This window comes from Buteo buteo, chromosome 17 (genome assembly GCF_964188355.1).
Source record: "Buteo buteo chromosome 17, bButBut1.hap1.1, whole genome shotgun sequence".
Taxonomy (NCBI): domain Eukaryota; kingdom Metazoa; phylum Chordata; class Aves; order Accipitriformes; family Accipitridae; genus Buteo; species Buteo buteo.
In genome coordinates this window covers 13871115-14447830 of record NC_134187.1, presented here as the reverse complement: position 1 = coordinate 14447830, position 576716 = coordinate 13871115, and the positions used below count along the sequence as shown (strand labels likewise).

Genomic DNA, 576716 nt, shown 5'->3' with positions numbered 1-576716 from the left:
CACAGATGAAAAGGCCATGAAGTTGACTGCACAGTTGTGGGCGTATTTGCAGTGCTTCCATGAGAAAACAGCTACTGTGCAAATAATATCACTGTCAGGAGCAGCAAATCCGTGTTACTAGGAGCATCAACAGGTTTTGTGCCACATTTCTGTCTTTTAGTGTTAGTCACACAGTAAAACACATGCTGTTTGACTTTCACATTTGTTTGACATTACCTCAGTAAAATAAACTCTGACGGCTATCTGACAATTAAAGGGTCATCTAAGGGAAATGTGGCAAATAGAAAAAATATCTAAGGAATAATCTGATACTTGCCACGTTCAAATTTATTCAGTGAGCACGAAAGACTGTATTTGTTAGTTTTCTTCTTTTGTCCCAGTTAATTTCTATTCTCTCCCAGTGTTGATTTAGGTGAGTTTTCATATATGTACACTCTTAGGTAAAAAGGAGTGATACGGCAAGGTCTAATGGCTTTAAACTGAAGGAGGGTAGATTTAGATTAGATGTAAGGAAGTTCTTCACTGTGAGAGTGGTGAGACACTGGAATAGGTTGCCGAGAGAGGCTGTGGATGCCCCATCCCTGAAAGTGTTCAAGGCCAGGTTGGATGGGGCTTTGAGCAACCTGGTCTAGTGGAAGGTGTCCCTGCCCATGGCAGGGGGGTTGGACTAGATGATCTTTAAGGTCCCTTCCAATCCAACCTGTTCCATGATTCTGTGATTCCATGATATGATTCTAAAAAAAGATGGACAACAAGTGATCATAAGTGTATTTACTTTTGAATCCAAATTGAGTCAGACTCCTCCCTGTAAATTCTATTTTGTTGCTCAATGAATTTGTGATTCAAAGTAGAGAGCTGGTAACACTGAAAGCTATTGTGTCAGGACTCAAAAAGAAGTTGAGAGCGCTCAGGGCCTCACTGGATCATAGTTCTAAGCAGAGCTGAAGTACAATAGAAAATGTTATTTAAAACAACAATAAGATTTATCATCTAATGAACTCCTAGATGGTTTGATCAAGGCATTGCTCAAAAGCAAAAGCAAAGTGAAATGAAAGGAAATATGAAAGAACAACTCATAGACAATGGAAAGAGTGAGTGAAAGCAAATACCCTCTGGGTTTTTGAACACTGTAGTGGCTGATAGGAGGAATCTGGCTGAGAGAATGCGTACTTTATTCTGCAGTGAGAATGCATACTGCAGTAAAACTAGGGCTCAGGCAATCCTGTGTTGAGATGCAGTGCCTTAGGCAAGCTTCAAGCGATGATTCTGTCCTCATATAATTATTCAGGTGAAAAAAAAAGTTCTAAGCGAGGCAAGAACAGTCAGAAATATGATTAGCAAAGGCAATAAATCTGTATGCAGTAATTTCCAGGAGTGCAAAAGGGTGCAACAAAGACAATTTACAAAAAGGGGAGGGGAGAATGAGAGAAATACAATACTCTGTTCCCTTTTAAGTCAGTAATTAAGCAATACTGAGAAAAAGCAGCTAAATAAAAGAAAGCATTAAGATTCCCCATTTGTCTTAATGCAGATAATCAGTAACTAATCTCTTGAGCAGTAAGTACTAGAATGAAGAAGAAAACTTACTACAGAACTGGACTGTTTAGTGGGTGAGGTATTGGTTGGATGGTTGCATCCAGAGGGTAGTGGTCAAGGGCTCAATGTCCCGATGGAGATCAGTGACAAATGGTGTCCTGCAGTTTAATATCTTCATCAGTGACATGGAGAGTGGGATCGAGTGCACCCTCAGCAAGTTTGCAGATGACACCAAGGTGAGTGGTGCAGTTGACACACCTGAGGGATGGGATGCCAACCAGAGGGAACTGGACAAGCTCCAGAACTGGGCCCATGTGAACCTCATGAGGTTCAACAAAGCCAAGTGCAAGGTCCTGCACATGGGTTGGGCCAACCTCCAGTATCAATACAGGCTGGGGGATGAAGGGATTGAGAGCAGCCCTGCGGAGAAGGACTTGGGGGTACTGGTGGATGAAAAGCTGGACATGTGCCGGCAATGTGCACTCACAGCCCAGAAAGCCAACTGTATCCTGAGCTGCATCAAAAGCAGCGTGGCCAGCAGGTTGAGGGAGGGGATTCTGCCCCTCTGCTCTGCTCTGGTGAGACCCCACCTGCAACTGCGTTCAGCTCTGGGGTCCTCAGCAGAGGAAGGACATGGACCTGTTGGAGCGAGTCCAGAGGAGGCCCATGAAGATCATCAGGGGGTTGGAGCACCTCTCCTATGAAGACAGGCTGAGAGAGAGAGTTGGGGTTGTTCAGCCTGGAGAAGAGAAGACTCTGGGGAAACCTTATTGCAGCCTTTCAATACTTAAAGGGGGCTTATAAGAAAGATGGAGACAAACTTTTTAGCAGAGCTTGTTGCGATAGGACAAGGGGTAATGGTTTCAAACTAAAAGAGGGTAGATTTAGACTAGATATAAGGAAGACTTTTTTTACGATGAGGGTGGTGAAACACTGGAACAGGTTGCCCAGAGAGGTGGTTGATGTCCCATCCCTGGAAACATTCAAGGTCAGGTTGGATGGGACTCTGAGCAACCTGGTCTAGCTGAATATGTCCCTGCTCATTGCAGGCGGGGTTGGACTAGATGGCCTTTAAAGGTCCCTTCAAACCCAAACTGTTCTATGATTCTATACAGAGCAGAAAGGATATCTAAGACCTATGAGCTATTCATAGAAGATTCTCTTACCCTTAGCCAAATGTGAAAATAAATTTTAAGCTCATTCTTTACCTTGCATCCAGTTTAGAAATATTTGCCTTTAATGGCGGGCTTGCTTTGTCACCTATGCACTGGTGTATTTTTCATAAACCTCCTATTTCTATTGTGTTAGACAGTACATAATACTGTCTGTCTAACAGAGAACCTGCAGTTTCTGCCCCAGAGAATAAGGAACTGGAATTCAAACAATACTTAGTCAAATACGTACAGTTAGGACATGTGTTGAACATGTTTCACATTGGACAACCTTGCAACGAGAGGTTTACTGGTTGAATTCTAAGCCACTATTCATGTAACTGTTAAAAAGAGAATGCCTGATGCATTACTCTAATTTTACATTCTTTGATCCTGAATAACCTCAATGAAGGTTAGAAGGCAGACCTGTGTATTACTGGAGAAGTAATGTCTTGAGAATAAGCTTTGGTCATTTCCTTATACAGTAATTTAGCTGCAGCCTATATGCCCAGCTTTCAAAAAACTCTGCATGAAATTATCCAGCATACATGTATGAATACGTTTCATATCTTCAAATACTCAGATTTAGAATATTCAAATTTCCATTGCACCATTGTTCTTAAGTTTTACTCTGAACTTCGTTGGTTTATATATTGTGGTTCGGAAAAGAACCACCATGACACAACATTGGAATTTGTAGAAGGAACTAGAAAAGCTCACTTTATAGGTATGTTGTGGTTTAACCCCAGCCAGCAACTAAGCACCACACAGCCACTCACTCACTCCCCCCCCACCCAGTGGGATGGGGGAGAAAATCGGGAAAAGAAGTAAAACTCGTGGGTTGAGATAAGAATGGTTTAATAGAACAGAAGAGAAGAAACTAATAATGATAACACTAATCAAATGACAACAGTAATAATAAAAGGATTGGAATGTACAAGTGATGCACAATGCAATTGCTCACCACCCACCAGTTGACACCCAGTTAGTCCCCAAGCGGTGATTCCCCACCCCCACTCCCCCCAGTTCCTATACTAGATGTGACGTCCCATGGTATGGAATACCCTGTTGGCCAGTTTGGGTCAGCTGCCCTGGCTGTGTCCTGGGCCAACTTCTTGTACCCCTCCAGCTTTCTCGCTGGCTGGGCATGAGAAGCTGAAAAATCCTTGACTTTAGACTAAACACTACTTAGCAACAACTGAAAACATCAGTGTTATCAACATTCTTCTCATACTGAACTCAAAACATAGCACTGTACCAGCTACTAGGAAGACAATTAACTCTATCCCAGCTGAAACCAGGACAAGATATAATTCTACATTTGTTTTAATTGCAAGTAATAGAACTCATAAGTAAAGAGAATTGTCCAGCTATTGACTTTTAATTAACTTTTTTTTTTAAATTATAATGTAGAGTGATTTTCTACATAAATAAAGTTTATTAGGGTAAATCTTAAAAATTATTTCTCAAGTTGTTTCTTAGCACTAAAGATCAAAGCCTACATTTCCAGAAACAGTGAGTACAACTCACATTAACAGTTCAGAAATTCATTGAAGTGAGCAATCTTGAGCAAACCATATGACAACACAAAATATTTTTCTATGGAGTCACTGAGACTATTTGGAGACAGACTAATAAGAAGTATCTTAAATACAACTTCATTTGTGCTTTTCCTCTCAGTTTATCAAGAATATCATATTTTGCCTCTTCAAGGATGGAGTTTCCAATTATGTTATTGCTCGAAGGAAGAAGTTATTATTTTTTTCAATTTACAGTGTCTTTTTAATATTGCAGTACAAGATTATATGGTATGACTAATATATTTCTATATGTTATATAGGTACATAGTAATGACTGAGCTGTGTCTGACCAAGGGCCAGGTATGTCAGCTTTTGGAAGAAGTATCAAATGATCTTTCTAACATCCATCTCAGCCTCTAGCAAGACAGGCTGCAAGATCTGTTCCACTCCTGATGAAGAACCAATGCTCAGTTGGAAAAACTGCTGCTGCTTCACTGCATTCAGTTCATCAGTTTGCTCTCTATTTTTTTTTCCTGAAATGAAAGCAGTGAAGTGGTCAGATAGTGAAAAGGTTTTGGTGGTGCTCAAGTTAGCTATGTTTTATTTCTATCTTATTTTCCTGCTAAAGAAAAAAATCTGTACCTTCCCAACACTGGTTGAATTCAGAATGTTATTCTTTCATCAATTCAGTGCCTTGGTGAGTTGCTCTTTGTAATAATATCTCAACCTATTAATACACAATTTATTAATTGATATGCATTACATGACTGATTGCCTCTTTTCTAGTGTCCAAAAATTATCAGCGGATACCTAAAAACTGAGGGGTTTTCTTTTTTTTTTGTCTGTCATACACAGCATTGCTGAGATCTCTCTTTTTTCCAGCCAAGCTTAAGAGGCAGTAAATCTTGGGTATAAATGGGTTCTGAAACCATTGATTTCTACTAAAAAGATTGCTTTAGTGTTTTAATGTATTTTAAACTTAATGTTTTAGGAGAGTTTTAAAATTTGAAAAATCATTATATAATCTCTTATCTTCTCTTACTGTCTATCTCTAAAACTGTTTTTGATTTACTACATTTGATGACATAATTCCTTAAGAAATGCAAATGAACTAAATCTCCAGTGTGTGTTATTTTGCTAGTCATATTGCTTCTTGCATTAGTACTCAGGTTTGATATTGAAACATCTTTACATTGTCATAAGTAAGGCATATAACAATTATATTAATTCATATAAGTCTTATTTTGAAACAATATTTGGAAATGATTGCCAGAAAATAACTTACCTAAGTTCTTATGTGAGAACTAAGCAGATGTTTGTAATAGTGAGAGAAACTGAACAAATATAAATAACATCCTCCTGAAAACTTTTTTAGTCCTTAGTATGTTTCTGAAACTTTCAATTTTTAGGACTTTTGAGCATTTATAAAAGATAGGTATTCTCAATAAAAAAGAAAAAAGACAACAAGCCAACATTATCTCTCAGACATTTCCAAGCTTTAGAAAAGTGGGATTCTTTTTCCTTGCAAAGGGAAGTAAGAGAAAGCAAACTGGGTTTAGAGTGTATTTTTATGACTCTGACATAGAGGTGTTTACCTCTGGATTCCTTCTTACTTCTGAGCAGAACATCTTCAGTTTTTGACATAACTCCTTCTTAAAAGAGATATTTTGTAACATGTTGCTTGAGCTGTAGTGGACTCTTTAACAAAGACATTTTATAGAAATGTAAAGCATTCTCAGTTTTGACAAAATAATTGTATTGCATATTCCTTTCTGAGCCAATGCTCTTCAGATTTACAGTCTTACATTTATAGGGGTTACTACTTGCTTTAAAAATCACCCATTCAATATTTTATTCAAAGTCGAGTTTACAGTAACTAACACTTAGGTACATCCTTCAAAACAAAATGTAAAAAAGTAATGATATAAAATTTAAATGCAAAAACTTGCTGAGTTTCAGATTCCCTGTAAAGCTTATACAATATGTAGTCAGCAAAAGGTAGGTCTCTTAGAACTCTCCTCAGTGTGAATACTTTGTGTATTTACAACTCAAAAAAAGAAAATTAAATATTTTACTTTAAGAAAAACAAAAATAATCCCCAATATCACCTAGAATTCATAAATAAGAGGTGCAGAAACAGAGTGAGCAAAGAGAGTTTTCATAAGCATATTGATTCACGTTTGTACTTTGCTTTTTTCCTGTGCCAAAAAAGTCTCCCATTCAACTTTGTTTTAAATGTTTACCTCATCTCCTAGCTTGCGGGGATAAAGCCACGAGGACATGATGCTCTGCAGCCTCATTGCCTTTGTGACTTTGGCTGTTGGAACTGATGTTCCCCCACTGGCATAGTCTAAAGGGGCAGCATAAAAGTAAGAGGGCCTTTCACCTTCTGGCAACTGAGGAAGAGTCTAGTTGCAATAGTGTAACATTGTAAGAATACATATTCTGATAAATGAATTGAACTACCGGTATCTGTGCCTTTTCACAGAGTGGCTGTGACCTGTAAGAATGTCATATGTTTCATCTTCTGTAAGAAGTCAAAATGATTTCTTCCATGTGAAGATGAATGAGTTGCTCAAGTGGAAGAAGTGATTCACATACCATAAGGACAAGACAGATCCTATTTATAATCTGAGACTCCAAAGACTTCTTAGGTAATCAGTACTAACCCCTCAGATAAAGTAGAGGATTGGCCACCAAGGTACAAGGGAGACAAAACTGCTGAGGAGACTGGAGAGGAAAGCGTGTTTTTGTAGGGATTAGATTAGATTAGATGACTGCAAGAGCTGCCATATATTATTAAATCAGTCCTGTGGCAAAACCAGTATTCTGCGATCCACAGCTTCCAAGCTGGAGCTCATTAGCTGTATGCCTGAGCATGCTTGAGTGTCTTCTTCTTTAGACCCTATAGGAAGTGGGCTTGATGGCTCCCACAAAGCTTGCTCATTTTAACTAATACACTTGTGTTGTGGTTTAAACCCAGCTGGCAACTAAGCACCACGCAGCTGCTCACTCACTCCCCCCGAGGCGGGATGGCGGAGAGAATTGGAAGGGTAAAAGTGAGAAAACTCATGGGTTGAGGTAAAGACAGTTTAATAAGTAAAGCAAAAGCTGCTCCAAACAAAACAAGCACAATTTGTTACACTAGTACACTTGTGCCAACCACATTCCTCTGTTTTCTCTCGACTGGTTTCCTGACTGCTCAGTTCCTCTTGCTTGCCTATTTATTGTTTGCTTGTAGTGTTTGTTTACAATATGATCATATCTTAAACCACCGATCAGTGCTAATACCCTACCAGCACTTCTGTCAGAAGGTGACTTTTCTTGCTCCATCTCTGCATCCTCTTCCTAGTCCTGACACAAAGCTTTGTACAGCCAGCAGTTAAAATCTGTACAAATACCTGCCATTAAAATCTAAGCCCTGGATTTTTAAAGTCATTGAGCACCTGAATATGCAGTTAGACATGTAGGCATCTTTTGAAAATGCTGTTAGATTCTTATTTTCATCTCTCTGAGATTAACCATGTTTCACAATCCAGCCCTTAGTCTCTTAATATTCAAAATTAAAGCTTTAACTTTTGCTTCTTCTGTTCATCCTGTCTAGAGCCTAGCAGACAAAAATTACGTGGTTATAGGAGTGTTTGCCAATACATATCAATGTACTGTATGTAAAATTAATGCTCAGAGACTTATTTTATTTTATTTTATTTTATTTATTTTATTTTCTGAAGGTTTACAACCAGCTTTACTTTATAGCTATAGCAGTTTTGTTAAATGTTTAAATCACCCATTCACAGCACATTACATTGTATTGGAGCCTGTCAAATGTTGGAGTCCATCACAATAAATCTTGTCACGTTAGACTGAACTGTGTCATCTGGGGACTTGAGTGTAATGTGAATGTCAAATTGTCATCTATGGTTACACTTCCTAAGGGAAGTAGTGGAAGCCCCATTGTTAGAATAATTTAGAGTGAGACTGGGCAAATCACTAGAAAATTATACTGTGGGGAACGATCTCACATTGGCAGGAAGGAGAAATAATAAGGGTTTTTTTCTGTCTTCAACTTTTGTTAACCTACGAGACATGACGTGGTATGTTTTGTTTTGTTTGCATGTTACACACTGTTTAATAGACCTGTGTTGTCCAGTAGTTTTTGCTTCTTATGCAGTGTCGTGTAGAGACATCACTACCGATTTACACAATTTATGGTTTCAAACAGATCACTTTTGTTGTTCTAAAAGTGATTACTACAAATGCTAAAATTGAAGCACTAATGTTTGTCTTATTTCTCCTATTGCTGTCTTGTTGTCTTAGCTATTGAGATTTAACTATAAAATCAAGCATATAAAACTTGAGAAGAGGAAGACAGAAAAATATCAGGTATTTTAAAACTTATGTGGAAATCTTTTCTTCTGCAATAATCTTTTCTTAAAATTCAAATTAAATATAGGCATGATAATGCAAAGGCTGGAAAAAATGAATGCATGTGTGCAGGTTTTGGCCGGGGCAGAGTTAATTTTCTTCATAGTAGGCAGTATGGGGCTATGTTTTGGATTTGTGCTGGAAACAGTGTTGATAACACAGGGATGTTTTCGTTATTGCTGAGCAGTGCTTACACAGAGCCAAGGTCTCTTCTGCTCCTCACCCCACCCCACCAGCGAGGAGGCTGGGGGTCCGTAAGAAGTTGGGAGGAGACACAGCTGGGACAGCTGACCCTGACTGACCAAAGGGATATCCCCGACCATATGACGTCATGCTCGGCATATAAACCTGGGGAAAGAAGAAGGAAAGGGGGGGATGTTCAGAGTGATGGCGTTTGTCTTCCCAAGTCAGAGTTACATGTGCTGGAGCCCTGCTTTCCTGGAGATGGCTGAGCACCTGCCTACCCACGGGAGGTGGTGAATGAATTCCTTGGTTTGCTTTGCTTGTGCATGGCTTTTGCTTTACCTGTTAAACTGTCTTTATCTCAACCCATGCGTTTTTGCAGTTTTACCCTTTCAATACTCTCCCCCATCCCACTGTGGAGAGTGAATGAGCGGCTGTGTGGGGCTGAGCTTCCTACTGGGGTTAAGCCACAATGCATAGATCCCTAATCTTTACTTTGCAGGTTAAGCATTCACTCATGAGAGTGTTTAATCTCCATGGCTAATCATTCTGTAAGTGGAATTTGTGGGAACCATCTGACATCTTTCAGGCTGAAAAAGCAGGTGTGGTGGATTTCTAGGAATATTACTTCGAAGGCCTGTCACGTAGTGTGATCTCAGAGACAGGACAGGCTATTGAACTGGGACTCTACACACAGATTTTATTCAATCGCTTTCCCATTTGTCTGTAGGTAGCTGTTAACAACTGTTTTGAACTTAGGATGCCTCAGCTCCCCCATAATAATGGACATAATGATAATTGCTAATAATACAAACTTTCACAATTCACATATAAAGAATGGAAAGCACAGTTGTATTCACTAATAATAATAATCAGTACTAATAGTTAAAAATTGTTAGCAGGTAGATGTATCACAAGTGAAATAATTTAGATGGTTTCAAAAGATAAGGAACAAAGACAACTACATCTTTACAATTGACACTACATTAACATTTTCCAGGAGTCTTTCCAGAGAGGTTGAAATTAATAGGATGAGTCCTGTGCTGAAAGTAAAGCATATGCTTAAATTCTTGCCTATCTGGAATGTCATTATGCATTCTTTCACATCTAAAGGTACATCTTTTTCCCTACAAAAAGCCAATGTAAAGAAGATTTAGTGCACTGTGAAGATATGAATAGGCACACGAAACTAAGTTTGGTTATTTTTCTACAGAAAACAAAAAGCAAAAAACCTATTCAAGAAGGTTAAAGTATTTGCTTTCAAACAGAACTTGCATAGGATCTCTGACAGATTTTATGTTCTTATTACTGAATTCTGTGAAAATTTGGCATGATAGGTATTTCATAACTAACAAGTTATGAGGAACAGTACATTTAGCAGGAGTTACAAACATCTTTAGCTAAATTGCTTTGCTTATAGTGACTTGACAAATTTGAGTCTTGACATCAAGAAAAGAAATGAGCCAGATAAGCTTTGATGAGAAAGGAGGCTTTTACTGAGAGTAGAGGCATTTGATATGAATGTTAGCAAATGGTAACACTCTATTAATTTCCAATGAAATTCCATTAAGTTCAACAGCAATGGCTTAAGAATCGAGCAATTAGTCATTGCAGGTGAATACCAGGATTTGCTTTTCTGATAATAAACAACGATTATGCACATTTAGTGTTTATTAATTTACCTTTTTGCTTTTTAACTTAACACCAAAAGACAAACCTGGCCTTTTGTGTATGGAGTGCTATTGTCAGCTGACATGGAGCTGGCCAGTTCTTGCCTCTGCTTAATTTTATGCTGTTCACTGCTTATGTTAAGTACTTTTTTTCCCTGTAGAAACATGTTCATGCTAAATCTGCAAAAAGATGTGGCAATAGCTGAAATAATTTTAACTTTAATTTTTTTAGCTGCTAAGTTAAATGGCCAGTTGGCCTTGACTGCTTTTTTTCAGTATGGAACTTGCTTACTCACTCTCAACAGAAATTCTGTTTTATGGGTCAATAATGTATTTCACTCCCTACGGAGCTTAATCAATTGCCATAGAATCTCCAAGCAGGTTATGCTTTTGTGAATTTGTAACCTATCAGCTCTTTCCTTTTAATTCAAACTGAAGAATGCAAGATGTCCTTTTCTCAACTGATGCTGTGATGGTTTGGGTTTTTTTCTTTGTTTCTTTATTTTTCTCTGACTGACAGCTTTGGCTACAATCCTGAAATATTCTCATATAGACATGCTCAGTAATTAGGCATGGCATGTATGTACCTAAACAGCAATCATAATCAACCTTCATTGGTAGAGGCTAACTGGATAATGCCAAATAATTCTAAACTTTTCTACGCTTCCAAATGAAAGCTTGTGTTAATCTAACCACATCATGCTTCTGAGGACTCAGTCACTCATCTGAAGTAAACATTGTGTAACAGGAAAATATAATCAGACATATTGATCTTTTCATTAGATTCTGAACTAGTTACTGACATGTGGAGAAGTATTTCTCTTTGTTTAAGTAAAAAGCAGCAGGATAATGTCTTCTAGTCATAGATGATGACACAGGATAAACCTTTTGACAATCTGTGAAAAAATCATCACATTGTAAATGGAAATGATGAAAGAAGAGTTTGTGTTCTTCTATGCTCTGACACACTGTACAGGAAAAGAAGGAGTTAAAGAACTATTATTTTCTTCATGTAATGTAGCTGCATTCATATTAGGAGATTGTGTGGTTTGTACCCCTGGGACTACAGTGTGAATTCTATCTTTGAGCCTTGGTTGAATCAATATGAGGTATGGGTTTACTCATTGCAACTGTCCCCAAAATATTGTTTCTGGCAATTGCAAAGGTCAATAGACTTGCAACACTTTCCTTTATCCTGTACTCATTCCTGTGTCTGCAGCACGATTCCTTGCTTCACAGTTCTTTAAAGTTAACAAAACTGTCTCTGTTCACTTAGCATCTTCCTGACAATAGCACAGCAGGAGAAGAGAACATTTTTCTCGTGAGTTCTTCATGCACCCACTGCAATGGAAACAGAGAGGAAGGGACCCTTTGGAAGCTCTAATTAATCCTACCTGCAAAAGCAGCACCTATTTCTAGCTTCAGCATGTCATCTATCCATATATACCTATGGAATTATTTATACAATCTCCCTGCACCAGTCTTTATTCCTATCTATGTCAAACATTATTCCTGAATATTTCCTCAGTCAACCCTACAACTAGTTTCAAAACCTAGCCATCCCTCTATGCATTACTCTTAAAATCTGTCAGCACTCTATCCAGGCAGCCAAATTACACTAAGTTAACACAAAAATTGTTGCTGGCTGTATTGGTTTTGTGTGGCAAGGTTTTGGTAGCAGGGGGGGTTACAGGGGTGGCTTCTGTAAGAAGCTGCTGGAAGCTTCCCCTGTGTTCGAGAGAGAGCGAGCCCATACCAGCCAGCTCTAAGATGGACCCGCTGCCGGCCAAGGCCGAGCCAATCAGTGATAGTGGTAACGCCTCTGGGAGAACATTTTTAAGAAGGAAAAAAAAAAGTTGGGATGGAGAGAAAACAGCTGCCGGAGAGAGGAGTGAGAACATGTAAGAGAAACAAGCCTGCGGACACCAAGGTCAGTGAAGAAGGAGGGGGAGGAGATGCTCCAGGCGCCAGAGCGAAGATTCCCCTGCAGCCCATGGGGAAGACCATGGTGAGGCAGGCTGTCCCCCTGCAGCCCAGGGAGGTCCACAGTGGAGCAGATCTCCACCTGCAGCCTGGGGAGGACCCCACGCCGGAGCAGGTGGGTTCCCGAAGGAGGCTGTGACCCCATGGGAACCCCGCGCTGGAGCAGGTTCCTGGCAGGACCTGCAGATCTGTGGAGAGAGGAGCCCACGGAGCAGGTTTTCTGTCAGGACTTGTGACCCCGTGGGGGACCCACACAGTAGCAGTGTGCTCCTGAAGGACTGCACACCGTGGAAAGGACCCATGCTGGAGCAGTTCATGAAGAACTGCAGCCCATGGGAATGGCCCACGTTGGAGAAGTTCGTGGAGGATGGTCTCCCGTGGGTGGGACCCCACGCTGGAGCAGGGGAAGAGTGTGATGAGCCCTCCCCCTGAGGAGGATGAAGTGGCAGAAAATAACATGTGATGACCGTAAACCCCATCCCTGTCCCCCTGTGCCGCTGGAGGGGCTTGGTGGAGAAATCCAGGAGTGAAGTTGTGCCCGGGAAGAAGGGAGGGGTGGTGGGAAGGTGTTCTGAGATTTCATTTTATTTCTCATTACCTTACTCTGGTTGTTCTGTAATAAATTAAGCTAATTTTCCCTAAGCTGAGTCTGTTTTGCCCGTGACGGTAATTAGTGAATGATTTCTCCTGTCCGTATCTTGACCCATAAGCTTTTTGTTATATTTTTCTCTCCCCTGTCCAGCTGAGGAGGGGGAGTGATAGAACGGCTTTGGTGGGCACCTGGCGTTCACCCAGGGTCAACCCATCACACTGGCCATGACTAATGACTGCCAAAAACTACACAGCCCACTTCCTACTACTGAGGGGCACTGGGAGGAAATCTTCTGACATCTCATTCAAAGTTGGAATGAAACAAAAGACTCATCTTTTTGTAGAGTAAAGCCTGTTGTATAGCACAATATTTCTGTTTGAGCTGTGACAGTACATGGACTGGAAAAAGGAACATGTCTGCTTACCAGTTTTTCTGTTTTCTATAGTTTACAAAACATTTTTCCCCAAAGCCTGGTGTCTATGTTTGGCTTTTATTCTTTTCTCTTCTTTTCTCAGGTTCTGTTTTGAAGCAAGGCTTCAACACCACCATGCAGACTGACATTGCTCATATTTAACTACACTAGTTTGGGAGTATGCCAAAGTTTACATCCCCAGCACAACCAGCATACATTTTGGGAGGTAGTATGTGCTATCCCCAAACCATTCTCTTCAACAGTTTGGATGGAGCTACTCTTTTGGGGGATAGAAGATTCCATTGCACAATATAGCCTTCTGAGCACTCCCCTTAGTTTATGTTGTCCTATTCCCTACTCCCAAATATCTAGTTCTTATTGCAGCATGTGTACAAAAGTGGCACTAGTACAAAATAATGAAAGCCTATATCCTTATTTGCTATCAAATAACAACTTCTCTGTTTGTTGCAAGGGGGGAGATGTGTTTGGTTTTTTCTTTTTAAAAGATTTTTTCCCCCACAATGACAGATCTGTAGAACTGTGTAATTTAGAAGGGTGGAACATCTATCAAAGTGGGACTGAGCATTATTTTTATTATGTCTATTAGAGTGTAATGTCACTGTCATCGTGTGTCAATGGAATGATTTTTCATATGTGGAAGAGAGATTAATACAGTTTCAGTATATGTCTAAAAGTACAGCCAGCCCTCATTTATTTTCTGGAAGGCGTTGCCTGAATTTTGGAGAGACAGATAAAAACCTAAGGCAATACAATGACTTCTATGTACTAGAACGAACAACTGTGTCCACCATTGTTATATTGAATATAAAGATAAAACCTTAATTCTGCAGATGTATCATGTTGACTCTTGTACTTTTTTTGTAGAAATGGTCATCTCACAAACTTTAGTGCATTTTAAATTTCACTCTCCTTGTGAGGTAGAGAAGTACTAATGCGTTTATTTTACATGAGAGGCTAAATTTTAAGAAGTCCAGTATTTAAATTTATTTAGACAGCTGCAGATGCAGAGAGCCACACTGAGATTTTTCAGAAGTGCTTTAATTCAGTATGTTTAACCTTAGCAATTAAAAGGTAAGGGTGAGTGGCATGTACCTGACTAATTTTAACAGTAAAATGTCGATGTTTAATTCTGAATTAGTCACTTCTTATACAGTCAAAACAGAAAAATAGGCATCTGCAGATGGTAACTCATTTGAGCTACCTTCCATCTGTGTTTTTGAGAAATTGTCTTTTGGTGATAATTATTCTTCTACGTTAATAATGAAATAGCCTACAGGACTAGATCAGATTTAGAGATGGTGGACACCTAAGTATTGATCTGTATGTACAGATGACAATTAATCCCAGATAACTTTTTTAGGAGGAACCTCTGTCACTCTTTGGCCTCTATATAGTGAGGCTGGATAATTAGCTTAAGCTAAATGCTGATTTTTTAACTGCTAAAATTAGGGTATATTAATTCTATCTAAAGCTACTTATCTATAAAGTGTTTTCAGGGTCGCAGCTTAATTATACTGATATGGAAACAGCAGAGCTCACACTACTGCACTGCCAAAAGCTCTATAGTAAGATGTGTTCCTTTGAAATTATTTTCTACTACTAATAAAGGAAAAAATACCACGTGACCCTCACCCTTTCTACCTGACAAGGTTCCACTCTACTGCTTGCTGAAAAACTGCTAAAGAAAACCAGGATTTTCCAATGGATATCCTTTAAATGAGGCTCTTAAGTTCATAATGAAGTCTTCAAATAAATAGTTCAATTAAAAAAAAAAGAAAAAAAAAAGCCATCTCTCAGGGATGTCAATGAGAGTTGCTGGTCTTTCTTTGAAGATAAAGCTACTTGGCTTGCTCATAAATAATGTATGGCCTCTGCAGTGAAAACTAAAAAAAGATACTGGTTGCTTCAGGAACACAGTGCAGTAGTCAGTGTGATTTAGTGTATTAGATCATTTCTTCAACCTTGAAAATGGAAATGTTTCTCCTTATTTGTAGGTAAAAACACTGAACATGTGCATCTCATTTGGCTTTTAGAACAGTGTCTCTAAGGAGTAATACCTCTCCTGAGGGGGCAGAATTTAGAGTTTTACAAGTGATTCTTGAAGATGTGGCTGTGCTGGAATCCATCTTTGTACCAAAAGGTGCACAAGCCTTAAGAGCAGATATAACTACACTTTCAGTACAGCACCTTTTTTCTCTTCAAATCTTTTTAAAGGCTCCAATTAAAACACTTGTATTTAGGGACCCTACAGGACAGATTTGAACCAATTGTTGAACTTGTTTCCTGCTCTTCTCCTGTCAAATACTTTTTACTTTCTATTTGTAAATGAGCTCTTTAAAACAAAGACAACAGTAATTTCTTTATTTATACCATACATCACTGTTTTTTCATTCTTCTGTGAGTTTGTCTTATCTCTTTTTGTCTAGTATCTAGTATGTCTCCTGTCTAACCTCTTTTTTTCATCCTAAACCTGTCAGGGTTATTTTCACATGAAATCACGTAGGTTTTATATCATGAGGAGTGAATTATCATATCTATTCACCTCCTCTGTGCCACTCATAATTTTAAAGTCTTTTATAGAATCTCAGTTGGGTCTTTTCAAGGTTATAGAGTCCCAGTCTATTTACTCATTCATCATACCAAAGCTATTCCATTGCTTTGATCATTCTTGTTGCCCTTTTCTGTCTTTCCAATTCTACTGTACTTTTTACGTCAAAGGTCCAGATAGATTCTAAAAATATGCAAGAGACAGGCAGACAATAAATTAATACAAAAATATATTGTTTCTTTTTCCTTCCTAGTCAATAATGACATTTAGTTTGCTTTTTTGACCACTATGAATATTAACACAATGTTTTGATACATTTTAAGCAAATACATCACTACTGCCCATAAATCAAACAAAAAACACTATAATGTTTTCTATAAATTAGAGACCGCCAACTGTGTGGAAGGGATTAAACTGGACCACAGTGTGCATATATACATTTGATGTCATTGCACCAAACTGCTTTAATAGCTAATTAAAAAAGTAGACTTTGCTGGGGCATGATTGATCTCATCTACTTAGACATAGGCTTTATGATAACAAGAAACCTGCCCAGGCTATTTCTCCCTGTATAGGGAGCATAGTGAGTCTGGATAGTCAGCTCTGAAGAAGATATCTGCTGTAGTTCAACACATCTGATGACAAGTCTCACTGAAAAGTTCAGCACGAGAAATGTACTTCTGATTTTTGTTTTGGTGTTGTTTTTTCCCCTGAAGTTTCTGGTTTGTTTCTTTCAGGCCTCAGACTCTCACTTTACGGAATTTCTGAAAAGCTAGAATAAATTGTTGATTTCTATAATAATAATTCAGCAAAATTTCATACTATTTTTTGTTGGGAAAGTTGCATGTTAGTATATGCATGTATGCTTGTTTATCCATAATTTCTGAGAAAAAGCAGAAAACTTGTAGAATACTGGCAGCAACACAAGAAAAAAATATTTAAAATTTCCTATGTCATTTATAACACAATATGGTCACATAATGTAGGCTACAGCTTCAAATGATACAGCTTACTTTCTTCCCATTATAAGGGTTATATCTTGTAAAAACTCTTGATGGAAATCAATTCTGTCTGTCCGTAAATATGACACAGTTGACAAAGCTCATTAGTAATACACAGGACACAGGAAAGTGTTAACCCTGGACCTAAAATTCTATTCAGGTAGAATCATATGAAGTACAGAAAATGGGCTATGTCAAATATATATATATATATTAATATATATTGGGGACCCTGTCTTTCCTGAACATAAGCACATTCGACAACTTTGATTAAGGATTTTCTGTGTGAAAATGCCAGCTTTCAGTTTCCTTTATTCTTCATGTGTGCCATGTTTGGAGGTCAGACAAGAGAATTTAGCACTCGAGTGAAATCATCAGTGTCACACTGTCAGTTGGAAGGATGTGACAAAGTGCAGTGACATTTACAAATCCTTTGATTGCCAAGGATGATTAGATGCCCTGGTTAGTCAGAGGAGTGTTTATTGTTTCTCTGTAGCAACTGTAAAAGAGTCAGTCACCAGATTATATGTGCTCAGTAGAAAAGGGTACAATAAAAGTGAGATACCTAGTCTAGAAATATTACAAATGAAATCTAGGGCATTAACTTGCTCGGCCTGCTTTTTCAATGCTGTCATGGTTTAACCCCAGCCAGCAACTAAGCACCACGCAGCCGCTCACTCACTCACCCCCATCCAGTGGGATGGGGGAGAAAATCGGGAAAAGAAGTAAAACTCCTGGGTTGAGATAAGAACGGTTTAATAGAACAGAAAAGAAGAAACTAATAATGATAATGATAACATTAACAAAATGACAACAGTAGTAATAAAAGGATTGGAATGTACAAATGATGCGCAGGGCAATTGCTCACCACTCGCCGACCAACACCCAGCCAGTCCCCGAGCGGCGAATCCCTGCCCCCCACTTCCCAGTTCCTAAACTAGATGGGATGTCACATGGTATGGAATACACCGTTGGCCAGTTTGGGTCAGGTGCCCTGGCTGGGCATGAGAAGCTGAAAAATCCTTGTCTATATTCTAAACACTACTGAGCAACAACTGAAAACATCAGTGTTATCAACATTCTCCACATACTGAACTCAAAACATAGCACTGTACCAGCTACTAGGAAGGCAGTTAACTCTATCCCAGCTGAAACCAGGACAAATGCTTGAAACCATAAGCAGAGCTTGGAATATCAAAGTGATGATGATGAAACTGTAAAGTATGTACCAATTTTCTAGAAGTTTGGTTTATCAAATGCCACTCAAAGGAGATCAAACCTCATGGATTAATGATAAAGCTTTGTTTCAAGTTTAGCTACTTGTATAGGATTTATCTCTCCATAGTTTAGCCAGTTAAGATGAGGTGTCTAACCTACAACAGTGATCTAGGCTCCTTCCACAGTGAAAGGTTTATTCCCTGAAGAGTCTGTGCCCTTCCATTGCTCCACTCCAGTTGTACAAGATACCCCACTACTTTTCTATGACTTAGTGAGGCTACTACTCTGCGGTTTCATATGGATTTCTGATTCTTCCTTGTTTATCTCCTGTTCTGCTTTTTCACATGCAGGCACTTGACATTTGCCTCCAGTCATCTGCTCTCTCAGGAGAAGTGTGGGAGAATACTCCATTACACTGTATTCCACTGTCCTCCTTGCCTCTGTTCTCCACTTTGGTCGTTGAACTCCATCCCTCAATGCTTTTTAGTTAAAATGGTCCTCACTTGATTTGTAAGTCTGTTGGTGAAGATGCTGCTACCCTATTTTTGTCAAATGGATCCTGTCTCACCCCAGCAATCCTTGTTTCTCAAATAGGTCCTTGTCCTGGTTTCAGCTGGGATAGAGTTAACTGTCTTCCTAGTAGCTGGTACAGTGCTATGTTTTGAGTTCAGTATGAAAAGAATGTTGATAACACTGATGTTTTCAGTTGTTGCTCAGTAGTGTTTAGACTATAGTCAAGGATTTTTCAGCTTCTCATGCCCAGCCAGGGCACAAGAAGTTGGCACAGGACACAGCAAGGGCACCTGACAAAACTGGCCAACGGTGTATTCCATACCATGGGACGTCCCATCTAGTTTAGGAACTGGGAAGTGGGGGTGGGGAGTGGCTGCTGGGGGACTGGCTGGGTGTCGGTCGGCAGGTGGTGAGCAATTGCCCTGCGCATCATTTGTACATTCCAATCCTTTTATTACTACTGTTGTCATTTTATTAGTGTTATCATTATTAGTTTCTTCTTTTCTGTTCTATTAAACTGTTCTTATCTCAACCCAGGAGGTTACTTTTTTTTTTTTTTTCCTTTCTGATTGTCCTTCTCACCCCACCGGAGGGGGTGGGGAGGAGTGAGCAAGTGGCTGCTTGGTGCTCTGGTGCCAGCTGGGCCGAAACTGTGACACTGACCTCCGAGTTTCAAAGTGTATGATGCTCCTCTCAAACTGCAAAATACAGAAGGCATATTCCTCCTACCTCACCTCCTCAAATGGGAAATTAATGGATAATACATGACATGACAGCAGAAATAGTATTTGTATTAAAATGTATGAGTATATTACTTCAAATATTAAAATAACACACTTGTCTGTGTTTCTCCCTCTGATGAAAGAATTACAAATGCCAATCATATTCCTAAATGCATAAATAGAACCTACTGCCTAAGACAGACAGAAAGTATGCAGTACAACTGTTTTGTAGTTTTCCTTAGAATTAGAAATGTTTTCTTTTTTCAAATGATTACAAGCTGCTTCTATGTTGTGGGACTGGGTGGTACCATCTGCCTCCTGCATGCAGTTGTTATTATTTTGCACTCATGGGCATCTTACAGCAGCAGCTCTGCAATTAGATGATGATTAGTGAGTTGTCCAGTTTTTAAAGAACTAGTTTTGTAGAAAGCAAGGCACCGGTTGCACCTCTGTCCAGATGTTTTGTGCAGATGGTATACTGTTTCCTTGGAGGTATAAATAAAAAGCCTCAGTCTGAGAGCATGTGTGTGCATGACTTGAAGAATGGGATAAGTCTCCTCTACCCTTCCATAACTAGTTCTGAAAATTAATTTGAACTTATCTTTCTCAGATGACTTTAATTCTTATAAAAACTATTTGAATGAGGATTCTCAGAATTCTTGATGGCCTGAGACTATCTTTCTAAAATTTAACATTATCCATGAATGAATTCCTTGACTGTAATGAACAGGTCCTGTTTTCATGAACATTACGTAATATTAAAATAAACAATGGAAAAAAAATGAGGCCAAGAACCTGAAGAATAAAAGAAATCTGTCAAATTTATACTCATCCTTCCGAGAGTTGAGATTCTGTGACTATTCTGTCTCATCTGTTTTTATGTTGGTATTTGACCACAGATCAGGTCCTAATAGATCTACTCCATATATATTCATTCATTAGTTAGAACACATATACTTTAACCAAGTATTGAACACTAATGTAATGCCATGACTAGTCTCTTGATCTATTCATTATCAGATTATATTTCTTTTTTAAATGCGTGCAGTGGGTTGACCCTGGCTGGGTGCCAGGTGCCCACCTGTATTGGTTTTGTGCGGCAAGGTTTTGGTAGCAGGGGGGGCTTACAGGGGTGGCTTCTGTAAGAAGCTGCTGGAAGCTTCCCCTGTGTTCGAGAGAGAGTGGGCCCATACCAGCCGGCTCTAAGACGGACCCACCACCGGCCAAGGCCGAGCCAATCAGTGATTGTGGTAATGCCTCTGGGAGAACATTTTTAAGAAGGAAAAAAAAAGTTGGGAGAGTGAGAAATAGCCGCCAGAGAGAGGAGTGAGAACATGTAAGAGAAACAAGCCTGCGGACACCAAGGTCAGTGAAGAAGGAGGGGGAGGAGATGCTCCAGGCGCCGGAGCGAAGATTCCCCTGCAGCCCATGGGGAAGACCCTGGTGAGGCAGGCTGTCCCCCTGCAGCCCAGGGAGGTCCACGGTGGAGCAGATCTCCACCTGCAGCCTGGGGAGGACCCCACGCCGGAGCAGGTGGGTTCCTGAAGGAGGCTGTGACCCCATGGGAACCCCGCGCTGGAGCAGGTTCCTGGCAGGACCTGCAGATCTGTGGAGAGAGGAGCCCACGGAGCAGGTTTTCTGTCAGGACTTGTGACCCTGTGGGGGACCCACACAGTAGCAGTGTGCTCCTGAAGGACTGCACACCGTGGAAAGGACCCATGCTGGAGCAGTTCATGAAGAACTGCAGCCCATGGGAATGGCCCACGTTGGAGAAGTTCGTGGAGGATGGTCTCCCGTGGGTGGGACCCCACGCTGGAGCAGGGGAAGAGTGTGATGAGCCCTCCCCCTGAGGAGGATGAAGTGGCAGAAAATAACATGTGATGACCGTAAACCCCATCCCTGTCCCCCTGTGCCGCTGGAGGGGCTTGGTGGAGAAATCCAGGAGTGAAGTTGTGCCCGGGAAGAAGGGAGGGGTGGGGGGAAGGTGTTCTGAGATTTCATTTTATTTCTCATTACCTTACTCTGGTTGTTCTGTAATAAATTAAGCTAATTTTCCCTAAGCTGAGTCTGTTTTGCCCGTGACGGTAATTAGTGAATGATCTCTCCTGTCCGTATCTTGACCCATAAGCTTTTTGTTATATTTTTCTCTCCCCTGTCCAGCTGAGGATGGGGAAGTGATAGAACAGCTTTGGTGGGCACCTGACGTTCAGCCAGGGTCAACCCATCACACCACCAAAGCCACTCTGTCAGTCCCCCTCAGCTGGACAGAGGGGCGAAAATATAACAAAAGGATCGTAGCTCAAGATAAGGACAGTTTAATAAAGTGAAGACAAAGGTCACACGCGAAATCAAAGAAAAACAAATGATGTTATTATCTACTTCCCATCAGCAGGCAATGTCTGGCCACTTCTCGGGAAGCAGGGCTTTAGTACGCATAGTGGTTGCTCCCGAAGACAAAAATGCCCCCCTTCCATCTCCCTTTACTTAGCTTTTATATCTGAGCTGATGTCATACGGTACAGAATATCTGTTTGGTTAGTTTAGGTCAGCTGTCCTGGTTACGTCCCCTCCCAAGATCTTGCCCTGCCCCAGCCTGCCATTGAGGGGGGGCAAAAATGTTGGGGAGACAGCCTTGATGCTGTGCCAGCACTGCTCAGCAGTAGCCAAAACATTGGTGTGTTATCAACACCTTTCTAGCTACTGATGCAGGGCACAGCACTACAAGGGCTGCTATGGGGAGAATTAACTCCATCTCGGTCAGACCCAATACAATGCATCAGCAAAGGTCACGCTTCATATGAATGGCAGGTACATTATAAAATGTACTGTTATCTCTATTCTTATTTGTAGCTAGAGGACAGATTTAAATTAAGTCTTGCCCACAATGGAGAACTAAGATTCTGCAGTGTAACTAAATCCCAGTCCTTGCAACTGGAGGCCTTGTAGGTATTGTCACAATGTAGACATTGACTGGTGACCAGACCAGAAAATGAAACATCTCTGAGAATTGGGACAACAGGTCTGACTGGTTGATTGAACAGTTAGGACTAAATCAAAGAATAACTTTAGATAGAAGACACTGAGGTGCAAATAACTCTGTTTAAGGTTCTAACAATGAGAAGAAATATTTGTGTCGCTCTGTCATGTGCTGGTATCATATGACAAATGCCTTACATGACATAAGTAAAAACCTAGAAATTTATGTTACATATTGAGGAAGAAAGAGCTGGGAGGGTCTGGAATTAGCTTAGCCAAAACCAGTATTTTTAATCGGTCCACTGTGAATGGAAGACTAAATGCAAATCAAATGCAAGTGTCAGCTATGTCAGGTTAAATGCTCAAAAAGGATTTCAACACCTCAAAACACCCCTTTAACCTGACGCTTAACCTCTGAACTACAAAAGTTCTATAGTTCAGCTCTTGCCTAGGTGCCCAGAGACACATTTCTGCACATGTTCAAATCACAGAGATGTTGGGAGAAATGAGAAACTCGAAATTTTGCTTGCACTTCAACCCTGTGGGCATTTGTGCCTGTCTTGAAAGGAGAAGCCAATGAGACGAACATTTTCAGGGCAACCTGTTGGACTGGTGTCAGAACAAAGCACAGCTGGAGCAATGCTAATATATTTACAAATATAAAGTCCTTAGTTGAATAGAAGTGTGTACAAATCAGACAGATTTTATTGAACTCTACCTTCATACCTCTTTAAGAATCCCTGTTAATGTACTTGAGCTGCTGATTCTGGGAGAGCATGGACACTTGGTAGGCTCAAAAGGACCACAATCTGGCATCTCTTTTATCTTGGTAGGCTGCTTGAATTCAGGTTGAGTTTAGGCAATATGCAAATTACATAGGCATTTATGGCCAGTAGGGCTAGGCACTTTCCCTGTACGATGTTGCTTGCATGACGAAACCACTGACGTGCATCAATGGGATTGATCTTTGGAGGTTCATCAAGTACTGGGGCCTCTCCATATGCAGGCAATTGCTCCCTTGAGCACTGTCCAGAGCACAGCATGCAGCTGGTTTCCTATCTATCTACAAGAGCAGAAGCTGTGTTGCCCGTGAATTGGTGCAGAGAAGCATCCCTCAAGCCAGTAACGGGACAGAGGGTTATAGCAAATTGTCAGCATCCTGAAATCTTCACTAGGTTTCACTAGAAAGCTAGAGGAGATTTCTTCCCCCTCTTTGCCCAGTGCATGATGCTGTTGATTTCTTCCTCAGTCTGGGGGACATTTGGTTTTGGTTTTAGACATATTCTTACCAAAGTTTGCTTGAGTGCTTTTTTTTTTTCTTTTTCTTTAAAGGATCCCAGCTTTTCCAGTTTTCAGTTCCTTTCTGTTATCTCTAAAACTGATTTTACCTGATCGGTAATAAAACTGTGCTCCTGTAGTGACCATTGACTGACAACTGTAATCTGTGATACCATCCTGTCTGCTTTCTTTGACATCACATTTTATTTTGGAGTCAAAAATGGTTCAAATGGAATAACTACTTGTTATCCCTATAAACTAAAGTTAAAAAAAAATTAGGGAACAATGAAAACTAAACCAAACTAAAATTAATTCACCCCAAGACAAGCCAGAAAATTCCTGAGACTTGCACTATCAGGTCAATTAAAAATCTGTGGTGTTTCAGGTGTTACTGCAAAATTATATTTACTGGACTATCAAGGGTGAGGATGCTACTACATTACTGTCTAACACATATTTTTACTTTGTTATTCTAGATTCTCTACCTTGAGCAAAAGTCCACTATTAAATTGAATGCTGGATCATTTTATTGAAATTAGGTGTTATAAATATCTTGGCCAGAAATTAAAGGTAAATCTACTATCTCCACATTTTAATTTTTTCTTTACATTTTTCTTGTTCCTCTTGCTATATCACATGAACAGCAGATGGGATTTCAGATGAATCAGACTGATTACCTATACAAAGAAAAAGGTTAAATTTGCTTTATATTCCTATTAATATACAACAATTGCAAGTGTTACTAACCCCATAGAAATAAAAAAAGCCATCAATTTACAGTGCGCTTCTATGTTAGAGTTGTTTACTAAGGGTTAAAAATTATTGCATACTACAGATATGAAGAAAGGCGTAATAGGTGATGATAAAATTTGATCACTACTTACCTACTGACCTGCTTTAAACTCTATCTTTCTTAACAGAAGAAAAAACTTACGAAGAGAAGTGTTAATGGTACACTGATCTAGACATTATTGGTAAATACAAATTTAATGATAGCCATTTTTTCTGTAAGCCTTTATTTACATAATTTTTGAAGTTACCCCTAATTTCCTCTAACTTACAGTTGATTATTTTGAGTAATGATGTGATTTTTAATTTGATCCCAGTTATCCATTGTCAAGCAATTTGTGTAGCTCTTTATATGAGTTTGAAAATGTTACATATTAAAACAACATTATTTTATACTCACCTGGATGGGTGTAAAAACTAAGGCATGGCACAGAACAACCAAATATTTCTTTCTTTTTCTCATGTATTTCTTTTTTCTTAATCCTCCTAGAAGTTCTTTTCTGGTTTTATAACACTCAACCTCTTGTCAGTATTTTGGAAATAATAATTGTGATTTATCACCAGTCCAGTGGGATTTACCAAATAGTTTGTCCTTTTGCTCTTTGCTATTGGGAAATAATCCATGGTAACAAAAATAATACCTTCAAAGGTAACATGATTAGTCAAGTACCAACATACTGTGTTAATTAAGTAATTTTTTGAAATTATCAGTAACACTATGTCGTGGTTTAACCCCAGCCAGCAACTAAGCACCACACAGCCACTCGCTCACTTCCCCCCCATCCAGTGGGATGGGGGAGAGAATCAGAAGGAAAAAGGTAAAACTCATGGGTTGAGATAAGAATGGTTTAATAGAACAGAAAGGAAGACAATAATAATGATAATAATAACAATAATAAATTAACAATACTAATAAAAGGATTGGAATATACAAAACAATGATGCACAATGCAATTGCTCACCACTTACCGATCGATGCCCAGTTAGTTCCCAAGGAGTGCCCCTCCCCAGGCCCCCCACTCCCCCCAGTTTATATACTGGGCATGATGTCACATGGTACGGAATACCCTTTTGGTCACTTTGGGTCAGCTGTCCTGGCTGTGTCCCCTCCCAACTTCTTGTGCTCCTCCAGCCTTCTCACTGGCTGGGCATGAGAAGCTGAAAAATCCTTGACTTAGCCTAAACACTACTCAGCAACAACTGAAAACATCAGTGTTATCAACATTCTTCTCATACTGAACCCAAACCATAGCACTATACCAGCTACTAGGAAGAAAATTATCTCTATCCCAGCTGAAACCAGGACATAGTATTACAGGCTGCACCTTGGAATAAGGCATTAAATTAATTCACTTTCTGTTACTCTGCTATCTTTATACTCAATTGATCTGTATTGTATACCATGGAAACTTGATAGATTTATATCAGGGATTCCTATTTTGAAAAAAGAGGTTTGCTTTTAATCATGGAAAAGTGTATACTTCTAAAAGTCAGACAAGAGAATCATAATTTAGGAGACTGGTCATAATTCACAAAAAATGGACAAAAATTTAAGTGGGACAGCATAATTCTTATGACATTAAAAGACAAATGCAATGCAACTCCTTTTTCGGGAAGACAGAAGAAGAAAAGAAAGTTCTACAGTGACTGAATTTAAGTGAAACTCTGAAAACAATGTACATTTCAGTCTTTCTAGCTTTTTCCACTTAGATCTTTTATTTTGTAACATCTGAGTTAATCATTGCAGAGGTTCAAAGCTATTTCATCACACTTTAAGTACAAAGGGTGAGATAATGTTATAATTTTGCCAATTTCTTTGAAAGAGATATCTCTCAAGAGACATTATCTGCACCAATATAAAAGAAAAAAACAACAGTGATAAGTATTTTTTCCTTTTTCTTTCTTTTTTTTTTAAATTTTTAAATCAGAAGTATGAGTCTTAAAACAGTTAAGGGATAAATTGCAGGCTTGGGTTTTTTTGTTTGTTTTAACGAATAAATTTTGAAAAGTGTATAGGCATTAGGACAGATGACATTCTATTGCTTTATTTTTCTGCTTGAGAAAATAATTGTTTCAGTGAAGCATTTTGAACCTCCTTAACTTTTTCACACCTTTCCACTTAATGACAGCTTCTTTCTAATGCAGTTAGCCTTACAATAATCTCTTCATGTCAATCCTTATGGTTGACTTGGACAAGCTAGGTGCTGTTAGTGTCTGAGCCATAAAAGCCCTTGTCATATAAAGCCAGAATTTTACATCTTAAGTTTGTATTCAGACAGTTAAAACACCAGCTGCTTGCTGCTGGAGGCAATATATAGTTTATTTCTCTTTCAATCATGATCCCCAGCACTTCTTAGGAAGGCAGCCTGAGGAATGATGGTGATTAATATAAATTTGAAGTCAGAGAAAAGATTAATACAGAAAATTTCCATGCTTGTGCCAGCAAACATTGACAAACCCCTGTGATTTAAAATACCTCCCTGACAGTTTTGATTATAATTAAATCACAGACATATGGGAGGCGAATAACTGAATGTCATTTGAGCCGTCTGAGTAGCACAGAGAAGTTTCAGAAGCAAAGAAACAGAGAACTTGTTTCTTATTAAATGTCATTTCTCTTGTTTGTTCCCTGTTCTTCGCTTTGGTAACTGATCCAGCAGTGTAACCAATATTTTATTGCTAATATTTTCCTGATGTGAAAAGTAAAGAGATTCTGACTGTTTACAAAATAATTTGTATTTTGTTGTAGTCCAGAATTACAGTGAATTATATTTTCTGGGAAGATATTCAGGACTTCAGAGAAAACAGGACCTGTTTACCAGATTGGAGTATCTTCTGGACTGCTTGCTTGATCAGCAGTTTCTTGGAAGCAATCTAGCTGTTAAAGATGTATATAACAGAAAGGATATGGTCTGATTGCCTTTGTTTATAAAGTGTCATTATTGATTCAGTTCTGAGGAGATTTAAAGTATGTAGCAATGAGTAAGGCAGCTGTATAAAGATTAAAAGGAAAGAATCAATATCTGTTTTTAAAACATTGAAGTGTCTATATAATCTGTTATTTTTATTTTCTAGATTACCTTTTATCATGCTGTACATGAACCAAACGTGAGCCTCAGGTGAATTATTTTGCCTCCAGTGAGCTTTTTCCAGTACTTTGAAATGTACAGGTTAACTCTAAGTTATGTCTACCAAAGGCTTAAATAGCTACTTAAGCTAGCCTGTAGCTTAAAATGATCTAATCTTCATTTTTACAAGCATTTAACAACTAAAACTAAATCCCTGACCTTGCCAATAACATAGAAAATCACTCATATATATATGTTGTATATATACTTAAAATACATGATGCTTGTTACTTCTCTCAAAAATATTTGAGATGATAAATTTTTGAACTCTAATGTCTTACCAATTTTTTTTCTTAAATGTCGCACATCTGTAGTTCTACTTGGTAATTTTTACGAAACATTTAATGTAATAATACTGAAATAAACAAGAAGGATCAGTTGAAACTTAAAATACAGAAATAAAATCATGTAATTTTATCTTAAAATTCATTAAATTAAACACATTGGTAGAATAACCCCAAAGGAAATTTAAAAAGGTAGAGGGGGGAAAAAAATGGAAATCTGTAACTAGACGAAGGTAATGGAAGAAGAGTAGAAGTTTCAAATAAGCAGTTTGGGTTATAACGTGGCTGTCTAGGTGATCTGCTTTGGGTATGCAGATTATTTACCTCCACAAATTTAGTAGGTTTCTGAACACTCTCTCAATGATTATTTAATTTTAGAGTCTTCATTACTTAAAGGCAAATAAAAAGGACCTCTGGAAAATTATTACAAAAAATGAGAAACTAATATTATGGAAGAAGATTAAAAGTAGATTAAATAATAACAGTCTGTTTAAGAGCCCTCTGGAGAGAAAGGGAAACCTGGACCAGATGAGAGTAGTCAGTGCAATGGTACAGACAAAATTGAGTTTTGCTGCCTTGAAGGTGAAGCTGCAAGGTAGTTCTCATCATTGGCCAGGGAAAAATTTAGCTTGTGCCAATGACAAAATGGGTTCCAGGCAAAATAAAGGGGAGGCAAGCAAAAAAAAGGCAAGGAGGGACTAAGACCTTCTCAGAGGATGGGAATGCTTCAAGGACAGATTTAGTTGTGGATTCACTCAAACAGATCAAGAACTGCCAAATGGGCAGTTAGAGCTGTGGCAGGGAAATAAAGTATGAAAGCTTTCTGAAGAGCATGAACACAGTGGAGTCAGATGAACTGTTTAGGGGAAGAAGTAGACAGAACAGTGCAACTTGATTAGTGGTAGGTAATTCAGAGATGGAACTTTTAGACTGAATTTTAAGAGTGGGCATGTCCCAGGAAAAGAAGTTTCATTTGGCATAGGAAGGTAATCTTGAAGCTAAATTCTACCTTTACTACCATTGTAGTCTAAAAGCTGGTATTTTGGTATTTAGATCACTCTTATTTTAAATATCGTACTTGAAGTATGCTTAGAAATGCTTTTCTGATGCCCATTCATTGATGTGAGTGAAGCTAAGAACCAAATCTTCTCTGCTTCCGTGTGGGAGGTTAAATTGATGGATTAGGGAGTATGTAGCTGAGACAAACCAGTTACCATAATTTAGCTTTGCAATAGCTACTGCACGCTTTCACCCCTATGTAAAAAAAGGGATCATTAACCTTGAAGTAAGCATAGAGCAAGAGCAGACACATTGGCAGTTACCACAGAGCACCTGATAAGTTTAAACTCATACTCTAGCTCAGTATTAAACACTTGCACATATATCCATAGTGCTGTATTATGATCACCAGGTCCCATGCTTACCAGTCTTTCAAGATGTCCTTCAGCATGTAGCCCAAACTTGTAAGATCTGATAGAACCACAGCTAACTAATTTAACTTATCTAAAAAAAATGTAACCTCTGCTTCCTAATCTTCTTCACTGTTACTGTTATCTGAAATTGTTTTTTAAATCTCATTGTATCAGATTATTCTAATCCTATTTTCATTGTATTAACACCAGTTTGTACTGTCCCTTATATTCTGCTCTACTTAGCTTTTGCTGTGTACTACCCACTTAATTTCTATCATTCTGCATGCCCAGATACATCATCCAACAATTTGATATTGACCCAAACCGTTACTGAAGTAACACACATTGCAGCATGCATTCTTTAGCAGTTTTTTGCCTATTTAATCTTGTACTGAAAGAAGTTAAAATTAGAGTATGACAAATATAAAAAGATGTTATATCAGACTGTAAACATAGATAACTCTGAACATGAATAAGCAAACTATTGACTTATTTTTGGTGCAGCTGTTTTACTGGTAGGAATAAACCACAAATGTTTCTGTTGGTCTGCAATTTTGAAGGTTGTCATTCTGATGATTCTCTATAATAATGTTAAGGCTGGACTCAAATCATATGGCACAAATCAGGAAAAAACATGCTTTTTTGACTTGTATATGCTTAGAGATTAGCATAATGTACAAATTACTATTGGAATGAAAGCTCTTTACCTGCTGTGAACATATGTTACATACAGCAATTTAGTCTTTTTGGTCTAGAGCTTGCTTTCATATATGCTACCATTATTCTTTCCAGCTGTTGTTCACAATTGACCTATCAAATCTTTGTCTAGAAATTGCTTATTCTCTATGCACCAGAGATGTAGCAACTTCAGAGAAGGTGAGGTTAATACCAAAGAATTCTTAAGCATAAAAGACAAAAAAAAGAAAAAAAAGATATTTTACAATTCCTTAACAATTTGGAAGAAAGGTGTAATTTAACAATCGATCATAGTCTTAGGAGCAGAATAAAGGTTCATCAGGTGATGAAAATGTGTCTCTTAAAATTTCCTTAATACAGGTTTCAGTAAGGGAACTCTAATGATAACTTTTTTCTGACAACAATTACTGAATATGAGCAAAGAGTTAAATCTTCCCTGATCTCTCCTGTTGATTTCTTGTTCTATATATAGACTGAAAGCATGGCACTGTGGAGGGCACGAGCTCAGAAAATAATGCTGGATAAGAAGCTCTTTACTTCTTCACCCAAGACTATATATTAAAGGTAGCACAGAGAGCAAGGAGTGCATCTTGTATGAAGAATTGCTTCCTCCTCTTCAAACCATAAAAGATTGTATAAACAGCATGGGTGAAGGCTCTGGACCTCACATTCCCCAGTGCAACCAGGTTGCTGTGGAGGGACTGGAGACAGGATCCTTCTGTTGTTACCACAAAACAAGGCCAAATCACAAAAGTAAATTCTGACTTATTTTGGTCTTTTCTCTGTTCCTGAAGATATGAACTTTGATATCAGTCTGTTGCAGGTTGGAAGGAGAGTAGAATTTATACCTCAGCTGTGGCTTCATCTGTATGATTTATAGGAAGGACTAACCTATGTCAAGTTTTTGCTAGAAATACCCTCTTTTTCTTTTCCAGAATCCTGCAAAAACTTTTGGCAAGTGCAGACTATGCCTATACTTCAAAATTCCTCTGAGATACAGGATTGGGGCTTCATTTTGTGGGGCAATTTTTATTGTACCCCTTGAGGTGAATTAAACACCCATTTATGCTTAAATATGAAAAAAGAAAAGAATGAACAATGCATTGGACACAGTCCTACAGCCATAAGTGGTTCTACAAGGACTCTGCAAACATGCCTCACAAATCGATTCCTCATACACACTTGCACCAGCACCAGTCCTGTGAGTGTTGGCATGGGCACCTCAGCCCAGCCTTGGGTTCATTCCCCAGCCCAGCTCTGCTGCCCAAAGGCAGCCCCTGAGCGCTCCCATTCCAGGATGGCTACAAGACAATGTTGAGGATGTTTCTTTTCTCATCACCAAAGGAAAATTCACTCCTTTACAGGGAGTCTTTCTGTCTCTGGCATTCCTTCTTCCAGCCAGTTTAAGCCCTTCTGCAATTGGGCCTTCTTGCCCTCCATGCCAGATCATTCCTTGGTCACAAATTACCACTGCTGAGAAGTTACAGTTTATTTTCCCTTCAGCTTCTTAGGGTTGCTTTGGCACCTTGTAGTTGGCAACAATAGTCTGATGATGGGTACTAGCCAGATATGGCAATGCTGAGAGTCCTGGAGGGAGCAGGATTAAGTAGAAGGTCGAAGAGGTATGTAATGAATGAATAACCTGTGACTTTCAAAGAAGTTGATGGCTAAGGATGTGGGCTGTGAGAGTTGTTTTAGGCTCCTCTGCTTGATTCTGTTTAGAGGATAGCATTCTCCCCAACCTGTCATCTTCCCCAGATACTAAAGTGCATTGCCACCTATTCTTTGCCTTCCACCTACATTGTTTCTTTTCTAGTTTTCACTTGTATTTCTTTGCCAGTCAGAAAAATGATACTTTTACACATTGAAGACTTGCTGTGATTTAGTGTACCAGTTTTGGCTGGGATAGTTAATTTGCTTCATAGTAGCTTGTATAGTTCGGATTTGTGACCAAAACAGTGTTGATAACACAGGGATGTTTTCATTACTGCTGAGCAGTGCTCACACAGAGCCAAGGCTTTTTCTGCTCCTCACCCCACCCCACCAGCGAGTAGGCTGTGGGTGTGCAACAAGTTGGGAGGGGACACAGCCGGGACACAGCTGACCCCAACTGACCCAAGGGGTATTCCAGACCATATGATGTCATGCTCAGCATATAAAGCTGGGAGAAGAAGGAGGAAGGGGGGAACGTTTGGAGTGATGGCGTTTGTCTTCCCAACTGTTCCCTAACTGTTATGTGTGATGGAGCCCTGTTTTCCTGGAGATGGCTGAACACCTGCCTGCCGATGGGAAGTAGTGAGTGAATTCCTTGTTTTGCTTTGCTTGCATATAGCTTTTGCTTTACCTGTTAAACTTTCTTTATCTCAATCCATGAGTTGTCTCCCTTTTACACATCCGATTCTCTCCCCCATCCCACCAGGGGAGAGTGAGCAAGCAGCTGTGTGGGGCTGAGCTCCCTATCAGGGTGAAAGACAACACTAAGTAAAATATGTAGAGATCTAAGAAGAAATGGCATACCTAAAAGATAGCTGCTTTGTGCAGGACCTTTTAAGCTCACAAAACAATAATTTAAAGTGGTTTCTCAGTGCTTCCCACTGGGCACTTGCTGTTTGGACGTCAAATATAGATAGCTAAGCATTCATAATAGAGGATTCTTTAAAAAAATAACATAGTATTGAAAAAGAGAATCATGTTCTTGAACATTAAAAAGGCTGTGATGATCACGCCTGCATATCAGCTTCCCACAGCAGTGCTGTATAAAACCTCTGTCCCCCGAGTCCTGCAGAAAAACCTATAAATGGAACATCCATGGGGCCCAACTCTCATATTCCTTCCTTACTACAGCACAGGTAGATGTCTTTCTCTTACCTTCCAACTCTGATCAGCATATCCCTCAAGTATACAGGTAAGTCCAAGTGGATTGGGCTTTCTAGCAGACATTTTAAGAACAAAGTTTGGTCAGAAGGGAGAGGATAGGGTCAGATTTATTTCTGTTTTCCAACAGCTTTGTTATTTAGTGCAGGCAGATCCCCCCTCTCTAGTTTCAACTTCTTTTATTTACTATGTGATCTCCATATAGTGATCACGGCTCTGTATTATATACTACAAACTGGAAAATGCAGGGAATGATGATGCAATGATTTCAGGATGCAGATTAAAACATGCATATTTTTTCTTTAAATACTGAGATAAGTAACATAAACATACTGAGTGTATTTTCCTGTCTGGCCTGAAACATCAGGTATCAGCTGACTCTTCCAGATTCATGTATTAGATTAATTTCTTTAAGACTATCACCTTCTGGGCTTTATTTCCCTATAGCTTCCTGTGCAGATGAGAAACATTAGTACCAATGTCCAAAATTCTTAAGTTGTCTTGACATTTTAGATATTTGAAATGTTATGCCAGAGCCTGATGTTTGTTTCTGGACCCTTGGTTGGTTAATAACGCCCAGGACAACCTCAAGACTGAAATACTGCTTCTTAGTTGGGACTGGTCCATTTTTTACAGAGAACAAGGTGTGAGGGACTGCCGGAGGGAACGTCTCCAGCGTCGTGGCGGGGCGAGTTTTCCCTTTCCCTTTCCCTTGGCCCGTCCCCGTCGCGGGCGGTGAAGGAGCCGCGGGCCTCAGGCGCCGGGCGCGGAGCGTCGGTCGGGCCGGGCCGGGCCGAGGAGCGGCTCCGGCCGCCCCCCGGTCAGCCGGGGGGTCCGCCGCCAACCTGCCGCCCCGCCCCGCCCCGGCCCGCCCGGCCCCGGCGGGAGGGCTCTCCGCGTTCTCCTCCCTGCCCCGCTCCGCTCCGCTCCGCTCCGCTCCCCAGCGGAGCCCGGCCGGCGGTAGCGGTGGGGTGAGGCCCGGTTCCCGCGGGTGACACGGTTCGCTGAGGGAGTTTCCCGCCCGCTCCTGCTGTGGCAGACCCCGCCGCCTGCTGTCTGTCACACCGGTGGCCCGAGCTCGGGCCGCTCCCGCCGGGAAGAAAGCCTCCCGCCGGCCCTCGGCTGGCCTGGCCCCTTCCTTCAGCCCCAGGGAATTCCCGGCCGGCTCGCCACCACCCCGCCCTGGCCTCTCCAGAGCGGGTCGTGACACAAGGGCACTCCATGCTTAAAGTGCAAGTGGCATCTTGAGTGTGGATGCTCATTGCCTGTCCCTTCAGCTTTCTTTTTTGGTGCTGCAGTAAAAATGGAAGCTAAATAAAATGACTAGGATCCTTCCTTGTGGGATCTTATTTAAGATACTTAGAAGAGACATAAGAGTAGATGTGATTTGTATAGATTTTCAGGTCAAAGTGAATGTAACTGCTTACAAGATATAATTGGGTATCAGGTACAGAATCCTGGAGGTTTGTGGTTTTTTTTTATTTCAGAGCACTTTAGTAGGTATGATGCAAATGTATCCATATAGCTTATGTGACAAAACATAATGTTCTCAGCACAGCTTCAGAACCATTTTCCTTACCAAATTATGCATCCCATAACGTATGGAAGAAGGTGTGATATAATGTATAAAAAGACAAACACGTGGAGTTACTTAATGTCTGGACTAAAAGAACGTTGCAATTATTGGGATTATTTGTGAAATAACTCACAGCTCACAAGCTTTGTTTATGACAGACATGATTTTCAGTGAAATTCTTGTGCACTACCACACATTTGTGGTTTGAGGACTCATGATACTATGTTTTTGCCAGCTGATGGCATTTGACTACATCAATATTATTATACTTTCTTGGTTTCTGAGACAGAATGGTTTTGATCAAGCTGACTGTTGTGAATGAACCCTGGACTGGGCTAACGCCCAAACTGTGCATAAGAATTTGGGGAAGTGCTGGCCATTCTAGCAATTTCACAATATAGATTTCCAGTGTCTGGGCTATTGCCCTACACTTTTTGTTTTACTAGCACAATCGTAAGCTTTGAGTGTCCCTGACTGGCTTTTTCACTCCTGCTTCATCTAATAAAAATTCTATACCAGCTGTAAGCTGTATGTGGCACAACGTACCAAAAGGGATCAACTTTATAGGCTCTTGTTAAGCTGCTCTAGTGCACAGCAGAATCACCATGGTTTCACTGTAAAGCCTTATAGTAAAGAGTACATTTTGGGCCTTGAATGCAATGTACATCTCTGCATTCTATAATGTTCTGAACCAGAAAATTGTGCAAATACTTTTACGTTTCCTGTTTATGGAGAAGTTTAAGACAAGTTGGTCTGTTTTTCATAGAAAACTGAATGGGATTTGAAGTGTGAGCTGTGGCAAATATGTATTCTTTCATTTTGACAGTAAGAAGGAAGGGATTTAATTTTTGGTTTAGTTTTGTACCTGCATATGCCATTTTTGTTACCTTTTTCAGGTAATTCTATTTTTCATTTTTCTTAATAAAAAAAAAAAGGTTATTGTTCAAGGATATCCTTTTATATGTTTGTGATAGTATAAGGTGAAAAACCTAACAAAGTGAATCTTCTTCAGTTTGGAAGAATCTTGAACTGAATTTGTGATACACACTATAAATCTTTCAAAGTATTATCTAGCTATTTATAATCCAAAATATGTTTAGATAACTTGCTTGAATCTGAGTCTAATTTATGTGGGAGAAAGGTACTGTAACCTCTTTGTAACCTATTTGTACCTTTTACTAGACCCAGTGATAAAGCTGGAAAAATATATCAATTTTTTGTCCTATAAGCTTTTCTTCATGGTTGTCCATAGAGTTTTTAGTATCTCCATCTTCTAAACTGTTCATAAGTTGACTGGACAAGGCTTTGAGCAATGTGTTTTTGACTTCCAGAGATCCCTTCCAACTTAAAAACCATAATGATTCCATGATAAAATAGGAGTAAAGTTTTTCCTTTGTTTATCCATCTCCTTTTATATCGACTGGGGATGGAGGTTATCATTGCATAATTCGTAGAGCCATGCATACTTTTGCATCAGTTGGCCAGACAAATATCTCAACCATCCTGACTGTTTACTCTTCAAGTTAGCAAGAAGACTGGGGCTAGAAGCAGTGGGGCTTGTATGACTCTTAAGTATGCTTTGAACTTCTGGATGTACTGAGGCATTTGCTGACCTGCAGAGAGGCCAAGCCAAGTTGCGCTGCACCTGCCTCAGCCATAATCCAGATATCTCATGTACTTTTGAAACAATATCCTTTCATTTTCTACAGATATATAAGGTGATCTCTGGGTCTTCCTGATAGTGAACTCTTGTGGTGTTTTACATGAGTAAATGAGCTATGTGAGCAGCCTGAATCCAGACCTTTGTAGAAGATTTACTGATCCGGCTAAATTCAACCTGCCCTCTGTTTACTTTCTTCCTTAATTCCTGACCACTAGCAGAGTTACTCATCTTCAGTAGAAGGTGTCTTCCTCATAATACCAATAATCTGGATGGCCACTCTGTTTGAAATTCCCATATCTGGGCAAGGCAGATATCCAAGCCTGCCACTTGCTCAGAAAAAACTTCTGACCAGTAGGTTCTTGTACAGAAATTGTATGATAATATTAATGACATTGAGCCTTGGAGAAGTCTGGCAGTTAGTTATCATATGAACTTATTGTAGATTTCTGGTTAAATAGAATATTGATGCCTCCCACTTCCTGTCAGGGAATAGATGGCCCTAGGCAATGTAAAATCTGAGTCATTTTCTGAAATTTAGATGCTCTCTAAGTTGGGAATTTATGGGGTAGAAGTATCCAGCTTTTCTGTATTCCTACCCACCTATGCCGCTATCTCCTGCGTAACTGTGGGTAGTGAGTTCCCTCATATGCATTTTGTCTACTTAGAGTAAAGGAACTGTAAGTGGTTGAATTTTACTACCTGTATATGCAGTGCCTAGAACAGTGATACTAACTAGGCAACATGGTGATACAAATACATAGAAATGGATCTTAAAAGACTGATTATTTATGCATAAGGCTACTCCAAAGAATAAGTATTATACTTCATACCCAAGGTTTAAATTCTGTAGTTCTTTTACTTGTTAAAAATATATTAGCCACAAGGAATATATCTTACATCATTATGAAATAAATCGTGCAATGAAATAAACAGTGGTTCTAAATTTACTTTCCATATGTCAAGGTAAAATCTGATATGGACAGCTGTATTTGTTGTGGTGACCATTTATCAATGAACTGTTATATATGATCCTTTTAATGTCCCGTAAGGTAAGGGACTTTTGAATTTGTATTTCTTGTGAAAGCAGTTGTGTAATGAATATTAAAGCAAATAAATGTTCGTGAGTGACTTCAGTTCAGAACTGCACTCTTTTAAGCTTGTGGACATTTTTCAGTCCTCTAATTGATACACAATAGCTTCATGATACTACTGGAAATACTGATGGATAATTCATTGTTATAGAAGGCAGGTACTCTTTGTATATACTCTAAGAGACTTTCAAGGAATAATTAAAAACAAAAACCAAAACCAAAACAACCACACCTTAAGTGAAGACCAGAACAGAAAAAAAGTTTGTCCTAGATTCCTCCAAAGGTGGTCACAGTCATCTTGCTTCTAGAAGCAGGAGGTTACAAATGGCTCCCTTGTGTTCCTTCTGAGAAAAGCTGGGAACAGCGACTCAGATCTTTATTATTAGACATCTTCTCCATGTAGTTTGGTTTTGTTCACTAGGTTGACCTCAGAAAATTATTTCATTGACTCTGTCTTAGGGGGTCTGCCACACTGCCACTTCAATCAAATATATGTTCCAAAGGGAACATATGCAGTGATAAACCAAAACGCAAAGAAACCCATTATATCTGAGCAAAAGCTCTCACGAAATATCATGAAATCATTAAAAGGTGATTATTATGAATATGTAAATAAATAATGGATCTATAGTAGAAGGTGTTGAAACTTAAACTGCAATAACTCAATAGGAGTGAAGTCTTGTCTACTTTTTCTAGACCCAACTGTGCAATTAATATTTCTAGGAAAAAGTATTTCTGAAGAGCCTTCAACATTTTTCACTTTATCACAAAGAAGAAATATGTATGTCAGTTTCTTATGCTTGAATTTGGTGAGGACATACATGCTGATTGTTCTGATGTATATTTAACATTTAATACATAGGTGGATTTTTCATGCATCTATAATAAAACTGCCCAAGTATTAGTATTTATGGGCTATTCATGTATCCAGAGATAAAGATAATTACAGGTCAGAAGTTATCATCTGACCCAATGGTTATCCAGCTTGACGTTGTGATTAATGGGATTTACATGAAGGGGTGGTTCATTGCTGCTTCTGATAAATACTATTTTGTTCACTTGTCACTAGCCAAGTATTGAAATAAATGGTTGATGATGTACAATTCAGATAGGGAATGTGTGATCAGAGAAACCTAGCTGAGAAAGGAAAAGAAAATTACTCTTGAGTACATGTACCCTGAACCCCCTATTATCAGAAGAGTTACATAGTCTACATATCTGTTATGATTAAATAAAACTATAAAATTCATATGAGATGGCAAAAAAAGATATAAAGATAAAAAGATAAAACCCCTACACTCCTTTAGTTTTCCATGTTCTAAGGTGACAATACGGGCTACTGAACAGGAAGAGAGGAATGTCATTCATACACATAAGGCTCTGGCTGACCACCTTCTATGATTCCTTTCAGGGCATAATTTCTTATCTGTGTTGATTGCTAGTTGAAAAGATATGACCTAGCCTTAAATAGCTCTTTGCAATCTAGTAATCTATAGGATATAGCAACTTTTAATGAATGAGACAGGTCAGATGGACTAAGCTACAGTAAGAAATAACAGGAATCAAAGACAAAGAAAGCTTTAACTTTGTGACAATAGTCAGCTTAGTTAGTAAAACAATTAATAAAAAGTTTATTCCTAATACAGTTACCAACCTGGAGGCTGCTGCTGTCTGCTTGTAAAGGCTGGAAGGTGGCAGTAGCTGTTGAAATGGGGTTCACACATGTTCCTTCAAAACTGTTTCCTCTCTGACCTATAGATTATTCTCATTTTCTCTTCCGGGTTGTGATAGGCATGGGGCATTTTATATAGAAAATATTTAATGTAGCACTAGCCAATCATTGTGTTCTCCAGAAAAATGTACAAGCTTACATGTAAGTGTCTCAAAGGCTGATTCAATACATGGGCTATGAGTAGGAACATTTTGCTTTTCTTAATAGTCTGAGTTTAATCTGACTAAATAATCTGACTCTACTAGTAGGTATTATCTAAAAACATTTTGAAAAGAAGGATCATTATGTACATGATTCTAAATAAAGTTTGGATAAAATGTAGTGGGGCTGACTAAAGACAGATCATGGTGGATTAACATGTTATCCCTGATTTGTAAGCATGACATAAGTCAGAAAAAAATTACATGGGTTTCTGTAAAGCATTTGCTACACAGTTATAAGGAGGTAATTAGTTAGACAAGGAGACTGTATTTCTTACATATATTCCTGCTTTGTTGTGTGCTGAGAAACCATTGCTGGAAGTTACTGTGGGAAGGAAAGGGCCCTGTAGGCCAGTCAAATACAGGATCGCTTTTTCACATCAGTGCTAAGGAGTTGTGAAAAGGCAAACTAGATGGTACTAGAAATACATTTTCAGTAAAGGTATCATTAATACCATTGCAGAAGGTCCTGACAGTATAGAATACTTCATGTAACTCTGAATTTCCATTTGCACGTTATTAATTACATATTAACACATTATACTGTGGGCACAACCTACTGGTGGTAAGTCAGTTTGGACCTAGTTACAAAAATCACATCTGAGATAGAAAGTACTGGCACCACAAAAGCAAACAACAGCCACAGTGCTGCTCCGCATGTTGCATGTTGAGACAATGTTAAGTTCCAAGATAAAAGTCTTACACAGAAATCTGAAGCAAGGGAGGATGCTTCCTGATCAAAGTAAAAGGACAGTGTCCCAGCTTACACAAAATGGAAAGTGGCAGATATTCCTTGAGAAGAGGACAAAAAAAGACTGGAAAAATACTATGAGCCTGTGATGAGATACACCAAAGTAGAATGCGTGTAAGTATTTGAATAAAATTAAAATGTCACATGCTTTTTAAGCAAACTTAATCCAACAGTTAGAAGTTATACAAGGACAATATTTTGTCTCTCAGCATCCTAATATACCTAATAGCATCTCTTCTTAAACACAATGCATCTTAAATTGTTACCATCTTGTGCTGCTACTATCTTGGAAGAGAATAAAAGCTGTATACTCAATTTGTCTAGCAAAAATACTCCCTGGGAGGATATCACGACATCTGGTAACATACCAGTAAGACATATAGGGAAAAGGGGGAAAAAAACCCACATGCACGAAGTATCAATGGTAATGCCAAACCTGTAGATTCTACCTGGGCATGATGAGTTCAGGCTATAAGCAAAAAGATTTCTGTCCAACAGTGAGGTTCTGTGACAACATTTTACTAAGTTTTGGAAAGATATAAACTTAACTACTTTTAAAAATCATTTGTTTCTAAAAGGGATCACTTGGCTCGTTTGTCATAGTAGAGACACAAATCTAGAGGTTGCATTGTATACCTCTTCAGTAGAAGATTATTCCTGTCACAGTTTTAGACTGCATTTCTATATTATATGAAAATCTGCTTTATCTACTTTTTCAGTAATTTTGCTTTTAATACAGTTATATCTATAGTTGCTTTTCTTCTTTGAAGGTAAAGAAACTCTTCTAGCAGGCTTTCATCTCCATTTCGTATGCAGTCATTACATGAATTATGCAGAAGTAATTTTTTTGTGTGATATCCTGACAAAAATGAGTTTGTTCAACTGTAGTAACAACACAGTGCTGGCAGTCAGTAATTTCATGAGAGCCTTTTATTGCTATCAGAGGAAAGAGAAGTGAATAATCAGTACCCTGAGGGAAATATATGAGTGCTATAATTCAATTCCTAAGTGACCTGGCAATTAATAACCAATAATGATGAGGTCCAAGGAGCAAAAGCATAAGATACACTGTAAATGATTTCAGGAAGAAGTGTGAGAAAGGGGACAACTGTCGGGGATCTTATAGGCCAACAGAGAATACTTTAATACTCCTACATCTGTAGGTGAACTCTGCTGTATGAAGGAAAATAAGAAAGATAGTCTTAATCCTTTTATGATGATTAAATGATTAAATAAATAATGTTAAATATTTTTTCATAGCTGAAGCATGCAAATCTCAGCAGTTTGAGTAAAGTACGGTTCTCTAACATCTACATTTGTGCAAAGCGTGACATGCCTTAGAGATAGTGCTATGAAATAAAATGTATTATCATACAATTTAGGAGGTGGTAAAGGAAAAAGACAAGAAAAAATCTCTATGAAAATGTGAGTACAGGATAGTATAGTGTGATAGCACAATACTAAGAAGTGATAACTTGAGCTAATACTGGGTAAACAGATGTTCCTACTCATCTGTGCTTTACTGTTATCCCTGGATTTTTTTTTCCTATTGCATTTTAAGGTAAGTCTTAAATATGTAATTATAAGATATAAGACTGTCTCATTACTGGGCTCAGTGCACAGATATTCAGATAAAGCCTTAGCTGAAAATGGATGATACAGATGGAAAATGAGTGGAAATGCAATCTCATGAATGCCTTAAAAAATCCTAAAGTACATTTCAAGTAACTGTGTTTGTGTGTGCACATACATAGCTCTATATACATTAAGGTACAGGACAAGGATTAGGTTAAAACACCTCTTTTACTGAGATGTTTCTCTTCTTTTTTTATTTAAAACAGTCTTCAAGTATCAACATGGTCAAGCTGCTTATCCATGGGAAAACAGACAGAGCAAATATAGGAAAATATTTTAAAAAACCATGTCCACAAACACCTACATAGAATCTTAGAATCATTTAGGTTGGAAAAGACCTTTAAGATCATTGAGTCAAACCATAAACCTAACACTGCCAAATTCATCACTAAACCGTGTCTCTCAGTGCCACACCTACACGTCTTTTGAATACCTCCAGGGACGATGACTCAACCACTTCCCTGGGCAGCCTGTTCCAATGCATGACAGCCCTTTTGGTGAAGAAATGCAGGTGTGCATTTGAATTACTATCATATGTAGAGCTAGAGGATCTGGACAAAAACATACTGAAAATACTTTATTGACTAAGACCAAGAGGGTTATTTATCATTATTAGGTTTAAAAATAAATAAATAATGATGGACTAGACAGGCAAGTGGTACAAAGACATACAAATACGACATGAAGAGGGAAGGTTCTCTCAAAAATATAGAAATATTTACCTTTAGTAGGGTAAAAAATATTTTAATTTCCCACAAGAATGTATAATAAATATAAATAAATAAATAATCAAATACATCTTAATAATAAAATAGAAAATAAATCTCAACTTTACAATGTCAAAAGAAAAATTTTGACCTTAACAATATGAATAATTTCTGTAATGCTGATCTCAAACAAACAAACAAAAGCTTCTGAAATATCATTGCTATTCAGAAAAAAAAAAAAGGAAAAAAACCAAACCCAAAAACCCGAGTTTTCCACATAATTGAAATCTGGGAATTTTTGAAATTGTGATTCCACAGCACCAGGAAATTAACTGGGAAAAGTATATCTTTATGCAGCCATTTAGCATAAATCCCAAGCAACACAAATATCAAGAAACTGAGTTCATCTATACCAGGGAACATTTCTTTACTAGGCAACATTCTCAGGCACTGGAGCTCAGTTTCTCTGTATAGCTAAATTGTTAAAAAGTCTACGGCATAATTTTGGTCTAATCAGTTCTTACTCTTCTAAACAGTTCCTGGGCATGGTTTGAAATTCAGTATCGGCCAGAGATAGTTTAAATACGTTTTCTGGAACTTACCCTTGCAGTCTTCTGGCAAAGAGAGCCACAGCTTCACACTTACTTGGCTTGCTAGTACAGATTCAACCAGTAAGTTTATTCTGAGAACTTTTATAAAAGTGAAGATCATCTTTTTCATCTTTCCCTAAAGAATTATTTCATTGCGAAGGCTTATTTTTGCTTGAAAATGTGAGAAGGGAAGGGTGTCCTGTTTGCTTGCTCCCTGTTAATTAAATAAGCAGTTTTATGAACTCTAGAAAAGGTTTTTACTTTGAGTGTCTTGTTATTATGATGACCAAATGTTTGTGTGGCTTTGATCTGAATAGGCCTGACGGTTTTCATGCAAATTGTATGCTTTTTTTTTTTCTTACTCCTTCTAGTCAGCTGTTTATTCTTTTGCTTTTTAATTTGGCTTCAACAGCCATGAGATTATGGCTTTTAAAATACTGGGAGAAGTAAGAAAAATGAACAGTGAAATTGCAACCCTTCTTCATGAAAGTAGATTTTTGTCTAGTTTAGGGATATGCATGGCAGATTGCCATGGAAGACTGACCGGGGGGGGCAAAGGGGACTAAGAGAGTTGGTTGGTTGTCCTGGTTTCAGCTGGATGGGGGGTCCTGTCCACTGGGGGGGGAGGGGGGGAAGTGAATGAGCGGCTGCGTGGTTCTTCGTTGCTGGCTGGGGTTAAACCACAACACAGGAATGACCTCCTCAGAGCCAAAACCATGAACAGCACATATTTAAGAACACAAGGGTCAAATAAGGGGGTGACAAAATGTCAAAAAGCATGAACAGGAAAACTGATGGACTAAAAGATGGGTGGAAAGTTGGCTGGACTGCTGAGCTTAAAGGGTTGTGATCAGCTCTACAAACTCCATCTTGCAGACTGTGGTCAGCACTGCTTAATATCACCGGGAGAGTGAGATGGACAGTACTCTCAGCAAGTTTACAGATGATCCAAAATTGTGGGTGATACACTGGAGGGCAGGGTTGCTATTCAGTATGACCTAAAAAAATGACCTAACAGGAATTTCATGCAATTCAACAAAGGCAAGTGTGAAGTCCAGCACCAGGGATGGGGTGGTGCCATGACCACCAGTATAGGCTGGGGGCAACAGGCAAGAAAGCAGAGAAAACTCTGGGCGTCCTGGTAGGCAACAAGTTGAGCCTGAATCAGCAATGTGCTAATGAAGCAAAGAAGACCAAGCACATTCTGGGCTGTCTTAGCAACTGAAAAACATGGATATACATGTGGCAGTTAGAGAATCAGGTTGCTGTTCTGGGGGTGTTTAGAAGATTGAAAAATCAGGTCAGTTTTAAACTTCAAAACCAAACTTTAAATCTGAACTTTACTGAATTAATCTGTTAACAACACATTTTATGCTTGTTTTGGGTTTGTGTAGTGGGTTTTTGGTAGTGGGGGGGGGCTGCAGGTGTGGCTCCTGTGAGAAGCTGCCAGAAGCTTCCCCGGCTCTGAGTCAGACCCACCTCCAGCCCAGACTGAGCCCGTCAGTGATGGCGGTAGCGCCTCTGGGAGAACAGAGTTAAGAGGGGAACCTGCAGTGAGTGGGGCATTGGAATGTGAGAGGAGCCCCTCTGCAGACAGTGAGGTCAGTGAGGAAGGAGGGGAGGAGGGGCTGCCCCCACAGCCCGTGGTGAGACCAGACGGCAGGCTGTCCCCCCCCAGCCCACGGAGGGGAGCGGGGGAGCAGATGCCCACCTGCAGCCCGGGAAGAGAGGACCCCACGCCGGAGCAGGGGGATGGATGCCCCCCAGGATGGCCGGGACTCCAGGGGGAAGCCTGCACTGGAGCAGGCTGTGCCTGAAGATCAGCCCATGGAAAGGACCCATGCCAGAGAAGTTCAGGAAGAACTGCAGCCCGTGGGAGGGACCCCACACTGGAGCAGGGGAAGATGGACTAACCCAACATGAAATGGTCCTGAGCAACCTGCTTGAGCTGGCCCTGCTTTGAGCAGGGGTGATGGACTAATCTCTAGAGGTCCCTTCTGGCTTCATTCGTTTTGTGATTCCGTAAATATCCTTTATCTGCCTCAAACATTTTGCATGCTTGCATGAAGATCATCATATGCTGTGGCAGGTTCAGAGCTCCTTCAGGGAGGGACAGTGGGACAGAGAGAGGTAGGAAAAGTAGACATATTTTTTCTTCATCCCCTTCTCTCATATCTCTGTAGTGACCAGTTTCCACAAAAATTGATATTGCCAAGACTGTAAAACTAAGACTGTAAATCTAGCCTGTGACTGGCTAACTGGTTCAAAATTATTACGTTTGGAATGTAAGAGTCAGGCAGAAAAACATAATTACAAAAGCCTTTCTGTAGTAAACTGGATGAGGACACCTTCATATAAACACTGCTTCCCCTATCTGCAGTGCCTTCCCTTTATAATCAGGACTTAAATTTCCTGTTTAATAAAAAATAATAATTTTATTTTCTCATGTAAATCTCTTTTCTAGGAGATGATATAGCAGGAGAAAGAGTTCCATTCACAGTAAAAAGAAAAAAAATCAAACTGGGACATAGTCAGAAAGGGATCAGATGAAATGAGTTTGAGAAGCCTGGCGAAAGGGGGCAATGAATAAATTATTTATTCAGATCTTCATTAGCACTTAACACAATTCATAGGCTTCACTCACAATAGTTTCCTTATATTGCTGATACAGTTGGATATGGTGATTTGCAAACAAAATGTGAATACTGTTGAATATTTTTTTCTCTGTGACTACACCCTTTGTACATATTGACAAATCACAATGCCAACAAAGGCTTTAGGTTAGCTAGTTCTGGTGGTTTAAATCAGCACAATGTAGCCATCAATAGTTTCTTCATCTATAGCTGTTCTTTCTGCCTCGTACGCCTTTGTCTATTCAGGTGAAAATTTTCAGAGCTTTTGGAACTATACAAAATGAGTAGAGAATAACCTCAGTGTCCTCTCCATTCATGCTCTCAATATAAAATCACGTTGCAATTCTACGTCTGTGTGTGAACAATTGTTGCAGCATAATAGAAGCTCTGTTTGCCTACAGGGCACAGCACTACCAACATTTAATTCATTACTTTGCAAAACACTTTATAACACCCAACATCTGAAAAGCTGCATGAACAATTTAATTTTATTATTGTGAATGTAAAAGAAGAATAGGCAATTCCAGGTATATTAGCTTTCTTCCATATTCTTGTAATTGCAGAAATTTAGAGGTACTTGATTAAAGTAGCAGGACAGAAATCAAATGCTAATTGAGAATAGCCACCACTTTTCTAAAGAGTAAAATTAATGATGATAGAAAAACCTTGCTCATGCTCAAAACATTGTCCACAGTTCCAAGTACTGCTCTCGAGGTCAAATTCCCTGGCTGTCCACATTGATTTTCCTTATTCTTCCTCGTATGGTATCTTAAGAACATGCCAAGTAGCACTTGAAGGGGAGAAATCTCAGAAACATCTGGGCCCTTACAGATGTCTTCAGGCATTCCTATACTCCATCTGGGTGATGGTCACATCTGAACCACATATTTTAGGAATGTTTCACATGTCATCCATGGAGAAATCTTGTACTCTTTCCTTTAGAGTATTTACAGTTTTATCATCATGACAAGACTGTTGTCAGCAGCCACCTTAACAAATAGTTCACTGACTGGATATTCCAGGAAAGTATAGACCAAAGACCAGAGAAGTACTTAGATAAAAAATAGAAGCATGATGCTGTGAGGTGTTTCAGAAAGTCCTCAGCAGGAAGGGCATTACAGCTTGTGATTATTCTCAACCACACCCAGAAGGAAATCAGATGGACTTTATCAGGTGAACTACTGAGGAACAAAAAGTATTTTGGACTCATATCAAGGACACTTCTGTAAAGAGATTAAATATTTGGCATGTCCTATGAACTACTTTTCTTGGTACAGACACATGACCAGTTCAGTGGTGAACTATGCCAAGCAGCAGTTTTGGCATGGTTACTTCTCTGCTTGTTCACCACTGACACATCCTGCTTCATCATCAACATGCATTTGGCCTGGAACCACTCAAATTACCCTACAGAACATTTCATGATTCACTAAACATTTAGGACTCATTCAGTCAATAGTGGCTACTAGCTAGAAGCAGATCACTGCCTACTCAACAATCACGCAACAGCTGGGACTTCTCCCATTCAGATGAGACACAGAATTAGCCAGCCCGTGCTGAGACCCACAGACCGCCAAGAACCTTGACTCTCATCATCTGAGAAATAGGAGCAGACCTCTGGTTGGGTTATTTCTGGGTCATTCACTGTTAGGAGAGTGGGAAGAGGCAATGGGATTCACATGGAGAATACTTAAAGACAGCTGTGGAAAACAGCACTAATGACCCAAAGAGAAGCAGGTACTAAGATGGTCTCCATTTCTGGGATCAGGCCCAGACAAAAGCTTCACACTAACGTCCTTGTTCAATTTGGGACCTTGACTGGAAGTTTCAGGATGTTTGTATAATACAGCTTCCAGCATAGCACTGCGTACTTGACTTCAGACCGCACAAGCAAGCCAAATTTGCCTTTAAAACTGCATGTGAGAGAGCACATCATGCTACTCTAGTTAAGTATGCTATGTTAGCAAGCTTAACAAAGAATGGTAATCTTATGCATATGTCTTTCCACAGACTTGCTGTTCTAGAGATTCATGAGGAGCTCACCATCTTTTAGAAGAGTATCAGTCAATGGCAGACAGGATCTACTGGACCACACAGAGATGGTTTTTCATTTCTGTTTCTGTTTTCTATTTCGTCTGTAGAAGGATAGTTTAAAGACTTTAGAAAGACTGTGGCAAATAAATAGATAATTTTTAATGACCTTATGAACTAATAGTCCAAAATTGAGCGTGAAAATCTGGAGCTGTAGGGCTTAGCTTTTGTTTATCATGTTTTTGCAGTCACATATGGAAGCTACAGCAGCATTCTTGTTTTTCAGCTGTTTTGAAGTCAGAATATGTCCTGTGTTTGTTCTTGCTTTTCCTGAGTACTGTCAGGACCATAGCCTGAGGAGAACTTGAGTCCATTTAATCTTTAAGATTTCAAAGGTTTCCAAACAGTGTCAGTAAACAGGGATGTGTCACTTCTTAATATTTTGGAATAGAGCTGCATACCTACTAAAAGCATATGCCAAAAAGAAGGTATAGATGTTTAGGGATACACAACGCATAAGCAGCGTGTGGCAGGCTCCACAGATATCAGCATGCTGCTGTCCTTCAAGAGCTTAATGGATTTGCTTTTCCAGTCTCAAACTCTTTGGTTATGGCCTCCTTTTCTCAGGCTTCTTCAAACCTGCAAGTTACCGTTTTCTGCAGCATGCTGCCATGGAGTTGCTTGGTGTCAACGGTTAGGGGTTTTATGTAGGGCTGTATGGGATGGTGCAGGCATTGCATGGTTCAGGCAATTTGAAGAGCTGCTGGCATAGACATTGCTCCAGAGTGCACTCATGTAGTATGCAGCATGGCTCAATAATTGCTCCAAACCATGATAGTCTTGAGCAGCAATTGTATGAATCAGTGTAATCTTGGCTATCCTGTCTAGTCACTAACACACATTTAGCTATAAGAACAATTTAAGTTGTAAACACAAAAAGGCTGATCAGAAAATGTTTGTTTGGTCTCTGATATGGCCACGTTTGGGGAATACACTTTCAGAACAAAGTGAACTTGACTATTTCCTCTGTGGGGAGGGAGGAATTAAGGAGGTGATGCTGTTTGTGGTGCATTACAGGTGAATGTGCTGCAGGCATTTTGAGAAAAATGCCTACCTTTTGCCCAGGTCTTGTGAGATTAATACAGAAAGTGGTGGCAATAAAGGTAGAGATGAAAAAGGACAGTCAAAGGCTACAGAACCTGTTCTTTACAGAAGAACATCAGCATTTCTATAGTTGTGACCTGTCACTGCCATCGGATTATACAAATAATTTGCAATGAATAAACTGGGTACTGACCACATTAAGCCAATAATAATTGCATATAATTGCAATAATTGCATAATAATAGCCTAAATGTTAGATAGTTATTCTGAAGAACATAGAGGAAAATAAATGCTAAAACATCAGAACAGTCCTTCCTGTAAGGTCTAACACTGATCTCTCCCTACATGGTAATGTGATATATGTGCTACTAATTGGTCTGCAGCTTCTGATCACTACACTGTATTGTTAGTTAGCCACTGGGATTGCACTTGGATTGAAAAAATTGAAACCCCATGCACTGAATGAGTATAATAGACTGCTCTGTGTGTAAATTATATTTATTTGGCTGCAGCCAGTGAGATAAAATGCTTAATCTAAAAAACTAATAATCACAAAACAGAAATTCATCACTATAACTCATTTTTGTGGTACATGTTACAAATTAAAAAATAAACACTAGAGGAAACTATATATAAAGAATCCCAGAGGCTTTTAAACTATTCAAAATGGATCATAATTTAACAGCTGAACAACTGTAATATTACTTTATTGATGGATTGTGCTCACAAGTTGTGACTGTGCAGATAAATTATATTTTTAAAAAAATCAGAAGCAAATGATGGAATTTTTTTTTTTAATGGTGCTGTTGAAATTCAATTCTTAAGATTCATAATTCCGTGTTTGCCTTTATCAGGAAAAAAGTGTCACATCACAATTAAACACTGACTAGTCATTGATAATTGATGCAGGAGTTCATCCTGCTTTCAGTGAAATTAGGAGCAAAATTTTATATGCTTAATGGTGAAAGTGTTGTTTCCATTGGATGGAAACATGCTGCATTTAACATAAGATATAGATTTTAGAATACAAAGATTCTACCTTTTAATATCATAGAATCATAGAATCGTTCGGGTTGGAAAAGACCTTTAAGATCATTGAGTCCAACTGTTAACCTAACTGCCAAATCCACCACTAAACCATGTCCCTAAGCACGATATCCACACGTCTTTCAAATACCTCCAGGGATGGTGACTCAACCACTTCCCTGGTCAGCCTGTTCCAATGCTTGACAACCCTTTCAGTGAGGAAATTTTTCCTAATAGCCAATGGAAACCTCCCATGGCACAACTCCCCTGGTCCTATCGCTTGTTACTTGGGTAAAAAGACCGACCCCCACCTCACTACAACCTCCCTTCAGGCAGTTGTAGAGAGCAATAAGGTCTCCCCTCAGCCTCCTTTTCTCCAGGCTAAACAGCCCCAGCTCCCTCAGCCGCTCCTCATAGGACTTGTGCTCTGGACCCCTCACCAGCTTCATTGCCCTTCTCTGGACACGCTCCAGCACCTCAATGTCTTTCCTGTAGTGAGGGGCCCAAAACTGTACACAGTACTTGAGGTGCGGCCTCATCAGTGCTGAGTACAGGGGGACGATCACTGCCCTAGTCCTGCTGGCCACACTATTTCTGATACAAGCCAGGATGCTGTTGGCCTTCTTGGCCACCTGGGCACACTGCTGGCTTATATTCAGTCAGCCTATCATTTACTGTGTGAGAAAAAACATGGATGATTCTATAAATAGAGATATAAGGAATATGAATACCCAGTTTAATGTGAGTTACTCACTTGTGCAGACTCTCATATTGATGAATAAAATAATCTTTAGTTTCTGAATTAAACTAGTGTGGTCTAAGAGTACATTAAATTTGAAGACTCCTTTCCCAGATCCAATTTATTTGTCTTGGGCATTCTCCTGCAGCCAAACTGCAAGACATGCTGTGCAGAGGGTATACAATTACATTATTGTCTAGTTGTAGTCAATAGAAAATACAGCCTATCAATCAGCTTCCTGATGAAAGCTAAAACATGTATTGATCTAATAAAATTATTTAGTAAGCTGACTTATAAAATCTTCCACTCTGGCAAACATTGGTGCCTTTATAACTGGTCCAAAAATAGGAAGTAATATCACTTTTCAAATTAGGTTTTCTTTAGGAAATGTGAATTCTTTGTTTATCCACTGAGAACATTATCAACTTGCTCAATGCACTCCTTGGCTCTCCAAATCAGGATATCCACAAAGTAGAATGGTGTAAATGTAATCTTCAGAGGTCCTTTGAAGTTTCCTTTCTCCTTGGAAAGAAGTGAGAAAACAAATATTTTTCCACTCAATCAGTGTTTATCTAAAGTCCAATATTTTAACATCAAAAATAAGTGGTAATGTGGGACAGAGGTAGAGCACGAAAAGAACAAGAATAGCTACAAATTTAATAGTTGTACTTGGTAGCGTCAGTTAGGCCCAATCCTACAAATATTGCCACCCTTGATGTTATATATGGGAATAGCCATGTTAGCTTTGATGCTATAAACCATGAATCAGGAGTAATCATAGAATCATAGAATAGTTTGGGATGGAAGGCATCTTAAAGGTCATCTAGTTCCAACGCCCCTGCCATGGGCAGGGACACCTTCCACTAGACCAGGTTGCTCAAAGCCCCATCCAACCTGGCCTTGAACACTGCCAGGGATGGGGCATCCACAACCTCTCTGGGCAACCTGTTCCAGTGTCTCACCACCCTCACAGTGAAGAATTTTTTCCTAATACCTAATCTAAATCTACCATCTTTCAGTTTAAAACCATTACCCCTTGTCCTATCACTACAATCCCTGTTAAAGAGTCCTTCCCCTCTTTTCTGTAGGTCCCCTTTAAGTACTGGAAGGCTGCTGTAAGGTCTCCGTGGATCCTTCTCTTCTCCAGGCTGAACAACCCCAACTCTCTCAGCCTGTCTTCATAGGAGAGGTGCTCCAGCCCTCTGATCATCTTCATGGCCCTCCTCTGGACTTGCTCCAACAAGTCCACGTCCTTCTTATGTTGGGGGCCCCAGAGCTGAACACAGGACTCCAGGTGGGGTCTCACAAGAACAGAGCAGAGGGGCAGAATCATCTCCCTCAACCTGCTAGACACACTTCTTTTGATGCAGCCCAGAATGCAATTGGCTTTCTGGGCAGCAAGCGCACATGGCTGGTTCATGTTCAGTTTTTCATCCACTAGTACTCCCAAGTCCTTCTCCACAGGGCTGCTCTCAATCCACTCATTGCCCAGCCTGTATTTCTGCTTGGGATTGCCCTGACCCGTGTGCAGGACCTTGCACTTGGCCTTGTTGAACTTCATGACGTTTGCACAGGCCCACCTCTGAAGCCTGTCAAGGTCCCTCTGGATGGCATCCCTTCCCTCCAGTGTGTCAACCGCACCTCACAGCTTGGTGTTATCGGCAAACTTGCTGAGGGTGCACTCAATCCCACTGTCCATGTCGCTGACAAAGATGTTAAACAGCACCGGTCCCAATACTGACCCCTGAAGAACGCCACTCACCACTGCTCTCCACTTGAACATTGAGCTGTTAACTGCAACTCTTTCAGTGCGACCATCCAGCCAATTTCTTATCTGCTGAGTGGTCCATCCATCAAACCCATCTTTCTCCAGTTTAGAGACAAGGAAGGGTGTCATGCGGGACAGTGTCAAATACTTTGTACAAGTCCAGGTAGATGACATCTGTTGCTTGAATAAAGTGCTTAAATAATAACAGTCTGCAATTCTTTTGATATGGAGCCTCTAAACTCAGAGAAGGATCTCGTTGATGATGATAAGCAAAAGAAGAACACCACAGCAATGACAAAACCCCCAATTTAATGTAATTTACAGGTAGACTGGGGAGACTCAAAATTGGCGCTCAAGCAGGAATTTAAAAGGATTAAAGCTATATTGTGCTTAAGCCTATTACACCTGACACATTCTGAACTGGATGTGAAAAAGCTGTAAATCTTACCTTTGGATGCATTACTAGCATTTAAGTAGGCAATTAAAACATCCATAAGCATTTATCAGTTTTCAGATATATAAGCAGTCAGTGAAATATAAACCAAGATCTTTTCACATCATATAAGACAATATAGTATCAAATGATCAGGCACTCAGATTTTTTACACCAGCAATGACCAATGAATCGGACTTCAGAAAAAATCTCTCTCAGTTTCCAGTTGTCATGCTAGCAGTAGCTTAAAAATTATCATATCTATAAAGGATGGGAATGAAGCTTCATTCTGCTCCCAATTCTACTTATGCTTTTTACATTAGGCAGTTGTTGGATAAAGGACCCTGGAATTAATCCAGGGAAATAATATATCGCACTCTTGATGTTTCTCCTTAAAACTCTTCCTCACTAAAATAATTTTTTCAAAGTTTCTGCCTTTCTTGAAAACAGATGAAAGTGAATCAGCTGTTTTCCATTCATGATTATAACTAGCTATAGGTAGAAAATCTGTTTGCTTTTTTAAAAGTACATACTTGCTCAGAAATGAGTTCACACAAGCTGAATTAAAAAAGAAGAAAAAAATCTGAGCCTTTCAGCTTTACTAGAAATATTTTATGTATCTAATCTTGAAGAACATGACCATTACATGTGAATGTAAATATGTGGAGCATGTATGTGTCTACTCTGAACATCATTTGAAACTAACAAGAATTCACGCCTTTTTCATTGGACTCCATAGAAATTTAAGCTAACTCAAAAAATAATGCTATGAGAACTATTGCAAGAAATGAGTATCTGGATGTGAGTCGAATATGTAGTGTGTTGGTAGTAAACCTTTGCTATTTACCATATTCAAAATATATTTTACTTGAATTCCATCTTATTAGCAAAATGCACTGTATTTCTTTAAAGTGATGGTGAGAATACTGTACATCATTACCAAGGACATTATAGTCTTCTGTGCTCAATCGTGTATGTGTGTGAACGCTATTTAAAGAGTTGGAAATGCCAGCACATAATTTCTTTGGTTATCATTCACTGAAATGGTGAATTTGTCTACTGAAAGAGCCCAATTATAACCACCTGGTCATATTCACCATCTGCTCCCAAAGAAGCTGACAAGCTAAGGAGGCTTACACTTAAAATGCTCCATCAGAATAGAAAACTTTTATATAATGGATTACACTAATCCCGATTTAGAATAGAAATCAAAGTCTATATTTTGTGATCTGAGAAGATACTTGGATTTTCCTTGTCATGTGTTGTGAATCAGGTAAAAGCAGCAATAATAAAATGGTCTTTCATTCATTTCTCCAAAATGAATCATAATCCAGATAGCTGTGTTCCTAAATTGTGATTGGAGATCGGCCTATATGGAAATTTGGTGTGGAGGATGGTGCTTTATAAATTTGTTCTTTAGTGGTTTATATATAATTTGAAAAAAAAAAAATCAAATTAACCTTTTTCCCATCACTAGATGTAACTAATTATGAATTACAGCTGTGTTTTAAATCAGAAAATGAATGTATAGAATATTTTTTTTCCAATTCTCTTTAGATCTTACATATGACAGGAACCTGAAATTCATCATAATTACTTTATGTGAAACTTACCTTTCTACTTGTATGTATACTTAGATATGAATATCTTTATATTTAATCTAGGCATTTATTTTTCAAGAAATACATATAGTGTTGTTTACAAGTCTCTTGATTCAAGAAGGTCAAATTGGATAGGGCTTTTTACATCTGTCCAGTACTGTCTATTATTTATATCTTAATCCAGTTGTTGATGCTTTGCCTATCTCAGAATGCATGTACATGAACTAAACTGCAATGTAGCTGAATTACTCTGCTGGAAAAGCTTGGACTAGGCTGAAAATTCTTGCTGGCCCATATAATTTCACTCCTATAAGAAAAAAAAATGGGGCAAGTGAAGGTTTGGAAAATTGCAGGCTGTGAGTTTTGTTGCAGGAGGTTAGAGTTGTTTACAAAATTAAATGTCAAATGATTGAATAGAAAGCTGGGGAGAGGTAAGTTTGAATCACAGTTAGCTGTTGAAAGTTTTAAGCCCAAAAATATCATCAGTGATTCTTCTGTCCAAAGTTACAGTGATCCTGCAAGCCAAATTCCTATATGCCACACATTTTTGCTGTAATACCTTAAACTCTTCATGTTGAATGAATATTTTTTCTCACAAGAAAATCCACTTTCAGATTATATAGTTGTGGTTTTGTGCCCTCAAACAATAAATCCAAATAAACAAGTAAAAATAAAATATCACAACAGTATTCGGTTTCTAAGCTTACTGAAAGATACATGTGTTTCATGTTTGACTTAAAACTCAGTTCCAGGAATCTAACATTTACATGAAAATATGCATTCTATTATATGAGCATTTAAATGTCTAGATTTCATAGTTTCAGGAACAATCCAAACACAATTAATACTATCTCTAAATGCATGGAAATAAAAAAAAATACAAAAAATTATTTATTATTTTTAATTATACTTTTAACACTGATCTCATCACTGTCATGATTTTTGAATGGACATAATGACAGTCTCAGGACTAGAGATTTACTTCAGGCACCAGTCATGGAGGACTATCTTATGAGTTGAGAAGAGAGAAATCTACTTCTCATAAAGTGATTTAATTAAGAACCACATCTAAAAATTAAAACTGTTAAGAACAGTCATTGCTTTACTAAAATGGGAGTGAAAATGGGAGTGACTATGCCAAGGAAATTAAGTAATGTTAATATGGGAGTAATTACAAAAGAACTGTGATAAACTTATTGAGAACTAATTAGTGTTCCTGAAAATCTTTTCAGACTGACTGAGTTGAATGATTCTGTGGTTTATATTTTTGCTTTATTAAAGCTGTATGGAGAATAATATAATTTTGGAGGTTTCTAATTCCCTTCTTATTCTCTTGCTGTTACTGCTTCATACTGAAATAAGCCAAGTGAAGCCATTTAAAACTCTTTTTTCAAAACGAAGTTTGCCCAAAGGATCAGATTTTTAATCGGGCTTCCCTCAAAATAACTAAAAAATACAACCTGAAATTTCATAGATTTTCAATAGACACTTTTCCACATTTCAGTTTTGACACGGTCATTAAAAACAGATTAAAAAAATTGTATCCCATATTCAATCTTTTCATTTTCTTTTGGCAGAGTAGTCCCAGATCATTGTCTAGGGTGAAAAATGACAATGAACCAAAGAAGAAATGATTGTTCAAGAAGAAAGATTCTGAACAAAGAAATGAGTACGTTTAAGCAATACTTTAAGATTTTTCCAACAGGCATCTGTTGTGGTTTAACCCCAGCCAGCAACTAAGCACCACGCAGCTGCTCACTGACTTCCCCCCCACCCAGTGGGATGGGGGAGAGAATCAGAAGGAAAAAGGTAAAACTCGTGGGTTGAGATAAGAATGGTTTAATAGAACAGAAAGGAAGACAATAATAATGATAATAATAACAATAATAAATTGACAATACTAATAAAAGCACTGGAATATACAAAACAAGTGATGCACAATGCAATTGCTTACCACTTGCTGACCGATGCCCAGTTAGTTCCTGAGCAGCAACCTTCCCCACGCCAACTCCCCCCGGTTTATATACTGGGCATGACGTCACATGGTATGGAATACGCCTTTGGCCAGTTTGGGTCAGCTGCCCTGGCTGTGTCTCCTCCCAACTTCTTGTGCCCCTCCAGCCTTCTTGCTGGCTGGGCATGAGAAGCTCAAAAATCCTTGACTCTACACTAAACATTACTTAGCAACAACTGAAAACTTCAGTGTGTTATCAACATTCTTCTAATACTGAATCCAAACCATAACACTATACCAGCTACTAGAATGAAAATTAAATCTATCCCAGCTGAAACAGGACACCGCATCATAAAGAATTTAAACCCAAATCTACAAATAATTTGCATTAACTCAAAATTTCATTTTTTACCAGATAATATTTTCACCTGCAAAGCTTCATCAGGCTCTAGCTACCTGAGGATCTAGTTGCTGCATCACTAGCTTTTGTTGATCCACCATTTCCTTGCAGTGGCTGTTGCTGTTGCTGCTGCTGCTCTCTCTCCAGTCAGTGGTAATGCAGCGTGTGCTTCTCTTTACAGTTTTGGGGCCCCTATTACCAAACAAAAAAATATCACCACAATATGATTGCAAACACTGATTTAGTTTTTCCAAAACCAGCTAGTTCAGAATAGCTGAAAAGGGATTCAGGATCCTAGATACATTAACACTTTCAGCTAGACACTATCCCAATGTACTTCTACCAAGCTTCTGTCATCTGCCCTCCCTTTTTCTTCCACATTTTTCCTATTCTTTGTTTCTGCTTCCACCAACAGAACACATGCCTCTAACACCTCCAGAAAAGCTGGCGATGTTTTATAGTGATAAGGAAAAGGTAATTTTCTGTCTTGATGGGGAGACAAGTGACCACTTTTATTTTCTTGTTTATTAAAAAAAAAAAAAAGATATGAAGCCAGACCACCAATGATATGGCCTTTCAGCTCAGCTGAAAAGATGGGGAGCATATCACAGTCAAAAACAGGGAGAAGGGGGAGAGGGGGTGGCTGCAGAAATAAGAAGGATCTTGGCAGTTCCAATACACATGAATTCACATTTGGTAGGCAATCATTAGGACACACCAGAAAAACTTTTTTTCACAGCTAGGCAACATCTGCCCTCTCTATTGAGCTCGTAAGGCTGTTGTTGACTCAAAGGGTTATTCACATTTTTTCATAAATGAATCTACTAGATAATGCCAGTGTGACTGCAGACTCAATTCCATTGCTGCTTCCATTGCTGCTGGTACCTTTGACACCCTACAGTTTTGCAACCCACATGTCACTACTTCTATAAGAGAGGTCACTGCATGTCCAGCAGCTCCCAAATTACCTCTCCTCTTGGGACAACAGAAGCCTGAAAGACTCATGCTCTTGACTGATGTCAGTTCATCGATAGGGCACCTGCTATTACCAAATCCAAAACAGTAACTGGTAACTAATGAACATCTCTCCATCCTCTACATTTTAAACCATAAATTGCTCCAAATGAATTTGATCTGGTTTGATATCCATTTTGCACTGTGCATTTTGTTTTTAATAGAGCCTTGTATGGTTCATTGCTCACTATAGAAGTGTAATCATTTTCTTTTGGCCCTTCAGAGTAAGGTAGTATCAATGACACAAAGACAAGAGCTGGAAAAACAAACTCCGGAGCTGCCAAATGGAGTTTTTGGATCCCAAAGTCTGTAAGGCTGGGATTTAAAATACAGCTGAATCTGGATTCCCAGCTACAGGCAGAAGCTTCAGGCCAGTGGCTGCCAGAGGCTGCACTGTGAGATTTCAGTGGCATCAGGGGAAAGAAGGAAATGGAAAAAAAAAATGATAGGGACATTTTTTAATGACTTGCATCTGCTCTCTATGAAATTTCCCAGTGCAGGCAAACAGCTTTCAAAAATTTACATAAAATATTCAGCCAGGATATCCCTCATGATTTTACACTTCTGGTTCACAGATGAGTGAACTAACCTCAGCTGGCACAGGTAGTAGCCATGGCTTTACTTGGACTTCTGCTCCCATTCTTTTATGTGTGGCTTTTGCTTTTGCAAATACCAAACAAGAATTAGACTCCAAGTAGAGTGATTTAAGTCCATTCCTTCATGAAAAACTTATTCCCTGGCCATCTGGCATCTCCTTAGGTGGTAACTAAAGAAGTTCTGGTGATAGATGAGGTTGCATTTGTGAACTTTATGAGCCATGGTAATAAGAATATAAGTGCTCTGCCAAGTAACAATGGCACAATGGCTCCATTAATCTTGTCTGGCCCAGCACCATGAATATACAGATCTGTTTGCCTGTCATGGTCGAGGAAGGAGGTGTGAACTGGGCCACCATGTATTTTGCTAGGCCATCTGGCAGTGGTGGTAGCTACCCACAGAGACAAAAAAAGTCCTATAAGGTGGTGGAGTACTATCCCTTTTAGTTGCTGAAGCATGCCTGTTGAGGAGTCTGGATATGTAGATGTGTGTGTCATTAGTATTGTCAGCACAGCTGGGAGATTCACTTGGGCAAAGCCTGCTATGATATCACATACCACTACTGAAAGGTAACATGGATCAGGAACAGATAATGTTACTTTCCTAATAATTTTTCAGTCGTCGAACTCACTATCAGCAGAGCAATGGAAGTTGACGTTGCAAGCTTCCAAATGCACCATTTAAGTCTTCTTCTTGACATCCACTGTTATTGCTATACTGGTCATTTTCCATTTTGTCATTCACAGAACATAATTTTTCTTATCCTGCAGTTTTTCTTCTGCTTACAGTTTCCCTATATTTTGCGTAGGGACTCTGTGCTATGAGGCATCATTATTCTAATAAACCAGACACTACAGCAAAAGGGTAGTAGTTCGGTTTCATTTTCACTTCTTTTTTTTTCTTCTTTTTAACAAGTACAGGCCAGCCCATTTGGGCTACTGTAAAACAATCTGCATCTGTGACCCTGGCTCTGAACAGATAAGTTCAGGCATAATGCAGGGATTCTTCTTAGAGCAGTGCCACTGGTAGATGCTGCTTGTTGCTACTGCTGCTGACACAGTTGCCCAAGGCAGAAGATAAAAACGTCGTATTACCATTACTATGCTGCAGTGCAGCCATGGATTAGTCCTGCTTTGGGGTAAAGCACTCATTTTATAGGGGTTGATCTGAGAATCAGAGCAGCCAAAGGACACTCAAAATGGACATATAAAATGTCTGTCATACCAAATCCCACAGGACATGCAAGAACAGCTGAATACAATGCAATGCAAGATGCAAGGCAGCATATCTGTGGTGCACATTCACAAAATTAACTCCTCTACCTTCTTGCCAGTCCATTGATTCCTACTTGTAACACTGGCATGTACCCATGCTGTTTACAGTCTCAGTTTTCCACAAATTGTTGATCTCTAGTGCATATATCCAGTACCAATTTTCATCAAACCAAAGCTTTGTTCTCTACCACATCTTTTGCAGATTTGTCTGGTACTGAACATAACTCCTTCCACCCTTCTGTTGTTTCCTTTTATGTATCTTCATGGGTTGCTCTTGGTTTCAATTTCAGTTATTGAATGTCTAATCTTTTTCATAAATATGCAGTATGTTTATGACTTACTTTGTTCTTATGGTAGAACAGAACTTCTTTAAATTAAGCTTTCTTTTTTTATATTCTAGTAAGTCTGTTTTCTGAGATACATTTTAATTTCCATCAAGATTTAATAGGATTCAAAATTCTGTTTCAAAAAAGTCAAAAGAATCATAGCTTATATGTAGAATTTTTTAAAGTCTCAAAATACTCATTTAAACTTTGAGTAGTTCTGAAATTTTTAAAGCTCATTTTTAAACTTAATTGGTCATCAACAAAAATATTCTCTTTTCTTCCTAGTAATCTTAGGAGAGGTGGCTCTTCTGAAGTTTTTGAGTAGGTCAGATATTCCCAAGTAACTAATTCCTCAGTGAATATAAAGTCTCTGTACTAGGTTTTTGTACTAGTTACCTTTCTTGTAACGTCAAGGGACATTATTATATTTCACAATCAAACTTAACAGTAATTTGAGAAAGGTGTTTGAATAGTGTTAATATACAGGTAAAGGCTGAAGTACACACTATTTTTAACAATACAAAAAAAACCATTTTAATGTTAATATTGTAAAGTTTTGGGGGTCAAATTTTTCATCTGAAGAATTCAGAAGGCTAACAAAAGACATTGGCTTTGATAAATAAAGTTTATAGCTAGACACTGTTAACGATTGAGGTTGAACTTCAGTTTGGATATGAAGACATTTTTATCTACATGTAGTTGTCTCTAATGTGAGCTAAGTATCTGAAATCAGATAATAGTCCATGGAGATCCAGTGAATGAAGTCCATGTAGACTTAAGAGCATTTCAGCTAATCATAAAATAGAAGCCTGAAGTGGAGTTTATCGCTTACCTGTACATATTTTATGCACTATGAGACACCATGCAGCACATAAAACATTGTATGGGACTGGCAGATGTTAGATGGGACTGATGGATATGACATGGGACTATAGGAGACCAGTGCCTGTCAGGAGTGGCAGGTGGAAGTTAGGATGGATGCTTTTGTGCATCATGTGTGATACTAAATGCCTAAGCTCCATCAGATGAAACACCGGAACATCTCATTTCCTAACCAAAGCAAGCAAAATCATACTATGATTTCCAAGCAACAGGGAAAGTGTGAGGATGGAGGTATGTCATGGTTTAACCCTAGCCAGAAACTAAGCAATCACTCACTCCCCCCCACAGGGGGATGGGGGAGAGAATTGGAAGAGTAAAAATGAGAAAACTCGTGGTTTGAGATAAAGACAGTTTAATAAGTAAATCAAAAGCCACGCACACACAAGCAAAGCAAACCAAGGAATTCATTCACTACTTTCCATCGGCAGGCAGGTGTTCAGCCATCTCCAGGAAAGCGGGGCTCCATCACACCTAACAGTTAGGGAACAGTTGGGGAGACAAACACCATAACTCCAAACATCCCTCCTTTCCTTCTTCTTCCCCCAGCTTTATATGCTGAGCTTGACGTCATATGGTCTGGAATATCCCGTGGGTCAGTTGGGGTCAGCTGTCCCAGCTGTGTCCCCTCCTAACTTCTTGTGCACCTCCAGCCTCCTCGCTGGTGGGGTGGGGTGAGGAGCAAAAAAGGCCTTGATGCTGTGTGAGCACTGCTCAGCAATAACTAAAACATCTTGGCATTATCAACACTGTTTCCAGCACAAATCCAAAACATAGCCCCATAGTAGCTACTGTGAAGAAAATTAACTCTATCCCAGCCAAAATCAGCACAAGGTATGAAGTTGTGGACATTGTGGTCTTTATGATAAAGACTATGGAAGTTACGTTAGGTTGTCATATCAATGGGTTACAGCCACCTTGTAAATCATTTTGGACATAAAATGATTGTAAATATATCTTAAAATTCACTAATGGCACCGTTAGGTGAATTACCTAATATCAAATGAATATCACGATATCAGATGAACATCATGATTATAAGAATACTAAGAGCTAGATTTGTACCAAAGTTTAAGGTCTGTATCCTGTTCCTCCATGTCTCCTCGCCTCTACCTCTCATATTCTATAGAATAGAATAGAATAGAATAGAATAGAATAGAATAGAATAGAATAGAATAGAATAGTATATCTCAGCTGGAAGGGACCTACAATGATCATCTAAACCAACTTTGTTCACTACCCCTCAGACTTCCCACTTCCCACACACTATCTCTACATTCTTCTGGATTCAAAGGTTGTTTTATGTGTCCTTTTGAGACAGTCCTCCTGAGATAAGTAAATGCTTCACTGTAGCATTGGAAAGATGAAGTCCCACTCAAATGAGGAAGATGTAAGGGCCTGAGTCCCTTTTTCTGCTTATGCACATGCTCATTAGAGCCACCCCAAGAGTGTTTTGAGAGGAAAAATCCCACACCACAATCTGGTATCTGGTCTACCTCATGAACATCCTGTGCTTAGCCTAGAGAACATTTGCCACATATGCCATCCAAATAACAGAAACCTTTGGAAATGACCCTGACTCCCATGCAGGTGAGGCTGAAGGCTGCACTGAGTGCTGTGATCACAATGCAAGTGAATGCTCTGCTAAAGGTCGTCATAGAATCATAGAATAGTTTGGATTTGAAGGGACCTTTAAAGGTCATCTAGTCCAACCCACCTGCAATGAGCAGGGACATCTTCAACTAGACCAGGTTGCTCAGATCCCTGTCCAGCCTGACCTTGCATGTTTCCAGGGTTGGGACATCGACCACCTCTCTGGGCAACCTGAGCTAGTGTTTCACTATCCTCACTGTAAGAAATTTATTCCTTATATCTAGTCTAAATCTACCCTCTTTTAGTTTGAAACCATTACCCCTTCTCCTATTGTAACAGGACCTCCTAAAAAGTCTGTCCCCATCTTTCTTATAAGCCCCCTTTAAGTATTGAAAGGCTGCAATAAGGTCTCCCCAGAGCCTTCTCTTGTCCAGGCTGAACAACCCCAACTCTCTCATGCTTTCCTCATAGGAGAGATGTTCCATCCCTCTGATCATTTTTGTGGCCCTCCTCTGGACTTGCTCCAACAGGTCCCTGTCCTTCCTGTGCTGAGGACCCCAGAGCTGAACGCAGGACTGCAGGTGGGGTCTCACCAGAGTGGAGCAGAGGGGCAGAATCCCCTCCCTCAACCCGCTGGCCACGCTGCTTTTGATGCAACCCAGGATACTGTTGGCTTTCTGGGCTGCACATTGCTGGCTCATGTCCAGCCGGCTCATCCACCAGTACCCCCAAGTCCTTCCCCACAGGGCTGCTCTCAATCCCTTCATCCCCCAGTCTGTATTGATGCCGGAGGTTGCCCCGACCCAGGTGCAGGACCTTGCACTTGGCCTTGTTGAACCTCATGAGGTTCACGTGGGTCCAGTTCTTGAGCTTGTCCAGGTCCCTCTGGATGGCATCCCATCCCTCAGGTGTGTCAACTACACCACTCACCTTGGTGTCATCTGCAAACTTGCGGAGGGTGCACTTGATCCCACTATGTCATTGATGAGGATATTAAACAGTACTGATCCCAATACAGACCCCTGAGGGACACCACTTGTCACTGATCTCCATCTGGTCAAAAACATTGATTGCACTTGAATTTTCCCTCTGTATGGATGGTTGGATGACTCTTCTGGCACTGAGGTTGCCCCAAATCACTACACAGTTATGGAGGTGCAGGTAATCTACATCTAAATTATTCAACAGTTTTCCACAATAAATTGTAGAACTACTTTCACATCTCATACAAGAATGGGTAAATCTTACATGCATATGGGATATATCATTGCTTTAGGGATTTTCTGGAAAATATTAATATGGATACTATTTTTTCTACTGAGGAAGTATTTAATCTTTAAAAGTCTTGGCAATGTAGGAGTATGGAGTATCAGAGTGAATCTTGTCAAGATTTTCCTTCTTTAACAATTTGTAAATACATGCCATTGTTCATAGAACTGCTATACCATTATTTTGTAGACCAGTAATATTATGTACAATGTTTAAAAATGAAACAAAACCCAAGCAAACAAAATATTTTCTTCTTAGCAGGCCTTTGGACTATATTTTAGAGTGGTATTTTTCCACTTAAAATGTAGATGTGGATCAAAAAAGTCCCAAAACTTGTGTCTAGCATGTATGTGTTGATCAAAAAAGACCCCCAAATTGTGTCTAACTTAAAATATTTGACCCCATGAAGTGTTATACTAGGTCACTAAAAGCTAAAATGTTTCAGTCTTTCTCCATTATCTTGTAGCGTCAGTAGGTGCTTACATTGCTTTAAAATGGACACATAATATTTTGGATATGTTTTAGAGAAAGTATTATATTAAGCAAGCATATATTAACCAAGAGAATGTTTGTTAGTTTTTGTTTGTTTTTTTTTTAATCCAGAGTACATATTACTCTATACACTTTTAGGTTAGAGGTGTTTCCATTAGAATGGGTGTCATTCCTATAACTGTGCTTAACGCTGCCTGGATGGGAGTCAGTTTCAGTCTTTAAAAGATGCACTAGTATTGGTGCAGTGACTGACCCGAAGAGGATATTTATCTGGGCAGTTTGCTCGGATCTAACATCATCTGTCCACACAGTAGTACAAGGATGTGTGAAAACTCCTCCAGTCTTCTTGCTAATACCTAGTGGACCCAGCAGGATGATTGTATGTATGTTCATTGTCTTCGAGGGTAGTACTGAGCTGATAATTGCTGTATTTATATTTTCCCTAAATAGCAAATTCTGACTTCAGGGCCCATTATTAAGTCTGAGGAAATTTAAATGAGGATATTAAAAGTTTGGAATAAGTGAGCTATGAGACCCTCAGGACCTCCACAGTGTGCTCTCAGAAAGCTAATCCTATACAGCATTAAATTGCTCTGCCATCCTTGAGGACTTGTATGCTTTTTATTTCAAGTGAGCTAATTCACCACCATTGTCTGAATACATAGACTTGCTACAGCACTGTGATTTAGCACATCTGTCTTATTAACAAAAATGAGCACAGCTTTTCCTTCATTCTCCATAAAAACATCAGTATCTGTGTTAAAATATTAAAATGGATTTTTATTACATTTTTCTAATCTAAAATAAATTTGAGACATATAAATGACTGCCTTTTTAAAAATTATTTTTTACAATATGGCATCCTTCCAAGCTTTCTTTGCTAGACATAATGTTTTCAATGACTGTTTTGTTTTAAAGATAAATGCATAGATCTTGATCTGAGAACAGCCCTAGAAAAATTAGTTCATTTATTGTTTTGTTTCCTTCATGAATCAAACAAAAAACCCTTAGCATTATTAAAAAAAAATTTCTGTATTTCTGTATGAGTGTTAATATAATGAAAATTACTCTTTTGAGACTTTCATGTGATAAGCATGTAAATTATGCTAATGATAGTTTCTGTAGTACAAAAATGTAAACATGTAAATCCCAACCACCCTGTCTTGGTTTGTCAGGAAATTCCCATCCTAAAAATCCCTGTACGTGGAACCACTTCTCAAAGTTTTGGTGAGAAAATTCTTCCATGTGGGAAAAAGAAAGACTGCTTGTTTAAAGGTCTTCACCAGTGTCTGTGTATCTGATCCTAAAGATATTGTTTTAAGCAAAATTGTCTGCATATTTGATCAGAATTCATTAATGTTTTAACAGTAGTTAAAATCGTACTTCTACTTAATTTATTATTCTCTTAAAAATAATCATAACTCTTTTCAAAGTGTAGATAAATTGTTGGAAGCTTTCCTTAATGTTTGAACTGAACAAGTATTGTACCATGACATCATAGAGCAATCTCCAACAGGAGGTATGATACTGAGGCTCAAAGAGGGATATGGGCAATATACATTACCATTGTCTTTTAAGTAGAGGTGTTACTCCTTATGTCGGATCTACATTGTGAGTATGACTTTCTTCACAAGCTAAACCCCCTCTGTAATTTCAGATAAATAAGAGTATTCCTTGCTTGTGTGTGCTGATGCTAATGCTCTATCAAGCAGCAGCTGTACTTCACCCACAACAGGGCTGAAATTCAGCCATGTCTCAGTCTCTCCCTGTATATTCTTTAAGAACATTGGCTGTCCCAAATATGTATCACCTAGCCTTCAGGAAGAAGAAAAAGCTTTTGACTATCTCCTTTTTCGTAAGATGGTAAGTCATGCATCATATGTCTTTTGGATATTCACCAAGGTACATTCAGAACACATGAATTTAATCCTTTTCTCTACTTCCAGAAATATATTTATTTTTGTAGTAATGGACAAGTGTGTTTGCTTTAGTGTAATACTAGGAATACAAGTATGACATTTTCAGTTTAAACACTTTAGACAGATCATTGTATTTGAGGTCTTTTCATTGATTGGCTGGGAAAGGTTCTGGATTTTAGTACACTGTTTCTGCTGTTACAGGGAATTGATCATGTAAGTCTGATACATTGTTTGAGTATAGAAAAACATACTGGAAGTCCTTTTCCCTTGAACTTAGAAGGTGCACCATTTGTTTTCTTGCTCCGAAATTTCAAATTTTGCCCTGCCACTATGCATGTTGAGTATGAAGGTCAAGGTCATATTCTTAAAAATATTGAGCTATTGTTACACCTATTTCTTTATGTTTTGATATCTAGAACTGTTTGCCCAGATACATGACCTCAGGTTACCCAAATATTGTATGAATACCTACGGATGGGATCACCAGGTCTCTCATCAGTACTGAAGCAGCAGTGAAGCCCCAGAGCAAATGTTCCTGTAAGTAGGACTCTGAGAAAGCTCTCTCTCCTTTAGAATTAGGACTCAAAGATCACATTTGTACCAATAAAATAGCATAATTAAAGTTCCAGTTAGCATAGTTATTTTATTTGTGTTTATTTTTAAATTACACCTATTCTAGTACATTATTATACTTTACATCACACGGAGATTATCTACATTGAACAAGCTACTTACTGCTATCAATTGTAATAGCTGAATTAAACGTAGAGTTGGTGTGACTTTCCAGCTGATAACAAACTTCTGTTTATTTTAATATCTTCCTCTCAGGGTTGAGTTGACACCTCTTTCCTACCTTTTCTTTCTCTGGCCTTGTCACAGATTACTACCAATATCCTGTCTCTCTCTTGTTTAGAGACAGAGTGTGGTGATCTGTGCAATCATTTCCATTCAGTGCACAGATTCTGTCTGATATTATGAAGCTGTTTCTGGGCAAGTCTGTTTAACAGGGGTGTCTATACATCCAGCTTTACTGACAAGGACTCTAACAATTCCTATCCATTAGAATGGGTGCAGTGGAGAGGTGCTCAGTTTGAAATAGCACTTTGACCAAGCAGTTAGTGTTCTGAAGAGTGTTGTCAAAATGAGGAGAAGTAGCTCTTCTGGCTGTCTGCAATGAAAAGGTTTGGATACTAGAAATTCCTCATATGAGACAAAGGAAGAAAAAAGAGATTCATGTCAGAACGTGAAAAAAGGATTCGTAAGTAGCAATGCGAGCTTGTGACCTCCCTGCTTCAGTGTCCCTATTCCAGTCCACAGCTGCCTGTTCCTCTGCTGTATGCACCATCAGTCCTTTCCTTGTGTGACTCTTCTAGCTGTCTCCTCAGCTGTCTGTGATCCAAGGCCTACTTCTGATACAGCATCACTGCCTAATTTTGGTTCAGAGATTTCTGAGAAAATAGCTAAGTGGTAAACTTCATCTGTTAGATATATAGATTAGGGCCATGCAAGATAAGGAAGGTAAGACTGTGGTTAGAGTTAAGAGCTGCAGCCAGGGCAGCTAGCAGCTCAAGTTTTTAAGAGGACAAACATTAACATGACAAGTTATAAAAACATAAGGGGAAAAAAGGGGGGCTTGGCAGACAGCAGCTTACGAATCAACCTGCTCCAGGGAGCAACAAAGGCCAAGACTTCCCCCACTGACAGACAACTGCTGCCCAACCACAGAGCTTTACCAGGGATTTACAGTGGATGGTGAGCCTGTTAATGCTTAGCCTAGTACCTAATGTTTTTATTTCACATTACTTTTTAAACAGGATTCAAGGAGGATCCAGGGAACTATAGATCAATGAGTTACTCTTTTATATGTGACAGGTAAATGTAAATAAGTATAACAAAAAATAGAATAAGTGAATCAATGGATAAATATTATATAATGCGCAAGTCAGCAATTCTTTAGACTACAGAGACAGCTACAAAGGCAGCAGTTTACTTGGATGTCTAACATATTCAGCAAAGTTGCTCACCAATAGCTTTTAAAGAAACAAAAGTGCTGTGAGATAAGAAGGAAGGTCCCCTTGTGCATTGGTAACTCATTCAGAAATGAAGTGTGGGAATAAATAATTGATCAGTTTCCTTAGTGGAGGAAGGAGTCCCAGAGGGATCTGTGTTAGACATTTTGTTATCTAACATTCATAAACGATACTGAACAAGGGTTAAATGAGCAACAGGTCAGAGATAATGCTAAATTATTTGTGATAGTAAACCTACTACCTCTGCATCCATATTTTCACACAGCTTCACATTTCACCTATGTAATTGGCTATATTCTCAAAAGAACTCAAGATTTTGATATGGTTTAAAACCAGTCAGCACTTTTCACATAAATACAAGTTTTGACTGAACAGTCATCTTTTCTCTAAACTGAAACTTTAATTAGAAAAATAAATATTGGTTTCTATTTCCTATTTTTAAAAAAAATGTTCCACATGTCTTCTGTAGATTACTTGTAAATACATTAAGATTAATGAAATGCTACAGCTGACTAAATAAACAAATAAAACCAATTTTGTTTGGCATCACAGCAGATGTTCCATTTAGTTTAAAAAAAAGCCTTGACAGGATAGTTAATAGTGAAGTTGCTAGGAACTGAGATATGGAAAACCCAAGTTCAAAAACTTGTCTCTAATTACAGATAATTGTGCAACTCTCAACACCTCACCTCAATAAATAGCTGAAGCTGTGTTCAGTGATACAGATAGGGACACACTGAAGCTCCCTTCAGATGGATAAAGATTCTTGACTTCATTTGTAATGACCAGGAGCCACCTAATGAAAGCTTTGATGAAACTAGTACAGTTCTGCTAAAAGAAAAAAGAAAAGTTAATGTAAGAAATCACCAATTAAAAAGAAAAGTAAAAAGATTTATTAGAAAAAAATATCAGCTAGAGTTTTATCTCTAGAAAATCAAATAGAAGCTGGCAAATGAAAATACTTGAAAATTCTTTACAAAGTAACGTAAAAAATAATTTAAAGCAGATAAATTAAAAGTTAAGGTGAAATATAAGCAATTGATTTGTTTTTATTTCTACAAAATGACATCCTTTGCTTCTTACTATTTATTTGCCGAGTATTGTTCTGAAATTTTCACAGTATACCTTACCACTGTTGTTGACTTTAGAAAGGGATCTATCCTTGGAATTATTTGGAAAATATTCGCAGTTGGACTTAGTTTTATAAAACTAAGGCTTTCTAAATAATAATCAAAAAGTCCTAAGTTAAATAGCTTGACAGTCTTTGATTTAGTATTTGCATTTTACAAATAGAGAATAATACGTGCACAGAGAAATTCAAGGCTTGAGACTGCTCCTTTTGGATGAGTTGAAACTTCTGCTTAGTCCCATGATGTAAGATCAAGTTTTGAGTTAGTTTTGAGTTTGTGAACTTTGTTAGTGGCAAAGCCTTCAGATTTTACCAAAGGGGGAGGTGGGGTGGGTGAGGGTGTAGGGAGGTGGTGTTTGCCCTTGGAGTGACTTTCTGTTTTCTAAAAATCGATTTAATGTATCCTTCAAAAATACTTATGCTTAGCTCACCTTTCTCTTTTGAGTGAACATTTTAATGGACTGGCCTTGAATCCCTATAGCTCAACAATGGCAAGGTAGAGTGCCAAAAAAGGTCAACAATGGCAACAGCCTAAAGATCCATAATCCATGAAATTGATGCAAAACTTTGATTTCAGTGAATGGTATATTAGACCTTTATTGATGTCATATATTTGATGTTTCAATAACAAAATGGTGATCATATTACAGCCTAGTTAGGTAATTGTCTCATTCACATTCTCCTGACTCACATTACTGGAGCTTATCATTAGATAAATCATTTGATAAGCTTCAAATAATGTTTTTAGTTTCAGATCCTTATCTTCAGAAGTAATGTGAGCAACACTATTAAAACAGCTGAATTCTGAACAAATATACTATAGTCATATATCCCATTTTTTCCTTAACATTGAAATCATCACCAGCAGTGACTTGAGGGCATTGCACTTGACTGGCACTCAGCAAATTTAATTTGCAAGTTTGAGAAATGTTGTGATGACTCAGGAATTTTGAGTTCTAATCCTGGTTTTGACAAACTGTCTTTGGGCACTTGTCTGTTTAAGTGACTCTGTCTTGGTTTCACTTTCTGTATAAACGGAATTATAGCAAAACTTATACATCTCATAGACTTAATCAATGCTGCAAAGCCGCTTGAAGATAAAAGGAATTATTTAAGTAATTTTAATGTAATCAAATTAAATTTTAGACAATAGAGTAACTTTTTGTCCAATCTGGACTTTTTACTGAATAATTCATTAAGTTTGGCAGCTGATTCTTGCATATGTCTCAGTTGGACAGCTAGTTCACATTTTAAGACTTTAGGAGTAAATCTTCAGAACAGGAAATTAGATACAGAACATTCATTAGCATAAACATAGAATTTATTTTTACAAATAGGCTTTGCATCTAGAAATTCATGCATTGTGCATTTTCAATGTAATGTATTACAGTGAACCATTTAACACTTGCTTAATCAATTTAGTTTGAACTTGTAAACAACACAGGGCAAAAACTATGAAGGGAAAAATTGAGAAAAGAGGAAAAAAGCAATTGGATTGTTAACCAGCCAAAACAAAGATCTGAAATTCTGAGCTCCGGATGATGTAAATGGGATGCTGTTTAGTTATTGCAATTACATTTTTGAGTAACGAGAAGAGCAGAAAGACTTGCGCTTATTATTTTGGCTGTAGTTCAGTCAGGTTTGTGAGGGTGCCATGCAGGACAGCTGGGAGCTGGGACCAGGAGCTGGGAGCCATGGGGGCTCCCCAGGGCAGCAGGGCCGGGCCTCGCAGGCAGGACACGTCCCACCACTCCAGCAGGGAGCAGGAAGAAGGTTCATTGCCCTGGGCCTCCTGGCTATGCTCTTGCTAATACTGCGGAGGATTTGGTTGACTGCCTGTGCTAGAAGAGTGAGTTGCTGCCTCATGTTCAACCTGTAGTTTCTTAGAACTACCAGGTCCTGTTCTGCAGAGCTGTTTTGGGTCCAGCTGGCCCCCCACCTTTGTGTGAGGTTATCCTATCCCAGGAGCAGGACTTTCCATTTGCCTTTACTGAACTTCATAAAGCTCCTGTCAGCCCATTTTTCCAGTCTGTCAAGATACTACAGCTACGCTTTCTAGTGTGGCCTCCTTCACCAAACTAGTGTCATCTATGAACATGTTAACAGTGCGTTTAGTTTCATTATCTAGGCCATTATTAAAGTGTTAAACCTGCTCAGTTCCAGTGTCAACTGCTGAGGAACACCACTAGTGAGCAGCTAAAAGTTACCAGTTAGACTTCATACCACTAATCACAACCATTTGAACCCTGAGGTCCAGTTTTCCAGCCAACTGGTACACTACCTATCCATCTAATATCAGACTTTGCTAGTAAGCAATACATCTGTAATAGGATAACTGGCCTGTATGTCCATGATAACCATGCTCTGCTTGCAAGCTCTACACATTCTTAACTAGGAAATGGGCTTGAGATTGCAGAAATAAGGAAAACATGATGATGCTATACCAAGCATACACAGTTGTATTTAATCTTTATGTGATTGTGAGTAACAGACATACCACTGCCTTCTGTAATGACCGTAGTATCTGCCTTTTCTTTGATCCAATCAGAATATAACTAAAGATAACTGATGAGAATGTTGTGTATGCTCAACATGTATGTGTGCTCAAAAAACAGCTGGATAAACTAAAAAACTAAAACTTTGTTCAGGTCTGTTAAATATAAAACATGGCCTTTGGCTCAGGAAGTCTCTGAAACATAAACTGGTGGAAACTGGGAGAGGCAAGTAGCATTTCATGCTTACTGTTGTCCTTTTCTATTTGAATATGATACTAATCACTGTAGAATATTAAGGTAGATGGACCATCAGTCTGGCTTTGTAGGGCCGTTGTGATTTTTTTTGGGGGGGGGGGTTGGTTTTGGTTTTTTTTGTTTCCCACAGGGTCTTGCTGTCTCTACATTTCCACAAGGCTGGATGGAAGATGATGATCTTTGTCATTCTTTGTATCTTTACTTCACAGTGGTTTGCTTATAACTTTTAAAATTCTTAAGACACACTTTTTACCTTACATTTCTCTTTTTGCATCAGGATGTTTAGCTGCATAGTCATATTTTTAGAAGCATTCCCAAGCTATTTGCTATGATAAGCATGAAAAAAAAAAAAAGCTCCATGCTTAGAAAATAATTTTTAGCCATTCAGTATTCTTCCTGGGTTAAAACTAGTCAGTTTTTTCCCCCAATTAAATGAACTAATGAAATCTGAAAAAGCACAGATTTAGCACTTCTTTTTAGCTATTTTTCTAATTTATCCCTATTACTGTGTCAGTAATCTTTAATACTGTTTTTATTTTTAGTTCAATTTTATTTTCATATTTTTTCTCACAAATTTTTAGCTTTTTTAAATGGTGCAAAGAAATTAATAGATTTTATGAACAAAAACTATTATTAGATCAAATAACCTGATATCCTCTTTTATGTAGCACATATAGCTTATTCCAATTATTCCTATTTTGAGATGTGTAGCTTCTTTGGCACTACCACATTTCCCAGAAAGGCATTAAGCAGTGATGCAAAGATTTTAAGAGAATAATTTACCACATTTTGGAGGTTCAGGTGTTTCATTACTCTTTATTTTCTGAATATGTGCCTTTTGTCTAATATTGGCTGCCTTTATATTCCCATTACTCCTTCATATGCCTGATGGTCTAGTAATTATAATAATACTAAACATTTATGCAGGGCAACACAGCGTTTGCAGAATGACATGTTTTCTATCCAGAGGTGCCTCCTAAATCAATAGAGCCAGAAAAGCAAAGCTAAGAATTCTATTTTATCTTTTTCTGTTGAAAGACAAACCAGGGATGGAAGCAGCTTCAGTATCAGTGTGTCTAAAGGAACAACCCCTACAATCTCACACTTATGCCACTTGTGTTGTCTGCAGATAGCGTGCTTTCTGAATCCCACACCTGGCATAGACAACACTACTTGAATCCCAGGACTCATACCATGGGGACCAGTACCACAATGTCTGATCTCTGCAATATAGACTGTGTCTCTCTACAATAAGATAAAAATAGCAGAAAGCACCCTAGCTGCTATGGGAAGAAGCTTGCAATGCCTTCCCCTGCTGTTAGCTGTCCTCGTTACAAATACCCCTGATGTTGTGCTGGCAGCATATGCAGCTGGGTGTCTCCCAGAGACTGAGAAGAGCTGCTGTGCTGCACTGGGACTACAAGTGATGCCAGTCCTGCATCCATAACTGCATGGGACAGAGTTTTCATTCCTCAGCTACTTCATTCTAATTCCTCGCTGTAACAGATTGCATGGTTAGAAACCATTTGTGAGCATGTCTGAAATACTCCCATTGCATCCAGAAAACTGAATATTTGTCATTGTGTTTTGGGGGAAATAAATCCTAGGTTGTTCCTGGCATGTTCTTGCTGTATCACATCTATTATGGAAGGATCTGTTTGGTCCAAATTAGCTAAGACAAATCACAAATGTTTCAGCCTTTTATAAGATTGTCCTCTATTTTAAGTTCAAACTGAAGAATTTACAAAATTGTGACTTGGGCAACCATTCAGGACTTCAAGCGTTATATCAGATAATCTTTATCCCTTATTAATGTTAAGTGCTGTAGTATTGTAACAAGGTGACCATGGGCCAGCAATGCACCAGTGTGGCAATTAAAGCCAACAGTGTCCTGAGCTGCATCAGGAAGAGCATTTCCAGCAGGTCAAAGGAGGTGATCCTTCCCCTCTACTCAGCACTGGTGAGCCCACCAACTGAGCTTCCCAATTTAAGAATGATATGGACTTACTTGAGCAAATCCAGTGAAGGGCCACAAAAATGTTTATGGGACTGAAGCATCTCTTATATGAGGAGAGGCTGAAAGAGCTGGTGAAAAGATGGCTCAAGGGGGATCTCATCAATGTGTATGACTATCTGATGGGAAGAGATGATGAAGATAGAGCCAGACTCTTTTCAGTGGTGCCCAGTGACAGGACAGGAGACATGGAGGGACAGACAGCAGACAGGACAAATTAACATGAAATTCCATCTGAACACAGGAAAACACTTTTTTACTGTGAGGGCAGTCAACCACTGTAACAGGTTGCCCAGAGGAGCTGTGGAATCTCCATTTCTGAAAAAATTCAAAATCTGACCAGACTTGGTCCTGGGCAACCTGCTCCACCTGACCCTGCAGAGGGGGTGGACTAGTTGATATCAGGAAGTCCTTTCCAACCTAACAACTCTGTGATTCTGTGATCTAAGCATTATTAAATACCCAGCGAGATGGGTTTTGAAATATTCATATCTTTACTGACAGCCTGTTGCTTGATAGCCTTCCCTTATTCCTAGTGCCTTCCTTCTGATGACTAAAACTGCTGGCCAGTCTCTGTGGGAAAAAACATTCTTGAAGAATTCTTCACTTTCTTCCTTGAGAAGATTCCTTACCTGATTTCCCTTTTGCTCAGACCCATCCATCTCTGTTCAGACTTGTTCCTTGCCTTTTCCTTCCAGTCTTCCATTTGCATGACTATGTCATGCTTTTGATCATGCTTGTCCCTCTGTTGTGAGTTCATAATATTTACTTCATCAAGAAGGGTCATATGTGGTCACAGACTGTCCAGAGTTTGCTAAAGCCTATGTTATGTAAATATTCTATCAAATATAATTACTCGCATGGTACACTGGTTCCATCCTTAAATTTCTTTTTCAAAAGTATTCAGCATTTAAAAGGAAAAATACAATATTTTTATTTTATTAATTTTTTCTAATCTAATCTAATTTAAGCATATTTTACCTCATAATGTGATTAAAAAAAATAAACAACAATATTGCAAACCTAGAGTCAGGTCAGACATAAGCACAAGTTTTTTGTCCTGGTGATATTCACATGTAAAACAGAGAAAAGTAATTCCCTCAGCTGCAGAAAGTCCTTGTTGAAATGTTATAATGTGAATTCTGCCTGAATTCAGGCAGGGTACATTGCTATAGTGGTTACTTCTTACCTTAAAATCCATGACTCTATGGAGACGTCCATTGAAGCCAGTTCAAAGAGCAGAAAAGATAACTTCTGCTGAAATGTCAAACTCTGCTTGAAACAACAGAACTGATTTTTCTCAAATTACTACAGTGAATTCCTGAAGTTCCTTTACATAGTCTTGTCATCACTTTTTGTGCTAAAATATTTGATTCATGACTGCTGAAAGTCACAAATATTCAGAAGTCACAGCATATGTCACTAAGTTTCAAGCTGTTTAAACAGCATTTTTTAGCTTTATTAATTTGGCACAGAAGGAAGGATTTTTCAAGTATTGTTTGTAGAAGAGTCACAAATTGACTGCCTGGTAATACACTTCAGAGAAGTTTAATTCTGTGTGATGAAACTAAAGATATCTAAAATAATCTGAGTAGCTGTTTTGAAATATTTATTTAGGTCTTAATATCCAGATGTATTAATGAACTTTGACAGATGCACAATAGAATTACCAAAACACATGTCTTTCAGATCTGTTATTTCATAGGATTGGAAAAATTTTTTTTTATATGTAGCTGAGAACATTGAGAGAGCTTAACCATATTCAAAATGGCAATTAGAGCAACATTAACAAACCCCTCAAACATGCCATGAAGTCATAAAAGCAGGAGAAGCACTTATTGTGTATTATTAATGGGGTTCTCCAGGTTAAACTAATCGTATTCATATACTATATTACACTATCCAAAGTTCTCAAATTACCCACAAGTAATTTAATATACTTGAATCATATGTCTACAAGCACTGCCAAAATCCATTTGCTAAATTTGCATTTTCTTCATTGAATATGAGGTTATACAGGGCAATATGATAGAAATATACTTTAAAATAAAATCTTCCTTTGGAATGTCAAGTAGATACAGACCAGCGATAACATATTGCTTCTGTGCTTTAGATGATGGATTAAAAAATATCGTGCTGCAATAGGGCAAAAGTACTCAGATCACTGATGAAAGATTGTATGTCAAAAGGCTTGTTCAAACCTTATGGGCACTGACCCGCAGCAACAGCAGTTATCATCAGCTCTTGCTGTATCTTGCAGGATGGAATAGAAGAGATTCTTCGTCTAAGTAGAACTTTCTCATCTTTTTCCAGCATACCAAGGGAACATATTAGTTGCTATCAGCACTCGGGCATGCAGCCTGTGTTTGGCAATATTTCATTAAGAAGCAGACTTCTAATTAGGTAAAAAGTTCATGTTAAAAAATTTCCTTCAGTTTAAGAGTATTTTAATAACCATACAGTTAAATATATATATATTCTAAATCTTTATTGCCATTAAACCTACCAAGGACAAATGGGGAAGACAGATACACAGAAACAGAGAATTGTTCAGGTTGGAAGGTACCTCCTGAGATCATCTGGTTCAACCCCACAGCTCAAGATATCTGTTAATGTAACGGCCACAGTAATCTTCCCATCTTTTTTCTTGGTTCTACACAACTCCAATTCTCTCAAATAATTTTCTTCATTTTTATTATTATGACTCTCCAGTCCACCAATTTTCTCAGCTCATATTCCATTATCACCAAATATCTACCTTTATACTTTGATGTCATCCCTTACGTACCAAATACAATACTTATGTTGGCCTTTAATCTCTGCTTCTCCCTTCATTTAAACCCTTCTCAAAGATCTGTATTCCACAGAAACATAGAATGGTTTGGGTTGGAAGGGACCTTAAAGATCATCTAGTTCCAACGCCCCTGCCATGGGCAGGGACACCTTCCACTAGACCAGGTTGCTCAAAGCCCCATCCAACCTGGCCTTGAACACTGCCAGGGATGGGGCATCCACAACCTCTCTGGGCAACCTGTTCCAGTGTCTCACCACCCTCACAGTGAAAATTTTTTTCCTAATATCTAACCTAAATCTATCTTCTTTCAGTTTAGAATTGTTACCCCTTGTCCTATCACTACACTCCCTTGGAAAAAGTCTCTCTCTGGCTTTCTCATAGGCCCCCTTTAGGTACTGGAAGGCTGCTATAAGGTCTCCCTGGAGTCTTCTCTTCTCCAGGCTGAACAACCCCAACTCTCTCAGCCTGTCTTCATAGGAGAGGTGCTCCAGCCATCTGGTCATCTTCATGGCCCTCCTCTGGACTCGCTCGAGCAGGTCCATGTCCTTCTTATGCTGGGGGCCCCAGATCTGGGTGCAGGTGGGGTCTCGTGAGAGCAGAGAAGCGGGGGACAATCACCTCCCTTGACCTGCTGGCCATGCTTCTTTTGATGCAGCCCAGGATATGTTTGGCTTTCTGTGCAGCAAGTGCACTTTGCTGGCTCATGTTCGGTTTTTCATCCACCAGTACCCTCAAGTCCTTCCACTCATCTCCCAGCCTGTATTTGTGCTTGGGATTGCCTCGACCCATGTGCAGGACCTTGCACTTGGCCTTGTTGAAATTCATGAGATTCACACGGGCCCACCTCTCAAACCTGTCAAGGTCCCTCTGGATGTCATCCTGTCCCTCAGGCATGTTGACCGCACCACACAGTTTGGTGTCTTTGTCAAACTTGCTGAGGACATCAAACTGGTAGGAGTGGGATGGATTGAGGTTCCCCTTCCCCAGCAACTTTAGTTTAATGTAATTTCTGTAATGCCTACCAGAATAATATAAAGCAAATTTTAGACAGCTGAATAAATGTCTGAGATGATACACTTTTTCTTCTTACCCTGATTTTAGAATTTAGAGGTGAAAAAAAATATCTCCAATATGCTACAAAGATCCCATTGTGGTTTTTTCGCCAACACAAACATTTCTTGTGGGCATCCTGTTGGATTACTGCTTGAAGAGAGCATTAATTCCTTGATAAACATGAGATGAACATTCAGTTCTTCTGACAGCTACTCACACAAGTTAGAAGTCCACAGAAGTTCTTGTTTGTAAATATTGCTAAAGAATAAGAAGTACAGTGCATTTCCATCCAATAAAATATGATCAATAGCTTGTGCTAAAATGGGAGGTTATGTTGCACCTATTCTATAAAAGCTGCATTAAATACTGTTCCTCTTGAAACGGATTTTATGCCCAGTTAGCACATGACTGGTTGATAAAGGAAATATATAATAATGCTTTCCTTTAGTTTTTTATGTTGTTAAGACAAGTTGATAAGGAAGCTTTAAGACTTCCTTGAGTGAGTTGTTCCAGGCCACTGATTCTGTCTCAGAACATGTTATTTAAGCCTCTGTTTAAACCATGCTTTTTCACAGAAGGAAGATTTTGTTCTTTATACATTAATAAAAGATCTGATACAAGTGACACAGGTGAACAGTAGCATTTTTGATTATCTGCAGTATAGTTTATCCTGAAGTGCGACTCACACTAGAGGAAAAGACATAAAATCAGGTCACTTTGAGTGGAATTCATCTGACAAAATGTAAATGTCTACGTTTTAGATAGTCATTTGAAGTTCCCATTACCTCAGAAAGAAATAGGCACTTCCTAAAATTGATCTCATACTAATATATATGTCTAAATTGGACCTGAAAAATTGCACTCTAAGTGTGCTTGTTTCTTTGTATTTTTACTAAAGATAACTAGGTCAGGTATAAATCATATGTTATTTAAATTAGGTTAGGTTAATCTGCTCTATGAGATTCTTTTCTGGTCAAAACTAGCTGCAAATCCAGGATCATTGTCAGTGCTTCATAAGGTTTCTTTATTCATTTTAAGGCTCATAAAAGACTGTAAATTTTGAAACAACATAATCTTTGAATTCAGCTCATGAATTCTCATGCTGGAATTTGACTTACCTGCTAGTGAAATAAAACAGACTTTTAGGCTATGATTACCCTACTAAAATAAAGCACAGTTTGAGCATTGGCTCACACTGCCCATACAGCTGAATTCTTAACATGATTTTTGTCATTGCTTTAACATATGCCAACACTTCCCTGGACAGAAACCACACAGCACTAGTTAGGAATTGTTCCCAATAGGTATTTTGGACATGTCAGCATTTGGTATGTTGAAGAAGCATGTTTTGGCTTTGAGCATGAGGAGAGCTATGTCAGACACAGAGCCAAGGAATGATTCCTACTCTGCTTCATTTGCTTGGGCAGATGCAGCCTTATGCAGGGGTCAGGCTAAAAGCTGGTTCCTCTAAATTAATAGCAGCTTTACTGCTGCTCCATCAAAGTTAGGATTTTCCTTTTATCTTTTTGTCATAAATATGTGCAAATCTCAGTTTCTGTGAGAATTGCACAGTGAAGACCGAAGGAGTTCTCTAATTCTACATATTGGAACAGGGGAAGTTTCTCTTTTCTTACACACTCAGGTGGTTTAATAGTTCTTGTAATGCCTGCAACATGCAAATATAACAACTTCAGAGAAGCTTTTCCTTGTGCTTTCTTGTTCATTAAGTATATAAGTAATTGCTATTTTTGTGTTTCTGAAGATAAAGAAGAAAAAGACTGAAAGCAGATATGTTTGAGAGTATTAAGGAAAAGAGGGCAGGTCTTGTCTTTATTAAAGCCTGTGTTTTTATTATATCAGCTCTTATCATTTTCACTATGTGAAAAAAAGCCCAAGGGATTCAAATGCTCTTTCTAAACACTCACTAAAAAGAATTATACAAAATTTGTGTTGCATTTAACAAACCCAGACTAGCAAGCATATCAGTTTCAAATCTGTTTAGCTGGTTGAAGCTCTGGCATCTGTAGGACTGATTAGGATTTTATGGATGTTTAAAAATCCCTTACATTTGAAAGTAAAGTAGAAGTGCATCACCATAACTGCTGAAAATCTCAGCTTTCTAGAAAACAAAAAGCTTCAGAAGGGCTAAATTTTATTGTTTTAGTCCTGAGTTCAATGAATAACACTTCTTTGCTCCCTACACTTGCCCCTTTGAACAACCAATTCAGGTTCAGGTTCATTCTCTTTAGGTCACATTATCACAATAGGTCAAGAACTGTTTCCATCCTGAAGTCTGAAGAGGGCTTTCTAATACCTTTGCTAAGCAGTCACACAGTTATAATTGCTCCACAGTAAAGCAGAACTGAAGCTTAGAGAGGGCAGCAGGTACCTTACATAGGATCTGAAAGAGAGGAAGCTCCACATTATGTACTTGGAAGTAGCAGATGGATTTTAAAAAATTCATGTGGATGTGGCTTTAATATTTAAGAATTAAAGTTACGATTGTAAATAATTCTGTAAGAGCTAGAATGAACTAGGGACTCTCACAACTGAAAAGAGCTTTGATAATACTAGTCATAACTAGAACTGATCAGTGAAAAACCACTGAATATTTTCTGCCGGAATTTGCTGGCATGTCAAATGCAAATATACTGTGGAATTGTAGTATTTTGGGGAAAAGGTATGTGCAGCCATCTCAGAATAAAATCTCCAACAGAAAGATATGCCAACTTAGCCAACTAACACTTTGGCAATAGCTTGGCAGAGCCAAGACCTGTGAATGCCACAGGGTTCTGGTCAACGTGCTGATTACAAAGTCCATTAGTGGTGGGTTTCTTACTAGCCAGTCAGTTACATCTTGCAGAATGAGATAGTCTTTAAGCATTTATCTGCAATGCTTAGAAGGAAGAATTAGGTTGTTATTGGGAATTTTGATTTAAGAGATGTACCTTGGAGGTCCTGATCAGATACTGATGTTTCTAAAGTATATACAGCTGATAAGTTTTTTAACACACATGGTATAGTACCTAATGATTGAGCAAAATTTGTTTAATATTTTGTACTAAAAATAAATTAAACTATATGTTGTCCAGCAACAAGTAATCACAAGGTAAGTGCAATTATAATAAATAAAAAGAGGACATATTCTAAATGTATTACAGAAACTATTGTCTCAAATAAAGTAGTTGGCCAAAATTTAAAAAAACAGGAAAATTCAGCTATTTGGGGAATGGCTCAGGACATTTTCTCATACATATATATACATGTATAAATCTATAACAAATATATGTACACTTTTCATAAACTCATGATAGGAATAATAAAAATACTGTTAATAACTGCACTAGGTCTATTACTGAGAAGAGTTAACATAGTGTTTAGTAAAGTCTTCTGGTCTTTTGTGTTGTGTTTTGCAAAGCAGCATTATAATTCTCCTATCACATGAGAATTACTGAAGCAGATTGCAGGCCACTAGTGAGTAAGTAGTAGACAGCAAGGAAAACAGTATGCCATATACAGTTGAGATAAACATTTACAATTGTATGATCTGGACAGTTAAATTAACAGAATAATGTAGGAGTTGGTTGAGACAATTATTGTTATTATTTTTTCTAGTTTTTAATCCTGAATCAAAAAAAATTAAAAATCCATGCCTTGAAAAATTAGTATTGTTTCTCAGTGTTAAAGAAAAGTTAGCAGGACAGCCAGGTAATTCAAAGCCATGTAGCCTGGTTTGAGTCCCAGCCAAAGTAATGAGAAAAGTGCTAGGAGATTTAATTAGTAAAAAATTGAAGGATTAAATTGGGTAATGCAAATCAATCATCATAGTTTTGCAGGAAATAGGTCTTGTTAAACAAACTTGATTCCCTTCTTTCAAATTATAAATTCATTTGATAATGATAACTGTACTGATGAAACAGCTTCCTGTAATGTATTTGTGACAAAGTACTGTATATTATTGGGAATAAAGATTAGCAGTATTTGAAATCAGTAATGTAAACATTAAATGGAACATAAACCAGATGACATCTCAGGAAGCTGATGATAGTTGAAATACATCTTCCAATGTGAATTTCTACTGACATCCCATAGGCATGGTAACTTCCAACATTGTTCAATGTTTAATCAATGAACCAGAAGTAAACATAAAATCACTGCCAGTAAAATGTGCAGATGAAAAGACTGAATGAATGATAAATGATGAGGAGATACGAGTCTTGGAGCACTGAGCCAGTTCAAACAAAAAGAATTTAATAATCAAATTCTGGATCCTACATCTGTGAACAAGAAATGTAGACCATACTCACAGACTGAGAAACCATAACTTGTAAAGAAGGGCCATAATAATATGTCAGGCCATCATAAACCATAAGCAATAGCATATAAGAGCTGTGCAAAAGGGGAAAATTAGCATGATTCTTGACTGTCTGAACCATAGAGTAGTACACAAGATGCAAGAAATGTCTTTTTTTTTCCCCTGGGTATGCCACCAGAGTCCTGAAACACTGCCTGCACTCTTCTTGTCACATTTGTGAAGACATTAAAATATTAGAAATATTGAAAGAGATAAATAAAATGCCATAAAAGTACACCAGGTTTGTAGGAAATGCTGCAGAATTCAGAGCACTCTATTTGTTTATCTAAGTGGAAGCAAGACTGGAAGGTGACTGGGTTACAGTGACTGACTGTCTTCACAGAGACAAAATACAAGGACTGACAGGGTCCTGAACTGCACAGAGAAAGGCATACCAAGAACCAATAGGTGGATAGTGGATAGTAAAGCTGGCCTTATTCAAACTGGAAATCAAATACATCAGTCTTAAAAGTGAGGGCAGTCCTTTTAAACGGATAGTGATGAGTCTCTTATTGTATTCATGCATATCTTCATGTCAAACCAAGCCACAGGTCTTGCCAAAAGAAGTCAATATGGAGAACGAAGCAGCCTGGAATAGGCAAAATATTAGACCAGATAGTCTAAGAATACCATGCTGTCTCAAAAAAATCTATTAATTTCTTGCAAAAATGCACACTGATAGCTGCAGCTTCTAATAATAAAACTATTTTTATATGTATGTCTTTAGCTTAGAGGCATTTATTTTCTGCAGCTATTTGATCATAGTTCATTTTAAGCATTCCTTCTTGCAGAGGGTTGTAAGTACAATGGAAATATTCATGTATTTAAAGCTTGCTTCATTCTCTGCCTGATTTTGAGGTCAGATACTGTAGAAGCTGCCTCTACAAATTAAATTCCTCCTATTTGTATGGAAAGGTATGAACAAAAAAACTTGTGGCATTTATCTCATACTGAGAGATCAGCCAAGCTATGTGGAACAGGAGGAGTAATTGCTTTTTCTTAGTAAGATGTCAAACCTTTTAAAACAACAAACACTCACAGGAGGTGTATTCATTTTTCCATACAGAGGATATTAGCACAGATAGTTTCTGTTAGTACCAACAAAATAAGCACGTAAACTTTCCGTGTACTATATTTATGGGATTATAAAGTTCTCTGTTGGTTTTGCATTCAATGATAGCTTTTTTCTTTCAGAACTTCTTTTGTTGGTGCACGAGGGGGACTTTGGATGTAGTTATTAAGCACAGCAGAGCCTTTTATGTCATTTTAAATGGCATTGACTGGAAATTAGCACACACATCAGAGTTGTGGCTAATGTAGTCAAAATACAGACATGACTCTTGCATTTAAAAGGAGGAATGTATTTCCCATTCTATCATACTTTTACAATAATGCATTAAATTTTGCTTTTTTTTTTTTCCATTTTTTTCTGTCTGGAGATTGAAGAGAACTGTCAGTGGTGGCCTGCTAGCCTTTTGCCATAACAAACTCACCTCCCCACTGAGGTTTTTATGATTTTCATTTATTAAACTGATGCAGTGTTAGTTAACAGACAAGACTATTCCACTGCTACTAATCACTGAGGCAATTTAAGTAACTTCTCTGACTAGGATTACTATTATATGTCTGTCAGCTGGTAAATACCCATTTACTTTATTTTGACATATGCTGGTACTGACCTCTGTTCATTTCTACCTAGTGTGCCTTCACTCTGTATTTTGGGAAGTGGTGTTGAGGCACTCATCTCTAGAACCAATGACCTGGTATTTTGCCCTTTTAAGGATTTTAGGTCTCATTATCTTGTCGTGAAAGCTTTGAGAATTAGCACAATATAGAAGAGATTTCATTCTTTGCTCCCCAGAAGTTAAGACTTGTATAATGGTCATGGTGTTAAAAGCTAGAAGAATTTTTGTTGTATTTTGTTTTTCTAATTATCTGAACACCTCAAAAGAACAGGTTAGATAATGACTTTAGACTAGGACAGCTAAGATTGTAGGCTCTTCTACAGTCTCTGAAGAAAAATGGGTACATTGTGGTTGATTCAGAACAGGATCCCAACTTCAGTGCAATTAATTATCTTGGGAAAAGCCTGTTGAGAGACCTGAATGAACTCAACCTCTCTCAACCAAAGCTAGATCTGTGAATTCCTTTTCCATCTTCCTCCTAGATGACAGACAGATCTCCCAGTTAAGAATCTAGTCACCCTATCCTCTTTATAAAAGAAGTGTAGCATAGCTAAGCTTCCAACTCCTCTGTTAGATGCCTAAAGATACATAGAACCAATCTGGTCTCAAAGAACAAAAAAACCAGTAGAGGAAAGATATTGGAGGGTTGCTTTTTTCCCATATGTTTCAATGCTTCATAGAATTTTAAAGCCACTTGCTCATTAATAATGACTACAACACACAGTAACTATGCAAATATCTAAATAGCTGAAGTATAGAGATATATGAAGTATATACAATAGAGAATAGCTGAAGTTTAATAAATATGTATTTTTTGTTAGAGAAGCAACATATATTTTTTAGGCTAAATGTCATCATTGGTTCTGTTTATATCTCATTTAATATTTGAATGTCTTGTTAAAAATAAAGACAGGTGCTGTCCTGGACAAGGCTTAGCAGACAGGCTCTTCTGTCTTAACATTTCAACATTATTATCATAGCATAACATGTTTGTAGATGTGTAAGCTGTCATAGTTTAAAGAAATGTAAATGCCTACCAAAACAAAGTGGGTACAGGCGAGCTGTGATGCCGATGATGGGGTGAAGAAAATAAAAATTGGTATGTTCAAATGAACACATACAGTATTTTTTTTCCAAGGGGCCTTGTAAAGTTAATAATAATTTATATACCCTGCTGTTCTTTTTTTCAGCATTCTTGCATCTTCTTTCATTAAATAGGATAATTGATACCTAGAAGAGCAAATAGAAAGAATATTAAGTCTCAATATACCAAACACTCTTTTCTTAAAGATGTATACACATTCATAACCTACCTTTTCTATTTTGTTGTTAGAATGATGCTCTCTGTAATAACACCTTAAACACTTCATCTTGCCCATCTCAGATGCTGCAACCAAGAAGTGTGGACAGTACTGTATTTTCACTTAAGCTGATGCTGGTCTTGAGACTTACTGAAATGTATTCTTGACTTACACTGTTTATTTTTAAGTGTAATTAAATGAGATACAGTTCCAGCACGTTGACTGTTAATTAATATTTTATATCAATAATTTTATATTTCAGAAGAATGGAGAAATATTAAATATTGACTAAAGTAGTCATTAATAATGAATGTTTTTTCTGCAGAGACAGATGTTTTGTAGTAAAGAATATAATATACAAATGACACACTATGCTCTGTAAGAGCTGTGCCTGTTAAGAGTCAATTTATGGCTCCTCTTGAGCAACCCTAGTGTCCAAGAAGTGTCTGTATGAGAAAAGGAGAAAGAGAGAGAGGCCTAAGAATATTATAATTTCATTTTTCTCCATTGCAGCTGTGTATTTGTCTCTAAGATACCAAGAGCAAGACTTCAAGGAAATAAAATGTCCTTTGGTACTCTACAGAAAACAATAAGCCTGGCATTCCCACTCACTGGGTTAGCAAAGGACACCTTTTGTTGTCATGGAGGCATATTGTCTCTACTTTCCGCTGCTTGGCCATTGCTTGGTTTCCCTTTTCTACTTTAGATTCTTTGCCTCCTATTCCTGCTGCTGAGTGTAGCAGACTCTGTATAATGAAAGAAAACAGGACACGGAGAAATAATATTTCGTTTGACTCATTGTTTTAAAACATGTACTTGCTTTATGACATTGTCATCAAACATTAATTCTGACATTATTTCTAGGCCAACATGGGCATCAGGAAACAGTTCTCCAAGAGAAAAGAAAAGGTAGCAGGAAATTTTTCCCAAAGCTGATACAATATAAACTGGTATGCACAGGAAAATTGTGCTTGATCAGCAGCCATATTCTATTGCAGTGAATACCCACTTCTAACAGTCTTTTGATCATAGAATACCTTGTTATTTCCTCCCAGCAGAATATTCTTCACCATTGCTGTGTTTCATAATCAAAATAGCTTAGTGATCAAAGGGAGCCATTTTCATTTCTGACTTACAGAAGTTTTTACTATTAATGTAGGAAGAAGCAGTTATTGTTGCACATTTTTTTCCTTCTGAAAGAATACTTTGAGCAGAAAGGAAGGGGTTATTTTTTGTCTAACACATTTTCTAGGGGACAGTACCAGCATGTCTATCACTTTCTGCTAGCGACAGACTGAAAGCATGCAGTCTGCATAAACAAAAATAGCTGTGTTCCAAGTACTGTATTGCCTGTTAAACCCACCTTGCTTGACACCTTCAGTGCCAGGTGGAAAATCTGCTAGATATTTTGATCTCACATGTTGCTTCTGCATTACAAACATTGGGTTCTCAACTCTTCCATCTTCCATCTTAATTTTCTGTTTGTGTTCTCTTGATAGTGAATACAAGATGATGACCATTCTAAAGAAGGGTTTGCTGGCTGGACATCCACTGTGACTGCTTAATGAAAGCTTGTAATACTCTCACAAAAATCCATCAAAGTTAAAACTGTCACTGAAATGGATCACTCAAGATGTATGAACTAGATGGTTGGCAGTAAGATTTGATTAAAGGTAAGATGATGCTATAAAGCAAAAGAAACAGTAGACTGCATGTCAGGAAATTTATACTTAAACTAGAGCATAAAACTAGAATTTACTCTCCAGTTAAATGTTTCAAGAAGCACTGCATGACTAATTTAAAGCAAATTATGCAAAGCACAGACTGTAGGGAACAATTTTGCAAATTAATTTTTATCTTTAATTTCCAGGGCTAAGAATATCCATGATACCACCAAATCCTATGTGGTAAAAGTGGCAATTCCACCGTGTTCTTCTAATGGATCGTCATTTGTATCATTCTCTGCAGGGCACTTAACAAACGAGGGATTCTATCCTGAAACCATCAAAGGATATTTTTACTGCCTAGGATATCTGTCCACAATGGACCTAAAAAAAGAGTCAGAAACACTACAAGGTAGAACTGCCATTTTCTTCAGTCCCGATCAATCCACATCAGTGGACAGAAAGCAATTTGCCATTAAATGTCATAGAAATAAACATGATCCCATTATTTTTCATCTTCAGGTGGTAACACAGACAGGAGACAAGCTCTTTTGCTCTTACAGGTTATGCTACTGTAACCCTATGAGATTTTGCTGTTGCCTGGAGAACATTGCTGCTAAAAAGTCATTGTTTGGATAACTTCCATTACCACAAAATATCTCTGAAATTTGAAAACCTCAAAGACTGAAGGAGAATGGGATACTTTGAAATCTTTAAATTTTGCTACAGCACAGACTTTTCCAAGGAATTCAGTTAGCTCCTGGCCCTTGCTTATCCCAACCATCTTCACAAACTCAGAACTACATGAATTCTCATGAATGACATTCTGTAGAATTCCTTGGAAGAAAAAAAGGACTCTTAAAAACACAAGTAACCCTTCACACACACAAGAAGGATGGATACAAAGTCACAGGGGAATTGAACATTTTTATGCTGATGTTTTCAAATATTTAATTAAAATAATATTTTAAAATTTATTTTCTAATATTTTTATGTATTTTGGATATTTTACAATAGAGAAATATTGGATCTGTACTGTTTACTCATTTGCTGTGTCTCTTTATTTTCTGCTGCAACTTCCCATGATAACTGTGCAGAAAATAAATTAAAGGAAAGATAGATCATGTTGATCAAGATCTAAAAATCAACAGTGCCAGATTTTCTTATCTACACTTGCCTACCTACATGTTAGATAGGTCTTATGTTTACCTTTTTGCTGTGTTTATAGAAAGCAAGCATATTTCCTTTTGGTATAGATTCTGCTAAGCTAAATAAACTAGATTTTCTCTTACAATATCTTGGTTCATGATGGTAAATTTTACTGATTTTTTTTTTTCTGAATATTGAGTTCCAGAATATCTCACAGAGTCCTGTACAACAGCCTTAACACTTCTGATCTCTCCTGGCAACACCCAAATGTGATAGATCATAATAATACATTTTAATTTAGTACATCTAGATCTTTCTCCTTCCATCTCATTTCTACCTGATAGTCTCCCACTTTATAACAGGTCTTTTTGCTAGTATTTCCTATATTAGTGATCTTCTGATCTGTTCCATTATATTTTATCCCATTTCTGTTAATTCAGTGCTAAGAGTATCCCAAATATTCTTTTATGATATAGACATAAGTGAGTCCTAGATAAGCCCTTCTAAGCCCCCTGACTTCTAGGTCAGACCTGATTCAGATTTGTCTGATGGGTCCTCATATTAATGTTGCAGATGGAGTGACAGACTTCACTAGTAAGAAAGAAGCAGCAATATGTTTACTGATAGAAAACATCAATTTAATGAAGTTTGATAGTAAATGAAACAGCGGTTTAACAAGATTCGATGGCCAGGTTCACTTGATATTTACTGCATAGAGGACAGGGTCAGACAAAACTGTCAGGGAGACCCTCCCGTTGGGTCATGAGGTTCAGCATGGACCCCCTTGCTTTCTAAACTCCTTCTCAGAGAGGAGTCCAGGTGCCGCTGGATCCACTCCTAGTCCCAGACTTGGTCAATGGTTTATGTCTAAAGGATTATATATGCGTAATCAATCCTTTATATCACTTAGCTAAGATTTCAAAGTTTAGCATGCTATTCATCACTTACCGAGAATCTGTCGTGGCAAGGAATCTCTCAGCCTCGAGCAGTGACCCTGAGAGGCGTCCCTACTCACGGGGAGATCCTGGCGTGCCGCCCACTGCCGTGCAGGAGAGCTCAACGGGCCCTGGGCTGTCCACTAGTTATGAAGTAAGATAAGTGACTCATAGTCGTATTTGCATACCAATTACAGGTGTCAGTTTCTTCCAAATTTGGCTTGAGTCGGACATTGACTAGCACTGTGGTTAGGTGGGCACATTGTTCACATTAGCCCTTGGCTATCGTATTGTTATCTGTCTCCCCCGAAACCACTTTGAGCCAAATGCAGCTGTCATGACCAGACCGCCACTGGTGGTTATCACTTGAGCAGGGGTATGGGAAATACAGGTCAGGTTGTTGGTGGGGGGAAGCACACCACCACAACTAAACACAGATAAAGAAACTAATTAAGCTGCTATGGAAGCCATATATGCTTTGAAGCATCATAGGTTCTATCTAATCAAAAGCTACTTTTGTTCTCTAAAGTTATCTTTAAGCTAGCCTGATACTAAGCTTGAGATCAAGTGTAGAAAGAAGGATTATAGCAGAACAATCAATTATCCAGCTCCAAATGAATGCAGAAGCATTCATGTTCTTAAAAGTCAAATTTAATATATTCAAATGTGGCTTTTCTGCTTCAACCAGTTGGAGATGTAGCTCTCAAGGGGATGTGGATAAACCTTACTTAGCATTATTAAAAATAAATGTTTTATTATCATGTCTCCCTTTACTTTTGTATAGAGGAAACAGTGGAAACTCTCTGCAAGAGATAGAAATGGATGAATAGGAAATACGGTTACGTGGCCTTCTAGGACATATTTATATTTTAAGTTAATAGTAAGGGACAGTTGTAGAAAGATCATTGGTTTTGTCATCAAATTAATTTAAGTGTTTTTGTTTTTAGTTTTTTACTGGGAAAAGTGTTTTAAAGGGTAAAGTAGTTGCCAGACTTGAGCCTTCTTCACTTAAGGTATTTAGGGAAAGAGAAATCATCAGGCTTGGTATCATTATCAGCTCCCAGAAGAGCAATATCCACTACCTGTTGTTTCCCACTAGGATGACATAAAACCCACAGTAGTATTTATAGAATAGTTCTACAAACCCAGAGTATTTTGCCCCACCCCAATTCAAATCAGGCTGCCCTGGAGATAAGGATTTTTAAGCATGCCATAACTCTCAACCTTTTTTTTTTTTAGTATTTACAATGGAAATTTCTTTTCTCTTTTCATCCAGATTCAATGCATTATCTTTTTTTTTCTTTCTTTCTTTTTTTTTTTTTTCAGGCACACTAAGCTTCCTTCTGTCAAGTAGGGAGATAGTAGTAATGGGTTCTATTGCAGGACATCAAAATAAACCCTTTTCTATAAATTTTGTATATAACACCTATCAGTGTCGGAAATGTCTTCTTGCCCAATAGTTAGCTATCTGTGCCATTTGAGAAGCCACACTGGGCCCAGCTGATTGATGTGTTATAGTATTTTCAAGACATCTACATATCATTGATACTTGTGGGCATCTCAGTTGGCAATGAACACCTATATGTGGATAACTGAATTGAACCCTGGACTCTTGTCATGGAATGATTTAGGATCCTGCTGACTACGCCAATTTGTTGCAGATGAGTGGTTTAGATCACTTAAGAATCTGTAAAAGTGTGACTGAACAGAGTTCAATGGCAAGGTTCACTCTATTACTTACTACATGGGAGAAATATATAAAGGAAAATCAAGTTAGAATAAATTTTCAATGATTTGCACATAGATTGGAGATACAAAAAGGTAATGGAGATCCTCCCATTGAATCATGAGGTTTAGAATGAACCCCCTTGCTTTTTAAACTCCTAACGGAATGTAGATGTGGCTAGATCCAAACTTAGTCTCAGACCTGGTCAACGGTTAATGTCTAAGAGATTCAAAGGGTTAGAAAAACTTCCTGTTGAGTCACGAGGTTCAGAATGGACCCCCTTGCTTTCTAAACTCCTTTTTAGAAAGGAGTCTAGGTGCTTCTGGATCCAGACTTAATCTCAGACTTGGACAATGGTTTATGTCTGAAAGATTATAAGTGCACAATCAATCCTTTGTATCACTTAGGATTTCAAAGTTTAGCATACTATTAATCACTTACCGATCCCTCCAGGCATCTGGCATTAGTCTGCTCCAAAGTTTGAGACCTCACTTTCCCAAAATAGACTCTCAGGCATCAAGTCTTATAAAAATAAATAATTTAATAGAGTGGTACAGCAGCAGGGTTGGATGGAGCTGGGTGCGTCCTAGGAGGGACCAATGGAAGGTGGGAGGAGAAGGAGAAGGAGGAGGAGGTGAAGGAGAAGAAGGAAGGAAGGAAGGAAGGGAGGAAGGAAGGAAGGAAGGGAGGAAGGAAAGAACAAAGAAATCCCTGGGCAATTATACCCTTACAGACTATTCACCCGCCCCTTACACACTCTTCACACTCTGTTTGCATGTCTTCCACACTCCTTTTGGTCCAATAGTAATTCTGGTCTGACCTTCTGACTACTTATTGGATTCCTTCACTGTCTACAGTCAGGCCGTTCGTTATCTTGTCGAGTTGCAGGTACTGTTGACAGTTGTAGCCTTGAAGCCTCCTTATCTTCTGATTTACGCTGTCTCTGGAGGCCCCTGTTTTGACTAAGTAGGTACACATTTAGTAAATCCAAGTGGAAGTTTACAGCTTGCATCCTAAGGCTTCAGCAAATCTAGCTACTCATGCTAAGTAAGTAAAGCTAACCAAACAGCATACTAAATCACACAACATTATAACTTTAAGTGATTCAGTTTAAAACTTACCTGTTTAAGCTAAATGACCAATATCTCTTAACACTGAGAGGTGTCCCTGCTCAAGGGGAGAGTTGCCTGGCATGCAGTCCAGTTGCCATCCAGGGAGAACTTAAATTGGGCTCATTCAACAATCTGTCAATGGTAAGAGATCTCATTGCTGGAGACCAATGCCATGCAGCCATGCTGCCTGGCAGGGAGAGCTCAAAGAAGGCTCACTTAGGCTGTCATATTTATGGGATAAAGTGGTTGGCTTGTAGCCAAATTGCATACAATGGGGGAGGTATGCATGAGACTCCTTATACCCACAACTTTCACTGTGTCACTCTGCTCCTTTGTGGGTTTCCTAGAGGAGTCCTTGGCCTGGCTATGGCTCAGGCCTTTACCCCCTTTGGAGCCTGTACCAAACTGCTACTGGTTTGGTTAAGGGGGGGTGAGTGCATCTGTCACAACTCTCAACATAGCCTATAGAGACTAGTCAGCTGAATGATTTTCTAGGCTGCAGTAACAGTCCTGATTATATCATGCTCAATCAACTCCAGTGGGAAAAGAGACTCCTTGTGTTTTTGTGGACTGCTTAGGCCTTCAGTGAGCTAAATCCTGCCCTCACAGGGACAGCAACTCAGATGGTGAGGCATGGACACCTGGTGCTACTGAGACATTTTAAGTTTTTGTGTCTGTCTTTCAGGTGCTTCTGAAGATAGCGCTGGTCTCCTGTAGTTTGTGTTGTAATGTTGAATAGAGTCTTTCATCTGAGAACATACTTAATGTTATTGACATTTGGAAAAGGATTCAGATGCCTACACATAGATGCCCAACCCAATTCAGACACCCATAATTATTTAAAGCATTTTGGATTGGCCTGATATGATGATGTGATGTGGCAATTCTGGGACACTTACATCCTTTTGGGTCACCAGATATTTCGAAGTGCTTAACGTTCCACTAAATGCATATGTCTAGGCAACAGAATTCCAGATGCTAATAGAATCATAGAAGCATAGAATCATTTAAGTTGGAAAAGACCCTTAAGATCATCGAGTAAAGTTAACACTGCCAAGACCATCACTAAACCATGTCCCTCAGTGCAACTTTTAAATGCCCCCAGGGATAGTGACTCAGCTGCTTCCCTGGGTAGCCTGTTCCAGTGCTTGTTAACCCAATCCAAATGATTAATACTTTTCAGCGCTGTTTTCCACCTTACTGTGTGTACGTAATGTTTAAACAAAGGTGATTATTCATGCTAACATCACCCCATCAGTTTATCCCCCCATACTGAGAGAACTTCCATTCTTCCAACTAACACTAGCCTAATCAGGTCTTAACACTTTTTATAGTGTCTCTGCACTTTCTGCATAGAAGCATTTCCCTGCCATCCAGATGATGCAGTGGGATGGTTCTTCAGAGTCCAAGGAAAACAGCTGAAGAAAATATAGGATGGTAGGAATTAATCTCTTTGCTGACATGTGGAAATACCCTGGAAAAAATGATGCAGCCTCTTACCCATATTGTAACACTTTTTCATTTGTTCATCTAATTAGAGGGTAAAAACTTACTAGGCCTCTTTGGTGATCATTTTATAGAACTTCCTTACAAAGAAAGTGAAATAACCTGAAAAAAAGAATATATTAGGTGCTGATAGAAAATTACCCTCTTAGCGCTCTAATAAGGGACTATGTTTGAAATTGTTCCAATGAAATGTCCTGCTTTGTATACTTCTTTCATTAAACAAGTTAACTGATACTTTACAAATATATCGCATGAATTCATTGCAGCAGCCCTATTGCCACTGGAGTAATTTGAAGTGAAAGAAACCAAACATAGATCGTACTCTAATACATTATTGCGAAATGATACTTCAACATTCATGATCTTGGAGGGGGAAGGGGCGAGAGCATGACAGTCCAGTATTACAGGTACTAAAAGTAAGTTAAAGTAAAATAATTATTCTGGTTTTGTATAATTTAGAACATGAAGTTCACTATTCACTTTTTACTTCCTGTCTTATTTTGCAAAAATATAAGTATCTGAGTGGATCTAAAGAGAATGGTACATAATTAATACATCTGTGATCTTGCACTTCTTTGCTTAGAATACATATCAATTTCCAGAGAAGTATTAGTAGAGTGAGAAAATACAGAATTTTATAACTACAGTCCTTCTGATTTTACAGCTTTAATTTCTTTGAGATTTTCAGGCAGAAAGTTAAGACATTTATTTTTTGCAAGTCTGCATAATCTCAGATATCAGTATTCTGGGTCACTGAGAATATGAAACAAAAGGAGCAAATGATCTTTTTCTTACATGACCTTCCTGTCATGTAAATACAAATCCACTCTTGTCCATGGTCATTTGAAAATGTTTAAATTTATGCTGCTAAAAACTACATGTCTTGTGCTTAGAAATAGAACTTGTCTAAAAATGTAAATTTAACTCCTCTGAAGTGGAGAATGATTTTCTGATTCAAATTCTGAATTCTGAGATTCAAAGGCAATTTGATTATAATTCCTGTGCTGATCATATATGTACAGTGAAATATTTCACCCAGAGTTTCTAAGGTTACCTCTTTTTTTTTTTCCCTTCACATACATAAAGTTCACAAAGAAATGTGAATGAATCTGAATTCAAAATTAAATTAAGAGATACATAAATATTTTTGTCATATATAAATCTTAACCAGTTGTTCTTATAAGTCAGTGAATAAAAAAATCCAAAACCTGCAGGTAAAATTTAAAAGGTATTTTAGATATAATGAATTTTTTTAGCTCTTCAACATCATGCTTGTGAGAACAAACAGACAACATGGAGTCATAATCACTGGCACTATTCATGTGCACAGACCTGTGACGATATGTGCTGTAAAATAACAGATAACATCCATCTACAAGTGACAGCTTTTATACTAAATTGTCTAACATTCTAAAAAAAGTAATCTGCATCCAAAATGTTCAATCTATGAAATAAACAATTATGTAACATACTGATGAAAAAATGAGGACAGTTTTTTGAAACAAGGCATTCAGAAATACTACAAAAACTGTTTAACCAAAAATATTTATTTTAAGTTTAAAAAAAAAAAGTGCTTAAACAGTTGAGTGGTAAATGTGCTGTAACAATGTCTGTTACTTCTCCTGACAGTGTAATGCTATGTGGCGTCATGCTGACCACGTGGAAAATATTTCTTGTCGTGTCATGTAGGTCATTGAAAGTTTGGTTGGACAAGAGGATTTCAATTTTATGGAGACTCTGGAAATTGCACTTCAGTTTTTCTCCATTTAATTCAATACACCTGTCACTGTTTACAGTGTCTGGGAATACATCGTCCACCTCTACTATGGGGAAAACTTAATGAAACCGTGACTGTATGTAATGGATATACCTTGAAATTGTTGTAACCCATGATTTGAGTTGTATGCTACACGAACTGCTATAGCAGGAGCCCCTTACTGCAGGCATGCAAGGGATAAGTGGAGGAGTTCATTGTAATGATAAACCCAATGGTCTGGTCCAAAGGCACAATGGATGGTGATACTAATGGATATGTAACCCCTTATTTGAATGGCATGTTATAGGAAGTATTATAGCACCAACTACCTGAACCAATGGAGGATGAGCCTCCTGAGAAACAGTGCAATAAAAGCTGGGGAGGAAGAAAGAAGGGAGGATGTTTGGACTTATGGCATTTGTCTTCCCAAGTCAGTGTTACACATGATGGAGCCCTGCTTTCCTGGAGATGGCTGAACACCTGTATGCTGAAGGGAAGTAGTGAATGAATTCCTTGGTTTGTTCAGCTTGCACATGGCTTTTGCTTTACCTGTTAAACTGTATTTATCTCATTCCATGAGTTTTTTCACTTTCACCTTTCCAATTCTCTCCCCCATCCCACCGAGGGGGAGTGAGCAAACAGCTGGGTGGTGCTTAGCTTCCTACTGAGATTAATCCACAACGCTGTATGAGAAATTTTTAAAGAAAGACTTTTTTCCCTTTGCTTTCTTCCTCTTTCCTATTCAATACTATGTCATTGATCCAATCCATGCTCAAGATCCACTTTATCTGTGAAGTACACAGAACTCAGCTGACCAAAAATTGCTCTGTAGCACAATTGACCTGAGTTTTCCTAATTGCACGCTTGAATGGTGGGTAAGGTAGATACATAAAACATTCATGTGTTTCTCTGTCTTTCAGCTTATGAACTGTTTATGAGAGGTGGTTTGTTGTGGTTGCAGCAGCTTCTTTTACATGATAAATGCTGCAACCTGTATAGTGAATACAGAATTTGAATGATTGGCTTTTTCCTTCCCTGACCATCTTCCAAAGAAAAGTCATGTAAAGCTTTTTCAGCAGTAATAAATGAAACCTTGTGAGCTGCAAAAGGTATTATAACATCAGGCAGAGAAAAATTAAAGGATTGCCTTGAGTCACACAGTAAGCTTTCAATTCTGTAATCTGCTTTTTACAATTTAAGCAAAGCCAGTTGAGCCCTCTGGAATAACTCCAGAGGTACAGTGACCCTCAGTACTTGTGAGACTGGGATACCATTTTATAAAAAGCTATAAAGAAACCCTTCACTTTTTTTTGGCACTAAGCAGAATTTACTGGTTTATTCTATACAAAATTTTGATTTTGCAACATGGGTGCAAAATGCCTTTGTTTTCATTTAGTGGAACTTCATGTTTTCTTTGCATTTGTATACCTAAATGTAAAAAATGAAAAAAAAAAAAGTGGAGATGCAAACTCCCTGTCTTCCGAAATATTATATATTAATTATAACTAATTAATACCGACAGTGACTAATAGCCTACACTGAGACCTCAGTTGCCTCCATACATGGAACAACAGCATGTAGAACTTTATATTCAGAGATTACCCTGTGCACGTGTGTATACTCATGACTAATGAAATTAGAGATGTGGAAGGCATAGGTAGAAACTGTAGATTCATTATTGGCCAAGACAGAATTATGAATTTCTAACACCTTCATATCCCATGAGAGACTAGTCCTAGTTTAATAGATCTCAAAGAACAGAAAGTATAGGAATAAAGCTTTGTTATGCAAAGTTTGCTGCTTAAAGTGCATTTATTTGAACCTTAACAATAATGTAAGCATTTCAAAAGATGCAATTCAAGCATAATTGACTTTTTTTGTTAGACTTTATTGGGTAAATACTTCATCAGCATTATAAAAGATGGTCAATTATATGCATTGGTTTAAAAGAAATCTGTCAGGTCCACTTCATAGTATTATTTATTTTCAAATTTTTGTAGGACAGTATTAGGAGCTTGAAGGTAGAATTATCTACAGTACCACTCCGGCAAATGCTGGAAATTTCTAGTGCAGAGCTTAGTTCTGTACTGCTCTCTGGATCACAACTATCTCCTTTTACAGCTGCTACTACATCTAGATGGTCTGACTGAGTGACCTCACCTGAGTTAAGAGCACAGGTGCCTTGAACTCCCTGTGTAATTTCCAGAGGGAGACACATTACTTTCCTAGGGAAGACCAGGTCCCAGGCTGACAATGTGGTTGTTTAGAGGGTTTTGTCTCCATAAACTCTGTTCTTTGCTTTTGACTAACTGCCTAAATCTAGGCAGAATCTATGCTAGATTCTTTTTGAGGTTCCTCCAGACATGTAAATTTTTCCCCTACTTCTTTCATACTCTACAAATTCAGAGTATTGTTGTTCAGTTCAGACACTGTTACAACCTGTGTTTCAGAGTCTATTCAGCCAAGAGATGGGTTGAAGTTAATAGTGAGGTTCATGTAGAGAATGGACCAATGAATCTGCTATTTCCTCTGAGTGAACAGCTTTTGCTTACTGTGTATCATTGATTTAGTTTTATTCCTTCTATTTTTTTAACCTTGTTTTCTATTATTGCTATAAGATTTTAATAAAAAGCCCAAAACATTCACAAGCAAGATCCTTCCTCCCCAATCCTATGAAGTTGCCTCAAGAAACTGAACAGGGCTAAAATCAATTTGATCTATCCCAGTACATAGCAGATGATCTTGGGTGTAAATGACTCAAGTCCTTGTAGGGTTGATATTGTCAGCAGTAATGTCCCAAAAGAATCAGCAATCTGCTTGAGGAAAAAAATATCTCAAAGTCACCATTTCATGAATGGCCTCTAAATTTAAAACTGCATCTTAGATTGACCATTGGTACAAATGAAAACCAGCAAAGGACAAGAAACGCAACCTTTGAGTATGACTGATGAGCTACCCTTTTATAAGGAGGTTTGAAAAATTCACTCTAAAGAGCATCCCAACTTTCTTGATGTGCTGAGAATGTATTACCTTGCAAGAAGTGTAACAAAAATAGGGAAAAGTATACTGAAATAATATGACTAGGATGAGTTAGATTATGAGATATGAATTTGGTGTCTTGCTCTTTTTTCTTGCTCTTTATACTCACTGATTTCCTGTGCAGCATTTATGGTTTTTTGTGTAAGACTGGACATAGTAAGTCTGGACATTGCCTATGACTCTCCTAGATGGTGTAATATTAATATTTAAGTGATTCTGCAACACTGTTTTATTTGCTTTGGTTTCACTATGAGAACAGTCTGTATATCATGACTGTGTTAGGTAGTCTTATTTTGCTAAGGAAAACTGGCAACATGATAGAAATATATTTTCACTGGTGAAAGAATACTAAGCATTTATTGAAACACCTGACAACTTATTTTGACAAATCACAATCAAACACAGATGCTTACTCAATTTAGAGCCAATTTCACAGCCTTTTGGTTATGTTAATATAAAACAGTCACATTAAATAGTTGTCTGATCATTATGAAAAAATCTGCATATCAGCCCACTATTTCAGCCAATGCAAATGCAAGTGCGATTAATGGAATTAAATCCAAATAAATTGCATAATATTCAGATCTTTTACATTCGTTACCTGATCTTTAATGTATTTTCAGAAATAAACAGTGACATTGGTATTTCTCTTTGAAAGGTTTGCTGGCTATTATTGAACTGAATTCAACCTTTTTTTTTTTTAATAAAAATGTGGGCTGGAGATGGGAAACAATATGAAATTTGCAGAAGAAGTAGTCATGAGAGCAAAATAATTACTTATTTGGCTGGGAGTTTTTGCAGCTGGATTCTCCAGTCTCATTGGAACAAGCTCTTTTCTTATTATGAGGTAAAAACAGGAAGAAATGGTTTGCACTCTGAAGTTCTAGTGATAGGCACTCAAATATAAAAGTGTTGACCTTTGTGCATGGAATTAGGAGACTCTCACATTGCTGTGACTTTCTCGTAGCGCTGTCATAATTGAACGTGTTGAAAAATGGTTCTTCTATGTTTAAATGACACATAAGAGGATTTCTTCCACTAAATAATACTGACTCATTATAATAAAATTAAAAAGATCAGAAAGTCAAGAGTAAGCTTTAATAGCCTTAAATAAGAGAGAAGACAGCAATAAAATGGAAAAGGTTCAGGTCTTATCTAAGGACAGCCCTAAACAATCCATCTCCACCAGTGCAGAAGCAAGTCAGCATATGCCTATAGCCCTGCTCTTTGTGCCCAGCATTTCCAATGGGTGTCTCATTGTTGTGGTTGAAAACGACATAATGAAATGACATGATTATGGCCCATAATAACACAGGCACTGCAGCAAATATTATCAATAAAAAGGTTAAATTTCAAAACGAGGAAACTTTCTCACAGGCTAAGAAGGGCAGAAATTCAATGAGCTCTCTAAATAATTAGGTCCCATTAAAATGTTCCTTTTCATAGTTAATGACTTCATTTGTAGATCATATGGGGTTACGCAGTTCAAGATGACTTAAAATGGATGAAGAGAAAGAGCCATACAAAATTCTCAGTTCTAACTGATTCTGAGTGTAAGCCAGGTACAAAGTATATTCACTGGCAGAGCAAAAAGATTTAATAGAGTCACATTAGTATCATGCAAGATCAATTACTGGCACAAATAATTTCTCTGTTAACACGGAGACTCCAGAGTGGCTAACTCAAAAGTGAAAGTCTATAATAAGTATCTACACTAAATTAGGTGAATTATTGTTCATGTGACAATTCAGTCATCCAGTTGAAGATGCTCAGTTTCTGGTAGGATAGGGCCTATCAATCTCATAGTCTATTTTTAATGGCAGTGGGGATATGTTAAAAAAAACCCCAACAAACTCCTGGTTTGGGATTTGTTTATTTGGATTGCGTGTTTTGTTTGTTTTAAGTGGGAATTCTAGGGAATGTAAAGGTTATACTTTTTTATTTTATGAGGGAAGAAATTAATTGTCTTCTATATTTCAACCTTGTTTCTCTCCTCATTCAATCTACTTCTGCGCTTTCTTTTCTTTCTTCTCTCTTTTTTCCTCCTCAAAATGATCTGTATTTAATTTCAGCTCTGTGTCTGGGACTCATGCATTGTTTTCTATAAGCAAAAAAATAAAAATTGTAAATGCTAGCAAGATACCAAAAAAAAAAAATTCAGATGGAAGAAAGATACTGAGAATGATCTATCTTTATTGCAAGTGTAATAACATGACTAATAAACAGACAAGTTTTAAAATATACTAATATTTAAATACATTGTAGTCAAATTTCCAGTTTTAAGGGAAGCTAATATTTGTGAAGTTTGTAGAATTATTTGGATTAATGGAGCTTTTAAAGTTTCTCCAGTGTATCACAATACTGAAGTGAAAAATTATTGTCCAAAGAACACTAGTAATACTGTGGTTTACTGTTAATAATTGCTGTGCTGTCTGTTCCAGAAGCCAGATGATAGGGTCACAAAGAGATGCAAGATGAATGGACCATCAGAATCCAAATGCTTTACAAAAAGTAGTAATATAAAATACAACTTCTCTTATTTGCCATTTGGAAATGCGAGCACAGATAAATCAAAACTTTTTTTTTAACAGTTATTACCTCTTCCTCACTCTACATGTCTTAATCACTGAAAGCTGTTTGCTGTGAACAGCCTGCACTCAAACTCTGCAACCCTTATTTATTGCAATTATCCTTAAGCATCTTGGTATAAGGACTGACTTACATCTCTAAGCGGAATCAAAATAAGGATGAGAGTTGGCTCAGTGACTGCAAAATAGTTTAATATAGAAGATTCAGTATTTTGATGTCACTACCTAGTTTAACAGATTGTAGGCATAAGATTTCATGGAAGAGAGCATAGAAGAAAGATGAAATCTTACCTTCTGCCGTTTTCAAAACCTTTCTAAAGTATAGTTATAAAAGCAAAATTTTAATTATATTTTGTGTTTAAACAAGGGAAATACAGAAAGAAATACAAGATAGAAACATTCTGTAGTCTCAATGTTTAAGAGCATAGGATCCTTAAGAATAAAATTTAAACTTAGAAAGCCAAAGAACTTAAAGCTTAATGACCTTACTGATATGGATGTCATACAACAGGGGAAAATATTCACAAGACGTTATGTTTCTATTAAAGGGAATTCAGGAATGCTAGAGGAAGAGTGCTTATACAGAAGAAATATCACATGTGAAGGAATTTTTTAGATGTTCACTAAACGGTCAAAATTTCAGAGATTCTCCTGAAGCCTGGGCTTTGCAATTTGATTTAAACTTCATACGCGGTTCCAATTGCAGGCACATTACTACATTTGTTAATGGAGGGAATTCTTTAGTTACACGTATGGGAGGAAGCTGACTCCAGACACAAATATATACTTCCATGTTTGATAAGTCTGATGGCAGGATGTGTCTGTGCTTCATGGTCTAAAGAGATTCAGCGTGTAAAACAGACACGATAACTGATCCTGGGGACACAAAACAAGAGCAGAAATCATAGGAAAGACTTATTTGGGAGAATTATTTGATTTCTAACATACTATCTTGTAAAAACTTGTAATAAAATTACTTTTTAACAAACCAAAAGCTATAGTACTCATGTACCAAACAAAATGATGATAGTAAAGACCTTGTTCTACTGATTATTTTAACTGGAGCATTGAAATTTTCTTTTAAAAATAGGATGATCAGCAGGAAGCATGGCTTCTGTAAAATGTGTTTTTTCCAAACCCAACTACTTTTATTGTTTTGTTTTTTTTTTCTTGGTAAAACACACAGATTTTATTTTGGCAGAATCTAATCATGGTGTTTTGGGTCAGTACATATACTTGTCCTGGATTTTATAACATGGGACAGCCAAAACCTTCTTTGTGCCCATGAACCAGGTAATGACTTATAAATATGCAGTGGTTGAGATGAAAGACTGCAGAAGAGTAGAGGTGGCAGCAATCTGGTCATCAAGTTCCTTTCTGCAAAGCACAGACCATGAAGATGCCACTCTCAGAAGGCACTGGAGGTAAAAAGTAATTTTACTTTAATGTTGAGCCATCTCCAGGTAAAACATTTGGACAATTGTAAATCAAAATTTTTTATTGGTAAATGTTCTGAGAAAGGTTTCTGCATTTTGGCATTATTTATTCCAACTCTGAACCAAAGGTAGTGGGGAAATACTGGAATTTTCAAAGGCTAAGAGTTTTGAAATTTATTTGCTTTCTTTATAGTATAAATTGTTGTGCAATATATTCAAGTCATATAAATGATGCAGTGAGTGGGTGGGTTATCTAAGTACAGTCAGTTGGGCAGTGTTTGTCTTTCAGATGAGAAAGAAGGAAAAAGATGGTTAGAAAGCATTATGAAATTTAGAGGCTAAGAAACTTTGCAGATTGTTTTGTTGATGTTTAATGAGCTTCATATTATTTCAGATCTAAAATCAGAGTCACTTAGAAACTGAAACATGGACATCTGTTCCTTTCAAATTTCTTAGGGTATATTATCTCAGTAAGCTAGCTTTTATCATACTGTTTCATAAACTTTGAGTTTCTCCATTTGACTTGTCTGCTGGTTTGGCTTCTCAATACTTTTTCAATTGTGCCAGTGACTTTAATATCACTGCGAACATGTCAGATCAGTTCTGTGTTCACACTGGGAATAATGATCCCAGTAAAGCTGCATCGGAACTGAAGTAAAGAAAGTAACTGAAAGACAATGCCCATGCTGATTTCCACTGTTATTATGCAGATCATTCCTGTCTCTACTGGGTAGATAATTAATTTCATATCCCCTCAGGTCTGTGTAGTTTCTTGCCATTATCTTGTACAGCAGATCTATGGAAATTTTATTGAAATATATTGTAAAATTCTTTTATCCTTTCTGACCAGATTCCCAAATGTCCTTTTTCTCCATTTTGTAACTGCTTAGATTTGCCTTAGAAAAAAAGCAATTCACACACACACACACACACAAAAAAAAAAAAAAGAAAGAAAAAAAGCTTAGAAGAGCTTAGTTCTCATGTCCATATAGTTAAATTCTCTGAATTCAATATAGTATGCTATAATGTAGTATCCCAACTATCATGGTAAATAGTGATATTGCATCAAGATTAATGTCTTGTTTCGTTTTTTCCATGAAAGTTTATTTAGGACAACTTTTCTCAGAGTTTCTAAGATGTTACATTTTGACCTTCTCCTTCATTCTTAAACATCCTAAGCCATAATTCTAGCACATGTAAATATTTATGACATTCTGCTTTTCAAGAGATTATATGCTTTTGAAGATAAATCAATGGAATTAATTTAAATGGCTGTGACCTTTTATTTGTAGAAAAGGAATCACAAATTCTGCACAACAGGCCATGCCTGATACAGAATACCATATTTTAAAGATATTCCAGAGAAAACTTACACAGGTATGTCTGTGTTTTTGTGCATGTGTGTTTATACATATGTGCACACACACATGTATGTGTAGATGTATGTATGTATACATATATAAAATTATTACAAAACCACGTAATAACTCACTGTGTGTGTTCATCAAGGTGATATAGGTTAACAAAGTTCCTGTGTTAGATGCTTTTGAGAATTTAACCACTGTTATAGCTCTGAGATGTCAGGGTACATTTGTGAGCTCTGATCTCATTGTCTGGGATCTATTTTATGCTGCAGACTCCTTAGTAGCTGATGAGACCGCCATCCTTCCTGAAATTCCAGGTGCATTCAGTTAACCATACCGTTTCAGAGTTACACATATGGAAAGATTACTTACCTCTTACCAGTTCAAGCCTTTCAGGAATAAAACATCAGGAAAGAAAAGAACAGAGGTTTGGTAAAGGAATGTATTAACCACAATGAGCTTAAGAATAAGGCTAAGCACTTTGTCTGGAAAACTAATATTTTTTATAAAGTAAATTAATCAATTAAAAGCTACTACCTCTCTCCCTAAACATCTTCCCTTGTCTGTATTTGCAGACCATGGTGGATAGAACAACACTGGGAGGATGAGAGGAGTCCTTTGCTGTGTTCTGTGAAAATAAGTTCAGAATAAAGTAAGTTCAGAAACATCTCATGTCCCAACATGTACCTGTTATCTTACATCCAACTGCTCCATATGGAGCAAATAGAAGTAATTTAGAGTGACAGTTACACGCAGCAGAGTCTTAAGACCAAGAGATGATTTTTGAATCCTTTTTCCAGTCAACACACTGCTAAAAGCACCTACTTTTATGTGGAAAGTGTTATCAAATACTCCTGTCAAATCCTCTTCCATGGTCCATGAGATGCCTTCCCCATTGCTGCACAGTCAAGACATGTTTCTCTTTACTTCCATCTTATCCCAAGAACTATGTCAGATCTGCTTGTTTTGCAATTTATCTTCAATATTTTTCCTGTCTTATTATGTGAAAAGTAGCTAAAAGGTTTCCATCCTTAGTTCTCATTGTCCATATTTTGTTACTGATTTTTTTTTTTTTTTTTTTGTAATAAAGGAAATGAGAAAAAAATTACCCAAGACCTTATTTCGGAACGTGCTTACATGTGTCTTGGAGGTCTGGTTATTTATTAGAAGTTACTCTCTTCCTAGAGAACTACTTTGGACATCTGCCAAGAAAACTGTACTTGTTCTTGATGAGTGTAAAGTTAGGTGAAAAATTGGTTAAGCAACAAAATGGATTTATGGGATCTAGAAATGTTTCCATATAAAGATTTCATGCAGGAAAGGTAATTCATTGACATGTAGATATGAAAGAAAGTAATTAAAATCCTTCCTAGGACTTTTTTTTTCCCCACATGGTCTTATTAGTGTCATCACAACCTGCAGCTGTTGAAATTGATTGGAATTTAATTTTGTAAGAAACTGATACTCTAAGTTATTTTTATTGAGAATTAGAATTTTGAAATGTATCTGAAATTTCTGAAAAATTTCCAACTCGTAACACAAACCCATTCTTTTTATAGAATGGGAAACAGTGCATTAAGAGAATTTATATTTATATATTCTGTTCAACTGATATGATATTAATCATAGGTGAGTCAATATGTTCGAGTATAGTTGTAGCATTTTATGCTATCAAAGCAAAATCTCTAAATGGTTTGTTTTGACAGTTCACAGTTATAAATCTTGTTGAAATCAGTACACTTGTGCTTTTCATAGAGATGGTGACAAACCGTGTTTTTAAGGTGTTTGTTTTAATGTATTTTTGTCCAGTTCTAGAACATTCCAGTAACCTTAGATTATTAGATATACTTTCTAGGTCAAATCTGGCTGGCTCTCCTGGCTTTCAGGCCAATTTTCTAAGCATATATGTATAAACAGTGTTAGACTGTTCTACACAGACCAGTTGGCTAGATTTACCTTTTAAAAAAAAGCATAATAAGCTTTATGTTTTCTGAGGACTCTGGAACCTTTATATTATATTACCTACTTTCCTTTTTATGTTTGAATAACAAGCATGCTGACACAAATGGTTCCTTAAAAGTCTTTCATCAAAAGATTGGAGAAAAGTTAGAGAAATTTGGAAATGTTTCTGTCTCCAAGCTATAGATATCTTGTTCAGAATAGTTTTCCCACCAGTATCATTAAAGGAGACAAAATTTCAGAACTTTTAATAAATTTTAATTCAGTTCTGAGTTTTATTTCTTTATAAAGATGATATTAATCTTCCACCATGGATTGATGATCATTCTGTGCTTTGAGGGACCAAGGTTTGTAGAAGCGTAGGCTGATGTAAACAAAACATTTTCTGAGCATTTAGTTTTCTGGTGTGCCAAGGCTTTGCTGGGATAGATAGTTCAGATATTTGTGGCTGATGTTCTAGACAGCTCTGTTTTACTTAAAGGCAAATTCCAGTCAGGCTAAATCCTTAGATAGCTTTCAGGCAATTTTAATTTTATTGACCTTAATTTGTCCATGGAGGAAAGAGAGGAAACAAAGATGAAGGATATCCTATCTCGGTCATGAAGTTTTGGATTTTACTGCTTCCCATTCACAAGCCTACTCTAATTTATAACCTTGGGGATGTGAGGATCCAGATGCAACTCAAAGAAGGGTATGCAAATAGGGCACAGTAACATTAGTTTCTATGATTGTGTGTCTGGAACCCGTACCACAGACTTTGAAGGTTAAGATAACTATTCTAAAACAAGTTCAAAGGTCAGTAACTTGTGTTGATACTTAGGGTTTAGTACAAGGGATGAGACAGTTTAACATCTTCATTAGCAATCAGGATGATGGTATGAAAACTGTTGTCTGTAAACTTGCACACAATTCCAAAGTGGGGGGGCATTTGATGAGCCGGAGTGCAGAGCTGCAATTCACAGGGACCCTGGCAGGCTGGAGGAACAGACTGACAGAAACAACATGAAATTCAAGACACACGTGTGCAAAGTTCAGCCCCTGGGGCAGCAGGAGCTTATGGAACAGTATGGGCTGGGTGTGATAGAATAGAAAGCTGTTTTGCTGGGAAGGATCTGTAAGTCCCGAGCACGAGTATTGGAACCAGTACTATATAACTGAGTGCACCCTCAGCAAGTTTGCAGATGACACCAAGCTGTGTGGTGTGATTGACACACCTGAGGGATGGGATGCCATCCATAGGCATCTGGACAAGCTCAAGAACTGGGCCCACGTGAACCTCATGAGGTTCAACAAGGCCAAGTGCAAGGTCCTGCACATGGGTCGAGGCAACCTCTGGTATCAATACAGGCTGGGGGATGAAGGGATTGAGAGCAGCCCTGCGGAGAAGGACTTGGGGCTACTGGTGGATGAGCTGACTGGGCTGGACATGAGCCAGCCATGTGCGCTCGCAGCCCAGAAAGCCAACCGTATCCTGAGCTGAATCAGAAGCAGCGTGGCCAGCAGGTTGAGGGAGGGGATTCTGCCCCTCTGCTCCACTCTGGTGAGACCCCACCTGCAGTCCTGCGTTCAGCTCTGGGGTCCTCAGCACAGGAAGGACAGGGACCTGTTGGAGCAAGTCCAGAGGAGGGCCACAAAAATGATCAGAGGGATGGAACATCTCTCCTATGAGGAAAGCATGAGAGAGTTGGGGTTGTTCAGCCTGGACAAGAGACGGCTCAGGGGAGACCTTACTGCAGCCCTTCAATACTTAAAGGGGGCTTATAAGAAAGATGGGGACAGACTTTTTAGGAGGTCCTGTTACAATAGGACCAGGGGTGATGGTTTCAAACTAAAAGAGGGTAGATTTAGACTAGATATAAGGGAGACTTTTTTTTATGATGAGGGTGGTAATACACTGGAACAGGTTGCCCAGAGAGGTGATCGATGTCCCATCCCTTGAAACATTCAAGGCCAGGTTGGATGGGACTCTGAGCAACCTGGTCTAGTTGAAGATGTCCTGCTCATTGCAGGGCGGTTTGGACTAGATGGCCTTTAAAGGTCCCTTCCAACCTAAACTATTCTATGATTTCATGATCCTTCCTATGTGTCAGTGTCATGGTTTAACCCCAGACAGCAACTAAGCACCACGCAGCCACTCACTCACTCCCCCGCCCCGCCCAGTGGGATGGGGGAGAAAATCGGGAAAAGAAGTAAAACTTGTGGGTTGAGGTAAGAACAGTTTAATAGAACAGAAAAGAAGAAACTAACAATGATAATGATAGCACTAATAAAATGACAACAGTAATAATAAAAGGATTGGAATGTACAAATGAAGCGCAGGGCAATTGCTCACCACCCGCCAACTGACACCCAGCTAGTCCCTGAGCAGCGATTCCCCTCCCCCCCTTCCCAGTTCCTAAACTAGATGTGATGTCACATGGTATGGAATACACCATTGGCCAGTTTGGGTCAGGTGCCCTGGCTGTGTCCTGTGCCAACTTCTTGTGCCCCTCCAGCCTTCTTGTTGGCTGGGCATGAGAAGCTGAAAAATCCTTGACTTTAGTCTAAACACTACTTAGCAGCAACTGAAAACATCAGTGTTATCAACATTCTTCACATACTGAACTCAAAACATAGCACTGTACCGGCTACTAGGAAGACAATTAACTCTAACCCAGCTGAAACCAGGACAGTCAGCAATATGTCCTTGTAGCAGTGAAGGCCAATGGTGTACAGGGCTCAATATGAAGAGTAGGCAGCACACCCAGCTTCTTTTCAGAAGCGCCCAGCAAGACAGGCCACGGATACAAGATGCAATGAGGGGAATTCTGATTAGATATAAGGAAGAAATTCTTCACAGCAAGGGTGATCACTGGAACAGGTTGCACAGTGAAGTCTTGAACATCTGACACAGAAGCCTTATCCAACTTTAAATTTCATCCTGGTTTAGTAGGAGTAGAATCAGATGACCTCCAAAGTTTTCTTCTGACCTACATTATTCTATGCTTCTATGAGGAAGATTAGTTTTATCATTATCTGTTTACCATTCCTAAAGGTACCAGGAAAAGTTTGTCAGTAACACATAAATTGCCTGTAGTACTTAAAAGGCCAAAGGCCTGTTTATAGGCTAGAGAATTCATCTTGAAGACCTGAATGTGGGTCTTTCAGTATTTGCTTTTCAAGGACTAGGCCACTACATTTCAGGGACTTCTAAAGAATTTAATTGTTATCGAAATCCTTTCCCACCAGTCAGACCATTCTGCTTTCCAATTTGTGTTTCACATACAACTGAAAGTTAAATGATCACACTGAAGATATCTGCAAAGTTTCAAAAACTGTGTGGTACAAATCTGACCTACATAATTTATTTTTCTCTCTTATGTATAATTAGTACTCTGACATTACATGTACAAATTTTGCTTCAGTGTTAGGGGACTTGTCAAAAGGCAATATTTTCTTGGTGACATTGCCCTTTGGCTACAGTTTTAGTAAACGGGTACTCTAAAAAGAAATCTATTCCTTGTTTATAGCAAAGAGGATTGGTTAGATTCTTTTTTTTTTTTTTTTTAATAATTATGGAATCAGCATCACCTAGAGCCATATTCAGAATGTAAAATTAATTTGCATGGGACTTTGTGGTCTTTTTGTTCTTAATCTTTCACAAACATGATAAATAAAGGATATGAACCTGTAAGAATGAATGATATGAACTTGCAGGAAGAGGGGAGCAGAAAATAATGCTGTTCAGCATATTAGTAATATATATAACACATATATGAAATAGATAGATGGATAGATATCTAAAATCATTATTTTATGTTAAACGAATGCCAAATCAAAGTTAGAACCATGCCTATTATAAAATGTACATCACATTTACACACACATATAAAGAAAGTATCTTTTCAGTTAATTATATTTTTTCCAATATTTAATTATCTCAGCAAAAATGTCTGTACTGATCATAAAATTCAGTCTGAATACCATCGGAAAATTTCAGCAGTTTTGCTATGGCTTTTTCTGCAAAGTACAGTAGGGAAAACATATTTCTCAGTGTTAAAAAAGATTTAGTGGCCTTTCATCTGATACAGATCTTGAAGTCTGGCTGTAATATTGTGAGGACCTTTCTCTTTTCTCTTTCCATAAAGAACTGGGCACCGGTGGCCATATCATAAACCATTGAGAGATCACAGCTCTCATATCTTCTGGAGAGGGGCTGAGCACTGAAGTTCCTCATAGATGCTGCTCCTGAAATCACAAGACTTTTCTTCTGAGTGGGTCCTAACAAATAGAAAGGGTAGGGAGAAGAGCAAATATGACAAAAAAAATTTAGATAGCCTGGGGAGGGAAATTCAACTGCAGTCAGAGGAAGGTGGGTGAGGAGAAACTTGGAACAGATGTACAACTATTAAATGGTTAAAAAGATTTAGGATGAGGACCCAGCTGGAGATCACTGAAACCTGACAGGGAGGGTAGGCTAAATAAACTGATGTGTGGTTATTGCTCCTGAAGAGCTACCCTAAACATGGAAAATATCAGGAATATGGACGTACTGCAAATGGCATAGGAAAACACCTTATATATAAAAAAAAACAGGCTGATGAGAATAAGTCCTCTAAGCCATGTATCCTACCATAGTCTTGAAATGATTCTGAGAATTTTATGTAGCTCCAGCTCTTGGTGTCTGGCTTTGAAAGTGACCTCTGATGTATTTTAGCTCCCTTACATACTGGTTTACACGGAGGATAATAATCTCATCTTGCAACTAAGGGTAGATGACATTATGACAGAACTCTGATTTTTCAATTTCCTTTTTAAAATAGTAACAAAAAAATTTAAAATAATTATTTCACCAAGTCAGGCAATAATCCCACTAAATCATGTGATGAGACAATTACAGGCTATATCATAATGTGTAAATAATAAGATTGAATTTAGAGTAACCGTACAAAATTAATATCAGAATTTTCTATTTTCTCTAAATTTTAACTACTTACTTTTTATTGTGGTTTTCTAGTTGATAAACATGGTAGATAAATGTGTTTTATATAGATAAATGTAGAGAGAAAGAGAGCAAAAAAGAATGAGTAAGCAACAATGCTACTATTTTGGTTTGTCTAGAAAATGATTGGGTGAGCAGTACCCCAATCTTATATAACCTTGTGCAGCAGCTTAAAAGAAACAAGGTATTTTCTATTATTTGTACAATTCACACCTTTGAAAAAAATATATACTGCAGCCTAGGCAACTCAGACATACTATAATCTAGGTTGCTGCTAGCCGCAGAATGAACCCTCAGAACTTATGGCTTTGCCACCTGATATGAAAATATCTAAATAAATAAAATCCATTCCCAATTGTACCCTCAGCTCACAAACATATTTTCTTTCCTCATAAGCCTGTCAATATAAGTTATTTGGTGGAACAATTTATCTGAACTGAAAACAGACTTACCTGCCAGTGGAAAACAACATTTCTTTCCCAATCTATTTATCCAAATTAAACTCTGAATCTGTGACTGTCATGGTAAGCTGATAACTGTACACTGATGTATATTATGCAGTTTTGAATAAATGTGTCTTTGTTCAGTATCTGCTTCTGGGAGTTGTAGCAACACTTCTGTTTACTTTTCAGCTGATTAATTTCAGATTTTCCAGGAACTTTCCATTCTTCGTCTTAGTTAGACGTTCGTAGCTAGGAGCTTTCAACAATATAGTTTAATGTCTTAATTATAATTCATGTCACCTGGTCTTTATACGGTTGTATTCAGACACATTTCTGCATCATGCTTTGTGAGAATTAGAATCTCCAAGCATGGACACTATAATATTATAATATTATTTCTCCTTAAAAGCCTAATCTTCCCGTAGTTCTAAAGAGAGGTCAAGCTCTCATTTCCCTGGATTCAGGGAAAAGTGAAGAATGTCTCAAATATTCAGACATACAGGAGACCAGGTCCTGAATTAGTGTAGGGCATTGACAAATTAAAAATCTCTTTGAGCTACATTGTTGAATATTTACTTCAAGTTGGTTCTTTTTCATATGCTAGGACATAGAAAAGGACTGAGAAAGAACTAAACCACTGCAACCAGCTTCTTTAGAACTTCCTTTTTTGCAAATATTATATTTTAAAAATATTTTTAGGACTTCATACTTTCACTTGTAATAGCATGGAGGAATGTACCCAGTTTGCTTCTTTTCCATTTATTCTTAGGCTGAACATTTGAGAGGTACATACTGAGGAGGAAAAATGGTAAAGATTATAGTCAGGAAATGCATCATCTGAAGTGTTAAGAAAATACCAGATTATTACCCATTTCTCTTTCAAAAGGCTACTAGTGGTGACTTCTTAAATATGCTAATGAGGCCCTACAGCATCATTTCAAGTTACTTTTCTTTAGAAGGAATAACATGAGAGGAGAAGCTGAAGAATACTGATTAACATTTAGTTCTTATATTTTCTTTTTTTTTTTTCTGTATACAAGAGCTAACTGAAAATAATGGCTGCATTGATTTTATTCACAGTAAAAAAAGAATAAAGCCCAAAGTACCTATATTAGTAAATGAGTTATATGGTTATAGCTGACAGCAGTGAAAGCACAGCTATAGTATATCAAGTATATCAAGTACTCGATAACATTCAACAGGTGTACACTGCTAGTATATATTGCCTAAATTCAAATGTTTGAAAAAAGTCTCTAGCTTCATGCAACTGTGTGTGAATGAGCCATTAGCACCCTTGCTGTGTATCCTTCTCAGCAGTCATGTCAAACAAGAAGCTAGCTGTATGTGAAGAGAAAAAAACCAAGAGCAGCAACAAGTTCTAGTTAACCTAGAACTTTAAAAAAAAATAATCACATTTTAACAGTTTTGGGAGAAACTGTTACTTTAAAATACTAAAGACAATTTTTGCATAGAGAAAACTATTAATAACTTCTCTGACAGTATATGCTGACCTCATTACACTTGTGCTTTCTCTTCTTAGATATCATTTGCCTCTTACCTGCTTAGACTTAGGCTTTGATTCAGGAAAAGCAACTTAGAGGACAGAAGTCTTGCACACTTCTATAGAAATGTTTCTTTTTATGTTCTGAAAGTACTTTGGACAATTTCAGAAACCAGCAGATAAATAATACTGAGAAAAGGAACTTGGTGATAGTTTTAAAAATTGGTATCACTTAATAAGTAAAACTGTAGTATAAAATGGCTTGATTCAAGTTTGAATCTGCACTATGAACCTCAGAGTTCAGAACAGGAGATCATTCAAAATGCAATTTGACAAAGATAATATATATATAAATGCAAAATCATGTTTTAATATCTGAGTTTTCATCTTTCTTCTGAAATCTTGAGATACAGAAATTTGCAAAATTATTTTCATGTGAAAGTCAGAACAACTTGTCATATGTTTTCATTTTGAGTATTGCGACTTTAAGAATTTTCTTAGACTCAAGAAAAATCATGAAAGATCACTTCAAGGAGTACAGGCAAAATCTTATTATCAGTAAAGAATCCTACTGGCTTCCCTGAAGCTGGCTTTTTATCCTATGACTCCATCTCTTGTAAGCCATACCTGGGGGGAAAAAAACCCACCACCAAACAAACAAACAAACAAAAACCTCAACTCATAATTACATTTGGTTGGATGGAACAAAGTGGATTTCTGTGCTGCGCAGCGTGAGCACTCCTACTGAGCCACCATCTGCACAGAGTCTCTAACTAGATCTCAACTAGTTTTGCAGCAAAGATTTCTCTGCAGCCACAGCGTAGTTGAAGGATTTGCTTATCCTTGCAGAACTGTAGAGAAGCTAGCAAGGCCACGAAACTGTACAATGGAAAATTTCATCTGCCAAGAAAATGAGTTAATTTCAACCACTGAAAGAGCATAAAAGATGCAATGAAATTCCTTGTCTGTAATGTTCTTTTTAGGCACTCTCTACTTTGAATTTTCCAAACCTAAATTTAGTGACCTTCATGTCTGTTAGAAGGACACTTTGTCAGGCAGCCATTCCTCACCTGTCTTTTGATCATTTTTGGAAGCTGATTTCATCATGTGGTATCAGCGTGGAGAATCCACTCCAGATGAAAAGGAATGTCTTTAGCATTCTGGACTTGAATCCTGCCTATATGTGCTGAACTTGGAAGTAATAACATTTACAGTGCTTTATTTTAGAGAACTTCACTTTACCCAAAAGCTGCCCAAATCAGTGAGAATCTTTTCATGCATTTCACTGGACTCGTGCTGGTTCCTGGTAGAAGCAGTTGCCAGTATATATACAACTGGGGTCTCCCAGCCATTGACTTCCTCTCTTTCTTAATACCCCTCCTAACTTGGATGTCTCACTCCTCCCTTATCACTTTCCATTGATCCTCCACTCTTGGCCACTGCTGCCTCATTTCATTCCCACCTCTCTGTAGCTGTCCCAGAGCCCCTAAAGATTTGTCCCTAGGTCCCAGTCAGACCCAAGTCCCTTCTCTTCTAATCCTTGCCACTAGCTTCTCAAACCTCCAGGCTACCCCAGATTTCTACCTACTGCTGACAGGCTTCCTGCAGTGCATGCCTCCTCCTTGGACCTCTCCTGCTCTTTGTTGTGTTACACTGTCCTGTCTCTGTCTCGTTATTTTTTTTTTACTCCAGCTTTGCAAAAGAGGTAAGTTACTACACAGTTGTCTTGCTTCACAGCTAAGACATAAATAGATGGAATTGTAACTGCGTTATTCATTATTTTAGATGGTGGCAAAGGAATATCAACTGCTTGTCTCATAGCTCTAGAGTAAAAGGAGTTTTTTGCAGATATGTCACTTTCTTCTGTGGGATTAGTTTAATTCATTTGTATAACTGTGGAAATATCTTTCTTTGAAATATTGGCAAAATCCTCCAAAATGTTACACATATTCTGGATTAAAAAGAAGAGAGAAGAGAAGAGAAGAGAAGAGAAGAGAAGAGAAGAGAAGAGAAGAGAAGAGAAGAGAAGAGAAGAGAAGAGAAGAGAAGAGAAGAGAAGAGAAAAGAGAGAAAAGAAAAGAGAAAAGAAAAGAAATAAAAGAAAAGAAATAAAAGAAAAGAAAAGAAAAGAAAAGAAAAGAAAAGAAATGAAAACAAAAGAAAAGAAATGAAAACAAAAGAAAAGAGGAAAGGAAAGGGAAAAGAAAAGAAAAAAGAAAAGGAAAAGAAAAGAAAAGAAAAGAAAAGAAAAGAAAAGAAAAGAAAAGAAAAGAAAAGAGAAAAAAAGAAAAAAGAAAAGAAGAGACAGATAAAAGCAGTATCTTGGGACTAAATTCTTGATTCCCAGAATAACCTAGCTGTTATGCAAACATGAAAGGAGAATAAACATGCCCGAGGCTAGTAGGACAATGAAGCAGTATTATTTTTTTTTTTAACTGTAATGTTTTACTTCCCATGGGTTACTCAGTCAGGTTCAGGAGACTGGATCAAGAGAGAACAGACCTGGTCAGTCAGTTGAAAGAATATGGAAACTGGCTTTTTCTGAAATGCAAAAAGACTTATTTCTAACTATGAGCTGAAATTGTTCCTCATGTTGCTTTTGAATTGGATTTTCCTGTGGAATTCATTCACATAAATACTGCAATAATAACAACAAAATGCATGCAACTGTATCCCACTATCTTCTTTTCTTAGTAGATAACTTGCTTCTTGAAAGAGTGTCCCTTTGTTTTGGAAAAGCGTAGTTTAGACTCTGCAGCTGTATTGTGCTCTGAGCAATGCACCTGAATTTTAACACTGAACTATGTCTCTAAATTTTCCTCATGTATTGTGAAAGAGCTGAATACAGACTACTGCAGAACATTTTAACTTTCAGCTATATAATAAACACAAAGATATATTATTTCTAAATCTTATTTTAATGGAATTGTGGGGTATAGTGGGAAGCCCTGTAAAAGCCTACTCTCATTGTCTTACTATGCTTGAACTTAATTATAAGCCCTCAGTTTTCATAATTAGAAGATAATGAAAAGCTATGGTAGTCATCTCGCTGTTAGCAATTCAGCTTCTTCAAGGTGTGGCAATGAATCAACCTGCACAGAAAGTTTCTGTACAAGGTCACATAATCTATTATCCAGAAGGTGAGCACAAGCTCTGTCACTGTAAAGAAAAGGAAGCAGACCTATGCTTGAAACTCAGCAGAATACATTTAAGGAGCTTTTATTTCCATAATAAGCTGAATTGGAAGATAATACATGGAAAATCTCCAGTTGTGAACCTGTGCATGCTGACTGCTGTGACCTGCAGATTTCATGTGTGTTGCTGTATTGCTTGGACAGGCAAACTACCTTTGAAATCAGCACAGAGGTAGAAGTAGGACTGAAATGCTGTTTTGCTTTTTGAGCTTTCTACCCCCACATTTTCTGTTTAGTCTTCTCATCAGCATAAAGCAAAAGCACTCGAACACACTCCCTAGAAGTTTAAACTGCATTTCTGCCTAAATATTTCTTCATCCATTCTTCATTCTTAGAAATAAGCTAACAAATAGATAGAAAATATGAGTAGTTATTCCACTCTCAATTTTCAGTAAGACCTTTGCTGAACATGATGGTATGTTTGTTATTCTTCTTTGGTTGCTTATTGCCAAAATAACTTGCTGCTTGTAAAATTGAGCAAATGTTGGCTAGGATTTCTTGGTCCATTAAAGCCACTTTGCTCTTGGCACAGATTTGGAAGCAGCATGGAAGTGATATAAGTGATTTTAACTAGGCAGGACAACTCTGTAGAAATCTGGCAGCGGAGCTTTTCTCCGCCTAGACCAGCTGCACTTTACAGACTGCAGTACAGTACAGATGTTCCCATATTTTTAAAGCTAAATCTTTTTCTATAAGACCGTGAAGGTAACTTACACTGTCACAAATACACTTTCTCCTTTTTCCATGATCACACTCATTGAATTTCTTGCTCTCGTGTCTTGTTCTATATTAAATTTAATTTCTTCTGAATAAGATTATTTCCCTCCCTTTATAAATAGACATGTAAATAAATAAGATATAGAAATTTATAATACATAGTATAAGTTGATACATAATATAGTCTTCATATATTATATATATAATTTTATAATAAACCACATTGTTATTTATATAGTAAAGTATATAAACTTAAAATGTTACACAAGTCCTGTTTTGTGCCCCTGAAGAACAGCAAGATACAAACATTTAACTATATTTATTCTAACTAGTGCATTTCATAAATTCTAAAAAATAGCATATTTCATCTTTTTGTTACTGAAAGTTGTTTTAATTTTAATTCTAAAAGTAAATCAAATAAGGTATTCCATAAAGGTTTTATAAAGATTGTGTTGATGAACATTTCAGTGAAAAAAAAAATATTTAAATGAGGGCATGTATAACAATAAGAACTACTAAAATATTAAAACTCTAAAAATGAAATTAATATGAAATGAGTTGGCAGTGGCATTTTCATAATAAATAATAATCTCCAGGTTCTATGTCATCATGTCAAGACTCTTATTCAGTGGGAAAGCAGCACAAATGCTTATTATGACTGGAGGAATAATGCAGATATTACTTCTATGCTTACCAAATCTAGTGAGACCTTTGCTGATGGAGAACAGAACAAGGTCTGTTGCATGCTATTCAGTAAAAAAGAAGCATGGAAGTCATAAATGATCTTTTTTTTTTTTTCTTTCTTTCTAGCCAGCTCACTTTTTCTCCAGCTCACCTTGAAGCCATGGGAAACTCAGCACTTTATGAACAAAAATGCCAATAGGTTTGCTTGCCTGTTCTAGTAAAATAGTTTACTAGGAAAAAATAAAAAATGAAAAAAAAAAATCTGTCTCATGATTTCAATCTAGCCGATCTAGAACATCTCCAGAAAAATTAAAGGAGTTATTCTGCCTGTTGTTCTTTTTTTTTAGCATCTCTTAAACCAAATTGTACATGGGTTGATTAAAGAATACAAAAATATGCCTGTATTTTCAGTGGTATAATTGTTATAATTTAATTCTTCAATTTTTATCTGGCAACATCAGAATCCTTCTAATAGGTGAACTTTGAGTTTCCCTGAAGAAAATTATTTTTTAAGTAAACATGATAAACCCCAGTAGTTCCAGGACTGTTGCTTTGCATTCTGAGGCATTGCCTGCCAGCAGCTTCCAAAGGCAGATCAAACAATGCTTTGATGGAGACTAGGGCAGAGGATAACTGTAAAGGGGTAAACTGAATTCTAATGGGCATTTGGTTTTTCCTAAAGCAGGAGACATATTAATATTGATGTCTTAATTTGCACTGAATATGTAATCTTTGCATGTTCTATAGTCTCCTTTGTTATTAAAATGTCTGGGGAAAAAAAAGACAAGACTGGGTTTCATTTCTTCTAATGAAGAATACTTGTTATGAACATTAGGCTGACTGTATTAAAGAAATATCTTACTACTGAAAAAAAAATATATTCTCATTATTTCTTTATTTTTTACTTATAGATTCCAATAAAGAGGTGTGTTTGCCATTTCATCAACATGATGTCTTAAAGATGAAAATGTTCTCTGGATTTTCTTTAGGTGGAGAAGAACAGTAACTAAATGTGACAGCTTTAAAATTAGAAAAATATCTGTACAATCTCTACTGTTATAGTTTGTTTCCACCTGCCTCTTAAAATAGCCTTTTAAAAACCTCAGTTGCTGCTGAACACTGAGCTTCTATTAAGAAGTTAGGCATCACCATACAAATCTTAAGGCTTGTGGTCATTTCAGCAATCCTCTGTCATCATTCTGAACTACCCAGCTGTCTCATGATCACCTGGGGGTCCTTTACTGCAAAGCCTTCTTAATGTCTTCTGTGCAGTCAGTATATTCTCACAATTGAATATTTATGATTTTTCAGTTTATATTCTTATTTGCTGATCCTATGTCACTGATTTTCTCTGCAATACTTTGTAATGTGTAATTTTAATTCCTGTTATTAGGAAAAATACCATCCACAGTTTTAAAGACAAGTAAGGATATGCTTATATGTATGAATGATTGACACATTTTTAAAGATACCTATCAAAGGAAGGTAGTATCTGTGTTCCCCAAACTGTTTATGATCTTACTGCAATTTCCATAATTAACTAAACATCTTGAAAAACAGTCTGCATTTTTTTTTTAAGATAATTTTAACTCAGTTTCTGTTCTGAAGCATATTCACTGTGACTGTCTTCAGTGAGCCCATTGAAGGTCAAGAAATGAGTAAACAAACAGTCACATATAGCACAAATGTTCGTATATGAACATTTAGAATGTGTGATTAAATCAAAAAGAAATATACCTATGCATGCTGGGGAAAAAAAAAATATAGGGGAAAATATGATTGAACTAGAAATAAACTTAAGTACAAATTCATTTTGTTTAGCTGTTTATGTCTCTATCTGTCTACCTATCATTAGTTTAGGAGGAAATTGGGTCTGATTCTTGTTTTAGTATTAGACCTCTAGTACAAATTCCCTTGCAGTCTTAATTGCTCTGCAGAATCTAAAATGGTTTTTTCCATCCATCCTTTTCTTCTTTAAAGTAATAACATGTAAAATTATCATTCATATATGGAAGAAAACCCCTTCATTTTCTCTCTGTCTCTCTTAAGATTGCAACTATGGTCAATGATTACTATTAGTACTATTAAAGTAACAAATTACTGTTATAATAATAAAAATAAAACAGTTTTTAAGAGAAAAAGAGAGAAAAGAATTTTCAGAGCTTTTCCTCATTTTTACTATGGACATTTTGAAAAGAAGTTAATAACATAAATGTATTATTAGTGTCATTTTATGATTCCTGTTATTTAACTGTGTATTAACATACCATTATCAACTATACATTTCACAAACTAGAGGGAGTGCTTATGACTCTTAAATTTTTTCATTTTTCACAATTTTTCTTAGTCTTTTACAATTTAGAGAGAAGAATTTATCTTGCTAAGTTTGACATGAAAAAAAAAAACTTTTCAGAAGCAGTCACTGTAAATGACAAGTTGTTCTGAATGAAGCATGTATTATTGGACATTCTTTTTTTTCCCAAATGGAATAGAAAGCTGAAGAAAAACATGTTGGGCTTTTCTTTTATCTCTGTTTTATATCAGATTCATTAAAAAAATGTTTGAATCCAGAAGAAGTATGGTAATCTAAAAAGAAAAGAACTAATTTATTATTTTTCTAAGGGCATGCGATCATTGTCATGAAAATTACAATCTGTATTTCCCCTTTTTCTCCACCATGTAAAACACGTGTTTGAATATGAACTCATATTTCTGGAAAGTAATTTCTCACCCCCACCCCGCAATGGATTGAAATGCCTTTGGGTGTCATTAGAGTAAATACTTTAAGAATTAGACTCTTTTTTTCTTTTTTCTTTTTTTTTTTTAATGTCCATAATGCAGAACATATGCAGTAGTAAAGCAAACTGCCGCTACTGATCCTATCAACAAGGCTAAGCCAGGGTGTGAAGGCACCCATCTGAAAGAAACAGTGACTGAACAAACAGCAGACCTTTCTCACCTCATGCTCTTCTAGGTAATCAGTAGGATCCTTTTCTGGATCTGTTACATGACTGTAAAAGAAATTACTATGACCTGTTGCTTTTCATTTGCCAGAAATACACCAGCCCCTAAAATCTTTTGTATGACCTTTTCATGCAATCACTCCCTAAACTGTTTATTTAAGTTAAATTGGCTAATTTTAAACACTTTAATGATATGTCTTTTTTTTTTTTCAGTCCACTGGATTTTGTCTGAAATATGTTAGGAAGCACTCCTGTGGGTTACTGAGCCAGCTTCTCTGGCAACAGCTGTAATTATTAGCAGATAAAGACATTTCAAATAAAAATAAGGGCTTGGTTTTAGTCTTCCAGGACACGGCCATAATATCTTTATTGGGTCTATGGATCAGACTATGAACCTCATCTAGATGGAATAGACATACTGCTCTTCTTTAAGGCCCTTTGGAGGTAACAACTTGAAGCTACATGTGATCTCTCCCTGTCCTTATCTCAACCCACGAGGCTTTTGTTATATGTTCTCTCCTCTGTCCAGCCAAGGAGGGAGAGTGATAGAGCGGCTTTGGTGGGCACCTGGCATCCAGCCAGGGTCAACCCACCACAACAGAATATGACTAGCTTACATGACTAACAAAACTAGCATGACTAACAGAACACCACTAGCTTAAGCTGTGATGTACAGATGAAAAATGTTTCCCCCAGAACATGTTTCCTTTACCTCCCTTTTTCTTCTTTCAACTCCTTCCTCCCCTCACCTCACCATTCTCTCCAGCATCAGTCTGACTTCCCTGCTACTATCCCAGACTATTCTTTATTGATTGTGCTTTTGTACATCATTCTGTCTTTATTAGTATAAATGTCATCTCTGGATCTGATCAAAGGCCTGCTGAAAACACCAAGAGTACTCTCACTACAGTAACTGTGGTATAAACACATCCCATGTTATCCTTTGAATACCTGTACTGAAAAATGTGTTCTTTTCCCTCAAAAAAATGAACTTAATTTAACAAGCTTGTAGGTGATCATACTGTGGGAAGGCTGGCCTGTCAAAATATTTGTTTTTTTTTTTTTTTTAAAAATTCCGTAAATTGCTTTTGGGTGTCTTTGAATGGACTTCTGGAAGTAGACACTTCAGCTGCTCCACAGGTATTACTTCAGGTACTGCAAAAGCTTTTTTTTTTTTTTTTTTCTTCTTTTAATTGAAAGATGGCAGATAGCTTGCTCCTTTCTGCTTTTGCTTCTTCCTGTCAAATCAAGACACAGCATCTGACCATCTTTAGGAGATGACATTCAGTTACTAAAGGTTATTTCAAGTTGAACAGCAAGACTTCCAGTGAATTTCAGAATAGAATTACAACTGATGGCATTGCCAGTCTAAATTTGCACTTCTTTTTTTGCCCCTTCCATGGGCTGCATATTTGCCTTCTAGTCCCTTGCGCTGGCACCTGAACTTGAGTGGGACTGAGCAGGCAGAGAACTAACCCAGTATAAAAAAAAGAAGGAAGAATTTTATTTGGTTACTTTACTTAATGGATTCAATGCAAAATGCATTCATTGCAAAATGAATGTTGGAATCAGTTAAAGGGCACACATGGGACTGCAGGGCAGGAATAGGGGTGGAAAGGGCAAGGTAGAGAAAAAGGATGTTTATCTTGTACCAACGAGCCCTTAGAGTGACTCAGGCATTTCATGTAAGTCCTTCCCTGTGTATGCCCAAGGATAGCCTGGAACACAGGTTTGTGGAGCTTTTTTTACACACTGGCTTTTAAATGTCCTGTTCCAGGCACAAAAATATTCACTTTATACTTCATTTAAAATGCTACTTAAGTTATGTGTGGGCTTATGTACCTTGCTGAATCAGGGTCAAAAAATCTAATTCATGATCTGGAGGGTGGGGGGGAAATGCACCCTATACTAAGTGTACAAAATAAACCATTTCTTTTCAATGGACTTTTCTGACTACTGAGTCGCAGATATGAGTGTATTTGCTGTAGTACAGTAATGTTTTCCAATCAACACTGATAAGCCAGTGAGTCACAGATCAAATTCATCAGGTGCAATTTGCACATCCTGTCGATGATTTCCTTATGCAATCAATTCCATCAAAAATTTGTGCTGTCAGATCAAACAAAAGAACATGTAGGGCAGGCATTTTCCACTTTTAAATTAACAACTTCACATGTTTGGCTATATTTTGGATATCACTCTTGCCCTGAAACTCTTTTAAAATCAATTCCAATTTATTGCTAAAATATATAATGATTATATGCTATTAGGTGGGTCATAAGTCTCTCAAGAGTAATGGAAATTTTTTAAATTGTTTCAGGAGTGATAGATAAAACTGAAAATTACTCAAACCACCATTTTCCTGTAGTAATCTCTTTTGCATGAAAATATGTTGATTTAGTAAATGTACTATAACACTGCCCTTTCTGTGGTGGTGTGTCCCCTCCTCTCCCCCAGCTCAAGCCATAACCACCAGTGGGGGGTTGTGATGGCTGCACCCAGCTTAGTCCGGACTTTGGGTGCTGGATGGCAACATGGTAGCCAAGGGCTGTCTGGAACAGCAGCTCAGACATCTTGCTGGTATGCAGATATGACTGTAAGTCAATCGTCTTACTCCATAACTAGTGGACAGCCCAGGGCCCGTTGAGCTCTCCTGCACGGCAGCGGGTGGCACGCCAGGGTCTCCCCGTGAGTAGGGACACCTCTCAGGGTCACTGCTCGAGGCTGAGAGATTCCTTGCCGCAACAGATTCTCGGTAAGTGACTAATAGCATGCTAAACTTCGAAATCTTAGCTAAGTGATATAAAGGATTGATTATGCATATATAATCCTTTAGACATAAACCGTTGACCAAGTCTGGGACTAGGAGTGGATCCAGCGGCACCTGGACTCCTCTCTGAGAAGGAGTTTAGAAAGCAAGGGGGTCCATGCTGAACCTCATGACCCAACGGGAGGGTCTCCCTGACAGTTTTGTCTGACCCCGTCCTCTATGCAGTAAATATAAAGTGAACCTGGCCATCGAATCTTGTTAAACCACTGTTGCATTTACCATTGAACTTTGTTAACTTACTGTTCTTTATCAATAAAGTGTATTGTTGCTTTGTGATGGGTTAACCCTGGCTGGACGCCAGGTGCCCACCAAAGCCATTCTATCACTCCCCCTCCTCAGCTGGACAGGGGAGAGAAAAATATAACAAAGAGCTTGCGGGTCAAGATAAGGACAGGAGAGATCACTCACCAATTACCATCACGGGCAAAACAGACTCAGCTTGGGGAAAATTAACTCAATTTATTACAAATCAACCAGAGTAGGGTAATGAGAAATAAAACCAAATCTCAGAACACCTTCCCTCCACCCCTCCCTTCTTACCGGGCACAACTTCACTCCTGGATTCTCTACCAACCCCCCCAGCGGCACAGGGGGACGGGGATGGGGTTTACGGTCGTCACACGTTATTTCTGCCGCTTCATCCCCCTCAGGGTGAGGGCTCATCACACTCTTTCCCCGCTCCAGCGTGGGGTCCCTCCCACGGGAGACAGTCCTCCATGCACTTCTCCAACGTGGGCCCTTCCCACGGGCTGCAGTTCTTCACGAACTGCTCCAGCACGGGTCCTTTCCACAGCATGCAGTCCTTCAGGAGCACACTGCTACTGTGTGGGTCCCCCACGGGGTCACAAGTCCTGCCAGAAAACCTGCTCCACGGGCTCCTCCCTCCACAGATCTGCAGGTTCTGCCAGGAACCTGCTCCAGCGCGGGCTTCCCACGGGTTCACAGCCTCCTTCGGGCAACCCATCTGCTCTGGTGTGGGGTCCTCCACGGGCTGCAGGTGGAGATCTGCTCCCCCGTGGACCTCCCTGGACTGCAGGGGGACAGCCTGCCTCACCAGGGTCTTCACCACGGGCTGCAGGGGAATCTCTGCTCCGGCGCCTGGAGCACCTCCTCCCCCTCCTTCTTCACTGACCTTGGTGTCCGCAGGCTTGTTTCTCTTACATGTTCTCACTCCTCTCTCTGGCGACTGTTTCTCTCTGTCCCAACTTTTTTTTCCTTCTTAAAAATGTTCTCCCAGAGGCATTACCACTATCACTAATGGGCTCGGCCTTGGCCAGTGGCAGGTCCTTCCCAGAGCCAGCTGGTATGGGCTCTCTCGAACACAGGGGAAGCTTCCAGCAGCTTCTTACAGAAGCCACCCCTGTAACACACCCCCCCCCCCCCCCCCCCCCGCTACCGAAACCTTGCCACAGAAAACCAATACATGCTTCTCTCTTATGAGTGAAGTGAATCACTCCATCCACGACACCTCCTTTAACCAGGGTACTTCTGATGTATTCTACATCTACTTAAACACCAGTTTGCTCACTGGAAATGTCAAAAGAAAGCCATGTGTTCAGATAGCTTTCCTTTTTTCAATCTTACTGGAATTTGGTGTTTACAGATTCCTTGGGTTTCTTTCATCTGTGTCTTTTTCTCATGCTAGCTATTTTATGGATCACTGTATAATCTAGGTCTTTCCATAAAACAGACAAAATTGTTACGTAAAGCAGGCAAACTATTGTGCCTATGTTAGTGGTTTTCCTTAACAAGGGAGCAAAGGAGGTGAAGCAAGTTCCTAGATTTATTTTTTGAAAAAGTATTTCTTATGGGATATTGAATATAAATTGCCTTTAGAGCTTCATAAAATCGATAAATGTCGTGTTTGCAGATCCTAAAGACACGAATGGACTTCAGAGATAAAGTGATTATATTCTATTTCATTTTGTAAGTTCTTTCCTCTGAAATTTTGTGAGTTAAATAATCTGGAAATATCTATCAGCATTAGATGACTATATTTTTTTCAGAGACTGAGACTTGATCATTCAGTAGTCATAAGTCAACATCAGAGTTCAGAACATTATCTAAATAAGTTAAAGTGTTAAATGTAGGATTTTGACCTCTAACTCCTACTGGCATCCTATCTGTTTCTTGAATAAGAAATAGAATTCAGCAGACAGACAGGTAGGTAGAAAGATACAGATACCAGCTAAGTCCCCAAGTTGATTATTACACAGTTATTAGTGTGGGACATCTGTAGTAACTTGAATAACCATTATTATTACAAACTTGGTATAACTATTCAGTCTTGCTATGTTCATAAATTAAACATTTTTCTGTCGGGGGTAAATAGAATTGTGTCATCTAGCCATCAAGGTTTGATAAGGCATTATACAAATATCTCTTCCCCTGTTATTAGTTTAAATGCAGAATATACTGGCTCGGTTGGAGATGTATAGTTTATATGGAACAGTTTGACACACAGATATTACAAAACCATCATCACAAAGAAGCTCTGCTCTTGCTGTCTTTTATATAATGAATATTTTTATTTTAGGAAAGACTTCTTAGTTAAATAGAAATCACTAGTGTCATGTCTCCCTGGAACAGGTTACCTCCATCCTTGGAAGTTTTCAAATCTTGGCTAGAGAAAATGCAGACTGATTTTACCTAGTGCTAGCAATAATTTCAAGTGAGAGGCTGGTCTGAAAAACCTTCAGGACTCTCTTCTGACTAACATTTCTGTGCCTGCCTGACTGAACTGCCCGGTAAAGGAATTCTTACCTGACATGGCTGTTTGATACTGCGGGAGAATACAAACCAAAGTGCTCTATGTATTATTTAGTGGAACTGAAGACATCAGTTTCCAGAAGCATCAGTTTGGAAACTTTGAATAACTTCATATTAACTGTGAAGATTTATTGTGAAGAACTGTGAAAACCTCCCCTTTCAGAGAGATTTTAAAGTAAGTTTGCATAACAAAGATAGGAGAAAAGAGAACTATTGAGACCCTTTCCATATCCAACCTAATCGTAGAGCATGTTGTAAGATTGGGCAAGCAGTGTTTTAGAGAAAAGAATACTGACTGATCTGGATGTGTGGAGGGGTCAGACAAAGAACAGAGGAGCTGGGGGTCTCCAGATGATCTAGGACAGCAGTTGGCCTCAGCATCTTGCTACTACAAGATAAACACAGCACATGTGCCAACATGCTATCTAGCCAAGCACCAAGATCACCAGGTCAGCTATTGCAAATGTTTTTTTACCACTTATATATGAAAGACTAGTAGCATTACCAATAACAAAACAGCTGGAATTAAAAAAAAAAAGTTAAAAGCCTGTTTGTGTGTGTCAAGTTTTCATTGCAGTGTCAGGAGTGTGAGTCTGTGCTGTGAGAAAAAAAATCCTTTTACCTTGCGCAACACAACAGAGTACTACGTCCCTCATATTCATTAGTTTTTTATAAGTGAAATAGATACATTGTCCAGCAATTTTTCAAAAGCAGGAACTACTCATCAGGTGTTTGAACCCTATCTGATTAGTTTATGTAGCAAGTCCATGCTAACTAGCTGCAACTGACTCTTGCAAGCGGCTGTTAGACTATTCAGCAGAAGGTCCACAGGTCAGAGCTCTGATGGCAGCAAAAATGTAAATAGTGCAGGAAGATGTGCTACTCATTTAGTAGGTGACACTGCTGCCTCAGACTGTAATAAAACTCTAATCTAGAACATATTGAATCCAGTGTTGCTCAAGATACTATTCCTTGGAGAAAAGCTAGGGTCAATTGTTGTTGGATATAAGGTGGTACAAACTGAAGTATCTCATAATCACTTACATTTCCTCCTTAAATCCATGTGTCAGTATAAAGTGATTTAACACAGAGAGGATATAAGATAAAAGACTATTTAGATGAGCAGGAAGGGTGTCAATGTTTAATGAAGACTTACGATGCCTTGAGGAAAACAGTAAATCTTATGCATTTCCAGGGTGGTTTTATTCATCTTAACTAATGAATATTGCATATTCTTTTTTAAATAAGCTAAAAATAACAGAATGAATGGACAGTTTAGTTCGACACACTTAGAACTTTCTTTACAATGCTAACAACACTGAAAATTATTTCACTTCGTTATAGAGATCGCTATTTTTGTAAAAGCAATTACAGGAATGATTTGTGAAACCAAATGTATATAGTATGGAGAGGTAATTGAAGCAATTGTTTATTGTTTTTTACTTCTGTGGATGTGTCAGTAGAAAATACAAACTCATCAAATTTGTGATTTCAGTTCTAGAAATATATTTTTTTAAATCCTGCAATGAATGTAAATATTTTTTTAAAATCCTGCAATGAATCCATAACAAGTATCTATATGAAACATACCTTGATATTTTTCTTTGTCTTGCCTTGCCATGCCTTGACTTCCCTTCCCACAGGAACAGATTAACATGCAACTTCTAAATGGATTTTAACAAAGATACAAATTAAGCTCCAGGTTGCTCTGAGCAAAACTACACGAAGAAGGTTTGGAGGAGCTTTTTGGTTTTTTCTCCCTTCTCAAGAAGTTAGAAGGTAAAGAGATAAAAATTGAGCACATTTAAAAAAAAAATTACTCATATTTCATCCTTAATTATTACTCTTTAAAAGGCTTCCAATTTTTAAACATTAAACAATTCTTATTAGCAAAACCAAAGATCCTTTCACACTTTTCTATTTCTTTTTTTGTCATATGCTCCTCCCTTCATAATTCAAAACTCACCTGCAGTGTCCTAGTGTTCTGCTTCCTTGTGTGTCTGTCACCACAGCAATTTCTATGCTGCTTTGTCTGTAACCCTTTCTGATGCACTGTCAGTTGTGTTTACCCTCCTCTCCACCTTCTCTGTGAGGTCCCTGACCCTGAATGCATGTTTAGACTCAATCATAGCAGTTTTGATTTCATGAATATTTTAAAATAATTTAAACATCTGTTCTAAATGCAGCAGAAACCAGTTTTCTCCAAATGTGACTAGAGTAGTAGTTGCAAACAAAAGAAGAAAAGAGTAAAATGCACTTTCCTGGTGTAGACAAATCTATGTTTGTACAAAGTGAATTGTCACTTTGATCTGTTTTAGAAGATCACAGTCTTCATCAGTTTCAACACAGCAAAAAACCTGAATTGTCAACAGGCCTTTGTAGACACTAATTATTTAATTGAGAGAGTAATTGTCTCCCTTCAGCTTCTCACCAATCTTAACGTTAGCTCACACATCCATCTTAAAGACATTGGCCATATAATTACAGTTAGATTATACAGAGATTAGTTTCCAATTTTGTACTGATTTTACTAGGTTTAGTTTTGACTAGCAATATGAAAATTGTAATAGGAAGTCACAGTTTGATACAAGCAGAAAATAAGAATTAGTTATAGAAGTTACATTCTTTCTTGCTTTAAAAATATAAAACACTAAACCACAGAAATTTTCAAAGAAATACTTAAATCAGTTCACCTACATAATGCAAATAATCAGTTTTACATACTCATAATTACATAATTTCTATATTTGCAAATCAGTAGAGGCACAATGATCTTACAAATATTTTATTAAAATAATTTTAAGTTTAAAAGTTTGTATAAATGTCTTTTCAAAACTCTTGTTGTCTTGAAAATATTTGTTATTGTCCAATATCTAAAGCCCTCTAACAGATTCCAAGGATAAATAAATAAATACACTACAAAATCTTATTTTGCTCTACACAAACCAAAATGTTTTTCTGAGACAAAAGCAAATTAAACTTATTTATATTAAATAAAGGTAAATAGTGTTCTGGACTTGGAAAAGAAATGCCTTACTCTTTTTTTCAAGGGAACTCTATAGTCCCAATATTAAGGTCTAAGGACCTTCTTTGATATGATTGGAACCATTTATATATCTGTAATTTTAGTATCTATAGAAATTGCTGTTATTCGATCGTATTTAATATAAATTGCTTGGACTACTATGGCTCAGTGATGAGTATAGTCATAGGACACTTAACTATAAATTATACCGATTTCAGGTTAGTTTAGATCAGATTGCATGTTTTTCCAATGTGAGTGCTTTTTTTCCCTGGTGAAGAAAAGCATGTAATTTTACATTGTGCATAAATTTTACAGGTTCCCTGCCTTCTTGAAAAGATATGCACAACCAGAAACACCATTGAGCCACATGTGATTTCATGGATAGCAGAACATTGATTTCACAACATGGACAGGGACATAACTTTGAATTACTCTAAAATTTCAGCTAACTGGGTGAAGAAAATGGTTCCTAATTGGCATACCTTCAAATGTCATCAAAATGTTGGTTTAATACAATAGCATTTAGTAACAGTTGTACTTACAAGATGCAGCAGCATCCCAGATTGAGCTAGACACCGTATTATTGATAGGACTATCATGACTTCGAAGTGTTACCCAGATAGAAATACCAAGAGACTTAAAACTTCATCTGAAGTTCACAGAAGTCAGTGCAAAAACTCCCTTGGAGGTTACATATCTGACGTATCCTGCCATACATAGGATACTCTATAAAGGAGGAGGGAAGGGAATTTCCAGAAAGTTAAAGAACAGTGTGTGTCAGAAAAAATTATTTGTATTCTTGTATTTTATTTGCGAAGAAGGATAAATAGGACTCAATATTTCTTCTCATCAGTTCACTCCTAATCGCATAGTGTTTTCACAATTTCTTACACAGTGGGAGTCTGAACACAGAACAAATAGAGGCGGTAACTTGGCAAGAAGAAACTATAAAGAAGTTCTGTGCAGTGACTGCACTTCATTTTCATCACACTCAAATATAGGGGAGTATCTCCACAAGCCCAGAGGAGCACAGGGGCACAAAGCCAGGTGGGAGCCCAAATTAAAGACTCAGAGGAAGAGGACACTCTGTCTGGGCCTCTCCCAGGGCTGTCCCAGGAGAACCATCTCACCGTTTTCCATGCTTGAAGCCCATCAAGAGTCAATGAGACAGCACCTGTTGGACTGAGGGGGGGTTGCTGCCTAGGGACATGGGACAAAGTATGGGATGCAAGAGAAGAACATTTGGGGATTACCCAAGACTTATCGTATGCTTACAGCTGGAACCAAAGGCAGGGAAGAGGAGGGATGTAGGTGACTTGGGGAGAAAGAAGCATGGGAAAATAGAGGTGTAAGTGGATGAGAAAAGGCCTGTTATGTGTAAATAGTTTGCTGATCAGTACACTTGGCTGGCCATGCAATCTGCCCTATCATCTTATCAAATTCCTTTCTAACTCTTTTTCCTGGGTAAGACACTATTCTGTGTGCATGTGTGCATATACAGGTGTGAGTGCAGCAGCTGGAGTCAGACCACAAATCAGAAGTCCCTGGTGCCCAGGTGCCAGAGTTACTGGATTTAAGTGCCAGCAGCTGGAGCGAGACCTCAGGTCATAAGGATCCACGTGTCCATGAAGCCAGCAACTGGAGCAAGTGCAAGTGCGTGAGTGAGTGTGAGCACTCATGAAGCTCAAACCAGACTAGCTGCTGAATAGGTGACATGGCCTGGGAGCCAGGGGTTTGTGAAACCATTGGAGGAGCTGGAGACGTCAAAGGGACCAGAGGTTTCCCAGCTGGGTGTGTGTAGGGGGGTGTGTCTGTGTGTATTTGTGAGCAAGACATTCTATACCAGCAATTGGAGGAGGACTGTAGCCTCTGAGTTTGCATATCCATGTGCCAGCAACGAGGGAGACTGGGATCCAGGGGCCAGCCACTGGGCAGAGTGTCTGAGCCCAGCTACTGGAGCAATCCACATTATAGATATATATATGGTCACCAGTGGACCAGCCAGAGAGGGGAGCAGGATGTAGCCATTGGTGCTCTCTGTGTTTGAGTGCTGTCTGTCTGCCTGTGTTTTGTGTTCAGCCAGACTCAGAAGTAGGGAAGGACTGACAGCAAGTGAATTTCCTTCATGCATGTGTTCAGCTTTTCTCACCTCTCTTGTTGAAATCTAGACTGTAGCAGACTAATTACAATTTTTGATAAATTTTACCATCCTGCCATTTTGTGTTCTGCTTTCAGGCCATCTGTCATGGAGTTGCCTTTTAGTTAAATTCTCTGAAAATCTTGTCTTTTCATTTAATTCTGTAATATGAAACCACATCTGAAAAGGCCATCCAGAGTTAAATAGCAATGTAATTCATTTCTGTTAGTATATGCAACAGTATTATAACTTATTAATATCACTCCTCTTTTATAGTCTCTCATCTCCCCAACACCAAAAGCTACACTTCTGCGGTAACTTTTATTTACTGTTTCTGTTCCAGCATATTAGAATAGTATCACACAGTCCTGAATCATTGCCTCCACAGCATGGGCCAACTATTTTGTCACACATCACATCAAAAAGGCAGGTGGTGTTCCTTTCAACCCATCCTGCAAAAAATTCCAGCCTTTCTTTAACCCCAGCCTGAGAGTCAGGAATGAACCACCAAAGTAAAAACTGCAATGGATGCCAGCTGACGCACTGTGGCTGAATGCATGCCCTTAATTATAGGAAGAATTAAGTAAGTTCAGTTAGCTTGTTCTGTCTTCATGTCTAGGCAAAGTCATAGTACATCATTTTGATTGCAGGTTGAGAGCATGCACACAACCAGTTCTCCAAACTCAAGTGATAGGTAGTATGGTGTCACTTTCTGGTAACTCCGTCATGTACCCCAACTGACAGTTGCATTTAGGTGTCCAGCTAAATGCAAAAGAAATGCTCTGTTCTCTTTAATACAAAACCACATCCTAGTCTAAGTAAAGTGCCTCATGTTTCTGATGCCATATAAAAATTTCATAAAATCTAACTGTGTTATAATGAGATAATTGATCTGAAAATCAGAATGTTCTTGGCTATTTGAAAAGCTACTTGAGTTTCAGCAATTATCCTCCATGACAAGGACAAACTAGAAGATACATGAAAACTTTATTTTCCTCACCCTGCGCATATAGTGACAGGAAAGATTTTCAGGACAAACAACATTATGCCTGTTTTTCCCCATCAGTGTCAATGCTGATCATAAATGCTTGTTCTGAGGTTGACAGTTAATCCCGCAAGCTCCTGTAAGTACCATAGCTCATGCCTGAGAGGGGGAAAGACACAGGAGATGGACAGGCTACCACAGGAGAGGAGGATGTGGAAGGGACCAAGCTGCACATGGAAAGATTTTTTTCATACCAGTGATCAACTGTATTTACCTTTTTTCCCTTTCTCTGTTGACCGATGAAAAAAAAGAAAGCAGTTCATTAAACCCATATTATAGTGACTACACATTAGCTATGAAGAAACAAAACCTTGTAGGTGCATGATCCTAGCCAATCAGCTGTAGTGTTGCTGACTGTCATGAGAGTTAAGATACAAGTTGTTACTAGGCAGATTTGAGTCATTTAGCATCCTCAATGTAATGCCAGATCTAGAAATTCAGGAGAAAGCTAAAATGTCAGGAAGAGGGGGAAGGAATATTTATTGTGACATTGGTCCACGTAAATTACTTTCTGCTGGTAAATATTGCAGTGACACTGGCTCTGGTGGTGACTGTACTCTTTGCAAGGACTTAGGACAGTTACAGCATTAAAGCATAGCATAGTAAAGACAAAGCAAACAAATAAGAAAAAAAGTCTGTGTGGCTGTGTTGTGGAATTTTTGTGAAGACACACAATGTCTTGGAGGTGATACAGCTCATTGATGGCTACTCTGCCATGCTATCTTCACAGAATCGCTAAACTGCGAGGTTTGAAACTAATTCTGGAGATCATCTAGTCCAACACCCCTGCTCAAAGCATGGTAAACTACAGCAGGTTGCCCAGCACCTTGACCGGTTGGGTTTTGAATATTTCCAAGGATGGAGAGTCCGCAACTTCTCTGAGCAACCTGTTGCAGTAGCTGACCACCCTCACAGGAAAAAGAATTTTTGTTATGTTTAAGTGGAATTACTGCTATTTCAATTTGAGCCCAGTGCCTATCATCCTGTCACTCAACACCACTGAAGAGAGTCTGGCTCCATCATCTGTAGTCACCCACATCAGGCCTTCGTATACTTTGCTAATATCCTCCTGAGCCTTCTCTTCCTCGGGCTGAACAGACCCAGCTTTCTAAGCCTCTCCATCCTATGTCAGATGTTCTAGTTTCTTTATCATCTTTGCAGACCTTTGCTGGACTCTCTCTAGTATGTCCATGTCTCTATTGTACTGGGGATCCCAGAACTGGACCCAACAGTCTGGATGTGGCCTTGCTAGTGCTGAGTAGAGGGGAAAGATCACCGCCCTCGACCTGCTGATAATACTTTCTCATCAGCCTGTATATGGTCAGCTTATTTAAAAGTTCCCCATCCTCATCCCCCTTCAAGGAGGCTATGTCTTGCACCAGACCTTCTCACTGGTATCAAGGGCCTGGGAGGCAAATCTTAGCAGTAAAAGTGAGGAAGGCATCAACTTGCTCGGTCTTATCTGTGTCCTTTTCACGAGGTTCCCTGACACATTTAGTAGCAGGTCCGCATTTTTCCTAGTCTTCCTTTTGTTGCTGATATATCCATGGAAGCCCTCCTTGTTCCCCTTCAAATCCCTCAGGAGATTAAACTCCTGGTGAACTTTGTCTTTCCTATCCTTATCCTTGTATAACCAGACACTGTCCTTGTTTGCTACTGGGTGACCTGACCCTGCTTCCACTTCTTATATGTGTCTTTTTTAAGTTTGAGTTTTTTCAGGAACTCCTTGTTCATCCATGCAGGCCTCCTGCTGCCTTTGCTTTGTTTTCTGTGTTTCAGAATTGTTCATTCTTGAGCTTGGAGGAGATGATCCATTAAAATCAACCAGCTCTCCTGGAATCATGTCCAGGATGATGTTTCATGGGCCTCTTCTAGGCAGATATCTGAACAGGTCCAAGTCTGGTCTCCTGAAAATCAGGTTTGTGACCCTGCTATTTGAATCTTTGCCTTTTCTCAGGATCCTCAACACCACATCTCATGCTGTAAGGTACTGGCCAATACTCAGGTAGGGGAGTGCTCTAAAGTGTCAAGTCATCACTTCTGCCTTACAGGTTAACATTTGAGATGCTGCAAGAGGCAAAAGACCCTGAATTTTCCCTTCCAGACAAATCTGGACTACTGTCATGGTACCTTCTGGGGTGTTTATGATGATTTCTAGTCTCATATTGAATAGTGGTAGATGAAAATAGAACTTGGAATGTATATGTGCATAATCTAGATATTGCCACAGTAGCTAACATTAATATTACCTGGAATGCACTGTAAGGTCTATCCTTGAGGAAGACCACTTGAGGAGTTCCACTTCTACCACCTCATAACAGTTTCATTTCTCTCTCTGTCCATTATCTTCATTTGCTCCACAATCCCTTTTGTAATCTTCTTTTTCACCAGTTCAATATTTCCCACACAGTTTGATGTAGCCATTTGTGTGTGATACTATAGTCTGTGTTACATGGCATGGAAAATGAAATTACTATGATGGTCCTTTTTGGCCTTAACTTCTTTGAATGCCTACTTTTACTCAAAATCTGAATTTGTGTTGTCATTTAGGAATACTCTGTTTTACCAGAACATAGTAAAGTTGACCCAAAGCTCATTAAAATCACTGTAAAGATGCCAACTGTCTTCAGGCCTCTACTGAACAATGAAATATTCTAGACTATAAAGCTCCTAAAAATATGTAAAATAAATATTTAGGGTATAAGGACTGAAATCTTCATTAAATCTCTGCAGAAATACTACTGTTGAGCATATAAAAATTCAACCAGTCTTAAAATATGCTCACTAGTAACTGTTCATAGCTCTATCTAAGAAAAATAAAATAAAAAAAGTAATTCTGTATCTCAAATGCAGCCTGCAGAGTTGAAGTAGTAGACATATATTATTCAGATTTTTAGCAGCCTTTGTATAAAATTATGCCTGAAAATCATTCAGAGCCTGATCCGGAAATCCAAGAGGAGTTTTAAGGCTGATCTATGTGGGAACTACAGGTAGCACAAACTGTAAGGTAGAAAAGAATCCAGTCCAGATTGCTGCATTTGCATAGACAGCTGAAAGGTCTATAAAATCTCCATTTTCTTCCTTCATTTTAGCAAGCATAGAGTTACAGTAACCTTTTATATGGAAATGGGGTAGATGGCCCACACAAGAAGTAAGCTAATTCTAAAAGAATAACCCCCCCTACATTTAGCACTCTTTATGGTCCATCTGCAATGCTGGAGGTGAATTACCCCTTTCTCATTTTTATATTTGTACAATCGTAGTATTACAGACAGTTTACTGTAGAGTATTTTCTTAAGACTCATTTAGCAGACTGCAGCTAACATTTTTGTGTTATTTTTATAATGATATTTTGAGGCAAAGAACTACCTGTGACTATACATATTAACAGGCCTGTTTTCATGACAGGATGGGGAATGAGGGTTGGGGTTGGTTCATCACACGTTGTCTCTACCGCTCCTTCCTCCTCAGGGGCAGGACTCCTCACTCTTCCCTTGCTCCACCGTGAGGCCCCTCCCATGGGAGACAGTCCTCCATGAACTGCTCCAGCGTGGGTCCCTTCCACGGGCTGCAGTCCTTCAGGCACAGACTGCTCCAGAGTGGGTCCCCTGTGGGTTCACAAGTCCTGCCAGAAAACCTGCTCCAGCGTGGGCTCCTCTCTCCACGGGGCCACAGGTCCTGCCAGGAGCCTGCTCCAGCACGGAGTTCCCATGGGGTCACAGCCTCCTTTGGGCATCCCCCTGCTCCCCCGTGGACCTCCCTGGGCTGCAGGGGGACAGCCTGCCTCACCATGGTCTTCCCCACGGGCTGCAGGGGAATGTCTGCTCCGGCGCTTGGAGCACCTCCTCCCCCTCCTGCTTCACTGACCTGGGGGTCTGCAGGGCTGGGGCTCTCACATGTTCTCACTCCTCTCTCTGGCTGCAATTGCACAGGCATTTTTTTCCCCTCCTTCTTAAATCTGTTCTCCCAGAGGCGCTACCACCATCGCTGATGGGCTCGGCCTTGGCCGGCGGTGGGTCCGTCTTAGAGCCGGCTGGTATGGGCTCTGTTGGACACAGGGGAAGCTTCCAGCAGCTTCTTACAGAAGCCGCCCCTGTAACCCCCCCGCTACCAAAACCTTGCCATACAAATCCAATACAGATTCTCTGCCCTTTGCTATTCTAGAACTTTCTATTGTCAAGGATGTTATGGTATGAAGTTAAAACATCCTAAAACACCTTTCTTTTGAAGGGGAAAATGTGAATCATTTTGGAAGCAAACTGGGTCTTTTGGCTGCTGTTTTTTCCCTAGAAATTATATTTCTGTGGTGTATGTGGGCATTGATTTTGTACAATCATTTATAGGGAATCTTGTTCTCTACAATGCTACACAGCAATGAATTCAACTCATGATTATTCTGTAATAAATACACTGACTTGATCAATCATAATGGTTACTGGAAATCACTGTGATTTTACCAAAATAATTAAGACAGTATTTGATTTTATTTTCTAGCAAGAATGTGTTTTTTTATATTTATCTCCTTAAAAAAATTACTTGATACAATTGTCAAACTTTCTGTAGCAGCAAGTCCTTATCTGAGAGGAAGGCCCATAACTATATTTCATTTTAATATATACATTAAGAAAGATTTCTAAAAATCATAAGACTTGAATGTTTGGTGCCTTTTCTTATATTGTGCAAACACTTAACATAAAAGTCAAAACATGCATATTAGACAAGTGCTGGCAAGAATAAAACTGTATATACACATAGTTCTTAAAATATTGTTTGTATGTGCCCAGTTTAGGTTTCTTCTAAGGAGATGAAGTGGCAGGCTCACACTGTGGCTTTCTATGGCAGTATTGACTGCAACTTTTACTTCAAGTTTCAAATGTTCATTTTATAAGCTGATTTTCAGACTCTGAATGAAGAGCTACTGAGTTATCTAAGTTTAATAAAAATTATATGAAACATAAAGGTCAGGGATGACGTTATCTTTGCAGCATTGTATTGATTTGAGCTTATAGAGATAAGCTATAATGTTATTTAATAAACCACTAGTTATCAATGGGCCTGTGAATATCTAGAAGAAAAAAAAGAGTTCCTGCTAAGAGTCAGAAGATAACTGAATTTGCTTTTCTAAACAAATAAATATGTAAGCAAATAGAGAAAGAAGGAAACCTTTTCTAAATTATTCACTGAAATATCCCTTCAGAAGTTTTTTAATTTCATCCTGACAATGACTTCCATGCAATGCATTTCATTCTTAGAATGAAATATTAGAACACACTACGTATTGATGGTTCTTCACATTTTATGGTGCTAAGAACTAAGGGCCAGATCTGTCAAAAAGATTTTCTAATATTTTCCATGGGTTTAAGAGACAGATACTGACACCTTTACCTACATGGATTTACTCTTCTTTCCATAATTACTTCCACTGACATTGAAAGCATTATAGAGTACAATAATTTATGATGCAAGGCCTTAAACTGTATCATTAGATCTATCATTAAGCAATGTTAAAAAAAAATGTCCAAACATATTAAAAGAGAAAAACTCTAGCACTAACCTTGCATGTAAAGTTCCATCATGAAAGACAAGGTAGCCTGTCCCAATTTATTTTCTTTGTTAGCTAAATGATTAAGTTCTTTCTCAATTAGTTCAACACACCAGCAAATAAAAGTGTACTAGATTTTTAAGCTTATGGCATAAAAGGGACCTATGTGGCCAACATCACATCTGGGTGTTTTTAAGTCCTCAGTATGACTGACCACTCACAGCAAGATTATTCCGTAGTGACCTTCAGAATGCATCCCAAAAGAAGCTCACATTTATTCCTGGTTTTGTAATAGAAGTCCTAAACAATTTTACGTTTTATTAATAAATCTTAAAAATGTAAAATCTCCTAAGTTTTTCCTGCTTTTAATTATATAAGGCCACAACTAAGAGAATTTGCAGATTCAAACATTTAGGGTTCTTTTTTATTTTCCCAGAAAAGGAATTTAATTTATTCAGTTAAATAGCATAGGATCTTACAGTTAACAAACATACCAAGTGGAAAATTATTATTTCATCTACCACATCTTCAGAGGGTAAAAGTGAAAAGGAAGGTGAATACAAAAACAGCTGTTATTAGGTAAATTCTGTTTGCAGAAGGTAGTGTTTGTGAAAATATGGGTTGGATAGTTATTCAGTAATGTTATTTTTGCCCTATCATATTCTGCAGCTGGAAGAATCAAAAGTTTTCTGAATCCTGACCTCAAAAGGGAAAACTCAAGATTCAGATTAAATTTAATACAAAGATAAAATTAAGATCCTCTTAATTTACCCCATATGTCACTAGAATAATTTTATTTTTAACAATCTTTGATTTTCAGAGGAAATTCTGGTCACTTTGATGAGAAAGTTATGAATAACTTGGTAAGACCAGGTTTTTGGTTTGTCTTTTATTATGTAGGGCTGGGTGCAAACAGTGAGAATATTTACCTGGGAAAGCTTAATATTTTTGTATTTTTTAGGTTTTGAGATACAATTTTGGTAAACTGTTACTGAAATCAGCATTAAGATATCAGTGAGAACTAATATATATATATATGTTTGTGTGTGTGCGAACAGCTTAATTTTCCCATAAAATGTATGGTAATGGGAAGTGCTATAAAGATCCAGTACACCCAGGAGACATCTGAGTCACGGAGTCACTTAGGTTGGAAAAGACCTCAGGGGGTCTCTACTCCAGCCACCAGCTCAAAACAGGGTGAACACTGAATTCAGACCAGTTGCTCAGGGTTTTTTCCAGCTGGAATTTGAGGACCTCCAAGGACCAAGACTATATAATCTATAAGTGCAACTTGTTCCAATGTTTGATTATTCTCCTAGTGAATCCTCATGTATTCCAATTTATGACCAGTTTCTGTACACCTTGGTAAAGAACCTTGCTCTGTCCTCTTGGCAACCTCGTCTGCAGTTTAAAAGATTGCTGTTAGGTCCCCTTCAAGACTTCCCTTTTCCAGGCTAAGCAATCCTAGCTCCCTCAGTCTCATCTCTTATCTGTGCCATTAGAGAAGAAAAAATAGTCTTTCATGAGATCAAGTACCTCTTAGCTTTGCTCAAATTACCCATGACAAACTCAGAAAAACTTTGTACAGCTCCAAAATATTTTATAACCAAGCGTTCTCCACAGTTGCCCCCTAAGGACTTGACCTATGGTCCAGAGAAACCAGTGGGACAGTGCCTATTCATTTCAAGAGTTCTACATCAAGTCAAAACCAAAGGAATGTTTTTGGTTTTTTTCTGGATTCTTGAACTTTGACTAGGAATTAAATGTTGGGTTTTTGCAAACCCTGAGCACAGGGAATTTGGGATAATTTAAAGTGGTAAAGGTGTATATAAATAGATACATGAGGAAATAAAAATAAACCAATACCCTTTCTTTTTTCAGAAAAGCAGGGCAGGGAAAGAAGAAAGTAAACATAAATGTTTCATGTATTTTAAAATTAAGCATAATATTTATAAGCTTCTGACCATGTGTGATAATCTCTTGACATGGAAAACATTCTTCCATGAGGAGAGGCTGAGACAGCTGGGACTCTTTAGCTTGGAGAAGGGAAGGCTCAGGGGTGATCTTATCAATGTGTACAAATATTTGAATGGAGAGAGTAAAGAAGACCAAGGCAGACTCTTTTCAGTGCCCAGTGACAAAAGATAATGGGCACAAACTGAAACACAGGAGGTACCGTCTAAACATTAGAAAACACTTTTTTACTGTGAGGGTAACTGAGCACAGGAACAGGTTGCCCAGAGAGTTGGTAGAGTCTTCCACCTTGCAGATGCTCAAAAGCCAGCTGGACACAGTCCTGGGCAACTGGCTTTAGGTGGCCCTGCTTGAGCAGGGGGGTTGGATCGGAGGACCTCTGGAGCTCCTTTCCTCCAGGGGCTGACCTCAAGTATTCTCTGATTCTGCTGTTCCATGATTACTTGATGATATGCTCACCTATGAAAAAGGAAGATTAAATATTGAAGTTTAATAAGGAATATAAAATTAATTTTCAGTACATCTATCATATAATCTTACTTTATCTTCTGAGAGAAAAACTTAGGGCTGAGAATAAACAGACTTACACAAAATTGTATATATTCTCATACAGTAATCTCTACAATAGTTGTTTCTTTCTTTTAATTGAAATTTTTCTCCAGGGCCAGTTGTTCTTGGTAAGTACTTGAAAGAAAATAATGCATCATATTTTGAAGCAATTTTTACAAGCATGACTTCATTAACATTCTCAAACCTCAGTTAGCCTTTCAGGTTTAATGGGGCATTTTACCTCATTTATCCATTCACTATCCACTAACTCTTGCATGACAGGAAAGTGAATGAACCATTTTTTATTTAACCTCATACTTTCCATTTCTCCCCCAAAATACAGTACTTATGATTATGTGATGAGATAGAACTTCAGATAATTTCATTTACTCTCATCAGGGATGCCAGACCTTTATATTTTTTCTTTTGTTTTGTTTTTTTTTTTTCTTTTTTTTCTTTTTTTTTTTTGTTATATATCATTAAAAAATCTATAGTGTACTACAGTTGGTAGTGGTAAACTCTTCCCAGACCCTAATACAAAAATATTATAAAATTACTATAGCTTGATTTCCTGTCCTCTGTATCACATTTCCTTTTTTTACTGAATATAGCATACGCACCAGAAAAATATGTAATTTCAGAACTAAATATAAAATCACTTCTCAAGTCAAGCATTATTTAATATTGTATTATCTCTGTATACACTGCTGAAGCCTATCAGTTCTTCTTTCTACAGGCAGAGAATAGCTAATGATATAACATTTATAAAGCTTGAAAATATTGTGAACTTCTAAATGTTACTTTTGGCCTCAAGCAGAAATGGAAAAGGTCGTGTGACCTCCTTATTATTCAGCATTATGCATTGTTCACATAGTTTCATTAACCTTTACTTTCTTTGTTAATAGATGAAATATATATATTCAGACCCCATCAAAATGCCCTTTTTGATCAATATTTGGCTATAACAGATCATTTTTCATATTTCTACTGGGAAGTGGATCACAGCTTGCAAAGAACATGATAGTGGTTTATAATGTCAAGATATGGCAGACTGAATAATATATGAGGATGTTTTCCATTTTGGGTCCATTGTGACATTTTAAAATTCAAAGCAGGAGCTTCCTATAGGCATAATCTAGTTTAAATAGACTACTGGAATTTAGATCTCTAGAATGGCCTGTCTCTTTTCCTTTGTAATTGCTTAAAACCAAGGCTTTGCACTGTTGCCATTCGTTATTCCTTTAACTCAGTAAATTAACTTTGACACAGTTCAAGCCCCTGTTTTCCTAACAATGCTTAAATTTACATCATTTCAGATGTTTCTCAGTTAGTTGCACTACTTAATCCTAGTGCAGGCTAAATGGTTCTTTATTACCAAACTGTGATCATTTATGGCTGATAGATGACAAGCAGATTGGTTACCAGGATTCTGAAATATCGTTTGCAACTTACATAGATGAGTCCTGATTGTTTTGATTAATGTGCTGGATTTGTCTGTATTTGATTTACTTCTACAAATGAGTTTTGGATATGAACTTAATAAAACCACTATTACAAGCATTCTGTGATAGTTCAAACTTTGCCTTTTACTTTGCTTGAAGCTTGTAAAATTACCTTGTAAAGAGGTAAGTAATGGGATTGACAGTGTCACTTGACAATGAGTAGAGAGTTTGTGACAGCTGTCAGAATTCCCCCAGCAGACATGGTAGTGCTTCACATCTGCAGTACACAGTTCTGCAGCTGTAGAACATTTAGGTCTACAGTGAAGTCTTGTCAGATGAATTATTTTACACAAGGGAGTGGCAATTCCACACCTCAGAGAAAGGAATAATTCTCATTAGATTTTCTCTCACAAGAGAGTTGTCTGTTTTAAAAGATTTCATCTCATGATTAGTTTTTGGGGGTCCCTTTCTGAAACCTTCAACCCACAAGAAGTTCTTCACATCAAAGTAAAACTTATCCTTACCCTGCCTACCACCCCCAATTCTGCTTCATGCTGAGCTGATCTTATAACTAATATGTTCAATAAATGAGATGAAAAAAATATTAAAGCATTAAAGGAATAAGGAAGTAGATATTGTCAGCATTCTAGTTCTGAGAAGAAAAGACAATGTGACAGGCTAGATAGATAGTTGAGAAACTGAGGCCTTTAGCATAACTGTGAAGCAATATTGCAGTATGTAGTACATACCACACTTAGGGTAACATGTCAGATGAGCCCTGGAAGATGAAAGTTGGGAAAGAAATGTGAATCTTAATGTTCTTTTCCCCAAAGTAGCAAATCAAGTGTGAAATGATATTTTCCACACTGGTGATCTGAAGTGTAATTTACAAGGAAAGTAGACTGTAAGTGCCTGAGCCTCATATGCCCTCCCAACTATATATCAAATTGCTTTCATAATATCTCTGCTAATTAAGTAATTAGAAAAAGAGCTATCTGTGTTTATAGATTTTGATAAGATTCAAGATGACAGATTGATACATGTTCTGGAATATACTGGCGACTCAAAATATACCCACCATATTTAGGAAAGTCTGTACTGGTTATAGAAAGAGTAATATGGAAAACCATATAACACCATGTAACATGAAAAAAGTACATTGTGTTCCATTTCGACAGAGATATAGAGTGGGTATAAAATCAGAAAGTTTAGAAGATTCTGAGCAGCGTGTCAAAATTAGTGGAATGATCTATTAATAGCAAAAGTTCTATGGAACAATGAACAGGACTTATGGAAAAGTAAGAAATGTTAAGAAAACTAAAGCCAAGTCAAGTCTAAACTCACAAGATCTGTGCCAAAGTGACCAAGTGGAAGACCACATGATAGATTCCTGTGATGCAGGAGTCTGATAATGCAGAGGGAAGAAATTAAAGAAGTAGCAGATGGAAAGATGATTATCTAAAAAATACTTTTGAAAATTCTGAAAGTGGTTTTGTGATAGATACTTTTAATTATTCATCCATCTGTTATTAATGAAATATTACATGGAAAAAAAAATTTAAGGGAAAAGTTATGGCAACAGTGCTGCCATAAAAGCAGTGCTGCTTGAAGTACTAGGTGAATATTAACAGGTTTATGTGAATGATTGCATTTCAGTATTTATATTCTCAAAACAAGTAAAAAACAAACCAAGGAAATGGAGACAGAAAGACAGATACATCAGAAATTTTGCAGAACAGAGTGCTATGCAACACACAACACATGAGTTAACACTTTTCAGGATATTAAAACAAGTCAATGGCCCCTTGTGGTGGGTTGACCCTGACTGGCAACTAAACCCCCACCCAGTTGCTCACTCACTCTCCCCCTCCTGGATAGGGGAGACAATCAGAAAAGCAAAAGCAAGAAAACCTATCAGTCAAGATAAAGAGAGCTTAAGAGGTGAAGCAAAAATATGTGCACAAACAAAGCAAAATAAGAAATTCGTTCACCGCTTCCCATTAGCAGGAAGATGTTTAGCCAATTCTTAGAAAGCAGGGCTTCACCATGTGTAACAGTTACTTGGGAAGACTAATGTCCTACCTCCAAACATCCCTCCTTCTTCCTCCAGCAGGCCATCAGGTCAAGGGAGGTGACTGTTGCCCTCTGCTCTGCTCTTGTGAGACCCCACCTGGAGTACTGCGTTCAGCCCTGGGCCCCCAGCGTAAGAAAGACACAGACCTGCTTGAGCAGGTCCAGAGGAGGGCCACGAAGATGATCAGCAGGCTGGAGCACCTCTCCTATGAAGACAGGCTGAGGGAGTTGGGGTTGTTCAGCCTGGAGAAGAGAAGGCTCCGGGGAGACCTTATAGCAGCCTTCCAGTACCTAAAGGGGGCCTACAGAAAAGATGGGGAGGGACTCTTTAACAGGGAGTGTAGTGATAGAATGAGGGGTAACAATTTTAAACTGAAAGAAGATAGATTTAGGTTAGATATTAGGAAGAAATTCTTTACTGTGAGGGTGGTGAGACACTGAAACAAGTTGCCCAGAGAAGTTGTGAATGCTCCCTCCCTGGCAGTGTTCAAGGCCAGGTTGGATGGGGCTTTGAGCAACCTGGTCTAGTGGAAGGTGTCCCTGTCCATGGCAGGGGCGTTGGAACTAGATGATCTTTAAGGTCCCTTCCAACCCAAACCATTCTATGATCCTATGACGTTATTGCTGAGCATGAATTCATATGGTCTAGAATACCCCTTTGATCACTTGGGGTCAGCTATCCCAGCTGTGTTGCCTCCCAGCTTCTTGCCCACCCATTGTCAGCAATAGCCAAAACTCTGGTGTGCTATCAAGACTGGTTTTAGTCACAGATCCAAAACATAGCACCATCTAGGCTGCTATGAAGAAAATTAACTCCATCTCGGACAGACCCAGAACAATCTCCACCCCTTATTCTGTATCATTAACATCATGCTCAGCAATAAAAACAAAGGGGGTTGTGTTTTGGGGGAAGTAGGCATTGCTCAGAGACTAGCTGGGCATGAGTCTTCTGGTTGAAAGTGATGATTGCCTTTGCATTGCGTGTTTTGGTGTTGTTTTTTTTTTCTTCCAATTCCCTTCATTTATTGAACTATGTTTATCTCAACCTAGGAGTTTACTCACTTTTGCTCTTCTTATTCTCTCCCCCACCCACTTCAGGGGCTGGAGTAAGCAAGTGGCTGTGTAGTGCTCAGCTGCTGGCCAGGATCAGCCCACCACACCCCTTCATTCACAGGCATCATTTCAGAGAGAGATGACAATTATCCATAAGATTGGATGAACAGTTGAGTGACAGGGGTGGATATTTTTTTTCCTTTTTCCACAAATCAGAATCTTTCATCATAGAAAGTAAATTTATCAGTATGATCCATGTATTTGTTATTCAAATACCAAGTTACTGATAATGTAATACTCTACTATTTTAGAAGCAGAAACAAGCTCATAATGCTGTTAGCAGCTTCCTTATCAAGTGAAACATCTCACCAGGAATACAGAATTCTGCTCGTTCATAGTACTATGAACTTTATCACCTTCTAGCCTTTGTGTGACATTTCATGTACGGTTTTGCTGAAGCCTATTGGGAACTCATTTTTTCAGAAAGCATTCTTTAGCCCATTGCTAAATTACTCAGTCCCTGTCATAAGAAGTACCTCATCTCGACCCCATGTCATTTATAAAGGAAGAACCATAAAGCATTTGTCATAAGGGAATGTTGATTTAAAAAAAAAAAACCTCTTTATTTTCAGGTAAACAGTTTGTTGACTTTCATTGTATATCAAAACTCTAAAAATTTTCAGCTTAGGATCATGCTGGCTGAATGTTGGGGTTGAGAAAATTTCACTTTATTATGGATGCTACATGCAAAATAAGAGAAATGAGAGCTCTAACCCTCTTGTTCACTTTCTGTGTCACAGCATGTCTACTTTCTCAATGTACACGTGAAAGACAGAGACTGGTATTGCTTATTATGATTAATAGAAACAAATAAACAAGGTAATGAATAATGTTACCACATCAATTTTGTGCCTCGTTTCTAGCTCCATCTCATCCTTTCATTCTATACATTGACAATCCTTGAAGCCATGAGTCTTGACTATCAGTCATAGGAAGCAGCATCTCTGAAATAGCCAATTTGCACAGAGCCATACCTGGAAAATTGTATCAGGGAAAGAGTTAGGAGGCAGATAGAAATGATGACATGAAAATTAGCCTTCTAGACAAGCTGCTCCAGGTGGGTTATTAGTGAGGTATTGGGAAGAACCACAGTGAAGACAGTGACTTGTTTACAGTTCCTGAATTCTGTTGAATTCCCAAGCTAAGAGGGCAATAAACAGTGATATTTCTGCCATGGGGTGAAACAAGGGGACATATTACTACCATAACCCTGTAACTGTAACTGCTTTTACTCCACCGAGAGGCACCAAAGGGCATACAGTGGAACATGTCAAACAACTTTCAATGGGAATGAGTGTTTGATTGCACTCTATGATTCAAGAGTGCTGAGGGACTTAAGAGAAATTGTAGACCTTCACCTCTGAGGTGTTATGGTTAGGTTAACAAAAATTTAAGGGTCCACAAAACAGAAGCTTAGGTCCTTTGCCCAATATAATTCAAGAATTCTGAACCAGCTTTACCAAAAACCTTTCTCTGGACACTCAGTCTACTCCTCATCCACCATTAAAATGTTACTGTATGTTTCAGGATAGCATATTAACAGAAAATAACATACTCAGAAATGGCTTTCAAATGTATATTATTTATCATCTTCCTCATATATAAACTATAATGTCTCTTGTCTTGAAACAACTGACAAATATTTAAATTGGGAGAATTCTTTCCAAGAACAAAAACTCACAGTATCACATATACTTGTTTAAAGCCTTTCATTTAACATAAACATAAATAATACGAAGCAAATTATTCAACTCTTTTCTCCTTCTTTCAAAATAATGATTTCATTTAAAAAGCATGTGTGATTTGATTCTCTGATTCTATTTTGAGCCCCTCACTACAAGAAAGACATTGGGGTGCTGAAGCATGTCCAAAGAAGGGCAACAAAGCTGGTGAGGGGTCTAGAGCACAAGTCTTATGAGGAGCGGCTGAGGGAACTGGGGCTGTTTAGCCTGGAGAAAAGGAGGCTGAGGGGAGACCTTATCGCTCTCCACAACTACCTGAAGACAGGTTGTAGCGAGGTGGGGGTCGGTCTCTTCTCACAAGTAACAAGCAATAGGACAAGAGGAAATGGATTCAAGTTGTGTCAGGGAAGATTTAGATTGGATATTAGGAAAACTTTCTTCATGGAAAGGGTTGTCAAGCATTGGAACAGGCTGCCCAGGGAAGTGGTGGAGTCGCCATCCCCAGAGGTATTTAAAAGATGTGTGGATATCGTGCTTAGGGACATGGTTTAGTGGTGGACTAGGCAGTGTTAGGTTTATGGTTGGACTCAATGATCTTAAAGGTCTTTTCCAACCTAAGTGATTCTATATGCCTGAGTAATACATCTTTGACAGGATTCAGTTGTCCTTGGTGACACCAAGTTCTTCTATTCATTTAAGCATTACCACTCTGAACGTAATTTTATTTATTTAGTTAGTTCTTTCTAGTTACTATTCATTCTGTCCCTCTTGTTTCCTTCAATACTATGTGTTATGTGACTCCTTATAGTCACAGAAAAAGCCTCTGCGAAGTTTGACTGCATGTCAATGACCTAAAAAGGCTATAAGGAGAGCATCGGCAGTTTAATCCCCTGTGGTTCTCAAGGCTTTTGACATCTTGCAAAGGATCTCACCTCCCAGATGGAACTCGAAAGGTTTCTGAACATGAAAGGAAACTTTCACTGACTTGCAGGATGAAGCCCCAGGGATTATATCCTGATTCCTAGAATGGTGCATATATGTCTGTCTTCTTTTCTTCCCTGCTTAGACACTACTTTAAAAACAATTTCCATAGCTTTTATTCTAGGGGATGAAATTACATGTTAACAGCTAAAGTGCTGTATCACTAAAGGACAAAGAACAGCATTCTAGAGGAGCAAACCTCAAAAACTTAATCACTTTTAATGACAGTTTGTTTGGAACAATGTTTCATTACTAAATTGTTTCCTGCTTCTCAGAGAGAAAGAGAGAAAGAGAGAAAGAAAAAAGCTGAAACCCACAAAAAACAGTTGAAAGGAAAATCCTTGGATTTTTTTATTCCATTTTTGCAAATTACATCATTGTCTTCACTCTCATATGGATACATCCACTGATTTATCAATCTGAAATATACTGAGTCAAGGCAAACAACTGAGTGACTTGCACCATGGTCAACTTCGTTTTGAAATTCAATTTCTCTCAGCTAGTGAGAATTTTGACGATATAAGGACTTGAAGATCCCATTGATGAAAAATGACTGCACAGATTGGTAGGACCAGGTACAAAAATTTGGAGGAGCTTTCATGTATGGAGTTGGTTAAGAACAGTATTTTCAAGCATCCAGTGCTTCTGACTTCCTGATTTTCTAGTGCACCTGAACCACTGTTAACTACCATGTATTCAGGGGCACTCTCTGTTCCATTTTGGGCTATACCTCACCAAAGCAAAAGAAAAGCTACTGTGTCTCAGCTGAGAGCTGCAACCATCATCACAGGACAACCTGTTGAGGCTTCCTAAGTTGTAGACCCGTCGTATCTGGAAGTAGATGAATTTTATCAGAGTTTCAAGACAAAGTTGTTGAGTTGAGATCACCTTCACCAGTGATACAAACTAGGAGTTTGACTTTGCCTTTACAGATTTGTCTAGGATGCAGCATCTTTGCTATTCTGTATTGTGAGAGTGGCTCTGGGCCATTTCAGAAAAAAAATCAAACAGGGTCAGCATGTGGGGACCATGATGCATGGTTTCAGTCAGCTTTCATTGTGGTGTCTGAGCCGGTTGCCACTTCCAGCTGTGCAAACAGTGACCTCTTCAGCCACTGAAGTTAATTCTGACAAGAACTGTGCATCAGAGATCTGAAATGCCGTACTTCATAGTCCAATGTACTAAAACAAAATGAAACAGATGGTGATTTAGAGTAATGTACCACATGATGAACTGCAACAGCTCAAGAATTAATGTCGTCCATTTATGCACTGATCTGCACAGAACTTTATTTGTATGAGATGCAAGTTTTCATTCCTTTTTAATGAGATAAGAACATATATGTCCTTTGCCTGTAACATAACCTAATCTGTTAAAAATACCACCAAGCAAAACAACCCCACTCTGCCCAGGATTATTTACATGACAGTAACCATGGGAAATAAACCAATTAACATTTTCAGGAGTGACCATTTTTTGTGTCTCCATTTTGGGCACCTATTTTGGGAATAAACAGACAAAAGGTCTAATCTGATGTCTAAGAGTTGCAAAAATTATTTCTGGAGAATCAAAGATTATGGTCTCTGATACCATTATTGAAAATGTTTTTAAGTGTTCTTTGTCAAAAAGATCTTCCATCCTTGGAAGTGTTATTTAGGTGGTTAGGAAATTCACAAGATTACTCCTTATGTCACAGTTCAAACCACTGTTTACACCTACAGAGCTTTCATTAACAGACCAGTAAGCCTGTGCTTTGTGGTGCAAGTAGCTATATCACATGCATACTGTATGTAGATCTCACATACTGTATGTGAGATCTAAAGTCCGGCTGTACTGAAGCCTGCAGGAATTCTGCCACATTTTCATACTTCTACTGCAGGCCAAGTGATATGAAAGTCCTTTTGGGCTGTTGCTATCTACAGTCCAGTCCTGATCAACCTTAGTTAAAGATAATCTCTTCTAGCTCAGATTTGAGATAATTTTATGCCCTGGGAGATGTTGTGCTGAGGTAGCATGAGTGCAACTCTAAGTGTAGGGAGGTACCAGTGATCTGATCTGATGGACGGCAAAGTCATGAGTAACTTCCTTAGCTATTCCTTCCTTCTGAAGGAGCAGGATTTCTCCATTTTATTGTTAGGTGCCACTTCTGGCATTTATTTTTTGACTGTTCAAGTCTCCTTCAGATACTACAGAAGCTATAATGAATTTTCTGTCAAGGGAATTAAAAAATCTATTTAAACTGCTCTGGATAAGGATGAATTTCTGCTGCCATAAGGATGGCTGCTGGTAAAAACACCCACCCCCCCCAAAAAAAAACAACAAAAAAAAGTTGTCAGTGCCATGTGCAGAACTTTTCTATTTTAGTACCTGGCATTTCATGATGCTGGTCTATTTTAAATAATTAGCAAGTAGATTTAAAGGCAACAGCCTTTGCTGATATGCTTCTGGCTGCTTGAATTTCAAAGACATGGCTGTGTATGCATGAGGTTGGGGAAGTATTGATACTTCCAGTTGTATTACTTGTTATGTGCTATAGCATTTCTTCTTTCTGAGAGACTGCTAGGAGGTTTCAAAGCTCTGAATCTTATTAGGGAATGATTTGTCACCCTGGTCTGTTTTATACTAAACGTGGCACAGTGAGTGCTGGTTGGTAGAGATGGTCTGGAGAAACATTGCAGTATTTTGTGTTAATGTAACATTTCCTTCAAAGAAGACATCAGAAATCTAAAATAGGAAACTAAGGATATGTCACTTTTGATGAGACTAGTAGTGGTCTGCCTAGTCCTCAAACTCCAGATAGATCTTTTTCCTTCTCAGCAGCTGATGGGATGGGAAAAACTTGTTTCCCTAGTGACAAATAAAATTTACAGGGTGTCCCATAGCACACAAAACTGACAAAGAATCCTGGTGTTTGTTTTCAATAGCAGTGTTAGATTTCAATGTAAACCTACGCCGCTTGGGAGATATATTACCTTCTTATTCCATGCTTGGGCAGAAAACAATCCAATCATCTTCAGAGTCAGCAGCAGTTTGTTACTAGAGATGGCACCAACTGATAGAAAGGCTGTCAAGAGAATGGAAGTTAACATGGAAGTTTTTTGTTGGTTTTTTTTTTTCATGTTAGATTAATAATATTTGCATTCTTATAAAACCTGTTTTAAAATCTGCTTTTCTAATAGCTGTCTTGGTTATTTCTCTATCAGTATTTTAAAGAGTCATGTGAGTCCCTTAAGGAGTTATGTGTACTTTCCACAAATCAAATTACCATCCTCATGATCACATCTGCAAATATTGAATCTTACACAAAATTGCTCAATATTTTCAGCAGAAAGTGAATTCAAGTTCCTGCACTACCACACTCCCATGGAGTAGTAATTTCTGCAATTAACAGACAGCTCTATTCTATAAACAAGGGCAGAGCTAAACAAGTGAAATGGTGCTTCATTTTCTGATGGGCGATCCAGCAGCTGAATCAGGAACATGAACAAAGCAGGTACTCTCTCCTTGTTTTGGTGTTGATGGGTATAAGACACAATAATAGCTGAACACAAAATACTAACAATTTTACTTTCTGCCTTCATTAACAAAAAAAAAAAGTTATATGTGAAGTAATTTTATCCATTCTTTTTCTTTTCTTCCAAAGCATAGATATCTTGATCTGTTAAGCATGGTTTGTTATTAAACAATTCCTAATGATGTCTTTCGTAAGCATGGTTTGTTATTAAACCATTCCTAATGATATCTTTTGTATCTAACTTGTGTTTTGAAGATACAAGGCAATATTTCTATATCATTCACTTAGATATGAATTTTACTACAACAAAAAAGGACCAGAAAAACTCATTTACTATCTTCTTCTCTCTTCTCTTCTCTTCTCTTCTCTTCTCTTCTCTTCTCTTCTCTTCTCTTCTCTTCTCTTCTCTTCTCTTCTCTTCTCTTCTCTTCTCTCCTCTCCTCTCCTCTCCTCTCCTCTCCTCTCCTCTCCTCTCCTCTCCTCTCCTCTCCTCTCCTCTCCTCTCCTCTTCTTTCTTCTCTTCTCTCCTTTCTGTTAAAGGAAATGAATAAGTGTAACACCTACAGTATTCAGGATTAAATCAATCATGGTTTTCTTCTCAAACGTGTGTTGACTTTTCATTACTATCTAATTTGCTGTTGAATATTATCTGCATTTAAAAGCAATTTCTTTTAGACTGACTTCATGGTTTTCATTGCTTTCACTAGACACCACAGAATAGAAATTTATTAAAAAAAATAGACAAATTCCTAGAAAGCTACTGGAGGTTACACTTGCAATTCTTCAGTGTTTTCCTGCCCTTTGCTACTCATATCCATTCAGGCTGTGATACTGGGAATGATAAACCAAATTAATTCAAATGTTCAAAGTAATTTTACTCTTTTCTTTCAAGATATTGAAATTACATTAAATTCTGATTCTTGCAAAGATGAGTTATGTGCATTATTGATTAGGCAGAAAAAAAATCTGGAAAGCATAAGACATGCATAATTGTGATGTTATTAAAATTACTGGCTTTTGTGTTAACACTTTTCATTTTCTTTATCCATTTCTCTCACCCTAACATTTCTTTTTATGTGGAGAAAAAGATTGTTCAAATGTAAGACATGCCTAGGGACAAATAATAATGTCAGTTCATCCTAGAATCAGTGATTAATGAAATATTAGGATCTGGTGCAGAGACCTTGTTAGATGATCAAATGCCCTATAACCTCAGTAAGGACATGATCTATACTGTTGTTATGACAATACTCGTGTCTCAGATCCTTTGCTCCTGGAAGACTTCCAGTTACAGAGCAGCAAATAAAGCAATAACCAGGGCTGGTCAATGTCTGACTCAAGCCAAATTTGGAAGAAACTGACACGTGTCATTGGTATGCAAATACGACTATGAGTCACTTATCTTACTCCATAACTAGTGGACAGCCCAGGGCCCGTTGAGCTCTCCTGCACGGCAGCGGGTGGCACGCCAGGATCTCCCCGTGAGTAGGGACACCTCTCAGGGTCACTGCTCGAGGCTGAGAGATTCCTTGCCGCAACAGATTCTCGGTAAGTGACTAAGCATGCTAAACTTCGAAATCTTAGCTAAGTAAGTGATATAAAGGATTGATTACACATATATAATCCTTTAGACATAAACCGTTGACCAAGTCTGGGACTAGGAGTGGATCCAGCGGCACCTGGACTCCTCTCTGAGAAGGAGTTTAGAAAGCAAGGGGGTCCATGCTGAACCTCATGACCCAACGGGAGGGTCTCCCTGACAGTTTTGTCTGACCCCGTCCTCTATGCAGAAAATATAAAGTGAACCTGGCCATCGAATCTTGTTAAACCACTGTTGCATTTACTATCAAACTTCTTTATATTGCTGTTTTCTATCAGTAAACATATTGCTGCTTCTCTCTTACAAGTCAAGTGCTTCACTCCATCCAGCTACAGAAACAGGGTCAAACCTATGGATAGCAGCTTTCTATCATCACGAGTTCTTCATAATTCAAGACATGCACTGTTGAGGAATGCTCACTTTTCTGTTTATTGTAGTAATGAAAAGTGTCTACAAGTGTCTATTTATGTGAGGATAGTTTATATGGTGTGTTTCTCCAAGCTAGGGTTCAAATGAATAACCATGATATGGACACTACAGTGAGATTCAAACAGTACCCCAGAACCCAGATGACTGACTTCAGATGCTTTGGATAGGGAAGATGCATCAATGAAACCTGCTAGAAACGTCACTGCTTATTTTTTTCAGTACATCCATAATTCCTGCAAAGAGCCGCCAATACAGTATTTCACTAAAATCTTTCACTTCATCAGATTGAATACTCATCCAGATTCATATTAAGATTTATTATCTCTTCACAGCAAAAAGAAAGCTAGTAGAAAATGATATTTGAAAGAGTGCTGCTACTATTACAGCTTAAGTTTTGCTTAAGGATCTGATAGAAAGCATAAAGTTACCTAAATATATGTTTGAATAATCTACAGCTATGTCTTTCTGTTCTAGTCTTAATTATAACCTTCCTCTGGCAGTAACCCCACTGAAATGATGGAAGAAGAGAAGTATTAATCACATTAAGTGTGGCTGTCAGAAAATGGGGAGGACTTCCCTCTGGAATACCCATCTCCTTAGATAAACATATGAATGACTTGCTTAAAATGCAGTTTTTCCAGTAGACGGCAATGACTCATTCAGAGCTATTGCAGGCTTGACTCTCCCCTGCTCTACCCCCAGATAATTAATTGGTCTCTAATAATGGTAATGCATTTCATGAATGACTACTTGGGGACTTCGATAGGTTAATTATTGGTTCACTGCACCATACTCATTCTGGAAGAAACCATTGTGATCTACTACGTCAGTAAAGATGAAAGGAAAGAAGAAGAAAATGTATGCAGCTCATCATAGACTTTATGTATTGTAATGTATTTTTTGCAACAAAAGAGTTTCATGGCTTGACAAATATCCCTGAAAATATCTGTCTTGAGAAGTTCTTTCAAAGGTTTGTTTCAGAATATTCGATTTTTTTTTGTTCGTGAGAAGCAACATTAAAAATGATGCCCCTGATAAACGTTGAGATTTTCTTAACAGAGCTCATAATTCTTAGTATGCTTCGTATCACTAGAATTCATCAGAGTACTAGTGTTTTATTTGGAGTAATGATATCCATGCCACAAAATTAACATATTAAAAAATTTTGCTTTTTTCTTGTCACAATCTGAAATGAGAATGAATTTCTCCTTTTTTTTCATGTTTTAAAATTTTGAATTTTTACTATTCTTTGCAAAAGTAGGAAAAACATGATTTTGTGTTCCTACGCTATGCAGCAGCCATGTTTATTATATGAAACTGCTTCACTTTGGTTCACAGCATGACTCTTTATTTGCAAATATGTTGGTCATGTGTTACATGACTGGCACACTAGAGTATGAACAAACCCATGTCTTCAGGCTGGGGAATCCCTGCTTATGATGTACGGAATTACTTTAACCTTGGTTCATGTTGTACGGTTATGCCATCTGCACTGGACAGCTGTGGACTGGTAGTTCCAGCACTTGGTAGTTTCTTGCAACCCCACTGGCCAGGAGCTATGAGCTCAGTTAGATTACTTGTCTTGGGGAAAAAGGGTTAGCCTGAAAATAAGATTTTTCTTTTCTTTTTTTATACAGTTTAAGCTATTTTGAGAATTCTACCAACTTCAAACTACCTTGAATAAAAATATCTTGGGGCTATCATGTATGCTGCTCTTTGTACAAGGTACTTTGTACATTGTAAGACTTTATTGTCTTGCAGGGACAATAAAAAAACTGGAAAACTTAGGAAAGTACAATAAGCATTCATAAATGCATAAGTTACAAAATATATTAAATCAGATAGTAACTATCCCAGACACATTTTTCTTTTGTAAACTGACACACACAAAAAAAATTGGTAAAGACTATTAAATGACATAAATAAAATCTTCAGAAAGCTGCAGAAAACTCTTTTCATAATTATGGCATAGAAATAAACTCCATTATTACTCTATCTGCATTCCTCAGATTATAAAATCTCTTGGGCAGTCTTATACACATGGGAGACATTTAGTTTAAATATTAGAAATGGGATAATCACTTAATATTTGGTAAAAAAACCCTGAAGGTGAATTTCTTGAACATAGCTGTTATTAAAATTTTATTGGAACTTCAAATACTGGTCTGAATACCTCAAAATTAATTTAACTTGTCAAATATGGAATGATATATTCCATATTTGGAATTGTATTTCTATTGAGCTAAGAGGAATGGATTAGAAAAGAACAAGCAATGAGATAAAGCATTAAGGAGAGAATTTTGTAAGGCAGGATATTCATCTCACAATATGAATCTCATTCCAAAATCCTCTTCTATCTGACTTGTGGTTAGGGAGTCGGGGCTGGGGGCGGCGGGTGTTGAAACAAACAAACAACAAAAAATATTAACACGTCTCTTATAAGTCATATAAATAAAACCAGTAACTTTAACAACAGGTTTTCTGGGACAGACACTCTGAAGACATATATCAAAACCATTGTATAATATGTTTCTTTGCAATAATGATATAGTAGGAAGGGAGTACTGCTTGCAAAGACCCAAGGGTGCATAGACTTTCCTCTTCCCCTCTTCTTATCCACAAGAAGATAATGAAGTAGTGAGTACACTGAAATAATAAAAATTTAAATTCTCCCTAGCCCTTTACATAGACTGTCAGTTAGCCTGGCTCTGCAGCTTTTGTTTCCTTTTTGGGTAGGTTTTCAGGAAACTGGGCAGTCCTGGCTGGCAGTAAAGGTGTAATGGGTAAATTAGCATTTTCTGATGGAAAACTCTTCAATTGGAAATGACTTTTGACCAGCTCTTCAATAAGACTGCCTTAATTCCATGCCTGCTCACTGTATAGTAAAATTGATTTTACCTATTCAATAACCTACCTGCAGTCAAGAGGCAATTAGAGTGTACCATATTCTTCATTGCTTTTCAAATTGTGAATCTTACTATGGATCACTGAGGATATTGGCTGAGTGAGGGACAAACTATTACGAAGTGTTTTTCAGAAAGTAAGACTTGCAGGTACTGAATCTAAAAATCCATTTTGGTACAACTGAAAAGAGAATAACCTTTTTTAATTTTCTACAGAAAAGTGTATTTACCTTTCAGTGATGACTGACACCCTCATGCAGAACCTATGTTAAGTTTCTGTCTTTGATATCTACATCTTGAAATACATGGCAAGTTCAGTGTTCCAGCTGAAGTAACATTTTCTTACTGTTGCATTGGAGAAAATAACAATGTGAACAATTAACTCTACATTCAGCACCATATGTGCTGGGCTACTTGTACTTAACTAAATTCTTATAATTGTTAGTAAGTTTGCTATGCTTAGTGGGATCCAGCTCATGAATTCTGAACATGCAGGGTCAGCAGTGCTAGGTAATGCATACATCTTCTAGATGTAACACCAAGAAATCTTTTCAAATATTCAAAGCAGGGATCTTCAGTCAGTTTTACAGACCTTTGAACCTCCAAGCAGAAAAAAGGAAATAAGTAAGTGGCCCTCAGAGAATTCCCTTGTAAAAAGAAATTTTCTGCTGGTACATAAGTGTTAGATCAAGAATCTATCCTTCTCAGTTCCCAACAAAGTGAGGTTTTGTTGGGAAATGGAGAGCACTCCATGCTGTTGTGTAGTCTTGCTTTAGTAAAGGTCTGATCATGCAGCTCAAAATCCTTTGAAGTTTTTACCTGTGTCAGGTCCATGCTAGGATTTTGAGGGAGCTTATAGACTTTTATATATTAGGAAGGCAAAACATAGCTTTTCATTATGTCTTGGGGGTGAGAGAATGTTTCAAAGACAGGAGTCTTCCCGGAGAAATGAATCTTCTGTATGATTTCAATGTATTATAGTTTATAAGCTACTAAACACAAATATCAGAAATAACTGATTGTCCATCTTCCTGAGTGCTACCTGCTGCTATATGTGAATAGAAAATGACCATTATAAAAATTATTTTTCAGTGGTGAGTGAAGCACGGAGGTGACATTTTAAAGATGGGTCTTTGAGCTGTAGTCTCATCATGAAAGCTATTACAAAGTCCTTATTCCCTCATCAAAGTGTTTAGACTCAAATTGACGTACTGAAAGACTGGTTGCCCAGAGGTGTGGGAACTGCTAGGAAAATGAGACAAAAGTTATGTCTCTTCTGTTGTCTCAAATAACAGATTGGATCCATAAACCTCTGCCATGCTGAGTTTAAGTTTTTAATGTTAAACCACCTGCTGAAGTCACCACCCCTTTAGAAGACAGGGAGAGCAAGCACTGAATACTGACAATAACGGTCACATATACAAGCAGGATGAGTACACAGCTGCACCTTACCCAGGAATAATTTTGTGGAGACAAGTGTGTTTCCAAAACTTCCCCAGATCTTTTAGGCTAATCCTCACTTAGGGAATCAAATCTCCCAAGCATGTCACCTGGTCCCCGTCCATATTGTGATGCATATCTACATTGAAAGGGTCCTTGCAACACCACCTTTAACTGGATCAGGTGAGACTGTCAAAAGCACTGTTGTTTTCAATTCTAGATGCCCCATAGTCCTACATGACAACTTTATTAATGCAAAATTTACCACTAGTGATTTTCTTAAGCTACCTAGAAAACATACTCTAGCTATCCTTTCTATGTACAAAAGACTATCCTATATGCATTTCTTGATCTTCAGGAAAAATTTCTGCTGACTATTTAGCAGTATTTATATTGTTTGGCTGATTCTGCAGCAAGGACCACCTGGGGGAGTCTCTGGAATGGTTAGAATCTCCATCCAGGATGTTAAGGAACACATACACCTACATATAGTCCCTATCGTCTAGGGAGCCGGAGCTGCCTGGGGGAATCCAAGGGACTGGAAATTCTCACCGGAAGAACTTCTCTAACAGTTAATCAAATGCTTTGTTGTGAAAGCACTAGAGGGTGAGTCAATCACCTTGTCCCAAATTGATCTATTGTCTCCTATCAGTCAGTTGTCTCATCCTTGCAGAGACTAGCCAGGAAGTTCCAGGCTCAGCTGAGGAAATAACGATTTAAGTGCACTAGGTGTGCACAGCCCTAATACCAGCTACACTATATTAACTATAAGATGAAACTGAATTCATCCTTGTATCTTATTTATAAGTTAAAATCCATAGTTCTTGCTACAGCACCCACCTGCAGAATCAACCAAGCCAGAACCTACCACTCACCAGGTGCAGTTATTTCCACTGAGAAATAGGAGATCTCTTGCTCTCTGATCTGGCAGAGGTTTGTGTAGTTCACTGGATCTGGGTACACACAGCTGACTACTTGTTTTCTTCAGTAGCTTCTGGGTTTTATTTCTTCACAGCAGCCAGGAATGATCCTTATGTTTCTGGCAAATGAGGGGTTATACATTACAAACCTTATTTCTAACATGCATGATGGAGAGTTTAATGGTTGTGGTATATTTGCATAATACTGCAATGGGTAACACAGTGAGGTCAAAGTGGTGCTGTCCCGTGTCAAATTTAAGGCTTTAAGCAGTGTAAGTACCTAGTCCTCCTAAGTACTTTTACTACTGCCACAACACTGTACCACTACACAGTGTTTACTCTTCGCTCTAGCTGATTGTTTCCCTGCTGACATGTATGGTCAGCATGGGCTTTGTGACAAGTAACTGTGTTCAGCATAGTGGTGACAGAACTTGGTATTTCTGTACAGAAATACTTATAAACAAACAAAGGTTATATTGTTTTACTGCTATGATTCTCATTTCCATCAGAACTTTGCTGTTTTTCAGCTTCTAGTTGAACTGGCTAGAGAAAAATATTCAAAAACAGATAAGAAGAGGGGCTTGGAATTCCAGATCCTCTGTCATTTATACTTTTTCTTAAGCTAATAATATTACATATTGTTTCATATTATTATATATTAAATAACATGTAAAAATACAACTGTTATATAGATCTTTTTTCTTGTATGTTGAGGTTTAAGCTCAGCCAGCAGCAAAGCACCACGAAGCCACTTGCTCACTCCTCCCCCCATGGCTCTGGTGGGATGAGGAGGAAAAAAAATAAAGAAAAGCTTGTGGGTTGAGGAAAGGACAGGGAGGGGATCACTCACCACTTATGGTCATGGGCAAAAGACAGACCTGACTTGCGGAAAAACCAAAATTAATTTAATTACTAGCAATCAAATCAAAACAAGGATAATGTGAAGTAAAAACTTCCTCATGGAGTGCCAGCCATCTTGGGGGGCATCTATGCCCCTGCTCTGGTGTGGGCTCCTCTCTCCCTGGGGTTCAGGTGGGCATCTGCTCCCCCGCTCCCCTCCGTGGGGTGGGGGGGACAGCCTGCCTCCTCACCACGGGCTGCAGGGGCATCCCCTCCTCCCCTGCTCCTCCTCCCCTCCTTCCTCACTGACCTTATGATCTGCACAGGGGTTCCTCTCACGTTCCAATCTCCTCCCCCGCTGCAGGTTTCCCCTCTTAAATCCGCTCTCCCAGAGGCGCTACCACCGTTGCTGATGGGCTCAGCCTTGGCCATAGGTGGGTCTGACTTAAAGCCAGGGAAGCTTCTGGCAGCTTCTCACAGGAGCCACCCCTGCAGGCCCTCCTCTGCTACGCAAACCCAAAACATTGTATGATGCTCTTCTGTTCCTCATTAGCAATTTTAATATTTTCTAGGTCTTGTGGGGCTGAGGTGGTTATCCGTCAATACTTGGAGATGCCTGCATATATGTTGTGATAGTTAATACCACTTGAAGAGAAAACTTATAAGAAAATTCTGTGGGTTTATAGTGCTAGGTACAGTAGCTGGAAGCTGAGAATATTATGCCTTTCACAGAGGATGGGACCATGTCAGTTCAGAAAGAACTTTCCATGTTGTACACTACAGAAGTGTATATGGAGAAATAAAATCTTCCCATATAAATTAATACTATAATGTAATGTATATACAAAACAAGCTAAACTAATAGCTGGTGAACATAGCCATGGTGGGTTGGCCCAGGCTAACAACCAAGTTCCCACACAGCTGCTGGCTTACTTCCCCCACCCGCAGCAGGATAGGGGAGAAAATAGGAAGAATAGGAGTGAGAAAGCTAGTGGTTTGGAATACAGACAGGTGAATCACTTACCAAGTGCTATTGTGGACAAAAAGATTCAACTTGGGCAATTTAATTTGATTTAATGCAGATTAGCATAAATAATTAATTATTGATTCAGCTATTGGGAAAAAGAAGAAGACAAACATTTAAAATCATCTATCCTCCCCCTTTCCCAGGCTCACTTCATTCCTGACACCTCTCCTCCCCACCTTGCTGTTGTCATGTGTTACACTCAGTCCTTTCAATGAAGGAATGAGTGGCACAGGGGGCTGAGGTCGTGGCATAGAGGTTTCTCTGCTTCTCCTTCTTTCTCACTTTTTTCCTATGCCCCTTCAGGAGTGTTCCTGCTCTGCCATGGAGCACAACCTTGTTATTCCCTCATTGTCTTTGTTGTTCCCTCCTCCTCTCTCCACTCCATCATTCTCTCCATGTTCCCTCCCTCTCTTTTTTTTCTGTCCTTTCACAATCCACTTTGTGGACTGGCTCAGCGGTGTCCTGCAGTGGGTCTGTTGTAAAGTCAGCTGGAACCAGCTGTGTCTGGCACGGGGCAGCCCCTGGCCTCTTCTCTCAGAAGCCACCCGAAGCCCTTCTGCTACCAAATCCTTGCCATTTACACTCAATGCAACAGCAAATTCTGAAAGGAAACATCTTTCAAATCAAATAGGAACAAAAGGGCAAAACATGAGCAAATCAATGTAAAGGGAACTACTAAATGAAAATTATTTTTTCTTCTTTATTTCCTAATTCTTCTTCACCTATTCAAACAGACCTACTTCCTAATAAAGATCTAAACGAGATCTAATTTCTGATCAAATCTAAGTTCTGATTTTATACTTTAATATGTTTCTTCTGAAAATTGAGGGCTCTAACAGTGTTGGGGTACAGTCTTGATCTGAACAATCAGTTTATAAAGAGTGGTACCAGGAGAATAATATCAAATAAGAAAACAAAGTCATTACCAGTAATGTAAGCAGTTCCCAAAATTGCAGTGCCCACAAGGGAGTTATGTTCTTCTCTTAATGGCAAATGAAATTAAAACCTTATAGCTTTATTTCATTTGTGGAGATAGCAAAAATATTTTTTCAATAACAGAGTGCAGGTGGGGGTGGTGATAGAGAGAGATGTGCTTTGCAAAGAAAAAAACTTTTGGTTTCAAGCCTGTGGTAGTTAGTGCAGATCAGTTTGTCAGTGAAACCACAGAGGGGAAGTTCTTTAGATTCTGATATCAACAGGTGGGAGAGTTTTCTCTGAACTCTTCTTTATCTTTTAGCACACTTATTGGCAAAATAGTCAAAAGATCCAATGGAGAGAAAGTTAGTGACTTGTTCCCTTGGCTGCCAAAATTTGGGGCTAGTGACTGATTTCTGCCTATGCAACATCAGCAGTGGCTAAAAAAGCTACTTACAATACTAACATGCCTCACATCAGAAAATGCTCATTGTTAACATTGCTTATTGCTGTTTGTCTTCTGGAGTTTTTATTTCATTCTTTTCAAAGGTCTGTGTGGAAAAAGTAGGGAAAAATATTAAACCATAAAGTGTAGGGATGTAAGGTGTTTGAGACACTAAGCAAAATATTCAAGGAGTCTATCAGGGAAGTTTGCAGCCAATGTATACAGGTTAAAAAATGTCTTGTATGCTTTGGTGATTTTCAAGTCTTAGTTCATATATGGGCTATGAAAATATACTTGAAATTGGAAAGACTACATCTGTTATACAACTAGATTTCTGCTTCAGCATTTTTACTTATGTTAGCTCTCAAAAAATCAAATTCAATATAGCAGGAAACATTTTAGTAAAACCTTCAAAGCCCAAATGTGAAATTTGGGAAACTGGATTTTCCTTATCATGCTCATAAGAATAGACTGTACATGATGTTGGATAACAGATTTAGGTCTGAAATTGATCTGTCTGGTTATATTAGGCTGGTAAGTAAAAAACTAGAATGATATATTTTTCTGTACCGATATAAGTTTCTGTACTTGATTGAGAATAAAAAAACATATCTTAATATGAAATGGTGATACATGTGAGAACAGTAATAGGGTTATTGAATACTTTCATTTCATTAGTTAGAAAGATTAAAGAAACCATGTTTCTTCCCATTTGTAGTTACGTTACTCTGAGATCAACAGAAAATAGAGAGAAAAATATATTTGCTCATTCCGTGAAATAGGCTTCATTCTGCAAGACAGAACAAATATAGCCAAAATGTCATAGCAAAGAGTGAAATTAATAATAGTATTATGGAATTAAGTAGCAATTTATTTTTAATAACAAATATGTCAGATTGTCTTGATTTGAAAAAAGCTGATATTTCTCTTGTGGTAGCTGTGTAAACTTCAAGCTGATCCCCAACTAGAATCTCTTTCTGCCCTTTAGATAGTTATCTAGTCTGTAATTTGATTCTATGTTTCTTTGGTTGATGATCAAAACAGAGAAGACCAAGTTTGTTCATAAACTACTTTCTAGTCTCTGCAGTACACAGGACAGTAAAACTCAGTGTTTATTTGGGGAATGGATAAATGTGATTGTGAGCCTGGTTTTCAACATGGTAAAGAGGCAAATGCTATTTTAAGAGTTTCTTTTTGTTAGGGTATGAAATTAAAGTCCTACAGTCGAGATTTATGGTTTTCATAAGTCCAGACAGAACAATAAAATAAATTCTGAATGAGATTTAAGGTCTTGTATATCATAGGTTGTTGAATAGTCCTACATTAGGTCTAGTGATCCTAGCTATTCATTCTACTTATTATAGGCACCTGAGGTGGATTTAGGCACACTCCTAACACGTCGTCTTGGGCATTTCTGTTATTTAACAGAAAATGAGCACATTTGCATACCTGAATCATAAAGGGATAAAGTGGAAGGCAGGTATTGAGCAACATGTTGGCTGAGTAGCTGAAACAAGTATATTGCAAGGGGTAATACCATCACCTGGAGTCCAGTCCCTGGAATAATTCTGGAATTACATAAAAAATCAGCAATATCATTACCTATGTAAAAAAAAAGAAAAAGAAAAAAGAAAAAAACATGGTCACATTGTTGTCTATCCTAAAGAGGACTTACTCTTTGAATCCCCATAGGTATTATTATGCAGATATATCATTATTATATATTGATATAGTATTACTACATTATTATTATGCAGTTATATTTGGTTGGTTTTTTTTCTACAGGAGCAAAACTTCAGGTAAGCCTTTCTTGTAAGTAAGTTTTGTGTTTGCTCCTCCTGTGTTGTTTCCAGCTGTCCAGCTCTACATGTGCAAGCATTAATCCATGCTTTAAATTTTCCTAATTATCCCAGCTTAGGATAACGGATACTGGACAATTAAGGTTCTTTACCTTAACAACTTTACCCTATAAGTTACCTTTTTAGGGACAGATGTCTGCTGTCCACATTTTCTAGTCTAATGCTAGGACTTTAGCTGAAACAACTAAGTTAGCAACCCACCCGCCCTTACTACCTCAATGGATATTATAGGCATCTTCAGAAGATAACTGAATGATTCATCTCTTCCCATTACCTACAAAGTTGATTATGGTTATTTTAAGCATTACAAATGCATTGACCTCAGTCTTTGGGAAATCAAGTTGACAAAAAATATGGCCAATATACTATTTGCACTTAATATTACCACAATGGAAGGGATAACTGGGAAGGATATGACCTCAAATTGTCAGCAGCTGATCCAATTCTCCATATTACACAGAAAAAAAAAAATCATAAAATTGAAAAACCCTAAACCAATCTGGGGGAGAAATTACTTTTCACATTTAATGATCTGAATGACTAAGTTATTACTGATTTTTTAAAAGAACAGATCCTTCCAATCTCACAGTTCTCACATATCTTACCCATCACTCCTCTATCCATGATCAATCTGAGCTTTTAAAGAATCTGTGGTGTAAAAAGGATCACATCAAGCTAGCTAAGTGTAGGCTGTAGCAGCATTCACTGTTGAAATGAACTTAATAACTGTTATCTAACATTTATACAGGAAAATTTTTGGATACTAACCTACTGCACTAAGAGGCCAGAGAGGAAAACATACAGAATTCATAACAACCACAAGACAAGTCTAGAATTGATAAATGGATGAATGTCCTTTAAACTCTGTAATCTTAAATGACAGCTGTTTATGTACAAGGCTGATGACTGGATGTAGAGATAGATTATGCCTTTTCACATAGTCCAGACTCATTTTTCTGTTATCTCATTAACCTTGCTAAAACTGCTTAAAAAAAAAAAAAAAAAAAAAGGATTTTGCCTGGAGCTAATTATATTGAGTTTGCTTCCGCCTGATCTCACTGACCTCACTTCTACCTATGAATTAGTAGCTGATAGGTAAGATACAATTATATTTATTTTATCTGAAAACATGGGACTAGTTATTTTATTTATACTGATGTTGATGTTGCCACTGATACTAGCAGGCATTTGCCCAGTGACTAGTTACTGATGCAGCAGTAGGTAATGGGAACAGCTAAATATTAGAGAACAGTCTTGAGTGACCCCAGCAAGAAAAAAAATCTGAATGTAGAGTACACTGAGGACATCTTCCAACTTTCCTGTTTTAGGCTATACACAAATTTCTACTTATCCTCTTCTTTCATCACCTGTTCTTTGTTTCTGTCTCCAAATTGCTGCCCAAAATCAGGTTCCTAACCCCACTTCCAGGAGTTTGCCTAAGTTAAGAAGTTCAACTTGTTGAGTCAAAGGTCAACTTCCTCACTTATAAGAGCTGTTGTGAAGACAGTTGGAAATCCCTTCCCATCCTTGGAAGCTAACTTTATGCTAAGGCTCTCCTAATGACCCCCTGTCCTGCAGATATGTCTGCACCTGGTTATACCAGTTTTGATGTTTTCGCACTGCTTAGCTTGATCTTGGACATGTGTCATAGTGACGGACCAGCACCACACTAGGACTGACCCTGATCACTGCCTACACACTGGATCCTGTCTCTAAATTCTAAGCCAATGCCATAACTCCTTGCTAGTGAAGGCATTGCTCATGCCTGCCATGTTGTCACCCTCAGCTTAATTAAAAGCAGCTCCCAAGCAAAGGAGGGGCAGCCTTCATTTCTAGCTTTGTTCATGACAGCTCCTTCCAGTGAAGGAGCTCAGATTCAGCTTGGATTCAGCCAGTTGAACTCCTAGAAGGTGGGATGTACTCAGGACCCTGACATATTGATGTTATTGCTTTCCTACCTGTGATTCTGACCATGTCTTCATACACTGTCATTTGTAGGCCTATACAAATAAGTGAAAATAGAATTTTTATGTTTTTTTTTTAACAGGGTGAGGTTTCAAGTGATATGTAGGACATTTTGCTCTCATTCAGTTTATAAGGACAGCAATCTTAGCTCATTTCCACCTGTAAAACTGTCACTTGTATAACCTGTGCCCATATTGTTATTATGCACATCTGTCTATACATAGCAGCATTTGGGCATGCTAACAGGTATTCCTGAAGTGTAAATATCCAACTGATTTCTGCAAATAAAAACAGAAGTAGTACCAAAAGTTCTTTGATAATTTGGCCTAAGGTCTACATAATTAATAAACAATGTTGTTTTGCTTTGCTGAGACAGGCCATGCTCTGAGGAGTCTTCTGGGCTCAGCAAAGGCTAAGAAAAATTAAGTGTTTATTAACTGTTATAACTCAGAACAACTAATGCGGTTTGGGGTTTCATATCCTATTAATGCTGGTGATGTTATTGTGACAATCCCATTTAATTTGAATGTAGAAATACAATAAGTAATGAATAAGGAAGTTAAAACACTTAGAAAACCAACATTGCTAATACTTTACATTACAAGAGTCACAGTTCTTCTCATTTTCTTGAGCTATATAATGTTTTACAAAAAAAGTGTTCATCATATCTTCTTGATGATAAGAGCTGTTGCCTACTTTTTCTCATGGAGGGAGAAATATTCTTTTTTAAACAGCACAGAAGAGTCAACAGCAAATTTGTGCGATCAAAAGAGGAAGAATAACAAAGATATGCAGGCTTTCTACTTTTGGTGTTGAACGATCTTATTGCTGCAGAAACATAGAGCAGCATCTGGTCTTTTAATCAGGTAAAAAATATGCTAATCTTGTGGCAGTAAGGTGCATCAGATGCTTCTGTAAATGTTTGGTCCCTGATTGTTTTCCACTACTGAGAGACTTTCTTGATTTCATCCCTTAAACTTGCCTGACAAAAAAAGAAGAGATGAAAAGAGACATACAGAAGTAAAAGTCAACTGGAGCCAATGATTTATGCATCAGGATTTGTCCAAACCCAAGTTGAAGAAAGCAAGATGACTCTAAGATGATGATGACCCATACTGTCATTGTGAAAGACAGGAGTACCATGTGAATGACACAGGAGTGTCCCAGGCTGGCAAAAGTGCTATTCATGCTATTTGTGAGGTGGCTTTCCCTCTGCTTTAAAACTAACAATCCCAGTATTTCCTAAGTCTTAATTTATTTAATTTTTTTTCCTTCCAGAACTTTGTATTTGGCCCTGTAGCCAAACAAGAAAAAGACTGGGGTTTTGCCAAATAGGACTTTAAAAGACCTCAAGTGTTTCAAGTTCAGTCATCAGACCCCTTTTATACACTGATTAAGATCAATCTTAAAAATAATTTGCTTGTTATTGTTTTGTCCTGATGCTCCTACTGAAAGGCTGCTATAGAGCCTCAGTGCTTTATTTTAGAATCTTTCTCTAATTTCTAATTTAAATATACTAATGGCCAGTAATTTGTCCTTTAAACTCAGATTGTGTTTCCTCCTTTCTTTCTCCTTTTCTCTATTTAATAATCATATCCTTTGAATATATAAGACAAAAGCTTTTCCCTTCTTTGGTAAGATGGTTTTTATTCCTCTATCATACCAACATTGTGGTCCACAGTTGTGTACAGGACAAACACTTTTTTTTTTTTTTTTTTTAAATTTATTGTATGGACAAGATCTCACCAGGACTTTTTAAGGTAAAATTAACAATTTTCTGCTTTACTGGTACCCTATGCTACAAGCTATAGCTGGTATGCTACTCTATATATTCTGAGATAACGTTTTCCTTTTTCATTACTGAATCATTTTGAAGTTTATAAACTATCATAAGATGATGGAAAACGAGAATCTTTTTACACTAGTCAGTTCCAATTAATAAGCTTGTAGCACAAGTTTTTATTAATCCCCAAGGGCATGATCTTGCCCTCTATAATTTATCTGATTTTCTATTACTCTGCTCATCATACTTATGCAGCTCTTCATGCATGATATCTTAAAATTCTTCCAAATTACTTCCATGCTTACATTATCAACAACTTCATGAGCCACTGCAAGCTAATTTGAATTCCTGTTACCTTTAGGAACTCAAAGTTCGATTTTTGATTGTGGCACAAACAAGAAATAGAATAAAGAACCACTGAGGCAATGAAGAAATAATTGAAAATTCCTCTTTTTTGATAACAAAGAAAATTATTCTAAAGTAGAGATGAATTAATTACCATTTGCAGCTGACCACTGAAAGACCTAACTCTTCCCCATGTGAACTGGGACGTGATAAATTTTGGTTTCTTGTGGTAGAAGTGCTTGTTGTGAGATTAAGCAACCTTTTAACCACAGCATTTCAATGAAAAGTTTTCAAAAGTGTCCTGAACTATTAGACATGTATAACAAAATGGCAAGATGAGGAGTCTAAAATAATGACTGAGATCTGAAGTAAAGGAAAGTATACTAATTCAGACTCTGTTTGATCCTAATTGAAAGACAGGAGGTTAGAGATGAAACAAAGCCACTTCCATTGCAGTTGACAATTCCAGTGACTGGATACTGACAATTACATTATTTATTTATTAAGTTTGTTAATTATTGAGTCATTCTCAGTACAGTATCTTGCAACACCTTTCATGTACAAAGCTAGATATATTGATGGTCTCTTAAAAGAATTGCTAATTTGCTAATTGTATAACTAAGACTTCTCTATGGTGAGAGAATGAAACAACTTTATGAAGTCATTTGTGATTTACATTAGTGTTTCTTAATGAATAGCTGCTTAACATTTTTATTTAATATTGTGTGAATTCTTTATTAACAAGACATTTGATTATTAGCTTATAAGCTTATTAAAAAAGTGTTTCTCTCAAAGTTAAATGAATTAAAGTTCGTTAATCTGAACATTGTTATTACTTTTATTAAAATGGGTTAAAATTCATTTTTAGTAGCAAATATACTACCAAATATGCTGTTTGTGTTTTTACTGCCAAATATTTGACAGAAGACAAAACAAAACCCCAATAACTTTGACACATGCATTGTATTTATCATGTCATAAAAATGAAAAAAACCCAAAAACAACAACAACAACAACAACAACCAAAAAAAAACAAAAACAAAAAAACCCCACCATCCCTGTGGTACCTAAATATACACAATATATGTTTCATGTAGAAATTCCTAATAAATTACGATTTCAAGTAATGTTTTATTTTATCAGAAAACTGTCTAGAAGGATCTAAATTCCCAAATAAGAAAAATTTCCTTTGGTTTTGACTTGTTTTAGGGATTTCTTTTCTTTGAGAGTAGACACTTACAATTTCTGTAGTAGCATTTCTATGCTTGTTTATATCAGGCTGCTCTTCAAGATAGGTGATACGGATATCAAATGTTTCAGTGCTAGTTTAGTGAGTCACCTGATAAAATAATTTTATGTCTATTTCATTGTCTGTCTCTTCTAAAATTCAAGTTCTATGTGGTGTCTTTCTTGAACTGATCACTTATTTTAACATCTGTTACTGCATAGCAACTCATTTTTTCTTGCTGAAGGCAGTCATTAACATCTCACCTGGACAATAAAATCTGATTCTTCACATATGCAATTAATGTTACTGTGCAGTTTCATCATTCATTCCAAGACCATGCAAAAGATTCTTAAAGTCTCAGAGGAGTTTATTCCAGGTTGAAAAAGAAGTTCAGAGTTATTTAATATCCTTTTAATATTCTTCTAATCATCCTAATATTTTATTTAATATCCTTCCCAGTATTTATATGCAATCTTTTATTTCCAGATAGTCAGAAAAGAAAAAAAAAAAATCACCTGTGAGCAAGGCTTTAAACTCCTACCCATTTTTAAAGTTTCTCAGTTTTCTGTGATGCATTGACAGATGGAGTTTGTGGTTTTATGCATTTTTTCCAATGAATTAATTATAATAGTGTTGCTTAAGAAGAACATAAAAGAAGTTGTCCAGAACAATATTCTATTTTTTTCAAAAAAGCTTTTTTCCAAAATTACAATTTCAGTGAAGAACAAAATTGCCTTTAAACATGATTATGAAAATTGAAGAATCAATCCTTTTTTTTTTTTTTAAATATATTATTTTTCCCTGATTTATGAAGACAGAACATTTGATTCACATACTTTAAAACAGTAAGGTCTCTTCACATGGCATGCTACAGAAACGACAGCAAAAATTTCCTTATTATATTTTAGAACATTTTGCTTTATTGATGCATTCTCTTCATATAAGCCTTGGTTCGCATCCACACAGGAGTAATGAACATTGAGTGAGGATCCAGATAACTGCTGACCAGGAAGTGTTTGTATTTTAAGATGGTGATATTGCCACTTAAATATCACATAGTGGAGCCTTAAGTCTTTGGAACATGTTCTGAAAAATTCAGAATTTTAACTTCTGATTTTATTTTAGTCAGTTCTGCTTTGTTCAACACTATGCCCAGGGGATAGTCAGAACTATTTGAAAGAAGTTGCAGTGGTTATGTTTTGTTCTGCCACTTTTAAAAGCTACTCCAGATTCTCCTAATAATTCAGAAGTACATGAAATAAGACTTAATTATATGCATCTGTTAAATCTTGTCGTAAATGGCCCTAAGCATGTGGAAAGCTTTAAAGCTTTTGGTAATTATCTTAATATGCAAATATCTATCAGTCTGCAGATTATGAACTAGATACTATTAATCATTATTTCAAAAATATGTTCTATGTAGCAAGAATTTCTTCCACTCCCTGCTCTTTCTAAGACACTAAAGGAAATGTCCTTTAGGCACATTATCTCTTCATGAAGAACATCACTTAAAGAGGATCTAGAAAAGAAAGAAAGGTGCATCTAACATGTTACATAAACATCCAGAATGACATGTAAACTCTCTGAATTCTTATGTCCAAAACTTCAGGAGTATTCACAGCTATTTAAAGTCTGAGAAGAGATTTCTGTCTTTAGTACATTTGTGTGCATGTGTGTGTGCGTGTACAAAAGTAAATGCTTAACTTGATCATAAAACTCATCCAGGTAATGTTGTTCACATAGAATATAGTAGGTTCCCAGAATGATCTAAGTAAAAATTAAGAACATAAAAATGAGTAGTTTTGGAATAGAAAATTAACATACATACATACACATAGGGAATTTTCTTTGAATAGTTGCATTATCAAACAGGGTAAAGAAGTTATACTGAAGTATATAAATGGTAAAGCACAAAGAGCAAACACAAACTGTAATTTGTTATAGGAACTACTCAATCATCCAGGAATATGTGCACAGAAATAGTTAAATAATTTCTTTCCTAAGTCTGAAGCAAATCTGCATTGGTAGGTGATTATAATTTGACACATCTTTACTTTGAATATATATCAGTTGAACTCATATGAGCATGAATCACTTGGGTAGATTACATTTAAATCAGTGTTCTGATTTAAAAGAAATCCTCTTATTTGTGCACGTAACTCCGTCATTCTGCTTGGAGAAGATAACTGATGAATAACCTTCACTGAATTGCTTTATAGAACTTTTCAGAACTTTGAACTGCTGTATTGCCTTTTGGCTGTATTCTAATAATATGATTGCCCCTGCCTTACTTTAATTCAGTTTTATATTGGTGACTATTACATATTAATACCTCTACAAATACACTCAATATTTTCATGTTCTTAATAGATGAAAAAATGAGTTCATTCATTTATTGCTTAAAAAAAAAAAAATTGTCAATCCATCAGTCTATAGATAAAAGAGTGCTGAACATAATCTTCTTCTGTTTTTCTCATGTTTCAATGTAAATGACAATCAGTGCACAAAAGCTTTCTTGCGTGTGAACCCACACTTGAAAAACTCAGGAATCATGTTGAGACAAAGCATAGAGGTCAACATAGTACTAAAAAGTGGTACAAATGTAAAACATAGTCTTTCATTCAATTGTTAATTTAAGATTGTTCCAGCCCATCTTTCTGCCTTTCTTTCTTTTTTTTTTTTTTTTTTTTCCCCTTTTGTTTGAATTGAGTTCAGGTTCAGTTCTTTAATATTGATTTAATTTCTATATTCAAAGGCATGGTTAAAAGGATTCAAGAAATGCCTCATCTTCTGCCCTAGTCTCATTTCTAGGAACTCCAGCTACAGCTGCAGGAAGAGCTGCTGCAGCCTGCTGCAAGCACGCTCAGGAAAGGAAGCTTGTATGTTTGCTTATGAAAGTTGTCAAGTAAGCTGTACCACCAAGAGAGAAAACATAAGCACTGGAAAGAGAGCTAATGCAGATAAAGTCTGTAAAAAATTTAAAGTTTTTATTAGAAATGCAGATTGCAAACATTGTCTAATTGTGAACATTTGTGTGTGTGTGTATTTACATACTGCAGGAATTAATTGCTCTTGGGAGTAAGGAAGACAACTAGTGGATTAAGGTGAGGTGGTAGTAAAAGACTTAGCACTTATGAGTTGCTAAATTGAGAATTAAAGATTGCTATAGAGTTGTGCACTACTAGAAGCATTTTAAATGGATGTATAATTTAAAGATTTCCAAAATTGCTCACAGACAATGGAAACTACCTAAAGACAAAAATGTAATTTTTCTTATTGTTCAAGCTGTATTGTATAAAAGCATAATTAATGTGCAATAAAGTGTCCTAAAAGGAATCTCTCAACAGAATTCCAAACTGGAATTTAAGTAAATGCTAATTCTAGAAGTCTACAGCCAGTGCTCACCAAATCTTTACTGTAATGTCAACAGGTTCAAATGATACATTTAATTAATTACTAGTTTTAAGTTATAACTTTGCTATTTTTCACACTTAGAGCTTTTTATAAAGTACAGCTGACACCACGGATGAGTCACAAGGACCTTCCAATTTATATACATGTATGTTTATATTTAGATTGCATAAATATTTGTATTTAAAATTTGTATTTTGCTAAATATTTTTAACAGTCTCAATATCAATTTCATCTGTTTTCTGTTCTTTGTTTCTCATACATGATCGTTTCTTTTCTCTGAATGACTAAAGTTTCTGAGCAACAAAACTTTTAACAGGAAATGACAGATCACTTACAGCATACATTTTTAAGGACTATACTTTGATGCTAAAATTTCTTATACTCTGTATTCACAAAATAACATTCAGAATTTATCTAATTACTAAAACAATGCAGCTTAATAGGTCTCAGATATATGCACTAGGTAACATTCATACTTGCACTGCCTGACAACTGTCTTCCACGTTCCTGTCAGTTTTACAGTGCAGATAACAAAGGAGACTAATATTTATCAGCCCTGGACTAACATCGGTATTATACAATGGCAATCTAAAAAGGTGGCCTGCTAAGCAATGTTAGGACATTCCATGTTCCTTACCATGCAGCTTCTTAAGACTTACATACATGTATTTATTTTAATCATTGCATCTTTGCTGTTTGTTAATCAATGTATCCCTAGTCAGTAATTCATGTCCTCCATATTCATCTGGTTATTAAAAACACCTGCAGTTCTGAGCAGACTGAAATTTCTTTCTTCAGTACCATCACCTGACTAAATTTTTCCCAAAGATATCATTACTTTTTCCTTACAGTAAGGTTTATGTCAGTGTCATGACTACAGATTGCACTTTGAGAATTGCTTGTTCCTTATAGAAAAGCTGACTACATCATGGAGCATTGGAGACTAAAAATGACACAAATCTTAAGAAAACTCAAAAGAAAATAAGTTTTATATTATAATGTTTTTCTTTAATAGCTCAGTGGTATTCACTGTTATTGTGGAGACATCAAATCTTTTACTCAATAAAGAAAATGGCATCGCTAATAGCATTGATTCGATCCTCCTACAGGAGAGCCTCTCAGAACAAATCTTTAAGCATCATCATAATAAAAAATAATCCTGAAGATGAGAAGCTGAATATTGACTACTTTGTCTAAAGCATGATCAAAAATATTTCATCTCTCATCACTCACATTTTTGCTATGTGGATACATTAACTGGATGTAGGTGTACAGAAGTAATGAGGTTACTTGTCTTCTAACCTTTCTTACCAAGTAGAGAGTATAGCAAGAAAAGGGGCAAAGATCATGCAAGCAGAGCCACTTATAAGCTGAGAAATTAATTTTGGAGAAATATAATATTATCAGGAATATTTTATTATCAACATGTTCCAGCACTGGTCTACCCTGGGTGTAGCCATTTATCTGATCCTGCTTAAGAAGGTGAGAAAAGAAAACCAAAGGAATACATCAAGCCAACAGTGAGTCTAGGGGTGCTGAATGAAGTGCAATATTCTTTCCTTACCTTTGAGGACAACAAACTAAAGCAATGAAAAAGGGAACTTGGTCATGGTCTGCTGCCAGCCCTGTGATGTTCTAAAATCCTGTCCTCTTCAGGACCCTGCATCAGATAACCAGAAGAAAAGAGTGTGCAAGAACATAGGGTCATGGTCCCATTTCCCATGTGAAGCTGGGTTACTGTGAGTTTCGATGAACCCACATCTTTCAACAGTTAGCTCTGACAATGGTGTTTAATAGACAAATTGCCTTACTGTAGAATATGGTTCTCACAAATTGTATGTGCTCAAGTTTCTGGATTTCCCAGTTTTTCCCAACATAAAGTTGCTCTGAGGCTAAATCTGCTATCTTTAAAGACAAAGTCTCCCAAAACTTTCAGTCATTAGATTTCACTGTCTATCTACCATCAAGTCTGAACATCCTCTACAATTAGATATTTTTCTTAATTACCTATTCCTGATGAAAAAGTAACCTATTGACATTTTTTTTAACAAAGTCTCTTTAAGACTCATATTGTAGTGCTTGTCTTCCAGCAATAGTTGATGTGGATCTCATTTGAAATCTTAAATGCAGCAGATCACAAGCATCTGTCTAAATTGTTACAAGGAAGTTCAGTGGAAGCAACTGAGCTTCTATCAGGCTTTCCATACTACTCATAAGTGCTGTGACCCCACTTCAAGTGATGTTCCTGACATTTTACAGTCTTTGTTGTTGTCTTCAACTGAATATAGAATTGGAGCAGTTTTCCTCACATGATCTCTATACTAAAAAGTTCCCTTCCTTCCTGGTGTTCTTCTTTATATTTTTGACAAGCACCATAAATGATAATTTATGTTGAAACAAACTGTGATGCTGAAATCTGTATTCTAAATTATTCTTTTTAAGCAATATAAAATTTGTATTGATGTATATGATGTATTCTTTATTCTTAAATGCAAAATTTGCAATCACTTGCATTTAGCTGTACTAAAGGGGGAAAAAAGGTTTTACTACCTTTACTTATCAATACTTCCTTCATCAGCAAGTGACATTTAGCAGCCATACTAGAAAGTTACCATACCATATAGGTCATAGGTAAAAATTTAACAAAAAAAACCAGAAGGTGATTTCCAAAAATATCCCTTATCATGATATTTCTCTGCTGTATTATATGGAAATGTAGTTAACAAGCCAGTTTTAAATTATGTCTACTCAGTGCTGTGATAATTACATGTAAGTAATATTTTTTAATCAAAATCTAATGCATTACTCAAAGATTTTGGAGAAATCAAAGTAGAAATCAACACAGTAGTATTTATTAGACAGACCTGCAATTCTATAAATGTAAATGTTTTGAAAAAATCTTCATTCTATGATGATTTCATCATTATGCCACAGAGTTTTTAACTTCTTCATAATTGCTGAGAAATTTTTCTAATACTTAAACATTTGTATGAACTCCCACTCTCACTTTTCTTTCATGTTTTCCTATTCTTCAGAATTTTCTTAGATTTCCTAGACTGAGTGAAAATTAAGGCTAGTCGATCAAATAATTTTGCCAAGGCATACTACACATTTAAATAATGGAATTAATTTGAAAACATTTAGAGATCACAACTCTTTCCTCAAAATATTCAGATTTTTTACATATGGTAATGTTGATTCCCTACATATCATACAGTGTGGCTCTATCTCCTTTATTTATCCACACGTAGCCCAAAGGTGTATTTTCAGCATTATGTCACAAACACCATCATTTACCATCTGCCCATCTGTACTCTATCAGTTCTCAGCCTATTTTTATTACTAACATCCCTCGCATCTTGCTTTAGTCATAATGACACTATTACTTCACTGACTCCTTTTGTTTCCATAATCAGCAGTTACACTTTCCACTTATAATGTATTGACTTATAATGTATTGTTCTTGCTCCCCTTATCCACACATATAGCATTTACATATCTTCTTTTGAAATGGATGCTTTTGTTCATATTTTCTATGGAATCCTGGCTACTTGCATATTAAGGGTGCATATTATTTGTTCACCAAGGCATGGATGTCTAATGTCATTTTAGATACCTAAGGTATTTGGGGCAGCTATGTGTTGCAGGTGAGATACCGTACCTATGACAGACCTGTAAGCTTCTGCAATGGCAGTTGGAAGCCATAGGCACTAGGTGTACACTTTTAGGCAACTTAATTGCATTCTCAGTAATTAATCTTGAACAATTTCAGTTTTCTTTTAACTTTGCAAATGCAAATTCAATTTGCATTCACAGTCAATGTTTCTGGCATTTGGTTAAAGTTTTAGCGAGTATGATCTGTTGTTAGCTCCAAATCAATCTGAACAAAAAAAACCCTATTTTGTATGAATTGCAATTTAATTCTTTATTTTGTTTAACTGAGTACATCTGGTGTATATATTAATGTATTTCAGGTAAGAACTTCACTTTTCTGTGGTGTTTTCTTTTTCCCCATGGTTCTCAAACATGCTTGTGGATTCAGCCTACCGATATCTCTGATTGATAGGCAGGTCTCAGATAAATTGACTTGCAAGGGCAAAGCAGGTTAAAAGAGATTGGAGCTCTTCCCTAGGCTTTTTGAGCATAAAGTAAGATCAGTTATTGTTCTGAAGAGTTACAAGTTAGCTAGTGGGAAGCTGTGGAAGAAAGCAAAGAGACAGGCAGCTTGCCAGCTTTGTGGTCTTGTTCTTTCCTACTTTTCTTTTATAAGAAGAACTGTTACTAGCCAACTGGTTGGATCTGTCTCTAGCTGTAGTTGTATAATGTTTGGACTAGGAAGTTACGTGGCTATAACATATACCTGGACATACCACATACCTGGACATGCCACATACCTAGTATGAAGCTTGATATCCTCACTGCTGTCTGTATAAGTGGTGATACTGCTGTGACAGTGATAATCAGGAATGATAAATATTTTATCAGTATTTCAATGTTACTCATTCAAATTTTGGCAATGACAGTGTTAGTAGAAAGCACATATTATTCTACCAAAACCATATTGTTAAAGACAATCGTTTTACATACATTTGGCACTTGTCAGATCATCCCTACTTCTAAAAATTTGAGGAAGGACAATGTGAAGAAATAGGCAACTCCAGAGAAGAAAGCTCACTCTGAAAAACTTTGGAGTTGGAGTTTTGGCCATGAAGAACCGTATACATAGGTATACTACTGTAATCACCAAGAGTAGGTCATTTATAACAAAGTGTTGACAAACAGTTTTAACTGTACTGTTATGTGAAACAGTTATAATATTTATGCCAGATCATAATCCTTCACTACTGCGACATGTTTATCATATTCAGCAGTTCTGTTGTTCACCCTGTAAAATGTCTGATGGATTGCAATAAGAAGTGAAGCTCATACATCAAGATATAATTGAATACAAGGTTTGATATTACATGAACATAATAACTTGAAGCATACAAAGCTGCCTTCATGATATTTGCACTGTTTCTTGAAAATCAGTGCATCTTCCTTAAATGAAACCACATCAAACCTGTGTTTTATAATAAGTCCACACATGGGGAGAAGAAGCAGATATACAAATAAATAAAAAAAATAAATTACCATTTAATGTGGTTCTTCCAAAGAAAAGAATCGGAACAAATTTTGGGTGATTAAGAGGGACTCTTTCTTTCTGTTAGCTTATCACTCTAAAGTGAATTTGGCTCATGGTAAATTTTTACTGACTGAAATACAGTCCTACAAACTAGACTGACATTGAATTTGGAAGCTGGAAGAAAAAACATAGATAGTGTTCTTATAATAAGTTTCAGCAGAAGTTATCAAATATGCATACAGTAAATAACCCTATAACTAAAATGTTGTGTGTTAAATCCTTTGGCTGGAGAGAAACTTAATGTTATGGCACAAACTACACCTTGTCTGAGATTAAAGACATGATTAACTGCTACCTGTTTTGCAGTTTTCAAAAACATACAGTTTCTATTAATAAAAGGTGATAATTTCATTAATATTGCCAAAAATGAACCAAAAACAGAACAGAAAGAATATTAAAATTAATGACCTTCTGAAAAGAAAAGAAAAGAAAAGAAAAGAGAAAAGAAAGAAAAGAAAAAAGAAAAGAAAGAAGAGCAAAAAGAAAAGAAAGACTAGAAATTAACCTGATGATTCTCTCTTCCTGCTCTGGTGTAAGCTTCTCAGAGTTTTAGGGTTGTTTTGTTGTGTTGTGTTCCTCTCCCCCCACAAAAAACCAAACCAAACCAAAACAAAAAACCCCCAACCAAACAAAAAAATGCCCAAACTAAAAACAACCTAGAAGTCTTCTATGACTTTCCTGGAGAAACCTTTTTACAACCTAATACATCTCATTCAGGGAACTCCCTCTTTTTGTATTAAACCTGAACATTAAGTGTCCTTTTTCTGATTATATGATCTTTAGGCTTAATAATTCTTCTTCCTCAGTAGATATACTCCTTTCAAATTCTGTAAAACTCTTACTGTTCCCAGGCCTATATTTACCACTTGCTGAAGGGCATATTTGTCTGTTTTCATGGAACAGATTCTTTAATTTCTTGTAATTGGTTTTGTTCTTCTCTGAACTTTTTCTAGCTTATTTAACTTTATGGCATGTCCTGGTTTTAAACTACCTATAACTAAACACTTTATGAAGCTGCATAAAATAGTTACATGAGCCTTTTTTTTAAAACTGTGGACAGAGAAGGACACATCCAGAGCACAATTTAGTCTGCCTGAGAACTGAATTTCCCTTGTAAGTGCCTCTGTCTCTGCATGGCTAGGGGTTACCTAGGACACCTATTTGTTTTAAGTTGCTTTCATCTAATGAGAGGGGAAAGTGAAAAGTTTGTCAACAGCAAGAGGTGGTTATTAAGTAGATTTTATTTATTCAATTTTCCACGCAATTTTAAGGAATGACTGTCATTCTTAACATATAAATGCTTGACAGGGAGTAAAAAGACAAAAATAATTTAAAGATTGCAGTTTAGAATTTCCCCAGTACACTGAAAAATAAATGAATGATACCCACTACTAACTCTAGAATTTGTGAAATCTAACATGCGTCCTCCTCACTCATAAGTCATGATGAAGTAACCTAAATTTACCCAAATCTACACTAAGCTATCTAAGAAGTGGCCCCAAAAGTAGATAGATAAATCTGAAATCAAATTTATCTACAATAGTTAGCATCACTTATAATATGATAGAAGCCAAGAAATAAGTTGTTCAGTCTTGTGAAACCGGTTTAAGAGAGAAAATATCTTCAAATTGTTGCCGTTTATTTTGAAGCTGCTACTTGTACTTCCTATGTCAGTTTTTTTCAATTGATCTATACAGGCATCTCTGAAGCGTGGTACTAAAGAGAGTTTAATGCATAAAATTCCAGAAAAGCAAGAAATCCAGCATTAAAAGCTTCATGTCTTTTGTAGCAGCTGTGCATATCCACTTTCAGATTCAGTTTAAGAATGAAAAGGGCTGTTTAAAAAAGTTGCTTTGTGTTTTGTGTACTATAGGGCACATTCCGCTCTTTGCCAATAATAAATATGATCCACAGCATATTAAAACCTACCACCAGGCTTTCATGGAGCAGAATTTGGCCAATTTTTTAATTTAACAGCATAACAACATTACATATGATGATAATCAATAGGAAAACTTACAATGCAATGGAAACCCATTCCATACTTTTGCAGAAGAGAGTTTTGTTATGCTTTCTGTTATGATGAGTGAAATTAATATTCCTGCGCTTACAACGGAACACAAAATCATTTTAAATATTAGATACCAAAAAGCATAAAATAAAAGATACAGTTCATAAACTTAAAGGCCAGTTATGCAAATAAATAGTGCATTAAGTATATTCTGTTGTGCTTTATCTAATAATAAAGTTTAAAAAAGAATCTCTCAGAGTCAATTACCCTGTTATTTAACTCCTGTGTTTCACCTTCTTCATAAAGCTATAATTTAAAAGAGGGAAATAAATCTTTACCCTATGACTTCATTGTACCAAGCAGGTTCTTATTTTCTCACTATTTTTTACTCACAGTTATTGAATAACTGTGTATTGGAAAGTAAAACCGTATCTTGAAGTTTATCAGGATCATCACTACTAAGTTATGTCAAAAAGCATTAAGCTATAATGTAATTTAGACTGATTTTGTTAAAAATATAAATTTCCAAATTAAATATCCCTGTCTATAACTGTGTAAAAGCTGGACCATATAGAATAGAATTGTTGAAAAATCTGTTATCACAAGTGGCTTTTTTTTAATGGAATAATAGAAAATTAAGCAGAAAAAAACATAGAGAAACAGTAAATCAAAATTTTCCTCAAAATCAGAATCAGCTGTATCTAATCTGTTCCTGACTGTTATTTGTCCAGCGTCTTCCTGAAAGCTTCCAGGGAAGGAGATCACACCATATTCACAGGTGATTTACTGCAGAGCTCACCACTGCCTTTGTGGTATTTATAACATATTTATGGTTAGGTCTCCTTCCAGTTAGCTCATCCCATTTCCCCTGGAATTTGCCACTGGACACAGAGAACAGTTTCTACCTTGCTCTAACTTTTCTGAAAACTGGGATCATGTGTCCCTTAAGGATCTTTTCTCCTTAGGTTAAATAACCCTATTTCTTTCAACCTTTCCTGATAGGTTAGGTTTTCTATTCTTCTGGTAATTTTTGCCAATGTGCTCTGAAATAGCTCTTGTGGTACTACATTTTTCTTTACCTAAGGCCTATTATGAATAATGACAATCCTATTTAAACTCATCCATATTGTGATGGTTTTCCTCACAGTAGCATGACAACGAGATGCTGAATCATCTTCAGATTGTAGTTGTAAAGACACTTGTGCTGGTTTTGGCATGGGGTTAAATATCTTCATAGTAGCTTGTATGGGGCTGTGGTTTGGATTTGTGCTGAAAAGAGTGTTGACAATACGGGGATGTTTTAGTTACTGCCGAGCAGTGCTCACACAGGGTCAGGGCCTCACCCCACCTGTATTGGGTCTGGCTGAGATGGAGTTAATACTCCCCACAGCAGCCCTCATAGCACTGTGCCCTGCATCAGTAGCTAGAAAGGTGTTGATATATATATCAACAGAAAAATATAACAAAAACTTGCGGGTTGAGATAAGGACAGGAGAGATCATTCACTAATTACCGTCACGGGCAAAACAGACTCAGCTTAGGGAAAATTAGCTCAATTTATTACAAATCAGCCAGAGTAAGGTAATGAGAAAATAAAACGAAATCTCAGAACACCTTCCCACCACCCCTCCCTTCTTCCCGGGCACAACTTCACTCCCGGATTTCTCCACCAAGCCCCCCAGCGGCACAAGGGGGACAGGGATGGGGTTTACGGTCATCACATGTTATTTTCTGCTGCTTCACCTCCTCAGGGTGAGGGCTCATCACACTCTTCCCCCGCTCCAGCGTGGGGTCCCACCCACGGGGTCAGTCCTCCATGAACTTCTCCAACGTGGGCCATTCCCACGGGCTGCAGCTCTTCACGAACTGCTCCAGCATGGGTCCTTTCCACGGTGTGCAGTCCTTCAGGAGAGCTGCTCCAGCGCGGGTCCCCCACGGGGTCACAAGTCCTGCCAGAAAACCTGCTCCACGGGCTCCTCTCTCCGCAGATACGCAGGTCCTGCCAGGAACCTGCTCCAGCGCGGGGTTCCCACGGGGTCACAGCCTCCTTCGGGAACCCACCTGGTCCAGCGTGGGGTCCTCCACGGGCTGCAGGTGGAGATCTGCTCCCCCGTGGACCTCCCTGGACTGCAGGGGGACAGCCTGCCTCACCAGGGTCTTCACCATGGGCTGCAGGGGAATCTCCGCTCCGGCGCCTGGAGCATCTCCTCCCCCTCCTTCTTCACTGACCTTGGTGTCCGCAGGCTTGTTTCTCTTACATGTTCTCACTCCTCTCTCCAGCGGCTGTTTCTCACTCTCCCAACTTCTTTTTCCTTCTTAAAAATGTTATCACAGAGGTGTTACCACTATCACTGATTGGCTCGGCCTTGGCCGGCGGCGGGTCCGTCTCAGAGCCGACTGGTATGGGCTCGCTCTCTCTCGAACACAGGGGAAGCTTCCAGCAGCTTCTTACAGAAGCCACCCCTGTAACCCCCCCCGCTACCAAAACCTTGCCACATAAAACCAATACACCACACCACTGGCGAGGAGGCTGGAGGGGCGCAAGGAGTTGGGAGGGGACACAGCCGGGACAGCTGACCCCGACTGACCCAAGGGGGATTCCACACCGTATGACGTCATGTTCAGCAATAAAATTTGGGGGGGAGGTTGGCGGGGGAGCCGCTGCTCGGGCACTGGCTGGGCATTGGTTGGTTGGTGGTGAGCAATTGTTTTCATTTGCATCACTTGTCTTTCTTGGGTTTTATTTTCCTGTCTCTTTGGGGGTTTTGGTTGTTTTTTCTGTCTTCTTTTCCTTACAACTTGTTTTTTAATTTTTTTTTTTTTTTTAATTAAACTGTTTTTCTCTCAACCCACAAGTTTCTTTCTCTCTTTTACCCTTCTGATTCTCCCTCTATCTTACCGGGGGAGGGAGGACTGAGTGAGCAGCTGAGTGGTGCTTAGTTGCCAGCCAGGGTTAAACCACAACAACACTGCATCTCCTCATCCTCATTCCTGGATAGAGGATCTATTTAATGAAATAGTTATTTTCAGGTTTCTTTTAATGTTCTAGATGTGTAGAGAGAAATACTTTTACATTTTTTCTTCCACGATGCCTTCATCACCACCAAAATTATTACATCAACTCTTGAAGTGTGCCCTCTAGATCAAGATAATGATGAAAACATTTAAAAGTCAGACAGCTGCAAGTAGAGTTTATCCAAATGGCATCCAAAAGCTAAACTAATCTCTCCTAGATAGATAGATAAAAGAAGGAATAAAATAGTCTGTGTGATGAAGGTAGACTAAACGTAAAAGAAGAGTCACCACCCCACCCCCACCCCCAAACAAACCAAAAAAACAAGAGGAAAGACTGTAGGATATTAGGGACCAAAAAAAGTCTACCATAAAGCAGAAAATCCACTCTCTTACAAGACTAACTATGAGTAAAATTTGGTGGTGTGCATTCAAATGTCCACACTGATTTTTGTCTTTTTATACTACACAGTTTAAAAGTAGATTAGAATTTCCTGTTTTCTGCCTTGCTTAAGAAGTCTCTTTTTTTCCCCTTTCTCCTTTTCAGCTCTTTTCTCCCTTTCACACAACTCTGTGTTCTGGCATGGTTTACAGCAGAGTCTCACTCACTGCATTCTAGAGTGTAAATGAATACATCATAAAAAGTAAGCATAATTTATTGCAGATCATATTGAGTTTGTTTAGGGTGCAATTCATCCCTGTGTAAAGGGCAATACTGCCAAAGTCAAGCAGTCAAACAACTTGACAGCTTTCCCTCCCTTCCTCCATGCAAAAAAATGAGACTGGTTTAAATCATGGAACCAAAAATGAGCCTTTTAACTTCTGAGCCTTCAGGAAGCAACCACCTTTTGCTGATTATTTCAGGTTCATCTCCAATTCTGTGTTTCTGTAAACACAGAAAAGTGGGCTTCTAACTGTTCAGAAGGACAAGTGCTGTCCTGACTGCCCTTTTCTATCCCTATCCCTAACTTTTTACAATTCTTTATGCCTTTTATATTTCTAATTGTTCTGACAGCTTAATCTCTGATTCCCCTCAGTTATCTGTACATTCAGCATATTTTCTCATTTTTCACATACCACTCCATCTTCTGCATCCCTTCAATATCCCTGATCCATCTTTTATTTTGTACTATCTGTACCCTTCTATTTCCTTAAAATCTGTCCAATATAGAATATGAGAGAATGTAACAGTCTCTCTTGCATGCCTCACTGGAAAACAAAACAAAACAACTCCCACAAACCTGGAAGGAGGCAGTCTTTCCCAATAGGAGTCTATCTTTCAAATACAAATCAAGCCATCTTGACAGAGATCAGCTATGGTTCTATGGTATGCAACAGTGTCAGTACTCACTTCAAGAAAAGTGAAACTTAGGAGCTTAATGGAAATTGAGACTTTAGGGAAAAATGAGCTCATGAGCCTAGATGTTCTGTAAAAGCTGCTCCAACGTTAAAAATCAGCATCTCTGGTAACTCCCAAATTATGATTTTTTTTCTGGTTTTACTGATTTTCTGTTTGGTTTGGGTTTTTCTTCCACTTAGTAAAGCTTTTCTTCATATCCATGTAAACTGAAAACTAATAAAATGAAAAGTGGGATACCCAAAATTAGTATTATTCCAGAATCGCATTCCTTAAAGAAATTCCTGCAAGCTGTGTAAAATTCATAATCAGATCAGTGGACACACACTATGCTCTTCATTTGAATTGTTTCACTGACACAGGAATGAAATGCAGTCTTTGAAACCATTCACGATCATTTAATAGTTGTTATTATTTAACAAGTTAATAATGCTTTACATGAATTTTAAAGTGCACTTTCAGAAATACCTGTATTAGTTGTTTGTGTCCCCTTTCATAAAATTTAATATTATTTAATAGGAGAAACAGACAGACCAAGACTTAAATACACCAATGGTAAGAAGTTTTCAACTTATCCTGCAAAACATAAGGAAGAAAGTACCGTCGTCTATGGATTTTATAAACAAACCCCTTCTGTGATATCTCATATGTCCAGATGTTAAATTTGTGTTTGAACAAGATGAGCTATCATTACCAGAGGAATTGCAGTGGCATCAAAACCTAAAGCTTGAATCAATGATACTGAAAGAGCATAAAATTGTAGTGTTTCTAAAAGGATACACTAACAATACAAAGTTTAAAATAGAAATATATACCATTGTATTTAAAAAAAAAAAAAGCAAAGCAAACCAAAACAACAAACCACAGGACAAAAGAATTAGTTAAATTGCTTGTCCTAGACTGAGTATCAAAGCAGTTCCAAAATGACCCTCTTTCACCTTCCTTAAAACCTAGGCATTCAAACCCATCATCTTTTATAATGTATGTAATCAACAGTAATATGACAAAACTGAGTAGAGAAAAAAGTATGAAAGTCAGGGTTTAAGCAATGTCTATTTCTCTATTTTGTTTTAATTGCCTTTCAACTGACTGAAAATCCTCTCAGATTTTTTTACATTCTGGATATTACTTCTCCTTTATGCCACTCAGTAGTGATGCCCCTTTCCCTCAATCTTTTCCTGGTTTTATATATATATATATCTAAAAGTAATTATACCCTCTGTTAGAATCCTAACTTTAACTTTGTGAAGTCATTTATACATCTGGTAAATTGACAAATTTAGATGACAGAAGATTAAAAGTTGAGAAAAAAAACCTGGATCATGCATGTTTAATATTATGAGCTAAATAATCTTCAGGACAGAATGCCCCATTCTGAGTGTCAGAAAGGTGGAAGAGAAGCACAGTGTATATTCTTAGTTTAATAGTTGGGACTACCTATGGTTGTTTTATTTTAAAATCACATTTTTAAATTCATTCAAAACTGTACTCAAGGTAGAGATCCCTCAGAATAGTTCATAGAAGATACATATCTACTACCTCTAAAATCTAAAAACCATTTTCCGTTTATGTGAAGACCAAGTACAGAAATGTACATGGATGATTCAGACCTATAGTTTAGAATCAGATATAGCATAAATTCATGTTTTTGATTTAAAGTCAAAGCATATATTAAAACCTTTCAGTGCATTTTCTCATGGTTTTGGACAAAGTTTGTAACCAATGAATAAAAGAGAGTGAATTATACTTTCCACAGTTAATACAAGCAAATGAAAACTGTTGAGGGGTTTTTCATCTTTAATAATTTTTCTTGCCTTACATTGGAACACAATAAGTCATTCTTTGTTTTCTATCCTGTTGTCGTGGTTTAACCCCAGTCAGCAACTAAGCACCACGCAGCCGCTCACTCAGTCCCCCCCCACCCAGTGGGATGGGGGAGAAAATCGGGAAAAGTAAAACTCATGGGTTGAGATAAGAATGGTTTAATAGAACAGAAAAGAAGAAACTAATAATGATGATGATAACGCTAATAAAATGACAACAGTAGCAATAAAAGGATTGGAATCTACAAATGATGCGCAGGGCAATTGCTCACCACCCGCCAACCGACACCCAGTTAGTCCCCAAGCAGTGATTCCCCTGCCCCCACTCCCCCCAGTTCCTATACTAGATGTGATGTCCAGTGGTATGGAATTCCCTGTTGGCCAGTTTGGGTCAGCTGCCCTGGCTGTGTCCCCTCCCAACTTCTTGTGCCCCTCCAGCTTTCTCGCTGGCTGCAGATGAGAAGCTGAAAAATCCTTGACTTTAGACTAAACACTACTTAGCAACAACTGAAAACATCAGTGTGTTATCAACATTCTTCACATACTGAACTCAAAACATAGCACTGTACCAGCTACTAGGAAGACAATTAACTCTATCCCAGCTGAAACTAGGACACCTGTATATAGACCTGTACCACTAACTTGAAAAATGTGTAGAGAGCAATAAATGTGCTCCCATTTTCCTGGGGACAATTACACAGTCTGTTCTACAAAGCACAGGATATATTTTGGGCATGAATGGTGTAGACCAAAGCAACAACAAAAGTCTGTTTTCATGTGCACGCATAGGAAGAAATGCAGAGTAATGTATTCTTAAACAAAATTAAATTTTGGCTGTACTTGAGAATGATAGAGAAATTTTTATGAAAGATCAGTTGTGAGTGAGCAAGATGGAGGCTTCAGTTCTCATAAATACTGCTACTTGGATGAGAAAAATTGTGTTTGCTGTTTATGATAAAGTAGCTGACAGCCCTACAAACACAACACAGTTCAGAAGTGAAATATATAAAACATGATAACCTTAAGTTACATTTGTACATGAGATGAGACAAGATCCCTATTGTAACTATGTTTCTTATATAAAAACATGCATGTCTCTCAGGGAAGCTGATTATTTCTGAATACTGAAGAGATGAAGAAAGAGAAATCCATTCAACATTCCTTTAAGCATCTGTAATCCATTTTTTACTCTTGTTTTCTTCCTTGCACTTACTGTATGCATATGTTTGTTTTGGTATTTTTAAATTCTCCAGACTTGAACCCTTAGAAAACCTATGAGAACAAAATCACCCATGGTTACTCATGTAAAGGGCTTAATTCTCACTTAGACATTTATGTAAATGAATAAGTGAGAATTAGAGTAAGGCCTTTTGAAGTCAGTCAATTTTCAGATTTGTGAGACCATGAGACAGTAGCCTAGCTCACTGTTTTGTTTTGAAGAGGGCTTCTGTCTCCCTTGTGAAGATTTTTTTTTTTTTTTTTAACCTTAACCTCTGGCAATCAAAAAGTATTAAGTGATAGACCTCCAATCTCCTTTGACTGGGCCAGGCTGAGTGACTAGCCACAACTGTAAATAAGAGGATGCCGTTTACAGCAAATGTGATGTTGTCTTAGAGAAGTGGTTCAGCAAACTGAAAGGAGGCCACTGAAGAAGCAATACCACAAATTTCCAAAGCAGAGAGGAAAGTGGAAAGTTTTACAGCTTTGCATGGGGGAGAGGGAGCATGACAGAAATTTTTTCATAAGATTCTTTTCCTTTATAGACAGAAAGTTTCAGTATCTAAAACTGAGAGAAATAGAAGGTAATGAGGAAATGAATGTCTGAAAATTGGCCTGCTAGAGGAAAACTTCAGCATTTTACTGATTTAATACTTTATATTGACTTTATACTTTATCCTGATTTCATTTTGAGGCATGGCTGGGCAGATCTGTATTTTTGGTTGAATTTTAGTTCTTTGTGAGCTGTTAGTAAGTCCAAGAAAAAGAAGGGATATTTGACTATAAACACTTTTTCCACTTTTAAGGTACAGGAAGAATCTGATAAATGCTGTGTGCCCATAGGATCATTCTGTATCATGAAGAAGTGGGCTCCTAGAAGTACCATCACGCACTTCCTTTAATTAATTGGTGAGATGTTTTATAGGTCCAGGAAGAGGAAAAAGTTACAAACAAATTTACATACACTCTCACATGGAAGAAATCTCCTCACCTCTGCTTTTATTATGGCTTCCTAAGCCAGGAACAAACTAAGGGAAGACAGAAATGACTGTTCTCTGCCACTTACCTCAAATAATGTATAAAAGCCTTGAGTTTCAACAAGTTAGCTGAAGGCTAGAGGTTTCAAAAGTCTGAACTTCCAACATCATAATAAAAATCACTAGTTAGAGAAGAAATTCTCTCTCCTGGTGAAAGAAGGCTGTCAAGTGGACTTGATAGTTATATTTTATTTTTTATCTGCTTTCTGTCCAGCAACACACATAGAGCTTGGAGACTGGGAGAGCATATGCTGACTCTCATTCTGCCAGTACTCAGAGAACATTAGAGAGAGCTGGGTTTCAGGCTGAAATTATGATATTTGGTGCAAACTAGACAATGATCAGGGAAAAGAAAGAAAGAAAGAAAAAGGAACAGAACTTGGTTTATTTCAGAGGAAGGTCTAGAAAATAAATTTATAGGAAATCGAGTTGTTAAGTCTATTGTTCACACAACAATTTAATGATTTGAAATTTGCATAATATCCTGGAATATAATCTCCAGAAATACCCGGTCAAGTTATTCAGGGGACTTAAGCAAAGAGAGTGACTGTGTCAAGCTCCACATTCTGCGTGATTCTATCATGTTGCAGTAATTTAAAAAAAAAGCCAAAAACTTTCTTAATGTGATACTGCTGTCATGAGCTGATAATCAAGGATTACATGTTGGAAGCCAGATTCTCATCTTAGTTGCAGTGAAGTGTGATTTCTGTAGAGTTATTCTAGATTTATAGTGGCTTAATCAAGATAAGACTCTGGTCTGGTGCAGCCTAGAATTAATCACATGCTGGTTTTGGTGCTCTAATAGATGTGTTAGCAAATCTGGGGCAGGGTTGGGAGGAAAGGAATTCTCATCTTGTTGCCACACCCCAGCTCAGCTGCTGCCATGAAGATACTTCCCTGAAGTGTAGTTAATAACCACTGAGCTCTAGTCAGAGACTCAGAATGTTTTATGTTTTCTTGGCAGCCCCTGATTGCAAAATACCAAGGTCTCCTTGTTGCAGTACACTTCAGCTGGGGAGCGCACAGCACTTGCATTTCCATCTCTTATGACTTTGTCAGTATTATATCTGTCATTGGGAAGGAAAAAGCACCCATGATGACGAGGCATTTTGGAACACTGAGCAGGTGGAAAAAGTTCTTAAACTGGGTGTTAAAACAACTCTTTCTTTTCATAGTCTGTGTGTCTCTCACTCCCCACTTCCCCCCTCCCAAGTCTTTTTTGAAACACAGTCTTTTGATTTAGTTTTGCAGGCAGCTTTGATGAAAGCCACACAATGTTTTTGCAGACATTCCATCTAGTACAGGCCCAAATGAAACAGGCCATGTTTAACACAGCAACTCAGGAACACTATCACATCCGCCCACCCAGCCAATGAAAAGGAAGTGATCAATATTGACTAGTTCATAGGAACTTCAGCAAGTGCGAAGAAAAAACTGTGGGAGTAATGCAATATGGTAGTAATACAGTAAACCAGTGAAGGGAAATGATAAAAATATGTAAGAATTAGCTTGCTTACCAATAACTTCCAACAGGAATACAATTATGATAATAGGATCATGAAAGCACTTCTGTATATGCCTACATTAGTTTTCTTCCTTTTGTGTTTGAACATGAACCAGCTGAGGGACAAGGGAATACAATGAACATAAAATTAGCTTTTATTTTTAGTAACATTTGTGTTATGCATGTCTTTTACTGATGCAAATGCACTTTGCACTGATTCAGGTAATCTGATGTAGCCCAATTATTCTGTATATTTCTTTTCTTCTTTTCCTCCATGTCTAGTTTCATCTTACACATTTTAACTTCACCAGAAGAACAACAATAGGATTTAAGTACCCTTTTTCTTTTATACATTCTGATTAATCCCCTCTTTGCATTTTGCCTTCTCAAAATCTTTCACATACTGATGACAATCTGTCACTTAAGTTTCTTTTTAGTAGATGTTTAAGCTTCAAATTTTGTACATTAAATTACAAGATTTATCCACCTTCCAAATTTTCTCCTGTTATGCAAAGGAATTTGAAATATTGTATAAATCCAGTAAATGGATTTAGGTGTCATAGTGTTGTCATCTTTGAATCACCTACAAAGCTGTAGAAAGGTTAAAAGATGCAGTTATTGTAATAGCTCTGGGGTATCTTTCCAACTGAGATTACAAATTCTAAAGTAAGAATTTGTGCTAGTAATATGGGAGGCATATTAAATTAAGACACATTTAATGTATACAAAATAAACTGAAAACACTTCAAGGCAAGGATCCTGTCTCCCTTTCTAGTTTTCAAGTGTTTTGATAAATGGAAACTATAAACAAATCCAAGCATACATTCAGGTGCTTTGCTGTATTGTGGATGTCATGGTTTAACACCAGCTGGCAACTAAGCACCACGCAGCCACTCACTCTCTCTCCCCACCAGTGGGATGGGGAAAAACAAGTAAAACTCCTGGGTTGAAATAAGAGCAGTTTAATAGTACAGAAAAGGAAGAAAATTAATAATAATAATAATAAATAATAATAATAAATAATAAAACTATTAGAATATACAGAACAAATGATCCACAATGCAATTGCTCACCACTTGCTGACCGATGCCCAGTTAGTTTCCAAGCGGCGATCTGCCCCTCCCAGCCAACTCCTCCCAGTTTATATACTGGACATAATGTCATATTGTATGGAATACCCCTTTGGCCAGTTTGGGTCAGCTGCCCTGGCTGTGTCCCCTCCCAACTTCTTGTGCCCCTCCAGCCTTCTTGCTGGCTGGGTATTAGAAACTGAAAAATCCTTGATTTAGTCTAAACACTACTTGGCGACAACTGGAAACATCAGTGTGTTATCAACATTCTTCGCATACTGAATCCAAAACGTAGCACTGTACCAGCTACTAGGAAGAAAATTAACTCTATCCCAGCTGAAACCAGGACAGTGGATAAATGCCTATGTCTGGTTTTGTCATCATAAGCTAGTTTCACAAAACGATGATATTGCCTTGCCCAGGAATCACGACCTCTCTGCCTCACTTCCATCTGTTTCTGTCCTTGTGTGTAACTGTTGAAATCCTGATGGTATTCGTCCATTCAATAGAGACTACTGTGTCCTATAACGCCCTTGAGAAGTTTCTTTAAGAGCATAAGAAAATGACGTTTACCTGGCTGCCTTATTATAGTGTGTAAGAGGTTTAGGCAAATTTCATCACCCTGCAAAAAATGGAGAAAAACAACCAAAAGGACTATGCTCCATATAGTGACATTTTATAGGTTCTGCTTAACCAATACTGCATGTGTTCATATGTCCAGATGGCATCTCTCTTCCTCCTACTGTGACTTTTCTCCTTACAATAAATTGTTCAGATGTCTGATCTGTTGGAAGACATAATGTGAGATTATGTATCTATAATACATATAATAATGTAGCTTTTTTTAAATATTTACTGGTGTTAGGATCTTCTTCACCTTCTTGTATGTAACTAAACCTATAAACTGTAGTATCATTTGAATACAGAGGTTATGGTTATACTTGTCAAAAAAAGTCATCAAGGGAACTTGATAGGTACTAGAATCTGATTATTTTTAATACTAAATTGCTCAAAATGTGCCTGATGCTGTCTTGGTCCAGGCCAACAAATAATTTCCTAAGCAATTCCAGAGTACAGCACAAGAATTATCATGGAGAAGGAACCATTTCCAGAGGACTGTCTTCATGCAGCTACTCTACTTTGGAGGATGAGAGCTGTAGGTTATATATGCAGGCCTTTCTATGCCATTTGACCTCAGTGCAAGCAACAGCCTGGGCACATTTAGTTTATCTGTAGCTACACTCGCTCCTTTTCTGACCCAAAACATATTGAAATATTTCCAGGAAAAAGAAAGAACTGCAACATATGGAACCGGATGACCTGCTTCAGACTTGTCCTGGTTTTGGTTGGGCTAGAGTTAATTTTCTTCCTAGTAGCTGGTATAGTGGTGTGTTTTGGATTCAGTATGCGAAGAATGTTGGTAACACACTGATGTTTCCAGTTGTCGCCAAGTAGTGTTTAGACTAAATCAAGGATTTTTCAGTTTCTAATACCCAGCCAGCAAGAAGGCTGGAGGGGCACAAGAAGTTGGGAGGGGACACAGCCAGGGCAGCTGACCCAAACTGGCCAAAGGGGTATTCCATACAATATGACATTATGTCCAGTATATAAACTGGGAGGAGTTGGCCTGGGGGGGGTTACTGCTTGGGGACTGGCTGAGCATCAGTCACTGAGTGTTGAGTAATCCTATTGCTCATCACTTTGTCTTTCTTGGGTTATATTTCACTCTTTTTTTTCCCTTCATTTTCATTATTATTATTAATTTTCAATTATTGAACTGTTCTTATCTCAACCCATGAGTTTTACGTGGTTTTGATTCTCCTCCCCATCCCACTGGGGCGGGGGGTAAGTGAGTGAGCGGCTGCATGGTGCTTAGCTGCTGGCTGGGGTTAAACCACAAGAGTACTGCAAGACTGATACTTAGGCAGGTGGAAAATGGTAATGTGAATTTGAATACAGCTGTGAAAACATGGAGTTTGCTCCCTTAGTCTTCAATGTGTTAACTTATCTGTTTGGAGAAACAAAGGGGAATGTGCTATGTTTTCAACTACTGAGTCCCTGATTTTTTTAAGTAAGGGATAATATGCAGTCTTAACTTCAGAAGTTAATTTGTTCAAGATGATAAATACTACTCATTAGTAGATATCCTGTTAATTTTATTCAACTGTGAGATCTTGCAGAGATGAAAATTTCAGCCTTTTCCTGGCACTGTATAGGAAATACCTGCTGCAACTTCCTAATCATCATATTGTTAGGAGTAAATGCCATTTTGAAGTACTCACTGGTCACTGTGCTACTTAAATGCACTACTTGAATATAATGAGTTCCAGAAGCTAGCAGGTTATTTTAAAGAGAGAAAAAAACTAAAAAGAAAACCGCAGCCCCCCTAAAAAAAAAATATTTTCAAAGAAAATCCTAGCAGTCTCAGACCGTTCCTTTCAAATCTTAATTCCCACTTGTGTATCTAGCTAAGTATAATTATATAAATATTAACAAGAAAAAAGTCTGACAAGATGAAAGTTCAACTTGACTGTTTTATTCATGTTAGTCCTGACTCTTCACCTCACTGTAGCAGTTTTGCTTTGCTTTGTCTCTGTTGACAAGAGTTCAGTCACACTGGCATGGAACCAGTTTAATGAGGCAGATGATTATGCCAATAAGATTCTTAAAAAAGAATTTCTTAAGAAAATAAGTTAAGCACTTTAATTAGTGGATGCTAGAATTTAAGTTACCCAGGCAACATCACCCAATACTTTTGAAAGTGTTTTATGATAGTTTGTCATTTCCTGAACCCCATAGGACCCATGATATCCCCAGTGTAATGAGTAGGTAGCAACTCAGAAGTGAGACTAGTACATACTTTTCCTACATCTTTGCAAGGTGATCCCACTGTATTTACTGATATTCATTGAAATACTGTACAATATAAGTAGTTATTTTGCTTCCTGGAATTCTGAACTGTGGTAGTCCTGCCATGTCAGTTCCGGTGACCTTCTCTGATGTAGGACAGCATTTCACAAATAAGGACAAGCCTGAACCGATAATTTCTTCTGTGGTCTTGGTTGTGCAGCACATCTTAGACCTGCTGGCATCCATCCATACAATAATATGGGCTGTTACCTTTACTACATACCGAATATGGGCTGTTACCTTTACTAGGTACCCACTCTCCCATTTACATCAGTTGGAGGTGTGGGTGCTTACCACTGTGTATATTAAGTTTTAGGCTTGTGTAAGACACCAAAAATGAGAAATGAATCATTGCCAAAAACTAGTGACAAGAGGCTTGTCATGTAACTTCATAAGAATATCATAGAAAAACAGTAGCTGAGGCAGGAATTGGACTGAATTTTATTTTTGGTAGTATTCACTTAAACCAGGAGATTTAAACTTTTGCTTCTGCAGTTCTGCTTTATTCTCTATGTAACTCCCAATATCTAGAAAGAATGAAGCATTCTTCCTTCCACTAACACCACTTATGATGTATCTTTACTTCTTCACCCTGAGCCCATTCAGCATGCTGAATAAGTCATGAGTGCTTTGGCTTAAAGAGAGCATAAACATCATATATGGTAATGCTTATGTGCAAGAGAACTGTATCAAATGTTGGCATTTCCCTACTTCCAGCCACTATAGCCTATATAGTTTTTTGTAATTAAAGAAATCAAACGTTAATTTTGCTTGTTATAGTGAGCTGAAAGCAAAGAGGTAGACACAAACTGGTTTGTACAGCTTTGGTATAATCCTGCACACCTTAACTAAGGCTTGCCTTTTTTTTTTTTTTTTTTTTTAAATGAATGCTTCTTCCCTTTGTTACCTTGGGAGCTTGGGTCTCAGATAGATGACCTCGCCTATGGGGCCCAGAAAAATCTCTCTCATACACTCTCTTTGGTGACTGTTAAACTTGTATCTGTTTCTGCAAACATATCTATAATTTCTTTTTATTTTTACTCTGAAAAAAACCAAACCCCAAGCCAAGAATATGAAATAAGGCTTTTGTTAAACAATTCTGTAAAAATGTATTCTGTTAGTCATAAACCTATGTTATTCTCTACTATATCCTACTTTTTTGTCATTTTGCTGTGTTTATATCCACCCACAATAAAGACACAGGTTTGAACTCTCATGCCTTTTAGCAACCCAACTAAAGAATTTCATATTTGATGGGAGTACAGGTGCTATAAACAACCCATGACTCACAGCTCCCACTAATAGAGGAAAAAAATATAACCTAAAGAGGTTCCTTAAAGAGGATACTTACTGTTCAAACTGGTTGAATAATCTGTGAACACTTTGTGCATACATTGTTCATCTTGCAAATGTATTTTTTGATCATAAATATTCAACAAATTGCTTTGTGCTTTACCACGTAAACCATACCCATATATGTTTTTCTTTTTTATTGAAGAATATTTATAGAAATTACATGTTACGTATCTGTCATGGTCCACGTGTTAAGAAAATTATTTGCGTGCAGTGCACACAAACCTCATCCTATCACAATGGTATACAAATGCTTTCTGGAGTCTGAATAATAAACAAATGTTAATTGACAATAGAATTTTTTAGAGTTCTTTATTTTATGTAGATTTCCCTGTTATTTAAATCTATTCATGTTCAGATAAATTTTTACAAAAGCCTGCAGAAATATCCATCTAAACCTTGGGGATGCTAACATATCTGTTAATACATGAAACATTTATTTATTTTAATAGCTTAATCTCAAGAAACAGTTTTTTATAGGATTAATTTCATTAAAAGAGTTTAACAATGGAATTTGTATCAATTTAAGAAAAGACAAGCTACTAAAATCCTGCTTTGCAATCTTTAGGTTTAGAAAGCTGGTAATAAGGTCTGTTTCAAATCTCACCAGATTTTCAAGGGATCTTGATTAAATCGTGCATTATAATTGTTCTCTGATTTACTTTACAGAGGTCAGAAGAAACTGGTGGTACAGGGCATAATACAGGCAGAATCTGGGCTCAAATCTTTTTCTGCTTCAGTTCCTCATCTATAAAACCTAGCCAAGCAACAGAACACATTACCATGAGACGGTGTTGATTGAAAGATCTTCTGAGTATAAGGTGGTCATGGCCCATCTGGAGTTCAACCATCTGAAGTTGGCATGTGTGGGGTTTTGTGTTTTCAAATACAAAATAGAAAATACATTGGTTTTGTATTAAAACTGTAGTAAAACACCTTTCAATATGCAAATTTCTGTCTTCTAAGTTACCTCCCAGTGACAAAAATATGCAGGATTTAGGAATTTATTACATATCCTTGGTGTGAAGCATATGTCCAATTTATTAATCTCAGTTCGGTATTGGGAAATGAATAATGAATGTGAAGAGCTGTTTCTGAATCCAAGTAGAGCACAATTGCAGTTAATCATTCTCCACTTTAAAAATCTCTTGGTTTTCACTGCTTTGGTTTATGGTTGGGAAATTGCTATCTCCTTTCTCTTTTGCATAACTGTTCTGATTCTTGTTGAAGTGGTGGTTCTGAAGAATGCTGACTTCTGCCTACTTTCCCATTTTATAGAAACCAATACCTTCTTGAGATCCACTCCAAGAGAATTAAGAATTCCTGTGACTGGACTCTGCAAAAGAAAAAAACAAAGAAAAAAAAACAAAACAAGTGAAGTCTTAAATACAGAGTTTCATTGTTCTCCTGTAGGGTTTGGTGGGGGTTTTTTAACCCACACTACAACAACAGTGCCTATATTATATTGCCCCTCACACTGAGGTTTGCAATTTCCACAGACACACTGTTACACATTTTTAAAAAGTCTAGACACAGAAATCATTACATAAATTAATTGTCTTCTTAAAAGCTGTACACCATCTTTTCCCAGCTCTTATATGCTTAAGATAAACAGACCTTCTCCTAAACCAGTAGCATAAATCTAGACACTAGTATCTCTTTCTGCTGGCATACAAAGAGATAGAACACTCTCCAATTTTTTAACTTAGAATAAGGATTAAATTCTAGATTTATCAGGTCAAAAGAGATGATTATCCCACTGTATTCAGCACTGGTGCAGCCTCACCTTGGGTACTGTGTGCAGTTCTGGGCCCTGCAATTTAAGAAGGATGTGAAGGTCCTTGAATACATTCAGAGGAGGGCAACAAAGCTGGTGAAAGGGCTGGAAGGCATGTCCTACGAGGAGTGGCTAGGGACTCTGGGGTCGTCTATTTTGGAGAACAGGAGGCTGAGGGGTGACCTCATTGCTCTCTCCAGCTTCCTGAGGAGGGGACATGGAGAGGGAGGTGCTGAGCTCTTCTCCCTGGTACCCAGTGATAGGACACGTGGGAATGGTTCACAGCTGTACCAGGGGGGGTTTAGACTGGACATTATTGTGGCAGTACACTCCCCTCCCTCCTCCCCCCCCCCCCCCCCAGCCAAAAACAAACCTTCTCCAGGCAGGGAGAAGAGTTAAAAAAACCCAACTAAACCCTGGACACTGCAGGTTGAAATTTGAACTGGCCAATGGAGATGTGCCAGGTACACTGAGGTGACCTTCTTGGCCAATAGGGATTAAAATGACCACAGGTCACATTCCACAAGGGTATAAATGGGGTCCCACAGGAGGACGTGTTGGAATCAGTCCTCCTCAGAGCAGCAGGTCTGCAGTCGGGGACTCCCCCTTGGGCCGGGTCATTGCCAGAGGTAACTCCTCGAGGGAGAGAGCCCTCAGCTCTCAGGTGAGTGATATGCGCATTTTAAGTCATCTTTTTTAAATCTCAACGATTCTTAAGTCAGCTGTGTAGTACTAATTCCCCTTACGCCATTGAGCCTGTAGGTCACTACTGTTACCAGAGTTCTAACTAACTTTTCTACTGAAGAATAAATCTGAGCTTTAACACCTGTTGGATTTGAGTGTGCGTGCATCTGTAACAATTAGAAAGCATTTCTCTACTGAGAGGGTGGTCAAACACTGGAACAGGCTTCCTACAGAGGTGATCGATGCCCCAAGCCTGTCAGTGTTTAGGAGGCATTTGGACAATGCCCTTAATAACATGCTTTAACTTTTGGCCAGCCCTGGAGTGGTCAGGCAGTTGGACTAGATGATCGTTGTAGGTCCCTTCCAACTGAAATATTCTATTCTAATCTACCTGGAACTATTCTATTTTTTACCCTTGCTTTTATCAATATATTTCTGTGTTTTGATAAAAACACTGCTTTCCTCATGTAAAAAAAAAAAAAAAAAGTTTTATTTATATTTTAAATCCTTTTTGGGGAGAAACATCAGTACTTTTGACACTACAACATGTGAGATGCTCCCTTAGAGAAGTGAGAAATCATGGAATAAGAAATTTTATGTTCCTATGATTTTTCACACAAAATTGTGACTATCATTAAAAATGAAATATTTATTTTTTTCTCAAATAATATTTGACAGAAGGTATTTGAGATTTCAGTTTCTCTTTTTAGATATTTTATATATTTTCTTCAAAATACAGATACCTTCCATTTTTCATTAAATTCATAATGATGTTACTGTCATCCTCAGAGGATTCATTGTGACAAAGAAATTATACTTTATTTTAAATTACAACCACCATGTAATTCCAGTACCATCCTACTGCATCTGAAAGTCTCAAATGAAGCTACCATAACTCACTGCATAGTATGCTGAGTAAAACTCCTCAAATAGAGAACAAGGATATGAACACATCAAAAAGATTTCATTTTCTCTACTTCTCCATGAGTCGTTCATGTGTCTGTGAAACTGCTAGAATGATGATAAAATGTCTTGCAAAAGCCACTTAAGTTCTAAAGCTCGAAGTGGAAAAATTTGGTGTAGTTCTAGATACCTCCCACCATGAGTCATTGTGTTATTTAAGCAAGATATGACAGACTATGCAGCAGTGCTGATTAATGGACACCTTGGGTGTGTAGCGAGGCATGAAGTGAAGCTGATGCAAACAAGAAGTACATTAATCACAAGAAGTTCAGAATCCTGAAGCATCTTATTGTCACCCTGTAATGAATAGGTTTTACATATAAAAATATATATTATTTATGCTTATTTTTAGTGCTGTCATATGTGCTAAAGTTTTATGGCCTTTTTTTCCCCTTTAAAAATGTGAATTATACAAGCAATTTAGAAGCTGCTTAATAGTTTGGAGAATAGCCACTTTAAATTATTAGAGGCTAAAGTCTTCAAGGGCCTTTGAAAATGTATTTTCATACATATATATCAGTTCTACAATATGGATTATATTTATATACAATTTAAAAAAAGTCCTCTACTTATGAGATCTTGCTTTAAGAAAAGGATAAAGTTGGCTGTATAAAGTTAGCTAGTAAAGCAGCAGCAGGAACTTGCCTTTCACTTTCATCACCTTGACTGTTCTTTCTTTTTACTTGCCTACACCTTTGTGTCTTACTAGCAAGTTACATGTCATGTTTGATTCTCATGCCTCTGAGATGAAATATCACTATATATATCTTGCCAAAAGGAGGGGAACACAAATGATTTCTTAATCAGCCGATTTTAATATCTAAAGCTTTTAGTCACACTCTAGGGAGATCATTGTGCTTTAAGACATACTGGACTTTTTTTTAACACTTATCTATTAAACTCTCTAAATAAGAGCCTCCTATGCACCTTCTCATACACAATTCATGTAAATATGTGTACTTTTGTCTTCATACTAGGGATGACACTGTCTACCCCTAAAACGTAACTACACTTACAGACCGCAGAAAAGGTAAAGGGTCTTTAAATGAAATCTGTCTGGTTCCTGAATGGTTCAGGAAGTACTGAAAAATCAGCTGAACTTTTCCCAAGCAGTTGAGTATTCAAAGGCTAAAGTCTGTGCAATGGCTCATGACATCTTCATTCTAAAAAAGTGCTTCATGACTTTGGAGACGTAATGCTCAAAAGTGCAGCGGATGGTACGCATGGTATGTTTTATGTAATAATGTCCACAGCTCCACATAGCATCCCCTTACATTCAGCTCATGACATTTTCTGTTGTTTTCCTTCTTATAACTGAGACATTTCTGTGTCATACAAAATGTATTTATTTTATTCCTGTTCCTTAGCAATGAACTATGGGATTTTAAAAGATCCAAAAGAAGCTTATGTTTCTAACTGATAGCACATCTGTGTCATTTACATGTTCCTGTGTGTATCAGCAAGGTTATAAGTCAACACAGAGTTCTCATGAGAAATTGCAGTAGATCTTGCTAAGGTCACAAAGATCACCACTATGGCAAGAAATTAATGCTGTATTAGGAGACTATATCAGGATTCTTTTATTGTAATGCAGATAGTTTTGGTTTGACCTATCTTGCCCCTTGGCTGTACAAATCTTTTTACTACAAATACTTCTTTCCCATCCTCCTTCCACCTAATGACAGTGTTTATTCATTTTTATATTATCTGCCTTAAAGATGAATGCTCCAAGGGTACTTAGAAATTCTCTACAAGCGCTTTAGCAAAGAGTAATTTTCTGTCAGTGCATAGCTCAGCTAACATTTTTGTCTTGGAATCCATTTTAGAAAATACAGTTATGTCATTTATTTAATTTTAAGTGGGTGTTGTGGTTTAACCCCAGCCAGCAACTGCTCACTCACTCCCCCCCCCCCCAGTGGGATGGGGGAGAGAATTGGAAAAAAGTAAAGCTCATGGGTTGAGATAAAGAGGGTTTCATAGGACAGAAAAGGAAGATTATAATAACAACAACAACAACTATAATAATAATAAAAGAATTGGAATGTACAAAACAAGTGATACACAAGGCAATTACTCAGCACGCACCAACTGAAGCCCAGTTAGTTCCCGAGCAGTGATCCAGCCAACTGCCCCCGGTTCATATACTGGGAATGACATCATATGGTATGGAATACCCCTTTGGCCAGTTTGGGTCAGCTGTCCTGGCTGTGTCCCCTCCCAACTTCTTGTGCCTCTCCAGCCTTCTTGCTGGCTGGGCATGAGAAGCTGAAAAATCCTTGAGTTTACACTAAACATTACTTAGCAACAGCTGAAAACACCAGTGTGTTATCAACATTCTTCGCATACTGAATCCAAGATATAACACTCTACCAGCTACTAGGAAGAAAATTAACTCTATCCCAGCCAAAACCAGGACAGTGGGGTAGAACGAGGTTCACCAGACAAAATATATCAATTACATAAAGCTCTGAAGCAAATCCACTGTTTATAATGCAACTTTATCTAGCTGCATTCAAAATTTTTACAATTTTCTTAGAATTTTATGTATATTGTTAGTATCCTTCTTTTAGTGCTGTTGATTCCCCAGAGTGACTGAAGTGTCTAATCCCAATAGCCCTAACACAAATAAGTAAAGGTTTATCTTAAATTTATTACCTTAATAAAATTTTAGGATATTTTCCTGCTCATATTTTATCTAATTATTTTCTTATCCTATTATTTTTCATTGTACCATGGAGTTTGGAGGCTTGAAGAGAACCAAAGACACTCTTACAAAAAGTCAGCTTGCATTTAGATTTATGATGCTTTGTGAAACTTCAGTAGACCCAGCAACCTGCAACAGAAAAAACTGTTTTACAGACTCATGATAAAATCGTTTAGTGACCTTTGGTCCTGTCCTGTCTCATGCACTCTGCAGTATGATGCCTGTGGTTCATCTGAGGGTTTGTGGGTTCTGGTAGGGTAGATATGTATTGTCTCTGTTGAAGAAAAAAAAAAATCTATATAAATATGTAGTTATATGTATATCTCATGAGTTGTAATTCAGCTGGTTTTGGGGGACTGTATTAGGTTTGTATAAAGCACATTAGCTAGGGACAGAAGGCCTGTTAGAAGTGTCTATAATATTCAGGCACAATGGCATGTGAAAAAGTGAAGATGTCTGAACATACTCTGACTGAAATACGATGTGGACATAACTTGTGTACCCCCTAACCTCAAACTCCTCTAATGCTACTTCAGAAAACTTGTGACACCCATATGCACTCTCAGGTCACATCCAGGGTAGGTAGCATATACTGTTAGACTGATGCTGATAAAACATTGCTCTTCTGACTTATGGTATAGCCACATATTTTCTCAGGCATGAAAAATATTCATGAGGCAGTTTTAGGTTTTAGGGCCATAGAAGCACAAAATTGGGCTCAGAGGAGGTCTTTGTGCTCAGTGTTATGATGATGTGAGCTCTCTATACCTCTTGGCCTCTGGACTGGAGATTTCATTGCTACAGTTAGAAAAGATTTGCTGACATATTAATTAAATAGTTACTTCCACTGATGATCATAATTGGTTTGTTTCTTGCAGATCAACAATATAGATTATTCATTTGTTCAATATTTTTCAACTGAAATTTTCAGTTTGGGGGGAAAAAGTGCAGTGACCCAAACTAAAAGAAATGCTAACCTAAAGGACTTACCATTGTGAAGAACTGCTAAGACAAGATAATGTATTAAAGCTGGTGAAATTTTTACTACATCCTAAATCCTATCAAGGCATGGATTATGCAAAGGTACCCTAAATGTAAATGTCTTAGAATAGACATGCTTTTCTTTTCAAAGTAATATTTTCACTGTAACACTACATTTTTGACCCAAAATCAATTCAGGGATTTTGTTGGATTTTTTAAATGTTCTTTAAGAAGAATCACAAAGTAAAACTTCTGAAGAGATAATAAACATTAAGAAATGAACAGTGATACATTCATCGGCTTTTATTTTGATTTGAGGAAAAAAAAGCCTAAATTAATATTATTAGGAAACATCTGTATTACATAAATTACATACATTTCCAGAAAATAAACTATTTCAATATAAAAAAAGATGTTTTATCACATAAGAGTAAGAATAATCAAGAATTTTCAAAGATTTCCTTTGAAAAACTCAATATATTTGTTTTAAGTAAGCAACAATGGACTACTAACTAGTAACAAACAGTTTGATTTCATGAGAATTTCATAGGTGGGCTATCTCTATATGGATTTAAAATGAGGATTTGATTTTGAACCTAAAAGGAGAGACATAGAGACATCCGGTCCCACTACCAGCTCTTGAATTAATATTATTTAAATATAATGTCTATCTTTTAATGTCTTCTTCTGGGACATTATCTCACATTTGAAAGATTCCAGCTGTAAATCTGCAGTCCAGTCAGATAGTCCTTCAGTAGCTGGCTTTCTCCTCAGGTTTTGATAATTTCAAAATCCGAATCTTTTTTACTTTGCTATTCTTCATTCCCAACTCCTGATTATCCTTGCTGCCATTCTTCATCTCTTTTCATTTACTAATGCAAATCTTCTGAAGTACGGGACCAGACCTCTGTGTAGTACTCTTGTGTTGGAGGAAGCATGACGGATTTCTGCAATGGTAAAGCATTGTATGTATATTTGTCCTCTACTTAGCTCCTAGTAATTGCTAATACGCAGTTATGCTTTTTTGACCACTTACAAGCACTGCAACAGTGTTTTGATGGAACTGCTTATATGTCTAAGATCTTTTTTGTTATAACTAGTTTGAAACTTTTATTTTGTATTCAAAGATAGGTTTTTTGTTCATGTACAACACTAGCATTTGTTGACGCTGAATTTAATTTGATTTTATCTTTACAAATGTGAATTGGATAGTTATTTTGGAAAATTTTGTCATGACTTTCCACTTATTATGAATTTATTAGTATTTTCAAGAGCAAAAGCATTAGAACAGGTCCCTGTAGATCTCCACTGGTGACCTCCCTACACTGTGAAATCTGTCCAATTATTCCTATCCTTGATTTGCTATCATCTTCTAACCAGTAATTGACTTACAAGATTAATGGTTTCCCCCCTTTATGCTTTTTTTTCTCTAAAACCTTTCATTGAGGAATGTTGTCAAGTACTGTTGAGAAAGCTAATTAGACTTTTTTGACTCCATGGCTCTTGTCCACACACTTTTTGACTCAATTTAAAACATTATAAAATGTTTTATGTTCAGACTTTCTTTTATAAGAACTATGCTGACTTTTCCATAATATCGTTGTTAATCCTTAGGACCACAAAACTCATTCTTTCATTTTGTATTACTTTGATTTGTCCTTCTGCTTAGCATTTCAACAGATCCTCCTTAAAGTGTTTTGAAAAAGAATGTAAAAAAAATCACCCTCCTCCTCCCCTCCAAAGAAACTAGAAGAAACTCATATGTTACCTTTCATTCTATGGTACTAGGGCAGTTACAAATGAGAAGTTATTACTACATTCAATGTTGACAGTTTAGCTATTTCATACCCAAGTTCCTTTACAGCTCTTGGGGGAATACCAACTGGTTGTATCAATTTGTTACTGTTCATTTTGTTGAGTTGTGCTGAAATCTCTTCTGTTCACACTTCTATTTCAGACACATTTTCTGATGAGCCTTCTGTGAGGAAATGTTCTGGTGTGGGAATGCCTAACATCTCCAGCAACAGACACAGATGTGAAAGAATAAACTACTTTCCCTTCTACTCCTAAATTTTTAGGCACTTCCTTCAGTCTTTCATTGTTTATTGACCCTACAGACTCCCTGGCAGGCATCTTGTATCAAAGACTTTCGTGTTGGATTTTTTCCCTTAGCAAGGTGTTCCTCTTTTTTTTTTTTTTTTTTTGGGGGGGGGGAAGGGGGGCAGCATGTGGTAATGTCTTGTGCTGTTGGGGTTTTTACATTTAATTTTCCAGAGTTAATGTTCTTTTGTATTTTCCTCATGTGGACATGACTTTATTTTTTAAAGGAAATTTTCTTACTTTAAACGGCTTTTTGTATTCTTTCACTTCATTTTTTACATCTTTTCACAGCTGTCACTCATTTCTCTGGGCATCTAAACAATCTCCATATATGTAAGCGTTTTATCCCTTCTCAAGCTTAGCAGCTCCTTAACTGAAAGAAAGGTCTTTTCTATGTGGAAATGTGTTTAGGAGAACAGTGAGTGCAATTCCCTTTTGTGGAGCCTTTTTTCTTTTGACAAAAGTCAATGAGCTTAGACAATTGTTTCAAACTGAATGCATAACTTTAAATGAACTGCACACAACTAAGGACTGAATAAATGCTTTTGATCTTTAAGATCCGACTTTCTTTTAATGTAATACTCTGGTTTAGGATACATGTTGCTCATGATCAGTGATGAAGCTCAAACAGCTGTTGCTCTATTCCAGAAACACGCTCCAAGTACAGATCTACCCCTTTTACTAAAAAAAAAACAACACCAAAATAAAACAAAAAATTGCATTTTAAATTTAAAATATTGCATATTTTAAACTCAGGTTCCCTGTCAGATTTTCTTTCCTACAGAAAAAAAAACAAAGAAGATGCCCTTCATATTATTGATGAGACATTATAATTATAGGAAAAATGGTTGTTCGGACAAAGGCTCAAGTGTGCCTCAGAGAGAAGGGAAGACTACAGATCTGAGCCAGAGAGCTGAGACGTTGGGTGCCACCTGCAGTCTAAGTCAAATAGCTTTACTTAATCTGTAAAATTGTAATAAATACTAACAAAAACCCACATAAGTGCAGCTACAGTCAAAATAACTTTTTTGTGGGCAGCATAAATATGCTTGAGTGGAAAGTTAGGCTCCACTTTGATTCTATCGCAAAAATCATCTCCCCCCTGTCTGTCCCTACAACAATACTACAAGGTGGAAATGAAAAGATTATTAAGAATGAGAGCATGTGGTGTGAGGGAGGTAGAAGGGGAAGGAATGCAGGTATCTTTAAAATGCTGTGATGGCATTCATAGCATTAATGGTGGGACCTGAATCCAATATGTGGTGGACCAACATTAATAACATTCATTTACACACTAACAGTTAATTGAGGTGAGTATAGATGGGCTGTTTCCCAGGTCAATCTTGCCTCTTAGTGAATTGGGGCAATGAGAATTTAATAGCATTTCTACTTTACTTCTACACTTTGAGGTAGTTGAACCTGAATTCTACAATTTCCATAACAGCAACTGTACCTATTTGCATGCTAAAAGCTAGTGAGACTGATGCTGATGAAGGCTGTTGAAGATGATACAAAAAATTGCCTATGTGTTAAATAACAGAAGTGTTCAATTCTTATTTTTTGATTGAATAAATGAGTTCTAATATAGCTTATGCTCCCTTCAGGAAGGTTGAATAGGACACAAAAAGTTGATCAAAAATAACCTCCAGTCATGTTTATAAGTACAGCAGTTGTTCATTGTCACTTGTTTAAACCAGGACAAGCAAAACCTATTCAATCATAAACTTGTCCTTTATAAATCACCCTCTGCAGGTGAAAAACAAAGAACATACAAATGACCCTTCAAGCCTCATGAAGATTTAGATCGGTCTCCTGGGGAATATCATATATGAATGACACCATCAACTGATATTATTTCTCCCCTGTGAAGGTATAAATGAGGAGCTAGAAAGGCATAGATTTCAATTTTCAGTGAAAAGCTTCATGGTCAGATCAAAAATCACAAAGACTTCCCAAGGTGGAAGCTGGATACTACAACACTACAAAGAAATCAAGGGATGACAGCTTAATTCTAGCTCTGTTGCAAGCTTTCTTCCTCTGGACTGTGACCTAGGCTGGTTCTGTATGGTCTGTAGAAGGAGATGTGATAAAAGTTGTGCTTCCTGACCCTGGTTTGTGTTTCACATTACTGGCAAAATGGCATGTTCAGTGGTTTTATAAAATTGTGTTGTCTTACGGGATGGCAATGTAACCTCCCACATGAACACCTTTGTTCAGGTGCTGGTTTACTGTGTGAAGAGAGAGTCTGCAAGCAGGCTATGCACAGCCAACAGTACACACCAGTTATCCATTAGCTAGTAGACAATAAATAGCTACGATTAGCTTGTTATCAGCTTACCTGTTCACATGCTCACCATCATCCTCTGTTGCTTTAAATTGGCTTTAAAGAGTCATGCTGACTTGTCATCTTCTCTTTGTTTGTGAGCATTTTTTTAGGGGTGTATAATTTTTCATTAAGGTCAGTATTTTCTTCATGAATCCTTGAGTCATTATTACCATCTCAACAGTTTGTCTTTCTATGTTTTCTTATCTTGTATGGCTTTGGGTTAAATACTCTTACATTGTTCAACAGCATTTTTTTCCGGTAAGAATGAGCGAAGGTAACACAGCTAGGATGCACAAAATCAAACCTTATGTCACGGACAGGTGACTGCTCAGGCCACGGTTTACTGTAGAGCCATTCCATAAACAAGCTTGCCTACCTTCTCTGGCCAGCCTCAATAGTGTAGGATGTACCCAGCCAGCCCACAGTGACAGCGAGTACACACTTGGGCTTTTGCCTCTGCCATGCTTTAGAATTCATGCATAGGGTTTTTGTTGCAAAGATTTTGTATTCAAGCCCTGAGGTTTTGAATATACAAATACAAAAATAAATCTGAGCTTTTCCAGTGGACATTATATTTTGCCCATAATCTTAATCTTCATTAATTCCTGGTTTATAATTTGGAAGTAATATTTTTTATCTAGTTTACTATGATGTTTTGAAAATATTTTCTTTAGTATATCTGAAGAGCTTCAGTTTCATTATGCTCAAATCCACAGAAGAACCTGTTTAGATATCAGTGTTATCAGGAGTCAATTAATACCATGAATGGCGGTGGTGGGTTATAACCTTTATTTAAACAGTACAGAAATTGCTGTACTCCTGCTTTATTGATCACAACACTGTACTTAAGCCTTTGGAAATATATTTCAGTTATGCTGTAAGACAAAAGATGTGCCAGCCCCAAAGGAAGTCTGTTCCTTCCAAGCCATAGAAACATAGTTACTTTCTGTAACATTTCCATGGTTGATATAAACATTTTGACAGAAAATATTTGGTGGTGAATGCAGTGTAAAACTATCTGAGAATAAATGTACTGTGACTTGGAACATAAGATAGAATTTTCTTTGCATAGAGGCAAAAGAAAGTGATGACAGAGTTCACAAAACCTGTTCTCCTCCTAAAATTGCAATTTGGCTTTGCTTTTCAATAGGAGTCTTTCAAAAATTTAAACTTGACAGTGCAAGAAATTTCACAGACTTTTGTCTGTAAACTGGCAATTGCAACAAAACAATGCCCAAATTCTTCTTTAGTGTTCTGTATATAAGAATACTAAAAAGAGACCCCTGAGCCACCAGGCCATAATACATAGAGTAGCAATATAAAATTGTACATTTTAAGTTAATGGCTATTCAAAACTAGATTTCCTGCTTAGTACACTAAGTATTGTACTGAAAGACCATAAATCTGGGCTTAGTCTCCCTTTTTGGGCTACAGAAGTTCTCATTATTTAATGCAAATGAAACATTTTCCCCAGGAGAGTGATAGTGCAAAACCATTATGTTTTGGACACTTCCCTGGGAAAGTATAGAGTCGAGTCTCCTTGCACAAAGAAAATAAATAAATTAACTTTCCTATGGATATGGATTTTTCTCAGGTCCTGAAAGCCTGTTGAAACCCTTCCATTGGTAGGTGTATGAAAAGTCACTATCACCTCTACCTGTTTCATAGGATAATGCAATAGCTCCAGTTTAGTGGCTCCAAATGTTTTAAAAAACCAGGATTTAAATACTTTTTCTTTGAGAAGATACAAGGCTATGAGTGCTGAATAGAGAGAGACATTTCAGTACTACAAAGAAACAAGATTTGAGGCATGCTTTTTTATATTAGATTTTGTATTGGCTGCTTCACACAGCTTCTTGTTAAAAATGCAAATCCATTATGAAAAGTATAATATATTTCTTACATTATACAGGAAGTTTAGCTATCTGTTTCAGAGCAGATTGCTTTCTTGATTTACAAGTGGATCTTTATTTTATCTAGTCTCAGGAGTTGTTATATTGAAAAACTTTAGTTTTAATTATCAAGCCTTCCATATAACATGTGCTTTGGTATCTGCAATGGCTCCACCATTTTGGGTCTCACTGTGGGGAGGGTCTATGGTGCTTGGTGACAGGTCTGAGTCATTCCTTATAGGAAAGCCCTCTCAAGCAAATTTCCTCATTAGGAAGCTCATCCTCTTCCTTCCAACTGTAGTGCTACACAACAGCCTGAATCCAAGTCACCCAGCTCAGTGGGTTCACATTTAGAAGGATGTTTTAAGAAGTTGCATTTTGTGTACTTTTAGCTATGTAGGAAGAAAGCTGGACCTATCTGACCAGTGCACAAGAGCAGTCTTCACCACTGGGCAGCTGCAGATAGCACTCCAGACCTCACTGCATCAGATTAGCAACTCTGAATGTCAGCTAGGACTTTCTAAAATGCATCCACGTTAGCCAAAATTTATCTACATGGAAGATGATACTAAAACCTCTTGCACTGATTTAAATGGTTAAAGAAGTGGGCCACTGCTATGCACTTTTCAGAATGTCTTCCTAAGGTTTTAAGACTTCCATTCATATGGCTGGCAAAATGAGCCAGCATGTGTGCTGGTTTTGGCTGGGGTAGAGTTAGTTTTCTTCATAGTAGCCACTATGAGGCTATGTTTTGGATTTGTGCTGGAAACAGTGTTGATAATGCCAAGATGTTTTAGTTATTGCTGAGCAGTGCTCACACAGCATCAAGGCCTTTTCTGCTCCTCACCCCACCCCACCAGCGAGGAGGCTGGAGGTGCACAAGAAGTTAGGAGGGGACACAGCTGGGACAGCTGACCCCGACTGACCCACGGGATATTCCAGACCATACGACGTCAAGCTCAGCATGTAAAGCTGGAAGAAGAAGGAAGGGGGGGACGTTCGTAGCAATGGCATTTGTCTTCCCAAGTAACCGTTAATGCATGATGGAGCCCTGCTTTCCTGGAGATGGCTGAACACTTGCCTGCCCGTGGGAAATGCTGAATGAATTCCTTGGTTTGCTTTGCTTGCATGCATGGCTTTTGCTTTACCTATTAAACTGTCTTTATCTCAACCCACAAGCCCACAAGTCTTCTCACTTTTACTCTTCTGATTCTCTCCCCCATCCTGCTGCAGGGGAGTGAGCGAGCGGCTGTGTGGTGCTTAGTTACTCGATGGGGTTAAACCACAACAGCATGATGTCGGGGAACTCCCAATATTTGTGTGAGTTCCTTGTAAAATGAAATGCTAACAAATATGGACCAGGGATATTACAAGTATATTTAGCCTCTCTAGTGCAACAGCCTATCAAAGCTGTATAAATAAAAGACAGTGTTTCCATACATTTCTAAGAGCTCCTTATGCCATTTAGATTGCATTCACACAGAGCAAGAACTTAGCATTGTAAATTAAATCACTGAAATATTGCATGTTAATACACTTACATCTCACAGCAAGGTCATTCAATATACCCTGTAGCAGCCCCAGAAAATAATGAGCAGGCTGAATAGATTACATTATAAAACTGAATTGTGCTTAAATTAAATCATAAAATACAGGCTCTGACAATCAAGCAGAATACTAAAGTCCAACAAATATAAGATATCTGAAGCATGGACATAAGTCTACGTCCATTTCAGAGTGCCATATGTGTGTTGTATAAAACACATGGAGTCAAATCCTCACTTGGTGTAAATTGGTATCATTCCTAGAACTGAAAGGACCTATGCCAACTCAGTCCGGTTAACTTCATCCACATGTACAAAATAGTAAGTTCACTTACTGTAAGGTGACCATTGAAATACTTGGACCTCATGAGAGATGAGACAACAAAGTAAAATACTCTCAAGGAAAATAACAAGCCCTGCCTAGGGAGGTAAAAATGGAATTAAATGTTGAACACAAAAGAAGAAAACAAGCAAACAAAAAAACCTCCAAAACCAGAGAGGTTTAAATGATCTGTTTCAAGATTCCAAAAGGTTAAGCGGGGAGGGCAAGTATTGTACTCAAGCTAGCAGATTTTGATGTATTAATTAAGGATCTGTCAAAGGTTGTGCTGGGGTGACAGCCTGCTGATGACGCATTTAATCAGTTGAGTCTAATCTGTAGTGACATTATGAGGAATTCTAAAGCCATGGAACAATAGCACAGGAAGTCTTATAACTTCAAAGTAAGGCAAATTGGACAGAAGCTATTCAGCTACTCAGGCAAACCTGGGGGAGCCTCTGTAACTGTAAGCCCTCTGATAATTTCCTGAAGTAATTTAGAAAAAGTCAACAAAATAAAGGATGAATAATGCTTTGCAAAGAAACAAGTACAATCAACTAACCACAAAAAAAAAGGCTAAAAATCAAAGCTCTGTGAAAATGTTTTCTCCAGCATCCTAAGGTAGCATAGTTCATTCCACTGTTTCGCAGTACACTGTTTCAGTAAGTGATATATATTGGAACAGGTTGCTCCTGGCTGTATTTTAAGACCACATCTGTGACTGTTCCTATCCCCATCCTAGGTATTGACTTCTCCATGTCCAAAATTGCTCTTCTGACTTGCTTGATGAGTGCTATTTTTCACAGGTTATAACACTATAGGAGGGGAAGATGCATGGACTTTAATTTATAGTTAATAAGCAAAGGCATAGTTTGATATGTTATTGTGCATTTGATTTTTAAAAAGTATCAGGTATCAATGGGTCATGATCCTAACTGGATGTGTCACTGACAGTGTTACCACTGTAGTTCTCCCTACAGATCTACTCTCTATAGCTTCATATTAGGATTTTTGTAAGTCTTTTGATTATATACCTATTGTACCTTCACGCTTTAACACGTATCAATATTTAGATCAGCTAAATATAACAGGTAGGTATTAACTGTCCCATGCAGTAGCCTACTTCAAGAGGCACTGAAACATCAGGCAGTCTGCAGCCAATAGCAGCATCCAGGCAGATTCTGGAATGAACAAAGAAGTTTTACACAGAGATGGATTGCTGCCACATTTTTGATCCAGATGTTGCTCAACTTTTGCTGTTGACATTCAAATGAGATGAATGCAGGCTTGAAAGTTCTCTTTCAGTTTTTGATTTTTTGAAGCTTTTTGCTTTTCCCCTTCTAAAAAATTAAAATCAGCCAGAGATGTTTTAGAAAGTTGGGGCAAGGGAGGTGACTTTGCAGATTTATTGTTTTGATTTGTTCTTTTAATGTATTCTGGGCTGAAACCATATATGCCAAGGTTTAGCTTGGAGCAAACTTTTTTTTAATAGTTGGGTTATAAACTCCCACAGAAAGGGTTGTAATAGAAACACTGACAGGCATTTAACTATAACAGTAGTAGCAGGGTTGTTATAATAATTGGATTTGGGGTGGAATGCAAAGCTAAATTTACAGATTCTTTCTGCCTTGGGGGAGCCATTCATTTCTGTCTGAAACAGCTAAGGCAAAACTTAACATCAGCATAGGAAAAAGACACTAGAAAAATGAATGGTTCCATCTCTATTAGCTCCAAGAAAACAATCGTTACTTGTTAGATTTAGTGGCGCATGAAATATTGGAGCCTACATCTGGGAATCATTACAAAAAGAATAAATTGATTTATATTGACTGTCTTAATTTGTTGCTTTAAGTGAAAATGTGAAAGATGATATCTGACACGAGTATTTTTTCATTGGATAGTTCACTGGAGTGTTAAATTAAACTAAAACACCAAAATAAAACTGAAGAAACAGAGGTGGAAACAATTAAGAGCTTGTCCTGCAGATCTTTCTTCTGAGGGTCCTGTGGTTTAATTCAATTAAAAAAAAAAACCTCTTTTTTTTTTTTTTTTTTTTAGTATTGCTGAGTTTGTCAGCTGTTGATAACATCTTAATGTTTATGCAAGTGAATGAAATTGCTTCATTCTGTCAGATATATAAATAAGATAAGGTCATCAACAAATTACACCCAGTAGCAGTATCAATATTACCTGTGGTAACATGGAAACCTTGCAGAAAGGCCTTCACATCTCAGGACATTTTTCAGTGTTATACCCTTGTCAAGCCTCTAGTGCTTGTAAGTATCCTGTTGTCTCTTAAAAATACCCATTATGCTGCCTCATCAATAGCTCTCCTTTAGCTGATAATGTTTAATTTGTATTTGAAGTAGAAAGACATGCCAGGTCAGACCTGGAATTCAACTCAGTGGTCTTAATTTGTCCAGACATCTAGGCAGTTTGTGCTATGATTTCTATCAAAAAACAACCTTCTTCAGTTGACAGGGGAGAATTTGATTTTTTTGAAAATCCATACTTAGCATGACCTAGATGATGATGTTCAATTCTCAGTTAGGCCCAACAGTAGCACTTCTTTTAAGATATAGTCAAGCATATTTAAAAAGTAAGCTTGAGCAGCAGCACTTGCTGAGATAAAATCAAAGTAGATTTCATATTTAAAGATGCCTGCATCAGAAGGTATTTGTAATGACCTTGCATTTTTAAGTGTGTTTGAGCAGAAGAAAGGTTTTAATGACTTTGGTGAGTTAGATGAGATCTGTCCTCTCTCCCTGAACTGGGCTGGCAGCTTGCACTCCTTTCAGCAGGTCACTGGGCGTTGTTCTTCCTCGGTGGTCTGCATGGTAAAATGAAATTCCTGGTATGTAGCATAAACTCCTTGTTACACTATTCAGAAAAATGCTTTTAATGGTAGTTGAAAATTGCTGGTATGAACATATATGGGCCTATTTCAGATCCACTCTGAACTTCCAGGAGCATAGCACTGAACAGACTCTTTTACACTTTTCCTTTTTTTCTTATTTGTCTTTCTTTCTTTTTGTCTTCTTTGTCTGACAGAAGAGCAGAAATCTCTTCACTCTATCCATTTAATTTGGTACTTTACATGTGATGACTGCCTACACGGCTGCTGCTCATCATGCACCCAAAGATAGATGTGAGACTTAGCAAGGTGCTTCCTCGCTCTCTTGGACAAGGAGTTGGAGCAAAGGCAAAAGGGAAACTTCTCTGGAGTTTGTTTCACCACAGGAGTCTGAGTACTTTTTATAAGTAACTTAATTCCAGTATAGTTAGTGGAATTGTTGTGAGCTGCAATTTTACTCCTGATAAATCACGAAGGCATAATCTGCCCTTTTCAGTCCTTTTAGAAGTAAACTAAAAATTTTAGCTTTGGAATTATTTCTAAGCTTGGCTATAAAGATGTCTGTTGGAGGAGCATACTCTGTCCTTGAAGTAGTTCTGTAAAACCTTGTTTTCTAAAGCAGTCTCTGTGTTTTAAATGTGTTTTTTTTCCTTGCATCCTAAGGATATATTAAGTCTAATGACTGTGTAAGTTATCTGTTAGCATCCCCACAATGCTCTTTATAAGTGAGTACTGCCTTGTATCTTGGGACTGAATTGCTGTAGCTGATGCACAGTAATTCATTAGACAAATGTTGTTACAGGAAACCTAACTACTGAATTTGTTATATGGCACTCTTCAATAGCAAACTGCTGACATAGTTGGTTAACCAGAAATGTACCTGAAGTTATGTTTATGGCCTACTTAAATACTGAATGCAAGCAAAAAAACCCAGAAAATTGCCAAGAGTTGAATTAAGTCTGACTGTTCATTTAATAGGATACTGAAAATGGAAATAGATGTAAAAATCTTACCAATAATTCTTTCTTTTTTAATATTTTTAGTGCAGTTTTTACTTGCATCTACTTTTCCAGGGTAATTATTTTACAAAGTAACAAAAATTTATCTTAGGAAGTTTTCCACGAACAGTAGTGGGATATGTTTGTATATCTAAGCTCTTTCATTTTTCTAATGTTCTCTGTATTTGCCATGAGTCTTTTTCCTGTCTCGTCTACATAAGTGTCTTAATCTCTAATCCTTCTGTGATTTTCATGCTTTGTTCTCATTTATCCAGTGGGTTAACTCCTTTTGCAGCTGCTTTCACTGTTCTCAGAAACTGTAACAGGAATCAGGAGTATGTAGACACTTTTTTTTTTTTTTTTTGTTTCTTTGGTTTTTTTTGTTTGTTTTTGCAAAACAGTAATACTCAACTCCTCATCTATAGTGCTGTTAACCATTAACCTGGGCTTCTCACTTGGGATCCAATCCTGTGGCAAGACCAGTTCTGCAAGAGGAATGTGTTGGTCTACAAGAAGAAAACCAATCACTTTTCTACAATAGTTTACCCGCCATCATTTGACTTGTCAAAAATACTTCTACCAGAGCAATTTCATAGTGGTTACTTGCCTTTTTGAATGATACCTTTCAGATTATTTCAGAATTAAATTCTCCATAGAGGGACAGAATATGGAATAGTCTTTGCAAAATACTTATTCCAAAATAATAGGTAAATTTCTTGCATGTTCTTCAGTTTCTTGGCCTTCTTTACCTAAATGCAAATTACACTGGGTGAAAGATCTGAAGGACATAAGGGGGAAATTTTAGAGAGCTAGGGTATTTTTTTCATTAATCATTTCTCTCCCATTTTGCTCATTTATTTGTTTGACACAGTGGTGAGCTCTACACCATAGAGTTTAATGACATAGCTAGTAGAAAGTGACATTGTCTCAAAACTTCTCATGGGCTAATTGAGTGTCCTTTGCTTAATCTGCACTTCTAGCAGGTTTTCCATTTATGAAAGAAACAGTATCGTAATTGGATATCTTTATGCCTACAGTATCTTGTGCTGGTAGTAAATGTTCCCACAGTGATTTGAAGATGCAAAATGTCTTTTTTTTTCTCTATTTGAAATCTTGAACTAATGTCCTATTATGATATGATTGTTTATACCATATTTCAAGGGTTTTAATATCAGCCTCTCTTCCACCCTTAAGATCTTTGAATATCCCTTGGTTATGAACATGCATTGTCCCTTATAAACTATTTTTTTCAGTTGTGCCTTTGTTGAGGCCCTTTAAGAGTCCTTTCCCTACTACTAAATTGTGTTGTTTCTGATTGCATTCTATTCACAATTTTCCTTCACTTCCAAATCATGATATCTTGAATTTTAATGCTGTGATACTATCACTTCCTAGGAACACATTTACTAGCATGCAAACTTCAAATTGGTCAGGATTGCTGAAATTTTCATGTAAGTCTCAGTTCCAATGTTTCCCTACTTGAACTCTGCATTATCACACTGAGAAATTAGCCACTAGGTATACAAGAACGTACAAACAGTTGTGTATGTTAAACTGAAGGTCTGTCAAGCCCAGTAGTTCAGAGAGGATGTGAATAATAAGAGTATAAGGATGTACTGATACTCCTTCCACTATGTATTCATGTGCTAAGTTCTGCAGAATAGGTATCTGTTTACAGAGTAAGCCTTACAAGTAAAAAATGGAGGGGTTAATTCCTGAGTATATCCTTGAGTATACATATAGTACTCATACTGAGCACTTAACTTAGCTGCCTGCACTTTTCTATAACAATAGAGGAAGAAAGTCCTCTTCAGAGAAGGATTGTGTCTTAAATTCACTCTAGACCAGTCATGAAGAGCACTTCATGGGTGATGGGATACCTTCTAATAATGAGATTCCTAAATCAGGCACCTCAGGTAAGTGCTTAAAATACAGCAGGATAGATAGTCTTTCCTTGGATGATTAGATAATCATCATGGTAGGAGTCCAGAGGGTCTATGGTGCTCATAGCTAGACAAGAGCATAAGGTTCTGAAAATTCAATTTCCTCTGTGCTTTATATCTAAAGGGAAAGGCAGAGCAAACCTCCTGCAGAACAAGCAGCTGAAATTCTCAGAGCAAAGCCCCCGTGGATTGAGTTTACCTGTCCACAGAGTGCACATGCTGGAGGGGCTCTAGAAGAAACTGTTTGGTGTGTTCAGCTCCTCACAGAAAAAAAGCTCATTTAAAAAGGGGAAGGAAGTACAGGAAGAGAGGAAAAAAATTAAGAATTGTGATTCTGAATGTGCTGAATGTTTGGGTTGCTTGGATTAGAATTTATAGCTTTTATTAATCTGCATAATATTGGAATACAAGATGATTCAAGCTCTTTTCAACCCTCTGCGTCATTTTTTATTGTTCTCTTAATATAGCCGGTTTACACAATATTGTTTTCTGAATGTCATCTTTAACATGAAATTTAATGAATCAGTATACAAGAGTACACACAGGAAGCCAGTTTATCTCCTGAGTCTGGGCATGTGGATCTGATTTGAACAAAGACAAATGGTCTCATTTTATTACAGGAACTTGTCATTAATAACACTAGGTATGTCACGTACATTAAAACAGGTTCAGTGCATTTGGTCCTTTTGACATTTCATGAAGCAATGGTAATGAAATTTTTGTGCTGCTACACAACTTTTTGTAAAAGAAAACAACACTTCAGATTATTCACAAAAGTTTATTAAAAAATGTCAGATAAATAAAGAATCTATTTTGGGGAGATGTTCCAAATTCCATTAAGGACCTGAGAAGAAACTTTCTTAAAACTATATAGCACTTCACAGAATAGTATAAGTTCTGCAAGTAGTCCATACTGAAAAAAGTTTATTGCTATACCATGAAGAGATTCATTGCAATTATCAGTTGGTATGTAATAATTAGTAATCTAGACTTTGTGAATCACCTAGATAAGATCATACATTTTGCTCTAGAGTGTTTTTACATTTTCTCTTCATATAAAAGCAGTCATGTTCAAATTTCTTAATTTGCAGCTGCTCTGAGATTTAAGCATTGTGAGCTTTGGTATTTTCTTTTTTGTACCTAAGGTCTCATCTTTGGGAAAATACAATATGAAGAATTTAAACCATACTAGTAGTAGCAGCAGCAGCAGCAGCAGCAGCTATAGTAGTAGTAGCAGTAGTAGTAGTAGTAAAAGTAGTCATTTAGCTTCCCCTTTCTTTGAAAAATAGCACAGTAATTTGTTCTTGTAACATTAGACTAAGATACCAATTGGTTTACATTTATAAATATTGTGCAAGTAGTGAAAGAATGAGGAAAATAATGTCTTTAACATAAATTTAGGAGGTAGGAGTCTAGTTCTCCAGCTGACTGAACAATGATACTGGAAAACATACTATTGCACTTATCTATAGGATAAGGAACATAATAACAGTGTATCAGTCATGACTGCTATAATGATTTGTTATTTAATATCTGTAAATTTCTGTTAAATTTAAAAATGTTAAATATTAATGAAGAATTTTCTGGCTTACAACAAAGTTTGACAGCTTATTCCATAAAACAAGTGTGACAAGGTATTGTCATGGCAATGGCTGCATCATCACAGGTTGTGGATTAATTGTACGTCCACTGTCGCATCAACCAAATGAAAATAATTGGCTAGCGGAAGAGAAAAAATTTACTTAAACCTTAACAGCAAAAAGAAGCTATTAGCAAAATGTAGAAATGGAAAGACATACACTGGGGAAAGTAGCTATATTTCAGTTAAATTATGATATGTGGATTTGGAAAGTTTTCTCAGTCAGAAAATCTCCACTTAATAGACTGAAGAGCAGTAAGGGTTTGCAGAAATGTCTCTAATGGGAACTGATATTTGAAAGCAAAGGCTAGTGGGACTGATTACTTTTCTTATTAGGCACCATCTCTAACTAAATAAATCAGATGGTGCCATATAACATTTCACAAAATCTGTCAAACTGAAGGATATAATCTGGAAACGTACCATGAAATTAGCATAGATCCATGCAGAATTGGATTCAACAAGCATTTTCATCTTATACTAATTGACAAAAAGCAGTGCCACAGCAGCACACAATTTCACATGCAATTATTATTAGAGGGACAAGTGAAAACATTCTGAACTACAATTTTCTCCTCATGTTTTGATGTCAAATGCTACCCAAACCAATGTCTCCAGCAAGTAGAGTTTTCCCTTTTTAATACTGTGCAGTATACCCTTTAGCAGCATCTTCCCCTTTTCAAAGCAAAAGGTTAAATTAGATCCATTCCCTGCATTGCTCTGGGGGGCTGTGCAGAAAAAAAGAGTAAAAAAGTTTCTCAGGAAGGAATGGAATTATCTCAGCGTGCCAGCATAGAGACTCCAGTGTGCTAGGCTCTGTATTGCAGAGCTAAGTAGCGATAGAGGACACACGGCCCCAAGGCCAAAGCTGGTTGCTCCAGGCTCTCTCTGCAGGCAGTGGGGAAAGACATCCTCTTCCAGAGGTGGCTGAGGGCTCCTGGATCAGAGGCTACTCTGAAGGTGTTCTGTGCTGAACAAGGAATTAAATACTCAAAGGCAGTGAGAGGGAGAGGGAAAAGAGCTGTGCATGACACAGGCAGCCAAAACGAGCATTTAAATTTTTTCAAGCAGACCGGCATTGCTTTAACTGGCAAGGTGAAGAGACCCCCCCATGATAAGTTATACTTCAGCACTCCCGGCACTTTTTGGTAAGAAGACCTGAGTTCAAATCACTTTTCTAAGTCAAGAAAAGGAGGAAATCAAGCTGCATCTTCTACACGCTATGTGAGTATGTGAATACTCAATGAAGCTGTTTGCTTTTACGTGTGTGACAGGCATCAGCATGGCCATCTGGGAATTTGTGTAGCTACCTTGCTGGCACTAGTACTTCTGTTCTCAGCAAGGTACCAAACATTCCAGAAACTGTGGACAAATGAATAAATATCTCTTTTTTATGTGCTATATTTGATGTGCTTGCCAAACATACAAATAGTATATATCTGGGAAACCAGAAATTTAGCAGCTTTTCTTCAATGCCTTCTTGAGTCCATTCAGCCTCAGCACTCCTTAAATGTCTTCAGGTTTGGTAAAAGATGTTGACAGTTGAAGCCAGGGCTAGTAATCAGGTTATTGTTGATAGCTGATATTTGATTATTGATATGTGACAGACTGTTGACAGTTACCAGTTATCAGGCTAGCATGTTTTGTGCACATGTACCTTCAGCAGAGCTCCTATCTCTAGCTGAGCCTTATGCAAGCTTCCTGGGAGAGGTACCTCGTTTGTTTGGTTGGTTGGTTGGTTGGTTGGGGTTTTTTTTAAATTTTACTCCCTTTGTTATGTGAAGCATATCATTCTTGCTAAATTAACAATAAACAGACAATACACTACACTGTCTCCATTATCAGGTTGCCCAATGAAGCATGACATTCAGTTTCCTTGCAACTGGTATTTTAGCATAACTCACACTGAATAGTCATCCATGTTTTAACATTTGTAACATTATCCAGCTTTCCCCTACTTCTGCTAATTTATCCACCTTCTGCAGCAGAGAATGGTAAAATTTAACATGCACTGCCCAAGTAAGCATCTCTTACAGTTTACTATGAAATTAGACTTTTTTGTTTTGTTGCCTATTAAAGTTTTTGTTGAAAAAATGAAAAGGCACTAAGGCAAAATGTCCTCCTCAATAACAACTCAAAGCATGTGTGGGTTGCTCTCATAGAAGCTATCCCATAAGATCTTTTATTCACTGGGGAGGGATTGAGTGGATAGTGAAAGGTCAATCCCCACTCCTTCACATACCAATATTCTGCCTCATGCAGAGATATATTTGCAGAGATATATATGAAAAGGAAAACAATTATCAGTGTAACATTTCAGATTATAACAATTCTCATAAAAAAATTTAAATGCTCTGTTTACTCTGATAAGTTACTGTGCTGATGGTATTCTACCATGATAAATCTGTGGTTTTAAAGAAAAGATTTTTTAACGTAGGTAACATTTACAAAACATTGGCACAAGCTGTGCTGCAGTTCTAAACCAATGTGTGTTCTCCTGTGCAAGGGAAAAAGATGCAGGATAGTAGCTACATATATTAGCAGTAGTGGGGAAACAGGATAATTAAAAGATAACTAGGAAGATAATTAAATGATAACAGAGACTAACCTGATGTGCTTTAGGCTAAGTGCAATAATTAATCCTGATACATGGTATATAATAAGGGCTTTCCAATATACTCTCCTACACTAGCCTGCTATTATGAAATCACAGTTCTTTGTCCAGGACATAATTGGACTAAAGTGAAATGTTCATGTTAGACTAGTGTAGTTAGTTCTGTGAAAGGTGCATTTTAGACAGCAGGCAGAAAGAACTGAACAACTCAATTAGCTATGGAATTTCTGAGGCTTGTAAATATATAGGAACCCTCCACGCCTTTTGGGTGTCAATGACTGTAATGAAAGATGCTGGAGTGGTTGGTCCAGAGACTTGACATTCTCTGTAGAGGCAAAGGTTCGCTGAACTGCAAGGTTACTTTAATCCTATTCTAGAAGGGAACACTTCTTGGAAGGAACATTCAATTTTCTGTCTGTGCTGGTTTTGGCTCGGATAAAGTTAATTTTCTTCATAGTAGCCACTATGGGGCTATGTTTTGGATTTGTGCTGAAAACGGTGTTGATAACACAGGGATGTTTTCATTACTGCTTAGACAGTCAAGGCCTTTTCTGCTTCTCACCCCACCCCACCAGCGAGGAGCCTGGGGGGGGCACAAGGAGTTGGGAGGGAACACAGCCGGGACAGCTGACCCCGACTGGCCAAAGAGATGTTCCATATCATACGACATCATGCTCAGCAATAGAAGCTGGGAGAAGAAGGGGGGGACAGGGGATGTTCAGAGTGATGGCGTTTGTCTTCCCAAGTAACGGTTACGTGTGATGGAGCCCTGCTTTCCTGGAGATGGCTGAACACCTGCCTGCCCGTGGGAAATGCTGAATGAATTCCTTGGTTTGCTTTGCTTGCATGCACGGCTTTTGCTTTACCTATTAAACTGTCTTTATCTCAACCCACAAGCCCACAAGTCTTCTCACTTTTACTCTTCTGATTCTCTCCCCCATCCTGCTGCGGGGGAGTGAGCGAGCGGCTGGGTGGTTCTTAGTTGCCAGCTGGGGTTAAACCACGACAATGTCAAACTATCAAAATATGGACCTTGGGGCACTTTGCAGTTTCCTTGTTTATTTAAACAGATTTTAAGATATTTAGGATGATAACCTCAATTTGTTTGTACTTATAACCTTTTTTTAGAGTGCATATCTTATATCAGCACAATCTTATATTGTTCTTTTTAGAGGCAACTGAAGTACAATTTATAAAATAGCAAATAGTAGGCTACAGTCATTCATTATGTTGACTCTCTGGGGAAACAGCAAAAGTAAGTATTAATTACTGTCAACCATGATACTGGCTTTTATCATACTGACTTGTCTGAAATGAATTAAGGTCAATAATTTCCATTCATACAGCTCTCCAAATAATGGCAGATTTTAATGAGTACAGTTAGAAAGAGTTTAACAACGTAACACTTCCTTATAGCATCAATATGTGAAAGAAAGTACAATTGGTAGAAATAAATAATTTCTTCTGCTTTTGAGCATAAAACATTTTTTCCATAAAACCAATGCTAGGCCACTGCAAAATTTCAGCTTCAAGAAGAAGAGGTAGAAGAATGGAGAACATGGGACGAAAAGCAGGAAAGATTTACTTGATCAGGTTTGAATATATCCTGAGGGTTTAAATATTCATAATCAGAATCCCTAGACAGGATAAACCAAGTGAAACGCTGCCAGTTTGTAACAATAGGGGATGTAGTTATATCTGTCTGGTTTTGGCTTGCCTGGCTACATGTAAATTACTAACTCTTTTGCAAGCTGCAGTGATTCACATTTGCCACTTTGCCATCTATCCTGTAGTTACCTGTGTCATGGAAAGCAAAGGGAAGACTCAGAGGGTGCTCTGCCCTGGGGGGATGGAGGGTGCAGGGTTCTTTCTGGATGTCAATCAGAAAGGCATGACAACAAATAGTGTTGCATGCTAGGGGTTTGGTTATATGGCAGCTATTCATGCTAAGAGTAATTAAGGCTTCTCCAGCCTCAAGTACAAGGCCCAATAGAGCAGGTGTGGCTTGCCCAAGACCACCAGCTCCCCCAGTATGATGTTTATCCCAAGGAATCCACTACAGAGGACTGGTTAGCTAGTGCAATATTGGGTAGGGCTGATACATGTATTACAGATCATTTACCTTAACAAGCTGCAGAAGTCTCTGACAAAGCAGAATTAGCTAGAAAGCTAAGAAATCAAAGTTTGTGCGAGCAGGTTGTGTTCATATATCATCAAAATATGATTGCTCTGAACTAGTGAAGTTAGAGGGGGGAAGTTTATTTGGAGGAGAAGATCATTTGCTGCATATTTTTTTGTTTTCAGAACTTTTATTTTTTGGTTTAAGTCTTCAACAATGTACTTGAGAAGAGGAAGAGTGGGTGGAGGAATGCAAATAAAGAAGTAAAAATACACTTTGAATGCAATTTTATTGTTTTTCTCTGCCTCATAACCATGGTCTGAAATAATTCTTCCAGGCTATCATCTTCAAAAATATCTATATCATACATGGTGACGTGCCTTGTGGACATCTAACCCTGAGTTTCTAGTTCTCTGCCTTGTGAATATAAAATCATTTAAGCTTATATAACTTCTGCTTATGTGAAACATAAATGCTTCAGGAAATACAGTCCATTTCTATGCTTTCCATTTTGCCGAATTCCATTTGTGGAATTCTGGGAGTCATGACCTTATCCAGCTCTAATCCTGATTTATTTATAATTACACCTTCTGTGATTCTGAGGTGACAAAATTACATAATCTGCCTGGTTTTCTCAAACACAGAAGAAAGTGACTGTGACCATGTTATATGAGAAATTGTTGTGAAATATCTTGGTTGTAGGGATTAAGTATGAAATTCAATAAATTTTTGTCTGATTTTGTTTACTCTCTGGTAGGAAAATTCAGATTCTGGCAGGAACTGCAAGTACAAATTTTGTCATATCTGGAGAAAAAATAATACTCTTCCTTTCATTCAACTGAAAGCAGGAAACTCCAGAAATCTCCTGAAAAGCTTGTTTTGTAGTCCTCCAGGTTAAACTTGCAAGCTCAAAAAGGGTTTGAATGAAATCTTGAAGCCATTTGGCATTTGCTCATTGCTAAGATTTCATGGAGTTGGTTTGAAGATCTTTTTTTGGCAGGATTCAACATGGGTCTTTCTGAGGAAATGCTGCACATTTGCAAGTCCTGTCGCACTGAGTGGGACATAAAGGTGTCTGACAGTTCTGAGGAAGAATACAGAGTTACCAAGATCATGTTACCAACACATGATTGGATGGCACAGTATTTTGATAGGATTTATAGCTACTATTTATTCACAAGGGGACAGCAACAGATTAAAGTATAATAAAAAATGTGAGTCACATTTCACAGGGGAGTGTTGTGGTTTAATCCCAGCCAGCAACTAAAGCACCACGCAGCCGCTCACTCACTTCCCCCCCACCCAGTGGGATGGGGGAGAGAATCAGAAGGAAAAAGGTAAAACTCATGGGTTGAGATAAGAGTTTAATAGAACAGGAAGGAAGAAACTAATAATGATAATAATAACAATAATAAAATGACAATCCTAATAAAAGGATTGGAATATACAAAACACATGTAATATACAAGCACAATACAATTGCTCACCACTCACTGACCGATGCCCAGTTAGTTCCTGACCAGCAGTCCTGGCCAACTGCCTCCATTTTATATAGTGGGCATGATGCCACAGGGTATGGAATACCCCGTTGGCCAGTTTGGGTCAGCTGTCCTGGCTGTGTCCCCTCCCAACTTCTTGTGCCCCTCCAGCCTTCCTGCTGGCTGGGCATGAGAAGCTGAAAAATCCTTGACTTAGTCTAAACACTACTTGGCAACAACTGAAAACATCAGTGTGTTACCAACATTATTCTCATACTAAATCCAAAACACAGCACTATACCAGCTACTAGGAAGAACATTAAATCAATCCCAGCCGAAACCAGGACCAATACTTGCCATTCTGCTGCCGTACTTACTTCTTATTGCAATAATAAGCAACAAGAATGATTTTGAGGTTTGCAGAATAGAAGGGAAAAACAAATATAAGCAACAATTCATTCTCCAGACCAAGGAGGCAATTTTAAGTACCTTGGAAATAAAAACTACAAAAAATGCCAAGCAACAATTGGGAGGGTAGCAAGCTAGTGGAAGAAGAACTACTTAAAAACGGCTATGCCACTATTAATCTTTCATAATAATCCAGTGAAATTCAAGTAAATGGAAATATTCTGATATCACTTGGGGATGACTCTTGCTGTTTTGAGACGGACCTGTAATATGGCTCTCTTGATAATCTGTTCATCACTGTGGTTTATATGATAAATTTTATTAATTTTAAATTTATACTACATTAAGCATAGTACTCTTCAGCTGGATTACTTCACTGAGAGTTGTTCCTCTGGTTGTGAGCTTTTACTAACGGCTTTCTTCTTTACCTATTCCAGATGACAAATTCCCTTTCATATACACTTGATAACATTCCCCCTGCTCCAGCTGTTACAGCTTACTGAGAAGTGCATCTAAATTCCTCTAGGCTGTCTACGTAAATACTGCAAAAGATGTTTTTGCAAAGGTAGTTTATTTGTGGATGCCCCATCCCTGGAACTGTTCAAAGGTAGGGTGAACAGGGCTTTGAGCAACCTGATCTAGTGAAAGGTGTCTGTGATCATGACAAGGAGTAGTGGACTAGATGATCTTTAAAGAACCCTCCCAGACCAAACAATTCTGTGATTCTATGATTCTATGATTTATTTGCTGTATCTAGAAGAGAAGCAAACTTGGTGCCTGCCAAAATTACCTGAGTCCACTTTAAAGCATATAGCTTAAAATAAAACTCATATATTTTCTTCCAGCATACAGTTATGTTCTTGATTACAGAGCTGGAAGCAATGCTACCAAAGTAAAGCAGAAAACAGCAAAACTTAATCTTAGATCATGCTTGACAAGGATCTTAGTGGCTCCTGTATCTGACCTAGCTTGGGGGCCTTTTGGTTTATTCTGTGCAGAGATACACTCCTGTAGCAAAAGCTATTTGAGCTCTGTTTTTCTACAGTACCTTGCAGATACACGTACACTTCCTGTCTATGAAAATTCCTTTAGACTAAAAGGCCTAAATCGGATTCCTAAGGTAGAGTCACACATTTTTGTTTTCTGAAAGACTGAACATGGACATGTTGCCTGGAAAACTGCTTCTCCCAAGATTACATGTAAACTAGCCAAAAATTACACAGTTTGTTTTTTTCTTTTTTTTTTCCTCCTTTTTTTTTTTTTTTTACACTGCTACTTACACTAGAAAACATCACAACCCAATTTTCAAGGCCACAGGGGAAGTTCTAAATTCTTATTCTGTCATAAAAAAATAGAAAAGCATGCCTGAGTCAGCAGAAATATTCTCCTGCACCTGATGGGCCAAAATAAGAAAGAGAGGAAGATGGGAGAAGACAATTGAACCTGGAAAGACTCTTAACACTCACTCTTGCAGAGTATGTCATCCAAGAGTCAGTTACCAGAATTCCCTATCAGTTACCAGAAGTCCCCATCAAAAACATCCTTACATATTTTGAGAATGATTTATACTTCCTAGAGTAGGTATTTGCATTGAGCACTCTTCATTCACCTTAAAGATCCAGGCTGTCTACACCCATGGAAAAGGAAGCATCCTGCCTCTGTAAGGCAGAAACGCTTGTCAACTTATTGTAAGAAATGGCCATGAAGTACAAGCTATACTTGAGATATACAGTGAAAGCCTACCTGAGCAGATATTTATACATTTCTTTAATGACACAGAAATTTTTCTTAGGTGGAAGAGTAAACATTTATAATTAAGTGAGATGCTTTGCATTCTTAGTTTCAGTATTCCGCAGTGCCATTTTACAGGTGAAGAACTGGTAATTTTCAATTCAAAAAGATCTTGTAGAGATAAATACAACAGATGTGAGTTGTACATGCAACAGTTTTTATTGCTTGTGTTATTGTATCATGAAGGAGCATGGAAGGAACCATCAGCTAGAAAAACAGAACACCAGATATAGTAGGAGCCTTTTAACATTTTTAGATTATATTATTTCACTTGACTTTATAATATTCTGAAACAATGTCCTGTTTCTTTAGGATTATGTTTGCAAGTCTCCTTCAAAAAATGAATGAATTAATTTAGACTAAGACTTGTGATAAAACCCAAATGATGAAACCTTAATTAATCAATTATTAAACACAGCCTTGATGACTGATTTGCAGGTTTGTAGCACTGTATATCTGTTAATTAATTAATATTTGTTTAATGTTTTGAACATGACAAATACCATGAAAGCACTAAGCACAATTAGTGACTCTTTTGCAGACTAGTTGAAAGAATTAGCTCAGATGGATTAGAGGAAAAATAATCTGATTAAGTAGATGGATTTACAAGATGACAGTTGGATTTCATTACTGTAGGGTTAAGAAGCAACTCCTGCTGTTAAAAGTAGGTTTATGGACAGCAGAGGAAAAATAAGGGACATTGTTAAGGACATTCTGTGTCTAGCATTGCCATTAGCATGAGCAAACATGGCACATACTGTATTGGTTTTGTGTGGCAAGGTTTTGGTAGTGGGGGGCTACAGGGGTGGCTTCTGTGAGAAGCTGCTGGAAGCTTCCCCCATGTCCAATAGAGCCAATGCCAGCTGGCTCCGAGATGGACCCTCTGCTGGTCAAGGTGGAGCCCATCAGTGATGGTGGTAGCACCTCTGGGAGAACAGATTTAAGAAGGGAAAAAAAAAACCAACCCTGAGCAACAGCAGCCAGAGAGAGGAGTGAGAACATGTGAGAGAAACAGCCCTGCAGACCCCCAGGTCAGTGCAGAAGGAGGAGGAGGTGCTCCAGGCGCCGGAGCAGAGATTCCCCTGCAGCCCATGTTGAAGACCATGGTGAGGCAGGTCGTCCCCCTGCAGCCCAGGGAGGTCCATGGGGGAGTAGATCTCCACCTGCAGCCCGGGGAGGACCCCACGCTGGAGCAGGGGGATGCCCAAAGGAGGCTGTGACCCCATGGGAAGCCCACGCTGAAGCAGCCTGTGACTGAAGAACTGCAGCCCGTGGAAAGGATCCATGCCAGAGAAGTTTGTGAAGAACTGCAGCCTGTGGGAAGTACACATGTTGGAGTTCATGGAGAACTGTCTGCATGGGAGGGACCCCACGGTGAAGCAAGGGATGAGTGAGGAGTCCTGCCCCGAGGAGGAAAAAGCAGCAGAGACAACGTGTGATGAACTGAACCCAACCCCCTGCGCCACTGCGGGGGAGGAGGGAGAGAAAATCAGGAGTGAAGTTGAGCCCAGGAAAAGAGGGAGGGGTGGAGGGATGGTGTTTTAAGGTTTGGTTTTATTTCTCATTATCCTACTCTGATTTGATTTCTAATAAATGAAACTAATGTCCCCAAGTTGAGTCTGTTTTCCCTGTGATGGTAATTGCTGAGTAAACCCCCTGTCCTTATCTCGACCCACAAGCCTTTTGTTATATTTTCTCTCCCCTGTCCAGGTAAGGAGGGGGAGTGATGGAACGGCTTTGATGGGCACCTGGCGTCCAGCCAGGGTCAACCCAGCACACCTACATTTCTGTATTAGATGACATGACAACAGCTATATGGTTGTGAAGGTCTTTGACTGTGCCTTCACCTGTCACATCAGCAATTTCTTTCACTATTCTCATACTCTCTATTCTTTCACTACTCTCATACTCTCTATTCTTTCATTGATCATGCTTCTGTGCATTTTGATTCCTACCTCTACTTATTTGCTGATTCAGAGCAGTCCCTGACCTTTGATATACCTAAAAGTAAAAGCCCAGACCCTTGAGTTCAACCTCCTGCATCCTACAGGCCAGAGAGTTCCCCATGATTCTTGCAGGAGTCACGCATATTGTAGTTGAACTGGATTTCCTTCTTCCCTTCTGAAGATGTGATAATTATGATAAAGAATATGTCTCTGACCTGTCCTATTCTTGACAGAATACTTGCCTAATCTTATCAATCTTGTCTTAAAAAAAGTCAGCCAGATTGCAGTTATCTCATCCTGGTACCAAGTAAAATACATCTACAAATAATAAATAGGTTTATTTTCCTGTGAGTGTTAATCTGGAATTTCTCCAAAGTCATTGTGAAAATGATGGAGAGGAATGGCACTTTCTGGATGTTACCCTGGGTAGACAGTGTTATAGCAGGGAACAAAATCTGAATCTATATCTTTTATCTAAATGTAAACCATTCTTCTTCTCTGTCAGAGAGAAAAGAAAGAGGCATGTATAAACAATTGAAGAGAAAAAGACAAACCCCCCAAAATTCCCAAGAGAACCACTGTGATTTTGGTTTATCTCCCTGTTTACCAAAACTGACTTATTAATGTTTAAAATTTCCCTGATAATGTCTGCAAGCAGTTCACTAGAGCTTTAAATAATGTATCTTGGTATTTAGCCAGAGCCATATCTCATATTTCTATTTGAAGAATCTAGATTATATTTTCTTCATGGTGGTGAGGCCATAGCTGAAAGTGCTATATTGATTGACCAGACAAAAAGTGAATTAAATATTGCTTACCATCCTAAAGAATGTGAAATTACTGAATGGTATCTTGAACCTTGCTACTTGCACATGTCCCAGGTGATGGGATCCAGTCCTTTCATGTAAATTTTAATCATCCTTTCCAAGATTAGACATTTATTTCCTTTTTTGGGGAAAACATTGAATCAAGATGTCAAAACATTCACTTTTCTGGGCAGCCCCTAGGAGTCACTATACACCAAATACTGCATTACATATGATATAAAACAGCAAATATTTTTCAGGACCAAATACAAATCTATCCAACTCTTTCACTAGCCCCTGGTACATGAAGCTGATAATCTGATCATTGTCTAGTAATTTTAAAATAGGACGAAGGAGTTGTCCCACAAGAACATCTCACCATGCTCAAAGATTATCACAGCTAATCAAAAGATTTTTTGAGAGTTAGTTTGTATTTGGAATTTAGAATTATTTGAGAGTTAAGTAGGTACTGCTAAAATATCACACATCTGTGATTATGAGGCTTTTGTATTAAGTGCTTCTGAGTGGGTGCTGAATTATAGGAAAAACAATATAATATACTCTTCTTGTATTCTTTTTTCAAACTTGGAAACAACTATTTTGATTTTAACAGTTGTTTCTTTTGACTTTGTTTCTTCTAGCAAAGGTGGCGTCATTGACATACTGCTGAAGTGTGTCTCTAACTCAGCATCAGCCTGCAAGTGCTGCTTTTATCCAGCACAGACAGCTGACCTTCCCCTTCCTCAGCACAGCCTGTTCTTTTCAAGATGCCTAGAGACAAAGCTGATGGTGGGAGGCAATCTCAGTTAACTGAAATCAGCTTATGGTAATGAAACTGTCCCACTGAAACAGCCCTTGAGTTCTCTCAGTTTTAAAAACCTTTTCATTTATTTTATTAATCTCTGTCAGAATAAACAAAATAACTGGTAACAGCTTGCTTTGCCTGCTACATTAGGTTGATCTGATGTATCTCACATTGAATTGCTGTAACATTAGACCATGCAAACACTATATGTCAGTAACTGTCAGTAACAGCTACAGCACAGGATTCCCCCAAAAAGCTGAGATGTGCTCATATGAAACAGTAGAAGCTAATAATTTACTACTGCTGTTCATCAGGTGACAATGGCACAAAGGAAACAAGGAAAATAGGAGAACAAAGAAAAAGAGCCAGTTCTACTCCCAGGTATATCATGCTAATGCCAAAGTTTATTTCCTTTGCTGTAGTTAGTATCTTTCTGTCAAATTAGTTGCCTTATGTATGACTTTGTGTAGTCATGTACACAGTGCTTCATGGATGGAAAAATGCTTCCTTGTCTGATGCAGTAGCTTAATTTACAATGATTTTGCAAAGGTATAAGCAATTCTACAATGTAGTAGGTATCAAGTAAAGCTCCCGCTATCCTTTTTCCCTTATCCTGAAAGTCTGTTATACCTGAACAGATTGGACAAGGGTTAGCTTGTGCTTTAAGGGCACTCTTGGAGACAGTTTAGGATTGACATAGTTGAAGGATACATATCTGAATACACACCTGAAAAAAATTGTGAATTACTGTTTAATTCATAAGAGAAGAATATGAATATTTCAGATAAGAATAAAACTGAAAGAAATTTTTCATTTTCTCTGTTGACTTTCGGAGTTTGATATGTTCATGTAAGAATCTTCTAATTTCTAAACATACCTAAATAAATTAATATTTTTAAAATGCACAAAACTCTCCAAAACTGAATCAAAACATATCATAACAGGCAGATGTACTACTCGAAGAGAAAGATTTTGCTCATTGCTTTTGATTTGTAACAAGAACTAGAGGAGAAAGAAGTATCATATAGTAAGTATAATCAGAAAGGGAAATCTTATTCCAACATCAGAACAAATATGTCCTGATGGCTAAAGATGTATATTCAGAATTTCAGGGGTGAGCTATAGACCACCTAACTTGTGTAACTCATTTGTGCCTAAATTGCAACTGGTGAAGAACTGGTAAAACTGTTCTTCAAATTCAACTCTTCCCATATAGTCAAAGGAGAGAAATCAATTATTCTAGACTTTTGTATTATAGTAAATATGAAAATTAAGCAGAGAGGATGTGACTCTAAAAGCCTTCAAAGAAAATTATCTCTATTGCTAAAACAGACATGCAAATGAAGAGGGATTTTCAAGATGAAATGTGTAGAGTGAAGTCCAGAGAAGAAGAAACCAGGGCAGTGGTGGGGAATGTAAAAATACTGATTTCTGACTCTAGTATTTATGATCAGTATCTTTCCTCCCTTTTGTGATGGAAGGAAGATGATGCTTGCCTCCTACCTTTTGTTCCCCTAGTATGGACACTATCAGCCTAAGGGAAGATTGAGAAGAAGCATAATGTTGCACAGTGGCAGCAGATAATTTGGGTTGTCCTCTTACATTTTGCAAATAAACAACTGCATAAACCAATGTAATTAGAACCTCAAGTGCTAGGAAGGCAGAAGAGAAGTAACTGATAAGTACCCACTCCTTTCTCCTTTTCTTCTGGGTTGGATAGTTCTGAAACAACGGGAGAAAGTGAGAAGTGCAAAGGCAAGTTTAGAATTGGATCGAGGCCAATTGTATGAGGTTCAACAAGGCCAAGTGCCAGGTCCTGCACTTGGGTCACAACAACCCCATGCAGCGCTACAGGCTTGGGGAAGGGTGGCTGGAAAGCTGCCCGGCAGAAAAAGACCTGGGTGTGCTGGTTGACAGCCGGCTGAATATGAGCCAGCAGTGTGCCCAGGTGGCCAAGAAGGCCAACGGCATCCTGGCCTGTATCAGAAACAGTGTGGCCAGCAGGAGCAGGGAGGTGATCGTCCCCCTGTACTCAGCACTGGTGAGGCCGCACCTCGAATCCTGTGTTCGATTTTGGGCCCCTCACTACAAGAAAGACATTGAGGTGCTGGAGCGTGTCCAGAGAAGGGCAACCAAATTGGTGAGGGGCCTGGAGCACAAGTCTTATGAGGAGCGGCTGAGGGAGCTGGGGCTGTTTAGCCTGGAGAAGAGGAGGTTGAGGGGAGACCTTATTGCTCTCTACAACTACCTGAAACGAGGTTGCAGCAAGGTGGCTATCAGTCTCTTCTCCCAAGCAGCAAGCTGTATTAGGTTTCCATAGCAAGGTTTTGGTAGCAGAGGGCTACAGGGGTGGCTTTTGTGAGAAGCTGCTGGAAGCTTCCCCCATGTCCAATAGAGCCAATGTCAGCCAGCTCCAAGATGGACCCGCCGCTGGCCAAGGCTGAGTCCATCAGTAACGGTGGTAGCGCCTCTGGGAGAACAGATTTAAGAAGGGGGGGTAAGGTGTGGGGGAAACCTGCACAACAACCAGCAGCCAGAGAGAGGAGTGAGAACACGTGAGAGCAACAGCCCTGCAGACCCCCTGTAAGAGTCGGTCAGAAAATCAGCATTGTCTCAACATTGTCATCAGGAACATGAACAGTACATTACCTGACAATGGCCTGTTTGGAGCGCAGTGGCCAGTCCCAAGGACGGAATGTGTGATACAAGGTTCCTGGAAGGTACCTGACTGGACCCGTTAGAGATAACCGCATAGCTACTGTCAAAAAGGATGAATTGCCACCCTTGGCATAACACCGACAAAGAAATCATGAACTTTAGATGAACTTTGCTTCATTATAATACCAAAACACACCTCCTGGTCGAAGGCTACCCGCCTCCAAGACTAACCACGCCTCAGACACTGACCCTGCACCTGCGTGATAGCCTCGTTTGAGAAGGGTGGAGATATGATAATTGTATTCTGAGAAGGATGGAGACTCCTGAGACAGAGGTGGAGCAAGGTGTGTTACTAAGCATAAAAGATGACTTCTGAACAACAGAAGTTGAAAGCTTCCCCACCAAGGACCACGACGATCGATGATGCAGCATCAGCTGGACCCGGGACCGTTAGGATGTCGTGAGATCAGCGGTGGTAGCTATAACCCCTCTTTCTCCTCTCTCTAAACTTTACTTTTCTCCTTTCTTTCACCCATCTCTAACTATCGCGTGCCTCCTCACAGGCAATACAATAAAGTTTTACTGTGTGATTACTGCTATTCCCTTTGGTGTTGGTCACCTTAATTTTGCACTTTCGAGATCGTAGCAAACGAACCATCATGAGTCCACCAAGTGGACCGTGACACCCCCAAGTCAGTGAAGAAGGAGGAGGAAGAGGAGGAGGAGGACGTGCTCCAGGCGCCGGAGCAGAGATTCCCCTGCAGCCCATGGTGGGGAAGACCATGGTGAGGCAGGCTGTCCCCCTGCAGCCCAGGGAGGTCCACGGGGGAGCAGATCTCCACCTGCAGCCCAGGGAGGACCCCACGCCGGAGCAGGGAGATGCCCGAAGGAGGCTGTGACCCCGTGGGAAGCCCATGCTGGAGCAGGCTTCTGGCAGGACCTGTGGCCCTATGGAGAGAGGAGCCCACACTGGAGCAGGTTTTCTGGCAGGACTTGTGACCCCGTGGGGGACCCACACTGGAGCAGTGTGCTCCTGAAGGACTGCACACCGTGGAAAGGACCCATGCTGAAACAGTTCGTGAAGAACTGCAACCCGTGGGAATGGCTCACGTTGGAGAAGTTCGTGGAGGATGGTCTCCCGTGGGAGGGACCCCACGCTGGAGCAGGGGAAGAGTGTGAGGATTCCTCCCCCTGAGGAGGAAGGAGCAGAAGAGAAAATGTGTGAGGAACTGACCCCAACCCCCATTCCCTGTCCCCCTGCACTGCTGGGGGGAAGGAGTTAGAGAAAACCAGGAGTGGAGTTGAGCTGGAAAATAGGGAGGGGGGCATGGAGGTGTTTTAAAATTTAGTTTTTATTTCTCATTATCCTACTCTGATTTGATTGGTAATAAATGAAACTAATTTCCCCAAGGCGAGTCTGTTTTGCCCATGACAGTAATTGGTTCAGTGATCTCTCCCTGTCCTTATCTCGACCCATGAGTTTTTCATTATATTTTCTCTCCCCTGTCCAGCTGAGAAGGGGAGTGATAAGGCAGCTTTGGTGGGCACCTGGTGTCCAGCCAGGGTCAACCCACCACAAGGACAGGACAAGAGAAAATGGCCTCAGGTTGCATGGGGGAGTTTTTGATTGGATATTAGGAAAAAGGCCTTCACCAAAAGTGCTGTCAAGCATTGGAACAGGCTGCCCAGTGAAGTGGTGGAGTCACCATCCCTGGATGTATTTAAGAGATGTGTAGATGTGGTGCTTAGGGATATGGTTTAGTGGTGAACTTGGAAGTGTTTTGTTAACAGTTGGACTCGATGATCTTAAAAGTCTTTTCCAACCTGAGTGGTTCTATAATTCTATGAAAAATAAAATATTTTGTCCATCTGCAATTGTTTGGTACTCAACTAGATATAATAGGATGTTTTCCATGGTCAGTTTGCAGTATTAGTGCAGTGTAGCAGCTATAATATGGTAGGTGGTCTGGGACTGCACCTGGCAACCTGCATTAGGCCAAAAAATTCATTTTGAAACAAGCATTGTTAAAGCTAACTGCTAGACCTACATTGGAGAGTAGTGACCCAGACCTATGGGGACTTTTCCATATAAGTACAGAAAGATGTGGCATGTTATAAAGAACTACCCTTTCTTAAGAATTATGATTTGAGTGAAAAGACCATGCTGACTTTAGAAGATGATGAAAAATGAAATGAAAGATTCACTGAACAGTTAAAAAGGGAAGTAAAGCAGAACAAACAAACTGGAGGTCAGTTGAGATGTCCAGAAACAATTCCTTGCCTCACAGCTCCCTGTCCTCCCTTTTACACTTTCCAGACAAGCAATGGAGTCCAAATTCCTGGATCCTGATTAATGGAGCTGAGAACAGAGACAGCCCATCTGGAAAAACAGCACTTCAGGAGTGCCAGAAAAAAAACCTGGAGAATAGCTTGAGCAGCCTGGAAAGCTATCTCATGCTGGCCAACACCAGCTGGGATAAAGCAGTTCTCTGACTCTGCAGTGCCGTATGCTGCATGAGACCTCACAGAACTATACCACAACCTGCAGCCTGCTCCAGTGGAAGGTGTCCCTGCCCATGGCAGGGAGGTTGGAACTAGATGATCTTTAAGGTCCCTGCCAACCCAAACTATTCTCTGATTCTATGATTCTATACTAAAACCTAACAGTTTCTAAGTCAAAAGAGTACATTACAGGTCTTTGAAATCATTACAGAAACTAAAATTGTTCTGCACTGATCAGCAAAAAAAGGAACTCTTCATTTGTAAGGAGCTGGCAGAGCTATTTTAGATGTTTCCCACACCCTATAATGAAGATGTGTGCCCTAAAATGAAGATGTATATTTAAAACTCATCGGGTTTCTTTGGACATTTTTTTTTTTTTCCCCAAATAACTTAACATCATAGCAAATGAAGCTTGGGTCAATGAGCTATCTACTTGCCTTCTTTGAATGTTAATACTCTTCTGACATTTGGGATTTTTCCAGTATTTAAAGATTTAATAAAAATGAATGTTATTAGGCCAGAAAACTTCACAGTTAGCTCATTTAGTAATACTGTTTGCAATTTAGCCAAACCTGCTGACTTAAAAAATGTTTATACCTAGTAGATGTTGTTTAACATCCTCCACTGTTACTAATGGTCTGGAAAGCGCTTCATCAAGCTTGTGGTGTTGTAATCAATCATCCTGTTATTTCTTAAATACAGAAAAAAAATACTTGTTGAGGCTTTTCTGCTTTATTTTTAGCAATCTATGTCCATCTACTAATGGACTTGAACTGTTCTTAATTTTTTTAAATTAATAAACAAATAGCAACAATTCTTACTGTCATTACCTCCATTAGCCATGGATTTCTTTCTTTGTTTACTTATCTTCCCTTATCAACATATTAAAATCCTTAACTTTGAATTTATATACACTGCTGAACACATCTCCTTCTCTTCCATTCATAAAATACTATGATTTCTTATTGCTGCTTTTGCCTAATGAAATTTTATCTAATGTCATCCTTTCTCTTCATTATAGAATTTTAGCTGCTAAGACATTCAATGAGCTCTTCTTAAAGAACTGCAAACTCTAATTTATATTTTTTCTATTTTTCTTCTTTGGTTGAATTATCTCAAGCTTTAGGAAATTTTCCATTTACAAGCAGTGGGCACATATTTACTGCTGATTAGGATGTTTCTTTGTTTGCCCATTTTAAACACAAGTAGGTCAGGATCACTTGTTCCTAGGCAACATTGAACTGACCTGTCAAGCCATTAATATACCTTGACCTCTCATAATGAGATCCTAAGGAAATATCTGGTGGCAGAACTAGCCAGCTTGGGCATATGTCAGTTCCCAATCAATATGGAAAAAACATGTAGTGTTAAATCAAACCCGTGGCCAACTTACTTTTGTCTGTACATATGTACCCTTCCTGGGCAGAGAAAAGTAATGGATTGCAACAGGGAAGTCAATTCTTTGCATTATTATCTTCTTTTTTTTTTTCCTCAAAGAAATGTGAACCATATTCTGTAACGAGAGGTTATGAATTTTTATTATTAATATTTACACGAGTAATTCTATAAACATAACTGCAAAAAGGATGTTCTCATTACAAGGTCAAAAGTTCCAATTTTTACTGAAGTAACATATGACACTTCATAAAGTCATATACTGATGATTTAAAGTATATAGTCTTGAGGTAACTCCATCGTGGATTGCCTGATAGCACCTGCCAGACTATTAAGGTTATTAAAATGTATTCAGATTAAAATGTATTAAGGATTACATCAGGCTACATCAAATGGACTTTTTCTTTCATATATATAAAAAGATATATCATAGGTAGGTGCAGTGCATAACACCTCCAAAAACTTCCTAGATACCATGAGCAACTGATGCAATCTCTCTGTGCTTCATTTCCTCCACTGCAATGATTTCCTTTGCCATACTTTGAGTTGTCTATTTAGATGGAAGGTTCTTCAGGGCAGAGTCTGTCTCCTGTGTTCATGTAGTCCCAAGCATAATGGACCCTGATTTCCTGTGCCTCTAGGCTCTGTGATAATACTAATAATTAACTGATTCACTTGATTTACAATAGAGATGGTTTTGAGTGACATAACATGGATTTTGTTTTAATTAGTTTCTTACACTGAAGTCATCATCAGAACAGCTTACTTCTTTCCAGTTCTCTCCTATGTGCCAAAGTTTGGGATAGTTAGATGCCAAGTTGTCAGCAAAACAGAGATCTGATTGTTACAATAGACGAATTACAGTGATATAATATATTAGAAGTGTTCTAAGCCAAGTCTCGTTTATTTTACAAAAAACCTCACAACATTTGTTAAGGCTTTTTAAAGGGCGATATTATACTTCCCTTATAACAGTAAGTCATTACCAAATATTTGTGTATGCATGCTGGTTTTTAAGTTCCATTTAATAACTAGGATGCCTTTTTCATATAAAGTGTAAATTTGAAGTCCAAAGGATTATTGTATTTTCCAGTTTATTAGTCATTGTTCTCCTTTAGTCTAAGATATGCAAAGTAATGGCTTTTTAGAAAAAGATCTAGACCCCTGATTTATGACTTAAGAATGATAACTGCAAATCTAAGAATAGTTCTCAGATAAAGTCCTACCTTTTAATGGTGTAATAATGTATTCCCTTGGCCTGGCACATAAGTCTTCTCACACGGGTTCTGAAGCTTAATAGAGTCCTACTTTGTTACCCTGTTGGGCATATTTTCCTCTAGGCATAATAAAGCACTTAAACTGAATAAAGCTCCAAATATGAAAAATTTGCTCTTGCTGATAGTTACTTAAGCATGAATATATATGCGTCAACAGCAACAGAACTGTCTGCCAGGGTAAGAACTGATCAGCATATGTAATTGTTCCACTGTTGGCTCAGAAGAACTATGCTGCACAGAAAATTTCTAGCTGTTCAACTGCAAAGGACTAAAAACTTTTTTTTTTTTTTTTTTCCAGAACATCTGACAATATCACTTTGTCCAACTCTAAAGTTCCAGAAAAGATTTTTGGTCAGATTGTGTCATTAACAGATGATGAATTCTGACAAGCTTTATCGCAAAGTCCAGTCAGAGATAATGCAGAACTGTAACAACAGTTGCAGACACCTGATTGACAGAGCCTTTTGTGGTGCTGCTGAGTTCAGGGGGGGAAAGGGAAGATACTACACAGATAATACCAGCTGTCTCTGTTTCTTCCTGCTGAATATTATTAAAGAACACATAAATATTTCTTTTAATATTAGTTTCCCAGCTAAGTAATTGTTGTAATTTCCTTTAGGCAACGATAAGAACAAGACAGAGTAGATGGCTTCAGGGAACAATCTCCCTTTTAAAATATGACCCTCCTCATTGATAACTTGCCTTTGCAGTATAGATGGAGAAATACACAGTTGTAAAGTCTAAAATACTTTACCAGTCCTACAGGAGGCTCACCATCCAAGTGGTTTGTACAATTTCAAGGATATTATTATAGCTAGTCACCTTATTGCAAACTTAATTACTTCAACAGAAATCATTTCTGGTTTGTCCTTTTCAAGAGGTATACTGCTCCTGTAATATCTGCACACACAATAACATATTTAGAAAGTGCTTATGCATTTTGAGCAAGGCTTGATTAAAGCTGCTGGAATAATAGATGCCTCTGTATAAAAATTCAGTCTAAATCCTAACTTATAAAGTCCTTCTGTGGCAATGTAATGACTGCCAGTATGGGGAATGCCACAGTTGGAGGTGAATCAGCAGCAGCCTGCAGCATGTATACAGGCCTCCCAATTGCTCAAAGAGACAAGACAAAAGACAGTAAAAAAAACCCAGAATTTTTTAAGGGAAGATAATACAACATCCATACTTAACAAATGATGTCTTGCTTAAGGATCTGCAGGAATGATATATGACATCCTGACAGAAATCCTCCAGGTGATGCAGTATCCTCCCAGCACATGACTGAGAACAAGAACTGCTTTAATAGATCTCTCTGCACTAAAAATCCTTGTTTTAAGACCCAGACCTCTGTGAAAGTTTGAAAGAGGTGAAAAAGCAGCATGAATTGTTCTGTGCAGGAAATGTTACACTTCTAAGCAGATGACAAAAGACTTTCTGTGAGATGTGGCATGAATATGTCACTCCTAGTGATTCCACCAAGCCTCACAACAGTGTGTGTGAAATTAGTATGAGAATGTATGTTTCTTGATACTGTCTGGCTCAAAGTAATTTATGAAAAGAGCAATGCCACAGAACAGCATCAGCGAACACGGTGCTTTGTGCTCTCCTGCCCTCCTCCTCTTTCTTCTGGTGCCTGTATTCTCCAACTACTCCAAGTACCAGGCATTGACAAATTGCGGGCCTTGTCCAAAGCCAAATTAGGTCATTAAAATCTTTAACATTGACCTCAGCCATCTGTGGACGCACACAGTAAATGCAGATGTGACCTGACCCTTCTTGATTAACAGACTTGACACTTTTTCCTACTTACCAGGAACATTTTGGATCAGTAGGCAAGACTCTCTTTCTCTCTGACTGTATTTGTAGATAGAGTCCTGCACTCTTTCCCCTCTATGTACTGAAGAGTTTAATTTTGTCTAGTTACCAAGTTCCTAATTAACATGTAAGTCTGTGCTGAACTAACCAATGCATTTTACTAGCTATGTTTTTTCAGAGTTACCTAATAGGTGAATAGTAAAAAAAGAGTAAGTGCTTTTAATAGACAAATTCAGTCACAGCCTTTCTCAGGTCAATTTTACCCTCTATTTTTCCCCCCTATTTTTAGCCTTCTACCCCTTTACAACCTCAGTGACCAAATGATCCTATTCTAGACTACTACCAGCTGTGGGGATTTCAATAAGCAATTTTCTCTAAGTGCTTTCTCCTGTGGCTCTTGCACCTTTCCTATATAGCTTGCAATCTTTCATATTGAAACAGAAGGTTTGTGATCATTTTAGCTAACAAAAGCACAAATTACAAATCAGACCTCATTTTGATAGTGTGCTTGCTGTGGGAGATTCATGTATTCAGAGAAAGCTCTGCACAAGTTCCTACTTCATCCTTATTTGAAAATACCTCCCTGTATAAATTCACAACCAAACTAGAGCATGTGTATGTATTCAAAATAACTCTTTGCAGCAGAGGACTGTACAAGGGTAACGTCTCTGTCCAGTGTAAATCTGCTCATCCCCCCTGACTGCAGTGTAGCTATGACAAGCTAGAGTGGCAGAGAATTTCAGTCGAACAGGTTTCCACTCCAGGTTCTGGAGTGCTTGTGACAGCACTATGGCAGTTTTAACCATACTGTGTATGAAGACTAACACTTGAAGTATGAACCAGTCTTAGAATACTACTAGGAAAAGGCAAAAGCATGCCTTTAAAATATACTGACATTATTACTGCCAACAACTGAGTTTCAACTATAGATAATCTATGTGCTTGAAGAATTTTCGTTTGCATACTTTCATTACCATCTAGAATTGCCAGTAATTGACCAAGTGTTAGTAAGAAAGTTAAATCAAAGCATATTGTTTTCCAGTCCAGCAGGTGTTTGCAGTTTTATCCTAATCATGCCTTCAAATATAGGTTCTATATTATGTGGAATTTTAATGTTTACAATCATTAATATTTAAAAAAAAAAGGTGTATATTTGGAAATTCAGTGCATAAAATGTGGATCCTGCACCTTTTTTCCTCATTAGAATTATTCCACTAAATTTCTCATTTCTGTGCTGCTCTTTCTGTAGTCATCTGCACTACTGAAAAGAAGGGTAAGGCAATTCATGTGAATAAGGGCATTATCCATCAGATTCTTAACTGATGTTAATCTGTATTCTTGACTTCTTCGAATACTGGGTAGAAACTGACTGGTGTAAATGATTGACTGATGGGAATGACACTAGGATCATTTTTCAAACCTACTATATAATTTTATATTATTTTGTGCAAATTTTAAGGCTGCAACACAGATGAAAAACAGAGAGTACAACCCAAGTGAATTTTCTTGTTTTGTACTTTAATGTTCTGATCCTTCCCAAAGGTATTTTCCCTCTGAAATAAACACAAGATATAACACTAGTTGGCTTCACTCATAGTTTTCAAATTGCTTTAAAATTGGGGCTTTTCTTGGAACTATTTGAACCTAAAAATATTCAAGTACATACTTCTGCAGATGAAGATTTCCTGGAGGTAGGGGAGAATGTGATGCAGGGGACAGGGGTATTTACCTGGACCAGCTAGTCCAAACCATGTTGCCATGTTGCTATGTGTTGCATTTCCCTCCATAGTCTTCTGATGGCTGTTATTAGTTGGCCACTAGGCAGGCAAACAAATCAAAAGAGTTCATGCTAGTACACACTCACATGATTTGCTGAATTGGGAATATCAGCAACAAACTAAACAAAATAAGCTTGCAGAAATGTGCGAAGCCAGAAATCAATGAACCTTGTGTATGGGACATAAATGTTTTTGTAGTTAATATGATAGTGCCTTGCATAAAGCACTAGGCTCTGGTGTTTTTTATTCTACCATCATGTGCTGCCACCTGCCAGACGTTGCCATGTTTAACCTAACCAGTTGGATACTTCTCAAGCTGGTGAACGCAGACCTACTTTTCAAGTCAAGGGCTGCTTCCTTTTGCAGGTGCACTGTCAAGACTGAGAAATCTCAGAGGATGCAGAAAAAGGATTTTTTGCACGTTACTGCTATTTGAAAAGGCACAACATAGACTGTTTCCTCAACTGTGCTTAAAAGGCCAGTGTCAAGTCAGAAACTGAGTCAGATTCTTTGAGTGCAGTTGCAGTGCTTTTATATACCGATGCGTTTACAGTCTTAATTTCACATACCTTTTGTTTGAATCTAGGAAGGCAGAGTCTTTAAGGTGGAAAGCTGTGTTTGCGGGGATCATTGTTCATCTTACTGTGTTTTTTCTTCCCTTTATCTTCTTCATCTCTTCATCAGTGAAGGAAAAGCAAAAAACCTGACAAGTAGCAAACAGAGAAAGGGACTGTTACATTTCAGTTATGTACAGCCCAATATTTGCAGAGACTGATTTGCCTTCTGAGAAAGCATCATGACAGCTATGAAGCTAAACTCCTTGTCACCATTCACTTTTCATGCCCTTTCTGACTTGTGTTTTGTGGGAAGAGAAAAGGGAAGTCTTGTGCAATTTTCTGTAATGTGCTGAGTTCTGATGAGATGGCAATTATGGCCAGCACCAGGAGCTTTCCTAAAATGTTGTCTTCAACACTAAACCCTTGGCCTATTCTTGCTTACTTGTGAGCTGGAATCCTGAAATATCCAGGAACATCCTTGTCTGCATCCTCTTGCTTGAGCTAGACAAGGATTTTTTTCCAGGAGTTTTGAAATGTCCAAAACCTTAAAAAACTATACTATAAAATAATTGCAAAACAAGAACAATGTCCACAGGGATATATGCTTAGATAATTCATAATATTTAACTTTTTTTTTCTTTTAAAGAAACTTGTATCTAGTGTATGATATTCAAATATTTGGTGATTTTTGTTTCTATGACTGAAATTATGCAACCAAAAAACCTGTCTATTTTTATTTACACATAGGGCAAGTTTAATATACTGTTTAAGGCTTGTACTGTCTGGATCAAACTTTTCATGCTAAGAGTATCTTAAATAAGAAACTTGTGGTTGTGCTGTGCCGAAGTAATCTCAGCCTTAGTGATTAAGCTGAGCCACTGCAATTCACTATGTCAGAAAGAACATGGCATTATCTGTTATTTACTACTTAGGTCATGGAAAGTCTTCAAGCCCAGTCCTTGCTGCCAGGATTAGTTTTGTATTTTGCCAATTGATTAAATAAGGTGAAATACAGAGGCAATGTGGGGTCCAGGTGCTGCAATACAGGTTACTGCATATACTAGAGCCCCTTTCAGGGCCAGCACAAATACCTACTTGCATTCTGATACTTTCTGCATGTGCACGCATTTTTCTTTTAAAGATTTCCCCATCAAGATGAGGGGTACCTTGATTTTGTTCTATGTGCTGGTTTTGGCTGGGGTAGAGTTAATTCTCTTCGTAGTAACCAGTATGGGGCTATGTTTTGGATTTGTGCTGAAAACAGTGTTGATAACACAGGGATGTTTTCGTTCCTGCTGAGCAGTGCTCACACAGAGCCAAGGCCTTTACTGCTTCTCACCCCACCCCACCAGCGAGGAGGCTGGGGGGGCACAAGGAGTTGGGAGGGGACACAGCTGGGACAGCTGACCCCAACTGACCAAAGGAGATTCCACGCCATATGATGTCATGCTCAGCATGTAAAACTGGAGCAAGAAGAAGGAAAGGGGGGGATGTTCAGAGTGATGGTGTTTGTCTTCCTTCCCAAGTAACGGTTACGCATGATGGAGCCCTGTTTTCCTGGAGATGGCTGAACACCTGCCTGCCCATGGGAAGTGCTGAATGAATTCCTTGGTTTGCTCTGATTGTGTGTGTGGCTTTTGCTTTACTTATTAAACTGTCTTTATCTCAACCCATGGGTTTTCTCACTTTTACTCTTCTGATTCTCTCCCCCATCCCACCAGGAGGGGAGGGAGTGAGCGGCTGGGTGATGCTCAGTTACTGGCCTGGGTTAAACCATGACAGTCCTTTTTGGCGCTCAACATGGGGTTCAAAGGGTTCAAGATAACAGATTTAATTGGAATGTGCTAGATCAAATTTATAGCTGTTATTGCTGTTTAGCTATTAATTGCCAGGCTCCTGTGCTTGCCATGGTCTTGCTTGCCTTACTGTATCTTAGAGTCTAGGGCTTGTTAGTGGCTGCTTTCTGCTTTTGCTGCTGGCTGTACCACTGTACTGCTTATCCTCCTACTGTGCTGTGCCTGGCAACATTTTGATAACAGCAGTGGTGATGTGCCTGGGCTGGCAGATGGCCAGGGCATCGCTGCTGTTTCTGTGCTGCTGTGCTGGACAGGCTGGAACTCCAGTGTGAACTCGAGTCAAAGGGACTGTGACCTATGGATGAGTCCACGCAGGAGCAGGACATCCGAAGTGTCTGTGGCCGTGGCTAAGCCCATGCTGCAGCAGGTTTACCTTGAAGCACCAGTGGCTGGGCATGAGGTCATGCTGGAGCACCTCAAAGCGTGTGGCCATGGATAAAGCCACAACAGAGCAGGTACACCCCTGGAGGGATTGCAGCCATGGGTACGGCTGTGTTGGAGCAGGTTTACTTCTGAAGGGGCTGTGGCTGTGGGTAAGTCTATGCCGCAGCAGGTACACCCCTGGAGACACTGTGGCCATCAATAAGGCTCCATTTGGAGCAGGTACAACCCTAAGGGACTGCAGTCTGTGGGTAAGTGCAAGCCGGAGCAGGGGCAAGGGGAGGAGTCCATTGCAATTTTAAATGCTATAGTCTGGTCTAAAGGGACCAGGGGTGGAGATTGTAATAGAAATACTTTTAAATTGTTGTAACCCATGATTTGAGTTGCATGTTATAGGAATTACTATAGCAGGAACCACCTGAATGAATGAAGGAGAAGCCTGAGGAGAAGCCTTAGAAGAAGCAGTGCAAGTGCAGCAGTGACCCAACCTGAGCTGGTGTCCTGGTTTCAGCTGGGATAGAGTTAATTGTCTTCCTAGTAGCTGGTACAGGGCTATGTTTTGAGTTCAGTATGTGAAGAATGTTGATAACACTGATGTTTTCAGTTGTTGCTGAGTAGTGTTTAGTCTAAAGTCAAGGATTTTTCAGCTTGTCAAGCCCAGCCAGCGAGAAAGCTGGAGGGACACAAGAAGTTGGGAGGGGACACAGCCAGAGCAGCTGACCCAAACTGGCCAAAGGGGTATTCCATACCATGTGACGTCATATCTAGTATATAAACTGGGGGGAGGGGAGGCGGGGGAAATTACTGCTTGGGGACTAACTGGGTGTCGATCAGCAGGTGGTGAGCAATTGCACTGCGCATCATTTGTATATTCCAATTCTTTTATTATTACTGCTGTCATTTTATTAGTGTTATCATTATCATTATTAGTTTCTTCTTTTCTGTTCTATTAAACCATTCTTATCTCAACCCATGAGTTTTACTTCTTTTCCCAATTTTCTCCCCCATCCCACTGGGTGGGGGGGGAGTGAGTAAGTGGCTGCGTGGTGCTTTAGTTGCTGTCTGGGGTTAAACCATGACAGCTGGCTTTGGTAAAACATTAAGCATTTATTTCTCTTCAGGCATAGAAGTAGATCTAAAGTTGTCACCTAGATGCCTCTCAGATGGTCAGGTATTACTCGTGGTCTTAGTGAATCACAGAACAGAGTTCTCAGCAGCAAATTGTTTGGTTTGAACTGCCACAGTCTCAATGAACAGTTTGATGTGCCCAGAGACTTTGAGAAAAACAGTATTTTGTCATGGTTTTGCACTCTGGACAAAAAGACAACCTTGTTGAACTGAATTTTTAACAGTACATGCTTACTTGTTTTGGTTTACATTGGACAAAAGCTGTATTTTAAAACCATCTCAGCAGAATTTACCACTAAAACTGCTTGATATTCTCCCACTTACCTGAACCTCACTGACAACAGAAAATGCTTGTCTCACCTTCTAGCACTATGCTCCAGTACTCCTGATACGGTCATTGTAATCTCTGCCACTCACTCATATCTGAAGTTGGCAAACTCATAGCAGGCCAATTCAGAATAACAGGACGAGCTGAAGTCTCTGTTGTTTATCCCTGAAGCTACTGTGATTCAGGGAGTTTACTGACATCTGTGAGACCAGAGGGAGCCTTTTCCAACCTCAGCTGACCCAGCACCCTGCAGCACATAATAGCCCACCAAAGTATCCATCCTGAAATATGCTTTTTAGGGAGAAAATTACCATTGCAAAATTGCTGGCAATTTAGAGACCTTTAAGTGGAACACCAACTTGCACAAGGCTGAATTTCAGTCTTTGGAGCATTACTGTCTTCCAGCACACACAGAGCACTATTGGATACATTGCTTGGTGTCTTTTATTGGAACAGTGTCTCTTCCTTGGGGAAGCTCATTTATTACTTTGGCTGAACCTACTTTATTGTTATAAAATTGTATTTAGTTAATGTGAACCAGTAAAGAGAACTACAGCTTAGATGATAGTAAATAGTGGGAATTAGAGCCCAAGGGATTAATTCTAGCAAAATTTGTTACTGAAAGGTAAAACTTTCCTCTCGGAGTGCATACTTGAGCCATTCATTTCAGGGAGTGGATCGTGGAATGATATACGTTCCCCACACTTGCAACAGAAAAGCAAAATTTTCTGACCTTCCTCTGAAAGTTTGAAAAGATTTTATGTGTCTTCAAGAAAAGGTAAAAATTGAAGCATTGTGACAGGATTATCTCTTCAACTGTGACTAAATGGTTGGTTCCATTGGCTGTCAACTGCATTAGAAGTCATAAGTCAGACCCACCCATCTGGTTTTCATTGCTTTCCTGACATAAAACATCTGCAAACCTGGCTAAACTGGTACTATTCCATGAATTATTGTTGATTAATTCAACCAATGCTACCAGAAGTTGCTTTAGGGAAAACCAGAATGATTTTCCCCCCACTGATTAGTAAAAGAAATATATTAGTTGTTTAGACCTTCATAAATTAAAAAAAAAAAAAATCTCCTTGTGTTTCTATAACCTGAATTTACCTCATTACACAGACACTTATAAAAAGAAAATAGTGTAAATTTCTGATTAATTCCAGTACCAAGCTGCATTCATGGTGTCCTAATCATCATAACAATACTATCATTATATTTGATTGTTAATTATTTTCTTCTCTTATATGTAAGACTATTCTCCCCTCTTCTTTGCATCTGATTAAAAGAAGAATATCTTTTATTATTTTGTATTCTCCCTTTAAAGACTTTCATGAGGAGAATGCCAATATTATCACAATTAAAATGAAATGTTCAAGCAGAGCTGTCTCCTTCCAGAACTTTGAGTGGAGCTGTGTAGAGCTAGTTGCTTTAATTGAACTAATGAATTCAGCCTTCAGTACCCCATGCCGATATTCTTTTACTTCAGCAGCTACATTAAAGGTTTTCTATTAAAAATCACATTAAACTGGGAAATTTATTTGTCTCCATATTCTGAAATGTGCATGTTGATTTCTTCAATTATGTGTCTGACTTTTTATTATACTTTGTAGTATTTTAAGGAGCATGCATGAAGCATTGAAAATCATAAGGATTTCTACTCTTAGGTTAGAGAAAGCAATGTTCTTGGGGGTAAAAGAATCTGTTTATTCTTTGCACTAAATTTTATTGTGATTTTTGTCTTCTTTGCATGCTCCCTACTGGTGTTGCAGTAAACACCACTTTGCTGGTAAGGTTCACAGAATGGCCAAGGGCTGAGGGCAGACTCAGCTGCTATTAAAGCTGACATGATTTGGACTGTGGCTGAGATAAGCCTTTTCTTTTAGAGTTTGATATAACTCATTTTTTAGTCAGCCTTTCCCTTAAGGTCCAATTCAACTATACACTGAAGTCCATCAAAAGACAGACATTGTCTTGAGCTGAGTTGGATTGGGCCCTCAAGGGCACACTGAGCATGTTTACACCACGAGCAGAGCAGCTATATTTTTTTGTTTGAAGGAATAGAGGACTTCAGCTTTCAGAAGAGGCAGCTAAAACTAATATTCAATACTGCCTTATTAAAAAAAATTAAACAGCATTTTGTAAAAATCGTGGAGAATTAGATTTTTATCCCATCTTTGTTAAAAACCAGCTGATTTCATAAATACAATTATTTTCACTAGGAAACTTGGCTCTTTTTGTGATCTGAAATATTATTCTCTGTGAATAAAGTGAGAATCTACTCATACAGGTTTTTTCAGATAAGGTTTTTATATAGATACCCACATAATTTATATTTGTAAATGGAGCTATTTAAATTGGTTCATTTGTTGAAGGAAAGAAACAGTAAAAATCTTGTAAAACATTAAACATGCAAGTTTGTGAGTACCTTTTTTTAATGTTGGTAGTAAATACCCATTAATTCAGAGGAAGGTGAATTCATTATAGTGTAATATATCTAGCTGAAATGCTACATAGGGATTTTATTCTATTTTACTTTATTTTATTTTATTTTTTATTATGTGCTGCCTAGAGGCTACAAGTAATGCAAAACCTACATTTTCCAGGAACAATCCCACAAACATCAGGAACCACAAGGCAACAGAAAATCCTTGAATAAAGGATCATTCAGTTTAATTGAAGGGGAAATTTTGTCTTTTTTTTTTCTTATTTGTGGAGTTAGGAAATTTCTGCTGTGATGTGTGGGAATTAACTGCACCAAAATTACTGTAATTCACATTCTAAAAATAACATTATAGAAATGTCTTGTTGCATTTCTTCACCATTGTGTAGAAGTATATCCCTCCCTCACAGAGCTACCTAATTCTCTCTATGTATAGAAATGTGTGCCTTACATATTGGGTTAGGTATCTGAAGAAGGTATTCTAAACTTGGTCTTTGATACCAGTCACACAGAAAAGAAAAATTTAATTCAATGTGATTCACAATATAACTTGGACACTTTTTTTAAAAAAAGATATTTATAAAAGAATATGAAAGGAAAAAAATAGAACCATGTTAAAGGTCTAATAATCACTTAAAATTTAAAAATGAAAATTAAAAATTAAATTGTTAATCTAGTTTATTTATGATGTTTATTATATGTTCCTGAACTAATTTTTCTCAGTCTGATTGAATATAGTTTATATTATAACCTCTTCTCATTCTGTGATATGTGGACTTATGTTTAACTACTTTCTTAAGACAATATTATTCATTTTGTCCCATCCCCCATATTTGCCCCCACTATCATATGTCTGTTTCACATAAATCTGTGAATTTATTTCCATAAGATCTTGTAAGATGAACAGAGTATTATCCCCATTATACTAAGTAAGGTTTGTTGCCCTTGACTGGTTAAATTCAAGAGTATCTAGAAATTCTAAGCATCCAGTATAAGAAATGCAAGATCTGATTCTGCAGAGTGTTTATATTGCATTTTATACATTCAAAGCACAATCTCTATTGACTACATTTGCACTTCTATAAATCAGACCCTACAGTCTCAAGTTAGACACCTAGAAAATGAGAAACGTGTAGTTGGTACTCTCCTCTGAAAAACTGAGTTTCAGTGACTTAACTACAATCAGAGAATTACATTCCCATGCAAGTACTCTGCTGTCTGGGTCACAAAGTAACTGCTTTAACTAGAAGACCCTTCTTTCTTTTTATGCAGTCTTTCAAAGATGGAATATTTAGATCCACTCTGTGGATCATATCAAATAATATAAAATAACTAGTGGCACCTGTGAGTTGTCATCCTTTGTGAAATTCAGTATGCCAGACAGATGAGGTAAATACACACTTACTTAATGGATTTCACAGGTATTTGCTTACAGGCGAAGGCAATCTCTGTGCTAAAGATGGACAAAGCCTCTTAGGAATTAAGCAGACATCTCAAGGAGGATTCTGTGGAAAATGAATAATTTTCAAATTTGAGCAGATTTTCATGGGGACTTAAAGAGATTTTATCATTTCAGTTTCGCAATCAAAACAGGTTTTGTTTAAAAATAAAAATCAAGAAACATGTTTTAAATGTTAGTAGAATGATGTATTTGTTTCATGGCCTTATTCTTTGAAAAAGCTGTACTGCTTAGGCTATCTGTTTGGGGAGGAGGGAGTTTCTGTTTTTTTTAAAACACTGAGATAACATGCATTGCAAATGTCAATCAGATTATTTTTTGTTAAACTATAACCAGCTACAAATATCTAGAGACCTAAATCTTTGTTGCATCCTAATGACAAGGTAGTGCTGATGTGCCTCTGACACGTTAGAAAGTCGGATGACTCTCAGCATAATTAAATTAGGAAAGATGACTGGTAGTGCACAGCTTTCAGGTGCTATGGTAGGCAGTTTTCAGCTCTTTCTTGAAGTTATTAGGGACAGGTTGATTGCAGCTACAGGTGGCAGCTTATAAGGTTTCTGCTTCTGTCATTTCTAGTGTTTTCCTGGCTAGTATGTATGTAGTGGAGACAGAAATTTCAAAGAGAATATAGTTATTTCCTAAAATTTACAAGAAGCTGTGAGAGCACACCTAGGGCAGTGGAATGAGGCCATATGCATATTGATTTTTGTTTAGTTTAAATCTTCTTACCAGTCCGGGTATCCAGTCAAAGGAATCAAATCTCAGTATGGAAGCTTATCCTGCGTTCATTGTCGAGTTTAGGGGAAAAAGTACTTCCGACAGAGCTCTTCTTCATATTTTAATTAATAATAGAAGGTGACAGCTCATCTGAGAGATTTTCAATCTACAGGTAAAGAATGATGGAAGGTCAGCCACTGAAAACACGTGGGGAAATAATTTGCTGCAAACTTAAAACATCAGGCAGCTCCCAGCTTTTGTGTAGATGAAGTAACATCAGGGGAAGAAAAAAAAAAAAAAAAAAAGAGCATTATCATTTTATCTCTTATTTCTTCTGCTTTTTTCCATTTTATCCACCAAAACCACAAGTATTCTGCATTTCAGGTGCATTTGGTCAGGATACTAGAGTCTAATAAGATTATGCTACTCTAGGACAGAAAATAAATAGGATGTTACTGTTAGTTTCTATCTGTTTCCATCTCATGGTCAGACTAGGGCCATCTTATTTGGAGTAAGGCACCAACAACAGTCAATATCAAACTGCAATTTTCTGGGCTAGAAATGGCTTTTTTTTTTTTAATGTAATGCCTTAAAATATTAGGATCCTTAGCTTGATTTAAACATTGTGGTGTAAGGTGGTATAAACATTTCATAATAATAGCCACTACCTGCCGAAACTAAGGCTGGTGGAATACTCCTTCTCTTGTGGCTTCTGGGAAGAATCAGGAAGTAGCTCCTCAGGTCTGAAAAACAGCAGAAATAGAAAAATTGCAGGGGAGCTGTCGTAAAAATACTGCAAGGGTGTTTCATGAAACAGATGTCCTTACTTGCCAAGGTCTTCACAATTAGACATAGTTTTAATTTTAAAAGATATCTCCTTTTCAATATTCTTGAATAAGTTAAGATCATCATCTCTGCTAAATTTTTTACTCTAATTGCATGCAGAACAAAAATCTTCATCAAACCTGCTGACACCTGTACTAAATTTCTTTTCTGGCTTTGAATGTTCTTTCAGGTATAATTCAGAATATTAATGATGAATTTTACAGCCTTGCAAAGTCTGAGATTTGGGGTTCTAAGAGCTCATTGTCATTCTTCTTGCTATCCATTGCTAAGCTGGAGGGTTTGGACTAGCAGGCATTTAAATACTTGTGTAGCTTTAATATGTTAGTAGTGCTAGGATTATCTTTTATTAAATACCTATCTAGTATAGCCATATATATGTAGTATACCTATGCCATTCAAACATTATCAACAACAACAAAGACATGCAAAGGCAGTAATACTGAAAAAAAATTAAAAAACCAAAAAAACCCAGATTTTGATATAGCACCTTTCACTTAGAAGAGCAATATAAACTGTTATTTTAAGAGCCGTTATCCTGCTATAAGCTCCCCCCGTTAGAGGCTTTGTTGGTATAGTCATACCGGCAACCCATTCCTTACCTAGACAGCTTTTCTTAGCTCTGGAATCTGACAACCTGGAAAAATTATGTGTTAATAAGTAAGTGTAACTCTATTCAAGTAATGAGATTCATTTACCCTCATCTTGGCTCCCAATATTCAGTGGTAAGGACTCATAGAGACAGCCCCATGACTTAAAGATTCACTTGCATTGTCAAACTTTGAGTGATGCACTACAGCTCAGGTGTTCAGTGGTTTGTTTGTTTTATTTTTTCCTATGGTCCCATTACTGCTCTGTAACAAAAAAAATGTGCATATAAGAGTAAGTTTATGTTCCTGTATTTATCAGCCCTATCTATCTATATTCTACCTGCTTCTCTGTTTTCTCTGTATTTGTTATGATGAATGCCTTGTACAAATCAGGATTTCTAGTCTCTCTACTTCATTCTGCAAGAGCAGAGACACTTTAGGATTCTCATAATTAGTAAATTCAAACCTCATAAATAGGCACATTTCTATTTTTACACAACTTCGCTTTCTGGAATTTATCCACCCAAAGTATGTTGCTCAGGCTAAAAGCTATCTATGCAGGATCCAGTCAACCACTGACTTTTGCATAGCTAATCTAAATACCCAGAGTGATTTTAATACAACTTTGTGAAAGAAAGGTTTTGGGGAAGTTCTTATTTTCACTCTCTTCTAATTAGTATGAATTGGAAAAAGGTTTTCCCCACTAAATATTATCCCACACTGTCCTGATGCAGTCTCTTGAACTTTCTGTTCTATGTCTGCCACGGACCCACTATTAAGACACTACAGCAGTGAGCCAGAGTGTGAAAATGCTGATGCACGCTGACTCCAAAATGCTAGCAGAGCTGTGCTAGTGAGCACACAGCTGCCCTGGCAGCGAGCATCAAGTCTGTTCACAACAGAGGAGGATGTTTTGTGCATGGGGTTGGAGATCAGTATAGTGTGGGATCTAAAAGGGGATGCTGTGAATGAAGATGAGGAGGTTATCAATGAGAGCAAGAATGGACACTCTGAGGGTGGTTAAGCTGGAAGGATCCAGAAGCTGAAGCTCAGAAGAGTGGTGGTACAGGAGAGAGATGGTAGATATTAGGAAAAATTTTTTTACTGAGAGGGTTGTCAAACATTGGAATGGGCTGCCCAGGGAAGTGGTTGAGTCACCATCCCTGGAGGTATTAAAAAAGAGTGGACAGGGTACTTCAGAACATGGTTTAGTGGGCATGGTTAATGGTTGGACTCGATGATCTTGAAGGTCTTTTCCAACCTAAATGATTCTATGATTGCATGGATAGCATGGATAGCATTTCAAAAAGCAGGAAAGATTAGTACTAGCTACTTTGTTGGAAAAAACAACATAAAGAAGAAATAAACATTGTCCACTGCCAAGAGCTGGCTTACATGCACCATTTGAATCACTCAGTACTGCGTGTCCTGTGCCCAGGAAGGGAGCAGGAGCAACATCCACCTATGTTCAGCAGAGGATTTGCAGAATTGTAATTCCCTTCCCTGCCCTAGGGATGTGCCCCAATGAAAGCTTTTTCTCCTACTCATTTTTACAGTGCCTAGTACAATGTCTGGATAAGGATAGTTTAGCCGGTGATAGCAAATGAAGTTGCGACTAATTATTTGACTGCACACTGATTGCATGCCAGCTTTTACTCACTTTTTTTCACTTAATTCTATGAAACTGTTGGAATTATTTTAAACTTAAAATAGTATAAGACCATATGAAGTAACTGCCCTTTCCAAACTGTTCTAAGTAGAGTCAGAAGTGGTCTAATAAGAACCTAGGATCCTAAGTCTTAGGATCCTACCAACAGCTACGTATGGTGTTATTTTTTCAAATTTGTTTCAGTGCATTTCTAGAATTAACAGCATCCTTGTAACAATATAGTCTGCTGTTAGATATAACAATACTCCTACTTAATACAGAGTTGCTTGAGCAAGCAAGCACCCAGTTAATGGAGCACATGCACTGCTATCAGAAGTGGAACGGAGTGTGCTTTGTTTGAGACAGAAGTTTGTATAATGCTGACTGGCCTACATTTTTGCATAGAAAACAGTGAAAAGACTACTAATTTGGCTAAGGGCTATATAAACCTAATTAGAAATGTTCAGTCCCACAAGGGCACAAAACTGTAGCTGGAAACAGCTATTTAAATATTCATTTCTACCCCTAAAAAAAGGAGGAAAAAATCTAATTTTGTGAAAGCCTTCACATACAGGGTAAAAAAGATGATCATAAAATTATTAATTAGTGATCTGTGGTTACTTCACCATATCCTACAAAGTTAAACTCAGCCTCACAGTAGAGCATTTAATTCTGTGTAACATAGAATATAGTGAATTATATGTAACATAAACAATACTTGATTTATGAAGGAAAGAGATTGTCACTTTAATTATTGTAGGGGTTGTTTTTCCTTCTGCATAATAGCAACTTCGATATATAAAAATGCTTATCCATAAATTGATTAATTTTGTCTTCATTTAAATTATTTCTTACAGGTGTTGAAATAACCATGCCTAGTTTTCCTTTTCCTTTTTTTCAGTTTCTCTTTTGTGATGCAGACTGAACTGAGAAACTGGAAAACAAAGTGCTTTTCTAATCCTTTTTTGGTGATATTAAAAGATAATATAGAAAAGCATGTTATTTGATACTGAATGCTGTCAGGTAAAATTGAGTAGCAGCTGCCAGATTTACATCTTGTGCTAGTTAATAATCACACAGTGTAATTCAGCTGCTAGAGTTAAAAAACGCAGCTAGCAATAATCTTGCTTTTGGTTTAATAGTTCTATGAGTATGTTCTCAGCATTTAATGTAACTCACTATTAAATCATTCACAATCATCAGCCTATTTTCACCCTTCTTTCTTTTCCTTCCAGGGTATTTACTCTTTCTGTAATGAGTTAAAAATAAAAGAGAAGATGTCTCTCCATTTGTCTTTCTTGAACAATCCCAAGACAGTTTGAATTCATGTTTTAGCTCAGGAGATTTGTCTCTAAACTCTCTGTTCCAATTTGACCTCAGGCTTCATGCAGCTCACATAACTGTAGGAACAATGACCATAGGAGGTAAACAGTTTTTAATGATATTGTTCCCAGTGCTGGTACCATTAGGGGTACCATCCTTAGATTGCAGTGGTGCAAGTGGTTTTGTTAAATTCTATATTTTTCATAGGTCATGCCATCCAAATAAGGAGTAAAAAGAATATAATTTTCTTGGTCATCATTTTATTGTTACATGCCACAAACCAGAAGACAGTCAGATCTTGGTTTTTTTCTTGAATGCTTTGTAGTTATTTTTTCTTGGTGCTGGCATTTTAACACAACTGTTTATTGAACATCCCAAGGGTACTGAGAAGCTTTCTACATAATGAAGCTTTCTTTTATTATTATTTTCTTCTTCATCATCATCATCTTCCTCTTCCTCTTCCTCCTCAGTTATGGTTTGCAGATGTTAGATAACTCTTTTGTCAAAACCAGTGTCTTTAAAGGGGTCTTTCTTTCCTATCATTACATTTATTGCTTTTCATTTGGATTGACTGGATTTAGAAAGGATTAAACATGCTTCCAGTTTGTGCATAATAACAAAGTCTCAGAACTTGTTAAAATTGTTTACTGACTTTTTACTTTATGTTTCTGGTCTAGTTGCTAGCCGAATTAAAAGTGAAGGATTACATGCACTTAAATCAGAACACACTTGAATTTGGTGTGTATATTTTGAGAGGAGTTTTTCTGAGTAAACAACATTCTTCCAAGTGGATTCTTTCCTTCCATGGAGGTGTTCAAATTTGCTCTAAGAGTAATTTCCTGCAGACTTTTCTTTACAGTGGTTTCCCCAGTCCATTTCAGAGATAGTTCTGAGAAGTAACAGGCTACAACCTCACTGGTAGCCTCAGTAATGCCAGGGCACAGGCACAAGTACAGGAACTGGACTGTCTATAGGTGTTTACTATGATTTTGGCTTAGGCCAGCCAGCACGTCAGCTAATAGCTCCATGCAAGGGTCAGGAGTTCAAACAGGTCAGGTAATTTTTCCAGCTTGTGATTTAAGTGCTAGCACTTTCTTTCAGAGGTTAAAATGTACCTTTTTAGTTGGTCACAAGTCCAGGCATCCTTCAGTTTCCCATTACAGCTACAGCCTTTTTCTATCAGAAACACAAACACCTGGCAGAGGGTTTTTTCGACCCTTTCAGGCGTGGGAACTGGATACTGATTTACTTGCAATTTATTACTATCAGCAGTACATCATATCATGATATGCTCTGAAACAGCTCCATTCCATGAACTATGCTCCAAAAACACAGTTGTCTATTTTCTGCACCTACACCCATGTGTCTTAAAGAAGGCTGAGTCGTTCTGTAACACCCTGAATAAGCCTAAACTACCTACTCTCTCAGTAGCTCTGCTCCAGCCCAAAGGGCAGCTACTTTGTTGTATATTGTAAATGGCAGCATGGACCAGAACACATCCACCTTTGCCTGGCTCTTATTAAACCAGCAAAGGAACTTGGCATGATCACAGGAAAGATCTTTAACTTAAAGAATATTATAGAGAATTAGGACAATTACAGGTGTATGTGAATGTACTGAAATCATTATCTCTTAATAAATGTTCCCAAAAGATTTATACAACTGAAAAATTGCTAGGGTTTTGTTTTGTTTTGTTTTTTCTCCCTGGTCTCAATAGTGAATTCACAAAGTCAATGCTCAGTGTAAAAATAGAGGAATGATTAGTGCTACTAGCAACGAGCATAATGAGAACAAGGTATTGAATACAGTAGAGATTTTTTTTGTATGTAGGACCTTTGATAACCCAGCCATAAAACAGGGCTCTGATTACTGTAGCAACCATTTGAAAAAAAGGAGTTCCCCTGCTGAATTTCTCTTTTGGCTTTAAACATAACATTAACTTTGCACATTCAGCAGAATTTGCCTTTCAAAGCCACAGCCATGCTTTCTGCTTCAAGAATGTAATGCAGTGAAGTGTTCTCATGGACTTGGCAATCAATTAGAAGAACCCATTCCCAGGGAATATATATATTTATATATAAAAGCTATGAAGTTGCTCCTTTGCTGCTCCCTTAGAAGAGTATTTCATTGGATATGCTCTGCTTCAGATACTATGACGGGCTGCATTTTCATGTTTTTCAGTGCATCTGCTTTTTTATGTACCTCACTTGCTTGTGGTGCTCAAGCAGAATGCCATTGTAAAAGAGTACTTTTTCAAATAAAGAACTTTGGTCATTAAATTTTGCAGAGAATCCCACACCACAGAAGTTCAGTGTAATGAAAACCACTTGACTATAGACATTTGGTGGTAATATTCATAGCTAGAGATGGACAGCAAATTAGGCCTGCTGTGTTACATGCATTGTCCCTCTAGTGTGAGGCATATTAACTGAATTCAACTCCACAGTCAATAGATTTCTTTCCTCCTCTTAAATGTGTAACTCACTGGTGGGCAACAGAGACAGCAGGGAGCAGAAGGACAAATGGAGAAAGAATCTAATAATTATGCATGATACATTTTGAATGCTTGTTATCTATGATCATTCAGTCTTTTTGAATTTTAGTACTCAACAGTGAACTTTGCAGTTTTGTAGAACAACAACAAAAAAGATTAGAATTGAGTTATACTTAAAAGATACACTTATTGATTATGATGTTAAGAAAAATGTAAGTAGTTATATCTATTTAAAAAGCATTGCCACTAATGGGAGAACTAAACAATTATGTTAAAATAGCATTAAAGCAGCAAAACATTTCACTAAATGGCAGAACATTATTATTTGCTTTTCATAATTAACTTAGAATAGAAATAACTGAAATTCAGAATTTTCTTGTTCAATTACATTTAGAAACAAATGAAATTACATCTCCGAAGTTTCCAACAGAATGGGTCAGTCATGTATTTTCAAAATAATGTATTTTAAATGTTTTGTTAAGTAAATTTTCATGGCAGAGCAAAACTAATATTCCTTATACCAAAAAGGCAGACAGTTTCCTATTTCAAAAGTTATGTCCATTCACCAAGAATAGAAATGTTGCCATTTCTCATTGCTGCTACTTCAGTAGTTTCAGGCCAGTTGTTTCTAACAGCAGTGTATTTTCCTTATTCATCTTCTTGGAAATGGTCAAAATTTAACTGGTACTTCCACAAAACCTCAGATGGTGACTTGGACAGTATCCTCCCATATTTATAATTGGGTGAAGCTGCAAGCATCTGAAAAGAAGATAATCATTAGGGAAAGAGATAGGAAGCTTAGCTATAAGAGATAGTTTTCAAGACTGATCTGCAAAAGCCCATTGTGAAGTTTATACCAACTTCCATCCTAAATGTATTATCCTGTTAATCGTTCTTTCATAGTCCATTAACCCGTCCCTCTGACACTTAAGTATCGCGTAAACCAGAGTACAAACCCTTTGGGATACAGGGCTACCCTATGAATTTGAATGATACTCAGCATACTGAGACTCATGCCTGCTTCGGACTTATGGCTAGCCCAGTGGTAGCAGTCAGTGCTTTTTGATAAATCACACATTCAGTTGTAAGATTACAGGCAGGAATTGTGTTGCAGTGTACTTTTGAGGTCAGTTTGCCCATGTAACAGTTCTCCTAAACCAGGTTTCCTCTTTCCTCAATGAGTTTTTCCCTTTCTATCAATATGTTACCTGTTGCAAGATGAGATTCAATAACTTACAGATGCTTTAACGGGTATTCATTCATTTAATATATTTGGTTGCTTTTCAGTGAACAAATGAATACAAATAATTTTCAAACCTGGACACCTAAACTATAAACCTAGATTTTAAGGTGGTGCAATTTGTAACCCAGAATGTTAAATGTTCATCCTAAAATAAAATCCTGATCTAGGCATAACTTTAAAAGGGAAATTCTCTCCATCTATCAGTTTCTGGAGAGATGTTTAGAGCCACAGATAAAAGAGCAAGATCCTTATTTGTTTAATTTCTTTCATGTATGCTATACTACAGCATTTAATTATTTAAGCAGTGAAGGATACTTTCACCATTCAGTTTACAGAATGGATGGTTGTCTCAGAAAGAACCAGGGAGATGGCAAAGTGTGAGTCTCTGTGGATCTGCCAATTTACTGTAGAAATTGAATAAAACTTGATTCTCATTCAACAGATATTGTATAATATTGCTGATTGGTGAGGTAAATGACACTAAATTAAGGATATTATGAATCAGAGTATTTGAGATATTAAGTATAAAGCTGAAACCTATTTTGTTATAGTGTCTTTACAAATGTTAGCTTATTCAGGATACATGGTCATTTGCACGGTCACTTCAGTTCCTGAAAACTTTCAAGCTCTCATCTATAGAAGTGAATGTACTGCTTTCAACATGCAGTGGGAACCTTGCGGTGGTCCATCAACAAATGGGGGAGGAAGAATCACCTTGGTGATTCAAGATGTATTCTTAAAAAATAGGGGGATGGGGTAGCCTCTTTTTCATCTTGGCTTCATCTGTTGTGAAATGTAGGCACTTCTCTCTGACTTCTCATATTAATATTAACCTACTTCATGAATATACTTGAAGTACAGGTCTGTCAAAGCAATATATTACTTCAGCTCTCACAGTATGAACTATAAATAGTAGGGAATTTCAGTGAATGAGACACAACATTACACAAAGACTATTAATATTGACCTTAAATCTTATTATTTTTTTGTTTGAGCTTTCTTAGGGTATGATTTTGAGGTTCTTGTTGCTGTTACTCTAGTGATTTAACTACAGTTGTGAAAATAAATATACTTTTGAGCTACAATCACTATTTCCAGCTTAGAATGGCAGTGTCATTTTTCTTCTGAAGCCAAGATGTGGCTGGTTGTCTTCAATTCTTTTGAGGTACTAGAGACAATTATAATGAATGAAAATACATGAATGTGCTCAGTCTGTCTTCAGAAGTGATTGTAGTGGGGACATCAAGCAGATAACACGCTGAGATCGTTTGCTCTATATTAGGTTTTAGTGGCTTGAGAGCAGGGCAAAGTACCTGATGGCAGGGATAGCACATAGCACTAACTGTAATAATGCAACAGAGCTAATTATTTTATCAGCTCAATATGAGCAATTTTTTCTCATCTTTATGTCACACTGCTCCATGACAGAAAAACTAAGTTCAGCTGAAATTCCATCTGTGTTCAGAGCATTATTCACTTCCTCCGGGTTGGTTACTTCCTGCTGAGCATGATGAATGGCTTCAAAGTATTCAGAAATTAAGTTAGGTACATCTTAAACTTAGAAATTAGCTGCTTTTTCATTGCATCCAGGTTACACAGATTTCTGTTTAAAGAAAAAGGTGTTGATTTTTTAAGGTGAAACTAAAAAATATTCAATTGCCCTTCTTATTTAAAATCAGTCAGACTACTGCAGCACCAGAGCATCTTAAATCACCCATCTGTGATCTAAATCCTAGCATCTCTCAAGTGCAAAGAAAGAAAGAAAAAAATTTTCTTGTATGGCTTGTGATTTAAACAACTAGCATTGACAAAGTACTATCCCCCTTCCTTCCTATCCCATTTATTAATGAGGGACTGAAATAGAGGAAATATGCCTATACCAAGAACAGCAGTCCAGCTCTATCAGCATGATGTCTACACAGATAAATTAGCCTAGAAGGAGTACCACACAGATGTCAATAAGTTACTTGTGGGCACTTGCACTAGCATCCTTGTGCTGTATGTATGTACTAGTAAATTAAGCAGCACAAGGGACTAGCCACTGTCAGAACAATCCTTAACTGTTTCTGCCTCGGGTCAAATCCCCCAAACAATTCATAGGCACAGAGCCAGACTAAAACAGTCAGCTTCAGAGACAGAAAATGGGCTCTGGCACTGGTTATTTCACCATTATAGGCATATTTGCAGAAGTCTGTTTAATAGTATACTGAGTGTCCATGAGAATAAAACAGGTATGGAGTCCCTCATTTTCTACTTCTGGGAGTACTTCTTTAGCCGTAAAACTGAATAAACCTCTTTTCTTCCCTGTGGCTGTTATCTTTTAATGTCTTCTGCCAAAAGAATGAGAGCTCTGATTGAATACCAGCAATCACAGATATTGCTGTAGTTGCAAATTCTTTCCTGTCAGGTTATGAAAACTGTCATTTTAGAAGTGCTTTGAAGAAACTCATGTTATTGAGGAATATCAAGAAAATACCCTTACCAGTACCAGTATTGACAGGGCTTGACATTGGATGTGAAACCAAAAGAGGTCAGGAAGTCAGAACTCAATTTACTTAGCTATAAGCAAATTAATTTCAACCACTTTGACACAGCATGGTGGGTGTAATGGTTTGTCTGCTCTTGAAAGCTTTTCAGCCTATGCATTTTGTTGCCTCATACATGCAGTCAGACTCACTGGAGAATGAGGCAACTCTTACCTTATAAAGTGGACCACAGAGGATCACATCATCAAGGGCTAACAAACAGCACAAGAGTTATTCAGTGTCCTGATATTTTTCCTTCTCTTCCAACTTACCTGAATCCTGCTAAAGAAGTTATGAATTCAAGCATTTCATCTCTACCTGAGGGCTTGTCCTTCACAATTCTTAGATCTATGAAAGCTCCTATGGCACTTTTCCCCCTGGTTTCATCCCAGGGATGAAAGCAGCGACTAACTGCTTTAGTTAAATGTGATTGCAGATGTAAATGAAAGATTTACTTTTTATCACAGACAAGGATTGAAAAGATAGTCATACATTCCAGTAGAGACATACAAAATGCTGTAGGAATAATAAGTAAAACAGTAAACTCAAAGACTTTTGTTTACCATTTTAAAAGTGAAATTAAAGTAAATTGATAGGAACAGATTTACAACTGATGACAAGACATCTGCTTTTCACAGTGGAAATCTGTTTAACTGGTAGAACTCGTTGCCATAATATGTTACTGAGTTCAAGAACTTAGTAAGGTTTAAAACAACTAACCATTTACATGGATAATAGGAACACCCACTGTTATACTAGATAGAAAATAATGATTTTGTTCAGAATGGGAATAAATCATGGTTTTGTACAGAAACGTATCATTAGGTGACAAGTATTAAGAAACAATTTCCAGAGACCAGTTATTTTAAGAGAAATGTTCATATAACTGGGATTTTGGTTTGCTGGTGAATAAAAAAAAAAAAAAAAGAACCCCCATGTATATCTGCAATGAGGCAAACTTGGAAAACAATTGAATGATTGGTGAAATGAAAAGAAAACACAGTGTGTGTCAAACAGAACCTCCATTTTTATTTGCAGTAACGTTTAAAATGAAATAGATTGTTTGAGAATATTTAAAATAAAATAATAATTTAAAAAATAATATGCGAGCATCAGCTTTTAAAGACCTGTCTCCAAGACTGACTGCTGAGGATTCCTCAAGGGCAGGTTGCTGGTTTCCTTCCTGAGACCCAAGGCTGGCTATTGGCACGTGTGTCCCTCTGATGGCACACAGCCTTTGCAGGGCTGATGCACCTACAAGGCAACCCAGGAGACAGTTGAGGGATGAGTAGTGGGATCAGTCCTGACTACCTGCAGAAGCTACTTTTTCAGAGCAGTGTAGGCTGTTAAACCTGCCAACTACTGGGCAGTACACTCATTCAGGTGTTTTTGGGGGAGGCTTGTGGGGGGGTTATGTGGTTGGGTTTTTTTAATAAAGTTTTAATATGTCTTTTTTCCCCTGTGGATTACCCAGTTGTTTTTTTTTTTTAGTCTCTCCCACTAATAATGTTCTTCTGTGCATAGACTAATTAAACACACTTTAGGCCAGAGACAAAGAAATTATTGGGAGCTTGGTGCTTCTTGTGCATGTGCTCATGCATATTTTGTTGTTTATGGAAATGGCACATACCAATTAGGAAAAAAAAATCCTAGTTCTAAAACTTTCACCAATACCATTCATCCCTATTTCACTGTATTCTCTGCCAATAATATTTTTTTTTATTTCAGACAAGGATTAAAACACATTTCTGCAGGTAAAAAGGAAAAAAAAAAAAATTGCTCTAAAAGACTCCAGGGATGAACATTTGCCCAATTGACATGTTAGTAACCCAGAAATACATGTTCTAGGTCATGCTTTATGTCATTGCAAATTAAGCACCTTCAACAGATCAGTGGAACATACCCTAAAAAAGACCCTATTCATCTGCATCATTTATAGAACTTAGATAGGGTTACTTTAAAGAGGCATAGAAAGAGACATCTGGTTTACAGATATCTACAGTGCAATTACCTGTCAGTGAACCTACACATTCCCTTTGTAATCTGTCTGGGTTTATTGTCCTCGCTGCTAAGTATCTATCACTTATTCCAGCAGTAGTCTAGTTTTGTGTTATTAAGGTATCTTCAACCTCCACCATAAGTTCTTCACAGCTTTGTCTGCATGAGAAGGCTGCAATGTATAACATTGTTTTAATACAATTATAGTATCCTTCTTGTGTTTATAGGTCATGGAACACTAAATGAATCTCTGCCAGTCAGTTCAGTTGATACAATTTTTAGAGATGATATTCTGCTCGACTATATTCTGACTGGTCACCTGTAACCAGTGTCCATGAGCACAAAGTTATTTCCCAAGTCCTTAATTTTCTGTACTTGCCCCAGAAGATCACAGCACAAGCTCAGGACCAGGGTTTACACCACTGAACATAATAATTGCCTTTACAAACCCAGACATCAGCCAGGAATAGCATCATATTGTTGCTAAAGATTACAGACTAAAAGCAACCTCTTCCACCTTTATTGAAAATGGTCAATAATTTGTCCAGGTGCACATGTATTTTTGACTGGTTTTTTTTAATTGCTTTTTTTTCCTTTCTCTTCGATCATCATAGAAGCTGTGTGATTTAAGAAAAGGGATATTAATTAAACTCTCCATAGGAACATAAACCTGTAAAAAAGCAAGCTTGCTCTTCTGCCACTTTCTGAACCTTCTCAAGTTTGACATTCACATTTAATCATAGCCATCAAATAAATTAAATCCTACTGTGTTGATTCTTATTATGGTTTTTATTATTATTATTTTTTAAATATCAGGCAAAGCAGATTCTACATTGTTTGCTCTAACATATTTTTAGAGAAATTATATTGAAATTCAAAAGTATGAGAATATATGTCCATCTCCTTATTAGTTTGTTCCTCAAGAAGCAGCTCAATTTTCTTTAAAAAGTTGAACAAAACCATCTCATGAGCATTCTGATGAAATTAAGAGGAAAAGTCTAAGAACCTGATTGTATTCTGATGCAAAATAACAATAGCAAAGAAGCAAAAAAGTGTTACAAGGAGAATTAGAACAGATTCAGAAACTCAAAAGTTGCTCTGGAAAAGATCTCCACTTCATTGTGCATGATGTACCAAACACCTTTTTGATAAACTGTTTTATAATTGGTTTTTAGACTTGGACTCAGAATAATTTAAAAAAATAAAAATATATATATATAAAACAAAACAAACAAAAAAAACCAACCCCAAACCCCCACAGTTATTAAGTATCTCATGTTTGAAACAAAGTGCTTGCAGTACATTTTCTTAAATCAAAAATGCTCCAAATAGACTCCAGTTCATCAATGCATATATGCACATTTCAAATCATATATTCAGGAAATCACATTGTGAGAAATGTTTAAATTTCATTCTATTTAAAGATAAACAACAGTGTGCATGGGGTTTGTTTGTTTATTTGCTTGTCTGCTGACTTTTAAAGGTGGTTTAGTTTCATGGGTCAACTAAGAAGTGAAACAAAACATGGGTGATCAACTTTTCTCTTTAGACATTTTTCTAGAAATTTTTTTTCAAACAGGAGAAATAAGGAAAGTTCTGGGTATGCATGACCACTTCAAAACTAAGAAATTCATTATTTCTTTTGCTACAATGACAATCTTCAGCCCCTTGGTTAAAGAATTCTTCAGAGATGTTCAGAAGCAAGCAACACTTTCCTTACCTTTTACAAATCATGCCACATCTGCTCATGCTTCTAGCCTGAGTTGCCTTGTTTCCACGTTTCCAAACACTTTTCTTTCTTCTAACTCAGCTTGGATTCATTAGTAACTTTAGGCAACCCAAAGATACATTTGTTTTAGAAAATAGACATTGTAAAATATTTGTTCAGACACAGTGCTGACTCCTCAGGATTCAAACAGAGCTGAAGACAATGCAAGAAATACAGACAGCATTAGTAAATCACTTCTGCTATGTTAGAGAAACATCCAGATATATATGAATGGTTACTATGTAAATCTATTCTAAATGATCTGACTAGCCTGACATAACTTAGGCCTACCTTTATTATCATTAAAAGCAACAGAAACTTTGTACTCAACTATTGTCAAAGTGGTATTTTATAAACCCCCTTTTTAAAATTAAACTAAATGCATATGTCAGCTGATGTATCTTAGCTGACATAAAAGTATGCGTGGCACTGGAGAGAGCAGAGCGGCTTGAATAGCTGGCTTCAGATTCAAAACTTTCTTTTTCCTCCTGCACTGAACCATGTTGTTCGGGCTTTTAAGTGGCAACCACTAGAGAACACTGGCAGAATGGGCACTCAGAAGTTCTGATTTATTTCAGACCGTTCCCTTTAACAGTGGCACTTGCTTAGAAATATTTTTTCAATTCTCCTTCCAAGTTGTTGGGGTTTTTTTAAAGTCTTTTAAGCAGAGACTGTCAGTTTTCATATTCAAAGAAATCTGGTCTGAGGGAAGATTTTATATACTGATATCAAGACACATACGTCCACAAACTTCCGTGTTCTGCAATAATTTTAAACATAACTAACAAAATAATCTGGACATGGCTGACTCAGTTTCCTCCAGAAAAAAATAATTTGCAAGATTTAGTTGGCTCAAAATTCATATGTACAAAATAATTTTTATAATAAAAATAGGAAGAATAATGATCACTCAGGTTACCAGAAGCAAAATCCACAGAATGAAATAAAAAGAAGAAAAAATAGCTTCTGAAGGTATGTAATGAAATGTTACAAATAGGGGATTACAATAAAAAGCTAATGGATATAAATCTAGGAGGAATCAATTCTCCTTTCCAATCACATTCAACCTTAGTAACAGAGTTTTAATAGGCCCATACCTTTCTGCCAATTTCAGAAAAGACTGCTGCTGATCAATAGCATTTATTTTAAAGAAGAGAGTTAGGCAAGGGAGAGACGCTGGTAACTGGAGACACACTTTTTCTCAGAAGGCAGCTGAATAATGGTATAATGCTGTGTGAAACACAGAGGCAATATACCAGATAATCATCAGTTCTGTTCATCGCTCATAAAGCTTTCATTTGCAATTATTTACTGTTTTGTTTATTTTCTTATTTAGCACCTTAAAGAACACAGGTTAGTTCCACCTGTTTAGAACAGCTTATTTTCTTGCTTTTTGGGTACCAGAGGCTTCCTACAGAATTTGCCTCAGAGAAGAAGAAATTCTCAGTAGTACATGAGATATGGGGACAGGACTGTGGACACAGTATGCTACAGAGCATATTCCCTACTGTGAGAAGCCTTTTTGTCTTAAATCCAGGCAACAGACTGAGACCCTGCACGTCCTGCTTTTATTCCTGGCTTTCAGAAGTGACCTTACACTGCTTGTGATTCTGCTGCTCCAGTCCTCCAGATCTCTGTTTACATGGAAATTCCTCTGCCTTTAAAACAGTTTTTCTTGATTTCTTTTTAAAAATGTTTTCCTTTAAAACATTCATTATTGTTATTTATTTCTCAGATCATGCTTCAAAAACTTTCTAGTCTAAATAGAGAAATAATTTTACGAGCTTCATTTGCTACTCTCCAGCCAGTTCCCATGGCTTTCAGCTTAGAGTTTTCTTTTTTCATCATCCAATATTTCCTTTTGTTTCTCTTCCCAGCAAAAAAATTGCACCATTACTCATTATTAGCTCACTGAATTCACAGCTCTATCTGTAAATAAAAGAGGGCAGGGAGCGTTCCCTGTCAGAGGTGAGACTGTTCCTTCCCATTAAAATCCCTTACCTCCAGAACAGGGTGGCCATACCCAGGCTGCTTATTAAAAGTGATTGCTGGCCTGGGAGACTGGGAGAGTGCTACCTCAGACTGGGCCAAAATGAGGTAAGGGACCTTCATGAATGATCAAGTTCTGGGGCCCAGGCCTGCACACTGTTTAGGTTAGAGACTCCTGTTGACATCAGAATGATGGTAGGGTTTAGGTTTTGGGGTTGAGGTTGGGTTTTGGTAGGGTTTTTTGTATTAATGTTGTTTCCTTTCTTTTATCAGTCTTAATGTTATCAGGAAAGGTGGAAGCCTAGGGCTCCCCAGTGAATCTCCCCAGCATTTTCACAATTGGCTTGTTTCTGCCTAACCCTCTTCAGCCAACCAACTTTACCTTCCTTTTTTAGCATTTGCTGCAATGGTCAAGGTGTTCTAGCTTGTTGATCTGACTAAAATCCCAAACCAAAAAAATGATTGCTAGAGTTGTTAAAGGATTGATCAGAAATTACGTCTGGATAAGGGCAGGAGCCTGCCGCTGCTTTCTGCCCTTCCTGGGAAAGAGAGAGTGCTGCCACCTCTGCTGATTCAGGGATTCCAACTTGTCACAGATGGAGTGATGCACTTCACTCATAAGAGAGAAGCAGCAATATGTTTATTGATAGTAAACAGCAGTTTAACGAAGTTTGATAATAAATGTGACAGTGGTTTAACAAGATTCAATGTCAGGGTACATTTGATTATTTAATGCATAGAGGACAGGATCAGCCAAAACTGTCAGGGAGACCGTCCCGTTGAGTCCTGACATTCAGAAAGGGCACCCTTGCGTTTTGAACTCTTTCTCAGAGGGGAGTTTAGGTGCAACTGGATCCAGACTTAGTCCAAGACTGGGTCAACAGTTTATATCTAAAAGATTGTACGTGCACAATCAATCCTTTATATCACTTAGCTAAGATTTCGAAGTTTAGCATGCTATTAATCACTTACCGAGAATCTGTTGCGGCAAGGAATCTCTCAGCCTCGAGCAGTGACCCTGAGAGGCGTCCCTACTCACGGGGAGATCCTGGCGTGCCACCTGCTGCCGTGCAGGAGAGCTCAACGGGCCCTGGGCTGTCCACTAGTTATGGAGTAACATAAGTGACTTGTATTTACATACCGACTACAGGTATTAGTTTCTTCCAAATTTGGCTCGAGTCAGACATTGACCAGCACTGTGGTTAGGTGGGCACATTGTTCAAATTAGCCCTTGGCTATTGTATTGTTATCTGTCTCCCCCGAAACCACTTTGAGCCAGATGCAGCCATCACGACCAGACAAATCCATTGCAACCGCCACTGGTGATTATCACTTGAGCGGAGTTATGGGAAATAAAGTTTGGGGGCGAGGGAAGCACACCACCACACAGCTAAAGAAGAAGGAAAACACGGCTCAAAACAAAGCTTATAAATTCCTTAAATTAGGATGGTTCTTGTGTCCAGGAGTAGGATTGACTCGGTGATTTTCTGTAATGGGTTGCCTAATACCTGGGCATTCTCACGCATATAAAGAATTTTGCACTGCCTACAGACTGCAAAATGGGCAAACGCAAGCACACATGCTACGTCCAGGGCTAGCTAACCACAACCCAGCTTAGACTCAAGACGACCTAGCAGACATTGATTTCAGTCTTATATACCCTGTTTTTTAAAGAATGTATTATTCTGAACTGATAATGCCAATGCTGATGTAGGTCTCCTGAACTGGAGCTAGCTCACATCTTGACTACCTGAGAGTCAGAGGAGCTCAGATTTGCCTGCAATTTTTTACGTTGTCATATATATTTAAGCAGTTAGCCCCAGGATTCCCCCAGCCAGTAGTTCGTTCCAAGAGGTCTGAGTTAATGGCATGTGAACCTAAAACAATGCTTGGCAGCAATCAGTGCCTTGGATTAAAAAACTGCAAAATTCTACTTAGTAGTGGCCAAACAGAATCTGCTGAAATGCTAAATATAAAGCCATGGCTGAACTAATTCCCTCTTTGTGGAACATTGCCTATTTGAGTACATCTGACTATATGCCTGACATACAGGTATGTGCTTGATGTTTGAAGCTCTTCTGCTGGTAGGTGCCTATTCTTTCTAACTTTTCTTTTAATATAAGAACAGTTTGGGTGCCTGTTTGTCTGTACAGTATTTCAACGGCCGCAGTATGGCGGTTTGATTACTGTGAAATAGTGGTTCAGCAAAGAACATGGTTTAGAGATTTGTAGAGAAAACAAAAAATAAAACAACTTGATTCTAAAGACTAAAGGCAGTTGGTTCTGCTAAAATGTGCAGTGAGAAGCAGATTGTGTGAGTCATAGAGGAGAGTGACATGGTAAAAAATAACAGTATGATCATTCAGGTATTTTTTTCAAAAATATTTGGAGGAGGAATAAGCAACAATGTATCCAAAAAGCCTAATAAAGATTCTTCTGTTGTAAAGACTGGAGAGGTTGAAGGTGTGGAAAGTGCTTCTGTTTTCTGTGAGAGTGCTGTTCATTACAGGTAACATAACCATTTGTTGTGTGTGCTAAGTGCAACACACAGAGAGCACTTTTTCTTTTATAGCATGAGGCAAAATCAAATGAAACTAAACTAAAATGCATGGATGAGTGGATATGCAAACATACCTTATGGTTTATTTTGAAGGTAGTTGCATACAATAGCACTGGAACTATCTTTTTTAAAAATATCTAATTTTCATTTACTTCACTTCTCAATAAACCAACTTTCATACCTTTATACATTTTATATCTTTCAACTTTAGAGCAATCTGAATGTGTGCCTTTAGCACCATCTCCCACAATATTATCTTATCCATCTAGTCTGCATGAGTGGATGACCAGATGCATAAAAAACTGGTCAGATGTTTGGGCTTCAGAAGGAGTGGTTAATGGGTCATATGCTATCTGGAGGCTGGTAATTAGTGGGGTACCACAGGGGTCTATCCTGCACCTGTCCTGCTTAAGCAATGCCCTAGTGCAGGTATCATCAACTTTGCAGATGATGGCAAATTGGAGGGATGACTTGATATGTTGGACAGCAGGGCTGCCATACTGAGGGACCTACACAGGATGGAAAAATGGGTTGAGAGTAACTTCAGAAAATTCAGCCAGGACAAAATGAAGTCCTTCACCTGGGAAAGAAGAATCCTTTGCAACAGCCCAGGCTGTGGACTGACTGGCTGAGGAGCAATTCTGCTGAAAAAATGGTACAGCAAGCTGCACAGGAGCCACCAGTGCACCCTGGCAGACAGGAAGGTCAACAGCATCCTGTGCTGTATGAACAGGAGCACAGTCAGGAGACTGAGGGAGGACACTATTCCTCCCTACTCAGCACTCACAACTACAATATTATGCCGGGTTTTGGGTTCCCCAGAATTCACAGACAAACTGAAGTGAGTTCAACAGACAGCCACCAAGATGGCCACAGAGCAAAGCAAAGCAAGGAGAGACTGATGGACAGGGTCTTGTTCAGCCTGGAGAAGAGACAGCTCCTGGGGGACCTAACAGCTGCCTGCCAGTACTTTCAGAGGGATGATCGAGGAGATGGAGCTAGGCTGTTCACAGTGGTGCATGGTTGAAGGAGAGGCAAAAGACATAAATAGAAACAAGAAAGTTCGTACCAGATATCAGTTAAAACTTTTCTCCCCAAGAGGACGGTCAAGCAATGGACTGCTTGTCCATTTGTCATATTGCTCAGAGAGACTGTGCAGTTCCCGTCCTTGAAAGCTTTCAAGAGCTAATGGATAAACCCCTGAGCAATCTGGGCTTACCATAGTGCTCACCAGACTTTGAGCAAAAGCTTGGTCTAGAGACTAGATTTAGGTACTTTGCAACCTAAATGACCCTAAGAGCATATGTACCTGTATGTGGTTTAAAATGCTGATTTAAAACACATAGGACTGTTCCCCAGTCACTGCCTCGTATGCAAGTGTTCAACTTCTCATGTTTCATCACTCAAATTCTAAAATTATTTTTTTTCTTCTTTTTTTTTTCCTTTTCTTTTCTTGTTTATTAAGTCTCAACACGGGAGCTTTTGACTATATAAAGGAGGACCTGTCAACTGCTACCATTGCTTTATAACACCTTCATTTCATGAATCTAAATTTATCCTGAAAAAGAATTAAATCCAAACACAGAAGCTAGTGGTATAATCCTGGATTTTCATATTGGGTATAGTATTCTTTCTCATTAATCCCCATGGTTAAATATTCTTTTTAAAAATTTTCCAGCCATAACCAGTGTTTAAAATGACATGTCTGCGTTTATGTTCTTGAAGACATCTCAGGTTGTATCAACTATATTTTGTTATATTAGGTAGAAAGACTAAATGGAATGATTTGGGAACTTCAGTGACAGCTAGACAGAGTAAATGGATCTGGCATATTTCTCCACATAAGCCTATATTTTCAAAGCAGTGTATTGAGAAACTATGTGACTTGAAATGGCATATGAGTCTAAAGAACACTCACATGCAACTTTTCTGAACTTCAGAAAGCATTCCAAAAGAGATTCAGCATTTAAACATGATTCATTGTGATCAGATAAGTTTGGAAGAGGCACCTGATTCATAAAGTATGCGACTGTTCATAGCAATTTATAAACAGAGATTTCTTTCCCTTAAGACTGAAGAAAGATGCTTTAATATGAGAGACCTGCTTTCCTACTTCAGGCAATGTAACTTCCTGGCACTCTCTGTTCTTACTGTGAAGTTCAAGTCAACAGTATTTACTCAAGCTGCATGACATACATTGTAACATCGCTTAAGTGATTTAGCAATGTGTTTATATCCTGGTTTTGTTTAGTTTAGTAGGCACAAGAACATTTAGTAATTATTGCTATTTAAAGATTAGTAGCTGATGGATGATGATGGTATTTTAGTAAATTGCTTCTTTACAGTAGAGTGATGGTGTTGGGTTTTTGTTCCTTGGCAATATAGGGCTTCTTTAAATTAGAAATGTGGACTGTATGAACTGTTCTGGAAAGACTGTGTAGCTGCCCCAATGTGTGTATGGATGCAGTTATATTTATCAGATGATGATGAATGTAGGCGTAGCTATTTCCATAAAGGATACACTATTTGTAAGCCACTTCTGTATCAGTGGTACTGCACTCACGCTACTTTTGCATCCAGGTTGTTCTTGTTAATGCTAGGATCTGGGATCTTAGGATCATAAAATAACTCAGGCTGGAAGGGACCTCAGAAGATCTCTGGCCCAACCTCATGCTCAAAGCAGGGCCAGCTATAAGTCAGACCAGGTTGCTTAAGGCTTAGTCTAGTTGGATCTTGAAAATTTCCAAGGATGGAGAAAGTACCTCTCTGGGCAACATGTTCCACTGCTTAACTGTCCTATCACCTTCTTATGTAAACACTCTCCCCCTTCATTCCCTCTTTCCCATCCCCTCCTCTCTCTTTCCCACCCCACCTTTCTTTCCTTCCTTCCTTCCTTCTTTCCTTCCTTCCTTCCTTCCTTCCTTCCTTCTTTCCTTCTTTCCTTCCTTCCTTCCTTCCTTCTTTCCTTCCTTCTTTCCTTCCTTCCTTCCTTCCTTCCTTCCTTCCTTCCTTCCTTCCTTCCTTCTTTCCTTCCTTCCTTCCTTCTTTCCTTCCTTCCTTCCTTCCTTCTTTCCTTCCTTCCTTCCTTCTTTCCTTCCTTCTTTCCTCCCTTCCTTCCTTCCTTCCTTCCTTCCTTCCTTCCTTCCTTCCTTCCTTCTTTCCTTCCTTCCTTCCTTCCTTCCTTCCTTCCTTCCTTCCTTCCTTCCTTCCTTCCTTCCTTCCTTCTCTTTCCTTCTCTCTCTTTCTCACCAGGAGGCCCCTGCTTATCATCTCTTTTCATGGTACTTACGCCTTCATCTGCTTTTTTGCACATTTCTTATCAGTTACTGCCTCCTGATAATCTGTCATTGCTACATCCTCATCAATGTTTCTTTGTACAGAATGATACCAACACAGCCTTACTTCTTTTACACATCAGATATATTATGTATTTTGACTTTCAAAATATTGCATTCATTTAAAAATCTGTCAGTTCTGTGAAAATTTGAAGGCACGGCATTGTAAACACTTCTCAACACTGAAGTCATTAAATTATTTTTTCTCTACTTCCTGCTCTTCTGCATAGATTTTTGAGATTTTAATCTCCATGGCCAAATCTTGTCATAGATGGTACTTGAAATAACCCTAACCATATATGGGCTGCATTTAACCTGCATTCCCATTTTAAAAAGTTTAAATAAGGAAATCAGTTCCACAACTGTAGTCAGCTCAGGGTCCTGTGATACTCACAATCAAGTTCACTACATTATCCTGAACATTTAATTTACTAGTGGCACCCCTGACCCATCAAGCTGCAGTAAATGAAATATATAATTAGATTATTCTTTCTACAGTATCCTTTTTTTTTCAGATATTTTTACTGCTAACTTTCTCTTATTCTCTTTGCAGAGATCTTTCAGGTGAAATAGCAGGATAAAAACTAGTTAATTTAGAGGGACTTTGAGTTTCACAGCAACACGATACAAGTTTCTAAAAAATGACAAACTGTTTCAAACAGCAATGGGAAAATTAAATTAAATATCATCAGAGCCCAAGCATTATGATACTGTCATATTTTGCAGTGCTTTTGGCACATTTTTGGCCTGGGCCAGCAACCATGCTTCCAGGAAATACATGGGCATGTTTCTAGATATATTACGAGCAAGTGTGTATTGGGTTTGCATGGCAGGGTTTTGGTAGTGGAGGAGGCTACAGGGGCAGCTTCTGTGAGAAGCTGCTTAAAGTTTCCCCTGTGTCCAATACAGCAAATACCAGCCAGCTCCAAGTTGGACCTGCTGCTGGCCAAGGCCGAGCCCACCAGCGACAGTGGTAGTGCCTCTGGGAGAACAGATTTAAGAAGGGGGGACACCCCCCCCTGAAATTGAAGCCAAAGAGAGGAGTGAGAACATGTGAGAGCCGCAGCCCTGCAGACCCCCAGGTCAGTGCAGAAGGAGGGGAGGAGAAGCTCCAGGCGCCGGAGCAGGGATTCCCCCGCAGCCCGTGGGGAAGACCCTGGTGAGGCAGGCTGTCCCCCTGCAGCACAGGGAGGTCCACGGGGGAGCAGATCTCCACCTGCAGCCCGGGGAGGACCCCACGCCGGAGCAGGGGGATGCCCGAAGGAGGCTGTGACCCCGTGGGAAGCCCGCGCTGGAGCAGGTTCCTGGCAGGACCTGTGGCCCCGTGGAGAGAGGAGCCCACGCTGGAGCAGGTTTGCTGGCAGGACTGGTGACCCCAAGGAAGGGACCCACGCTGGAGCAGGCTGTGCCTGAAGGACTGCAGCCCGTGTGTGTGACTGGAGCAGGGGAAGAGTGTGAGGAGGAAGGAGCAGCAGAGACAATGTGTGATGAACTGACCCCAAGCCCCATTGTCTGTCCCACTGTGCCACTGCAGGGGAAGAGGTAGAGAAGCTGGGAGTAAAGAAGAGGGGGTGGGGAGAAGGTGTTTTAAGATTTGTTTTTGTTTTTCACAACTCTAACTGTGACTTTTGATTGACAATAAATTAAATTTCCCTAAGTCGAGTCTGTTTTGCCCATGACAGTAATTGGTGAATGATCTCTCTCTGTCCTTATCTCAACCCATGAACCTTTTGTTGTATTTTCTCTCCCCTGTTCAGTGGGGGGGGGCGGAATATTGACCAAGTGGTTTGGTGGGCACCTGGCGTCCAGCCAAGGTCAACCCACCACACACGTGGTTCATTTTCAACTGATATTTTGATAGCTGCCAGCTTGTTTAAGAGGGTAAGAGCATCTACTACTATGGGCATGACCAGACCTTGCCTGCTGTCTTCAAACTCAAAGAAGTGACCCAGAAACCATTTGCTGTGTTAATATCTGCATCACTATATAAGACAGAACCTTGGATTATCACAAGGGAGAATAATGTGCATTTCTCCCACCTTCCTTATAGTAAGGAAAGCCCATGAAGAATTTTTTTTCTGATCAATGATGTTTCCTTGTGTTCCTTCAGCTGCGGTGCATATGCCATTCACATTAATGTGGGTTGTGTACTTGCAGTGAGTATGTCTTGTTTTCTGATTCTTATTTTAATCTCTTGCTCAACTCCTTTTGCCTCTTCACAAAATAATATTTTTTTGGAAGCTTGTCTTGGTATAAAATCCCTAATCTATCTATTAACTAAAATATAGTTAATTGCAAAATTAATTTTTAACATTTTGAGTAGTACTGATAGCTCTGTGCCAGTTTTACTGGGGGTTTCATTTGTTTCCAAAGAAATTTCTAGGTCTTTCTTTTTCTTAGTGCAAAAATTTACTAATTTGCTTTAAAATATTTTCTGTCATGGCCTCCAAAGTAGCAAGAGTTCTAAAATATAGGATTGGGTTCAAAATAATCTTTAAATTCTCATAGTTTCTTTGTCTATGAAGACCTAGTCATATTATTATCCAAACAGGATAAAATTTCATTAAAATTATATGATAAAATTAAATAATGCAAGATTTCTGTATATATAATTTCATTCAATATCTACATATGCATGTGTATGTGTTGTGCCTGTGCACACATACCCACCTGCATATAGATATGCACATACAGTGAATGGAGAGAGGTCAGATTCCCTCCTTGGAAGCACCAAAGCGGTTTTGATAGACTGATTAACTCTGCCTGGGGACCTAACAATATCCGTGGAAGCTTCTTGTTTAGAAAACACTAATAAACCAAAGTCTGTGCTGGCTGAAGTTAAAAAACACCCCTAATTACATTGACACTCAGAAGGTTACCCCAGTGTAAACCAGAAGGGAATGTGACTCAAATTCACATTTCAAGGTGATTGCTATTTGACATTTCTAGTGTGCCAGGTAATATTTCTGGTCCAACTAGTTTAATCAGGTCTTTCATAAGAACTGTCAATACATTATGTCACCCTAGACATATTTTATATTAAAAAGCAATATGCTTTTCTTATTTTAATGCAGCATGTAGGCACTCTTCTCCTACACTCATGAGTAAGTAACTCCTGTTACATTCAGTAGAAGCTACTTATCTCCTGGAAGTGGAAAACAGGATCCTCTGTTTCAGCCCGCATAACTAAGTTCAAAGTTGCTATTGGTAGTAAAGGTCAATAAGGAGCATGTCAGAAGGCACAAAGGACTTGTACTTTTCTAGTTGGGAACATAGAAATTACTGCAAATGTAGAATTCATTAGTACCACCTATTTGTGAGACTATAAAACTGAAGATAACCCCTGCAAAACTGCATCAAGTTGATAAGAAAGTATATTATGTCTATCTCTGCTTACTCAGGTGAAAGAGAGCAAGACATATAGGACAGATCTTAAAGACCCAATGGAATTTCCTTCAGTTCTGTATTTATATAACTGCAATGTATGAACATGTTGTTCAAAATACAACACATGTATTTATGTATACAATATACACAAAAGTAAGTGGAAATTATATATATTTATGTAATTTAAATAGTATATATTTATTTAAGTATGTAACATTTCCACTTACAGATCCAGATATATTTCTTCATTTGCAAAAACCCTGGTGTAAGAAAGCCAGACAGGACAAGGCACTGAAGCTATGGGAAAGTATTGACATAGAAAAACTAAGGATTTTCAAGGAAAGTTATAACTAAAGAAGGAATTGGAAGAGTGTTTTTGAAAAGAAATCTTTTTTCCTCTGCTTTACTAGTTCTCCAATACTGTATTAGATGAGGAAGGATTAGGCAAAATGTCATGGGTAGAACAAAATTCCAAGAAAAATCCTTGGAATTTTATTAATGCCCTTGCCTCACCCCACTGTTGAAGCAGTGGGTATTGCTGATACTGATGAGTATTTTCTGTTTTGCTGGTTCAAGTCAAACTGTCTGGAGAGGTTTGTGGTTAAGTTATCCTCATTTCATTCTGAAATTAGACACCATATTCTTCAGATCTCTATAGAGAGATAAAGCTTTGAATGACAGGAGGGAGGTTTATCATTAATACATGGTATATTAATGTTGACATATGGTTTTAAACTTCAGAGGGACATCTGTAGCCTGAGGCATAAGGGCTAGAAGTGTACTTGTTATATAACTATTTGTAAATATGAAGATTTTCTAAATATGTTTGCCTGACTGTAACCAGACATAGATTCTCAGAAAGCATGTAAACAAAGGATATATTATCAAAATATTGTTAATTATCAGTTAATTCCTTTGCTGTCATTGACTTCCTTATGAGAATGACAGTTTAATTTAAAAACATGTACAGGCATGTGTTACAAAAGTCCTCTGGCTGACACATTGCTTGTGTGTTGGCACAAGCAATGAACAAATAAATAACTACATAAAAAGGGATGATGCTTTTTGGGGGAAAAAAAAGGCAATGAAAAAAGTGAACTGTAATTTCAAGCATCTTTCCTTTCAGTCAAATGATTCCTACAATACACAGCTTGAACAGAGCAGTACAGATTTTGAGTCCATATAGAAAATTGTTCACAATCCACATGCTGTTTACAAGACACTGAAAATACCATGTACAGGGAAACTGAAACAGTTTAAAAAAAAAGTTGAGAACTTTGAAAGTCTTTTCTGTCAGAAATTCTCCTAACTTTGCCATAATCATAACATTAGACTGTTAATAAAAAAAATCAACAGTATTGAAAAAGTATTTGAAATTCAGACACATAAACAAAGTAAGTAAAATTAATTTCAAGTATTTGATATGCCAATTTGTTTTGATTTTTCTACCATAAATATTGTGCTTACTATAAGCTTGCATAAACAGAGCTCAGTAGAGAGATTAAAAATTGCTCGTGCTTCTTTTGCTCACATATCTGTAAATGCATTAAGTCTCTCAAACATACGTTTTTATTCAGTCATTTTGCTGTCTTTACAAATATACTTGACTCAGTGGCTTATTATTTCAAGTCATGTTCATTAGTTGGCTGCAATCATATTATTTTAGATTCATGATTTGTTGAACATGATATCTGATCTAAGGCTCAAAAACTTGACTGAAAAACAGTGTAAGGCTTTTTAGTGGAGTCTATGAACTTTTAAAACTCATTTTCTTTTTAAATAACCTTACAACTAAGCTCAGTCAGATGACTGCCTAAGGAAGGCTGGTGGTAAATATACCAGAACAAATTTTAAAAATCTTATGATTATCCAAAAAATATTCCTCAAACTTAATATTCATCAGTTCAACGTATAATGAGAAAGTAAACATGGATGGTCCCATGAGGTTGTGTAGAAGTAGAATGTTGCAGGTCGTTCTATATGCTAGTAATAATGCCAAGGTATTTGATGGGAGAAATCTAAACCACAGCAGTATACCTTAAAATTTATCTAGGATGTGTCTTACTGGAGTTGAAAAGTCAAAGTCAGAAGTTAGGAAAAAAAAATTAAATTGCTCAGGTTCTCTTATGTGTACTGGATGTTCAATGATATAATCAAAATATGATTTTTTTTCTCAAGACTCCTGACTCATTCAGTGTGTAGGTTCAATGATGCTCATTTAGGAACAGCTGTTCAAGATTTTGTTTCTTTTCACTGTTAGCTGTGTGGTTCCATGTTTTATTATTACATACTAATCAAACCCTCTTTTGAAGACAAGATGCATACTCACGGTTTTAAAATACTTTTGTAGTTTTCAAGGTTGTTTACCACCTCCAAATCTAATCAGAAATCATTTTAAATATGTCCACCATCTTTAAATGCCCTTTAAATACCAGCTAATTATTAATTTCTTTTCGGTTTGGATATTTAGTTTATGTGTCCTAGTATGAATTCAACCCCTAATGAGGTATACTTCAGTAAGAATGTTAAATTTTTTGTTATTCTGTTTTCTTGGCTTTAATTGATTGGCTATGTGAGAAAAAACATTGTTGATGGGGGTTTTTTTCAGAAAATGTAGGATTTTATCTTTTTTTTTTTTAGATAGAAGGTAATCACAAAGAAGATGCTGAAAAGCTGTCATCCCTAAGAGAACACTTTAAAGAATACATTGATGTTTCTGAAAAAATAAATTGTTAACACATCAATATATGGATCCTAGCATTATATTGAATGATCAAATACATAGCTACTCTCAGCTGTAAAGAAATAATAACAATGGGGTGACCTACAGTAACTGTATTAGTTAAGAATTCAATGCCTGACATGGGGTAAGAATTAGTCTCTTCCAGCACAGAAGCAAGACTGCTTAGGTATAAGAGCCTGTTGAACTCTCTCATAATTATCTTTCTCCTTCTTGGAATCTCTTTCACTCTTACAGTGTGTACCTATTAGAAATTCCAGAGATCATTAAAATCAGCTCACTACTTCTTTTTATTAGCATTATTGCCACATTAATGACTAGAGAGAGTGAAAACAGGAGAAATCAAGCAATAGGTGAATGTGTTGTGTAAGTTGTTCCACCATGTGTGTACCTCAGTTCAAGCTGATCCATACTTGAATTGCCTCTGAAGACCAAAATGTACAGTGTGGCTGTGGTAATTCATCAGTGGCACACCTCCATATGAATTAGCCCTAATCCATCACTCCAGACTGAAATAATCATTGAAGATGCTGTATTTTCCAATGAGTTGTATGTCTTGAACATTTATAGATGCATTTTTTTAAAGAATGAAATGCTGCATAAATGTTCCAATGATGTTCCTACATCTGATGTTGTTTCAGAAAAATACTAATTTTTCATTTTTGAAAGTTGAGATGCACTGACATAATATTTTTATTTATTTATCTGCTTACTTATGCACATTTACATAAAGCTGCAGTCTGACAACCCGCCGGTTTTCCTTGCAGCTCTTTTTGAGACTGGCAGTTGCTTAATGAAAATTTTCTGTACTTTTGAGAAGCTGCTCAGCTTCAGACCAGAATGCAGTCAGGTTTCACAGTTTCTTTCTGAGTTGATTAAACAGTTGTTAGAGTTCTGGTCTGCTCTGGGAACTTCTGAGAATAAAAATGCTATATTACTGTCAGTTATTCTTTTTGTCACATTAATTGATACAGTATTTGTTTGTATTTAACATTCTTTTTTATTATTATTATTACTCTACCCTAGGGAGCAAAGCATAGCATGGACCAAAAGCAATATAATAAAAACAATTAAATGTATTATTTTAAGACTCAGAAGGGCTATAATCAAATTGCAGATATAAAGACAAAGTTACAAAAGGGGCCATTATACTGTTTTACCTTCTGCTACATCTATTAGAGAGCAGTTCAAGATTTGCTGAAACAAACTAAATACACACTTCCCTTGCAAGTGTAAAGCTCTTCCACAGCCAAAGCCACAATTCTTTCCAGAGCTGGTATGTTTTGCAGAAACCAGAAATCCTCTGCAAAGAAAAGATATCTTTGTTCCGTATTGCTTGTCTTTTTAGCAGTATGTTTTACTAAGTGTATAGTCAAGGTTTCAGACTGAATACTAAGAATACTAAGGTACAGGAGGATGATACCACAGTGCCTGTGAACTCTGTGATGTATCTTTTGCATGAATACACCACTATAATCTTTAACTTCAGGCGAGTCTGTAGGAAGGTGATAGCAGTACCTATATTGTTATTTTGTAAGCAGATTTTTGTGATTCATTCCGGTCGGGTATGTTCTGCCAAGCCTTTTCTCAATAAATAGTTGGTCACTACAGAAGCTGTTTAGGTGACACATGATATAAAAATGGACCTATCAGTCTCATACCTGTTAGACATTCATGAATAAATCACCCACTCATGCAAACTTCAAAGAAAGCAGCTGTCTAATCTGTGATTTAATCTGCTGTCAATCTTACAGAAAAATCTTTGCAGTGTCACACACTAAAGCAGAAACTTCAAAGAAATGCTGATTGCCAAGAACTGCAAAAGAGGGGTTTTTTTTCTTCCTATGCCTTGAAAAATAGTTTTAGAAATAAAAGCCAAGGGTTTTTTTTGCTTTGGATACAGTCAGGGTTTTGGTATCTAAACACAAAGTTTCTTCATTCAACTGTAGGAATAGTGCGTATGTAAAGAAACCAGCACCCAAGTGTTGTAGAAGTCTGCAAAATTTTTCTCAGAGGGGACCAGATAAAGAGTGGGACATAAAGTGACCACTTTGGCACCGAAGTAGTCTGGAGCATTGGAAAGAAGGGCACTGGAACAAACTCAGCAGAAGGTTTTTGGCACTAAGAAGGGTTAGGTAGAGCAGTTGCATCCTGGTTTGTTCAGCTGTAGAGCTTTAGGATCACCTTGATCAGCTAAAAAAAATTCACAAAAATTATGTAGGCACTAGAGGCACAGCGCTTACCTAGAACTGCTGAGGGTGGTCACAATTTTAAAAAGTCCCATGCAGATTTGTTACAAAGATTTCATTTGGCTGTTAGTTGCCTACAGGCAAAGTTTTTCATATGATCCATGCTACAGGCCTTCTTCAGTCACAGTACAGTAGAGGTCGAAAAACATTTGACTTTTATGTTTAGTAGTGGTACAAATAATCTGGGGAATTCAGCTAGATTTGAAAGACATTAAATGGCAAATACAAAATCTTCTTGATTCTGTTAGGATCCCTTTTTTCCAATTTGGAAATTGAATGAAAAGCACTAACCAAAAGGTCATCTCTTGTTTTATGGTAACCGTGAAAGAAAACATATTAGATTGAAGCATAGTACATTTTTTGTCGCTTGCATGATATCTGAAATAGATGATCCTTTGTGTCAATCGTGAACTCATGTAGGCTGTAATCAAGAGGATTGTATCACGGAGTATTTGAAGAGTCTGGAATACATAAAGAAAATGTACAGTAGTTGGGTATAAAGTTTCTATTGTGCCTAGGAACAGACATGATTTGAATTGCTGCTTGAGCAAGACTGAGTGTATTGCAGCAGCAAAAGCACATCCAAATCGTTAAAAGGCAATTCTTTATTCAGCAAGAGGTTTGCACAGGCGAGAATTGCCAGGTCAGTGTCTTCAAGACAGTGAGCTTAATCATAAGCTGCTTTTGGCCTACACATAGGAAAATGTAGAGCATTTTTAGAAAGAAGTACAGTAAGGAATTTATGTGTAATAAGTATAGGAAAATCTGATATTCAGTTTAGGTAAGCTGAAGACACTAGTTTGCATCCAGTAGTATCAGTTGAAGTTGAGACCTGAAAAACAGAGTAAGTTTATTTGATGCCCCAAGTGAAATGCTGTACAGAACAATCATGTTTTACATGAAGTTCACTGAAATGGTGAAGAAAGTTCATCCATAAGTTAGAGTTCAGATTTTACCAGTCATATCTCCTTTTCATTTTCAATAAAAATCAGAGTCCACTGTTGTTTTTCAGGATGAGAGAAGCGCCATTTCCTTTCTACCTCAGGTTGGAATGATCCTCTTCAAACGGACTAGAAATAATAGAATTGTTTCCGTGACACATAATAGGTAATTGTGAAAATATCTGAAAATATGTTCATGATTTTGCTTCTTGTTACCAGTGCAGAAGAAAAGCTATTTAGGAAGAAGGGAACAAACAAACCAGTTATAGGCTGAATTACATTTTGTGACTCCATACTGAAATACCTGTGACGTTAACCGGACAAAAAATCTGCATTATTCCAGAATGGCATTTATGTTAACACTCAACTTGCTTCTGTAGCATAACTTTATTTTGATCCCTTACTCATTGTGAGGCAGAATGAAAAATTGTGTTAATGAAAAAAATGCACACAGCTTTTTATAACTGAAACTTATCAAAACATTATTTGAATTTGTGACCTTTTTTTTGACATGTTGGAGGCCAATACTGCATCTCGCTCTACAGAGCAAATATTTTTGGAATTTAGTCTCTGCCCTTTGGAAATCTTGCATAAAGGGGTTTAGAATTTGGAGCTAATTGTGAAATTCTTGGATATTCTCTTTAGAAAGTTGATGATATTTATGCCAAAAAGTCGAAGCTTTGCATGACATTCAAAAGGTATTTCTACAAAGCAGTAAAATTTCAGAAATGAAAAAAAGCATATGATCCCTTTAACAACTCTGACCAAATCTGCACAAAGCTAAATACTGTCAGAGAGCAAAAAAGAAGTTGGAGGACTTAACAGTTATTCATCTTTTTTTAAACATGTGAACATTAAGACTAGTACTTTAAGCAACACAATATTTATTTCTCACTGATTAAGTCTTCAGACCCCATAGAAGTTTGGAGCTAACGAATCTCTTTTTTAAAAAAATACACATTCTTTTTGTGTAGATAATGAAATAAGTATTTGAAATGCAAACAGATTTACTCTGAAGATCCTTATGCATTTGCAATATGAAAATGGTGAGTACAGAGGACTGTGTATTTGAAGAGTATAATTGCAGTCAAAGCAGCCTGCATGGCTCTCATTGGTATTCCTGTCTACGTCTACATCTTTGATGCACCCTTTGTATATTGTATATCTGCAGGCTGACTTCAGTAGGCTACCCATTCCTCTCTGCGTGTCTTCAAGGCATCTTTAATCTTTGACCTCAGAGACAGATGGTTGGTCAAGACAGGATCTTGGCTGAATTTTTATGAAACAGAGTAAAATATGTCAGGGTGCAGCACAGGCCAGTAGCTCCCTGGGGGTGAGAGCAGCAGAGGCTCCCCAGGGATGTCAGGGCAGGTTCTGGCAGCCGGGAACCATCCCACCGCCCCAGCCAGGACCCATCCCACTGCCCCAGCCAGCTCCAGGGCAGCTGGGGGCAGCCCCAGCCCTGGGCACTGGTCACCCCCCTGGGAACGGGGACAGACCAGGGGCAGGCAGGATGTCAGCCCTGGGGCTGGGCCTGGCTCACTGGTAGATAATACGCAATCATATCAGCAGAGATACCTAGCAAATATCTTTAGACAGGAAATGAGCAGAGCCAAGAGCTGACAGCCCAGCTTGAGTACTCTTTTTTCAGAGTGCTATAGACATAGCCACGGCGCTTACTGGTGCTGCTAATATCTAGCTGTGCCCTCCACGGCATTAGTCATTCGATGTCTTTCTGTCAAACGACATTGGTTTGAGGGAGGTGGATGATTATGTGGGCAAAGAGAAGAGGCAGAAGGGGGAATATTTTAAACCTGGGCATAAGAGAATTGGGGTGGAAAAAAGGCTCCAAAACTGCTGAACTAAAACCTCTAGGTTAAAAACAAAATGTCTTATGGTGGTCTTCTCTCCTAAAGAGTGCATTCCCTGTGGCTGTCATGTCAATGGTGCATAGGAAACTGCTAGAGGCTTCCTATCTTCACATTTGTAACCTGGAATAAATTCTCAGGGGGAATTCTCAGTCAGTAGCTCTTACAAATTCAAAATCTATGAAATCAAAACACTAGTGCATGGACAGTTTCCATGGATGCTGGTCAGCTTAGAAGAGGCATAAATGGACTAACATCAAAGTTTTGGGCTGACAGCAGCTTCCATGGAATTAAAGTACTTTGTAAATTGCTGGTTAAATGCAATGAGCAGTAGCATGCTTGAATACATGAAGTATTCTCTTCCAGAAGATTTTTGGTTCTCTATGAGAGCTTGAGCATCAGTGTTGACTAACGCTGGAATAAAGGGTATTATTTTTTTAATACAAAATTGCAAGGATTTTCCATTAGTGTTTTCATGCCAAGTGACACAAATCATGGAGTTTGGGGATTCTCAGATACAGGCCCTGGGTTTAGTTCTGTTCTCTGAAAGAAAAGAAACTAAAACCATAAAAGTGGTTGGGGTCTCCAGGTAAGGAATACAGAGATTAATTTATGAGTGGGTAAGCTTAGGCTGTATTTCACAGATATGGAATAACTGAAAAACAAATAATATTAGAGGACAGCTTCCTTTTTTTTCCCTGAAAGAATAAGTGAAGCATATTTACCAAAGTCAATAGTTGAAATCATCATATATAAATAAGTTTATAGCCAAAGGCAAAACTTACACTAATAAAACTTCCTGGCAGAAACTAAACTGCCTGTTTTCCTCACATCATAGTTATAATCTTTAGTCATATTACTATTCTTAGCTTGCTTCCTATGACCTACAGCTTTTATATTGGATTTACGACTGGTAATCAGTTTTTAGTTTTACTTATCATTCTATTCTGAAGAAAATCTGTATTAAAAATAAAAAACATGTCATCAAACATTTGTAAAATGGCACTTTTACACTTTCTTTCCACATATTTTTTTTACTTTTCTCTGTTGTTTAAATCTTGCGTTTTTTGCAGAACCCTTCTTACAAACTGAAATCAGAAATTTCCTTTCACATCTGATTGTCAAGTACTTTCCAGATTTAGTATCAAAATATGACAAAAGTCTCACCCTTTCCTCTCCCAAAGGAGCAAAGGAATTGTTAAATCAGACGATAGATAGTTCCTTTGATACTATCTTTGATCCCTTTTTTCTTCACCCAAAACTATTGGGTTTCAGTCTGTTTAGTGTAATTACATATCATTGTTAGCCTTACCACGAAATAAAATGTAAATGTGTTGTTCAAGTACATTCATAAACAGTTGCCCAGCTGTGAAACACTTTTTCAAATAAGATATCACAAAGGGCTTTAACCTTCAACAAAATTTATATTTAATGACATAAATGAAAGAGGATGACATTATAACTTCAAAGCAGCAAAGATGATACATTTCCAATCATGCTGTCACAGTGAGATCTACAAACAGCATACTAGTACCCAAAGAACTGCTTTTTCATTTACTAAAGTTCAAGAGTGGCCTCATCTCAAATAATATCTAATTCTACTGGTATTTCAAATCCACCAAAGGCCATTAAAGTGCCATGACAAATATATGCGATATTTTGGTAGATTGGTCTCTTAACGCAAGAGACTTAAATAGTTGTTCACTCTTTGTCTCAGAATGCCCATCCAAATTTAAAAGAGTAGGATGTTAATATGGTTAGTCATCTGATATGATGCTGTATCAAAGACTGTGTATACAACAGGATGCTAAATGTCATTTAATTACTTCAGGTCAAGACTATAAGTAAAAACTGCCCTCTATCTTGCCACTAGTTTATGCTGTGGGTTGATTGAAACTCTACTTCACTTGATTTCACCAAAATTTTGAATTGACTTCGTTTCACATATGTTTCTCAAGGTATGTTGTCTAAGGTCAATATAGGTTGTATGAGATTGCCATGGTTTTAGTCTGTGCAGAGAAATAGGTACTCTCAGATACCAATTCAAGTTCCCTTAAGGTAGTGGTGTAGAATAATTGAATTGACCCCCACAAGTGCTTTGATCTGCCCATTGCTAGTAAACAAGAGATCAGAGCTTGAAATTAGATGTCCAATTTATAGATGTCTGAAATTAGATGAGATGAAAAACACCTTTAAAACCAGCAAGGAATATGAGACCATTCCTAAATAATGTTGTGATTGTTATATAACTTTAAAAAAAGGAGTGAATTCTATGCAAACTCCTCAATGTGCTTCACTTTCCATTTTTAACCTGTCTTTTTTTGTGCTGAACTTCAACCCATCTGTTTCTTGCCCGTAAATTGATCTTTGTACAAATTTTTATTACATCTGTGGTCCTCAAGTGGCCATAACTGACAAAATAATCACTCTGAATCTTGTATTGCCATCTTAAGTATTGAGTGTGAACACAATGGAAGGGGTTGATAGTATAAATTGGTCAGAATATCCACAGGACTGGGCACAGGATCCTACTTAACACTAAAGACAATTTCATATAAAACTAAATATATATTTCACCTAATGGCTTTATTATTCTATGCTTTTCCTCAAAATATATAAGATACATATATAAAATATGACAGGCTGAAATGGCATGCTTTTCTGAAACACAGAAATTCCACACTGGGCTGTATGAGCAGAGTATAACTTGCAGGTAATCCTGCTCCATTATTCAGCACTGCATTAACCTCTGTTTAGTTTTGGCTTTCTGTGTCAATAAAGGTTGGGATTAATAGAATAGACGCCAGAAGAAAGATCAGAGGCCTGGAGAACATGAGCAATGAGGAAGAATGAAATCTCTGGATTTTTTTCAGTTTGAAGAGAAGTCAGGAAGGGGAGGCTGTCCAGTAAAATGAGGCAGGAAGGGGGGAAGTAATAGTCTTCAAATACACATTAGAAGCGTTTCAAAGTGTATTCTCAGATGCTTGTGTTCTTGACAGTTTGGATGAGAAGAAACTGACTTAAACTAATATATGGAAGAATAATTCTTATGGGGGAAAACACTTTTACTGACAAGACTGGTGGTAAGTTGATTTAGGAGATTATGGGAACCTCAGAAAATAGGCATCTTAAAGAAATGTCTAATCAAATGTCTGTTAATAATGAAATTCATAAAGCATATGATACTTAGGCCTAAAGATGGACTAGGTAATATACTACAGGTCTTTCCTCATCCTATGATTCTGTAATTCTATGTAATTTAAGTATTATAACTTTATATAGGCAAGTTATATTTAAATATATAACATACTAAACATTTTCTAATTCTTTCCAGATTTTGCAGGTCAATTAAAATTATGTCTAGCAAAGAACCTACAACAAACCTTGCTCTGAGAAAATGTTTTCATAATTATGGACTGACTTTGGGCAATTTAGTAAGTACAAAACAGAGAACGTGCAAAGGAATCATACAGATTTGCTCATAGAGTAAGGTGCTGCTCAGTGTAAGAATAGAACTAGGCTTCACCCTGAGACCTTTTCCACTGTGGTACCAGCTTAGAGAGCTTTAGTTTGCAGCTAAAGGAATTATTCATAGGATTCTCTTTTCAAATTTGGTCTTATATGATTTCAAGTAGTTTTAAGAATGGTTATGTAATTTTGAGGAAGGGTCAAAAGAACAAAGGTCTGCTTTGAAATGGACTTCATCCTGAAGGTATTTGAAAAAAAAATTCATGAAGATATCTAAGAATTAAGAAATAATATTAAAAAGAAAATGGTCATTTTTTTATTTAATTTCAAATGCAGAATCAATGTACGCACCTTGACAAAGCCCTAAGGAAATCACTAATGGACATGTAACTGCATGAAGCTCAATAAGAGGTTATGTTCTTCCCAGAGAAATGTAAATAATGTGGTATGTCTAAGGGATAACACTGTTCAGTTGGAAGCCAAATTGTTTCTGATGAAGCAGTTGCCTTTTCTTATGCCACTACTTACAATGGAGTCCATTTATATGTAACCTGTTCATGGACTGTTGTCAGGAGATTATTTTTCAGCATTGTTTCTTTCTGTTTTTTCTCCTATAACTTTCAGGAAGCACATACATTGCTTTATCTAATCTGACCAGCACCTGACTAGATTTCCTGATGCTAGCCTTTTCATGAATGCTAAGTGTCATGCAAAAAATCCAAAGAAAAATATACATAACACTGTTTTCATAAGAGTCATGGTCACAGAAAACATACAGTACAGATCCTGTAACAGAAGCATTTGAGCATACATCACGTGTATACAGATAAAAATAAGAGCTGATCACACAGAATTATTTTTGTCACAGAAGGAAAACATTCAGTGCATTTCAACACCCTGCCCTGCCAAATGGGTCATCCATCAGATACTGTTTGTGCATACCCTATAAAATCAGTCTCCCACTTGTTAACAAAAGAGCTCTCAGACACCACAGTACAATGTAAGGGCTGAAACAGAATCATACATAGAGACAGTCAGATAATTACCTGTGAAGTGCAGGCATACACAAACAGCAAAGTGAGTAGCTTTTACTGATGCAAGTTCTTCACTCATGACAGCAGCCATACTCACTGCACCCAGCATGAAATCTTTTCTCAGACAATGACCAAAACTAATGCCTAGAGTTAAGTGTAAAAAGAAGGCAAGGACACTTCCACTGAGCATTCCGTTAGCCTTGAATCATGTGTGGTGTAGGAGTTTCCTCTACTGGAAGTGGTTTGTCAGTATTTAATAACCCACAGTAGATTTCTATTCCATGAATTTTTCCAATCTCCCTATGAAATGTGTAAGCTTTTAGCAACCACAGCACCCAGAGACAATGATTTCCACAGCTCAGCTGTGCATTATATTAGAAACTACCAATACATCCCATGCCACCCCAAACTTGCACTAAATCACAAAAAGGATCAGTGTTTAGTATGATTGGAAAACTGAGTCTTACTGTAGTTTGGCTGTTATTCAAACCAGTTTTCCACCATAAATATTAGAACTAGAGTTATTTCAATAAAATTATAGGCTGTGCTCTGAAATTATGACATTGAGAACTGTTTAGAATGCAAAATAGGCAAATGTTTCAAATGAAATAGCTGTCACATGGAAAATAGCCCATTGAAATTGTGCATATTTTCACTTCTATCTTGATAGTGTACCCTTGTACAGCAGCTTTATTGTTCTATAACGGGCATTTAGGGTGTGGAAACACCTAAGGTTGTGAAAACACCTACAGGAAAATTGTCTGTCACACAGTAAGATTTATAAAAAGAAGCCATTTTGCAACCATGCGGAATTTAATATATCAATAGCTTTATTCTTGGTCTGCGCTAACTACAATTAAGTTGTGAAAAGAAACCTCCTTCACTTGTGGCATATTTGACAGGAGACAGCATCAACATCTTGTAGTACACGTAATGTATAGAATATAATGAGTAACTGATCTGCTCACTCTCCAGAATACCCTCATTTGACACTTCTAAAATATTAGATGAAAGTCAGTTTGGAAGCCTTTGAGGTCAGCTAGCACAGACCTCTACAGAAAAATCAGGATTTCCCATTATAATCCTCTCTCTGATATTCCCTCACACACAGCTCTTTAAAAATATCTTTGATGGAAGTGAATTTCACATATTAGCTACTTCCTTGGTTTGCTTATACTATCGCCTGAAGGGTCCTATCTTAATTTTTTATTCAAGTCACTTTTCAAATCCCCAAAGATATTAATGGTGCAAGATGAAGCACTAAAAGCCTTACTCTTTACAGTTATTTCCTAAAATATAACCTAAATATTCCTGTACCGTGTCTTCAGTTTCTGGATTTTTTCTGAAATGTCCCTATGTAGTAGGCCTCATTGTGCTCAATTTATACTTCTCAGGGAGTTAATAGTTTATGTTGATGGTAGAAGAGACACTACAGTAAATATAGTTATAACAACCCCTGTAACTCTCATGCTTTAACTCTGAGGTATTTGTAAGTAGTCATATCACTGTTTATAGTCTTTCCTTCAAGCAGTAGCATAGTATATTAAATTGTCTTAATCTCTTCTCATATGCCACAGCCTTTAATCCTTCTCTCTGGATTTTTTTTTTTTAAGTTTATAAAATATTCTTTCTATATTGAGCATATTCACAGAAGATTCAAAGTGCAGTAACAGCAACAGGCTACAGCTTACTAGGACCTACAAATGTTCATACGTTCAGTCTCATTTAAATTCACCGAAGAAAGTAACACTTTGTTGGAGCAACACCCTGGAAAGTCAAGTCTTATCTGCTAGCCACAAGTGTTCATGATTCTTTTCTGCTTTTCCTGCACAGAGAGTTCTCTGATAGGGCAGAGCTATAGAATTAGGTAATCATTCTCCCTGGCATACACTCACTGGGTTTTTACATAAGATCCATCTAAAGCCATTCTTGTGTACAGAGATTTTTGTTTCTCCTGAAAATGGTTATCCTTGCCCCTGAAAAGCATAAAAAACACTTGCAAACACTTGTAAACATCATCTACAGATACACTTTTTTTTTTTCCCTTTTTCCAGTTTGTTGAAGATACTTGAGTCCAAAACTTGATTTCTGGCACCATTACATGCCTGTCCAAAAATAATGTTAATAACGAGAAAGGCACGATTATCCCCAGAAACTCTGTTCTTTTCCTTACAATATTACTGTGAGATTGGATGGAGTGGTTTAGAATTTTGCAGATATCAAAAGCAGTACTGCACTTGCAAAGAACCAAGGCAAGCAAATAATCCCCAGAGATACTGAGAAAATAGTTTGAAAAAATTTTAGCAAAAAAAAGAAATCACAAGTAGCTCTCCTCCATGTAGCAACTCTCAGGCAATTGCAAGGTTGTTTAACTCGCGTGATCTGCTGACATCACTGCTCAAAATAATACAGCTGCAGGTTAAGGGCTAACCTATATAGTGCTTTGTCACCCTACCAGATATGAAATTTGCCAGCACTTGCTTGCATCAGTGCTCAGTAATTTCTGATGCATCCATCAGAAGGATGTAGGACAGTACTAATACTTTCTCTATAATTGTGGTCTTCTCTGTAAACAAACTAACTTTCAGATGCCTAGACAATATAATTTCAACTTGTCTCTAGATTTTCCAGCACAAAGGAGTAGAAAGGCTTACAGGACTTTGTCAATTGCAGTTACCAAAAATCATATGTCAACTAAGAAACTGAATCTTACTTTGGAAGTACATGCAGAAATTTGAGTATTTTAATACAAACTTTGGATGCAGTCAACACCAGAATTTGACCATGATCCTGTAAAGCAGCTGATAAGACAAATTTAGTTTGCTAATGATGCTCAACACATATATAGTTTCTTATTGTACCCATATCATAGTCCTTTTCTGGAATAATTCCTGGGTTTAGTTACCTGAGTTTCCTGAGTAGCAAGAGAATATGATTACTTTACAATAGGAATAAGGAATGTAACTTATCTTTCTTAAAAATTAACATTAAAGGTAACTGATGTCATTTTTTATGATAGTGTGTGTTTGGGTATGACTGGTTGTGCAGAACTTGAGAAGAAACCATTACAGATACAACAAGGCCGAAAGCGACTAGTGAAATGAAAGCTTTATTCTGAACAAACAAGTTTCTATTTTTTCATGGTTAGTTCATAAACAGAAAACACTATATATAATTTTACTCCTAAAAGTAACTAGAAAGTGTCACTACTTTTCTTACACTATTCTGTTTACCATCTTACTTCTCACTTAAAAGATTAATGCCAGTGGTTCAGAACTGCTGCCCCTCTTGTATTGTTTTTACTGTATTCATTTAAACATGGAATAACACAGTCTACAGTTGTTTCTGTCAGTCCTGGTAATACATTTAAATATATTTTCAATGCTATTATTCACTGTTTTTAGCAGGTTAATGTCACCAATGCATTAAGTCAGTATGAAACTCTATAGTTTTCCTAACACCATCGTTTACTTCCTATATCTGTTACCACATGCTTTGATTGCTACCTTGATGGGCAAGATGTCAAAGAGATTGGGATCTCTTTTCCTTTTTCTGTACTCTTCTGTAGTATAGTGTACATGACTCACTGTCATGTTTCAATTCTTTGATTATCCCTCTCTCTAGTTCTCACACATTCTTCCTCTGTTGCATATTCTTAGTGGATTGCTTTACTTTTCTGCCTTCATTGTGATATTGCCCACTCTGAATTTATCTGTTTATTCCGTAACATCTCTTCTCATGGGACTTGGGCCATTTATAAAGTCTATCATAATGGAAGTGTATACACAATTCAATGAAAGTATTGTAAGCATCACATCAACTACAGTGACTGACTAACATTTACCTCATAATGCTTTATGGATTTGGGCTCACAGCCTCCCATCCTACACATTCTCCGTACAGCTATAGAAGCTTTTGCATTTCTAATTATTTATCTTCTTAAAGGCTGGGTAGAGAGAACAATAATGAAGAAGCATCTGATCTTCTGACCTTCCTGTCTTTCCCAGATTAATCCTGTCCTCCTCCTGTCCTCCCTTGTAAAGGGGAGGAGGAGAAGTTATCTTCAAAAGTGAACTGCTCACTGCCCAAAACTTCCTCCAACTATATTACAGACTTCTACTAACCTTATTTACTGATGGAGAAGAAAAAATTAACAAATATATTGGGGTTGAGATTTCATTTTTCTTTTTGTACTGGTAGACATCCATGTCCTACTTCCTGTTGCCTAATTTCTAGCTTGGTATACTTATTTCTAGTCATTCAGAATAATCATAAAATCCGTAAGTCCATAGCTCTATTACTGATTAATTAATCCAAATGTATCGACTCTCATCTTTTTCCACTTCTTAAAGTAGAAAATTAAAATTGTTACTACCCCCCCCATACATAGCTGTTTCTTTTTCTGTTAATGCTTCTCCAGCATAAAACTGAGTAATTAAACTCTCCCAGGAATAGTATCTGGTTTTGTGACTTTTAAACATTTCAAGTATTTTTCATATTACCAGTGGCTGGGGGTGGGGGTGGGGGGGGGTGGGGTTTTGTTTTTGTTTTTCCTTTTTTCTATAACTTAACAGCTTGGGGCTTTTCATTTCTCTTAACTTTGTCCAAAAAGATTCAGTATTTAGTGTTATGTTCCTTATACAGCTGTATCTGATTATATATGTACTATACATTTGGTATAGACTGCAAGCTAGTTCTTTCCAAGCTTCACTGTCATATCCGTACAAAATATACAATACTAATGTTCTTGTCAGAAAATATATTGTTTCTGTAATACCTATAAAATCATGCTTTATTCTCATAGAAACATTTCTTATGTTCTTTGTAACTGCATTTGCTCTCATCTTTGTTTAGAAACCAGGAAGTATTTCCTCATATTGTAAAATTTACACCAAAATGTAAAATTGTGTATCAGACAAAGCTGACTTCTAGGGTGTCCCTATGCCACACAAAATGGTTTTGTAGACCAAGAATCACAAATTACATAAGGTGGAACCATAGACTCAATTTCTTCTGTGGGCATCAATTATTTTTCGTGGCCTGTAATTAGAAAGCAACTTTTCATACAAGTTCCTAAAATCCAGGATTTGATCAATAGGAAAATTGCATAGGGTGGGTGTTCACCTCATGCTTTGCTCCAATTATGGAAGCAGCTACAGTTCACTGGTATTTAATGGATTTAGTTTCGGCATGGCTACATCTCAGAAATGCCACTCTTTTCTACAGGAGAGCCTTCTTTTTCTCCAGCATCTCAGGCTTTTTATAAGGAGATAAAAATGGGTAAAACTAGACAAGTTAATCTGCTGTAGTAATAAAGCTGAGAACTCACTACAGCACACACAGAAACAAGTTGTCCTACCCTGTGGCACCTATTCTAAATGACTGAATCAAGGAGAACTTTTTTCACACTTTGAAACTCCTGACATTTGAAGTAGAAGCAGCCTGTTTATACATGGCTGCCATTACATGATTCTCCTCTTTCATGACTTGAACTTCATGTCTTCATTTTTTTTTAAAGAAAAAATCTCACTTCTATTTATGAATAGAATATACAGCTACATGGTTCTTTTTGAGCAATGGGGTGGAAAAGGAAGGGACAGTCAAAATCTGAATGGGAACAGTTTTTCTAACCTTCATTCATTTTTTATTGTTTGTTTGTTTTTTGTTGTTTTTTTTTAATGCAGAAACAAGTGAAGACTATGTTTTGTGAAATACTGTGCATACAAATATGGCCAAACAGACCTAGTTTCAGTTCTCTGCTTCTTCTGCTTAGGGCTGTCCTTCATTCTGGACAAAATCTGACTACATGAACTTTTTGGGTTAGGTTAAATGAACTGGTACATTTCTAAAATATTTATTTCAAATAATGCAGCATTTACTAGGGAAAATGACAGGTCTTTAAGATTAACAGGGTTACAAATTTATCTTGTGACAAAATCCTATAACAACAGAAGAAACAGTCATAGTCAGCTGTGACTGTGAAGGTTACCTGGATTTAGATTTTTTTCATCTGGACAGAAGTTGTTTTGCATATTGAAGCAGCCAGATACACAGTTTTTGTAGATCTAACATCTTCTTTATTTATGTGTGAGTTAAAAATAGCTAGTACAAAAATGGATGTGGAAACATAAGACATTTAAAATAACTTAATAAATACTTATTACAAATTATTTAAAACAGTTTTTAAAATAAAAGTATTTTAAAAAAACTTGTTTTCTCTTCAGTAATATTTATTTGTCTCCTATAGAAATGGCCAAACAAGGTCATTGACAAGAATGGTCTGGATATAAACATGAATGTTTATGGTTAAGGCAACATTTTAATTCAACCTAATGAGAAGCCTGAGCAATATGCCTGTGGTCTGTTCAGCTAAGAAGAAGCATCTCCTCTCCCCAGGCTGGAAGGTAAAATATGATATGTGTTCCATATAGCTCACTTCAGACACACGCACAGCTGACGTTGAACTAAACATCTTTTGTCATTGCCAGTACAGGAGGAATTGCACAGTGATGCTCTTCAGATTCTTATTCTTCCTGGTTCTTGGAGAAAGCCCAAATGCCCACCTCTATAAAAGTTCTTCAAAGAAAGCCGCTAAGATAATTTCCTTCTAACACTGTCATTTAGATTGAAGGATGGAGGCAAAGGAAACACTTCTTACTGGAGAAGTTGTGCTTTTTTTTCCAAGGTATGATTTAAAAAAATGAAACTGGTCAACCTGGGGAAAAAAAAAAGTTTCTTTTAAATATCATTTTAAGGATTGTGATTGAAGAGGATCTGTTTCAAGGGACTATTGATTTTCATAGGCTTGTCTTTAGCTGGCAATTTCTGTTGTCTGTTCCAGGCTGTGAAGGTAATTTCAGTTAATCCTAATTATAAAGTAAACTTAGATATTGTAAAGGCTTGTACAATTGGTTTACTCCTCAATAAGCTCAAAGTCAATATCATTTCTATGATGAGCTAAAATAGATAAGGCAGCACATACTGAGACAATGAAAATGTTCTTGTTCAGATAACATGCAGGTAGTTAATCCAGGACTCTGTACAAACTTTGAAAATTGTGATTCAGGGAAATAAAAGCCCTGAAAGGCCATGTTCTGATATGGTATATCATCTAAAATTAATCCACATTGCAGACCTTCAAGACTTGCAAAAAGACATAGCTGTGGGACAATATCAGAAAGCTAGACAAACCAAACCAAAAACTCAGTTTAATTGCTCAAATGAAAAATTTGAATTCTTTAGTCATCAGAAAAACATAAGCCACAATTTTCTGTGGCTATCTTAACCTTATAGTGTGGTATAGAAACTATTTTTAAAATATTTAAATTAAGAATTCTGGATTAAGGAATGTACTGTAACTTCTTATTTTTCAGCAAAGACTAACAAACAGCTGGAGAATCTACATGTGTACTCTCCTGTCACTTTTATAAATTGCCTTTGAAATAATTTATAGCTGGTACATATTTCTACAAAAGTTCTCACTAAATTGCCTTTGAGTCAAACTGTTACATTAACTTTGTCTTGGTTTTTTAGTGAGAATAACCATACATTTAAAGCTGAAATATCATGAGGAGAAATACTGGTCTCAGATTTACTGTGCATAGCAATATCCAGACTTTTCCGTGGCATCCAGGAAAGCACTTGAAGATCTACCCAGACATACATTTATTTATACCCTTCATAAGTTCACACATATGTAGGCATATGTAATTTATACCTACAATGTTTAAGAATTATTCTGTCTTGGTTTTTTTGTCTTATAGCTAAAATGCAGGCTGAATAAAATTGCTATTTGATCCAAAGCTATTCACTGTAGAAATTCAAACCAGAATCATTGAATATGGTGTCCATAAACGAGTTGGGATGGACAGTGTTATTTATTTTTATGACAGTGAGAATATTTTATAACTATTATAACTCATTTGATTACAAAATTTGTTTGGAAAGAGTATTTTATATATCTATCAATATTGATATCAATATATATCCTTCTCCACATAGAAATATATATAGTCTGTGTATATATATATATAATTTGCATTTAGATAAAGTACTCAAAATCTTTAAACAAGAGAGTATCTCATTAGTTTAGTTATTTTTAGAACAAAAATTGTAGCTCTTGGAAAAAAATGTCATGTAGCAAAGTATAGAAAGTACATTTCAGGAGTTAAGAAGACATATCCTTGATCAGACAAATTTATAGAGCCCAGACTATGTTTTTGACAGTGGCCAGTATCAGAAGAATTGGGCAAATAAAGGGTGATACACCCAAAGTACCCAGTTTCTGACAAATTGCTGTTCTGGTAGGGAATAAATTTTTTCTTCCTTTTATTAAATTTAATAACACTTGAGAACTTTAGCAGCATAAATTGGCTTAATCACTTTTTAAAAATTCAATCACTCTTTTGGTATCGACAGCATTCCAACAATGAGTTTGAATAGAAAAATGTTTATCATGTAAAAAGATATTTTCTTTCGTGTATTTTAAATCAAAGTGTTTACCTGCCGATGTACCTACCTAAACAGCTAATCTTTACATGGGTTACTAACTGTGGACACAATAAAGGGACTGGGGAGTGATGCAGGCACCTCACCTTTTTTTATTTGATAGCTAAGTTCAGGCATAATGTCAGGGGACTAAAGTCAGCTGGGGCTGTATGTGTCAATATCTTCATAAATGCATGTATTGAACTCTTCCTGCCTCTTCCTTCCGTTCATAAAATGAGATAGTAATGATTGTTTTCCACATCCCCTGGAAGTAAGGTATGAAGCAGTCATTAACTTTGTAAAAAAAAAAAAAAAAAGAATAGCTTAGTTATAAGGGAAAAAAACTCAATCATACAAAGATCTACAGGGACTAGAAAACATGGACTAAGGAAGTTATGGAATCTTTTCACTGAGGTCCACAGGAAGATGGTAGGCAAACAGCTGAGAAGTATTTTTTTGGCACACCTATGTCAGAGCACATAGATTGCCTCAGTCACCTCATAGGGTCCCTTTCAACTCCATATACTTGTTTCTTTTCATGCTCTTTAAAAATCAGCAGTAAAGGAGTTTTGATACTGCACCTTGATATTCCAGGAACCCAGTGAGGTGCCTACAGAAAGGCAAAATAAATTAATAGGGGTTATCTATAACATTTTTTACAACTGCAGAATTAAAAACCTGATGTGTGTTCGCTCAGCATGGAGTAAACAATACTGATCTCAAATACCTCAGCACTAGACTAGAATTAATAATTAGTACCAATTTAAATAGGGGCAAATGTAAATAAAATGTGGTTTCCAAGTTGTTGATACTTTACTACTATAAAATTGGACTGTCCTTACATGTCTACTCTGAATCATATTTTTGAAGATGAAGATTAATCAGAAGGTGTTGCTCAGTCAGATTGCACAAGGTAAACATTGCATATGGGTATCACAGAGAAGCATAAATGAAAAGTATTAGATCGCATTAAGGTAAAGACTAGTAAAACAAGTAATTTTTTTCACTTTTTATTCCACTCCATTAATACTTCTGTTTGACTCTAAATGTGCATTTGTTTTAGAATCAAATGTGAGCAGTGATAAACCCCTCATCACATATATGCAATGATCATAATCATATTTAAGCTATTAGGTAGGATTATTTATTTTCCTCTGCTTTAGATAACACTCTGTACCTTCTAATAGTTAGTCAATGGTCATACAGCCCTACAGCAAATGCCTTACTGTATTATTTATACGCTCTGTAAGTGATTACCCTGTGCTGTTGTAATAAATGTTCCTCCTACTTAAACTGAATAAAGGGTGATATTCCTTGTTCAGGAAAGCAGCTCTACGTATGCTTTGCCTTAAACACACACTGAGGCTCTTTGTTGTTTTACACTCATTTTTTTGGCAGTGTGATTACAAAGTCCATAAATATGCATATGCACTTGGGCCTCCAGATATTTCTGTTTTACAAAAAATAAGCTGGCCCTTGCTAGTTTATAAATTAAGAAAATGAAAGCTTTACTTGATATTTCACAATTATACATCCTCCAGTATCAATATGTAAAAATGCAGCACTCCATGATAAACCAGTTTCTCTTGATTAATAATTCACACTTCTGCATCTTCAGTAAGAAATGAAACACTAAAGCAGTTGCTAATGCTCAGGCTACACCTTTTTATAATATGCTTGTAGCTTTTTTTTGAAGAAAGTCTAAGTGATAAAAACAATCATTTAATATTAGATGAGAAATACTCCAACTCCCACCTTCACCCAGCTCAGGTAAAAGTGAGCAAGAGCCTTCTGGGTGGGTTATTCCTGCAGGTATCCAAAGGAGAGACAGTGGCAAAGACTATCAATCAGGTGCATTTTATACAGATTATATTTTGAGTAATTCAGATACTTTTAAACACCAAGGCCACCCATCCCATTATTATGGCCCCTGAGATTCGCAGTTTTATACAATCATCTAAAAGTGGTTTACAGATGCAGTCCTCAGCTCTGTGATCAGAAACTTGCATTGTCTTTGGAAGAATAAAATTTTTAACTGCTGTTAATTTGACTAAAATTATATGAAACTCGCAAGCAAAATGTATGGTTTAGTTAGAAGTGAAAATACTCAACTACCTCTAAGCTACGGTCATGCATGTCAAAAAAATAAGCATTTTGAAAGTTGAATGGCAATTGTTACATTAGCGTATTAGTAACAGCACAAAAATATTTTCCATATGAAAAGAGAAGTATGGTAAAATTACATTAACCTTTAAATAATTATTAAAAGTACATATTTTAAAATCTTAATTGCAGGGTGGATAACTGGCAATTTAAGAAGCAGACATATTTTGCAATAGGCAAATAAACATAACAAGTAAACTGGGGGGGTGGGGAACCACTTTTCTGTGTGATAAGTAAGTTTAAAGTAAGCTTATTCACCTATTACTGGAATCATAGACGTTAAGATCAGTTCACTGATGAGGCCTAAGTACTGTTGGTAGAAAGCCCACACAGCTTCCGTCCTACCTCTGGTATAAAACTGTTATTGACGTCTCAAATGACACACAAGACAGGATGAAAACTGGCACTTTTTTTCTCCTGCCTCCACACCTGTTTAGGCTTAAATTGATTTCAAGTACATAGTGGGCTTAAAATCCCTCGAGTCAGGAAGTTCAGAAAAGGAAGAAATTGAGTTTTATTTTAAGCCACAAGGAAAAGATTTAAAAAAAAGGAAAACTAGTATAAATTTTCAACATGTTGCCTGAAGATTTAAGCATATGCACTTATGTTCCAGCCTTGTGAGCTATAGCTGCACTCACAAATCCCTAATCAATACCACTTCACATGTCTAATAGAATAATAGAATGACTGAATACAGTGAACATGAGACTTTTTTCTCTTTTTTTTTATTTTTTCTGTACTGGAAAAGTTTTTACTTCCCATCATGAAGGAAAGGACTTCCTATATTTTATAAAACCAGAATTCCTAAAAAAAACCAAACAAAGCAACAACAAAAATACCCACCTCACATCAGATGGTTTTTAGCTCCTATTGTTCTCTACAGACAATAATCACTTTGTGCCTCTGGCTAGGACACTGGGAATTGCTTTGGTCCCAATGGCTTAGTGTTTTACCTTGCATGGAGCTGCATTTTGGGTGAAATTCCTGTAGTGCAAATGCATGCTGGAGTGGAACATGCCTGTTTTCCTTTTAAATCAGCTTTGCAAGTCAGTGCCATAGGTGAAATGATTGTACTTTTGGAGTACTGGAAGAGCTAAAAAATTGAGAAAAGAAGCATGTATTAGGGGGCTACAAGCATCCAAAATGGCCTTAGGAATGGTCAGTACAGTAAAACAGGGGCAGTAAAAGTGAAAGAAATGCTGGCTTTGACTTATTAGTCATTCTTAGTTCAAAATACACATTCTTCTCTTTCCAAACTGAGCAATTCCATGGGACTCTTTTCTCTTATTTCTTCTCCTGCTCTCTTCTGCCATGGTCAGCTTCATAGAAGCAATGAGTCCATAGACAATGCAGAGACAAAGACCACACAAGAAAGAGCAGTCCAAGTATCATATATCCTCTGATGTAAGTACATGGTATTCCACTTATTTCAGAAGAGTAATGGGGAGTATCTAACACTGTAGTGCAATCCCTTCCTACTCTCACTGTGTAGAAACCACACCAATTGATACCACTAAGCCAGAAAGTTAATTCAAACTATAACTCGTTTAACTATATCATAAACCAAAGCTCAGTGGGATCAGTGGAAAGACTCTCAGGGTCTGAGTATATGTATAGAACGCATGACTTTGTGAAAAGCATCCACCAAATTTATGAAACACTGCATCAGAGAACAGCAGAGAAAAATTAGTTGTTAATGATCATTTTTCAGTCTTAGTTAAGGCATATGTTTTTTCTGGTATCCCATTCTCCAATCTGTCTGGTAGCCTGACTTGCCTGGGCACAAGAAATAAATTAATAATTCTTTTCTTTCTTTACTTTATGCTAATGTAACACACATACTTCTTAATGATAAATGCAGCAAGATTTTAATAGCGTATGAATTGGAGAAGATAAGAGCCAGACCATTAAGAGGATGTTAAACTCATATACAGTCTGACAATGTAACTAAACCCTGTAACTAAGCACTGAATCTAAGGACAACAAATAAACCAATTTCTTCTGTATTCACTTGTGCAAGCTTCACAATCTCATCTACTGTGAAGATGATTATCCCATGTAAATAATATCATCCAGGTATGTTTGCAAGCAAAAGTTAAGGTTGAAAAGAAATGTGACTACAACATCAAAGTAATGTATTACAGAAAAACTAAATATTCTAAACCTAGAATGTAAACTGTTAAGACTATAGAATCTTTTTAACCTATAAATTTTATATTTATAAAATACATATTTTAACCTTCATGGTTTAACTACAAAGCAAAGGTAAGGCTTTTAATTGTTTTAACTACATTTATACAGCTTAGCACATTATGATATTAACCATTAGATTTAAACTTGTAAAAGTAAATAAAATGCTGTAACATATTCATTTGAATGTTCTGCCTACTTTATGTTTCTTCAGACACTATGAAAAGATAGAGCTTTGCAGCCAAAGCAGATGGGTTCAAAATTTCTTTGTTTCATTGGAGCAGATCAAGTAACTGCGTAAATATCCTGGATTCCCTCTATCATTAACTTGACAAAATACATCTGTCTCCTGCACCCTTATTTCAATGTAAGTGTGTAGACACATTTGTATACTAATTTCCCTCTTCTGTCTACATTCACAGTTCATTAGATTTCTTGTAATCAGAACGGTTAGGAAGTAAATATTTAGTAGTATTCACAATATTTTTTTTTTCTCCTGGTTTCACAGAAATTCAGGAACAATTGTTTCTTTCAAATGTCTGTCATATCCCATTTATCAAAATTTGGTCACTTAAGCAGCTTTCAGGAAAGATGACCACCAACAGTGTGAAGAAAGGGTAACTATTTAGTCCCACTAAGATTGAGAGGAGATTACCTTTTTCCAAAATGGTCACCTAAATGGTCACTTTTGGCTTTGGTTCCCGTCATGGTTTAACCCCAGCCAGTAACTAAGCACCACCCAGCCACTCACTTACTTCCCCCTGGCCACCCAGTGGGATGGGGGAGAGAATCGGAAAAAAAAAAAAGAACAGTTTAACAGTTTAACAGGAAGGAAGGAACTAATGATAACAATAACAATAAAAAATGACAATAATAATAATAAAAGGATTGGAATATACAAAACAAGTGATGGACAATGCAGTTTCTCACCACCCACCAACCGATGCTCAGCTATCCCTCCCAGGCCAGCTCCCCCCAGTTTATATACTGGGCATGACGTCACATGGTATGGAATACCCCTTTGGCCAGTTTGGGTCAGCTGCCCTGGCTGTGTCCCCTCCCAAATTCTTGTGCCCCTCCAGCCTTCTTGCTGGCTGAGCATGAGAAGCTGAAAAATCCTTGACTTAGTCTAAACACTACTCAGCAACAACTGAAAACATCAGTGTTATCAACAATCTTCTCATACTGAACTCAAAACATAGCACTGTACCAGCTACTAGGAAGAAAATTAACTATCCCAGCCAAAACCAGGACGGTTCCATAAAGGTTTGGGGAAGTGAAACTCTTTCTTAAAAAATATTTTTAAATGAAATTTTGTATTATAATGTTTTCTTTTATATAAAAAAAAATAATATTTTGCATCTGAAGAACAACAGTAATTCCAAAATATCTATTCCAGTGTGGCCCAGCAGTATTTCAGCAATGTTTAGCTCTAGAGCTATATGACCTAAAAGTATGTTTTATTCCATTATTAAGATCATTAAAGCTTTACAATTTTAACAAGCTTCCCTTTATTTCTAAATCAAATAACCTAATATAAATTAGATATATGTGAGAGGTAGCAGAGATCATGTGATCTAGTTTTAGTGACTGTTACAACCTGAATCAGGGCAATCTCTCTATCTCTACAGTACCTAAAGTATCAATCTTATGCACAGTTCTATGCATTGGACTTATGGGTTACCAGTATATTAAACGGTGTCAGGCTGTAAGCAGATTAGCAGAATGAAACTTAAATGCCTGTATTGTTAAATTTTCAGAGAAGTCTTTGGTATGCTTTTTGGCCTGGGCCAGTTGCTTCCTAAAAAAAATTCAAGGGATGGTTCAGAAGTTAGCAGAAACATGCTGGATGCAGGCTTAGATAATTTCATAGTATGGATGTTCTCAAATTCTGCCAGCTGGACTCAGAACTAGAGAAAACTCTGGCAGTGCTCAGTTTCATACAAATATAGCTATGAATAAATATTAATAGCCCCCTTTCCCTGCACTTTTCAGAACTGAAAGAAGAAAAGAAAACATTTACAGTATATTCTTGGTACATTGGTACCTTGATTTTAAGGGGAAGTCTTAGGTAATGTCTAAAGAAGCTGAGAACTGAATTGGTGTGAATTGTAGACAATCAGAAATGACCCTTCTTCATAAATATACCTGGTATGATATGAGATGATAAAAGGGAAGATTTCTCTGAAGAGACTTTCATATAACTATTACCCCATGACATGCTTGTTGTATCTTTGTAACAGGGGCTATTGGGGCCATTATTTTGTGGTACTACATTGAAATGTGTAAACTGCTTAACTGCTCTCCTGTGGTGTCTTTTCCAGTTTTCATAACACCTTGAGACATAAAATTATAAAACCATCCTTCTCATGTATGCTTATTTAAGCAACACATTTTTATTATAAGTAAGCAGAACCTAATATTGGACATGAAGAAATAGATAGGGGTTTTTTCTTTTTTTTTTTTTTTTTTTTTAATCCCCAGATAGTTTTATCAGCTGTGCAGCAGCATAGCAATGTAGCTTCCACTGGGGAGAAACAGCATTTAATCATCAGTGATTGCTAGAGGGATCTGACATTTTGCATCTCATAGTATTTTACTTCTGTAAAGATACCATGTCCAGTCCATAGCCAAACCCGCAAACCTGGTTTAACCCCTCATTGAGGTTAATCAGAAGATGCTCTGAGACAAAGAGAATTGGAAATAACTGAAACATTGTGATACAACACGGCAAGGACAGGGTTGCTGTCTCTATTTTAAGTCTGAGGCACAGAGTAAAGGACCTGTCAGGCTTTGACAAAAGAGAGAATGAATGAATATATGGGTAAGTAAGGTAAAGTGTAACAGACAAAACACTTGATGTGCAAATCAACACCTTGAGGTACTTAAACCTGTTTTTTCTGGGGTTTTACTTCCAGTTATGCTACCTGCAGTACACAGAGAAACCCTTAGAATGACTCTGTGGGACACTGCTGATCACTTAGGCTGGTAGTAAAATGTGCACATTGGTTGCAGTCTATATGCTTTCATGCAGGAGCAACTGCCCATCATGGGAAGCAGAGGACTGCTGTCGTGTTCTGTGGACCAACCCTGTTTATGGGTTCCCCAGAGTATACATAATAAAGAATCACAGTAAAATGCTTACACAGAAATCCTTTTGCTCCACTTGATTCTTCTGTAAGGGGAAGATTTCACAGCATATTTTGAAATGGAGAAGGTTAGAAATGGGCACATAACAAGTCCTTTTTCTCCCCAATCTTTAATCATAACAACTGACAGATTAGTGACATTTAACCTTGAGTGTGTTATTTTCCTAATGCTGAGCTGGATTTTTTTTTTCTTTCTGTTACTATGTCCTATTAAACTGTTACTATATAAAGCAATGATTTCAAAAGAAAAGAAAGTAATGACTTTTTGAAAGAGATCCTTCAAAATGGCTTTACTCCCACTGAATTCAGAAAACATTTTCCTTCCAGAATATCTGAACCATGCTGTAGGCTGATGCAATTTGTTTTAAAGTTACTGAGTATCCAAAACAGTTCCTTGACAAGAAGGATAGTATTTACCCTCCCCTCTCTCTTCGTGCTGTACGTACAATAGAGCCCTTTTCTCTTCACCTTTGATCCACCCTTTGGGGAGAATTTTTTTTCTTTTTTGCTTTTTTTTTCTGCTGTATGATTTATCTGATGTCTCCCTCTGTGCTCTGCTCATACCATGTACAAATCCAATACTGACAAGCCAGCACAGTTTAAATTATTCACGCTTCAGTGTACGTGAGCTGCAATGCAACAATCAGCCGAGCAATCATTCCATTCATTGGTCTCTTCTGAACTTATTGACAAAAAATTGCCAGAAAAGGAAAGCTAGAATCCTGTGTTGCTAATGAAAGCCTGAGTCTGAGTAAAATAATTTCCATATAAGCAAACAAAAAAAAATCCTTAGCAAGAGTTAGAATAAATGTATAAATACATAAATAAACTAAAAAACTAATATTAAAATACTGTGGAACAATTATTTAGATCTATTTTGCACGTCTGATATGATAGCATAGAGTCACATGGAAATCGTCAAAATCTCCTTTGTTTTGTTAACAAGTTGCAAGACCGTCATAGCAAGATCATTTAATTGACTGCTGTTTTACATGTTAGAGGTAAAAACAAGCTAGTAGAGGCTGTAAGGAAGGTCAGGAAACATTTCTCTCTCTTCTGCAAAAGCAGTTCAGCTGACATAAAGCATGACACTAAAAGCCAGGTTTATGCATCACAACATTTAGTATTGTGGGTCAATACAATAAATGAGATATTTTGTGATACTAAAAAGAAGCACAGATTTTACAGTTGAATTTTGTGGAAAACACAGGCATTGTTAAAATTCATCTTCTTCTAAAATGAAATCTGCCTACCTTTATTCTTGGTTTGTGTAAATGTAGAGAAACTTCTCCAGGACATACAGTAGTAGTGGCAGGCCAGAGGAGGACAGCAGAGTAAGCAACATTCCTTCAGAAGAAAAAGGCTTGGAAAAAACAATTAGAAAAAGAGGTTGCTCTTTTGGCCCTGATCCATGTGAAATGTCTTTAATCCAGTGATCCTCAGATCATAATAATAGAAATCATGTAGCTTATGGTGTGTAGTTATGCTAGTATATAAGCCCAGTCATGGCTGGGCACAGGCTCAAGCATGGGCTCCCTGCAGTTATCCATGGTACATAAGTACCAGCAGATATCCCACTACAGTTTAGTCCTTGCCAATTAGCATTATCTACCCTATATAGTCCTCTTATAATGTTCAAGAAGGCTTTGCACACTGAGACACTCTCATGTGTCCTCAGACCACACACCAGGGCATGCAATTTCTACCTTCTCTTATAGAAAAACTCTAGTGTACTATGCTGCAACACCATTCTCAATTTGTTTCTGACATTGTATTGGTTTTGTGTGCCAAGGTTTTCGTAGCGGGGGGGGATACAGGGTTGGCTTCCGTGAGAAGCTGCTAGAAGCTTCCCTCACATCCAACAGAGCCAATGCCAGCCAGCTCCAAGATGGACCTGCCACTGGCCAAGGCTGAGCCCATCAGTGATGGGGTAGTGCCTCTGGGATAATGTATTTAAGATGGAGGGAAAAAAACCACCTGAGCACCTGCAGCTGGAGAGAGGAGTGAGAACATGTGAGGGAAACAGCCCTGCAGACCCCCAGGTCAGTGCAGAAGGAGGGGAGGAGGTGCTCCAGGCGCCAGAGCAGAGATTCCCCTGCAGCCCGTGGGGAAGACCATGGTGAGGCAGGCTGTCCCCCTGCAGCCCAGGGAGGTCCACGGGGGAGCAGATCTCCACCTGCAGCCCGGGGAGGACCCCATGCCGGAGCAGGGGGATGCCCAAAGGAGGCTGTGACCCCGTGGGAAGCCCGCGCTGGAGCAGGTTTGCTGGCAGGACTGGTGACCCTGCGGGGTACCCATGCTGGAGCAGTCTGTGCCTGAAGGACTGCAGCCCGGGGAAGGGACCCACGCAGGAGCAGGGAAAGAGTGTGAGGAGTCCTCCCCCTGAGGAGGAAAGAGCAGCAGAGACAATGTGTGATGAACTGGCCGCAACCCCCATTCCCTGTCCCCCTGCTGGCGCAGGGGGAGGAGATAGAGAAAACCAGGAGTGGAGTTAAGCCGGGAAGGTGGGGGGGGGGAGAAGGTGTTTTGAGATTTGGGTTTATTTCTCATTATCCTACACTGATTTGATTGGTAATAAATGAAACATCCCCAAGTTGAGTCTTGTTTTGCCTGGGGCATAATTGCTGAGTGATCTCCCTGTCCTTATCTCGACCCACGAGCCTTTCATTATATTTTCTCTCCCCTGTCCAGCTGAGAAGGGGAGTGATAGAACAGCTTTGGTGGGCACCTGGTGTCCAGCTTGGGTCAACCCACCACAGACATTTTGAGCTCATGTTGTCAGAAGCAGGAGCAGACAGTGTAGACTACAGCCACTCCAACAGAGACTGTGACTGTTCTCACCTCCTGGCGAGAAAGGTACGAAGCCATATGCAAAACCAAAAATCAATAATGGGACAGTAGTGGTTGTAATGCAGAAATACTTGCAGTGTTGCTCCTTCAAAAACCTCTAGTTCACTGTGCTCATAGCTCATCAGCTGAAGGCACTTAAAATGTATGCCAATAATGGCAAAACTCCAAGTTATTTCAAGAGGCAACAAAATCCAAAGCCAGTAGACATGGTGGGGTGGGGGTGGGGAACACAACAAATGTAATGAGCTCACATTAGCAGACAAATAAAGCTGGGTGCTGACTCAGCCTTCTGTAGTTATTTAGGGCTACAGTGAAGTGGGTGAGTTGCAGCAAGTTATACAAGTAGCTTGGTTAGTGGGTTGAAGAAGATAACTGAAAGAATTGAGGTAGATTACTAGAATGGCCAAATAATGGTAGCTCTTGAAAACTTACTGAATAGTAAAAACAATGCTTAAAACTGAATAAAAGTATCATTTGACCTAAAAAGAAACATTTCATTTATGGAATTCATATTTTTCAAATAAATAAAATTCAACTGAGTTGAAGAAAACTGAATTATAAAGATATTTTTCAATTTGAAATTGTCAGAGCAAATGTTTTGGTTCTGGTAGGAAAGATTATTTTTCTCTGGGTTGTTGCACCATTTTCTTTTCTTACATATCAGAGTATCTAACAATACAATGAATTCAGTTCAAGGTCACAGATGGTTTCAAACAAAACTTGTGTTGGGGGAGTAAAAAAAATCTTGCTGTTAAAATTTTTTGCACAAACCTCGCTATGATCTAGAAGACTCTAACTGAAAGCAAGCAACTTTGTCTGACAGCCCAGGCAACACAAAAGGGAGAATAAAGTTACTTATGTAACAGTCGGCAGATCTTTTCACTGAATATACTGCTTATTGCAGAGCCAGGACCTATAGTCACCCCAATCTTGTACAAAGAAGCTCTATTTTGTGATTTCAGGTAGCATATGTTAAAAGTGATGTCTGACAGGCAAGCTTTGAACAGGGAATCTTCTAGCATATGCAATTTCTCAGAAGCAACTTTTTTGGTGGTTTGGTAGGTCTGTGTATGTGTCATTACTACTTCTCATTAATAGCTCTCGAAACTTTGTATCATTCCTATATTGTTGCTTGTCTTTTTTTTTTTTCCTTCTTCCTAGCAGAAACAGTTTTCCTCTTTTCCCACTCCTTCTTCCATTTCTCCCCAATTTTAGCATTTTTTTCAAAAAAGCCATTGGCAAGAAAAACTCTGTTAATGGCTTCAGGGTTACAGCTTGAAGTTAAAGGTATTGCAGCTAATCATAAACAGTTATATCGGCCTAATTTGCCCAGTCATTTTAAAAGCTAAAGTCTAGTACTTTTACAGGAGATGTACAGTTTTAGTAGCTTCTTTCTGTGTTTCAGGATTACAAGGAAGTGGCAGCTGCTGATTGCCCTACCTACCTCTTCAAAGAGTAAAATGCCACATTGAGCACCTGGTAGGGTTCTTCTTCAAGCATCACAAAATCTTATATCTTACAGAGTGCTCAGCCCAGCCAGACAGCAAAGGATATTGTACTGTTAACAATTCACTTCTCCCCTTTCTAACTCTACATTAAATCACTGTCAGGTCTCCTTGACAGCCTTTTAGAAGTAGAAGTGATCAAACTCACACAAATGTATACAAAGTATTTTAAAGTAACAACTTATTCAAAAATTATCATGGAACATTGTCAGAATGTCAGTTGGTGTGAAATTATACTGCTTTCAAGGACTTTCATTCACTACTGGGTTACTTCGGGAATCAGGAAGGAAGGATGGGTGACGAGGAGGTTATTTTCAAGCAGTTTGACTTGCTGTCTTTAAGAACAACAAAGGTATTGACTATATGACTGGCTTTCATGTGAACAAAGCAAGGTTTGGAAATGCTCCTATTCAGGATTAGTCTTCATGCTAAATTCCATGCTAGGTAGAATGGCAGTAGTCTAATCTGAGTACTACTCCAGTTTTCGCTGAAGACCAGATATCAAGCACCAGACACAGGAATGAATAGTCTTATGTATGGACACAGGGAAGCATGAATCACATTTTCTGGAGTCTGAAAGCACAAGCTAAGCTGTTATGGTGACACAGCCAAAGGGGTTTATATTTTCCTGATAGATCTGAGCACTTCTGACTGAGGAACCATTTGGCAATAGAAGGAAATACTTCTGACCCATATGTTTGTAGTTAACAAATATGTCACTGGATTCTCTCGCTTGGCCACAGATCAGTTCTCCCAGGAATCCCCCTCATGAGAATGGAGCTTGCTTCAAAAGAACCAGGTTAGGTACTGGAAGCAGTTTGGCCTTGGCAATATGGAGCTCCTCTTAGCCTGGAAAATCAGCTTCTCTCCTGTAAAAAGCGATGTTAGTTCATTTAAACTTAACTCTATGCTGCTGTCTGGAAAGCATAAGTTATTTCCAGCTGTGCTATATACCAACAGTAGCTATTCTAAGTTGGTTCTGATGTATTTCCCTGGGCCTAACTCTCTCCATTTCAGAGGAAGAGGTGCTCTAAACCATCTGATGAGAGAGTCTGATATTGATGGTTTAAATTCTTCTCTTAGGCACCCACAAACATTACTGAGTTGAGGTGCTCTGGGTTTTATAAAAGCAAATCCATGTTTCTATGAAACTTTTGTAAATGCATCAGATTATTGTAAGATTATCATTAAGTATTTATCGGTTATGTTACCATCCACATTGTTGCAGGCTCTTTCCAAGCTGCTCCTATCTGAAGAGCATTATTCCTTTATAAGAAAATCAGAGGCAGTGAAGTCGTGAAGTCAATGGTGTTGCACTCAGGATGCATCTGACCTGTTTCGCATTGTGACCGTTACCATCATGAATTCCTTTCAGTTCTGCTAAACAGAATAGAAAATGTACTTTCTAGAACCACTCAGGAAAGCATGGGAAATCGTCCTTCTGTCTTGATTCTCTGAGATCTCAGCCAGTAGCATGAGACTCATTTAAAGGGTGTAAAGTCCCAGGAAAATTAGGTGTATTGCATAAGGGAAATGAATGCAAGTTGAAAAGATTCAACACTAGGTGCTTAATCTGATCACAATTTCTCTACATTGCTATCTATGGAGAACTAGTGTAAGATTGCTTTCAAAATTGTTGCATTGATGCTTGAATCAGTCCCTGACAGAGGCATCATATGTGTATATAATCTCAGGATACTTTGCAAAAGAAGCTGAGACAGGTAGGAAGGATGAGTTGAGACTCACCAAACTAGTCATCCAAAAATTAAGTTTCCTGTCTAAATAATCATGTAAGCTATCTGTTTCTAATATTTACATAGCAAGAATTTAGAAGATTATTGAGACCATGTTAGACTGAGGCAGCTCCAGAGGTCATTTCCCCCTACTCATCTTAGACAACATTTTAGCTTTCCTCCCATCTATTTTATACATCAACTTAAGAATTATCCTCAGAGATAACTAGGCTAGAAATTTCTGTTTCCCATAGGGGAAACAAAGCCAAGGCATGAGATTTACCTCCTGTTAGACACCTGAAGTTCATAGTGCTCTCTATCCCTCATACACATACCTCAAAGGCATGCAGATATTCAGTATTTTCCTATAATTATCTGACAATTTAACACTGGATCTGATGCAATTTACATTTATATTTACAGATAAGATGAATAAAAGCTATGAGTCTTACGCATCCTCCGTAAAGGGAAACAATTTTCATGCAATTATATAGTACCTCACAGCAATTTTGTTTTATTTCTTTAGCTACTTACAGAACGGTCCTTATTACAATGTGATTCATAATGGCAAAAATAATTTAAACAATGTAAACATTTTTTTCTCCAAACCATGACATTGATAATTGCTTTTTGCATTGGAAATGGATATCCTTCATGGTATTTCTGTGTATACATGTATGTGTGTATTTGCATGTGTGTGGGCACAGGTGTCCAACAGAAAAATGTTGCTCAAACAAGGCTGAGTTTCATTGTGACTGGAACACATCATCTTGAAAAACACTAACCTCTTGATATTTGTGAGAAACTTCTATCTTTGTATCTTTTTGGACTATATTCTACTTGTGATGGAAGGTATTGTACTTGTATTACTCACTGTAAAGCTGCTATATCTTGCCTTCCCCTTTTGTGTTTTTATCTATCCATATTGACTCATTTCTGGTGAGGTCAGAAGTGGAATTCCACTTTGACCTGGAGGGCAAGTTTTATATAAAACTGATTGCATAATATTCTTCTAACACAGTGGAAAAATACATACAGATATGTAGCTAATGTAGAAAACAGGGAAATGTTATTTTTTATTTCTATCTTTTCATACATATTAATAAACAATCCAAACAGATTAGTACCAAGAATTCTAATTAAAAAAAAAAAATCCTAATAGATTAATACCAAGAATTCACAATTTCCTGAGTAAAATCTCAATCCTGTTAAAGTCTTTGGGAATTTTAATTTTAACTCTGATAGGAGAAGAATTTTATGCAGCAGTTACATCAAGAAACAGCAAGAATGAAGTAGCTGAAAAAGTGTTGTAATTTCAAAGGAAAACAACAGAGGTAACATTGTGTCAATACAGACCAACTTTCAGTATTCAGACTGTATTAAATTGTGCTATATCTCATAAGTGTTATCTTTCACCTTTGGTGAAAAAGCTCACTACTCATTCTCAGAGAACATACCAGAATTTGGCTTGTGTTCTACAGAAAGGTCATAAGCATAAGTAAATAAAACATTTCTGTTCAGCACATATTCCTCTGTTGATTAATTTGATAAACAGTACAACTACCATGTGATGTTACTCTTGTATATCAGATTTTAGATCCTCATCTCTTTTTACAATGGAGAAGTTTAAATTGAAGCAATTAATACTTAATTTTCATGACAAATCACTTAATTGTGCTCTTTCCTTACCAAAACACAAAAAGATGCAATTTCTTAACAACATACATTATAGACAAAAACTGCATTAAAAGAACTGTATACAAACCCATGAAAGCATGAAAAATCAAAATTAAAGACCTGACTTCAAATCTCTAGGCACAACAGGGAGCATGCTAAAGAATATAACTGGACCCTTGCTGTGCCTAGATTGTGAGCTTTACTTATGTTACAGTTTAAGCCACACTTTTAATATCCTTATATCAGATGGTTGACTGATGCATTTCTTTGAAATTGGGGGTGGAGGGTTTTTTTGGTTAGACTGGGATTTGACTATTTCCCTCTGTGTTTGTTAATATCGATTATTTTGCAACAGTATCGGGTAGCATAGAATTTGATTATATTAACACAAAATTAAAACAATTATTCTGTCCAGAATTGAAAAAAGAATTCATAACTGAATGAAAAACAGACAAAACAAAACCAGCAGAAAAATCATTCTGGAATTTCAATAATATACCACTCAGCAGTTACATACTTCTTTGAAGTGTTTGATCTCATCAATTAAGAGCTTTTCATATTACTGTATATTCAAGCCAAGTTTACCGTATATTTATCTTTCCTTGTCTGCTTCACTATTACAAACAAGCAGCATCATACACTAAAAGAATTCCCATTGATTTCATCTGGCCTACTTAAAAGAAATACCTGTTCATATCAGTACAGATGGTTAAATTGTGTAATTGTGATCTACACTGTAAATTTGAGAACTATTCCTGTTACTGTTAATGGTCTACATTGCCCTATGGAGAGTTTGGATATCTCTGAATTTTCACTGTATGTACTACTGGATGAATTCCATATTATGTTGTGAAAGAAATACTGCATATGGACAGCATTTTCACTTGGCTTTTCTGTTTCTTACAGGGTATTTCCACATTGTACTCTCCCCTAGAGGAGCTGCTGTGGACTGGCTCACATTTCTCCCCTTCCCAACAAAGTCTCTGTCAGCCAAATCATCAAGATCACAGGGAATCTCACCCAAAGAGGAAGAATTCGTAGGATTCCTGTGTCATATAAGCTCTGGAACATGGCTTCTGTGATCATACAGATTGCAAAGGCCAGCATTGAATTATTTTTCCGGCTCTCCTAAACCAGCACAGGTGAACTATGGATGCCAGGAAGAACATGAGCCTGGGTTTAAACATTCTGAAGTTATTAGAGTGGGACCAGACAACTATCTTCTCCCTTTTTAGTCAGCATCACCATTAAAAGACATGAGTCCTTACGGTACACTATCCCGGTTTACACAGCTGGACCTCAACAGTAAGGAAACAGATATAGCCTCAAAAAAGCAAAAATAAACCCAAACAAAAAATCCTCTGCATTCTTGCAAGGCTGAACTACTGAATGTGAAAACAGACATCAGACTGACAGTCAGAAAGCAGGACTAACAAGGCACCACCACCAAGAATATTGCCAGGATCATCATGGCCTGTTGCTTCCCAGTATGGAAGTTCTGAGTTCTGTATAAGGATGTTCAGACTAGCTTTATGCCTTGAAGACTGAATCCTAAAAGGCATTTTGGAGACACACTCCAGAAATTTAGTCTTCACACTGCTGGTCCTCTAAACTAGGGATTATGCCTTTACCTAAGGCTTTAGTGATCTGCAGCAGCCCATGACACTCCAGGAAAAAGGGAGCAAAGGCAGCAGCAGTCTGTGCATGTATGCTGGGCGATGAGCATGTTAGGTTACTTCCCTGCTGTGTTTTTACCATGTGTTCAAGGTGGCAGATGAATCCAGAACCTCATATGGTTTCAGTCGTAGAGAGTCATTCCCACTTGTTGTGCATCTCTTGTGTGCCACACTATTGCCTCTTCTGAAGGAGAAAGACTTTGGAGGGGGGTACTACTGCAGCTGCTCTTGTTCAATTCACACCTCCCTCATCCCTCATAACTGCTTCTACACAGATAGGGCTGGGGAGCATGTCTGCCAGTTCTCTGGGTTCATGTAAAAACAGCTGAAGCAGCTCACCATAGTGTGAATGCACATACAGAGAAACACCACTGCAGAGTATTGTATCCTGGATTTGCCATCTTAAATATCTTAAATTAAATCTGTACTGCTAAGGATTGCAGTCAGAAGGGGCAGTACCAACTTGCTAAACTACTTCCACATATATACTTAGAGGAGTCTTTCCCACAACGCAACTATGGCTCCCCTTCACCTTACACACACAACTCCATAAAGACCTGTGTCTTTCCATATATATAACAAATATTTAATATTCTCCATCCCTCTCCTCTGTAAACTCTTGAGCCAATATTTTTCATGGATCTTTTGACCACACAAGACCCAAAGAAAAACAAAAGTCACTAGACCAAATACTGGCAATTACTTGCAATCCATCATAATTATGTTTCTACAGCTTGTCAAGTGAGGATATTTGATGCATGCCTTGGATGGCAGTGAAGGCACAAGATCTGCTGCAGTCATACTAGGGGTCTAGCTAACACAATGAGTGAACGCTGCTGTAGGCCATCTACCCGTCACGACCCGCTCTGGAGAGGCCAGGGCGGGGTGGTGGCGAGCCGGCCGGGAATTCCCTGGGGCTGAAGGAAGGGGCCAGGCCAGCCGAGGGCCGGCGGGAGGCTTTCTTCCCGGCGGGAGCGGCCCGAGCTCGGGCCACCGGTGTGACAGACAGCAGGCGGCGGGGTCTGCCACAGCAGGAGCGGGCGGGAAACTCCCTCAGCGAACCGTGTCACCCGCGGGAACCGGGCCTCACCCCACCGCTACCGCCGGCCGGGCTCCGCTGGGGAGCGGAGCGGAGCGGAGCGGAGCGGGGCAGGGAGGAGAACGCGGAGAGCCCTCCCGCCGGGGCGGGGCGGGCCGGGGCGGCAGGTTGGCGGCGGACCCCCCGGCTGACCGGGGGGCGGCCGGAGCCGCTCCTCGGCCCGGCTGGGCGGTGTGGCGGCCGAGGGGGCGACGAAGAGCGAGGGAAGAACGGCGGGAAGCGAGCGAGGCCGTGTGCTCCCGGAGCCGCGGGGAAAGGAAAGGGAAGGGAAGGAAAGGGGTCGGCGGGCTCGGGGGTCGCTCATGAAGGGGAGTCCCTTCCCCCGCCCGGCAGGCCCGACCCTCGTCCGACCCGCCGCCAGCCCCGGGGAGCGGCCCCGCTCGCCGCCTCCCCAGAGGGAACTGCGCAGCCGACGGCCCGGCCCGGCCTGAGGCCCGCGGCTCCTTCACCGCCCTGGACGGGGACGGGGCAAGGGCAAGGGAAAACTCGCCCCGCCGCGGCGCTGGAGACATCCCTTCCGGCAGTCCCTCACACTACCCTAGCAGATGTGGGCTGGATCCTGCCCGAAGCAAGTTCTTTTGACTTCACCCGCGCTTGTTGCTGGGAAAACCTAGGTGTTTCACACCAGATGGAGACCTGAGAACCTGCTAACGTGGGTGATCGTGATACAAAAATTAGGGGAAAAGAGGAGGGATAAACTGACGATATACAAACTGCCCATGCCTGAAATAATTCTAAAGAGAAGCCAAAAACCTCAGCTCAGAAATGCCAGTCATTGTCACTGAAAAATAATGACACTTGACAGAAAAAAAAACTTACCTTCTAAAGTCACAGAAGTGTGTGCCTATTAAAAACTGCAACTGAGTAAATATCAAACACACTGCACAAAAAAAGTGTTCTATTCCAAAGCTTTGTTGCCCAGAACAGTGCGTAATGTGGGATTATTTAGCAGAACAAATAGTTTTAGTATGAATACAATTGAGCAGGTGGGTCAAATTACCATTTTGGGCAGCTGCAGTACTATAGAGTTGTAAGAGAAAACAATCTAATCTTAACTCCAGAAGAACAAGCATACATATATGCTGGTTGAGTCAGCAGTGCTTTGGACATGCTTGAATGGTAAGTTAAAACACATTGGATAAATCTAGTAAATTGTGTGGGTACAAAACTTTACCAATTTTTTAAAACTCATGAAAAAAATCTAAAATTATGTATGAAACGCTTCTTGTTCTTATTAGAAATGTTGTCCTGTTTCTTATTTGTATATTCTAGGCCCAGTGTTTCTAAGGTTAAGACCTCAAGAGACATATTTTCAAGTTTTTCTGGCAACCTATTAATTTATTAATGAAAACTGAGATTCCCACAGTCACATGAACCCAGGCTTCAGAAAAACACTGAATGGTGAGCAGCTTTACATACAGTCCTATAACTTACAAGTATGGCACTGGTGGAACTCCCCTGGACATCAGCAGAACCGTATTGGTATATATCCACAGAACATTTGGGCATCATATATGTAAGTGCAAAGATATCACTGGACCTATTTGAGAGGAGAACTGGAATAGGGAAGGTGAAGAATTATGAGTATATCTGTAGTAGTAAAGAAAATAATGCTATGGCCGCCTCTCTGGTCCCCAAACCAACTGGCACGGCTTGGTTTTATTCATTCTGTGAAACTCTCTTAGCCCATTTCCTAGCAATCTGGATGCATTCTAACTGTACTTAGCCTATGGTAAACCCCTGAATTACATCTGGAAAATAATTTGGAGAGTGTTAGTCTACCAAGGTGAAAAACAGACTAGGGACTATTGCAACAATCAAATACAGAGTGTAAGCAACTGATTTCTAGTGCCCACATAAGAGGAATATTACTGCAATTCTACCCTGGATAAGATCTGCAGATAATGCTATTGTAGTCCATATGGCTAATGATGCTGTAATCGTCTGTTGAGCAAAGCAAAGAAAGGAAACCAAACTCCAGTGTGGAGAAGGTGAAGGAGGGAGAAGGGATGGGAGCTGCCTCTTATGGAAAGGGAAAATGTTTATTCTGCTCAGCCATTACTTTTGCTTATTTGCTTTCTGCTCTCCCAGTTGGCTGTAAAGGAAGAACAGAAAAGCTCTGTCTGCACATGAACAGTATTCAGCAATAGCTGAAGTCAAGGTTAAAAGATTTTAGTGAGAGGCCAATGGTTCTCTGGGGGACCTGAAACTGAGGAGCATCTTTGGGAACAGAAGAAAAACAGGAGTTGATAAGACGAGAGAGATCCTGAAAATCTAAGGGAGCAATGAAAATGGGGCAGACTTTAGGCCTGAGGAGCTAAGATAGGTATTTGAGATTTGGATGGTTAAGGGGGCATTGAGACACAGTCAGAAGTCTTGTCTAGGAGAAAAGTGGAGAATGAAGAGTTCAGGGTAGTGAGGAAAGATGTTAGTGTGCCTAAGAGTTCTTCAAATAATTCATTATATAAAAGAACTCTCCCACTGATTGGAATTTCTTCTTGTTTGGAGCCCAGATTTGTAAAGTAAATAGAGGATACCCAAATGCTTTCCTACCAGTGATACTCTACATAGACAGACTGACCAGCCTGATAATCTCCATGCTTTCAACACAGATGAGAGAAAGTTCAGCCAGGGGTCTGGATGATACTTTGAGGACAGGTAAGGGGAAAACTGTATTTTCATTAGTCTGATCTTCTTCTGTTTGGGGGGGATTTGGGGGGATTTTTAAAACAAACCAAACCAAACACATTATATTTCATGTCCAGGAGAAAAAGAAGCGTAGTCGTCAAAAACAATAAATAAGATTATTTTCACTGCTGGCAAATGTTAGTATATAAAAACAGGGGAATAGTGAAACAGCCAAATCAATTTGAAATGCTTGGCTGCAAAAGTTATTTTCAAGCTGGATATACAAGAACCCAATCCCTAATCTCCTGACAAGCTCTCTCCTGACATGGGCAAGAATATGCTTTCATCAATAGAGAAAGCTTCCACTGAAGTCCTTGAAATACAGATCTGGATCCAAACAGTTAAGGAAAATTGTAACGTATACACTGAATGTAGTCTTAAATGGGCTCCCACAAGTCCTCATATGCAGTCAAATAAAGGCTGGATAGTTTTATATCTCTCTGTATGCTCAAATGAAGCTGCCTTTATACTTAGTTCACTGCCCAGATGGGATCAAATTATACAGCTTTTTCAATACAACTAACTCTACCTACAATCCAAACCAGGATAGTGCAAACGAGTTCTGGTCCCAAAGTAAATGTGTTAGAAGTGCAGGAATATGCCTACAGGCTTGTAAGCCACCTGAGAGGCAGAATGCATTAACACTCTGCACAGTCATGTCATGTCAGTGCATGTGAATTTATCTAAATGGTATCAGCACCAGTGCTGTCTTATGCCCCAGTGTTTTGGGACACAGGGGAACTGGCCTATGACTATCAGCACTTAACAGTCTAAACAAACTGCATAGGATTTATTTCATATGAATTGAGCACCTAAAAATTTATTTTGGTCAGTGGAGAGAAATAGGTAATTCCCAAGGATGATTCAACACACATATTTAGGAGCCTAAGGTAATTAGTTTGAACTGTAACAGCTAATGCTTAGCTACCTAAATTAGATTAAGCTGCATACGTAACTGCAAATATCTTTTGAATATAAAACAGTTTCTTGCTCTTATAATGGCTACACTTGCATCTGAAAAGTCAGTGCTATTTCTTTCTGAAGGAGTAATCACTCAACATGTAATGTAATGAATTTTTAATAGGGATGAATAAACTGGGGGAGGGGGGGAATGAAGGAGAGCTTTAGAAGTATCCCATAGTACATAATATTATTTTCTTCAGGGTGAGAATGTGACTCAGGTCAGATAGTGCTTGGCCTCTTTAAGGAAGACTGCCAATATACCATGGTGTCAATTATGGTGATTTTTACTGAGCATGTTCTTTGGGAACTGCACCTCATTTCCTGGGAATGGAAGTGAGGCTGGAAAATAATTTTATTTCTCCATCAGATTGAAAGAACTACCTGTTAGGAACAGCCCAAGCTATCTTTAAATTGGTGACCTACCAGTAAAACTATAGTGAAAGGACATTGTGCAAACGGAAGAGTAGAAAATTTTAACTATGGACTTTGAAAATTACGAATTCTGCAAGGAAAAGGTACAAACTCACTTGTGGATCCCTGATAGCCTGAAACAAGGAATATCTGGCATCTATAAGGCTGTCTGTTTACTTTCCAGGTGCCCTCAAAATGCACTTCATGTTGTTGAAATCAGCTGCAAAAGGGTTCCACAGGGTAGAATAAGGATAGACATTACTGAAAATATACATTAACCTACACCGTTTGATCCCATCTGTTCAAGAGAAAATGTGCTTCTAGTTTTGCATCCTTCACAGGAAAACATTGGCTTTGATTCCCCATCTTCACTTGTATAAATAGTATGTTCATGTAATAGTTACAAATGTAACTATTTATAATGATGACATGAATTAGGTAGAGAAATGTCAATGGCTGTTGCTTGTAATAAAAAAAGTAAAATTGCTTATCAACTCACTGTGACAGGCAATATCACAAATGGCACTTCTGGAAAAAAGATGTACTAAAGTAACTTTTAGGGCTGTGCATGGCAGATTAGACATGCAGCTCCCTTTAACATTACCAGAAATTACATGCTTAAGCTAGCACAAATGCCGTTGAGATTCCTTTCTGTGTTATAAAGCAAAAGCCATTGATTTCCACCAGAAAATAAAGCTTCATAGTCAAAGGGGTAGATGCAGAACGTATTCCTATGTTGTCAACAGTCACAGATTGTGAGGACCAAAACAGTCACAGCTTAACAGAAATGAAAAACTAGCTTTTTCAAGCATGGCTATAACACCTTTTTCTTACAGTTTACTATCATTTACAATTTAGTTAATTATGTAACTAAATTTCTAGCCTTCAAATAACATCGGAGTCCCCATCAGGCCTTTTCAGTTCTTTAGATATAGATATGGGACTAAATAACAGAATCTAATAGTATAGCAGTACTAAATTATGAAGCCTTCTTTATTAATAACCAAGCTCTCAAATGAAGCTTGGTGTTTGAAAACAACCTAAAAAGTGCAGTACAGCTGGAAATCCCTTACCAAGGCAGTAGTGAATAAGATGTATATCTTACATTTCCCTTTTCAAATGGATCTTGTAATAGTTTTTATCACGGAGATATCTGAGAATGTAACAAAATTCTGAAGAATACCTGTCTGGGTATAGCTATCTTCAGCTTGCAGTGACTTGGCGGGGGGGCACTTTTCTGAGATGCAAACAGGTGGGGTTTGTTTGGTTTATTTTTCTTTTCATACTGGAGAGAAAACTCTATCAAAGACTTTATCTGTGACATTTCCCATCACTGTAATAGCTATGCACTTAATAACCTGCTAAAAACTCCTGACTTCAGCAACACTATTATCCCCATTTTTTATTGAAGGGAATCTGAGCAAAACCTGCTTTCTCTGGGGAACACAGGAAGTCTGTCAGAGATACCCATGAGTGTGGATCAAGGTCTCCCACTTTAGCATGGTGGCATTTAGACTCTCAGTCATTTTCCTTTCTCCCCTGGCAGTTTCCCAGATTTGTGGACAGTTTGGTGATGCAGCTTTGGCTCCTGCAAATGAACTGCGTTGTTGTGACTGACAGCTTCACTGATAACCTCGTAATCTAAAGGGAGAGAATGATGGGTGCTGCACACTGGCATGATATGCTCTCAGAAGTCTGTATTGATCCTTCTGCTTAAAAAGTGTATAACTATATTTTCAGGTGCTCTTGCTATGTAGTGTCATTGTTTAGTCGTTAGCTCTTCTTTGGTCCTATAAAACAACTATATAAAGTACAGCATAGAAGGCGCAATCCTGCAACTCCCACCCCAGGTGAGTAAGCACTTTGCACATTCAAGAAAAGAACAATTAGGAGAAAAAAATTGCAGTGCCACACAAAAGACTGTTTCTTCTGTGCTTCAGCTGTTACTTTTCTTTATCTGGTAATTATTTTATACCAATTACATGGTTACAACTCTGATACAACTGGAGTCAGAAATATTGTAGACCTGAGGATCTGTAGTTGATTCTTATCACTACTTTTTTGCTTTTAAACCTAATCAGGTTCATACAATTAATAAAGGTGTCATGTGAGTTGTTCTGATACATTAGTTTCTGGATTTATAAGCAAAACAAGAAAAGAGTTAAGACTGTTCAGTGTATGCCTCTGAAATGAGCAAACCAAAGTAATGATCTCTCTGAATATGATCTTCCCATTGTACAGCATGACAACAGCAACAACTACAAAAAAATCTAAAAAGGCAGATAATGTTATTTAACAGGACTTAATTAAAGATCATTTTTTCATTCCATACTTTTTGTGTTTTTTCCAGTAATTCAGGTAGTAGTGTCTCCTCAGCCAGAAATGTGTATGCACAAAATACAATCTGAAGGTACAGTAAGCATAATAAATTTACCACAAATGATAAATATCTCCTGGTTCAGTGATGATATATATTAACAACAACCACTTCTTAATTCAACACCTTCCATTCAGATACAGTATCATCCAGTCTTGCTGCTTATAAGTTAATACTGTCACAACATGACAGAGTAATTCTGAGCAACAGAAATAAACCTGTCTTCCTAACTGTCCTTGCATCATTCTGTAGCCCTGTCCCCTCCTGCCCTGCAAACGTGGCAGGAGAGAAATCCATGGGTTGCTTAGGAAATGAGACGTTCCATTTTATCTCTATTCCTAATAAAATTCCCATTACACAGGCCTAAGCCATTTGTTGGTCATGCCTTGTCTAGCTTGGTTCAATTAAATCATAATTTTGCACATTTTTCAAATCTGGGTTAAAGATCCTGTTACTCCAACATGATAAATTGCCATTGTTTAGATAGCATAACCTCAGCAACTCAGTTCCAGTCACACCATGTCTAACAATAAAGCCCTGGACTCCCCGTGTAACTCAAAAAATTGCCAATTTCACACTTGATTTTCCACCTGCTCTACTCTGTAGATTTCATGCTTCTTGTCCATCTTCATATTTTTTGCAGAATTATTTTGGATCAAACCATTAATAATCACACTATTAAAAAAGTCCCTTGATGTAAACAGTATAACCCTTAAGTCAGATTCTAATGCTTTTGAGTTCGTCTTCCTCTAGATCAGTGGTTTCCAGCTTTTTCCATGTTATAGCTTAAAGAAGTTTGAAACGCTTCTTGTTTAGCTGTAAAGAAAGGGACATTGGTTCTGACACTACCCTGTACCCACCAGGGGATATGCAACATGCCTGAAAATACATGTTCTAGACTCCCTTTTTATGTTGAAAAGTTTAGAGAGCTGTGCTAGGCATCCTTGTGCTTTTCCCTCCACTCTTCTCTACCAGTAATCCTGACAGAGAAAATATCAGATAACAAAGTGATAAGGAGTTCAATTTTTAAGCTAAAAGTACATTTACACTGTTAAAGAACTTAGTTCTCTAGTTTCTTCTCAGAAACCCATTCACTTAATTGTCTGTTCACTCTTAGACTCTTAGTCCTTCCTGAGATGAAACTTAGGTGCGCTTCAGAGGATAATTCACCGCAGGGCCATTCCCAATTGGCACTTTGATTACCTCTCTACTATTTCAGTGGCTTTTGCACCTTCAAACAGTCCTGTATGCCTTTGTGCCTCCCCTGAGCATGCATCAGCTGATCTTAGTTTCAAACTATAAAAACAGCCCTCACAGGATTTCAGACATTTTGAAATGAAAAAAATATATAAGCTAATAATTGTTCCTCACATACCAAGAGATACAACATATGGCCCAAAGGAGACCTTGGCCTTCTGTGTTAAGATGCTTGTCTCCATCAGTGAGGCAAGTGCAGCAAATGTTGTTTACTCTGACTTCAGCAATGCTTTTGAAACAGTCATAGCATCCATAAGCATACTTTTGACCATAGTATCCTTGTAGCCAAACTGAAGAGAACTGGACCAGATGGGTGACTGTCATGGTTTAACCCCAGCCAGCAACTAAGCACCACGCAGCCTCTCGCTCACTCCCCCCCCACCCAGTGGGATGGGGCAGAAAATCAGGAAAAGAAGTAAAACTTGTGGGTTGAGATAAGAACGGTTTAATAGAACAGAAAAGAAGAAACTAATAATGATAACACTAACAAAATGACAACAGCAATAATAGAAGGATTGGAATGTACAAACGATGCGCAGTGCAATTGCTCACCACCCGCCAATCTACACCCAGTTAGTCCCTGAGCAGTGATTCCCCGCCCCCACTCCCCCCAGTTCCTATACTAGAGGTGACGTCCCATGGTATGGAATACCCCGTTGGCCAGTTTGGGTCAGGTGCCCTGGCTGTGTCCTGTGCCAACTTCTTGTGCCCCTCCAGCTTTCTCGCTGGCTGGGCATGAGAAGCTGAAAAATCCTTGACTTTAGTCTAAACACTACTTAGCAACAACTGAAAACATCAGTGTTATCAACATTCTTCACATACTGAACTCAAAACATAGCCCTGTACCAGCTACTAGGAAGACAGTTAACTCTATCCCAGCTGAAAATAGGACAGTGACCTACAAGGTGGGTTGAAAACTGGCTGATCACAGGGCTTGAAGTGTAATCATCAGGAAAAAGTCTAACTTGCAACTGATTACCAATGGGATTCCCTAAGGGCAATGCTAGGGCCAATACTGTTTAATAACTTCATGAATGACCCAGTTTGCAGAGAGCACAAAACTGATGTGGAAAGTGATCAATACACTGATGGGTGGACTGCCATTCAGAGACCTTGACAGACTGCAAAAATGGACTGTCAGTAACCTCACGAAGCTCAGCAAAGGCAAATGCAGAGTCCTGCACCTGTGAAGAAATAAACCCATGGAACAGTAGGGGCTGTTGGTCAACAGGCCAGAAAGCTGGTTCAGTTTTGCAGAAAAGGAACTGGGAGTCTTGCTGAATATGAACTAGAATCAGCAGTGTTCCCTTGCAGCAAAGAAGGCAAACTGTGTACAGGACTGTGTTAGCAGTCATGCAGAGAGCAGGTTTTGGTTGATTCTTCCCTTCCATTCACACTTGTGGGATGACATTTGGATACTGTGTCCAGTTGTGTTCCAATACAATAAAGAAAAACACAGAAATGGGTCCAAGGGAGGGCCACCAAGATTGTTAGGGGACTTGAGCATGTAATGTACAGGGAGAAGATAAGAGAGGTAGGTTTTCTCAGCCTTCAGAAGAGATAGCTGAGAGGAGATATTACAGCTGTTGGAAGCTACCGAATGGGAAGAAATGGAGAAGATGGAGCCAGACCCTTCTTGGAGGAAGACAGAGAAAGAACGAGTGGCATCTGTCAAAAGTGCAACAAGAGAAATTTCAATTATGCATTAGGATTTATTTTTCACCACAATGGTAGACAAACATTGCAATGGGTTGCCCAGGGAGGCTGTGAACTCTCTACCATTGGGTACCGTTGAAAGCTGAGTGGGCAAGGCCCTGTGTAATCTAATCTAGGTTGGCACTATTTTGAGGAGGGATAAGACCAAATGATCTCCAGCGGTGATTTCCAGCCTAAACTATTCTATGAATCTAAATGCTACACAGCGATCCATACAGTGATTCATTGTACCAGGCAATCAGCTTTAGCAGTATACACGTAACCTACTCTGGAACAGATCTGGCATGCATGAATTAATCCTGAGAGTGAAAGCATCTTCTGGTAACTAAGTAGTCTAAGACTCTGTGTGGGATTACCAGGGAGACAAGACAGTCTGTGGGGTTGGTGAGGGAAAAAGTGGTGGAGATCACACAACCAGAACTGAGTTGGCAAGTGAAAAATGTTGGAACTGCTGGGCCTTTGCATTCATCAGTGAAGGTGACATGAGGAGGAAACTAGAGCTTTTTAAAATCATTATATTAGCTTATATTTTCTTCCAGAGTAAATATGATAAATTGCTTTGCAAAATATCCCTATTAAAGTCATGATTCAAATTCAGACTATAAAGGCTTGCAGAGCAGAGAAAATAACGTTAGAGATAGATAGAATTATGATAGTGTTTATGTATTGGAATTAAGCTCTGCTTCTAATTCTTTGTATTCTTGCAGAGATGTTTGGAAGATTTAAATATATATTTCAGAGAATAAAACCAAGACCCAAACAGGCCCCTCATGGGCTTCCAATTTAGATTTCATGATATCTAAAATTAGCTTCATGGGTGGTTCAATGAATACAGTCAGACATCCCAGGTCCCCTAAAAGGTATGTGGTGAAAGACACATTCTGTAAACAGCACAAAACAGTCCACTGGCACCCAGACTACATAAGTTAGGTTGTTATGCTAGATACACACAGGAGGTCCATAGCTGGATTTCCCTTCCCTTAGAAGATATCTCACATAGCATGACACATTTATTGAAACACAGTAAAGAGAAGAACTTCTAAGGGTGATGTTGGCCACTTCTCATGAAATACTTAGGTGTTGCAGAGGAGTATAGTATTCTCTCAGGAAGAAGATATCTTGGATTATTATACAGTTTTTATCTAATATTATCCCTAATGGGTTTTGCAGCTGCTCAAGCAGGAGTCTTCAGGATTGCTTTTCTCAAAAGAAATGCCAGAATTCCATTAAAATTAAGTTAAATAAAGTTAGAAATAAATTTTATATTATGCCTTATTTTTAGTACCTTTCTTTAAGAAAGGTTTTAATTGGCAGCAGAAGAAGGAATTGCTGTGATTATTGTACCCTCCTTTATAACACAGGGCATAGAATTTCAGCTACTAAGTCTTGCATCAATAATTTCTGGCTGAACTATGTAATTTCTTTAAAAAAGAAAAAGCAACACTTAAAATTTCTCAGCACATCCCTAGTATTATGAAATGCTCCTATTATAACATGCAGATTTGATTTGCCCAACTTGTGTTTTCAGATATTAGACATTCTTGACCTTCGATAGGGTTTCTTGGCTGGGAAAGTGGGTCTAAGATTATTCTCCATTACTAAAAGTATTATTAATGTGCTTCATCTCTTGACACATGTATTTGAAGTCACAGAGCTGTATTGGGAATGGTTGTACCTTTGCACCCTTTCCCACCCTGCAGCCTTGGGTTTATACTAGTGAATTCCAGGTCACTGTAACTTAGTTGTCTACTGTTAAAATGTTAGCATGTTTCCTGATAAGTTTTTGGCCTGGGCCATCTAGCACTCTCACAAACAAGTCCTTCGAGTAATTTGAAATTTAGCTTGGATCAGGAATATCTTCCAATTGGTTTGACTATCAGCAAACACCCAGATTGAATGTAATCATCCTGTATTTTTGATCTTAAGAGAGTTTAGTAGTGTTTATTCAAAAAGTATTGGTCTTGCCACCAGCAAATAAATACCTACAAATTTAGCCCTGTATATAGTCAGCTGGTTGGGGAAAAAAACCCCAACAACAAAACAAAACCACACCACAAAACAAAAACAAACAAATAAATAAACAACCCCCCCTCCAAGGTATTTATAGATAGTATACAGAGCTTCTCTTCCTTGTCTAAATAATGATGATGGATAATTGTAGTTAAATATATGAGCTATATTGCAGACCTACCCTCACATAAATGCGTGCTGGAAAGGTTTAACAGAGGTAGAATAGGATAAAGTCAGAATTACACCATGTGCACTGTCACAATTAGACTATTTTGTCCCCATGAAAAACCTGGACTTATAGTCCCTCATACATCAGTTTTTTTATATTTTAAGCTGCTGAATTGCCAGCCTTGCAAAGAGCACATATTTCAAATAAATTCTCCCCATGGGCTTTCAGCACTGCATCCAGGAGTCCAAGAGGCCTTCAGACTCCCTTTAGGCTTCACCTAAATAGCACCAAGATCAGCCCTCCCACAGCTACACAGCACAATCTAGCTGCTGTGAATTTTGTGTATGAGTCCTTCAATAAATATGTTGGATCTGCATTAATCTCTGACTAGCTTCAGTCCATGAGGCAAAGCCTCCTGTAGTATCCAAGGTCTTTGTATTACTGTGACTTGGAATTGAAAGTTTGAGAAAGCAGAGAAATGCTTTTAATCAGTAAGCTTTCACAAGGTTTTTGAATACATGAGAACAATGTCAGACCCCCAAACATACTGAAAGGGGTAAAGTTTGACAAATGTTAATGCTTTTTATATATATTCAAATAATTAATTCACAAATGAGCAATATTGATTGAGAGTGTTTCTTTAATGACAATGCCAGGCAAGGGAGTAGAGGTGACACGTAAATTGTCTTTTCTTCACTTGATCTGAAAATGGATTTTGCTATTATGAGGCATTGTTTCTATTCAGTAGGCAGTTCACAGCTGAATGCATTAAGAACTGAGTTATCACAGAATAATGGTGATATCAACATGTTTCACCTTTGTAAGATTGTACATTTAAGCTTTTTTCTGAATAAATTGTATTGATTTGATATATTTCACAAATGTTCTAACTTTGAAAGATTTATATAGTCAGTACTTTTAAGATGTAGGTTAACCAAAAGCTTTTTTGCTGTTAAAATCACAGAAATGACCTTTGCTTTCACAGACCTCATTTTTTGAGTACTTAATATAAGGTACGGCAGGTATCTAATAGGTAGAATTTAATTTGGCAGTTTTACCATTTGTAGTTCTACCAATTGATTGGTATTTTGCCCATTTTTCTGTTCATTTCTGTCTTATTTAATTTTCTGGAAGGTTTTTGTTGTTGTTGTTTTTTTAATCTAAGATTGAGGACCATACTACATAATTTCTTGTACAGAGTTAATTTTCATGTCAGAAACAAAATTATGGATCAATTAACTTGCAATCATAAGCTCTAAGTGCAAGCAAATGCTGCCTTTAATAGATAGAACAATACTTATTAACACATATGTTTCTCTCTCTATTTTTGGAAGATTTTCTTAGTGGAAGACCTAACTTGCTATAAGTATTGGCAGTCTGTTGGCAAAATGCTTTGCACCCCTACTTAAAATGTACTAAAAATACTGAAGTATGTACTGCATATGCCACGTGAAAACTTAGACACATTTCTCTTTGGTGACTCTCCAGTGCCTAAATTTTCATTTGTAATATCTGATCTAAATCTTAAAACTAAGGTCATTTTTTACATAAGTTAAATAAAATTCAAAACAAATTAAAGGAAAAGAATGTTGCCTTATCAAGCATTGCCCCTTTCTGAAGACCTAAGATATTTCAGTACAGAGAATTTTGAATGATCTTTCAACTTCCCATATTTATCTCCTCCTATAGTTACAGGCTTAGGCCACTGATAATTATATTATGCTAACCTCAATATGTGTCAGTTTTACCATGCGTAAATGGAGTACAAATTCTGTCATATCTTTGCAGGGGAAAGGTAGTTTCTGGGAAACTTATCACAGCATGAATTTAGAAAATTCAATCATTTTCACAATCTGTTACAATCCAGTTCTCCTAAGCGATGAGCTAGTCCACATGATGGTGAACACTTGCTGGTATTAGCTTCCTGAATTACTTACATTTAGCTCTATGTGATCATTAAGGTTTTGAGGTCAAATGAAATAACAAAGCAACAGGGCCTTTCTCTTTTCATTTGTTTTCAGAATGAGTTAAAAGATGAAACCTTACTCATATATCATACTAATCTTATATTATTTATATCCAAAAGAAAAGAAAGAGAGACCCATGTACCTGATGCCTTCTTTGCCTTGATCTTTACTGGCAAAGTATGCTCTCAGCCTTCCCAGGTTGAAGTGGTCAAACACCAAAATAGGCTGCCCAGAAAGGCAGAAGAACATCCACCCTTGGAAATATTTAAAACAAGGCCCTAAGAAACCTATTATAACTTTAAAGTCAGTCCTGCTTGTAGCAAGGGTTTGAATCAGTCTTCATTACATCTCAGAAGCAATTCCATTCTGGTTCCTTTGGAGAAACCCACATCAGCAGTGTTAAGGGCTCAGCTAATGACACAGGAAGACAGGGGCCAAAAGTTCCCTTGGAAACAAAGCCTGTAGACATGAACAGCCAAAAATTCCTGATGAATTGTCCATATTTTCAACATAATTGCCCTCAGAGTTAGAGTCATACCCATAATGTACACCAAACTGACAAGCACCAACCAGAGGTCTGAGAGAGTCAGTTTCCAGGAAATGAAAGAAGGGGAATGATCTGGAAGAAAGGGGACAATATGATAAAAAGCGAAGGTGCAAGTTGAAGAGGTTAAAAAAAAGCAGGGGGGGGGGAGGATTTGACAGACAGAAAGGGAAAGGAATATGAAACTGCAAATAGATGATAAATAATAGTGCCCACCTAGAAAAGAATATAAAGCATTGAATGGAAACTGCTTACTGTTATCACCTTTGCATTCTAATCTTTGTAGCTGCAGAACTCAGAATTACAGTACATTTCCCTACTGTCTCTATTATCATCACTCTTTTTTAATCCACTTGCTGCCTGCCTATGTTATTACCCTTTCTTTCAGAAACTTGGCCTTTGACTGGCTGATCTGGCTTTGTCTCACTTAATGTGACACCTTCTTTTTCATCTTTTCCCATGGATCAGATATGTCAGTGTATATTGCTGTACATAAGAAAGTATATATAGTTACTGGGGTTTACCATTACCTGCCCATTCTAAATTTAGTATGCATATTTCAGAGTCTGAAATATCTGAGACACCATTATCAGTACTGTCTGGATCCTTAAGGGTATTCACAGAATATATATGAGATGATATTTAGGATGTTACTCTTCCAATAGCTGAAATATGACAATTTCTAGCATGCACTACACTCATTTTCTTTACCTTGATCTCTTTTTGTTTTGGTAGTTGAAGTGTACCAAACACATTCCCTGGATATATCTCCACTTACTTGAGACTTAATCGCATCAGAGGGAGATTTACTTTCCTGGTGCGTTTACTGCTAATCTCAGATTATCACATGCATAGAAATAAAAGAAAGAGAAATTAGGAGATTTACCTATCTGAGTAATATCTGCCACACAGGAAGCCATATAGCAGTCTTACTGATACAACAGATGACATCCTGACCTCAAAGATATTTACTTAGTATGCCTAACCATAAACATTTACTCACAAGAGCAAAGCTCATTAAAAATATGTTTAAAGACTCAAATCCTACTTAAGAAGAGAAAGATAGTATGTTTTCTACTAGAAGACAGAGACAAATACTAAAATTTGTTTATGACTCCAGAGATTTAGTACTGTGCATTTGTTATTGCCATGTTTCTACTTGGCTCCAGCTAACAAAGTCCCTTTCAAGAGCACAATGGATGCCTTTCATTTACTGGGATACAGTATATATAAACCACATCCATACTTGTAAACTAAATAATGTTGGACATGCTGTCTCACCCTTAGGGCAGGCCATGTGCTGACTCCCACTTTGTACCAAAGGACCAGTTGAGTAAATGCCAGGAGGCCCCAGTTCTACCCATGGTAGGGACTGTTCAAATAATTCAGCAGTCTAGAAGTGGGTATTCCACTGCCCATGCAGATCTTCAGTTTAATTTACTAATAGCTTTAATGTACAGATTATATCTGAGTGTCCATAGCTATATGTTTAACAAGAAATTGGGACATTATGACCAAGTGTGCATTCTTCTGCCTGAATTAGTTGTGTAGATTCCCTGAGTTTCTCATAGTGAACCAAGAAATAAGAATTTCTGGGTGTTGTCTATCTCACCTGGAAATAGACATAGGGACATGAAGTTGGTTATCAGAGATGTCAAAGTATACACAGCAGATTTCTAAACTTCCATAAAATTAATCCCATTCTGGCTACTTATGGGTGCTAATCACACACATTTCAGCTTATTCAATGTTGGAAAGAAATTGCATGAGATCATGAACATTTGTTGCTAATTCTGGGAAGTTTGAGGCAAAAGCTTTGCTTATTTATATTGTTTAATGTCTTGCTGAATTTAGACAAGCTTTCTGTTGGGAATAAATCAATGTGAAAGGTATCATTTTAGTCTATCACATGTGATGGAATGAAAGAAAATGGCAACAACTTAGGAAAAAGCATTGCTGTATTTTAAGAGATGCTTGTCAGTGATTTGTAAGGCACATCCCTCCTATTCCTACTGACTGAGGTATCCCACATTTGCCATGGCATGTCACTGTCAAAAGGGTAGTTTATGGTCTGACCTCACATTTCAGTGAGAACAGTTCTGCAGCCTATAACTGTTGTAACTATACCAACAAAATGTTTCTATGGAGATTTGTTGATTGTATTCCCAAATGTTATATCAACAGCTCTTAAATAAACTCCAGAGCAAAAAACATTATATTTGGTATGCATAGGTATGGTCATTAAGATGTCCATACTGTATATTGACAGTCACAGGGTCTTTTTCCTCAAATTCTGTTTTACTCTCAGGAGAGAGATGGATAGAAAGCCTACACTGGATTGCACAAGCAAAATTAGGATCACAGGAAATGAAATCCATGTCTCATGTTAAATGGATTATGAAAAAATGGCCACAGGACTTGATGAATCAGAAACAGATTTTGTCCACATTTTGTTAATATCACTCTTCCAAGTTAAACAAAGCAGTCCAGAGACCAGGTAAACTTTACATAAGTAATTTCAATGTTATTTTCCAGCTGCTTATTTTCAGCCAAAAAGTCATAGCAGTTACTGTAGCCCAAATTTTAACACAGAAAAAGCAACAGAAAGAGGAAGAACACAGAGTGAAGCTGTCAGAAGTGAGAGAATGTCAATATTACAGATTTCAAAGCAAAAATAGCAAGATGCCTTTTTTGTATTTGGAATTTGATGCAGTCTTTAATTACAGGTTCATGTAGTATTTTTTTCTTTACTGTGACTGTCAGTGCAGAGAATGGCAACTGTCCATGTAATGAGCAACTATTCAATAGCTGTTTTCTCGCTTATGCTGAATGAGTGGTTCAACACATTACTTACTGCACGTTATTTAAACCCTGCTCTGAATACAGAGTTATTCATTTCCTGTGGCTTTTCTTCTGGTACTCATCAGTGTAGTATCTGAGTGCTCCGCTTAGACTAATGACTTTACTTCCACAACCATCTGATGAAATTATCAACCCCATTTTACGGATTGAGAACTGAGGCACAGAGATACAAACATCCAAAGTGTCCACTAATTTTCTCATTCAATCAGAGATACACAGAACCTGATTTTGCGGAGTACTAAGAATTACACAGCAGATTAGATGTTCAAAGCAGCATCCTACAGACAGCTGTGGCAGCTGTGAGTGTACACAATTTCTGCAAACCCTAGAGCCTCAATGCAGGCAGTTAGAAAACAAGGATCACACAATTACATGTGTCTACATGGTATATTGCAGATCTGTGAGAGATATCTGGGCTAGGAATGAATGATTTGGATACAAGAAACAGCATAGTTGTGCTAATATGACATTCTGACTTAACTATTTAGCTCTGAGAAGCAGGATATTTCAAGCCTGCTGCATTATTTTGCTGCTTTCTTCCCAAGACCTTCTCACCCCATCTCATGGCCTCCTGCTTCAGTCACCATACACCTGATGTCTTCTGCAGCAAATGATTCTGGAGGGCCTATGACAATGACAAGGAGGGCTTTTTGTAACTGCACAGTCCCAATCTATTCCCTGAGGTGTGTCCTTCTTCTGCTGTGAATGAAGCAATGCTCAGTGGAAAAAAAAAATAGTATGTAATTATGTAACTATATCAAAAAGCCTAGGCACCAGGAAGACAAATTAAGATAGCACTGCCATTTTTTTGAGTGCTTTATAGGCAGCTCTCCTGAGCGAACTACTCTGGTTTAAAAAAAAAGAAGGAGAGAAAAAAAAAAAAAAGAAAAATTCCCTTTCTTTTCCTAGTGAACAAAACCAGGCTGCTACAAACACGTGGAGGATTTTAGCCCAAATGATTCAAGCTTGGCAAAATTATCAGCAACTGAAATGGAGTCCCACATTTAGTAATCTTGAAATTCAATTTAATTTAATTTTTAAGTGTTAGAACTGCATTTGGTATTTTGGCATATTAGATGTAGCCATTTGGTATGGAGTGATACTTATTGAGACAGAGCAATCATCATTACAGACTAAGCATATGAACAACAGTTCCTTTGCATCTAGTTAAAACAAACACGTCTAATTGCTTGGTTAATGGTGATCTAAATGATAAGTGTAATTAAATATTGTACCTTCTTAAGTATATTTGGATGAAAGGATTCTAAACAGCACATATTTTCAAAATGAAAGAAATTATTTTTTTTCACATAGAATTTGGATTACAAAACTACAGAAATCAGTAGAAAAGACATTCTTTTGTGCTTTATTTTTCTTTCTCATTTATCTAAGAGTCTCATGACATATGAACATGGAGCTTTCAATCTTGCTTCTTTTTTCCCCCGATCTTAAATCAGGAAGCTGGCAAATGTGCAAAGCAAATTCATGAATTTTAAACGAGATAGACCAGGAGCTTAGCTAAGGTGTTGGCCTTTTCATTGTTTGAAATTCATCAGGTATCTGTTCCAGAGCAGTTTTAGGCAGGAGGATCATAGGGATTATCTAACTCTAGAGAACGTTAATAAAACAGAGGAATTTTCGGCACTTAACAGCACTGTTACCTTCAGAGTTTGGGACCATTAAGGAGAAATATTTCAAATACATGTTAAAATACTGTTGATTGTCACAGCAAATGAAAACAACAGCAAATAAACACATTTTCAGGGATGAAAGAAGTAAAAGGAAATACCACAGGTAATAGAAACCTATTTATATTAAAATTTACTGCAATAAAAAGCAGATATGACTTTGGGTAGAATTCAGCCCAAGTAATTCAGACACCTGACCTGGCATGCAGTCTTACAAAACTCTTAAGTGCCTGTCTTGAAGGTGAGTTGTGTTTGATGATCCAGTCTCCCTATCATATACTTAATGGATGGAGAAAGAAACTGTTGAAAATGTTCAGGAGGGAGATCTCCCATCCCATTTTGTGTTCTTTCCCCTCTATATCAGACATATCTGTGCATGTTTATATATACATCCACTCCTTCTTGTGGAGAGTAATGGGAACCAATAGGAAATATTAGGCTCCTCCACATCTTTGGGATGTTTGAGAATGGCATTTTTGGCCTCCTAGTCAAATTCCAGATGAAATAATAGTAATAATAGAATCTCTTGCCTAAGCAGCAGACTTAGACTGCAGAAGACCAAATCCATATCATGCACTGCAGCCACAGTCTTGAAGCACATGTGCCAGAGCACTCTGTAGCTCTTCCCGCGAAACTGGATCCCTATGCAGACAGCCATCCCATTAAGGATGGAGCCTAGAGCTAGGCTCACTCTCTTCCCTGGGAGGTGGTATGGCTGGCACGTAACTAACTACTTCAGGGATGACCCCCAGCCCAGGACAAGGAACTGAAGTTTTGCTCAAAAAGGATTTTTAAGCTTAGTAAAACCCACCCAATTAATGAAGGTGCCTGCAGGGCTTAGCACTGATGTGCAGCAGGTAGACTACATTATTGTCTCAACCTTGAGTGGGTTTCACAACTCTAACTCACAATCTGGTCAGCGTTCAGGAGACACCACATTTGTTTGCAATTAGAAACACTTAATAATAGCCAAAGTAGAGTTTGCTAAATAATGAGCAAGATTATGAAATATAGTCAAAATAACAAATGACTGAACCAAAAAAAGGTCCAAATAACATACATAAAGAGGTATTTTGATATTTACAACTCCGTAGTACTTCCTGTCAGCCTTTTCAGTAATTCTGTTTTGACTGTGCCCCGGCTCATGGGGAGGTAGTGTAAAATAGCTAGTATTCAATTTCTTATTTCTTGCACCTGTGAGTTAAGGAAGTTAACAACCAGAAACCCAGCTGCAGTTATGAATGGGCCCCGACTGGCTGCCCGGGTCAGGAGGAGAGACAGAGAAAAGTCATGGGGGAATTTTTATTAGCTGGAAAGAAAATTGGGAAATTGGAGGTATTCTGTAAAAAAAACTTAGAAAGAAGACGTTAAAGCATATTAGAAGACCAGTTATAATCTGAATTTTAGAAAGGCTGGTGTACCTGGAGGAGCAGGATAGGTGTGAGGGAAGAAAAGGTGCACTTTTCCCCTCCTAACACCCTGTGTGTGCACTCTTGCTGGTGTTCCCCTGTGGTAACAAAAAACCTTAAAAAGGGAAACTGCTAACTGCAAATTCAGCCCCTGGGAATGATTAGTCCACAGAGCGGAGTTTCTTTATGAATTAGACCCTCCGGGCTCCATGCTGAAGAAAATGACTCTCAGATGTTGAGAATCTTGTGGAAGGAAACCTGCCTTCCACCCACTGTTTTTGACACTGTGAAAATGCTGAGGAAGTGCTCATTTAAAACTGATATGTCTGTGAGCTCATATTTGGCATGCTACAGTGCTGAAACAAATTCATTCATAGATATTAAATATACTGAGATAAGGAATATATGGGGTGCACTGTATGCTGTATTAATCAGATGGAAGAGACACAATTAAAAGAAGAGAGATGCTTAGAGAGGTGGTATGAGGCTGGCCCAACACTGTAAGAGGGGAGAAAACGTAAATTAAGGTTTCAGAAAACTCCACACTTAGCACCAGTAATCTGGACAAAATTGAAAGTTATGTACTCCCAAGCTGTTCATGCACTTTTGGAAATTCTACTCCAGTGTGTCTGTGCACATATTTACATTCAAATAAATAGAATTTTTATCACAGTGAAGGAAAAAAAAAAAATCAATAATTACAATTGAGCTCTTTCCCATTCCTGAAGGATTTTTTGTGTTTTGTAGATAGCAGTAATACACTTTATGTAATACAAATCAGTGTAAGTAAACATTCATTCTGAACACCTTGGGACATTTCAACTCCTTTGTGTAGTTCATATGCTAATGCAAAAAGGCCCTAGTCATCTGCAGCTGACAAAAACAAGACCGCATTGTAAGTTAAAACACAAAAATGAAGTATATTAGAATAAATGCATTTCTACTCTGAAATTATTTAGATGTTGTGTAGTGGAATTCCAGCAGGATGGTCATTACAGGTGTCAACAGTGTCAAGTGATGAAGTTATGTTCCACCTTTCTTTTATTTCTTTAATCTGTAGGAGTTTTCCCCCACACAATCTGTGCTGTAGTTAAAAAAAGCGGTATGTTCTCGCATGTGATAGTTTGAGTAGACCGTTGTTTATTGAGCTGCGCAGCTTTTCTACAAAAACAGTTCAAGGCATGAACTGAAATTTTTCAAAACGTGAAAGTGTCTACAAAAATATTTCCTTTAATTCCACCCCACTCCCCAATACTCTACCCTTCTTACAGGGGCTACCTTTCTTACAGAAAAGGCTACCTTCCTTACAGACCATCGATCCTTTGTGCTGAGTTCAGCACAGGAGCTTAGAAGTGGAACGCAACGTGTATCAAATTCTTGGTGTGTGTTTGGCCAACTACATAGGCTGACAACTCTTCTAATGTCAGGACGGATTCAGAAAACCATCCCTTTCTGAAATGGAAGAGAGAAATGAATTTTTAAAAGAATCGTTCACTTGCTGGCTCTACTAAAGAATGAGCTCAGAAGCCCTTTTATGTGGCTAGGTTAGCAGGTATCATTTTTTGGTTTATATTTTTTTCTTCATTTAGCTGCAGATATTACTAGTCCATCCCAACAGCAAAGCATTGCCAATGAAATCTCATAGATATATGGAGTTCTCAAAGATACTGAATTTTCTTCTTCTGAGGTCTGCTAGGAGAGCCTGGCATCTTCTTTGGTATTGATGCCATCATTTGCCATCCCTTAGGCACTGACTGGATTAGAACAAATACCTTTCATTATAAATAAAAAACATTCAGTAACTGGTGTGTTTTCCACACATTGTTTTCCAAGTGTTGTTGCAAAGTCTTGCTGTAGGAGGCCTATCTATATAGATTGAACTGTGCCAGCCATTGAGCCGTGAAGTCAATGGAAGATCTATTGATAAACTAATAGAACCCCCTTGAAATAGTTGATTTTGAATAGTAATTTGTCAAGCACGTTACGTGCTGATTTTATTTTGTCAGACTGTATTTTTTTAAATGTGAAATGCTTAGTTTTTGCTTAGTTTTGTTGACATGGAGGTTATAAGATTAAAGAATGGATTTCAGTGAAAATCCTTTTTTCTGATTGTATAGCTATTAGTATTGTGAATGATTTTACACTTGCTCCAGTTTTGTAGCTCTATAAAGCATTGCTTTTGTATGTACTCCCACATATATACACACATGCATAGCCAAGGCTGACCCTCGTAGCTATGAATATTTGGCATAGAGATGTTTTATGACTGCATGATTCATTTTTTATAAACTAGAAATTTCATTTTAGATAATCCTCTAATTTACAAATTTAACATATTTGTGCTTATTCACCAGAAAATTAAAATTAATAACTTTAAAATTCGTCTTTTTTTTCTCCCATGGAAAAAATGAAATATAAAATGAATGCCAAAAATAAAATTTACAAAACCAACCATTGAAAACAGGAAGACCTAAGTCCAGTTTATACTTATATCCCACTTACTGGGCTTTAACCAGCTGTAAAATCCCCTCAACAGAAAGCTTATTGCAAATTGCGGACATTATAACATTCTTAAGTCAAAGATGTTCTCATGAACACAAAAGAAGGGAGGAAGGCAAGAACAAGCTAATATATTGAAGTAAACTGGCCTGATGATCCACTGTATGATACGCATTTTGCACAACAGAACACTCCTGATATTTATTAAAGTAATATCAAATTTGTGGAAAAAGGAGAAAAAATGTAAGTGGATTTATGCTAGATGTATATATGTACAGATAGTAATATAAAACTGCCTGTATATGCATGTATATATACCTACATGTATACATAATTGTTCAGTTATTTATATGTACTTATATATCAATGTAAATCTGTATACACCAGTGTTACTTGTGTTTCTGGATATTTCACATTGCTATAACCATAAAGTTGCAGTCTAGGGCTCAGAAAGTGTCTGAAGTACAGAATTCTGGAAGGTGAAAGGGTATTACAGGAAAGCATTACTGTGTGCACACTATTCTTATAATCTTTTACTAAGCATCTGCTTCTGGCTGCTCTCAAAGACAGGATATTGGTAGATACTGAGTCTGACCCTGCACTGCTGTTCTTAAGTTCTCATGTAAATAATTTTTAATTTTAATACCTGAAAGTAAGATCCTGTCTTGTAGTAATGAATATGTATTACTCAGTGTCTGGGCTCTCCAAGGGCTGTCTCAACATGGGATGAATGTTTCATAGTGGTGCCTTACATTTCAGATCTTGAAAAACAGACCCTTGCTTATGTAGGTCTTCAAACAAGGATGATCTCTCTTCCTTTGTGGCTTTAATCACCATCTGATATTGATTCAGCCATGTATCAGGTGTAGTTAAAAGTTATTTCATGCAGCTATGGGACTTGCCCTGTCTTTCCCACTTATGTCCTTGCCACAGGAACATATTCCCACATGATCATGACATGCTATTATTCTTTCTTACAAAATGGGCTTTCAGCAAGACTTCCATCATTTTCCCTGCCTTCAGATGAATATTGCTTTGACAATTTGTCCATAAAAGGCTCATCATTTGTTTGTTATTTTGGCTTCTTATGAGATTGCTTGTTGGCCTCAGATTGACATTGTTCATTATTTAAAATAGTTAATGCTGTATCTCTGAGACAATTCAGCGTAACTGAGTGCAGTTTTTCCAGATCGCCTTCTACTTTTCTTTTTTTTTTTTTTCTTCCTCCATTAATTAAAACTACCATGGTGTTCTCTGACTTTAGTTCCTGCTTAGGTTAAGAATTTCAAAAAATTCTCTTAATTCAACAGTAATTTCACTGTTAATCTGATTAGTGAAAATAACCTTACAAAGATCATACTCCTCCAGCTCAGATCTTTTATACACACACAGATCTTTTCTATTGCAGCAAGACTATTAGTTAGAACTAAATATTTTCCAGTTGTCTATTTAGATTATCCATCAGTAAAAAGTTTATGTATATGTAAATATACATATATACACACACAAATAAATGTATACTTTTTGTGTGCCTGAAACTGTTATGAAGTTATAGACTCTGCAACAGTAATTTTTCCAATGATTCATAAACATTCTGGTTCACTAAGATGAATAAGATTCAGGGTAGAACTTAAAAAATTGTATACACAAGACTTTTAATCCTCTTTGACTAAATTCAAGCTCTGTGTTAGAAACTGTATATGCTTATTAGTATGCAGTATACTTTGTTCTCTTCTTTTTAAGCCTGAGTCAACATGGCCATGCTGTCTTCATTCAGTGCTGCAAACATTTCTTATTTTATAAAGAGATCTTTTAAATTTTAAGTAACTGGCATATTCTTAAAAGCTAGCAAAATGTGTGGTAATTACCATGTACATTTACAGATATTAGTAGGAGACTTCGGTATCCTACTCCTGGTGATACACACTATTCAGAAAAAAGGAGAAATGATATAGCTAGCAATAATCTTGAGCTCTATGTGGATACACGAAATAACATGACATCACTGGGTCTTCTATGTTAAGCTTGAATAGCATGTTGCACCAGTACAGGTAGCAATGCCTAGGTTAAAAAAAGGAGGAAATTCTTATAAGAAACTTGCTGGATTGGTCTCTCTGTCTTCAATACTTCAGAATGTGTAGACTGATACTCAGCTCCATGCCAGCTACTCATTTTTGTGTCCAAGGTAAATTTTCCCTTTTACTACAGAATCACAAAATCACAAAGAATAGCTGAGGTTGGAAGAGAGCTCTGGAGATCATCTAGACCAGCTCAAAGCTTGAGTTGTTGATTAGCCAGACTTTAACATTATGAAAACCATGTTAATTTTGTGTTAGAGTGCAGTACCTGACCAAGGTGAATACCTTGCAAAATTGTAAGTACATTATTTAAATCCTGTTGCTTTTATTAATCATGCTTGTCACCTCATCTTTTATAAGCCCATCCTGGCCTATCTTCCTTTCATTGTATGTGCATTACATGTTCATTTTATTTTGCTTGGGAGTGAGGTCAAACAAACTAACTTATACTTACATGCATACTCCATTTTACTATTTTAAATATTGTTATAAATGTTTTTTTCATTTCTTAGTGATATGAAATTAGTGAAATTGAATTTACCTTTTAGGGTTAAGTTTTCAACTTGGCTGACTTAAAAATGCTAATTTTTTTAAGTTGCCATTTACATATGCAGATGCAGATTTAGCAGCAGTTCAAAACAGGGCTGTGGTCTTCCCACCAGTACCACTCAAAGCAGTGTGCAGGTTTTAAATCCTGTGACACACTTCTATAGCTCTGGCTTGCCATGGAAAGCTAAGGCAGCACTAGGGAAACTGAGGAACTAGAAAAGTAATATAGAACCACAGTACTTTATTTTTACCTCACCTTGTCTTCATGTCAGAGAGTCATTGTGTTCCCCCTTCACTAACAGTAATATCCATAAAATATGTTGAAGAAACAAAAATATCAGACCTTGTATGCAGCTGCAAATTCCCAAGAGAAATGTTAGCCATTAAAAAAAAAAAAAAAAAAAAGGAGAATGTGGAAGTTTCCCTGTCTTGTAATTTCTGCTGCTTTTGAGTTATATTTTGTTACTTTTTCTTGTATTTGCCAGATCATGAAGAAATTTGTTCTTTAAGAAGGTGTTCCTGCTTATTTTCTCATATCAGATCGATATAGAATAAATTAAAATAACCAGTCTCACTGATGTCTGAAAATACATAGAGATGCTACTGACAGAAAGCCTCATCTTTGTTAGGCTGAAGGAATACAAAATCTCTCAGCTGTGGTCTCTGGGTCATATCTAGCTTAGTTCCACAGTGACCTTAAGTCATTATCACCTGACAAGTGTCTTCCGACCTATGGGAAATCAGTTTGTTTTCAAACTCCATCTCCTCTAAGATGCTAGATGTCCTGTGTCATCTATAGCCCGGATGCAAGGCTTGTCAGCTAAGCAGACAGGTTGAGAATGGAGTGAGCATGGGCACTGAACAACACCTTTGCTCTGTTAGAAATGGCTTTTTCACAGCAGAGATGAAACATGGTGATGGAAACTATGTATAAAAAGCTTACTGAAAACTTGCATAGCCCTTTTCCTTTGGAGAGGCAGGAGAGGCAGGTTTCTAGTGCTGTCATCAAAAATCACCCTAAAAATGTCACTGTATGAAGGAATGCAAATTCAAGGCTTGAGGGGAGAAGGGAGCACTAATAGCCTTTCTATTTGTTTTATACCCATTTTGAGAATGTGAGGGAACTGCTTCGGAATTAAATTGCCCCATCCTAAAAAAGCTAATAATCACCAACTACTATTGAAGCACTTAATTCTAATTAATTCCTCATTAGCACTCAATTAGGATGCCACTCCACATATACCCAATAGGAAGAAATAAATGAGATGAACAATTGACATTCTGAGCTACTGTGTAGGCTTTTTTTCCACGAGGCTGTGTTCAGCATCAAGAGTGTCTCATCTGGGCGTGTCAGAAATCACCTCAATGTCCTCTCTGTGTTGATCAGGATAGATTTTTCTAATATTTTTGAAGGAAATGTTATCTCAAATCAGCATATTCTCACTTTAGGAAAGAATCAGATATTTTTAAATTAATTTTAAACTCTTACAAAGTGTTATGAATTTAGGATGATAATGACTTGTTCTCTAAATTGGAAGGATACTGCACCAATTTCTGTTCATTTTGTTTTGTGTATGGATGGAAAACAAAGTGCTTTTTGAGAATAAACACTGAAGTTACACTGTTAATTTAATGTACCTTCTGTTCTGATGCAGTTTGGTATTGTCTATATGTGTCTCTACAGTATTGCTAGCTCCAGTGATTTTACTGTGAATCTTACAAGATATGGTGTCTTAAATCAAGCCACAGCCGCTGGAATCAAATCAGCTTTTACTTGTTAAAGTAAGTTTCTGTCCCTCATGTTTGCAAACCAGTCAAATAAAAAAACAGGGATTACCAATTGGTGTGGGGTGGGGAGGCAGGGGAGGTACTATTGTTTTCATAATTTTAAAATCAAACCCACATGGGTTTTTTAGAAAAGGGGACACTTGTCATGGTACGTTTGGGTTGGCAGCATTTGTCTAACATCTGTACTGAAGTGATATTTATAAATATTTTTTGCTTTTGTTTTTGTTTTATTCAATGTTAACCATGGTTTTGGAAATCTTCGAGAACATCACTTGATTCCATTTTACATTGGTTCAAATAGAAAGACTTGTACTCTGAACTCAGCTTCTCAAAAATCATGAAGCTTGAAGTTTTCATACTGCTTGAAGTATTGTGGCTCCATCACTGTCTCATAAGAAACAGATGATAATGGTGCTATATGAATCATACCTATGGGTACATGACTGCACATATCCTAATACATGATACAGTATATCACTGTCAAATTATAGATTATGGTTTATAAATATGTGAATAAATATATAAAGGTTTATACATGTATAACCTGTATCTAGCTACCTTGATAGCTAGGTAGACATACACTCACATCTTATCAATGTCATGTCTTATCAAATGCATGATAACTATTAGAATATGGGTGAAAAAAATCAATCATCTCATGCTCAGGAATATCAGTCTTATTAAAAATGTTTGTTTCTTTAGTTTCTGAGACAGTTATTTAACTCAATGATTACTGAACACATTAGTCCCGTAAGCCAGAGTAAACTCAGAATGTCTCACAGTCCAGCATACAACATTACTATCAAGTCTTTTAATTAAATTAAATTAACTACATGTTTCTAGCTGCGGACATTTTGCAGAGCATACCATTAGACTACCAGAATAATCAAAAACCATGTAAGAACCTCTAGCACAGCTATTTTTTAAAATGTGAAAATTCTGACAAATAATTCAAATTTATTTCATTCAAAATGTTTATTCTGTAATATGTACTGTACGTGGAGTCTCAGAGATGTGCGTGCAAATAAAGTGGAAAGATATTCTCATTTTCTTCATGGTTTTCTTGTCATTCTCCACCACAACTCTATATACCCCCTGATTTAAATACTCTACTAGCATTTAATAGAAATAGACCTTCTCACAACAATTCCCATAATAAGGACAAATTTTCTAACCAGGTGGACCTTTCCAAAAGGCTGGAACCACATTTTACAAGGACTGTTAATCACCTGAGTCTGTTGTGATTAGATAATTAATACAAGGAAAAGTACTTGATAAAAAGGGTGGATTTTAAATTTTTAATGATGTATTATGAATTAGCTAGCAGAATTTAATGAGGAGCTCAGCTTCCTACTGTCCATACTTCCTGATGAAAAAATTAAGAGTCCAAAGGTTTTCAGTGAGTGTTAGGAACATCTAAATGTACAATTTCCTGGTCTTAATTTGAAGTATAATAGAACATTTTCATGGGGTATCAAACATGGAAACGTACTAGTTCTCTCAGCAGATATGGGCTTATATTTAAAAAAGAAAAAAAATCAGATGGTATATTTTTCACAGCTGCAGAAATCTTTCAGTGCTATAGATTCCTCCTTTTCCTCATAAACATTTGAAACTGTCCTGGTTTCATCTGGGATAGAGTTAATTGTCTTCCTAGTAGCTGGTACAGTGCTACGTTTGCATCATTCGTACATTCCAATCCTTTTATTATTACTGCTGTCATTTTAATAATGTTATCATTATTAGTTTCTTCTTTTCTGTTCTATTAAACCAGTCTTATCTCAACCCACGAGTTTTACTTCTTTTCCCGATTTTCTCCCCCATCCCACTGGGCGGGGTGGGGAGTGAGTGAGTGGCTGCGTGGTGCTTAGCTGCTGACTAGGGTTAAACCATGACAGAAACTCATTTACCTATGAATTGCTCCACCTGAATTCCAGTGGTTTCAGTTAGCTACACTGGTGCAGACCTGGAGGATGGTGTGGATTGGGCTTCTGTCAGCTTTTCTACTAAGCAACTCCTCTGACAGCAGCCTGGATTTGATGGAGTAATTGGCCAACCCTACAGCTGTGACTGAAATGCTTGCCCAAAGTCAAGGACAAATAGAAGGGCCTCTGAGACCTCTTAATTCTCAAAGAATTATGAATTTTGCACTTTGATATATGAAGGTGTATACTTACTATGTTTTTGCTCTGTCTGAACTAATTACCTCTTCAGATACTGTGAGATTATTTTTTTTCATATAGGAATATAAATTTTGGAAGCTGTAAAAACTTATTATTTATCTACCATTGTACTTTGTAAGGTATACACTTAGGACAACAAATAGTGTCATTTCTATTAGCTCACAGTCTGATGCTGTCACTAGTTCAGAATGGAACTGTTGAGGCAACTACTTTATAATCCTAGCATAATATCATTTGAATTTTTTTGTTTGGGTTGTTTGTTTGGGTTTTTTTACCCAGTAAAATTTATAGTCCAAAGTCTTGTCTATGTAGCAGAAAAAAAATAATATGACCTAGTACAGGCTGAAAGCTCATGGTAGGCAGTGAAGTGAAAGGATTAGATACTTTTTCTGAGGTCTTACATGATGTGCAGGCTAGACTGTAGGAACATTTCAGAGTGTCAGGAAGCACAGCATGTCCATTTTGTATGCATCCTTCCTAAACTCCAATGTTGTCTCTATGCTTACATAGGTTACTCCTGAATGTTACAGCTCAGCTTCCAGTTCAAGTTATTGAACACTAATGAGTAAGTAGGCACAGAAAAAATGCACACACATGGATGAAAAGACATATAGCCTCTGTAAGGTCTTTAGCTCATTTCAGGAACAAATTACATTTCTGATTTTGTTCCTGTGGTACATTGGAACTTGCAGAGTCTTAAGTAAAGTACACAACTTTATTGACATCATAGTATGGCAATAATATTGCATTTCTATATGTAAACTATGGCACAAATTGACCATGTGATCAAACTTATTGTGTCAGATTTCCCTTTCCTTCCTGAATGGACCGTAAAAACATATTCTAATGCATATGAGACTGTCAGTGATGTTGGCTTAAGATGATCAGACAGAGTCTGTGTTGCCAAACACAGGGAAAGAAAAACAGGGAAAAAAAGGCCTCTGGGAACTGCCATCTACTTAGAGCTGCTCAAGGAGAAGCACATGTATGAGTTAGGGCATCTGTTCTCCCTTCTCCTTCAAACACTGTTTCTGGCAGTGTTAGGTTGCCCTTAAAGCTCATTTCCACAGGAGGAGTGATAGGAAATATCCAAGACCCAACAAAGTAAAAAAATAATTGAACTGGCTGTGCCTGCCTCCCTCCCACCAGCAACCCTGTAGTAGGCTCCCAGCAGCTGCTTTCCAGTGGTCCATCAGTGAACAAAGTACTTTTGGGAGCCAGCTTGTGGGCCTCATGAACAAAAGTAGGTCCATTTCTAGTTATCGCCTTTCTGAAGTCCCTCTTCTTTGCACATCATGCTACTTTTGTAGGCACTGCATAGCTGATCCTATCTTTCAGGGGAGCAAAAAGGACTCCTTCCCCACTAAACATAGGGAGTGCAGCTTACCCAGCTGGAAAGTCTGCGTATCCCTGATCTTTATCACTCAGAGATTTTATGCTTTAGACCCACTAATTACATGTGGTACAAGACTGTAATTTACTCTTCCCTGATGCCCAGCTTGGAGAGTTTGGGGGGGTCCTGACAGACCCCTTCTGGGGCTTCCACAGTCAGTGGAGCTTCCAGGGATTCACAGCTCTTTGCCTGTGAACCATGTTTATCTGCTAAGGTGCATTGCCTCCACAATGCTCCAAACTTCGGAGTGAACGTGTTACCTTTTTTCTGAGTAAGAAGCATGGTCCTGTTGGGACTTGCACTACAGAAATGTTGTCTGTGCCAATGTATTTACTCAGTTGTTTGGGCATCTGTAATTGCTGCAACACTATCATTATGACCTATCATCCTCAATCAACAGTCAGGTGAAGTTTCCAAACTGCAGGGACCATAAGAAATCTTAGAAGGCTCCATTGTAAAATATACTCTGTCAAAACAAATGTCAACGAAAAAACATAAAAGTGAAAAGTTGATTTAAAGTCTTTGGTTAACATGCCAGATACAGGTAAATTTTCTATGCTAATTTCTTGGTCTTTACCCAAGACAGGTAGTTATCATAGCAGCTACTACTTTTCTCATTAACGCTATTGTGCATCTAATACTCAAAATACTTTCAGTTCTTGTTAACCTCAGGAGAAATCTGTGATTTAAGTAAGCTTACTTTGAGATTCATTTGGCAGGATAAAATCCTCCTGTGGGGGTATTGGGGGTGTTGGTAATTTTTTTCTAAATCCCCTGTGTGTTTTTAAAATACGATTTAAAATTAACAAAAATGGGAAGACAATCATTTTGGAGATAGTAAGAATGTCTCAGGTCACGTAGGTGTAGGGAAAATAGTAGTTTTCATTTGCAGTTTTATTTTGCTACTTAAAATGACTAGAAATACAGTAAAATCAAGTTTGTGGGGAACTTGGACTCCATTCAATTTCAGAGAAAACAATAAAAATCAAACCTATTGATTGAAGTGGGTTTTTTAATAATACATTTTTTTCATTTGAAGTCGTTGATTGATGGTAACCTATGCTATCACTACCTTTTCAAAATGAAAGCTGAGCTACATGTCTTAACAGGAGTCTTGACAAATAACATACAGTCAGCTGTTGCTTAACGTAGAGTAACCATGCCCTTGTCCATCTGCAACGTTGCATAACTGTGCCTGGGAACACACGAGAGCACAAGGCATGCCCAAGCAAGAAATGAAAACCCAATGAGTAAATTAGTGCCTGCTAATCATTGCATAAGAACAAATTTAGAAAGCATAATGATTTGAATTCATCAAAGGAAAACTCTGAAACTCTTTTCCCTTGGTGGGGAGAGGGAGATGGAGAAAAAACATTATGTGAAAAAAAAAAAAATACTTAGAAGCCTACCTGCATATAATTCTTCACTTAGTGGCATAAATAACACTGGGGAACACATACATACTATAGACCACTGTGTCCAAATGTGACTGATGCAGAAGGAGCTTGATGCATTCCAGAGAAGGGGAACTGTGCAGGTACCTTGAACTTCCCAAGCTGGAAGGACTAAACTGGTGGCAGGCTCATACAGATCAGCCGAGGAGTGGCTCTGGCTCCTTGCTACCTATTGCCTCAGGCCCTTTGCAGTCAGAAACTGCAGGGTTAGGAACATCCTGGGCATTTCCTTCACACTGAAAGCTGAGGAGGAGCTGCCATTGGAGCTGACTTTTTGGCGGTCAGCTCAACTTCTGCCTGCAAGGCTGTGGACAGTGGGCTCAAGATTAGGGATATTTTCAAACAAGGTGTCTATCTTACTGAGGTAATAAGAAAATACACACTTTTCATGCTTCTCAGCAAACTTTTTCATTTGAGGGTTGGAAATGTAGCTAATATAATATGCAATGACCATCCACAGTTCCTGATCTAACTTAACTTCTAACCTTAAATGAGCCTCCCTAAAGCTTGGAAGCTACTTCAATATTCTCTGGTTCAGATCCTTATAACTTAAGACAACCAGAGAAAGTTATCCAAGAAAATTAAAATCCCACCTAGAAGTGAATCTAAGTCAAATGCACCTGAGTAACTATAGCCATTTACAGAGTAGGAGTTGACATCTGAACTTGCGGTCTAGACTCCCCTGACAGTGAAGAGAAATAGGCATTTCTAGGTGCCATTCATTATTTCCTAATGTAGATTTATAAAACAGACATGAGAAACTTTGTATTTGCAGTGTCTGTTTCTCTCCATAGACTACACAACAAGGATAAGGCTACTTCCTGAAATGTAGGTAAACTTCTAACATGAAGTGATAATGAGATCCATCTCCAGTGAATGAGGCTTAGTTTGCTGACCTTGCTGTCCATTTTCTTTGTTATGTAGTCCTTGTGCATTACTTGGGGGTTGTTCACTTCAATTTCTTTGATGGCATCTTAAAATACAAAATGTTTCAGAACTCCATGTCTTATTCTGGAAAAACAGTGAAACAGAAGAGCCATTACACTCATTTTAGCCATCTTGCATTACTTCAGGAAGAGATTACACTTTCACGACTACTTGGTGCTCACAGTGCAAGGCATGGCTATTACACTCAGTTTTGAGCTGTGCAACTGTCCTGTTTGATTTACACATGTATTAAAAAGTGAAAAATTATGACCTTTAAAATGCATCAATAGTTGCATTATTACTGAAAGAAAATAGGAAAAAACCCCCAAAACCCTGCACTTCTCCATGTATCTGAGTCATACAAAACTCAAAAATTCAATATTTTTCAAATCTATATGGCTGTAAAAAGAAATGTTGATCTCAGTAACGTGGGTTATTTTTCTGAAAATTTATCCACCAATAAGCAATATCTTTTCCCAATTAATTAATATCTTCAAAAACTAAACATCTGGCTCCAGTGAATTTTCACAACTAAGTAAAAACCATGAAAGAAAGGTTTAAAAAGGAAAGTTAACATGTGCTGTCTGGCACTGCTATTACAAATTTTGTAGTTGTGGTGGGTTGACCCTGGCTGGATGCCAGGTGCCCACCAAAGCTGTTCTATCACTCCCCCTCCTCAGCTGGACAGGGCAGGGAAAAATATAACAAAGAGCTTGTGGGTTGAGATAAGGACAGGAGAGATCACTCGCCAATTACCATCACGGGCAAAACAGACTCAGCTTGGGGAAAATTTATTACAAATCAACCAGAGTAGGGTAATGAGAAATAAAACCAAATCTCAGAACACCTTCCCTCCACTCCTCCCTTCTTCCCGGGCACAACTTCACTCCTGGATTCTCTACCGACCCCCCCAGCGGCGCAGGGGGACAGGGATGGGGTTTAGGGTCAGTTCATCACATGTTATTTCTGCCGCTTCATCCTCCTCAGGGCGAGGGCTCATCACACTCTTCCCCTGCTCCAGCGTGGGGTCCCTCCCACGGGAGACCATCCTCCACGAACTTCTCCAACGTGAGCCATTCCCACGGGTTGCAGTTCTTCACGAACTGTTTCAGCATGGGTCCTTTCCACGGTGTGCAGTCCTTCAGGAGCACACTGCTCCAGCGCGGGTCCCCCACGGGGTCACAAGTCCTGACAGAAAACCTGCTCCACGGGCTCCTCTCTCCGCAGATCCGCAGGTCCTGCCAGGAACCTGCTCCAGCACGGGGTTCCCACGGGGTCACAGCCTCCTTCGGGAACCCACCTGCTCCAGCGTGGGGTCCTCCACGGGCTGCAGGTGGAGATCTGCTCCCCCGTGGACCTCCCTGGGCTGCAGGGGGACAGCCTGCCTCACCAGGGTCTTCACCACGGGCTGCAGGGGAATCTCTGCTCCGGCGCCTGGAGCATCTCCTCCCCCTCCTTCTGCACTGACCTGGGGGTCTGCGGAGTTGTTTCTCTTCCATGTTCTCACTCCTCTCTCCAGCTGCCGTTTCCCTCTGTCCCAACTTTTTTCCCTTCTTAAAAATGTTCTCCCAGAGGCATTACCACTATCGCTGATGGGTTTGGCCTTGGCTGGTGGCAGGTCCATCTTAGAGCCGGCTGGTATGGGCTCTCTTTCAAACACAGGGGAAGCTTCCAGCAGCTTCTTACAGAAGCCACCCCTGTAACTCCCCCCGCTACCAAAACCTCACCACACAAAGCCAATACTATAGTATATTTTAAAAGTTGTTGGAAATTAATTATTTCATTTTTTTTCCTTTTTATATCTTTGAGCTGAGTTTTTGACAGACATATTAACATTTCCTTTGTTCATATTTGAGTGCTGAATTATCTTTAATTGCCACGAACATTCTGCCTGCATGAAAGAATTAATAAACCACTCCTGTCAACTTTTGCATACATATGTTCTGCTTACACATGAGGTATCAAAGACTGAGAAGAGGAAAAATTTACTCTAAGTAGGCTAATATAAATGGACCCAGGAGCCTTTTAGAATATAGAATGGAATGCAAGTTAAGAAAAAATATTCATTTCCCCTTGGGCTTTTCAGAGTTTTCAACCTCTTTTATCACATGTCTAAGGAAAAGAAACAAATTTAAGCTTTCCACTCATTGGACAAAATCACATATTATACTTTCTCTGGGACAGAAACTGTTTTTCAAGCTGGATGCTGCGGGGGGGGGGAATCATCTTACAAATCTGCTTCTGTTATCATGAGCAAAATATTTTAAATAAAATTTCTTTTGATCTACCAGAAAAGACTTTTTTTATTGTTTATAAAAATAGCCAATATTCATATTATTCAAATACTAGTTACAGGTTATTATACAAATAGTAGTTACATGTTACAGATCTAACCATGCCATGTGACAAGGTCCTCACATGAAAGTTGCATGAAAATATAAAATACAAAATTGATTACAGGATAGTCTGGCTGTGTTGACTTGTTTGGATTGCCTGCCAGGAAAAATACATCACTTTCACAAGTTGTCTGAAAGAACAGATTTTAGCCCTTGTAAGCCCAAGCTCAACCTCATTCCTTACTTCAAGACGCAGCAGAAATAAAACTGCAAGCAGCCACTCGTCTGCATCTGCATGTAGAAAGGTTCAGTGGCCACACACTGCACAGGGTAGGAAGTGGAACGACATTTGAAATCTGTACAACAGTCTATTTTTAATGTACCAGAATCAAATTAACTTTGGTAATAGTTTTCATATTATATCTATTACTTTGAGTGCCTACAGGCCATGTAACTCTGTTAGGCTTCGCTGGCATGTCATAATCTTCCTTAAGTCCAAATGTGTGATTTTTGTTCTTACAAAATTTGTCAGAAATTGTAATTTTAAGAGAAAGGAAAGTATTTATCAATTTAGTTAAATTATAGCAAATATTTTCACTTGAGAAATTTAAAACTTCTAAATGAAAAGTTAGTTTTTAATGAGTTTTGCTAACAAGCTTGTTATGCTGAATGCTTTAGTTTTTTTATTTTAAAATTCTGTTGAGTCTGACACAATTAACGAATAGCAAAACCCATCTTAATAACCCTTAAACAACAGGTCAACTCTAAACTATTGCTCTGAAAAATTTTTCAGCTCAACTACTAAGCAAAAAAAAAAAAAAATCTATCCACAGATATAAGCTGAATGTACAATAGCATTGTGTACAGCAAAGCTAAATATTTTTTTTCCTGCTGGAATTACATCTGTGCCTCCCAAAGTGTCTGATTACCACTTCTCCCGTCTTCCTCCCTTCGTCCTCCTCTTCATGCCATCATAAGGGCATACCTTGCCTCCGTGACCTGTGTAAGCTGTGGTACCGGTGCTGCAGAGCAGAGCCCGTACCCATAGCTGCCATTGTCTTTCACTTGGTGAAAGTCTAGCTGGCATATGTGATAGCGTGCTGGATCACAGCCTTCCAGAATATCTTCGAGGCGTCCCTGTAAATTACTCTAAGATATGCTTCACTGCCCCCTGATAAGCCACCAGACAGAAAGCTGACTGAGGGATGTCTTGAACATCGTCTCTCAGATCTTCCTCTGCTGTTTAGTCCCTTTTCGAGGCAGTTACTGTCCTCTCTCTGCAGCGTAGTCTTCCAGCGTGCTGGTTAGCAACTGGGAAAGTCCCTCTGACTCATCGCTTTCCTGCGCAGCAGAAAGGTGACCTCAAGGACTATGCTTACATGACTGGAGAAAACAGAGGGAGCACAGAGAGGGGTACTGGATTCTTGTAATCCTTTTTAATTGTCAGCACTTTTGCTAGTACAGCTTTGGTCCCTGCCACCTAGCACGCCCCCAGGCAACCCCGGACACATTTAGGAGGGATGGTGGCACAGGTAAGGGACCTCTCCCAGCAGGCGAAAGCCATCCTGCTTGGACTGGGAGATGGTATCATCATACAGATATATATATGTGCACACACATATACATATGCATATACACGTATGTGTATGTATATATTTATACACATATACACACAGATGCACACACACCTATGCTCTGCTACTTGCCCTCTGAGCCCAGCACAGGCTCTAGCGTGTCTAGTTCAATAACCCAGGCTGAGAGGTTAAGTACTTTCTACCCCACAAAAACAAATGTGCTTTTAGACTCATTCTCAAAGCCAATGTAAGTTCCAGCCTTTGGAGAGTTTTTAAGAAGGAAGGGGGAAAAGTTTTGTAACAAATACAAGATAAATTGGTTTTGGTTTGGTTCATTTTGTTTCTCTTACACTGAGGCCTTTCTCCCTTTTCTCATTAGAGATGAATAAGTGCTAAAAATATTAACTCTTGAATGATATTCGGTTTACCTTTATTGAGTACTCTTTTTCCAAGTCCAAATCCCATACCAAGATTTGCTATTTGAAAACTTTATCCATGATTACAATAGCAGCAGAATAGGACACTACGCAGAAAAAGGATGGATACACCCATTCAACTCAAAATGAAACCTGGTAGTTTTACATATTTTAAATAATTAGAATTGAAACTTGCATTAAATATAGTCACTTCTGAGAGTGGAAGACAAGGAAATACAAAATAATACCACTGCAGTCTGGAAAATGGGGTATTCTGTAGTTAGGTTTTGCTTGTCTGTGTGTGTTTTCATGCTTCACTTTATTTTGCATTATTACTTAGATTTGCATTTCCCTGCATCCCTCGTCTTCGCTGACTTTTCATTTATTTCCAGTTCTCTTCTGAACATGTACATTGTCTCCCTTGCCAGAGTCTTTCAATTTCTTTGAATCACTGTTATATTAAACACTGTAATTGATAAGTTTAGTTCTCCAAAGCATTTTGTCATGTGGCATGGATGAAAAATACCAGCGAGACCAAAAAAAACCAACCTCAAAAGCAGCAAACCCACAGCCAATCATTACTTTAGAGTAGTTACAATACTCTACACAATAACTCAATAATTTCAAGACATTAGCAAGGATACAATTTTTGATCCCAGTTTTGAATTGCTATTAAGCTCAAAGGGAATCATCAATCAGGGTTAGGAAAACAGGTCTTTGACACACAGTATTTTCTTCCTGAGGCATATAGTGCTGTGCACTAATTAACTTTTTACTGTATTATTTTTCAGGTTATCAGTTATTTATGACAATATCAGCATTGATAATCTTCTGAAGTATAGGTCACCATTAGTTAATTATGCATTATCAAATCTAGGACTAATTTCTGCATAGTGAAACAAAACCTTCACAGTGGATGCACAGCTGTCTTTGAGCTTATTCAGCTTAAAGTAAATATGGATATGTGGGGTAGATGAGCTACCGTGATTTTGGAAGATATCCACTGCAGGCTAGGCACACACCTAATTCACAACAAACACCTCCTTCATAGTTCTGTGTTTTTAATGAAGCTATTCTATTTATGATTTGCTCTATTTAGGTTCTTCAACCATCTTCCATATTGCAGCATAACTGATCTTACTGCTAATTTTATTAATGTTGCTATTATCAATAAATTCCAGGAAAACTCATACTTCTGGAGGTATTGCAAGCTAAAATGTGTCCTAAATTGGTGGCAATTCCACTGGACTCCTAACACACATGCACATGAATATGCACACTCATGCATGCAACATACACACAATCAGTCATTCAAAATGACCCACTGGGAATTAAAAAATATATACTCTTGAAGACCAGTTTTGTTTCTTTCATGCCAAGAGTTTATTCCATTTGGATTTTTCTTTATTCTTCAGTTCTTGTGAACTCAGAAACTTAAATTTGTTTATATTTCTTGGCTGCCTGCCAAAAGAGGTCAGCATATTAAGGGTGCTTTCCTGTAAAAGTACCTAACAGCCAGGTGTGTCTGCACCACAGCTCTGCAGCTCTGGGTGATATACTCAGACCTGATGTGGTAGAACACTGCTGGTCTACTGAGTATTGCACCTCCAAATGGAATAGAAAAAATGAACCTTCTTTCTTTCACAAACAAGCTAAAAACCAAAGAAGATAATAAAACAAAAACTTCAGCCTAAGCACTGTAAAGAGTCAGAAAAGAGAATGAATGCTGTGAGAGGAAGTACTCTACACATCAAACGAACATTTATATTATTTTTGGCTCTGCTAACACAAACCAATCCCAGAGGTAGACACCAACTCCAGTGCAGCCTGTAATACCAGTTATACAATCCTGGATTACCACTGATTCTGCATAGAGTGCATGGAGTTTACTATAAACATCATGCTGTGTCTTTGTGTGCTGTGCTCCAACTGTTCTAGTAGCATCATTATCATTATTAGTTCTAACATTCCCTAAACATTTTCACTGCCTCATCTATTTTATGACTCTTGCAGTGAATATATTCCATTATGATTACTAAAACAGAGGTATTTAGAGAAGTATTTATGGATGAAATTCTATTAAAATTTTAAAAAGAGGGTATTTCTAACAGTGCTTGTTTATTGTATGAGAAATCCCAGCCACAACAACAAAACCAAGAAGAGCAGAATGCACCAGCTCCAACTGCCTCGTACTTATATTTCTTTTTAAAACTTTGATAATAACTCTGCTGAATTCCAGCCTGAATACACTTAAACAAGGCTGAATGCATGTACACACATTGAAAACAATGGAGCTACAGTCATTTACACCATTTCACCATTTGTCTCACATTATGTTAACACGTCTCCTAGTGTTTTTCAGTCCCAACTTGGATCAGCAGGTGTTGTTCCATGAATCACGAATTATACCCAATTATATTTGTTTTCTGTTGTGAAATATTTTTCACTGAGTAGTACAATGAAGGAAGGAAAGGAAACCTTAATAGACAATAATCTCATCTCAGGGAGAATGGCTTGAGTCAGAAGTAGCTTCACTGAAACCAACAGCACTGATCTCCATTGCTTGGTAATGTAAGTTCTATCTTTCCAAAGCCAAATGTGGGCATTTTATACCATTTAGTGCTGTTCCATGGAACAAGTTAATAACATGGCAGGTCTGCTGCAGTCTTTCTGTACTGCCTGTTGTGGGTTAACCCTAGTGGGCAGCTAAGCACCACTCAGCCACTTGCTTACTTCCCCAACTTCCAGTGGGATGGGGGATGAGGAAAGGAAGAATAAAAGCAAGAAAACCTGGGGGTCAAGATAAAAAAATAAAAATTAAAAAAAGTTTAATAAATTAAATATAAGTGGAAGAAGAGAAAAGAAAATAAAATATCCCCAAATGTCACAAAGGCAACTCACGACCTCCCACAGGTAGACCAATGCCTGGCCTGTTCCCAAGCAAAAGGTGGCTGACCTCCTTAAACCCCTCTCTTTTCACTTTTATTGCTGAGCATGATGTTATATGGTAAGGAATATCTCTTTGATGGGATCATCTGCCTGGCTGTGTCCCCTTCCAACCTATTGTGCATCCCTCAGTCTATTTTCTGGGCCAGGGCAGGGTGAGAACCAGAGAAGGCCTTGATGCTGTGCAAACACTGTTTAGCAAAAGCTAGAAGATTAGTGTGTTACCAGTACTGTTTTGGCCACAGATCTAAACCATAGCACAATATGAGCTCCTACGAAGAAAATGATCTCTATCCTAGCCAGACCCAATATAACTGCCTTATCAAAAATTGGAATAATTCTTTTAATTTCATTAAATTTAAGCTGGAATTATAATAACTGGTGACTGAAATAACAATCTAGTTTACACACTTCAATGCTTACCTCTATGTTGTTTGAAACTGTTGCTTAAACTACGTTTATCATTTATTCTTTCTTCTCAGTTTAAAGTACTATTAGTCAGTTTCTAATAAAACTGTGGAAGAATTACCACTTCCATGAGTGTTCCAAATCTCCCTGGCACCTTTTCTGGAAAAAAAACCCAGTCAAATCTTTGTGGTGATATATTACGTGCATACAGCAAATGAAACATATTGCACACTTTAATTTCTGCATGCCTTAGCATTGCTGAAGAAAACCCAGCAATTCTTGCGGCTTTAGATGAATGCACATGTTCACTAAGAGTATAATTTAAGGTAGTTTTCATGATATTTGTGGAATGTGGAACACACTTTAGAGTTCTGTGCTGTGCTCTGAAGCACCAGTGACTGCTCTTCTCTGGAGGGCAATCTGGGCTCGTGGGCCCCCCCCAGCTGACTTCACAGACCTTAGGACATGAGCCATGCTGAGTAGAGAGGGACTACGCTGCTGGCATAGGCCCTTCTCATTTCTAGCTATGAACACAACCAGGAGAGAGATCTGAACTGAATGTTGGTAACCAGAAAAATGCACCCAGAACCTTAGAGGAGCTGTTATTGTTGGTGTGGGCAGAGTGCTTTAAGGACATGGCAATTCTGTTTCCAGATCCTAATTGGGTTGTGTGGAAAGGGGTTGCTCACGGGGGCTCCACCATACCTCCCAGTACTTCCAGCTTCGGGGCTGACTCACACAGGAGCAACTGTATTGCATTTACACCTACAGCAGCATCACATCTCTGTCTCTGTGGAAGGCCAGTGGGAGAAGTCCTGCAGCACTGTTGCAAATCAGACTTAGATTTCAAATTGCTTACAGATTTTAGGAAACGTTAACCCTTGCAATGATCATTGTTTCTAATAGAAATAAAGACGTCAGCTGTAAAGGTGCTACATTACCTTACATAGAAACACACTACCTTTTGCCAGCTGATGGTTGGGGCCCAAATACTCCTTCAGTATTAATTATCTGTTTAAGTGGATTATTGTTGTTGCTCCCCAGCTTGAATGGAAGCCTGATGTCCATCAGTTTATTCTGCTAACTGCGGTCAACACTGTAGAAGCCCTATGAGTTCCCTTTCTATTGCAGTTATGTAGAAATACTATGTCCAGACTTTCACTACTACATGCTGCTCCTTTTTCTTTGACCAGTTTGTGCAGCTGTGACACTGTCTACAGAATAAATAAAACCATGAAAAGAATATGATATACATTTCAATTCAAAGTGGAACAGTATTTGTAATCAGCTTCCCCTTTACCCAACAACCAAAAAAACCCCAGCTCCCAAACTAGCAGTCTTTCCACTAGCCATTCACCATCCCCTATTCCCCTTCCTCCCGCCTCTCCTTCTCAGTCACAGGCATCATAACTGTACCAGTCACATTTCAAAACACATTTACTAATTGGTCCCATTAACCATCATCAGTGAGACATTTAATTTCTTCTGCAGTTCATCAACATGTTGGATTTGTGTTTCATTTAATCTATGTCAAACCCCTAGGGAATGTCCAGTTACTATACTTCACTTTTCTGTTGATTTTCCAGTGCAGTATGTGTTATAATGTGCTGCATGCTGAGAATTCTCAGGTTATGAAGTACACAGCTAAAATCATTGCTTGAAAGCTTTTGGTGATTGCTCATCTCTCAGTCCTAATGCATGAGTGAAATCTTTGAAAGAAAATTACAATGCATGGAGATTTTAGAAAATCCACATTGTTTATTTGTTTATTTGCATATTAAATGTAGAAAATAATCTCACACATTATTATTTCTATTGAAACCAGAAATCTCTCATACTGTGCAGAAAAAGGGAAGGCAATGTTACAGGGATTAATAATGCATCTAATATGAATCTCTTGGTAAAATTAAAGATGAAAGAAACAACATAAAAATAGCATGAAAGCTGAGACATCAAAACACAAAAGCATGGGCATTCTGAATTCAGACTGCCATTTCACTTTTATTACAGATCTTTTGTGCCTAGGTGTTTTAACAACAAACTACACAAATCCAAAGCACTTTTGAAACAAATTCTTTCACTCATTTATGAAAAAAGAAGGAAATGTATCATTCAAAAAGTTTCTTAAATACCCAATCACATACCAGTAACTTACTGGTGCAGGAAGGTAGTAGTATAATATACTACAGAGGCTCCCTGACACTACATATTACAAATCCCTGTTTTCACAGCTTATAATTTTGCAAAATAATTATGATTTGGGCTGAAATTTTCTATGATAAATGCCCACCTGAGGCTGTTTCTTTGGTGGGCAACATTCAATCAAACAACTCAACCATTTGGGGGAATTGAATTAGGGGAAAATTAACATAAAAGAGTTAGCTACCTCGTTTTATAAAGCTGAACCATGCTTTGAAGCCCAAACATCACAATTGCAGTCAGGGTGCTTTTTACCACCTTTTAAAAAAAATATAGAAATTTGACCAGTTCTAAACACTTGAAAAGGAAATGATAAACTCATGTCTGCATATCCTGGAAAAAGCTCGCTAGAACTTGTTTTGCCCTAACAGAGTTCTCAGTGCTGTGCACAGAACTGCACATGTTCTAGGCCCCAGAGTGACTGAGGATGCTGCACATCGCTCAACCATGTATGTGTCATCCCGACTGAATGAATGAGCACACTTTATCCCTCGTGGTTCCTGCACATCACAGGTCTGCGCAGCATTTGCTACAGCTTGCCCATGGCTAAGGGGGAAAGGCTGGACCAGGATGATGTTAACCAGGCACCAAACTAGAAGGCAAGGAACCAGAATCTCCTGTGTGGTTAATGAATATCCTACTGGCAAAAAGAAGCTCAGAGAGATCAGTGTCAAAAGTATCCACTGAACTTAGTCACCTAATCTGAAATACCACCCCGTTTCTTTATTTCTGGAATGCTGAGTGTCATAAAGCTTACTGATACTAGGTCTCTCCCACAGAACACCACAATAGCAGGGTCATTTTTAGGGGATAATGAGACCACTGCTGGTAAGGAGATGCCACATTATTACTAAGGTAAGTAGTGGTGCAGCATTTGATGTACTTGATGACCTATGTATCTATTTTGGTGAGAGAGTAATAGAGAAAAATTAAGTCAGCAACCGAATGAATGAATGCTGATGGATGGGGATGATAACCCAGCAATGAATGACAAGGAAAACTGAAATACTTTGGTTTTGCCTCACCCTTACCAGGCAAGCCTGCTCCCAGCCCTCTGCTCATACCAGCAAGGTTTGGAAAGAAGAATGATTGGGTAGCAACAGGCAAGGGATTACTTAGAAAAACTGGATTATTCAATCTATAGAGACTGAAAAGATACTAAAGGCTGGAGAAGAGTTGGCTGATGTAATTACAAAGCTGTTTACTAGCTATTAGAAACCATGGCAAAGACAGATCAGGCCCATATTTAAGAAAGGACAACCCGGGGAACTATCAGGTGGACACACAAAGCGCAGTCCCTGGTGGGATGGAGGATATATATCCTCCTAGCATCCATTTATGAGCATGCAAAGGACAAGAAGGCAATCAAGAACAGTCAGCACAGATTTACAAAGGCAAGTCATACCTGACCAACCTGATTGTCTTCTATGACAAAATGACTGGCTGGGAAGATAAGGGGTAACATTTCCCGGAACTTTCACTCCACTGAGGCATTTGGCAATGCCTTCCACTACATTCTTGTTTGGAGGCTGAGAAAGTGTGGTGGGGTATACACTCTTTTAACTGGACTGAAAACTGGCTGCACCACTGGGCTCCAAGGCAGTGTTCAATGGCTTTAGGTCTAAAGGTTGGTAATGAAACAAGTACTCTAGGGTTTGAAAGCAGTGACGGTGCTGTTCAATATCTTCTCCTGGATGATGAGGCAGAATGCTCCCTCAGGAATTTTTCTGAAGAAGTGTTTGACACACCAGGTGATAGAGATTCAGCTCTAGGGGCCTTGAGAAAACTGAAGACTGGGCCAACAGAAGTTTTGTGAAGCTCAAGAGAGAGAAGTGCCAAGTTCTGCATGTGGGGTGGAAAAACCTCATGCAGCGGTACTGGCTGAGTGGCACCTCCCTAAAAGGACCTGGGGGTTGCAGTGAGTATCAAGCTGAATATGAGCAGAAGTGCGCTGCCAACATGAAGAAGATAAAGTGCATATTGGGCTACACTAGTAGCAGTGAGGCCAGCACTTAGCGTGTCACTCTACACAGCATTGACAAGGCTGCAACAGGAGTACCATGTCCAGTTTTGGGCTCCACAGCTCAAAATGAGTGTCAGGAAACTGGAAAGGGTCGATCAGAAAGCAAACAAGCTGTTTAGGAGCCTAAAGCATATGTCCTACAAGAAAAGGAGGGACCTATAAGTGTCTAGTCCAGCAAAGAGGAGGCTAAGGGACAATCCAAAAGCAGCCTACTACTAGAAGAAGGGCAGTTACAAAGATGACGTGGCCAAACTCTTCTTTGTAGAAGCACACAATTTAACAAGAAGCAGAAGCAACAAGTTGCAGCTTGAGAAGTTGAAAATGAACGTTACAAAAAACTTTCTCACTATACAGACAGGACAGCACTGGAGCAGTCTCCAAAGTGGTGAAATCTCTATCCTTTCTAAGGCACAGTTAGAAAAAGCCACAGCTGATGTAGATCCAGTATTGATATTAACCTCACTTTGAGCAGGAGGTGCATTAGATGTCCCTTGCAACTACTACTTCTATGAGTCTAGGACAGAAAAAAACCCCTGCTGTTAAGCCTTAGTCCTTCCAAACAGTGTGCTTTAGCAAATCTGAATTGCCTAGGAATAAGAATACAGCTGGGCAACCATTACTAATAATTTTCCATGAATATATATTCCATCCTTAAAAGCTTTTATACTAATTATGTTCACAAGTCCTTTTTCACTCCATTTCCACAAATGAATTTTACCTGAAGAAAGATTCAATGAATTCTAACTACTGGACAACAGCTATGGCAAGCAAATTTTTCCTTCTATAGAGGACCATCTACTACTAAAATCTTACTCAGGCTCTCTTTGCAGAGTTTGATTTCTCTTCAGGGTCTTTCAGTTTATACAGGTGGACTGCTCTGTCAACAAGAGATTTATTGATACAGAGTTCTGCTAAGACAAAAGAATTTGTGAATATAATCACCAGGGCAATAAGTAAGTTGTAGCGATTTACAAGCCTCGCAGATTGCAAAATTTTAAGGTCAGAAACAGGGGTGTGGGAAATAACCTAACAACGTAACAGTTTCACAGAAAAAGGTGTAGTTAGATGACAATCTAAATGTGAATTAACAATGCCACTTTGTTGCAAAAAGGCATAGTCCATAGTGAAAGGTATAAATAGACAGACAGCCTGTAAACAATTCTTCTGTTCTACTCTGCTCTGTTAAAGCCTCAGCTGGGTTTCTTTTTTCAATTTTGGGCACCACAGTTTGTGAAAGATGTAAAATTGAAGAGAGCTCAGTAGAATAATAAAAACAACTGGGATTCTAAAAAACATAACTGGAAAGAAAAAAACTGAATGAATTATGATTCTTTAACTTAAAAAAAAAATAAAAAGGAAAAAAAAGAGAGAAGACTAAAAGGGGAATTTCTCCAAATATATAAAAGGCTGCAAGTAGGAGAGAAGGAATAAATTATTCTCCATGACCTAAGAGACAGAACAAGGAATGATGGGTTTAAACTGCAACAAAGTTTGAAATTAGGATTAGAATATTAGAAAATAGTAATATAATAGTAAGAATAGTGAAGTGCTGAAATAGGCGTTCTGGGAGATTATGGACTCTTGAACTGTAGAGACCTTCAAAACAATGTACATGAACTACCACTACTCACAGAGATATTGCTGAGGAAGGAGGCAGATTAGATAGTGAATCTATGGAAGTGTTTCTTTTTATTTTTCCTTTGACTATATGGAAACCAATTACTTTATTTGACTGTTCCATAAAATACACTCAGTTTTGAAAATTAGATATTACAAGCATTGCATTAGTCTCTGTATTTTTTTTTCTAAGGGGTTAATAATTTTCTTTTAAAAAATATAGTGGTTTATTTCTCCTTTGGATTTGTTTGGGTTTATCTTTCTTCCAGTTATCTTGTACTGATGGGACTTTATCCTGGAACCATGGAAATTCCCACTATTTCATTTACACAGAGGGCTTAAGAGAGGAGTTTGAATTTTGTGCCTCAAACATTTTCATACCAAAAGGGTTTTTACAATCTTCTGCTCATGAGCGAAAGTAATAATCAAGAAACTTGATAAGATAACAAGAAGTAATTTCTGTTCATGGAAATTATGCAACAAAATAATTTTGCCCAATCAATACATTTGATGAAATAGTTATTTTTTCATAAGCTATTTGTGAACAGAAGGGGGGGGGGGAGAAAAAATGGAAAAGAAAAAGAAACAATGTGTCAAACAAATGATTCACTAAGAATCATGAGCCTAGTTAAAGCTGAGATGAACATATGTGAGTTACATAATTTTCAATTTAATTTACTACAGTTGGTTTTTTGCAGACTCTTTCCTCTTTATTAATTTCATTTATTTCTGTAATCCTCAACTAGCCACATAATATTTAGTGGGGGGATGTTATCAAAGCCCAGTTGTCCTGTACAGGTGTGTCCAGGGTTGCAAGGAATTAGCTGTTGCTGGTCTTGGAAAAGCATCTGATGTGTCCATGCCGTGTATGACTGTAGTCATAAGCCCAGCTCACATGCTAATGTCAGGATAGTTTATTAGAACAGCTACATTTTTTTTCTTTTGGCAAATACTCTGTGTACCAAGAAATATATTACTCAGTCATCAAAAATATTTTTCACATCCAAGTTAAATTCAGCAAAACCTTTCAGCCCCAAAATATTCAGCATTTTTGAAGATTCTAAATGTGGGGGTTTTTTTGACATTAGCATTTAGTCTTTCTAATTAAGGGAGAAAAAGACCCTCATCTTTCAAAAGAAAATTTCACTTTCCACCTACTTATGCTTCATATTTAATTATCTATCTTTTTTTTTTAAGTAAAAAACTTGCATGTTTAAAGAATCCCACTTCAGATCAAAAACGTTTGACTTAATAGAAAATTATTTTTTGCATAGGTTAAATTTTTGTTTGGCGTGTTTTTTTCAATGTCTGGTAAAGTTTTGAATGCAGCACAACTCATAAGCAGCTTTTTTTAAACTGAGCTAAAAGAATCACTGGCCATATGAGGGCTCTATAATTGTGAATTTCATCATATTCTGGACTTGGGGTTACCATTTCAGCCTCAGGTGAGTATCTCCCTATGAAATAGTCATAAACCAACAATCTCTACAAGCTTATCCCAGGCATCAGAGTCCTCAAAGACCTTTTATCATTAGCAATTCTCTCATACTCTGCAAACACAACACAGGGGCTGCATGGGCCATGCTTTCACACCCAGAATTTCATCCATATTGTGGATTATTACCCCCAAAACTTGACAACATCTGAAAGAATATAATTCTTACAGCACTGTCAGGTAAGTGAAATGAAATAAGCATGAAGTTACATTATTTAATTTCTCTTTGACAGTACCTCCATATCCCATGTTTGTTGCATTTCACTTACATGTCCCCTGCAGAGATGTATTAACATCGTTTGTTTCATTAACAGTGTTACGTTGTCTCCCCAGACCAGCACTGACATTGTAGCTTTACCTTCTTTCATGTCCTAAATTACCATCTCACACTGCCACAGATTTTTTTTTTTTTTTCCTGGTAGGGAACAGCTGTGTTCAGTATATTATTTAGCACCTAACTCTTCTAGTACCAATTTGTTTCCTGGTAAAGGTCTGAACAGTCCCCCAAAGAAAAAGACTTGTGAGAATTACTGTGAACAAATAGACAGCCCTTGTCCTATATAACTGCTATCAGGCAACACAGAAGGTAACGGGAGGTGAAAGAAGTACGCATATTCCCATTTACATAGGGGAAGGTAAGCAGTACAGAGAGTAAGAGACCCAATAAGAGATTTAAACATCTAAAGCAGGACTTGGAGAAAATGGAGATGTTTAGGTAGAAAACTCTAATCTGAGAAGCAAAGCAACAGCTGCTGCCTAAACTTGGAGGCACTTAAACCCAAGAGAGACTACAGTTTTGAGTTTACAAGAGGTTAGCATTTCTCATTACAGGCATGCCTGAAGTTTCCTGAGTGTAAGCAGCACAGCACCTGTCAACAGTGGCCCGCTGTGAACTCGCGCTAAATCCCTGGGGTCCTCCCTGCAGCTCTGTGCCATGCTCCGCAACACCCACCATCCACCGCAGGCCTGAGCACAACACAAAATCATGGGCTTTTAAGAGACGCCTGCCACAAGCGGTGATGCACCTGACCACCCATTTTGCAATCAGCAGCCAAATCAGAAACCAGTTATCAGGAAAGCAGGATCCAGTTATTTTTTCTGCTTTATAGGAAAGAATGAAGCACCTGTTTTTGCAGAACTTTCTCATCTCGAGGCTATTTCCATTTTTACATTAAATAGTCTTTGAACTATGGGAACAGAAATAGGAACCCAAGTTTCTTTGCCTTCAGGTGAGCACGCTAATCAGTTGGTTAAAAGTTTTGTTCGTGTTTCCTTGAATTATTTTCTTAACAAGTGCAGGGTTACAACATGGTGACTGGAGAATAATCAGATAGCCTATAGTGTGTCTAACTAGTAGATACACTTAACCTGAATGACAGATTTAAACTACTGTGGTTACATAGGGAACTGAACCCAGATTTTTCATAGCTGAGTAACAGTAGGATATGATATAACTTTTGCCCATGTTTTAAAACAGAAAAGTGCTTCCATTTTTTTCACTTTAAATAATAATTAAAGGCACCAGCCTAGCCTAGCTCTTGGTGACATGACCAGGGTCACTGAGGGACTTTGTAGCACAGCTGAGAATAAAACAAACAGGTACAAAACCAGTCTTGTCTCAAATCAGATTTTTTTTTCTTTTTTCTCTACGAAAATCACATTAATTTCTGCTTTTTTTTTTTTTTAGAGGGGAGGAGGAAGTTAAGGTAAAGTACTGTCATACGTTATGCAACTTATCCTGAGTATATTCAAGTCATGTTGCATCTTCTAAACTTAGGAATAAACATGAATTTTGCATGGCTATTTACTTCCGTTATTACTGAAGGAAAAACACAGCTAAGTAAAATGAGCTGTAGTCTATACTCATTTATGCATTATACATAAAGTAGCTGGTTAAAGTTTGGTACACTACATCTCTAAAGAAACTTTTGAAAACAATAGGTTTGTATGGACATGATCACAAAAAGAATTATGAAGATAACAGGGTTAACCTGCAAGTCTACTTAGGTCAGCCACACTTTTAGCTGGGAGAATGATATACATGAATAGGCACTACTTGTATTTGAGACCCAAGGTTGAGTTTAGAGGCTGGAAAAAATGTTGTTTACAAATTTTTACTGGAAATAGTATTGAAATTACAAATTTGAACTACTTAAATTAATTTTTGTTGAGTTGAAACTTATTTTTAAAAGCATCACAGTGCAGTCTCAATGATTTTATTCAATACTTATACACCTTAGCAAGCTGAAGGAATTCTAATTGTGTACATTTGTCATTTCTAAGCATCTAAGGCTGTATTCTTGCTATGAATGTGCGCAGACACCTCATCGGCTTCAAAGGAAATTGTGTGCATGTATCTGGTGACAGCCTTTTCTGTATTATAGTCAGGATGATGCTGGCCTGGCAGTAAAATTGATATGAATTTTGAATGACTTAGGTCTCCAGGATTGGGCTTTATATTTGAAAAAGGAGAATAGAGGCTAACTCTAAAATGTATTTATATATAGCAAGGTATGAGTCCCCGACTGAATCTAGTTCTGTAACTGAGTCAAAAGGGTTCAGCTAACATCACAAACCATAAGAGTGAAGCTCAAACAGTTTATGAATAGCAACTGTTGCACAGATTGAATTTCTTCTTTGCTATTCAGTCAAGGGGTATTTGTTATTGCTTATAATACTTAGAAAGTCATTTTGGAGTTGAGGTATTGAAAGCCTCATAGATAAAAATATTTTCTAAAATATTAACTAGCCTAATAGAAAGAAGCATTGGGTGCTCGTTTCATTTAAACATTTAATTTTCATGGGAGTCCTTCAGGGTAGCAGAAATATCATACATATTATTAAAAATGAGCAGAATTATAATAGAATGCAGCTACAGAACAATGACTTAATAAAAGATCCTAAAGCACATACAAAAAAGGAAAAGACTGAGAAAATAACCCTGTTATAATACATGCAGGCAAATTTTAGGTTGCCAACAGCTTTTCAATAAAAAAAAAATTATGTGTAATGGACTATCTCTCTAGTTTTAAAGGGGAAATGCAAGAACAGTTCATGTCTTATATTGGAGAAACCATTTTGCCTTTTCTCTTTCAGAAGCTTGGAAAACAGCTTATAATAAGATAATAATTAAGTAACCAATGTGCACTTAGATACATATTTATTAAGTATTTCTCATTAGGTCATTTAGGGACAGAGTTAACACATCATTGGTGGAGCGTCATACACTGAAAATGTCATTTTTTGTGACAAACCACTACTTTACTTCTTATGCTCAGGGTTTCCCATCTACAAGACTGATTAGGAAAGCACTGCCTGCAGTTGTAACATGTTAGTTGAAGAAAGACATCAAAAAGTTGTTTTGCCATGTGACAGTAATCTACCTAATAAGATTGCATTAGAAGACAGTTACAAATACTTTTTTTTTTTTTTCTGTCAGCTTATTTTCTGAAGCTGCACTAGTTTCTGGAGATATTTTTTTCCTGTACAAACATCATGATGTCATTTTTATTTTAGATTTATTTGTAGCTAGAGCTAGAGGAGCCTATGGGAATTTTCCTACTAGGCTGCCATTATCTTCCTCCTTTTACAGAAGGAACAATGTAACCACCTTTATTAAAGCCATGTCAAAATCATATATTCAGAAGGGACCAATACTCATGACTGTTTCACTTTCAGAGTACCAGCTACAGAGTGCCAACACATTTAAAAAAGATGTTTTTCATCTGGCATGTATTCAACATCTTGTTACAGCAGTGCTGTAAATTTAAACTCACCCTGTAACTAACTACATGATCACAAGATCAGCTATAAAGGAAGTTGAAGGAGTAGGTAGTTGGGGTTAAAGTTCGCTATCAATTGGAATCCTCTTATTCATGATTAAATTTAATGTGAAACTGCATCTTTACTGGAAAAAAAAAAAAAAAGACAGACCCTGAATAAAAATTCTCTTATTATATTGAACCTATTTGGACCAATATATAATTGAATTAGCAAATTTAAGATCAGGCTCACTTTACCAAAAGATTTCAAACACATAGCCACTGAAAAACAGATTCTGTGGCTACAATCACTTGGTTAGGCTCACCACAAGGCTAGACTATATTTTATTTTCTTTCCTACAGACATAAAAGGTAAAATGAAATTTATGTAAATAGCATGAAGTTTTAGACTATATTCCTGAACCAAAACACAGCCTGTGTAACTGTAAATATTCTGCTATGAATAAGCAATTTTTCCCTAGTTGACTGTGGTCATGTCTGCTTAGAGGGTTTTGTTGTTGTGTTGTTGTTTTGCTGCTTCTTTCTCTATATGGAAATGGTGGCAAGTCAGAGCATTTTGGAATGTTCAAAATAACATTGAGAAGGAGATAATCCTGGAAATACAAGGATCAAGAAATAAGATTCACTGTTAATTGATCTAACTTTATGCTCATCAACATCCAATTCTTCAAAAGTTCATGAAGCATGTTGTTGTAATCCTGGGGAAGGCTTCTTTGCATATCATAGTAGGTAATTTAAGATTAACCTTCCAAAAAAAGAAAAGTCTATGCATTCAGTTTCCATTTAGTGTAGAGAGACAGACATCTAAATGAAAATCTAGTCCCTCAGCTATTTTTCTTTCATATGCCAGTGAATGAGTATGATGCTACTGTCAGGGCCCTGAGTGCACCAGCAAGATCTACAAGCTCTCCCCTCGCTTCCTTGGGGTTTGCTGCCTGTGTTCAAGATCAGCTCTGATAAGATGAACCTTGTATAAGATGTCTGGGAGAAAAGCAGTTTATGACGAAGAGCGTTCAGGAGGTTTGGATGGAGCGTCAGCCCCTGACTTGGGAGCTGCACTGAAGCTCTGGCCCATGCCTAGGCGAGGCTGCCTGTGTTGGGGTGGCCTTGCATGGCTGCCGTGACCTCCTGACTGGTCCCCAGCTGGCCCCGGTCCCCCAGCCCTGCTCTGCTCCCTTTGCCAGGGCACTAGGGGGCTGCACTTGGGAGGGAGGGCACCCCCAGCTCCCCACACCCAGCCCCTGCCCAGCACCCTGCCCTGCTGCTCCCTGACAGCTCAAAAGTGATGAGGCTTCCCGGTTTGGGATCCTGCCTATGTAACAGTCTTCCGAAGATAAACATGTTTAAAAGGCAGGTAGTTCCTTTCCATCCCTCCTCAAAATCTTTTCTATTACAATATCTGTTTGATTGTATCACTTGATCAGGAAGCAGAAATTAAGATTGGGGTCTTTACAAGCATTACCTGACAAAAAATACATTTGGTTGTGCTTCATCTCTCCTTCAGGAGCTGGATTAAGTCTAAATAGTTGGCTACACAGGGCCAGGCCACATGTCCAAGGACCAGCACAGAATTATTCATACTATTAATTGGAAGCACAGCCTTTTGAAAAGCTTTGGCACAGGCCAGCTACTATTCTTCCATACAGGTTAGGGATTAAAATGGAATAGGAATAATTCCTAATAGGCAGTTTGGATGCAGCCACCCAGCTTTGGAGTTTAGAGAGTTCAGCTGGAAAATTATATTGTTATACAATACCTCAGGCCCAGAGAACAGCCCATGGCCAATTTTACTTACAAGTGACCCTATGAATGCAAGAATCATGAAGCCACCAGAAGCCAGTAGAAGAGCAGAAAAGAAGCAAAAGGCAGAACTGTGGCCACAATTATCTTCTTGAGTGAGTTTTCACATTTTATATTTCACCATCACTGGATAAAAATGACAGAAGCTGTCCAAAGCTCAAGGGTCAAAATCTCAGGACTATCCCAGACTAGTTAGGTGTAGAAACAGTACTTAGTCATGTAGTGTGCCTGCTGCGATAGGGCTGGCAAGACACACATTTACCCAGAATATCCCAGATCTGGGCATTATGGCCTTGCCTTGGAATGTGGACAATATGTATGCAAAGCTTCTTTGCAAGAAGTGAGCGACTCTACCACCTACATCAGTTGTGGTCCAGACCAAAGGTTTCTCAAAGGACTAACGCCTTATGTCTCTGAGGCCTTAGGTACACGAAGACTGTAATGAGGGTATAGGCACAGAAGTACACATGGAGTATGCCACTGTAGAGAATTTCAGGTGAAAAAGAGCCTTCCTGGTACCCTTTATGTCTAGGTGCCTACGGGCAGACCAGATTGCAATCAGAAATAGAGATGAGTTCCTGAGCATGTGAGATTCAACGTTAACAGAACTGTAATGGGCAGATTTCTACAATCTAGAGAAAGTTTATCATACATAGGAAAGTTCCCACCCTTGCCATCACTTTTTTTATCTCTGGTTGTTTATTGAAACATGTGTTCCTAATTTTTTCTGCACAAATGTTCTCTGCTCATTCAAATCAACAGAGGTTTCAGCTCCACTTTTAGCAACAGGGGTCCAAGACTCCAAAGCTCAGCTCAAGGCAAGATGATAAGAACATTTAAAAAATAAGGTTTAAAAAATAAGCTACTGGGTATCTATTTTGTTACATATTTTAAGAGTTTTCACTGTATTAAATTAAACATAAATGCAACAGTGACAAAATGCCAAGGATGGAAAAAGGCACAAAAGGAAAAAATAGCAATGGAAAAATGTAAGTTCACTCCCTTGGAGTAGACCGGGACAGAACCAGAGAGGATAATGTTATCAGGTTTCTCTCCTATGCTTGGAACGAGGAAAAATTTGTTAGGGTTCATAACAACAGACTAGGGTTAGTAACATGTCAAATTCCCATGTCCTGGTGCAAGGAGACTTTATGACGCTGGTCAGTGAGGCTTGAAGCTGGTCAATGGGAGTGTCAACAGAGCGAAGCTGCACTGCCAGTGCCATGGCCTGAAAGCAGCCAAGCCTGCACTCACGGCCTTGCTAAATAAGCCTCCGTGAGCTCTCAGAAGTAAAACACCTAAAGGAGATGATAAATTTATTAATCAAAATAGCTCAGGCAAAACAAGCATCTCCAGCAGGCCACGGCAATACACTTCTGTGGACACTGTACTGCTTTTGTAACATCCTCTAACATCAACAGAAGCCTTCAAACTGAGAGGCTTATTTCAAGCGTTAATTTACATAATCTGTATCATTTTTATGTAGTGTCCTTTAATCACAGTTATGTATAAGCATACTTATAAGTTTGGGGCTTTTTGGTTTGTTTGTTGCTTTTGTTTAAGGCAACTTCTTGACACTTCATAATTTAAAATTGGGATTGAAGAGAAACTGAGGGAAGTCCTTCTTGAGGGATGGAGGTAGAGCGTGAAGAACTGATGAGACAGAGTGTGCCGCCAAGAGAACTTAAGTGAAATGAGAAAACGGGTGTTGGAGGTGTGTTGAACAGAGGTCAGGGAGAGATGCGGATTGTACGGGATTGTAAGTGCTTCAGCAAGAGATGGAATAACCTCATTGAGCTGACTGCCAAAAGCATGGTAGACACAAAGAAAATGCTTAATATTTGGCAGGAGATATTCCACCTAGTTAGAAGTGCAGAGCCTTCCTTAGACCCAGACTCCTTCCTTCTGCACCTGCAGTTTACTGAAGCAGTCTGTTCTCCACTATTTTGCATGGAAAAGATGAAATAATGTTTTGTTTGTTTGGAACTATCTAAAAATTACTCCACATAGCCTTGATGATTGGCAAATGTGGGAAGTGTGAACTGTGCGAGTGCAACCTAAAAAGATGCAGACTTTAAACGGGAAAAAATGTAAAGTGTTTAGAAAACAGGAGCTGTTGATGAAGGCCTATGGAAAGTGGTCTTCAACTTGGACTAGCTTTAACAATGAAGCACATTAACAGTTATAAAAAAAATAAATCAAAATATTTAAATACTGTTTTACAGCCTTAACTCTAAACCTATTAAAGTGTTTTCATAATTCAATTTAAAATGTTGCAGTTGGTGAAGATCATGCCATAAAAGAACATATAATTTCTGACAATCATTAGAAAAGCATTTACACAGTTCCAGAGATTAATGACATCCATCTGTTATGCTTAGTCCTGTGAAACTTTTAAATGCATATATTAGAAGAGAATCCTTTTTTATTTTTTTTTTTTTTTTCAAATTCACTTTCTAGTTCTACAGACCCTGAATGCTACATCCTTGACTGCTGGAAATCAGCTTAATTCCTGTGAGTCTCAGGCTGTAGCCCCTGGGTTTATGAGACATGGGAAGTCTGTAACCATCAACAGATTAGTATAATTGCCACAGTGAAAAATAACTGATGTCAGCCTTTGAATGTCATATCACTAAACACACCCTTTTTTTCTCTTCCATTTATAATGCAACGCCTTTGAGTATGTTAAAAATGTAATGAGAACAAAAAAATGCTGTTCTAGAAAGACAGCCATATAAATATTTGAATGGAAAAAGAAAAGGGTCATTCAAAGTAAACAGCTCTATCTAAGAAACTCAATATTTGACCCCCATGAACTTAGGTATACAACTTGTACCCTGAGAAACTGAAATTCACTATATTTATTTAAGGATGTACGTTGCTCTATCATGAGAATAAAGCAATGGCATTATTGTTCTCAGTTAATGAAACCTGAAGGCTGGAAAAAGGCCAGCAGTGAAGAGAGATACTATCCACAAACACCGAAAGCAGAAATACTTAGGTCTAGGTGACAAAATTATTTCCACTGTGAAGAAAGTAGTAAATTTACTCCTAGATAAAAATGGTACTATAATATGATTCACATATGAACCAATGAATGTAATTAGATTTTTTCATGAAGTGTCTTAAAATATTTAAATTCTCACTTCTCAGAAGTTTGCATGATTAGAGCACAAGACTAGGAACTCGGAAGAACTAGGTTACAATCCCATCGCTGACACTGCCTCGGCGGGAAATGGTGGTCAAACGAACTAATCATTTCTGAGTTTCATTTCCGAGTTTCATTTCCATATTGTGCAAAACTAGGTGTAAAAGCATGTATTGGCATTAACTACTGTAGATGCCAGATTTTAATTTCATACGTTTTAGGAAGGAACGGACTGCTACTGTCAGGCGGTCTCGTGTTTTAGTTAAGACGACTGATAACACGTCTTCTCGTCGCATCCTGAGGACAACCCCCGGCCGCTGCTTCAGCCAGATGCGGAACGACAGACACAGAGCCATCTCACCTAAGGTCAACCATCTAAGGTTTCAACGCCCCATCCAGGCGACGGCAAGAGACAGGCACCTCCTTAGGGCAGTTCACGCCTTCCTAAAGCAGGTGGGTCGTGCAACAGGCGAGAGGAACAGCCCTCTGGAAAAGCCCGTCTCTCCTGGCTGTAGGGAAGCCCAGAGGATCAGCTCGGACTGCACAGGCACGGCCTGAGGTTGCGAAAGTTGGCCGAGGGGCATCCCGCCTTGAGGGCCGGAGCAACTCCTGGCCATGTGCAACCCTCCAGCTGTAGCCTGGCCGGGTGTTTTTGGATGGAAACGACTTCTCCCCCCGCCCGCCCCCCCTCCCTCCTTTTCCTGTCATTTCGGTGCGGGGGTCCCTCGGCAGAGGCGCACCGCGGTGGGCACGCTCTTCAATCCCCTTCCCCCCCGGGAAGCTCCGCCTCCCCACACCGAGCCGCGGCCCGGGGGGCGCCCGGGGGCGGCGGGGCCCTTGGCGGCGGCGGCGGCGGCGGCGGCGGCGGCGGCGGCGGCGGCGGCGGGGCCCTGCCGGGCAGTGACGCCGCGGAGCCCCGCCGCCGCCGGGCGCAGGGCGGCGCGGCCAATGAGCGGGGCCGGGGCGGGCTCGGGAGCGGCGCCGCCGGTACTTAGGCTCGCCGGAGGGGCCGGGCAGCCCAGAGCGGAGCGGGGCGGCGCGGGCGGAGGAGCCGGGCGCTCGGCGGGGAGGACGGAGCTCACCTCCTCTGCAGCGCCCATGGGGACAGGACGACTTTGAAGGAGTTTGGGGGGGGTTCTGGCGCTGGGCGACCACGGGTACGGAGGGGGGGGGCGAGAGAGGGACCCCTTGGCGGGGGGAGGGGGGATGCTGATCGCCGGCTCTTTGCCCGTTCCTTGCGGAGTCCCGGCCGGGCTGCGGGGATCGGGGGGGGGTGCCGGGTCCGAGGCCGTGTGCTCCTCCAGCCGCCGTCCCGCATGCAGCGCTGCCCAGCGCGGCTCGGCTGGGCGCAGGCGGAGGGAAGGGCTCGGGACCCCCCGGGCCAGACCCTCCCCGCGCCCCGGGAGCCCTCTCCCCTTGCCGAGCGGGGAGCGGAGGCTCCCGGGGCAACAACTCCGTCGCTGCCCCCCCCCGCCCCCCGCCCCGCGCAGAGCTGACAGGCGGCAGGGAGCCGCCTTCTCCCGCGGCGGTGGGAGCGGGGACCCCCGGGACCGTGGGGCTCGGGCGGCCCCGCACGGCGCGGCCCGGCGAGAGGCGGGGGGGGGCCGGGGCTGTGCCGTGCCCTGCCCCGCACCCCGAGGGCAGGGGGAAGGATCCGCGCTGGGAGTTTCTGCCTCGCACGGAGGCAAGGGGAGGGAAGGAGCGGGGGAGGGATGGGGGCTCAGGGCGGAATCGCCGAAATCTTTGGCATATGCCTTGATTTTTTTTCTCTCTTTTTCTTTCTTTCCTCCCTTCGCTCCGCTCGCACCCTCCTTGCCTTCTCTTGTTCTCTCCGTCCCTGCCCACCCCACCCTTCCTTCAGATCCGGCGATTCCTGCCCTCGCCTCGCCCTGTCATTGATGGGAAATCAACTGGATCGCATCACCCACCTGAATTACAGCGAGCTGCCGACCGGGGACCCCTCGGGGATCGAGAAAGACGAGCTGCGCGTCGGGGTGGCTTACTTCTTTTCGGATGAGGAGGAGGACCTGGACGAGCGAGGCCAGCCAGACAAGTACAGCGTGAAGGGCTCCGGCAGCCCTGGCCAGGAGACGCCCACCCATCACCTCCACCACCAGCTGGTGCTGAACGAGACCCAGTTCTCCGCTTTCCGCGGCCAGGAATGCATCTTCTCCAAGGTCAGCAGCGGCCCCCAGGCCGGGGACCTCAGCGTCTACTCGGTGTCGGCCCTGCCTGCCCTCTGCAAGCCGGGGGACCTGCTGGAGCTGCTCTACCTGGGGCCCTCGGAGCACCCGCCGCCGCACTGGGCGGTGTACGTGGGCAGCGGGCAGATCATCCACCTGCACCAGGGGCAGATCCGCCAGGACAGCTTGTACGAGGCGGCCGCGGGCAACGTGGGCCGGGTGGTGAATAGCTGGTACCGCTTTCGCCCGCTGGTGGCCGAGCTGGTGGTGCAAAACGCCTGCGGGCACCTGGGCTTAAAAAGCGACGAGATCTGCTGGACGAACTCCGAGAGCTTCGCCGCCTGGTGCCGCTTCGGGAAACGGGAGTTCAAAGCCGGCGGGGAGCTGCAGGCTGCTGCCGGCACCCAGCACCAGCAGCAATACTATCTCAAGATCCACTTGGCCGAGAACAAGGTGCACACCGTGCGGTTCCACAGCCTGGAGGATCTAATACGCGAGAAGCGCAGGATCGATGCCAGCGGCAAACTGAGGGTGATCAAAGACCTGGCTATAGTGGATGGGAAAGAATAGGGAGTCGCGGGGGTGCGCGGCTACCTTCCTTCTGCCCTGCCCTGCCCGGGGAGACCGGCCTGCCACAGAGACGGCAGGCTGCACCTTCTTTCCGTGGGACGCGACTGGAAGCGGGATCCATGGCAACATTCCAAAAAACCAGCATTCTTTACGCCCATAGCCAGTATTTTGTTTGGCTTTCCAGAGCATTAACGCTGAAAGAGCGAGAGAGAGAGGAAGAAAAGAGGGGGGAGGTGCAGGAAGGCTGTTCTCGGAGCGTGTGGACCAAGTCTCTCCTGTCGATCGATGTTGACCATTCTAGCAACATGCCAATAAAATTTCAAATTGAAATTTTTTTAAAATTTTTATTTCATGGCTTTAATCCATGATAAGTTTTAAACATCTGGGGCCATGGATGTGGATGTAGCTAAATGAGTTTCTAGCTAATGTTTGCCTTGCAGCCAACCAAAAGCATCAGTCATGCTTTACTAACTGGGAGGGGAAGGGGGGGGCCGGGGGGGGGGGGGGTAAATACCTGTTTGTTTCGTTTCTCAGCACTGTTGCTTCAGCCTGTAGCTGCAACCCAAATTTTGTCCCAGCCAACTCTAGCAAGATATTAATAGGGGAAAATGCTTTCACATTTCTGGTTGAAATCTATCCCATTTAAAATACTTGTCACCTTTGCTTTCTGTTTGCAGCTCTCTGCTAAATGTCACCATAATGCATAAGCTCTTTCCACCTCTTCCCTCCTCCCACCCTCCCTGCCTTTTTTTTTTCATTTGGAAAAAAGTTGGTGAGCAGCTGTTTTCCTGAAACTAAATTCATTGGTTAAAGAAAGTGGTGTATTTTAGAGAACAGTATACTCAGCATTGCTCCTCAGAAATCCAGCTGCTAGGATCTCATGCTTGAGCTGTGGATTTGTATCGCTGTAGTGATTCTCGCTGCACCACTGCTTCAATACCTCTTCATGCACAGGTCAACAGAATCCTGCAAGAAACAAATAGGTTCCAGTTCTGCATGTTGCCTCTTTGAAACAGCAATTTATTGCATATTTACAACTCCACTTATAGAAAATAGATGTAATGTGGCCAAGTTCATCTTGCCTTTCAAATTCCAAGCAACTAAAAATCCTGTTCAGTCTAAGTTTTGAAATCCACAGCTGCATTTAAAAGGTACCTCTTAATGTGATGTGAGCAATGCCTTGTCTGTATTTCAGATCCTCTTCACTCATTGCTTAATTCTAAGTTTTGAAGTGAAAGATCAGAGTATTAAACATCTATTCAAAAACCCCTAAACAAATTAAATATACTGGGGCATTTCTAGAGCTGTATTATTATTATGAGCTGCATACAACTTGTAATAAGCATTTTGTCTTTGCATGTTTCAGTACTGGAAAGAAAATGCATTTGTTTTTGTCCCCTCTTCCCACATCAATGTCAGGTGGCAGAACAGAAGTAATACCCCTCTTCTGTATATACAATACACTCCACCCCCTATCAATGTACTGTGTCCTGGCTCCTTTTGGTATTAAACAACGTCATAAGCAACCTTGTTGCAACAGTAATTTCATTTCTACAAAGCATTTGCCTCCTGTAGCTGAAGCTGTGAGGGTGGAGTGTACTTCATTATAATAAAAGTGTCAGCATAAATATCTCTTAAAAAAAAAAAAAAGACAACCAAAAAATAAAACACAAACCCCCAAACCTGCACCCCTTCAGTGAAGGTCATCTAACTGGCTTTGTGTTTGCTGATACACTTGGCAAAGTTATGTGGTAATAGGCTCCCCTGAAGTACCTTGGTTAGTACAATACAGGGTATAGATGTGAAAAATGTGAATTGTCATTACTGTCAAATTACTGCTGAAATAGCCACAAATCACAACATACCTTTTAATAAATGTGTAATATTTTCGCTTTATATTGGCAATAGTTGCTGTCTGATAATGATAGCTTTTTCCATAACATGAGCAGTCTCCTCTTGTTTTGTGTATCTTGATTATTATACTGCATTAGATATCCCAAATTGTCTGTTAGAAATTATTTCCCTCTATCACTTGGTGGGAGCACTGTGGGATTGCAGAAAGGTACCAGTTTTACACCTAAGGCACTGACAAAAAAATTAAAACTTAAATGCTAGGAGAAGGAGGAGTGGGCAAAAGTAATTTATTGGAATTTCCCCTTATAAAAATTATGCATGAGAGAACTGAGGTTGCAAGAGGCAGGGAGAATTACATGAAGAGGGAATAAATAACAGAATGTGTATGAAGATGGGATGAATGCAGTACAGACACGTTAATTTTGATTTCTGGGATGCTTTTTCTTCAAATTCCTTTAGATGAATAATGTAGGATTAGAGAGAGGATCCTTGCAAGAACAGCATTGCATGTCCTCACTAGTGAGAATTTAAAACAGACTGGCTTTAAACTTTTCACTGTGCTTTGCAAATACTCCATCACTCTACCGAAACAGCCATTTTGACTCTGGGTTTTTTTTGTAATGATTTACTAACTTGGTTCATAAACACAACAATTTTCCTTGTTTTACCTAGCTAGATGTAGGACGATATTTTGTAGTATATAACGGAAGTGATAGGAATCAGTCTATGCTTATTTATTCAAGCTCTGTCAGAAGTCTTTGGCATCGCTCCAAATTTGTACAGATAGAAGTAACAACAAAGTTAAGGCCTTAGTCCTTTGCATAAGGTCCGGAGAAAATGCATTGGAAATATTCACAGATGGTATTAACCTAGGATATAGTATTGCCATGACTATGTTCAAGTAGCAGCCTGTTATTAACAACAAAGATACCCATACAGATCCTTTTTGTTTTTTTTCTTGAGCTAGATTTCAGTCCAGAGTTACTGACAGCAATCTGGTCCTGATTCATAGTCCATTGAAGTTAATGGAAAGGTTCTCACTGATTTCAGTGAGTTTTGGATCAGATTTTATTGTTTAGGAGGTGGTTAAAATTTGTGGACCTTGAGAAGAAGTGAGATTTAAGATGTCATTTCAGAGACCAGAAGGGCCACCTTTCTGAGATGGGAGACAGTGGAAGCAGGCAATACTGCAAAAATAAGGGAAGAAAACACACTAGTTCTGAAACAAGCAGTTTTAGTCTGAGACGGCAGTAGGGAAATGGTGAAAAAGACTAAGTGAAAAGTGGGTATAAGAAGTTGTTCAGTGCCTTGAAACAAGAAATGGAAGGCAGGGAAGCAGTCAGCTGCGAGAAAGGCAATGATGTGAATGACTGACAGGTAAAAAATGTAATTGATTATACTCATCTTTCAGGATCAGTGACCTGCCTGGGTTAACATTTCCATTTCCAGCAGTAAAGATATTGACAAATTATATTATATCCGTGGAATCTGTTTACATTCTGCAGTCTAGCTACCTAGGGTAAATATTTATATCATTCATTGCTCTTGAAGTACTGACTTGTAATATGACTGCAGTGTTAGGATACTTTGCACATCTTTCTTTTGTGTCACGTTTCAAGCTTTCTGTTATCTATTTGGGTAGCAGTTTTATAGAATCTCTTTTGCTTGGATATGATTGTCTTTTCAAAATGCAATCTTTTGAATTGCTTTGAGGCTAACATTTTATTAAAAATTCAATTCATGTCCTCTTGAAACACAGAGAGCCTTTGTGAAATGTTCTACTGTCATGACCAAAATGTTTACTGGTTATTGGCTGTGCATGTAGGTAGAGGACTGTAAGGATGGGTAGCAAAATAGGTTTTGTCACTGTCAGATTTTGTCTCCATCTCCATCTTATGTTTCCCGGTTACTTTGTTTCATTTGGTAGGATGTTTTTCCCCTCTCAAGTCATTATGGTTGTATAAAATGAAAAAAACAAAACCCCAAACCCCCTCATAGCGTGTTTTTTAGGGCAATATGCTGTTGATCCATATGTGGATTTCAGATTAAAAGCAGGGTGTAACAAGATACGTCCTTCAGGGTGTGACAAGAAATGGCCCTCAGTCTGTGCTAGAGTATGCACAGTCTTAATTATCCTGCCTCGTTTCATTTTAGTGTCTTTCGTATTCAGGTAAGTGATGTGCAAAAATCTGTCAGAGTTTATAGACCTGTTTATGTGATGTGCTGAACATCTGTAACTCCAACCAACGTTCGCTGGAGTTGAGGGAACGCTGGGTCTCACTCAGGACATGCAGCACCTTGTGGGATCAGGTACCTGAGCCCGCCCGGTTCCCAACCCTCTGTCTGCAGAGGAAGTCGTGGTCTGGGATGGCTACTGCTAATTTTAAGATTTAGGTATTTTCTATGAAAGATGTCTGCTAGAGTAGCTTAACAGTGTTCTGCCCATAATTATACTTGGCTGTGACTAAAAAGTTGTATGTGTTGCTGCTTAACATTGTGCAAACAGTATGTTTTCTGCTTTATAACCCAGGAGGAAGATGAAAGTCCCAGTCCCAAAGAATTAATCCAGAAATATGTAAGGAGGTATGATTGGGCTACCATGCTGAGGACAGTTTCACTGCAGAATTAGGGTCTAAAGGATAATAATATATGACTACAGTGTGATCAAGTGCTGCTGTTAGTTCATGAGTGTCAGTGTTTCCATGGCAAGTCTGGAATTTATTTGCTTACTTTATTATTATGAAATATTTAACTTCCCTGTACTTTGAGTTCAGATTTGACCTGTAAAACTGCCCTATGCTCATGGATCCTCTAACACAATGTTAGTTTAATCTGTCAGATTTTTTGCTACAGTTTTATTGTAAAGAAAATTAATGAATACTAGGATCAGATACTTTACTGAGCTGCTTGTAAATCAAAAAGAGGGTAGTGTAGATGTTAGGTTGGAAAAAGGCAATGAACTAAGAATCTTCTGTTACTTGGTGTATCAGTGGATTTACTCCAGATTATATAGATATAATCTATACAGATATAAACGACCAGTGCTGGTTGTTTGGTTTTGGTTTGTTTGTTTGTTTTTTTTTTTAAAGTGGTTGTGGCACTCTGCATTCTCTCTTTTGCAAAATAGTATTATCTTGTTCAGATAATACAAATCCCCTGTGAAGTTCTATTTTTTTGTATATTGAAATGCCACCATGCCATTGAAATTAACAGTTACTTTAAGCATATTTACCTTTGAGAAATAAACTAGAATTTGTCTTATAGGATTTATAACTAAGCAGCTAGTAATATGCACTTTCATTTCTTAATTTTAAATGTTTTGCATCAAGCACAAATGTATTCAGGTGGATATGTCTAGAGGAATCATAGAACTTCCATTAGCAGAAGCCATTCAGAATGAAATGATGCTTTCATATGGTGATGCTTTTTCTCTTTTTTTTCCCCCATATTTTTATTTTGGGGCTTTGGAGCATTTCTGATTCTCCAGATGATCCATGTATGTAAAACTGCTTGCCCCTTCAAGTGTTTGCAGGATCAGGATCTTTAAAATAAAAGAAGATCTATCCCTTTCATGTGGCATTTATTTTGGGCTAAAATCAAGCAGTAGGACGAGCCAGGATCAAGACCTCAACATCAACCTCCTGTAGAATTCAATGGAAGGCTCATGTGTGTGATGTCTACCAGAAGGGCCTTAACTGCATATTCTTACTTGTACATACAGTAATCATCTATGCAAATTGGCATTTTCCTAGGTGAAGTGGGTTAATGCTTTTCAAACATCCCTTTGACTTTCTCTTGTGGGGCTGTGTGGGTACATGTGTTGAGCACAGAGAGAAAATTGGAGTTTAGTGTACTGGCTTGAGCCTCTGAAGTGCTGTAGAGCCAATATCTCCAGCTATTTTGACAAGAACTCAGGTGGAATTTGGAACCAATATGTGTACAACAGAAAAGGGTGGCAGAGTTTGCAGTTAAACTTCAGGCTGTGGAAGGAAGATGTTCAGAGCTAAGCTTGAAATTCTAGTCTTTCTTTCTCTTCTCCAGGGTGCATGAGGGTGAGTAACCGTGCACCCCTCATACATAAAACCATTCACACTTTGGAGATCTATGCTACTTCCTAGGCAAAATAGGGTGAGTAAAATAGGCAGTGTGTCATCAGCCTTAAGTAGCAAATAATTTTCACAGTTTAAAACACTATTTGGATACAGAGTGGCATTGGCAATCTATTCTGAAAAGTTGTATTTTTGAGCTCATAAACTAAGCAGCATAATGCTTATAAATGGGACAATTCAATAATCCTTCTTGGTAATTCCTATTCAGCAGAGGTAAGAGCTTGTTCCCAGTTTGTGTAAATAAAAGAGTAACCTTAATTCAAGCAAATTATCATGGGGTAGAACTTGCAAATAAATGAAACAATCAAACGCCAGATTTAGTTCTGACATGACACTGTCACTGCTGCAGGTAAATAAATAGCAAATACCTAACAGCGTGAGTAAACACAAACTGCTGCATTGTGACACTTCTTCACAGCAGAGTACTTTATGCCACAGAAGGAATATTCCTTGTATGTTATTCAACATGAGTAAACATACCACAATCTGGTCTTAAACCAGATCTTTTTTTTCCATATGTTCCTATTGTTTCCATATGCCCTTTCAGTCAGCTGAAAGCAATATAAGAACTGAGCCTCAAAAATATACTAATTGTTTGTAATTATTTAAGCAGAAATTTATATGCATATTGATATATAACTGATATACTTGTATATACATATACATACTGTGTGTGTATATATTATGCATAAATACACACAAGAAGTCTTGACTATTTTGTTAGTATTGGTAATAAATGGCAGTCATTTCAGTATGTATATTATCTGTGCAACAGATGGATACCCAAGACTTCACTGACAGGATTTTAACACTATTCAAATATTTGTTCTTTAGGGTATGCAATGGTCTTCTGACATCAAGAGAAGTGAGTTAAATATGTGGGTTTTGACATATTGCTACTTACTGGAGGAAAAATATCAAGGAGCACTACACTTTGCAATAATGAAGTACCCTTTTAGAATAAACTATGCTGTTACTGACTGTGTATTTATAAATAAAAGAATGCTCCTGCGAAGTATCCATCCGTCTTTCTCTTTGGCATATTTTAATGGATAGTGCCACAAAGGTTTTTTTAATAATTTGTATGTTTTTACCCCCCATTGTAATATTTTGGAAGCATAACACTGAAATTAGCTGTGTCCTATTGTTCAGCCATGCTCAACTATTGTTGTATAGTTGTTCCTAAGTAAAGAGGTGGCTGGCATTGATACTTCTTGACTTTTCTAATCTTACTTTTCTTGGAACTGATATGTTTATTTCAAAAGCTAAATGGTGGGATTTTGAAAAGCACTCACTATTGATTTGACTCTCCCCATTGAACTCATTGGTGAACCTTCACCAAATTTATTTGGGCCACAGTTAGGCTAACACTGACTGCTTTTAGAAATCTTACCTAATGGGTACAGGGTGAAAGTCAGCTCTGCCAAGACCTGTGAGTGCTCCGTGTGGGCTGGATTGCTGAGAGTTATACTTCTGAGTCCTTGACAGGTGAAATTTCATTTCAAGAACTACAATAACCCAGTTATTCTGCATCCTTACCCATGAAGTTTTTGTCTCACCCAATAAAAGATTATGTATCTTTTTACGTATCCAAAATTCTTCCTCCTCATCAAACCACTTGTGGGTGGTATAAGGCCCTTTTCCATGAACAAACACATCTCTAGAAATCACTGTTGTAGAGACTGTCAGAACTGAATCCTTGCCCAGAGAATACTGTCATTTCCAGAGGCTGTGGAAGAAAAAGAATTCACTCACCTATCCTGCTGAAATCCTTTAATAAAAGAATTTTATTGAAATAAATAAATAAATGTATTGCTACTTGAAAGCAGATCCAGTATAAGAAATCATGGACCACCATAACATTGCTGGTAATTAAAACATCTGACTGAGCAGCAGCAACAGTTATTTTTAAGAAACTTAGATTGCATGTTAAGCTACAACTTCATTGAACAGAGGTACCTTAGATGAATGCAATGACCTGTTAATGTTTATCATAGAGCTATATGATACCGCTCTGTTTATTTGCTAATACGACACAGCCCTACTTTAGCTTTAAATTCAAACATTGTTACATGATATGTCTGCCTACCTGACAGGCTTTCTGGATTAGTATTTCTAGCCTGTGCTGACTTTATACCATTGATTCTTCAGTTAGGTGTAATCAAAGGTCATTAATATTGAAAAGTTCACTTTAATTGACCCATCAACTCATTTTAATTATGGCAATATAAAAGAGTGTCAGGTGCTAGACTCCTACACAAAGGGTCAGTTAATATGCAGATTCATCCTGGCAGTAATATTGCCTGGGTCCCATTAGCTCTAGCTAAGGGCTGTAAAAGAGTTTCCTGCTTCTTTATCTCAACTTCAAGTTGAAGGAATGGGGGAAAAAAGCTTGGCGGAAGAAAAAGGTTCTAAAAAAAAGTCACGCTCAGCAGAAATCTTGGGCTGTTCTTTTATATTTATGCTTTGTATACAGATAAACTCAGAAACACACAGATAAAACTTTCACTGTGTTAGGAGCACCAATTATAGAAATGATACCCTTTACATTTTGGCATGCTAGAAGCTTGCATACTTATGCTGAATAAAGAAGATAATCTTTTGCTTTTCCATTTCACAACACACTAGTAACTTTTCTTAATCCATAGGAACCCAAAGTTGAGTTCACTGTCTGCTGATAATGTACCCAAGAGAAATAGAAATGTCAAATGTTTGCATACTGCAAGTGATATCAGTACTGAAAACCTATCTTCAATTTCATTCTCCTGAAATCCTTAATCTCATACATACCTTTGAGCTTCTAATGACTTTTGTAAGAATAGTGTCCAAGATAACGTGAATGGAAATAAAGCAGGAACATAAAATGTCAGAGGAAGAATTTGTTTCATGTTCAGCTGTGGACTGTCATATATTCCTATTTTCCGTAAAAAAGGAGTAAAATTTGTATCGGTATTTAGGGAACAGTTCAGTTTGCAAGATCCATAGACCTTTTTTCAAAATTCAGGTGTACTTTACTGAAACAAACAATACTAAGGAAAAGGAAAATGTACCATTTTGAGTTTAATAGATTTGTCACATTGGCAGGAAAACTCAAGTCACATTCATTAACCATTCCAAATCTTAGATGAACTAGTTTCAGACTGAACAGCTCAAAACCATGAAACAATTAGTTTTGTATTGGTTTTGTTCATAATGGTCAGTGTTTTGCAAATATGACTAGTCATTTGTGGTGCCTCATCTTCTCAGCACTTCACTGAAGACCTCTCAAACTGGTTATTTTTTCCAAACAACATCAAACTTCTGCCACCTGAAAATGGAGCTGCCAAGCAGTCTCCAGTCAGAAACTGAACATGGAGGACAGCTTAAGTGGAGCTTGGAAAATATTATTCACATATTTTAAAAAAGCTTTCATAGATGTAAAATAAATCTTACAAAACATAGAATTGAATATTGTATCCTACTAAACATTAAATATATTAGAATTTTTAAACACAGAGGTTAGCCCAGTGTATTACATGTAAAAAAGGTAGCGGCTAAGAGGTTTATCTTAAAAATGAACCCACGATATCTTGAATGCAAGATGTAGAGATTGAAAAGGTATTCCTTAAATCTGATTTATGAGCTAATCTACCCCTTCTTGGTGAGGTTTCGATTATTATTCAAATAAATGTGGTTTTGGATATGAATGCTTGTGGGATCTCTGTTACTACTTTTGTTTGTGAGTATTTGTGTGCGAGAATGGCTCTGTGTGATCACAGCTAGCCACTATAAGGATACTGGCATCTCTATTAGCTGTACATTGAGTGTGATCATTAACTGTTAGCCAGGAAGAAGGCAGTAGAAAAATCAATGCAACTTTGGTCAGAGGAAAAATAAGCCAGGGGTGATAGTAGTGGGAATGATCCTTCTGCAAATGACATTTCATCCAATGTATGAGTGGGGGGCAATGCATAATTGAATGATGCAAATGCAACAGGGAATGGAGATAAAAATAAATTCTAGGACTTACCAGACATACAAAATAGTCTGTTGGAGGTGGCACGGTGGCACACATAATGGTCCTCCCACTAGGGCCTGTAGTATCATATAAGCCTGACAAATGGTCGCCAGTGAAGTGATGTTTAGAAATGTTCTTGCAATTCCTATGGTGTCAGTGTCATCAGGTAACGTAAGTATAAAACGTGCAATATAGCCACGCAGCCTAGCTTCTTGTCTCTTTTGGTTAGCTGAGAAGCGTCCCATTTACTCTGAGACCATGGTGAAATGCAAAGTTTTGTTACATAAAGATCTGATTCATCTGATTTCAATTATCAATACGGACTTAGGCTTTTTCAGTACTTAATGGGAATGGGGTGTCCAAGCTACATCATTCTCTGAAGATACCTGCATCTCCATTGGCTATAGGAGGTGTCTAGCATAGCAACGCGCTTAGTTTACGTGCTGTAGTTAAGTGAGACAAAAACAGACTGAAAGGCTCTGATTTCCTCCCTCCTGCAACTTTTTCACCTATAAGTTGTATGTATACTCTTTTAAGCAGTAGAAGGAGAGCTATGTTTTCAGAGGACAACTCATCCTATCTCAACACGCATGTAATAAAATCACCCCCTTCAAATTCCTTTCTCTCTCCCTGTTTAGTGTTTACACAACTCGGATTAACCTACTGCTGGAGTAGCTAACAAAGATGAGATTAACTGAGAAAAAAATGTCCTGAAACTACATGTTTTCTTCTCTCCCAAGATAAGCTCCAATGCTTTGTCAAACCTCAGACTAATAAAGCTTGGTTTACTGAATTGGAGAATGCTGTGTGATCCCAAAACAATGACAGTCTTAGATAGACTGTAGAAAATTGTTAGACCCTAATATTTAACTAATAATTACACAAAAATTATGTCGTAACTGTAAACAATGTATTAATTAAAAAAGGTAAAAAAAAAATTTGAAAAGGTCTTCTGAATCATTTGTCCAATTCTAATCACACACAGAGGAAGACCTGCTGCCCTCTAGTAAGTTTACAGAACTCAGTCAATTATTTTAAGGATTTCCCAGGAACTGATTGCCAGAGCATCTGGACATCTTACAATAAATTAAAAACAAATATTAATTACACAACTATCCATTCAGATGGCTCAATGCACTTTAGCTGCCTTTTATTTGTCTCACAAAGGACCAACATACTGACATGTTAGTTAATTGAATGCTTGATTGAACAAGTAAGCCTTACACTACGCTAAAACCTGCCAAATTTAAATTCTGGTGGCCTGCCAGAGGAATAGATTTCCAGTGTGAGAACCCACCACTGATATCTTAGAAAATGTTAATCTGATGGCTCATTTTAGGAGATCTGCAACTGATTTTAACTTTTCTGAGGGGAAAGAGTGTGAGACTTGTTCTAATGTAAAACTGATTTCCATACCCCTCAAAGTTTTTGTATTGGTTTTATGTGGCAAGGTTTTGGTAGCGACGGGGGTTACAGGGGTGGCTTCTGTAAGAAGCTGCTGGAAGCTTCCCCTGTGTTCGAGAGAGAGCGAGCCCATACCAGTCGGCTCTGAGACGGACCCGCCACTGGCCAAGGCCGAGCCAATCAGTGATAGTGGTAACGCCTCTGTGATAACATTTTTAAGAAGGAAAAAAGTTGGGAGAGTGAGAAACAGCCGCTGGAGAGAGGAGTGAGAACATGTAAGAGAAACAAGCCTGCGGACACCAAGGTCAGTGAAGAAGGAGGGGGAGGAGATGCTCCAGGCGCCGGAGCGGAGATTCCCCTGCAGCCCGTGGTGAAGACCCTGGTGAGGCAGGCTGTCCCCCTGCAGTCCAGGGAGGTCCACGGGGGAGCAGATCTCCACCTGCAGCCCGTGGAGGACCCCACGCCGGAGCAGGTGGGTTCCCGAAGGAGGCTGTGACCCCGTGGGAACCCCGCGCTGGAGCCGGCTCCTGGCAGGACCTGCGGATCTGCGGAGAGAGGAGCCTGTGGAGCAGGTTTTCTGGCAGGACTTGTGACCCCGTGGGGGACCCGCGCTGGAGCAGTGTGCTCCTGAAGGACTGCACACCGTGGAAAGGACCCATGCTGGAGCAGTTCGTGAAGAGCTGCAGCCCGTGGGAATGGCCCACGTTGGAGAAGTTCGTGGAGGACTGACCCCGTGGGTGGGACCCCACGCTGGAGCGGGGGAAGAGCGTGATCAGCCCTCACCCTGAGGAGGTGAAGCGGCAGAAAATAACGTGTGATGACCGTAAACCCCATCCCTGTCCCCCTTGTGCCGCTGGGGGGGTTTGGTGGAGAAATCCGGGAGTGAAGTTGTGCCCGGGAAGAAGGGAGGGGTGGTGGGAAGGTGTTCTGAGATTTCGTTTTATTTCTCATTACCTTACTCTGGCTGATTTGTAATAAATTGAGCTAATTTTCCCTAAGCTGAGTCTGTTTTGCCCGTGACGGTAATTAGTGAATGATCTCTCCTGTCCTTATCTCGACCCGCAAGCTTTTGTTATATTTTTCTCTCCCCTGCCCAGCTGAGGATGGGGGAGTGATAGAACGGCTTTGGTGGGCACCTGGCGTCTAGCCAGAGTCAACCCATCACAGTTTTAAATATTGTTAGTGAAACCTTCAAGTTTGTCTGAAAACCAAAAAGAATTATCAGCACATATTTATGAATTCATGTTTTATGCTAGTTATAGCAGATTCTGTTAAAAAAAACCCAGATACATTTTGTATTTGCTGAAAATTCTCAGGTGATTGTTGAAGTTTGTCTTACCTTAATCTTAGGTAGCATAACTGCAGACAGACACAGAAGACATGGATAACTAATATAGATTACATTTAAAAGGATGTCTTGTGTTAGTGAGAAAAATAAACATTATGAAATTAGGAGTCCTTACACAGTAATGGATCCTCTAGGGTATCATCTGGGTAACCGTACTAGTAAAGGCTTTAACACTTATGATGCTCTGTATTTCTATAGATGACAGGATGTCCAGTCAGCCAGAGATATAGCCACTTGTCTTCATCAAAACTCATTTAGTTAGTGTTAGTGACGGTCAGTACAGCGACAAGACAGCAGACTGCGTTTCAGGAGAATGAAGTGTAAGAAATGAATGTAATCATTTGTGACTGAGTTAACGTATTTGAAGATTAACAGCTCAGCTTAGCTGTTATTCAAAAGAATGCCAAAAAAAAGATTTGAAATTGGTGCGAGAGATTGTAACAGAGCTCTGAGAAATCTCAATATAAATTCTAAAGCTGAGGCTAATGTAAGCTGAAGAAAGGTGAAGTTAAGACAGAGCTAAAGGTGGGCAAAAGACTCAAGTTTGATAACCTTAATAGCACTATAATTTCTCAGGTGCTTAATTGCTGTATTTCGTTCATATGTTCAAGGACTTCCTTCTTCATTAATCAGATTCTTGTTCAGTCTTTTGCAAGCAGCGGAGAGAGTTTGCTCTTCTGTAGCATGTAGTGTAGTCCACTTTCTAACATCATCTGCAAAGTTTTATTTAACAGAATTCATGCAATTCCCACAATCTCCTCTGCTTTATTCCTGTGACATGTGGATTATTGGAAATAGTCTGTGGCTCATGAGGGTATGGTGGCACATGGAGTAGATGTTCTGTGAAATCTATTTATGTATAGCAGAAAGATTAGCTTTTTTTGAGGATTGGACATGTTTATTTGGGTGATTCCATTCTTATAGTCCAAAATCAGCTCACTAGCTGGGGACATGTCATTGAAAAGTGTTGTAAGAAGACCATCTTTCAGGGTTTGAAACTGTCAGTTTCTATTAGTGGCAACATTGAATTCATTTCTCCTTTGCTGTCTAGTACTTTTGAACTAATTACCCTCCTGTCCTCAAACTTCAAAGTTAGTGTAGCTGTTGCTTTTCTTCAAAGGAAAGAATCTTATATGTTTTGATGGTAATGCCATTTCATATTCCATCAATGCAAATCTCTTTGACAAGACTGGTGACCTGTGGGTGAGTGCTTGATTCAGGCAGCAGGTGGTAAGATCATTTGTCCCCCTTGTCATTTTCCTAGATCAGCACATTCCACTCACAGAAGTGGAGGTAAAGGCCACAAACTTTCAAAGACTTAGTCTCACTTTCTAAAATCACAGAAACACTTAGTCACATCTCTTTGACTTTTCTAAAGCAGAAAAGCTGTTATTTCCCAGGTACCTTACTCTTGGTCTGACAGTTCCTTATAATGCTTGCAGTCCTACCTTTTCCCACAGTAAGGTAGATTTGGAATCCAGTGAACTGCAATGAAAACTGTTTTCTGCTACAACCTGATATGTGTAATTTTGACCCAGGCCTGAGTGGTTACAGAGGTAATTTTCATGTGAACAGTAATTTCTTTCCTCTTTTGTCCATGAGCATTCCGTCTTACCTCACCTGTCCAGTCACCCCTGGCCTAATTCTAGAGTGATGGAAGATGCAAAATTTGTGTCACCGTGCAGGAAATCACAGAAAATTCAGAGACATTAAAAAAAGGAATGATATACTTGCATTCACTGTTAAAGCACCATCCTGGAAGCAAAAGTCCTGTATTCCTGGACCTATTCCAAGTGCTGTTCAATACATATAAATAATCAGCAATTGCATAAAATATATGAACATCATCTGGAGCTGTGATCAGAACCCAAGACTAGGCAAGCCAAAGTCCATCGAAGTCAATAGACACTCTTTCATCCATTTCAAAGGGTTTTGAATGAGGGCCAGACTTGCTTCTGAAGCTCTCTCTAGACTCAATTTGTCCATGGCCATACTCTGTCTGTAACTGCCATGGCACAGAATAAGAAAGAAACTACTTAAAATGAAGAAGACATTGAAGTGCTAATGTTGCACAACTCTCTAGTATCAAAGGTCAATTTATGTTATAAAAAATTCTAGCTACCTTTCTGCAGGTTCTCTTCTTGACCTCTTGAATTCGCAGTATTGAAATTTAGGTCCTAGCTGACAAATGTTACAATGCAAGACAATGACGGGAAGCACTTGTATATCCTTATTTCACTGCTCATCTATACTTTTTCAAGTTTGCTGTGATGGTATAAGCTCCGATTGATCAGATGCCATAAATCACTCTATCAAATGCCATCAAATAATGGCATTTCCTATCTAGAAAGACAGATGAATAAAGGATATCCAGACTAAAAAAAAAAATGCAGAAATCTTAAATGCTCCCTTGGTGAATTTCACACTTGACTGAAAATTATCTAATGAAAATGGCTGCCTGAGAAATTCCAACACCACTTCGTGGTCCCTGCTTAAATCATTCCTCATGAAGCATAAAAAGTAGATCAGAGATAAAGCAGGGAATGAAACTGATATATTGTTTACAGTAATATAATTGGCACCAGGTCTTTATTCTAAGGCTTGACCTTTACTTATTTTTTTTCATTACTGGAAGAATTTACAAATACATTTAAATAATCCCATCTTGAAATAAATAGTGGTAATATCTATTTTTGGAAAAATGTAATAGTTAACATTTTTTTTATTAAATTGAATTAGTTATTCACTCATTATGAGTGTATTTTAGAATAAGTTTTGAAAATGCATATAGAATCCAAATACTTTTGAAATCCTCATCACTTTGATGATAACACTTTTTCAGTTGTAAGGAGTAGATATAGTTGGTTTTATTTCTTGCTTGCATTTAAGGATTGGAACATTTTAATAGAGAACCAAATAAATATTTTTTCTCCTACTTTCAGATATCACACTAAACTTCTGCTGATCAAATAATTCTCTTTTCATAATGTCTTCTGAAAATATGATCATCTCTAGAGGTGGACAAATAATAGTTTTGGTTCACTGGTGGCTCTGGTCATGGTATCAAAAACTAAGCTAGGTAAATATTGACCTCGTGATCTTCAAATTTGTCCCTTTTACTCCATCAGACATAAGCAGCAACAAATGACACAGTTAAATGTATTTGGATTTTAGGGCATGTTGGATTTTTTTATAACACATGACAGTAATTTAGATTGGGAAGGATTGTAAACATCGAAAAAAAAGAATAAATCTCTGCTGTAGAGGTGAGAGTTCCTGGACTTTTCATAAACAAATGGAAGTACTCCTACCAAAAATTGGTTTGTTGAGTTGCCTATTGCCATCCAGCTTGATAGATAACAGTGAATAGCCTCATACTCCCAGCATAGAAGCCTGCTTAAGATTCTGAAGACCAAATAGCAGCGATACCATCTGCTCTTTGATTCAGCAGAAAACGTCAGAGCAGCCTGCATCTTGGGATTTATTGTAAATCCTCATCCACTAGTTCTCTTCAGAGGGTTGCCTAACCTACCTGGTCAGCTTACTAGGCTTCTCAAGCTCTGAAATGCTGCAGATGTCAACTCTGCAGCCAGCCTTACAATTCATGATTCAGAATGACCTTCATCAAGACATTGGTCAGTTGTGGAACACTGAATTAGAGCTGGATTTTTTCTTCCATACACCTGCGTTCAAGCCCCTATTATTAGAAACCATACTTTTTCTCTACTGGGGAGAAGAGGGAGGCAGGAAGGAGAGAAGTGGGAAGCAGAGTAACTGTAACTTTTATGCTACACCTATTTCCTGAAGCTTTTGTGGTAGAAGTAGAGGAATAATCATACCAATTCTCATGATGAGACTGAAATTGCTGAAGGAATGAATTGAAACTATATGGAGCTTTCCGGACCAAAGAACATCAGTGCAATGATCATCAGACACCGTTTCCTACCATCACCTATTTTTCATGTGATGATATCAACATTGGAGTCTCACCTTTGCCTGTTAGGTTTGTCAAGGTTGCTTATTTTCTCCTTTTGTGTGTGTGTGATTCCTTATCCTTAAGACTTGGGAGACTCTTGAAGGGAAACGAACAAACAAACGAACAAACAAAAATACTTAAGCTTGAATTTTGTCTTGACCTCTGGGTAGATTGTCACATGCTGTTTTAGCATACTGAACTACTGATATCAAAAACAAATGAAAAAACAACCCAAAACAACACCCACCCGACCCACCCCCCACCCCCGGCATCCACTTTTATGTTCCCAGGTTCTACTGCTTTTCCTGCTAATTTTCAATAGATCAGAGAGTCATCTAGTGGCCAAACAAAGGAATTTTGAATAAATTTTCTACTTGGGAGGCCTCGCCTGTCCTTGTCTCTCATGGGCTGTCTTAGACACTGACAGCAGATGGGAATCAGGCAGCAACAGGTGAAATGGTCATTAGGATAAAATAAGAAGTGCACTCAGTCATGGCCATTTAGTCATTAATGTCAGCTGAAAATTTGAGCGTGACTGTATCAGCCACTTTAGAGTACTGAGAGAGTCTTAGCTTGGCTATAGAGAATATCCATGATTTGCTGACACCAATGGTTTAATCTAAATTTTGTGTATCCATGTAACTGAAAGATAGATACTATTCAGGGCAGGGAAATAAAAGTCTCAAGAATTTATCTTTTCAGTTTCCCTCTCTAAGTACACAAAGCAAATCAGAAAAAAACACTAGGCAGTCCACTAGGTTAGTCGTTTTTGTGCTTTGTCCTGCTGTATCCCCTAAACTGGGCTTCCTCTCACTTTGATCAATGAACTGTTGAGTTCCTGAACTGAGTTTACAATTTCAAACCTTAACAGTCAAATTTTATATTATCTACATCTAATTTTGAAAGCATTTTTGTATTACTAGATCAATCCATGCATTTTTCTAACTCACTAACCCATCTTTTTACAGTGACCAACACCAGAGGCTGTAAGAGAATAGGTAGATATTTATCTTCTTCCTCTCTAATTTAAAAAAAGGCACAATATCCTTTCCACAACATTCGTTATAATTGATTATAATTCTGAACAGTCTGAAGAACTTACCAACGTCTGCTCCCTCTTTGTTTTCAATTAAGTTCTTGTCTCAGCATTTTCTGTGTTTTGATATCCTACCTCTATTTCTCATGTAAAATCAATTCTTGTTCTATGACACAATAAGAAATTCCCAATCTAATTTTGATATATCACTAATGATTTTCTATCCTTAGTTTTTTCACCATGCTAAGAAAGGGAAACATATTGTGTTTTTACTATGAGTTTTTCTAGGCCTCATTTTTGTGACTGTCTTCTGAGTCCTTCCACTTTAGTAATGCTTTTCTCGAGACTGCTAGATACCTGAGACAAGGCTCCAAATATTCTTTACTAATTTGCATTGTGTTTTTTTTATGAAGACATTGTAAAACTCCCTGTGTACACTATGAGTTTTTACATACATCTTAACATCTTCCTAACTTTAAAAGCAAATTTTCTTGCTTAAAGCAAATTCTTAAGCAATTCTTAAATTCTTAAGAAAATTATTAAGATTCTTCCCTGGTTTTATTTTTCTCCTACAGATTATAAAGAATACTGGCAGGCCTTTCACATTACCTGACACAAATTTAGGGCCAGTAGGAAAAGGACAGATGACATGGTTTGGAGAGGTAACTTACACAGTTGCTCTAAGCAAATTGTTTCTTTATCCTCAGAGCCCAACTGTCAGATCATGTTATAAAGCGTTGTACTCAAGAACTTGGCAAAATACAGATGAAATTTCAAATTAGTTCCAGATGCAGATTTTTTTTTCTCCCACGGCAGTTTAAAATATTTTGAAGTTCCATTTTCAGAGGAAAGCAACAAATGAATTGCAAGTTCTCAATTATTAATGGTTTAAAGAAGCTGTTAGGCCTCAATCCAAAATGGCTGCAATAATTCAGTGTTACAGAGAAATTAAAATAGTTATAAACAAGAGCATAGCAAACTTGCCACATTAATTTGAAATATTTTCTGCAATCACCTATGCAATACTAAACCAGGTCTACTGCAAAAACTTCTGAAATGTCTGACATTTTTCATCTGCAAAACACTACATACAGTATTTTAATGTCTGCTGTCACTTCCTCCCACGTTTCCTTTCCTCCCAAGACTGCACCCAAAAGTTTGTCTTGCTGCTTCTTTTGCTCTGTCTTGGGCTTTGACAGGTTCACACAAGCTGATGAGCTCCGTTTTCTTCTTTCAAAGTACTCACCCACTGCCTGAGAGATAAAGGTGGGTTGTCTTTTGGTGCTCTGAGGGAACAGGCTGGCTATGAGAAAAAGGTAGCATACCTTTTGAGTTGGTGTTAAGCAGGTTTGCTAAGAACAATGGAGCAAAGGTGCTACTTCACTGCTTCTCTAACAGTGACAGATGATACTGACTGGCATGATGGGGCATTCAGGATGCTGCCAAAGTAAAACGCACAACCTTGGCCAATGCTGCTTGTGTGAGCTTACCAAAGAAAAAAATAGTGCTGGTAAAGGAGTAACATAGAGTTGGTGTTTTGTTCTTTCCTACTTTTCCTGTCATCTTGTCTTCGCTCTTCCCCTGAGGATCTATATGGTCACCTCTCCAGACACCCATGTAGGATACCTTCCGCAATCACACCACCAGGAATGGAGACACAGCTGTAATTAAATTCAGCTTTCTTTGTCAGATAGTGCTGGAGATGTAACATGAAATAAAGAGAGGATAAGCCCCACTGCTTGCTTGGTTCAGCCTGGGTAGTGAGAAGTGACTATGACCCATTGTGCCCAGCTTAGAAGTATATAACCACTATCTTATTACACTAATGGACTGCCAGAAAGTCACAGGCTCACCACAGCAGATTTCTGGAGTTGGTAGGCTCCAAACACATGGGACAAATCTTGCAAATATTCCAGAGAGGACATTCCACATTGTACAATCCCAGTTCCGGCAAAAGCCTTAAATAAATAACTCATTATGATCTTATGGACCACTCTGATAAAACTTGTCATTTAATTTAACCTTCAAAATATCCTCCCTGTCTCTCCCCTAGATTCAATTTGTGAGTTCGGCAGGGAATATCATTATTGATCAATGAGTGTTTCTCAGAAAAAAGCCAACATAGTGAGCTTGGAGAATAAGCAGCCTTTTCAGTTTTCTCTCACTAAAGCACCCTTGTAAATTTACTTGAACTGATGAGAAAAAGACAGCTGCATTCAAGAGGAGTAAGGCAGTGTGAGTCACAAAGAGCATTTATTCCCTGAAAGCAAGACAGAAGGCAGTTCTTTTACTCTGTCATCAGCAGGGGTCCAAAATGTTGGTGGTGCTGGCCAGGACCTAACTGCCTGCTAAAAAACTTCAGGGGAGAATAATCTAGTCTTGCCTTAGACATGAAAACATTAACATTTCAGAAGCAGCATTGCTGTGTGATTTCAGTCTAAAAATGATTTCAAGGAGAGTGCTAGCGTCAAACAGCTGGTATGGATAGACAAGTGGCTTACAAGTGTTTCTAAAGCCTGCTCTTTGTTATTCTTTTTCCTCTTCTTCTGGATTCTTAGGGAAATATATTCTTTGTGTCCATTTATAGCATCTAATGTGTAATTATCCCTAAACTGAGTGGCATTTGAGTCAGGCTGTCTTAAGCACACACAAAAATTATTAAATAAATAAAAAAAATCCTAGTTTTCTAAGGAGCAAATTGACAGCAGAAGAATGATGTGAGATTCAGTCATTATGGAAGTAAATAGATGTGAGGCTACACTTTCTAAAGATATGTTGTGATCAGCAGTATCCACAATTACACAGTTAAGTTTTTCAAAAAGTACTAATGGCAATACTAATGGCTAGAGAACTGAAAGAGCTCAGCCTACTATATGCAAAAGCTGACAACTTACTTTCATGCTTTAGTAGGAGTGATGCTGTCATAGATAGTGGCTAAAAAGCCATTAGGAGAACATGTGAGCCGCTTTTCACACAGGCTGAACATCAGTAAAATGTGACATTCCTGTCTCCAGTCATTAAATCTGGTGTAGGTAAAATGTTTCCATTTCAGCAAAGGAATTAGCTGTTGTTTTCACTGAAGTTAAGGGATATCCCAGGCTATGGAAGTTTGTGATGTTCAACACTGACTCACTTTATACTTTTTTCATCCATCTGTGCTCAAAGAACTGCCCATTTTGGGAGTTACACAGTTCTTGCTTTTGCAGGCAGGTGTCAACTTTAAATTGCTGCCAAAGTATTCAGAGGGCTAAACAGCTCAGAAAGGGAGGAGTTTCCACAGGTTTCTAAGTCATGAAGTAAGAATTAGGCAGAAATAGTATTCAGTGCAGAATTTTAGTATTTGGGCTATAAAGAAGTTAAATTCAGTTGCAGGACTGTGGAGAAACTGGAAAATCTGGGTCTTCTGCAAATCCATATGGGATCAGTAAGATAACAATGACCACAACTTCATTATTTTAACTCTTTCCCTCATCAAATCTCTCAGTCTGTTGGGAGAAGGCAGACCGATCGGTGAGAGCCAGACCTCCAGAAAATAGCTTACATTGGCCACCACACAGTGGCTCTGAGTGTGGAAAGCTCCTGAGATCCATGGTTTTCAGAGACCCACGTCTTTATGTCAGTTGCCAAGAGGGTTTCTGCTTCTCATATGACAATAATTCAACAGACATGACTCCGTTTAGACCCTCCAAGACTTTGAAACAGCCCAGGTAGCCCAGTAGGGAATGACATCTTAGTGTTTTTCCTTCCAGACTTGAATTATATCTGCAGGATTTAAGGGGGAAACAATTACATGGAGAGTTATATGTCTGATCAACAATTCATGTCAGTCTCTGACTGGAGACTGCTGTTTTAGTTTTAATTTTTAAAAATTTGTTTATTGTCAAAACTCTTTCCACTTCAGGTGCTTTTTATTGATGTCCTGTTTCTTCTTCTATGCATTTATGAAGATGTAGTATCATTACTGCATGCTCAGAAAGAATCCTCTCTGCGTAACTTATATAACAAAAACATAAAAATTCAGTGTAAGGGAAAAGATAAATATCCAATATTTTAAAAGTGTTTGAATATGGAAAGTATCATCATAAAAACAACAGCTTCTAGTGACAGGCAAAGCAACGCACACATTGTCTGTTTAAATTAAATACTTGAAAGCTCTAAGGCTCTTCTGCAAACCTGCTATTTTTCTGTATGAATCTGATGGATGTTTTTAGCCTTTGTAATTTTGGAATACACCAATTCTATTTTTCAATGAAATGGCATATTAATCTACAGAGAAGACTGCTCTAGCCACTTTTTTTTTTTCTGAAACCAGTTGAACTTAGATGTAAACTACTCTCTGTCTTTTATTGTTGTTAGGAAGAGGGAGATAAATCTATTGAGACTTTGGAGAACTGGTGTTTATAATTATATTTGATTACTATTCACAAAAAATTTTTCAAAGGAATTCCATTTATTCATGGTTTTCATCTGCCACTAGAAATGTGTAAATGGCTGTCTTGCTCCATTGCTGTCACTCAACTAAGGTGCTGCTTAAGTCAGTCTTTAGCAGCTGAAGGGCTTATGATCATGTTCTTAAAGTTGTCAGAAAACCACCAGCATTGTAAACAGCTAAAACATTTTCATAAATCTTTTTACAAACACATGAATTCTTTTGGTTTTGCTAAAATGTGTACATTACATACATGCATTTTTCTTTCTTTAGCTTTGAAGTATTTTAGCATTGAGTAGTGAAGAGCATGATATTATGGGGAGTGTAAAAAAAAAAAAAAAAGATCTGTTTAGGCATGATCTCTTCTGAAAGGGACTTAAACTTCAAAGTAGAGGACAGCTCTGAGATTTCAGCCCCTCCACTATTTGTCAGACATTTGAATTCATTTCATTTAAATCAGACACTATACAGTTTCTTAATAGACAAAGCAAACAACTTTCCATAACAAGACTGCACAGGCATAGATTGTATGGTTGTATAATGCAATCATGCACATTTCTTTTTAAAACTATGTGATTTTGTTCTGTTGATTAGAAATAAAGATATTCCTAGCAGTGAAACTCAAAATGTAAAAATTGCAGAATTCACTACTCATGTTCTGAGCCAACTGTTTTGTTCTGAGCCAACTGTTTTGTCTCTCTTTCTTTTTTTTTTTTGTTATTTAACACACAAAATGCTCAAGCCCAGCTGGTAAACTTACTTGGGAGTCTTTTTTTCTGCTGAAAAATAATCATGCATAACTATCTTTGATACTTACCATTTTCTAGCAAAAGAGATGAAAATTATTTGCAAATACTTTCTGCTGTCTACCTAGACTGTCTGCTCAGGTGTATTTTTCATTAATTTGAGGCTCATGGGAGGTAATGGTCTGCACCTGCACAACTAAAATTAAATCAGTTTTGCTAGCGATGTCAACGAAATTAGGATTTAAAGTGTAGCTAATTCCCTTACCATTCTTCATTGCTTATAGTCAGGGGAATAATTCAGGTACCTAAGCATAGTTCTGCACTACTGTTTCAGATGTTGTAGGGTATCTGAGGCATCAGCTCAGAGTTGGCAGACATAAAAAAAAAAGTATGCAAAAAATCCACTCCATTCTGGAGTGATGGCTGGAAGCCAGGTGGAAATGGTATCTCAAACAGCACATCCATATTTCAGAACCTGATACTCATTGCAAGTGGGAAGGACAGTCACCCAAAGGAGGGACTGGTGTCTTTAAAATTTATCCATTCCACTAGAAGCAGCAATTCAAATAGTGAAATGAACAGTTTTTGTTGTTTCTCTCCATTGGCTCTAAAGGTAGCTTAGTTGACTATTTTCAGTTAGACATTTATTTTACATAGCTGAAGTTAAATCGTGCCTCATATCTTTGGAGTAAGCTTTACTGGAAATCACAGAAAATTATTTAAGTGTGTCTGAAAAGCTTGTCTGCCATTTTCAAAGAGCTAAACTCCCAGCAAAAATGAATAAGGTATTTGAGTGTAAATACGTGAACAAAAAGTTTAGTTTGAAATTATGCAAAGTGTATCAGAGCTGAGAAGTCAGGAACTGCAACATGTGAGTTATTCACAGGCGATATGAGTGTTACAGCTCCCAGCTACAGAGGGTTGGGTTTTTTCACTGAAGCTGTTGCATTTAATGTTCTCAGCTCTTGAGGTTCCTGGCTCAGTCCCTGTCGTATTAACCAAGAGTTCAGCTGTCACACAAAAGCTTGCAAACACAAAGCAGAGAAAGTAAAACTGAGTTAATTAATGATATAGGAGGATAAAACTCCCTGTGCTAATGTGCTCTATGGTAATTTTCTGCCCAAAAGGACATATGAGGCTCTATGCGCCCTGTTTTGCGAAAGAAAAAAAGAACCCAAGTAGGAGTTCTAAAGAATTCACATCTCAAAATTGACAAATTACAATCTTCTTTCTTAGGATGATATTTTTACCCTCACTGATGGAAAGCTAAACCACATCTAGCAGTAGGCATACTGACTTTAATTAAACTAGCCATAGAGTAAGATATTACTCAACATACGATTTTTGGCCTTGCATTTAATTTTAGCTTCTGTCAGTGAATCAGAGGGGGAATGAAATGTCAGTATCTGTTCCTAACAAAATGGCACAGTAAAGAATCATTATCTTTGTAAGACACTTGGGATCTACCTGAATGAATTGTATGCTACGTTTTGAACATTTCTCTTAACTTTTTGTTGGAGACGGATGAGAATAAAAAAGTGTCCATAAAAGAATATGCAAAGATAACAAGAATTTTCTGGATTATTTTTTTTTTCCCCCTCTGAAAGCTGCAATTCAGGGTTGTTCACCTTAGGAATCTTCCCAACAGGTCTATTTTAAGAATAATTTTGGAAGCTATATATTAATAGAGAGCAAGAACAGGAAAGTAACTAGTTTGTCCTGACAGAGAATAAAAGCATGAGCTACTGCAGGAAAGTACAAATAAAATACCTGTTTCATGTAGACATCACTCTGAGGAACAGCAGATCCTGTAAACCCAAGTCATCGTGTTCTTGATCCACAATGCCTCTGCTGTCAGCTGGGTCAGGAGCCTGCTCCAGCAAGTGTGAATTAATCTCTTTCTCCTGCCTTAACCATCAACCTATGGAGAAAAGTCTTCAAGAAGAGGACGATTTATCCCTCCCCTAATTTTCTCTTTCTAACTACCTTTATTATCATTCATTACCTCCATTACGCTAGTATTCACAAATGACACAGGGCCATTCTGTGCTGACACATAATATGAAGCATGAGGAAGCATCCTGAGGAATTTACAGTCTCCTTTCAGGCAAGAAGCAACAGGTTGCTGTGTAGCTGACCAACATCAGTCTGTGGCAGTCCTTGAATGGAGGATTACAAGTTATAACACTAAGAAGGGGAGCAAGACAACATACAGAATAACCCAAAAGGGCAGCTGCAAGTGGGAAAAATAACACTGGCAATGAGCTATGTTTTTTTTCTAAAAAAAACAAATGAGAATGAATAGAGACAATGTCCCCATGTCTACCCTTTAGTATAGTTATATACTGCCCCTGGAAAGCAGTACATTGTTTTCTCTCTTATTCTCTCTCATTCTTTCTCTTTTTTTTTTCTTTCTCCTTCTCTCCATCTCTCTCCTGCTTTTTTTTTTTTTAATGTTCAGCTGTAGCTGGTTGCTAACAATTTAAATTCATTGCTCTGTGAATGCCTTCCTATTACTGATAAATAACACTTCACACATTTGCTACTTGTTTGTTTAACAGCTGCCACTCCTAAATCCATATTTGGAAAAATGCCATGTTTGTATTCTGTACAGTAACATGTCTGATTTTTGTTAAAACTATGTTTTTGACGAGCATTGTAATTCCCTGCTTATGGTCATTCACTGCCAACTTCTGGCACCAAATTCTTACTTTATTTTCATTTTTAAGAGATGATGTGACAGAAATAACAAGACAATAAATCACAATTATACTGCCTGAGTGAACATCAGAAATGTTGATTACAGCACAATGATAGCAGCCTCATCCTTATTTGCTGAGACATCCATGCTCAAAATTATGTTCTCACTTTTAAATTCTTGTATAAACTTAAAATAGGATTATTTCAGGCCTTTTAAAGAATGAGTTGTTGTTGTGAGAGGGGATAATAGAGGTTCTTGGTTTTGGAGTTACATAAAAAAAAATAACATTCTGCAACTGGATAGTGTTGAAGTTTCCTAACCTAAATAAGAAAAAAAACCTCAGCACTGCATTATAATTCACACATACAATGACCTTAAGGTTGGAGTACACCCTTATCATTTTTGACTTATGATTGCTCAGTTAGTATAGATTTGTCTTTGTCTGAGCTCTTTTTCTTCAAACTACTTTTTCTCACCTTCTTAAACAAAGTTGTAAATAAATTTCATAGTCTGAAAAATTTGACTCGACACTGTCAATATTACAATTCATTGATCGAGGCTATGATCACTGAGGCCTCAAAACCAGGTTATGAAGCACCATTGGAAGATTTCAAATTGTTTGCTTCCTGCTGTTACTAGATGAGTTTGAGTTCAGCAAAACCTGTATTTTTATACATTTTTATTGTGCAAAAAATACACAGAAACTGTACATTTGATTAAATTAATAACATATACAACTGTACCTGAATCCAACATTTAGTGTTTATAGCACTAATGCATAAGTCTTTATGCACTGGAGAATATTCCTGATTACCTTGAACAAACAGAAAGTTACTTCTTCTGGGATGATCAAAGCACTTAGATCTACTCCTCCTACTCCCATCTACTAACTACTTTACAGTTACGCAGCCCAATGTAGGGAACTGAAGCTAAATGCCTAAATTAGGGTCTGATATTTTTTTAAAAAAATTGAAACAAGTATAATTTGGAAAATAAGTGCAAAATCGCAAAAAGTTAGAGGCACAAAGATTTTGAGATGCAACCTGCCAATGACTTAGAATTTAATAACAACAGATATCCCAAAAATATGAAGCCTGATACAGAGCCTGTGGCACACATAGGGGATCAGGAATAGAAAAAGCATTCACTAGACCTTTTGGTAAAATTAAATATATAGATATTTGTAGATCAGTATACACTACAAATAGCTAAGGGAATTTGACAGACGAGTTTGTTTATATGGGGGTAGAAATTAGTAACTGCCTGCAAGTGAGATTTCAGTAGTAGAGCTGGATTCAGAATCAATTAATAAAATGAAGAGAAACAAATTTCAAGGACCACATGGAATCACTCAAGAGTTCTAAATTAACTTAATTATGATTAGATACTTCATATTTAAACATGTAAAACACTAACAATGATAGGTAACTATTACTTGCTGGTAGCTGGATTTGGTAATAGAATAAGAAAATGACCTTTAAGAAAAGGTTTGGGGGATGATGCAGGGATAGACAGCTGAACAAGTATGAAGAGAGACATGGATAAATGTGACATACAGAGTTCAATATCAATAATTAAACACTTTTCTTACAGAGGAAAGGTGTGCCTCACAGAGCTATTAAGTTTCTGTGAAGAAGTGAAATAACACATGAATATGGGTGATCCATTCAGATTTGCATAAACAAGGCTCTTAGAAGCTTTTCACAATATTCTTGTCAGAAGGCTTTTACAAAAATGTATTATCATCGGCAAGAAACAAGTTTCACTTATGGATTTGTAACTCATCAAAATAAGAAAACAAGCTCAAGTCTAAAAAAAATACCAATAATCACAAAGGAAGAAGCTTACTGGAATTAGAACATGGGTTCATTATATCAATAAAAATAATTCAGTTAAGGACATGAACAGTGAGGTGACAAAGTTTACTGATGATACACAGTTATTCAAGAAAGTCAATGCTAATGCTGATTACAGAGTTACAGAAGTGAATGGGTAATAAAAAATATAAAAGATTCAGCATTGCCAAATGCAAAGCAATAAACGTGGGGAAAACTGTGTAAAATGATAGGTTCTAAATGAGCTATTATCACTTAAAGGACAGATTTTTGGAGTCATTGTAGATATTTCTAAGGAAATGCCTGCTTAACAAGTCAAAAAGGAAATAAAAAATTAAGAAATTATTAGCAAAGAAATTGAGAAAAACAGAAAACTTGGTATTTCCGCTGTATACAGCTGCATCCTGAACCCTCTATACAATATTTCTTAAAGGACAGACCACCACTAAAAAACACCAGCCCCCCCCTGCCCCCCAAAAAGCAAAACCAATGTATAGAATTATTTCAGAGACTATTTGTGGTCCAGATTAAAAATCTAGTTCAGCAGCTACCTAAAACACTACTGCTAGGAGATGGAGAGTATATTGGGGAATGATCAGGCTGCCTTCAGTATTTCTTATAATTATTCTTTCATTTTTTTCTGCGGGGTCATTAGCAGAGTCAAGGGAGGAAGAGTGAGGGGTTCTTCTAAAGACTGACTGAAAACACAGAAAGTAATCATTTACAAGGAGTCATGCTTAAGGAGGCCATCTTTCTCCTGTGACTGTACAGACAGCCTGGGAGGACCCTTGTCCTAACTAGGGCAAATAAGACAAGGTTTCCAAAGTTGGGCAGCATGGTGAAAGCCCTTTACCTTTCTTTTTATCAAAGATGAACTTGTTAACATAAATTTTTACCATTTTAATTATGGAAACCTGATTTTCTTTATTTCTTAGTTCAAAAATGAACAAAATACATGATCTTAAGTTTTCCAGACTAGTTCACTTATGCAGTGAAGGGATAAATTCCTTATACACTGGAAGGACCAATTCCTGAATAAGCTGGGAGCTACATTACACTAACAACACTAAAGCATACTCAACAGGAACATCTTAGCAATAAATGAATTGAAGGGTGACAGACATCAGCTCTCTGTACTCCAGAGCAAAAGGTCACTATGAGAATATTACTTTACTTCTCCTTTAATTCAATAAATAGCTCTCATGGGAGTTGCACTGGGTACCAAAATAGGAATATTATTACACTGGGGAGCATTATTTCAGTGGTCTGATGAAAGCCAATAATTTGCAGCAAGTACCTGATGTATCATCAGTTAGCGGAAAAGAAAATCTTTGTAGCACAGAAATAAGATAGTCATCAGCTGGCTAATATTCATGTAAGCAGTTTGCCTGAGCTCAGTCAAAACAGATGTTCAGGGGATGCAAACTACCAAAGGTTCATTGACTATAATAATTTATACTAAAATCTGACCAATAAAGCCTTACCCTCTTCCAATGAAAGGTTTGAATTAAAATGGCTGGCTTTTTTCCTCCACAGCTTTGATCAGTTTCATTCAAATTCTTCTTGGAGACCTGCGGGATGGCTCTTGAGTCCATGCACTGCTCTGCTTATCCACTCAGGACCTCGCAGGGTTGTCAACAACCATTTCCCACACACCAAGTAGAGGCAGTCATAGGGATACTGAAAAAGAAATTTTCTTTTAAACATCAACTTGATCTGGAGACCAAGCATCCTGAAATCACGATCTGCCAAGAAAGAATATTCTGGATCTTCTGGACTGGCCAGAAAAAAAATGAAAGCAAAACATAGAAGCTTAGTGTATGGTACAGATTGGTTAAATAATGAGGAGAGCTTGTTACTGGCACTGAACTGTGCAACTTAGTGAGGTAAATAAAATACAGTCATTTGGGAAAACACTGTGAGTATCTAAAGGTGAGAGAAAATATTCCAGGGGTTAACTGCCAGACTGTTTGAAGATAAGGTGTTTTATAACACATACCATTGTGGATATAAGTGTTTGAGTAGTTGACACAATAAAAAATGATTTCTGACAACTATTCCTGGAATGAAGGGGAAGAAGCAAAATGTTGCTGTGACATTCTGTATGGCATAAGGTCATGTTGCATTAATTATACCACTCAAACTGACACAGTGTATCATGATGAGCATGGTGTAAAGTCAGGGTCATCACTGCAATGCCTTTCATGTGGTTGTACCTTAAAAAAAAAAAAAAGAGAGTCCAAGGAGAGTTTGAAAAGCTGCAATTAAACAAATACTTTCCTCTAAAAATTATATCTAATTTTAATTAAAAAGGACCATGACACAGCGGCCGTGTGAAATTTTGTAGCAAAGGGCAAAACCATACCAATCACACAGTGACTTCTCTAATCTGTTTTGTCCTCCAGACATGCAAAACTCAATTTTAGTGAACAAAGCTTTAGCTTCTGTAAGGCAATGCAATCATACTGGGAATCAAACCTGGTACTAAGCAGTAGCAATGTAAGCAACCAAATACCTAGAGACAAACCAGCTGGTACCTGTGACCTATGGTGCCTTACAACACTGATTCCCCACAGCTGAGGGTGAAATCAGAAAGTGTGGTAAATCAGAAGGAGCACAGGTATTCAAAGACAGTATTTCCATCTAGCAGCAGCAGCAGTAGCAGCTATGAACAGAACAACCTGATCTTTAAGTTTTTCCTTTGTTGCAGCTCTCTGCCCACTACCAGGATGTTTTATCCCTCTTCAGCTCCCTCCGTTTAACTGTGGCAGCTCTTCATCCTTGAGGTGGCACAATTCAGTTTTGCCTACACTGCTTTGAAAACTTGAAGCAGCTTTTCTGAGAGTTACTGGAGAAGTAAGGCCGTTCTCAGGAAACGGAGCACTACTCAACCAGCTCGTCTCTGTTACCTGCTGTGCCCTGGTGTAATTTCACTGATTTTCATGATGTGTGGGCTGTGTCTTCTGAAGGCAGCTCAGGCAGAGCTCAGCCACTTCGCATTTGCTTTGGCAGCAGCTAGAAGGCCAATGAGAACATTTATAAGTGAACCCACACGTTTAAGCTAGACACAACACGTGCTGTTCCTGGCTCAGCAGATGTTTATGTGGGTAGAAAAGAGTTACAGCTATGGTTCGCTCAGGTACCTCCAGTACCTAAAGTTAGGCTTTTAGTTTAGGTCATTTAGCTTTCTACTACAGTGTTGCAGCTATCGACCACCTTGTAAATTCAAATCACAATTGTAATCTCCAAACACCTCTCTGAGGATATTTATTAAACCTTTCCTGGTAGCTTATCTCAAATCCATGGGTTTGCCAGTATAAGTAGCTCTACATTTTGCTGGATAAAAAGTGGATGCTGGTATATTTCTATGCAGAGTTCATCAGTCTGCATAGCAGGATTTGTGATTAGTACAGAATTTCTTCTGTCATGCGAGTTTCACCCAGACCTTCTCTTTCTCCCTCAAGTCCAGGAGCTTACAAATAGTAGAACCATCAGACAACATTGCTTTATTAAGCTTTGGCAGGAAGTCTGTGCATTTTCACCAGAGTTCAGATCACTGTCTGTTTTGCATTGCAAGAAATCCATGAGCTAAATCTCTGAAGAAGTAGCAAAGTCCCTCATTCCCTACATCCAAAGGAAGGCCAGATTTTGAGATTTTCAAATGTAGCTCCAGCTACATCAGAAACAGTTCATTAGCCTGTTGGAGGAGAAATGAATAATATAGTCATCTTGAACATTTCTTTATATATGTTAAATTATTTTCTCAGTCCCAGCTGGTCTCTTCAGGGAAATTAAGTATTAGGGAAAAAGAGATTAATCTATTTCATCTATTTTACTAGAAATTATCACACTAAATTAATATGTGCTGATTTGCAAAATCAGCTAAAATAACATCAGTTAAATTATATCAATTATTTTTGGTTCTGTGTTATATACACTATATCACTTTGACAGGTAGTCTGGGAAATAGAAGGATTTGAGGAGCTAAACTACTGGAAGCTATGTAGCAATAATTATAGGTAGATCTGGTTACAAAGCAGAAAATCTGCTTCATTTAAAAAATTGCATTGTGAAATGTGGTTTTGTTCTGTATATCTTTGTGATGGGTTGACTCTGGCTGGACGCCAGGTGCCCACCAAAGCCGTTCTATCACTCCCCCATCCTCAGCTGGACAGGGGAGAGAAAAATATAACAAAAGCTTGCGGGTCGAGATAAGGACAGGAGAGATCATTCACTAATTACCGTCACGGGCAAAACAGACTCAGCTTAGGGAAAATTAGCTCAATTTATTACAAATCAGCCAGAGTAAGGTAATGAGAAATAAAACGAAATCTCAGAACACCTTCCCACCACCCCTCCCTTCTTCCCGGGCACAACTTCACTCCTGGATTTCTCCACCAAGCCCCCCCAGCGGCACAAGGGGGACAGGGATGGGGTTTACGGTCATCACACGTTATTTTCTTCCTCTTCACCTCCTCAGGGTGAGGGCTGATCACACTCTTCCCCCGCTCCAGCGTGGGGTCCCACCCACGGGGTCAGTCCTCCATGAACTTCTCCAACGTGGGCCATTCCCACGGGCTGCAGTTCTTCACGAACTGCTCCAGCATGGGTCCTTTCCACGGTGTGCAGTCCTTCAGGAGCACACTGCTCCAGCGCGGGTCCCCCACGGGGTCACAAGTCCTGCCAGAAAACCTGCTCCACGGGCTCCTCTCTCCACAGATCCGCAGGTCCTGCCAGGAACCTGCTCCAGCGCGGGGTTCCCACGGGGTCACAGCCTCCTTTGGGAACCCACCTGCTCCGGCGTGGGGTCCTCCACGGGCTGCAGGTGGAGATCTGCTCCCCCGTGGACCTCCCTGGACTGCAGGGGGACAGCCTGCCTCACCAGGGTCTTCCCCACGGGCTGCAGGGGAATCTCCGCTCCGGCGCCTGGAGCATCTCCTCCCCCTCCTTCTTCACTGACCTTGGTGTCCGCAGGCTTGTTTCTCTTACATGTTCTCACTCCTCTCTCCTGCGGCTGTTTCTCACTCTCCCAACTTTTTTCCTTCTTAAAAATGTTATCACAGAGGCGTTACCACTATCACTGATTGGCTCGGCCTTGGCCGGCGGCGGGTCCGTCTCAGAGCCAACTGGTATGGGCTCGCTCTCTCTCGAACACAGGGGAAGCTTCCAGCAGCTTCTTACAGAAGCCACCCCTGTAACCCCCCCCCCGCTACCAAAACCTTGCCACATAAAACCAATACAATCTTGAAAGATTTTTTTCTAAAACATTTAAGAAAGAAAAGGATAGATTTCAGAATAGATGATACTTAGAGCTTTCACACTAGGATTAACAGGTATTTTTCTGAATCCCTAGTTTGTCCAGCTGATGATAAAGCTACACAGTAGAGGCATCAGAGCAAATTTTGACACAATCAATCTTCTGCAATGAGCATGGAAATCTGCATAGCCTAGAATATTGAGATTACTTGGAACTTTGTACACCTACAGCTTAATTATTTTGTTGTCTAAGCAGGCACAAATACTCAAACACCATGTTATAGTCTATAGGGTCAATCTACCCTCAGTCTTGGAATTTAAACCTGGATTTTGACATTTCAGATGAGATTTTTAACCACCAGTGGATTGGTTTTTTCTAAAGTTGATGTTAGGAATCTTTACTAGACACTAGCAGGTTTTTTTATTAAATGTTATTGAAAAGATAGTAATCAGGAACAGAAAGATAAACAACACCCTACATCTTTAGGTCAGACTCACTGTGTTGCTAAGCACTGAAAGACTATGGTCATATCACTACAAAGAAAAAAATAAATCAAACCTCAATAGCTTGAGATACTACTTTTCTCAGTTTCAAGGTCTAGACTGTCTTGCTTTCTTCTTTCCTAACTTCCTTCCTTTCTTATGAGAAATGAATTAAAATATATGAATGTAGATTGCGATAATATAAAAAATACAAATGTATAGTAGCTTGAGGATTAGGCAATCAATATGCTTGAAGGCAAAGCTGCTGTTCAGAGAGACCTAGACAGGCTGGAGGAATGGGTTCATGAAATTCAGCAAAGATTCAGGCAAAGTCCTGCACCTGGGAAGGAAGAAACTCTTGTAATGATAAAGGCTGGGGATGCACTGGCCAGGGAGCAGCTCTGCTGCGAAGATGGGCAGCAGTGTAAACATGAGTCAGCAGTCCATCCTAGTATATTGGGCTATATTAACAGGCCAGTGATTATTGGATGGTTGGAGAGCTGGAGCACTGGCCCATGAGAGGGGCTGAGGAAATGGGGCTTGTTCAGACTGGAGAAGAGATGTCTTTCAGGGGACCTAACAGCAGCATACCAATATCTATGAGGAGGTCATCAAGAAGATAGAGCCATGGCCTTCATAGCTGTGCATGGTGGAAGGGTGAGCAATAACATCATACACTGAATCAGGAGAGGTTCCATCTGGACATAAGAAGAAAACTTTTCCCCATGAGTATAGTCAAACAGTGCAACAGGTTCTCCAAAGGGTCTGCAGATTCTCTGCCCTCAGAGGTCTTGAAGACCTGACTGGATAAAGCCCTGAGCATCCTGGTCTGAAATCAGTGTTGAAGTGGTTTGAGCAGAAGGCTGGATTAGTTGACCTTCTGATGCCCATTTCAAACTGAATGATGATTACTCCAGACCCCACATAGAATCATAGAATGGTCTGGGTTGAAAGAGACCTTAAAGACCATCTAGTTCCAACTCCCCTGCCACATCCCTGACTATCCTGTTAGAATACAGAGTAATCTGACCTTCTTTAAATAGTTAGATAGGAAAGTATTCCTTTTGCTGAACTGTAAACATCCAATTTAGTTAACAGGAAAGTGCATTAAAATTGTAATGCAAATAAATAGAATAAAAAATGTGCATTGTTTAGGAATGCAGTAAGTTAGCTTCTTGCCCAAGTACAGCACTCGTAACTTCTAAAGTAAGTTGGAAAGGATTCATCTGCCCAAATATTCATGTCTACATGCAGTACAGATGATGACAGATATCTACTAAAGATCTGACCAAGTCACCTTGGACTCCCTTTATAGTCAATGATGAAAACTAGGTAACTTTAGGTACAATTCAATATTTTCTGAAGTGGATATGCAAAGTGAGCCTGATGAATCAAGTCCTAGAAATTATTATTTCTTTCCACTGATCATAAAGTGGATTTAAGGTGATTAGTTCAGCCATGGAAGTTTACATGCTGCACATCAGAAATGAGGTGTAATGAAACCCAGCCATTGTAACTAACTCATTTCCTCCAGCAAATCACACAAACGCTCCCAAACTATTAAAACAAAGCACAGTACTGAAGATGTGAACAAGGGAAATTCGCATCCTGAGAAGTGAAGAATCCAGTTGTATAAAATATAAACTTCTCTTAATCTTCCTAGTAGGGTAGATCAGAGTTTACATTTTGCATGATAATTTAATATTTTATTTTAGAGGGAAGAAAAAGCTGAGCAAACAAAATGGGAAATACAAATTTAGTTCTGCCTCTTTTCACTAAGTGTATAAGAAATTAGGAGGAAATATCAGGCATTCTCCACCCAGGTTTTGCATCCACAGTCTGATCCTCTTAGAATCAACATCTAGTAGGGTAAGGTTGGCTCTAATAAAAGGAAGGTGATGTGTAAAAAATGTGGTCTTACTGTTCTACAGTATCCTACTATTTACAATACTTGCCAGGAATGAGAGAACTGTAATTTCAGAGTATCCTCAGTCTAAGCAGGCTTGAATTTATTGCTTCTGCTTCCTGAGAAAGTACTTTATTCCTTATGTTCTAGCCTGTCTAGGTCATACTCTTCACTAAGCAATATGTGACTCAGATACAAGGTTGCAACATCCATGATCTTCCTAAAAGAGACTAGGTGTCATAAACCTGATTTTCACTGAAAGAAGGGGTATGCTTAAAAGAAAATGGGTGTCAACAAAATGTGCATCCTTAAAATGTGCTTTTTATACTAGTTTGATACTGGATTAAAAGAATAAAAGTAAAGAAAAACAGTTGCAAGAACAGTGATTAAAATAGTAAGTAGGTAACTGCAAACACCGTCATTGCATCCTAATCACTACAAGTCCTTTTTATGTCCTGACTTCCATATATCCAGTGCACTTAACTGCATAAACTTCAAGTATATTTCACTTGTGAAAATGCTTATGTGATGGCTCTCCAATGGCTTAGCACTAAGAGAACTCTTCTGGGTTGAAAAAGAACTGAATAGAATTATGTGGATTTAATTCCCTCCAGGCTAAACACCTCTTTCTTCTTGGTTAACTATGGGATGGAACAAGCTCTTAAGTAATCCATCACTGCCCTCACATCTCTTGTACTGGTTCTTATAGTCACTTTCAAGATCATGATGAAGACCACAGAACTTTAAACTTTCCTAGGCAACTGTCTTCTTGCACCTGGATTGCCATGAAAATTAAGCTGATATCTGTCTTTCCAAATCAGGGCACTCCTACATATGCTTTCATATCTGCAGTGAAGCACCAAGGGAAAATATGGACCATCCAGAAAAGCAAAGATTATGTATTTATCTATATGGACAGTGTGGGAAAATATGTGATGAGATTATAAGAACTTGGGTTCCTCATCCTCATTTAAGGCAGGATTTAAGATAACATAGTTCAACAGTTTCTTAACATTGCCATGCTCTCATGCCCTAGTTAAAACACAATTTAGTATTTTTAAAAAAAAAAAAGTAACTACCCATGACAATCATTTGTTTTCAGTAGTGTTTGTTTTGGGGAGTTTGGGTTTTTTAAAATATTTATACTAGTGTTCTCCATCCTTGATGTTTGCCAAAGTATAAAGGTTTTTTGGAGAAGTTTCAGTAAAATGCTGTGATTGTTTTGGAGGGAGATGAAAGTAAGAAAATACACTTTATCCATTTCTGTGGCAATAGAAGAAAATAACAGTGACACTTTTTGAACAGGTGTACGGTCAAGAATCACACAGTTTGAAAGATGGTATTCTGTATAGAATAACTCTCAACAAGTATCTGTGACCTTTTCCTGACAGACGCTGGTTTAGGTTTTATTTCAGTTGGTTTTTGTTTTTTTTTTTAATGATGAAGAAGAATTTGCAAACCTTATCATGAAGTGTGCTACATACTTTTCATTAAACTACTGAAGGGCCACTTGAGGGCTGAGTACTTAGAGAATAGCTCTATATCCTTTCAGTTAGTCACCTTGCTGTAACTTCTGTGTTGACCTGACACTGAAAGATTTCAGGAAAAGGATTCACTGATACTGGGCTGAAGACTGATTCTATTTTGGTATCTCCAAATCACGAATGTGAAGCAGGAAGGACATCTCATATTGTTTTAGCTAGACCTTCATATTCGAAGTAAGCATTAATTTAGTTTATTTTTGCAAATTTGAAATATCTTTATTCTTAACTAGTGAAAAATTTTCTATTGCCTTGCACTTACTAAGAAAAGATTATCTAGAAAGCACATCAGGATTTTATTAAAAAAGCTTTTAATTCAGCATTACATGGGCTTTAAGGAAGATCCTTCCCCCAGAAAGTATCTATTACTGCAGGAAAACCCACTATTATTTATGGAATTTAATGACCATCAGTTTGCTCATAGAAATACATGCTCTGCCTGGGTGCTGGAGTTTGCAACATTAAAGCCTAAAGTTACATATAAAAATTCAGTCTTGCTCCTGGTTTTATATACACCACGTAACATTCTGAATTACAATTTTAGCAGTTCTTTTCTCTTCCCTCCACCCAATTTTTCCCATTGGAACTATCTAAAACACCAGTCAGATTAGTGCCTAAGATTCTCTTTTTCCCATTTTCTCTTTCGTGTAGTACCATTTTTGGTTATTAAACACAAGAAAACTGCCTCGTGTTCATTAAGTGGTTTTTGGTTTGGGTTTCTTTTTTCAGATTTTTTCAGAAAAGATTCCCAAGTAGTTTTCAGTTGGATTGTAATGGGGCTAAGAAGAGGAAGAACACTGTAGAAGTAATAAGTCTAAAACAGACATTGATTTCTTGTCAAGATACGCCGTACATGCTTTGTATAAACATTATTTAATCTATATCTCTAGTTCAGAAATCACTTATTTTGTATAAATTCAGTTAAAGATTATAATTAACTTCTGCTGTACTTTAGTTGTTAATGACCCTCTGAACTTGGCCAATTTTATCATTTTAATTTGCAGAGAATACATTTTTCAAATCCTTCTCACACCAGACTTTCCTGTGTTGCCATTCATGAACTCCTCTTCTGCCCTCTTGTCTCTTCTGTCTGCAAAAAGCAAAACACAGCAGCACAGGCAGTTACATGAGCTGAAGCAGAAGTATGTAGTCTTCACCCATGAGGGGTATAGTTCAAAACTAAATGTAATATATTTTGTTTAATCTAATTTTAAAAAATCATTACTTTGAAGACACTTTCATCTCATCCCATCTGAGTTTCTCTCCTATCCTTATTCCAGTCATTGTTACTTAAAATTAGTAACAGTTGTGGTAGTCTACAGCTAATATATTGAAAAATCACAGAGAAAGCTGTCTGTCTTGCTGAAAGTTGAGTTACAGTATTTGTCTTATTGGTTAGGGACAATATTTCCATAACAAGAATTATATGTAGATGGTACAGACTTTTAGTCTGACTGCTTGTTTAAGGAACAAACTCTATTGCAGACTATTACAGTCATTAAGGGCAGAGTAGGTGTCCAACAAACACAATTGTGGGTCTGTGGGAAGTCAAGTCTACTCATTTCTGCTTGAACTTGCAACTTAGGCCAGTCTCAACTAGATATATTTATAACTTCATAGTTTGTGTATTGATTTTTCCCTCTTCTTTTACATATTCTCATTACCTGCATGTCACATTCAACTTTATACTCAGATTGCCTGACACTTCCTCTGGAGGGTATTTTTGTTACCTTCTTTTGAGTGTTTCCAGTATTTGCTCCAGACTTTTGACATTCTTGGGAGGGAAACCATATTGACATTTTCTAATATTAAAATTAGTGAGTTAAGAAACATCTTATTAATGGACTTCTGCAATGCTGTTTATCACAATTACTTAAAACCACTCAAGGAGCGTATGATGCATTACTAATAACTTAAATACAAGACTGCCATTTCATTTTAGAAGAGCAAACTTCAGCTCGCTCAGAGCTCAACTGGGAGGGCCTGGGAAGCTTCCATGGAGAGTAAAGTAACTAGTGAGCACTGGGAATTTTTCAAGAACACTCTCCTGCAAGCACAAAAACAGTTCATCCCCTTTAAAGGTAAGGGAAGTAGGTGGAGCAGGAGACCCCCTTGGCTTTACTGCAAGCTTCCAAGTCTGCTTAAAACCAAAAAAACGTACCAGAAATGGAAAAGCGGACAAATACCCATCAAGAACTACAATGGCATTGCAAGGGCGTGCAGAGATACAGTTAGAAAAACAAAGCTCATCTTGAATTGAAATTGGCCAGGGATGTTAAAAACTACAAGAAAGGGTTCTTCAGGTATGCAAACAACAAGCAGAAACAGAAAGAGAGGTGAATTAGTCACCAACAACACTGAAAAGGCAGAGGTTCTCAACACTTTCTTCACCTCTGCCTTTACCAGCACTGTTGTGCCCCAAGCCTTGGGAGCAAAAATCCAGGCTGATGCAAACACAGGCCCACCATCAGTGAAGGAAGGGTTGGTATGTGAACAATTACATGAGCTTGACTCCTACAAATCGATGGGCCCTCACAATATCCACCCAAGGGTGTTAAGAGAGCTGGCTGACATTGTTGCAAGGCCACTCTCCATAATCTTTGAGAAGTCATGGAGATCAGGAGACGTCCCAGAAGACTGGAAGAAGGCTAATGTCACCCCCATCTACAAGAAGGCTTAAAGGAGGATCCAGGAAATTACAGGCCCATCAGTCTTCCTTCAGCCCCTGGAAAAGTTATAGAACAAATCCTCCTGGGGGCTATCTTAAGTCAAATGAAGGACGTGAGTGGGAAAAGCTAGCATGGATTCACCAAGGGCAAATTGTGCTTGACAAACCTGATCACCTTCTCAGACAAAGTAAACTGCTCAGTTGATGTGGGCAAGCTGTGGACGTTGTCTACCTGGATTTCTCCAAGGCTTTTGATACAGTTTCCCACAGCCTTCTCCTTGAGAAGCTGATGTGTTATTGTCTAGACAAGTGGTCTGTGCGGTGGGTGGGGAACTGGCTGACAGGCGGCACCCAGAGGGTGATGGTAAATAGCTCCTCTTCAAAGTGGCAACCTGTCACATGTGGGGTCACCCAGGGATCAATACTGGGCCCAACGCTATTTAATACCTTCATAAGTGCTCTGGATGATGGGATCAAGTGTACCCTGATGAAGTTTGCTGATAACACCAAACTGAGTGGGGAAGTGGATGCTTTGGCAGGGAGAGCACCCCTGCAGGAAGACATGGATAGGCTGGAAGAGTAGGCTAACAAGAACCTTATGGAGTTCAACAAAGACAAATGTAAGATCTTGCACCTGGGAAAATATAATCCAGGAGTGCAGCACAGGCTGGGATCTATCTGGCTGGGGAGCAGCTCTGTGGAAAGGGACCTGGGGGTCCTGGTGGACAACCAGCTCAACATGAGCGAACAGGGTGCTGCTGCAGCAAAGCAAGCCAACAGGATGCTGGTTGCATCAACAAGGCTATCGCTATCAGAGATAAAGAAGTCATAATCCCACCCTACTCAGCCCTTATCACACCACACCTGGAATACTGTGTTCAGTTTTGGTCCCTGCTATACAAAAAAGATGTGGACAGGCTGGAGAGGGTCCAGAGAAGGGCCACAAAGATGATCAAAGGACTGGAAGCCTGCCATATAAGGAAAGGCTGAGACAACCGGGTTTGTTCAGCCTTGAGAAAAGAAGGCTTAGGGGACACCTTATCACCATGTTCCAGAATTTAAAGGGTGGCTACAAAGAAGATGGAGACCCCCTTTTTACAAGGAGTCACATAGAAAAGATGAGGGCTGATGGGTACAAGTTACTCCTGAGGACATTCTAATTGGACACAAGAGGAAAACTTTTCACAATGAGAACAATCAGCCATTGGAATAATGTCCCCAGGAAAGCTGTGGATTCCCCAACTTTGGGCACTTTTAAGACTGGGCTGGACAGGGTGCTGGGCCATCTTGTCTAGACTGTGCTTTTGCCAAGAAAGGTTGGACCGGATGATCCTTGAGGTCCCTTCCAACCTGGTATTCTGTGATTCTATAATTTCTTTAACTTCTCACACTCACAGGCAAGGGTTATAGTCTCAAAAAAAAAGAAAAAAAAATTATTAACCCCTGTACTCTTCCATTCATCTTTGCTGCAGGATCACTCACATCTTGAAGCTTTCTGTGACTCATCCTTTTCTTTCAGCTTCTAAAACTCAATCATGACAAGGGTTTCCAAACAAAGCTACTTAGATGAGTATTGCTAGCTTCCTTAAAAGGCCATTAATAAAGCAGCTGAAAAAACTGCAGTGATAAGCTATGCAAATTATACCTTACTACTAGAAGAAAAATGCCAGAAAATGAGAGCTAAATCCTCTCCCCCCACCCTTCACCTACCAAGCATACAAACAAGGAACAAGGTGCTTAACAGCATTATCCATTTTATGCGGTGAAATTTTTTTCTCGCTCCCATCTAACTGGTAATTTCTGGAAGGGGGAGAAATTGGAAGGATTATCCAGTTCATAGCACAGTATAGCCAACAAATGAAACACCGAAAGATACATTTGCTGGTAACAGATCACGCTGTAAAACTTGCAATATACCACTACTCAGTGATTTTGGACCTAAAACTTCATTAATCATTCATGAACCTGTGCACTGCTAAAGGAAATAACACAGTCTATAATCTTCAGGAAGTGCGTGGGGAAAAATCCCTTTTTTTTTGTTGGAATAAATCAAAATGCCTTTAACCCCTAAGCTGCTTATGCTCTGCAGCTCTTTTCCAGTAGGAGACAGGCAATGAATTTTGGAAGAGGGCACCTGCTACTAAGTTTCAGAGATCCCTTCACATTGCTTTAAACTCTGTCATTGCCCTGTGTCATGCCAGATACACAGCTTCAACATGGCTCATTTTCCCCATGGGTAAATTAAGAATATTAATGCGGGTTTTTTCACTGTTGTGTTTATAAGGTTTGGTCACAGCACTATTCAGACCTGTAGTGTTAGCCCCTTTGAGCCACAGATCCTTCATTTTCAACCAGTTATTTTTTGTTCTCAGCCTCATACTTTGATATTGACTAACAGATTTGCCATGAATGTCTTAATCTGGAGACATTAGGAAGTGAAAAACCTACCATTTCTCTTAACGATTTGCTTCAGTGGCTATAAACATCCTCACATGTTATCTAAGAGTATCTGTTTTCAGCAATTAGCTATTGGAGTATGTTCTGTCTCTTTTCATAGGACTGCATGTCAATGGGGTTAACAGTAATCAGCATGTTTTCTCCCTACTTTGGCACTTATGATTAGAGCTACGAGAGAGATGAGGCACTCCTTTGTCCACTCAGGTACCCAATCCAACACTCAAATGAGTTTAGATGTCTGGCACCTTTGGCTCCATCTATACACTCGGCTGGTTTTCTGGCCCCGAGTTGCACACAAACTATTGAACTCTCTTTTCTCCCTGGCCAAAATAGAGTAGCTTCATCTGTATTGTCTACTGGAGCCATGCCTGGCCAATGCTAACCTAAATTACGCATTGCTTGGGAGAGTGCTCTTTGGCCTGAGCCAAAGGCATAACAGGGAACATGCTAACAATTATTCATTGCAGCAGTCTGCTCCTGTTCAGCTTGTTACTATAGATGTAACCGTCATTTCTGTGAATAACATTTCCAAGTGCTTACGTTACCAGTGGCGGATGTCCCGAGCTTTATCATCTCCATCATGTTCAAGTCCCAACAGGGACTAATGGGGTTGTTCAAGATATGTGTAAAGCCTCAGCGGTTAGTCATCCTGGCACAACAAACAGCTGTTTATATGTCTAACAGCAGTGTAGCATATAATCATGAAAGGCTTACCTGGAGAGCTGAATTATCTGTGTGAGTACTGAATATGGTTTGTACACAAACAAAAACTAGCTCCATATTATATTTGCAAAAAAAATAGGAGTGTGTTTACTCTTTCTCTCACATGTATACAATACACATATTACACATGCAAAGGGGCAAATTCTGTTCATATCTCAGGGATGCAGCCATCATAGGCTTAGAGAATTACTATAGGGAGAGAATGGATGCTGTATACTAATAAGAGATGAAAGTAGCACTCTTAAAAATTTCTGGAAGATGAAACAATATCTGCAGGAATACCTTAAATCTCAAATGCTTCACAGAGATTTGGCTTCCCTGCTTCCTTGAAACAACATCATATGCATCAACTATTCCAATAATAAATAGAAATCTGTTTTATGCTAGATAGATTGTTAAATAAACCCAGACACCTGTTTGCCAGTTATAAAAGTGTACTGCTGTTGTGATGTTATCCATCTGTAGTATACGCCACATTGCAGTTGCGTTCCCTAAATGAGGTAGAATGAGTCCATTAGAAAATTCCCACTTCATGGTTTATAAAGTATTCCTGTTAGTGGCACTTTTTTTTTTTCTTTTTTTTCTTTTTTTTCTTTTTTTTCTTTTTTTTCTTTTTTTTCTTTTTTCCCCTTCATCCAGGTCCAGGGGCTTTTCTTTTTATATTGAAAAACTATCTCCAAGCTAATTTATATCAAGTGTATAGTAAATACTAGCTAGGAAAAAATGGTATAGAACCTTTTCAGGCCCTATTCACATGAAGTTATATAATGACTCCTTTACATATGACTTCAGGAGAAATAGAAAGAGGTAGAAAGGACTGTGAGAAGCTAAAAATCAGGGTGGAGCTTTGGAAGGTGCATGGTGATCCCAGGAAGCTGGGAGAAGGCAAAATGTTAGTTAGAGCTGAAGAGGACTGTACTGCTTTTGGCTTGGGTAGAGTTAATTTTCTTCATAGTAGCCTGTATGGTGCTATGTTTTGGATTTGTGATGAAAACAGTTAAGGGTTAAACAGGCAAAGGCAATTGAGACCGGAATAGACTAGTGAACCCAGTGAGGTCCAGGATCATGTCTGCGGTGGGGAGAAATGGCCTTAATTGCTGTCTTTTCTCCCCTAGTGCCAGGCTAGTGGGTGGATGGCACCCAGTGGTGATGCTCTGCTCAGAGGCACCAGCAGTTCAGGCTGCAGAGGCAGGACACCCACCCCAGCAGTTTCATCCTCCTGGTGACAGGGGTGACCAGGTGGGCCGTGGCTTGGAGAGAGCTCACGAAGAACTCCTATGTCTCATTGGAGCCTCAGGTGGGGAGGAAAGCCAGGAAAGGTATGCAGGAACATGTGAGGAAACAGCACACGGTGCAAACCAAAGGGTGTTACTGGAAAAGGTAAGTATTTGAGAAACTAGCATAGATAGTCATTGATCTATTTGAACTGGATTTAAATCTCTTACTGCTCATAACTATACCTCTTTTGGTGAGATGTTTTGTAAAATCAGACAGATTTTAAAGCAAATAGTCGAGATAGATAGGCTCAAATCTTTTCCTTTCTCAATCTGCTATTCACATTCTTGAGGCACACATGCTTCCCGAGACTGAATTGTGTAAGCTTAAAAGAGATGCTATTTTTAAAAGAAGGCATTGAATGACATATTGGATAGAAACACTCTGACCAAGGTCCTGGTACAGAAGCAATAAAACAAGCCCAATAAGTTTCTGCTTAACCCCTTTTCCTGCTCTACTGCATATACCTATGCAAAAATACAATTGCCATGGATTTTACTACAGTCCATCTAGAGAGAAAAAACAGTTCTCTGAGAGACATAACCAAGTGAAAATGTTTGCACTTAGCATTAATGTTGCACTGTCCATTAAAAGAAGAGAAAAGCAAAATCAGATTATTTTTATTTTTAATTTTCAGAGGAGGATTTCAATGTTGGCCACTTTTGGCATCCCTTTCCTTATTTCTCCCCTTAAGTATATTCTTCTGAAGATGACAATTTGCATGTAGTGTTTGAGGGATTAAGCTGTAAATCTTAATCTCACGTAGTCATTATGTGAAATATCAAGGTACAGCCAAAATCACGCTAGCTCAAGTTTCAAAAATCAAAGATCAAGTACTGAGTAGCCATAATAAAGAAATCACGATGAATCCATACATTTTATAGGTGTATATGTCTGTTACATATCTAATTCCATTCATGAATTATTTATGGAAAACCTGAAATGTGCATGTGAAATTTTGACAGAAAATGTGACTAAAAACGTCAGCTAAATTATTAAGTGAGCATTCTTCACTTAGACTAACAAATTAATGATGTAGTATTCAATATGAGATAAGAAATGGATAGCTTCATATGCTAGATGTTCTTGTACACTTTCTTGTTCCAAGCAGTGTTGCCATCATGCAACAGGACTGAAAAAGATGGATTTTCCCTATTAATTATCTCCACAGTAGAATAAAACTTTAATGCAATAAAGTTATATAAGACAAATTCCAATCTTGGTGATCTAAAGAGGATTGTCAGTGTACTAACACTCAGTATTGCAATGCTGGAAATTTATCTATATTCCTGTAGTCCTGGAATTAGCCATTACCAAGTGCCAGCATTTTCTGTCTGATGAATGGAGAGTTAGACACCTGAAACGGGAATTCACAGTAGCTACCACCATCAGTTATGGGTAGGTAGTCATTAGGAGCTATTGAAGAAAGTAGTATGAGACAATCTAAAATTGGTTCCACCTAGTCCTAGGTTAAACCCCTGTGAGAAAGTGGGTCAGAATATGAAATCATACCAGCAGGTTCACACGTTTCAAGGGTACAGCTAAAGGAAAAGGCTGTGGGGCTTTTCGCTTAAAAGCTTCAAGAGTTAGGCATTTCCCCCTCCCTTCCCCCCTGCTCTCACCAGCTGCATTTTCTGGTTTTCACCCAAGGTGTCTCAAAGTTCAGTGAGGTGGTTCTAGAGATTATTCTTCTGTGTTGTATCAAGGCATCTTCTGCACTGTATGTAAGGCTAAGTGTTCTACTAGATTCCTGCCCATCTAAATATTGAACACAGCAGTATTCAGATCTCATACTCATGCTGTGTCTCTTAATGAGGTGAATATTGCCATTGATATACAGTTAATAAAAAACTACTTTTATGAACATGGATTTGCAGCATCTGGCTTTCAAATTTGCAGTTACTTCTTATTTCCATGATAATTATGTTTAAAGTCTTTATGAAAGGTAATGACCTATAATCAAGACCAGTTATTTGTTAAAACAAATGAAAACTTAAATTTCATGGATAACTTCTCAGAGCTATGAAGATTTCAGACTAAGCTTGAAGGGACAGAACTGGAAAGATGGGTTATTTAGATTTTGTCAAGTGGACTGGAGTAAGGACAGAAGCGATCAGTACAGAGGAAGTAACACTGAGGACTGACTGTATGATCTAGTATGTCTTTTTCATCTTTTATAGGTTGTTTCTTGGGTCAATGCCAAATACCAGACTCCATGGTAATATTCAGAACCCAGTCTCACCAACTAATTAAATAGTATAGCCTCGCAAGCCAGGCTTTACATTTCTCTCCTGTGCAGGCGCAGAATATGGAAGGGTTCCCTTCCTGCTCCCCTCTGGCTTACGAGAGGCTGACAAGCCTGATGTCATACGGACTCTGGGGTTATAAGTCACCTGTGTGTGCAGAACTGCATGGCGTCTTGGACACAGCAAAAGGTAACTAAGGGTGAGCTGGAAGATGCCGTTTTAATAAAAACACACGGTGCTGAACTGTATCTAAATGGTTATACTGTGGGTGGGAAAAGAGGTAAGATGATGGATTGTCTGCTGTCAGCCCATTCTTCTAATTTTGCTTTTCCCCCGCCTCTTCCCCTGCCCTAGTCTGCTACTCAGGATCAGCTCTTATTAGGAGCTTCCTACGTAGGAAGAAAGGCTGGAAAACAGAGGCTCTGCACTGCTCCTACACCACAGATAGGGTCAGCCAGTGTGTATGGAAGAGGAGAGGAGGAATGTGCTCACAGCTCTCAGTATTTGTACAAACTCTTTTCCCCTTCCTCCCTGCTCCTAGCTCCCTTGGACTGTCCTTGTTCATTCCTACCACCCACTCTCTAACTCAAAGCTGTGGCCAATGTTCAATCTCACACTTAGTTCCCAGCATGAGACTCACATTTTCTGGCTAAGAATCAAACAAGTACATTTTTTGCTAAGGGTGTAAAATGAAATAACAATTCTACCCCATTGGATGTCAGCATCTCAACTAATTATAATTACTCCTTTCATTACCCACAAAATGTTCTTCTTTCCAGATAAAAATACCTAGCTTAGTCTGAAGCTGTTACATATAAGGATATCTGGCAGTATATAAAAAAAAATAAAATTAATTCCACAGAACAAAAAAAGAAACTGTTGAGTCCTTTGCAAAAATTCTCCAATACTACTACTACTAATAGAATATACAAAACAAGTGATGCACAATGCAATTGCTCACCACTTGCTGACTGATGCCCGGTTAGTTTCTGAGCAGCGATCTGCCCCCCCCACCAACTCCCCGCAGTTTATATACTGGACATGATGCCACATGGTATGGAATATCCCTTTGGCCAGTTTGGGTCAGCTGCCCTGGCTGTGTCCCCTCCCAACTTCTTGTGCCCCTCCAGCCTTCTTGCTGCCTGGGCATGAGAAGCTCAAAAATCCTTGACTTAGTCTAAACACTACTTAGCAACAACTGGAAACATCAGTGTGTTATCAACATTCTTCTCATACTGAATCCAAAACATAGCACTGTACCAGCTACTCGGAAGAAAATTAACTCTATCCCAGCTGAAACCAGGACACTTATTTATTGCCTAAGTAGTTGTCCTCTAGCATGTTTCCACACTCCTTTGTGTTGCTGGGAAAAAAAAAAGAAATGTTTTAATGTTGAGATTTTATTCCATCTTCACTTCTGTATTTTATGCTGTTGTAAATTACCAGATGTGCTAAGAAGTAGAATAGTGAAAATTCTCTGTGTCTAATCCATTCTATTCAAATATGAATAGTGTCAAGATGAGAAATGTTCACTTTAATAATTTTGCCAGCCAAATCACTTTCCCAGGATTGCCATCTCTTTATACTCCTAAATGCAGTTTAAATAAAACAAATGCAATACCCTAATTTCTCTTCCAAGGTGAACAAACACACTCAGTGTGTTCCACCTGATATTCCTGCCTTGGTTATAAAACAACTGCCATCTTTTCATTGAGAAGTGTCCCATTAATTAAAAATGAGCATCACTCTGCTGCATCCTGTAGACATGTATATTGCCTAAAACTGTTCTCTGCACCACTAACGCAATTGTAACGTACCACAAGATCCACAGAGCAGCCGTCTTGCAGCTCATCAGCATGATGTTGTCAAAAAAAATGTTAGGCTTCAGAAAAAAGCAAGGTAATAAAACTAGTGCATAGTGATAAAAAAAGGACAACATTTCAAAGCAAGCCACAAAAGACAAAGTCAAAGCAGCAGCTGCACCTCACTGGTGATGAGCCCAAGAAGAGTAAAGCACATCTGTTAGTTGCTGTTCCTTTTTTTGGCAGGCTTAATGTAAAGCCCTCGGTTGGTAATTTTTAAATACAGCTAAAGCTGTCAGCCTAAAAGATAATTAAATTACTGAAAATGTTTTTCACTGCTCTTTTGTTTCAAAAAAGCCAGTGTGGTGGTGTTTGGGGTTTTAAATTTTCTTTTCTCTGGGAGAGCAGGAAGAATATACTGCCTGTTTGCTAAATGATCACTTATGCAATCAGTCAGCTGAGCATTAAGAGACTGCTTAAGGTACCCTCTACTACCCAGAGTGAAGGATTAAAAAGATGGAAGATTGGAGCTCAAAGAGGTGAACAAAGCAAGACAGCAACAACCCTCCCTCTGCATAGAACAATGATGTCAATATTTGGAATAAAGTTTTGCTGTTCTCATTCTTAGCTGTAGTAGATCCCTTTATAACTGTGGATAGGCCACACTTCATAGCAGATTTTCTGTTTAGATAGGTTTCCACGTGAAAATCTGAGTCACCCTGAGCTGCCCAGGAGTAGCTCCCCTCCTGCATTCATACTGTTGGAGATTATGGGATTACCACTCCTCTGAGGCATTATATGAGAAAACAGCTTCTCAGGGGCCCATGAGAGTAGTGGAGAGATACCCTGAGATCCACAGGTGTGGGTCAACTCTACCTGCTCCTTGCTTAACAAGGAGAGTGAATCTTGCCCTTGTGAGTTTTCTCAGGCAGGAGAGCACCTGGCCCACCCCATCTCCTCCATCGATTTGCTGAGTGCTCAGAGTACGGTATGGAAATGCATACTTCCCAGGCACTCACTAGGAAGTCACGGAAGGATATACTCATCCTATCTATTAAGTGGCTACCTGGGAGGCATTTTAACTATGGTAGTGCTTAAAGCCAAAGAGTTATGGGCAATTTAGCTTGCTTACTGTTTAATGCTGCCTGACATTTAAAGGCGTTGAGGTGAAGTCATGACACCTAACTTATCAAATGTGGCTATGTGTATATTACATAAATTAAACCATGCCTGGGAATGTTTCTGAGCTCCAGCACACTATCATCTACACTTAAAAACAGTCAGAAGTGTACTTGGCATGGTTTCAGCCTATATCCACTAGCACTTTTTTTCCAGACTACTCCCAGGCACCGTTCAGGGTCTAGCATGGGGCAGGCAAAGTTCTCAACATGCAGCATGGTTGTGACCATCCTAGTCTGGAATTTAAGAGCATAGAAAATACTGGAGGGGGGCAGATCATGCCAGTTGACCTCAGGGCCGAGAGCAGGCCAGCCACTGCTTAATTTACTACCATAGATATGCCTCATCATCAAGAGTTGCCCAATTTAAACATAATTTTTTCCACTCAGTGTAAAGGAAGAGATTCTCAGGGAGATCTGCCTAAAAAGCAGACAGAACCTCTCACCACAGTTACAGCACCAAATTTATAGCAGGCAGCCTAAATACAACTTTTAGTGCTATTCAGATGCACAGACCACTACTCCCCCCAGGCATAGAGGGAGATGTTGAAATACAAGGTAGGCCAGTATGTTTAATGTTATAACTAGACCTTTACAAGTTGTGAAAAACACGTGTTTAAATCACCTGGCCATTAAAATCATCTGAATGCCTCCCTCAGATATTTTCTGGAAAATTGATTTTGCAAGTTACCAGGAAAACAAAACAAAACAAAAAAATCTCCTTTATATGATATTTAAGAATAGTCAGAAAAGTTAATTTATGAAAAGTATTTTTAGTTATATCAACTATATGCCTCTAAAACATTTGTATGTCTTTGTGTTTGTAAAGAAGCATGATCAGAAATAAAAACAGCTTTTCCAGTTTATACTAATTTCATAACTACTTTTAACTGGAATACTGGATCACAGATTTTATTTGCAGTGCCAGTGGCAGTAGCCCATCTTGGATCACTTATTGTGCATAAAACGTATTTGACAGGATCCAGACTAAACAGACGTACACGCAGATGCATGTACGCTCTCTCCTCTCTTCTACACTGAAACTCATAAATATACTGAAGTAAAATAACAATGGAAAATAAAATAAGGAAACTATTTCTTCAATTCCTTGGGAGAATGGGTCTTTTAATGACTATCAGTGATATAATTTATATGTCATCTTTGTCGTGAGGAAAGTTAAGCCAATTTTCAAGAAAATAATTTATTTTCCAGCAACACAATTTTATGATTTAATAAAATGCTTCATAAATTTATACCAAACTAAAGGATAGTTTTGATAAGGACAAATGAGAAAAAAGCACTGGAGAAAAACAAAGTATTTGCTCCTACAACTTCCGAATGAAACGTTGATTTGGGGAAGTTCCTTTAAATGTATAAAGTTTTATTTTAGAGTTGAACAAAAATAGCAAGAAGGATAAAGTTTCTTTTTTCCCAAATGCTGTTGGGGTTTTTTCATTGTTTTTTCCTTCATTTTGTTTTGATTTTTTTTTTATTTGTTTTGCAGTGGAAGGATTCCTACAGGGAAAGGCTGTCTGGACAAGGAAAAAAAAATATAGTGATAACCAGTTTGAATTTTAAATGTGTAAAATTTATTAATACTGTCAAAAAAGAAAAATATTATTTGCACAGCAGTGGTCCTGGTCCTACAATTTTTTATGCATAGGTGAATATTTAGTTCTGGTTATGGAATGATAGTTTTCAAGGTTTTTCTGCTTGCTTGCATTTTTATTCCTGTTGTTTTGTCACCATTTGGTAATCAGTAATTTGGCAATTTTTAAGCAATATCAACTAGAAAATAAAAATTCATACTATAGTTTGCAGACATCTATTTCTGCTGGTTTTAATTTCTGTAACTCAATTTATCCTATTCTCTTTGGGAAAAAATCTTTCCTTTTCTAGTTTCAAAACTAAAACCTTTATGTTGATTCTGAGATCTTCTGAATGAGTTCAACTGTCTAATGAAACTGGAGGTAAATATTTAGTGCAAATTAAAATGCAGGGTAGACTTATAATGGAGACATTGTATCTGCATATAGATTAAAAGACAGGGAAAATGTTTGGGACCTTTTTTGTCTTTAGGGTAGAAGCTGTAAACTGCTCACAAAATTCCATGTTTTCTACTTAGTAAGAAAAAGAAAGTGTCTTGTCAGCTTCAGTGGAAGTTGGATCACATCTGAAATTGCTTTCATATGGATAAGTGGTTGTATTTCCTGAAACAGAGCTTTAAACATTAAAAATGATTCAGTGCTAAGGAAACATCAGTTCATTTCTGTTGAAACAGATTTCTTCAATAAGTAAGTAATCCATTCTCCACAGACTGTGATTTAAGTTAGATTTTGAGTGTGAAACAAGTGGTAGTACCATGTACTATTTACAGAGTAAGTACTCAAGTGAGTGTGAATGCAATAGTATTGGAGACTATGAGTTTGCAAATTACTATCTTGTATCACCAAAACAACCGTCTTGGCTCTGGTGCCTAGCATTAAAAAGCAGCACTTTAAAGTCAGGCTTCTGATGCCTGTAGGGAACACAGAATGGGAAGAAAGTGCATGTGGCAAATCCCACATTCACAAGTAAGGGACAGCAGCCAAGAACTGAGACAGCATGAGCAGTTGCTGGTGAGCAGGAATTCTCACGAGGAGGAGACCAAGCTCATGTTTGGCTCCTTGGTTAAATGATATCTAAGGGAGCACCAGTGAGGAGGATGTGCAGAGAGAAACCAGGCGGTTAATGTGGCAGCTGGTGCAGAAGGGGTCCAGAGGCACTGTTGGAGACTGAGTGAGGCTCCCCGACTCGGTACAGCAGTTGTGACAACACATGGCAAGACATGGTGCCCTGCCTGATGTGACCACCTCTGATGCACCAGAGCCTTCACACCAGGCTGAATGACAGTGGCAGGACAACTGATGCGCTTTGTGGTCTACAGGTTATGCTCAGAGCTCCCTGCTTTGACAGGAACTGGGGATGACAGTGACCATCCTGCAGCAACTGTGGAGTTGCTGAGCCGGGAAGAGACCAGACAAGGAAGCAAAGGAGAAGAGGTATGGTAACTTAACAGGATCTTTGTGAAAATTCTGCAGGGGCAAGGATGCAAGTCCTACATTGCACAGAAGGAGGGATGCCCTGAAACAACACTTGAGCAAAGTGAAGACATTGGGAGCAGAAGCTTGTGACTTCCAGAGACAAGAATATTTGTTCTGTACCTGCAGACATTCAGTTGGAGAATAGGTACAAAGCCCCATACAGAAGGTGAGGACAAGCATCTGAGCTGGCCGCACCACCTAATGGAGATGTGGTACTCCCTTCTGCACACAATGGAGACACTTCTCTGCAAATCAGACCTGCTGTTTCCAGGGGCTTGCTGTTTGTCTGCAACCAAGGACATCATGGAGGAAGTGCTGTGGCTCTTCCAACCCTCAGATTACAACCTATTTTTGTTCATCTGTGGGTGCAGCAATGAATCTCCTGAGGGAGACCTTGAGTGGGTCCAGTATGACTCTGAGTCTAGGTTGAAAGGAGCAGGAGTCCAGGTACGGATCTTCCCCATCCTCCTAGTCAAGCCAATTGGCTAGGGTGGGAGCAGATTCATACTGCACATCAACACCTGACCTCATGGCTGCTTTCACCAGCAAGCCTTTAGTTAATAGGATCCAGAGACCAACTGCTGCTAAGAGACATGACTGACTTACCTGACAAAGTGGGCCAGGAGCATCTTTGCCAGCAAGCTTGTCCAGGCTTTAGGAAAGCTTTAAATTAGGTTTTCAGGCAATGGGGCCAAAATGCAAAGAAAAACAGAGAAAGAGGGAGTAAGGGAGAGGCACAAATAGCATATGGCAAGGGAGGAGGCTTTCACAGTTTCCTAGAGAAAGCAAGGAAATGGGGGGTCCAGTTGAACTGCCTGTATACAAATGAATGCAGCCTGGGAAACACATGGGAGGAACTGAAGTCCATGTGCAGTCACAGACCTGACAACAGTGGGATTATACAGATGCGGTGGGAGAGTTTGTATGGCTAGAGTGTTCCCATGGATGCAGAATCTTAGGAAAAGAAAGGTAGGGAACACAAGGGGATGGGAGTGCCCTCTACAAAAAGGAATCATTTAAATACATGGAGATCTGCTATCCAAGGACTGCTGATGATTTTTAGAAGGAGGATGGTAAGGGAGATACTGTGGTGGGCATCTGCTTCAGAACACAGGGGATTGCTCTGCTGGAGCTGTAACTTAAAGAACTGGTTGAAGTGTGATAGTCAATGACAACTTTGGTTGCAGTGACTGTTAGATGGAGGTTCTAGATCCTGAAAGAAGGCAAGCTGTAGAACTTCAGGAAAGCAAATTTTCTTTTCATCAGGGATCTGATGGACAGGATCCCATACAAGGCTGCCCTGAGGGAGCACAGGAGAGCCAGTTGTTCTTCAGGGACAGTCTCCCAATAGCACAAGAATGGTCTGTTTTGATTGCAGAAAGTAGAGTAGAAAGTCAACTGAACTCAAATACAAACACGAATTATTTGGAAAGTGAAAATGAGGAGGGGCTATCCAGGAGAATCACCTGGGCATGCAATGGTGGAATTAGGAAAAACAAAGATTGGCTGCAGTCAAAGCTGGAGATGGATATCAAGTGCAAGACAAAGGCTATGTACAGTTATATCAGCAGCAAAATATTAAGAAAAATGCTGACTTGATACTTGCTTCTTAGTGGGTTGGGTAACAGTGAAAAAAGACAGAAAACATTGAGAGGTATTTTGCCTTGGTCTTCCCTCACCTCCCAGACATTCATGACTGTTAGCAAAGTTCAAGGAACAAAGATACTACTCAGAGGAGGATTGAGTTAGGGACTAGTTACTTAAATTGAACATAAGAACAAGTCCATAGGACCAGACAGGATGCATCCAAGCGTGTTGAGATCAATGTCATTATGGGACTATCCTCTGTTATCTCTCAAAGATCGTGTAGATCTGAGAAAATCCCTGATGACTGGAAAAAGATTCCTTCTGGGAGCTCCAACAAGCTGGTTGTGCTCCTTACAGCACAGCACTTACAAGAATGGGTAGGAGATTACAAAATAGAAAGTAAATTAAGTGTACAGACTTAAAACAAATGGTGGCCTTTCATAACATCCATTCTCATAAAGCTTTTAGACTTTGAGTTACTTGTAACATCAAATTCCATATTTTAGTTTCCAAAGCAATTTTTTTACATCTTCTGCTATATCCATTAATGATAATGTGGATTTTACATTTCACTCAAGCACTTATTCTGCTGACACTTCCTTCTACTAGAAGCACTCAAGACATTTAGGCTCCTACTCCTCAAATCATGACCTACGTAGTTTCAAGGTTGCCATAGCTACCCAGGACTTTGTGCACTCCTTCTGAAAGACTGAAGACATCAGCCAACTGATCCATATAGTTGAAGATCCATGCTTCATAGCTTTCCCCCTGTCATTAATGCAGTAGAATAAATGTTACATTTTGGTGATATATAGTGGTTATGGATCATTGACACCATGTTGTGTGCCCTACCTCGTTGTTGCTCACATTGGTTCCGCTGCCTTCCATGACCACAGAGGTTACGTGAGATGGGATTTGTCTGATCATAATTACTTTACCATGAAATTCTTTTTCATAATGTTGTTTAGGACTCAGTGACTCTGTCCAAGTAAAGTTAGAAGCAATATTGGGAGCCTTGCAGAAAATTTTGTATTTGAGGAGCTAATGATTTTGAGCAGGTTAGATCTGTGTTGTGGTTTAACCCCAGCCAGCAACTAAGCACCACGCAGCCACTCGCTCACTCCCCCCACCACCAGTGGGATGGGGGATAGAATAAAAAAAAAAAACAAAAACTCGTGGGTTGAGATAAAAACAGTTTAATAGGACAGAAAAAGAAGGGAAAATACTACTACTGCTACTAAGAAAATCTACAAAACAAGTGATGCACAATACAGTTGCTCACCACCCACTGACTGATGCCCAGCCAATGCCCGAACCATGGTCTCATCCAGCCAACTCCTCCCAGCTTATATACTGGCCATGATGTAATATGGTATGGAATACCCCTTTGACTCGTTTGGGTCAGATGTCCCTGCTGTGCCCCCTCCCAGCTTCTTGTGCACTCCCAGCCTCTGCTGGCTGGGCAGTATGAAAAGCTGAGAAGTCCTTGACTTAGTATAAGCACTGCTTAGCAGCAACTAAAACATCAGTGTGTTATCAACATTATTCTCATACTAAATCCAAAACACAGCACTGTACCAGCTACTAGGAAGAAAATTAACTTTATTCCAGCCTAAACCAGGATAGTCTGCTCTATTGGACCTTCTTAGGCCTTGAGAAGCCCATGTGTTATCATGAGTAACCATTGTATGGGAAGCTGCTGGAATGCCCCATGCTGGGCTGTGCTGCACATATGTGGGTGTTGTGACAGAGAGAACAGTCCAATCTGTCAATAAACTTTCTCTTAGATGAACAGTTTACTAAGATAATCTGTAATTTAAAATATCTTTGAGAAAGGTGAACTGCATGTGGTTCAAGGGGTGAAATGTAGTGATCCTGACCAGACCATTGTACATCGAGGTGTAAGCGCTCCACATAACAGTTAATCCAAGTAGGACCAGGTCTCTGCTGTGCTGCACTGTGCTGCATGTACAGCATGACCTTCAGGCTGTACTGTGCTGCACAAATCCCTTCAACACAGGATAAACTTAGCCAGCTCATTGCAACACAGGAGGCTGCAGGCAGCTCCCACTCAGCACCTGCAATTATGCCACCTCTGTGCCCTTGCCTTTATCTGAAAGTGCAGTAAGAAGTTCTCATGCAAGCATCCTTTATGAACAGAGTTGTTTTCCTTTAAGAAGATTATATAAGAGTTCAAAGGACCAGAAAAGGGGAACTTTTGCCACAGAAGGCATCTGCACAGTGTGTGGTGGGAAAATCCATCTGGGGTCCATCCGACCCTGCACAAACACAGGATGCCCAGCATCTGATGGGACGGAATATTTACTTGCTATCCATATTCTTCTTTTTTGTCTAGCTTATTAAAACAGCTACTTTGCTAAGCCATTTGTTGTTGGACCTTTCTTAGTGAGATCCAGAAACTACCCTGCATTGTCTCTCTCTCAGCTCACTGCCTTCCCTGGTGCAGAACAGAAGCCTACTTAAAAAACCATAGATTTCTGTCTGATCAAGCATGGAACTGGTTTATATCTTTACTGTTTTCCACTGATTGCTCCACAAACTTAGCTCCATAAAAAAAGTCAAGACAGAGATTCAGTTCTGCTTAGGCTCCCATTATTCAAAAACCATCAAATCTAGGGAATGACATAAAAATTTTACATTAAACATTTTCAGAAATATAGGTGATCGGTATGAAAAAATCACACTCGCTCACCTGCAAATAGAAGAGGAAGGATCTCTATAGGTCTTTAAAGGTGAACTAAGTTGGCAGCCATTTCAGATACAGCTGGGCTGGCTGCACTGCTCCCCTACCACAGGTATTGAACTTCTCAGATATGAGGAGTTGACTGCTGCTCCAGATATTGACTCCTCCTCAGATATCTCCTCATTGCTCTTTAACATATGGATCAAAAAGACCTGATAAACAGTTAATGAAGGCTGCTTTGGCTAATCCAGTTCATTACAATTGGAATGTATTAGGAAATTATATTTCCCTGCTCCAAAAGCAGGTTAGTTACATATGGAGTAACTTCTCACACAGGGTTATGGTGGGAAGTATCAATGGGGGCCAGCTCAGACTCATACACAGGTTACAGACCCATATTCTCAGACACATGCTCATCCCAGCTAAGGTTAATCATTTCATCAAGCCACCTACATCAGGAACACCAATGCTCCAGGTTTCTTCTGCAGGCAGTGCAGTAAAAAAGTATCTCCAGATGGTGTTATCTTACCAAAGATCTGAATTGCCTTTTTGGATATAATATATTTCTCTCTTGACTATAGCAGGAATCAAGGGCATATAGGCTCCTCATTTATATGCACTAAATATAAAGATAAACTTTTAAAGATAAACTGCTTAAAGATAGTGGAGTGAATCTGATCACATGGAGCAGATCCCACTACACAAGGTACGTAGGATTAAAATTCCAGAGCTCTGAGCAATCAGCATCATCCTTCCTCTCTGGTCTTTTTAGGAGCAATTCTGTCATTTGGCTTTTATGCACAGGTCATGCTGAGTCTGTCTCACTGAAAGAGTGCTTCAATCCTTCAGAAATATCTTGTCACAGTTATCCACTGTCCATGTGCAGCATCACACGATGGTGCTTGTGATAATTGCTAAACAGCTAGTTACATGGAGAATATTTTTAGGAATGTCTGGCTTACCAGTGTCATTTCAGTGTCTTTTATTTCAGTAATTATTCCTCTATGTTAGAACAAACAATTAGAATTTTGGAACATTATGTGTTTCTACACCTACTGGAATTTTAAAATATAAGAATAATTAATAACAATAAACATTAAGTAAGTTATAAAAAGCTGGACATGCCCATTTTTGTGAATCTCTTGAAGAACAAGGCAATATGTTAGGAGCTCGAGATCTGGGACACTGTTGCTTTTGTGCTGCAATGTCTCAGGCTCCTAGCTTAGTGCTCTATTCTAATGCCAGGCAGCTTCATCATCCCTGTCGAAATCAACAATGAAATATCTACCCTTTTTTTTGTTACCTTCAAAATCAAAAGCAGAGATAGTTTAATTTTGATCATGTTCCAACAGCGCTCACATAAAACATATGCATCACAGCGCACCCAGATTTCTTCATCTCATTCATTCTTCTCTTCAAGCAGCCTGTGCAAGAGACTGATGGAAGGGCTGTGCTGTTAAGTTTATCTCCATCTGGCTGCCTGCCTGGTTAGCTAGGAAGGAATCCCAGGTTCCCTCACAGCTCCTCAAAAGTGTGATCTTGCAGACCTCCCTGTCTCCAGTCCTGATATTTGGGCTGCTTCAGGAGGGGGCACCACCACTGCCCATGGAACTGAGGCAGCAGGTGTGTGAACTGCCCTGTAATCGGGGTTAAACTCCCTTTTTTTCTAGTGAGTTTTGGGATTTGAGGTTTGTTCTCCAAATAGCAACTAAAATAAATGTTTAATCATTAAAAGACTTCTTAAAAAAGAATTAGCTCTCTACTCGCTCTTCTAGGTCTTATTATAGAATGTGGTTTTTAGAGGGTGGAAAATAGCCTTGGCTAAATCCTAAGTTTCATTTAGAAGATGATACTCAGTGCTCTGCTGTTTTCCCCTCCCCGATGCATCATTTTCCTCCCAGCTTATTCTTTTTCTTTCCTATTCTTTTTCTTTCTGATTCCTGCCTAATAGCCTGGCTCAGACTGTTGAATCAATTCTATTTCTTCCATTACTGCTAGGAATGTATGACTAGAAGAACAAACAAAAAGCAATGACTTAAATAGATTGACACTGGAAGAAGTTTTTCAGGCCTCAGACTGGCTGCTAAGACCTTAAGCTGTGTCAGTAATATTCATCAGTAAGGTTCAAATAAAATAATACCATTTCCATTTTCTGTCTCTGATACTGTTCTTCCTGGCATTTTATTTAAGATCATCCTGCTTTCTTTTAGAGGGAAGTTCAACAATAGATTGAGATCTATTGTCTAACCTGGCTTTATCTTCATCCCAAGAAAATGAGGGTCATTATGAAATGAAAACTACCAGATAAAAGAAGCACTTTTTCCTGCTAAAGGGAAAGAAAATAATGGATACAATTAACAAATCAAGCTTTGTTCACCTCTTTTAATTACAAATACTTAACCTGTTTTCTTTCCTTTCCCCTCCTCATCCCCCAATATTTAATGAAAGATTTAAAGAATGTGCAACTGGTAGCTGTTACAGTGAAAGTTTCCACCAGTGCCTTAACATGATATCCCAAACTCAATCTTACATTTTAACACTGTAAAAATGGGTAACGATGTTATTAATCTCTTATCTCAAAATCTCTTTTATGAACTCAACAGGAATAAAAGAGTTCCTCAAATCCTCTGAGTAGGCACACAAAAAAAAAAGATCACAGCTGAGTGCTTTCAGTGGTACTTAAAACTATGAATAACCTATTATAGTATCTGTGGACATGGAAGGAAAAGCAAGTATTTAAGGTGAGGTCACAGAATGGAACTTGGTTCAACAAAGGCTACAAAATGTTATCTTTTGCCCTGTCACATGTTACCAAAATTTGATACTGATTTTAAATAGAGCTTCAGTAGGATTAAATGTAATACATGAAGTATCAGTGAAAAAAATCTAACATCAGACAGGCTTTGACGAGGAACTGTTGCATGTAAATTAATGGCATAATTAGCTAAATGATCAAACTCTGAGATCTCACAGAACTCCTTATGAGAAATGAAAATTTTCTACATCACTAAGAGATTAGATTGACCTTGTCTCAAGCTTTTACAATTTCATACTATTTCAGTACATAATTAACTGGAGAAAAAATATTAATGAGAGTCATGTTTGTGACTAATATCAGTATGGCTGTGTAAAATTTCACTTATAATCTATGAGCCTTGGGAATAATAAAGTATTAAAAATGAATATTTTACAATATAACAAGATGGAGAGTTACAAATCTGTGCCAGCTCAGAAGCTTTAAAAACACATAATTTTTTTCTAATAAATGTCACATTGATATTTCATGGTTCCTATGGAGTATATGGTTTATGGAGAGCAGCTTAAGTGAATTTGCATTGCCATGGTACCCATCACAGAACCAACACAGTGCAACACAGAGTGTAATCTCATTTGCTGGAACTGCACAGGAGAAGACTTTTAGGCAGCTTTAATGGTAGCTTAGTTCTAAAGCTACACAAATCAGTGGGATTTAGTGACACTTCTAGAACCATGAGAACAGAATTTTATAAAATCAGAACTTTAAACCATTAATAATTCTCTCATGTAATGGTCTGGTTTATTTTCATCCCTTTTGCTCTCCCCTTGTCCACAGCAATCAGGCTGGTCAAGCATGATTTACGTTCGGTAAATCCATGCTGCCTGTTCTTAGTCACCTCTTCTCCATCAACTGACCAACAATGGATTCCAAGAGGATTTTCTCTGTGATATTCTGAGGGACTAACTTTCAGGCCAACATTTTTCTGGAGCATCCTTCTGTACTTTTGTGAAGATGGCTACAACATTTGCATTTCTCCAGTCACTGGGGTCCTCCCATAGTCTTCACAGCCCTTAAAAGATGGTAGAGAGTGGCTTTGCAAGGACATTGCCAGTTCTCTCGGCATCCTCAGGGGCAGCCCATTGGGTTCTATGAACTTGAATGGATCGAGTTCTCTCACCTAATCCCTGACTCAGTCCTTATCCTCTTCTTCTCCTCCTTGAACCATGCCTTCAAGCACAGAGGCCTGGGAGACTGAAACAGTGAAGGCTAAGACTAAGAAGGCCTTATCTGTGTCTGCTGTAACCAAAATACCTACCCCATTCAGCAAAGGACTCACATTTCCCTTGTTCAGCCCTTACGGTCTTAAGTAGGAATTTACCACCGTCATATGACAGTAAGATTTGCATACAACTGGCTAAATGAGGATAGCCACGTGTGTCGTGGTCAACAGTGAATGCAGAAAAATAGACATTTTATGATGCAAAACAACTCATACACCAATACTACCTAAAAGTGTCTGTTTCTTTCCATTCCCTTTAAAACTCCATCTCACCCCATTCCCTAAGGTGACTAGTTGGTGACTATTGAAACTTGCGATCAGCCCTCTTAATAAAAGAGTGGTCAAGGAGGAAAAGAAGCAGACAACTATACAGCAGACAACTGTCTGAAAATAAGCTAAGAGTAAAGAGAAAATTAGAACTCCAATAAGCAAATGTCACGCTGAACAAGCTTATGAACTGCCATAAAGCCCTGTGTATGCCCTGCAACAGAACTGGAAGCTGAAGTGGCTCCTTTCTTTCCACATGCTCAGCCTGGTTACTTGTGAAGACAAACACCATCGCTCCGAATGTCCCCCCCTCCTGTCTTCTTCCCCCAGCTTTATATACTGAGCATGATGTCATATGTGTCAGTGTCATGGTTTAATCCCAGCCAGCAACTAAGCACCACGCAGCCACTCACTCACTCACTCCCACCCCCCCACCCAGTGGGATGGGGAGAAAATCCAGAAAAGAAGTAAAACTTGTGGGTTGAGATAAGAACAGTTTCATAGAACAGAAAAGAAGAAACTATTCATGATAATGATAACACTAATAAAATGAAAACAGTAGTAATAAAAGGATTGGAATATACAAGTGATGCACAATGCAATTGCTCACCACTCGCCGATCGATGCCCAGTTAGTCCCTGAGCGGCGATCCCCCCACCCCTACTCCCCCCAGTTTATATACTGTACATGACGTCACATGGTATGGAATACCCCTTTGGCCACTTTGGGTCAGCTGCCCTGGCTGTGTCCCCTCCCAACTTCTTGTGCCCCTCCAGCCTTCTTGCTGCCTGGGCATGAGAAGCTGAAAAATCCTTGACTTAGCCTAAACACTACTTGGCAACAACTGGAAACATCAGTGTGTTATCAACATTCTTCTCAGACCTAAACCAAAAACATAGCACTGTACCAGCTACTAGGAAGACAATTAACTCTATCCCAGCTGAAACCAGGACAGTATGGAAGATCCCTCTGGCCAGTCGGGGTCAGCTGTCCCGGCTGTGTCCCCTCCCAAGTCCTTGTGCCCCCCCAGCCTCCTCACTGGTGGGGTGGGGTGAGGAGCAGAAAACGCCTTGCGCTGTGTCAGCACTGCTCAGCAGTAACGAAAACATCCCTGTATTATCAATATGATGATGAAGTGCAGTAGTTCAAAAAGGCCTTTTATTTAAAGTGTTGTAGAGAACAAAAGACCCCAGATCATCTCTGCTCTACTGCAAGTTAAAGGAACCTCAGTCTGTAAAACTACTTGATAGTAATGAAGCTACGTGATGTATGCTAACTTCAGTTTGGCCTAGCAAACTCTAGGTTCACGCAAAGAAAAGATTTCTTTATAAATGAGGTCAGGAAGCCCTCAAAGACCAAACACTGATTCTTCAGCTTTGTTACTTATGTTATGCATAGAAGCAGCCTCATAATCCACTTGGAAATGAAAGGCAGGAAGACGCAGTACATAATATTTCACAGAATCAGTCTTCTTTCCATCCTTTTGCTATTATGAGGAGAGTTTCTTGCTGCATACCATCTGCCAGCTGTATGAACAAATGTAGTTGCACACACAGATACAATTCAATGGTGGCAACAAAACCTAGAACAGAAGACATATGTCAATAAACATGTAAAACTTTATAATAGATCATTTTTAGGCTCTTTCCTCACAAATTATGCATAATAAGGCATATGACTTTTCCAGTCATCCAAATATTTTCATTTCTGTTCTTTCCACGTTGTTTATGTTGTAAGATATTAAATAATTCCAAGGGAAGTTAATTTGATACTTCATTTAACTCATAAAACTAATTCATATACATGAGGATCAGACTTCATTCACTCATAGAAGTTAACACATACACTGAAAAGTGAAATGAAAACAATAATCTTATTAGTATTTCTTTACAATAACAATAATCTTATTAATATTTCTTTACAGATGATTTAATATGCTGTGCATTTCCTACCAACTTTTATTATGCTCTGAAGTGTCCTGAGAACATTGTATGTCTAGCGGAGTTTTTTTAATCAGGCAGCACTTCTTTGCAACAGCCCTAATGGAAATTTGCAAATTTCTATCAGGATTCTTCTTTGAATTGGTGGAGTATACATACCTGATGCCTTCTTTAGCACACTTTGGTTTCTTTTTGATAGAATCGAATCAAGTAATTGTAATGATCAAGGTATTAAATACTTGGAAACACATTTATTTCATACGTGAAGAAGCCAGTGTTCCGTTTACTTGAATAGACTTGCACCGACCAAAGGCAACAGTAAATTTGCATTTTTCTTTTCCTCCAGGTTTCTAATTATTTTTATGTATGCAGTTGTCATTTCTCTGGTAGTTAAAAATCCTCTTTCAGGCTCTTCCATGATGAAGTCGCTGCTAATGTGAATTTATGAAAGATATGTGCTTATCCAGCCTCAGGCACAATCTGCTGGCATTTGGGGAAGTGTTTACACTGTACAGATCCGGGCATCTGCAGGGTGCATACAGCAGAAACAGCCTCTATAGGATTTTTGCATTGCCAGTTGAGAGAAATGGGTTCCTCCAGGAAGAAATTCAGAGGGTACATGAGTTTCTTGTGTATCATAGAGACATTAATGAGAGGTGCAAGGTTATCTAGCAGTTGGGTAGTTTTGGACTCCCGTTCTTATCTGTCCCTTTCTCACAGTTCATGGTATAGCCTTGCACTCAAAAGCTATTGCTTATGGCAGAATTCAGAAGCATATTTTCTGCTTACAGTGTGGTATCAAGAAAAAAAAACAACACCAATGTGCTCTAAGTGTGAGGACCTACTGGAAGTTTTAAGTCTGATACTGCCTGAGTTAGGAACCAATATGCAGCACTTCAAAGCTGTGATCCCAAGCTTTTTGTTGGTGTATACAGGAATAATCTCTGGCCTTAGGGGTTCTTAAGCAGAGCAGAGTGCTGAGAGGAAAGTATCTGATAAATCAGGACAATGTAGTTTTAAGTTCTGGTATCTCATTACCTGTCATGGCTTTTAGAATTCAAGCCAGGCCTGGGGAGCCAAAAGGTATCAGATCTCAAAACTAATCCTGTTTTCTTGTCTTCATTCTGTATCAGTAAGTGTTGCCTTCTGCTACTGCTATTACAGTAAGTAAATTAAATAGGTTTTTCCTTCCTGCCACTGATAAGCAGAGGCCTGGGGTGTGGACTTGGAGGGTGCACTGACTCCCAGTCTTTGGTAGAAACTATGGAAAAGAGAAAAGTATGTGCATATAACAGAGTACCTTCTCTATTAGCACACTAACAAGATATCTGGGGTACAGCAGAGCTTTGCAGTTTATTTCTGTGCCCATGTACCCCTTGTGCCTCTGAAAATCTTTAGCCAAGTTGCTTTCAGCCCAAAAGCTATGTATTCCAGTTTTGTCACCTCTGTCAGTATTGCTTGCTTTGTTCAATCACTCACCTTGGGAGGTCTTCTGCCACCAAGATGACAAAGATGAGTTGATTCATTGCCCTGTCTCTGGTCCACATGGAGTTGGTACTCAAAGATGTCAGATTGTTTTTCTCCTACTATCCTTCTATTGTTTTTAATTCCCTTGTTCATGGTGACATAGCTCTTCTACTATTTTTGTTTAATTACAGTCACAGAATACTACATTCCTACTGTAACTGTTAATTAACAACTCTGACTATTTAACAGATGAAAAGTGTCTATTTAAAAGTCCTGACTTCTCTTTTCCTGCCTTTTTCACTTTTCCTTAAAAGCGTGACAAAACCCTCCCCTCCATATAAACCTTTATAGCTGGCTAAAATCAATGTCAAACTGATTTAATTCACAATGCTAGTTAGATGCCTAATTAATTGATGTTAGCATTCTTTAGTACCTCACATTTATCATATCGAAATATTGCATCCTGAGAAGCTAAACACTATTACATTAAAATAGTAATATTAAGGCATAAATTCTTACAAACATTGAGACTTCGGAAACAAGAAACAAACCCCAAACCTCTTCTTTTTGTCCAGAATGAGTTAACAGGAGCAGCAGCTGTGTTAGCTTCCCCTACTGCCTGCAAATGTGATTACACCTGAGTCAGAAGGACCATGCTTCAAGGAAATAAGATAGTTTAAGCTCTCTGCTGAAAACTACAACTAAAGTGCAAAATATTAGAAACAGTGAGGTAAAACAACATACACCTTAAAAATGTGCTCAGGATAATAGCTGCCTCCCAATTACCCTTCACCCTGAATTTGAAAATAATCACATAGTTTTCTGGAAGCCCACTATATTTTTGCAGAATTTTCTCTCATTATTTCACCACTGGATGTTTCAGTTACAATATCATGAATGACTGGTTTTCCGGATCTGAACTTTGATATTTTTTATGTCAATGTACTTTCAATCAACCTTGAAGAGTTGGGGAGATGTGTCACCACTAAATACAATCACAGAACTACACAACATGACAAATTGTTCCATTTGCACTGTGACCATAACACTACAAATTTTCTTTAAAAATGAAATATACAGAAAATGTAATCTAGAGTCTTTGACAACTGATCCTCTAGAAGAACCACCTAAAGAGGAAAAAAGTGATCTCATGTTAAGGTTTCCTTATAAAAGAAATTATGGGTTCCATGTTGTACACTTAATTTTAGGTACTTTGAAGTGCTTAAGTCAACCCTTTTGGCTAGAGGATTAAGTTCTAGCCCTCATAAACTTGAAAGGAAGATCTGCCTTCCTCCTAGGACTTCCAAACAGTGAGGCATATCTCACCTACTTTAGATGGCTGCAACTGAGATAGTCGAGTAAATGAGAGAGGAAGGCACTTTATCAGACTGATATGAAAAATTTGGTTTAGAATAAAATTATTCACACTGTCACACAGTCATTTATTTATCATTGACTATAAAGATATCCTTGAATAATTTATTCTTATGTAAATGCCTGCAGTGTAGATATACCTATTTGGAAAGATGGATCTGACTCTCAACTGGACTTCAACATCTAAAATGGGACAATCATTTTCTATATAAAAACAAAATAAGTAAAAGCCTCACTGAGACAGTCTAGGAGGAAGACTGAGCAGCTGGGTAGCAGAAGAGTTTAGTTCAAGTCTTTGCTGCAGTAAATTTTTACTTTCTTATGTAAAATGAAATACCCATAGAAAAAGAGACTGAAAAAATCTCATTGCACAAAACTACTTACCTGGTAGCTAATTAAGACCCTTGTGAAGACTTGTGCAGGAGGAAGAAGCAAGCTTAAGTTCTTCGTTCAAATCAGACATTGCAGGGAGAAGGGCAAGATATTCACAGACAAGTCGCCAGTACCTTCATCCCGGACTAACGGATGCCCACAGCACACTTCATCACCTTCAAAAATCGCAGCCTGCTCTCTGTGTGAAGTAACATTCAGAAGTGGTGCGGTGAGAGCTCTGAGGCAACACCTCAGAGTCAGACTCAAGAGGTGGGCTTCTGCTCTGTGTAAATTAATCCAGATTTATTTCTGTGTGTGCACAGTGGCAGATGTTCACATGACCTGAGGGGGGAAATTTTTTACTTAAACAGAGTGCCGGATCATATGTCATAAGGTATCATTCCTAGGCTCCAGCTGCTTTCCCAGAGGGGAAAAAATCCTCCATAGGTCCTGCACCCAATCTACCGACTTAATGGAGATATCTCAGATAGCCTAGGTCAACTCAAGTGTCATTAGACATTTTTTCCTGTGTTCTACCCTATGACCTGACTTTTGGGAACCAAATCAAACCCTAGCAGTGGTGTCCATTAAAAGACATAAATATAATTTTCTACATGTAAATATCAACATACATAGCAGGTGTTTAATTCTCTGTTATAGTCAATGCAGATCCAGTCAGTGGAGCCTAGGCAGTGATTCAACTTAAAATATTCAGCTTAAAGATTGGCCAGTTTAGGTGCTTTTGATCTTAGTGGTTAGCAGCCCAAATGAGGGCACCTGATGAGTGGCTGCAGTATGGAGAAAAGAGAGGAGGTCAGAAGCTGCTAGAAGGAGATGCTGCCTCATTACTCATCTCTTCTGCCTCTAGAAAACAGCACTGAGCAAGAGTAATTTTAAAAGGTCCTTACTGTCAGGGGCTTAGATAAGCCAGGAAGCCTATGATGCAGTGGTGGAAGTGGGTTTTAGCAGCCTTCTCAGGTTGAAGGAAGAAAAAAGATGGAGTAGTTCAGGTGCAGTTGTTATCTATATTATTCCCTTGGTCTGACCTCCAAAAGTTTTCCTCCTCTAAATAAATCTGAAGAATCTTTTTGTGTGTGTGTGTGTCCTCTTTTAGCAATCTCTCTATGTTACCCTCTTGAGAATAGATCGTCTCATTCCCAGTTATTCTCACACCACCTTGAACAATACTGAGAGGAATAGTTTGTGTATGTTTTTTCATTTGTTTCTGATAAAAATAGTCCATGTAATCACACAGTCTTTGTGTATGTCTGTATATACCTCTGACAACTTTTGAACCTGCTGTCTAATTTCAATCAAGACTAGAGCTCCCATTGAGCATACCCTAAAAACAGTAAAGTGGGTAAAAGAGAAATCAGGAATTGAACATTCATTAGTTTGCTCCCAATAATTCTTGATCCTGTTTCTAGAATACAATACTGAAAATCAAATATTTCATCTGGTCTTACTTCCAAAATTCTCTGTGAGGAAGGCTTTTAGACACAGGCACAGATAGCGAAAAATTAGCATCATTTGATTTAGAGGTCAATTGACTGAGAGACATGAACCCAGAGGAAATTATGTTACATTAATTTATAATTGAATGTGATTGCAGCTGAAGAGCATGTGATTGACGTTGTAATTTTAATGGCTGTAAACATTAATGTAAATAAACTAATAGTTTACATAAGAAGTAGGTATACAGGAAAGTGACAGTTTTAGGGAGTATTATTCATTGAATTCATTCAACAGTAGACATCCAATGTGCCTTGCAGTTCCAGTTTCCATTGATGTATTTACAGGCTTTTAAGGTGGACTTCTCCATTTCAGAACTGATTTCCTTAATATTTTCAAAGGCAGAAGAATTGCACACTTCTCTGAATGCCACTTGACTGCAAGTAAAAATGTTAACAGCTTGTGAGAGTGCTAATTAGAGCATCATAAAATTTATTGGGCTGCTTTGACACTAACTTAACCAGAAGATGAAACTCAATCTGTTATGAAAAGCTAGGGATTTTACTTCTATCTTCATGTCGGAGCAAGGAATCTTAAAAGTCAGAATTCAATTTTAGTTCATATAATGCCACTTTTTACATTACACATCTTTTTATCGTGTTCTTGTATACTTCCAGGTTCCAGATTCACTTATCACTGGCAGACATTTTAGGCTTGTACTGGAAAAGATAAATTCCTGTCCACCTTTTCCTCATTCAGCTCTTCCTGACACAGGGCACATAAGCCTACAAACATGTACCCACACCTAATTAATAAAATTAACACAAGGCATCTATTGTGACAGACATAAATATGTACAAAAATGTCCATAGCAATGTGACCCAAACAATTATGACTTGGCTTTTGTAGCTGTATATACACATACAAATGGGGACACAACTTATTATTCATTTTTGAACAGATGCTTCATTCATACATTTTCTGGTTTGTTTGTTGTATCTACAAGGCCTTCAAGAGAGGCTTAAAGATACAACTTTGATTTCTCAGTGAGAAAGGTTTGAAGCTTGAATCAAGGAAGTAGCTATGCCTAAATTTTAGGTATCTAGTCAGAACTGGTTAAGAGTATTTCATATACTGTTGATGGAATTAGGTAAGATGTCATGAAGGTCTCAGGGAAGAGCTGCTGTCTTCTTCATTTCTGCCACTGAAGTTTGCAGACAGGATCTTCCTCTGGAGGCCTTCACAGGTACCCACCTCTTCTCATTGGTCTTTATATACATGTGTGGGGTCATACATGGTGTGGTCACCTCCACATGGCACAGGCACTCCCACAGACACCACCCATTCTCTCAGGGCCAAAAATTCACACACAGTTTCGATTCCCTGTTAGATAAACTGGGAGTCTGCATCCCCGATCCAGACATGGCAGCAAGTGAATCTTTATGAAATGAAGTTGCTTGGAAAATAAAATTTTCGTGTTATATTTCAGAAACAGTTTTGCATATCAGGCTTCCTGTTTTGACATCTACAGGACATGGCTAAGGTACCCTAGGGTTCAGCTCACCGTTAACTCCCACTGCTTTTGCCATATTTGGGGGTTTGAAAATCTGGCTAACTTTTCTTTAAGAATTCCATTTAGGTCAATCTTTCTTAAATAGGACCCAAGATCATTCTAAAAACCTGACAGCAATTGCTCATGTCAATTGCTTTGAAATCTGCATCTTAGTATCTGGAAACTATTAAAAGTTTATCTTGTTCTTCTTATCACTTACTTTCTCTAGGAAAAAGTTTGATGCTCGATTTCAGTCTACCTCACATAATTTTAACTGTTTGATGAAACAGCACTCCTGAGATAGGTAGATAAAAGCCCACATTCCCTGTGTAGCCAACAGAGCCAAATAAGTTCTTTAAAAATTATCTGTTATTTATCTGACTTTAAAAAATGAACAAAAATAAAAAAAGACAGTTTTGAAAATTTTTGAGTAACCCCCTATTTTAAACTGAAAAACATCATTATTTGCAGGTTTTTTCATCTACTTTGTCTGTATCAGGGTGGGAATTGGAAGTATCTTTGGAATATTTGCGGAGTTTCTTCCTGAATTATTCGGACTGTATTCTGTATTCAACTACACAAGGAAATTCTCAAAAGCAATTAGGAGCACTTTTAGAAGAAATTTTAAACATTTCCATTAATTTATCTAACAAGCTAGTAATTTGTTTATTTTTAATACACATGCATTGGAAGTGACAACAACAACAACTGGGGATTGTTTTAAATGTCAAATTGCTTAAATTTTATATCAAATTAATCATTCATGTTTTAATGCTCAGAAGGCATAGTACATGTGTAGAGGGGCTGTTTTCTCAATACACATGAGTACCAAGACATTTACAGTTTCAATTTTATGATGTAAAACACCATGCTAATCTATATAACACAAAACCTAACCTGCATTTTGTAAACATTTTTATTACTTTTCTTGATAACAGAAAGCATAAGTCCTTTTATGAAGAAACACTAAGAGTGTTATGAAAACATCACGCAAACTTTGTTTCAATGACCACTTCTGCTTACACATCAGATTTAAAAACTGAGCACTTTTCCTACAATACTGATTTTTCTTTAGATAGTATATGGATAATTTGATCTACTTGAATACGTCTTAAAATGCTTCTAGTGACACATCTGAAATAGAAACGTGAAAAATATCCCTAAAAGCATTATCCATCACATAAGAAAAAGGATTGGTTTTGCTTCCATGAAAATCATGTGCTATTATCTCACCTGCACAGCAATACCAAGGAAAGCATTGCCTTGATTTTTTTAGCAAAGATCAGTGTCTTTTTTAATTGGCCACTTAATTTTTTCATGTTCATATTTTCAAGCTTTCTGCAAGAGCCAGAAAGGTGAAAATACATCTTTATTTTAAGAAGGCTTGAATATGAGGAAAAGATTGCAGGAGCTATATCTTTAAGAACACCAAATATCCTGAATCTTGAATGCAGAGAAATTGCATAAAATTGAGCCATACAAATGCTTGAATCAGGGACTCCTGGGAAGATAGCATTCATGAGGTCTAACCAGGGCACATTTCATCAAAACTGACTATGCAAGAGAAAGTGTGAAATTGGCCAGATGTAAAGTGTTTCAAATACACAAAGCCAACAAAATGAATTCTCTCTAGCTCCTTCAGCTACTGCAGCTACACCATCTTCAGAATTGGCTGTGATTATAAAGTTATTCCCTATTTATTGATATGTTTAAAATTTTTTTTGATATTTATCAATATCATTGGACTTCTATGCTTATACATTCTACTGTTATGCTGTATATGTTATAATAAACTATATTAAATTACATGTTTGTATATTCATACACAAACATACAGCCTAAGGCAAGAATATACATTAATTAGAAAAATGAAATAATTTGTAGAAACTTTCCATCTTCTCAATGGACTTGTGAGGGTTAAAATGCACTCAGTATGTTATGAAAGAATGAATGCATACTGTAGAAAGAAATCGTAGCATTATTGCATGCTATTTACACTACAAAGACATGGTTCCAGGAGTCATGTGCAAATGAGCTTTTAGCAGAAAGAGACTTGACTAGAAAAAGTGAAGTAGCATATGTGGCTTTTTGCTGACAATTTTTTTTTTTTCTGGTCTCATAAGCATTATCCCCTTATCCTCAGTTGTCAAAGGCAACAGAAACACTTGCTCTTCAGCAGTGATAATAAACTCTCAGAACAAGATGTGAATCACACCTGAATTTCTTGGTTTATAAACTTATATACCAGTTTGTAAAGAGAAATTTTTACATTGTTGTATTTTTGAAAGTTGTTTTAGTCTTTTTTTGGCAGCACAAATATTTCCTGCATCCTTGGAACAAGTTTTTCCCACACCATTGCAGACAGCTGATGTGGTCTTGGTCAACATAATGCTCATTTTTACTTAAAAATATATTCTTTTCTGTCTATGAAAAGCAGTCCCATTATAGACCCAGTTATCTGTTTTCCTTCTTACATCAGTTCCTTTTGCTATATGGCTGTTGTCACAGAAATACATTTTATGACAAAGCACTTGTAATCTGGAACACTGCTGTTTTCATTGGTAAATGTAATCTGTTTTTAAATGCTGCAAGTATGAAAGTTTCCCACAGCAGTCCACATATGTCTCTACTCTAGGTGTGTAAATGGCCCTTGGAAAATACATTTACACTCTCTTCCAGTAGTATAAAAGAGTTGTGGCATTGTTTGGCTTTGCATACATTAAAAGGAGGGAGAGTTTTTCTCCAAAATTCTGAAAGTTCTTCAAAATAAATCCATTATTTATGTAGATAATAAAGCTGTAATGGTATTATGTTACCTTTGTGTGTACCCCTGAGCTCAAAAAGAGTGGTTTGGCATTCAAGTTATAATAAAAGCTCAAGGGTGGAGTACTAGACGAAACATGACCAACAGAATAAGTAATAAGGAACAGGCTACAAGAGCAAAAAGCAATAGATGTTTTTCCCTTTTTATGATACTAAAATAAGGTGCACACACACATGTGCATGCAGAGAGGATACCAGAGTAATTAATTCTGCATGCCCGGTTCTGAAGTAGATGCCAGCCCATCTGTTTGATTTCTTATGATCTTATGTGCAGTCGAAGGATGTCCTCTCTTATGCTTGCAGTCATGGAAAGCTGCAATAGGCGTTCACAAAATCCTAGGCACGTTATAGCCCAAAGAGATTTTATGCAGCTCTAAGGGTTGCATTTTTTTAATGACCAGTAGTCAACATTTGTAAGTTTGAAACATTTGGGGGTTATAGCTAGTACAACATAAACACTCATGACCCTTGCCCTAAGGTAATCCAATATTTCATTATACAGTTATATTAGTCCATTGGAAAATATAAATATAGTCATAGTGTTTTGATAACTCCTAGTTATTAGAATCTATTAGTTACAGAAAATGATCATGTAAGACTGTAAACAATACCTTTTCTAAACTGTGGCACTATTCACTCTTCTGTATTTACAACTGGACAATGTAAAACCTTCCTCCTTGCTGCTCCTACCCTAATGCTCTTGCATGTTCCTTGAGACATATTGTCCCTTAATACTTTTAATTAGTATTCTAACTACCTTGCAGCTGTAACAAAGTCAGCAAAGTGATGCAGTATTCTAGTTCCATGGTAAAGAACAGGGTTTATGTGTAATCACAAAGCAGATATTTCAGCATAAATCAAGTTTCATTTAAAAAAAAAAAAAAAGTAGAAGCCATCATTGAAAGATTTTCTTTGCTTAAAGAAAAACGTTCCTGGGACCTTTTCATAACCATTACCATTGACAATAAGTCTCTAACTTAATCTATGCACCAGACAATATTAGTCAAATTGTCCTTTTTTGCACTTGTACGATAACAAAGTGAGGATTAAGCAAGATGACCTGCTATCCTTAACCAGGTATTGCTTTCCTGAAGGAGCTAATCCACAAGGAAGGAAAAAAAAGGAAAAGAAAAAGAACCCAAACCCCACACATAGAACATGCTAGGTTATAATCTAATTAAGAAGGTATTTCCAATGCATTTCTATTGGCTCTGTCTTTGCATGTGGCTCTTCCTTTCATCATTGCAGAAACTGCAAGTATATGCCTGCCTGACTACCTTGCTTCATCCTTCCTCAAGCACATAAAAAAGATAGTTGATTCACTTACATTTAAAAAAAAAAAAAGTAATTTATAACATCTAGTTGAATGTCTTCATCAATACTTGGAAAAAAGATAAAATCTGAAATCTGGAAAAAAAATCCCTGTATTTTATTTCCAGCCATGATAGTTCTTGTAAACTGTAAGTATGTTCAAGCCAACAAATAACTACTTTTGGATTTCTCAAAACTGTGAAGTTACAGTTACCTAAAAAAGCATTTTGGAAGTCTTAGTTAAGCTAGGTTATTCTGTGACCTGTACTCAGTCAGACAGGAAGTTGAGCTGAGCATATTGAAATTCCTTGTGAATCATAAGTACACACAAGACTAACAATGACAAGATCTAGACATATGATGATTGGATCTGTGATCTGCGGACAAAAGATTTTACGGAAGGTCAATATGTTATTCTTATTATCATCACATGCATCTGGTTAATGTCTAGTGATAAGCTCATCTTCGTAACTTTTAGACATCATATTAATATTTAAAAGTGGTATGTTTTTAATCAGGAGGTGTAACTTGCTCTCACTTAGGGCTTAAAATCTTAAATAATTTTACTTGAATGCACTTTATGATAATCTAATAGGACTACCAGCAGAGCATAGGAAGGAAAAAACAATGGCGTTGCAGTGTACACTCTGTGCATTTCAGTTATTCTACATGATGCTTATTATCAAGGAATGTTAATTATATCTGCCTCCATTTCCTCATTCTTCTGATGTGTTCTTATCAGAATCTACTTTTCTGCCTCCTTTAAATACATTTTTTAAAAAAAAAAGTTCAGCTTTTTTTTTTTTTGCAAAATTGTACTGTATTCCTTACCAAAAAAAAAGAAAAAAAGTCCTTATTTTCTTACTCCTTCTTTCTCCTTTCTATCTTTATGCATTTCTGGATAAATCTTTGGCAATTTCATATCTGTTTTCAAAACTTTGTGTGAATATTTTGCTTTGAAAGGATTCTAGTTATAAACAGGTAGTTACATTGCCAACAATAAATTGTAAGTAAGTAATTAATATCTGATGCCCCTTTCAACTACAGTTGCCCAAAAGGAGGATATATAGGTAATTTAAATTCTCTCACTTTAATATTTATCATATGATCCTAAAATGGGAATACCATGAATATATAAGGTTTTGAGTTGGTTTTTTTTAATTAAATCTATTCAAGAGGAGAGCCATCCTAATGAGTAATACAATGCTTTGTGCAGGTACCTCAGCTCTCTAGCAGAAGAATAGTAAAGGAGCCAGAACAGCCAGGACAATTGTGTTATAATAGATTTCAGCACTCAAATTCGAGTAGCTTATCAAGGTATAAAAAAAAATTGCTTAAAATCCCTGAGGTGCAGGAACGCTTGCCTGTGCACACATATCAGCTAGAATAAGACCTTTCCACCCTTCACACACTTCAAGAGTGAACTCCATCAAATAGCGTGGCTTTTCCTAGATGCTGATCCCCAACATTTCAGTGATGGGTCGTCAGTTCATCAGCTTGCTTAACTGCAGTTAGTTTTGAATGCTTTGAAAACAGAGTTTAGTTTTTATTGCCATTTGCAGCTAGACCAGTTTTCTCAAATGTTGATTTTTAACTCATCTAAATAGACGGATGTCTGGCTTCAAGGTAAGTGATACTTGATTCATAGTTCTGTACAATGTCATTCCCTTGAAAGGAACTGCAGGAAATGGGAGCATCAAGGATAATTGCTTTGCAATGGGCTTCACCTCTCAGCTCCACTCTTTTTCAAGATTCAAAAGTAAAGATTAAGCCCTAAGGGTATAGGAAAGAAAAGCCACTGCCCACCAGTCAAATAGCAGAAACCTTCTTCTCCTCCTTCTCTTTCTCACATTTCAAGAGTAACCTCTAACATACATGTGAGCTGTGTACTGTGAGCATTTGGATCAAAAGCTACCCCTGTGTACAGTCAGTGATGGATCAAGACTTAATTTGTCACAGGAGTTCTTTGATAAAGCAAATGGAAGAAATAAAACTGTAAGGCTGGAAATAGGGCTGTTTCTTATCACTCTAGCAGTCTTCCAGAAAGCTGATCTTGGTCAAGATATTAATTTAATTAAGTACCATATAGCAATTATTCCTTCAAACTCAGCGTACTGGTAGGAGGTAGACAGCACTGCCATTGGCAAGTAGAAAAGCTCACTTTTTGTGCGTAATACGGTAGGACTGCTGTTCCTTCCCTTGCATCCTATTTGCATGATGAGCCTTTAGGAGAAAAGAGCCTTCTATGATTAACTAGCTAGTTCCAGTGCTAAAAGCAGCGCGGACTGCAGTTTGCACTGCTTTAACTCGTCAAGGGTAGAGTAGGCTACCTTTATTACAATTATATCTCTGGGTAAAGTAAGTTTAGAAAAGTGTACTGTAACACTTGTCACTGGTATGGACTTATAATATTGATAATCTGTTAAACTGGCAGTAATCTTAGACCTGCATTGACAGTGCCTAATGTTAAGCTTTTGTCTGAGATGCATGTCCCCACCCTGACCACAAGAAGACAGGAATGAGGAAAATATTGTAAACAGTATTTTATATTAACATTCAATTTTCTCGTTGCCCTAACAGTTCATCTTCTACTCTATCCATATATCAAAATGTCAGACAAAGTTAGCTGTGAATAATAATAGTTTAAAAAATAACCACTCTTCTTTAAAAGCATACCCCAGGATTTTTAGGGGAGGGGGGGAATAATTAAATATAGTTGCCATATATATACGTGGTTACCAAAATGAAGTATATATATTTTTTTGGCAGAAGCCTTTGATGCATTCAGAGCAAATTTTCACAGGCAGAAAAAAATTCCAGTAAAATTAAAAAAAAAAAAAGCATGTTCAGATTTAATTTTTTCATAACTAACAAGGAATACATGCAAATCTGCATCTGAGTATTAAAATTAAAAAAAATAAAAATACAAAAGAGTATTTGCACAGAATTCACTGTCTGGCATTCAGGCTGCACAATTTAACAGAAATGCTGTAACAGGATTATTGGATAGAGGTCTTCCAGTCTAAAAGCCTAAGTACAAAACAAATGACTTGCATGCTGTGCTTACATTCAGGTAATAGACAGAAATGGTTACTCGCTCAGGGGTTCCCACTCTGACTGATTGCAGAGCTAGCTGGTGATCATGACTCTCCTCCACTTGTGCAGCATCTGGTTTGTTCTTTTCCCTACTGACATGATTTTACTGACATGTTCAAATAAACATTGTTTGCTCTTTGCCCACCCACTGTTAAGAAGCCCAACCTTATTTTTGCCTCCTGGAGAAGCATACTTCCTTATGCCAGCCACAAAACCTCCTGGGTTACTACTGGTGTAAGGGCTGGCACCATATGGGCTGAGGACACCTCAAAATATCACCTCCCTTCACACCTGCTTAAAGCCTGAGCAAGATGAAGGGTTAAATAAATCTTTAATAAGAATATGTTATCAGAACTGCTTGAGGTGTGCCTCAAGACATCATACCACTCATTAGACAGTTAATGTTGATGTTTTGAAGTGCTGATACGCAAGATCCAGTGACAGTATCTTTCCCAACAGCCCTCATGGTCAATAAGGAGGGTCTGAGGATTGTGTACTGAGTCCACAAGTGATAGCACCTCACATGCTTCTTCACTACTTTGTGAATATTATTTTCTTCCAAATATTCATGTTTTATTAATTAATGCTCTATTTTCTGGTATGTCCATATAGAAAGTTGATGGTGTTCAAGGTTAATGAAAATGGTTCGTGAAAAGAGTTAAAGAATTGGTAGAGTGTCCTTTCATCTTCACTCAGGGAATATCAATGATGTTTCATCAAATCAGATTTTTATGTGAGAACCACAGTCAGAAGAACCCCTGCTATAAAAATGACTAAGTCTTTAAACACTTCATCTCAACAACTGTCTTGTGATTTGGCATTGAATCCTGAAGATTCCCTTCCCACAGTAAAGACCACTGTAATTTTCTAACAACAGGTGCAACATCTATGAAATTGAATGTTTTGGGTACAACAATGCACTAGCAGATTTTGGCCTCAGTGGATAATTTTGTATCTCTGGATACTCTGCAATTTTGTACTCTCAGAAATTAGGCTATTAAGCTTTGACCAGCCAGCCAGTTGTACTAAGCTGTTGAACTGTACATCTTGAAAAGGGAAACTACAAGATCATACTGAACTATGGAGCAGTAGGCCAACAGAGCCACCCTAGTGGGAGAAGGGAAGCAATATTCATTTTGGAAATTAGTCTATTTCTACAACAAAACTAATCTCAGGAGAGCTGCCAGAACAATCAAAACTACGTTCATGCTGTCAAGGTGTTAGGATGGATTTAAGTAAGCCTGAACTCCTCTGCAGCGATTCACACAAAGTAGTACAAAGACAGAATTCAGAGCATAGCTGCACAATAATAAATGTCATAGAAAATACAAAGAGCTAAAGCTGGGGGAGAGGATAAAAAAAGAGAGAGAGAGAACTAGAGAAGTTATTATGAGAGAAACATTTTTAGAGAAGACACAACTGCTTTCTGCGAACAACTGTACTAATATGAAGAGGGCAGGACTCAATTATTCATATTGACTACAGTAAGACATAAAGGACAAATACAGCATAGAAATGTTTGGCTCTAAGTAAAATAAAAGGAAAATTATTTTGAAAAAAATGAAGCACTAAAATTAGCACTAAAAAGAAGATTACAGTGATAAATATAACTATTCTAGGGGGTTTCTTAGCAGTTTTGTTTTTTTTTTCTCTTATCATGGAAAGAGTAAAAAGAGTTAAAACCAGTCCTGCCATTAGAGAAAGAGACTTGATGGCCATTACAGTAATTTCTTTCTGACCTAATGGATTGCAGGGTAAGTTCAGGGTGCAGCTAAAGAAAAAAAAGGTATTTACAATATCATAGAATTCAGGGACCCATGAAAGTGAAAAAAATGTCAGTTGATTTGAATCATTCTGTGCTGGCCATGTGCCCTTTTTTAATGTTGTAATATCTATATTATGCACTTGGAATATGCAGCTAGATTATGGACTACATCATTCTTCACTTTCTTTGAGGTAAGTAAATCACTATCATCATGAGAACTTAAGAAGAATAGTCACAGTGGCTCAGAGGAAAGATTCATCTCATAACAGGCAGCAGTAGAGGCACTGAGAAAGAATGCCTAATCTGCAGTTTCAGTAACATTCAACACAAAGTCTTCTTGAGGTGGTGGTTGTATTTGTACCTTTATGCTTAATAGCCCATGTATTCAGAAGATTTTTTAATACTGTCTCTTTTAGAAACTGCCAACTGTCCTAAACTCCCTTTTCTCACGAGAACTCTCTCCTGTCAGGAGTGATCTACAGAACCTGAGTCTGAGGTCCATTTTGGTTTGTTGGGTTTTTTTAAATCCATTGCCACTATTCTGCTGTTGTTTCTTTTCTGTAGTAGCATGAATGCTATCATTTCATGATCACTTTCACATAAATTGCCTTCCCCAGTTTCCAATTTTCAGTCAGTCACTGGGATTTAGTCAAAATCAAATTACAATCAAATCTAAAATATCTGATCTTGATGACCAACACCTGCTATTTTCTTTATTAATTCTGCATTTTATAAGAACGTTGGAAGTGTCTCTTCAAAAAAAAAAAATTATCTGGTGTAATGTTTTTCCAATAGGCAATCAAGTAATGAAAGGTTATTGTTATTACCAATCCCACCTTCTGATATTTAACCTGTGTTAAAAGAAAAACATAATCTACCTAGTAGTGCATGGATCTAGGATAGACTTCTCCCGCAACATCCCTCAGTTCCCTTCCTTTAGTATTTCACTCAGCAAATATCATGCTTCCTCTCTCATCTCTCTAGAGTGCTCTATATACAATGTTTTCTTCTTAACATCTTTCCTGATCAGGCTCTATACCAATATTCCAGTCCTGACCTTATCTCACTAAATCTAAGTGATGCCAGAGGACTGTTTTGTTTGTTTACAGATTGTGTATACTAACATTAAGATTTCTTTTTGTTTGTTTCCTATAACAATGCACAGATAACTAAGATTTCAACAAGATACGTTGCTATGTCCCCTTGTATCTCTTCTTTGATAATCTTGGAGCCATTTCTATTCTTTTTTTCAGTGAGATTTCAATCTATGGGGCAAACAATTTTTCTTTTTCTTCTTTTTTAAAACATGACTTTTTTAACACAGTTTGTCATTAGTCCCCTACCCATACTTTAAACTTCAAACTGATTCATAAGTCAATGACCTTCCCCTATCTCAGCAGATAAATCACCATGTTCCTGGCAGTCATCTTTCATGGAATACCATGCATTGCAATATAGGAAAGAATTACCAATGAAATATCAGGGAAGACTGATTTTAGAGGATCCTTAAGAATTTCTCTTCATAAGGGAAAGTAGAATCATTCAAAACCTTAGTTTTACAGTTGAGTATATGATGACAACCTCACCTTTTCTAAAAGCTCATTTGCTGAAAGTGACCAAAAAGGGAAACTTTCCTATTTGTTCTTCAGGTTTCTTAGCTGATCTTCAAAAAGCTCTGCTCAGGAACTGTATCAGGGTTTTTACATGAATAACAATTTGGAAAGAACCCCCAGTTCACAAAAAAATGTAATAAATAAGTGAATATGTTTAAAACTGCTCTGTGCTTCTGCTGGTCATTTCAATAAACAGCAGTATTTGTCTTGGGAACTGTGAAAGCCTGTACTAAATGTTACATAAAACAGTCTACCAGACAGTTATAAATAAGCTAAATAGCTATGAGCTGCTGAAATTTGGTGGAACTGTGAAAAATTCATTCAGTTTCTAGACTTATCTTTGCACTTCATATGGAATAGCCTACATAAAAAATGAACACTAGAAAACAGAGGAACCAATAAAACTACAATGTTCATGGTGTTAATGTAAAAGAGCAAGAAGTAAAGCTCTCCCATAAGGAAAGGAATTTTGAAACTGGGAGAAGTAACTTCTGTTGGGCTGTGAAATGGCTGCCACCACCCTAAAGAGGACAGAACAGTAATGTGGAATTGTGCCATTACACAAAAAAAGGGCACAAAAAATGTACGACAAACTCCCAGGAAGGCTCAGGGCACAGCTGTAGCATTCTGCACACTATAAGTATGTATCACATGCTCTGAAAGCTATGGAATATGAAACATTTTATTCCCCAATTTGGGAAACTACTGAGCCTCTACTAGTACTCAACCTAGCATCATTACAGTGATAATGATGGCAGTTTTGCAAATGTATCTGTCCAGATCTTCCTCTTTTATTTGTTATATCCCTGGAGAGTTAATGCTCAGCAGGGGCAAGGAATAAACAGACTCTATACCAAAAAAACAAAACTGTAAATAAGCAGCCTGTTTTAAACAAGAAAGCAGAGCTTGATTTCCAGAAGTCCTTTACAACTTTAATTCCATATCAAGGTGATGAGTGACTGAATTCTAAATAAATCAGAAAATTCCAACTCATTGTCATCTCAAGATTACAACTTATTTAGTGACAACTATATATTTAAACTCACTTTTTACCACATTTTCAAAAGAGTGTGGAAAAGTTATTTTCTAGTCAGAATATTAATGAATCAGTTTTGATCAGATGTTCAAAAATTAAACATGAAGAACATATTTTTGCAATCAGTACAAAAGATATTCATTTAAGCAAAATATTTCAAAACCAGACCCAAGTTATCATGTTCTAAATCTAATAGGGTGAAACCTTCAGAGTGCTAGAAATTTTATGACATACAGAAATTACTTTAAGTTTTCCAGCAGTTCTTTTTGGTATTATTTTTGACATGATAGAGAACAGAAGGAATATGAGATCAGATACTTTTTTCAGAGAAATAGTTGGGATAGGAGTCATGCAACACACACACAGAGTAGATAAAAATAAATGCTACCATTACAACTTTTACTTAAGGGACTCATTCTCTCCTCTCACACCAGATGTGTGCAAAGAATACAGTGCTCACTTACTCACTGTAATGCATACAACCTCCATGAATCTGACATCATTTAGTCATCTAGCAGACATGCAAAGAGAGAAAGAAGAAAAAAAGTAAACTCTAACTCCTGGAAAGTGCTAGACAGTTCTGGGTCATTCTGCAACTACATTACAGTCCACAAGTCCAGGATTTCTTTTTACAGAATGAAAAACATATGAGGAAGGCTGAAGAGGAGGGGAGACTGGTAGATTTTCAGGTACAGTTTCAGTTTCTAGACCTATGTTTACACTTTGCATGGAATAGCTCCATGTAGATCCATGATAGGATTGGAAGTGGCCAGAATACTTACCCAGAAATAGGTTTTTAGAAGTGCTCCAGACCCATCAGTTTACAGCACGTGCCAGGGAGCTGAGCCTAAGGTGCCAGCTGGACTCTGAGACTCCATGAAAGCAAAAAAGAGAAAAGCCCAACCAACAAAGGTGGCCTTTTTGCCCCAGAAATCCCTCCAGTACTGCCATCCAAAGGGTAACTCCACTAAAGAAGTGCAAAAGCCCACTGTGTCTTCTAGACCAGCCTGTAAAGTGGAAGAAGAGCAGTCTGTTCGGGTGTTCATGCAGAGGTCCTGGAGACAAGTCCTGTTATTACCAGACCCTCTGAACAACCGGTGCCAAGCAAAAAAGATGCAACATGTAAATTGCTCTGACAACAAACAGTGTTTGTTTCTCAGCAACATGTCCCTTTCCATCCTGTAGTCATGACTATGAAAGGCAATAAAAAGTGCAAGATGAATTGGAGGCTCCAGCTTTCTTTGGCCATTTCAGCAGTTGAGGAATTGTTAATTCTAGGGCAAGCTTGACCAGGGAGCTGAAATGGTAGCTTCAGCAGACCTGGGACTACGAGCCAGTTGCCTGCTTAAAAAAAAACAAGCAAAGGGGAAGAGGATTTGGGGAGATCAAGGAAAGCTCAAGGCAGATTAGTGGCCTGTGAAGCTAGTAGTCCCTCAGATTTACATGCTTCTTTGTCTTTTGGGCCTCATGCCTCTTATTAGCAGACACCTACAAGTTCAGTACCGTGATCCAAGCATCAGGGATGCAAGTGCATTTTGCAGTGCTGCTTTCTCTACGAAACTGTTCTCCAAACTGCAATTCTGGTAGCAAACTGTATAGTTTCAAAACATTCCTCTGCATGACACCCTCTTCAAAATGTCAAGGCTATACTAGAGAAACTGTTACATAGAGGCTTTCTGAATAGGCCGGTAACTCACAGCCTTGAGGTTCAGCTGTCTGTGACCGAAGATTGTGTTTTGTGAATCACAGCTGTGTGGTATTGGCTCAATTTTACAAAGAGATCAGTTGCTTGAGCTGTAAGACAGTATGTAAGGTAAAGCTATGCAAGATAAGAAAAGTAAAAACATAGAATGTTGAGAGACTGATGGTTATCAACTCAAAGATTCAAAATACATTCATGAAAAGATATAAAACACTAGGACAGAAAAGAATAGTGAATCAGAAAAAACAAGTTCAAGGAGGAATTCTCCCAAGGAATAATGGAGGTTGACTCGCCTCTAACTGGCTGATGCCTGCCAGCTAACAGGGACTTATTAGGTGGCTCAGTGGGAGTAGGGAAGATACTAATGCTCTCGGTCAGTAAGACAACAATCCTTGCCATCTATTATTAAAAGAAAAAACTTGTCATGACTAGCAAGTTACATGAATCCTGCTTGTAGAGACTTTTTGTACATGGTGAAAAATGCACAAACAAAAGTGGCTGGGTAGAGGGAAGATTACAGACCTGCGCATGAATAAGTAAACTAGTAGGCAGAGGGCACTGTTTCAGCAAGACCATTCTTCCCTGCCTGGCCTGGGGAACCAGCAAAGGGGGCTGAGAGGGCTGCTGGCTGCATTCAGTAGTAATTACGGTGAGGACAGAGAAATGTATTCTCAACATAAAGTCTGTGCCAAGCCAGCACTTCTTCCTCCTTACTGCAGGGACGTTCACTGCAGGATGCTCTCCAGGCCCAACCCAGTATCCCAAAAGTTCTCCCTGTAACCTGTTGCTGTGGTACACAGCCACTGAGTTCTGACTTAGACTCCACAAGGAGGGAATATTCAGTGCATGGCCAAGAAATCGCTATTTTTTTGTGCAGGCTATATACAGCATTACTGCCAGTCCCAAAACAACATTGTTGACGTGGCCATCCTCTTCCAGGATGAAGGCAGCACTGAGAAAGCAGCTCTCGTGGTTGAGCATTGTAAATGCTGAATAGCTCCACAGTGTCCCACACATACCTGCATGGGCCATGTGCTTGTGCTAAGATTGGCATCATCCCAGGCTCAAACATAACTACTTGTCAGTTACATTTACATCACGTGTGAAACCCAATCTTGGTTTGGCCAGCAGTATTTTAATGGAAACGTGTGGTGGGAGACACTGTCAATGAAAGTCACTGAGTTAGGACTTCAGGATGTTTTATAACTATACTGGGTTGTTGGACTGCCTTGCATGGTTCTTCTTCTGTGTAGCCTTTCCCAGAGTCTAACTAGGATTTAACTGTGGTGGGGAAGGTTTCCCTCCTGACAGCTGTGGCCAGCTTTGCAAATAAGAGGGAGAAAGTCCTACCTGAACTGCAGAACTTGTGGGGGACAAATATAAACTGAATTGAAACAAGATAAAGGTGTCCACTGGGGGTTGCTTATTCATTTAACGGAATTGAAGTTCTATTTACAAACAAGGCCTCTGCCTTGATTGATCTTACAAATCATTTCATAAGCTCTGAATAACAGATTTGCATGCAGTGAGTTAATTTCTAAACTTCTGCACTGAAACTGCTTTCTTATATTTTTTGCACAACACTTTGCAAAATAAGATGTTAATTTCTGCTATGGTTTTTGATGTTTTCCTGAATAACAAATCATTGCTATTAATGTTGTACAGGATACACTTACTTGCCTATTGTAAAAGTCAAACCTAGAAGGTTTCCAGGGAAAAATGTCTTCTACAGTCTTTATATACATGTATATGTATGCAAAATAAGATAATCTCTCTAGAGGGCACATGAGCATGCAACTTGTGGAAGTGTTGATCCAGTTATCTTTAGTACAAACAAGGGCATGAAGTGGGATAGTTGATTATTGAACACTCATATTTAAGTTTTACCCTGGTTTGCTTTTTTAAAAATATAACTATTTACAGTGACACTCTTGCTCAAAATGAAGGTAAGTGTAATAGATGGTGTGCAAACAAAACGTTGAAAAACTTTCAATTGTTAAAAGGTATGCAGAAACCTTTCGCTTTCAAACCATTCAGCTCTCTTGCTGGAGGTGATGTTTTTGAGGCAGTGGGGCAGTGATGAATTACGCACAATGATAACTGAAGAAACTATTGAATCAGGTGCAGGGAATTAAAGACACACTGTAATGACAGTCCTGGAACAAATGTCCTTCCAAGCCAATAAGCCTGGGGCTTGTTCTGATTACAGACTGAGAAGCACTAAGCTTACGGGGACCATACGCTTTCAGACACTTATTTGCCATCTTTTACAAACCTGGGGGATCTTTTCAGTCATCAGCCTCAACTTTTCAGTTCATGTTTGAGGGTTTTTCATTTTTTCTATATAATTCTACCTTTTCTCCTCTTCTGTTCAGATCTGATAATATGCTTTTCACTTGCATGCAGCTATCAGAGGCCTCCAGGCACATCTTTAGTACAAGTAGGGGGTCAGATCAGAGGACTGACAGCTTTGCAGGCATTATGTTTGGTACCCATATTTGGAAGAAAATTTTTTCCCTCATATGACTGGGTAGGGGCTGGTCTAGTTGGCTGGTAGGTGGTCCTGTGACTCTAAAGAAATGCAAATCCAACTGAAAGTCCTTGAATTTAATATGTCAGATTGCAGATTTGAAAGACTCTTCTTTTTTTTTTTCTTATTGGCTGAAGCATGCAAGCATTTAGCGTCCTGTCTATTTAAAATCCCAACACATGAATGGATCTTTCTTCCACACAACATACAGGAGCTGGGTGCCAAAGTCTTCCACTCCCAGTGCTGAGGACCTACGCTTTAGCACTCTAGTGCTAAATATCATAATGCTTAATTTTTTTTCAGAACTAGTCTTATAAAAATGCTCTTATTATAATACACAGTTTAGGAATTTATGAAGTGATGGAACGTACAAAACCTTATTAAATTCTGAAACCTGAATCATCTGTCTGGCCAATTGTGTAGCCAAAACTGCATGTATAGGACATGATCTTTGAAGAATGAGTTCTAAAACAGTATCTATCATTGAAGAAGCTAAAGTGAATTACAGTCAATTCAGTTAGCTCCATGTCTCACCATGTTGCAGCAAAAGCAGCTAAGCAACCTTTCCCAAGCTCATTTGACAGAAACAGAAAGTAGTTCTTAGGGCAGTGACTCCTCAAGGTGTCAGGACAAATCAGCAGATGGGTCAGAGGCTGACATGACCATGACATTCTGTTCCCATTAGTAAGGGGCAAAATTTCTGTGAAGACAGAAGTTCATCCCGAAAATCATTACTCCTTAATATCAGAAGACATACATTTTCTGTAAATATTAGTATGTTATTTGATTTTAAACCCCCACATTTTGCAGTCTGTACTTTCAGATATAGCATCATAATGAATGAGTTTGACTCAATATGAACAGCCAAGGAAGCATTTTTTCTTGTACATAATTTTAATATATTGGTCAGCAAGTTTTGTCATTAATGCTGACAAGAGATAAGCTTAGGATTTCATCTTCACATAAAGGCAGCATTGTACTCTTCCACTAGCATGTGCAGGAAGTTAATTGGAAACTAGTAATGTATTTCATTTGTGCTTGCCCTGCTGTAAATTAAAAAGTATAATGTAAATGAAAAGAGTACCAAAGGTAAGGCAGCAAATTGCACATTATTCTGTTGAGGAAAGCAAAGACCAAAGTTCACTGGTTTCCTTTTCTTTTCCTGACTACCCGGAGAAAAACACTAGAGCTCCAAAATATAGTTATTAATTCTTCAGCATAAAGCACCAGGTCCCAAACAGTGGAGACAGGAAAACACTGTATGGTGTAGAAAACTCAGAATCACTACAAAGACTGGGGAAAAGTATTCCACTGATAAGTAAACCCCTTTTCAGCCAAGAATAATCCTTGTGACACTGAAAAGATTGTTAGCAATTTTACCTATAGCTGCATTGAGAATGCATTTTTTTGCAAAATGAACACTGAGCAGATAATGTAACAAATGACACAGTCTTTTAAACAGAAGTAATATACTGTGACTAGCCTTGTTCCAGATATCCTGGGGGTTTTTTCTTCAAATATCAGATATTTCCATTTTATAGCATTTTATGTTTACTTGCAGATCATTTGACCATCCTCTGGTTTAACCAAAATCCAGAAGGAAATAAGTGTGGAAGTTTTCCTGTAGTTCCTACCCACTGTTTTAAGCATTTCATTCCAGTGGTTCACTACACAGGTTTTTAGCACTTTCGTGAGTGTTAATAGAGCAAATTAACAGGTCAAATGCCATTTTTACATTTATGGAGTGATGAGGACTGTGGAATTAATCTAAAGGAAATTCACCTATACAATTTTGGCTGGAGGTTCAGTGTTTCACACCATGTTGTGATAAAAATGCCTAATTTCTACCTCCTACCTGTAAAGTTATCCACTTGACTATGAGGCCATTACACTGTAAATGGAGGAACATTTTTTGCCCTACTTCTCTTGTAATCTGCAAACTCAGGCATTAGAATACGTTGAAACCAATCCTTCAATTAATTTCACATTTCACAAAGTTATCGTAATAATAAATCAACAGTCATATACCATATCAGTTTTCAGTCCAATCATTTAGAGAATTTTACAGACACTAATAAATATGACACTGACTTAAACTGCACCAGCATTGTTATGACACATGCTGAAGCGGTAGTTAAGAGTACATTTGGTTTTCCTGGGTTGATGGAGAGCATGAGAGGTTGTAGTCTTTCTGGTAGTAGTGTGCAGAACAGTAAAAGTGTTTGGTGGTATACTAGATATCTGAATAATTAATTCCGCTAAAAATGGTACAGTATTCAATAAAATTAAACGTGTTTTGGTCTGATTCCAACAATTTCTTAAGACACGGGTAAAGGAAAGACAGAGGAAATGTAATGATCTGAACAGGGGGCTGGGATCACATTGAAAAGAAGGCAGGGAATTTATTTACAAATGAAATGACAAAGATAACAAGGAGGAAACTCAAGGTTTTCAAGAACAAAGGGAGGGCCATAAAACAATATATACCTACAACCAACCATATGAAATAAATTGAATGAGGTGTGTCAGTTTTACAGAAAAATCTTACACATATCTCCATAAATATTGCAGTCATACTAAGAATTCTTTATGACTCTATCACAGGACCTGACCTGCTATGCATGGATTATGATGGGAATTATTAAAGAACTAGTACTCACTATAATCAAAGAACTAATACAGATGTCCTATCCTTAGGCCTAACAGGCTTCAGATCAACTATCTATCTAATTTATGCCTGTTTTGGCATTATTTTGTCAGTAACTACCAACTCTAAAGAAGGAAAATCTTTTTCATTTTTTCTTTTATGCCAGCAATGAGATAGTTAAAATCAACATCAAATGCATTGTGACTAAAACCCCTGCCTGTGGGTGATGTTTAACTACCTGGACTGATAGATATGTCCCTGTAATTTAGTAGTTTCATGATGAAGTGATACTCCCTGAAGCACTTTAAGTAGTAGCTTTAACTTTTTAAGTTACAAATTGTTTTACATTGAATCTCCTTTTTAGAATAAAGCCTAGCCAAAGGGATAAGGGGTAGCCAGCAAAGGGTTATGAAAATAAATAGTTGCACATCATTGTCAAAAGACTGAGATTTTTAGGAGTTGCTAACTGTTAGCACTTCTTTTCAATATAATTTTTTTTTAAAATTGTTTGTGAGGCTGCTGTTAACTGGAGATAAAATTATTTTCCTTGCTGTACAGTAGTTTAATGCACAAACTTCTAAATAGCTCATTTGCTCTTGTTGTGATACAACATGGTGTAATTAACACTGGTGCACTGCATGAAATGACTGGTTTGGAAAATTATAAACAGGTAAGATTCTGACAGAAACACTAAAACTGGATTTTTGCAGGCTCTTCTGCCACTTGCAAATTCTCCAGTAATATTACTGATCTGTACACAGTTTTAATCAGAAGTAGAAATACAGATGCCAATGAAATGACAGATTTTACAGAAATCTTCATGAAAGAGAAGCTGGAATACTATTTTGCATTTGGCATCTAGAAATTTTTTTCTCCACCTAGAAAAATATTGTTCTCATAAAAGTAAGAACATCTCTAGCTGTAAAATTTAATAGATGGATGCTATGCAAGATGTAAAACCCATTGGGGAATAAGTCTGGATTTTAGTAAACACTATCAAATTATATTCATGTGTCTTTAAGAAAGCCAAAAAGGGAACATCTCAGGCTCGATACTAAGACTGTTCAGAAAGACATGCCTTTTGTTTTTTTAAAAAAAAAAAATATATTTGTGGAGTGACAGGAGACAGGTAATATTATCCTGAAATACTTGCATAAATTGTGGGGTTTAATTTGTAGGGCAATATACCTGAGTGATGTCGGTAACAAATATCTTCCTTCAGCTCTATATTAATGTTATTCAGCCACTGGGGTTTGACACTGACCTTAAATTGACTTGTTTCTGGCAAGGTAAGAAATTCTTTTGGAATCACATACAGCTTATTTCTGCTGTCCTCTAAATCACTGGTAATTTTCTACTCAACATCAGCATAAAGAGCTTTGCCACTGTTGCTATGGGAATGTCATGTTTCTCTTCATTACACTGTTCCCCCACAACCACTGACTTACATACATCTCTCAGCAATGCATTTGTACTTTTTTGCATACACAGTCATGACAACATGCATAAAGTAAAGACAGGCATAAAATGCATGCTGAATGTCAAAATGCCAAATATGTTCCAGTAAGGTAACCAGAACTGAAAAAGATGCACTGAAAAGATTTACCCTATTCTCAAACCAAAGACATTCCTGTGGAGTCATCTAGAAATGAAGAAAGAGTAATCTGAAAGCAAATCTCCTGAAGCAGTGGAAAAGGGACTGTCACAGAGCCTTGCAACAAAGCGGATTTCTTGTCATCCTTCAGACACCGTAATTTTTTAATTTTTATTTTTGGTTCATTTTTTATCCTCTTAGACTGCATGGTAAATGGAGTATCTGTAGACTGCTAGTCAGTCCAAACACATTTTCAGCAAATTAAGTTTGTATCTTATTGATACAACATTCAGAGAACTTTACAAGCATTACTGATTAACCCTCCAAACACACCTTGAGACACATTAGAACTTTCCCACCAATTTTAGAGCTGGAAAAATCAAGCCAATAGTTAAATGGATCACCCTAGGTCTGGCAGTAGGTCAGTGTCAGGAACAGAAGATGAGAATTGCAGTTCCAGTTCTGAGATCATAATGGTCTGCAAATTATTGTCATGCAATTTTGTTTTATGTGTGCCATTAATTGTACTATCTATAAAGGGATTTGGAGACAAGTGATAAAAATACATTTGAGTGCAAAGACTCTAGACGCTTACTAATGTAAAATGTTTTACAGCAGGCAAATCAAACTTAAAAGCTGCCACTTATAGTCACATTCATTTAGGTTTTGAGGATCCTCCTTGCCTATTGAGGATGCTTAGAGAGTAGATGTTTCCATTATTTTCCCATACAGCTATAATCATGTCACTGCTTTCTATGGCTGTCTCACTCCCAGAGGCCTTCCTAACCACCTCTAAATGATTTGGATGCAGTTTCTCACACATTAATATTAATACTTAACTGTGAACATCAAACTCGTTAATTGCTTTCATAGTGAATACTTGATGTGTCTGAGTAAACATTCCTTACTTTAAAGCTGTAGCTCCATTAGTAAGGATAATTATAGTACACTCCACAAATAAATCCCTGATTTTAATATACTTAAAGAGTGCAAGATATAAGTAACTAATTACTTTATAGACATGGAGAGTAGGGAGAAACATAAGGAGAAAATATGAATACACAGAGGTGAACTGGGGAATGGTTGGGCTGTAAAATACAAGTTCTTTTTAGAGGTCAGAGTACCCATTATCTTTTTTAAATGTACTTTTTCCTCTTACATTTCTTTGGCTTGAAATCTCTCTAGCACGACTTCTGGGAAATAGCCAGAATTTTCTCTTCCTGAAGTGCAAGCCTAACTGAAATCCATTTCTTTATCATTTTCTGTTAGAGTAGCTCTATTTCTTTTATGGGTTTCCAAACCCTGCACTACAAACTACACAGGCTTGCAAAAGTCATTGGTCCTTCAGCAAATGCCTCTCGTTTAAAGACACCTGCATCAGCTTTTTGAGAAGTAAATTCATAGACAGGAACCAGGAGGCCTTTACCTCCCTGTCTTTTTAACTCTACTGTGCACAGTGTATGAATTGTGGGTCGCATGATGGTGAGGGAAGAAGTACTACTTCTAGCTCATCCCCACTGTGGCTGCTTTCCGCCCCACTGATCTCCTATTCCTGAAAGTAATTTACGTGGATTTTCTATGGCCACTCAGTCTAACTAGCCTTATTTCCAATAAACCCCAAATCCAAGAAGAAAATTAGGCATCTAAATCACACTACAGATTTTTCATCTTCAGAGAAGATCCAAGGAGCATTTTAAAAATCGAACTCCTTCTGTGTACTTAGTTCAGTAATTCAGTGGTCAAAGCTCTCACACAGCCTTGGAAATATCCAATTTAAAATCTTGTCTCTGCCATCTCCCCACAACCCTAACTATTGTGTAAACACAGTGATGTGAAGATACTACCTAACTTTCCCCTGAATCTTCCGGTCATACAGGTAACTAATCACTGTCAGCCTAAGGGAGAAATGCATGAATAATGCAGTTCCTTATCCTAGTATTTAGGGTACTTAACTTTGTATTTTTTAGTTAATTTAATAGTAACTGAGGTTTAAGAGATTAACAGCTGAAACCCAAAGGTTTAAGCATATCCATTTTTTATTTAGGTGTCTAAATCAATTCCCTTTTACCATTATTCTTGACTTCTGATTTTACATTTTCTTCAACGATACCTCACATTCAGATTTGTGCCACGCCTTTCATCTCTGGGAAAAGATTCCTTCTAGTACTTTACTTACTGCTTGTCCTGGTTTCAGCTGGGATAGAGTTAATTGTCTTCCTAGCAGCTGGTATAGAGTTATGGTTTGGGTTCAGTATGAGAAGAATGTTGATAACACACTGATGTTTTCAGTTGTTACTAAGTAATTTTTAGACTAAGTCAAGGATTTTTCAGCTTCTCATGCCCAGTCAGCAAGAAGGCTGGAGGGGAACAAGAAGTTGGGAGGGGACACAGCCAGGGCAGCTGACCCAAACTGGCCAAAGGGGTATTCCATACCATGTGATGTCATGCCCAGTATATAAACTAGGAGGACTTGGCATGGGGGGGATCACTGCTCAGGAACTAACTGGGCATTGGTCAGCAAGTGGTGAGCAATTGCATTGGGCATCACTTGTTTTGTATATTCCAATCCTTTTATTAGTATTATTGTCATTTTATTACTGGTATTATTGTCATTATTATTGTCTTCCTTTCTGTTCTATTAAACCGTTCTTATCTCAACCCACGAGTTTTACTTCTTTTCCTGATTCTCTCCCCCATCCCTCTGGGTCGGGGGGAGTGAGTGAGTGGCTGCGTGGTGCTTAGTTGCTGGCTGGGGTTAAACCACAACACTGCTACTTCAACATGACTAGATTACAGTCAGTCGTAAAGCTTTGGCATTAGCAGAACTAGCTAGGTCAGCCAGGAGAAGTTATGGTCTGCTTATTATTAGATCGGTAAGTTTTGAGTAAAATATCCTGAATCATGACATAACAAATGGTACTGCAACTATCTAAACTCTCTTCCCCAGAAAAGCCTGTGTGGGAATCTTTCTGAAAACAGCCCTTGTCTCAAGACTTCTGCAATGATAGCTCAAGCATTAGAGCCCCTCTTAGGCTGTGGAAGATCAAGCTTAAAATATTTACATGGAGACAAGTATGCAGCACCTTCTACAGTATCTCAAATTCAACCTCAAATATCATTTTCCAGATAAAATTATGAAAATGATGCATTTCCCTTACAGATGTGTAAGGTTAAATGAATGCCACAAAATTATGATTCTAAATATATTCTATGGTAATAAATAATAGTCACAAATACATGTAATTTGTGTATTCTCCAAAGTGGCATGAGCAGTAAGTCACATTGTCCCTTCTGAAGGGTTTATAGTCTGACAAAAAACAAAAATCTACAGAACAAGACAAAGGATGACTGATTAGGTGGAATTAGGTCTGTGGTTTGCTAATTATTGGCCTTTTCCTGCACAGTTCCAAATGCCTCTTGAGAAATCAATGAGAGTGAAGCTCCCTCAGGAATTTCTTACTGCCTTTTAGGAACCACACCTAAAAAAAGTGGCAGGAGAGTTATGGCTTTTTAATGAAGTCAAATCCCTTCTGATTTTTGAAATCAGATGTGTCCCAGGAAAGAGGCAGCTATTAAATATAAAATAGTCCCCTTTTAGTCATCTGTGTACTTGGTGTGATGCTAACTTTGTACTTGCAAAATGCATCTTCTCTCCATATGCTTTTCTATTAACCTAGATATTCTTCCATCTCTGTAGCAAACACACCAAATATATTCCCTGCCTGTCGGGAAGAAGAAAAAAGAAAAGTTGCCTTATATATCAAAGTGCTTTTATAATTTCTCTCAGGCCATATTATGGAGAAATACAAAACTTTTGATGAGACCCAAGTTAGCCAGAGCTTTGAGTTGGATTTGCCTCAACCTTCTCCTTAGGTTCACTATCAAAAGAAATCCCAAGTCCTTTAAAATGCACTCTCTGCCCAAGTTCTAGGCCCGTAAAAAAGTTAGAATACTTAATGCTTTAAACAGAGAAAACTCAAAGTGACCAAGGGAACAAGAACAGAAATAGAAAGGAGTTATGAGGAATTCCCTCCTTCCAATTGCTTTCTTGCAAATAAGTAACTTCTTCCAGGTAATTTTTTGATACGGAAGATAAAGGAATAACTAAATGCAAGGCAATTGCCATGTCCAGCAGGAGGAACTGGTCAACAATGTCAATGAGAACAGAATTTGTATGAAAAAGATCATAAAATGAAGGGAATTCATGACATTAAGAATGGGAGGAAAATAAAGACAAAATAACAAAAATAGATTTTAGAAAGGCAGGTTTAAAATAGAATCTTGACAGTCAGCCAGAAAGGGGGGGGGGGGGGGGGGGGGCGGAAGGCAGGAGTTTAATTTAAAGGACACAAGTACTAAGTGCTTTATTGCAGAGGAAAGATAGAAAGTTTAACATTCAAACAGAAGAAAAGATTACATCAGAAGTTTAAATTAAGGCCAGTTTATTAAACACAAGTGCAGAAGAATTGTTTAAGTACATAAGAAAATTAGAAATACCAAGATAGGAATGACATGGAAGTAGAAAGGATTGTTGACACTAACAAGAAATCTTTCTGCAGGTACATTGCTAAATAAGAAATAATAAGAAAGAAGGGTCTGGTCTCTAAAGGCTGAAGTGTTTAACCCCCTCTTTTTTTTTTTTTAATCTGTTTATATGCCTTCACCTTAAATAATGCTTAAAACCATATAGCTATAAAAACATTAATTTCAGTAGTAAGGTGGTCAGATAAAAGGCTATGAATTCAGCCTAATAAAATGAAGACACAGTTAGAAAGCTCTTTTAGTTTAGAAAGCTATTTTTAGCTTTTTATATGGATAGTTACAAAACTGGTTAACAAAATTTTGGATCTGTTGATATACTTTGAGTACTCCTAAACCATATGCAATACACTGGAAGACTGGAAAAAAAAAACCATCATGCCTATCAAAAGAGAAAGTGATCATTATAGACCAGTTGGCTTCCACTTACAGAAAAATACTGTAAAAGGTAGTCAAACTATTCCTTATTACCTACAAGATATCATGGAGATGAGTAATAGATGGACATTTAAGAAAAACTTGCAAATCAATCTAAGTTACTTCTGCAACGTGGTAGCTAGTCTTGTGAGCATGGGAAAGAAAGAGTATATATTATTTATTTTGACTGCTGTATGATTTCTTGGCAGTGCTTCAGATGTCCTTCTCATGAGCAACTTGACCGAATAAATAAAGCTGAAATGAAACACTCACATTTTTAAAGAAGGAGGATTGAAAAGCCATTTTTAGAGGGTAGTTATCAGTGACTGCCTATCAAAATGGGAAGACTTGCTGAACACAGTTCTTGAGGGATCTGCCCTAGGCCCTGGATATGGAACTATTCAGTATTTTAATTAATAAAATGGATGATACAATAGAGAAAATTAAAACCTTATGCCAAGCTTAGAGGTATGTTTGAAGACAAAATTAGGGTTCAGATTGATCTTGACAAATTGAAGACATACTGAGATAGAAATGGGGTGCTATTCAGGTAGACAAGTACAAGATAGAGCTTATGAGCACAAACGCAGATGTGGTGGTGCATTTCTTCCCCTTCTCCAGGCTGATTTATGAACTCGGGAAGTCTCACTAGGCCTTAGCATAAGTGTAATGAGTCGGGCAGTAAAGTGACCCTTGACTGTGCCAAGAACTCTTACACAGCTAAGACAGGGAGATACACTGTGCATCTCAAGGACTCCTGCTGCCTGGTGGAGGTGGGGGGTGGGAATAGAGATAGCCAGTTCTCTCTCATAGCACCCTTGAGACATTCCAGTCCTTCCCTGACAATCTTGGAGCATCCCCGCTCTGTGTTTTAAGTTATTCTCAGACAGCCTCGGAGCTTTCCTTATCTGCATGTGAAATGATACCAGAGCAGCTGGGATTCCAGCAATTTGTTGATGACTAAAGTCAATCATCTCCTGAACCTATAGGCAGCGGTACTAAGTGAGGCCCTTTGATCTCTCCTGGACCACAGCAGGCTGTGACCAGCATCTCCCTCTGAGCGGGACACCTCTCAGAGCTTGTAAGCTTTACCGTTTGCGAAAATGGGAGGTCTGTCACCGAAAGCCAACACGACCTGGGCTGATACTCTCTGCTCCTTGAGGCTCGACCCTTCGCCCATTGAGAAAGATGCCGAAGCATTCAAAGTGAATTTTTTCACTGATCTCGAGGGGAGTTTTTAACAGCTATACCTCTTTTACTCTCTTTTACTCTCTTATATGTATATCTCTTAGTATCTTTATGTATGTGCATGTACAAACCTGAATAGTCTATAGTAAGTATATTATAGCAACTATATTGTTGTCGTGGTTTAACCCCAGCCAGCAACGAAGCACCACGCAGCCGCTCACTCACTCCCCCCCCATCCAGTGGGATGGGGGAGAAAATCAGGAAAAGAAGTAAAACTCCTGGGTTGAGATAAGAACGGTTTAATAGAACAGAAAAGAAGAAACTAATAATGATAATGATAACACTAATAAAATGACAACAGTAGTAATAAAAGGATTGGAATGTACAAATGATGCGCAGGGCAATTGCTCACCACCCGCCGACCGACACCCCGCCAGTCCCCGACCTGCAAATCCCTGTCCCCCCCTTCCCAGTTCCTAAACTAGACGGGACATCACATGGTATGGAATACACCGTTGGCCAGTTTGGGTCAGGTGCCCTGGCTGGGCATGAGAAGCTGAAAAATCCTTGACTATAGTCTAAACACTACTGAGCAACAACTGAAAACATCAGTGTTATCAACATTCTCCACATACTGAACTCAAAACATAGCCCTGTACCAGCTACTAGGAAGACAGTTAACTCTATCCCAGCTGAAACCAGGACAATTGTAAGTTGTTACTTTCAAATTCATACTTAAATTACTGTCATGAATTTTATTCAACTGTGAATGAATTTCAGGCTGCTATTATACTCATAATCCCTTTAGATATAAACAGTTGACCAAGCCTGGAACTAGGAGTTGATCCAGCCGCACCTAGACTCTGACAGGAGTTTAGAAAGCAAGGGGGTCTTCTCTGAACCTCGTGACTCAACAGGAGGGTCTCCCCTACTTTTCCACATTCCCAATCTTTGCACAAATAATAAGAAATTAATTCTAACTTGATTTTTCTTTGTAATATTTCTTTTTACCTTATTATGTTTTCAGTCTCTATACACATAAGTTTAGTTTAATTCTAACTTAATTTTCCTGAGTGCATTTCATCCATGTACTAAGTAATAGAGTGAACCTTGACATAGAATTCTGTGAAGTCGCACTTTTATATAAATTTCTATTAAATTCTTTTTCTATTGCTAATACAGTTGGAGGTGATTCTTTAAGCAACCTGAACCACTCTCCTTCCCTGTGACAGCAGAACACAAAACTGGTGATTAGGGAGCAGTGTTACAAGGTATGGGAGTCAGTGGGGGCCCGAGTCAAGAATGAGTTAACAAGGTCATACAATTGCAAGAAAGATGACATACATGCATGCATGAAGACTAAAGTCCGGAGAATACATGAAGTAATCCCTCTACTCTACTCAGCACTGATTATGCCTTGATTGGAATACTTCATACAATTTTTGAGCATCAAATTTCAAGAAAGATGTCATCTAATTGAAAAGAGTCTAGGGGAGAACTGAAAGACCATCATAACCCGAGAATAATTTTATCAATGTGAAATATTTAGCTGGAAATTTTCCATAATACTTTTGCCAAATGCTGGCATTTTTATGAATTTCACCACTTTTTTGTATGCCCATTTTTTTTTAATATATGATTATATAACAGCTCTTCCCACTATTTCACAAGAATAGAACTAGACTACAGATGATGCATAACCACAGAAAGGGAAACTTACTCATACAGTCCTGTGCCATTTACTACAGAAGGTGGAAATGTATAGTACTTGGGGAAAGGAAAGCAACAGTTTTATCAAAAAGATAACTGTTGCTTTGGTGAACTGAGTTCTGGCTGTGTAATGGAAAAAATCACTCTACTCAAACATTTCATTAATTGTATGTTCCTCATTTCCTGTGTTTTTAATTAAAGGCTGTGATTTTTGGTTTGAATATTTTCTTTGAAATTATAGGCACTATGCTATATTTAAATACAGAGTGCTATATGATGCAACATATGCTGACACAAATCAGATCTAGATATTCAAAACTGGTATCCAAAAACAATGTGTGTTTCTGTCTGTCATCCCTCTGTGTCCAGATTACCCATATATGAAATAAGAATAACAATTCTTCATATTGTGAAGCTACTGGCAAAATAAAAACCAGTGTTTGAGAAGCACTTGCATATTATAGTAAGGACTGTTACAGAAAACCTGTGGGGAATATTATCACTTCTCTTTTCAATGTAGTAAAGATAACATGGGACCACATCAATATCTGTTCATTAGCTGTGCAGTAAATGAGACTGAGCCCTGGAGGAAGGCTATGCTCTAATGTACACACAAAGGTCCAAAAGTGCAAGGAAACTTCACAATAACATTTCATGACATTATATTGCACAGTCAAACTCTCTAAAGCTTTTAGCCTTAATAAGTATCTATATAAGCAGAAAGTGCCAAACAGTATTATGGAAATTATAGTATAACCAAAATAATAATGATTCTGTAGTATATATGAGCCCAGAAGACCTTATATTGCATTCAAGTGTATTTCACCCTTTTTTGGCATGACAATGTTGTTTTCTCCTAAACAATATCTCGGATAGCTGTGAGGTTATTCCTGTTAGTGAGGTAAACACACCTGAGCTCCAGAGATTTAATTCAAAACCTCAAGAAAACTCAGGTTGAGATAAACTGTAAGCAATTCTCAGCACTCTTCAATCTGAACCCGTAGCTCCCAATTTTGGAGAGAATGTCCTAAGGGGAAACAAAGTATCCAAGGAAAGGAATCTCAGTTGTCATGCACTCAGGAATTTAAGATTAACACCAGAATAAGAGCAAATATGGAGGAATTCAATGCTGCAACTTATTGTTTAAAGGTACCTGTAAAGGAGTCCTGCAAATCTAGTTCCTTTTTCATGGACTGTTTAAAATCTTTACATTTGAAAGCTGTGATACAGGAATATTCATGGACTTAATCAGAAGAATGCTTGGATACTATAACCCAACCAACTGAAAGAGATGGGTGTTTACATGGTCAGTTTATCCAGTGCAGTGTTAATTCTGGGCATGATCCAGATCATAATAGGTACTTAATCATGTTCAACAGTGGAGGAGAGAGTTTTATAAATCATTCTCTTGATCTTACTTATCTAAATCCTGCTTAAGCCTCATTCTAGCTGCATTATCATTTTGGTTTTCCTCAAAGTACTGTCATAGACATCCAGTCTCATATTACTATTATTTCCTCAAGTAAATTTATATAAACACAGATCTGGATTGAACCAACCTCTATCTGAACATGTCCCACATGATCTAGCACTTGTAATTCAACTAGACACCACTCTATTTTAACCACAGAAATAATCCATAAAATATAAAGAAAGCGGGGGGGGGGGGGGGATGCAGCATTTCATGTCATAGATTTATATAAAGAACTCTTTGTGAAAGACTTTCTATCAAAGAATTTGTCAGTCTCCTTTTACTGCCTAAAAAAAAAAAATCCTGTTTGCTTAAAAGATATATTTTTACACTGCAGAAGTTTTCTGTTTCAGCTGATTTTTATTCTTTTTTTATTTTAAGAATAAATAAAACAAACTATGTCTGGATGTGGAAGATAATAGCTTTCTGGTTAATCTTCAACTACTGAGACATTTTTTCCTAGACACTTTGAGGTGTTTTTTATGACGATGTTTTATCTTGAACCTCTTTCACAGTGATGCCCTTGATTTAAATTCATTAGTCATACATACAGTCATACCCCAATAAATGTCTTGATATTTATCTATACATTTTAAAAGTATCAATTGGGGGGAAAAAAAAAAAGAAGACGACATTAGGATTTCTGTTAATCACCTTCATCTTTGAAAATGACCCAAGAGTGGTAGAGAAAGCATATCTCAAAGAGACAGATTGTGAATAAATGTGGCTGCATTTTAAGGTAAAGAGGCACAGAGGCATATTAGCTTTTACTATAACTTGAAACAGAAGAGGAACAAGTTCAACAATATTACTGTATACCCACGTTGAGACACAGGGAGACAGAAGAAAGTCCGTGGAGTGTTGATGCTGCTCCAAAGCCTCCCCTCCTTCAAAGCCTCTGCCAGCACAAATGGGTGCTGCCCTGGGTGTCACACATACTACCCCATTTCTTCCACATTCATCCCCAAAGTGACACAGAGACAAAGAATTAGAAATATAGCATAAGTCCCCATCACCACAACACTTCAACTTGCAATATAATCCTTAATGAATACCTAAGAGTTACTGTCAAGAGAAAGCCTGGTATGCATTTCATTCACAGCACTCCATCAAACTAGTGGAAGTCTATTGGCAGTTCCACCTGGTTTATAGTAATTAATTTATAATAATTGGATCATCAAACATTTTGTTGTGCTTAAAAGTTACCCAAACTGTGCATTAGATAGATCATATATGTGACATATATATGATCTAAATATACACACAGAGATATATATATACTTGAGCATTTTAAACAAGAAAATGGGCATTTTCTTTCAAGTATTTCTTGGTATGTCATTAAACATTCATTCAAATTTAGAAAATAGTGCTAGCAAAAAGAAAAATCTCTTCTAATGTCTTATTTTTAACTAATGTGGAAATTAAGTGGCTTTTTGCTGTGCTGTTATGTTATATATTGTTGGATAACGCTGGTTGTCCATGAGATATACATCTCTTATTCAAGAAAGTATCTATAAAGTAGACTTCAGTCCCTTTTGTTCTTTTAAATTTCTAGAAAAATCCAGCCTGATGCAGACTTGAAGTCCAAACAATTAAATTACAAAATAATTGTAGACACCTTTATGTAAAAATATCTTTCCTGTAGGTCTCACAAGAGTATCACTTTGAGTTGAAAGAGCTGAAAGAATGAAATAAGATCATTAATATGCAGTCAATGTTCTCTTTCTAAAATACCCTGTTTTCCAAGATAGCTTTCTGTTATCCTCATGTGTATATAGTGAGATGTACAATTGATTTCACAGGTGTTTACATTAAAGAGCCATCATTGGGGTTTGGAACTGACAGGATGCCCAAGATAATTTTCATGCACTTCAGTGATCTATTATTAGTAATTACTTAATAGAATAACTGTAGCTACTATTTGTAGGTTTGTTAATTTTCTGGTTTTCATCATATACAATAAACTTACTCTGCCAACAATATACAGTTTCAGCTCAGAAGAGGAAAGTCATATCTCCTGGTCTGTGAACCCTAACCCTTTGCCTCTCAGATTTCAAACATAGAGATTTCATTCCTGCTCTAAGTCAAACACAGTGTGTTGGCCACCACCATGTCAAGGTATTATCTCAGAGAGAGCTAATCAGTTAAAACCCCTCAAACATGTTAACGTACTTGGCTAAAAATGCAGGAACTTATAAACTCTTATTCAAAAGAAAATTATCTTAGTTTAGTTTTTCTGCATTCACCCTATTCTTAATATTCTTAGCATTCATTAATATTTGAGGTATCCCAGTTTTGTCATCCTCATTAACTTCCAGTGGTGGCCATCTTCATAAAAATTTGAGACTACTCATAGCAGAAAATTCTACTCATGTATGAGTGAGGATGGCAAAATCTGGTTCACTATCATTAGAAAAGTGTCAGCTGGAAGATTGTAGACTTCTGAATTACCTTTCCTATATAATGAGGAAAATAAAGCAGGCTATGCATTTCAAATTGAAATGCATTAGTTTAGAATCCATTTTTTCCTTTTTGTATTTTTAATTTTAAAGAAATTACCTTATTTTGAATTCTGAGTTGACATGTATGGTACATAATGTTCTAAGTCTAAGTTACTGGAAACCATTGTCAGTAGTGGAATAAATTATGTGAAGTTAATATCCATTTAGTTTAAGTTAAAGAGAAGTTAGAGACCAGAAAATACTTCATTAAGAATGGTGAGGAATTAGGAAAATGGCTTAGAAAGCACAGAGCTAAACTACTACTTTGGATATATATTTCTACATGGTACACTGCAATAAAGAGTTCTGAATCAAATGGGATTTCAAACTTGGGGAAACAGAGGTGGAAGGTGGAGGGCTGAAGGTATGAACAGTACAGCAGACCTACGATAGCAGAAAAGACGAAGAAAAGAGATTGATTTAGGAAGTAGAGGAATCTGATCCTCATCTCTCAGTTGAAATTGCACTGTATTTATGTGGTAGAGTTGGGACTCAATTTAAGAATAAAATATTGAAATTTAGGGGCTTTTTTAGTTGCCAGCAAATAAATATCTGTTGTCATTTAAGTCACAGAGACTTGTTGCCTTTGGGTGTGCAAGAGGTTTGCACAGACCTAGTACATATGATATAACTATCATAGGAGACAGGAATCCTTGTGGATCTGCAGCTAAAAGCTGTACAAAAGATTTTATCTTAAATGGTTTTAGATGTCTATGTAGGGACAATTAAGTGTGTATTAGCTGTCAACTTTAAGCTGAGTTCAAGCTTCTAGATATCTATTGGCCGCCATGGACCCTTAGTCATCCAACATTTGTGTAAACACTTACCTGTAGCCACCTATTGCTCAATTTCGTGGGTGCTTTACAATATCATAATCCCCCCCAAAAAACATATGAGATATGACAAAAAAAGCAGTGGGAGACACCTGACCTTTTCAACAACAGCAGTATACCAGGAAGCACATCCTACAATACATCAAACAGCACTCGATGCTTGAATCAAAAACCCAATCGAGCCCCTGCTGTTTAGCAGGTTTTCATTCAGTTTCAGTAGGATTACCTGTATGAGCTTGTCATCCAGCACTAACAAATTTTCTATAATCTTTTTTCCTGCAACAGCATTTAGTTCATAGAATTTATAAAATATGTTCCATAATAATTTCTATTGTATATATTGCTTTCCCATTCTTCTATATGCTCTAACTGTGTTGCTGCTTCTGTGAGTTTTCATTATTCAGTTTTTCTAGAGAAAAGAATATTGACGATCAAATACTTTTAATATATGTTTTGGACAAATAACCAAATTCCTCAATCTTTCAGCATTTATGAAAATTGAATAAGTACCTGATATTATCCAAAAGTGTTTAAAATAAGTACCAATACATAGCTCAGAACAAATTATTTGCAAAAAACCACATACACAAAAATAATGTGGGTGTTCTTTTCTTCTCTTTGATCAGCTTTCCCTTTATAATTAAATGCAAACTTAAAACCCTGGAGAATAGAAAAATCTGCATTTTTAGCATTCATAGGAAATAGGAAAGAGGTGAATCATTGATTAACGTTAAAAATGACTACCCAAATGTGTTATTATAATCAGAAAACAGAACTGATTAGCCTACTTCATTTGAACCTCTTGGGTTCAGATTAATGCAAAGTCTTTGTCTTTTAATATTACATTAACAGCAGGGGTCCTTTTATTGGGAAAATATCAAAACTGATGTAGCCTCTGATTTGTAATGGCAATTACTGTTGTTACAAAAATAATATTTACAGTATGGAAAATATTGCAACCTATTCGATTTGCATGGTTGAAAATTACTTGTATTAGCATATTTTAAGAAACTATGATTAATTACAGCATTTCAGTTGAAATGATGATCATTTGCATTTAAGAGGGAACATCATCTATGCAAAGGGTGGTAAGTTCTTACAGGTCACTTTCAGTTGCAAGGAAGTGCCTTAGTATTTGAAACATGGACGAATGAGACCACTGAATTCCTTGTTGGATAAATGTATGTAAATTAAATTCTTTTTCTCATAATGTATACATGGATTGAACTACATCAGATTCACAATGTACAGTCATTCTGATTTCTAACCAACAAGTAGTGACTTTAAATAAAAAGTGAAGCAATTATTTTCCCAAAATCTACCAGAGTTGCAATAAAACTTCCGACTAAGCAGCTGCTTTCTTTTTTTCTCCCCCCCCCTCCCTTTCTTTTTTCCTTTACAAGTTATCTAGGCAAAAGATTGAAATTCATCATCATGACATGGGTAGCAGAGAAAACTTTTCAACTTTTTTCAAGTGATTCATTTCTCTTTACAGCAAGTTTGGAACCACTGGAGATTTATCCTACAGTACTCCCTAGATGCAGGGAAGTCAAAGATGATCTGGTAAAAATTGAGAGGTAGTGTAACTTTAGAAGAAATGTTCACAGAGGGTGGCCCTGGAAGGTATTTCAAGAGATTATCTAGTTCATCCTCTTCAAGGCAAGACCACCTTTACCTATATTGTTATTCACAGAAGTAACCTGTTCTCTAAGACCTCTGATAAATGAGACTAGTTTAGGATTGTCATTTCATCATTTTAAAGGCAATCCTCAGTCATAAACTGGTTACTCCTGTGAATGAAGTTGTAACTCTATTTCTTGTATTTAGTTTGATACTTTGAAATCTGGACTTGCAAGTGAATTGTTAAAAGAAACACATGAAGATTAAAGAAATTCAGAGTTAAATTCTGGTAAATGGTATGTGTTATGTCAGAAATTCTTCTGGCAGCAGAAGGAATTTGTGATAAAAGTTGGATTCCTCTATTCTGTATTCTCAAGAGAATGAGATGGAGAATTTTGTAGGCTGGTGTTGAAAAATGGCATAAGTAGAAGGAACTAGTTGGCAAGCAAGAACAAGCTATGGGCCCATCCCATTTCTTGCTACACTGGGCAGCTTTTAGAGCTTTCTTATGTAAATTTAAATAAGACCATTCAAGACCTGTTATTTGGAACACTGTCCTGCTTACTCACCTCTGCATTCAACTCCTTCATCTGTAATGGAGTTTATGCATGTGTACCCATCTCAATGGAGAAAAGTTCTCAAAATGTAATTTCTCCTTTTCAGGTTGCCTATTCATAAAACAGAAGGAGTCAAAGTTCTCAGTGAGCTACAGAACTGACTGCATATTGCTCATGTAACTTATATTTTGTACCTCTTCTGCAGGAAGCAAACAATCTATGTCACTTTCCTTGTACTGGACAAATTTTTCTGTATGCTTCATCATTTTGTAGAAGTGAAACAAATAAGATCTACAGAAATGTTTTTAAATTCTATAGCAATTACTTTAGAAAACTAGAGCCATGCTGAGAACCAGATTCTTTCTAAACACACTTTAAACCACACTGAGACACCTGTAACATGAATTTCTTATATGTATCCTACTTTATATATAGGCAATCAGCATAAGATGAGTTACAGGCATTTGAAAGAAAACCCAAACTTCCAGTTAGAGATTGCTTAGGTTCATAATGCTCCCCAACTTCTTTCTGTTTATGTCTGTTTATGTCCGCCAATATTTAATTTGATTCCAATCCATAGAACTAATCCTGTATCAATGGATAATTATTGGTCTAAACATTTACAGGTTTAAAACATTATGGAATAAAACAACAACACTTGTATTATTTTTCCCAATGTTGAAATTTTACCAATAATTTTAGTACTATTACTAAAACAGACATAAAAGTTAACATTGTTTCTCAAAAAACAATAAAAAAATAGTATGAAACACTACTTTTTTTGCATAGTAACAGTTCTAAACAACTTCACTATTTGTTCATGTTATATATTTGGAGTTTATCTCTTTATAGTACACTTATTTGCATGGACTCTCAGTATCTAAACCATATAATTAATTGATGAAATAAGTAGATACAAATTACTTATATACTAATGATAACATTTTTATACACTGAAATCATAATTATGAAATTACCTAAATTAGATTGAAGTACAAAGCTATGGCCAAAAGTGGAGATTGGTATCTGGGTTAAAAACATTTGCAGGGTGGGAAATGCAGTGGCTCTGAAAAATGATCCTGAAAAAAATTAAGAATGATGGTTGATAGTCAGCTGAACACTATCTCTTTATATGGCAGTGTGGCCAAGTATGTAGGCCAAAGCACAAAAGAAGTTGCAGCTAAAGAATCAAAAGGAAAAATTATTCTCAAAGTACATGACTCTGACTCATAAGGAAGAACAAGAAGAAGTTGTTTAGCATCTGGAAAAAAATCCAAAGATTGCCTAATTGTCATTGAATATTATAAACTACCACTGTGCCAGCATGCAACCCCTGTCTAAAAAACAGATCTCCCCTCACAGGGATCACAGACAGGGAGTCTGACTTCCATCCCTGATAAGATGACAGACTCAGTAATAAAGAATAAGACCACTGAGCAAATGCATAAACATATTTTGGTGGGAAAGAGTCATCACGGCCTCTGTAAAGGGCCTCATTAGCATGCTGGAGTGTTATAGGTATGTCAGTGAACACATGTACAAAGGGTATCCTGTGGACAAGAATAAAAAAGAAAAAATAAAAGTCCAGTCAAGAAATACAAGTTGTCATGGGCTTGGAAGAAAGGCCCTTTTATAGAACTGAAATCTGGTCAAAGGGCAGGAAGCATAGGGGACGTTTCCATAGACAATTTTCAGGATGAGGAAGAGTCATCAGTGAGTCCTACAAGGACAGCTTTTGAGGCTGGTTCTATACACCTTTTCTATCAGTGAACTGAAAAAGGGAGCAATCAATGAATATCCAAGTTTTAGGATGATACTAAAGTCTTTAAATATTCAGATGTCATGCCTAAGTTTAGGAACTCCAGAAGGACTTAATAAAAAGAACTGAATGGTCAAAAAGGTGGCAGATGAGGTTCAGTGTAAATAAAGGTAAAGTAATGCATGGAAAAATAATGTGTCATGCATATGTAAAACTGCACTTGGAACTGACAGTTAAAATGCAAGAAAGGGATCTTGAGGTCATCATTGATTTCAAAGATTTATCATCACCATCTTAATATGCAGCAGCAACTAAAAAACAGCCAATAAAAAGCATTCAGAAGGAAGAATAGTATGAGCAAGGCAAAGGTCATCATTTTGCTGCTAGCTGAAAACTTAGTGATCCCACATCTTGAGCAGGGAGGTGATTCTGCCTCTCTCCTTTGGGGTGGTGAGACTGCCCCTGGAGTCCTGCATCCAGCTCTGGGGTCCTCAGCTGGGAAAGACATGGACCTGATGGAGCAGGTCCAGAGGAAGGCAATGAAAATGGTGAGAGGGTTAGAACACCTCTCCTGTGAGGAAAGGCTGAGAGAGTTGGAGTTGTTCAGACTGGAGAAGAGAAAGCTCTGGAGAGATCCTATTGCGGCCTTCCAGTATTTCAGGGGGGCTTATAAGAAAGATGGGGACAAACTTTTTAGCAGGGCTTGTAGCAATAGGACAAAGGGTAATGGTTTTACACTGCAAGAGGGTAGATTTAGATGGAATATAAGGAAGACATTTTTTACAATGAGGGTGGTGAAACACTGGCACAGGTTGCCCAGAGAGGTGGTCGATGTCCCATCCCTGGAAACATTCAAGGTCAGGTTGGATGGGACTCTGAGCAACCTGGTCCAGTTGAAGATGTCCTGCTCATTGCAAGGGGGCTGGACTAGATGATCTTTAAGTTTCCTTCCAACCCAAACCATTCTATGATTCTATGATTGTGTAGTTCTGGTGCCCACATCTCAAGATGTGATGTGATTACAACAAATACAGAGAAGGGCAACTAGGATGTGGGAAGAGAGGAGAGGAGAGGAGAGGAGAGGAGAGGAGAGGAGAGGAGAGGAGAGGAGAGGAGAGGAGAGGAGAGGAGAGGAGAGGAGAGGAGAGGAGAGGAGAGGAGAAAGGACTAAAAGGGGAGGATTTTGAGAAAGGTTTTAAAATCAAGAGAGGACTAAAAGGGGAGGATTTTGAGAAAGGTTTTAAAATCAAGGATCTCATGTTTAAGCTGAATGCAGAGCTGTTGTTCACTGAATCATGCAATACTAGAAGAAGAGGAAACCCAGAAAAAAGTAGTAGGAGATCAGTTTAAATAGGTTAAATACATTACTTTACACAGCAAGTAGTGAACTGGAATCAGATGTCATGGGTACAAAGTCAGATTTTGTGGATGCTGACAATATTAGCAGGTTCAAAAAGAAATTAGTGAAATTCATAAACTGTGAGTGGATTCTTAGATCTAAAAGTAGATACATAGTATCTACTTACATTTCATAAAAATTATGAATTTATACAGCTTCATAGAAAAAATTCATAGGTATAATAGTGGATGTTAAGAGGAAAAAAGTAATAGAGTATGCTCTCATATCCTAATACACCAGTTCTGGAAGCTGGATCAGTTTGAGCAAACGGACTACAAAAAGTGGATAGATTTTTCAGTATGCTTGAATTAAATCTTGTATTGCCACTATTGAAGGTGCTGAGCTACGTAGACCACTGGTTTGATCTATGAGAAAATTCTTTACATTCTTTTTTAAATGTAACTGCCTTAGTCATTCTCGCTTCATGTTTTAGCTAGTGCGTGCAGTTTGGATCTGTCCATCAGTTATACCACTGTGGATGAGAGCTGAGACAGAACTCCTGCTTTTCAAGCCTAAGCTGCAAATACATCACTATAAATATCAACCTTGACCTTTATAATACTGTTTAGCCTTTGCATTCTAGCCTGCAAAGCATGAGTTGGTCAGTCAGTATAAATCCTTAGACGGGAAAGAAAACTTTGGTGATGGACTCATCAAATTGGCAAAGATGTAGTAGCTGAAACTAGATGAAATCTGTCTAGGAAAAAAGAAACAATATTTAACACCTGTTGGCATTGGTCATTGGAACAAGAGCTGTGGAGAATTCACCAGCTCTTCTTATTGTTGGATATCTGTTCCACTGCAGAACAAGGATTTACAAGGATATTCCAATAGACTGTGTTGTACAGCAGACCAGATTTAGAGGATTTTTCTAGTCTTCTTCAGGATCTACAACCTCTAAATGTGTAAAACAGCCAAAGTTCATCCCATTCTTTGAGATGCATTAAGAAATAGTCACCTACCAGAAAAAAGTGTACATACACAAACAGCCAGTATCAGGTTTCCCCTTGGAGATATTAGTAATTATTTTAAGTTTGTTGGCAAACCAAAGTGTATTCAAATTTCAACTACCTGATAAGACCATTAAAATACACGTGTTGTGGGTTAACCCTGGTAGGCAGCTCAGCCCCACACAGCTACTTGCTACTTCCCCCCCAACCCCGGTGGGATGGGGGAGAGAATTGGAAGCGTAAAAGTGAGAAAACTAGAGATTTGAGATAAGGACAGTTTAGTAGGTAAAGCAAAAAGCTGCCTGCACAAGCAAAATAAAACAAGGAATTCATCCACTACTTCCCATGGGCAGGCAGGTGTTCAGCCATCTCCAGGAAAGCAGGGCTCTATCACACGTAACTGTTACTTGGGAAGAGAAATGCCACCACTCTGAATGTCCCCCCCTTCCTTCTTCTTCCCCCAGCTTTATATGCTGAGCATGATGTCATATGGTGTGGAATATCCCTTTGGTCAGTTGGGGTCAGCTGTCCCGGCTGTGTCCCCTCGCAACTTCTTGTGCATCCCCAACTTACTCACTGTTCAGCAATAGTTAAGACTTGGGTCCGTTATCAAAACTGTTTTGGTCACAAATCCAAAACATAACACCATATGAGTTACTATGAAGAAAACTAACCCTATACCAGCCAAAGCCAGTACAATAAGGCACTGTTTCTGTTGTAAATAATCTATAATCTAGACAGAAACTAATGCAAGTGGGCTTTGTGTGACAAAACAGAAAGACAGTTGGAGCAAACAAGAAAACAAAAGTAATAGTGTGCAAATAGGACAGAAAACATAAATGTCAGTGTTCTCTTTTTCTTTTTTAATGACCACTAATGAAGCAAGATAAGAGCCAAACATAGTTCTGTAAGAGTAAAAACAGAAAGTTATTTTAAAAAATAATACTTTACTTTCTAAAACTGACCTTTCACCAAAGACAATATTGACATTAATGAACAGCATTGTGGAAAAGTAGTTTTTTTCTATTTTTCATTTTCTTCTAAATGCTTTTTTCTTCATAATCTTTTTTTTTCTTTTTTTTTTTTCTTTTTTTTTGTTTGTGTGTTTGTTTGTTTTCCTCAGGATAGAAATATCAGGAAAAAGTGATTTCATGTCAAGTGTATAGAAGAAATCTCAAACCAAGTGCTATGTGCCAACATTTTCAGCTGCTTCTTTTATTGCATTCATGCAAAATCTCTTTAGTTGCCAATTTTTCACAAAAAAAGGATATTTGTGCATGCACACTTCATGCTTGATTTTGCAGTTATCTTCTTGAAATATATTAAGGTCTGATTTAAAATTCAGTGAAGTCAATGGGACACTTTCCATTTGATTGTCATAAGATGATCAGACACAAAAAAAGGCCAGATAAAATTTTGTCCTGTATAAATCAGATGAGTATTTGCGTTGTCTTTCCATTACTCCATGTGTATTTTGTGACAGTGTTAACGACCCAAAGTGCTCTCTATATACTGAATGTTTTATCAGACCTACTCAACCTGGAATTGCCCAAAATGAAGTGTCCTTTGGCGAAGACAGTTTAAGAAATTACTTATCTGACACTCCTCTCTGCTTGTTCACAGTATTTAAAACAGGCCAGAAGGATCATACAATACAAATACCTTATTCTTTTGACCAAATTGAAAAATACATTAAAGAGAATACCATGAGGACAGAGATTTAGACTTAGACACCTGTAGTAGGGTAAAGAATTCCAATCCTGTAAATATACTCAACAAGCACAAAACTGAGTTAAAAGTATCCTTTGCAGATTTTCCCTAGAATTTCTATAGGATATTGTTTACTCTTTTCTCTGAAAAATTGAGGTATAGTAGATTCTAACATAATTCTGTTGATTAGAAGGATGACAGTTTTTCTTATCAGAAATTTCAAGACAATTTTTTTAATGTCAAGTATATTTTAGTTAATTATTGTATAAGGAATATATGAGTTATCTATTCTTTATTTGGGGAGGGTATTAATAGGAAGATATTCAAGCTTTCTATCACTTTAATTTGTACTATATGCTTTATGGTTGTGCCTCCCGATCCAGCCACAGTTTTAAGGTGAGCTAAGGAGGTTCCATTCTTTCCCTTTCTTCTGTATAATATGATGAATTCCTAACTTCTCAGTTCTCAAATTCAGATTGGGCTGCTCCCAATGTGATACACAAGCATGCGTTCCTCTCTTTTTCACACCTAAAAGATTAAGGCAATTAAAGTCTTGGGCATCTCCAGTAGTAAACCTGAAATTGAACAGTAAAGACTTTCAGGCCTTCAGTTCTGATGCTTTCTGGATTCTCTTAGCATAGTTGCTGAAACACTACCAAGGAGGTAAACAGTGAACTTATTGAACAGCTGTATTTAAGTACGGGAGAGGAAAGCAGAAGACGCTGGATTTTTCCCCTTAGTGTTGGTATCACTTCAGTTGAAGTAGATGATGTTCCCTAAATTGCAGGAGCTCAGCTCTGTCCCAGCAACACTATACCACCTGAACTTCCCCCTTACTCCCCAGATTTTCGTATTGCCTGTCCCTGGCTCTGAATTAATCATGAATTTAATTTCATTTGGTTGGTTGATGTGAGGGTCAATTTTGATCTAAATGGGTCTGTGACCTTGTAAATCCTGCTTTTACCCTCTTCTGTTATAGTCTGTGGATTTTAACTACTCTCACTGTTTTATAAGGTTGCACTCTAACTTCTGCAGGCAAAGCAACATCAGCCCAACTTTGGTGATATACTATTTGCCTCCCACTGGATGGCATGAACTTGTAATTCACAGACTCTAGTTTGTAAAGTTCTTTTGAAATCAGCAGTGCATAAAATACTTGAAGATTTGTATGAAGAAACTAACTTTGTGAGTCTGCTCACCATCAAATGCATTAAAAATTTCAATGAATGCTTTGAAAACGTTACTACATCAGCAGGCAACCAATACTAAAACACTGTAAATTTGCCACTTGAAAAAAAATCTCTAGTAATAAAACCAGTCAATCAATATTCACACATCAGAAAAATTAAAATTAAGTTCAAACTTTTGATAAGGTTTGATGTCTCTGTCTCTTATTCTTCTTTAACCATGGCAATCAAAATATCAGTTGGATTGTTCATTTCCACCTCCAGATAAAAATTCCTTCCAAGGATATAAAGAAAAAATCCAGTAGACTTTTATGAAAACTATGTTATCATACAGAAGAGCACTAAAAATCAGGCACAAAGTGACTTAAGGGTATATTTACATGACGGATTGATGCACCCTGCAGAAATACCCAAGCTACAATAGAACCAGCCAGCTCAGGTGGCAAAAGAAAGGGACAAACTCCCCATTTGCTCCTTCTGTGTTTCTGTGGTGGGTTGACCCTGGCTAGATGCCAGATACCCACCAAAGCTGCTCTATCACTCCCCCCCCCACACCCCCCCGCCGTTGGACAGGGGAGAGAAACTATAACAAAGGGCTTGTGGGTCGAGATAAGGACAGGAGACTTCACTCACCAATTACCATCACGGGCAAAATAGACTCAACTTGGGGAAAATTAACTCAATTTATTACCAATCAACCAGAGTAGGGTAATGAGAAATAGAACCAAATCTCAAAACACCTTCCCTCCACCCCTCCCTTCTTCCCAGTGTCACGACCCAGACTGGAGAGATCAGGGAGTCCTGTTTAATTTGAAATTCCCTCGGGCTAAATTAAGGTGAAATGACACCAAATGATCAGTTAAAGATTTTATTCATGACAAAAGCAAACTGAACTGGGGAGGCGTGGCAGTATGTGGCAGGGTTTCTCACAACGGGAACTGGCATAGGACTACTTCTGTAAACTGTGTAACCATATAGATCAATTCAGGGAACAAGGAGATCCCTCCCGTGAACCGAGTCCCGAGGTTCAGAGCAGACCCCCTTGCTTTCCAGACTCCTCCTCAGAGAAGGGCCCAGGGGCGGCTGGATCTACGCTTAGTCTCAGACTTGGTCAACGTTTTATATCTTGAAACAGATGAGGTGTAGGGACTGTGGAAAAGGAAAGAGAGAAGAAGACAGAGAGAGAAAAAGGAAGAGAGAAAGATTTCACTGGTCCTGGGTCCAGTGTTGGTTCAGTCAGCCGAGGGGTCCGGTCAGCCGAGGGGTCTGGTCCCGATGGGCTTGCACGCCCGGGGCTTCAGTGTGTGTCCTTTTATCATCCTTGCCCCTCCTTTGGGCAGGCACCTGAACTCGTCAGCTTAATGAGCAGTTTGTGAGCCTTTGGGCTTGGTGCTCCTTTGTGGAGTAACTTCTGCTTCCCTGCAGACACGGCCACTGTTTGATCTTTGTATCAGAACAGGGAGCTGCGCACCCTCCAGCACGGCCTCCCCCTCCTGTTGCTGATGTCTGAGCTGATGGGCTTTTCACCTTGGTTCCCTGCTGTGCAGGGTTTGTCTTTAAGCAGAACTTGCCCCACCACAATTTTTGAGACATTAACTCTTTCAGTCTCTCACACCCAGGCACAACTTCACTCCTGGATTCCCTACCTACCCCCCGCCAGTGGCGCAGGAGGATGGGGAATGGGGTTTACGGCCAGTTCATCACATGTTATCTCTGCCGCTTCACACTCTTCCCCTGCTCCAGCGTGGGGTCCCTCCCATGGCAGAGTCCTCCACAAACTTCTCTAACGTGCGTCCTTCCCACGGGCTGCAGTTCTTCACAAACTGCTCCAGCATGGGTCCCTTCCACGGGCTGCAGTCCTTCAGGCACAGACTGCCCCAGCGCGGGTCCCCCATGGGGTCACCAGTCCTGCCAGCAAACCTGCTCCAGTGTGGGCTCCTCTCTTCATGGGGCCACAGGTCCTGCCAGGAGCCTGCTCCAGCGCGGAGTTCCCACGGGGTCACAGCCTCCTTCGGGCATCCCCCTGCTCCGGCGTGGGGTCCTCCCCGGGCTGCAGGTGGAGATCTGCTCCCCCGTGGACCTCACCGGGCTGCAGGGGGACAGCCTGCCTCACCAGGGTCTTCCCCACCATGGGCTGCAGGGGAATCTCTGCTCCGGCGCCTGGAGCACCTCCTCCCCCTCCTGCTTCACTGACCTGGGGGTCTGCAGGGCTGCGGCTCTCACATGTTCTCACTCCTCTCTCTGGCTGCCATTTCTGTGTGCCCCACAACTTTTTCTCCTTCTTAAATATGTTATCACAGAGGTGCTACCACCGTCGCTGATGGGCTCGGCCTTGGCTGGTGGCGGGTCCATCTTGGAGCTGGCTGGTATTGGGTCTGTTGGACATGAGGGAAGCTTCCAGCAGCTTCTCACAGAAGCCACCCCTGTAGCCCCCCCACTACCAAAACCTTGCCACAGAAACCCAATACAGTTTCAATACTACCTTCTTGGTTTCCTGTTCTCACATGCACACAGGGAGACAGACCATTTTCAAGGGTCTCGAATGACTTTATTTATCAGTGGTTTCATTAACTCAAGTTGTATTCAAGTTGTTTGTTTATGTTCATATCATCATTTTGAAAGAAGTAATTTTCCTCTTCAGGTTTTCATTAAGTGTATTTCCTGTCTGCACATAGCATCTGTGGGTCAACATCCTCAATATGGGATGTTCAATTTGTGCAAATCCATGTAGTTTAATGGCTGAATCTCACAGAAGTATGAAAAAACAGCAGAGTAAGATTCAGGGCCAACTTCACCCCAAATTACAAATATGAGCCAAATACAAATCCAGAATGGACATACATTATGCTCTGAGTTTGTTTGTACTTGTAATCTTGTATGAACAGCTCATCTCCTTTGATTTCAGCCTAAAATGGTGGAAAAGTGGTAGGAACACCTCTTATTTCCAACCCCAGAGGGAAAAAAAAAAAAGAAAAAAAAAGATTAATCAACCTACTGAGATTTCTGTCCTTTCATATGTTTTAAATTAAATCAACCTGTCTGCAATGATTCAGAATGAAGTATTTTAAAAAAAAAGAAAAAAAAAGACCAAAAAAACATAAGATAACATCTTGAGGAAAGTGTTGTCAAAATTCTTTTTAATTTTTCCAGCAGTGCATTAATTGAGACTGTACTCAGGAACCAAACTTAGAAATATTGTTTCATCAAAACAAATAATCAGTAGATGATCTTCTGAGGTTACATCAGGGAGCAAAAATGTTTCAAATCAATCCTCTAATATATGGCATGAATTCCATAACACAGCCTATAGAAAAGACTGGTTTGAGAGAGACATTACTCTTGGTAGATATACTTTTAAACTAATCATCTAGTGTTTTGAACTACAGAAATTTGTAATTCTTTCTTGCATACTAGAAATAAGTATGTTTAAGTAATACAGTGTCAAAGTCTGTAATGCACTACTTTAGGAGACAGAGAGATATTGCTACCCAAAAAAAAAAAAAAAAAAAAAAGCTATGCATAACCTGAAGGTAAAAATATTGAAATAAATCATTGATTATATTCTCCATTTCTGCTATTAGAGGTTTTGGTTAAACATCATTCCATACTATTGATAAGAACACATAGGTGAATAATTAAGCCATTAATAACAACCTAAAAAAAGAATGTCACTGTATTATTTCATATATGCTAAAAAACTAATTACATGTTATTTCAATGCTAATTGTACCTATTTGAGTTCTATCTACAGTTAAGAAATTCTTAACCAAATTCTTTTGTCTTCACCTAGCTTGATCACCCCACAAGCACAAGATCCATCGCAATCCTGAAACATCTGTCTTCCACCCAGCTGTGCTGACACTCCCAGGATGACACATCCTAGCATGACCTAGATCATAGTACTGTTGGGGACAAAGGAACAACCCTGCAGCCCTTCCCTAGGTTAAAGACAAACTGATTTAAATATGTCTCAGCACTGAAGATAGTGCATTAAATTGTCCAAGTGGCTTTAAAGACATAGGACAGCTTATTTCCCTTCTGAAATCCACCTCAAAGAGAATGAAAGGATCTGTGCATGAATGATGAAACATTTTGTCACTGGGTATGTTTTTTGCTTGTTAAACTTTCATTTTCTTCACTTTAGGTTGGATGGAACCAACATCTAGAATACTTCAGTCTCTTCAGTAGCAGCTCTTTTCGACATAAAGTATTTTTTAATTTAAGTATTTTTTAATTTCAGTCACAATAGAGCAATAGTACAGATACAATCTGTGTGTTTGTAACCTCTTTTGTGTTTTGGATCCATCTTTATCCAAGTATGTTGCATTATGTCTTAAATGGCTAATTTAATTTGTTGCATGAGAGTCCTTAGCTTTCAGTTCAGCTTAGGGTGGTTGCTTTGCCTATTGACTATATTGTTCTGCTACACTGAATTAAAGACATCTTGAAAGAGTGTTCTTGTACTAATGTTTCCAACTTCCCTTTAGGGTCTCAGTAATTATTGTTTTGTAATTTAACAGAATGGAGTTGTGCACAACAGATAGATAAAACCCAAACAAATAAAATCCACTTTAAAATATATTTCAATCAACCATAGAGAGCTTAGTATTCAGTACTCATAGTTTCAGGTAACAAAATCTAAAATTCTGTTCTTTTCCAACTCATTTGCTGAATAAAATGAATCAATTGAAGTAAGTTTCACAATAACCTCTACAATAAGTGCAGATCAATCTGACTTGTTGATAACTTAGGATCTCAATAGTGCAGATGATGCAATTTACATTTAAGATCAATATCCTCAAGGCAAGGATAAAATATTAATATATAGCATGCCAGTGAATCCTAAAATTTTTATAATTCAGAAATAGGAGGAAACTTAATCTTAACAGAGGGTACAAATATCCCCTTTTATACACTTGTACTTTTAAATTGGTTGTAGCATTCTTGTGTTTGTAGTAAATTCTCCAAGGACATGATCTTTCTGTAGCTGTGAAAGAATAGGTAGACAAGTCTTTAAATCTCATTACAGTTTGTTGTAGCCCTCAATAGCCAATATGGCTTTTCATGAAGTGCTCCTCTGAGAAATCTCATTATAAAGTTCTCCCTTCAATAATCCAACTACTTTACTGTTTGGATGCTTGTGCTTTACTACAAAGTTAAGAAATAATGCTGAATTCTTTTGGGGTCCATCAAGCTCTATTAAAATGGCAATAATAGATAGATATATTTAAACTAAGAATAAACAAGGTATGAAATATTTATTTTACTTTTTAAAATACCCTTTGAAAGTAGTCAGTTAACTATTAATTTACCCAAATGAGGTAATGTTGTGCTATTCTACTTTGCTCTTCTGCAGTCTCCCAGGTTTGTCAGAATGGTAGAACCAATATATGTTACATCCATATAGTCACTGCTTGATTAAGAGATGGAACCAAAGCCTATAGCAGGAGTGGATTTATCAGAAGAAGTAGGTAATATTGGCCATAGCCTTCCTCATCAGCTGTGGATTGAGAAAACAGTGCTTCTTGAGGGAGAAAGAGGACGTGCTCGTGTCATAAGTTACAACAAGAGGTTGCAACACCTCATCAGCAGTGGAGCCAGACCAGCCCTACGCTGAAGCTAGGGCCCCAGCCACCATCATTCCCTCTGCTCCACATTTCAAACGTTAGGAATGCAGAGAGCTTAAGGTTGTATAGGAAGTATCGACACATGAGTCCAAAGTCACTTTGCCCCAACTAAACACAGAATCCAAAGTACTTGGAAGCCACGGCCTGTACTCGGGTTGAATCTAGAAGAGGCAGTGTGAGTCCAGAAGTCTCATTCGCTGCTGTCCTTAATAGTTCAGGTGCAATGCAGAGCGCTGAACATGGACAGACTGCTTCAACAGCAGAAGCTATATTTGCATTGTTCTCTGTGTAAGTATATGTGCCCAGAGAGAGTTGGAAGAGAGCTCAGAAAATAGCCCACTTGTTTTGAATTCTCATCATTCATTTTGCTGAAATATTTTTTTATTTAAAATGGCTTCACAAAATGTAATGGAAGCATGCCAAAAAATGCACTAAACATCATTGAAGTCACACCTTGCAAGTTGCAACGGAAGTATATAGGTGAAACTCAATGAAAAATACTCATTTTCCTAAAGCTGATTACTTCAGATGCATGGCTGATTACTATTTCAACAAAATAAATGGGACAATTAGAGAACACTATTACTGGACACTGATAAAAACAGAAGCTGAACAAACAACAAATCAAAATGATCCCATACAGTGCAATATCCTCATACATTTGCTGTTGTAGTAATGTAAACATCATTGAAATTCATGCCAAAAAATTTTGGATGGTTTATGCACTACAAAGAAAAATGAAAAGCAAACAGAATAAAATGCAAACTCTTAAGAATGATAAAAAGCTGCTATCAGGTAAATGAAACAAGTTGATACACCATTAAATGTACTTTACAAACTCATTTGTGTCATAATACCAATGTAGCTGGCTGTGCTCCAGAACCTGGGGAAGCAGGCATGTTGCCACAAGTTGGTTTTTTTCCACAAACAATACGTCCTGTCACCTCTCTGAATCATAGTATATCAGTGTCTTTTTTCACAGCTTTGACTGTGATCTTTAAGTATTCACTTGGTACAGTCACAGCCCACTATAAAGATGAATATTACTTCATTTGGCAGGATTTCAGTGAAGGGTGTACTTATATTTCTATGGGAAAACCAGTTAACTGCATTCTGCTAGGTCAGGCAGCAGCGGATCCTTTGATCACTGAATCCACTCGAACAATTTTGTGCACAATCTCCATACATCATCACTGCAGAATATATAAGTTAAGACTAGCAACCTTACTCAAATCCAAAGACATACTCTGAGGACTAATTTTTAATACCAAATGTATTAGAATTTTTAAAGCTCTGATCTTCTGAATCTTTCAGTATGATGAGTATTCAGGAGTATTGTGAATAAGATGAGATGTAAAGACCTTATCAAAGCTTAAAGAGGCCAATATAAACCTATTATGTCTCTAGCTGCAACTAAGGGACCAATTAGTAGTAGCTGACATAGAAGACTGCAGCCCAGTTAAAAAAGCAGCCAGAGGGGTCAGGATCTATTTCAGAAAAGGACCTCAGATAATATATGTAGTTTTTAAAAAAAAAGTATGATGAAGAACACAAAAGTAAGTGGTATCTATTAGGGACAATGGTAGGAGTAACCCAGGGAAGAAGAAAGAGAGGACCTTTGTACGCTACTGACTCCTTTGTCTCTTATCTACAGGGGAGGAAAAACTGGCCTTTAAATGTAAAGGACAAGAAGTGTCAACTTTCTGTACTTGGAAGGGCTGAAGTATGGGAATCAGGTCCAGCAGACATTAGGCTTTGTTTGTACTTTCTATTACTGCTTTGATTTCCCCATTTCTGAGTCGTTTGAACTGGCTGGAATAACTCTAGCATGTCCTTTCAAAAGAAAGTGAAAATGGATCATGCCCCTGCAGCTTTGAAGTGTTGCCTCTGTAATATACTATCAGACTGACCAGCTGAGCTGAATGATTTAAAACTTTCATAAGGCTAATACTGCACAAAGAAACAATGAACAGAGCAAGGTCCTCTCCCTGAATGGTGAAGTCAGCAAATTTGCTATATTCAGTTCCATTTTGCTGTTTGTCTTCAATGCAGATATGTTGGTATAGCATTTCAATCACATTTCAGAAGGGATAATGGAAGGCTTTTTTTCAGATGCATCTTCAGAGGTAGGAGTGTTCCTTCTCCTCAAATATTCTATAAGGGAACTGTTAAGGGACTATTTTTCTACTTTTCTACGTGGGGAAAAAAATCCAGCCTTGAATTCCTGAATTGGCCTATTCATATAATCTTCTCATCTATTTATTCCTTGGGATCTCTTTGAAATCAGGACAGCAAATCTGAAGTGAAGAAACCTGCAAGGATCCCTTTCTTTGTTGCTAGGTTATTTCAAGAACTGAAGTTAGCTTATTTAAAGGCAATTAAAAGTCCACTGAAATACTGCATGTGTCTTTACAGGGCAGATATGTCTCTTAAATTTTCTTTCTTGCTTTGCCATTTCTGTCGGAATAGGCCAAAAAGTGCTAACTGTTACAAGAATACCTGTGGGTTTAGTTCTCAATCCCACAAATAATATGGAATTATCTATTAAGTTTTGTAATATAAAAATAAAATTTTGGAAAGCAACACTAGCTGCTGTATTTTAGCCTGTTGATGTTAAGGTGTTATTTTTCTAATACAAACTTTTCAAAAGCCGGTGTCAGGAGTATCCTTAATATTAACTCTTAAAATCATGAGGTTTTCCAAACCCAAAATTTTCTACTTAAATGTTAGCTTTTATTTTACTATTTTCTTCCTCTCAAATTTTTCTAGCAGTTCCTGGTCTGTCACCTTGTGCACTGCATTGTGGAATAGATATGCAAACACAAACATCAATAGAAATTTAAGGGATTAACTATTACACTGGAACATCATTGGTCACTCTTCATTTTTACCACCTTCTCATACTCATATCAACATCTGTTTGCAAAGCAAACTGACAAAGTAACAGGGATCATAAGATAACCTCATATTTTGTGTTTGTGTGTGTAATGGAGATGATTGCATGTATACGTTGAGATAGTGACAACAAAAATGCAGGAATCTCAGTCTTTATGATGGTACATAAAACTACCTTTACTAAGTGGACAAAAAGTACAAAATTACCACTAAAAATCTGATGATTACTTTTGTTCTCAGGCACACTGATGCCACTACTCTTCCACGACTATAAACACAGTGAAGACCTTAACAAAAAAATTCTGCTCTTCTTGAGCTGTTAAAACAAACTGGTCATACTGTTGATTGTGCAGCTAGCCACCATTGTTGATTTAAAACTTTGTTTAACATAATGAAGCTAACCACTCTTCATGCAGTTGGATGAAAATCCTTGTTTCCCCCTGAAGTTCATTGTGGACACCAAGCTTTTTTTTATTATTATTTGTAATGTTGTTTCAGTTAAAGAAATGTCTTGGGGGTATGTGATGTCATGCATACATCTACCTGATTTGCTTAGTGTTTGATACCAATATTAAATGCTTCTGTAAAACTGTGGGGAAAAGGCTGTTCAACTTATGCGTATGTGTGTGTGCGCGCGTGCACATGCTTACTTCTCTGTCTTGCTATCTGCCTATTATGTCTTTTAAAATATTGGCTCAATTTAAGTTCCTTGATAATAACCTATACTTGAAATGACTGAAAATAGAGCTTGACATTGGAGCAACTCTATTAAGCATTTTAATTCTGACTGTGAAGTCACATTATTTGTGATACAGTAGTACAGTAGTTTTACCCATTTGGTATTCTGCAATTATTATAATTGTATTTAAAGACATTAATCATATAGAAGACTTCTTTACCATGTAGTGGAGTCTTATATTTTCAGTCTTATGAAAATAAAGGAAAGTTATGTCTCATGATGTCAAAAATGGGAAAGTATACTTTTTCTGTAATAAATTTCCTCGGGAGAAATCTTGTAAGATACTCATCTTAATTACACTAGTATTTTAGTAATGCTGTAAGGGTAAGATAATGATGAGGGTATGAGTCATGCTGAAAAGACCTACAGCCTAAATTAAAGATTATTAGTTTTAACTTACTTAAAGCATATTTCCCAAACTTTAATATACAAAGGGCATCTGCGTACATAATATTCTGCCTAAGGCTGAGTGAATTTGCCAGAAAGTATTTTAACATAGAAAATAAGTTTTCTGGGATGTACAACCAACACAGATTCATCCAAATTGTAACCATATTTCTTCAGTTGTTTCAATAAATGAAATGCAGTTTGGAAACACCACTTGTGAATTTGGACATGAAAAATTTAACTGTCACGCTAAAGAAGGTACTGACCTCATGTCATTCACATCTGCAGTGAGTACCCTTATCAAAAAAGCAGACAGAAAAGCAACCCCAGAACACAAAGGACTGGGTATGAAGGGTAACATTCTATTTGGTAGTTACTTAAATGCAAGAAGGGTAACATTCAATTTGATAGTTACTTAAATGCAAGTGTCCATACTTAGATGTTTAAAGTTTTGCTAGGTTAGTCCAAAGAAATGTAGTCAGTTCAGTTAGCAGAGTTTAAAGAGATATTTAGTTTACCAGCTGTTAGCACCTGGTGTCATCTCAGATATCATAAGATATGAAAGATCTGTGCATGCAACTCTCAGATAAGACATAAAACCTACAGGAAAGGGATGCCCTTCTGAAGTGCCAGATGCCCCCCAGAGTACTTCATATGGGGCAAGATGCCTACATATGGACAAGTGAGTCAAGCCTATAGTGGCTATTCCTGTGCTTTAGCCCCAGTTTTGGTAACGTAATCAATGTACATTAAAAATGTTATGATATCATGAAGAAACTCAGTACCTATGTAATGTTTTCAGAGATGCTTTCTTAGAAATCATTAGTAAAGGATACATATTACATTATATTCCATGCTAATCTCAACTGTGTTTGAAATGGTGGTGGTTTAACCTTGGCAAACAGCCAAAGCCCACCCAGCTGCTCGCTCACTCCTTCTCCTGGAAGGGGCAGGGGAAGAAAATAGGATGAGAAAGCTCATGGGGCAAGATAAAGACAGGGAGATTGATTACCAGTTACTGTCACAAGGCAAAACAGACTCAGCTTGGAGAAAATTAATGTATAGTCAATTCAAAAAGATTTGGATTGTGAGAAACAAATCAAAACATTAAACCAGCACCTTTCCTTTCCCCTTTGCCAGGCTCAACTTCACTCCTTCACTCCTGACTCTACCCGCTGCCCCAGGCAGTGCAGGGGGGAAGTGGGATGGGGGATTAAGGTCAGTACATAATGGTTCTTCTCTGCCACTGGTTTTACACTTTCTTCTGCTCCAGCACTGGCTTTCCCATGTGCTGCAGTCCTGTTCAGAAAAACTTCTGCTTCAGTATGAGTTCTCCAATAGCTACTGTTCCTTCAGGAAATACTCATCTGCTCTGGTGTGGCTCCTCCATAGGCTGCAGTGGATATCTGTTCCATGGAGCACTGTTAAGCACCTTCTCCTCTGACCTTGGTGTTCCCTCTGCTCTTTCCCATTATTTTTGTTTCCCTCTTCTTCTGCCTGTCAATCATTTTTTTTGTCCCCTTAAATACATTTTCACAGAGGTGCCACCAGCTTTGCTGATGGGCTCAGCTGTGTCCTGTGGTGGGTCCATTGCAGAGTCAGCTGGAAGCACATGGAAACAGATGTGTCCAGCATGGGGTAGCCCCGACCTCTTCCCACAGAGGCCACCCCTGCAGCCCCCCACTGCCAACATCTTGGCACCTATATGCAATACAGAAGCCAAACAAAACAGGGGAAAAAAAAATCCAACACACAAACCTATCATTTGCATCCAAATAGTCCTTCTATAATTTGAATTCAGCAGTGAATCTGTCCAAAAGACATAATGAGAACAGAATTTAATCAGCTAGGCAGTCATTCCCATGCTGCTCAGAAGTCTTCCTTTCATGTTCTCATAAATGATGATGAGAGAAGCTCAGATCTTCCTTGGATGATAACATAGGAGATCTTTGTAAGTAACACTGTATAAGGTGATCCTATTGTAAAAAAGTCAGAAATGAATTCTTACTTTTGTACATGTCCAGGTCTAGTTTTCCCATCATCTCCCGCATGTCACAGCTTATCTCCTTTACTTATATATTAGAATGAAAGGAGAATCATTACAAAGAATCTTTCATTTCTTACCAGCAAAATTATTAAAACACATACTTGTTTTCAATGTAGTAGTGAGGTTCAAATATATGGGCAGATGCTTGATCTTATCTACTTGTAGATCTGTTCTGAAGTCACCCATCAGGTAGTAATGGTAAGACCATGCCAGGTTCCCTTTACAATGGAAATAATTAACAGTTTCAAGAGGCTGATTTATCCCATCCTCAAACAAGAATCTAAAATACATTGTATGAACTGCATTCTGGAAGTGACCAAGCTAGATTCAGCTGCCTAAAAAAGGCATTTAGTGCTGTTTGAAATACCCCAGTGTATCCCATCTGGCCTCTAGCTGCTGTTCCAGAAAGGCATGAATATCCCATGGGCTCCTTTCATATTTGCCATACCTGTGTGGATGTCTTATATACACTATGATGACTCCAAAAATGCACTGACTGCCCCCAGTCTGTGGTCAAAGACTACAAATCACTCTTCACCAAAAGATGAATAAGCTCCAATAACTCTATCAACTTGATTTTTCCTGTCCATAATTGGAGTGTAGACAACCAGCATTCATTTGGATGTTTATATGCCAACACCTTAATCTAGGCTTTCTAATCTACAACTGAATCTCACTCCTAAAACTGGTGAGGGGAATTCCCTTCAAAGGTTGCATGTGCACTAAAAAATTAATCAATGCACAGATGTATTTGCGGTAACAGGAATATAATTACCCGCAGTGTTAGTTTTTCAGAATTGCAGGCAAAGCCAACTCTCCCAAACTATTTCTGGCCATGATTTAATAGTTGGCACAGGACAGATACCACTCCCAGTAAGCAGCTTGGATGTGAGCACCCTGCCCTGATTTCTAAAATATTTTATTAGTATGGATGTAGCCAGACTGTGCTAGCTGGCATAAGAGGCAGAGAACAGACTCTGGCACCATTTTTACTTTGAAAGATGTAGCCAGAAGATGCCGCAATTAGTCAGCTACAGATCTCCCTAGTGAAGAAGGAATTTACAGCTATCTAGTTAAATGCAAGAAAACATGAAATCCTGTCTTTCTGTGTTATCCACACACTCCTATAACCACCCAGAGGACAGCACTGGTAGCATCCACCCACAAATATATGGAAGTCATGCTTAGGTTGACCATAATGCACATGTGCACCCTTCCCTATGTGCTATCTATAAAATAAACCTGTCACAGTAGCATCAGTGGACCACAGTTCCTCTTACTCTACCCATCATCTTCTCAGCTTCACGTCACATTGAGGCATCCACTTACTATAGCTTTCCTACAGGAAAAATAACCAAGGCAGTTCAGTCAGGCTCCTTGGGGTGAGTAGGTGTGTTGGCACTGTCTCCTGACTTCTGCGGGCAGCAAAGTTCTAGCACCATGTTGATATCATGTAGTCCACTGAGTCATCCAGGGACTATTTTTTTTTCATGTTTCTTTTCTGCATCTCTGTGCAAAAGAAAAAAATAGAAAAAGTAGCCACTATTTTTGAGCGCTGAGGGTGTAATAAATTATTAAAACATAAACCTATTCAGCAGAATATATATGCTATGCTTTCTCTTAATAAAAATTGGCAAATGCTCACTTTTTAATGCCCTTTACATGCAACATTTTTCTGTCTTAAAATGCCTCATATTTTGCAAATGGTGCTTTAGAAGCCTCTAGAGACATGATGATGAAATATTGATTGTCCTCTTCTTGACTTTTCCCACTCCCCAAACCCTCTTCACCACCTGCAGTATTTCTGATTTATATTTTTTTATTATTTTGACAAATTAAAAACACTTCATACTGTGAAATAACTAGTAACAAGGGAGAATGTCATACACACATACATAACAAAGAAAAACAAACAAGCGTGAAGCACATATATTTCTATTACGGCTAGATGAGCTAACTTTTCAGCCTCTGGACTCTAGCCTTGCCTTTGAATTTATGGGCTGAATTCAGAACACTTAGTCCTTGATTCTGCAGACACTTGAGGGAATGCCCAACTTCAACCTTATGAGCAATTATATGGAAGTCATGTTAATAATTCAATATAGGATTAAGAGTTTATAGGATCTTTGACTGTTAAACTGACCTAAAAGCAATATTCTTGTAATTTATTTCAGTCATCCTAAGTTTGATTTTGGAGTGCCTGTTTTTCAGCTTACTCCATGCCTTTTCTAACCTAGTCAAAGTTATGAGCCATAAATTTAACTAGAAGTGATGTATTCTGGATTACTGAAATCCATGGAAGATTACATCTCAGGTTAAAGCTGTGAACCTTTCGCTATGGATGAGACCTAACAGATAAATGTGTAAGAGCAGGCAGACTTTCAAAAACCTAAAGGACAAGAAAATGTACCCACATGTACTCTAAGTTGTGTCTGCAAAACTGCAACTGCAAAATTATGAGTGCATGGCTCGTGAAGGTTAGAAACAAAATTTGGTCTAATAAGTCTGCATCCAAAATTTTGTCTTGCTGATTGGGAAACTGAAACAGACTGCTGGTACCCTGGTTTAACTTCAGCCTTTAACTTAAGGTGTCCTAACAGAGACTGTGTGTATCGATTCCGTGTGGAATCTTTCCTAGTAATGCCCTTCATTGTAAAGTGGTTCACTCACACATGCCAAAAGGGTAAATCTTATCCAAAATCTACAGAACATGAAAAAGCATGTCAAATGCTGGGAGAAAAGTTCTTTATTCATATAAGAAATCATTTTAATATTCTATTATGATTAGCAAATAGAAAAATGCAATAACTTAAGTTAAAAATATAATAACTTGAAGTATTTTTAAAAGCAACAAATTCTCAAAAATGAAGTAAAAAGTCAATATCTAACAATATCTAACAAGAATACCTGCCTTTTTGATGTCATGGACAGTGAGAATCTATGAATATTTCACAATCTATTTTTCTACTTTAAGTTTAAAAAAATATAGGTCCGTTAGGAGGATATAGACATTTTTCAATGTTCCACTTCAACACAAAGGATTTTCCCATTTTAAGATTGACTGTTAAATTTGCATTGCAAATTCCACTGTGTTGCAGTAAGATACAAACTAGCAGGTTGGCGAATCTTAACATTTTCATTCAGTAAGTGAAGTTTAAAAAAAAAATGCAGCGTACCTTAAAATGCTCTTTTAAATTATAACAGCAACACAGTCATATGTATCACTGCTAATGCAGAATAAGGGAAACTTGTGAAGCTGAGTGCTAATCCTTAATACATACTGTAAATTCAGTTCCCTTTTCGTATCTACCCACGAAGACACTTCTGCAGTACAGCAGAAATAACTCAGAAAATACACGATAGGACTAGCAATTACATCAGACTAACCAGTAGCATTAGAAACAAGGTCACTTATGATACAGCAGTTATCACACACTGTTAATTCTTGACAATATACCACTGGAGATTAATTAATGCATCATTGTCTTACATGTTGGTGTATGTTGCCAGGGTCAGCATATAAAAGATTTGCCATTTCTTGCTAAGAGGTACTTTGAAACTTTTCTTTATAATTTAAACTAAAGATTTTTAGTGAGCTGACCCCTATCTCACTGCTGTCACTAGCTCAACCAATTGCTTTCAGTGGTCCTGATTCTTGCTCATGGGAGGTCAGAGCCATCCAATCTCTTCCAGCTCTGCAACCGCTCTTTGAACTGAATTAAACATGTAGCCTGGCTAACTACTGGAGACACATTTTATTTTTAGAATTGACCTAAAGTCTTGTGAGCATTATGGAAATTATAGCTATGGAGATAAAAAGCATGCCTTTTTGGATTTTTGCCCTACAGGTGATGCTACTAAATAGCTTTAACATTCAGTAAAGATTTGCAGATACTTGCTTATCTTGTGCTACTTTATGTCATTGTTCTTATTATAGATATCTTCTTTTCTAGTGTTTTACTCATCTAATTTTAAATGTCACAACAGCTGAATGGGGAACTGATGTTGCTCATTTGCGTAGGCTAAGAAACAGACCTGTTAACTGTTTCACTCCCTGTTCACTATCCATTTACAGCTACACCCAACGAGTCAATATCTAGGTTTCTTTTGAGAGGCACCATTTCCCTCCAAAAAGAAACCTTAAGAGCAGCTGATGAAGTAGATTGCTTTAGAAGCTAATGTCTACAGATAGTGTAGAGAGAGTAATATTAAATTGGTTTTCTTTTAACCAGCACTGTCCTTTAACTGGTCTATCAGACTTTACCTGCGTACCTGACACCCATGCCTCCGTGGCATGCTCTGTAGAACACATCATGCATCCCTGTTGTGATGATGTAATACACTTTTGTGGCAGACTATAGAGCAGGCCTCTCATTTTTCTTTGAAATTAAAAAAATATATTTAAAAATTTCTTGGAACCAGAGAGATGGTTTCTGTGAAGCTCACAAAAATGGATGAATGAATAAATGAATAAACAAACAAATGAATAAATCAGATCTCTGACTTGCCTCAAATGTGCACATGGGAATCTGCATTCAGTAGTAGTACTATGTTCCCAGTAAGGTGGCACTTTCTTTTGAGACTGTGGTCTATGGCCACAGAGGTAAGTATTGAAGTTTTTAACTTAAAATTTCACAAGCAATCAGGCTGGTTGTGGTATAATGTGTGACAGTCACTCTCAGAGCATGCAGCTTTTTCCTCAGAGATCCTGGTCATTCCCTGGGTGCACACTCCCCAGACATCCTGCTGTGAATTCTGGGCTTGATTAAAACATGCATGTCATCCTTCACTGTCTGTATACGTCCATGTGACACAGCCCGGGAACTGTAAAATAGTAACTCCTGAAACAATATAGATGGGCACTCTGAACCACAGAGGCTGATTTCCACTGATCTAAGAAAAAAAATTCTATCATTTATTCTAATGATAAATAATTTGAATACATTAGAATTAGAGAATTAATATAACAATTCAGTTATCTGCTGCACACTGCTGAAAAATATAATGTTACATTTAAGATACTAGGAATTCAGCTGCCTAGTGCTGTCCAGTTGCCTGAAAGCTGGCTTCTACTACAGTTTCAGATGCCTTAATTTATTTTTGCTGTCCACTCAACGGGTCTTTCTTAGGTCTTTTGCCACTGCTAGTAGACCCACTGGGATGTGTCAGATGCTCTTAAGGGTCCCAGATGACACTACACACCCTTATTTAGGCAAACAAATTGAGCCATAGAAGTCAAGAGGTATATGACTAGAAAAGCCTGCCTCTCCGTCAGTTGCACAATGAAGAGCTATCTATATAGTTTTCACATAGTTTTTCTTTGCACAATAAAAGTACCCAGTAACTAGACTAAAAACACAAGAACAGAAAGGTCGTACTCAAGAAGTTATACTCTAATGAAACACATACTTGCTGGTGAGTGTTAAAGCAACAGCAAGAAGACAAGACTAATCAGGATGAGAGGCAATGATCTTATTGCATTAGGAGCTGCAGAGCTGTGAAGCATTTTTTTAAAAAATTCATGGAAAAGAAAAAGATCAGTTAAGAAGCTTAATGAGTCACTCTAGGAATGAGTCACTCCAGGAACATCAGAAATATTATTGCTATTATTTAAAGCTTATATTATAGTTTTATGAGGTACTGGTGGAAATCCACACGACATCTTAAAGCACCACAAAAGGAGGACTATTTACATTAAAAAATACTAAAAGCCACCTTGACGTCTAGTTCAGCATTCAATCTCAAACTTTTACACGAAACTTTTACTTGGGATCACCATTTTACAGTTTCTTTTTCTTGGTGACAAAATGAGACAACTAGGCACCTTCTTTAGAGCTGCATATCTTAAATAATGTTTAGCAGATATCGATCTCTAATTTGTCCTATAAGATTTCATTTAAGGACTGCTAAATTAAATAAAACCTAATAATCACAACTATGTTTTCAGGGGGTGGGGGGAGATGACACTAACAAAGGTATATTACGCACACAAAAAACCCCAAACACAGAAATTTGAATTAACCTTTAGTAATATTTTCTTCCTAAAACATCGAATGGTACTTATCAAACCAAAATGTAAAGAATCAACACACACTTACAGTGTTGGTTTCATATTACGTGGTTAGGAATTACAGTCTTACATCATGCATAAGTATTTAAAAGATTGTATTCTTTTGCCAAATATTTGTGGGGTTTTTTTAGTAGCTGGCTTATTAAGAGTTATCTCACCTATACCACCCAGAGAAGGTAAAAATGCATTCACTTTGAGTCTGAGCTGGATGGACAGGAGTGAAAATCTTTTAAAAATTGAAAACATTTTAAATTCAACCATATTGTCTTCTGGGATTTTCTTCTTCCATTTTCTCATGATTTTGATACAATTTATTATGACACAAACTCCCTTGTAGATACAGATTTACTGCAGAAATCTGTTTCTTAAATGCTTCAAAAAAAGGCTAAACTCTAAGTTACATTAACTCATTCATCTTTTACATTATAATAGCTTTTTCTCGTGTTCTGGGTTTGTCTATGGCCTGTGCATACAGGCACAGCCCTGGCATCTAAATAGTAGTTTCCTTTGCATTCTGAATCATTTGTTTTCATTACTGTTCTTGTGTGTCTCTAACTCTTTGTTGTTAATGAGATCAAACTGGATTTCTACTGAGACAGTGACAGTAGTGCCATCAGCTTTTAATCTGTCAGGTCCCCATGAAACCTCCTTCAACTGCTTTTGTAACTTAGTAGGTCTTTTGTAGTGTCCCTTTTTATATAAAATGTTTTGATCAAATTCCATCTCATGCTTCATCCATGCATGCAGTCATTTTATAGAAATATGGAGGACCAGATTCCATGCAGCTGACACACACCCTAAGTTTGACCCTTTATCTGACAGCTGAAGAAAATGCCATTCAGAAACTGGGATAGAAATTAGTCTTAGTCAGACAGGAGTGTTGGCACTGCTGTGATTTTTACTCCCTTCTTAGCAAGCTTGAAATGTTGTGACAAATGATAAGCATGTTTAGAATGATTGAAAAAATGTCTCTGCATAAAAATATATTTATTGAAGATGTTTTCTTGACATGACTGTCTTTAACAGTCCCCTTGCCAATGCCCTTCAAGACTTGCCCATCGGTTTGTGTCTGAACTAGGCTACAAACACTCAGGCTACACACACCCCGATATAAAGACAACCTTCTGGAAGCAACGGAAAGAGTCTATAAGGGTTTGCATAGAAACATAAAGTCTTTAAGAAACATAAGGTCAAAAAAGCCCTGAATTGTTTTGAGCATTATTTTGGGCCTGCTTATTAGACACATACCTTAAAAACACTACTTCTGTGTAAATCCAATAAAAAAAGCATTTGACAAATTGACTTGTAATTCACTAGGCTTCTGGGGCATCTTTGATTCCAGTCATACCCTTTCCCTCTTTACTCCCTTGTCAATGAGTGGCACGGAAGTCCAAAACACTGAAGTCCCTTCTAGCTCCTGAGTGGTGAAGAACGTGTGCTGCTGCTTGGATAACTCAATACCTCCTCTAAGGGAGAAGCTATATAGATTAAAACTAACATTAATATTAGTAAAATAGTGTGAATTAGCCAAGGAATCATTGGAAAGTTAAAGTGAGCAAAAAATTTTGAGAAGGATTTAGAGTGTACAGGCCTGGGAGAGCAGGCTTGGTTTGCAGTTTAATACGTATATAGACAGTCCCCAAGGACACAATGGAGAAGGACAAAGAGGATTTAACCCTAGACAGTTGTCCCTTTTCAAATACCAAGTTGTATTATAGACAGACTTGGGCGGAAGGAAAACAGCATTCAAGGAATGTGAACTGAAGAAGGTCCATTTTGTGTGCTCAGAATCTCTTAAGAGATGCTCTTAAGAGTTTGGTTTCCTTCTAGGTAAGGAAGTAAAAGAAAGAAGAAAGAACTCTTCACAGGAGAGAAACAATCTCCCATCCAAGCCAGGCAGAAAAGCATTTTTCAGCAGGTAAGGTTAGATGATATTTACCTATCAAGGCATGAATCTACTGAACTGACAAACAAGACTAACTGTAGTCCAGTGTCATAGCAACAGATGCTGGCTGCACAAGCACTACAAAAGTTGAAACTCTCTGAAGGCATCAGACAAATGAAGGTCCTCCTTGCATATTCAGCTGTTAAAAGCATATGACTGCCGAGGTGAGGCATCTGGGAACCTTGTTACACACAGATCTCTGGGGGCTACAAGGTCAACATGGCTAACAATGACAGAAGTGCCTGTAAGCATAAAGCATGAGATTCCTGGCATCCCTAACCTGCCCCTAACCTCTGTGCATTGTGGACAGAATATGACTTCCCTATAGGCAAATTAAGAGAAAGGCAGCATAAGAATTCACAAGGCAGTCTCATCATGAGTCTTGCTTATGAAGGGCACCTTCCAAGGGTGCCTATATTAGCAATGTGAAGATTGCAAATGCCTTCCTACTCTTCTGTTCTTAAAGCCCTACAGTATTACCAAGTAGTAATGGGAAAAAAAAAATTCTTCATACACTGTAGATCATGAACCTTGACTTATTAATTTGAATTTTTAACACCACATCTCCTAATCTTTCTCGGTTTTACATGCTGTGCAAGTACATCACTGAAAGATAATGATGGAACACGACTCAGGAGTACTGCAGAGCATTAATCACAAGCATTATTTTCTGTGAAAACAGAAGCATATTTAAGTAGCAGGGACAATAAACATGATAGGAAGATATTTATAATGTAATCAAATTTACCACCTTTAAGTACTCTGCCATGAATTCCAGAAGTTATTATGCTCATTAAGAATCAGACCAGGAGAAAGTTTCCTTCTATACAATTTAAATTCAGCCTGAGAATCAAAAATAAAATGTGAATATTGTCCCTATTGTTCCTTATGGGCAGCAAGCTATATCATATAATCACCCCATGTCATTATGTGTGATGAGTGGGCTGTAGAACAGCAAAGCCCTGGCCTAAGCTTACAACAGAATTGGAAGGAATTCATTATTACTTGTTTCAAATCCAAAGAGTAGATGCAGTATGAAATAAATCACCAGCACACACCTGCTTGTGCTTGAACACCTCAGTTTCCTCTCAGAATCAATACAAACACACTTTAGTACAAACAAAAGGGAAAGAATCACTGCCAGCACCATTAAATCATAAATAATTTGATCAAATAAATGTTTTTTTTTACATAAGCCTTATTTTTAACAGGTCTTTTTTATATTTGTTTAGTTTTAGAGTATTGCCACAAAGTGACTCAGTTTTAGGTAATGAAAGGATACTGAATTTTCTTAGACCCCTTGTTTTTCTAAAAGCTCTAGATATTTAGTTTTCAGCAGTTATGCCACCTATTTCTTCTTTATGTGCATGTGTATAACTGTCAAATTCTTAATTTCACTGAACTCCTTAGCTCCCAAAGAGACACACTTTATCAAAACACGCCTTCAGAATACATTTTCATTAAAAAGATAGTTGAAGACCAAACTTTTCCAATTAGGAAAAAAATGAGACAATAATTTTTTATGGCATTGCAAGTCAACAAATTTATTGCAAAGTTAGGAAATTTGCTTTCTAATATCTAATTTACATGATTTGGTATGCTCTAGTTCCAGATCACAGACTAACAAGCTACACAGTATTCTGCGACAAACCTCAAGTTCTCCTTGTGAAGCCGCTTTACCTTCTATAAATGATTGCTAATTTGGGACACATCTTGGATGTCTGCCTAAGGAAAGATGAAGGAAAGCCAGGTTCAAGAGGCTCATTCAGAAGATATTTAATTCCAAACACTTCTGTACAATTAACTGGGTTTGGTTTTGAGAGCTGCCAACAGCTGACCATGAGCCAGCAATGCACCTTGGAAGCAAAGGGAGCCAACAGCATCCTGGGCTGCATGAGGAAACGCATTGCCAACAGGTTGAGGGAGGTGATCCTTCCTCTCTGCTCTGCACTGGTGATGCCACATATGGAGTGTTGGGTCCAGTACAGGAGACATGGAGATACTGGAGAGTCCAATGAAGGGCCACAAAGGTGATTAAGGGACTGGAGCAGCTCTCCTCTGAGAAAAGGCTGAGAGAGCTAGGACTTTTTAGCCTGGAGAACAGAAAGGTCTGGGGGGACCTAATTAATGTATATAAATAACTGAAGGGAGGTCGAAAAGAGGGCAGAGCCAGACTCATCTCAGTTGTGCCCAGAGAAATGACTAAAGGCAATGAGCACAAGCAGAAATATAGGAAATTGCATTTAAATATAAGGAAAAAAATCCAGGGTTTACTGGGAAGATGGTCAAACACTGGAAAAGGTTGGCCAAAGGAGCTGTGGAGCTTTTGTCCTTGGAGATACTAAAAATTTGACTTGACACAGCTGTGAGCAACCTGCTCTGGCTGACCCTGCTTTGAGCAGGGATTTGGAGCCGACAAGTCTCTAAAGGTCCCTGCCAGCCTCAACCATTCTGTGATTCTATGAAATTAAATCTAAATCACAGAAGCCAGCCTCTTAAATAGAAGGGCCCCAGGTTAGGAAACCACTTCGGACAGTATCCATACAACTGTTTTAATGAATTATTTCATTTTATACAGAGATTTGTTACAAATAGAGTTTTTTCCATAGTGTTTAGCAATTACTTCTTTTCCTTGAGTATCCTTCCCATATGATTGCATGTTACTTCTGTCTAGAGCAATACCCTCTTCAACCCTGAAGCTGAACATAGGTATCACAGTAATACTATATGATTGTTTCAAAAGGTTTGATTGTGATCATCTGATACTACATTGAATGGGATCCATAATGAGAAATAAGAAGTTTCACACCTGAAGGTGGAGACAGACAGTAAACAGACTGCCACTAGGAGGGTAATTTACTTTTGGTTCGTTGAAGATTTGTAACTTTTGCCTTACTATGTTTTACACTGAACTTTGCAATACTATTTCAGGTATTGAGGAAAATGGGTATCAAAAGCATGATGTATGATAATTAACATGTCATTAATGTCTTTCAGGTTATACTGAGAAAACTTACAGTATCTGTTTTTTAAAACATCAGTGGAAAGGCTATGGCAAGGAAGCACCACTTTCATTTTGTTCTGAAAATCTGATATTAATAATACATCTGCAGACCTCAACAGTTTTCTAGTCCTGCTGGCCCTCTCTTAAACAAGCACTCAGACACAACAGTGAAGCCAGCAGTCTGATGAGCATTTTCCTTTTTCTGCCAATGGGGGTTACAGTTCTGTTATACTAGGATCACTGGGTATTCACATCTCCTATATGTTAACATCAGGGCAGGTATTTGGCAGTGGAGTGTAAAACCACACAATCTCTTCTGGATTTTTTTAGACACACACATTCAGTGCAGTTGGTAAGAATTGTTTCTTGTAGAATAGCACTAGTGAATGCTCCCTGAAAAGAGAAACTCTTGCCTATCAGAGACATACCTGAGAGGAGCGAGCGAGCTGGGTTAATGCTGTTCCTCCCATACAGCTGAGCCCATTCTGCGAGGCAGCATTCCTGACCAGTTGTGTTGAAAGGTGCATGTTTCTTGTCCAGGGCTAACCTTATGATGTCCACCAGTTGAAGCAGGAAGTGTAAGTGAAGCAACACTCATATAAGAGAAAGAAAAAAAAAATACATTCCTTGAAAGATATTTATAAAACTAGAGAATAAAAAAAAAGCATGTTATTTTATTCATAGCTTATGCTCTCTTTCTTCAACTGAGTAATTGTTGAACTTCAGTGTAGTATTGTCTGTTACTGCCACACGTCTGAGTTCTGTGTCATCACAAACATTGTGTCAGAAGAGCTGATTTACTGCCGGAGTACGTATCTGGTGAATGCCAGGAGATAAGTTTGCATTTACTTACTGTTATGTTAATGTCTCTTCCAAAATACTATTCTACACACGACATTTTATAAGGCAACTATTTACCTAAACTTCCTTTTATGAAGTAGGGAGGACAGAGCTAATGACTGAAGTGATTTACTCAAAAATACATTTTGAGATCTGGTTGGATTTTTTAGAAAACCCTGATTGAAAAAATACTAGTATGATATACCACAATAGCATGTGAGGCAGCTAATTGCACTAGGACCTTATTTCAGCCAAAAAAAATGGTATATCGTATTAACTTATGTTCAAGCCATTTATCTAATAATGTCTTTTAATAGTACATTTTTAAAGAGCATAGAAATTGCAATAGCATCATTACCTCTCATACATCTGTGTACAGAGAAAAACAATGCAGTGCTGAAATGTAGTGCTGGCAAAACTGTCAAGGGGTGACTTTTGGGTCACAAAACCAAATGATTCTAATGCCAGAATAATTTGTGTTTCTCAGACTTTGATATCTATTTAAGAAACAGTAAGCTACAGTAGTTTCCTGTGTCAGTTCATAGGATATAGAGTATATTCAATGTACCAGAGGAAAGTAGTGAACTACATTGACCTTTTCAGTAATCTGTGTCTACATAGCAGAGCCATTTCACACTTTATTTCTAGGAGTTTTTATAATTGTTATGATTATACTGCATTCTTCTATCCTGGCTCTGTAGATGAGTTGACACACAGCAGAGAGCTTTGTGAGGCTGTGACACAAGCTTTTACAACAAATCGCCATTTCCTCAAAAGGGCTGAATGGATAGAGTTGTGTAAATAAGAATTTCCAGGCCCCTGCTGTTCACACCAGGTTGTGCTGATGTCTTTCTAGAAGCAAGCTGATCCTCTCCTGCTGCTCATAAAAATTTCTTGCCCAGCACAGTTTAGAGAATTTCCTTGTATAGAACAAAGTGCTACAGACAGTGTGTTTAGGAAGTGTTAAAAGATAGTACAGCATGGGGTTTGGTTGGTTGTCCCTCACCTGAAAACAACATTAATATGGTGGCTGTTTAATATATCATTTGTTAGCTACCTTTGGGGACTAGAAGAGTAATACTTGACTTCAGTATTTATGATTGCCACTTTCCTGTTCTGTTAGTTTGTGATAAGACCTGAGCCCATGTTCTTTCTCTATAATATATTTGAGGCAATTTGCACATGAAAGAGCTGTAAACTGTCCCATATTTGTTATGCAGTAAGAGTGTGCAAGCAAATGTATCATATATTGAATTATTTTTCAAAGATGCAAAACTTTCAAAATACCTGGAAGTGCCCCATCTATATGTTTGGACTTCTTGAATTCCATGTCAGTTTAGCCTAACTTTAAAGGGAGAAGAAAATAGACCATAATCATGGAAATAATATCCATCTATTAATTACAAAATTGAATCTCTGCTGATCTTCAGGTGTTTTTATCTTTGATTTAATGTCTTAATTTAATTCACCATTTCTTTAGAAAAAAAGAACATTCACATCATTGTCTTTATCGATAACACCTATTAGCATTTAATATTCACCATTCAGATACCCAAGGACATCACAAATCATATCTGCCACTGAGATGCAGCCACTCTGCCATGACACTCCTTGGTAACCTACAGTAATGCTGCATTGCGAAGGAATACCTCATTTAACTCAAAACACAGGGAAGTTTAATATAACTGAAAGTCAGTGCTAAGCATTATCTGTCCAACACTGAGTGGCAAAGAAGGAACTCTGTTGAAAATAATTCCCTAGACTAAATCCTCTCACATTTGACCCAGACTGGCTCAATGGAACAGTTTACAACATGAATTCGCAGGCAGCTCTATAGGTACAGTGGAGGGGACACTAAATTGAAGAATAAGGGCAGAATAAGGAAAAGGGGGCAGAAATTTTCTAATTGGCTTTGTCACTGAATATGAAATTTTCTACAATGATGCTGTGCTCATCTTTGTCAGTGGTTTATAAGTCTAGCTGTTCTTAATGTCCCACCCTAGCCTCAGCCTTGAGAGCTTGGCACACACACCAGGCATGTGTATTCTCAGACTGTAGGAAGATATAAACTTATGCCACATTCAAATCTTATTAAAAAATTAAATATTTCCAAACTTTCTCTGATTAACACATTGTGTAAGTGTGGTATAAGACTACGTCTATACTAGAAAATAATATTGTCTGGGGAACACTTTCTAGTCCTTCGGCAAGATAACACAGTGCATCTTGCATCTACAGAGCTAAACTCTCTTGGTCACTGAAACATGGTGGTTACATCCCTATTGCACACAGGGAAGTTCTGTGGCCAATGGTAATTCCCCATGCCTGGGAATTGCCCAGGGAGTGATTGCTAACTCAGGCAAAACCCATACTACGGAATGGGCTAACAATTTTTCAGCTACAACTATTACAAAACAATGTTTGAGCCTATGCTCTGACTGTTTATTTTAAATGTGTAGATGTAGCTATCTGGTTTGATCTCCCCCTGTCTCAGGGTGACGTTCTCCTACTGTCAATGAACTGCACTAAACCCCATTACTGCTCGTTCTCCATTCAGTTCTAGATCAACATAGGTTCATAGGACAGAGACAAAGCTCACCACAAACCTTCATTTCACTGCTCTGCCTTCCTTTTCTGTCCATAACCAGCCGCAGTGAAGCACATTAAAAAAAGGTTTCAAGAACCTAGAGCTGGATTCCTTTTCTGATTTGTGATCAATGGAGGAAAAGGGAGCTCTAGGACTCCTTGCAACGTGGTGGGAGCAAACACAGGAGCCAACTGTAGAAGGTCAATGGTATTCACTGAGCAGGGGTAGCTTCATAGATCTTTTCCCCCAAAAAATAGCTGAAGAGAAGGTACATGATTTTTTACTTTACATTTCTCTGAGAAACTCTGAGTCTCCAAAAAGCAAAATTCCTCTTTCATTGAAGGGAGCAGAGAAAAAGGGGGGGTGGGGGGTGGGGGTGGGGGTGGGTGGTAATTTTTTCTTTAGAAATCTGCTTCTTTATTAGACTTTTAGTCAGTGATCTGGATTTTCAGAAATCATCCTTTTAAACAATCTCTTATGATGTTACGTGATCTAATGCCTGGACCTCTAAAGCAGAGGTTAGCAAAGGCATGGGGTACTTAAGTTAGCTGAATGTTCATCCAGCTCACAGTGCATTGCTCCAACATTTTCTTTACTCTGACTGAGTGGTTCAGTTTAGATGCATTTGAGTTGCAAATTTAGCTACTTTTTTTAAAAAACACATCTTTACTGAGCACAAAAGAAGAAGATATTTCTTACTTTTTCATTAAGTTTTGTAGACTTGATCCCTCTTAGAGGATATTAATAAGAATGATATATCACTTTTTTTTTTCCCACAGAAAAGCAACTCCTATTAAATTTCACTTCTTTCTACAAATGAAGGTGCTAGACATTCTTTAAAAATGTTTGCAATAATTTTTATAATACATGAAAACAATATTCCTTTATGTCCTATTGTTAGGAAATGGAAGAATTGATTTTGTTGAAGCAAGGAAGCAGGAAATCAACCTTATGCAGTCGATTGGCAAGTAAATTTTTAGCCCCTATGGTTATGCTTATGTCAAAATCACAGGCCTTTGAAAACAAGGTGTTATAATAGAAAATGTCAGTCAACGTTAATAATAGATAGACTTAATAACCTGACTATAATGTAGAAGATTGTAAAAACAAAGAAAAGACCAAAAGAAAGAAAAATAAGATTTTAAAAATAATGTCAACTCACAGATCTGAAAAATATTTTGAAATTTACACAGGATCTGTTTAGCCTCTGGGCAAAAACTAATACTAGAAAAAAAAATTACTCTTTCATCTCTGTAACACTATGAACTGAATTTTTAGAAAAGCTTAGGCTAACAGAAATGGATGGCTCTCAAGGGGATGTGAAATGTGCTTTTGAGCCTCTCATTTTTCAGGAAGGGGGTTAAAAAGCACAAAAGATCCACATTTTACCTTGGTAGCTATAACAATATTTAGTGTTTCCCAAACATTTTTCATATTCTACTTGTAACATCATACAAATAATATCCAAGACATATTAACAACACCTGGAGTGTGGTAAGCCATGGAAACTGAAACATATTTCCCTTTTAGAGAGGTAGAGAGACCCTTCAGCTGTGGCAAAAGAATATTAGATAATTTTTGAAATTATGTATTATTACCCTCCAAGCTATCTTTTCAGCTGATTAGTAGCCCTTAGTCTCTGAAATTCTTGATCTGGAATGGTATAACAGTCTTGTGAAAAAATAACTTGCAAATATTTTTGGAGGTTGAACTTTGTCTCTTACTGCTAGCTGAGGAAGTTCTTAGAGAACATCAGCAACCTTGCTTAGGAAACCAAAATTAAGATCAAGGAACTACATATGTATACTTTGGCTAAGAGACTTCCACAATTATAACATGTGTCATGAATGCAGAGGAACTATTTTGTGCAGTCTGGGAAGGTACAATTAACAGTAATCAGAGGTCTGAAGACAGGGAAAAATTAGATAACTTCAGATGATAAGTTAACAGTAATATCCAGTAAGTTGTGGAACAGAAATTGAGGGGAATCATGTTGCTGGTTCCTTTATTCATAAAATGAACAAAATACTGTAAATCTTCCTGCAGATGAAAGTTACACACTGTGATTCTGCCTAGATTTTAGAAGGGCTCAGAACAATGCAAATACCTGTGCATGCTAAATGCACCTAAATATGTAGTTCATTTCATTGATTTCCCCCAAAATGATGAGCTTCACTGCAATAAAAGGGATTTAGATCACCCATTTCAGGGGTAATGATATCTGTGCAAGGAGTAAATTGCCAGTGTAGTAGATAGGACCATCTTCATTAAATAGGTTTAGGGTTTTTTTCTTTTTTTTTCTAAGTAAGTTAGACAAATATCTGCTAGGAAAAGCTTAGCTGTGGTTGATTCTGTCTGGATACAGGGGATATGACATTAATGATTTTTTCGGGAGTAATTAATGATTATGTAACTGTATAATTCACAATAATAGTTGCACTAAGAACATATAGATGTGACAAGTTGCACCTTTTACCTTGGTGTTGTATAAATAATTCTCTAGGACAGCTGAGCAGTGAGAGTGACAGGAGAGGAATAAGGTAAAAGGTGAAAGGCAAGCTGGAATTTCTGTCTGATTGTGCTGGCAAAGTACAGCACTGGGTCATATCATAGAAGAAGAAAAGAAGCAATGATCATATAAACCACTAAAGTGGGAGATATTGAGTCAGTAGGAAGGGAAAGCAGCTACTGAAATAATAGGTATATAAAGATTGCAACAATATCATTAATAAAAATTAGCAAGTGGAAAGAAAATAAATATCTTGATACCAAACAATGTTATATATTTAAAATATCTAGAAAGTAGTGCTAAATTCCTGAAGTATTAGTTTTCTTCTGTAGCTCTGAGTTTGCTGCCTACATAGAATCATAGAATCATAGAATGGTTTGGGTCAGAAGGGACCTTTAAAGGTGATCTAGTTCCAATGCCTCTGCCGTGGGCATGGATATCTTTCATTAGACCAGGTTGCTCAAAGCCCCATCCAACTTGGCCTTGGACACTGCCAGGGATGGGACATCCACAACTTCTCTGGGCAACCTGTTCTAGTGTCTCACCACTCACCATAAAAAATTTCTTCCTTATATTCAATATAAATTTACCCTCTTGTGGTTTAAAACCATTGCCCTTTGTCCTTTCACTACAGGTCCTGGTAAAAAGTCTCACCCCACCTTTCTAATAAGCCTCCTTTGAATACGGAAAGGCCACAATAAGGTCTCCCTGGAGCCTTCTCTTCTCCAAGCTGAACAACATCAACTCCTTCAGCCTTTCCTCAGAAAAGAGGTATTCCATCCCTCTGACCATTTTCATTGCCCTCCTCTGGACCCACTCCAACAGGTCCCTGTCCTTCCTGTGCTGAGGACCCCAGAGCTGAATGCAGGACTGCAGGTGGGGTCTCACCAGAGCGGAGCAGAGGGGCAGAATCCCCTCCCTCAACCTGCTGGCCACGCTGCTTTTGATGCAGCTCAGGATACGGTTGGCTTTCTGGGCTGCGAGTGCACATTGCTGGCTCATGTCCAGCTCTTCATCCACCAGTACCCCCAAGTCCTTCTCCGCAGGGCTGCTCTCAATCCCTTTATCCCCCCCACCTGGCCTTGTTGAACTTCATGAGGCTTTCATAGGCCTCATGAGGTTTGCATGGACCATTGTTTGATGCTTGATAAGTATGGTGCCCTGGGCAGTAAAGAGTCAAATACAAACAACTGGCCTTTTGGGTGAATAACTATTTAAAAGGTGCAACATACAAACTGTAGGGAATCCATTTGAAACTGGACACACAAATTAACTTCAAGGAAGATAAATAGATTAAAACTGTTGAAGTGTTGTTGTGAAAGGATGGATACGAGACAAAACAGGGATATGAAGTTAGTAATGAATACAAGGAGAGGAGATAGTAATGAAAGAGGGGAAAGGAAGAAAAGGAATGAAGGGAGATAGATGTAAAATTAGATCATTTCATTTTGAAACAAACAAACAAAAAAAATGGACTGGGATTTCTAATACCCTAAACAGGTATGAAATGCTATCCAATTAATCTAATGAAACTGAGAAACTGCACAGTCAATTTGCTGGTGTAAACATCAGTGCAGATTTTGTTAGCAGAAATCATGACTGACTGCTCAAGGACAGCAAATACAATACATAGCCTGTCTCCTTTCCAGCTTATGAATTTACAAGATTCTGAGCATGAAAGGTGAGAAGAGAAAAGAAAGAAGGCATCACTTAATATGCAGCATGTCCCCCCCCCTGAAGTAGGTGAGTTCTGAGAGTGATTAGATAAAAACAAAAACCAAACAAACAAAGAAAAACAACAAAAAACAAACCCAACAAAAAACAAACCCAACACAACAAATTCAAGACGTAGTGAAGTAAGCATAACAGCAGTGCTGGTTTGTAATGGCATTTCAGCCATCATTTATCACTCAAAATATATTCATGCACCTCTGCTGCACCACTATACCTCAGTTCAGTTGCTGCAATGGGTTTATAATCACTGAGGGTGTGTGGAGGGGAAGAGAGGAAAATTTAAACAAAAGTGATGATCTAAAAAAGCCTCCTTTGTTCCTATTCAGTACACAGTGAAAAGAAAAGAAGAAAAAAGAAAAAATAAAGACAGAGAATAAGAAATAAGGAAAGTAATAATCTTCTTATATTAACTGTATCACAGGCAACCCACAACCCTGATTAGCTTTTCCAACATCAGGACAACAGGAGACATAAGGAATTTCATATCACCCAAAAATATCACTCAAGGATTTCAGTCATCATATATCAAGCCCTACAGAGTTGCTACCCTGAGCTTCACATAATAAAGCAGCCATGAGTCACATATATGAAAAAATCTGTCCCTTGTTACCTACTCCTGACTCACACACTGATTCATCACATGATCCTGAATAGAGAACTAAATGAAGCTATTATTTGCACTACTCTCAAACATAGTTTATCACAAATGAAACCCATCTGATCCTCCCCTTTCCCACATCTGTACGCTCTAGGCTCTGTAGAGGCACCAGCCTGGATTATGACTACATGGTGCAGTTTTGTTGAAAGTTTTTATTTATTAGTACTGTGTTCATAAGACTACCAAAAAAAAGTTGCTTTTAGAAAATAACATCCTTTGCATGAGGTAGCTCCTACCTTCACAGCCTCTCAAAATAAAGAATAATAAACATACTCTTATTTTCCTTTGAAATAAAAAAAAAAATTCAGTTTAGTAATTTTTATTTTATTTTCTTACTGGAAATTGCAGAGTTGTTCGTGGGGATAGGTGTACTAACTCACTAACAGAGCCCTTAATTCAAAGTAATGATTAGCCACTAGAGTTTAAGAAAAAAAGAAAAAAAAGAAGAAAAAAAAAAGAAAAAAGTAGAGGTTAAACTTCAAACAAAAAGATAGGTGGGGAACATACTGCCTTTGGAATTACCTCCATGGTAATATAAGGGGCTGAACTGAATGGTTCAAACTGATTTTTAAGTAGGTGAAGTTAGGTCAGAATAATTCCCACCTCTGATGACTTGGTTACAGTGTGGAGAAGAGAGTCTGACAAGATCTAGGTGAATTAAAATCTTTTAACAGTCTGTTAAGATGAAACTTTTTCTCTCTCTCTTAAAAAAGTAGCTGAAACATTAATCAATTCTATTTTATGGACAAGGTTCTCCATCTCTACTCAAAACACCAAAGTGGTTGGCAACTTTTAGTCCTTCTCTGTTTTCTACGCTTACCTTGTTAATTAAGAATCTCCACAATGAGGTAACCTGGTAGCTAGCCAGTTATGAGTATCAATATCAATAGCCACCTGATTTAGTCAGTCTATAAAGAGGCTCTTCCTTTCTTATTTTCATAGCAAAATTTCATACCATGATGCAAAATTTATATTCACTGTTGATAAGAGAGCATGAGACAGCTGCACTTCTCTATTCCAGGAGGTAAATCATTTTGTATCTCTTAGTTCATCTCAGAGGTAAGGGCCCAAATTATAGCCAAAGATTTCAGTTAAGTGAAACATTCTCCTAATCTTTTTGGTGCTGTGCCTTATTACCCTTTTTAATGAGAAAGTGGCATTTATCTCTCTGACTGATAATCAATAAATTGATAATTTAAGTGAATGCACCTAATCTCAAGTCACTACAGTGAAGTCTGTTCATTTGGAAATAATGTGCAATACCAGGTTGCACAATACCCTCATCCAGGCTTGGCAAGTTGTGAGCAGGGGAAAAGTTAAGTTATTGACAGCATCTTAGGATTAATTTAGTTTTCTCAGATAGAAACTATTGGGCTTTACAGTAGCGGTAACTTTCAGAGGCTCACGTGACCAACGAAAACCAGGTGCTTTCTGTGAAAGCTATGCTGTGGGACTTGCCTATGCCAGGCTGCCCATTTCCAAAGTCAGAGACAGAGCATATATCAGGAAAAGGCAGGAGGAGTGCCATGATTTCCTTGCATTGTAGATTTCCCCTGGGATACTTAAGGCAGTAGGTTTTAATATGTCTCTAAAGAGAAAACAGTTCTGATGGATGAAGCCTGTCTGTGTGAGAAGCAGAAACATGCATATGAATTAATGAAAGACAGACCGTACCTGCAAGCTAAAATTTATGCTGGTGGTGAAACTGTTTTTCTGCCATCACAGATGTTGGAGTGATCATGAAACGGACACTCAGTCGCTGCTGACCTTGCTCCCTGACTCACCTGCTCTTGCTGCAAGACTGTGGTACATCACTTCTACTCTCACATACTCATTCTTAGAGAATTAGGTGACAATACCTACTATGCTTTCTGTGATTTTTAAAGATGGAAAACATGGTAGCTGACTACCTGTGCAGATTATCAATAGATTCACCAAAGTGGGAATCAAGAGGATCTTGTCAATGTCAACATTTTCGAGGGCATTTTTAGATGTGGACATGATCCCATCCAATTTACACCACACATAAAACAAGGGGGGAAAAATACATATCTCTGTATTTTTACACAGAACTTTTGCCCTTATAAATCAAGTAATCTTTCACACACTGATACATTCAGATGTAGACTGCTGTTAGCCTAAAAGAGCAATCTTGGTAGGAAATATGATTCCAGTATGAGTAAAATGAAACAATGCTACCTTTGATATCACCGGATATTTTACCTGGCTTTATTGTGGACAAAATACTTGCCAGACTTCCCAATAATGGTGAGGAATTATTTTGTAAGAGGGAAAGAATCAATCTGTCCTTTATTAAAGATTATAAAAACTTCTATGCAAGAAAAATTTAAAATCTGTTGTTTTCTTACTCACCGTTGGCAGTATGGAGTTATGTTCTGTCTTTACCTGAAAATGATCATTTATGGTTTATATTGAAGCACTACTTGTGTGATACTATGGTTCATCAGAAATATACAGAGCTTCATGTTTGAAACTTTTTGAAAATTTAATAAAGCTTTACATTCTAGAAACTATTAAGTAATTTGTTAAGCAAAAAATGTTTTCTAAAGTAAAGGGGGAAATCTGGCTTGAGTAAAATATTACACACTCAAGGTACAGTATCTAAATAACGGTATTAAGTCAACTTTATTTTTACCTTTGTTGAATCAATCTGATGTAAGTTATATGTCAGACCACAGAATAAGGTAAATGTAACTCACACTGGGTTTGTTTCTTGTGGGAGTAAATTACAGGCATGGGATTCAGTTAAACAAGAACAAAAAATGCTTTCCACTGGGCATTGACCTCATCTCATACAACTCCTCGTGGAAGCTGGAGGGAAAGATGTGAGTGTCATCTACTGCTTCATACATGTCACATAACCCAGCACCTTTCCATGTGCACAGTCACTTTAATGATTTCCAGTGTTATGCTTGCATTCACCATGGCTGGATTTTGTTCTTTTATTCTTGGAAATAGAGAAATGAATGAAAATAAGTAGTTTCAACTCTGTCATCGGCCACAGGAAGTAAGTCAGCAAATAAAATTTTCAAATTAGCTTATAATAGAGACTGTGTAATAAGTCCTCAGAAAGACTATTGAGCAGAATGAAGTTCATACTGATTCCTTATACTGCAATCTCATACTGTAGAAAGGAATTGGTATTATGGAATCACAGAGTAAGTATCTTCATTTTTCCTTTCATGGAGATACACCTACACCATTATTCCCACTTTCTACTAGCTTTGCTTTTGCTGCACAAACCATTTGAGATCAGTGAAACAACCCAGATTCACAGATACAGATGGACGTTTGATTACCAAATGCCCCTTTCATTCTCTTGACAGCCATTTCCACAACCTGCTCATTTCACTACCGTGAATTAATAGCTTCCTTTCCTAGAGCAGCAGTGATGATGAAAAATTTGGCTAGCCAAATTTCCCATAATTGGCAAACCCCTCTCACCATCTCTGGCTATGGTCCAGGCCGGTGAAGGCTCCACCAACGTGCAATAAAGAAGCAGAAATCAGAATGCCTCTCTGGACCAACACTTCCCACTTTGCAAAATTGCCCTGTACTGCAATATCTTGAAAAGCAAACAGCAACATTTTATACCAGTTCCTGAAATACATTTTATTTCAGTTGGCATTAATTCATTTTAACATTGAGTAGGTGGTGTATGTTAAAGAAGGTACTAAACCAAAGAATAAATAGCTCAATAAATATTTACCATTAAAAACAGTCTGTGTTCCACATCACCTCCCAAATTCCTCTAATCAGCCTCTGATCTAAAAGTCAAGAAGAAAAAAAATGCACCTTGTCAGCTCTTACGGCACCAAGAATGTCTCTGATGAGAATGTAAAGAGTGACGGTCTAAAATTATTCTTTACTTATAAACCAAATGAAAGTACGTTACAGGCACTTCTTTTATCCCACTACAAGCTTATTTCAGGTCACCTTACACAATATCTTTCAGGCCTGATGAGAGTATCACACTGCTTTTCATACTTGAATAAATTCACTGAATTCAGGGAGTTCTTTCTGATTTACACCCATGTAACTCAGCACAAGACCAGGCAGCTGTTCTTTCCCAAGAGACTAGAATTAACATTCCAATTTGAGGGAAAATCTATTGCAAGGCAAGTAAAGACCTTGCAATGTCTTGCTGTTAATGTGCTGTATCCCCTCCATGCTAATCATATCAGAATAGAGTCTCAGCTGCTGCAGAGAATTGTAGCTTCAAGATTTCACCTGAAATATACCCTTCTCACTAGCTGAAGATCCAGCTAATCATTCTATAGTGCAATATGCAGCACACCAGAAGGTGTATAATCAATTATTTACATAATTAATTGGGGAAAAATACATTAATGGTGCATTATGGCTGTGGTGTTATGCACACAAAAGACAACATATTTAAAATTATAGTCCCCCCAAGCAATTTTAACTCAGCTGCTTTGTATAGATATATTAAAGCATTAAAGCTAATATCACATGCTGCAAAACAGAATGTGACATATGTGCCAGGGGATTGAGATATCATCACAGTGGGAACTGTAACTATTAATTTGCTGATTTTGGTGAAAATAAAGGCTAACCCTTGGCATTATTTTCCTTTATTTATTTATTTATTATTATACCTTTTTAATTTTATTGTAATTATTTCTACTTTACTAGAAAAAAACCTGTCTGTTGAGCACATATTTCATCTCCAGCTCTTGAGAGAAATTTCTTTGATGTAATATAATTTACACAATACAAACATGGAGGATAATTCACAAATCAGCAACATATCAAATACTGGAATACAGTTCTAGGCAAAAAAGCCAAAGTCTTATGGCCCTCTTCAAGTCAAGGTCCTACCAGCAGCAAAAGTTAATTCTTAAAGACCAGTGGTATTAAACATTTTGTTTCTAAATTGTTATTAGTCTCTAAGCCAAAGTTGGGAAAATTCTCTGCCAAAATAAAAGCAATAAGAATTTAATTTTTACAGATTTCAGAAAGTAGTGCACAATAGATTACGCTAATTCCTCTAAGTCCCATTTCCACTGAAGAATGTACGAAAATATTTATGAGTTAACATGATATAAAGTTATGTGGTTGCCATTTATGTTGAAGAAAATGGCAATAAAATGTTCTTTTTTATTGTGGAAAGCAATAAACATGGAAACTTATAAAGAACGATTTGTGGTTTGCATGCAGAATAAACTCTCACAGAATCAGCACTCTATAACCTTTCAGATATCTTTTATCCAAAGTAGCCTTAAGCAAAGATAAACAACCTCTTATAAGTTAAAAAAAGAATTGATTCAGTTCAGCAAAGTGATGGATGATCTAGGGCTACAAGGTAACTAATTATTAACTGTAACATTAAGCAAGTAGTTAACAAAGATTAATCTTCAAGTCAGCTTACAACAAGCACAGATAACTCATTAGATTACTATATTTTTTTGTGCCAGAATAATAGGAATTATGCACAATTCTCATTAATGAGGATGTTATTTCCTCTCTGCATGAAGACTTTTGAATTTTTTTTGTTTGAACATCATGTTTGATGTGTGCGAAAAAGGCTATGAGCAGATGGATCTTAATTGGACAAGAAACTAGCATTTAGAGTTAAACATGAGTTACTAATTACTTTTCTTTTTTAAGATTAACCTTTTCTATGTTGCTCTGCAAGAATGTAATTTCCAATTAGAATCACCGTTTCATCATTTTGATGAGATATTGATTCAGTGTTTATTCAACACAATTTGTTTTTAAATGTTAAACATGGAAATCCACATATTACCATACAATCTTTCAACAGCCCACTGAAACGTATACTTTGCACCTGGAAAAAAACATAGCTTTGAAAATTTGTTGTCTTCTGAAATGCTGTACTTCTTTTGACTTTTTAGTTTAAAAATACCATTCCAATACTATTTTTACAAAATTTTAAATGTGTAAAGGAAAACCTCTAGGAAAGACACTAGATATGGAAACAGTTCTAAAAAAAAGAATGTCTTTCCTTTAAGAGAAATAATTGCAACAATCTAATTCCATTAACAGGAAGGATAGATTGTGACTATTTTTTCCTGTGTCAAAATGCAAATATAATAGTATGACAATAGGCTATGTCTATGATGCTGAGGTATTTCTTGATGTTCACAGAAACGATTTTCAATAGTACCCTTCTGCCAAGTTGATTCATTACAATCCATTTATCTAGTATTTCAGATCCTTACACAAAGTATTTTGTCACTTTTCTTCTTTGTACATTTTCAAATCAACAGAAGAAAAGACTTTCATTTTCTTTGTTATTTTTAAGCAACTTAAAGACAATTAAGTCATGCCTGAATTCCAAAAGTCTAGGAAATAGTTCCTATCAGACAACTCTTTATTGAATAGGTTTTAATTAATTATTTTTTAAGATAAAATAAAACTATTTACAGAAAAGTATTTCTCTACAGATGTGTGACCTGGACAATTCAATTTATTTCTCGGCTATATGGACCCTCTCCAGCTATGCTTCAAATCTATTCTCAGAAGTGTCTCTCATTTAAGACTCCCCTGATTTTAGTCTTAACCTCTAGGTCAAGCTGTGAAATATATTAATCAAAAAGAATAAGCATGAATATCATGTGCATGTCAGTAAGTTTGCCACTTACAAAACATGGCACAGCTAAAATCTAGCAAGCTGAGTCTGAAGGCCTACATTCTACTTCTGTGTCTTGAGCAAGTCATCTAGGCAATTAGCAGTTTTATCACATTTCTGAAATACAAATTATATGACTCATTTTCCAAGGTAAACCTGCAATCACAACCTTACTTAATGTTTCATATTAGAACAGTTAGAACCCAAAGAACAAAAAACATTAAATTTGATGGTTCCATTATATAGAGATAATGTCTTCTACTCCCCTTTACCCAGTAGAGTGCAATTCTTGACATACTACACTTTCAACCTTACAGGTCAGGAAAGAGTTGTTTGGGCTTGACTCAGAGCATCCAGGAAACTGTATCAATCATCTGTAGGACATATAAGAGCATAAGACAGTTCACAGAAGAAAAACCAAAGGCCCCTTTTGGCCAGTCTCCTGTGGCCAGCAGACAAGGCCAATGAAAGGGAACCAGTCTCCAGCAGTTAACAGCTCATGAACTTCCCAAATCTGATTTCAACTTTTATAACACATCATTCCATGTTTTTCTCTTCTTTGAACCTCAGTTAGCTTTTACCATCCAGAATATCCTCTGGCAAGCATCTCATCTTGACTACATATTGTGCAAAGCAATTACTTCTTCTGTTTGTTTCAGATGAGATAAGAACTGTTGTTCCCTATTCACCTCCTCCATGCCACTCAAGATTCTACAGATTTCTGCAGTACATCACTCTAAATCAGTCTTGTCTTTTCTTGCATGAGAGCCTTCATAAGGAAGGTTCATGCTGTACCTTTGATCACCTTGATAATCTCTGTACACTTTCAAATTCTACCTTTTTGACATGGAGGACCCAAACAGCACATACCATTCAGGATGTACACGACTAGTGCATTACATTTTGGGTTTCTTCTTTGTTTTTTGCCTTAATAATTTGTAATTTATTTTTTTTTTAATTACTGGGCATTGAGCTGACATTTTAATAGTATAAAACTAGAATCCCATTCCTGTATCATAGTAATTGGAAATGGATGGTCAGTTCAAAGCCCACCTCTGTGTTAACAGTTTGTTTCCCCATCCCTCACCTTCTGACCCATTTATCTGACACTTTATCACTCAGCCACTCAGCATCAGGAGGTCCTTCGCCAGTTCTTCACTGTCAGCTTCTGTGTTTCTAAACAACTTAACAATCAGAATAACTGATTACCAGCAGCTAATACTGTCAACGCACCATAGATGGCCATAAAATGCCTTAAGTGCCTTCCCTTCACAGAAGAGGCCAAATATGTCCACAGTTTGCTTCCTATATTATAAATGTTATTTATGGAAAGACCATCTTTCTTTTCTCACATCAACTTTATTAAGAGACTTGCTAATGGTAATGCCTTTTAGAAACCTGGGTATATAATCTGCATATGCCTTAGTTATCTTTATTTATTCATTCACTGAAGTCCATAGATTCATACTAGATAATTTCCCACTACAAAACTGGTATTAACTCTTTTCCTTTACCCATGTGACTCATAACACTGTTCTGGCTACTTTATCTGATACTGACTACCTTGTCTACAGTAGTTTGAATTCTCTCTGGTAACATTTTTGGAAATTGGCATCATATCTGCCACCTTCTAAATCACTGGTACTGAGGTAAATTTAAGCAAGAGTTTACATACTATGATCAATAATTCATCTAGTTCATACTTTAGTTCCATTACAGATCTTTAGAATTTTCAAGCTATTATTGTTCATTGTTTTCATGTTTTGTATAGCGTCTTTTACTGGCATTTGCACCTTAGACAAATCTCCCATTCACTTTGCATGAAAAAAAGCTCCATCATGTGGTCTTCCCCCCCCTCCTCCCCACTGAACACAGGTGTAAAAATTAGTTTTTCTGCCAGGGCTTTATCTTTTCAAAACACACTTTATATACATTGATCTTTATTGGCCCTAAAGGCTCTCTGGCTTCCCCTAATCCCAGTGTGTTTGAAAAATATCTTTGGGGTTTTTTTATTAGTTTTAGGCCTTCTGCATGGGTTTCTACAAACCTGTTTTGGCTGCCTTGCTAAAGTTTTTATTTTATTTAATCTGCTAGATTTATTTTTTCTTTATTTTATTTTCCTTATTGAATACAGCTTCAGCTTTCTTAAGGATACTTTTTAGCTTTAGAAATCTCTCTTACCTTAGTGTTAGAACATGGCAAGGATTTTTTTGTGCTCTTTCTGGGATTTACCTCACCATTTAACTGTGGGGGTTGGGCTTTTTTTTTTTTCCCCTTCTTTTTCTTTCTAAGATCCTATTATTTACTGTTATTTGTATTGATTCTCAATCTGTTTAAAAATACTGATATGGTATCGTTATGGCACGACAGTCTACTTGTAACCTGAAAATATATACCATTCTAGCTGTTCCTTCTAATTCTTGTTTAACATGATTTTCTACTTTAGGCAGCTGCCCTTCTTAAAATTAAACATTATCACATTGGGTGGGTGGTATCTGCTCCTCTTTCTGGAATGTATGTACATTATGGCCACTGATATATAGTGCTTTAGTAATAGACACATTTGTAACCAAAGCACATGTACTGCTCAAAACCAATTCTCCCTTTGTGGGCTACTATGAGCTGTTCCATTAACAGTTCATTTATGAGGTTTAAAAATTTAGACTCAGTAATTTGACATTTATCCATGCTATATGGTGGCCTTAAGTACGGTCCTGGGAACATTTCAGAGACCACTGCCAGGACAGTTCTTCCAGCAGAATCAATCTTCTTTCTTTCCCTCTGTGACTAGTATCCACATGAATCATGACCAACAATCATGAACTTATCCAAATCAAGTTGATGCCATAAGACATTCCTTCCCCTCTGTAGCACTGGGGCTGCTGTCCCAGAGGCAGAAATGATCCGTGATACCTTGAAGGTATCTTTGACCAAACTTGCTGCTGCTCAGGTATCTTCCAGTTTTGCTACTACAGCTTTCAGGGTTCAGCTTCAGCTACTGCTTCCTCCAAGACAGTACTTCATCTCTGAGCACTTCGAGATATATCTTCCATGTACTGACATATACCTTGCCAGTGCTACCTGACATACAGGGGAATCTCTGGTGGAAAAAAATTGAATGCTCAGCACTGAGTATGGCATTGTGTTAAGGCTGGGAGGAGGCATGAAAAAAGCACTGAAGTGTTGAACCTAACAGTTGTGCATTGATATTGACTGTCTACTGTGCCTTTTAAGTACTGTCTATCTTGGATCTTTTCTTATGTGAGAACTTGTTTTGTGTCCTACTTACTCTAAGCATGTTCAGATAAAGAAGTTAAAGACTCAATACAATTTTGGAGACAAAACTTAATTCATGCTGCAATTAGTTGTGCATTTGGTCATATTAAGGCATAGTGCCATCTGGCTTTGTAAGCATTTAGCATATACAGATGGACTTTCCTAGAAGAATCCTGGTATCGACTGTCATAAGTACAAAAGGGAATTGTAGAAAAACTGCACTAGACAGCTTCTAAATATGGTATAGAAATAAGTATACTGACCCCTTGAGGTTATTCCTAATTCATGTTTAAGAAGGATATAATGCTATGAATCATTTCTGAGACTGGAACAGATTTCAGAAAGGGCGAGTTTCAGGAAGCTCAAACAAGTTTCTGCAAAGTAATTCCCATTCCAATCCCCACCCCAGTTGAGCTCATCACAGATAAAATGAGCTTGAGATTATGCTTTTTTGACTGTTTGCAGATCAGATTCCTTCACAATTCCAGACTTTCAACTCATATTTTACTTTCAAATATTTATGGGTTTCTTTGCATCAATTTTCTATTCTCTCTTATCTAGCGGCTTCCATGTCTCCATGACTTTTTAAAGATATGCTTAGGAAGCCTCCATGTACTGGCATTTTAACTAGGGCTTGTCAAAGAGTGAAGTTTCCTTCCATTGTGTGTTTAGAAAGTATTGATATCCTGAATTAAGACAAATAATAGAGGAGTTTAAGATATTCAACGAAAGACAAATTATGTAAAATTCCATATTTGGAGAATTAAATGGGGGGGTTTGTTCTTCTTCAGCTGCCCAGTCCACAAGGCAATCAACTGCCTGGAAAATCAGGCTTCATGAGAGAGCAGCTACCTACAGAGTTAGTCCTCTTACTACAGCTATAGTAGGGGCTATAGTATCTGGAAGCTGAACAACTGTAGAATGCAACAACTCAGAATACAAAACTTTTGACAGACAAGACATTATCATGAAACATTTAGCTTCTAAGAAATCAGGTGGGTTTTGTGGTTTTGTTTTTTATAGAGGAGTATGTGTGTTAAGGGCTGGGTTTTAATCATATCTTCCAAAGATGAATGTCATTTGATTGCATTCCGTTATCCTATTTTTTTATCCAAATAGAATGTTTTTTTCTAAATCTGCTATGGTCAGTATTTGCTAAAGCCTTTACCTTCTTTTTCCATTATTTTCTGTGAATTGCAAGAGGATAGGCTGAGGGGAATTTCTTAACTTCTACACATGAGAAATAATTGGTGTAAGAGGTAATTGTTTAAAATCATTAGGAAACTACTTCTCCTAACATTTATTGTGATATTTGATCAATTCGTGTGTATACCATTGAAATCATTCATTATTACTGCTGTGTTAGTTTTAGCTCTTTTAAATGTCTCACAACACGCTATTCTCCATTTGCTCTGATTATGAGGTCAACAGTACAAATCTATCACATTTTCTATGCTCTCCTGAAGGTTTAGTTCCACATGTCCATCTTTATTACCCAATCCTTTCTCTTGGGAATAGTTTATGGCTAGATAACAATGTACCATCGATTCTTTTCTTTCAGCTATATTTCAGTAACGTATATTTCACATGGCCAACTTTTCTCATTTGGCCATCCTTCCTTTTAAAAATTTCCCTTTCAGGTTCATACACACAACACATGCTGCACTAAATTTGGCTCCCATTACTCATGATCACCCACTTGGCAGTTTAAGTCTTTCACTGGTTTTACATGGACGCACTATATCCTATTGCATTTTCTTTTTCTGCTGTGGAAATAAAAGTGGATGCTGTACATCCTGATTAATTGTTTTCAGAATGGAATTAATCAATGTCAGAAACTCTTGCAGATCTCCTTTACAGTTCCTTTCCAAGGTAGAAACACTACATAATTTAGGAGACCATGAACTAATGTTTAAAACAGCAGCCATGTATCTAAATAACAGATTAGTTTCTTCACTAAACTCAGAACAGCATTTCTGCTCTTCAGTGTCCATTTCCAGGTGTAACAACAGTTTTGACATTTTTAAGGAAATTAATCCCCTAAAATTCAAAAATTCAACTTCCATTTCTAATTAGGTCTGTGTAAGTCTGTAATTACCGCCACAAGGAAAAAAAAAAAAAAAACAAAACCAAAACAAAACACAGATACAGGAGATAACTTGCTGACAGATTCAAAGCACGTCTTAGAACATTTAAAAGCAAGGACTGTTCAACACCCACTGTATAATGCCAAGTATTATTATGCCTAATTAGGCTCCTAAAAACTTGCTGATCATACTTCTACAGAGTCTGATTTCCTTTTTTCCCTCTGTGCTGATTACACATTTATTTCTATCCATTTTCTATTTTTTTAATGCTAAAAACTATTATCACCTTCTGAATTTAGTGTTCTCATTTCACTTTACAATTATTGCTTTATCCTGGTATCTGGCTTATTTTGTTCTTTCCTTTTTACCTTCTGTGAATGCAGTTTGTGGGATTTTAACTGCTCTAACAAAGCTCACCATTCAATTTCTTTTATTTCTTTTGCTTAGCAACACCTGCTTCTTTTTACGATATTTTAGTGCTCAGAAGATGACAGATTGACAGCCTTGGAAGTGGAAGTCCCATTTGTATGTTTATAGGACTTGAGCAAGCTGGAGCAGTAAAATATTTTGTTAAGGTATCCCAGCTTTCCTGGAAAGGCCACTGATAAGGTATTTAGTCCAAGTTCTCTTTTCTAAGTCTTCTCAGGAGGTTGCTGGTTGTAAAGGTACTTTGTTTTTTAAATGGATCACTGCCTACTGGACTTAGATACATTGGCAATTTCTGCCTTAGGAACACAGAAGTTCTCTTTTAGACCAGAAAACATCTATCAATTGCCTGGTTACAAATCTTGCATTTCATTATCAATTCACAGTACCTGTTTACCCTCTGCAACAACTGAGAACTTCACAGTATGTTCCAATGCAGCTCTTGTGAGGCAAGGAAGTGCTTCCATTACCATTTAACAGACAAGTAAATAAGGTAAAAGTGATTAAAAATGAAACTTCATAGAGTATTTAGGCACCAGAGCTTATGCAGCTACATAAATTTATTTGATGATCTGGGTTTAAATGAGTTGCTCAAGTGCATGCAGGCAGGCTAACAAATAAAACAGTGTTTAAGCCAGCTATATCCACCATTATGCCAAGTCTTAAATGGCTAATGCTTTTTTCTTTTTTTTTTTTTCATGTAGGTCCAAGCCACTGAGTAAAAAGATAAATTTCGTACCATCAGGTGAAGAGGGGCACATCATTAGAAACAATCTCTGGAGTAATTTTCTGAAATCATTGCCTTGTTTGAATTAGAGAAGTCTGAAATATTTGGTCAACTGCATGAAAGTTGTCACAGCTTATGACATTTAATTACTATAGTTTCCCTCAGAAGAAAATAATTATTGGCATCATTTTTTATCTTGAAAGACGGAGGACTCATGTAGATCTTAACACTAGCCCCATGATACTCCATGGCTTAACAGGGAGATTTGCATTTAAAAAAATGTTAAAGAAACCTGCAGTCCATTCACAAAGAGGAGCTTATCATACCCACTTAACATTATATTGTCAAAGCACAGCTCACTCAGATACAAGGAAATTGACAACTTTTCTGATGACTGGATTAGTATATCAATATCTTGGGCATTTAAGAATGACAGAAAGCATGTGAACATGGTGGTCACAGATGAGACAATGGAAAGTGCCAAAAGGAGAGTTAGAAATAATTAAATTAAGTAGCCCAAATGGAATTTGTTACTTTACTATGATACAAAGTTTAAACTGAGAGCTGAACTGCTTCTGGCTAGTCAGGATAGCCTAAGGATAACAAGTATACCTTGTTCTCATGTTCACTTTGTATGACAAAAATCATGAAAAAATAACAATCCTTCTCCAGGTGAATGACAAAACATTGTCACTTCAGATCCCGAATTTCATGGATAAGGCACTTCTGAATGATAACTTTTGCATTTAAGACTCATCCAAGACCACAACCACTGATCAGTTTTCTTCTGAGCATGTAGAATCAACCTTCTTATTAGGAACCAATAGCCTTTGGCTAAATTAAATGAGAGGTAGGCACCCAGCTCAGCTGCTACTAATTAACAGATCACCTTTCAATACGGGAAGATAAGTCTTCTTGTTGACCTGCCGTTATGGTTTGCATGGAATGATCAGTACAAGTTCTGAGACTGGTGTTGATATATGAAGTGTTTCTTTCCTAGTTAATAATAAAGAAGTCTTTTGACTGTTTTACCTGTTCTGGTATTTAAGTTATGTGAAAGCTGCAAATTTCATAGGGTACACTTGTAACAGAAGAGATGAAACAGAGTCTAGCTATCCACATATTCACTGTCCCATTGCTGTAACACCTAAAGGCTCATAATCATCATCCTTTTGCTGTGAATATCAGTAACTCTGGAGCATGCAGTACAGTGTGCTGCTTTCCGACGTGCTATGGAAACTAAGTATCTATAAGCACTGTTGCCATTTCTGAGTCAAAATTCAAGATAGAATATACTGTGGAATAAATACGAACTGTTCCCCATGATGGAGTTACTGTTTCTCTGCTTTTGAGTTGACTGTTCATCTAAAGAAAGACACATTTTAGAATCATGTAGTGCCATTTTTTATTAGATTAATTTCAAATAAATTTCATTGTTCACTATATAGAAGTCTAAAGTTTAACTGATTTTCTAGATTCCTTTTACGGTCACTGGAAAGAGTCACATTTATTCACAATTCCTTTAGTATATCTCAAGTTTCTGTTTGAGAATGAGATGAATGTTTGAATTGAATGTTTTTTTGTCCATTTTTTTTTAGATTAATTCTCTGCTTTACTTGTAAAAATACTGATAGGTTCCACACAAAGACATTGGTGGAAGTGGGAGGGTGGGAAGGAGCACAGGAGCTCAACAGAGTTCCAGTGTTTGACTTTAGAGACACCAAAGAGATCACAAGCTGGTTGTAGCACCTGTCCATGATGGGAACTTCATTAGCAAGACACAAATCTTTGGCACATTGTAAAGCTGTAGTTCCTCACAGCTGCACCTACCTAGGAACACCCCGCTTCCTACAGAACTTTGTTTTACAAGAGTTCACTGACAACAGAAGAAATTCAAATCTTTAGCAAAATACATACAAGTCTCATCAGTTTATATGCCTTTGAATATTCAGTGACTTATAAAATGGAATTTAAAGTAATACAAACAAAAGTTAGGGAAACACACTTTTTTTTAACTTCTTGTTGTTGTAGTTCTGCCACTAAAATACCAGTAACTGCTGATTATTGCCACACTTAAAACAAACTTTGTCAGTGATAATACGTCAACACCAGCAAATGGATAGCCTTCTAATGCACCAAATGCCATTTTCATATTTCTTGGCATTATAGAACAATCTGCTTTCAGCTTTCCCAGACAAAAAAATGGAACCCTCTCATTTTGCCTACACAAGAAACTCCATGCAAATCAAGCCAACTAATCCTGTATGGAGATAACAAAACCAAAGATGAACTTGAAGAAAAAAAGCTGAAATAAAATTTTTAATATTTAATTATTTTCCACCAGTTATTAGGGAATTCAAGGGCCTTCCAACAGTCTGTACTTAGGAATATGTTTTCCTTGAGTGAGATGCCTTCCCATTTCTAAGGACTATGAATGTGCTACTCTGTTCTGCTTGAAACTTAAAACTGGTGTTTACATGAAAAGTTCATAAACTTGTGAAAGTAAAACTGGATCTTAATTGTTTGATGTTTTCTTGTATTTTCAGAATAGTTTTGTATCTATTTTTTTATAGTCTAGCTATGCTGTAGTTGAGGATTTCATAGACCTAGATAGTCATTCACATCTATTTCATTAACAGTTACAATATAGGTGTGACCTTAACACTGTAAACCTGTAGCAAAGGTAAAAAGGGATATGGATCTACTACTTCATAGAAAAAGTTCTGAATAATAATCATAACAAAGACTGACTATGTGGGATTGCCTCACTGAAACCTTTTGGGGTTATAAGTCTTTACCTCTAAGAAAAAATTGCAGCTGCAGATGTAGCTGCAGTCTGAAAGCTTGTGCTATATTTTTGGAATAAAGGTTTATTTTTTTCAGATTCACTTGGTCAGTATCATTACTTATACCCCAGAGGTGAAAATCTTAATATTAAAAACAAATCTTAAAAATGACATCTTTTCTTTTTTTCTTGAAAAGGAGATATAATTCCTTAAATTCAGTATGAGTTCTGTTTCCTTCTTATTCCAAAACAGTTAATTTATTCCCAGCAAAAGCTTTCTGATGTTTAGGTCAGTTAAAGAATACATAATCCCATTGTTTACAAAAGTTGATACGAAACAGGACAATGAACCACAATATTTAAGCTACCCCTTTCCGTAATAAAACATAATTGTAGTCTGCCTCTGTTGAAAGCACTGAGGAGCATCAGGAGCCCTTCATAATCACTACCTCCTGCTGTGGAAGTAATGTCACAGTGCTACTGGCAGTAGTATAAGTCAGCAGTTTAGCTCCTTATTTTTTATTATAATTTGTGGAAAGCAAAAAGATAGCATAACATCTGTGACTGAATTAGAGGTATGTTCAACAGAGGGAAAAGAGAGCTAATGTGGCACAGTGGTTCATACTGGTTTGCAGGAACCATTTTCTTGCCATATGAAGCTCTATTTTAGCGACTAATTCTAGCACTTCCCATCATGCAGAATTAGCCCTGAGAAACAAAAAGAAACAACAAATCTATGAAACTTAAAAGCATAACACATTATGAGGTACAGTGCTTCCAAATTACTAGCTCTGAGGATATCTAACACTGATAATACAAGGATTTTAGTGTTCTGTACTTAGAAAGGTCTACTATTTGAACAGGAATCTTAAAAAGCCTTAAGAGACATAAGTAGAAATAATAAAAGACACCAATTACAGCCAAAAGAAAGAAGATACAAAATCCAGTTTAAACCTTCAGGTTATTTATTTACTCAAGACAGTAATTTGAAATTACATCATTTAAATGTCGTATTAGTTTTCAGAGAAAAGGAACATGTAATTTAAATATATTGTTCATCTTTAATATTTATAGATATAACTCTTCCAGAAGGATATTATTAAAAATTTATTTTTTTAGTATCTGAAGTCAGCATGTTTCAACCAGCATATAATGCAAGCTCAAAGCTAGAAGAGTTGCATTGGCCAGTTCCAGTTCAGTATCTATTAGAAATATTAAGAAAAAGTCAGTTCTCACCAGGTCCAATTTCATAAATTATGATGCTGTATGTCCAAAGTTCCACATGTAAACTTGTTCCTTGATCTTGCTTGTATCATAATTGTTAATATAATGATATTCATGGAGTATTTCAAGTATGCAAAATAGACCCAGGATTAAGAGCTAAAAGATTTTTCCATGGATGTGGAGTTGAGATATAACAGAAATTGAGAAAACACAGAGTTCTCCTGAAGATTGAAATAGTTTTCGTAGGAAGGAGGAGCTTTATCATAGTTTTATATTTGCTTTGGGTTTCCCACCTCAAGCTTCTGTTGCCTTTGACATAATTTTGTGAGGCTAGAATGGGCTGAACGCCTGGTTCAAACTCCAGTTTCTGGTGACCTCACAAGAGTGACCTTCTGAACCGTAACCAAGAAAATAGCTGACAGAACTGATAGAATGCCATGACCTAGCTGCTTGTACTTAGACAGGGTACATCTATATCATCAAATTATTTAAATCCCCAGTTCTCCCTTGGATCTTCATCTCTGGAATATTCACACTGGTAATATATTAATTTGCTCTCAGATGAAACCAGAGCACTGGAGATAGCTTACTCAGTGCACCACTGCCTAAAGGCGACTTTGATAAGAGCAGAAGATATGCATGTTCTCATTCTACGCCGTCATCAACACAATATACAACAACCCAAAACTTGTCATGCCTTTCCAGGGAACTCAACATCAAGTGGTATAAAAGTACCACTTTGAAGAACTGTGGCACAGCCTCATGTTATTTCACTATTTCACTCCTCTGAACTGGAGAAAACTTTTTCTCTTTTTTCTCTTTTTTCTCTTTTTTTTTTTTTTTTTTTTTTGTAAGAACCACTGTCACATGAAGCCCAAAACAGCAACCACAGTCATCTATCTTCTGTGCTGAGTAGGCATGGCTCTTCTGCCTAGAAGAGGCTGGTTCTGAGCAACTTGAGTGCAAGACACTTTGTATATGGAGATACAACTAAATTATCTAGGGATAACTTCTGAGGACAGGAATGAATGCCTTTAACAATGCAGACATAAACACTGAGTGATCTGGGAATGAGATTTTAGATAGGTGAGGACTCTTCTGTATCTAATAAATCTTGTTTTTATCAAAATGGACAATTGATAGGACTGCAATGATGAAAGCATTCAACAAAAACGAGTGAGTTTTGTTCATGTTATTGAATGTATTGACTCCCTTTCCCCTTTGGCTGCTTTTCTTTTCCCTTCAAATAGCAAGTACTTGTTGTTCTTTATCTCCAAGGACTCCTGAAGGCTTGCAGGTAGGTAAGAATGACTTTCAACTAAAGACTCCTTATGTTGATATATTTACTGAGAAAAAAGGAAGAGAAGGGCTATGAGTTTGAGGAAGGAGCAGAAGGGGGGGCTCAAGCTGCAAATTTATTCACTTCAAAAACAGGCTTTTTTGCTGAACCCTCCTTCAGGAGGGTTCTTTTGCTGAACCATCCTTGCTGATGCCACTAATTGCTTGCAGAGGGCTCCTGTGATTTTGAGTCACCCCTGTAAAACTCTTTGCTGATGTATTTTTTGTTTTGTTCAGTATCAGTCCAATGTAAATACACTGCAAGGGAACAGTGACTACAAAGCTAGGATCCAAGCTCTCAGTCAAGCGGGCTCTAGGCTACAGTCATGTTCTTTTTATTTGTTCTCCTTCACCTTCATGACTTGCATGCTTTGTTGCAAGGCAGTGCAGACTCAGTAGGAAGAGATAGTAAAAGATGCTATAGTAAAAGACCCTATAGTTCTAACATGGTCCTGAGAAATAAAAACTCAGGGATCAATCTCTCCCTGAATGCATTTCCCAAGTGAGGACAGCCTGCAACTCTGTCCCCCTTGGCTAGCTCTCCAATAACCAGGCTAGGTCCAAAAAGGTAGATAACACCACCAGCACCTGCTGTCATAGAAAAAGGGATCAAACGAATTTGATACCTGTTCCCAGAAGAGACCTTTACTCTTTGGCTTCTGAGTGAATGGCAGCATTTAATTTGTGGTGCTATTCAGAGTGGAGCCAGATCTCTGACGGATTCCTGCATCCAAAGGTAACGGCCGGTTATAGCAGTATTTCTGTACATCATGCTAGCTTTCTAAGTCACCTTTGGAAAGCATATTTCTCACTATCAACTGGACAAAAAGCCTACCTATTTCAGTAGATATAGATTGCCTTGTCAAAATGACTATTGTCTGTCTTAACAGGCAAGCTGAATCTCATCCTAGAAATAAAAGGTTACAGACTATCCATATGAACTGAAACAAGACTAAAATTACACTATCCAAATACCAGGAAGAAAACCCAGAGATCTAACTAGAATATTCATTAAGGAACTTTTCCATTATAGTTCTCTACGCCAGGGCCTTGAGCACCCAAGTGTTTGACTGCCTGGGCTGAAGCTTAGCCTTAATGCTGCAGCTGTGCAGCCTTGAATCAGAGAGCTGTGTAGAAAGAGCTGTGTGAAAAAATGCTCTGACAGGCAAGGGCCTGTCCCCCTTAGCAGGAGCTGCACTCTAAGCTCAAGCCCTTGCCTTTGCTCCTGCTGTCGTGGCCATGCCTGGCTGCGTACCTCACTGATCTGGACTGGACTTCAACCCACTACCTTGACTTCCTGGCTTGGTCTCAGACGTGCCTTGTCACTGTGGATGCGCCTAATGATCTGGACTCTTGGATGACCCTGGTTACTCTCACCAGATCCACCTTGCCTTTCTTGTTCAGGTACTGTAGGACTGTGTCCTCACTGTGACCGTGAGGCTCCTGCCCTGCCTGCCTCGCCATGGCTCTTGTCTCCCAGCTCATCTTCCTTTACAGAGTAGCTGTGGCACATGGACACTTCATTCTCCTTCAGTAAAAGCAAGTCAGGTCATACTGTTAAAACTGCTGTCACTCAGCAACCACTTTGTACAGCGCATTGTGCCTGAAGCTAATGATGGAGCTCAAGAAAAGTCTTTAGCAAGTGTGGAGCACATTACCACCTTTCTCAGCACAATGAACCACAACAACATTGCTCCCTTTAATCTTCTTCTATTACCACCTGAAGACTTCAGTCTGGTTTTCAAACATTTGTGTTTGGAAAATCCAGGTATCTCAGCAACCACACTCTCATCCTCCTATGACACGGTAAGAGAACTTCTTTTCTTTGGGATATAACAGATGCCCAAACATTGAACCAAAGCTCCAATTCAGAGAGGGAATTTAAACATATATAACCTGAAGCATGTCCGCTGTCCCCAAAAGTCAATTGGACTACTGACATGGTTCAAAGTTATGCATAAAGCTTAAGCACCTTTTTAATCATGAACAAAATAGGAAAGATAAAGTGTTCATACTCAAGTTTGCTCAGCTGTGGAATGAGCTGCCAGAAGAGATTTGACAATCTAAAATCTGACAGCTTTTAGAGTGCTCTACTACCTCCTATTTTAAGTTTCTGTTATATCCCTCAAACAGCAGCAGTAGAAGGGTAAATGGTCAGAATCAAAGAAAGGAAAAGGAAAAAAACCCTGTTAAATAGACCTAGCTGTTAAATAGCTACTACAGTAACAGCAATTGTAAAATAGAAAACTGATAAATAATAATAGGAGAGAAAAAAAATCTCTATTTGCTGATGCTGCTTTGAACTGCTAATACTTTGCAGAAACAGTCAGATTCAGCCTGCATTTCACAAAGTCCCTGTAGAACATATCTGTACACAGCATCCTGCTAAGAGGTCCATTTGTAAGGTAAGTTGCAAGGATGAAGTGATTAAAAATATGACATGCAGCTCCTAATTTAAAAACTTTTTTAATAATTAAATGTTTTCCATCAAAGCAGGAAGTATTCGTTTCCCATTTACTTTACACATTAGCCTGTAGATAACCAAAGAAAATAATTACACCATATAACTCAGGTAAATTTGTGTTTTTGTTAGTACTTAGCATAAGACTCTTATTACAATAAGTGTGCATTAGCAATTTCATTAATACCACAAACAAGGCAATAAAAGGGAACAATACAAAATTAGTTACAGTACCTCTAAGAAATAGAACACTGTAATTGCCATGTCTTCTGGACACTGAAGCATGTAAACAGCAAACATAATGCTGGACTCTCCCAGTTAGCTCTGTCATAGCCTTAGGAACCTGCAACTAATTGCAGATGACCAAGTTTCTGCTCCTACCCCTCTCAAAATTACAGCCACCATTGATCTCCTTGCTGGAGCATCAAAATGCTGCAGAGCACAACTACAGAGATTTGTCAAGTCTTGCACAAAGAGAGTAAAGTTCAGACAACTGGTATATCACATTGTTTCCCCCACACGTAGGGCTGTGTTTCATTCACTCGCAGTGCTGAGCTATGACCTCTCTTCTGTTTGTGATCCTGCAAGATCAGAGCACAGGACTTCCCTCACTGTGAGCGAGAAAGCTGAGAGGTTTGTCTGTGTGCCTAGGAACCATCAAAAAAAGGTAAAAGAACTAACAGTAAACCAAACGCAGACTTTGGAAGACAGTGTTTGAACTAGCAAAATTTCCTGAACACCAGAAAAGTTTAGAGAAAAAGAATACAAAAATCGTATATGGCTACACAAAAATGTAGCACTTTAAGAGCTAAGCAGCTTTGCCACTTCAGTCTTCTGACTGTAGTCCCCTCAAGTGCAATAATAAGTCCTATAGCTTGTCATTCAGACACCAGAGAGCAAATTTCTCACCAGCATATCCCTGTCATCTATGGTACTGAATCCACAGGGAAGAGGAAAATTATGCAGAGTTCATTCAAGATGCAACAGAAAGAAACACAGCTCAAGGATGATTGTAAATGTTGTGCTAGGAGAACAGCGTGGATTGTAGACCGTCTCTTTAAACATCACATAAGAGTGAACCTGAAAATATGTTCCACTTTGTTTTTAAGAGGTACAGTTTCACTGAGGTGAAACATTGGAAAAAAACCATTAACAGCTATTGCTTGGAGGCAGCTTGGGAATAAATTGGCAAGTAACCATGCCTGTGTTATCCACAGTGCTGAAACAGAACTGTCTGTAAGTGATGGTATACCACTTAGGAGTTAGAGGATAGTGGCACCAAAGGTAATGACACACTTCAGAGAAGCATTAATAGACAGAAAAATGTAGAAGGACTTTCAAAATGTACTATATTGGTCAAAAAGGACGGTAAAACTAATTACATAATCTTATGTCTCTGTGAAAGTCATGTTCACCAATAGGAATACATTTGCATATACCAGCAAAGATTGCTTTTTAATACACAATTACTATTCACATTATTTTGGTATTAGAGAACCAACATGCTATAGTGAACATAACTGTATGATCACCACATATGGAACCCACTGTGTTGTTTGAGAAACATCCACAGTTCAGCCAAACCTATGCAAACCAGGAAACTTCAAGCTGAATAGATTGATGTAAAATGCCTTGAAGATAATAAAAAGATGTTAAGAAACCCTATGGAATAGGAAACAGATTCAGGCCGTGCTGGAGAGAAGTATCCTAAAACATGTGCAATCAGTGGTTGAAAATTTGCACAAGTGAAAGCTGAGAAACAGGGTTTTGGGGTTGAGCAAATCAATAACAGAAATTAGGACTGATCTGATGCATCTAAAAATTTAAAAAAAAAAAATCTGCCAGAGAAATAGCAAAGTTAAGACAGAAATTTGAGGCTATCAGTAACGCTTAGGTGTAGAGATGCAGTTAACATACTTACTGACCTTTTTTTTGGCTCAGAATGGTGCAGATACTATGTAAGTTGTTTCTCACATGAAGTAAAATATACAAAATAATAAATTTTTAGAGCAAAAAGGTAACACTTGTGAAGAATTTTTTCAGAAAAGGTGATATGGAATTAGAACTTTCTGTGTGAAAGTGAAATCACTAGAAAGAAATATGTCTTCTGGTAAAACATCACACTAGGATCCAGAAAGTGAAGTAGAAACTGAGACTTCCATCCACGTAATCACTAATAGCAACAGTAAAAGGGACAGAGGCACAATCCCAGTTCAGCTAGAATCAGTAGAGCTACTGAAAGACTTACTAAAATTAATTTGCTTCTTATAGAAATTGCTGGGGGGGGCAAGTAGTAATGTGAACAAGCTCCCACTTTGTAAACTACAAGGAAATATAAAGATTAAGGATCAGAAGCAAAGCAAACCAGGAGTGTAATGACTAGGGATTGCCCAAATACAAAGCAGCTAGATATATGCATTCTTCCAATGTAGGTTGCTCCTTTAGTCAGAAGACAGCTTTCCTACTCAAAGTCCTGAATAAGGATTCCTTCCTTAGTCCTTTAAAGGAATCAAACATGACCATGCATACTTTACAAACCACACCAGAAATTTGGGAATAGTAATGAATTACAAGACCCCAAACCAGACAGAGCTGGGAAACCATATATATTTATTCTTTAAAGAGAGCATACCATCAGTCTCTGTGTCTCAGCAACATACCATACATCTGCATCATCAGGCACAATATTTTGTTACAACACAATTTACACACTGGAACAGCAGAACCCTTCAAGTAGAGAAAACAGGACTATGAGGTTCGACTGTGGGGTTATCCTAAACAAAGGATTAACAAAGATCTTGTTCCTTCCACCTGTGACTTTTCAAGAGAGGTATCCTCCACAAGTCTGCCTTTCTAGCAGACTTCAGTGGTTTTCTGGTTTTATATAAACTCCAAGAAACTCTCACTAATTTCCTATGAATTCTCTGTATTTTAGTCAACTCTAAGGCATTCTGTAGCTCTGTTTCTGGATGCCAGCCCTTTTCCCCAGCAAGGTGTCTGCCAGTTTCTAGCAGTGCTGATGGTTCACTGTTTCCTGCACTTCTCCTATTTCTTGCCCATATTTCCTGGCTTAGCATGTCCAGTTACTTGTCAGGAAGGCACGGTTTCCTGCTCCCTCCATATGGCTTTCCCTGGCCCTGATCAGAGCAGCCAAGACAGGCAAACCAGCAGCCTTCCTCCCTACAGGGTGCAATATACATTATAGAGCATCTCCAGTGATGCAGTTCTAATTGCATCAGTTTTAGTTAAGTCTGGCACAAGAAAAGTACCATCCCATCAGCAGTGACCTGCAATTATATTGACCTGAAACGATCAGGGAACTTCGGCTTATGCATATGCACTTCTACCTTTCTGCTTGCCTTGGCTGCAAGTTCTCAGCCTCTGCCATGCACAAGTGCTGTGGCTGTGATAAGTAAAATTGACAGTCCTCTACCACCAAAAGATAGGGTTTATTTTTCCATTGTCCCCTCTCTCTGTGATCTGCGTGGCGTAATTCCTCAAACTCCTCTGGTGCTTCTCAGCACCTTCTCTCATGTAAACTCACTTATTAAACCCAAGAGGAATAAAAGAAAACAAACAAAAAAAATTTCCACTATGAGCTCCAAGAGCCCCAAAATAAGTAGAAGGAAAGTGACACTGGGGTAAAGGAAGAGGTAAGAGAAGTGTAACTCCATCTTCCAAGCGCAGCTTCAGACTATCAAACTGACTTAGTAATTTGTGATCTCATCTGAAAGACTCCTCTCCTACCCCCCTCCCCAGGAGAGTACTACCAGCCTTGGAGCATGTGTAGGTCTCTGAATGCCAACTGTCATATCAACGTAAGATCTGCAGCATACAATTATACTAGAAAACTGTTCTGCACAAGTGAAATCTGAATGAAATCTATTGTTAACATTTCATCAGCACTTACTTTTCTCTTCAAGGATATCATTTTTCTAAGTATCCTGGCATGTACTTACTGAAGTGGGAACATTTTTTTTACACAAAGCCTCCACTTTCTGAGGGAATAGTTATTCTGACTTCAGCAGCAAAACAACTTTGAGAAATTTCAACGCTCTTCACTTCCCTGTCTTATCATTCCTGTACCACTGATGTGATTTACCACCTCTTCAGTTGTGCTAACACAGCAGTTTGTCTGGCTGTGCTGGTGAACCAGAAGACTGAAACAATCTAGATTAAAAGTAGCCCTCTGAAACAAAGGACCATTTTTAATCCAGGCCATTGCTGTCATCTGCTTCTGCTACAGACTCATAAACAGTTGTCTCAGCATAACGGGGGAGGCCAAGAATTGTTGTGTGGAGTTGGAGAATTTCTTAGGACAGCATCACTCCATAGATCAATCTATTATGTACAATCCAGGGGTAGATTTCATTACACTTAAATATGTCTATAATAGGGCTGAGATCAAAACTTCTGAATTGAAGTATCTTCATGTATGTATCTACATGGGTACTAGGCATATAAACTCTAGGGCAGTTAATGGAGACAAAGTCAATATATGCACAGAGTGATTCAGCTGACTTCAGCCAGAAGAGATACACTAAGGCACCTATATCATTGCATACCTATGTTTAGGCAACTGAAGTGAACTCACGCCTTAGGGTGAGCTGCATTGGTGTCCAGCTCTACTGATGATGTTGACTAGCCCTCCATTGGTTAAATGGAAGCTTAGACAGCTACCATGTATGTGGAGACCAATGCTGCAGATGTACATTTAAATTCTGTAATATTAAATGAATCCTAATCCTAAAACTTCATGTTCTCACAGTAGGTCTCAGATCCTGTGCCCACACATTGGTATCTCTTACAATTTGAGACCTCCTATGGCATCCAGGCTGCCTGGGACTGGTAGATATGAAATTCAGCCTGTGGTCTGATGTCCTTTCAGAAATGCCAAACAGGATATTTGAATAGCATTACACATCAGTGTTCAGAAGCAAAGCTCAAGCCCCGGATTATGGGTAGACATGTCTCACATTCATAGACATTTCTCTATTGGCACAGACACTGTGTGTAGTCTTCCATCCCATGTCACATCTTAGTTCTCTCAGGAGGATTCATTGTGGATTTCCCTGCTGAATGGACCTTTAGGCAAGTTGCAATCTTTCTCTGAACTGATTTCCCCATGACCCCAAAGCCAATCATATTAACAGAAGTGATGTGACGATAGATAGAGGCACTCAGCAACTGGACAAGAAGGGGACAGAAGTGTAGAGAGCAGAAACTTAAGCCTCTACTAGACCACAAAAAAATTCCTGAAAACAAGCAAATTTTCTATATATTTAACAAAATAAAAACAAAATAACAGAATAACCTGAGAATCTTTAATGATTAATACATGAACAGCATGCTTCACTACTGAACACGCTAACCAGTTAAGGTTTCCTGCTTTCAGAGTAATTGATAAGGCATGTGCATACTTAACTAATGCTTATGGAATGCAAATTGCATTTAAAATTGTATGTAATCTTTCCTTTTCACTTTGTATATTAATTTATTCAAGAAAGAAACATAGAAGTGGGTGGTGAATAATGAAAAATATATTCTACGTTTCTAATACCTTGAAAAATTTGTACTTCAGTAAGGTTTCCTGAAACACAAATTGGAAATTAACTTGAATCAAAATCTCTCTCTGTAGCTTATATATAACATTCTTGTGAAAATGACTTGTCCATTCTATGACGGGATACTATAATCATTATTTTCACCTCAATATATGTTCAGTTAACAGGCCTGTAAAAATGTTTCTTACATAGTCACCATGGATGAAAAATTAAGATGAGAAACTAAAACGATGTATAATTAGACTAATGTAGTTGGGTTTGTACATAATTTTTGGAGTAGAATATGGTGCTCTGTGTAGGAACAAGTCTTTCAATTTTTGCCCTAAGATTTGATCTCACCAAAATGGAAAATTCAAATTTCTGTATATTTTGATTGATTTTGCATTTGTTTGAAAACACCTGTTTTTAACACATATTTCAAAGACCTTATTTAAACCCTACTTTGAATTTTAAACTAAGTTGATTTTTCTAAGTGTAAGATTTCTAATACCAAAAATCAGCTTGGAAATAGAGTCTTCATCCATTGTAAGAGAGCTAAGAAAAACAGAGAGTGATATGAATCTCTCATTTAAAGCCAGAATAATGAATCCCTCTAGTTACTTCCTGGATGTTAAAAAATCTCTCTTTTAAAGCTTCTTGAGGTGTACAGTTTCTATAAGCAGGAAATGGGTATGTTTTTCTTTTAAATATTTTCATCTCAATATTTTGATCTGGAAAAAAAGTTGGGGGGTGATTGAGTTGTTTGGGAGACTGAGGAGCTGTTATTTATTTGTAGAATATTTTACATGTGACTCAGACAGAAAAAACTTCATAGCTGTCCTACCATTGTGACTAACTTAGGGTTTCCTCAAAAAAGCAGCTGAATTTCTGCTGTAGCAATGGTGATTTGGGGTCAAGGGAGTGAAAAGACTGCAAGGTCAGTGTCACTGAGCTACAAAGGGTATGTGGGATGCAGGATGTGGAGGACGTATGAAGGCGATCGATTGAAAGGGCTTTTGAGAAGGGCTTTATTTGTTTAATATTGAATGGCATTAAATGCATAAGGACAAGGAACGGGGCAGTCTGCAGACTAAGATGCTTGACTTGATGAATACATTTGAAAAGGAATAGGGCTGGAAGGTCTCAATAAGGTCTTTCTGCAGAAGCCTGGATGTGGAGGCTTCTCTTTTTTGCCTCTCATCCCTCTCCATCCCAGCCCTTCTTAGTCATTCTCACCCTTCCCCACCTTTTTAAGGTACAAAGTCTTCATCTCAGTTTTGCATCTGCTGAGTGCTTACATGTCCTCATCAAGGCTACCTGTTTCTATCCATGACTCTTCACAAGAAGTACTTCCTACTACTCCTCCTTTCCAATCCTTCCTACCCTCTCCTTTGAATTATCATTGGATTGAATTCGGCCACCAAGGAACTAAAAAAGAAAGTTGTCTAGTCATAGATACCCTGATACCTCTTGGATCACAGTCTCCCTATAAAGTGTATGGATGAGATCAAAGGTGTGTATACTGTGCAGGGGAGCATGAAAGAAGATCTGTTTAAGACAGAGTGATGAGCACTGTATGGACAGTGGCTTGGGTCTGAAAAACAGTCTGAATTAAAAATAACAGTTCTGCACCGAAGCTAATGACTTCCTATTTCAGGCTCATTTAACAGCAACCTGGGAACTCTGTCCTGCGGTGCAGAGCTGCCCATAGATGTCTACAAGTGAAGTACACAAAAAATAGCATAAACAGAACTTTGTCTCACAAGATGACAGAAATGCTTGGAAACTTCCATGCATTCATCCCCTCGAAACATCACTTGCCTCAATGTGGCTATGACAGATTCTTTCCTCCAGAGTTTTTACAACTGCAGATGCAGACACTGGGCACTGTTTGTCTTCATGTAGTTATCCTGGCATTTCTGTTGTATGTAGAAAACAGGCATGTTTTTCACAATGCTTCTACCTTCCTGACCCAAAGCCACTTTCTTTGGTACAGTCTGCAGAGTGGGAAATAAATCCAAAGCATACTTAGCCGTAACCCAAAGTATAAACTATTTGCTATTTTTCTGTAGCAGCATCTTATCTCTTCTATCAAGCTTCATTTGTCTTTGCAAATCTTGAGGAAGCAGACAGAGTGAGATTTGAAACAGTTCTCAAGGCAACAGGGAGGAAGAGGTGTCTTTGGACAGAAAATTACTGCTGAAGAATGCTGCATAAAGAATGGACAGAAAGGCTTGCAGTTGTTTGGTCAAAACTGCTCATGACACATTTATGATACAAATCAAACATTCTCTGTGACGGTGTGCACTATCACTTCCCACAGACACCAACAATCTCTATTGTGTACACAGTCTGACAAGGTACTAATCCCTTTGCCTTAGAAGCTTCTTTGGATGCCTACTGCTCTCAGCAGTTAAACATGAGCTTTGCTGGCTCTTAGAGATATTCAGTAGGATGCACTGTGTAGTAAGGCTCCTAGGAAGAAAGCTTGTGTGCATATCGCACTTGAAAGCCTATTACTATACACTGAATTCCATTTTATGTGCTTTGTGACAAATGATGCTGTGAGATCTCGTATTAGGTGAGGCTGTACAGGCAAAATACAGAGGAGAACCAATTGGTGAATTCCTTCTGATGATAGCAATGTTCACTGGATTTTGGGATAAGCAGTAAGAGAAGGACTCATTTGGCTAAATGACATCATAAACTACCAACATCTAGGCTAGTTACTCGACACTCCAGTGACAGTCAGTGTTGAATAAAGTCAATTCTAGAACATAATCAATCCATCGCGTCGTAAAATAGATATTTTGTATGTTCGCTACCATTAAGATAAATTGCGTCCTAATGTTCTAGTAGTTAACGCTATGTTAGACTTGGCTTTGGTTACAAGGAAAGAAATTTCAGAAGAGCTAGTTAGAAAAAATAACCTTGGAAGCAGTAATCACAAATTGAAATTGAATAGTCTGTAACTAAGGCACTCTGTTTCAAAAGGGATGACTTGGAGCTATTTATTAAATTTCAGTGTAACTGAAAAACAAAGGACAAGAACGCAGTGAAAGTTTGGAACTTCCTTTAAGATGCTGTGGAACTTCTGAAATTACAAGGGGAAATACTGCATAAAAGGACTTCAAACTGGCTCTCCAGTATTCCAGAAATAATACGGGGAATAAACAGAAAACCAAGAAGTTAAAGAACTGGGTATTCAACAGGAAAAATAATTTATTTCTAAAAATAAAAAAAAAAAATTATGAGAATAAAATAGGTGCCAAAACTCAACTTAATTCAGCTCTTATCAAATAAATCAAAACAAATAGTAAAAAGTTATTCACTAAAAGTGCAAAAGAGAACAAAGCAAGTAGAAGCAGATATTAAGTAAGAATGGAGTCATGATTTAAAATAATGTAGGTATGATCTACTAAGCAGGTGACTAATGTGCATCAATTTTCAATTTGGCTGATAATATTGGCTATGGAGGAGAAGACAGAGCAGCTACAGACAGTGAAAGATAGTAACTTAAACTGAGGGAATATGAAATTTGGTAATGAAAGAATAATAAAAAAATTGTGGAAGGACAGTCATAACTGGAGCTATATGCTCACACTTTTCCACCATTTAGAAAAGACAGAAATAAAAATAAAAAGAAGGAATTGCAAACTGTAGCCCAGGAAGGAAATTTTATTTTTAAAGAAGAGCTTTAGAAGTAGCATGGATTAATCCATATTTGTCTGGATAAAAATGACTGGGGGGGGGGGGAATAATGACTTATTTTGGTAAATATAATTGGTTTTATAATGTTAGTGTAGAGAACAATAACCTTTATCTGAAATTATGGTAAACTATATCCTCCAGGGTATAAGCAGGAGAACAACCTTTATCTGAAATTATGGTAAACTATATCCTCCAGGGTATAAGCAGGAGAACCGTAATGATATGGATATACCTGTAAGTGATAGTCACAACTGTATTTATACAATTTGGTGCCCAGATATTGGCTATGTGCCCAGACTGAATACCCACTCCCATGTTTCAGGTCCTCTTCTATTTTCCTTCACTCTACCCCCTCTCAATCCTTCCCATCTACTCTTTCTGGTCAGCAATATCAACTGTATTTTAAATATAACTGCTTAATCCATGCTGTTGGTCTGATGATAGCCACCAAATTTCTCCATGAAATAAAACTGAATAAACAAAAGGGAAATTGGAGATGATCTATTCACGCACTGCCTGAAAGAGTTTTCACCCCTGACTTCAACTGTGCAATAAGGTGTTTGGAAACCAGCTTGGTGGCTGAACTGAACTGTCATTAGTACTAGTGCCTGAGTTGATACAGGTGTTTAAGTGTTACCTTGAACTGAGATGCTTCTCTGAACTATGGTGTTTACACAGAGTCCTGCAAACCTCTTGGTCCAAAATGCTGGCTATCCTCAGTTCTTTCTTTTCCAAAGAAACTGAGGTGATTCAACTCTGTGTAAGCAATGAGTGCTTGGTGCACTCCTGCTCCCATTAAAGTCAGTAATCAAATAATCCACTGTCTTGGCTTTACAAACCTTTTTGACATTAGCCTTAAATCTGTAATCATATATGCCTTAAATCTATGTATATATCTATGTAACAATCTATGCTTTTATACTATTAGCATGGTATAGTCTGGTTACTTAAAAACAGGCTCTGTTTGCTGGGAGTAATTGCTTACGTTTGCGAATGGTGGCAGAACTGAGGACTACATCCCCAAAGCTGTTCAAAGTAACTATAATTTCTCTGTCCCATACTTCTAAAAGTATTAAGAAGCTCATGGATGCAGATTAGCCACAAAGTATGTACAAGGGAGGGTTTTGCTTTAATGTGCAATTAAATAGTCAAATGAAATTACTTAGCAAGTGGCTGGTGGAAATCTGCCAGTTACTTTAAGAATTCATTTAATAGAGCAAGCAATTTCTTTTAGGGGTAGTCAGGGCATTACTGTTACCCAGCTACAGTTAGGGATGAAAACAGTGTCATAAAGACAAGAACTAGAATTGTGTGCTCAGAAAGGGCTAGCCCTTTGCAGTGTAACAGAAAATGCCTTGAGGTTGTTTTAAACTAAGGTCTCAAGGAATGCTTTGGCAAATGACCTGACAGTGGTCATGATTTATTCGTATTTTCTTAGATATTTCTCTTGAGTCATAAGAACAGATTATAACCTAGTTTATCTGTGACATGAGATCATTAACTCCAGGAAGTAACAAATGATACCTCTCCTGGGCAGAGTTCTTTAAAATGCTATTCCTAACAATTTACTGGCCTCAGAAAGTTCACTGCTTTGTCATATTTACCACTTGTATCATATTAAAGCCTTCCACACATGTCATTTTGGGGTTAGATAAATGGCTACATATAGTATTATAATGTGTGTTGTGGTTTAACCCCAGCTGGCAACTAAGCACCACACAGCCACTCGCTCACTCCCCCCCAGTGGGATGGAGGAGGTAAATGGAAGAATAAAAGTGAGAAAACTGTTGGGTTGAGATAAAGACAGCTTAATAGGTAAAGAAAAAGCTGTGCGCACAAGCAAAGCAAAACAAGGAATTCATTCACTACTTCCCATGGGCAGGCAGGTGTTCAGGAAAGCAGGGCTCCATCACATCTAACGGTGACTTGGGATGACAAATGCCATCACTCTGAACAACCCCCTTCCTTCTTCTTCCCCCAGCTTTATATGCTAAGCATGACGTCATATGGTGTGGGATTTCCCTTGGGTCATTTTGGGTCAGCTGTCCCGGCTGTGTCCCCTCCCAACTCCTTGTGCCCCCCCCAGCCTCCTCACCGGTGGGGTGGGGTGAGAAGTACAGAAGGCCTTGACTATGTGTGAGCACTGCTCAGCAGTAATGAAAACATCCCTGTATTATTAACACTGTTTCCAGCACAAACCCAAAACATAGCCCCATACTAGCTACCATGAAGAAAATTAACTCTATGCCAGCCAAAACCAGCACAAACATAGTATGGCAATTCCATGTACAGATCATTGTAAAACTGTATTTTAATGTGGAATATTCCTAGACAAGAGAAGTGTTATTTAATGAATGTTTTATATTTGCACTTTACACATATTTAAATGTTTGGCAGCACAGTTGCTGAAATCAATAAGACAGTAATGTCTGAACAGCATAGCTCATGAATTATCCTTTCACCCACAGAGTACTGCTATGGAGGTAGAGTTGAAAGAAGCTGAACTGAAGAACTGAAGGAGTTAGTTTTCCTTTTATCAGCAAGGTCTTCTCTTGAATATTATATTAATTTAAAGTGTAAATTAGCCAGACGTTCAAAATAGTTTTATTGATTTTTCTAGGGGAAGTATTGTTTTTGTTCAATTTGTAAGGAAAAGTCCAGGCCCTGGATCGACTGAGAAGCCAGCAGTCTGATAAACAGACTGATAGGTAACTGATAAAAGGATGCAAGAAAGGCATTGTTGCAGAAACAGTAGTCTTGGTGGCAATCAGCACTTTATGAATGAGTTCTGTGCCCTGTGGAGACTAGTATCAGTTAGTGCAGTGCAATAAATGTTCACCTGTTAAATCAGTGGGGCACATCTCTTAACTCCAGGATTCTGAAAGTTTGCCTCCCAGAAAATTCTCTGGATTACATATGTAGTCAATGAAGAGAGCAAGAGAGGACCACCTATGAAAGGTAATTAGATACAATCATTTTAGACACATATTTCAAGACAGGGTGTATCTCCCTAGGGTGTCTCCCTTTCTCCACTGACAATAAAGGTGAAGTGTAGGGATGACATTCAACTCTTTTAACTTTATGTGTGTAAAAGTTAGCATTCTAGGGCTTATTTTAGTCTGTTGACTACAAAGACACCTAGGTTAATTTTGGCTGAGATACCTGCACTGAAGACATGTGAGTTTAGGTGAGGTGAAATCCACCCCAATGGCTCTATATCAGGAACTTTTTCTCACATACAAGACTCCAAGCAGTGTTCCCTCCTTCCTGGCTTTGATAAATTTCACAGATTTGAAGAAACTTGCTAATACTAATCCCATCATACTACCAAAAAAACACAGTTATGCCAACACTTAACAAGAGACTTCCAAGCAAGGATCTAGTCTACTTATAGGAACATGTGACCTGAGACTCCATTTTAGGCATGCAGTAAAATAAATGCATCATCTCTTTATTATTATCAATAGTTGGAGAGAATCTTTCTTTGGAAGCATAGCCTTATTTCTTTCTACTGACTGTATAGATTTCTTAGGTACTTATTTAAAGCTAGTTCACTAGAGAGGGGCTTCAACTTGTTGATCTTTTTCTATTCAAAAGTTAGTTAGGACCTTGCTCTAAGTTACGCTTTTTGGTTTTGTTTCCTTTTTTTGCAGTTGGTGGGGAGACAGACTTCTAGAGGATGATGCATCCTGAACCAGTAGTTACTTCATCTTTTCACTGGTGAAATGAATCCTATTTTAGATATTTAAATTTCAGATGGAAGAGAAGAGAAGAGAGAGAAGAGAAGAGAAGAGAAGAGAAGAGAAGAGAAGAGAAGAGAAGAGAGAAGAGAAGAGAAGAGAAGAGAAGAGAAGAGAAGAGAAGAGAAGAGAAGAGAAGAGAAGAGAAGAGAAGAGAAGAGAAGAGAAGAGAAGAGAAGAGAAAGAAGAGACTCTTTCAGTTGGAAGGGACCTACAATGATCATCTAGTCCAACTGCCTGACCACTTCAGGGCTGGCCAAAAGTTAAAGCATGTTATTGAGGGCATTGTCCAAATGCCTCCTAAACACTGACAGGCTTGGGGCATCGACCACCTGTCTGGGAAGCCTGTTCCAGTGTTTGACCACCCTCTCGGTAAAGAAATGCTTCCTAATGTACAGTATAAACCTCCTCTGAGGCAGCTTTGAACCATTCCCATGTGTCCTATCACTGGGTACCAGGGAGAAGAGCTCAGCACCTCCCTCTCCATGTCTCCTCCTCAGCCCCTCAGCCTCCTTTTCTCCAAACTAGACAAACCCAGAGTCCCTAGCCACTCCTCAGAGGACATTCCTTCCAGCCCTTTCACCAGCTTTGTTGCCCTCCTCTGGATGTGTTCCAGAACATCATTCTTAAATTGTGGTGCCCAAAACTACACACAGTACTCAAGGTGAGTACTGTCTTAACTGAACTTGAGATGTCTTCTCTGAGTACCCTGGGTCTTTTCTTGCATACTGAAGATGGAAGCCACCACCACAGAGCTTTTGCATTCTTTTTTCCTTTCATGGAAAGATATGTTTCAGATGGCTGCCTAAGGATATGTGGAATGAATCCAGACCAGGTGGCTTGTCTAAGTAAACTGGAACCATGGAGTTCTCACAAGGAATTACACAAAATAGAAACTCAAACTAAGATTTCCTAAATTTCAGTCTTATGAGGATGAGAATGGTAGTTATTTATAAACCAGTCTTAATTAACATTATTCAGGTAGTTCCTTACATTTTTGCCTATAGAATTAAAATATGGAAACTATTTATCAAATTTACATCTGTGGAAAATGAGTTGACATACTTTTTACCCATTCATTTTATTCTGGCCAAGTAAGCTATCCTTGGTTTAAGTTAATATTGAAGACTAAACCTGGCTTTCTTGGAATTTTATATGCGACTTCCACAATAAAACCTGTGATAAATTAAAAAAAATTATTAGATGATGCTTACATACCAGGAAACAAAATTTATACTTACAATAAAAATTTATTTCCATGTGAAACTACATAGGGACACTTAGTATGACCCACCTGAACTCGTGGGAGTCTATAAACACAAGCATGAGCAACAGTAGCTTCCACAGCTCTAAGAGAGTTCAGTCAGTGAATTGCACTAAGCAATTGAAATTCAGATGAGCGACAGCTTCCTCAGAACAATGTAGCCCTGACATGAGTCTTTAGTGGCTTAAAGTTTGTGGAGCCCTACAACAAACTGTAGCGGGAAGATTCTTAGCATTACAAGGTTGTAGCCTTGTAGGAATAGGGCTGCATACACTTCTGAGAAAAGGGAAAAGCAATCTCCTCATCCTGACATCCTGATCTGTAACCTAGCATTTTCCTAGGATCCCCCAAAGGCATCATGCACTTGTAGGTACTAAAGCCTATCAGAAGTCAACTGGGAACTGAGGTTGAGCCCTTCATTTTCCTTGGAACTACTTTTTTGATTCTCTTGAACTCAGTGTTGTATACTGAGTCCTAGCCTTTTTCTCCTCATCTTGTTAGCTGGTAAAAAAAAAAAAAAAAAAAAAAAAAGGTCTTGTAGCTTGTTTGCTTGTTTGCATTCATTTTCTAGGCCCCCTGGAACCTTATTCTGCTTCCTTTATTTATTATCAGAAAAGAAGTGTTCTTGCTTTAGTAATGGGAGCAAACATGATGGCTACCCCCAAGTTTTAGGGATATGTGTTTGAGAGCTGCAGCTGTAGATGGGACTTTTTCTCCCTTTTGCTGAATAGACTCTGACTGGAAAATCTGGCTTAGACAAAAAATATGCTTGGGAAGAATTAGTGCAGTGGGAAAGGAGAAAAGTCACATATGCCTTATCAAAACCACATTTTCACAGCATCTCAACTTTGTAAGCTTTCCACAAGAGGAAGAAAAATAATAAACAGATATTCTTCCCATGAGGTATTGACTATTCTGTAACTCAAGGGAGATCCCCTAGAATGAGCCCTAATGAGGAAAGTTAAAGGGAAAGCAAACAGAAAAATATGGAGGATGGGTCATTTCTGTAATAATTGGATATATTCATTTCAGATAGGCTGTTGCATGACCAAGCTTTTCTGTTAGCTACCTTTGTATGAACTGCCTTGTACACAAGATAAATGATGCACAATAAACATAACAGCCTCATATAAACCTTCTGAAAATTTATCTCTATCAACTTTACCCTTTTCTAGTTAGGGGCAGATATTTAGTACTTGCTAATTGAAATTTATTTTGTCAATAAACCTTTACTGCCAATTTTTAATTTACACCGAATATATAATACTCTCAAGTTGGCAGTCCTCATCAGTGGGAAATATTTCATACAGACTAAATCTAATCTAAATGACATAATGCTATTCATTTAATTTCAATTATTAAAGCTTGCTTAGTTGATCCATCTGCTATATCCTTTATGCACTGCATTTGATGAATCCATTCAGAAATGGCTGTATGAAATGGTCTACATAGACAATGAATCAGAAAAAAACCCTTGTCCTATACCTACAAGTCTCTCAAACCATCAAAGTGGGTAAAGCAAGTAATTAGTCATTAACTGTAAATAGAGCCCATTTTCCCACTACCATATCTTTGGGTAGAATTAGTAGATACTTAAGAAACTGTAATCTCTATCCTTTGCAAGAATTAAAATTTCTAGGAAATCCCAATTTTGTCCAAGGAAATAGTCTATAAGTATTACAGGGTTGAATTGTTTGGTCTCAGGTGTTTAAATTTCTTGTGAGTATAACGTGGATGCAGCAAAATTGAAAAAAAAAATCAAGATCTTATGTTCAGTCCCCCCAACAAAAAGATATGGGTTAGTAGATCCCATTATCATTATGGTATTAATATCTCCTGCCAACAGATAGAAAGGCCCATTAAATCTACAACAGTCCAGCAGTAAAATACATTTAGTACCACCAAGTAAGATCTTGCTGAAAATTATTCTCACACAGTGAATTCTTCACTCCTCTGAAGGAATGTAAACTCCAATGTTCAGTGCAATGCATTCACTTAATGAAAGAAAAATTAATTTTCCAGCAATGCTGTCATTCTCTTAACCTTTCAGAACTAAGCTACCTGACATGCAGAAGGCTTGAACTTCCCTCAGTTTTTATTCCGTGGATTAAAGATGTTCATGCTCAGAAAATTATATCTTAAACCAATTTTTTTTGTAAGGAAAAAAAAAACCAAACCACAACCAACAAACAGACAAACACCCCCCCCCCCCAAAAAAAAAAAAAAATCATAACAAACCAAACATGGATTATGACTGCAAAATTATCCCCTGGTAACAATCTCAGTACAAAACCTATTAAAGTGTTTATTTGGATCTAACTTTACCAGTTCTATAGGATGAAAATTCACTTTCCTATCTATAAATGTCACTTTGTAATCAGCTTCTTGGTATTTTTTTTCACTGTTTAGAAACACTGAGTGACTCTTAGGCTACTTACAGTTTAACTAAACAAATCGATCCACACTATTGCTCTGCTCTATTGGAACGAGATTTTTTTTTAAGTTCCCCTAGGATAGAAACCTTTCATTACCTCACAGTGATTACCCAGATACTACCAGAGTATGCTAATAGTCCAAAACTAATTCACAAAGAATGTGGTGTTTTTTCTGCCTAAGGCCACGCAAGTCAGTTTTGCAGCATGAATGTTTAAAGGTAAAGGTCCCCAATATCAAGAGGGACCATCCCGATCAGTTGTTCAAAGAATGTAAATTTCTAAGCCGTGGGCCAGAACCTCAGATCCTTTCCAGTCTTTGTGTAATACTGATCGCTGGTCCAAACATCTCTGGGGGTTTGCCCTAGCATTCATACCCATCCCTGGCTCTGCTGCAGTGCTCAGTCATGATGGAGAATAAGTACGTACAGTGGGAAACTGGACGGAAACGCTGATACTTCTGTAGGCAGAATTTTAAACAGATCAGAAGCTGCTGCAACAATCAGGTCACAAGCTAGAAAGGTAGAAGAAAACTATTTAAATGTCTCCCCCAGAGTATAATGATCACTACTGCAACACACCTGTGCATCTGGAGCATTATGGATGAAAATGCTTACAGCAGTAGCAGTTGAGAAAGCACAGAACACTGCTTTATACATGGTTTTTAGAAACAAAGTCAGGAGAAACTTAGTTTTGCAAAGTTGAAACAATCAGAGAGATTTCTTCTAAATGCAATACAAATAAATTCACTTCATAAAATAAATATTAATTATTATATTATTAATTGCTAATTGTGATGGTAATTTCAAACAACATAAAAATTGTGACTCTGTTTTATGAAGTATTGGGGTAATATAGAGATACTATCTGTCCCAGATCTTTCCTGGTCCAGGACTGTGACTCTAGAAAACAAATAAGAAAGGAGTGAAAAATGACAGAAAAACAAGATAATAGCAGAAGCAGTACTTCTTAGTTTTAAAATATTAACCATTACTGTGGTCTTGATAATCTCAGGTATCCTACAGTCTAAATGGATTTAGAGCAGATACACTATTAATTATTTATTATTTAAAAAAACATACTTATTATAACTAAATAAGATAGCATTCATCTTTGAACACTGAAATCTAAGAGAGACAATATCACATGGTGTAAGCCAGTTAGTCAGTTGCCCAGGACCATGTCCAGACGGCCTTTGAATACCTCCGAGGATGGAGACTCCACCACCTTCCTGGGCAACCTGTGCCAGTGCTGGGTCACCCTCACAGTGAAAAAGTGATTCCTGATGTTCAGACAGCACCTCCCGTGTTTCCTTTTGTGCCCACTGCCTCTGGTCCTGTCACTGGGCACCACTGAGAAAAGCCTGCCTCAGAAAGGACAGTACAGATTCTTAAAGCTGAAATAATACAAATAGCCTCCAGGGTAAAATCACAATGCACTCAAAACCAGAACGTTTCCAGCCAGAAAAGAGCTTTTCACAGATGGTTCATATTATATGTATCATCTGAGAAGAAAAATGCATGTTGTTATAGCGGTGCTTCAGGCTGTTTCAGAGTAGATCGGAGGAGGAGCCATTCTTCTGTAAACTGTAGAATAAAGTGGCTATTATCAAGAGTCATGGAGTTTTTAGTCTTTGTTAAATGAGATTGAAATTTATGTAAAGTGCTAGAAATGAGCAAGAACGGAGAAAGAACTTTTTAATTATTACAGAACAAAATACAACACTAGAGTTGTAACAATGTAGTTCTCCACTTTGATTCACCAAGATGACTCATTCTAATAATAGAGAGATTTATTTTAAGGCCTAAAATGTAGTTCAGTCTGCATGCCCATGCAGCTTAAGCTTATATTATTCATTACTCGTTATTGTAATGTTTGAGAACCTTTCTTTTACATATGCCAGAAGGGTTGTTAATTGTAATGGCAATGTGATGTTGTGAATACCTGCAGTTATGACATGGCCAAAACCCAATTTATTTCTCAGGGAACATCATCAAAACAGTCTGTTAATAATACCTTACAGTCATGAGCAATGGAGACAACAGAATTATTTTTAAATGTGAAGGCACAGAAATAATATAGGTAGGATTAAAAAGTAATTTTTGAAAAGCTAACATTTCTCACCACTCAGAAAAAGTACATCTAACAAGCAAAAGAACACTAAAATTCTATTCATTATGAGCTATGATTAATTATGGTTTGGTGATAACATAAGTACTATTTCTTGTTGCTTTTACATGCCATATCCACTGATTTTCACAGCGTTTCAGAGAGCAAGTGTGATGTTACAGATAAATATGATTCATAAGAATTATTTTATAATGAAGTCCTAATTCATGTATTAGACAAGAGAATAAAGTAAAGTCCATAAAGAGCATTGTCCAATATTTTCAATCTAGACAATTAAAGAAGCATTGGGTTTTTTTGTTCTATATCATTGAGTCTGGAATCTCTTTTTAGGCTTCAATGCCTTTGTAATGGTAGATGCAAACTGCATGCACATTAAAAAATACTGAGAATCATGAGCCTGCTAAAGAAGATCCCTTTGAAATGTTACAGAAGTAAAGCATCAGCAACAGATACTATGTGAAAAGTCAGTGTTCACACTAACTTAAATGACTGTATAAGTGATGGTATGGTACAATGGAAAATTGTCCTATGTTGAATTTCAGTGAGAGAAAAAGAAATGAGACTTCAAACACTGCTTTGAATACGGTTCACGTCTCTTCTCTGAACACGATGATCCTAAAATCAGAAGATATCACAGGAAAAAAATCTTGCAAACAAATCCTAATGCATTGAAAGAGGTACTGCAAAAAGACCCAAACAAAGCCAAGAGTGTCCATGCAGAAGAGGATTAGATGGGCTGTCATAACTTTATGTGTATATAGCACAGAGAAAGTGTCCCCATGGATGCATCTACATGTGTATGAGAGGAGCAGAAATATTTGCAACCTTCCAAATAAAGTCTTTACTTTATTAATATGTAAATGATCATTTTACTGCCAGTTTTCTTATAGATATGAACTATATGAATGAACTATTATCATTTCTAACAGGTCATAAGTGGAAATCAACATAGAGGAACAAAGACAATAATTATAGGGTGAGTTTTAATTTGCTGGCATGTTTAGAAACTTAGCATATGTCGGTAACAATTCTCTACCACAGCAAGATAGCAGAAATCCATCAAAATACAGCACTTCAAACTGAGCCAATCACAGACAAGTGGGGCTCTTGAAGATATACATCTCTTTAAAGTCCTTAATGGTATATGTAGATGGTATCATTTAGTGCCAAATAGTTTTCACAGATCCTGGAATCACAGAAAGCTGGACTCGTTATCTTTGTGTATTAAAATGCAACTAAAACAGTTAGTCCCCCACATCAATAAGATAATACAGTGCCAAAAATAGATAGCTAAGATTTCTTTAAAAGAAAAATATAAGCTCTGTGTGATTTTGAAAACTCAACCCCACATATAATTAGCTGAGGATAATCAAAGTTCAGATTCAAGTCTCATAGCTTCTGCATTTTCTTCTTTAACCAACAGCAAAATATGTTTCAAACTTTATCATATTTAAGAATACCTACTGACTGTCAGAGAAGGTAACAATGTGTAATTCCCAGCAAGGAGTTATGCTTTCCACATCTCAGCTATCTGAAGGAGAGCCAGATCTAGGCTGTATAAATAATTAGGAACACAGACATGATAGAATCATAACAAAGCGTATGAGCATTTTTTGTTTGCTAATGATTGATGAGAGGAGGTATACTACAGAGAGTACCACTCTTTGTCAGGATGAATTGCCTTTTATTTCACAAACATTTTTTTTCAATCTATTGTGATATTAAAATGTAATGTCATTCATCTGAACAGCCTCATTTAAAATAAAGTGCATGTAATCTATCCTGGGAATAAACAAGCTAAATTTAGGTTGAAAGGCCAGGGAAATACAAACACAGGTAATGGAAAACTGTATTCTGCTCAGCTGACAATTTATTTCTAATTCTCTTTCTTACTGTTATAAACAACAAAAAGAGATTTAAAGGGACTTCTTTGCTTCACTACCTAGTTTTGTTAAATAGGACTTAGAGTTATTACTGAAATTTTTATAAAAATCCAGTATGTGTCATCCTGAAAAAATAGTTTTGAAATCTTTAAAGAAAGAGCAAATGTATCTTTAAATGATCTGCTCAATCATAGTGTTGAAGCTGGGCATTCTGTACTGATAAAAGTACAGAATCATAAAAATAGTAGGCCCAGAAGAAGTAGCAATGGATTTAATACTTCCCTCACTTGTTAAATTCTATGACCCATGTTATTCAGGTCAGAATACATGCTTTCAAAAGTGTACCAAATTAAAGTTAGAAACCAAATCCAGGGCACCTGAATTTTATTACTCTCTGGACAGCGCAGAAACTTTATGCTCTTAACAACAACTAAGAAAAAGAAAACTTAAATCTTCTTGAGGAAGAAATGGTCATTCTTTGGGATTCCACTTCACTTGCCAGAAATGAAAGTAGAATAAAATATTTAAAACCTGGAGACTAAAATAGCAACTGTCTTTTAAAATTGGCTGTTTTAAGTACATACAGATACAACAGTCAGCAGAGTCATACATCTTGATTCAAAACAGCACTAGTTACTTAAACTTAGAAGTAATTTAAATTCTACAAAACCTCACTTTCATCCTTGAACATTCCCATATAAAGAAAAGAAAGTTAAAAACATATCCCATTAAAGGTTCTTTATGGTCCATATACAGAAATAACCACCAAGACTTTGCTAAATATTTAGAAAATAAGAAACTAATGGACAACTTAAATGACACAAGTTCTGACTGAATAAATTCTTATATAACAATTCAGACTGTATTCCAAAGTAACCAAATTAGGCATTTAAAATTTAAGTGCCTCACCTGACCAAAAAGGGGACAGTGAAGGTCGTCTTCCTAAGGCACAGGCTGAAAATCAGTATGCAACAAATGGAGAGCAGCGCATATTTTTGGTGATTTCTTGTGTACCTACCTTTGAGGATTTCCACGAGGATCTGAGGAACCATGAGGAAATACCGGATGCATTCATCAACCTGGAAGTATTACAGTGTAATAGTGAGAGCCTTCATGCCAGATTTAGGATGAGATGGCAATGAATCCCCATACGTAGGGAGAGAGATAGGAAGATCTGGTAGCTCTTGATGATCCTGTTCTGGGTGGGATTTCCAAGGTAATGAAAACTCCCTTTTGGTACCAGAAGCTGCCAGCTACCATCCCTGACTCAGCCCAGGATAAAGAGCAACCTGTTCACTGCTGGCACTGCCCCAGTCTTTTTTAACTTAAGAGCCCTTTTTTTGTTAACACATCTGTCTAAAAAGACTCCAGGAGAATCAATGTAAGTTTTTCAGATAAATATGAGGGCTGCACATAGAAAAAGGGGAGCGAGCGAGAGAGAGACAAAGAAAAGAAGAAAGGAAGGAAAGCACACATGTCCAAACCTGACACCAGGGACCTTGACTCCACTCACCACAAAACTTAAGAAGAGGTATAAGAGTCCTCACTTTACTCATACAAGAAAGTGAAGTGCTTGCTCTTCCACCCACACTCTCTCACACTCTTCCTTTTGTTTTTCCTAATGCTCTCAGAAACTTCTATCTTTAGTCAGTCATCCCTGCTGTAAATTTCCTTAAACTGACACTGAATAATCTTCCAGATTCCGGGGGATGTCTTTGTCAGAGGAATTACTGGGTTATAGACCCTGTTTATTGAAACTGAGAGTTTCTAAATGAATAAAGACTGACTAAAGAGATGATTCTTTGTTCATAGTAGAAATACTGTTATACCAACTATTTTTAGGATACCTTATAACCAAATGTGTATGATAGTACATCCCATTAGGGATGGAACACCTCTCCTGTGAAGACAGGCTGAGAGAGTTAGGGTTGTTCAGCCTGGAGAAGAGAAGGCTCCAGGGAGACCTTATAGCAACCTTCCAGTACTTAAAGGGGGCTTGTGAGAAAGACTGGGACAAACTTTTTAGTAGACACTGTTGCAATAGCACAAGGGGTAATGGTTTTACACTAAAGGAGGGTAGATTCAGACTATATGTAAGGAAGACTTTTTTTACCATGAGGGTGGTAATACACTGGTACAGGTTGCCCAGAGAGGTGGTCAATGCCCCATCTCTGGAAACATTCAAGGTCAGGTTGGACGGGGCTCTGAGCAACCTGGTCTAGTTGAAGATGTCCCTGCTCATTGCAAGGGGCGTTGGACTAGATGGCCTTGAAAGGTCCTTTCCAACCCAAACTATTCTATGATTCCTGTGCCTGTATTTTATTTTCTGTCAAATAAGACTCTGAATTCATTAAAATCGTCATTTGTGTGTGTGTGTGTCTTACAAGAAATGTGGACCTTAGCCTACCCTTGACTTTAGAGGTCCCAAATGCATAGGCACCATTTGAACTAATTTCCCCACATAACTTTCATTACTGTACTCTGAGTGCACATGAGACTCTTAGTAACCTGCAAAAGCCCTACACGTAACAGTATAGCTTTACTTACAGTATAGTCCTTTAAAAGCTAGCTTTAATGGGGAGCTTATTTCTGTGTAGAGTGCCTTTGAAATTTTCTGAAATTTTGGCAACTGAATGAGAGTTGGAAAAAGCTTTCTCACGTGTATCACGTATAGCTGGTAGGGTTTGGTAGCAGGGGCTGCAGGGTGTCCTGTGTGGGATGAGGCCACAAACTGCCCTGTGCCTGCCACGGTCAATTCCAGACAGCTCTGAAATGCATTAAAACAACCCAACACCCACCAAAACTTAAACCAAAAAGAGGAGCATGTGCTGCCTCTGCTGAGGGGTAGCTGCCAGGGTAAGACACACGAGGAAATAAGGGAGGAGGAACTAGAGGAGACATATGGATGGGGGCATTGTTGGGGGTACAGCTGATCTTGGAAGAAGGGGCTCCAAGGAAGAGCAGGGACACCCCTCAGAGACTACAGCCATGGGTGACCCATGCCAGGGCAAGAACACTCCTTGAGACACAGTGGCCTGTGGGTGACACATGGTGGAGCAGGGACACCCCTGAACTATTGTGGCCATGGGTGACATATGCCAGGGCAGGGACACCACCAAGGGTATCCTTTGGAAAAAGATTGTGGAAAAGTGTTGACATTATAGCATAACAATAATTAGTATCAGCATAACTGAAAGTGTCTATTTCCATACCCACTTGGTCATTCCCATGGTGAAGATTTTTCAAACATTGCCAGGCTTTCAAACATCTCACTGGTATTAAACTCCCCCCACAGAAAGGAGAAAAGCTCATGGCCCTTAAGAGATCGTATAGTTCTATATTGTACATCTGTATCAATCTGACTTATTCCCTCTGGTAGGCCATCCGACACAGCACTGATTACATATGTGTTATTAAGGTCTCTCAGCTTCCAAAAAAGGGTGTTGGTAATGAACCCTCATCCAGTCTGACTTCAAAACTACACCCAAAATTTGACTGACAAAAGCCAGGAATAAGCTCCAGTGTTCAGCCTTGGATCCTGGCTTCATTTATTGTATTGGTAGAGTGATAGCCATTGAGCTTCTCTCCCAGTCATCACTGTGCTTTTGAGATGGTAGAAGGAAAGCGTAAACATTTGGATAATACGAGATGAAGACAAAGGAATGTCAACCCTCTATACACCCTGGGAAATCCTTTTTTTTTTTTGTCTTGGAAAGTTTTCTAGGGCAATTTCTGGGATGCTTTGTGTTTCATTCAGTGACGGAACAGTTCGTTGATAAGCTTGATGGCTGAAATTCCCTTATCTGGCAAAAATAAACAGAGCTGAAAAAGAAATATAACAAGATGAATATTCCTAAAGGAAGCAGCAAAACCTATGAAGTAAATGCAACTTGGAGTAGAATTTTCTGTTACAAGAGCTTATGCAAGTCCTTTTGAAGACATCTTTGCTGAGTTGACAAGTTTAGATAATTTGCTTTTGCTTAATATGCAATTAATATTACCTGAACTCAGGCAGTAGGGATTTCTTCTGTTAGATGTCATATATAGTATTTTAAATGGATTAAATTTGGACTAAGTGAAATGAAACATTCTAGCCTAAGCATCTAATTTGCTTTATACCTGTGCATTTATAGACATATTGGCAAAATGAGACCAATATAACTGTGAAATATGATCAGATCATATTGTGTTGAAATATGATTTGTAGGTCAAATCAGCTGGGATTAGAAATAATAATAGGAATCTGTGGAGATGTCATATTCAGCACAGGCCTAAAAAGGCTGGTATTAGAATATTGCAGATTTCTGATGTGCAGTGTATCTAATCTCCAAGAATACTCTCAATTGCATACCAACCTTCCACTTCTTTATCTCACCACTTAAAAGCACTTCTTTTGATTATACATGAAGGCATTTTCAATTTATTTGGAATGTCATTTTACTTATCCCTGCCTGACTTTCGTGAGAAGGCATAATATAGTTCCAAATTATTTGCTGAAGAGTGTTTGACTCCCAATTGTCTGAGAGTTTGGAGGAAAGAGAGAAGACAGGTTAATAGCTGTGTCTTTCCCTCTGTCTAATAGACATCTTTCATTCTAGAAAAGGAGATGGAAGTTGTCTGGTTATGCAAGGCCTTTGAGAAACCTGTCTAATTTCAAGGCAGGGACAAAATGAGAAAGCAAATGAACTTTTAAGATTGAGAGTAATCGACTTGAAATCTTAGAGTCAGTACTTTGCCGAGAGTTTATATACAAAAGCTATTTAAGGAATGTGTGAAGGAGACAAAAGACTTCTAAAGAACGCATAAAACAATATTTAGCAACATAAGTCAGATCTAAACTGGGAGTTATCCCTTCTCTCTCAAGTCATTGTCTAAGACAGACAGACACTTCCAAGGGTCATTTCATCCAACTTACACTAAGTACCTATGCTAGATTTATAAACTTGATTTGTATCTATCCCTCCACAGTGTTAGATGGACACTGTGTTCATCTCCTTCTACAGACTAGAAAGGTGTGTCAAATATGTCAGATGTGTTAGACTAATTCTATGTTTTAGATGTCAAGATTGGTGACATGATTACCCAAATCTTTGGTGATCAAGTAAAAGCATGAAACGTTCACAACACTGCACTTGAATAGAGGATAATGAATGCATTCAACTATTTAAATATTTTATTTAGAAAGTTATACTCAAGTGTAAATATGCTTTTGTTCTGGTTCCTTTTACACTGCTGTTATACACTGAAAATTGTTTCTCAAAAAGGGCATTGTTTAATACCAAAGGTCACAACGATTTCCATATCAAGCATGTAACAGTTAACAACCAGGTGTGTTATTTCTTAATCACAAGCCCTTCAGATGAGATACAAAGTCTGAAAACCTAAAGGATTTAGTATAGTTAACAGACCACTAAGAATAGGGTTTCAGCAACTCAAACTTTCTATTTTTGATTCTGTTCATGTAGAAGGCTACATAAAAGTTTGCTATCACATACCTTATTCCATCTATAAATAGAATGAGTAAACAAAGTTGTGAGTGCATGGTTTATCGGTCCTAACAACAAGAAGTAGTAAATGTCAATACCTGTTTCAGCTTTAGCTACATATTTGTGCTGTATTAGGACCCTCCCAAAAGTTTTACCAACACATTTCTAGATTTTATTTAAGAAGCATAAAAAGGAGAAAACACAGGAAAAGAAGTTATAATTTCCAGAGCTTAAATCTGAAGTCTGCTGATCTTACCATCTGAAAATATTTATCTTGTAACCACTGGGGCTGCTGAATAGAAATTAGGGGCTAGAACTCATAACTAGTCACTAGGAAATACTTCACAGCAGGTAATAATCTGTGATATAGTTACATTTTAATAGAAATAAAAAATATTTTTTACCCATAGGATAAATCAGTTTCTTGAAGGTCATCCTATCATAGCTCTCCCAGCTCCACAAAAGAAATTAAGTTGTGGGTTTAATAATACATCAAATAGACTTACTACTCTTTGTCTAAAAAACCCCTCCAAACCCCAAACATTAATAGGTCAGATTTTGTGCACATACAAAGACCTCATTCTATGACATGCTGAATTTCTTTGGAGAGGTAAGAGACCTCATCTGTTTGTAGGTGCAGCAGCACCACAAGCTAACTGATTCTCTTACAAAATTTAGTAGATTGAGCTTTTAAACAATGATTCCAGTGGCAATTTAAATTTACACCCACATAAAACATAGAAGAATCTATCTGTAACCAGAGGGCTCAAATACAAAGAAAGGGGATAGTGAAATAAGGAAAATAGCTTAAGAAACAGTGGTGGGTGATATAAGACCTTTTAAAATAATGGCACCACCACCATTCTATGAGTCATATGGTTATCTGGTTTTCTTTCATAGTAAAGCCCCTTCACAATGTTCTAAAATTGTAAAAAGTGGTGCAATTGAGTACATTTTTCATTTAAATTCACCCTAGTCCATTAACCTCATTTACCATATATTGTTCATGTACAACCACAAAAATATTCATATTTCAGGTTTTGCCTCAAGAATGTGCACAGGAAACTCATGTGCATCAGACTCACATGTCATAACTTGAGGCTGCTGGTGTGATTCAAGTTCTTAAATGGCTCCAGGCCAAACAAATTTCAAGCCAAATCTTAAGAAGTTAGGCTCCCTGCTTTTCAGCAATGGCTTGTGGCTCTACTATCATTCTTGAGGTAATTTTGCGGCTTTCCCTTACAGTCTGTGGAAAATGTTAATTGTTGGATATTCCCCAAATCTCACTTTGAGCATAACATAAGACTATTTTAACTCAGTTGACCTTCTTGAGATGCAGTAGAGCAGGGAAAGATTGGGAATACTTACAAAGATTTTTTTCTTCTTGCTGCAGTTCTCTATTTTTCTTGCATCTCCAATGAGCTGCAGGGGGGCAGGAAAATGTCTGTTGTTGCTCATTCTGCAACTATGGAAGAAAAGTTTGAAAACTGTAAAGTTAATTTTCTGATCACCAATTTTATTCTGCTAACATTGCAATTTAACTGTCAAATTAAACAACGGAGAATCAAGTAAAGAGTGATTTCTGTACAGCTAAAACTTTCTTAGGAAAAGAATCTATCTTCACACACACTATTTTTTAAATAAGAGTAAAATAATCATAGAATCATAGAATCATAGAATCGTTTAGGTTGGAAAAGACCTTTAAGATCATAGAGTCCAACCATCCACTATGCCCAATAACCATGTCCTGAAGTGCCTTGTCTATGCACTTTTTGAATACCCCCAGGGGCGGTGACTCAACCACTTCCCTGGGCAGCCTGTTCCAATGTCTGACAACCCTCTCAGTAAAGAAATTTTTCCTAATATCCAACGTAAACCTCCCCTGGCACAACTTGAGGCCATTTCTTCTCATCCTATTACCAGCCACCTGACAGAAGAGACCAGCACCCACCTCACTACAACCTCTTTTCAGGTAGTTGTAGAGAGTGATCAGGTTTCCCCTCAGCCTCCTCTTCTCCAGACTAAACAACCCCAGTTGCCCCAGCTGCTCCTCATGAGACTTGTGCTCTAGACCCCTCACCAGCTTGGTTGCCCTTCTCTGGACACGCTCCAGCACCTCCATGTCTTTCCTGTAGTGAGGGGCCCAAAACTGAACACAGTACTCGAGGTGCAGCCTCACCAGTGCCAAGTACAGGGGAACAAGCATTTCCCTTCTCCTGCTGGTCACACTGTTTCTGATACAGGCCAGGATGCCGTTGGTCTTCTTGGCCACCTGGGCACACTGCTGGCTCATATTCAGCCAGTTGTCAACCAGCACCCCCAGGTCTTTTTCTGCCGGGCAGCTTTCCAGCCACTCTTCCCCAAACCTGTAGCACTGCATGGGGTTCTTGTGACCCAAGTGCAGGACCCGGCACTCGGCCTTGTTGAACCTCCTACAGTTGGCCTCGGCCCATCGATCCAGCCTGTCCAGATCCCTCTGTAGAGCCTTCCTACCGTCAAGTAGATCAACACTCCTGCCCAACTTGGTGTCATCCGCAAACTTACTGAGGGTGCACTCGATCCCCTCATCCAAATCATTGACAAAGATATTAAACAGAACTGGCCCCAATACTGAGCTCTGGGGAACACCACTTGTGACCTGCCATCAACTGGATTTAACTCCATCCACCACAACCCTCTGGGATCATCCATCCAGCCAGTTTTTCACCCAGCGAAGAGCACACTTGTCCAAGCCATGAGATGCCAGTTTCTCAAGGAGTATGCCGTGAGAGACAGTGCCAAGTCCTTGCTGAAGTCGAGGTAGACAACATCCACAGCCTTTCCCTCATCCACTAGGTGGGTCACCTGGTCATAGAAGGAGATCATCTTGGTCAAGCAGGACCTGCCTTTTGTAAATCCATGCTGACTGGGCCTGATCCCATTTGTCCTGCACATGCCATGTGAGCGCTCTCAAGACAAACTGTTCCATAATCTTCCCTGGTACCAAGGTCAAGCTGACAGGCCCATAGTTCCCTGGATCCTCCCTCTGACCCTTCTTGTAAATGGGCATCACATTGGCAAGCCTCCAGTCATCTGGGACCTCCCCTGTTGACCAGGATTGCTGATAGATGATAGAGAGTGGCTTGGCAAGCTCTTCCACCAGCTCCCTCAGTACTCTTGGATGGATCTTATCTGGTCCCACAGACTTGTGAGTATCCAGACGGCATAGCGGGTCATTAACTATTTCCTCCTGGATTAAGGGGGGTATATTCTGTTCTTTGTCCCTGTCTTCCAGCTTAGACGGCTGAGTGCCCTGAGGATAACTGGTCTCACTATTAAAGACTGAGGCAAAGAAGGCATTAAGTACCTCAGCCTGTTCCTCATCTTTGGTGGTAATGTTCCCCTCTGCATCCAATAACGGATAGATATTCTCCTTGGCTCTCTTTTTATTGTTAACATATTTGTAAAAACATTTTTTGTCATCTCTTGTGACTGTGGCCAGATTGAGTTCTAGCTGAGCTTCTGCCTTTCTAATTTCCTCTCTGCATGACCTAACAAGATCCCTGTACTCTTCCTGAGTTACCTGCCCTTTCTTCCAAAGATGATAAACTCTCCTTTTTTTCCCCGAGTCCCAGCAAGAGCTCCCTGTTCAGTCAGGCCGGTCGTCTTCCCTGGCAGTTTGTCTTGCAGCACATGGGAATAGCCTGGTCCTGCGCCTTGAAGATTTCCTTCTTGAAGAATGGCCAGCTTTCCTGGACCCCTTTGCCCTTTAGGACTGTCTCCCAAGGGACTCTCTCAACCAGTGTCCTGAACAGGCCAAAGTTTGCCCTCCGGAAGTCCATAGTGGTGGTTTTGCTGACTCTTTTCCTTACCTCACCAAGAATCAAGAATTCTATCGTTTCATGGTCGCTAAGCCTGAGATGGCCTCCAACCACCACAACTCCCACCAGTCCTTCTCTGTTTGTAAACAATAGGTCTAGCTAGGCTCCTCCCAGGTAGGCTCACCTACCAGCTATGTCAGGAAGTTATCTTCCACACCTCCAGGAACCTCCTAGACTGCTTGCTCTCTGCTGTGTTGTATTTCCAGCAGACATCTGGAAAGTTGAAGTCCCCCACAAGAACAAGGGCACACAACTGAGACACTACTGCCAGCCGCTTATAGAATGTTTCATCTGTCTCTTCAGCCTGGTTGGGTGGTCTATAACAGACTCCCAGCATGATATATATATATATATATATATATATATATTCAAAATATTATATATATATAATATTTTGAAGTTCAAAGAGAATGTAGTGCTAAAGTCATAGGGAATAAAGAATCATACACAAAACTATAAAAATTAAGACCTGGGAGGGACTGCAGGAGATAATCTACTCCAGTTATCTGCACTGAAGCAGGATTGAATACAGTTAGATCATTTCTTCACCTAGACAGACTAGTGTTCACCTAGTAGCAGGAATTTCCAATGAAAGGATTGCATAGTCTCCTTGTTCTGCTGTAGTGTTTCACTACCTGTGTAATGAGAAAGCTTTTCAGTATTCAGACCCAATCTTCTCTGAGGTAAATTAAACATTCTTCATTGCTCTGTTGCAACAGACAAGGAGTACAGCTTTTTATATAAAAGACACTTATTACATTTTTCCCTTCTCTTTCCTAGACTAAGTGAGTCCAAGTCCTTCACAGCTTTCTTACACAGTCACATTTTCTACACCTCTTGTCATTTTTGCCTTTGTAGTCTTTTCACTCTTCACTTTGCATATTAAGTATGATATGCAAAAATGGGTATATAACTTCTGTTGAGATCCTTGGAAAACAACTTAATTTTCAAGGTTGTTAATTCCACCCAATTGTTCCTGTGAATGATTGAAAAGTGAAGTATCATTCTTAAGATCATTTTGAGACCTTGAGACTGATAACTAAGGTCTAAGTTAATGCTAGGATTGGGTTTTGTGATTTTCTAGTTCAAATCTTTGTTAAGGAGGAAATAGAAAAAGAAAATTATTTAATTGAACTAGAACTGTGCAAAAAGATTATCGTTGTTTCATTAACAGTATAATAAAATAGAAACAAAAGCATGTAACCTGTTATTATAGTTCATATGTTTATCAGTGTTCCTATGGTTATCAATAACCTACAGTAAGCCTATTTCCTGAAAAACTTTTCCATTATGTACATACCTTAAGACGGTGGTCTGTCCTTCTACCATAATTCAACTTCCAGGACCCACTACTTTAATTTTGAAAGAAGATGGCCATCTTTTTATTAGGATTCCTCCTGCAGTATCTATGTACACACTAATGTGAACAGAAACGGCATGATCATATAAATTCTCTCTTTCATAGATTCCTTTTTTCCTCATGGGCACATTATTAGTATATTTCATGCCACTGAATGCTTAACTGGAAGATTAGGAATTCTTAATGCTCATTTCCAAAGCCAAAAAAAAAAGGCAAACAAAAAAAAAATCAGAAAAAAAACCCCAATGACTGTAACCATAGCTATGACTTTCGTTTGTCTGAACAGAGACTGCGAAGCTGTCATTAATCTGTTTAATTCAATTAAATCAGATTGAATCTCCTTGGTTATAACTCATTCCTCTAGTTGGCTGCTGACAAGCACTGTGTGGCTTCCATGTCCTTCTGCAGGTGTGGTGGTCTCTCTATCTGCCTGCCTTCTCCTCTGTCAGGCTTTTTTCCTAGCCAACCATAGTAATTTTTGAACCTACTAGCTAATTTTAGTCAAACCTGAGAGATGCCTGAATGCCTCAGTGATAATGACTGCTTGAAAATGAGCAAGTGATTAAAAAAAAGAGAAATCCAAATTACCGTTCTCCATCCTTCCTGTGGCTAAGACTGAAATGTGAAAGTAGTTATCTAACTATGCACAGGAGAAATCAAACAGGAGAGAGCTACAGGAAACTAAGCTGTAACTAGTGGGGCACATAAAATTTTGCACAGCTCTAGGTATGTTTAGAGGAATATGTTGAAAATAGTTGGGTAAAAAAGGTAGACTTCTAAAACAGTCTTTTTCAAGGTAAGGCCACAGGTGAAACGGCATGTTAAACTTAGATGCCTGCATCCTGCTTTAGGTATACAAAAACTTTTCTGACTCTGGTGCTTTCTTTACCCTGTGTTCAGGTAACTATAATTCCCAGCTCTTGTCTCTTTACTGAAGCAAAGTCATAGTGAAAGACTCATAAATCTCTATTAAAAATTGCTATTTGGCATGATCAGACCATTGTGTCAATCTCATCAGCGACATTTAAGCACTGTTTAAACCGTACTTACTTAGTGACTTGAAGAAAAAGTGTGTTACACTGAGTCAAGCCAAGACTTCAGAAAGCTGGTGACTTGAAGTTCATATAAAAAGTTAAAAGCACCGAAGACTTAGATAATGCTAGTATGGTGGGGGGAAGGGAAGGGTGGTGCAACATTCATCTTGTTTTTGAAAATCAGCCAGTTATTGATATCTAATAAGAAAGCAAGGGAAACACTCAAATTTCTCTGAAGTCCCCCAAATTTCTTCTAAACCTGATTAAAAATGAGGTACCTGTCACTCAATGTACAAATTAGATCCTACAAGTTTGAGGGCCATGTGTGGCCAATGGAGGGAGGTGTCTCTGAAAACTCCTGAAGACCTAATGCTCCCTCCTCACTACTATATGGGAAGAAGCAAATTAACATGCCTGGCACCAACTGAGGAGCATCCTAGATTCACCCCATTAGTGGGCACCAGACCATGTCTGACTCAGTGCTTCACAATAATTACTTCCTTCCACCCGAGATTCAAAATATTGGTGCTCATTTGTGTTTTGCCACTCACCTACCTTTTTACTTCAGTATTTACCTGTTTCCAGACATCCTATCTGTCATTAGCTACCTGGCAAAGTCAGCACTTCACAATGAACATTCCTGGGCTCTGCTCAGTCACAGATGGAACTTGGGATCCACAATGGTATGTCAGCTCTTTCTCTTTTTTCAGGTACTTTCAGAATTGTTGCCACTTGAGAATAGGACATCTGAATCACTGAAATTTATGTACCTAAAACCTCAATTTAGGTGACCTTGGTTTTCCCCAAAAAGTCTCATTGTAATAATTTCTGAAGTCTTGTTCAGATCATGCATTGTAACAATGTATTTCTTCAGACTAGATAGTCCAGGATAAACAAAGTCAAACTTTGAGCTAATTTTTTTCAGTTTTCTGAATTCAGAAGAAATGGTAAGTAGTGTCCAATAGCTACTGATTGCTTCAGGCAGTAAATGCAAAACAATCGATACTAAAGAAAAGAGAGATACTTTGGGCCCCATAAATACAGCCTCTAGAAAGAGACTGAGAATATAAAGATGTTGTTAACATCTATTTATTTAGCTTTGAATTCTGTAATTATCCTTCTCCCAAAGGCCTTGTTTTATAACTTTCTCCACAAATCCTGGAAAGAATTTAAAAAAGAGAATATATTCATCTGTTTCAAACTGTGGAGAGCAATTCAATTTGCTCAAGAGTGTGTGCCTGCATGCATGCATATTTGAATACGTATGCTCTTAGTGACTGGTATCATGCCCTGATTCTGTTTTAATTTTATCCGAGAAACATGATTCTGGGATAAAAAGGCCTAGTTATAAGGATAATGTTGAATAGGCATCCAAATAGGCATCCAAGTAGGCATTCAAATACTTGCAAAACTTCAGCCTGTATCACTGCCTAACTGGGGCAAAAACTGAGACAAATATATATTTTTAAAAGCAAAACAAAATAGTGCAGAAAAAAAATCTTCTTTCCAGCTGGATAAATAGCTCAGTGGTTGAGGAAGCTGGAAGGCATACATACAATTCCCTTTGGAAATGCAGAATCCCTTACCAGATCCATTGGGGAAAGGCTGCCTGTTCCTCTGCTGTGTTCCTTTTCCTCTGCCTTCATGCTGCCACTGATTAGTGCAGATCCACACAGAAAATTTCAAGGAAACAGATGTCTTCCCACGGAAAGCTTCATTTTTTTTGACAAATGACCAAAGCCTGTTCATCAAAAAGTAGGTTTTAATCAAGACTCTGAACAGGACACTACAAGGCTCTTTCTTTCATTTATGTCAGACCTTTACAGCATTTCTCACATATTAAAAGACTTCAGTGCTCCTTGCATGCAGGAATGGTCAGGCTTCAGAAACTTTGTACGCTTTGCATCATGTGTGTGATTTATAAACATTAACTATGAAGTCACGTTTTACCTGAAAAGAAAGAAGCAACTGGGCTTTTTTTTTTTTAATAGCTGCTTCATTTCTCTTTTCTGCAGCCAATATAATAAAGCTTGGTTGTAATCGAACTTTTTGGTCTCTTTCTCTTTCCTACTTCTTTTTTACTTCAGCATATTGACTGTGGAGTATGCTGAATAGTATTGATCAATAGCCTACTCTCTTGCACACAGATTACCACTACAGCCATTTTATTTCCAAAGAACCTCTTATTTCTTATGGTGGAGGTTTATAATAATATTACTTCTCTATTCAATAGAACCTGCGGCTTTTCAGAAATGTATTATAAAAGAGAACCTTGGTATTAGTTTATCTCCACACAAGGTGGCACACAGTTATCACTAATTATAGAATTGAAAACTTCATCTCTATCAAGTAACAGCAAAAGGACTCAGAATATTTTTCTTACCTTTCAGTGAAGAGCAAATGTCACCATTAAACTGGCAGTTAAAAAACCAACAGTCATTTCGTAGATTTCCAGAGGCAAAGCAACATATATTTTCTGTCATTGGAGATACCCTGTAGTCATAAAAGTTCCCATCTAGATCTGTTGAGACGTGTATGTAATTGACACAGCTGATTTTCAAATCATATTACCAGGCTCATAAATCCTTCCATGAAGAGGCAGGTTTGAGGAGATTATCTATGGATGTAGGCTGCAAGATTTTATCACATGTTACTAGAGAATAAGACTCCATATTTAGAAACCAGTTCATTTCTTATAGTTGTTATTTTGAATGGGTTGTGCACAGCGCCTCCAGTCAAGTTATAATTATTAGCTGAATAAAGAAACCAAGTTACCCAAGTTAAATCGATTACTATTTAGTATAAAAAGTCAACAAAGCTGAACTTGATCAATTCAATACAAACATTCTCAGGCTATTCCCCCTTCCCCCCTTTGCTAAAAACCCATAGGGACAAGTTTTATATGAGGGTTGGTTTTTTTCAGTCTGGGTAATGATTTGTCTTATTTATATGAGAAGTGACAACCTGGTTATACATAACAGTTGTAGAGGAAAAAACCAGGAACGCTATCTTCTTCTGCTATACAGACCCTTTGCTGTGTTGCCTCTTCAACCACCAACTGTTGCCAGAAACCACTCTCTTTAAATAGGTTCACAACACAGAGGTGAGTTCTGAGACAGTCCTTGAGAATTTGAAGAATCTGAGCATCTTCTCTACTATCTTCCCATTCATGGTAAAATATGCACGGGATGGAAGGGTGGAGGACACTGCTGTCGGCATTTCATGCAGGATATGCTGCTTTCCTGATCCTGCTGCAGTCTGCTAGACGTTAATGCTCTGAACACTGCCTGGCCTCTTGATATATATGTGAACTATATCACAGAACCAAGGAAGAAGAGGCAGCATGACATCAGTTCCCTCCCTTCTCCCCTGGAAGATTACCTGCAGTAACCTACTTAGTGCTATGTTTTCTTAGGCTGTTCATAACATCTTCCAGTGATGAGGATCCTACAATCTGCCCCAGCAGCCTCTTCCACTGCTCACCTATTCCTGTAACTAGAAAGGTTTTTTAATCTTTAAACTAATTCTCCTTTGTTGAAATATCATCTCATTACTTCTTGTACTGTACTTGGTAATTATGAAGACCAGCCTCTTCCTGTCTGCAGCCAACTTTTCTGCACTTGAAGTCCATTACCATTACTCATTCATGCCTGTCTTCTCTAGGTAACACAGCTGTAATAGGTCACGTCTCCTAGAGCTTTGAATATTCATACTGTTCTCTGGTTTCTCTCCAAGTGGTCTGCAGTCTTCAAAATGGATGTTCCTAAGTTTAAAGTTGTCTTTTAAATTTTACTCTCATGAGACATTAAACACCACTCAGAAACCTGAACTGTTATTCCCAGGGCGTGATTAGTTTAGCTGCGATTGATCTGTGATAAAACATAATTTTTATTTATATCCAGAATCTTTCACTCCCATCATGACATGCAAACAATAATGTTTGGGGATATTAATCCCTAAAAAGTATTCCTACGGGCATTATTCTATGGACAGTGGTGTCTGAGTTTTTTAAGAAGTGTCTCGTGCTAATGGATGTAAAATATTGTAATGGACGCGACAAAGTAAATTTTCACTTGTTCTGGAGAAAAGTAAAATAGATATGCTGTCCTCATGCTTGCAGCCATCTGGCTGAAGCTCTCCAAATTATTATATTCTGTGTTTATTTAAATATTTACACCTGATTTTTTTTCTGAATAATGAACTTTTTATAGTTCTTCAACAGTTATACTCTTTTCTTCATTCCTAGAATTTTAGAGACTACTATTACAAGGAGAACTGTGCATGATGTAAGGCTCGTCAATCAGTCACAATGATAAATATTAAAGGATGTATTTATAGCACCCCAGTCAGCTGAAAATCGTTCTGCATCTAGAAACATAATGCTTCATAAAATTTTTTTACTGTTAGATCAAAACATGACTATTTCTTTTTTAAATAATTTATGACAATTTTCAGTTAGATTGGAAGTTACAATAAGCTAATGGATTGATTGGCAATGATTTAAACCAACTGTAAAATTGTAGCAAAGTGTTAATAAAGATGCTATTGTTCAAGAATTAAATATTATTTATTGTTTTAAAAAAATTAATTGAACTGCCACATGTAAATAAAGGGAAACTGAGTTTCCTATGTGATATAGCAGTAGTTATACATAAAATAGGGAATTAAAATTTAATTTATGGACATATTCATGAAAAGTTTGGACTGTGTAACTGCCAATCTGCAGAAGATCTATTAGTGTCTATAAACTCATTATGCATAATCTATTAGCATAAAACTACTTCACCTTCAAGGTTGTAGTTTTATGTGGCAGGATTTTTTAAGACCAGAGGCAAAGTCAGTATCATGGGCTTTTTTCCATCACATTGAAAACAAAGACTAAAGGTTTGGCAGCTGAAAAATATATCTGTTTTTGTCTTTTTCAAAATAGTTTTAACAGTTCTCCAGGAGTAATAAAATTGCATGCATTTAAAAATAAGCTGAACCAGTAATATTTTGTTCAAATCACATAAACTAAAGCTGTTGATACAGTGCTGAAACTATTCCTTTTTTACTGGCTACAGGACTTCTTCATACAAGATTACCACCAGGAATATACTATAGTATAAGAACTTGTTATCATTTATATAACTAATGCAGAATGATTTCAAAATGTTTCTATGGGCACCCTCCTGGAAGTCCAAAACCAGGGCATATGCTTTTTATTCCCCCAAAAATAAAATAAATGAGGTTGATAATTTGAACACAGCAAAGAAAATTTAAATACAACCAACCCAAATACTTTTAATTTCTTTCTTGCAGAAGTTGATGTAAACGTTATTTCCTTGGACACTTTTTTTTTTTTTTTTTTAGCCTGGACTGTGTATGAAAAAAGTTGCTTTGAGTAAGACAAGATTTCACTCATTATTTTCTGCTATATCTGCATTATTTCTTGCAGGCAAAGTTCTATTTTACTATAGATATTAATATAATGCAAAACAAGAAGAGAGACTAAATGCTCTAGCTTTTATTCAGGTGGATTTGTGTGGAACATCCCTGGCAGTGGAATATTTCAGTATAGTTACACTACTCAAGAGAGTAATAAACTATGTTATAATCTTTCTACCATTTGACTGTGTAGACTATAATTTTCTGACGATGAGCTACAGGTGAGGAGGCTTTCTAGCACTATGGCTATCAAAGCTTTTCTTTTTCTTTTTTTTGAGTTTATAAAACCTATGGGGGGTTGTGTAAATGCAGCCATAAGATAGTAACAAGGGCTTTTTATTAGAATTACAGCATTTAAAGAACTCTGCAGAGAGCTGACTGTGGCATCATTCCTGTTGAAATTTGTGAAAAATGTGCAGTGTGTTACCGAACTGGTGCTCTTTGTGTTATATTAAGCTGCCTCCCAATTTCACCAGGTCACTGAGGGATGGCTTAGCACAACATGTGAAGAGGATATTCTCCAACTTCATCCATGGAGAAGCAGGCTGTTATGGGACTACGGAAATTATGTCTCGAGCATCATAAAAATGCTCTACCATGCTTCAGTTTCTGACACGCACTGGGGTTTTTCAGTGCATCTGTCACAAGACAATTACACTCCTTTTTTATTAGAACGGGGTAAACCACGGTAACAAATAGCTGTACCTGATGACACCTACTCCGTTGTCCCCTCTGGTAAGATCCAAGCATAGATGGTGAGAGGATGTGTACCCAGCGAGCAAACAGCAGTATTTCTTCAGAATACATTCACACACACTGGGGAATTGGGATACAATCACCTCTTGAATTCGAGGCAGACACTCCATATCTAATTGCCTCTGATGGATTTTTCTTTTTTTGTACTCCTTTGGGCGTTAAAAAGTTAAAAAGGCTAGGCACTTTGAAAAATGTAAATAATTCAGATCTTTTGAAAGAGTACTTTTTTTTTAACATGGATAATGCTTTGGCTTGCAGCTTCTTTTATATCTCCAGGAGGAAATTTCTCTAATGTATCCTTTCTTCTTAATTAATTTAAAAGTCTTTCGGTGTCTCTGATAAGTGTTTGTTACTTGTGTGTTTTCTTTGGAGAGTTTATCCCAAAAGGAAAATCTTCCAGCTGAAGAATTGGGAAAGGGAAATAGAAAAAGAAGAAAAAACTTTTTAAGTATCTTTTGGTCTTATTCATAAGTAGCTGTCATTAAACTTAATAGGGAGTTATCCTCCCTACCCCAAAGTCTCTCTATGAACTTGCACTGTGCAAATCATATTCATTGTCATCAGTCAAACACATCACAGAGCACAGGAAAAGTATGCAGATATTTTACCCAGGACAAATAAGTCAACCTAAGGCAGTCAGACTTCATTAAGATCATTTACAGAATGAATCCATGCAGCACTTTTAAAATGGAGGTTTTATGAATGCTAAGTCTGACCAAAGCATGAACATCACACTGTCAAGAGGAGCCCTGTGCCTTTTGGAGCAGCGCTCTAGCATCACAGCGCACTGGACATTTTTAACGCTTTTTCCTAACCAAATAGAGTCAGAACAACATAATAAACCATAACCTTTCCTACCCTACTACCAGTTGTAGTAGGAGCAGTGATGGCTGCTACTGCTCTGTATTAATTGTGTTTTCACTTTTCAGTCCCTGTGTCTAAGTAAAAGCTTTATATTTTAAAGGTAGGTCTGCCATAGAATCCAAAGTACTGACTAGTGAAGTTAGCTACATCTAGCTGTCTTTAATTTAGCTAGCTCAGCTACTGATCACAGTGCAACAGCAGCAATACAGAGGTTAGATTTTACAGCCCTTTTTGAATCAATAGCAGGGCTGTTACTGACATGTGGGATTCTTAGGGTAGATATGTCTATATAGACTGAAGTCCCTGAGTTGCACTGCAGAGGACAAATGTGAGAAGGATCAATTAAGATTAATCAGTTTGACCTATTGTCAAATGGTGTTTGGTTGCTGGCTGGGGTTAAACCATGACACCTATACATATTTTGAAGGCTGCAATTTTTCCAGAACATAATATTATGAGGTCTGTCATGTTATTTTAAGGTCTTAGGTTTGGTTTTGCTCCTACCTATCTTAGTCTAGCAATTAGGCTATTTTAAAGTGAAGGCTACCCCAGTGCACAAGATTATCATGAGTCTTTCCGCTCCCCTCAAAAGTGTAACTGAAAGGACCAAGTGTCCGTCTTTTTTCTCAGCTCTGAAAACCTGACGTGGATACTAGATAAATGCACATAGATAGGACTGGGCACAAACCAAAACACTGGAGGTTCCCTCTGAACATCCAGAAACACTTCTTTACTGTGAGGGTGACCCAGCACCGGCACAGGTTGCCCAGGGAGGTGGCGGAGTCTCCCTCCTTGGGGATATTCAAAAGCCACCTGGACACAGTCCTGGGCAAATGGCTTTAGGTGGCCCTGCTGGAGCAGGGGGTTTGGGCAAGATGACCTCCACAGGTCCCTTCCAACCTCAACCATTCTGTCATTGCGTGACTGGAAAATCCTTCATCTTCCACTGCGAGCAATTTTTTTAACCTTCTGATTTCTACATCAGCCAGCTCAAACTGTGTTTCCTCAGAAGCTGAGCTGTACTTTAGCTGCCATCCAGTGATCAGAAACATAACAAGTGCCCCAGAACAGGAACTGCTAAGGAAACCTTGGGTGTAAGCTAGCCCCAGTACCACCCCTCACTAGGATCTTAAAAACGGTGCTTGCCCTGGGAAAGGCACAAGCAGAAAGACCACTTCTCCAATCACTATTAGCACATTCCATGTAGGACACCACAGTTTGGTCTTCATCTTCATGTGAGAATTGGGGCTTTACAGGCTGCTGATAGACAGGAAATGGGACTTGCCCAGTTTGCCATGGAGAAAAATGACATAATCGGTTCAAGATTCAGTAGCCTCTCTAGTATCGTTGTGCTGTGAATTACTACTTATATCATTGAGGATCCCAAGGCCACTGTGTACCATAATATTCACTAAAACACACAACTTAAGACTGAATTAATAACTGTTCTCTTTTTTTTTTTTCCTCAGGCTCCCTTTGTTGCC

At 38.1% G+C, this 576716-nt stretch overlaps 1 protein-coding gene across 1 annotated transcript; it reads left to right on the top strand.

Moving 5' to 3' along the window:
* The first annotated feature begins 371242 nt into the window (after positions 1–371242).
* LRATD1 (LRAT domain containing 1) lies at positions 371243–373454 on the top strand. Its single transcript, XM_075049117.1, has 2 exons — positions 371243–371380; positions 372085–373454. The coding sequence occupies exon 2, from the start codon at positions 372122–372124 to the stop codon at positions 372974–372976; it is 855 nt and encodes a 284-aa protein (XP_074905218.1). The 5' UTR covers positions 371243–371380; positions 372085–372121; the 3' UTR covers positions 372977–373454.
* The last annotated feature ends 203262 nt before the right edge of the window (positions 373455–576716 follow it).

Excerpts from the sequence above, each read along its gene's own strand:
- LRATD1 (XM_075049117.1), top strand. The coding sequence starts at position 372,122 with ATGGGAAATCAACTGGATCGCATCACCCACCTGAATTACAGCGAGCTG.